The 489,507-nt window shown below is 46.4% G+C and overlaps 2 protein-coding genes, 3 long non-coding RNA genes and 1 other non-coding gene across 8 annotated transcripts; all 6 read left to right on the forward strand.

Annotated features, from left to right (window-relative positions):
- Positions 1-38,707: 38,707 nt before the first annotated feature.
- LOC119401822 (uncharacterized) lies at positions 38,708-52,866 on the forward strand. The gene is made up of 3 exons (XR_005185524.2): positions 38,708-38,781; positions 49,383-49,469; positions 52,761-52,866. It is a non-coding gene; the product is annotated as an uncharacterized LOC119401822 (long non-coding RNA).
- Positions 52,867-67,434: 14,568 nt separating this feature from the next.
- LOC119401820 (uncharacterized) lies at positions 67,435-77,720 on the forward strand. Its single transcript, XR_007417288.1, has 3 exons — positions 67,435-67,518; positions 68,952-69,035; positions 77,559-77,720. It is a non-coding gene; the product is annotated as an uncharacterized LOC119401820 (long non-coding RNA).
- Positions 77,721-235,182: 157,462 nt separating this feature from the next.
- Positions 235,183-235,254, forward strand: Trnat-ugu (transfer RNA threonine (anticodon UGU)). Its single transcript has one exon. It is a non-coding gene; the product is annotated as a tRNA-Thr (tRNA).
- Positions 235,255-248,101: 12,847 nt separating this feature from the next.
- On the forward strand, positions 248,102-463,272 carry LOC119401819 (uncharacterized). Of its 3 annotated transcripts, XM_037668810.2 has the most exons (36): positions 248,102-248,430; positions 299,732-300,074; positions 303,495-303,661; positions 306,135-306,349; positions 311,835-311,910; positions 313,062-313,220; positions 317,292-317,460; positions 318,565-318,699; positions 321,800-321,859; positions 325,067-325,131; positions 326,637-326,889; positions 327,441-327,539; positions 329,479-329,525; positions 330,867-330,919; positions 332,300-332,373; positions 333,081-333,193; positions 346,710-346,750; positions 348,483-348,514; positions 348,871-348,915; positions 349,563-349,664; positions 350,717-350,813; positions 354,385-354,463; positions 356,269-356,613; positions 357,935-357,968; positions 359,254-359,344; positions 360,769-360,836; positions 397,751-397,890; positions 433,798-433,828; positions 436,028-436,168; positions 437,167-437,301; positions 439,844-439,999; positions 450,449-450,526; positions 452,769-452,968; positions 457,501-457,638; positions 459,214-459,465; positions 461,732-463,272. In XM_037668810.2, exons 2-36 carry the CDS (start codon positions 300,033-300,035, stop codon positions 461,997-461,999), a joined length of 4,200 nt encoding a protein of 1,399 aa, XP_037524738.2. In that variant the 5' UTR covers positions 248,102-248,430; positions 299,732-300,032; the 3' UTR covers positions 462,000-463,272. The 3 variants fall into 3 exon arrangements, with proteins under 3 accessions (XP_037524738.2, XP_049274106.1, XP_049274107.1); XM_049418149.1 differs by lacking the exon at positions 450,449-450,526; XM_049418150.1 differs by lacking the exons at positions 439,844-439,999; positions 450,449-450,526.
- LOC119403192 (microtubule-associated protein RP/EB family member 1) lies at positions 267,365-268,336 on the forward strand. Its single transcript, XM_037670138.2, has one exon. It carries the CDS (start codon positions 267,365-267,367, stop codon positions 268,334-268,336), a length of 972 nt encoding a protein of 323 aa, XP_037526066.1.
- A 19,698-nt stretch (positions 463,273-482,970) lies between the features above and the next one.
- Positions 482,971-484,487, forward strand: LOC125759415 (uncharacterized). Its single transcript, XR_007417079.1, has 3 exons — positions 482,971-483,112; positions 484,091-484,207; positions 484,276-484,487. It is a non-coding gene; the product is annotated as an uncharacterized LOC125759415 (long non-coding RNA).
- The last annotated feature ends 5,020 nt before the right edge of the window (positions 484,488-489,507 follow it).

Genomic DNA, 489,507 nt, shown 5'->3' on the forward strand with positions numbered 1-489,507 from the left:
TACATGCATCTACCTACTGTACTGTATATTGTCACGGGGTTGTTACGTTGACGAAGGCAGCATTGGGCATGTCGAAGGTGAAACTCTTTATTTTGCCGAACTTCTGGGCGGGAAACGAGTCAGTCAGAGCGTCGTCCGTCAATAATTTTGACAAGTGGTAAAGCGTGTCGGTTTTTATACATGTTCTATCAAATGTTCCAGCGTTATCGCTGGTGGCCACGTAATCTCTAGACTATTCGCGTACCGCGCGCAAGCTTAACGGAAAGATCTAAAACAATCGTGACGCTTCTGGAAAATCGCATCGCGGTCTGCGCGGAGCATTCCAAACAGTCTTTGCGGGTGAAGCACGAAGACAGCAAAATAAGACACATGATAATATGATGAAAGCCGACAAGCGCACACCGCAGCCTGAATACGCTGTTTGCTCGAGTGTAACGCGATCACGATTGTAACGAGAGGGGCGACTTTATACTCGGCGACAACTTTTCTTGGCACCACCAGGGGGATGAAACTTCGCGGTTTTTCCGTCCCGTGACCGCAGCGATTCTAATGTTTGGGGGCTGTACTACCTACGAGCATAAACGAACGTTGTTGTTCCATTTTATAGTTATTACCAGGTTACTTATTAACTCCGGAGTATTCGATAAGCAAGTGAACCTAAAGGTTGCAGTTCGAGATTGCGAAAATACGAGCGCCACCCGGAGTGGAAAACGGGAACTGCGCCGTCCTATCTCTCACGGTGAAAAAGGGGCGTTTCCTGTCACGCGCCCATGTGTGCTACGGCCTACGGTGTCCCAAAGGCCGCTTTTACCACCGTAAAGCTTGTTTCACCGAAACCCTTGCAAGCTTCAGCGAAACAGACGCGTGAATCGATTCGCGCCGTCATCACAAATCGTGCTTTTCTGAGTGGTGTCGATATTCTTCACGCCACACCAGCATAAAATTCTTTCTTATCGCGGCGGACGAGAGGTATGATCTGCATGCTGCTCGTTTTGTTTTTCTACGCTTGCACGGCATATCAGTATGCGACTTTTGTATGCGACTAAAAACGTTAAATTTTCAAGATGTATTTTTACCGTATGAATGGTACCTTTAGGCAATAAAACATTCAAACAAACTCTGCTCTTTATTTTTGTCTAATTCATGTATACACGTAAACAAAAAACATTCTTACTTAGAATAAGTGGTGCAAAAACACGTGGATGGGCAAACCTTAATCAATCAGAACGCAACGATTGCCGATATGATCATGTGGCGGGTTGCACAAAAGGAAAATGGTCGCGCGCTCGCCATCTGAACACATTCCACTCGCTCAATTTGGCTTGCTGGTGCATCCCAATTGATTTTGGCGCTAAATCGCCACCCCCCCCCTTGCCGCTCGGATCCTCAGTCCTCATCAAGATGGCGTCCAGCAGTGCGTGTCAGCAATGCGCCGCCATGTTTTAGTACCGCCCCCAAACACCAGGGATTCGTCCGGCGCTGCGAGCGAATATCGTGTTCCATGGATGGTATAGGAAGTTTCACTCCCCTGGCACCACTGTGGAAACAGAAATTTTCTGGCAGCTTTCTTGCCGCAAAATTTCTGTAAAGCTATGTTTTCTATTTTGAAGTTTTCTGTGTTTTAACAGATTGTTTTCGTTTTACTTTACAGAAGTTTTCTGCATAAACACAATGTTCAGTTTTGCGTTACAGAAAAAGCTTGGTTTTTTGTTTGTCTTCTTTCTGTTATTTCACTGTTATTTTCTCTTTTACAGTACAGAAATTTTATGTTTAAAAACACGTTTCAGTCTTAAGACACTGAAAAAAGCTGTTTTCTGTTTTCATTTATCTGTTACTTCGCTAATAGTGTCTGTTATCGTTTAGAGAAACGTTATCTATAGGTACAAGTTCGGATATCGAGTCACAAAGGCTGTGTTTTCTGTTACTGCCTTCCTGCTATTTCATTACTGCATTTTAATTAGGGAACATCGTTTTTTTATGCATAAAGATCATCTTATATATATTGTCTTAGAAAAGCATTCCGTAGTACTAAAAAGTAGTTAAGTCACTTGTACAAGCGATACGCAAAAATATTTTGTTTAGCCAAATACAATGGCAAAAATACCAATATATTGCGTTTGCATAATCCAAATATATTCTAATTTTTTAAATAATAATATCTGGCGTTTTACGAGCCGAGACGATGATATGATTATGAGGCCCATCGTAGTGGAGAGCTTCCGAATTTTCGACAATCTGGTGTTTCTAACGTGCACTGACATCGCACAGTGCACGGGCCTCTACCATTTCGAATCTGTCGAAATGCGACCGCCGCGGCCGGGGTTGGACCCGCGACTTTCGGGTAAGCAGCCGAGCACCGTAGCCACTGTACTACCGCAGCGGACATTGTGAACTTCTTGGAGCTACACCCGCAAGGTGTTGCTTCCAGCACTCTAGTAAATAGCGCAATAAACACAGGCACGTTTCAGTAGATTCTCCTTTCATGATAAAAGAAACGAATCTTTATTTAAGCACAGGAAATGCTGCATGTAAACAGCTTCAAAATAATGAAAACTGCATACATGTTGTCACCGTAGATTCAAACTGGTTTGCAAAATGTGTAGTTATACCGTATTTACTCGAATCTAGGCCAGCCCCGATTCTAAGCCGACCCCTGCAATTCGCAAGGCCAGGAAAAAAAACTTTATCACTGTACGAATCTAAGCCGACCCCCCCCCCCCCTCCTTTCGCACGTAACTTTTTTTTCGAAAGAAAACATAGGCTTGGATTCGAGTAAATACGGTATATTCATAATGACACTGCAAATTTTTTGTTGAAACACTTAGCATTCATAGTCTCGCAGAGGTTTGATTAGGTTGGTAATTTGTGGTGTGAGGCAGCGCTGCTTCCTTGACTTCTCGACCTTGCTCCCTCTGTCAGGGTTGAGTGCTGCGGCTACCCTAAAAACGAATAATGATATTTTTATGTGCACCAGGCTGTTGCATGACTATGCTGAACATAATGGGCCACACTGAGAACAACATTGATTATGTTCGTAGAGCGCTCAAGAAACCCTCGCATTGCCTCTTTAAAGTGTGCTCTGTGGAATCAGTTAAAAAAATAACCTCATGATTCAGATGGAGATTCATTTCTATAAAATTACATTATGGTTCATACAATGTCATTTATTGCAGTGTATGGACTTTAAAGGAAATAATGCTCTTCACAGAGCAAGGTTGATGTGCTTTGAAACACTCACCCAAATACAGTAAAAACTCATTAATTCAGATTTCACGGGTCGGGAAAAAACGTCTGAATTAACCGAATGCCCAATTATCGAGAGTATCAAGAAAAAAATAAACAAGTGACTATTATATTTTCATTTTCTTGATGAATCCGCAAATCCAGTACCTATTTTGCATAAGAGTAAAAGCCACAATTTCTGTCATTAGGTTCATCCACAATGAGACCGCGGCCCAAGACCCTGTGTATTAAGCCGAAACGTTTTCTCAACCCATTCCTTATTACGTACCTCCGCGAGCAACACCACCACGCCCACATGATGATCATTTTGTCGCCGAAAAATTGGCCGGCAACTGATCGTTTGTCCATCGGAATGTAACAAGCGAGTTTTATGTTTTCTTGTGGAGTGCCGCTGAAGGTCCTCATCTTCAACAGCTTCCACCACGCATGAGCTTTGTGAATTTGCGCGCGCATAGCCCAAAGTCAAAACAAAACTACCATGCTAATAAACAAAACAAAGATGTCATTAAACAACGCATTTGCTTGCTGGGACCAGAGAACATCGCCGAACTATCCGATTTTTCTAAGTGCACAGGCATGATTGCATGGTGGGTACTATTGGTTTCACAATATAGACCTGCCAAAAATTACACTGAAACCATTGTAGCACGGATAGACCCGGACAAAAAAATGACGGTACACCACGGGCACAATTTCCACCACGGATTTTATGGCATTGCCCCAGACAATCAGGGAAAGAACATATTCATCCGAAAGCGCATGCATGCACATATTCTGCATTGCAAACAATAAGAGAAATGAAAATGTCGTGTGCAGCTATAGATGCCAAATAAACTTATAGACGTGTCGCTGATGCAATCTGTTCCCATTTTGCTTGCAGGGAATTCTCGCTTGACTGCACCAATCCTCGTCGGTCCTTTTTTTATTGTGTCTCTCTCTCTTTCTGCGTCGTGCTCACAATTATGGTATACCAACTAGCCCGGACACACACCTTGCTCCGGCAACAGAACTGCATAAAAAAGTGCTAGCTCTTATTTAAATTAACGAAAATTTTCATGTTACTTGGTGCCCCTTCGAAGTCCTCATTAAACAGTGATTAAAAATACTTCACACGTGAACCGTTCCATATACTATCGTTATTATTTAAAATCTTTTATGACCACTCAGAATTCCCGTAGAGAGTTTTACACTTAAGCTGAACATTTCCATTTGGTCATTCACTCCATCAGAACTCTCACTGGCTTAGCCAAATGGGAGTGTAGTATCAGATATTGAAAATTCCCCAGTACTTGTCTACTTATGTACTATCTAATGTGGCTTGATCTAAGTTAGTTGCATGAATCTTGTTCAAAAAGTCAGAAAAATCACATTAAATTTTACCTTTGTGTGAACTCCAGGGTTAGGCTGACCTCCTTACGGTATTCAATAGTAAAGGCGAAGTGTGTAAATAACATCAACATGAACGCCGGGCACCGTGTGGTGGATTCGATCACAGCATGGTTATCAATACAGATGGTATATTACCCGGCAGTCATAAAGTTTTCTCCTGGAACAAAATATTTCTTGTTTAGAAATATTCAGCAGTATATTGCAAGTATCCATATAAATGGCAATGAAACCTTTGGCAATGATGAAAGGGGAGCACGGCACGTCTCCGACGTTATCTTCACTTGTACTTACTTGCAATAATAAAAGTTATGAATTTAATTATGCGATAAGTAGCCAGTAACGCTCCTGTACCCTGGAGTTCAAACAAGCATACGAAGACAATTAAAAAGTTGGACAATATTTTTTATTGAACTACATACATTGTAAATGTGACATAAAATGGAAATAAATAAATGCTCTCAATAATAGTAGGTAAATTAAAAGCAGCGAACAATTTGAGGAGCAGGCACGCTGTCAAATAATCCTCTTACCTTCTCGTAGCTCGAGATGCTGCACCACCTTAGGCCACTGTAGCATCAGTGTCAACTTAGTGTGGTCCATTATGATGTGTCTTAGCGCAGGTAATTTGGGCTTCCATGACGCACAACCCTATAGATCCTTTTGGACTCTTCGTTTTCTTTACAGTCCTATTTTCGTCCTCGGTATCTCGTAGTCACTAGCTCAGAGAAGGAACTATCGGAACACTTTTCTGTACTGTTCCAATAGGCACTTCACGCAGAATGCATTCATGTTTTTGTGCAGTGTGGCATACTTCATGAACCGTGGCACAGTCGTCTTCGGGGTACCACAGAGACTGCAGACATACATCGCTGAAATAAATAAGAAACTGCAATTATCGAAAGAAATAGAAAAGTCTGTTATAACGGTAAGCACTTCTGTAAAGCTATAAAAAGAAAGGAAAGGAGGCTAATGCCTGACTGTAACAAACGTTCTTGCCAATTCAGAGAGAATGAATCTTTAATATTAAATGCTATAACTAATTGAAACATATTCCTAATGCTTTCAAAAAGCCTTTAAAGGCATGCACATTTGCACGGACGTGAGGCTAAGCATGCAGACGAATTTAACACCTGAGCACGTGGGCGCGCTCAGTGAACCTCCATTTGCAGAAAGTGTTTACGCAAGGTATCAACAATGCATGCGCAGTGACGTTCGCAATGATGGCTGCTTCGCGTCGACTATTTCATTATTTGGGCTAGCGAGCCACCAAGTTGCAATTTCTGTCACACTTTTTCGTTACCAGGAATCCATTTATAAAGGGCACGTGGTGGGGAAATTTGTCCAATGACCTGTATCAATCTGGGAAAACTTGCCACCTGAGATGGAGCAAAATGTTCTTCGTTTTATGAAAGCAGAGGGTCAATTGGTTTTTCTTTTTACTGGAAAACTCGTTCGAGTTGGGCTAAGCCATTGCGCCAGAAGACGAGTTGCACCTGCCTGCAGAACCGTAGCCAGAAATTCTTTTCAGGGGAGGGGTTCAACCGCTCTTTATGTATGTTCGTGCGCGCATATGTACACATGCAAAATCTAACAATTAATTGGGGGGGGGGGGGGGGGGTTGAACCCCCACCCTGGTACGCCAATTCCTGCCTTTTACGTGCTTTAAATTACATAGCATGAAATTTGCTTCTCCCCAAAAGAGCAAAACAATATATATGTTCGAAATCTATAGAATATTGTGAATGTTTACAAATAACAGAACATTTCTAATGAGCAATTCGCTTCATACAAGGAGTGATGCGCTTAAAGGAGTGGACGTTATTTTTTCAGTGATAATATTAGCGTAATTACAGTTTGTTTCGGATGGCGTCATTCGGCAGGAAACAGCGCCGTCAAATAAACAATGCACATCTCTCGCGGTAGCATAGCTGACTAAACACACAGACCAATCCGCCATATGCCAGTCGTCTGAGCAGTTCGGGAGCCGCTGTTATCTGCCAAGCTGCTCTTTTTGTAGCCTACATGTCAATAGGGCAGAGGTATAGAACGGATGTCCTTCTAAAGCTGTCTACCAAAACGTGCGCATGTCTTTTAAATGCGAAGCATTTCTTAGCGAACTTCTGCGACTTGGAGCGTATCTATCTATCTATCTATCTATCTATCTATCTATCTATCTATCTATCTATCTATCTATCTATCTATCTATCTATCTATCTATCTATCTATCTATCTATCTATCTATCTATCTATCTATCTATCTATCTAGCCACCTACGACTTTGTGCTCTCCTGGTCGCTTGGTTAATCGAATGTACACCAAAATTGGTATGGCGTAACATGACTGTATGACGAACATAAATGACAAGTCACAACATGAAAATCATGACACGCATGTCATGTACAGCATGACTTACGTGCCACGCTCATGGCGCGCTGGCGGCCGTTTCGCTTGCTTTATATACACCAAAATTGGTATCTTGCGACGTGACTGTGTAACGAACATAAATAACACGAGTTAACATGAAAACCATGACATGCATGTCATGTACAGCATGACTTACGTGCCACGCTCATGGGGCGCTGGCGGCCGTTTCTCTAGCTTGATCTAACCCGGAATTAGTATTGCGCGACGTGCCTGTGTGACGAACATAAAAACACGAGTTAACATGAAAATCATGACACGCATGTCATGTACAGCATGACTTCCGTGCCACGCTCATGCCGCGCTGGCGGCCGTTTCGCTAATTTATATACACCAAAATTGGTATCTTGCGACGTGACTGTGTAACGAACATAAATACCGCGAGTTAACATGAAAATCATGACATGCATGTCATGTAAAGCATGACTTACATGCCACGCTCATGGTGCGCTGGCGGCCGTTTCGCTAGCTTGATCTACCCCGAAATTGGTATTGCGTGACGTGACTGTGTGACGAACATAAATAACACGAGTTAACATGAAAATCATGACACGCATGTCATGTAAAGCATGACTTACGTGCCACGCTCATGGTGCGCTGGCGGCCGTTCTGCTAGCTTGATCTACCCCGAAATTGGTATTGCGTGACGTGACTGTGTGACGAACATAAATAACACGAGTTAACATGAAAATCATGACACGCATGTCATGTACAGCATGACTTACGTGCCACGCTCATGGGGCGCTGGCGGCCGTTTCTCTAGCTTGATCTAACCCGGAATTAGTATTGCTCGACGTGCCTGTGTAACGAAGATAAATAACTCGAGTTAACATGAAAATCATGACACGCATGTCATGTACAGCCTGACTTACGTGCCACGCTCATGGTCCGCTGGCGGCCGTTTCGCTAGCTTGATCCCCGAAGTTGGTATTGCGCGACGTTACTGTGTGACGAACATAAATCATAGGAGTTAACATGAAAATCATGACATACAAGACGATGTATGCAGCTCTATGCTGGCTGCATCGCATTACATCGATTCCCACAATGCGTGGGATCTGCCGTCTTTTTTTTTTTTTCAGACGCCCTAAACCTCACGCGTGACAGAACGTGCGCCTGAAAGAGCTAAAAAATTTCGCGTTCAGCGACGAACGCATCTCGTAACTTGGTTGCGTCATTCAAAATTTGTATCGGTACTTTTATTCGACGATGGAAGTCTAATAACTACGCCGCCAAGCACTGGTGAACAAAACGGGCGAGAGCCAACGAAAGATTCATTGGCCCTTCAATACGCCACTAAAAACAAAGTCCGCCGCTTCGGAAACCGGGATTCTTTAACGGCAGTCACGATCGATGTCCACAATAAGCCTTTACGCACGGTTAGAACAGCGGCGTTGGCGTTGGTGCTCCACTGAGAGATCACATGTGGCATGTGCCACGATTCACCGCCTGCACTACGAGCGCACTTGAGCCCGCTTTCCGGAGGTGTTCACGGCTTTACGGCGTTGTGTGTACACCACGGATAACAACCGCGTATCTAACATGAGCTCCAGCAGCGAACACGCCAATCCGAAATGCGCCGAGTTTCTCCTACCGAGGTGAAGACGTGCTCCACCGCAACGCAGGCGGAATGCGATGACGCAAGATAGCGCGTGTACACGTCAAGCACGTGCCCCATTGGCTAGTCACTCGATGTATCAGTTTACGGAGTGGATGTGCCCCACACGTCCATTCGGTAAGAGGTTTACCTAAGTTATCTATCTTCCGCCAGGAACTCAGCGCTTCGTAAGAAAGGTCATCGAATGGTACTACGCCAAGAAACTATGCGTTCGCACATTCCCGCCAGCAATGTGCAAGATACACAGCATTATACAACCAAGCAGAACTTATCATGCAACGACCACTACAATGTTCACTATGCAGGAGAACGCTACCTATTACACGTAGATAAACACACAAAAAGGGAAACGTTTGCACTTTCATTAAAAAAATAAATAATTATATGCTCTGTAACGTCGATCGGTTAGCTGAGTTGAGTTAAACGCACTTCATTAGTTTTTAGAGAAAGTCGAGCCAAGCAACAAGAAAAAATAGGTGCAGAAACACAGAATACACAGGTTTTATGTAATAAAGAAACAAAGCGGGTAAGGTGAACAAGTACTTCTCATTATTCTGTACAGCGAAACCGCGCTCAGGGAACGCACATGAAGTGTCCGGCGAACGCTGTAGTATGCGCTCTGCAACCGTCCAAGTACAAATTCGCATGCCTTGACGTACGCTGCCGCTACCAGCAAAGAAACAAATGTGGTACAACAGCAGGCGTTCCCTCAAGCACCCACTTACAAGGCCTCATCAGTATTTCTACCAAAGCACGGAAGGAATTCTGGCTCTCGCGCAACGTTGTGGTCGCGCGCGCTGCCGACGCAAAGCTGAATTAGAAACTACGCGAGAGCGAATTTCGAAAGCGGGCAGGCATATCAACGAGATCTTGTTGTAAGGAACTCTAGTTAGAAGCAAACCACCCACCTTTCAATGACAGACACACAAAAAGCAGGAGCAGGAGGGTGCCGTAGCTGCGCTTTGCACGGCAGCCATGATGCGTAGCCGCGCTTCGACGTGAGCGGTAGCCATCTTGTAAATGTAGGGGCCAGCGAGGCACGAACATAGAACCGCAGAAAAGGCTCTGAATATTAATCAATCAAAATTGCATTGTGCGAGAAACCAGAAAAACTTGAAATATTATTTCATGGACATTTGCAATTCTCGGAAGTATTTAAAACTGTGGAGGTTCACTTTTGAGTCGTTTGTTTTGCTGAAGGTCACGAATAACAGGAAATTTCGGTTTCTCTTTTGAACAGATTTCCTTCATGGCACAATTACAGAAAGTTTCTTTCGCGGTACAGAAATTTCATGTATTTTATCTGTAAATTTACACTATTTTTTACAGTGTAGCTCGAATAAATAAAGATTTTTCATTATAAAAAGAGAACGAGTATGGGAAGCCGTTTGTGAAAAATATTTATTGTAAACTTCAATTTTGTTTCTGTCTTTTTTATTTCTTGGACAGCAGCACGTTTACCTCAAGCCTGCTCTCTCAGTAAACATGGCGTCCGCGATGCCATCTGAAATGTGTGCGGCCGCAAACTCGCTGTCTCGTTCTCCGAAGAAGCTGTACACTAAGTGTGACAGAAAGTGGCTATCAAAACAGACCAAACAAGTTTTCTGCGACGTCTACGCTGGAGTGAGGCACCGTCAGCGTGACTTGTCTGCAAATGCAGTGTGCCGGACTATCGCCGAGCTCAAAGGAATGAGCGAGCGAACAGTCAAGCGTATCAGGGCTGAAGCTCTGCGGGCCCCACTTGCCTCCCCGAAGCACAAGAAATTGAATTTCTCAGGCCAAACTAAGAAGCGCATCACCGGCAAGACGCGGCTGCTGCGCTATGACATGCACGTTTGCGTTGGCAGCACTGCGGCGCAAAGTGCACAGCTACTTCATGCGCAATGAAATAACTACGGACGAGAAGATACGCAACGACGTGATCAGCGACCCTGACATGGACATGCCGTCCATCAGCACTCGTACGATCCAAAGAATGCTGAACGACTTGGGGCTCGCCTTCCGAAAAAGAACAAGGAATTCCGCGTTGCTAGAGAGAGACGACGTCGTTGCTTGGCGTCGAAAGTACCTCCGGACCATCCGAGAAATACGAAGGCAGCGGCGGTACGTTCTCATGTTCTTTTTATTTCTGCAAACTTTCTGTTCACTACGCCTCATTGTTGCTAAAAAAGTTGACGCGAATAGTGAACATGCGTGTGTACCTACTGGTTAGCGAAAACGATTGGTGTGCTTTGCATTTGTGATCGACAAACGTGTGCTATTGACGTGAGTGATCGAAAGCCTTACATAATCCTGGCTTAAGTCGCAGCGAAATTCCCCATTATGATAGGGTGGCTGTTCATGCTTGCGCTTGTACGGTAAGTAATAGTATTCGCCGAGGATTCCGTTGCATGTGGTGTAGGTTTAACTCAGCGTTGTGTATTGCTGCATTTCCCGTAGCATCGCTTGAGAAGACTTACTGCCGTTGTTCCGCGTAGGACCAAGGAATCTCAGTGGCTTGGAGAAAGGAATAGCTAGTGATGGCCCGCCGAATTGTAGATTTTATTGAGCGAATAAGCTGCGCACGTAGTTGGGGTTTGGGCAAGTCGTTGCATTAACTTTGATATACAGCCTGCAGGGGCGCAGGCAGAAATTTTTTACGGGGGGGGGGGGGGGGGGGGGGGGGGGCACCGCTTTTGTCTGAGTGGGGGCCGGGTCGGACCGTGTGGTCGAGTGTCGTTTTGTGCTCTCTATTCCGTGGAAGACATAAAATTTCAGGAGGGTGGGAGAGGAGGGCACAGGCCCGGACTGCCGCCCTCTGGCTACGCTTCTGGCAGCCTGAAACAAGTTTCCTAAACAGTCGTTTCAGTCTTTCACAGAGGGAGTTTTGCCAGCTTATCTATGGTATGTGTGTTCACATAGGTTTTGTCAGTGCACTTTTTTTGCCCTTAAACAGAGGCATAACCTCGGATGAAGGCTTTCTGCTTTGTTAATGGGCTCTTGCCAGTGAAAGTGCGCTGTTAACAATAAGCCTGCTTTCTCTTTTACAGGACCATCTACAACCTTGATGAGACCTGGGTAAACACCAGCCATACAAAGGGGAGAGTTTGGACAGACACCAGCGTGATGGATGACACGGCAAGGCGCATTTCGTCAAGGGCTCTCAACTGGCCTCTGTGCACCAAGCGGTAAAGGAGGACGCCTAGAGAGAGAGAAATAGATGAAAAGGAAGAGGCAGGGAGGTTAACCTGGTGCGAGCGACCGGTTTGCTACCCTGCGCAGGGGTGGGGATATAGGGGTCGGAAAGAGGACAGAGAGAAAGGTACATAAAATAAAAACAAAACAAAACATGCACACATGCACATACATGCAGGATGTCTTATCACAGCCGTTCTGATAGCCCGGTTGAACGCAGAAAGCGCATTAGCGCCTGCACAGCCTTCTTCTGAGACGTAAAGTCCTGTCGGTGGCGCAGGATTCTTTCTTCTGAAAGAGTTCGGTTGTCCAATTTGTCAAGCGCGTTGCAAAGTGACTGTCTCTGCGAACAGTACTGTGGACAGTCGCACAGAATATGCTTAATTGTTTCATCACTTCCGCAGTGGTCACAAGCTGCGGTGTCGGCCATTCCTATGCGGAACGCGTACGCACAGGTAAATGCGACACCCAACCATAACCTGCACAGAAGGGTAGCGTCACCTCGACGAAGTCCTGGGGGAATTCGAAGGCTGAATGTTGGGTCTAGGCCATATAGTCGTGCGTGCTGGAAGTGTGGCTCGTTCCACTGCGACATGGTGAGTTGGCGAGCAAGCACGCTGAGCTTCCGTGCAGCGTCAGTTCTGGAGAGCGGTATTAAGAGTTGATTGTTTTCAGTATGGGCGGAACGGGCAGCTTGATCGGCCCGTTCATTGCCGATAATTCCACAGTGACTTGGAAGCCACTGAAAAGTTATTTCGTGCCCTTTCTCAGTTAAATGGTGCGTCTCTTCTGCAATCTCAAATACAAGTTGTTCGTGCGGGCCGCGTCGTAAAGGTGACAGAAGAGACTGCAGTGCCGCCTTGGAGTCGCTGAACATAGTCCATTTTTGTGCCCGTTCATCACTTATGAAATGTAATGCAACACGAAGCGCTGCGAGCTCTGCTGCCGTCGATGTCGTAAGGTGGGAGGTCTTGAATTTGAGTGTTGTGGCTTTGATCGGTATCACAACTGCTGCAGTTGAACTGTTTGGCAAAACGGAGCCGTCAGTGTATACGTGTACATAGCCTTGGTACTTCTCATATAGCAGAAGTAAAGCGAGCTGTTTAAGGGCAGGTGACGACATATCCGCTTTTTTCCGGATGCCAGGTATTGTTAGGCTGATGTTGGGCTGAGTCAGGCACCACGGAGGAATCGAAGGTCTCGCGGCGGGCATGAAACATGTTGGTAAAGACTCGCGGTAAGCGGTTACCGTTTGGCAAAAAGATGCGCGTGGTCTGTCTGCTGGTAAAGAGGCTAGGTGGTGGCGGGGAGTCCGAGCCAGATGCCTTATATGTGTCCTGAGTGTTTCAACGTCAATGTGTGTCTTGATGAGATAATCTCCGGCGATCGCTATAGAAGCCGCCGTCGATGCACTAAGAGGCAAGCCTAGACAAATCCGGAGTGCCTGGGCCTGAACACTTTGTAACGTTCGTAGGCTTGTTTTGCTTGCGTTGGTTAATGCAGGCAAGCTGTACCGCAGGAAGCCGAGAAAAAGTACCCTGTACAGCTGTAGCATGGCACTTGGGGACATTCCCCAAGTCTTCCCAGCGAAAAACTTCAACAGATGACAGACGCCAATCAACCGCTTTTTTAGGTACGATACGTGATGGCTCCATGATATGTCTCTGTCAATTATGACACCCAGAAACTTGTGTGATCGAATATACGGTATAGCTTGACCGTTGATTATTACGCTGTAGTTATTCATAGGCTTGCGCGTAAACGCCACGAGAGCGCACTTCTCGGAAGAAATTTCCAAGCCTCTGTTACGGAGGTAATGGTCAGTTTGAGTGGCAGCTCTTTGAATTCTCGCTCGCAACTGTAGGCGTGTTACGGCGGACGTCCAAATGCAGAGATCATCCGCGTACATTGATAGCCTCACTGTGCTTGGCAGGTGCTCAAGGAGGGCAATCAGCGTAAGATTGAACAGCACAGGACTGAGTACGCCGCCCTGAGGGACGCCACGGTAGCTATAATGTGGAGATGTTTGGCCGCCCTCGGTGCTCACAAAAAAGGATCGCATTGAGAGATAGCTACGTATCCAACGTAACATCCGACCGCCTATTCCTACCTCTTCGAGAGCGGTGAGGATGGCTTCATGCGTAACGTTGTCATACGCCCCTTTGACGTCGAGGAACAAAGAAGCGCAGAGACGCTTTCGGCCTTTCTCGTGTTGAACGTAGGTGACCAGGTCGACTACGTTGTCAATTGATGATCGACCACGTCGAAATCCTGCCATGGCATCTGGGTAGGTATTGTTGCACTCCAAGTACCACTCCAGGCGTCCGAGGATCATCCTCTCCATAACTTTGCCTACACAACTGGCCAGTGCGATGGGGCGGTAGGATGAGAGCTCCAACGGTGACTTGCCCGGCTTCAGCAGTGGAACCAGGCGACTAGTCTTCCAGCTTGTCGGGAGCGTGCCATCCTGCCAGGATTTGTTGTACAACTCCAGGAGACAAGTTATCGCGCGTTCGCCCAGATGACACAGGGCTCTGTACGAAATTCCGTCTGGCCCTGGTGCCGACGCGTGTCCACACAAAGCTAGCGCTGCCTTGAGTTCATGGATGGAAAATGGCAAATCCATGCGGGGATCTCGTGGTTGTGGACAGATGCTCGAGGGTAATAGGCTGTTTGGTGCTGTGAGTTGCCCAGATAATCTGGCACAAAATTCTTCTGCCACGTCAATATCTGGTCGCTTTTGAGAGAGAGCTAGCGCCTTGAATGGTGACCGCTGAATGGGTTTTGTGCGCAGACCTCGTACCGTCCTCCACAATAGCGATAAAGGTTTACGAGGGTCAAGGGACTCGCAAAAAACAGTCCAACGTTGCGATTCGAGTTTATCTATGCGGCGCTGAATCTTCTTCTGTAGACGTCGAGCGGTCCGTAAGTCTTCCATTGCCTCCGTGCGTCGGTATCTTCGTTCAGCACGTCGTCGGATTGCTCGAAGTCGCTCTAACTCGATGTCAAATTCCGTTAATTTCGAAGAGCATGTGAGAGTACACGTAGTATCGTGTATCGTGCTCTTGATTATCTCCTCTAAGGCAAGTGAGCTATTCGCTTGACATTGCTCTTCCATGCGAGACTGAAATTTTGTCCAGTCCACTCTTTGAATGCTATTTCGTATCTTAGAAGGGGAGAATCCTTCAATCTTAACATATGTGGGAATGTGGTCACTCCCATGCGTTTCTATGTCCGGGAACCACCCAGCACGCCTGGCGAGGCTTCGTGACACAAACGCCAAGTCAAGACAGCTGCTATACGTTGAACCACGCAGAAATGTTGGACTGCCGTCATTTAGCAAGAATAGTTCATTGTCGGAAGCGAAGGACACCAAATTTCTGCCTTTAGCATTGATCTTGCTACTTCCCCAGAGTGTATGGTGAGCGTTGAAGTCCCCGATGATAACGCACGGGTGGGGAGATGATGACAGGATGCCTTGCAGTCTTTTATCGTCAAATCGACTTGATGGAGATAGGTAGGCGCCCACAACCGTGACGGTAAGCCTCTTCTTCACTGTTACACATATATATTGATTGTCGTCATGAGGTGATACCGGTAGATGAATGTAAGTAAGGTCGCGGCGAATGTTTTGCATGCTGGAAGTGCAGAAGGCTTTGTTGATGGAGCCGCCCTAGTTTTCCGTGCCAAGAAGGGCGCTGGTGATTACCACACAGAAATGGATGCTTCGCGTTTCCAGAAATGGTTTGTTGAACAGCTGCTACCGAACATCAAGCCACGAAGTGTGATCGTGATGGATAATGCGTCATATCACAGTGCTCAGGTTGAGAAGCTACCAAGCTCATCATCCATAAAAGCGGAAATCCAGTCCTGGTTGGTATCGAAAAATATTCCTTTTTCGGATGACCAACTCAAATGTAAACTGCTGCAGCTCGTTAAGCAGAATAAGCATCTTTTCCTTGCTTATCAGGTTGACAAACGTGCCAGTGCTGCCGGGCATGAGCTTGTGCGCTTGTCCCCTTACCACTGCGAGCTAAATCCTATAGAGCTTGTATGGAGCCAAGTCAAAGGCTATGTTGCTTCAAGAAACACAGACTTCAAAACTGAATCTGCTGAGAAGCTGCTGCAGGAAGGAATCGCAAGTGTGACCCAAGGGAACTGGCTCCATGACTGCACTCACGTGATAAGGCTTGAGGATGAGGCATGGGAGCGCGATGGCATTATAGACAGCCAAACAGACGATCTCATCATTTCCTTGCGCAGAGACACAAGTTCTTCAGATGAGTCGAGCTGCTCCGACATGAGTGGAATTGATGAACTACCGTGACATCTCCAGGTGTGTCTTGCCAATGCTTCGAGCAAATTATTGCACATGCACCTAACCAGAAACTGTGATATTGTTTTTAAAGGCTATCGGTCACTGCTGTTTCTTTACTTTTTTATCGCTTATTCACTTCATTGTGATTTTATCAGCTGATCTCTTATGTTGCACTTCGTGTATGTTCTGGTTACGTTATTGTGATGTGATAATGACTGCTGAGATTTTGTGTGCCAAAACCACGTTGTGATTATGAGGCATGCTGTGCTTGAGGTTCTACAGACTTTGACTTCTGGGGGTTGTTTAATGTGCATCCAAATATAAGTACACGGGCATCTGCCATTTCCCGTTAATTGAAAAACATTAATCAGTCGGACTCACTCAGACTCACGTCTCCATCTGAGTCTGACTGAGGCGACTCATGAGTGACTTTGCCGACCTATGCATACACGTATTGGTCTTCGTAGGTTATTGTAATACAATAAAATGTTTGACATCATGATCATATTGGTAATCTTTGAAAAGCAATATTTTCAATATATTACGTCATAAAGAAGGGAGCATGGACTTATCGGAATTCGCTGCATTGCAAGTGAGAGAGAGAAATGTTTTAATCAAAAGCAGGAGATGTTTGCCTGGCTATTCGCCTGACATGCTACTCCAGGTGCTGGGTGATTATGATATATGCACTGATAACCACACACACATACATAGACTACTCTGTTTACAAAGTTTCGGTCAGGCTTGTGGCCCGCAATAAAGTCAGCAGCGCTTTCGTTGCCCGTAACGCACAGGTGCTGTATGGCCACGGGCCCAGAATGTGCCGCAGTTCTAAACAGGTAAGAAACTCATAGAATGGGAATAGATCAAGGGATCGTTTTCGTTTAAGTGCATGCTAATGAAATCAACGGAAAATTAAACGAAGGAAAGTACAAGGGCATTATTTTTAGTCGTTTAACTGCAATGTGATATTTACGATATAAATGTAAAGAAATTAAAGTTGACGAAAAGACGGCTTGCCGCTGGTGGGGGCCAAACCTGCAACCTTCGGATAACGCTTCCGATGTGCTAGTAATTCAGCTACAGTGACGGTCGTCCTCCCATCCCCTTTAATGGGTACTTCTGCGCATGTAAATCTGATAGTGTTAGCCAGCGCCACTCGTAGCCATGACAGGGAGTGTGCAACACTTTGTTGCCGGTTTGCGTCACGTAGTACGTGATCTCGCTTTTTACGAGTGGACTTCAATACACTAGGGCAGCCTTTGATCATCGTACACAAACATAACCTCTTAGTGGTGCTTGTTTATTCTTCTAAAAAGAATTCGTACTTCAGATTATTATCTAGTTGAACTTATATCTGGGCAAAACTTGTAAGCCCAGAAAAAATGCAGCAGTAGAAGTTACTTATTCACCCCAACATAATCTTTTATATTCATTTTATTCCCAATCTCTTGTACCGATTTCACCCAACGGCACTCTCCATGAGTGTGATCGCTGATGCTCCTTAGCGGAAAGTTTTGCTATGTTTTCACTCTCACATTTTCACTGAAAGACACTGTTAACTCGATAGCGTTGGAAAGCTCGTTTCGCAGAAATTCCGGTGTCGGCGGCCTCGGCGTCTTTGGCTGTGAGCAAAAAATGAGCGTTGTCCGTCGGCGAAAATTCGAGGTAGATGTAAATAAAGAAACAATAAAAAATCTTTGGTTCGAGTGGGATCAGAGATTCGGACCTGCGAACAGTGCAAGGCAGCATTGAATATGCATCTATCATAGATTCTCTTTGGGTATATTGCATCTGTATCGCTATCCGTATCGCTAAACGAGTATTTGCATCTCTATTTCCGATACATTCAATAATGTATCGAGTATCTTAAGATACAAGATGTACAGCTATAGTAACACGACAGCGCGAAACAATAAACAACGGCTGAACTATGCTTCTCAAGTTGATACTGCTGCCACGAAACCGCCTGCATAAAACTGACGACGGTGACATTTTTTGTCTTTCTGCTAGAGAGCTCCAACGAGCACAGGCTATTAGGTCTCTGCATCCCTATTGGTGAAACAGACTCCCGTGACGGCGCTCGCGCCATCTGAACAAAAACAAGCGCGCGAACATCTTCACGCAGCCAACCTTTTTTTCTCGATGTTATTCTTTTTTTTTAGTTTGGTCGGTGCTATGACACTTCTTCGCAGCCACTGTACTGTCACGGCCGCTACATAAAAAAAACAGGTGCGGCCTGCTGCGTCGCGTCGCCGTCAATGGGCGAACGCGGGTCGGCTGAGCGGCAGCTGTTTTGGGTGAGGGCGCCACAAGCACGGTCCGCAAGGCAGACGCCGGTTCGTGTTAGTATGTGGTCGCCTGAGGATTTATGCGTGTCGATGTGCATTTTCGTGTGCTTTCTCGTGTCCTTCTTCTGTGTAACCGCGCGTGTGAGCAGCTTGCCTCATGTTTCCTGCGACTGAGTATGGTTTTTTGGTGCGCGCGTGTGTGGCAGACGTTTTTTTCTAGCGGTGTGATGACGCGAAGCTGTTGCGTGCCGGTGTGCAGCTCGAACGTGTGAAAAGACGCTACTGTGAAGTACCACGTATTCCCATGCGATCTACAGTGTCGGGAAGCGTAATATTCGTAACAGAGTACTTCTTTCTCTCACAAACGAGCGCTAAAACAGGCGCGCGCCGCCGCATACTGACGACAGCATCAAGCCAATCAAGCCACTGCGCCGACTGTTACTGCTGTTACCACCAACGGGTGCGCGCAACGAAACAAAAAAAAGACGAGCATCAAAAGGCGCCCAGGGCGAACCCCTACCCTCTCACCGAAGTCGCCGTCGCGGTTGCGACAGCCTAACACCCGCGCAGATCGGGAGAATTCAAGAAATCAAAGTGGAACCGACCGATTCCGCAGATGAACCGGCGAGACGAATCCATTTCCCCTAGCTGTCGCGGGCCTCCCTTTTCGGAGGTGCACTGAGGTACGGGGGCGGAGTCACTTTTCTTTTTGTTGTTGTTCGTTTCCTGACGTCATTTCCGTTTCTTTTTTTTTCCTTCTTTTTCGCGTAGAGCGGCCAGGAGCGGCTGCATGTTTTCAAGTCTTTTTTTTCTTTTTGCGCGGGTAGGAACAACACTGTGCAGAGACCTTTAATCGCGATTTGGCTAACCTCAGAGCCAAACTCGATCCGTGTCGGCCCTGATCGCGATCAAAAGTGTTCGTACGACACCGGTATATGACACGGTATGAAAGCAAGCTTGACGGCTCGCAGAAGTTCGAGCCATCGTGGTGCCCGCTGTTATGACGGTGGATACGCAGGTCGCTGAAGGCGCACGTAATATTTCCAAGGTTATTGTCGTGATCGACTTGAACATAAGCCTCCTGTGTTCCCGAAGAATCTGACCTGGAAACTGGACTCGCTTGAGCGCTGGCCAGACGTGGGCTGAGTTCAGTAACGAACTCTGGAATAAAAACTGCTGAACGAGTTGGCTGGGTGAGTGGAGCATTAGTTAATGCGCGCTAAATATGTTAATACTTTAATGAGGACGCGTCTAATGTCGACCGCATCCTGGATTATTACGTTGGCCGTCGTTCCAGTACCAAACAGCTACTTGGTGGCCCGTGGGCTGGCCGTATGTCGTATCCAATCTTTACTCGCGCGTCGCAGGCGCACGAATAATAAATCGAGCAATGTTGCAGGAACAAAAGCAACAAACCGTGTATCATTGTATCGCCATAGAGAAAGGTATCACTGCCACCGTCATAACAGCCGACACCACGATGGCTCGAACTTCTGCGTGCCGTCGAGCTTGCTTTCACACCGTGCCATAATACCGGTGTCGCACTTGATCGCGATCGACAGCCAACGTATCCAGGATGCGGTCGACAGTTCGGTATTGAACTCAGCTGACGTCTGGCCAGCGCTCAAGCGAGTCCACTTTCCAGGTCAGATTCTTCGGGAACACAGGAGGCTTATGTTCAAGTCGATCACGACAATAACCTTGGAAATATTCCGTGTGCCTTCAACGACCTGCGTATCCACCGTCATAACAGCGGTCACCACGATGGCTCGAACTTGTGCGAGCCGTCAAGCTTGCTTTCACACCGTGTCATATACCGGTGTCGTACGGACACTTGATCGCAATCAGGGCCGACACGGATCGAGTTTGGCTCTGAGGTTAGCCAAATCGCGATTAAACGATTAAACCATGCAGCCGACCTTGATGCAGCGATCAAATGTGCCCGTGTCAGCAGAGAACATCGTGTCAGCCTGTCGGCGCTGTCGGGTTAGTCGGGTCCATGCTCTGCAGTGTTGTCCTTCCTACCCGCGCAAAAAAAAAAAAAAAAAAAAAATAATGACTTCAGAAAACATACAGCCACTCCACGCAAAAAAAAAGAAAAAACGGAAGTGACGTCAGGAAACGAACAACAACAAAAAGAAAAGTGACTCCGCCCCCGTACCTCAATGCACCTCCGGAAAGGGAGACCCAGCTGTCGCTGCTCTACATACTACGAGCCGAACATGTTCGCGAAATCGGGAAGGATCCAAACGAGAGACGACGGAGGGTAGGACGGTATGGTGAAGTCGGCGAAGAAGTTACGTTGTTCGTGTGAGTCGTGTAGGCGCTGTGCCGTGCTCTCGACCGGGCTGCAGAAATTAAGCGCCTTTTCCTCTTCAAGCCACTACCACCACCACCAGTCGATCTTGGATGATCTAGTGATGACACCGTGGAAGCACTGTTTAGAAGAGTGTCGCCGAATGACGGTGACCAGAGCTGGAGTTCGTTTGTGTGTTTCGTGGAAGAGAAATATTCCAGAAACGTTCGAAGAATTGTGGGCTGCACACGTTTGGTGAATATTCAAGGCCTTTAAGTGTTCTTGGATAGTTTCTAATGGATGAGAGTGCATTTGTAGCACGGTAAGTTTGTTCCCGTTGTTTTAAACACCATCTAAGTGATGTTGTGAGTTGTATTTGATACCTGCCCGGTGTGGATGTTTGCGTGATGCTTGTACTGCCCGAACTGAGAATATAATTTGTTTGTGTTGTCAACTCTTGGCTCTAACTCTGGCTTTGGACCACAACCGTCATTTGTTGGCGCACTAACAGGACCTACATTTAAATTTTGTGTGCTTTCGTGGTGCGTTTCGGTGGGCCGATAAGTCCGCCCTTGGAATCTGCCCGACGACTGTCTGCCCATTAAGGGGATCAGTGATTGACTGACACTCTTCATTTCAGGTGAGTCAAACGGGCAGCATTCGTGGAGAGTATTGAGGCCCACTCTACAAAACACTGGTACTCCTAGGGAAAACTGTTCACATATGTGGGGTAATAGGCAGTTCTAATAACGACTTCAATATTCAACGTGTAATGTGCAGCTATAAAACGCGTTATCTACGGCCTGATAGTAGTAAGTGTCGGGCCGTGTCGGGCCGTGTCGGGCGTACAAACGCGGCTGTCGAAGCGCTTCTCCGTGAACAGCTGTACCAGTGTGGTGGCGCCAGTGCGGGCGCAAGGAGAACTAGGCCCCGGACGCGGTTTCGGCGCCACGCAGCAGGCCGCACCTGTTTTTTTTTATGTAGCGGCCGTGGTACTGTTCTACGTACTCCAGTACGTGCGGCGCCTTTCGCTCACATTATGATGCCGCTATAGTGTCATTATCGAAGTTTTTCTTGCGTGGTGTTTCCTTGCAGTCTCAAGAATGCAAGAATGGCGTTGATTTGCGTCTCGCGGCTTTCAGACGTCAGTAATTTGGAAGATCTCGTGGACGTAAGCTTGACTTATATACGATGAGATTGACTTATAGGCAAATAAGATTCTAACCACCATCGCATCACCGGTGTTGACGCTAGGTGCAATAGAACAAGCATTTACGCTACAGAATATGTTTTCTTCTTGCTAATTATTCAAGTAGTTTTTTAGTGATAATTTGAGTGTTAGCACAAGTGCTCTCTTTGGTGTCCTCCGTTTGCGTACCATAGATAAGCTAGGCCTGTGTATAGCTTTTGCCCGTCTATTACGGTAATAGGTCATTGGTGACCTGCTCTTAAGTTCCTTCTCTGCGTCATTGCTACTATTAACATATCTACATTTCATGTCAGTTAACTGCTATGTCAAGGCGCTATTGAGAACAGGGAAGAAGACGACGAAGCTGTTGCTGCCTGTCTAAGTAGCTCTGTGTGCATTTATTGTTATTTTTATGTATATTACGCCTCAGAACTACTCAAGACGTCGGACGACTCGAAAAGGTACCTTCCGTATCGGCGACCGACGGGTGCTGCGCAGCCCGCCGCGTCGAAAGGTGCTAGAAGGACCGAAACAAGCGTCAGTGAGAGCGCCGCCATGACCTCCCAAGGAGTGACACCGGGACAGAAGCACCAGTTGGTTTGCGCAAGCATGCCTGACTGCAAGCGACAACACAGCACTGAATCTGAGGACGAGTCAACTGTCATAGGGGACCACAACGTGGCGAACCTCACAGATCTAGACATGGACGAGGATGGTTTTCGGCTTGTGCGCCATCGCAAAGATAGGACGGTGGGCATTCCTGTGTTAATCGCTCCAACACCCGAAGGAGCTAACTTGAGGCACGTGAACCCTATTGCCCTATACTCTGAAGTTGAAACGATTCTCGGTGGAGCCCCAGTTAAGAGCCATTTCACAGCACAGGGAGCCTTGCTCTTGGATATAGAGACGGAAGATCAATCTAACATGCTTCTAGAGAGCAAGACTATCTGCGACCTAGCCATGTCTGCCCGTGTGCCCCATAGCTATATGAAAAATACGCGCATTATAAAAGGAGTCCCACGATGGTACTCGGACGAAGAGTGGTTAACCTACCTGAGACCTCAGGGAGTCTACCACGCAATAAGAGTCATGCGACGGGTCCAAACCTCGCCCTTCGAGTGGGAATCAAGGCGCACTGGCTCTGTGGTTCTCACATTCGCTCCCAATTCGGAACGCCCAGAGATCAACCTTGGCTTCGCCAGACACGAGCTTGTAGACTACGTGGAGACGCCGCCACGCTGTTTTAAGTGTCGGCGTTTTGGACATGTTGCTAAGCATTGTCGTGGGGAACAGAGGTGTAAGCGCTGTGGGGGGCCTCATGACTTTAAGACGTGTAGCAGTAAAGAAGAACTTGTGTGTGCAAACTGTGGCGGCTACCACCCAGCTAGCTGCGGCCGATGTCTAGCACGAACAGCTGCGCAGCGAAGGAATAAGACGTTTGTCCTCGGCCCGAAGACTGTGAACGAACCATCGAACACAAAGAAGACGTCCGGCGCGCCACAGCATGGTGGTTTGGAAAATGAGTATGCCGGGAATTTTCCGCGCCTGAAACCGACAAGAGCTGGTACTGAGTCAACGCAAGTGCTCAACGCTGCTGAAGAACGTATCACAAAAGAGTCCACCAAGCGCACCTATGCTGATGCATTGAGCCCACCTCAAATGCTAACTGGAAGCAATCAGCAAGAAAACTTCGAGCACGTTATTCGCGCTTTGTTCACCGCACTACGCTCGCACGTCGCTAAGATGCCTGCGAGTTCAACGAAGGACATGTTGGACGCAGTACTGGCTCTAGAGTCAGTGATACTGTGCTCTGCTTCCCCATACACACAGTAGAATAATGGCAATATCTCGCCCGCCTGGTCCCTTCCGTCCTTCAAAAGTGGCCTTAATAATGCAATGGAACTTTGGCGGTCTTCTGCAACGTCTGTGCGAACTCAACCTTTTCCTGCAAGACATCCCTATACCAATTCTAGCCCTCTCGGAAGCCGGTCTCCCAAATGAAAGGACTCTACCAGGGTACATCCGACACGGCAATCCGAGCATACGGTCATTTGCAAATGGAAGCGCCATGATATACATAAGGCGGGAAATACCTCACGTCGCCTTACCAGGAAAGCCTCCATGGAGACCTTCTTTCGTGGGCTTATGTACACCGATATCACGCTCAGTTTTCGGTTTCCCAGGCACACTTGCACAGCAGCGGCTTCCAATGAGTTGCAGCAGAGATCTTGCACACTTCCTTGTGGGACGCCGAGGGAAACACGTCGCTCTTCGCTCGTTACATTTCCAAGCTTAACCCGAACACAGCGGCCTCTGAGAAATTCATGTACGAACCGAAGAGCATTTCCCGACACACTCATCGCTTGGAGCCCGTTGACGATGCCTGCCTGAAGCACATAAATTAAGCCTTGGCAACGTCCATGAAGACCGCGAGTGTCGAGAGGCCGCTGACATGGTAGTGCTCGATGTGGCTTAGTAGGTACAAAACACTGTCCTGGGCGCTCAGTCGTGGGCGAAATCCCGTCATACACGATCGCCATCGTCTTCCTTGCTCCAGGTACCAAGTTAATCTTGTACATATTAATCTTTCCATCAACTTAGATACGCATGATGTCAGTGATACCGGTCGATATGACGCGAGGCTCGCAGGATCCTTTCCGGACTTAAGGACTGGCACCACCCATGCTGTCTTCCAACCAATTGGGATCTCTCCCGTGCTCCAGACATGAATAAATATGTCCAAAAGGACCCTTTTTCGCTCATGTGGCAGATCTGTCAGCATCTGGTTGCTGATCAAATCGGGACCCACTGCACAGCGTCTTCTTAATTTGCTAAGTGCCATATCCAGCTCTCGAAAGGTGAATGGCGTATCCATCGTGTGGAATCCATGAGGTGACAGAGGAATCGCCGCTCCTGCTGATCTTCCAGATGTGTATGCATCTGTGAAATCCTCTGCAAGGGTTTGCAAATCTTTTCCTTCTTTCAAAGCGAGTGATTCGAATGGCATGTGTGAGCGAATCTTCCCAGAAAGACTATTTATTACTGCCCATATCCTTGTCAAGAGTGTAAACGTCGACAAACTCTCACAGAAAGCGGCCCATTGAATTTGTCTTAATTTTTTTTGCGTGGCGACGGATCGCAGCGTTTATCCTGTTATATTCAGTTTTCGCAGACGGATTTCCTTTTTTTCTCATGAGTTTCTGCTCCGCTCGTCTACGTGCTGCGCAGAGGTTCTTTAATTTCAAGTCGGGAGCTGGGAAATGATGGGGCAATTTCAGCAACGAAGTTGCCGCTCGCTTGCTTTGCAATATATCTGCAAACAGCTCACCAGTGTATTCGTCCAACGCTTCTCTGTAAGTGTCCCAGCGAGTCACATTGCAGAATTGTCGACCAGCAGTCCAAAATCCCAGGTGATTGGTGAAGATGGGAAAATGGTCGCTACCCATCCTGTCTGCAGCCGTGGTCGATGATACCAGAAGGTCCGTGGAGTGAAGTACAGGTCTATTGCACTCCATGAATCTGGTGGCCTGAAAAATGTAGGTTTCTCATCGTTCGCCACACATAAGTCAGCAGCATCCGCAGCTGCTAGAAGTTCTTTGCCTCGCAAATCTACACTTTTATCTCCCCAGAGCGTATGATGCGCGTTAAAATCACCACAGATTATTCGAGGAGCGGGGCATCGAACGCAAAGGTCTTTTAGGAAAGCCTCCATGGAGACCTTCTTTCGTGGGCTTATGTACACCGATATCACGCTCAGTTTTCGGTTTCCCAGGCACACTTGCACAGCAGCGACTTCCAATGAGTTGCAACAGAGATCTTGCACACTTCCTTGTGGGACGCCGAGGGAAACACGTCGCTCTTCACTCGTTGCATTTCCAAGCTTAACCCGAACACAGCGGTCTCTGAGAAATTCATGTACGAACCGAAGAGCATTTCCCGACACACCCATCGCTTGGAGCCCGTTGACGATGCCTGCCTGAAGCACACAATCATAAGCCTTGGCAACGTCCATGAAGACCTTGCTTTTTAACGCTGCCATTGCTAGCTTTCCTGACACTCAGAACTTGGCTCTGAAAGCAGTTAAAATATCCATCTACGCCGATGACATCTGCATTTGGATCTCAGGGTACCAGCACAAACGTTTGGCCAGGATAGCACAGGGCGCCATTTCAATTACTGAACGCCACTTGTCGACACTTGGCCTTTCTTTATCAGCGGAAACATCGGCCTTCATGCTCTTCCCGGGAGTGAGACGGAAGTCAACACGTCTGTCGCTGAATATTCGAGGCCACCCAATTCGTTGCGCAACAAGTGTCCGTTTCCTGGGCGTTACCATCGACGACAAGCTACTATGGCGACGTGCGGTTGTTGGTATAGTCACTGCACCAGTGCAAAGGACCAACGCTCTTCGTCGCATGGCAGGGGTACGTTGGGGCAACAATCCTATGTCCATGCTTAAATTGAATGCTGCGCTCATAACAAGCCGCATTCTTTATCAGCTGCCGCTGATATCACCATCACCGAGCCAGTTCGAATGCTTAGAGGCAGTGCACAGAAAGGGTCTCCGCTTGGCGATGGGAGTTCCTCAGGCGGCTTCAAACGAGAAGGTCACCAATGAAGCAGTCTCTTCCGCTCCGCCATTTGGCGTCTCAGGCCTTATTGACGCAGCTGTCGAGACTGGGAGAATCCTTCGCAGGCACGGAGCTTCTCCGGCGGCTAAGAGCAAGAACTGGCTCACATTTTCACGAGGCGCTGAACACATTTCGATATTTAGGCTTGAAATTGCCTTAACGGCGCCCTATGGACCCGCCATAGTCTTTTGTGGATGTTGCCTGTAACTTCAGCGTACCCAAGCTACCAGCGAAACGCACCATTCCAGCCGCGGAAGCAAAGTTTCATGTGCTGGACCACTTGAGTACCATGTACCACGGCTACCTACAAGTGTACACCGACGGAACAATGTGCGCACAAACGGATAGCTGCGCAGCGGCTTTCTGCATATCCTGCCTTGGCGTGTCATGGTCAGGCCGCCTGGATCGTGTGGTTTCGTCCACAACGGTAGAAAGCGCTGCAATCACCGCGGCTTTGCGAAAATTGCGATTCTTTTCTGCACGAGATGTTGTAGTGCTGACGGACTCCAAGTCGGCGCTACAAAGACTGCATCGTGGTCTACCTCAAGAAAAGTTCACCAGGCATTCTCTGGTGCTAATTTAACACCTTATTGGCAAGAGCTTTAATATAAAGTTTCAGTGGATCCCATCCCACGTTGGCATTGAAGGCAATGAAAAGGCTGATGCCCTTGCATGCGAAGCGCGGACATCTGTTCCAAAAGTAAGGACTCCTAAAAATTACCAGAACAACAAAGATGCGATGCGCAATCATTTCAAGGCGATCTACAAGTTTCCACACCAAGCATGTGTAATCCACGGACTTTCTCGTGAACAAGCGACGCTGTTGTACCGCATAAGAACCGGCTCCGCATACACCCCGGCTTGGTCATTCAAGACTGGGCGATACGCCTCCCCGTTTTGTGCCTTCTGCGGTGACATCGGGGACATTGAACATTTTATTTGGCTTTGCCCGCAGTTTGATGTGGAAAGAGCAGCGATGGTCCGCACCTTGCAAAAAGGTTGTCATAGGCACCGGACATTTGAAGACGTCATTTTTCCTGAAGGGCCAGCGGCAACGAGGAGGAGCGTGCAACAAATTTTGTTGGTCTTCCTCGAGACACTGGGCTGTTCAACACTTGGTGAGCCTGCTGCAACATCACCACCACCACCACCACCAGGACAAAGGTAAAATAATCTGAAAGTGCCTTGAGTTTACAATAACAAAGATTCTGCTTACGATTCTTTAAAATAGCGAAAGTCAGTTTGTGTTATAATATGTAATTTGGTTGTTAGCACAAGTGCTCTCTTTGCTGTCTCCTCCGTTTGCATAGCATAGATTAACTAGGCCTCTAAATAGCTTTTGCCCGTCTGTTTACGGTAGTATGTCTTTCGTGACCTACCCTTAAGTTCCTTCTCTGCGTTATTGCTATTATTAACATACCTACATTTCATGTCAGTTAACTGCTATGTCAAGGCGGTATTGAGGACGAAAGTAAAATAATCTGAGCGTGCTTTGAGTTTACAATAACAAAGATTCTGCTTACGATTCTGGAAAATAGCGAAATAGAGTTTCCATTATAATATGTAATTTGGTTGTTAGCACAAGTGCTCCTTTTGCAGTCTCCTCCGTTTGCATAGCATAGATTAGCTGGGTCTTTGTATAGCTTTTGCCCGTCTGTTTACGGTAGTATGTCTTTGGCGAACTGCTCCTAAGTTCCTTCTCTGCGTCATTGCTACTATTAACATATCTACATTTCATGTCAGGTAACTGCTATGTCAAGGCGATATTGAGGAATAAAGTAAAATAATCTGAGCGGGCCTTGAGTTTACAATAACAAAGATTCTGCTTACGATTCTTTAAAATAGCGAAATTGAGTTTGTATTATAATATGCAATATGCTTGTTAGCACAAGTGCTCTCTTTGCTGTCTCCTCCGTTTGCATAGCGTAGATTAGATAGGCCTCTGTATAGCTTTTGCCCGTCTGTTTACGGTAGTATGTCTTTGGTGACCTGCTCTTAAGTTCCTTCTCTGTGTCATTGCTATTAATAACGTATCTACATTTCATGCCAGTTAAATGCTATGTCAAGGCGATATTGAGGACGAAAATAAAATAATCTGAGCGGGCCTTGAGCTTACAATAACAAAGATTCTGCTTAGGATTATTTTAAAATAGCGAAATTGAGTTTGTATTATGATATGTTATGTGGTTGTTACCACGAGTGCTCTCTTTGCTGTCTCCTCCGTTTGCATAGCATAGATTAGCTAGGCCTCTGTATAGTTTTTGCCCGTCTGTTTACGGTAGTATGTCTTTGACGACCTGCTCTTAAGTTCCTTCTCTGCGTCATTGCTATTAATAACGTATATACATTTCATGTTAGTTATCTGCTATGTCAAGGCGATATTGAGGACAAAAGTAAAATATTCTGAGCGTGCCTTGAGTTTACAATAACAAAGATTCTGCTTACGATTCTGGAAAATAGCGAAATTGAGTTTGTATTATAATTTGTAATTTGATTGTTAGCACAAGTGCTCTCTTTGCTGTCTCCTCCGTTTGCATAGCATAGATTAGCTAGGCCTTTGTATAGCTTTTGCCCGTCTAGTTACGGTAGTATGTCTTTGGTGACCTGCTCTTAAGTTCCTTCTCCGCGCCATTGCTCTTATAACATACCTACATTTCATGTCAGTTAACTGCTATGTCAAGGCGGTATTGACGACCAAGGTAAAATAATGTGAGCGTGCCTTGAGTTTACAATAACAAAGATTCTGCTTACGATTCTTTAAAATAGCGAAATTGAGTTTGCATTATAATATGAAATTTGGTTGTTAGCACCAGTGCTCTCTTTGCTGTCTCCTCCGTTTGCATAGCATAGATTAGCTAGGCCTCTGTACAGCTTTTGCCCGTCTATTTACGGTAGTATGTCTTTGACGACCTGCTCTTAAGTTCCTTCTCTGCGTCATTGCTATTAATAACGTATATACATTTCATGTTAGTTATCTGCTATGTCAAGGCGATATTGAGGGCAAAAGTAAAATAATCTGAGAGAGCCTTCAGTTTACAATAACAATGATTCTGCTTACGATTCTGTAAAATAGCAAAATTGAGTTTGTATAATAATATGTAATTTGATTGTTAGCACAAGTGCTCTCTTTGCTGTCTTCTCCGTTTGCATAGCATAGATTAGCTAGGCCTCTGTATAGCTTTTGCCCGTCTGTTTACGGTAGCATGTCTTTGGTGACCTGCTCTTAAGTTCCTTCTATGCGTCATTGCTACTATTAACATATCTACATTTCATGTCATTTAACTGCTATGTCAAGGCGGTATTGAGGACAAAGGTAAAATAATCTGACCGTGCCTTGAGTTTACAACAACAAAGATTCTGCTTACGATTCTGGAAAATAGCGAAATTGACTTTATAATATAACAATAGAAACTATAATAAAAAAGATCTTAAATATGTGAGGAAGAGGATTTGAGAAGCATACTACCAAGTATTCCGCTTTTTGCATGACCGTCTCCACGAGCCCTTTTATGTTATTTTTCATAGGCACTGAGTTCTCTATTTTCTGACCTCAAGATCTAAGTTGACGACATGTCACGGTCTACTGTCACAGCTTTTAGGAGTGCGGCCTCTATCGTTATTATGCAGGATGTCTCACGTAAATGAAACGAAATAATTACAAAAAGGTGGTTAGCCTCATTTGAATAAAACCAACGACATGGTTTATCATGATGTGGCTCTCGTTGGGGTATTTTAATTTTGCGCTTAATTTATTAATAGACTAAGATTAATTATGCAACACTTCTAATATTCCCTTTATAGCCGAGTGCGTTTGGTTACGTTGTTGAGGTTATTCCGAAACGACCGTTCGAATTTTTTTGCGGAAACGGGCATGCTGCGAAGTGATATTTTCCGGCGTTTAATTAAAGAGAGCCGGAGAAATATCAACACTTTACTGCCCTCGTGCGCAACCTTACTGCAGCGCCCTCAGACGTGCTTCGAGCGAAACAACCGGCGCGTGGAGCGCGGTGAAATGAGCGGTCGCTGCTTCAGGGGTACTACGCTGGATATTGACGAATTGCGCGATGTCGTTCGATTCCGCCATTGGTCAACTTCGATTGGCCCAGAAACCTGCTACGTCCTCTCTGATTGGCTTAAAATGCCGTCATTACGAGAGTTGACTATATGGGGGAATTTGACAGTGTCCAGAATGGCTCACCAGGCATCGTGTCCGCAGTGGTGTCAGGGTTGCGGTGGACCCAGACTCGCTTCTGTAGCGTGACCGAGTCTTCGGGTTGAGTAACTGAGGCTCGGAAGCTGGTAAAACGAAAAGAAACAAGTTGAATGGCACTTTTTTACTAACTTATTTACATAGTGAAAGGGTAGGAATAAAGTGTTCAGAGACGACCGATTGGATGGGCCATTAAACGAGGCCCAGAGCATCTTGTCTCATTCAACGCCGTTGTTATAACACCTCAGGGCGGCCCCTCCTTCTCGATGGTAGCCAATCACACACAAGACACCAGCCAATAACATAACACTGTCACAGATGGATCGTTCCACCCGTTGATGTAGCAATGTTCCAGCGGTCGAAGGCACTCACGTGCGGGTCTGGCCGGCCAAACGGGAAACCGGACGAGTTCCTCCGCCACTGCCCAGTAGGGCAGGAAAGTGTTTACGGTGACCTAATTGTTCTGGTCAAAACAGACGAGCCCGAACGGCGCCGTGGCATCTCAAACCCACAGCGGCTCATCGTGAAGTCGGCGCCAGCATTGGCGTCACCCCGTTGTTCCCCTCAGCTCGCAACCTCCCCCCCCCCACCCCTCTCTCATTCTCTCTCCTTTTTTTTTTCTGTGCTGCGGGGTGCTCCTGCTCACGGGGAGCCCGTCTCCGGGAAGGGGTGAGGTTTGTCGAGTAGTGTGGTAATGCACCACCGGACAACTCTCACAGACGACATAGCGCCAGTGGCAATCATTACAGCACCAACATTTCTGGCGGCCACACACGGCAAGCAAACGCTCTCGTCTCTGAGAAGCCTGTCTCTGAGCAAACGCTCTCGTCTCTAAGAAGCCTGTCTCTGAGATAGGCTGATGGTCCGTGCGCAGGTTGTTTCGCTCGAAACACGTTTCAGAGCGCTGCAGTACGGTAGCGCATGAGCGCAGTCACGTGGTTTTATTTGACATTTCGCGAGGGTTTATTTAAAACCCGGGAAATATTCACCACGCAGCATGTACGTCGCCAAAAAAAAAAAAAAGATAGGTCGTTTTTAAATGCGCTCTACGACGTGACCAAGCGCACTCGGCCCTGAAGTGAATATTAAAATGTTGCATAAATGACCCTAGTCGATTAACCAATTAAGCGCAATATAAAAAATACGATAACGAGCACCATATGACGTACACCATATGCTGTTGCTTTCATTCAGTCGCGATTAACCACTTCTTTTCTTAAATATTTGGTTCAGCTTATGTGGACACCCTGTATTCTCAATCACTGTGATTGCTTAGTACGGAATCGCCTTGCAATATGACTTCAATATATTCGTTTTCCTGTTTTAGGTCGCCATAATGTCTTTCTTCTTTTTGTTTGCTTTTATTGTTTTTTTATTGTTAAGTATCAGCAGGCAAGCTGAGCTAGAAGTGGCAATAATGTGAATCGCAGTGATATCCTGCGACGCTTTGTGCCACTACAATACATTTGAGACGTTTCTGGGTGGCACACGTCCTCTCGGAGAAGAAATGGCAAAATATCGCACGTGAGTGAATATGTTGCTAACGAATGCTATACGCCAGCAGATAAGTATAACATGAAATATCATTACAGCCTTATGTCCTCGATGAATTGTGAGCGCTGACTCTGTAGTTATCGTCTTCACACGGTGCGACACAAAAATATCGCTACCAGCATTGTTGCGGCTTTATATCTCTCGGGTGATGCGATATTACAAAAACGGTAATACGCTTACGAACAGGGTGAGACTGCACAGCGGTGTTAAGAAGCCTCCGCACATCGTGTGGAGGCTTCCTAAAGACGTTCTTGCAAGTAGATGGCAACCCGCTAGCTGGTCGCCAAGTAGAGCAGGACAGCCATCTATTACAAAAGTGTCAAGCAGAAACCAATGACAGCGCAACGTATAAGGAGCTGTCATGTTAAGCAGCCAAACAAATCCCAATGAGTTGTTTCGGAATGAAACTAGTATGCTTTCGGCAAGAAAGACTGAACTTTCGGACACAGACATTTCATTAAATTTATATAATGTTGGTTGGAGTTTAGAAACTTAAAGTAAACATTTCTTTAAATAGGCGTTTGCTATTACAGATATATAGATCTACAATAGCAAATTTAAAAATGTATCGAGGTATCTTAATATGCAGTTGGCAAGTATCCTATCGGATACAATAGTTCCGGAAGTATCTTTTATCTGTATCTCTGGTACATTTTGCCCGAGTAGCTTGTATTGTATCGCGATACAATTTCAAAGTATCTTTGCCCAGCTCTTCTGCGAACCCTCGCTCCGTGGCGAGATGCTTTGAGCCGCTCGGTGACCACGTAAACATGCTCTAGCTTACTAACGGCGAGCTATTTATATACACCATTTAGCGTTGGTGGCACGCACATCTCGGAGGTTCTTCAGCAGTTTGACAGAAAGCTCGCGAGATGGGGCAAAGGGCCTACTGTCACGCTTTCCGTGTTCCTTCGCGCCGCATGCAGGGATATAGGAGCCGGCGCGCGTCCGCACTTTGGCTTTCCTTGCGGCCCGGTTTAGGTGTCGACCGATATGTGAAGGCAGGCTAGCGATTGGGAAGGCAATACGAACACGGTCCGATTACGCTATTGAGTTCTGCTCTTGAAAGCGATGGTGAAGCGTCCTCCATGTTTTACAGCGAAATCTGTTATGAGATCATTTCACCGGCCGTTTTTGGCGCCGTAGTTGTCCGCCGCCGCCGCCGCCGCCGGTGTCCGTAACCATTATCGCTCGAAATAAGAAAAAAACGAAATAAGAAAAAATTCCAGGATGGAACGAGGTTCGAACCCGGGCCCTCTGCGTGGGAGCCCAGTATTCAACCTCTGAGCCATGCCGGTGCTTGAAACTGCTTTGCGAAAAGGTCCTATACAGGCTTCATGTCGGGAAGGAACCACATTAGCATATGCAATATAGCGTGGTAGAAGAGTAAAATAAGCACCAAGCGTCGCACAACGCGAGTTCTGTAACCAGGCATTACACAATGCGAATTGCGCAACGAGTAGGTTGTTGAATGCTGCCAACCCATTACAAAGGGCTCTGCCATAATTCTTCATCGTCATCAGGCACAGCATCAACAAAGTGCGCATAATGCCTTACATGCGTTTAGCAGGTACCAATGCTCTCCGTAGAATGACGAAAAATGGCACAGTGCCTGCTGCCCGACTTCTCAAAAATTACAATGATTTATAGCGTAGTGGGTTCCTCGCAAGTGCACTTGTATTGCTTGCCAAGGAAGTCTATAAGCGCATGATCCATTTCCGCGGGGTCTCAGTAAAATTACGATGATTTATAGCGTAGTGGGTTCCTGGCAAGTGCACTTGTATTGGTTGCCAAGGAAGTCCATAAGCGCATGATTCATTTCCTCGCGGTCTCAGTAAAATTACAATGATTTAGAGCGTAGTGGGTTCCTCGCAAGTGCACTTGTATTGGTTGCCAAGGAAGCACATAAGCGCATGATCCATTTCCTCGGGGTCTCAGTAAAGTTCTTCGCCCCTCCCCGTCTCTCTCCCACGTCAACGTATGTTATACAGCATGACGGGAGAGGAAAATAGCGACCGGGCGTCACCCAATGCAAATGACATAACTGGTGGGCCGTTTAAAGCTTCCAACCCATTACGAAGGGCTGAGCCATAATTCTTCATCGTCATCAGTCGTCCCGTCAACAAAGTGAACATAATGCCTTACAGACGTGTAGCTGGTGCCTCGCTTCTCCGCAGAATGACGAATAATGGCTTAGTAGGTGCTTCCCAACTTCACAAAAATTGTGAGTTATGGCGTGGTGGGTACCTTTCTAGTGTACTTGTATTGTAGCCCCAAGAGAGCTTACAACGGGCTCTCGAAACGCCGCTCTTCCAGCTTTCGCTGTGACTGTGCTGCGGTTTCAGCGCAGGCCTGGCGTTTTTTTTTTATTACAGTATCTACAATTATCTCCATACTAAACCTTCTTATGTCGGCTAGTTAAGTATATTGATTATTATATTACCCTTTTTATTATTACCGTTGCAGAAAAAAATCTATTCTAAAAATTTATTGTCATCCACTTCAACTATTGGTTCCTGGTAAAACTAAGACAATAAGCAGATGCGAAATAAACACAAAAACGGGTGTCGTATACTTTGTTTCTCGAATAGGCAGCGCTCAAAAGGGCAACGAACACGTACACAAAAAAGACGCAAACACAGCGCTTGTGTTTGCGTCTTTTTTGTGTACGTGTTCGTTGCCCTTTTGTGCGCTGCCTATTCGAGAATCATGGCTCACCAACTAGCCCATCAGTACATTTTAAGCAAGTATACTTTGTGTCCGCATGCCGATGATAATGTAAAATTTTAACATTTCAAATAACACGGAAGACGTACACGATCACAACAAGAAACGGAAGTCGAGAAATGTTTTTGTCAGACTTATTCTTTTAGAAAATAGAATAGGGCATCGGACAGGCTAAGAAGAATTAAAGGGCAACAAATTTAATCATACTACTTTTTGATGAACAATCGATTACCTAAACAAGCGCGTCAGAGCTTTTAAATAGTGATGCTATCAAGTCTGCCGTTGAAATCGCAATTCGGATTATTCCAGGAAGTGTAAATGAACGTCAACGCGCAAACCACGGGATTCTAAGCGCACAGCAAACGTCAAACCAAAACTTTAGAGCTTTGTCAAGCTCATCTTACTGTTCCGCATCGGGTCCTTACAAGCGTATGTTTGACACCATTAACTACATCTACCCTATTCGTCCTCAACACTATTCTAAAAGAAAGCTTTCCGTCAGTACACATGCAATGACGCTTCTTTCATCGCAATTTTTCAGAAACGTAGCAATCGATCCTTGATTTCAAATAATAGTTGAATAGCACATACAAGCTACCTTTGTAAGCTCCCAAGAAAATGATCAGTCGCCATCTCATACATCTTCTAGAATTCAATAGAACACTAGCCCGTATCAATGGGTAACAAATGACCATTTCTTGTGCATCGAGGCGAACATTCCTTCATAAAAATGGAATGCCGGATAGAGAACGCGCCTAGATTTGAATGAGAAGATGTCCGCGTCTGTGATGCCTTTGACGTTCAGGTTCTTTGCTATAGTAGTTGCATTAGATTTACTTCAAGCGGCAGGCACAGAACCTTCAAAGAGCGAAGACAATCATCGTACAGCAGCAACGGCAGCAGGAAACAATGCTGAATACCCCATATGGGCTAATGAAACAAGACTTGGAAAATATCAGCACGCAGACCAAGTGAGTCCTAGATATTGCATTCGGCTACTCATTTTTATAAGTATGTGGTCCGGTCCACGGAGAGATTTGTTACAGACGCGTAGAGGCTTTTTTTTTTCAGCATAACACCGTGTGAGCAGTTCAACAAAAGCGTTTTGCTGCAAGACGTAGCTAATTTTTTCGCAGGCTTAGCGCACTGCGAAGAAGTATGCACATATAGAAAGCATACGGCATTTTTAATTTGATACAACAAATGATCCATAGCCCGTGAAGTGATGTAATTCAGTTAAGCTTTTTAGTGGTTTGGGAACAGGTCATTCCTACGTATATATCCACAGCCGTCATTTTTATTGCCTGGTACCTCACACGTGGCGCGGCGCAGCTGCGAAATATGCAAATAAAAGTAGAGAGTTGTGTCGTCCCTTCTACTGCCTACACTCCCGTCATGAATGTGTCTTTATTTTACGCTTTCTTCCTGATAATTATCACGAAGAAAGCGTATGTTGGGACATTTTAGGGAACAATGATTGCTCTCGATAAGGATTGCTGTTATAACAGCTTTGGCAAGCATTCGGGAGTAACGAAAGCATATTTTTTTTTTACAAATCCGGCTTGCTTCTGCTTTTTCGCGTGTGTTGATACAAGCACAAGCAATACAAAAAGAGCGCTCCTCGTCCTACGCGATGCTAACATCGCTTAGTAGATAAGCATGACGCCTGCTATGCGAAGCAGGGCGTGACATCGTCAGGCTCTTGTCCGGTCGTCTGCCGCAACAACATAAAGTGATAAAAAAGAAAGATAACTGCAACAAGGGGTGCAGGCAATAGACGGAATGGCGCCGGTCTCTCATTTCATTTTCACGTTTCGCCACTGCGCCGTGCCACATGTGTGGTATGAGCGTATTTGCCATGCGCTCGCGTGTTCCCTTTCATAAAAGTGACGGCTGTATTTGTGTGGTTAGTGCCCTTGCATTTTGTATACGACTGTACAACAAGTGCAGTTTAACGCAATAGAAAATCCATCCAAGGGCTCGTTTTTATTCGACACAACCATATGAGTTCAAGAGATAGTACAGTCAAAGAATAGCACAGCGGTGTATATGTATGGCGAGAACCTTGCAGGCTTTGATGAATGGTTTACGTTCTGTTATTGTATTTCAGGTAATAAATGATATCAGAACATTTTTGCTTCTTCGGGCGACGTACCGTAGCAGGCATGAGTTCTGGAACAATGATTCTATTTGTGTGAGGAGAAAATACAGAAAAGAAAGCAACTCAAATTATATGACTGAGTTTTCGTTCAGAAGTGGGTCAGAGGAATATACGTAAGTAGCCAATTCCACAGATCCTTAAGAACTTGGCAGGAAACAGTCACTAATGCAAGTGCAGCTTTAATTCAAGACATATCGTACGTAACTGGCAAGCACAGACATTTTTTCTGGGTTATATTCTAAAGCACGTTTGTCTCCGTACCAGGATTTCTGATAGTCCTGTATTACTTGATGCACCATACATATGGCATGGTTGTTATAATGCTTGTTCAACATATGTTCCATGATTTGTGATGTTTACCTGAGCCTATTTGTGCCGAGATGTTTCACTACGCTGCGGTAGCATTGTAGGTGTGAAGTTCTTTCAGAATAAATATCAGTCATTACATTAAAAAGTACCTTCTGCAACTAGAGCTCACTGGGTAGCTACTTTTGTACCATCGAAGTCCAATGTCGTATTCAATGAGCATGTCATAACCGATGTTTTAATGCGATAGCGTTAGAGAGCTCGTTTCGCAGAAATGCCGCCGTCGGTGTCGGCGTCGGCGTCGCTATGTCGCTTGTGAGCGAAAAATCGTCCGATACCGAAAAATCAAGAAAGATGCAAATAAATTAAACAATAAAAATCTTCGGTCCCATTGAGGATCGAACCCGGGCCCTTTGCGTGGCAAGCAGGTGCTCAGATTAAACTTCTGCCCCAAAAGCTTCATTGAACAATGTCACTTCCATGCTTTAAGGAGCTTAACAGAAGCGATTGTGTGGAATTTTTTTTTCTGCGTGCGAAAGACAGGCGTATAACCGCATATTTCGTTAAACTATGTTAATAATTTTTGTTTTGGGGGGGGGGGGGAGGTGGGGGGAGGCTTAACATCCCAAGACCACGATATGATTATGAGAGACGCCGTAGTGGAGGGCTCCTGAAATTTCCACCATCTGAGGTTCTTTAACATGGACCTAAATCTAAGTACACGGGCCTCAAGCATTTTCGCTTCCATCGAAAATGCCACCGCTAAATTATTTTCTGCGCGCACGTTCAGTGAAGCGTGTGTGCAGCAAGGACTTCTTGGTGCAATTTGTTCAAACAATGATTTGAACAGTGCACTTGTGAGCGGTGTACCTCTGCTTATATAACACATATAACACATATATACTAGATCCATACTCGTTAAAAGTAAGTATACTCTATTACATAGTAAACAGGAGTAGTATATAATGATTTCAATGGCACAATTGTTCATGTTGGCATCCGTAAGAAAGTCTTTTTAAAGCCGTTATGAAGCATAAGATCTCCCTCTCTTGCACACGCGGTTGAATTCTTGTGGTGTTATGTGGTCGAAACAAAACACGTAGTCTCTGCTTACTTAGACAGCTGCTTAAAGTACAGCTCGATACCTCAAGAACTTATCTGAATTGTTTCTTACAGCAGCGTTAACAAGACAACAGTGCTAACTACTACGTATAATTATAACACCAGCAATGCAGTTGCATACCAGCTGAAGAGTAAGTATAGAGCCTGATGATTTCTCATGACACTCATAAAGCAGAGGATAAAAGCATAAGTGGTACCAACGCAACACTTTTAATTTGATTACGGGTACACTGAGTCCATTATGGCCTTTCCTGTTTGAAGTATGGTGTCACTTTTTTTTGTCAGGTTCGAGTGTTAATTTTTGTATCGCTTACTTTATACAGAGCATTGCCGCAGTGTAACACATAATGAAGCTCGCAACACCATTTTACAAGTATACTATGTTTTACTGTTAATAAATTTAAACCAAATAGTTGTGTGACGACGAGCATAATATTAGAAGAGTTCCTAATTGTTCAAGTGACTTTAACCTTCTACTAGGTCATCATGACGCTCTTAATTGAACAGGTTAGACTCCTTCAGTAAGCAACCTCCCGACACCTATAAAATGACCTCGTGAGTTATGTTTTCAAATACATCGACGTCTTCCTCTAAACCTCTTCCAGGGGTGTGCGACTGTCCGATTATAGGCCTCAAGATTGTTGCCCATAAAACCTGACCATGGACTCAATGTACTACTACAAAACAGTAGAAGACACTATTGCTTAACAACACGCTGTGTTGGGCCAATTGGGGCATAGCCTCGTGAAACGACCATGCGCAAGGTTACAAATAAGAAAATTAGAGGGGAACAGAAAGAACGCCAACCAATCAACCCAGCAAGGGAAGAAGCAGAAGCGATCAAAACCACATAATCCTGAGCCTGAGTAGAAAGTATGACGGATGTTCTTCCTATCCCCTTTTTCTTTCTTCTTGTTTTAGGGGCGTAGCTCCTCTTAGTCTAACCTTGTCACGTCTCCGTTCTCCGGCGTAAACGAATGTCCCGTATGATGCAATAGATGGCGCTGTCTCATAGAAGTACATCATAGAAGTACAGTTGAAATTAGCAAGGGGCTGAGACAGGGATGTCCTTTGTCCCCGCTGTTATTCATGCTGTACATGGTGAGGATGGAAAAAGCGCTAGAAGGTAGCAACATTGGATTTAATTTGTCACACAAGCAGGTCAGCACGATGGTTGAGCAGAAGCTTCCAGGTCTATTTTATGCTGATGATATTGTCTTATTTGCGGACAGTCAACATGATATACAGCGACTGGCAGATATATGCGGAAGGGAATGTGAGGCTCTAGGACTAGGATTTAGTGCAACAAAATATGGATTGATGGTATTCAATGATCACGAAGACCATGTGGTCTTTATACAGGGCCAAAAAATACCCAGGGTAAGCGAGTACAAGTACCTCGGTGTATGGGTAAATGAGGGGGATAGATATATGGAGATACAAGAGAAAGCATCGGTAGCAAAGGGAAAAAGGAATGCTGCAATTATGAAGCACAGAGCTTTATGGGGATACAATAGGTACGAGGTACTTCGAGGGCTGTGGAAGGGTGTGATGGTCCCGGGGCTTACATTTGGCAACTCAGTAGTGTGCATGAAGTCAGAGGTACAATCAGGAATGAATGTAAATTAAAGGACGGTGGGCCGCCTCGCGTTGGGCGCTCACGGGAAGACGACAAATGAGGCTGTAAAGGGTGATATGGGATGGACAGGCTTTGAAGTGAGGGAAGCTCAGAGCAAAATGAGATTCGAAGAGAGGCTGAGGAAAATGAAGAACACTAGATGGGCAGAGAAGGTTTTCAGGTATTTGTATAGAAAAAGTGTTGACACGCAGTGGAGAAAAACAACTAGGAGGCTCACCAGTAAATATACGGCTAGCAGTGCGGGCGATATGGCAACAAGGAGCATTAAGCGGAAGGTCAGAAAGGCGGAGAGGGCTTATTGGATGGCAGCGATGGAAAAGAAGCCGGCTCTGAGTAACTACCGAAAGGGAAAAAATGAAATAAGGAGGGAAAGGTTTTATGATAATTTAAGGGGAAGCGCTTTACTGTTTGAAGCAAGGTCGGGCTGGCTTAGAACGCGTAGTTATAATGCGAGATTCAGTAACGAAGAAGAACAATGTACATGCTGCGGGGGAACTAAGGAAACGATGGAACATGTACTGATTGAATGTGGCGATATTCACGCAGGTATACGTGTGGGCACGAGTCTACATGAAGCCTTGGGTTTTAGGGACAACAATGGAAAGCTGCACACGTCCGCGATAGAAATAAGTAAGAGACGGTTAGAGTATTAGTGGCAGAAAAGTAGAGATAAAGAACAAAAATAAATAATGGGGGAAAAATAAGGTCATTCTGCCTTAAGAGGCAGAGAGATGGACAGTGAATTTGTATTGTTTTGGTATAATAACATAGATTTAATCAATGTAGATAATGTATTAGGCCAACATGAAACAAGGAAGCTTTTTTTTTTCTTCGAGCCTGGTGGCAGACATGTCACCGCCCCGTTTTAAAGGGGACGCTCATAGCATCCATCCACATACAAACTGCAGTTCAGGGACAATATTCTAGATGGCGCTGTACACAATCTTGGTTTTTTTTAGTTTGGTTTTTTTAGTTAAGCCACTAGATTGCAGCCTAATAGAGCTTACAACTTTGTACTGTTGGTACAAAGTGGTGTGACAGTCGCTTCGGGTGTTTTTTTTTTAATATTTGTTTGTTCGGCCACCACGTGGCTGAAAGGTGCACGGGTGCTTTGAAGTGTAACATACTTGCGGAGTTTTGTGATATCATTTGGCTTTAAGTGTATCTAATACGCCGCGTGAACGATCTATAGCCATGGTCAAAAAGACCGTAAAGTGTTCAGGATGCGGAATGGGGCGGAAAATAGAGGTTTGTGAGGATGAGACGACAGAGAGAGCTGACGCCAAGTGTAAGCAATGCGAGTTAGAGGCGAAGATGGAAATAATGATGGCCGCCCAGAATGAGCTCATGGTGAGAATCTCCGAGCTGGAGAAAGCGGTAGCGACAGAGCGGGGAAAAACGATGGCTATGGCGGAAAGGCTTAAGTCAGCCGAGGAGGGATTAGCAAAGGTAGCCATGCCAGCAAAGGTAGCCATGGGGAACAAGGAAGCAAGCGACAGCGGGAACAATGGCGCATCGACCCCCACAGTGGTAGGCGCGAAGGGGGAAACAGGTTTGGAAAAGACAGGTGCAAGGGTCACAGGACCCACCTTCCGCGAAGTAGTCTTGGGAACGGGAGGGGACAAAACAACAGCAGAAGCACGCGCTAGTAACAGGTGCAGTGGCCAGGTGCGGGAAAGTCCAGAAGAAAAGTCGGATCACGTGATAATCGCCGGGGACTCGAATTTAGCTACATGCGCAGAAGCAGTCAAGGAAAGGGTGAGAGGCGACAAACGAGTTTTAATAGGGAAGTTCCCGGGCCATAGGCTGGGATCAGTGATGAGACAAGCTAACGCAAAACTCGCAACTAAGTCTAATGGACGTAACCTCGTGATAATCGCGGGAGGTCTAAACGACGTCTTGAGTAACGAATCAGCCGAACTAGCGACCACATTGGCGAAAGGGGTCGATGACATGCGCGCCATTTCCCCTCAGGTGCAGATAGTGGTATGCACAATACCGGAGGTACCGGTGCGTGACGGCAACCTGCAAAGAGCGGTTGTCGACGCAAACAAAGAGATATGGCAGATGAGTAGAGAGAAAGGCATCGAGGTAGTGGAAATAAACAGAGAGGTGCCAGGTGGGGTGGTTTTCGAAGAGACGGAATACACTTCGATAGGAGGCTTGGCCATGAGGTGGGTTGGCGTCTTGCAGGACGCGCAGTAGCTTTTTTGGGGGGCACGCGGGCCCTTCGGTGCCCATGGTAGCTTGTAATGAGGAAAACAACCAGGGGGACTCTTTGACAGGTAGTATAGCGAAAAAACAGAGAAAAGGTAAAAGAAGGGAGAAGGTGCGTGTTGCAATTAGTTACATTAACATGCAGGGTGGCAGAAAAAAGGCAAAATGGTTAGAGATTGAGGGACAGTTAAACAAGGAACAGATAGGTGTTTATGCGGTTACAGAAACACACCTTGGAGACTTGGAAGAGCCACCACATATTGAAAATATGTTTGGGAAGGATGTAACAGGATCACATCAGAAAGGAGAGGTGGGGGGGTTGGAATGCTAATTCATAGCAGAACAAAATGGGAGAGAGTGAAACAAACGTGTTCAGAGCACATATGGGTTTCGGGCACAGTAGGTGGAAAGAAAACGTGGCTAGGTGTAGCTTACTTGTGGACAGGGAATAACTGCAGAGAAAAGAATCTGGAGATAGTGAAATGCATAAGCACCGATATTAAAGAATTTGGTCATGATGCCGAGATAATCCTTCTAGGGGACATGAACGCTCACATTCATGACCTTGACGGATATTCAGACACCAATGGCAAGTTATTGCTAGATCTCTGCGAGCAACATAGTCTTGAGATAGTTAACGTGGGGCCTAAGTGTGAGGGGCAGATCACGTGGGAAGTCAGAAACAGGCAATCGAGCATTGATTACTGTCTCATGACAGAAGGAATATATGACAAACTTAGAGAGATGAGAATAGACGAAGAAGGCATTAACAGCTTGGGTAATGATCATAAACGCATAATATTACAAATGGGATATAAAACTGAAAATAAGAACATAGAATCAAAGTTTGGCAGCTCGTATCTAAATGACAAACAAATAACAAATATAGCCGCAAGAGTCGAGGAAAAAGTAGACGAACTACCAGGCAAAGACTGGAAGTATAGTGAGCTGCTACATGTAATCAGGAAAGAAATGGAAATAGAGAAGAAAACTATTTGTTGGAAAGGAAAGAAAAAGCCAAAAAGTTGGTGGAACAAAGAAATTCGGGAAGCGATCGAGATGCGACGTCAGGCATCACGGGAGCACAGACAGGCAAAAAAGGAGAAGCGGCCACAGGACGAAGTCAACCAAATATGGGAAATATATTTAGAGCAAAAATCCATTGTGCAGAAATTAGTCGAGGCAAAAATTAAAGGTGAAAGTGAACGCTGGATGACAGAGATTCGCGAAAAGAAGAAGGCTGCGCCTAGGATATTTTGGAGCCACCTAAAAGCGCTGGGTAGGAAGTCTGTCACAAGGCAACAACATATGGTAGATGAAGGAGGAAATAAATTGGAAGGATATGAAGCGCTAGGTTACATCCGAAAGATAACAGCCGATTCGTTTAAAAAGGTCCCCCAGGGGATTCCCCCGGTGAGTAAAAGTACGCAAAGGAGTGCAACCGACGAAGATGTAGTACTAGAGAATTTCAATTGGAAGAAGGCCGAAGGAAAAATTCCTAAGCGCACTACTCCGGGCTTAGATGGGGTTCCCGTCAGCCTCATTAACGAACTCGGACATAACACTAAAGAAGCACTGCTGAAAGCCGTAGAAAAGTGCTTACAGGAGAGGGAAATACCAGACAGTTGGCGAAAAAGTAGAATGAACTTAATCTATAAAGGCAAGGGAGAAAAGGATAACATTCGCTCGTATAGACCGCTAACAATTACATCGGTGCTATACAGGTTGGCGATGCAGGCAGTAAAATTAAAAATAGAAGCGTGGGTAGAACAAAATGATATTTTGGGAGAACTTCAGAATGGATTTCGAATCGACAGGCGGTTAGACGATAATCTGTTTGTTCTTACCCAGTGTATAGAAATATCTAAAATAGAAAACAGGCCCTTATACGTAGCTTATCTAGATATCACCGGGGCGTATGACAACGTTAATCAGGAAATTTTGTGGGATATATTGAAGGAAGTGGGCATAGGTGACGACTGTGTACAGCTTTTGAGGGAAATATACCGAGAAAATACAGTTTGTATAGAATGGGAAGGAATAAGCAGCAAGGACAGCGTTGAAATTAGCAAGGGGCTGAGACAGGGATGCCCTTTGTCCCCGCTGTTATTCATGCTGTACATGGCGAGGATGGAAAAAGCGCTAGAAGGTAGCAACATTGGATTTAATTTGTCACACAAACAGGTCGGAGCGATGGTTGAGCAGAAGCTTCCAGGTCTATTTTATGCTGATGATATTGTCTTATTTGCGGACAGTCAAGATGATATACAGTGACTGGCAGATATATGCGGAAGGGAGTGTAAGGCTCTAGGACTAGGATTTAGTGCAACAAAATGTGGATTGATGGTATTCAATGATCACGGAGACCATACGGTCTTAATACAGGGCCAAAAAATACCGAGGGTAAGCGAGTACAAGTACCTCGGAGTATGGGTAAATGAGGGGGATAGATATATGGAGGTACAAGAGAAAGCATCGGTAGCAAAGGGAAAGAGGAATGCTGCAATTATGAAGCACAGAGCTTTATGGGGATACAATAGGTACGAGGTGCTTCGAGGGCTGTGGAAGGGTGTGATGGTTCCGGGGCTTACATTTGGGAACTCAGTGGTGTGCGTGAAGTCAGAGGTGCAATCAGGAATGGATGTAAATCAAAGGACGGTGGGCCGCCTCGCGTTGGGCGCTCACGGGAAGACGACAAATGAGGCGGTGAAGGGTGATATGGGATGGACAGGCTTTGAAGTGAGGGAAGCGCAGAGCAAAATGAGATTCGAAGAGAGGCTGAGGAAAATGAAGGAGAGTAGATGGGCAGAGAAGGTTTTGAGGTATTTGTATAGAAAAAGCGTTGACACGCAGTGGAGAAAAAGAACTAGGAGGCTCACCAGTAAATATACGGCTAGCAGTGCGGGCGATATGGCAACAAGGAGCATTAAGCGGAAGGTCAGAGAGGCGGAGAGGACTTATTGCATGACAGCGATGGAAAAGAAGCCGGCTCTGAGTAACTACCGAAAAGGAAAAAACGAAATAAGGAGGGAAAGGTTTTATGATAATTCAAGGGGAAGCGCTTTACTGTTTGAAGCAAGGTCGGGCTGTCTTAGAACGCGTAGTTATAAAGCGAGATTCAGTAACGAAGAAGAACAATGTACATGCTGCGGGGGAACTAAGGAAACGATGGAACATGTACTGATTGAATGTGGCGATATTCACCCAGGTATACGTGTGGGCACGAGTCTACATGAAGCCTTGGGTTTTAGGGACAACAATGGAAAGCTGAACACGTCCGCGATAGAAATAAGAGACGGTTAGAGTATTGGTGGCAGAAAAGTAGAGATAAAGTACAAAAATAAATAAGTGGGAAAAAAAGGTCATTCTGCCTTAAGAGGCAGAGAGATGGACCGTGAATTTATATTTTTTGGTATAATAACATAGATTTAATCAACGTAGATAATGTATTAGGCCAACATGAAACAAGGAAGCTTTTTTTTTTCTTCGAGCCTGGTGGCAGACATGTCACCGCCCCGTTTTAAAGGGGACGCTCATAGCATCCATCCATCCATCCGTCGTCATCACCATTTCTCGTCTCATTTCCTAGATGGCGCTGGTCCAATAGAATTGTGTGCAATATGGCGCTTGTGTGAATCAACACTAGATGGCGCTAGAAGTGCCGCTGCTCTCCGATTGGCTGCTGCGCGGGCTGCGCGGGGATGCGCGGGGAGCGAGCGCCTCTCTCATTCTCCTGGATCGTCGCCGTACGTGTGGGATCGTTGGCGGAGCATGGACGATGTGCAGCGGCGGGCGCTGGCTTGGCGGCAGCCAGGCGGATCCCGTGGCGGTGCGCGCCAAGGACGCCGCTGCGAAACGGGCTCAACGAGAAGCGAATCCCGAGACCATGATTGCTTCAGGAGCTGCGCCCAAGCTCTTCATCATTCACCCGTGGATATGCTGTAATTTTTTTGCCGCCTTGTGCTCTGTCGTTTCACAAAGTTACTATTGCTTTGCTTGTAAGAAACATTCTTCGCCTGTGCGCGGGTTCTTTATGCCGGGGGTGGTGTAGTCCCTTGCCGCTCAGCGCTCGTGCGACTTCTCATTGCCCCACAAACACTATCGCACATCTGTAGCGTATTCGTTCTCCTGGCCGCCCATACGTAACGTACTTGCTTCGGAGCTGAACGACACTGTTCACGGGATTTGGGAGACGCCCGGAAGCGCCCGCGGCCTTTGCACCGACGGCCAATTCTGTCAGCACGTTTCATGATAGCCTCATACCGCCCGCAGCCAACATTGTAGCTGTGCAAGGAACCCTTCCGATGGAGAGCACGCGGGACCAATTATCATCGATGGTCCGCGTTTATTGTTCTATAACAAGAAAACATCGGTGGAGGGCTGGCAGCTTTCAACGCTTGCTAATGTGTTTGCTTGGCTGGTGCTTCTCAAAGGGCAGACAATGCTGTGAATCCCTAGGTTTTCGTTGTTTCGTTATTTTTACTTATTTATTCAACATGCCTTACAGGCCCATTGAAGGGCATTGAGTAAGGGAGGCATCAGTATATACAAGACAACGATAAAGAAAAATACAGACAAAAAGCAAAAAAAGGAAAACAAGGAAAAAGAATCGAATCAAAAATTACAAACAGCAAGATGCAACAACGTTATACAATATAGAGTGCAACGAAATCAGGTTATCACGGAATGCTTCACGATTAGGGATGGATACAATGTGGTCAGGAAGATCATTCCAATGTGCAATGGCTCGAGGTAGTGATGACGAGTTAAATGCCTGCGTGTGACCATGAATGCGCATGAAAGTGCGTGCGTTGTGAATGCGTCGGGACGTGCGTACAGAAGGATGAAGTGGTGAACAGCGAAATTTATTACTATAAATGCACCTGTGAAACAGACATAAAAGAGCAAAGGTGCGGCGTTCTTCCAGTGACTGAAATGCAAGATCTTGTTTCATTAGGGTAATGCTTGAATGATAGTGGTAGTTGCCAGAGATGAATCTCGCTGCCCTATTCCGGACGGCTTCCAACATATGTTCAAGGTAGTCTTGATATGGCGACCATGTGGATGATGCATACCCTAGCTGTGGGCGACAATAAGTAATATATGATAATGCGCGTACGTTAGAAGGAGCGTTGGGCAAATTTCTGCGGAGATATCCGAGATCTGGACTTTTTAAGGAGACGGAGAAAAGAGTAGACAAAATAAACGGAGGAAGCAGTAAACGGTTGTTAGGGCTAGGACATTTCCATTGACGAATGCTTGATTTCCTGGACTGCACACGCAAGCTGTACACGAATCAACGTATGCAAACAGGCAGAGTCGTACAGACAGTGACGCACACACTTTGACAATAATGAACTAGTTCGTCGTACGAAAGATTGATAGCAATGGCACATGAAGCACCTTGAAATTGGCGATAAAAATGCGTGCAATAATCAGAAAATCGCGTATTTTCTTTTACAGCGAAAGCTGTTATGAGATCATTTCAGCGGCCGTTTTTGGCGCCGTAGTTGTCCGCCGCGGCTGCCGCCGCCGCCGGTGTCCGCCGAAACCATTATCCCTCGAAAAAAGCAAAAAAAAAAACGAAATAAGAAAAAATTCCAGGATGGAACGAGGTTCGAACCTGGGCCATCTGCGTGGGAGCCCAGTATTCAACCTCAAGCCACGCCGGTGCTTGAAACTGCTTTGCAAAAAGACCCTATACAGGCTTCATGTCGGGAAGGAACCACATTAACATATGCAATATAGCGTGGTAGAAGAATGAAATAAGCACCAAGCGTCGCACAGCGCGAATTCTGTAACCAGGCGTCACACAATGCGAATTGCGCAACGAGTAGGTTGCTTAATGCTTCCAACCCATTACAAAGGGCCCCGCCATAATTCTTCATCGTCATCAGGCACAGCATCAACAAAGTGCGCATAATGCTTTACATGTGTTTAGCAGGTACCACGGCTCTCCGTATAATGACGAGAAATGGCACAGTGCCTGCTGCCCTACTTCTCAAAAATTACAATGATTTAGAGCGTAGTGGGTTCCTCGCAAGTGCACTTGTATTGGTTGCCAAGGAAGCCCATAAGCGCATGATCCATTTCCTCGTGGTCTCAGTAAAGTTCTTCGCCTCCCCCCCCTCTCTCTCCCACGTCAACGTATGTTATACAGCATGGCGGGAGAGGCAAATTGCAACCGGGCGTCACCCAATGCAAATTGCATGACTGGTGGGCCGTTTAAAGCTTCCAACCCGTTACAAAGGGTTGAGCCATAATTCTTCATCGTCATCAGTCGTCGCCTCAAAGTGCACATAATGCCTTACAGACGCGTCGCTGGTGCCTCGCTTCTGCGCAGATTGACGAATAATGGCTTAGTAGGTGCTTCCCAACTTCACAAAAATTGTGAGTTATGGCGTGGTGGGTACCTTTCTAGTGTATTTGTATTGTAGCCCCAAGAGAGCTTACAACGGGCTCTAGAAACGCCGCTCTTCCAGCTTTCGCTGCGGTTTCAGCGCAGGCCTGGCGTTTTTTTTTTTTCATGATCGTAATGCCAAGAGGGCGCCGTGATGTTCACTTATTGTGTATTTAATTGTGTAGCATTTGTAGGTAAATTAACCTTCCCGTTGTTTCATTTCTCTCGTAGTTGGACAATTATTTACAACACTAAAACCTTGATATTTCCAATAGTGTGATCTTTCATTTTGATGTGATTAAAAGCGGAAGGCTTCTAAACACATCGAAATTCATTGTTTATATATGTGTACTCCATAGCCTTCAGGTGAGGTGAATGAAACTCTCAATACTACTCTCTTGAAGCAGGCAATTTGGCAAGTGTTGCAGATTTATATTATCTCACTTGATTAAACCTTGCTGCTAATTTATTTTCAGATTGCTCATTTGTCGATGATACAGTTATCTTCACTAACAATAGAAGCTGCACACTAATGAGCGTGCCATCTCAAAATAATTGCAAAGGTATGCCACAAACGATTCTTCTTTATAATTCTATCCTAAATGAACACACGTTCCTATTTTAACATATCGAACGAACGTTACCATACTAAACAAATGTCAATGAGACTCCTTTGATTGTTTGTGCCTAATATTTCTTTGCCGACCAAAGGCACTTTGAACGTTTCTATCTATCTATCTATCTATCTATCTATCTATCTATCTATCTATCTATCTATCTATCTATCTATCTATCTATCTATCTATCTATCTATCTATCTATCTATCTATCTATCTATCTATCTATCTATCTATCTATCTATCTTTGTCTGGGCTTTCTTGTGGTCATCTAAATTTGGTACAAACCGAAATTAGCATAGGAGGACACGAGTGTATTGCAAACACGATTAACAGGCTATGACATTAATAACCTGACATGTTTGTCGCGTACGTCACGAAACAATGACCCTCAGTCATGTGCTACACACAGCGGCCTACCATGGCACATGGAACGAGAGTATGCGCTACAGGTGATTCACAGTCTATATCAATCTAGCAACAGCGAGGATAGACTTCTAGCATTTTCACACAATAGCGGTAAGGATACGTGTCGGAGAATAACTCGATAGGCGCACAGAATCGAAATCATGTTTGCAGTCGGAATCGAACCCAGGCATTCTGCGTGCCAGATAAGGGGTCCTACCAGAGAAGTGCTTGAAACTGCTTTGGAAAATGATGCTATACAGACGTCATCTCTGGCCAATGTGAATTGTGGTTGCACCGTTGGATAATCAATTTGATAACACTGTAATAAATGTTACATATGTACTCCTACGACTCAGCAAACTATAGTCAAGCCATACTCGAGCCCAGAGGTCAGCGACCACTGCTTACGCCAACGACCACTACTTATGATACACAAGTCATCGCACCGTAGCGTGCACTTCGTTTCGATAAAAAAAAAGGACGTATATGCTCTACCGTGAGTTCCTATTTCACATTGTACCATGAGTTACCCTTTAGGCGCCAGTGAAGTGAACGTGCCTGGGAAGCCCTTGATATGCCCACAACTACACAATTTAGGCGTGGACGCCGATCCACATCGTAAAACTTCGCTCGAGGAAAAAAAAAAAATGAAAGCATGTGGCAGAGGCTTCTACTCCCTCACTGCTTCCCATAAAATAGGTTCCCAGAATGCATAGGATCTGCAAGTTTTCTTATTGCACACTTTATTCAACACAGAATAAACGATTTCCTGCAAAAAAAAAAAGAGAAAACACTGCCCAAATCACTTGCTCTCACATCCGCAGTAACGTGATCGGTTGCACGGCGGGGACGACAGGCATTCGCCTATTGCTTAAACACCAAAGATATGCTCAGCAATATTACTTTTCTCAATATATTTAAACGAATGAAACGTATACAGTTCTACGATGCCGAAAGGACTTAAAAATATTTCGTCCATGCTCGTCCACTCTCCATCGGTGGTAATTTCTTCAATGTTCGTTTTCTCCAACACCACCTCGGGTGGCACCCGGCTTGCTGACTTGTTGACAATACATGCCTGAGTTGTTCAGTTGTGTCGTACTGAGCACACCAGGATAATAACTGAAGGCCAGGCTAGAGCCGATGAGTGTGAGCGTGCTTTGTGGTCCTCACGTGCACTGAACAAACACTGTACGCCGTGATTACAGTTCGTTTCATAGAGCGGCTGTCACGAGATTTTGCCACGTGCTGTAGCGATATCTCTCGGATGGCGAGCCTCCAATCACACGTGGCGTCGCGATGTAGCCCTAGTACCGTGAGCACACTCCATCGTTTATAGAAAGCGCTTCGCGCGTGTTTAAATGAAATAGTAGTCACCATGCCCCCCCCCCCCCCTGCCTCCCCCCGGTAAACAAAGGCAGGAAGGTAGATGCCCAAGGCCGACAGGAGGCAGGGCCTTTGTCCCTCGCCATCCTCCCCCCATTCCCTTTTTAGCTTCCAGAGCCCTCGTGGACAGGGAAGCAGAGGGTGCCTGCAGGGTGTAATAAATATCTACTTTTAAGTCCGCTCAAACGGGAAGCATTGGAGAAACATTTGCCGGTAGAAGGCTCTCCAGGCAATCTCATGCAACAATGAAGCCAATTTGTGACGACTGAAGATAGTCCGCGTTCCTTTATCGATCTGTCGCAAGGGTAGAAGCATTGTTTTTAGACACATATAGTGACGATAATTTTGGCAGTTTCAACCTACCGAAAAACAGAAATCGAATGTAAGAAAAGATATGATGCAAGGCAATGAGGTAACAATAATTAATAAACTCAAAGTGACCACGGTGTCACAGATGAAACTGTTTACTGTATAGTGTTTCTTGTATGATAAAGGCTTCGATGACATGATTATGCCAGCGACGACAGCAACCATTCAGCAACCTATTGAGTGAGAAACTTAGAAACATGAGTTTCCAAAGCAACGCAACCCGTGCTTCTAAATGTAGGGCAACAAGAAAGAACCACCTGGGTCACCTTTAGTTAACATCCGAAGTGTTCGCTGCCTACCTTACTTCAAGAAATCGGACTAGGGTTGATCTTGCGCTGGCACACATATATATGTACTCAACGCCGGACGCGCAATACAGGTGGCCTCGAGCGACATTTCTCGCGTATATATCAGTGACATGCAATATTAACCTACGTGGAGTTCTTAGTCAAATATGAGTTAGCCACCAGCAAGTACGCTACACGAGGGCGTAGAGGCTACATATCCTCAGGAAGGTCCTTCTTCATGACGACTGCCCATTAGCTATTCTCTGTGTGGTACAACTCACCTGTAGGCTTTGCTGCGCCGTCTCTTGTCGTGTATATAAAACGATTCTTCGCTTCAGGTTAACATTTCATTCATTTTTGATGTTTGTTTAGGCTCGTCTCTTCGAGAGAGCCGTAGTGTCGTCAAATTGTAAAGGCCTCTGGTGAACGATTGGTAAATCAGGCATATAGTCCATTTCGCAGGGGCAGTGCATTTTCGTAGTGAATTTTTGGATCCTGAGTATGCGACTGCAAGCACAGGTGATTGGGCCTCTGTAAAGCCTGCTCCATTTTAGTTGAACGACACATCATGATCAGCAGATTTATATGTCCTCTGTAGGATGGAGGTCTCTCCCACTGATCGCTACTTTAATCTGTCTTGTGCGAAATGATTTCATCTTATGCCTGCAAATTTCAGGATCTCAACACCCCGCCTAATTTCTGGCCGCCATCATCTGCAATTTACATTCCAACACATATCCCTATGAACATCGACGCCTAATACTCTTCTTCGAATTTCTCTTTTTAGGGTGCGAACTTTGGGCTAGTGAGGAGCACGTGAGAAACCGCACGGTGCCCCGGTGTTGTTACTTCTTGTATGATCTACTCTGCGAAAATGAAGGCTACTATTATGAATACAATGGAACGCAATGCCTTGTCAGCAAGAACGGTGTCTCGTAGAGCAAGGGACATCATCAACTGAACGTGCCTAATGTCCTCTTGAACATCGCTTTCTCATAAGAGGTTATAGAAATCTTACTTATAAAGGCGATGTAGAAAACCAATAAGCGAATGGAAATTCACGAAAGAAAATTGTTGTTTCTTTCACTGTGTGCCAACGCGAAAGGAAACTCTTCTTTATCCTCGCAAAATAAATCTACCTTATAATCAAACGCCCACCTTGCCATCAATTACAAGATATTTGCTTGAAGAGAATAGCGTGTGATTATCAATGAAAATGTGTCATGAATGTAAGAATAGAATTTACTTCTGTGGGGTCATCTTCTACCGAAGTAGCTGCGTACAGGCGGTTGCCAACACTGGCGAAGCGATATAAATGTACTGTGAGTCTGTGATTAATCGCAAACCGCGGTGGTCCGTGTACTGGTCAAGCTGAAACCTCCGCTTCCTTAGCTACGTGAGATGGCATTTTGGAACTTTGCAGAGTATTTTAGCAAGCATCTAAGCCCACATTAACTTCTCAAACCTCATATAGTAGACGACACACAAATAACCTTTTATTGTACACAGAAAGAAAGTGGTTCGCTGCCTCAAAATTGTTGTATATCAAAGGCAGATCTCTAAATACTTCTACTTCGGAATCGTTAATTTGTGCAATGCACAAATGACAGTGAAAACGTTCGTGTGTAAAAGAGGGGAATAAATCAAGGCGGGTGCTTGGGTCCCTCAGTGTACGGCTCCAGCGGCCTGTATGGCCCACCGGGCTACGCTGGTCCTCGCATCGCAAGAAAAAAACGCCAGGCCTGTGCAGAAAGTGCAGCACAGTCACAGCGAAAGCTGGAAGAGCGCAATTTCTAGAGCCCGTTATAAACTCTCTTGTGGCTACTAATACAACTACGCTAGCAACGTACGCACTACGCCACAAATCATAATTTTTGTGAAGTTGGGAAGCACCCACCACTACATTACTCGTCATTCTGCGGAGAAGCGACGTACCATCTGTAAGGCGTTATGAGCAGTTTCTTGATGCGACGGCTGATGATGATGAAGAATTATGACTGAGCCTTTTGTAACGGGTTCGAAGCTTTAAAGGACCCACTAGTTACCTAATTCGCATTGTGTGACGCCCGGTCGTTATGTCACTCCCACCACGCTTTATAACATAAGCTAACGTGAGAAAGAGATAGAGAGAGGGAATTAACTTTATGATACCCTGAGGAAACGGATCATGGGAGCCTTATGGGCTTCCTTGGCAACCAATAGAAGTGCACTTGCGAGGAACCCACTACGCTATAAATCATCATAATTTTTTGAAGTAGGGAAGCAGCCACTATGCAATTTTTCGTCATTCTGCGGAGAACCGTAGCACCTGTAAGGCATTATGTGCATTTTGTTGATGCTGTGGCTGCTAACGATGAAGAATTATGGCAGAGCCATTTGTAGTGGGTTGGGAGCATTCAACAACCCACTCGTTGCTTAATTCGCATTGTGTGACGCTTGGTCCTAATTTTACTCTTCTACCACGCTACATTAGATATGTTAATGTGGTTCCTTCCCGACATGAACCCTGTATAGTGTCTTTTTGCAAAGCAGGTTTAAGCACAGCCTCTTACTGTAGGCAACAATGTGGGTGTTCTGCATGTTAAGGTAATTCTAATGTGACGAAGTATGTAGTGTGTGGTTCACAGCTGTAACGGGTCATCTTTCCATGAATTAAAGAAAAAAAAACGGCATGGCTCTGAGGTATAATACTGGGCTTCCCCGCAGAGCGCCCAGGTTCGAACCTTGTTCCATCCTGGAATTTTTTTTTTATTTCGTTTTTTTTCTTATTTCGAGCGATAGTGGTTACGGACACCGGCGGCGGCCGCGGACAACTACGGCGCCGAAAACGGCCCTTGTGATCTCATAACAGCTTTCGCTGTAAAAAAATCATTGACGTGCCTAACATAATTTCACACAACGTAAGACATTTGATTTTACATCGCATGCTATGATGCAATAATTACATTGAAGGTTCGACAGATTCCAACCTCCATAAAACCAAGCAGTTGATATTTATGCGACTCGGTGTAATGACGCGTCCCTTGTGCTGGAAATAAGCATCCTGCTTTAAACACATTGGTGCCACGGAGGTGCAACTTGCTCTCATCATTTTTGACATCCTTAAGTACGCAAATATATTTATTTGTTATTCTGCAGAAAGCGTCGAATATGCAACAGAAATGCCCCGCGCAACGCATTCAATACGTGTCCGTGGCATTCGCAAGGGTTTCTCGACCACGTCAAATACTGCTGAAATAGTCGCTATAAAAAACGCCAGGCCTGCGCTGAAACCACAGCACAGTCAAAGCGAAAGCTGGAAGAGCGGCGTTTCTGGAGCCCGTTAAGCTCTCTTGGGGCTACAATACAAGTACACTAGAAAGGTACCCACTACGTCATAAATCACAATTTTTGTGAAGTTGGGAAGCACCTACTAAGCCATTATTCGTCATTCTGCGGCGAAGCGAGACACCAGCTACAGGTCTGTAAGGCATTATGTGCAATTGTTGACGCGACGACTGATGACGATGAAGAATTATGGCTCAGCCCTTTGTAATGGGTTGGAATCTTGAAACGGCCCACCAGTTATGTAATTTGCATTGGGTGACGCCCGGTCGCTATTTCCCTCTCCCGTCATGCTGTATAACATACGTTGACATGGGAGAGAGACGTGGGGGGGGGGGGCGAAGAACTTTACTGAGACCCCAAGGAAATGGATCATGCGCTTATGGGCTTCCTTGGCAACCAATACAAGTGCACTTGCGAGGAACCCACTACGCTATAAATCATTGTAATTTTACTGAGACCCCGAGGAAGTGGATCATGCGCTTATGGGCTTCCTTGCCAACCAATACAAGTGCACTTGCGAGGAACCCACTACGCTATAAATCATTGTAATTTTTGAGAAGTAGGGCAGCAGGCGCTGTGCCATTTTTCGTCATTCTACGGAAAGCGTTGGTACCTGCTAAACGCATGTAAGGCATTATGCACACTTTGTTGATGCTGTGCCTGATGACGATGAAGAATTATGGCAGAGCCCTTTGTAATGGGTTGGAAGCATTCAACAACTTACTCGTTGCGCAATTCGCATTGTGTGACGCCTGGTTACAGAATTCGCGTTGTGCGACGCTTGGTGCTTATTTTACTCTTCTACCACGCTATATTGCATGTGCTAATGTGGTTCATTCCCGACATGAAGCCTGTATAGGACCTTTTTGCAAAGCAGTTTCAAGCACCGGCATGGCTCAGAGGTTGAATACTGGGCTTGCACGCAGAGGGCCCAGGTTCGAACCTCGTTACATCCTGGAATTTTTTTCTATTTGGTTTTTTTTCTTATTTCGAGCGATACTGGTTACGGACACCGGCGGCGGCGGCGGCGGCGGCGGCAGCGGCGGCGGCGGACAACTACGGCACGAAAAACGGCCGATGAAATGATCTCATAACAGCTTTCGCTGTAAAAGCTTGTGCAGTCTAATTTCCGCTCTTTCTATATCGCAGGGTATTAAATGAGGCAACTCGGCCTAACGTCGCTACGAACCCTACAGAACCACACAATAAACTTAAAACGTTCCCGTTTAGTGTACTGTGCTACATTTAGCCTTGGTCTTTCATATACTGCACTTTAATTTCGGTTTCCTTCAGCCTTTAGGACTTGGGTCTTACACACACAAGCCTACTAGTGGTCGTCTACTGCCAACTCGCATTTCTCGTGCCCTTCGTTTAACTTTACGCCCTTTAGCAAGAGGTTCACACACTGCAATATTACCACTATGCTCTTTCCTCAAAGGCAAAATAACGAGCAGGTAAGTGTCAGCGATAAGATAAGCATACGGCAATGAATTTCATGGACGCTAGTGAGAACGTAGCCACGAGCGAAACGTGGTGAAAACCGACCTGCCAAGTGAATGTATTCGACCCGCCGATCCGGCAAAAATGAGGCAGGAATTTACTAGTAAAATCGACCCACGCTCCATCTATCGTTAGCTGTGACAAACATTCTGTCCGCAACGCTTGGGGGCGCTGGCGTCAGTTGAAACGGGACGAGGCCACGCGGAGGAGCGTTCGAGTTAAGTGTGCCGATGGCTGTAGAGTAAAAGCTTGTTAATTTGGATTTCGTGGGACCGGAAGAACTGTCCAAATTAACCGAATGCCGAATTATCGAAAGTATTGAGAAAAAAAGATGGTTGATCCCTCTGTCATAGGAATCGGTATAACACGAAACTGAAAGGTGTCGTCACAGAAGAAGTTGATTGCTTTAGTACATTGGTATATCAGAGCTTGTATAATGTCTGTTGTTTGGCAGATGTAGCATCGCCTGATGTGGACGCACTCAAGTTGACGCCTAGTGGCACATCTCCGTACCGACGACTAACGCCCATGATCATGATTTAACCCTTGCGGTAGCTGAAGTTCTTAACGTATACGTGGACACCGCATATGGTGAATATGAAGACATATGAAGCTAAGCGCGTTTTGTCTTCCCTCTAGCCTGGCAGTTAATTCTCCCAGGGCGCACGGGGAACGCGGTGCGACAGCCAGGCGAGCGTCGGAGAGCTATTTTTCGATATGGATGGCCGCTATGAGCGAGGCTTGGGCTGAAGACACCCCCTCGCTGTGTGTTAATCGAAATTACACTTCTATTGGACACGCGCGGAATGGGACGGTCGCCGCAACGGTGCGTTTTTGTAGCGTTAGCTACACTTGCCTAGCCGGATCCGATTTCACGTGGATGGTCATGAGCCGTGCTGCGCATGCGCGAGGATCAGTGATGTCACACAGATGGGTCACCGGAGCTTGCGTCTCTCGCGCTCTCCGACACCACCGCGCGCGGCTCGCCGCTGCTGGTCTGCGCGTTCGGAAGGAGTGCCGTCGTAAGCGCGGCAGACACGTTGGCGGCGGCGCGCGCGCTGACTCCGCCACCGCCGCGCGCGGCTCGCCGCTGCCGGTCTGCGCCTCATTCGAGAGGAGTGACGTCATAGCCATAGACAAAGTGGCGCCGGCGCGGGCGCAGCGATTCGACTTCGCTGTGCAGTCGCCGTCTGACACTGCGCTGGGGACGCTTGATAGCGCGTCTGACTGGCGTTTGCAGGTGGGTAACGCCATGCAGAAGGGGAGCGCAAGTGCTGCTCGACAGCGCAGAAGATCCGAGAAGCTTATCTCATCGGATCCCGAAGTAGTTGCCTGGCAATTAGTAATTCAGCGTACGAAGAATGAACAGAAGAAGGCTAATAATCCGGGACAATCTGGAAAGCTAAGAATAATCAGCTGAACCTTTGCTAACGCTACGTATATCCTGGCATAGCCGAGCTAAGCCACTGCAACTTTTTTTTTGTTTCAATTTTTGAGATTGGTGGCACACATGTCACCACCCCGCTATAAAGGGGACGCTCATAGCATCCATCCATCCATCCATGCAAGAGCACTGTGAGAGGAAAATGTGAAAGATAAAAGGTGCGTTGATGTGATCTCCGTTCTGTGTTTCGCGGTAGCTCAGTCAATAAAGCAAAAAAAAATTCGCCGTAGCTCAGTGGGCTAAACGCCCGCCAGCCGTCGTCGCGGACCGAGAGGTCATGGGATCGACTCCTGTGAACGGAACTTTTTCTTGTAGTTTTTTTTTCTTTCATGACATATTTCCGTGACGGAAATACATCATGAAGATCTTGGTGGGCCCCGGCATAAACACTTTCGTGTTAAAAGATAAATACACGTGCATTACATCAATGAACTTTCATTTTCTTGATTAATGTGGAAATCTAGTGCAAAAGCCTCAGGTTTCATTTGCGACTTGGTTCACAGCGTCAACGCGGCTCATTTTACCCCATTGTCTTAAAACGGAATGTGCTGTGAACCCATACCTCATTATGTACCAACAACGCGATTGTGTATGGCGACCACGCCTTTCTGTGAAGCCCGCGGGTGTTTCGGCTGTCCGCCAACGCCGTTTTCGTTCCTTTGTGTCACACTTTCATGGCACTTCGCGTTCGGCGCGCTAATTCACGGACTTGCGGCAAAATATGACCGAATTAAGGAGAGTTTGATGCCATGAAACAATGCATGCGCTGGCCGGGACCAGAGAACACGTCCTAATTGTCCGATTTTCTGAATTAACGAGTGTCGAATTAACAAGTTTTCTTGTATATTGTAAGTGTTTTTTTTTTAAGTTAACTTCAGTTGGGCGTTCAGCGCATGCCCTGGGCGCAGAACTCGTCCTTTTCTCGTTCTTCGTTTAGTTGCGTGCTGTGTCATCAAAATTGTACTTCACGCTTGGCACCGCTAGTGCGAAGCGCCCTTTTTTTTTTTTTGCTTCCTTTATTACTGATCTTTTTTGCGTGTGTATATTTTCTCCCTTCCATCTTCTCTTTTAAGCATCGGGGCGATGCTCTTTCAAAGGGGACAATGCCCCGCGTGCTTTTTTTCTATTTTTATGTAACTGGCCTGTTACACGTGTAGCCGCTGCCATGCGCAAACTGTTTCCGAATGTCTCGGAACCTGGCCATTATTTGAGAACCTTCTGATAAGGTTCAGCGCACAACATAAACAGTGGAGTTCATTCTGGAACTAGCGCGGCCACCATTGATAAGACTGGAATCTTCGATGCCACATGTATAAATTCCGACGCGCCTTACCGCTGATCTGATTATTCGCCGACCGACAATTGTGCTCGAGACTATCGCTGCACTGGGTGCATAGGCGTATCTACCGGATGGAGGGCGGTAGCCCCCCACTAAGAAAAGTTAGGGGGGCTCCGCCCCCCTAACTTTTCCGAAGGTAACATATTTGGGCGTCGTAAAGTGTCACTCTACTAGTAAAATATACATAGCAGCAAAATTAATAATGATAAAGCAAGAGAACCTGAAAAGGTAATAATATCAGCAATTACACAATAAAAACCATCATTAGTAATGTCTTTTATAGTGCCAGTGCACCATCCATTACTTCATTCTTTAAAAAATTGAGCTTTCTTTGACATTAAGAAATCATAATTCATCAACACATGAGGTAACTTAAAAGGACGAATTGGTCAAATTTTTTGCATGCCTTCTGTTACAGAAATGCTGTATGTCATACTTTCATTCTCCAAAGCGTAACTGTTGGCATTCCAACGAAAAGGGCAATCCGTCGCGTCCACTGTAACATCAGCATAACATAATCAGCACCGTAAGTAAAGCACTCTATATAGCAGCACACGGCATAAGGTGGTCGCAGTTGATGACAGACTTAAATCTCGCAGCACTGAGCATGTTCGCTCTCGCGGTGATTGTTGCTGGGTTCTTATTCTCGCAAGCTGATGAGGCCATATGGAAGAATGAGAAGAAACTGTCCCAGTACCAGCTGGCGTGGACGGTAACTAGTTTCGAAATTTCAATTTTTGCTATTTATTGGGAGGGTGGGGTGACTGGCACGTAAGGAAATGTGTGAGTACATACATACATACATACATACATACATACATACATACATACATACATACATACATACATACATACATACATACATACATACATACATACATGCATGCATGCATACATACATACATACATACATACATACATACATACATACATACATACATACATATTCAAGTTAACGCTGGCACAAAATAAATTTCCTTGCAAACGATGATTAATTGTATTTGTATGAATTGCTCTTGGGAAATTATGTATAGCTGAAGTAAATTTGGTGTCCTGACACGTCATGGCATATTGAAGACGCATTTGAGCCGAATGTTTCTGTAAACCTTTTCATAGTTGCAAGCTTCATGTGCTACGCGTTAAAGGCTCCCCACCAGTTTCCATAATAAAATGGCTGGATATTGTCAACTGCATTAGCTAGCACTGCAACAGTGTATTGCGGCTACATCTTATTCACCTTAGCTCGCAGCCTCGAAACAGCGCCTGCGATGTCGCTGGTGCTGGTTATCTTATTTCGATATGCTTTTAAATCAACTTTCGAACTATTGTTTGTTCCACGGAAACTAACAGTGGTGTGCGAATAGCGAATTTTATAATAGAATCGAATACGAATCGGTATGTGAAGGCAACGAATCGGATACTATTCGATTAGTTTCTGAAAAATGAGGCAACACTTATTATGAATTCTCAAATATCTTCTTTCAAATAAATATTCATAAACATTAACAAAGTAGCACCATGATAACTCCTGAGCAACAAAAATCGGCTTAATTACTTTAACTGAGGTAAGCTCGTATAGAGCAGCGACGAGACCCTTCGAGATATTTAACTATATGTTAAAATACAGCTGTTATTTTAGGAGTGGAGGTTACACTTTATCACGATGTTTTAAATAAAACTCACAGCTAGCAATCAAGCAGTTTTTCATGAATCAACATCATTATAAATGTCTTGATAACGATAATGGGTTGAGTTCACTTTTGCTTCGGTGACACTAAAGGTTTAAGCAAAAGCACCATCCTCCAGTGATCTGTAAGCGTCGATAGTCCTGTAATATCTCGGGCGGCATGTATCTTGCTAGCCCCGTCAATAATTTAAATGAAACATGATATCTCGCCTTTCGAAGATTTTTTTTAGGGTTTTCAAGTCGGAGCTCATTTTTCAGAAAGTGTTCGAATCTACGTTTGGAATTTCGAGTATCCATTTTTAGATTCGAGTCCCAAGTTAAATAAAAAGCTATCGGATCCGTCATTCGAAATTTTCGAATATTTGCACTCCCCTAGAAACTAAAGGGACTAGGCATATCTCAACAGCAATTTTTTATGGGAAATACAAGATACGACTGTCCACTTGCTAATGCAGACAACCCTTGTGCTCTAGCTAGCCCGAGTGATGCATTGTTGTAGCTGTCCGCTGCTGAGATTCCTAAATTTTCAACATACTCTGAAAAAAAAAACGTCATGTCTACAGGGAACATCCAGCACCGTCACAGTAAAATCTGGAGGAGCGGCTTTGCTAGGGCACGTTGCAAACTCTTTTGCCTCGTAAGGGGTGCCCAGGCCCCTTCAGGACCTTTAATAAAGTTAATTCTCTCTCTCTCTTTTGTGGCGACTACTGCAAGTACAGTTGGAAGGTACCCACTACGCCATAAAATATAATTTTGCAAAGTAGAGAAATGCCTTCTAGGTCATTATTCATCTTTCTGAGGAGAAGCGAGGTAGCAACTTCGCGTCTAAGGCATTATGTGCACTTGTTGATGCTGTGACTGATGAATGGATGTATGAAAATTTTATTTTGGAAACACAAGATAAGACTGTCCCCTTGCTAATGCACACAACTCATGTTCTTCTGATGTGGCTGATGAAGATGAAGAATGGTATTTAACTCTCCTACAACGCTATATTACAGCTCATAACGTGATTCTCTGCCCGACATGGCGCCTGTACACGGTCTTTTTGTTTTTGATAGCTGTTACGGACACCAGCGGTGGCGTGGGCCGATGTCGGAGGCAGTGCCGCAACACCACGCGACGTGCAGAAAGCTGCGATGCTTCTGATCCTCGAGAGTAAAACAACACCCGAGAGTAGGCGCTTCCAAGCGCCCTCACCTGGCTCACTGCTCACCCATTTCACTGTCAAGGGCATGCGCACTCCTCAAAAAGCACTCCTGGCTACGCCACTGCCGCGCACACAAGATTACAAAATATGGTGTCCCTGTCATTTTCTCAGTCTTCTTTCGTATTATCAAAAACGTATGAATCAAAATCGGTGAAAACTTTCAAGGCATGGGTATTCTGTCCGTCTTCGAAAAGGCTGGAAATGCCCGTTTGAAACATGGGGCGTAAAACATCCGTAAACAAGCCTTTCAAGTGCGCGCATGCGACTCCCAACAGCTTTGTATGAGAGCATTTCTGAAATCATTTGTTAAAGCAGTAAAATATGGCTTACCTGATAGGTAAGTTAAACAAACATGACCAGACTTGGCAGGTCAGACATACGGGCGAGCGCATACCTATTCGTGCCAGGAAGCAGTGAAGTAAACCTTCCATGTGATCCGACCTTACGCAACTTCCGGGCAGACGAATCAACCTACGTGAGTTAAGCAGCGGACAACATCAAGTGCACGCTTAGATTTTACGAATTATTGCCGCGAAATGTCCGACCGCGTCAAACACTGAGCGGCCATGTTGCGAACAAGGTTTCCGTGCTGCTTGCTTCCGCACGGAAAACCGTGAAGACACTCTCCGTATACTACCAAACGCAAACACTGTCCGTCGTTCCTATGGAAATTTCTCCCGTTTATGAGAAAATGCCTCACGTTATTTTAATTACTTCTCGTCCGATAAAGTTACGGAATTTTTTCACAGTCCATCTAAGAGCCGACTCTCGTTTTGCACAATCTTCTCGCAGGGCACCTAGGAAGAAATCATTACCAGGCAAACGCATGACACGTTCTTGTGTGTGTAATGTTATAAAAACAGTAGATGAAAAGTTAACAGATGTGAAAACTAGCTAAGTGTTCATAGGGCAGGTTCCTGAATCCTGCTGGAAACCGTCTGCATACTGACAACATAAAGAAACAGTCGCCTTCAATATTTTGAAATTTTTGTCTTCCTTACAGAGTATAAACAAAAGCAGCGACGTTATATATTACCAAGTTGTGACCACAACTGTAAACTCTGAGACTATAGGTACAAACGTGGGAAATGTTCGAACGAATTTCACCTGCTGGAGTGTTCAAATGAGCAGGCTTGATACAATTCGCCTAACTGCTCATCGTTATTATAAATACTGGCTTACAGCTAAGCATTCAATGTGAGTATTTACCTGATTATCGAAAAGTGATTGAAATAATATTAATATTATTATCTTAATTCTTCCTCCACCTTGCGGGATTCCGCAGAACTGATTTGCAACATGTGTCCAGTTGCTTCGAGTTGTCGGTGAATTTGCCCTCTCGCCGCCATTTATTTTCTAGCTTCCTGGTTAGCTCACTTGGTAGAGCGACCACACGGAAAGGCGTTGGTCCGGGGTTCGAACCCCGTACCGGGAGAAATTTTTCGGCGACTAAGAGGCTTTATTTTCTGAGAAATCCGTACGGATTTCCTTGTGGCTTCGTGCTACAATTGGGTGGTTGTCTATTTTCCCTTTCTCAACCCTCCCGCCACTTTGCGGGATTCCGCAGAACTGAGTTGCAATATGCCACTTTAATCATTCAGCCATTTTACCTTTCAATGTTACTTTTTACCTTCTAAGAAGTCGTGCACTGTAGGTCAGGCCGTGCCTAAAAAGGCCTATATTTGGCGATAACGGGACTGGGGAACGTATCTTAACGCAATCAGGGATCAGTGATATTTCCTACATTCAGAAGTCCCATAGTCATGAAACTGTCAGGGGGACCTCCTAAACTGGTTCATTGGTTGCTTTATGGGTTTTAACGGCCCAAAGTGACTCAGGCTCTAAAAGGCACCGTAGCGGAAGGCTGCGGATAATGTTGACCACCTGGGGATCGTTAACGTGCACTGAAATTGTACAATACGCGGGCCTCTAGCATTTTGTCTCCATCAAATGCGCCCGCCGTGGCCGGGATTGAACCTTCGTTATTCGGGTCAGCAGCCGGGCAGCATAACCAATAAACCACCGTGGCGGTGGACCTCCTAACGTAGTAAGCACCTATATGGTGTATGTAAATTTCCGAGTGAGCTATCAGTACATTTACAAAAAGTGCTCTAGAAAAGTTAAGGAAATAGCTGGAGTAAAAAATAAAAACGAACAAATGAAACACGACCCAAAGTATGGTAGTGAAAATATTCCTTACGCAGGCGTGATGAAATTGTTGGCACAAAATGGAACCAACCAAAACGAAGAGCAAATGTAATCTACAAAACATTGCAGTTATGAAACAGAAGCAATGTAAATCCATATGAAAACAATAGAAAAACATGCTACATTTATAAAGAGTGATAGCCAGAGAGTCGCACACATATAGCAATGAAAAACCGCGAGAAGCAAATCAGATTAAATAAAGAAATGGCAGCGTTGTAAAATGATGTAACTATTCACGTAACCTTCTGAAACAATATTTCTTGAAGAAATATTGAAGTTTATGTAGCAATGAAGGATATTTCATTTCGTGTGGCATAGAATTCCAGAATAAAAGCCAAGAAAACAGGCAATTTAATTTTATAAACGTTGTTCTGAAGCGGTGAAAAAGTTAATTATCATTTGCGAAAATCCTGATATCGTTAGTATTTATGAGAAGATCATTTGGATAAACTGAGATTAAGGTGTCACCTGGCTTAAACTTGAAGATAATTGATATAGCGTCTGTTAAAATTCTCATGTTAGTGCCAAGATGTTCTGGCAGCATTACACTTTAGTAAAGCGGCTTTGAGTGCTTAAAAACATAATTCAAATTCATTAGTTAGAAAGCTTAATTCTGAAGGTGTTGAAAAGTTTAAGAGTCGGCTAGGTGAGAGTAGGCAGTGTTACTACAATACGATACACCATAAAACAGGTGGCTGTAAATGTATGAGTTATACAGTGAAGTAATAATGTGCCCTGGAAATAATTACGACATTCATTGGTTACATGGACGCCAAATAAAAGAACTTTCTACCTTAGTCTGAACGTGATGATTATATTTTAGATGATGACCTTAAGTTACACCTAAAAACCTGAAGCTCTTAGTAACCGGCAGTACTTCTAGCCCTATAGTCAGCACTATTGCCACGACTCTTATTAACTGCAAATGAAACATTACAAAAGTTGGTTTCTATATCATAATGCATAGAAAGATGCTCCTGCGCCAAACGCTGACATTCTTTAAATCGACGTTTTAGCCTCCCTTGAAACGTTGACGTTTTTATGAGCTTAATATATGGTTGTACCATCTGCATACAGTGAACGGCCAGTAATGAGAAGTGTTTCTTGTGTTATGTTAACGTATTTTGTCATGTTGTCCTGACCATTTAACCTTGTCGATCAGCGCTCGCTGGTCTGCCAGGTCACGTTTCCCTTTACTGCCCACGGTGTGTTTGTCAGGTGTGGGGGCAGCTTTGAGTAGCCCCAAGTAGTGATGTATAGTGCGTCACCAGGCGAAGGAACGTCGACAGCACGTTGGCAACAAGGCATGTAATCTCATTCAGTGGAAATAACGGCCGCAGAGCTTGACATTGTGGGAATCGATTTCATGTGAATAAGCCAGCAAGTAGCTGCCTGTGCCGCCTTTCATGGCTTTAAGCTAAGCGTTACAGACGATGCATAGATATCTTTGTCTAAATTCAGTAGTTGCGTGCCTATCGTGGGCCTATGAGGCACTTTAGAGCATAGGCGTCAGTTATTATCGAGACGATGTGCACACTACGTTGCGCTAAAGAGCATGTCATCAGCAGCGTTCGCCAACGCATTTCTGCGACGACGAGCATTGCTTGACTATAGCTTGCTCAGTCATAGAGGTACACTTGTAATCTTTATCACATGGTTGTAAGAGTGGATAGCCACCACTGCAACCACCACGCGCAACCACGCTGCTGATAGCCTAACCTCACCACGACTGCTTAGGTAAAGCATTTATTTACTATCTTTACAACCTGCTTTCTTGCTCAAGGTTGTGACAGCACGTTTGTCAGCGTTTGTCTGCTACATTAAAATTGTTAATTGTAGCAAACGGCAACCCACCCTGGTAGCGTAGTACGTAGTGGGCCGCCCTGCTAAGCTCAAAGCTTCAGGGAACGAGCTAGATTCCTGGCCTTCGCGGCCACAGTTCTATGTGGCCGAAATGCAAAGAACGCTCATGTAGTTGAAGTCAAGTGCATACTAAAGACCTCTAAATGGTCGAAATTATCGCGGAGTCCCCCGCAAGGGCGCATCTCATAATTATATCCTGCTTTTGGCCCATAAAACGCCAGGCATTATTATTAGAGAACACATACGTGGTATGTATTTGCGTGTTTGACCCGCATAAAGAGCCATAAAGTCTTAAATGTCTATTTTCGCTCTTTTTTTGGTGTCATGTGTGGTGCACATACCCACGGCCCATGGCTGGGGGTACGCGCTACAGTTGAGAATCCGTTAACAAGCATCACACTTTCCTTGCAGACGTTCTCGTACCTATTGTTAATTTTTGCAGTGTTTTACGCAAGATACTGCGTGGCACACAAATATCATTTGTTTTCATTTATTATTCAGCGGCGTAACTTTCGTTCAGTCCAAATATGCAAGCATAATATCTAACAAGCTTTATCCACTGATATTTTCATCCTTGTGACACTTCTAATTGAATAGACAACTGTACAAGGGTTTGAAAGCTTTCGCCAAGAATGTTCGACTAATTAATTCAGCCGTGAAAACCCCTCTTCGAGCGAATATAACAGAGGAATGCAAAGCGGTTGAACAATTTTTCCTGAGTTGATTAAATGTTCTAACAACTCTAAGAGGCAATGGCCCACAGATTTTTACGTGAACAGTTTTGCTGGCGTAACCATCTCCAAAGCAGATTTTTTTAATGAGTCTCAGAAAAACCGTTACAATCGCTTAGGAACTCTATAATACTTCTAATACGTACATTTCAGGGGCACTATACATGAAGACGTAACAGCTGTTAGCGCACTGAATTATACATCAAAAAATGCTGTTGAATATGAGTTTACACAAGGTAAGCAAGACAATCGTGTCTTAAACAGGCTCTTTTGATAGTGTTTTATTGGAATACTATCTGTATTATCGTGACGACATTCTAAATATGAAATATTTTCTATTTCTCATACATCTGCGAATTATAAGCATCGCTTTACATTACTAAGCCACCGGCGCTGTTCTCAAACCTGCAAAACGCGTTTAAGCTTTTTCTTGCCACAGAGGGAGAGTTCAAATATAGTTGGAATATCAGAAGGTTCAGTCTGATAGTAACCGTTATGAACAGCCGAGCCTGTGTAAGGCATATACCATCTGACCGCTCGCTGAAAATTTTAAGCCGTCAACGCCACTTCCCTCTAACCTTCTCAGACACAGTAGGCTGGGTTAAAAACATTCATCATTCCTGCTTAGCGCATTTGACGGCATTCTACAGCATCCAGTTTTTAAAATTTTCAAGACCATTAAGCCTTTGAATGTCAAGAGAGCATCAGCCTTCTTTTATTATATAAAAGACAGTTTTGCAAGTACAAATGAAATTCAGTCAAACACTGCACTTTGGCAAAGATTCGACAAGAAACTTATCTGCTCAAAAAATGGAAGCCGCAATGAATTTAGCAAACTTGATCGTGCAACACATGAAAATTCCAAAGGGAGCCGTACTTGTGTCCTTTGTGAAAAAATACGTTAAAACCTCGTATGTACAAAACTACCAATAAGAGCAAGAACCATCTATCGAACTTTGTCACAGTTGCTGCATACAGTGGTTAAATGTGTTAAATACATGTGTTTACTGCGAATTACAACAAATAACAGCAACCCCGCGCGCAATGTCTCTTACAACACAGGAGCGGGTGACCTCACGAGCTCAACGATTGCGCATGGCTTCATCTTGCCCTTAATTTCACAGCTAAGTGGTGATCTGGCATGTGGGATCTTCTTCGAATAAGAGAGTCGTGTTTTGCTAAGATTTGCCCATCGTTGCTAACACATCGGTAATGATCTTATACAGAAGTTTTGTAAGGCCATTCGTTTGCGGATGGTAGGCGGTTGTCCTGCGACGAACTCATTGGTTGCATCGTAGGAGCGCTGGAATTAGCTAAGCTTAAAAGCCGTGGCGGTCATTATAAACTTCAGGAAGACCGCATCGTAGTGGGGGTGTGCTTTAGTATTCGCGTAGCGCACCAGCCAATTTAGAGCATTATATTGCTACAGAATCAGAGAAAACTTTCCAGAAGGTTTTGATACACGAAAGTGCGCCTTACGTTGAGCGATAACAATGTCTTCACCGGTGAGACATGTACACCAGGAAAAGAAAATCGAGTATGCGTGTGAACATATGGCAGAGGCGGCTTAGTTCGAACATTAAATAATATTATTTTTTGTTGTCACAGTGTATACAAGTGCACTCGAATATTTATCATTTCCTGCTTTATAAGATCTTCCTCTTTACAGACATCAAACATGCTGATCCTCTTATATTTACGGATGGCGGTTCCTGCGATCTGCTTAATATTCCTAGGTTAAACGAGGGAAACGGTGTGTATATTGAGAATTTGTCACAACGATAATCTTTCTTGTTCACGGTGACATATATTTACCAGTATTTTTTTTTCTTTACACCGTCAGAAATTAAAATTTCTGAATCTGTTTTGTTATCTTTACACAGGATCCCGTAGTGATTTATGATACATAATGTGGCGTGTGGCACGGCAGAAGCTGCATCTTGATTTGCTTATTATTTGCAATCTTTTTTCAAATACAGTGAAACCTCGGTGATACGAACCTCACGGGACCACCAAAAATATTCGTATCATCCGAAACTCGGATCACCAGAAAGCATGGAAAATTAGCATGCGACAAAAGAAAGCTGCAGTACATTTTCATTTATTGCTTTTCAGGGCCGCAGCAGCGTCAGGAAGAACCCTGAATGATTGTCAGTTAAGTTTTTAGATGTCGGCAATCATACCAGCACTCATAAATATACGGTCCGTATACGCTTATTTAATTAATGAACAAGGTGCATTGTGACCCGCGACAGCAGTAGCCCCTTCCAAATTTTAGTATGCTTTTTGCATGACACCAGGTACTGCAGCAAGAGTAACAAAAAAAGCGCTTTGACGCGATGGATCAAAGCCAGAAAACTGCAGAACCACGGTCCTGTGTTCTGCTTTTGTTATCGCGTAGGTGTTGGGGATGTTTTTTGGGGGATTTACGACCGCGCCCGCACAAGTGTGACCTCAACGGTCGCGTATGTTGACGTTGTGAGGCCTGACTCCTTCGCCAAGACCGTCCTCGCCTTCTTTCGGTCCTTGTCCCCCTTTAGCAAAGTGTTTTTCTTACTACGTGATTCTGGCGATTTGACGGTGCGGCGCGTATGCCCACCCTTGCGTTCCCGCGCTCGCACGTGCTTGGCGCGTCTTCCGCGACAGCGCGGACAGCACCTCTTCGTACCTGGGCGGTAGCGTACGTTTGTAACAAACGTCGCTGGGTGAAAATCGGTTCGCGACAACCGTACTCCATTACATTGCAGGCCAATGGGCCTTGGCCGGGACCAACGAAAAATTCGTATCACACCGAAATTCGTATGAGCTGTGATCGTATCACCGAGGTTTCACTGTATTACGGTTGAGCGTAGCCCATTCCTTGCAGCGTTTCGCACGTAGTCTAAAGTTCCTACCGGGGTTTGATGGCTTTGCTACTAAACATCTGCATATTAGCCACGCATCTAAAACTAGCACCCGAATTTCGCTGCATTTATAGCTCAAAGGTTACATGAGAAAGCTTTCCTGCTCATCATTTAAGCAGAATTTGACACAGCTGATCGAATCTTTCACACCTTAAGCTGTTGTGATCTCACTTCAAAAGCTGTTTTTCATGGCGATGTCCGCCGCTATCAACTTCGCCGGCGTTCGTTAATCAATGAATCATTCAATTTCAATGGCATTCGTTAGCAAGAAAAATAACAGACAGCTCCTATCAAGCATCCTTGACGTGGTTTTAACGCGATAGCGCTAAGGAGCACGTGTCTCAGAAATTCCGGCGTTGGTGTCAGCATCGTTTGTTGTGAGCGAAAAATCATCATTTTCCGTGAATGAAAGATCGCCATGGATGCAAATAATAAAAAATGATGTACCCGAGGTGGAATCGAACCCAGCCGTTTGGAGTGGCCGGCAGGTGTTCTACCGCAGAGTCCCGCCAATGCTTGGAACTGCACTGAAAGTAGCTTTCATGCTTCACAAACATGGGCATCCTGTGTACAGGCGTCACAGCACGAGATTTATCATCGTAGTAAAACGTGGTACAAGCGTACACTGCCACCTGGCGTCACACCATGTGATTGCATAAAGAGTGGGTGCTTTAAAGCCGCCCACCCATTACAAAAGACACACACATTACTGCGCGTATTCCCTTACGAACAACTAGTGAATGCATCGCAGCTTCGAAAAATTATGACGCGGGTAATTGCTGCTGTAAAGCATGCCACCCATTACAAAAGGTACACACATTAGTGAGAAGGAAAGCTATGATTTTTCAAGGGCTCGTTTATCTTTGTTAGACACAATATTAATGAGAACTAACAGACAATAACGCCAAGGAAAGTACAGGGGGTGTTATCTGTAGTATTTAGAATGTAAATGTGAAGAAAGTAAAGTGGACGAAAAGATGACTTGCCGCCGGCAGGGACCGAACCTGCGACCTTCGAATAACGCGTCCGATGCTCTACCACTGAGCTACGGCGGCGGTCATCCTCCCGTCCACTTTCTGGGGTATATATGTTGATTAAACCTAGGAGTGTTAGCGCCAATCGCAGCCATGGCGGCGAGTGTGGAACACTCTTTTTTTGCCTCTTGGCGTCACGTAGCACGTGATCTTTTTACGAGTTGGCAGCTGACCAATAATCCCTCGCATACTACCTGAAGGCATTAAGTCTGCCAGGACGAGACCCTTGCTATGAATGAAGGAAAGCTATGATTTTTCAAGGGCTCGTTTATCTTTGTTAGACACAATATTAATGAGAACTAACAGACAATAACGCCAAGGAAAGTACAGGGGGTGTTATCTGTAGTATTTGGAATGTAAATGTGAAGAAAGTAAAGTGGACGAAAAGATGACTTGCCGCCGGCAGGGACCGAACCTGCGACCTCCGACCTCCGACACATTAGTGAGGGCATTCTGCTAGACACACGTAGTGGGTACACTGTTGTCATAAAAGCTCTGTGGAAGAGTGTGGAAACATTTACCTTTACTATAGGCATGTCGTGCGTATGAACATAATGACAAGCGAAACGGAGCACGATGAGGATGGTGCTGGATATCGCTATCGCGTTCAACTCTTAAAGGCGAAGCTCAACCGTCCCATAACTTTTCGCCCTTATCACTGACAGCCATAACAAGGTACACTACCGAAGCATACATCCTTAGTTCGCGCATATGCAAAGTTGGCATGGCTACGGAAAAGCAAGGACAAGTGTAAAAAATACATCGAAAATACTGCATACCAATTATGAAACACACGATTTGTTTCCGCAAAAGGCACTGCGTCGTCTAAATGTGTGAAACAATGCATAAATATTTCACAAAAAAAATTCGGCAAATCCCACGCGTTGTGGGAATCGGTTTCATGCGAAGCAGTCAGGGAGAACTTCTATGCTGTATTTTATGGCTTTGAACCAAGCGTTACCAGAGGGATCGGTGTGTCTTTGTAAGGGGCGTAGCTGTGTGCACATCGTGGGCTTACCTGGCACGTCGACGTCGGCAACACTGGCGTTTAAAGGGTAACGTATGGTGCGACGTCACGTCAGCCCTCACGTTAGAGTACATACGTCAGTATTGTCGAAACTAAGTGCATGTTATGGTGCAATCATGTGAATATGATACGTAAAATGTATTCCTCCGGGGTCGAGCAGTGCTTCAATATAGCTTGCTTAATCGTAGAAATACAAATGTAATGTATATTAGACTGCTATAAAAGCGGAGCACATACTGGAACCAAAGACGTTAATCTGATATGACGCCTGTATCGTAGGAGTACACATGTAGTGTTTATTGTTTTCTTGTAAAATTGAATAGCCCGTACTACAACCGCTATTGACGTAGCACCGAGATTACGTTTGCATAGGCTGTTTTTCCAAACCAGTATATAAACATGGCGTAGCTTTGTGGCAGAATACTTGATTGCCATACAGAATGCTTGGGTTCGATTCCTGCTGGGATCCCAATTTTCATTCTTTTCATTCATCGGGTGAACGCTGCCGATGTCGGTTTACCTTAACGCTTCCGCATTTAAATTACCAATGTGCGTTCTCGCCGTTCCTGGTTAGATATAAACTGTCAATCACCTGTGGCGCAACAGAAGGGGCCTTTGTATTCTCGGACTCGCGCATGGCAGTTAGATCCTTCTCGAGCGCCCTCTTGTCTGAACAGGCGAACAATATTTTGAAAAAAGCACTTCAACGAACGCGGGAGAACAGCGAAGGGGGGTAACACATCACGTAGTTCCCAGCTCATCTTGATGGCTTAGTTAACCCGCTCGGATGTAATCCTTACGAGAAGGCTCATCGGTTAGCGCGCGATTTCACGTACCGCGCTGCCACGGATAGCCAGGCTCGTAACGAGGTCGACATCCATGAAGATTCATTTTGTACTTTCCACGAAATTACTTCCCACTGCCGCCTGGCCAGGAAAAAATTTCCACTACCCCACCTCAAACTGAACAAGCTTCAGGCTACCCCATTCAGACTCCTGCAAACACGTTCGTATCCCACTCCTCGGTCCCTTAATAGGATAGACCCCGATCACTTACAGTCGTGCCCCAAATGCGGCCATGACTCATGTCCTTTCGACCACATGCTCTGGCTGTGCCCAACCCTTAATGCCTCTCCATGCACCCTTCACAAATGAGCAATGGGAGGAATCCCTGAAGAGTAGCGATCTACACACCCAACCCCAGCCCGTCCAGAGGGCCCACGACATCGCGACAGAACTTGTACTTCCAGTCCCATCGTCGGCGGAGCCACCAACTTGATCTGGGGGCCTCCGGCTCCCCAGATTCGAGTTCCTCAGGACTCCAATAAAGTTCTTGTCATGTCATGTCACCTGTGGCGCATACCCGTACACCGCGACCCGTGGCAAACGAGTATGTGCCAATCGTGTCTGGAGGAAATGGTTTTACGATGTACGCGACAGGATTTTCACGTTAATAATGTCATGAATCGACAGTCATATTCGTGAAATTGTCTTGCCCTCCCATGCGAATTTTGGTCTACACCAAGTTAAGGATGCGATCATGAGAGCACCGAAGCGTAGGCGGCTATAGATAGATAGATAGATAGATAGATAGATAGATAGATAGATAGATAGATAGATAGATAGATAGATAGATAGATAGATAGATAGATAGATAGATAGATAGATAGATAGATAGATAGATAGATAGATAGATAGATAGATAGATAGATAGATAGATAGATAGATAGATAGATAGATAGATAGATAGATAGATAGATAGATAGATAGATAGATAGATAGATAGATAGATAGATAGATAGATAGATAGATAGATAGATAGAAGCGCTCAAACTGCCAAAGCGTTGCTAACAAATACTTCGCACTTAAAAGGTTATCTCATTGTTTGAGAGGCATTGTGTTTGATCTCCACCCAAGTCAGACGCGTAGAGTTCGCATGTGCGTATTTGCGCCTGCATGAAAATTCCGACTTTCGCGCAATGAACACAGGGAGCCCTTGGTCTTTCGGTGATGTCACGAATTCAAGGATCTGTTGCCATCATCCAGGCACGATTCGGCAGCAGGTCGTATTTCCTCGAAGACTGCCTACTCAAGCGCACCAAAATCGCAGGGCGCTTTAGGTGACCCCACTGGTCGAAAAGTCGCACCGGAAACATGCAGCGTGGCCGATGGGAAGGAAATTCCGAGAAACGTAAAATAGAGACGAGGAGAAGAGGAAGTAAATAAGACGCTCGCAAGCGTAGGGAGAGCATCTTTTCTCCGCATGTCCGTTAGGTATTGTGGAAGCCCTAGATAATACTATAATTCCGGACTGATGTGATCTCTTCCTTGAGGTCACCCATGCGAGATTCCACAGTAACATGCTGGCCTCAAACAGACCATCGGTACAGGCATCTGCGGGAAATAGTGACATGAGTTTTTGCCTCGCTGCTAGAGTAAACGGCAGCTGCGCCAGTGTACTCCACATGTTTCCCCTGGTCGTTGCCTTACCTCGGCCCTACGCGCACCTCTTGAGTCGTGCGAACAGCCAGAACTGTAATACTAATAATTATTGCTGGGGTTTCACGACCAAAACCACACTACGACATTAGGGACGCTGTAGTGCAGTGCTCCGGAAACTTGGGCCTCCTGGGGTTCTTTAACGTGCACCTCAATCTAAGTGCACGTGCGTCAAGCATTTCCGTCTTCATCGAAAAATTAACACCATCTTCCCAAAGGGAAACCTGATGGGATGCGAAGCAGCAGCGTTGCGCACCGGTGGCGTCACGGGTTGAACGGCGCTAACGCGGGTGCTGCGGTGAGCGCTGGAAGATTCGTTTGAAGCGATGGCTGGCGTAGGTCTTGTCGTTTCTTCAGATTGGACACGGGCGCTGGACCGGAGCGGGCGCGCGTTTCGCCTTGACTACCACGGCCTTGTGATCGGTGAAGTGCACGCTGAGAGGTTCCTGCAGACATTCGACGTTGAAGTTGAAGCGAGAGAGAGGTGACACGTACAGACATGTTTCAATGCGTACGTTAGGAGCGCGTCAGGTTTATTGCGCGTGAACCGGTGAGTCGGCGGTGTAGCGAGCGGCGGTAGCGGCAAGTGTTGCGGGCGAACGGACGAGGCGGCAGCTGCGGGCGCTGCGGCTAGCGCGCGGCAGGCGAGGGTGAGAGTGACGTCAGCGCGCACTGCGAGGGGAGCGTGACGTCAACGCGCAGCTGCGGCGTGACCTACTTGGTACCGCTCCAACACCTGCGGCGAGGGGAGCGCGTTGCGGTGCGTTCGTACGGACGAACGGAGGAACAGCGTTACACAGGCTAGTCAAAGAGCTGCTTCGCATCTAAAAAATTTCTAAAAAACTGCCGTAAAATGCCGTAGCAGTCTAGCACAGTAACCATTAGAATACAGTGAAATCCGAACTGTGAGCTCTGTTCAATCTATCGGACATTAGAGCATATAGTGTTTCGCGACTGTCCTTCCTTCGCGTCACAGCAAAAGCCGAGGGCCTCTACGGTGACTGACATGGGAGTACAAGCATTAGTTGAAAGCTGCATTTCCCCCGAAATATGCGACCATACAGTATTACCAAATGCTACAAGGGCATTTTTTTGAATATTAATGGACTGTATGCCAGACGTTCAGTAAACCAATGCGTAAGGTTACGGATTATGAAAGGGGTCTGTTAGACCTTTTCACAATTCGCGAGCGAGTGCGCTTCCTTGCTCTGCATATTCGCCTAACTGATGGCGGCACCTGTCGCACTTCAAGTATCGAAGAGGTCCTCGTTGCACGTGGAGGGGTTTTTCTGTTATACGTGTCAAGAAAACTGAGTCTACATTTTCCGCGTAATAGCGCAAGCAAGCTGAGCTTGAACACGCTGTCTGCAGAAGTGATTAACTGCCACTGATTGGGCTAACTGCATCGTAGGAAATCTATTTTACAATCATGAAAAGGGTATATACGCTATAAGGTGTACAGTTGGGCAAGTTGGTATAAAGCATAATAAGAAATTATTATTACTGCCCTTGTTCCCTTTACTCTAGCAATCATGTCTTCATATATATACGGATCGCTTACTCCTGTCACCATCATCATACTTCATCCCTCTTTTTCTCCCGTTGCCTTTTCCCCAGTGCAAAGTAGCAAACTGGGGCGTACTAGCTCAGGCCACCCTCTCTGCCTTCTAAGATATTTTCTCTCTTTGTTTCATTAATAAACAATATTATTTATTTGCTTAGGAGAAAAATATAACAGCAATAGGAACCAGACAAGAAATACATAAACCATATTACAATGTGGCACTACATGGACCACTTTATAGTGCAGGTAAAAACGAAAAAACAAGTAAAAGCTGAGGGTAAAATAAAATACCAAAAAAGTTGCAATACACACTGCCGGCGACGAAAACCACTGGTTTATCAAAGGCAAGGCGAGCTGAGTTTGTGTGGCAACACTTTTTTTAACTGGCGACGCAAACCACTGGTTTATCAAACGCAAGGAGAGCTGACTGTGCAGCCAAGGGGTGGTGTTGGAGTTGGGGGTGGGGATGCCGTAACCGATTAATCGAACGGTTTTAATAGATTGATTCGATTATTTGATAGGCAGACATCGACGACGAATAATCGTTTTGCGGCGTACTTTTAATTGATTCAGCGATTAATCGTTCATCAATTTTACCATCCGTAGCCGGATCCGGTAGGTGTAAGACTTGTGCGCACTTTCGCTGGCTTGTGTTCGCTTCGTTCACGTACAATGAAGGTGGTCGATGGTCAACAGCCAAGTCCTAGCGGACTGCACGCTTCCATAATCCATAAATTTACAGAAGATTCCCACTATGTTTACCGAAATTGTGCATTCCACACAGAAATGCCATCACAGGAAGTACACCCCTTACACCCCGTATACCCCTTAACAGCAGCTAAGGACACCTAAAATATTTTAGCTTCCTTGAAAAAATCTTCGTTCTTCAGTAGATGACGTTAAGAACTATGGCTGTTTTAGCTGTTTATTTGTGCGATTTTGTGCATATAAATTATCTAGGAGTTACATAATAATTACTGCGATACGTTTCGCACTTTTACAGTGGTATTTTTGCTTTTTTAAAACCCTTCGCAATAATTTATTAATGCTTGCATAACTCACGCTCACTATAGCCTTGCTACTTTCTCTCGTTATGTTGTTCGGGCATATCTTATCGCACCAAAAAAAAGAACAATTTATCATCAGCGAAGTAAATTAGGGCAAAACGTGCGCGAAGCAATATCGTGTGCGTAAGCTTGTGCTAACTGCTCGCTCTGAAAATTTTCACCACCGTCCATCTTGTTTTTCAGGTTGTGAGCTTTGGGTGAAGGACGATTACAAAGACAATGTTCCTCCATGCTGCTCATTCATCTTTGACCTTCTATGTGCAATGGAGGGAAGCTACGATGTCTATTCCAAGGGAGCTTGCGGAAGCGTTGTTAACGATTGGAAAGAAGGCAAACGCAGATAAATAAAAAAAAACACGTGGTCAACATTTCACAAGACAAAATTTCTGAAATAACACGTGCCGTCAAACATGGAGTAAAACCTTTCTTCATAATACATATGTATCTCATATAACCGTTATTCATACAAATTAAGCTTGTTGCATGTGGCGTGCCTTCTGGCGTGTATTTTACTGTACCAGCTCATCTCACAACCGAAATTTGCTACATTGTACCTCTTAGGTTCCCTCGCACGTACGCATGTAAGTTTTGGAACATTGAAACTTTGTCAACCGCCAATACTTGAGTAATACCAGTCAGCCAAAAGACGTTCCTTATGACAGCCTTCACGTTTCTTACCAGTAGCTGTGTGGCAGGTTGAGGAGTAGCTTTACGACCATTACGAAAGATCGTAATAAAGTAAATGCCCCAAAAACCGGTGATATGACTTTCTCGTCCCACAATAAACCAGTTTTGACTAGAGGGGGTAGCTTGAATTTGAAGGGCTTCCAGTTTTGGCGAGCTAGCTTTGCATACCTCGATGGTTAGCGTCAAAGGTAAATTAATTTGATTATTGCATTGACTATAAGCAAAAGTTAATATGAAACAACATAAGGTTGAGAGGAACCACGTCGCAGCCCTCGCCTTGACGTCTGATATTTTACGGTGTACTTTCGAGTTGCAACACTTTGTAAGAAGCCCCGAAAAATTTCAGGGGGCCGACATAGTTTACCTCGCTCATCCAGTTTCCTCCGATCATGTAGTGTGTCACCTTAGCTGAAGCTTTCCAAATCATTAGTGTTTTGAAAACAGCTGCTCAACTGAACAGAGGGCGGCTAATATACACTGAATTAAGCAATATGGTCTTTCAAAATAAGTGCTTCTATCCGCTTCACATGTATTGGGAAATATACAAAAAAATTACGCTTTATCTCTCGTTCATAAGAATCGGTACAACACGGAAAAGAAACGCCTTTTCATCAAGCATGTCGATTGTACGTCAATAATAATTATGGGTCATTCCATGCCAACTGTCCCAGTCTGGGCGCTCGACAAAAATCAATTTCTCTGAAAAAATCTGAGAAAAATACACACATATAGACATTACTTCTACAGTATTTTCCCAAAATATTTTGAGCGGCAAAACTTTTTCGGGTACGTGAGCGCCATTCGAACTTCTCGATATGGTGGAAAACCAGGTACGAAAGAAAAATTCGCTATAAATTGACCGTTTCACGCATTCATTCAAAACTTGCTTTTTTGTGTTTTTAGAGCATCGCGCTTTCACTATAGGACAGTGGCTTAGAGTAGCTTTATATTTTTCACTCCTTGGCGCGTAGGTAAAATTGAGTAAATTGCTGCGTTTTCGGGAATTTTTTACAAAAGACGATTGTATACTAAATACATCAATTATTTTTATAGAACTCTCCATAAAACGCACTATCTTCTAAAGTTTTTGTTTTGCAAAAATAAAATCCTGAACATGGAAAAAACACTACATTGTCCTATGTTCAGACGTCTCTAGCACCCTAAGGTGGTCCAAGAAACAAATAAGCAGAAAAACGCATACGATTGAGAATCATAACACCTTCGTCCACAGAAGGTTTAATCGAATTAGTTTTTGTTTTAGCCAAGAAAAAAAATCTTTAAAGTTCAGTTCCACCATTGCATTATTTTGCTATGGGGGCAGTATAAGCTGACTGACTTTACTGTATAAAAAAAAGAGGTAGTTTATTCGTAGCGCATGGTTTTCAGCTCCTTTTGTTAGTACTTTATAATGTATATTACATATCGAGGAGATGATAAACAGAGGTAAAAATATAACAATACCATTGACTTATCCACGGGTATATCCACGGGTGAATGATGAAGAGCTTGGGCGAAGCTCCTGAAGCAATCATGGTTTCGGAATCCGCTTCTCGTTGAGCCCGTTTCACAGCGGCATCCTTGGCGCGCACCGTCTCGGGATCCGCCTGGCTGCCGCCAAGCAAGCGCCAAGCAAGCGAGCCTCTAGGGATCGAGAGGCAGCCGCCAAGCGAGCGCGGCGCCAGGCGGATCTCGAGGCGGTGCGCGCCCGCGAAGCCGCCGCCAAGCGCGCGCGGCGCCAGGCGGCAGCCTCTCGAGCTCGCACCTCGGGATCCTGCCGACGAGCACGAGACGCAGCGGCCTTCCGCACCCGGCGCTCCTCGTCGTCCATGGTCCACCAAGCAGCACGATCCGGCAAGCGCGCTCGTACGGCGACGATCCGGGGAATGAGAGATCCCCGCGCAGCAGTCAATCGGAGAGCAGCTGCACCGCCAACGCCATCTAGCGTACCTTCACCCAACCGCCATATTGTACGCATGTCTATGGGACAGCGCCATCTCGGAAACGAGACGACAAATGGAGATGACGACACAGAATACGTAGAGAGCCCCCTAGTGTATGTCACCCAACTGCAGCTTGCATCCATCTCTATGGGACAGCGCCCTCTATTGTACGATAAGGGAGCACTACGGGGTACGCCGGATTGATCGACGATCGACAACAGACCAGGTCTCGCTATAAGAAGCTTCGCCCCTAAAAAAACCAGGCATCGCCGAGCAGTCCTAGGGTTTGGTCGATGGTCGGGAGTACGTGGTTGCGAGAACGACGTGTTTGAGCTTCGTCAAATCTACGCACAGACAGTAACCCTCCGCTGGCTTTGGGACGATGACAATGCCGTGCACCAATCCGTAGGTTCGTCGACGTGCCGGATCCAACCCACCTGTTCAATCTTTTCAAGCTCCTTTTTGACGACGTCTCATAGGGGTATCGGGATACGCCGGGCTGTGCCGAGCAAATACGGTGCCGCATCAGGCTTGATACAGATCGTGTACTCTTCCAGGAACGCGCCCAGGCCGGCAAAAAGGGCTGGATGGGCTTCCCGAGGTGGTGTGTCTGGCAGAACTGGCGTGACGGCGCCGACAAACTTGACACCTAGGGCAACGATGGCGGGATAGCCGAGAAGGGGCTGCTCTTGTCACGCAACGACGTAGAGGCACTCATAGACTTGTCTGCCTCTTCAATACAGCGCCGCGGAGAAGGTGCCGAGAAGCTTCATGGGTTGTTTTCCGGGTCCGAACAGTTCCTCGACACGCGGCGTATCGAGGACGGCTGGGCAGCCAGGAAACGTACGCGGAACCACCGAAACGTCGGCGCCCGAGTCCTCCCGTTCCGCGCCACCGCGGCGACGGAGTCGAGCTCCAAGGATTTGAGGCGCTTCACTGAGAGACATAAAGACGCAAGGTGACCTCGCTTGCAGGTCAACGGACCCAGACAGCGAAGACGTCAATTACGCCATCACCCAGTACGGCGAAGTCCTGCAGTGGTACAGGACAAGCCGCATCAAATATCCACCACCCCATAGGGATCTCACACGCAAAGAAGCGACCACCCTACGACAGCTACAAGCAAGAGCGATTTGGACTCCGGTACTGGCCAAACACATCAGTCCGGAAATCTACCACACAGATACGTGCCAAACGTGCGGGAGGGCACGAGCCACCCAGAACCACATACTCTGGGAGTGCTTGACTCCCCCACCCAACACCCAAAACGGGCAGATACCCGAAGAGATCGACAAGAAGATCCAGCGAGGAGTACGAAACTCAACGGGACACAGCTCGGCACGTCCTCGAACTCCTGGACCTGCAGAAACCCGGCACGACGGACCGCTCGCAGGACGTCAGCTTGGGGAATCCAGGACCTCGGCTACCAACATGCAGAAAAAAACACGAGCAAGCCTACCCACAGAGACAAGGTCCAGCACGTGACATGCCACCCTCGCAGCGCGAGGGGCTTCCTTCGCGGCTGAGAGGCTCGCATGCACGCAAGAGTCTCCACCATCCCATTCCCCTCTCCTTGTTCTTTTCTTTCTTTTTTTTGCCGGATCGTTCAATAAAGTTGTTCACTCACACTCACACCTCGCTTGCAGTGCTTACAGACCGCTTTGGCAGCTGGGCAGTCGGACCCTTGGTGAACCTAGTGACTGCTGAAGTGGCACTGCCCACCTTGGTCGCTTTTGGAAGCCTCGCCAACGTTGGTGTTGCTGGTTCCTGAAGCCTCATGCCAGTCACGTGACGCAAAGAATCCCATCTGTGTTTTCGTCCAGGTGCACGCTGCGCGAGTTTATGCGAAGTCGTCGCGTCCACGTGCGCTGCCGTCGGCAGTTGCCCAGCGGGGCGAGACAGCCGTTGCTTCTCGCGCTCGGCGTCTTCATGCTGACGGGCTTGCACAAGTGCGTCGTCCAGGGAGAGGCTCGGGGTGCTGTACAGCTTGTCTGAGATACGAGAATCCAGCAAACCGCCGAAGAAACGGTCGCGAACAAGACGCTGTTCAACGGCTGGCGATGGATAGTTACACTTGCGTATTATGTTCTGAAGGGCCATGAAGAAACTGTCGACGGTTTCGCCTGGATGTTGCGTCCACTGCTGTAACCAAGAGCTCTCGTACACCTCGTTTACTAGGTACACGAAGTAGCTTGTGAGCTGCCGGGTGGCTTCCACGTAAGACTTGTGCGTGTCTTCGTTGGACACGAGCGATCTAAGGGCGATGCGTGCCCGTCGACCCATGCAGTAGAGGAGGATCCTAACTAGGGGTGTGCGTATGGTGAATTTCAGAGCCGAATCAAATACCAATCGAATAGTGATGACTCCGAATCGAATAAGAATAGAGTACGAATACTGTTCAAATAGTTTTCAACTAATAAGACAACCACTTTCAAAGCAGCCCTAGACTGGTAAGGCAACAATTTTTTAAACAGCCTGATAATTCCACAACAATTCTGAATATCTGAAGCAACTATTCCCAAGTTTTAACAAATGAACATTACGATTGCTGTTATTAACCGAGAAAAAAATCCACGCATATCCACGAACTGAATGATGAAGAGTGGGGCGCAGCTCGAATCGTTCGGTAACCGTGAATCTCCGGTGACATTGCCCGCTCTTCATCATGTAAATGAGCGACAACACGTGTGTAGAGTATATATACTTTATTGGTCATAATTCGTATGTCGTGTTGTGTTCTGGATTCCGTTTTCCTTTCATCACCGCTTTATGATCCGCGAAATGTAGAGCCAATGTTTCTTCGATCGGATCCAACCTGAAGTTGGCAAAGACAAGGTCTGTGCACGTCCCCCTCATGGTTGTTGGCTGTTTGCAGTCATACGAAATGCATCGTAGACCGTATCGAGGCGTCAAGGGCGAGACAGACGGTACGATTTTTCATGCGATTCGACGTCCGACACGGCGGAGGGGAAACCGGAATGGTGACCTTTCATAGCATTGTACAGCCACCATTCCCTCTCCCCCACCACCGCGTCGGCCGTCGGATCGCATGGAAAATCGGACCGTCTGTCCCCCGCTTCATACTGCACGAGCCAGTCGTTGTCGGTGATATCAACGTTAATGTCACCGACTGGAGCAAAGGGGTTGGTCTTGAACTTTGTTTCGTAATTGCTCATTGCTAGATCGATGTACTTTTCGACGTTGCCTTGGGAGAGATTCGGAACCAGGTATGCTGTCATGACGACGGTTCCGATGGAGAGTTTTATTGCAGCGTGTTCTCCATTGTGAGGGGGGTTCACTGTCAGAGGAAGTGAATCGCAGCGCCCTCTCGTGCATTTGTTTTTCAAAGATGTTTTAACGTTTTACTTTTTTCTGCAATTTCGACTTTTTTCGTTTTTTGGTGCACACTCTCGCGTATTTTCTTTCACTGAGGAGTGAATGAGTGAAACATCGTTATTCGGTCCACAGTAGACGTATTTTTTTTCGCATTCATTTTTTTTTTCATGCGTTTATTTCCTTCACAGATATTTTTTTTTTCAGTTTCGGTTTCGGTACCGTGACGGACGCGGGCAGCTGACAAGGCGAGGTGTTAAGGAGCATGGCCCCTAAAATACCGCAATTATCTAAATTGTGGCGAACTCGCCTACGGCAGCAATTATAGAGCCTTCGAAGTAGTTTGCAACTTCAGGCTGAAATATAGCAGAGTCTACCACAGTATTCAATGTGGTACGTTGTGAACAACTTTTAAGCAAAACAGATCCAGAATTATTAGGAAAGTTTCATGACTTAACATTATCATGAATGTCGTGCTAGAGCATCGACGTCATGTCATGTAGTGGATTGATGACACTGTCATTTCGATGACACTGGAAGTTTAGGCGAGAACTCCTTCAACCTGTGATCAATATGGTGCCGATAGTTTCGTAAGTACATGGACTGCATGCATCTGGCTAATTCGGTGATGAAAACAAGAAATGTTACCCCTCGCTGTTCCAACGTCGCGTTCCTTCGTGCATTTTTCTTCGTTGCTGATTAATCCAAAAATATTCGAAAAGCATTCGACATTTCAAATATGCGCTATTCGATTCGAGTACAGAATCAAATAGCACGCTATTCGATTCATCATTCGAAATTTTCGAATCTTCGCACACCCCTAGTCCTAACCCTTGTCTCGTCCGGCACTGCGTGCATGCCGGTGGCGAAGGCGTACCCATCGAAATGCTGTAACCAGGGATTGGTGGCAGCAAGCGCAGGACTGGAGCATCGTATTAGCCATGTCGAATAGCAGGAACCTGGCATCCCACTTCTGAAACCATGTGGTGGGCGGATTCGAGCCGAGGCGGCCGAGGATACAGGCCGAAGGCTGAAGGCCACGTAATTAGTACGCACGCTCCAAGTCCCCATCAGAAGCGCCCCAGTTTATCCCCAATACACCCTTTTTGTACTACATTCTAGAGGGCGCCTCATAACCAACTTGGCTAGAGTTGCGTATGCACTTGGAACTCACGCGCCTTCTACGGTGCAAGGCCTCTTTAATAGTTTCGCTAGCACTTATTACACATGGCAGTACTTGTACTATTCCAGGGACGGCACGTCTACAAGTAAAATGAACATTTCATACCCCAGCCTAATACAAAGGGTGCGCAAGGTAGAACTGAAAAAAAAAACAGGTGCTTAGGTTGTCACAGCCAAGTCAGGAGCAGCTCTGAAGGCAAGCTGTTCACCTATTATACGTCTGAGATTTTCGCCTGTGATCTATGTACTAAATGATAGAAAATTCCTTTCACAACGTTAATAATTCTTGCCATTTTAGGTGCCGAAGCCATGATATAGTTATGAGGCACGTCATAGTGGGGGACTCCGTGTGGTGTACATACTCACAGAACCACCTGCGGTTCTGTAAGTATGTACACCAGTATTGTTTACATTTCGCCCCCATCGAAATGCGGTCTCTGTGGCTTAGAATCTAAGATCATAATCGTAATAGCGCAGAAGCAGCATAAAGGACAAGGGACGCAGAGAAGCGCTTGTCTGCGTCCCTTCTTGTTCATTGTGTTGCTTCTGGGCTATTACGATTCTGATCGTGGAGCACCAACTAGCTCGATCTGCCACCCTTCTAGGTTGGAATCCAACCCGCACCCTTCAGTTTTCCTTCACAACCTTCGCTTGCAAAAAGCTATCAGGAAAGTGGCGAAATACACATGGCAAAGTTACGTAGCCAAGAACCCTCATAGGGTAAGGAGAATAGTTGGTAAAGACAACCACGGGTTATATCTAAATTCTGGGGCATAGAAGAACCTACATTGACTAGCTTGTGTGTCAAACAAAACAACTATTTAGAACAAAGAAGTGTACTTCTTACGTCTGGCTATGTGCTGGACATTTCAGCGTTATCTTATCACAAATACAGGATGTTTTATATGGTGTGGGACGCAGCAACACAAGTTAAAAAAACCATACGCTCCCACCCCATTCATTATCTCACTCGAAGGAGCTTTTATGCCGTAAGCGTTACTGTGTTTCGTCGGAAGCTATTCACTAAAGACCACTCTATATATTTTACTCGTTTATGCGAGTTCGCCCTGACGTACGTCCGCCAAGAAGAAGCTGTTGCAATAAATATTTGCGTGGTGTACACCAAGTGAATGTTCTTGCAAGATGATTCGCACCCATTCAGAAAACTAGGAGGTTTACACTGAATACTGCTCGTATAGACAAAGAGTTGATCGTCATTTGAAAAATAACTCTGTAAGATAACAAAAAGGTGGCGTGTCTTGCCACCACATTTCGCCTCGGATTATACAAGGAGCTTCGCGCGTTTGGAATACCTGTTGACACTACACTAAGTGAAAGCACGTAGATGTAATCGTCTACATATCTTATTCAAATAGACCAAAATAATGAATGTTCTAATTATAATGGTAACCTTTCAAAAGTGATCTTTTAAATAGATAATTTCAATCCAGAAGGCAAAGTGAAGACGTGACACTGGTATTTGCTACACCGCAAGTGACGTAGGATTCTCAAGCAAATCAAGCAGTGAGCTTGGCATTCAAAGCAGCGAAGCGATATGTAACACGAACAAAAGAGCCTTACGTAAATTATTCACTCTATGCAAGCAGCTCGCATGTGTTTCTTAAAAATGGCAGCATGATTTCGACTGCAATGCACGCAAGAAGCTACGCTATATCATACCTCAGCGGGTGCGGATCATAGAAACATAAGAACATCCTTTCATGGCATTTGATGCACTGCATAGCACAATCTAATATGACTCACACCTTTTGAGTAAATTAAGATGCATGTTCGCTAGCGCGAAAAGGACCCAAACGTTACACAGGGCAAACTTTGAAATAAGATGAATCCTTCACTTGTGACCAATGCGAAGAACCCTTAAGAATTAATCATTTATATCGCATGCCCCAGCATTTGGACACCGAGAAAGTATAACTTCAGAAAATTTACCATGAACAAAGACCACTTCGTATTGTTTTACATAGGCCTTCAATAACATTTGCTGGCAGGCTAGTTGGTGATGCATAGTGTCTTCCTTGTGTTAATTGTCTGGTTTGTGCCGTATTTTATCCATGAACTTTACATAGGCCTACAACAGATGCACTCGTTACGGAAGAATAAGAAATCGATTACAATTAAAATTACTTCCTTTAAATATAATTGATTACATTGGTCAATACAGCCACAGAAAACTAACTGAGCAATTACAGAAATGCAGTCGACTACTTTTGCGTTACTTTTCTTCAATATTTTTTGCCGTAACACAATAACAGAAGGTTGTTAAAACTACAACGAACTACTGTGCCTTGCATAGTAGAGAAAAGGTTGGAGGCCTGCGTGAAGGCTGGAACGTTTACTGTGGCTGCTGTGATATAGTGTTGCACGTTGTTAACTTTCAAGAGGAGTTAGTTTTCAGTTTGTCATCACTGATTTCATCCACGTTCTCTTTTTAAGAGATCAGTTGTTAAACTAAACACTTTCTCAATGCACACGCTGGAGAAAAGGACGGTATTATAGCGTAGCAACAACTTGCGCACGAGCTCGTAGTTGCGCAGTGACTCGATGCTGGTGTACTTGTCCTCTATGAAGCGTTGCGCCCCGCTGTTGCTGGCACTCGGGTAAGGCGTTGCTGGTAAGGCCAAGGAAAAAGTGGAAAAATAGGCTCTGTAGGGACCCCTCATCTGACAGAACGGGGGGTCCCTACCTAGCGAACTCATATCTTCCGGGGCAAGAACTGCCGTAGAAGACAGGTTACAACTTCATTTTGGAAAAAAAAATGTCATCGATTACCGATATTCAATTACAAGAAAATATATTTGAATTACCCGGAAGGTTACAGCTATGAGAAAGTTAATGATTATATTAGAAACATAAAAGAAAATGTAATTTATTACAAGTAATTGACTACTTGTAATGTGTTACGTACAACTCTGGCCAACATAATGTCCATTTTATGGCGACAAGACAAAATTTCAGCTATACAGCTTTGTCTATGAACTTCAAAATAATCGTAGCTGCCTGCGTCTTCTGAAAACAAGTTTAATAAGGTCAGCAATATAAAACACATATTGAAAACATAGCAACCACAAAAAAAAAAACCTTCGAACCTTCAAGAAAACCTTCGACGTTACCACACGAGCTCTTTCACCTCCGTGCGGGTCAGACCTCCCAGGTGGTTTAACCCACCCAGAGGCGGTGACACTGCGGAGGCCTCGTGTCGGGGTTACGACACAAAGCCCACTTGTGACCACTATTTAGGCGCAACAATATCGCGGTCCATAAGGTGCATCGTACCCATTATGTCACGCCCCAATCCGCAATGTCGCAGCGACACAGTTGTTTTGGACATACCCATATATGCCCTGAAGCCGTATTCACCACCTCCATGCAAGAGGTCTCAAGTATGGTCGACCCCCGACCTTGATCGCTTGATTCAGGGACCGTTCAACCGCTCACTCTTAAAATTTCTTCATGAAGCTATCTTGTGTGTCTACCTATGGCACCGCGTTGTGCTATTCAGGGGCCAGCCTTTCAAAATAAAAAAAAAGTAATGTGTGCAATGTGACAAAAATAGTGCTGGGCTTCTGAACTTTCATCGCAGGGTCCATCACGATATGTGACCTTATTGATGATGAACAAGAGCACAGTACTAATGCTATTTGTTTTTTTCCAAGCACTGCAATAAATGCTCTAGGTTTCCTGTAATAGAAACAAGCGCATGCCTTTAAAGGGGACTAAAGTCAACTATTAAGTCGACGTTGATTGTTGAAATAACGTCCCAGAAACCACGTAGTGTTTGTTTTGTGCCAATGAAATGCTTATTTTGAATGAAAATCACGTTTTGGTGGTCCGCACGGCGTTAGCGCACGTCAAATCACCCGCCCAGACGGGCCTTCTGACGTAGCAGTTGCCACGCCTAACGTTGCCCGTCTTTACTGCCCGGCCGCCGACGCTACGGTTTCTTGCGCAACAGCGGCCATCAACCTTGCCCAGACGCAGCCACGGGCCACTCCGAAACTGTATAGTTCACTGTAACGGAGCTTAGCTTTTCCAGCAGCAGCAGTAGAGTATCTGCAGGGCGACAAAATTGGGGGACGCTTAAGCTTCGCCTTTAAGATCTCAACGCGATACCGATATCCGGCCCCAGATTCATCGCGCTCTGCTTCGCTTGTCATTATGTTTAGTCACCCGGTCTCCCTCTGTCTCTCTCTCTCTTTCTTTCTCTCTCTCTCTCTCACACACACACACACACACACACACACACACACACACGCACGCACGCACGCACGCACGCACGCACGCACGCGCGCACACACGCACACACGCACGCACGCACGCACACACACACACACACACACACACACACACAGACACACACACACACACAATCTCGACATACCTATTGTAAAGGTAGAGGTTTCCGCCCTCTTCAACAGCCCTTTTATGACAACAGTGTACCCTCTACGTGTGTGTAAGAGAATGCGCGCACTAATTTGTATACCCCTTGTAATGGGTGGCATGCTTTAAACCAGCAGCAATTACTCGCGTGATACTTTTTCGAAGATGCAATGCACCCAATACGTGTTCGTAAGGGAATACGCGCTGTAATGTGTGTGCCTTTTGTAATGGGTGGCCCGCTTTAAACCACCAACTCGTTATGCAGTTCACATGGTGTGACGCCCGATAGCAATATAAGCTTGTACATCGTTTTACTGCGATATTACATCTCGTACTGTGACACCTGTACACAGGATGCGTATGTTTGTGAAGCATTAAAGTTATTTTCAGAGGAGTTATAAGCAATGTAGTGGCTCTGTGACTGTTCACCACAGACACACACACGGAACGGTCCAAGAGTGATGTAAGTCGTGTCTGAAAACAGGCAATAAAGCAAAAAAAAATGAAGTGGCTCTGTGCTAGAACATCTGCTTGCCACGCAGACGGCCTGGATTCCATTCTCACTCGAACCTAATTTTTTTTATTTGCATCTTTCTCGATTTTTCGGTCACGGACAAGATGATTTTTCGCTCACAGCCAACCACGCCGACACGGGCGCCGACGCCGACAACGGTATTTCTGCGGAACGAGCTCTTTAACGCTATCGTGTTAAAGTAGCGAGAGCCAAGCACACGCTGCAGTACGTGATACCGAAACTACCACTGAGACGCGCAGCTCGGCGAAAACGGAACTTTTTAACCACTCGCGCTGTTCTCCATGGTAATGCCAAGAGGTTTTTTTGCTTTCATGACACAAACAGAAACAAACAAGCACCATTTTATTACGTCTTGTGATGGCCCGAAGGTTCTCTTTTTATCGCAACTAGTTTGATTACTAGTGGTTAATTGTACTCGGGACTCTTGACGTCATCGGGATCATTTCCAAAATGTGCCACTCGTAGCACACGTCGTGTCCTACATTCACCTTAATTTCTCGATTAGTAGAGTACTGCTGCTGATAATATTGACGTTTTAGACATTCTCACATTCATTTTTCACTCTGACATAAATTCTTATTTGCCTTTAGTGCCTCTTTAAACAGCCTGAGGCGAACAAGTGGTTTCAATTCAACTTTATTAAATAAACCTCCTCCACACGTGCTACGCAGTCGTAAAGTTGCATAGCGTTGCACAGCATTTATTTTTAAAAATGCAAGACAGGCCGGCGAAAATTCAGTAATAACGACTGTGCTGACATTCGAAGTGTATTGCGAAGTAATTACTGGACCTGAAAGCTGGATCCCTATCGAAAAATCTCACATGAGGCATATGTCACATATTAAGCAATATTGTATGAAGACGTAGTAATCATATCTGTTCTCGCATGATCATACGAGATCATTGAATATCCATGATATGTGTCATATGAGATTTTTCAATAGGGAAATGAACCAGCGCAGAGGAGAGATCGTCGACATCTATGCATAACATTATCAATGTTGCCCCGCCATGGTGGTCTAGTGGTTGTGGCGCTCGGCTGCTCACCCGAAGGTCGCGGGATCGAATCCCGGCCGCGGCGGCTGCATTTTCGATGGAGCCATAAACGTTAAATATTTACTCCTATCATACAGTCGTCAAGTCGGAATAACGTAAATTTTGGTTCAAGTGTTGGCTCTGCTTTTATAACAGTCTAATATTACATTTGTATTCCTATAATTAAGAGCAATTCAAGCATTGTTCGACGCTAGTGGAATGTGCTAACAAAAGTTACGTATGATATTCAAATTATCGCACTGTAAAGTGCACTAAGTTTCGTTAATACTGACGTCTGTGCTCTAACGTGAGTTCTTACGTTACGTCAGACCATAAGGTGCCCTTTAAACGCCAGTTTAGTCAATGTTTCTTGTAAGCCCCCGATGGGCACAAAACTACTACACTTACAAAAACGCGTCGATCCATTTCCTAACGCTTGGATCAAAGCCAAGAAATGCAGCACAGAAAATCACTGGTCGGTTGCTTCGCATGAAACCGATTCCCACAAGGCATGGCATCTGCCGAATTTTTCACTTTTAGCTTCTCACTTTTAGTTCGTAACAACTCCGTCAATACAGTTTGCCATTCATCCGTATCAAAGCCTAGCCGGAATTTTTTGACTTTGGAATCAGCTTCCTTAGCTTCACATGGTGATCGTTTGTTGCTGGCTTTGGGCCTCCAATTATTTATTCATATAGCACCTCATTTTTCCCTCCTTGCACATTGTATCAGCTGCATATAATTACAGAAGCAATGTTAAGCTTCTTCAGAGAGTGCGTTCGTTTTATATTCCTCGCATGCACGTCACCGCTCAACTGAAACCAGAGTATGTTTGCTGAGGTGGTATAAATGTCATCCTGCTTGCACCCTCCGTATGCAAAATTTGCTGCTCCAATATTATAGCTGAGATACGCCTGTGACGACGAGATTTCGTCGCGAATTTACACCCATACAAAAATAAACGCTACTTTTCTACAAACAATCTCTCTACTTATCGTCAGCCTTAGCACGTGTCTACACAATCAAACACCGCGTATCCTGAGTCTGCAGGTTTTCTACGTACATCCTGTGGCTTGTCCTGTACAACTAACTGATCCGGTGGGCTTGCTGAAGTCTGCCGGATCCTTTTGGACCAACTGGACTCGAGACCATTTTCAGTAAATAAGATTCTAGGACCATGGACATGTGCGCCGAGGGTGCAGTGGTCTACGAAAGTGCTTTTGAAATACCGAAAGTCAACAGATGTGTGCGACCGCAAGTAGACTGGATGTGCTCCCCCTATGGGTGCTTGTGATTCTGTCCAGCCCTCACTTTTATTGTGTCCCTCTCTTTGCCCCCTTATCCCTTTCCCCCATTGCAGGGTAGCAAAACCGGACGTGCATCTGGTGAACCTCCCTGCGTTTCCTTGCTTCCCCCTCTCTCTCTTCTTGAAGTTTGAGTATTCTACTAACTACAAAGCGGTAGTGACCGTGACCACTATATATTCATTACCAGGTAACTTTGTGCAGCTGCCTTCTATGGACAGGAGATTTTTTTGTGGTCTGGGTATACAGAAATTCCGCACACAGTCAATTTCAAGACAGCAGAATTTTGAAGCGCTATTCAGTTAGATTGGTTTCCTCGCTACCTTTATTTAAAGGTTGTTTGTTGGCTCACGCATTACATCGATTACAAAGAGACGTATATCCTCTGCGTGAGCGAATGAGTACTAACATTTAAAACAGTGCATCTGCTCACTGGGTGGTTTTGAATCCCATGAATTGGGGCTATATGAACCGAAAGTGGACGATAATATTAATAAGAATAATAATATCTCGGGTTTAACGTCCCAAAACCACCATATGATTATGAGAGACGCCGTAGTGGGATCTCCGGAAATTTTGACCACCTGGGGTTCTTTACCGTGCCCCTAAATCTAAGTACATGAGCCTCAAACATTTTCGCCTCCATCGAAAATGCAGCCGCCGCGGCCGGGATTCGATCCCGCGACCTTCGGTTCAACAGTCGAGCGCCATAATCGCTAGGCCACCGTGGCGGGGCCCGAAAGTTGACGAAGTTACGAGGCAAGCTACCACGTAACAGCTAATGAAGGGAAAAAAACTATCACGCAACAGCAGAGGAGATGCCGACGCCAATCACAGGCACCAGCCTCTCCTTAAATACACTTATTAAAAATTTGAATGAGAATTTTCGTGTTTCACTACATATCAGCCGCCGATCAACTACATATCAGCCACCGCGACCCCTTATTTGCCGTAGTACCACGGCAAATAAGGGGTCGCGCGGCGGAGCGCGAGGATGCTGGTTCCATTCCCGTCCACGGCGGCAGCACTTCCATGGGGGCGAAATTAAACACCAGTGTGCTTAGATTGACGTGTACGATGAAGAACCCTGGGTGGTCGATCTAACTTTGAGTGCCCCACTATAGCGTGCTTCGTATCACATAGGAGTTTTGGCAAGCTAAACCCCATCATTACGTGACTTAAAGCTTTGGTAGTATCTAATAAATAATTTTATGCATTCTAATAACTACAAAGCCGTAGTGACAGTGACGACCCTGTAATCATGAGGCGACGCCTACCATGTTTCATCCCTCCACATTGATGAATTTGTATTACGTGGTACACAGCTAAATGAAATGGCTACTCATGAAATTTACTGGACTTTAGCCTCTTTCTATAATGGCGGCTAAACCTATTCAGATCCGCGAGCGGACGCAGAAGGAAGCAACGTGTAAAAATTGAGTCTGGGGACCCGGCACTCCTACACGTACCTGTGTAGCGATCCACTGTGTCCTGTAAGCAGCTCGCAATAATATGTTTTTTTTTTTTAAGTGCAGAACGCTTTAGGGGCCCAGGCTCTCGTCTCATGTCGTCGCTGGGCTTCCCGCTCAAGGTAGCAAAATAGGTCAAAAGAGGGCCCTACAACTAAAGCCCATACCAAAATAGGTCAAGAGAGCACGTTAAATGGTCAATACCAAAATCGGTACCAAAATAGGTTGAGAGAGGACGCTACAGATGCAGTCGATACCAAAATAAGTAAAAAGAGGGTGCCACAGGTAAAGTCAATGTCAAAATAGGTGAAGAAAGGCGCTACAGATCAAGTCAATACCAAAATAAGTCAAGTGAGGGTGCTACAGATAAAGACAATACCAAATTAGGTCAAGTGAATACCAAATTAGGTCAAGCGAGGGCGCTAAAAGGTCAAGTCAATACCAACATAGGTAACAAAATAGGTCGAGCGAGGACGCTACAGATGAAGTCAATACCCAACTAAGTCAAAAGAGGGTGCCACAGGTAAAGTCAAGATCTAAACAGGTCAAAAAAAGGCGCTACAGATCAAGTCAATACCAATATAGGCCAGGAGAGCGTGCTACAGATCAAGTCAATACCAAATTAAGTCAAGAGAGGGCGCTACAGTTCAAGTCAATATCAGAATAGTTCAAGCGAGGGTGCGAAAGGTCAAGTCAATAGGTCAATGCGCTACACATCATGTCAATATCAAAATACGTTCAGCGAGGGCGCTGAAGGTCAAGTCAATTCCTAAATAGGTCAAGGCAGGGCTTTACAGATCAAGTCAATAACAAATTAAGTCAGCAGTGGGCGGATTATGTCAAGTCAATATAAAATAGGTCAACAGTGGGTGCTACAGGTCAACTGAATTCCAAAATAGGTTCATGAGAGGGCTCTACAGATCAAGTCAATTACAAAATAAGTCAGGAGAGGGCGCTATATAGGTCAATTCAATATCAAAATAGGTCAAGAGATGGCGCTTTAGGAAAAGTCAATGTCAAAATAGGTCAAGAGAAGGCGCAATTGCATCACAAATGAAGGTTTCCTTTCCCTCTATGGACGCCGAGCAGGCGTTACATTTTCAGCGCCAGTTCGCCCTTCGCCGTGAACGCCAGCGTCGCCGAAGCGCTAATGCGTCTGTCTGTGCATGCGAACCAATAGCGGAACGCCAGCGCCGTGTGTTAAACGCGAATCTACGCAGGAAAGAAGCAGGGGCGAAACGCCAGCGAATGCGAGGCAGCCCTCAGCTTCGGAAAAATCGGGCGAACCCGCAGCTTCGACTCAGACAAATACAAGCCAAGCGCCGGTCCGCCACGGTGGTCTAGTGGTTATGGCACACGAGTGCTGACCGGGATCAAATCGTGGATCAAGTCGCGGGATCAAATTCCGCGATTTAGGTCCACGTTAAAGAACCCCAGGTGGTCGAAATTTCGCGAGCCCTCCACTATGGCGTCTCTCATAATCATATCGTGGTTTTGGGACGTTAAACCCCAGATATTTTTATTATGATTACAAGCCAAGCGCCAACAGAGCGAGGCGAAGCTTCATCGCTGCTCCGCAGATTGTACAGTTTTCCCGGTATGGAAGTGAGTCAACGGAGACGCGCTAGCGAGGGAAAAAACCTTTACAAGAAAGAAATGCGAGGGCTATCCTCCAATAACACTCTTCTGCTTTAGCAATACTGTCACGGGCGTGAGAATACCCGCAATTAAGAAAGAAAGAATGAAATGTATTTACAAGATATACACCGGGAGTCCTTCAGCCAAGATGGCGGAACACCAACAACAACAACGCGAGCGCTCTTGCGATCGTCGTCTTCATCGACTCGATGGAGCATTCCTGCTTGTTTGTCACGGCTTGTAATATATAGCCCCCGCCGCTGGGAGCGCCGTCTCGGCGCTTAGGGAAGAGTACGATCGTGGGCGGAGAAGTACGGCTTCAGACGGGATACGTGCACAATGTCTGTAGAGGGGACAGACGATGACGATGCACTGTCCAACGGGGCGATCTCATATGTGACGTCAGTAAGCTGGCGCAAGACCTTATACGGCCCGGAATAGCGGGAGAGGAGCTTCGATGACAGACCAACGTGGCGACAAGGTGTCCAGAGCAGGACCAACGATCCTGGGGAGTAGGACACGGCCCGGTGATGGCTGTCGTAGCGAGACTTTTGAGACAGCTGCGAGGCAGAAAGACGATCCCGTGCGATCTGGCGAGCTGTTTGAGCTCGAACAGTTGCATCGCGGGCGTACTCTGTAGGAGTGTAGGTATCTGATGGTAGGAGAGTTTCAAACGGTAAAGTGGGATGGCGGCCATACAAGAGATAGAAGGGGGAAAAGCCAGCAGTATCGTGGCGTGACGAGTTGTAGGCGAACGTCACGTAAGGCAGAGTGTTATCCCAATCTCGGTGGTCCGCAGAAACATACATAGATAGCATTGTGGTCAGCGTGCGATTGAGGCGCTCAGTGAGTCCATTAGTTTGCGGGTGGTATGCAGTGGTGAGCTTATGACGCGTAGAACACGAGCGAAGAATGTCGTCGACGACCTTTGAGAGAAATGAGCGACCACGGTCGGTCAGCAGTTGACGTGGAGCTCCATGGTGGAGAATGACGTCGTGCAGCAGAAAGTCCGCGACATCAGTTGCACAGCTTGTCGGTAGTGCTCGCGTGATAGCATATCGTGTCGCATAGTCAGTAGCGACAGCAATCCACTTATTCCCACTCAGCGACGTTGGAAATGGTCCGACGAGATCGAGGCCGACGCGGTAGAACGGGTCGGCAGGAATGTCTATTGGTTGAAGTGTGCCGGGCGGCGACAGCGAAGGACGCTTATGGCGTTGGCAGGACTCGCAAGATGCAACGTATCGGCGCACAGAACGGTAAAGGCCTGGCCAGAAGAATCGACGCCGTACGCGATCATACGTGCGGGCTGTTCCGAGGTGTCCGGCGGTTGGGGCGTCGTGAAGCTGTTCAAGAACAGTAGAGCGGAGCGTTGCGGGAAGAACTAGTAGAAGCTCTGGGCCTTCGGAGCTCATGTTACGCCGGTAGAGAATGCCATCACGGAGCACGAACAAGTCGAGGGACGGGTCGGAGTCGTGAGAACGTAGACCTTGGATGATGGACCGCAGATTGGCATCACTGAGCTGTTCACTGCGTATGTCGGTGAGGTCAGAGATGGCGAAAACGCAGGCGTCTGAATCATGCGCCGACAGGTCAGGGGGATCTACAGGATTACGAGATAGACAGTCAGCATCCTGGTGCAGTCGGCCAGACTTGTAGGTGACGTCAAAGCTATATTCTTGAAGCTTCAAAGCCCAACGCCCAAGTCGTCCAGTAGGATCTTTGAGGGACGACAACCAGCACAAAGCGTGGTGATCTGTGATCACGGAAAAGGGGCGGCCAAACAAGTATGGTCGGAATTTGCCGACAGCCCAAACAAGTGCGAGGCACTCGCGCTCAGTGATCGAAAACTTGCACTCGGATGAGGAAAGGAGGCGACTGGCGTAGGCGATGACGCGATTTTTCCCTTGCTGCCACTGAGCGAGAACTGCGCCAATGCCATGTCCGCTGGCGTCGGTGCGAACTTCAGTGGGTGCTGACGGGTCAAAATGGGCTAAGATGGGCGGGGAGGTAAGCAACGTAGTAAGTTTGCGAAACGCATCAGCTTGTTGGGGACCCCAAGAAAACGGCATATCCTTCCTCAGGAGTTGTGTCAAAGGCCGACCAATGTGGGCGAAGTTCTTGACAAAACGTCGAAAATAAGAACATAGGCCGACAAAGCTGCGTACGTCTTTCGCGGAACGTGGTATGGGGAAGTCTTTGACGACCCGAATTTTGTCAGGATCAGGTTGGACGCCTTGAGCACTGACGAGGTGGCCGAGCACCGTGATTTCTCGGCGGCCAAAACGGCATTTGGAAGAGTTCAGCTGGAGACCTGCGCTCCTGAAAACTTCAAGAACTGCCGACAGGCGGCTAAGGTGGCTTTCGAACGTCGGTGAGAATACGATGACATCATCGAGGTAACAAAGGCACGTGGACCATTTGTACCCACGTAGCAGGGAGTCCATCATCCTTTCAAACGTAGCCGGGGCATTGCATAAACCAAAGGGCATTACTTTAAACTGGAAAAGTCCGTCCGGTGTCACAAATGCTGTTTTTTCACGGTCTTGGTCATCGACAGAAATCTGCCAGTATCCCGACCTCAAGTCGATAGAGGAGAAGTAGGCAGACCCATGTAGGCAGTCGAGAGCATCGTCAATCCTTGGCAACGGGTAGACGTCCTTACGCGTGACCTTGTTTAAGTGCCGGTAGTCTACGCAGAAGCGCCAGCTGCCGTCCTTCTTTTTTACGAGCACGACTGGTGATGCCCATGGACTACAGGATGGTTCAATGACGTCCTTCGTGAGCATTTTATCAACTTCACGCTGTATTACCTGTCGCTCAGCATGGGACACGCGATAAGGACGTCGTCGGATTGGGCTGGCGTCTCCCGTATTGATTTTGTGAGTGACGACCGACGTCTGACCTAAAGGGCGGTCGTCAAAGTCGAAGATGTCCCGGAAGGATTCCAAGATACGCTGGATATCGGCTCTCTGTGCTGGAACGAGGTCAGGCGCGATCATCTTGTCAATGTCGCCATCAGCTGGGCTTATTGAGGAACAGAATGAAGCGGGGGGGAAAGAATCGTCTGCAATGAACGCAGAAACAGAATGGTCAGCAAGAGAAGAGACGTTGGCTAGAGACATGCCATCTGGGATAACTTGCGCAGACCAGCTGAAGTTCAGTATCGGTAGAGATGCTCGATTATTCGTGACCGTGAAAACCATGTGAGGAACGGCAAGATTTCTGGCCAGCCAAACGTCAATGGTAGGAGTCAACACATAATCGCCGTCGGGAATAGGAGGACAAGAGCCCAGGGTCACATACGTAACGGCTTGGGGCGCTAGGCGGACGTACTCGATAGAACACAAACGTGGTTGAGGTGTTGCTGGAGCGTCGTAGTAACATGGCAGGTCGAGCTGAAGTAAGCCGGTTCCACAGTCAATAAGGGCAGAGTGGGCGGACAGAAAGTCCATGCCGAGGATGAGGTCATGGCAGCACTTTTCGAGCACGGCAAATAGTACAACTGTGGAGCGATCAGCAACACTAATACGTGCCGAGCACATCCCAAGCACGGGAAATGTTCCACCGTCGGCGACCTTGATGAGCGGCACCGTGGGCGGCGTTAAAACCTTCTTTAGGCGGCGACGAAGCTCTGAATTCATCACTGATATGTGGGCGCCTGTGTCCACAAGAGCAACAACATGTGCGTCGTCCACTTTAACGTCAATAAGGTTGCGTCGAGTCTGCAGTGTGGTCAGAGGATTTAGCGGGCGAATCGTCGATGCAGCGTCACCTCCGGGAGCTGCATCGTCTAGTTTTCCCGAGACAGGTGGGAAGTCGGCGATGCAGGACGGCGGAATTGGGGTGAGCGAGACGACGGGCGACGAGATTGCGGCGAGCGGGACTGGTGACCATACGGTGATGGTGACCGACGATACGGCATGGAAGAAACGTCATCACTGGTGGACTGAGGTGACTCACGGTGGGGTCGGAATTGACCATCATTTGTCTGTGGGCGACGGTTGGACCCATAGGACGCCTGACGCCAATACCACCGGCTGTTGCAATAGCGGGCCACGTGGCCAATACGACGGCAGTTGAAGCAAATGGGCCGGTCGTCAGCAGTCCTCCACTCGGCGGGATTGCGAGGAAGCACCGACCTCTGGCCTTGGGCGTACGAAAGTGGTGGACGACGGTCATTCGATCGGAAGGGAGCGGCCGTGCACACGGAGTCCAGGCCAACATTCGAAAGCTCTTGACGAACGATGGCGTGCACTAGTGGTACCATTTGCGAGCCGGAATCACAGGAACGAGTGCACGTGGAGGCAGGAGAGATAGCTTCGAGTTCACGTCGGACTATCTTCGTCACGTGCTCCGCAGTCAGTGGTGCCTGTGGTAGGGGGGCGTCTTCGCACGACCATGTTGCTGCTGTATTTGGAAGTCGAGTAAATTGATGGGCAATACGTCGGCTTTTGGCGGTTTCGAAACGCTGGCACTCACGGATGATGGCATCTACTGTGTCACAGTCCTTGCAGATCAGGAGGTTGAACGCGTCATCTGCTATACCTTTCAAGATATGAGCCACTTTTTCAGACTCCTCCATGCTGTCGTCCGCTTTGCGGCAAAGGGCGAGCACGTCTTGTATATAAGACAGGTAGGATTCATTCGATGTCTGAGCACGAGACGCCAGCTCCTTTTTGGCCGCTATCTTTCTACCAGTCGATTTGCCAAACAGGGCACGCATCTTTTCTTTGCACGCATCCCAGCTGCCAATTTCTGCTTCGTGGTTCTCGAACCACACTTTGGCTGTCCCTTTCAGGTAGAATAGGATGTTCGCCAACATAAGAGTGTCGTCCCAGCGATAATTCTTACTGGTGCGTTCGTACATCGGCAACCATTCTTCGATGTCGACATTGTCAGTCCCGCAAAACGTGCCTGGGTCTTTCAGCTGTGGAAGGACAACTGTCGTCGTGGCGGTTGCCGCTGCAGGGGCCGAACCCTGTTCTGCCATCGTGGGTTCAACCAAGTGTCGGCCGCTTCGAAGCTCCGTTATACCGTGTTGGTACCCCGCACCACCACCAAAATGTCACGGGCGTGAGAATACCCGCAATTAAGAAAGAAAGAATGAAATGTATTTACAAGATATACACCGGGAGTCCTTCAGCCAAGATGGCGGAACACCAACAACAACAACGCGAGCGCTCTTGCGATCGTCGTCTTCATCGACTCGATGGAGCATTCCTGCTTGTTTGTCACGGCTTGTAATAATACGATCGCCCTCTGGAAAGAAACAGTACACAGAGTTGTTCAGAACCCAATACTTTGGGCACAGTCGCGAATGAGGGCTGGACGGAAAGGCCGCGGAATCGGTATTCAAGTATTTACACGTCAGTGACTAAGATTTCAACTCGGGACACATAGTACCGATGTACAATGCTTTCTGTACTTCATCGCATGTGTTTGTCTTTTTTTCATGCTTTATTGTCAGCGATAACCTATCCAAAAAAACAAAAAAGAATCGGCCGATCCCACGCGTTGTGGGAATCGATTTCATGCGAAGCACTCGGCGAGTAATTGTCTATGTTGCATATTTTCAAGGGCGTAGCCAGGGGGGGGGGTTGGGGGGGTTCAAACCCCCCCCCCCCCCCGAAATTTTTCAGTTTTGCTTGCGTATATAGGCACGCACACATACAAATGCACACACGAACATACATAAAGTATGGTTGAACCCCCCCCCCCCCCCCGAAAAAAATTTCTGGCTACGCCCCTGCATATTTTGGCTTTGAGCCAAGCGTTGCGAGGTGGAGCGACGTGTTTTTGTAGGTGTACTGCTTGTGTAATCACCGTGGGCTTGCAAGGAAAGTCGGCTACACTGGCGTTTAAACGGTAACTTATGGCTTGACGTAAGGTCAGCACTCACCTTAGAGCACAGACGTCAGTATCATCGGAACGAAGTGCACTTCACGGTGCCATAATGCGAATGTCATAAGTAACTTTTGTTAGCGCATTCCTCCGGGGTCGAACAACGTTCGAATATAGCTTGTTGAATCATAAGAATTCAAATGTAACCTTTATTAGAATGCTATTATAAAAGCGGAGCCAACACTGAAACTACAGCTGACGTTAACCCGACATGACGCCCTTATCACAGGAGTACATATGCTATATTTATTGTTGCGTTATAAAATAGATAACCATCACTGCAACCACAATTGACGTTGCGCCGACATTACGTCTGCATAGGGGCTTTTTCCAAAGCAGTTTCGAGACCTGGCGTGGCTCTGTGGTAGTATACGTGCCTGTCATGCAGTGTTTGAGTTGGATTCCTGCTGGCATCCTGATTTTTATAATTTGCATTCGTGGGGTCATCGCTGCCGATGTCGGTTTTTCTTAACGCTTTCGAATTTAAATTACCATTGTCTGTTCTCGGCATTTATGGGTAGATATAAACTCTCAGACGCCTGTGGCGCTACCCGCACACCACGGCCCGCGGTATACGGGTATGTGTAGCACGTGTCTGGAGGAAATGGTTTGACGACGTACAAGGCAGGATTGCATGCTTTTTGGAGCCCCTACAATATCCTTCATTACATATCCTTATTTCCGGGACGGCTCACCGCCCTCCCATAGGAGAGCACGTATAGTAGTACTCTGAATCGTCCACCATTTTTCCAAACACACAGTTTCTGGGACAGCTTGCAGCTCCCCCACGTACTTTAATTTTAGACCGCACCTCTTAGGCACCCGTTGCTCCGTTGAACGGCGTCGCCGTTGTCGGCGTAAACGATAGAGCGAACGAGGACGAAAGGGAGCGAAAAAGAGACCGCTCCAAAGAGTTTTCCACCATGAGAGCCAGCGAACCGCTGTGTTAGCGTCTACAATGTCTCTGCCTGCTCCCGCTTCATGTGACAGCGCAAAGCATTCCTCTCGTGCACGGGCACGAGAAAGTGGGTTGAGCTGCAAGGCTTGGGAATCGGACGTTAGGGACTCGGGCTGTCGTATGCTGTGGTCGTCGTCTCATGTCACTTGGCGTAACGCAGGCAAATCATGTATATCAAGCCATCTATAGCATAGCCATGTATAGCATGACAGCAGAAAAGAGAAATGAGGCTCAGGAGCAGCGATGTGAGGGTCAGGAGGAGGGAAAGGAGGAAGTGAGGGGGGATGAGGAAGGGAGCATGCTGTCATCGTTTGCTGCCAGCCTATATGACCGCTTGACGTCACGCAGGGAAAACCATGTATAGCATCGCCTCGTATAACGAGAGGGAAGCGAGGGTGTGGAGTGATGTGAGGGTGAGGAGGATCGAAAGGCAGAAAGGAGAGGGCAACGCATAGCATAGCCATGTATGGCGCTCCGGAGGCAAAGACATGCATAGTATGGTATAGTAACGGTACTGAAAAGGGACGTGAGGGTGAGGAGGAAACAATGGGGGAGGGGAGAGGGTACATGATAGATAGCCATGTATAGCCACACGCAGACGAAACTATGTATAACATAGCTATGTATAGCAAGGGATTGGGAAAGAGAAGTGGGGGTGTGGAGGAAGAAAGAAGGGAGAGGGTATAGCATAGCACAGCCATCTATGGCGTCGCACAGGCAAAGCCATGTATAGCATAGCCATGTATATTATGGTATAGTAAGGGTGCGAGAAATGAAAGTGAGGGTGAGGAGGAGGAGGGAAAGCATAGCATAGCCAGCTTAGTCTAGCATAGCCACGTGTAGTACAGTATAACAAGGGGTGGGATAGTGAAGTGAGGGGCAGGAGGAGTGATGTGAGGCTGAGGGAAAGGACGAAAAGGATGGTAAAGCATAGCATACTCGTGTACAGTAGAGTACAGCAAGGGGTGGGAAAGGGAAGTTAGAGTGAAGATGAGCGATGGGGGGATGACGAAAGAAAGGAGAGGTGGAGGGTAAAGAATATCATAGCCGTGTATAGTATAGTATCGCAAGGTGGTAGAAAAGGAATGTGAAGGTGAGGAGGAGGTAGAGGAGGAGGGCAGAGTGCGCCATTACATCCCTAATAAAGCTTTCCTAGCTGCTTTTCTTTCTTCGCGTTTAATTCCAATTTGTTGGTATCGCTTTTACTGCTTTTTCGTTGCGGACCTTGCGGTGAAACTGTGACTTTTTTGTTTTTACTGCTTTGTCGTTGCGGTGAAACTGTGACTTTTTTGTTAAGATCATGGCGTACGCGAGCTGTGAAAAAAATTCAGTGGTTTGTTACCATCGGTCAGTGTATAGCCGGGAAGGCTGAAACAATTGAATAGCGCATAACACGGGTCATGGCGTAAAGTTAAAGGGCCCCTCACCAGGCCACATAGCAAATTTTAGTTAGACAATGGAAGTTGTTGTGTGCCGAATGAAGAGCAGTATGCCGCAAGAATTTTTCAAATCGGTTCATTACGAGCTGAGAAAAACAATAATTTGTAGCGGCACGAAACCATGATGCGAGGAGGCGAGTTTCAAACCCTTGCCACTCGTCCCGTGTAACCTTCGCAAGCCAAATCCCTTTGGCTTGCGGCCATGTAGCGGCCCTGTAGCCGCCATGAAACCACCCGTTTCATGGCCGATCCCCCACGGTGGGTTGCGCCCAGTTGCGCCAAGTAGCTGAGGATCAACCAACCAACCAACGATAGTACTGTGTTCGCGGATTACAACCGACGGCTCACCAAGGCGGTTGACATAAACAGCGGCGCTATTAAATTTTCCAATGTTTATCTTGGCTGTTTGAGTGGTGAGATGACAGGGTTTCATGACACACCCTGGAGGCGGCCAGATGCATAGATAAATAGATGCGGTCAAAGTGCACTCAAAGTGTTAACGAAATGCGAGGCATTTGCCTCGCATTTATTAGCAAAAATGACGTCGTTTCTTTAATTTCTAATTTACGCAGATAATGTTAGCGCAGGTACTACGTTTGACGGCAGCTAATCCCAATTGCAGTTACGCTCACTGACACAGTAAACTTCGTAAGAAGGTGTTGAGGCAAACTCGTTGGTATGGATCCATTAGAATTAGAACGAGGACAGCGTCCGTCCTCGCCCTGGCTACGTGCGTTTGTGTTCATTGAGCGCTGTATATTCTAATCGAACAGCAAACTTAACCGTGGTTTTTCCGCTAGCCATGGTACTCGGAAACGAAGGCGTATATTCAGGCACTTTAATGGAGTGTTGAGAGATGAATGAAATGGCTGCTCGGAAGCATTTTAGCGTTTAACTTTTCGTTTCCAATGGTTGCCAAACTTACTCAAATCCACAGCACTCGGCAAGCTTAGGTTTCTATTAGTTTAGTTTCCACTGTTTTCAGAAGGAGGAATAAACTTTATTGACAATAAATGGGAGTGGGAATGGGGATGAAAGCCCTGTGTGCCTGGTTGCGCCACCTGTTGACACTTTAAGAAAGTACAGCTGCGGAGGTTCTGAAGAAACAAACCAGCTGCCACTACAGTGCGTGTGGACGTACGGGAACCGTTATAAAATCCGCTGTGTGGTCAGCTTATTCTTTAACTTGTTCCTCTCTGTTTTTTTTCTGTTTTTTAACTCGATGACATTAAAGAGCCCGTGTGCCAGAAAATGCGCCGTCGACATCGGCGTTAGTGGCATTGGTTGGATGTAAAGCAAAAAATCGAAGCCACTTCTACCCTTAGTAACGCTCTACCAACTAGGGTGCAGTGATTCTCCTTTCTTTCCCTTGTGTTTATGTTTCGTTTATCGGCCGATTTCTGTTCTTTTCTGGTTTTTTTTTTCTTCGCGTGGTTACCTGCTCTTTTCTGTTCTTTTCATGTGCTTATGTGATGTTTCCTATACTTTTCTGTTCTTTCCTTGTGATTGTCTGATTTATTTTGAGATTATCAGTATTTTGTTCTATGATTACATTTCCCTCACCCGCTTCCCCCCAACGTACGCCTATGAGTGTAATGACATTCCAATGACAATCGTGTGGTAGATTACTCCTGTCATGTACAACCTCCAGCATTTTTAACTACATCGCGCGAGCTTCGACCGCACGCAGTATCAGCGCTTTACAACGGCGGTAAACTGCGAGACCGGCAGTAGTACGCGCAGGCGCAGAAAGCAGCACTAGCGCAAGCGCCGTCTGCCACGATGTTCCTTTCAAGACAAAAAACACTCGAAATGCGTACAATTCGAAATAGAAACGTCACTAACATTTTTCTTCTTTTTTATTTCCACGTTTGCGTTCAACAGCACGCGCTGCTGCCAACTGCTAGTATTGTACATGCTGCACCACGGTAAAAAAAAAAAAAAGGAATGCACACTTGAGCACGCTAACTCTTGAAGCACACTCGCACAAACTGAAGTGACGGTTTTTGCGGGAAGAGGCACAAATCGGGTCATTAGAGCCGTGTTGTTTTACGTCGTCTTTTCTTTTTTTTTTTGCACACAGTCATGTTAGCTCACGAAAGTTGCATGTATTTGTCTACTTCGCTATGTCGCTATAGCGTGAAATCGGTCAAAAAGCAGGCAAAGTCATCCAGGCTCTTCACATAAAAAAAAGAATGAATGTTTCATTTCTGTGCCTGGTCTGGAAAGGTTTTATTGTGAAATGAATAACAACGAGAGCTGTGGTATGTACTACCAGTTATTGTGTACAGATTGAGCAGCTGTCTCAATGCAGATGGATTATTTTCGGCTTATTAAGTGGAAAGCCTTAGACCTTCGTCAATCTCGAAACACTAGTGACGCAAAAAATCATCATGTAATGGCGACACCCAATGGCGTCGTCCTAACGTCACATAAGGTGACGTCACGTGATGAACTCATTGTCGCTTAGTCAAGAGAAAGGAGAAACTATCTCGCAGGAACTGCAAAACCGCGTGAGTTGCAAGAAGCTTTCGTACGGGAGTAGGGAGGGAATTACTACAATAGACTAAAAAGATGGCGTTCGCCTTGGAGTCGTCTTCGGGAAATGCATAAGAAAACGTATGAATATTTTTATTCCGGGTAACAATAAACATGTCAATTGTTAGCTCAGCACCTGTCCTGTGCACTTCTCTGCTTCGCGTTCCTGTTCCTGAGACGCTACTGGTTAAAAGTGAATACACGGCTTGTTCGTGCTGCCAGGAACTAGACGACTTGAAACGGAAAAAGACACACACGGGTATTCGCACCAACCAGCCCCCATAGCTGCTTTACTACAAAGTGAAACAATATACAAGACCTATGCTGCCGTCGTTTCCGCTGCTAGCCCGCAACTTTCCATCCGTCCAGGGCGGGAGCTCATTCGAGAACCGGCGTTCGTCTATTCCCCCGTCCGCGACTAGCATAGCAAATATTAGCCTGGCGGCGGTGGCGCCTTGTATACCTATATGCGGTGTATTTTTAGCAAGCTCGCGAAGGGGAATCTGCATCACAGAGGAGTTCTCGTGGCATTCAAGTCTTCCCGGCTACGGTGCGGAGCACGTTCGTGGAAGTCATTTCGCGGCTGGCACTCCTTTGAAATGCTCTTCCTGGTCCTTGAGAAACGGCGAAGCCTGGGGCGTAGTAATACCATTCACAGCGATCTTCGTGTTGCATATGCGAATGCCTGTGTGAAAATATGCGCGAACCTATCTACAATGTAAACTGTCATATGGGGTATGGTGAGCAGGTGAGTCGATGAGCAGACTGAAGTGACTTCGGCGTCTTCTGGAATACTTGCGAGACAGATCAGTAATGTTGAACTCAGCATCATGTTATCAGGAGGTCGACGTCAAGATTAGTTGGACGTTGAGCAATGTGTGGTTTTGTAAGGTGAACTTTTTGTAAGACGAACTCAGCACGTCATGTGGTGTGTTGTTCGTTTCTATGCTTCGTCTTCGTTTTTACCGCGCTGTTTCCTAATACATGGTGCGGTTTTGACGTGAGCTGAGGTTGCAGTGACTTTAGAGACTCCTAGACTACCCCTTGAATCAGATCAGTAATGCTGATCTCAACCTCAAGTTAACATAAGGTTGAGGTCAAGATTAGTTGGACGTTGAGCGATATCGGGTTTTGAGGTCAATATTTTCCGCAAGTTCCTTACATTTACGTCCGCTCCTCCTAGAAATACTGTGAGTCAGCGAGTTAGTAATGTGGACTTCAACCTCTTGTTGCCAGGAGGCTGAGGTCAGCAACAGTTGAGAGTTCCCTGATATTGGGCTTCCCGGTCAGCATTTTATATATGTTCCTTACATTTACGTCGGCTGCTCCTAGAAATTCTGTGTGTTAGACTGGTAATGTCGCCAACCAGTGCTGGGCAGTATCGAAGATACATGTATCTTAGATACTATCTTAGATACACTTTGGGTATCTTGTATCTGTATCGCGATACATCTCGAAAGACGAGTATCTGTATCTGTATTTCCGATACATTCGATAATGTATCGTGTATTTTAAGATACAAGATACTTCTATCGCAACACAGCCGTGCGAAACATTAATCGCTGGCCAAACTCCGCTTCTCAAGCTGGTGGTGCCACTAAGCGATCTGAATAAGTCTAAGGGCAGAGACGTTATTTTTACGCCAGAGTCGTCCAGTGAGGGTAGGTCAGGAAGACAAGCACGCGGACGTCTACGCCCAGCCCACGTACCTTTTGTTTTCTCGATTTCTTTTCTTTTTAGTTGCTCCAATGCCGCTACACTTGCTCATAGCCACTGTCCTACGCCGCGTACACTGCGTGCGGCGTCTCGCGCAAATTCTGACGTTGTTACAGTGTCGTTATTGGAGATTCTTTTGCGTCTTGATCCGTAACGAAATGTGATGCGTGCAAGAATGGGGTTGCTTTGCGTCGCGTGGATTTTACATATTAGCGATTTAAAAGATCTCGAGGATATAAGTTTGACTTGCATGCAATGAATTAACTTATATGCAAATAAGATTCTAACAACTTTAGCACCACAGGTACTGATGCTAGATCTAATAGAGCAAGCGTTTACCTAACAGAAAATATCTTGGCGTACGGTATTTTTCACTTCCATCTGCATTTATTCAAAGAATTTATGAAATCATAATTTGATTATTAGCACAAGGCACAAGTGCTTTCTTAGCTGTAATTTTGCGTCACATACATTACCTAGGTCTCTGCACTGTTTTTTACGGTCTGGTCACTGCAGTATGTCTTTTGTAACGCGCTCCCAGAAAAAGATTGCTGCTTTATTCTTCTAACTGTCTGCTTTATTTCTACTACTGTTTACACATTTACACGTTGCCAAGGCGATTTTGAAAACAAATATATTATTATGCGGGCGTGCCTTTAGTATACAGTACAAAATATTCTACTTACCGCTTAAGAAAATAGCGAAAGTGAGTTTGCATTATAAAAATGGAAGAGCCATCTTAAAGATGTTAGGAAGGGTATTAGAGAAACGTTGTTTTAATGAATGCTCCGTTTTACTCATGAGCGTCCCAACGAGCCGTTTCAGGCAATTTTCCATAGGCACTGAATTTCACATTGTCTCAACCAAGCCCTTAGCCGGGGGGGCTGGGCGGCTAACGGCTTGGCTGCGGGGGGGAGTGGCCCGGGCCACTCCCCCCCCCCCCCCGAAATTTTGGCGAAGTAGGTGGTTATACCAAAAATAAATAACGAAAATAGGTGTTTTTCTTAAATAGTCAAGGTTTTCAGCAAGTGCCCCCCCCCCCCCCCCCCCCGAAAAAATTTTTGGCTACGGGCCTGGTCTCAACAGGTTAGTTGACGATACTTCGTGATCATAGCTGTTAAGGGCGCCGTCTGTATCGTGTTTCTGTACTCATTCAATGTGAATGTGTGATAAACAACCACCTCTCTATTTTACTTATATTTGTTTTCCGGTTTTAGGCCTTCTTAAATGTTTTTCTTATTACTAATCGCTACGTAAAGGGAGCTATAAGCGGCAATAGCGCGAATAGCGGCGGTGTCCTGCGATGCTTCGTGTAGCTACGTAATACGTCTGAGACATTTCTGTGTTGCACATGTTCTCTCGTTCAAGAAAAATTGCTAAAAGATTGCACGTTAGTGAGTATATCAACAAAGAATCCCTTACGCCAGCAGCTAAGTAGAACATGGAAATTCATTGCAGGTTTACGTCATCTACATATACAACAGGGGTCTCAAACTCAGCTAGCCGGCGGGCCGCAGTCACGAAATTTAGCTCCAAAGGCCCGGGAACAGTGAAGATGGTGGGGTCGGAGAGAGTTTGAACAAAATGACGTTGCCATTTGAAAGGAGGCCTTTGACATATCTCATATATGGGTCATTTCTGAAGAGGATTTTGAGTCCGAATTCCAGAAACAACGATACGGATGTACATAACGACTGAAATCTGGACGCGGATCGAAATATAGAGTTTTTGTTCCACCGTTATGTTTCAGCACATGGTGACCACGTGTTCCTCACGAAAGAAACGCTTGAGAGCAGTCATGTCTGTGTAGCTCACTAACATACTTATTTAGAAAACAAAAGCACTTGGAACGGAGACGGTCATGTGTGCCGGCCGGGCCGCTAGCGAACGGTCTCAAGCCCCGTATACACCATGCGTTCCCCGCGCCACTCCCCCCTGCACCCCCCCCCCCCCGCCAGGAAGAAAAAAAGTCGCTATTAGCGTTGTTGCTGCTGTACACCTGTCCGGATATACGGTATTGTGCAAACTGTCTTTTACGGACAAGGTAAAAGTCCACACCGGTATTTGCGCCGTCGTGCGAAGGCTTCTTATATTGACGTTATTGTGATTACATAGCAACCCGCTAGCTGGTCGGCAAGCTGAGCAGCAACTCCCATCAATTACAAAAATGACAAGCAAGAACCGCTGTCAGCGAAGTGTATAAAGAATTGTCTTGTGAACAAGCTAAAACAAGCCCCAATAAGTTGTTTTGGAAGGAAACTAATGTACTTTGAGCAAGAAGGGCAAAACTTTTGAGATACTAACAGACATTTCATGCAAGTGAAACTAAATAGGTCACAGTTCAGAAATTTTCAAGGAGACATCTTTGTGTATAGGCGTTTGCTGCTACATTGTATGGATCTATAATAACAAATTTGAAAATGTATCGAAGTATCTTAAGATACAATTGCCAAGTATCGTATCGGATACAATTAGTGCGGCAGTATCTTGTATCTGTATCTCCAATACGTTTTGCCTGAGTATCTTGTATCGTATCGCGATACAATTTCAAAGTATCTTTGCCCAGCCCTGTCGCCAACAACCCCATGATAACCTGAGGTTGAGGTCCCCACTACTAATATGACTCACAGAACTCTCATGAAAAACTCATATTTAAAATGCTTGCTTGACAGATGCGCCCACAAGCATCTCGTTCTCGTTTATTTCTGCCCGATGCAGAATCTATGCAAGCGAATTTATATTGAACTTCGATCATGTGACACTCACATCGTCTGATGATTGAACGTAATACCTAAGTCGAGTCATTCTGATTCGTGTGCGTTAACAACCATTTCCGCGTTGACCACATAGCAAAACATATGAGAAACTCTCGCATAGAAACGTGCCACACTCGTCACACACGAGCCTAAGACAATACGGTGCGCAAAAAACGTGCAAAATGCTGTTAATGGCGCATGCACCCATCTAATTTGCTATGCCAGGTGTTTGCACCACACAGTATACCCCCTTCGTTAGCTTGCAGGTGCGCGATCACAGCCGAATGCATCTTCATAATCTTAAGAGTGCGAGGAAAATCGTCCCCACACCGTCTGCTACGGGCGATCGCCCTTGTATGTAGGCCATCTATCCGCTGGCCACATCTGCTTAATGAGTGCCGTCAAGGCCCAACCACTCCGAGCAGACTAGCAGCTGGCGATGAAAGGAAAAAAAAATGAGAAGACAAGATGAACGAGAGAGCCTGCGTAGGTATCTCTCACAGGCTGTTTGATTGCATCACTCGCTGGAGTCTTTCTCCGTGTGTCGCTTGAATGGAGTCGAGATAAGAGGAGCAAAACCAAGAAGAGCAGCTCTCGAAGTGGCCTGAGCTATGCGCAAGGTTGCCTAGTTTCCACACGGTCGGCGGTCTGCGAATCGTCGCTGAGTACTAAAGCTATCATACCGATGTAGACGTCTTGAGGTGCTGTGTGTGGAGGTGCATGGTCGCTTACGCGTTCGCGGCAGGAGGCGATTTCATTCGGCCGTGAAGCGGTGGCCGCTGTGTTAGATGAAAGGAGACGACGCTGAGCCTCGTTCCTCTGCTCTGGCACCCTTGGCGTAGGTCACCCAGTTGCGGACGTAACACGGCCCGTATGTGGTCAGGCGTGGAGGGTTCAGTATATAGTCCTTCATTTACTCGCGCAAAACAAACAGGGACTAGAAGAGACGTACAAGGACAGGCGCGACTTCTAGTCTTCTAGTCCCTGTGTGTTTTGCGCGAGTGTGTGAAGGGTGAATTTGTTCCAACTAGGCCGAATCGCAGTTTTGTTTCAGCATATAGACCCACATGGTTCGTTGTGGGTCTACATACTGCAAGAGTCCAAGAGTCACTAGATGAAAGTCTGAGCGTTCATAGTTCAGCAGCCCTCGCCATGGTTTACGGTAATTGATCTCTCTAACCTTCCCTTTGTGACTTCATGTGTTCCTGTGACGTCATAAGAACGGCGCCAACTGACCCTCATAGACAGATAAGGCAGAAGATGGAGGCTTCAATAGATGAATATTCTTTAACAGTTCGTGCCGCTGAAGCCAACGTTTCAGCAAGTCTTTTCTCGTCTTGTTTAAGGCATCAACTGCCTTGCGCTAAGGTACGCATTTGTTAACTTGAAGAAGACAAGTCCACTTGTCGAAACGTTTGCTCCAGCGACACTATCTGTTGAAAAATGTTCATCGCCTCATAGACAGATAAGGGCAGATGAGATGTGTATATCGTTCAGTTCGCCCATTTTAGAGCTAACAGCCATGTTTCACCAACTAGCACCAGGAGAAAAACTTCCATGGTGACACGATTCGCAGGCCTTCGTTGTTCATATTTACCGGCAGCGCAACCACACACACGGACAGAGAAAAGAAGCGAAACGGAAACACAGCGCTGACACTCACAACCAAACTTTTTATTGCAGAAACAACACTTATATGATCAACCCCCCTACGTTTCCCGCATGCGCAAACTGAGAGAACGCATAGAGCTTGCGAACGGACAAAAGCAAAAAGCCAGGCGAGCCCAACAAAAATATACATCAAAGTTACACATGCTGGTCTGAAAATTCAAACTCACAGCCATATAACATCACCGATGGCTCGCTGATACATGGCCCCCATTGTTTCCTAATGTAATATGCCTCATTTAACTCTCTAACAAACTGGTTCGTATGTTTCTTTAAAATGTTAACCTCACTGAATATCGGTTCACACCCGCATCTGTCCACATGAGAAGCCAAATGAACATACCCTTTTGCGTTTAAGGAATTCTCGTGTTCTTTTAACCTAACGTTGACACATCTGCCCGTTTGTCCTATGTAACACGCCCCGCATGTCAAAGGAATTGAATAAACCACACCCATATTACCATACTATACAAAATACCATACTATCAACTTTCCTCAAGAGACAAAAGGTATATTAGATTCTGCGTACATGTTTTTTTAAAAAACGTTCCAGTTACAATGTCATGCATTGGTTCCAGTTTATCACTTGTCAGAGTTACGTAGCCATTCGAAGCCAGAAGGACAAAGTTTAGGCAAGTCCGTGTGCGGCGCATATTTCCTATGGAAGCTGAGCGTTTCACTTGCAGCTCCGCCTGGGGATACTTCTGGTGATTTTCGCAGGAAACTGCATGGTTGTAACCACGTCCGAAGACAATTCTGCATAGCAGTTGAAGTTTCACTTGACCTTTGGCTGCAGCAGAAGAAGCAAAGAAAGAAACACCACTTTATGATATAAATAATTCTTTGCAGTTTATTTTATCGCAAGAACACCTGCTGAAAACAAACATTCGATCACGGCCCGGGAAGGTTTCTTCTCATTTCCAGGCTTTGTGAACCGCATTTGTATGTGTGACTTTCTTTTCTTTAGCACGTTCTGCTAAATAGCGCTTACGTATTGCTACATCAAGGAAGTAAAAATAAGCATGTTTATTTTGCCACTCTTACAGTTCTCTTACGAATTCACTTTTGTAGCTATAGCTTTCGTGACTTGATTGGGAAATACTCGACCTGGAAAGAAGATTACAACATGCTTATTCAGCACCAGTGCATTCCTCTGTGCTCCTAAGCACTTTGATTACTTCAGTGGGGTCCCACTGAAGTAAGTACACTGTTCAGAAACTAGAGATGCCTTATCACAGAGAGAGCGAGAGAGAGACATAAACAACTTTCTTGAGTGAAAATGCGGTTATGAGGGCCGCAGAGTGGGCCGTCAGTGTACTCATACTTTTCGAATGTGCTCCGAAATTCGCCTTTCTTTGTAATACATTCTTTTTGACGGGTGTGTTTCTTTTCCTCAAGCGCTTCGATTTTGTTATATGCGGTACTCAGTGAAATACGCCCCACCGGGTGGATACCGCCCGAAGGACAAAAGCTATGCTGTTCGATATCCTCATGCCCTATATTTCCGGGCGTGCAAACTTCTCAACTGATACATCTTAGGTTGCTTCTAAGTGGTTCTTGCAAATGTGCTAGTCTACCTCCGGGCTGCCTAAAGATAAACCGAGGCACAGGAAACTAGCTAATATGATTATGCATGCACGCGTAAGCACTCTGGATTCCTCGTTACACTTATCAGCCGTGTATTCATTGTTAATTCCTTCGCTGTGTCGTCAAACACTTGTTAGTAATGCGGTAAGCATCCCTACTTCTTTAAGCGTCTTCGTCTTTGCCACATCCGCCGTTCTATTTATGATTGTGAGTACAAAGACGAACGTTATTTTCGTGCACAGAATAAATCGTTGGAATAAGATTTCAACACACTATCTGGTAGTCATGCTGAATTATCTTCAAACACTGGTAGTACATTTGTTTTCTTTTGTATGTGCCTAAGTTTGTTTCGGAATGACGTAACTAGACTCAAGCGTCGTTGAAACAATTGCGAAGCAATTTCGACCTAAATGTCAGGGTCCATATGACCTCCATTTGCTCGTTTAGTAGCGCACCCGAAGTGCAGGCCATCCCAATCACCGAATGCGACTAAGAAGTCTAGGAAGAAATCGGTAACAAACCAAAGTGAATAAGGAAATGAGGCGTTAACGAGGAACTGCGCAAGAAACAGAAATTACAGAACTCATGGCCTGCAGCATACGTGTCTATCCTTAAAACGTGTTCGAGCACAACAGCAAAAATTAACTCCCGACCTAGATGTTTCGGTATAAGGTAGCGTAGAAGGAAGAAGCACGAACAGAAATTGAGTAGGGGAGATTAATAATGCAAATTTGTAATTAAAAGCAGAGTAGGTAGCCTCTTTAATTTTAGGAAAACGAGGTCCACTGTTGTTGTTGTTGTTGTTGTTGTTGTTGTTGCTTCTTCGTAAAGAAACTTTCAGTCTGTATCAGCTGTGCATCGTCGATAAACGCACTCTCAGTCATGCGTTTAAACGATAAAACCTCCAAAAGCAAACCAGCAATCCGGCCTCTGGTTATAGGTTCCCGCTGTAGTTAGGCCCAACCCCTAGTTCGTCGAAAGCACGTTCCTAATGACTCGCTGCCAACCAACAATAGCAGGCACTCTTGGAAGCCTGGAGCGAATGCGCGCAGAGATACGCGCAGTGTACGTGACACTTTACAAAAACACGTGTGCGTGTTCATCGGAGCAGATGATCGGACCGTTCGCTATCCCGCTCGTTTCTCGGTGGCGGACGAAGCCCGCCATTAAGATTAGCGAAAGTCGAAATAGCAATAACACGACCGAAAGAAGCGTCGTCGATAACGGTGACCGAAGCGCCGTGTGGACCGGTTTATCCATTCAAACAGCGGCAGCCTTGGCCCATTAGGAGAGCGCATATTTCGGCACATCGTTGGGTGCCAAGATAAGAAGCAAAACCTAGCGGACGCGCCACACTGGCCATTGCGCTACTGCGGGGCCCGATCCAGGAGGCGTTGGCTGACCGCTTTCGTTAAAATGTCGGCGGCCTTGCGAGGTGAACGTCTCGCATTTGTTTGTTTTACCTTCGTTTTCCTCGCTTCACACTGCGATCACAACCAAACTAGCTTGATCTTCTTCGGCCTGCTCTAGGAGGAGTGGCAAACGTGTGCTTGTTTAGCGTCCCTTCTGGTGTTTTTCGTTCTGTTCCATCGCCGTACAGAAATAGCACTAACCGATCGCTTTAAGAGGCGTCATCGATTATACGAGCGTACATCAACGAGATGGGAGCGTCTGGGTATTAGGTGGGCGTTTAGTTGGAGATGAGCAGGTTTTTCGAGGCATAGGCGCGTTTAAAGGATCCCACAGTTCGTTTTGACAGCGTGTTCTTCTTTTCTGGTTTTGCGAAGAGCAGTAACAGTATAGGGCAGCGAAACGCCATATCGTTACCCAGTGCCCCACTTGAACGCCAAAATCAGGGTGCTCTGATAGTATATTGCGCCTTTTAATGGCCAAGCATTGGACCGTATGACCATGTGTGTTGTTGACTTCTTATAACGACACGGAGCGCTGATCTAAGGGAAGGCGCGTGTGGCTGAAGGAACAATACAGTGCGGCAGCGTTACGTGGAAAATAGACGTTGTGTCCGCGAGAATCAAGAAAATGTTGCTTGCATTGGGCGCAAAGGGAAACGTCCCGGTGATGAAGTTCTATGGCATTGGCGTGTGAAAATAAGGAGATGAATAGCCCGCATCATGAAATTGCCAGCACTAACTTATTTGTTGGCTACCATAGCTCGTGAAGAGATGAAAAATATTTGAAGCGGGGTTGTCGCTGGAACCAACGTTTTGACAGTCGGTCTAGTCTAGTGGAGGCAAGACCACTTGTATCATATATTGGTCATTGTATGTTTAAAGCAGCCATGCTTTACATCCTGCGTTGAGTTTGTGGAAGGTCTTAGTCAGTTGCAAAACCTCGGGAGCGATAAATGCCACTGTTCGAAAGGTACCTCAGCCAAGCAAATGAAACGAACTGAAAAATACAAATTCGAAAATTTCACATTCTATTCGCTGAAATGTGTAGTTGTTGCTGTTTGTGCTCATCTTTAGACTGCTACCCCCGAAGGTAGGTTACATACAATAAAAGTGTGGTTTCCTGCATCGCTATTGTGTCGCGTACATTCTCCTCTTCCCCTGAGAACGCCATGACCTGTCGCGATAGTTATATGCGGCACAACAGAGCGTGTGCCACTTATAAGCGCTCTGACGGCTCCAATGAGCTGCGGTATCACGCTGCCTGCATACGAACGAAAGACGTACCAATTCACGCTGTGCATTTCGAAAATCAGGCACGTACTGCCCAGGTACAGTGTAAAAGAAGCTTTTAATTAGCATTTTTTCCTCTAGTCAGCATAAAATGGAGTGCGGTAACAGTAAGTAAATAGCAGTACAGCGTATTGCTTTCTTTCTTTTTCTTTTTGCCTGTGGGATTTCAGAAACACCAACCACACGGCATGAAAGACCAATTCGTGAGAAAAGAAGTGCACATATTTAGCGCTAGAAGCCAGTACACAGGGATCACGGAGTTGAGGAGCACGGAAGTGAAGTTATTGCGCTGCCTTGTTCTAATGCCTGGCATCAGAAATTCAGCAGAACTTCAGTTTCATTATATGATTTCAATCTCTCTGCACGCATCCTCAAAGACTCTGAATCTTTTTAGCTATTATCGCACCGTCAGTCTATGGTTTATTGACCTTTAGTATATGTTATGTTTTTATATAGAAGTCTTAAATTAGATATGTAAATGGTTGTTAGAAAAAAAGTGTTTTTATATAGAATTCCTAAATTAGATATTATGGAAATGGTTGTTTGAAAAAAAAAAGCTAAGCATTGTTCAGAACGCATTTTATTTCCTACGTAGCACAGGTAACGCACTGTAACCGCTCTTGATTGGGAAACCGATCAGTCTTGAAGACAGCAGGATTTAGTAGAGTGAGTGATGTGAGACAAAGAGCGAAGGCCTCTTGAACTCAAGTTCCTATGCTGCCTCCCAGAGTTATATATATGACACCCAGAGTTAAATATGTTATACATGCATTATTAATACTCAAGAGTGTTGACAAGGCAGCAGACGTCGCCGTAGCACGTATTATAATGTGTGAGTAAAAGTCAATGTTTCAGGGATCGACTCCAATCGGCGGCGACTTTGTTTGCGTGCTCTTGCCATTCATGTTATCCCATCGTACATTGCAGTTCCATTAAAAGCTCAAGTAGGTTCTCCTGTTTTTTGTTTGTATGTTTTTTTACTGCATTCTGTCTATTTCATATGGTTTTGGCGAGCAAAAACCAGCTACTCGGCTCTTGCATTCATGAATGGGTCTTCTAGCAGCCATGGGTAGCAGTTTCCTCGTGGTACTGTTGGATGTTACTTACGGCACGCACTACCGGAAGACTATATAAACAGCCGGACCCGCGAAAAACTTACAATTTCTCCGCCTGGGTCCGAACGTATACCGGAATTCGGATATACAGCTTAAGCTATGCATTATATAAACAGCATAGGTGCATATCGTTCTACAGTGTTCACTTGCCTCATTTACAAACTCTTCACACACTGAATGACTTTCCTCAAATTTTCCTCGAATTTTCAGGCCCAATTAGTCTTGCGGTGTATTGTACACATACTTCACGAAAATTTTTCGGTGCAAACTAAAACAAGCACAAAAGTAACACAGGGAACAGGAAAGGCGCCTGTTCATCGCCAGTGTGTTTTAGTCTGCGCTGAAAAGTTTTCGTGAAACATTAATCATCACCAACTACCTCAAACCAGGATCCTGTATTGTACACGTTAGTAGCCACATTATTCCGGTGTTGTTGCCTAAAAGTGAATTGGCATTCCCTCTGTTTTATGGGTCGTAATGGCGTTAGACTGTTGAAGATTCGTTTATTCGACAGAAGCCATCATTGCTATCAGTTGATCGACAACATGCATTGCACGTGGAGACCAAGTATATAAATTTTCGACTTTGAACATTGAACTTTGAACTTTATTTTCAACCCAAAAATGTTGGAGGTTCCCCCAGGCAAACAGTCTGTTAAAAAACACCTTGAAGTGACCTGGGGCACCGTATAGGCAGCAGCAATAAATAGTCACAGAAAACAAAGGCGATATAACTGACATAACTTGGTAATTAAAATAGCAAAAGTGTTATACAAAGTCAGGTAAAGAAAAAGAGATACAACAATATGTACAGATACAGCAAAATGCACATTTAAGAAATGTAAACGCCTTTTCGCGTATGCACAAAAATAGAACAATGCAAAAATAATTGTGCAGGGGAGCGTATAACAGGCCCATTTTCTTGGATACAAATGCACGCACTTTCGTGTAGGACTAATCAAGCGCTAAAATGGCACATTCATACACGCGCACAACCGCACATTCACACAACCAAGACACGTACAGCGCTGTGCGTTTTTGGTTGCATGAATGTGTGCGTGTGTGCGTGCATGTGTGAACGTGCCATTTTTCGCTCTCGATTAATTTTATACGCAAATGATATACCAACTACACCAACAGCAAGTTCCCTTAGAAACAAACGCGTATAGACGCATTGCTAGGTGTCTGTAGTATGTCCTAAGTAAATTTCGACTTAAATAGGGCTTGTACTTGTCTGCTGTGAAGGAGGTGACTTTCTGGGCTTACAAGCTGACTATAATCTGTGAAGCTCACACAATCCTCCCTGGCTTGTAGTGGCTTCTGGCCACCACCCCACCCCCTTCTCCGCTACACCTCCCCCCCCCCCCCCCGTCCCGCCTTTCGCACTCATGTAATAATCTCCGAGATTCCTGTTCCATATTGTTGGACGCGTCGTATTTCATGAGACGCATCTGTTTCTGCAGTTGCGTTCGTCCTCAGGTTGACATGGGGCCGAGGCCATGTGTTCAACTGAACCCAGTGTTCAACTGAGTGACACGTTCTGAGCCTGTCCTAATGTAACCTACTTTGCTATGTCTGTGCGGTTAGCAATAGCGTAAGAGCTTCATAGAGAGTCTGGTCAACTTACCCTTTAGGATGGGTTCCTAAACGCTTCCCACCTTAAATACTTGACTACGGAAGTGACAGCTCACTTGGCAGGCTTTAACGAGGCCACGCTTCGTCGTGCTACTGAATGCGCCTACTCGATGACAAGCTCGATCCGCCTTCTCCTTTCTTTGTTTTTCTCGCTCTCAGCACGATACCCACGGCACCAGTTCTCTCACGGCAGCTTCTTCTCACGCGATCATCTACAGACGCCGCGCCGACATTTAAGTCAGCGCCCGCGGTACGTATGTTTTAGTTTGGTCAAGAGAGATCCCAGACAGGAACATACTAATAGCTGGCTTGAGTGGCTGTTTGTTTTACGTTAATCTGACAGTGCAAACGTTTGTCAAATAAAAGAAAAATGACCAACAACTATGATATGGAAGCAGAGGTGCGTGCGCCAAGCTTTTACAAACGCGGCTCTCAGGCGCGCAAATACTGCAACCCATTAAAATCTGCAAGGACTGTCCTCGCAGAGTCGATGGGGTTGTCAGGGAGAATGAATGAGTGCAACAGATGAATCACTGCAACGCTTAATGAACAAATAAGAAAAGTCACACACATGCACTAGCTTAAGATGACTGGAAGGCGAAAGCCCTCTTCTTCTTATTCTTTGTACGCTGATAGTGCGAACGTTTGTCAAATAAAGGAATAATGGCCAGCAACTATAACTAAAATGGAAGTGGACGTGTAGGCCTCGAGCTCTACGAAACGTGATACTCATAACGCGTTCACCTTGTAAGCCATTTTACTCTATGACGAATCTCTTCGTAAGTTTTCTGAAGTTGCAAACATGAATAAATGAGTGCAATAAATATCAAACAAGTAACTAAGTCCCCACCCTACCCCACTAGTCTTGATATCCGTTTCCCGAACACAAAAGCTCGAGATGAAGTGTCTCACATGGTATAAGCTTCAATACAAGGTCTTTCGAATTAAAAAAAAAATATTCGCAGGCCGCGTCCCTCCGCATTTGGGACAAAAATAAGCTGCAAGAAAACCAAGAGATGTAAGCAAATGAAACGATAAAACGTAACACATCGCAAAATAAAAATGAAGAAATAATAAAAACAAAGAAAGAATCGGATAAAATATAACAAAATGTCATGCAAATGAAAAATGAGCCATCAAGCAATACAAGTACGACGTGGCAGCCGATATTTCAAAAACTAAGAAGTGAGGGATTGTCCTCATTGCTTCTAAATACAATAATGGCGCTGTCTGCATTTTTCATATTCCTTCTTGCGTCTACTTCAACTGGATTTCCCATAACAGCTAGTCAAATATTTCCATTCACTGGCTCTGAAAACTTGGTGATAGCGTACATACCAAGGTGATATACGTGCCTTAACTACGACAGCCGTAGGGGCATTCAGGGGGAAAATGCTCGGTAACACCATGCAGCAACATTACTGAGAGGTGATGTCTTACAGCTGTTGGTGTGCGTAGAATATTTTGTTGACGGAAAGTAGAATCTTGTACGGGAAGGGTTTTTTCCTTTAAAATTCTTGTACGCAGTTTGTAAGCAATCTGAAACGAATTGCGGATTACTGTTTAAGAGGCCAATTCGTAAACGACTTCCGTGGAGGAACGCCTAAACGGGCGAGGCTTAAGGAAAGAAAAACGGATAAATGCTGTCTATCAACGAAAAATTTCTTCACGAAAGCCCACTCCCATGAGTGCGACGGCATTTTAACCAGTCATGTCACTTTTTGTTGTTTCTTGATTTGGTCCTAATTTGTTTAATTTATTTATTTGGATACCCTAAGGGCCCGACGGGCATTACATGGGGGGGGGGAGGGGCTTACAAAGGAGTAAAGCATGCAATTACAATGCTGACAAAATGCAGTAATTGAAAAAAAAAGAATGGAAGAAAAAACATTAGAAATACAACGAAAAAATCAAAAATTTTACAGTACTAGCAAGGGCAGTGCAATATCACATCTTTTTAGAAGAAATTGTGCGCAACATTGCACAATAAAATCATAACATCAAGAGGATAAGCTTCAGGTTTGTTTGGTGTCTGAAATGAACGACAATCAAACACTGCATGCTGTAACAAATACAATGAAGTTAATTATTAGAATGTGCAGACGCGCTCGAAAAACGAGTGGAGCGCTGACTGAAAAAAGTGATGATCGTTGATAGTGGGAATACTAGAAGCAGGTGAATTTCATTAATCAATTGATAGCACAAGAGGTTAATTCCGGTATTTTTCAGTATGAGAAAAAATTCCTTTGACCTGTATTGGCTCGTTCTGTTTGAGCACATTTTCATAGTTTCAGACAGCCCTTGTCCTGCCATGTTTCCTATTGCCCTCATTCGTTTGCTGTGTGCTCACGCTATCACAGGCATCGTTTCGTTTGGTCAGTGCTTGCCTTGTCATTAGAGAAGCCGCGTTAGCTCATAAAAATGTTCCCATCCGATGGGAATCCACATATCACCCGCTTATGATAAACCACGCAGAATTCTGTTCGTAACAGGCACGTTAAACCATAACGGTAAGATTTTAATTGTGCGTTGTGGTTTTCTGTCCGCGGGTGAATGATGAAGAGCTTGGGCGAAGCTCCTGAAGCAATCATGGTTACACCATGAAATGTTCAGTAATTTCGCCCAGCAGTACTCAAAGCGATACGCCGCTTTGATTACTGCTGCGCTCGCTTGGCGGCAGCCTCTCGAGCTCGCACCTCGGGATCCTGCCGAGGAGCACGAGACGCAGCGGCCTTCCGCACCTGGCGCTCCTCGTCGTCTATGGTCCGCCAAGCAGCACAATCCGGCAAGCGCACTCCTCCACGTACGGCGACAATCAAGGAGAATGAGAGATAACGGGCGCAGCAGGAAATCTGAGAGCAGCGGCACCTATAACGCCATCTAACGTGCATTCACCCAATCGCCATATTGTACACATCTCTATGGGACAGTGCCATCTATTATATCGTCCCCCAACTGCAGTTTGCATGCATATCTATGGGACAGCGCCATCTTTTGAATGATACGGGAGACGCGACGGCGGGGGAACGCCGGATGGAGCGACGACCGACCAGGTGATGCTATAAGGAGCTTCGCCCCTAAAAGGAGACGGATATCTCCCACTAAAGGGAACCATGTGGGGATGCGAAAGAGTGCATGGGTCGACTTAAAGTTCCGTTTATCACGGGCACCTTGCCCGATGTTCACGGGTCCTTCATGTGGAGCACACCATGAATTCACTGTAGTTGCTGTTGCTGTTACTCGTCCCGAACTCTTGTTGAAGCACGCCACGCGGGTTCATCGCGCTTCTGCAGAATCTCGTTCCCCGACGCCATCACGTGATTGCTGAGAGAGTGTAAGGGGGAGAGGCCACAGCATCTTACCCAGCCCCTTACACAGGCCCGAACGCGCTAGCGCGTGCCAGCAGACATTGTTTTTTTCTGCGTTACGCCAAGTTAAGACAGCATACGACAGCCCGGGCCCCTAAAGTGCTCTGCACGTATCATCATCAAGGTGGTCGAAGAACAAGACGAAGAAGACTTCTCCTTGGCGCGGTCGCGCGCTCAATATCTTACAGATGGCTATGGTAGGTTTTAAAAGGCAGACGGTCGCCAATGGAACTACGGACAAAGCCCAGCGCAAAAGCTGCTTCGCATCTAAAATTTTGCACGATGACTCACAGCGTTCCAACGAAGGGAGAGGAAGGAGGTACTGTCGTTCCTGACGGACACATACAGAAAAGCACACACGCATTTACACCATTCTGAATGTATATGCAAACCAGTTTAATATAGTTTACTCAGAGAATGAAGGGAAACAAACATTAGACTACAATTTCTAATGCAGCCGACACTCCACTAAATCATCTCTGCGAAGTGATGTCCGTGTTAAGTTAAAATGAGCGGTGAGTGCTCGCGAATACAACACAAAGAAGAATGCCCGTATTAACGATCGGCTGTTGATACCACGGCGATGCGAGAGTTACTGTACCGGAATCCACTTTCAGGGATGACACACCGAATTATTGAACCTAACTGCGCTATTCTGTGAGGCTTCTCTGTAATAGATTTCGTGAGGTAAATTTCACGTCCACCTACGTGTATTGGGGTCTAGGCCTTAGAAAAGACCTGTGTGCTATTGCATGATAGAGCAGGGACTCGCCATTCAAATAGGATTTTACAGCGAAAGCTGTTATGAGATCATTTGAACGGCCGTTTTTGGCGCCGTAGTTGTCCGCCGCCGCCGCCGGTGTCCGTAACCACTATCGCTCGAAATAAGAAAAAAAAAATCGAAATAAAAAATTTCCAGGGTGGAACGGGGTTCGAACCTGGGCCCTCTGCGTGGGAGCCCAGTGTTGTACCTCAGAGCCATGCCGGTGCCTGGACCTGCCTTGAAAGAAGACGGTATGCAGGCTTCATGTCAAGAAGGAACCACATTAACATATGCAATGTAACGTGGTAGAAGACTACAATAAGCACCAAGCGTCGCACAACGCGATTTCTGCAACCAGGCGTCACACAATGCGCATTGCGCAACGAGTGGGCCGTTGGATGCTTCCAACCCATTACAAGGGGCTCTGTAATAATTCTTCATTGTCATCAGGCACAACACCAACAAAGTGCGCATAATGCCTTACGTGTTTTTAGCGGGTACCACGGCTCTCCGTTGAATGAAGAAAAATGGCATAGTGGCTGTTTCCCTACTTCACAGAAATTATGATGAGTTGTAGCGTAGTGGGTTCCTCGCAAGTGCACTTGCATTGGTTGCCTAGGAAGCCCATAAGCCCATCATGCATTTCCTCAGGGTCTCAATAAAGTTCTTCTCTCCTCTCTCTGTCTCTCTTTTTCACGTCAACGGATGTTATATTGCATGGTGGGAGAGTTAAATAGCGACCGGGCGTCACCTAATGCGAATTACGTAACTGGTGAGCCGTTTAAAGCTTCCAACCCGTTACAAGGGCTGAGCCACAATTCTTCATCGTCATCAGTCGTCACGTAAACAAAGTGCACATAATGCCTTACATATGTGTAGCTGGAACCTCGCTTCTGCGCACAGTGATGAATAATGGCGTTGTAGGTGGTTCCCAACTTCACAAATATTGTGATTTATAGCGTAGTGGGTACCTTGCTAGTGTACTTGTATTAGTAGCCCCAAGAGAGTTAACAACGGGCTCTACAAATGCCGCTCTTCTAGCTGTCGCTGTGACTGTGCTGCGCTTTCCGCGCAGGCCTGGCGTTTTTTGTCATTAATGAGGATGCTTAAAGCTTTCCAAGAATGCGAAGGTGAAAGCCTATTTGGACCCCTAGCGATGTGGAATCTCAAAGCCCATACGGTGATGTATATAGGCATCGTGAAATGGAGTTCTCGAATCGCTATAGCAGCTCAAGAACTCATAGCCTATATTCGGATACAACTTTAGAAGTCGGCGGCATTTCCTCCTCAAAGGCGGATGAACACAAGCCTGCACCAATGGGCGCGCACTCGGGACTGACGTCATGAGCGGGACGGCCGGTGGTTCTGCCTTCGGAGAACATCGGAGCGTGCATGAGCGGGACTATTTCTTTAGTCGCGGAGGCGATCGGCTGCCGCGCTTCGGTCGTCTGGGCGGGGCCTCTCCTGACTTCTTAAGTTGTATCCGACTTAGTGAGCAGAAACAGTCAAATTAGGCCCGGTCCCGACTAGAAGCGAACACTACTCGAGCGTCTCCCCCCGTCTAGATTGTGCAAGCGTGGCAGGGCCATCGCCGCAGGACCGGTGTGGAGCACGTGTCTCACCTTTCTTCAGGCCCCAACTGTGTTGCTGCTCACTGAACGGCGCAAAGACGAAGTGGACGAAGTGGGCGTGCAGGTCGCGTGCTTTTCCTAGTTTTTTTTTACTCACACGAACGCCGCAATACAAAGCGGACGAAACATAAGCACAGCCTGTACGCTCAAATCCTATCTTTATTTTTTTTTTCTCATTCACGCGAACGCCGCAAAGAAGAAGTGGACGAAGTAGAACCGCAGCTTGCGCACTCTATATTCACACAGGGCTGGTCTGGCGATATCGCCCCTATGTCACTTTTGTTAAGAAATGGAATCATTCGAGCACTACTTTTTATCATGTCGCAGATACAGATTACTCAGAAAAAGACTTTCTTGATATCCCATTAGCTAAACTGGGGCTGAACTTAACAATTGAAAATGTGCTTACCTTGGGTGCTTCAACTCTGGGCTTCAGCCACAGGAATGCGTTTGATGCCGTGTGTAGATACATTCACGAAACAAAACGAATACGACTTTAAATTCCCGCTTGTATAAGTATTATTATAATAGAAAACAAAAGGTTTAACATTCTTTTTAATAATATTGTGCTTCTTCTTATTAATATTTTTATTCTAATTCCTATTCGGGACAACGATTAAAGCGTCTGATCTGAAAGTTTGAAAAACTATTATGGCACTATTTCATTGATGCGTACGTTGTTTTTGTATATTTATTACTATTTATTGACATCAGCATTCAATACTCAAAATACTTAAAATGAAAAAAAAACTTTTTTTCGTAAGATGACTTCTTGGCCAATCCCCCAGAGTGGGTATGAGCCATGCAGTAAAGGATACTACTACTACTACTACTGCTGGCGCACTCACGCGCTTTTCGTCGGACCGCGTTTCCTGTAATACAACCATCAACCATAAGACAATCAAAGCTTTCGTCTTAACAGATATGTTTGTTAGCAGGTGAAATCCTGTTACGTTGATGTGACAGGGCGTCGACACAATAAAAGACTAACCACCGTCCGAGTCATCAGTTCACACAGATAAAATCAGGACGTAGAATACACACACATACAAAGGAAAGTTTATTGAACTGGTACACGCAAGCGCTAGATACCTTTATAAACCAAATACTTCTAGACTGCCTCAGTGTAAATTAGACAATCGCTTGACCAAGCAAATAGTATAGGCGCTTCATAGTTATCGACAGCATTGAGCAGAGCTCAAATGCAGAATACGCTGCCTTTGTGCACAAGTTATTATAAGCGGCTCCTATGAATTGTTGTCACTATAAGAGCGTAACCATAATTTTGTTAAGTCTCGACTCAGTTGGCTTTGGATTGGAATGAAGTCATTTATGTCAGTGTGTCGTTTATGTCTGCTTTAAGCCTTTAACGCTACTGATAATTGTATCAATTCCAGATTGGCTTTGGCTAGGCATTCAGTTGCTCCATACAATGCGCATTTGAAGAGTTTCGTGTGAATTAGAAACGAGTCCATGTTCCGAGCCACCGGGGCGCCGGGGCTGAGGATGATAGAGGCCGGGTGGTTCGCTACAGGGAGACTATTAAAGACGATAGTCTTTCTTGGGATACTTAAACGGAGAAATTTTGGTCTGTCTGTGTTTCTGTTTGTCGGCACGTCACTCGATTCAGCCACTCGGCCAAAGTTGAACCACTTGCCCAAGGGCCAGCCACCTTGAACTGGTATGGCTGTTCATACATGTGAACCTTGTCAAACAAAAAGTAAATATCACGCATATCTGAGGCGCAACATCACTAGGTAAGTATTAGGTGGTGAGTTCCTTTAATAGGAAATGCATACATACGTAATTATAAAGACCCTAGTTTCTTAAGGTGCGCTGAAAATGCTACTGCGCTGAAACTTGTCTTCCTCCGTGCCCTCTGCACGAGCTCATTGTTGTGTTTCGGTTTCGGTTCTGTATTGCACTGTAGGAATGCCATGGGGCGCCGACTGGCATTCCTGCTTTACCCAGGCGACGCGTAAAGAAAAGAGTGTGTGGAGAGTACACGTTGAGTGCGGACGTTTCTTCTGCTTCAGCGCTTCGCGCCAAACCGCGTGTTCGGGCTGGCTGGCGCCCCACCGGTCGCGTTGGTCACCGCTGGTCTTCGCCTGCTGCTGCGCCGGGACTACCAGCCCGCAACACAGCACTCATGTTTCCCGACGTATTGCCAGATGGCGTCCATATCTCACGCAGCGCCTCTTCTATCGTCTTTAGACGACATTTGCAGCGAAGCACGCAGATACGCGGCCAATTTTTTATTCACTACAGACTGGGGAGGGCCCGCTTCTCACCAGTGCATCGCTAACTTCATAAGCAGCAGGTGGTGGCATGGCGCCTCCTCCGAACCAATATGCATCCAACCCCCGTGTCGTATAATCGCTACAATCCAGAACAATATTTGGCCAAATGTAAATTTTGCGAAGGGTGGACCTAGTTCGTACTATTCGGGCCTGCCCACAGGCGCCTCGACAGGGCCGCAAATGTCAGAATGGGAGGCAGTGGGGGCTGTGCTGCGGGCTGTTCCTCGGAGGCTGTGCTGACCTTGCTGCTCAGGACAGCCCCTGAGGAACAACTCATGGCCATGCAGCAGGCCGAGGATACCGTCAGAGCCCAAGGGCTCCTGGCCACCGTCTAGGCTGGGTTGCCCTTCCCCCCTCATCCACCAATCCGCCGGCAACAAAATAATAGTTATTTCTCGCTCTCTCACTCCCTCAACGTTTCAACCTGTGCCTTGTGAACGGTGCACCTGCAACGGTTGTCCAGTGGTTATGGTACTCGAATGCTGACCCAAAGGTCGCTGGGTCGAATCCCGGCTGTGGCGGCCACATTTCGATGGAGGCGAAAATGCTTGAGTCCCGTGTACTTACGTTTAGGTACTCGTTAAAGAACCCTAGTTGTCGAAATTCCCGGAGCGCTCTACCACGGCGTCCCTCATAATCACATCGTGGTTTTGTGGCGTTAAACCCCAACAATTAATATTATTAGGCGCAAGTCCAGTGTGTGTCGGATGCTATCAGTAACTCGCATCGGTTAAGGCGGCCGGTGAAGAACCACAGCGATACATATTTGTGTACACGGATTAAAACACATGCACACAAGCAAGGAGAGTCGCTGACCCTCCATGTAGCAGCTGCGTTATTGACACCGCACATCTATAAAAAGAGAGCGCGCAGCTTTTCCTGTTCTAGCTTTTTATTTGTTCTTGCTGCTACCCAGCGTGCTATGTGTGCTCGGTTATCGCAAGGACCGCACGCTGAGAAGAGAGAGTAACTGTTATCGGGCGTGCGCCGGTTACCTTGTAGTGGCAGTGAACGACTCGCCTGGTAGTACGATCATGCATGTTTCTTTTTCGCGCCTTATCTGACCGTACATGTATTTCCTCCTGCGGCCTGAAGGACGCTAGAATGTCAGTGTTCGACTTTTGTTTCACGCGCGTGTTTGCCTCAGTTTCTGGTAGGCTGGCTGGTTGTTTGATTGGTTGGGGTTGTTCGGTTGATTGGTTGAGGTTTTAACGGCCGAATGCGCGTCGGGCTATGAGAGATGCCATAGTGGAGGGCTCCGGACACTTTGAGCTGACGTATGCGCAGCGACAATTTGACGCACAATGCCCTACAGTTGAAAGTTCTGTCACAACAATACGAACATTGTCTCGAATAATACTTCTAAGCACCACAAATACAGTCGATCGGCAAGAATATTCGGCGACGCACGTGTAAACATCGGCACAGGCTCAAACATAATTACTTCATTAGCATAATTATTGCACCCAGCACAACTCCCCCATACGCCGGCACCCACCCACACTGCCTGCCGGGTCTCCCAGCAAACACAAAGTCATCCTGCATCCGCCGAATACACCCACCACCTGTCCCAGCGTAGACCCACCTTATGTCCCATCACCCACCCATTATACCCACCTTGCGACCACCCGCCCATCAGCATCCACACAGCGCATCCCATCAAGCGTCCCACCATGCCCATCATTATTCCCGGCATGTGCACCACGTTTCCCATCGTACCCAGCAAACTTTCCGTTATATCCATTATACATTTTATGGCGGGAAATGCTGGAATCTTCAATAACTATCAGCCTGGGTTTCTGGCAGCTACGTGGCGATACTGCAATTTGCCGTGTATACTGCTTATCGATTTGACTAGCTTAAACATGGCCGAAAAAGGACGATGTCTTTCCCTCGGCTTTCACTTTCTCTTTTGATGCCAACGCTTTTGTTTTTCTATCAGCCCTCCTTTCTGTAGATTGAGCCTCTTTCTAACCCGCCACGGTGGTCTAGTGCTCGACTGCTGACCTGCAGGTCGCGGGATCAAATCCCGGCCGCGGCGGCCGCATTTTCGATGAAGGCGAAAATGCTTGAGGCCCATATAGTTAGATTTAACTGCACGTTAAAGAACCCCAGGTGGTCGAAATTTCCGGAGTCCTACACTACAGCGTCTCTCATAATCATACCGTTGTTTTGAAACATTAAACCGCAACAATTATTATGTGCCTCTGCCTTACGATAAAACGAATATAGCAAGCACGTAGCTGTGCGCGAATGTACCTTCGTCTACATACTGTTAATGGGTCCGAGGTTGGCAAGTCGAAGCACTGATGACTTTTTCTGAAATTCGAAAGCAGGCCAATGATTTCACAAGTGCTAGTCGGGACAAAGAAAAGCAGCAGGAGCAGTAAAATTATTTACTAGAATTTAGGCAGCCAACACTGTTTTGATGAGCATGTTTTATTCTTTTCGCTAATGAAAAAGATTGTACAGTTAAAAAATTCGGCAGATCCCACGTACCGTAGGAATCGATGTTATGCGAAGCATGCGCAGGATAGTGAGTGTGGCGTAATTTTTCACATTGAGCGAACCGTTACGGAATGACGCCAGAGAAATGTGGAATTGGTATACGTACACTCATATGTTGATGAGTAGCATATGTATTATGTAAGCAGTTGTTTACAGTTGCGTAACGATGCTGCACTGCTAGTCAGCGATAGTTACGTTGTGACGCACCACAGATGCATTCCGAGAGCTCTGTGCGTGCGCGGAAGCGGAGGCGGCAGTGTTGTGGCCGTGGATGCCCCCAGTTGCGATAAGAGCTGCGGCGTCGTTCGACGTTGCTTTGAAAGCCTATGCTTGTCTCTTATGACGGAGAACGCACGCACGTTTCACGAGCCCGTGTGCATGTGTAGAAGGGGTTCTTGACAGTTCTTCAACAAGGTCATCATCACCGTGATCAGTGAGCACTAGCAGCTTGACCGGACTTGTTAATCGGATCCATTCGTGATCGCGGCCATGAGGAGTCTAAGTGTAGTGAAGTGCCAGGTATAGTGCAGCTGGTGGAAATCCTGGTGAAAGCCGCCAGCTTTTCGAGACGTTTTCGTCATCGTTCGGGACGCTGTGCTCAAAATGTTGTTTTCTTTTACTGAAAGACTTCGACCCGACGCATTTTTGCTAACATATTCGCTAATGCCGCACGTCACGTCAAAATCATCATTCCTCTCGCTTAATTTGGCGTACTGTTAGAATTTATGGGCCAGGTGCGACTTGCCACGACGTCCCAACATCCCAGAAAGAGAGTAAATCAAGAACGTGGATTTACGCATACGGAGTACTGCGGCAAAGGTACGAGTACCACGTGCTGATATTGTGCATACATTCGCTCAAATCCGACGCCACAACGCGGAAAGTGCTAACTAGGAGCGTCCCAGTCAAGTGTGCGTAAGTACATGCAGAAAGACATCCTAATGTATGGTCCAATCAACGGCCCTTTCTGGGGGCCATTCGGCATGATTAGGTGTGAATCAAGCAAGCGCACGATCAGACAGTCTGCGCCCGAAAGGGCTTCGCTTTCTGTTGTATTCACGTGCGAAAACGATGTTCTATCAGAGCAACAGCTGCGCGCTTAGGCCACAATATATTTACGAGGGGCTCATTATTCTGCGCATTGACAGCACCTCGCACGCCAGCTGTCTCAGCGGCGTTGTCTTAAAGAAAGGTTACCACAGAGCATGGCGGCCATGACGTGACTTCCGCTCCTGCAATTATTTCCTCCGCACGCCATAAGCAAAGGCAAAGACTTCGAGATTTCCTTCTGTTACTTTAAATGAGCCATCCCTGGAGAATTCACATATGCATAAGGCATGCCCCATAATGTTCAACGCTTGTAGGGGGCAGCCATCTTTGATCGTGGGCTGCGCGTCAGGTGAAACTGAGGACCACGATAGCGCCGGATCACTTCTTATCGCGTACTTGCTACCAGTTTTCATTCACCGTCAGCTGTGACGTAACCGAACCCGCATTTCCTGTACTGGCCGCGTCGACAGTAGATAACTAAAGCCGAGAAAATGTACGCTTGCTTTCAACTCTGTCTCGAGAGTAATGCGGGCGATAACTTTAGTGTGTGTCCTAGCAGGGGAGTGGGGTGGAGTGCATTTTAAGTGCCGAGTGCTATCTCTCTGCCTTGCTTAGGCGTCTTGAAAGTACTAGCCGCAAACGTCTTTTTCTGTATTATTGCATTGTCTAAAAACGATGTCGTCGACACAAAGTGGTTGTTATGAAGGTCCGTTCTGTCTCGTGGCGGACGACACGCGTATGGCGTTATGTCTGACGCCTGTTGGTCTCGAACCAAAGTGCGTGAAAACAACTTTGTCCTGCAATACCACAAAGCAGACGGGAATGTTGTTTTCTAAAAGGTCAGACTACTTAAACAGGTGACTTTTCTAGCTCCCCTGTTGCTCCACATGTGGAATTGCACGTGTGTCTTATTTGCGTTCGAATGGATGCGCGCATATAATGTTTTTCGTAATAGTTGCCTGCTGGGCTAGTTCGTTCATTGCAACTCATGTAACAACGCGAAAAAAATTCACGCATATCCACGAAGTGAATGATGATGAGTGGGTGAAGAACCGGGGATCATTCGGGTAACCGTGAATCACCCGTACATTGCCCACTCGAACATGCAAGTGCGTGACAAACACGTGTGTACAGTATATATAATGTTGTTTTGTTGAACAATAAAACAACATTATATATAAGGCGTATATGGTGTTGAGCTGCGGACTTCGTGTCACCTTCATTAGGACTGCCTTGTGATAGGTGAAATGAAGAGCCAGGGGTTCTTGAATGGGATGTAATCTGAAGTTATCGAAGACGGGGCCTATACACGTCCCCCTGGTTGTTTTTGGATGTTTACGGTCATATGAAATGCATCTGAGAGCATAACGCGCCCCTAGCTGTCTCCATTCAAACCAGAGCACGCGCCGGGCGTGAGCGCTGTTGCCGCAGCTCCCCTAGCGGACTCCGTGTAAACCAGAGCTACGTTAGACGCGGGGGGTACAAGGCTCGGCCCTAAGGCGCTTCGCCCCTGATAGAAAAGACGACGATAGACACAGTGTGTAAGAGCGCTGACAGAGTGTACACTCTGCCTCTGTCTTTCGATATTCTTGCGCTATTACATGAGTCGTATACAGTTGTTCCCCATATGAATTCTTCTCACTTGGATGATCGTTCATACTCCATGCATAAAAATGAGTTCCATCCTAATTGATTCACTGATCTTTTGAAAATCAACGAAAAATACACGTCGCTAGAACGGCTCATATATACCGCTAATAGGGAAACAAAATATATTTCTATATACAAAGGCTGACGCTGTCATCTCAAGGACGTACCAGAGCTTGGGCAACTTCTTTTACACAGCTCGTAGGCGAAGTACGTTTTGCGTAAGTTCGACGGGCGTACACGGCATGGCTGCACTCACGGCCAAGGTCAGAGTAGCGTTGAGTATCGAAACAGCAAAGAATTTACGAAGGCAGCTAAGTAGGCATTCGGCAGGGTGTGGTCGCTGCCGATAGCACGACTTGTCACTTTCTCCTGATCTTTACCTCTGCGTTCGTGCACTGCTTTGCGCCGCTTCTTACAAACTCGTTCGCCGCTAGACAAGTACGGTATATCTCAAGGTGCATGGTTGGAGTGCTGTGACGACTGAGTCACACGTATCTGCCGTTTAACGTCCCAAAACCACTACATGATTATGAGAGACGCCGTAGTGGAGGGCTCAGGAAAGTTCGACCACCTGGGGTTCGTTAACGTGCAGCTTAATCTAAGTACACGGGCCTCAAACATTTTCTATTCGACAACTTTAAACGGTACCACTTTTCAATTGAATGACTTAGCTAGGAGAAGTAGTGCTGTTCGAAAATTTGGGTATTCGGGCTCTTATACCCACTGCATTTACCCGCTAAAATCTACTTGCCTGGTATAGGTACCACGCATTCTCGCGTATACCACATCCACTACTGCATCTACTCTGCGCTGTCGCCACACCATGTGTAAAAGCTACGCCATCGTTTTTCTTCCACACATGTCTAGTACGCGCAGTAGCTGACATCACCAAGTGTCCTCTACGTGTATATGTATATATAGGCCGCAGAAATGATGCAATGCCCCAATTGCGCAACTCTGCCTTTCGTGTGGCGGTTGCGAATAAGAAAAGAATAATGTGTCCCTCAGGCTGACACAACGAGGCTAAGGAAAATGACTTCTGTACGTGTTCTGTTTTACTTGTTTCCGACATCATTTCATTCGGCTTTCTTCTTCCAGGGTGATTACTTATTCCGAGCCTCGCGCGACAGCTTCGCCACACAAGCTTAGCAATCTTCCGTGCAGCGACCGAAATAAAGCGCACCGCGCCGAACACATCAGGTGTTTCACATTTACCGACTCGCATGTTGCCGCTGGTCAATTCGAAAGCGCGCAGTATTACGGAAGACATTCTTGCAGCGTGAGCACTTGTCCTCGAAGGAGATAACAATAAAGGGCACCCTCTCAGGTTATGATAGAGATTGGAACACAACCTGAAGGTTGAATGTACACTGAAAGCACACATTCAGAAGCGCTGCCATTGAACTGATGGCATTTTTTTTTTATTTCGTTAGTTTGCCCTTTATTTGATCAAGCAACTCATGGGAGAACTTAAATTCTAGAGATCTATTGAGCGGTAGAAAAGGCCTGAATGGAGGGTTTCCGATTGACTTATACAACCTGCGTTTGTTTAAAGCGCTGCTAAATTGAAACGGATACGAGAACTTTACTTGCATTCCGACCAGATATAAATGCAGCCGCACTGGCTGGGAGTCAAACCCGCGACCTTGTGCCGTACGAGAACACCAGTTACGCACCAGGCAACGGAACGCAGCGGCTGGTGACGTACGAGCGCTCTTTGTTGGGTGAGAACGCCTGAATAAAAATATGCGAATTGTGTCAAGCCATTGGATTGGCGCAGACTACGTACATTCCTGATCCTACGAAGCGATTTTGTACGCATGCTGAATACAAAGTGTGCGAACGGAATATGACAACTTCTTGTGATGCTGAGTCCAAATAGAGCACCACATTCTTAATTTGCAAGTGTTTTCTACTTAATTTAACCATTACTACTTGGTTCAACTAGCCATAATCAATTATACAAAGGTTTGCAGAGCAACGACAATTGACCTGCACATACTTCATTTTTCATTACCTTTTTTTAGTTTTCAGCGCTGACTTTAAGGAAGAACGGAAGCATAAGGACTGCTTGTACTATTCCTTAATCTTATGTCATAAACATTTTTGAGTTAGGGGTTACCAACTACCTCCGAAACAATGTTTAGCGTTTTTTTTTTCATATGTCGTTGACCGCATGCAAGTCAGGTATCAAATGCTTCCTATTCCTAACACGTTGTGGTTCATCAGTAACCTACCATCAGGAGTTCCGGCATCCCATGAACTACGGCACATAATACGGACAGTCTAAGGCTCTGACAAAATACTATACAGAAAGTAGCGCCCTAGCTTTACGCACCTATGTAAGCTCTAGACTTGTCTTTCCAACGCAACTCGTAGCGTCGACACGGACTTTCCCACTGGTAACCAAGAACAGAAAATAAAGAACAGCTCACCGCGGGGGAAAAAGAAGAAGAAAATACTATACCCAACGCAGAATCCAAGTTGGCAGAGGAAAGCACTCTTATTTCATTTTGTTTTGCTCGTTTCGTTTCTCTGGCACCGCTTCTGTTGCCCACCCTTGGCGCCGTGTTTCCGCCGCTTATAGCGACAAGTGCTCGCTGTCTAATGACCGCTCAGAAAGGATTACACCGTCACGTTCCCATATAACGGCAGATGCCTCTGTCCCTCACGGTCTAGCGTCCGTATGTAGGACGAACCAGAAACAGGAACAGCCATTTTTTCCTCGTATATACCAAAGCACACAGCTGCGCTTCGTGAGCACTCCTTTCCGTAAGTCTCGATGCGCGTTCACGTTTGGTTCTCTTACGTCATTTATGCTTGTTTCGTTTTGCCCATTGCGTCTTACTCCATTTGCTGCCCAGATTTCCACGTCTCCGAAACCTGGAATTGTAAAGAGTAGATGATCTGTATAGAATGGATGTTGCATGTACACAGGGCTGTAGAATAGAACGCCTCCGTGTGCAATGGACTCCTCCTCTAAGGACATCTCCGCAAGAAGCTTTCTTCCGGTGGAAACGCCTGCTTTTACTTTATTTTGTTTCATTGAGGACAAACACGAAACAAACACTGTGTATATTGTACGCAAGACCATTACACCGGACCCCCCGCCGGCACGGAGCTTCTTGCGTCGTTTTCCTGCTTTTATAGTCTCCGTTATCGCGAAGAAAAACTGGATTAACTCGCAAGTTCAGTGGGTCGTCGTGCACGGCGCGCTGATTCCGGAACGATGTCTCTATAGCTGGAACTGGCGCTCTCTGCGAGTTCGATGCAGTGGCGGCGGAAGTTTTAAGACCGGCTTTTTCTACATGCGATAGCATATCTTAGCGTACACTACCGCGAGTTGTGAACGCTGAATGTTGGACGGCGAATAATGAGGCCCTGGTCTACGGTGTTTACCAGCTCTGTTCTGGTTGGCGGTGGCTAATTTTGGCTAGTCTTGGTTAACTGTCGACTGGTGTGCGTATACCCGCTAATTCTGGCTGATGCAGGCTGAATGTTGCTTAAGTATTGCTAATATTGGCTAACTAATCGCAAATTTCAGCTAATGTTGCCTAAATATGGCTGCGGGATTAATAATGTTGCCTAGCAGTGACTTGCTGTTAACGAATGTTGACTAGTGTGGCCTTATCATAACTAAATGAAGGTCAGTGTTGGACAAAGTATGGCTAGCATTGAATACAGTGTTGACTAATTTCGACTAACGTAGGCTACCCGCTGTTGAAACGGCAACGTCCTCTTTATGCAATATCAACCCAGTGGCGCTGTCGCATGCACAAAAAAAATGACTTGGTTGTACGTGACTCTCTCCTTCAGTTGGAGTGGGGCATTTGTTTGCCACGCGCAGTACGAGGCAGCTGGATTTCGTTCTAATTAACTTAGCGGATTTCCAATTGTTTGGATGTATACCTCCCATGTTCATGGTCACTGCCTGTATTATGTGGCATTCAGTCGTGCCACGGAAGCGGAAAGTATGTTTTGGTTAAATTCGTGCGAGGAGCACTTTTTTGTTGCTCACTGAAGCTAGCTCAGTTTATTTCTTCTTAGGTATTGCGCATTCCACTAACATATCCATCGATATGACCTGTCACACGTCACAGATTGTCACACATCTATCGTCATCGCGAATGGAACGACATTGTCTCCTGCATCCTCAGTTCCTTTTCGAAGTGTAAAAAGAGTGGCCGAGCGTGAAATAACGTACCCCGGAAGACCGCAGCCTTACTTTTTCCTGCAGAAATTCTTTTCTCTGCATTTACGTATTGTTTGCTCCGCCTTCCGTGAGTGCAACGTTACGTGCCGTGAACAGTACATCATTTGCGTCTCAATTCAAAGCAATCACAGGACTCCTAAATTGTACGGAAAAGACCTAAGCATACCCCATTCATTTATAGCTCATTTATGGATCGCCGCTGTCCACTGGATAGAGCCGGATGAACCATATATGACAACGGCAAACAATCATTCCTTCTAGCCACCCATAGCAGATATGCGGAGGTCACGTTTCTCAGCCATCTGCCTACACCACCACCGCACTATTTCTCCCTTTCAAATCATCATTCACCTGATCGTTCGTCACCGACTCTTGCCTAACGATGTCGCTCTGACAACGGTGAGTCATCCATCTTTTGTGGCCAGCAATAGTAAATAAGCGAGGTCTTGTGACCAAGCCATATGTCCGCCATGCTCTCTAGCCCTTCTCCATATGTCCGCAGTACATACACTAGTCATTCTTCTGCCTTTTCCTCGAAGCTCTAGATACAGATATCCCACACGTGTAAGGTCACGTGGAGCGGCGTCGGGCGCTTGACGAAGTCGTCTGCATACAGACGTCGATGACTTCCTTTTTCCGCCATTGAGTGGCATTGTGCAAGTACACAGCAGATGGCGTGCCTTCTGGAGAACTTTGCCATACGCGTATAGTCTCTAGATGTTTGGACAATTGGTGGGAAAAGACACCGTGCGATGTACCTCAGAATAGCCCTGCGCGGTGGCCACATGGCTTTTGGTTGCTTCCACAAGCACAGGTTTGTAGTGGTCAAGAAGTACCCGAGGAACAAACATGACCATAAGAAACCTAATGAAAGTTAAGCCAAGGAACCCTTTCTACGCATTTTACTGTCCAGAATACAAACGAGGAGTTTTAGTTTTACAAAGACCTGTCATTTCCTGTCGTGAGAAATGCAACTGAAAGTGACAGGATAACAAGCTTAACGCTGTTGTGTGGGCGTGTGTTGACTGCACCGGCATATTTGCATAAAGCTGCTATTAAGTTAAGAAATAAAACGGGACATGGCCCACTCTACAGCTTTAGTTGAGTCTTAAAGCATCAAGACCAACATCTCTATAGAGCTTCGGCAACTACCGTTTGAGAGTTTTAGTGGCGTTTAAGAGGTAAGCTGTAAACATTCGTAGTTTCCGGGCGTCACATCCCACGTCCGTTATTGCGGTTTCGTTCGTTTTCGTTTCCTTCTTTTTGCTCAGCTCACTTGTTTTGCCATTATGCCTCTTACTCTGTTCTATTTATAGCTCTTTTTCTTTCTTCCTCGTAACACCGTAGCGTGAAGTAGAGTGCGATGACGTCAACTGTTACGCCACGCGAGCGTAAAGTCGTTAGGGCAGGCACGCTGCGCAGGTCTTGTAATGTGCCACACGGCGTAAACCGGAAACAATGTTACCTTATGCGGTGCGCAACTGAGCGTGGTATATGGAAGCATGAGACTGAGGGCTTTCAATATAAGGAAAGGCAAAGGTTGCACTATTTGAAACGATAGTGGTATCATTGCCATTGAGCGAGGTAGGTATAGGTGGGGTAGCTTGTAACAACGTCCGTGAGATGCATCACAGGAGCTTCAGTAATGCAACAGTCCGCCCGTCCCAAAATATAAACAACGTTAGGTAGTTATAGAAAAGTATACAGGCTTTTATACAGGACCCCTTATGGATGCATGTTTTTTTTTTATTATTGTATTCACGTAAGAGAAGTCGCTGGATCATCTAGTTATGGAACCGGCTACTTCATTCCACTTGGCAAACCAAAAGCAAAAGGTCGCAGTGCTGCTCGCACAGTATGGCACAAATGTGTAGCGCGATTCATACACTCCGTATGAAAAGACAACAAAATTTTGCGCACTCGTCGAGCAAGTATTAACAAGTGCACAGGTGTATATCTTTGCTGTCATGTCGGTATTAAATTTAGAAATCACGAGGCGCTCACAAGATGATGAATATGCCGATGATGACGACGATGTCGACGACTTAGACCCAGTTTATCATCGCTCGCTTATCTCATCAATGCGCTTTGACCTGTTAATTTATGTTTCGCCTTCACTGTAATTCAGCTCTTGGAAGATGTTTTTAAAATAGGACAGTTTCTTCCGAAGGCCAAACTTCCGACAATTGCAGCGAAGTAATAAGTTCGTAACTCGAACTGATGCTCGTATCCTTCATGGTGAGTGCAGCGTCCTTAGAAGTCACGGACGACGTGTATCCGCTTTCTGTTCCCGAACGTCACAGCATATACCATCGCCCTCACCTTGGTCTCGGATTTCCGCACTGTCATCACGTAGTGCCTTGGGAAAGGGCAGCCTTTCGGCAAGTGAATTGCACTCTATAGTGTATGTTTTAAACGTGTGTGCGCCCTTGCAAACCAGCAGTGGCTTGCAAGCATGGTGAAACCAGCGCAAACGCACAAGCAAAATGATATATATATATATATATATATATATATATATATATATATATATATATATATATATATATATATATATATATATATATATATATATATATATATATATATATATACCCCCTCCATCAGAATCTTGGGGGGCCAGGGCCACCCCCCCCCCAAGATTCTGATGGAGGGGGTTGTTTTACAGAAAAAAATGATAAAAATAGGTGTTTTTCAAGGCTTTCACCAAGTGCGCCTCCCCCCCAGCCCGAAAAAAATTCCTGGCTACGGGCCTGGTTATATATATATATATATATATATATATATATATATATATATATATATATATATATATATATATATATATATATATATATATATAAAGAATGTCCTTCTCCAGTTCGTGCACTAGTTTCATTTGTGCAATCATACTAACTCGCCCAGCTGAGTGTTTTCCAAACCTGTCGAATGGCACAGTGTCTATCTGCAATCATAATGACGTCACTTTGCTACCTGCATGCTACTGCAACTCTCAATGTTTACTACACCTTATAACAAAACACGCCAAGCCTTGCAATTCAGCCTCGAGTAGCGCTGTCAGAGGAAATCCCTACGAAATGAACCGTTGTGAACCACGCATCAAAAGAGCTTAGCCTGAAGGACGAACAGTCGACTAAACAACAGCACAAATGCGTGCGTAGAACCTTGCGCATTCAAAAAAATTTGCTACCTAGTCACGTGCTGATTTATACGACTAAGACCTAATAATGGCTCCAGAAGGCCACACCCCACTGACGGCTCTTTACGAGCGTGGGCGTGTGTGCGTGGCCTTGGCATCTTCTTGGGCCCTGAATTCTTGATGCACAACATCGATAAACAGCACACATAAGCCCCGTGCTATAGAACGCTTTTCTATTTTGCTATTTCTATTTCTATTTTTTCTATTTCACGCATAGACTTGACAAAGTCGATGGCTGCGCCGCTCTCCCACGGAAGCAGTCGCTTCGCTCCCTAGACACACCACGGCAGTTCTTGAGTAGTTTAGCTTTTTCCAGTTGGGAGGCGGCGCTGTGCTCAACTCGGTCAAGTGAATGAGCTCCTATGAAGGACCATTTCACAATATGAGAGGATTATCTTGGTCCTCTTCGTGCACATCCCCCCACCACAAAGTGCGGTGCCATCACCACCGCTGAGCCTGCGACCAAATCGTATCAGACCTCTTTCAAGCGGCATCTTCTATTGCCTGGCTCCAGAGCCGTTAGTCCTAAGCGTTGTAAACGACTTCTGTTCCCTCCGTAAATCCTTTACAGCAGAGGCGTGCGTATTGTGGTGCGCATGAAGAGCTCTGAATTTAAAAAGAACAACAACATCAACAATGGTGTGAAGTGATATCAAATGAGGACGCGCGGAGTACTCAAAACTCGCAGTGTAAGACTGCTATGCGAAATCATAAGAGGCCTATTTGTTGAAGGCAAATGGCACAATGTTACGCCGTGTGCATTCACTCGGAAAGCAGTGGTGCATGGCGGCGGTAGGAGAGGCGAGGCTGCCTTTGTCGCCATGTTTCGTGCCAGCGCAAGCTGGCTTGTGCAAGCATTGGCGCGTGGACTGGAGAGCATAATGCGGCTAGCTAGGCGCGAACGAAGAATTCATCGTCACGTGGAAGGGAAGATGGCCAGCAGAGCACGTGACTTCAGAGGCGCCCTCGGCAGTGTGAGGGAACATATATTGCGAACAATGGGACGGACGGCGTCCGAGGCGTCTGAAGGTTAATGGTATTCAGCCGACGTCGCCCACCTTTTATTTTTTTTCTGAGCTTGGAAGGCGTCGTTTTCAGTTTTACGCTTCCTTTGAGAACAGCGAGCATATTGAAACAGGCTCCCCCTAGTAAATGCCAGCAAGAGAGAAAAAAAGCGAGTCCCAGAGATAAAAGCATCACGAAGTTCCGAAAGCATAATACAGTCTATTCTTTAAGCAAGGCTCTTTCGAGTGGCCCTAGCAGTCTTTTGCGAAGCATCTGACCGATGGTGATTCGAAAGTCTGGCGGCTTCTCTGTGCGATGCTTCCTAGGTGTGCCACGTTTTATTGCAATAATTTATACATGGAGGTATACGTGAAGAATGAAGGTAATAGCAAAGGACAAAAACACCTACAGTGGGCAGTGCATGCCGTGATTTCATTTAAGGTCTGTATGAGCAACAACACGACGCCCGATGTCAAAAGGTCACTAAAAAGACATTTACGCAACGTCGACGACGAACCAAAAATTTGGACACTGAACAACGATGAAATAAACGACTTGAGCCAATATTTCGTACGCCGGCACCTCCGGATGTGCAGTCGGCACCTCGGGTGTATAGAGTCGGCACCTACGGATGTCCATCGGCATCTGGGGCACCTCCATGGTCGACATTCGAAGCGTATCCTATTAGCACATTCGACCACGGAGGTAGTTGACCATGAACCTCTAAGAGTACATTCCACCACGAGCACCACGTTATATGTTCCACGGCAAAATCGCTTCTAATGGGTGATGAGAGACACTAGAAGACCGAGGTAATTCGCCACATTGTTTTGAGAGAAATTTCTTTGATGAGGAACTAGTGGTGCCAAGCCTGGAAACGGGTATGCAGGAAAGGGTGTTTCAGCCCTACTAACGTCGTCTGAAAACTGCGTCGGAATGCAACTCACCCTAAGATATTTCTTCTTCATCCCTACATGCCCGGTTCTCTACGGCACGTAGGGAACAGTGTTTCAGCTGCACTATCGTCGTTGGCTATTTGTTGGGCTAACTGTCTTTAGTGGACCGGTGACGAGTGAAGCACCATCACTTTGCAGATATGTTTTAAGAAGTGGTGTTTCAAATAGATGACTTTGCCGTAGAGGTTCACGTTTGTCTCTGGTTTAGGTAAGAAACTTGAGCGCCTTGGTAAATTTCATCTGGAATTCTGACACCGCTGCTAAGCCAAACATAATGTTTTAGGCAGTAACGACGAACCTTTAACTCATAATGTGCATAGTGTGAACCAGTGACGATTAGTGGGATTTACCCAATTTTTGTGGTGCATACTCGTTAATAATGGACCATGACGATGACATGACACGCCGACAAGCCGAGACCCTAAGGTGCTTCGCCCTTAGTAAGAATTCGCAATATATATAATGCAAGGTATACAAGGTATGCAATCTTAAGATCAAACCGAATGGTAATAGTTAAGAAGACATGAAGCTTTTATGAGGAGTGTACAAGTGTAATCATTATGACATTCCTATCGCTAGTGACAAAGCAATAAAACACAATGAACTTGAATTGCAAGCTTTGAGGACATAGATGGCAAACGCTAAACTATAGTAAAGAGAAAGTTTTCAAAAACGTATATTGCTTTACCTAACGGGCATATATCTGTACCAGTGCCCCTGTATGCATAGCAACTCTTATGCGCACACAGTTTTATTTTCTATTTGGGAAGCAAATTCAGATAATGATTCGATGTTAATGATAGTAGCGTCAAGTTGATTCCGTTCTGCTATTGCGAGCGGGAAGAAAGAATACTTAAACATGTCGTTTTTACCCACGTATTCTGTCAATGTATGCGCATGCTTATTGCATTCCAAATGTATAATCGAGGAAGCTAAAATAAAACAATTCTTTTCTGTTCAAGGAAACGCCTTGATAATGGCTATTCTTTGTATTGTCAAGGCCGTAATGTGGCAAGGAAAAAATATGCGGAAGAAAAGATTTAAACACGAAGTGCTTTAGATTAAGGCATACACTTTCCTGGTCGAAAGAAGCGCGATCTGTACAAAGCTCATGTTTACGATGGGCCTCTTCCTAGCACTCAGTCAAAGATTATTTCGAAGGGCTTTCCGCAATTATTTTTCTCATTTCTGTACCATGCAAGGTAACAAAAAATTAAGTCTGACACCGAGAGCTCGCTTCATTCTTAGCAAAAAGGAGCGAGGAATAATGACGAGAAATACGCAACGCCAGGTGTGGTCCAGAATTGTTTGCGTCTTTGACTCAGGCTCGGCCAGCGGCAGCGCGGTAAACGCGCTTCATACCTGTGCGCTCCGCTCGTTCGTTTGTATATACGTATTTTTAGCAGGCAAGAGTCCACTCGGCCGGCATAACTGGAAGACTCAGCTATCAGCATCGCTTCGCCCAACCGGCGCTCCAGGGCCTGCGTGCGCACGCGCTAAGGACGTTTCGGACGTGGCTACTGCTCTCTGCAGCCTACACCCACCCCCCCTTTTTTTTTCTCGCTTATCGCTGCCGGTTTCTTCTGGTCGTACACGCATTCCCGGTAGAGGAAACGTTCTGCGGACTTTACGTTGTGGTTCAGATGCTCCGTACCGCAGCTTAACCGCGTTTTTACGCGTGCTGTTATAAACTGTAAGCGGTGTTGGCCAAATGTGAACGACCTGGTTTACGAGGAAATGCCGAAACTCGATGTCTTTCGTAGAAGTAGGCAGACCCTTTGATGTTCCCGCGTGATGCTTTCAACGCATTTTGGGTGGGCGCCTAACTTGCAGAAGGTAGAACACTGAGCATACACGACATGTTAAGTAATCTGCAAACCTGGTTCACGAAGTCTTTTCTACGCTCTAAAATGGTTCATAAAATCAGTACCGAACCAACTACAGCAGACTGCGAGACACTGAAGGCGGGCACCTGTATCGAGATATCTGATCGGATCCACAAATTTACTGAAATATGTTAAAAAAACGTCACGACATTTTAGGCTTGTGCTCTTTTAACGGTAAGAACACGTCAACGCTGTGGCACACATCTGGCGTTAAGACATAAAATTTTATAACATGACATTATCATGTAGGTTATCTCGCTATACTGTCCACAAGTTAGAGGCCCGACGGAGCAACATAGTACACGACCGTGCAAGCCAGACAACTGCCCTAAACATCGCCATGTTTCGGCTATCACGTGACGACCGCAGACTCTAGGACGTCAGGTCCAGTAACCTTTAAAAATGCGGTACTGTTGCCTCGATAAGGTAAAACAGCGTCGGACGGTAATTTAATAAGTAATCTTGGGCGCTCTCAATGTTTTTAGGTTTTCTACAGGATCAGCACCTTCATTTAACGTGCGTAACAAAATAAAATCTCAAGAATGCCGTGTTAGTGCTCCCCCATTTTTAACTGTATCTTATAATTTCGCCCATGCAGTTGCCCTGATCACGTGATTTTGACGTCATTCGTTTGTACGACTTACTTAGTCGTACGACAGAAGCATGGCATTCTATTACTGTTTTAGAAAAAGCACTTTGAAGATGGAGTGAAGGACGACGTTGCCTTCATTTATATAGCTGGTCTGCATGCCGCTGTAAAGCACAAGGCTACATGACATTGTTTTTATGTTGCACATAACGTTTTACTCTTGTTCGGCCTCGGCATTTTACTCCTTTACTTTATATGAAGAACCGCGTTGTACTTTTGATTGTTCTTTAAACCCGCAAGGTTGCCTTAAAAACAACTGATTTCCTGATTTCATAATTGTTCTATGAATACAAAGAGCTCTCCCACTTTCTGAAATGCGACCAGTAGGTACCGTGAACAACTTTTAAGCATATTGTGTTGTCCCGTTCAATGGAACTATGTACAATGGACGCCTTGCTTCGCTTACGTGACCCTCGAGAAATCGTGGCCTTTTACGAGAGGCAACAATTGTTTTGGGGGCGCCGCGTGCGTTAGCAACCTACTCGAGTTTCTTTTATTCGGACAGCTTAAAAAAATGGTGATTTCAGTGCAGTGACTCACGGGTCACAGAACACGGAGCGGCCATCTTGAGCGCAATTCTGCGAAAACGGCTGATTCATCCCTCGCTGTCACTGGACTTTTTCGAACTCTCTTCAGGCATTGAGAGATATAAAGGAATAAAAACTTGAGTATAGAAGAAGGCTATTTGTGAGGCGCAGATACGCAACAATTTCTACAATACCGCCTTATTATGATTCAAATGTTTTGGAGCATGGCTAACAGTTTAGCTTTCCAAGTACACGCGCGCACACACACACGCGCAGAAACAGATGTATACGACAGTGAGTTGGGACTGTGTTATAATCTGGTCTATCTATTGAGTTCCACTGGTCATATGGCACAACGGTGTAACTATAATTGACTACAGACCGTTTTAGTGTCATCTGTCGCAGCTGTCGTCATGTTATCATGCCACATAACATGTGCAAACAATAACCTTCACCTATAATCATTCGATTTTACCCTTAAAGGTAAAGGTATTCATTACAGTACAGACGATCACATTCAAGGGTGATATATTTGGTAAAAAACATGCATTCAGATTGTCGACATCTGAGAAAGTTCAGCGGGAACCGCTCTGTCTAAGTAAGTATTACTACACACCAGCTATTAGTTAAATACTCACTGGTAGGTAGATATGGAACGATGCCTCTGCCGTTTAACACGTAGCCTTCTTTACTCTCTCTGGTTCGACGTGACTGAATGTCCGGAGTTTTAGGAGTCAGGTGTGATTGGAAGCGTGCACAAAATCAAGAAGAAGCCCCATGTAAACGATATACAACATTTCGGTCATAAACTGGACACCATATTTCGTGCACGTGCGCATTGTGGAAAACTCAGCTTGTATCTACCTAGAATCTTCCATCTTTTCACTTCGCCATGCCATACCAACTAGCCCCAGTGGAAGCACTACTACCTAGAAGTGTCGTTGTTCAACTAACTTGCACAAAGGTCATCTAGATGGTTTGGCGACCCGAATAAGATGTAAAACGACTAATGTAATGCTCAGCAAGGCGTTGCTTCGGGCTAGTTGGTAATCCATAATTACGAGATTTACAGCGGTGATTACGAGTGTGTCAGCGCACCATCCCTTCTCTTATCCCAAAGAGAAATGGGGTATCTTGATGGCAGCTGGTAAAAATGCAATGCAACGAACACGTGTGTTGTTAAAAATGCAATGCAACGAACACCTGTGGTGCTGATCAGATGAGTGGCTGTAGCTGGTTCTTCTTTTATTTTCTTTCTTTCACTGTATATATTTGCGAGCGCAGATATTAAACGTTAGTTGGAAGTTAGCGCTTGTGCTCGTCGTGTTCCTTTGTCCCTTGTGTAGAAGTTCCGCGCTATAAATCTCGTAAATATAATGCTGTCCCGGCACTAATGTTACGAGTATTTGAGAATCTGTGTAAATACACTTATCTCAAGCAGAGGCCCTATACTCGCCCTCTTTGAACATTATCTAGTTGCAAGGTTCAAATTTTTCGACCACCAGAATCGTTAGAGGATTCAATATTAAAATTACACACCGTATGAGCACTGTGAACGCTCCATTCTGACTCAGTTTCGCATACATGGACAGCTTACCGCTCTAGCATAGCAGAGCTTATAGTACTTTAAGACTCCCTGATGTGTTTCTAAACACATTCTGAGTCGTTTTCTGCTTTATTGGGGACAACCTACAGATCTTCCATAATAGACTCAGAATTGTACTCGAAATCTACTGCCTTTAGATTCAGTACTGATGTACAGGCGGGTCCACTGTTAAAGGCAGGGCATGTTCCGTGCAGGGCATGTTTAAATTTCGCTCTCCTGCAGAAACATAATGGCTTAGATTTGCATAAAACTACTGGTAGTTGACAGTTCTGTCTCTTTTTGACAGACACGAGCAGTGCATGAACAATGTTTCCCTGTCTGCTTCTGTTAGAGAGCCAGCAAAATGAAAGGTGCTCTTTGGAATGTTCCCTTTAACAGTGGACCGTACTGTACGTGTTTCTAAACACATTCTGATTTGTTTTGTGGTTTATTTTGCACAGCCCACAGTTCTTCCATGTTACACTCCAAATTGTACTCTAAGTTGGCTGCTTTTAAACTTAGAACTAATGTGTTTTTTAAGACCTTGCTAATCAAGTTTAATCATTAAGCCCTTGCTAATGAGAACTCTTAGTAATTAAATATCATTAGGAACTTTCTAGTGAGGACCCTGCTCATATATCATTTTAATTGATAACTTGTTAATTATGACATTGCTAATTAAGACCGAGCTAAATGCGAACACAATAATTAATCGTTCACTTCACATGTCCATGGCGACACTTTGCCAAGAAATATAGTTTTACGCTCCACATTGCCAATCCTTTCGATGCCTAGCCAAACGTAGCAACGACTTGATTGATCTTGAAGGAAGAAGCCGGCAGTAGCTAGCCTGGTCACAAGCTCCGCTTTTAGTCCAGCCTTGCCCCACTAGAGCAAGCTGCACACATTTTCTCTTTAAATCTTTCGAGTCGCGCGAACTGATGGCTCAAAGAAGAAGTGATCGCGCAGCTTGTGCATGTCGAGCCGCACTTGAAGGTCACGTGGTATTTTTTTGCACCGTTCTGTGATCGTGCAGGATTTTTCGTCCGACGAGGCATACGCAAGGCTCTCGCCGTAACGAATGCAAAACACGAAAATCCTCGCGCCTTATTTGTAACCTTGCAAGCACGTGACCTCCAGTGCTTTTTGAGCACTTGAAGAAACCGCTCAGGGAAATCAACCGGTCGACAACGGTAAGTGGTGGCGGCCGACAATAGTTTTTTTTTTTTTTTTTTTTTTTGCAACGAAACGAGGAAGGTACTCATGGCGCGTGAAGTACCTGTGGCACCTCACTTGACCTCGGTTTGACGCCGCAAACAGCGCTCTGTCGACACGCTCGAGCTATACTACATGCTGCCGGTGGCTCTCAAAATAAACGCTCAGCTTTTGGCTTAGCTTTTCTAAATTAAAGGTTAGTTTAAGGTTGAGGTTGTTAGGTTGGAGGATAACGCTGGAAAGCTTGAAAAGAAGTTCATCGCCGTGCGACGAGCGATTATTTTTATTCTTCGTGCGAGCAGCCGGCAAGTGCTCGGAGCGGCCTGGGTCGCTTCCTGACAGTTCTATTACGTGTCACTGCTGCTTTTCCGCAGATTTTTTTTTCAAGCGAAGCTTGTTGCGAGCTACAGATTTCGGTGGCGGCGTCGGCGGCATTGTACGTGAATAACCCGGCTCTGGCGAATGTACAGAAACGCGGCCCCCGAAAGTACGCCAGCCACGTGGGTATCTGTATGCAGGTTTTTTCAATAACTGATGCTCCCTCGATCGTGAGCTTGTAGACGATCAGCCGTTTCTGGCATGGCAGTGTGATGTTCTATCGCGATCATTTTTGGGCTCACGTTGCCACATTGAATTCATTGCTGCCCGAATATGAACGCGGGACCGTCGTTGTTACCTGTAGCAACTGAAGTGTTTCGCTACTAAGCACTTTGATGAAAGTCACATAAAGGAAGGAAAAAAGTTAGGAAGGAGCATTGTGCAATGCGGAAGTAGGAAAGAGAAAAAAAGTGGTTAGTAAGGTACACACACGTGATGACGTCGCATAGTGACGTCACCATGGGACGAGGTTTTTTCGCATCACTTGTGTTGACGTCGCCGACGGTCAATGTTCGCGTTTCATAAGGCATCTGAAGCCCTTAATGTAAAATGGTTTCAGTTAACCTTATTTCTTCGTCTTACTTCTGTTTAACCCTTTCTGACGCCACCTGTAAAGAAATGTCTGTAAATGCGTCAAATCAATACAACGTTGTTTCAAGGAAAGAAGATGGCTTTTAAGGGCTCGTTTTTCTTTGTTAGACACAATATTAATTAGTCTGTTAGTTCTAATTAACGTTGCTTCAAGGCACTCAGTATTATATTGCAACAAATATAATGTCGTAATGCGCTAATTGATGTATGTTATACCAATCATTACTAATTAATCTGTAATTAAATATATATTCACTCTGAAGCCATTCATGCCATGTTTTTGCATAAATAGCATGAAATCTCAGGCTAGAAATATAGTGCAAATTCGTTTCCCGTTATGTTCATGTTGAACAAAGAAAAAATATACTTTTGACGTGGGTTGCGGGAAACGTCACGTCGAACGACTCGTCGAATACGGTAGTGCCTCCATCAGCAAAGTAATCATATGCAACAGTAAACTACAACATGAAGTTAAATGATAACAAATTTATGATGCAGGAGGTTGAATTCATAAAACGATCAATGTATCTCGCTCTTTCTAAGCCCCTAGTCGATACAAATAGCAAAAACGAGTGGTGTACACAATTTTGTACACAGCGTCTCAAATTCTTCCTAAGCCGAAGAACCTCTGGTCACTTGCGCAATCGTACGCGGCTGAGTAGGTCGCGCTCATACCGGAGTCACTGCGCGCGGCTTGCTGTACGCACGAGGAGGTACGGAAGCGGGGTATAGCGTGGAAGCCACAGCCACGCGTTAGTTTCGCGCGTTAGGGTGTTTTTTCGCTGCGCGTGCGAATCTATTCAGCCGTGAAGCCGGGGCCGCGGTGGTGAGTACGCTGCTCGAGCGAGGCAGGCGGCGAAGCCAATGCCTTTTATTTCGCATCTCGCACGCTCCCGTCACCTACTTGCGAGCGCTTTTGTGCCGCAACGAAAGATTTTGAAAAACGCGATTCGGCCGGCACGTATCACTCACTACTCCCCGTGGGAGTGTGGAAAACCAGGTGGCTCCGAGGTTTTGTAAAACGCGTCAAAGTGACGGCTCTTCAAGGAGTGGGTGGCGAGGAACGTTCTGATAGACTTGCTTTTCACATGCTATTGCATTGCGAAGAAACTGAGAGGCAGTAAAAAGGGATTTTCTTGTACAGCACTTTCGTTCAGCTTCAAGAACACAGTTTCGCCGAAGCAAAAATGTGAAAAAACGAAAACCTATAGTGATGCATAGTAGGGCATGAAATCTGTTATACACATCTTCGTTTCTATTGACGCTGACAAGAATTGACGAAGGCGAATTGGCGAAATAATTGACGAAATAACTTCTCGCCTTCCCTCCGTCAATTCCTCTGGTCAGCTCATGAAGTCGCAATAAATGGCTTTAGCAGCTTTGCTGTTGTATGCAACCATGCAGTCAAGACCACATATGCACTAGAAGAATAAAACAGTTTGGAGTTTGTCAGACGTCCGCTGTGTGAAGCTTATCGTATGTGTTTCCGTATTGCCTACGCTTCCTTATGCTGGATGGCACTGGCTAACTCTCTGCTAGTGATGGCTAGTGCGGCCTGCATTGTCCTACGCCCCACACCTTAGCGTAGGCGTCGACCGGCTCTTATTTGTTAGGATGCTTCGCACACACGACATTTCCTCTTCTGGGAACTCGCCGCATTTCTTGTTTTTTCTTGTTTTGATTGTCGGTGAACACGGAGTGAAGACCGCTGCATCTGGAGTAACGGGTTGTCCACTGTTAATGGAAACACTCTACTGTATGGATTTCATATTTCTGTCGCATTTTATATCTATAACTGCACGAGACAGCTGAAGATGAAGTCGTGTCAGGTGTTTACGGAGGTGCCAGTGCAGCCGATCAGAAGTCATGTGCTGCAAAGTTCTGCGGTTATGTTAGAGTGTACTAGAACAGGGGAGTGCTCGGAACGGCCGCAGCAGCAATGTACAGAAAGTGTAGCCCAAACAGGGTCAAGCCGCTTGTGGCGCTGCAATCGGTAGTCTGCAATGTGTCGTCGTTTAAGAGTTGCGCGCTGCTCCACCAGAGTGGTGCAGGGGTAGAATGCCCGCTTCCTTCTCCAAAGGCCCGGGTTCGAATCCAGGTTGTATATGGCGGGTGTTTATTCTTAGTGTCACCTTTTATAGTTGTATCGGGTTTTTTTTGTTTCTTAAAAATAGCTTTTGTTGTTACGTATTGCTACAAAAAGTAACGTAAAATGTGAAATCTCGTTTCGAGTCTATAGTATTCGCAAAAATTTCGGAGTCCATAATTTAAGTTTTTGTTGAATCACGGGTGGTGGCGCTGCGCTCACGTCTGCGCTCACTGTCAAATTTCTTCTTTATTATTCACATTTTGCTCTAGTTTTTGACGCAACACGTAGCAACTGAAGCTAGTTTTAAGAAACAAAGGAAAACCAATACAGCTATCAAAGGCGCCATCATCTACAGCTGCGATTCGAACCCGGGCCCTTCTGAGTGGCAAACGAGAATTCTACCCCTGCACCACTTCGACGAAGCCGCGCGGAACTCTTAAATGACGTTCGCAGCGCTGCAAGCGGATTGACCCTCACTTTTCGAAATTCGTTCCCAGCACTCCCCTGTTCTAGTACACTCTAGTTATGTACATTCGCGGCAGGAAAAAAATTGTCTGGAGTTGTAAAGCGATGTATGGCTTTTAGCTGTGAACTGCGCTCTGAACTAGCGAAAAACCAGAGATGCTAGGCAAGCCATTATTGTTCCACCTTAGTTATGCTTTCGATTGCTGAAAATAGAACGAGAGTAAAGAAAAATTTAACTGCACGAACACATTCGCTTTGAGCGAATCTTTTTTAGCTCGTTCTTCACATTAGCAACCGTAAAGTTCAGTACTCACGGATTGAAACGCAGCATTGTTCTTCTTTTTTTTTAGTATAACGACTGCTATGGGAGATTTCTCGTGATAATCTGCTCATGTCGCTGCAAATATGGCCTCTAAAGGAAAGGATGGCTCTGATGGAAGTGTTTGAGTGAAAATTACGCCGATATGACACGAACTGTAGACGCTCAAAATGAACGTACGTGTATTACTTAGCACTAAATTTTCGCATTTCAATTTGTGATTACTCTACACCTTGTACTTCAAACGGAATGAATCAAGCAGCACGGCACTGATTTTCCTACAGACTAAAATAATATTCGTGACAAAACAGATCGCATGCCATTGAATAACGCCCCATGAGACTTTGTCTATGCTAAACGGATAGACATTGATACCATAGCGATAGGCACGTGCAGTGATGTCGACACAGTTGCCGTGGCACAGCGCCGAGGTCACAAAGAGAAAATATGTGCTCGTGTTCAGCTTATGTACATCACGGAGAGCGGGGAAAGTGTAAATACGCTCGTACAATTTTACCGGCATGTCGTCATTTGATTACTCGCGTTAATGTTTCGGCTTCAATTTGATAAGAGAAGCAGTAAACAAAAGTTTCATGAAACCTTTTTCATTTCAAATGGAAGGAAAGCCCTTATTTGTATTTGTGTAGTTGCCGCATACACAGCGTCATTGGAAAATGTGTTCTATGTGATTCATCACGGCAGCTTCTTCTATCCCTCTACGTTTGTTGTGTGGACTTATCTGGCTTTATTACGTGAGAGGTCGCGTTAGCTAAATAAAGTAACACAGATATTTAGTAATAACAGATAGGCCATCCGCAGTTGTTTGTCACTGCCACCGGGCGAATATCTTTCAGTGGTAATTGCAGGTATTAATGAGTTGTTTCCTTGAAGCTTCGGAAGTAGTTATGGCTTGTGCTGTAATATATTCTTCTAGAACAATGTAGCCATACCGCTGCCAAGGTTCGAAGGCTGAAACGTTTAAGTGTGATCTTCGAAGCATTTCGCAGACATTGACGCACTGTTTCCAGGGGTGACATAATACGCTTACGGAGAAAATAACATTTCCGCTTCCGGGATTCATTTCCTGTCTCAAAGGCCAGTAGAGCTTATTGCGAATTGAAGATCGGAGAACATAGATGTCTGACGCCACCTTATCCGGTTAGTATAGTCGCACAAGTTTTCTCAGAATAAATGTGATACATGTTATCGCTTCATGCTCAGCTTGCGAGCGATACCATATGAACAAGTCCTACAATAACGCCATTAATACACTAACACGTTCCAATATGCGTTTCCAACTTTTATTACCAGGGTCTGGCCGGCTCTTGAAGAAACAGCGCAGGTGATAAAATATCCGAGTTGGAGCAGTTTATCTAGCCCAAAATCTCCAAATACCCTTGGCCCAATTACGTTCTCTTAAATCGTGAATATTGATGACCACTTTTTTGTATCACGATAGAAGTATCCTGAATCTGCACGACCTACGACCACAATGTACGTCTATCCTCAGTTTAGTTTCCGAAGTGTTCATTGTAGACATGAACAGAAACATTGCAACAGCCAAAGTACCGCTTCCTGCACGCATTTCACGCTCCACTGAATTCGGTTGCAGCCGAAACCGACACGCGACGTAATTTGAAAGATATAAATCTAAACCCGTGAGTGCGCTCAGTATCTCGAACGCGCGTTAATTGCCAGTGTGCATACAGGCTAACAATAGCAGTTGCCCTTGTTTCGGAACCCCCAAACAAAAGTGGGCCAGGGTAAGAGATGTAGCCAGTGAATCGGAGCAGATGATCGGCTTGTTCGCCGCCCGCCGTTCGTTTCTCAAAAGAGAAGGGTTATTAAAGGGAGGGGAACCAGCAGCTAGAAAAACATAAATGGCGTCTGTGGCTGTGCCCGCTGCTAATGACCTAATTTTTTTTTATTTTTTTGCCCATGAAGTCTGACATTGATTCTGCAGGCTCATATTTCGACCCATCTGTGTAGATCACACTCTAGATAAGAAGAAAGAAACAGAAGCATTTACACTCCTCCTCGGGCAGTGGCCGATGACAGACGATCCAAGGATAAACAGCAGACTACACAAGCAGGTGAATAGCAATAACAAAAAGCTTGTCTTTGGCACAGAACACCGAACAAGTACCAGGTTATACGCAAGACGTCCAACCACAACTACAAAGCTGACCTGCTTTCGCTAGTCAGGTAAAGCGATGCCGTCATCATACCGCTTCGTAGGCATAAAACTAACGAAGATTAGGCATTGCGTGGACAGCTGATGCGGGATCTCGATGGCTAGCGAAAGCCACCAAGTCAACGAAAGAGTGTTCCTCGTCCTATGAGGCAGCTGGCTTGCCTAAACAGAGCCAGACCTATACGTAGCATTTTTCATCACTGTGACTTCTGCGAACTGATCTCACGGAGCGATAACAAAAGTGTGAGGCGTGTGCGAGGGCGTTGGCTGCACGTTAAGCCTTCGTTTCCGATGCTGGTAGCGCGTGTTACAAGCATCGCTTTCTTTTGTCTTCGCGTTGCTTGAATATTGAAGCAGTACAGAGAGGAAAAACAATTGACATAGACATGAAAGCAGCACAGAGCTGCAACTTGAACCCGTGGTACAGGTTTTCGAAAAGAAAGCTTCGCAGTATACAAGACAAAGAAACGTTCTGAGGGACACGGAACAGGACAAATGCTGCCCTGCAAACGTTGCAATTATTCGGCAAGACATCTGCCATATTTTCCTTATTTTATATTATGTTTGCCTTAGCTCTTTCTGAATTTCAGTGGTCACTGGACGTCAATCAGTTACCACAGATTAACACAACGACGGTGCGATGCTTCTTGCTTGTGATAGCGTGAAACTTTCCGCGATACCGCCGTGCCGCATCACAATGCTTCGCTTGTCGCCCGCCCCCGCAGAGTGGAATCGCTCTAATTTTTTACAACGGAACTGATGTGCTTTTCGCTAAGTCACTACGCGTTCGCAAAACCATCATCATCAGGAATGGCCTCTATCTTTCTAGCGCGCGCAACGCAATAACTCGGTCGGTGCGTGCTCTCATCGTCCTCTTCTTCATCTTCTGATACGCTCAAACATGTGCGCCCGGCGCGTGCTCTCCCGCTGCACCGTTTTGTCCGGCGTTGGATGCAATGACCCGGATGGGTGAGAGAACGAGTACAAACACAGAGAGAAAGAGAGAGTGAGAAATAAAAAGATACAAAGAAGGAGAAAGAGAGAAATAGAGAGAAAGAAAGAGAAGAAAGAGAAGAAAAGATAGCAAGACAGAGAAAGACATACACAGAGAGAGAAAGAGGGATGTACAAAGAAATAGAGAGAGAGATAGAGAAAGAAAGAGGAAGCGAGAAACAGAGTTAGATGGAGAAAGAAAGGGACGAAAGTGAAAAAAAGATAGAAAGACCGAGATAGAAAAAATGGAAAGACACAGAGGCAATAAAGAGACAGAAAAAGTAGAGATAAAAAGAGAAAGATAGAAAAAGAGAGGAAGAAATAAAGAGAAAAATCAAGAGAAACAAGAAAGGCCGCCCATCTGTTCTTTCAGGCTTGGCACCACTAGTGCAAAGCTGCTTTAATTTTTTATTGTATCACCGAGTTTGCGAGTCATTTAAGATCTGATAAAGTGGACGACAAACGCATCAGACCGTCGCTATGTGGTGCTGGTGTGGTAGTTTCGTAGAGGCTGGAAACAGGCTTAGTAGACGACAGTAATAGTATAATAGGAAACTAGAGTCTTGAATAAAGGACGACAATACGGTGGCAGCCATGAATGCTAGACTGCAGTAAATGTAATGAAAGCTGAGTAGAACATGCAGGCTAGATTAGTATTTCTCACCACCTGATTTTTAAAGGTGGACGGGAATGACTGCAATACTCATCAAAAACACAGCTACAGACAGGAACATAAAAATTGACATTTTGACATTTACGTGGAGCCATCGTCGTTGCGCTCTTTTCCCGATCCCAGGCCGACTGTACTCGGAGCTTCCTTTTGTTCTCCCGAATGAGTTCTTCTTTCTCGGTGAGGAGAATTCCTACGGGAATGGTCTTGTCCCTTTGCGTTGGTCTCTGATACAAGCCTGAAACTTGTCTTTCGGCCTGCCTGGTTTCGGTAGGCTGATGTATGGGGTGTTATTGCCAGCAACGCCTTGCATGTATGCAGAATATACACATTCGCTCGTTATTTGTGATTTCTGTTTGACCATATAATGTGGATGTGTATACCCAACTCTTTGACAATATGTATGCGTATCTGTGTAAATATGTCGAACATCAATTGTACACGTTGCCTCCACGTCACCCCATGTGTCTATTTATGTCCGTGCGAGTGAAGCCTGCTCTGTGGTTCTCGTAAACGTATGTCTAGTAAGAATATGTCATGTTGCATTGTTGATGTCAATTGTCCATGATATAAAAAACGTTTTCTCAAAACTAAGCAGGATGAGATACAGTACAGATACAGAGAGTTGGTACAGATTCATGGTAGCTAACAGCGCGACTAACACGGCCGAAGACGAGAAGGGGACATGGCACAGCACTGACTTTCGACTGAAGTTTTACTGAAGAAAACGATATACGAAAACACGAAATGAATGCCTCGGGACCAACCCGACCTTGTCCATTTATAGCCAATCAACTCAAAATATTCTGCGCAACTAAGCATTGTCATAATAGACGTATAGACTGCAAAAATTAAAACATAACCAGTAAAGCAGGTACGGGGTAGCATAAGATCCTTATCCACTATCTAACATGCAAACATCGTTTTTCCATTAAGGCAATGGGTGGCTGGCTGACACAATGAGACCCTTCCTTATTTATTAAAAAAAACTCCATAATCCCTCTTTAACCCTTCAGGGTGCCTGAAGAGCACGTTTGTTTTTATCAAAAAGCGGTGACACTCACAATCGCGACAGTGCATAGACAAATGCGAATGCGCAAGGCCGAATGGTCACGAGGGGGTTCAGTTCGTGTTTTTATATGTTCTCTTTTTTTAGGGGCGAAGCTCCTTAAGGCGGCACCCGTTCGTCCCTCGTAGTCGTCATCGTCGTAGTAGTCCGTAACAAGTCTTACGCTTTGACCTCCAAGGTGGTGCCGGTGGGAGATTTCTCCTGTGCGTTGTTGAACAATAAAAAATTCGCAGCGTGCGCGTTAACTAAAAGCCGAATTCTTCTGTCTCTCATTCCCCATTAGCAGCCATTGGCATGTTCCAGTAGGAAACGTTAGTAGAAGTATAAGTGTAAGTGTTAGCTAAAAGCCGTCTTCTTCTGTCTCTCATTCCCATTAGCAGCCATTGTTTACCTCCAAGGTAGTGCCTGGTGAGATTTCTCCTGTGCGTGATTAAACAATAAAAATTTTGTTCAAAACGCCGTTGATTGATGAAATAAACCAACGAAAGACGCCAGATGTTTTGTAAAAACAGAACGAAAGAACGCCAGATGTTTTTCTTAAAGTGTAGTAGTAGTAGTTGTATGTAGCCACCTCGCCCGATCGTCAACGGGCTAGGTGGACCGGCAACGGCGCGAGGACCCTGCCGTACGAGAGTTAAATCACACTAAAAGACATACTTTGCGGGCGATACACTCTAGTGAGCTTTCAACTTTTCGTATGAATGTACATGATAAAGAAATTATTTCTACGAAAAACGCAAGGCACACCTTGAGCAATATATTTGGTTTTGGGACGCTAAATGGAACCATGAGGCGATGCGAAGCCGGAGCACTTGCACGATCGCGTTCCGTTGGCTTTCGTTGGGCATGCTACCGACCTCGCGTCGTGGAACGCGCGTCCTGTCTTCCCTCTAGCCTTGCCTTTAAATCGCACAGGGCGAGCGGGGAATGCGGTCGCTCTTGGCGCTCTTTCGCTCGGGAGCGGACTTCTTCCTTGCATTTCACCGATCACAAGTGATAATGAAGGGACCACGTAAACCAACAGTACAATAAAAGTTTGATGTTTAATATATACACGATGTTTCACACTCTTTATATTATGCACTGGGCGCATTTCACGGAAGAGTATCACGGTTTACAGATGATTCCCTCCGTAGCTTCGCCCCACTCATCATCATTCACCCCGTGGATATGCTGTGATTTTTTTCAATTAAACTTCAGTTTAAAGTCAGCGCTGTGCCGTGGTCCGTTCTCGTCTTCGTCCGTGTTAGTCGCGATGTTGGGCGCGATTTCTGAACACATTTGTCAGAGCATTGCCTAAATCGAAGATCGAAACGCCATCGAAAAATACTGCGTCAAATCTAACAAACTGGGCTGTGATCTATTAGCACGTTGAGTTGAACGGAAGCTACGGAGAAATCTGTACCCGTAGGCTGGAATTCGATTATCGACACAATGCGGCGATTCATCATAGTCTGTAAGAGATGAATTCACGTTTGATCGATCGACCTCTGGGGCGTTTCAGAACAAACACCAATACGTGGGGAGATAAAAAAAAAAATGCCACACAAAATGGCGTTGGTCATGCACCACGGACTACGGCGATCACAGAGGTCACGCGTTACGATGAACCTCTCCGGAAACGCATGAACGCGTCCGGGACTAGGTACAAACAAAGAAAAAGCTAGGGAAGACCAGTTTTTGATGACGACATTCCGGAAAAGACAGTTGAAAAAAAGTCGACGGAAAAAAATTAATACGGTGTTGTTTTTTTTAGCACGTACAGGGTCTTAAGAAGAAACTTTGTGGATATTGCTGGCATTGGTGGACATCGCTTTGCCTTTCAGCACCAGGTGTCAATATCTCAGTTAATCTATAGGCGCCCCGAATAAAACCTTAAAAATAAGTTGCTTTTTATCCATGTTTTTTGTTTACGAGTAATTTTGTATCCACTTCAGAGGATTCATCGTGATAATATTGGTCTTCGTCGCCTGAAGTATGCAAATAAATTCATTGGAAGCAAGCACAGCTGTTCCAAAGATCTTCGTTTGCACCTGTGATTCATACTTGCTTCCATTGTATGACTGAAAATGTTATAATCTTCCATACAGCCTCATATCCTACCACCTCGAACATACCTTTTCGTAACACCCATTCTGGTAATCTCGTAGAATGTTGCTTATGGGCTCTACACACTGCATGCCCTGCTTAATTACGCTGGTTACTTAACCCATTTGCCTATCACTTAACGTAACTACTATTAGATGCGAAGTATCTTATGGCGGAGTTCAATCCGGTGGTGGTGGTGTGCGGTGTGACCACCCTTACTGCGCATGCGCATACCCTCTCCCCTCCCCCTTTCCACTCTTCCTCTGAAACGCGGGCTAGACATGCCGAAATTCTCTCCTGCGCAACGCCGCGATGAGCACCAGCGCATGCGCGTCCCCTCCCCCTCTCGCACGCCTGCCGACCGCGTTCCCCGCTCGCTCTGTGAGAATTAACGGCCAGGCTAGAGGGAAGACAAGACGCGCGTAGCGTTCCTCTTCGCGTTCCACGACGCGAGGTCGGTAGCATGCCCAAAAAACGCCAACGGAATGCGATCGTGCAAGTGCTCCGGCTTCGCATAGCCTCGTGGTCCCCTTTAGCGGGAAATGGTGTAATTTTTTTTTCAAACTATCTTGTTACAATACAAACTTGACAATTAAACAGTGATTCCGCAAAATCCCAGACATCACTCCATTTCATTTCATTTTTATTTCTTTCAGGACCTCCGAGGGCATATCCCATAAGGAATGAGTTAATATACAATCAACGAGGTTGTCACAGTGACAATTGTCAAGTTACATTTGATATGCTATGCATGAAGGTTGATGGGCACGTGATTGTTGCGGCATAGTGGAAAAGGCCGTTCGAATCTTTTGCTTCCATTGCATTTCATTGGAGAAATTAGTGAACCAGCTGTTGGGAGCTGATTAGTGACAGGTAGTTATCATTGTCTGATTCTCAGGTCAGCCGATAATTACATCCTCTGGCGTTCCACAAAGGATGCTCCTGAAAGTAAGTTTACAACTGCAAGCTAGGGGTGTCACTTACATCACTGTATCACTTGTAGACTGCAGAGATAGGAAAAAAGATGGCGTTCACACGACCTTCTAAAAAACTAGCTAGCCACTCTTAAAAACTAGCGATCTCTTAGCGCCGCGGAGTTTGCAGTAGCGCTGCCATCAGGAGCGAGAACTTTTACGTACTAAAATACCATGTATCGTACAATTTTATACTGTCTGACACCATGAAAAGACGTCACTTGCTACTGTACACATTACACTGTCGTATTTATCGCCATTTTTAGATGCGAAGTATATCTTGCTCGGGGGTATGTAGGGCGGCGTGGTAATCCGCACGCAGCGTTGTCTGCACTCACACTACGCATGCGCAACTCTTCTTCGCTCTCTCCAACAGCTGCGCGTTACTCTCTCCACTTCTCTACCAGCACCTTCTTGCGCTTCTCCCACGTTCTCGCTTCTGCTCTCACCTTAACGCTGTGGTGCGCAAAGGAACGAAACACGAAGGAATGCAAACGAAACACGGCGCAAACTATCAACTGAAAATTTATTGAAACACCAAACATATATATATGTGGTTAGATGACCCCGTGTTAAAGTCACGTCTACACACAACGATTGTCTCACTGACGCACTTCCAGAAAATTTATCTCCGCAGCAAGTAGTGTGACGGAGGGCTTCGCGACACATTCATCACCAGCTTTGTTGATCAGATAAGCTTCCTCAATTTCACGCGCTACCCTATCTGCTCTCACGGCGCGTACGCTACTCTCCTCCTCTAGTCTGCTCTCCTTCAAATAGTAGAGCGCTGCGCGCTTTCAGTCCAGCGCTTGCCTCGGTTGGCTCCTCTGAAATGCGGGCTCGACATACCGAAATTCTCTCCTGCGCAACGCCGCGATGAGGGCCAGCGCATGCGCGTCCCCTCCCCCTGTCTCGCCTCTCTTACGCTGCCTCTCTCTCGCGCTCCTGTCGACGTTCCCCGCACGCCCTATGAGAACTAACGGCCAAGCTAGAGGGAACACACGACGCGCGTAGTGTTCCTCTTCGCGTTCCACGACGCGAGGTCGGTAGGGTGCCCAGCGAACGCCAATGGAACGCGATATTGCAAGTGCTCCGGCTTCGCATCGCCTCATGGTCCCCTTTAGCTGGAGATGGTGTAATTTTTTTTCCATATTCCTTGCTTCGCGAACTTTTCCCACTGCTTCACTTAGAACCGCAGCGCCCTCGGGGGCTCTAGCGGAATAATTGCGCTAGCCTCTTTCTTCGGCTAACAGCCATGCTCTGCTAACTTTCGCAGCTCAACTAATTTCGTCTGCAATCTATAAAGCGCACGAGAGAGGACGTGCCTGTACACTGACACGAATAGCGCTACTACAGTTACTGTACAGCCACCCACAGTGGAACTGCTGTCGGAGCCGATTAACGTGTTGCTCCAACTGACGCTTCCACTGTTCCAGCAGCGCGCGTAGTACAAGTTTCTTCGGCAACTTTTCTAAAGCTATAGCTCACATGATCTGCGAACACATTGCGGTGGTCAGAGGGATACGTTGCTCGTCACAAAGAGCAACGTTTCTTAATTCAAACATTTGTATTTCGCGAGTACTTACTGTACACTGTGTTACAACTTAAGGAAATATGCGAGCTACGCCCATAGAACAGCGGCGCGCCCAGCCTTATTTGTGAAAGTCGTGATAGCTGGTTTCCGCTCGAACCGTAAGTATTTTAACGCGACAGCGTTAAAGCGCTCGTTTCACAGAAATTGCGGTGTCGGCGTCGGCGTCGTTGGTTGTGAGAGAAAAATCAGCGTTGTCCCTGATCGAAAATTCGAGATAGATGCAAATAAAAATCACACCATATCCACGAAGTGAATGATGATTGAGGAGCTGGCTTGGAGATAATCGGGTAAACCGTGAATGCTCCGTACAATTCCTCTACTGTCACATAAAGACGTCACACGTTTTTATAGTAGCGATTGTGGTCAGGTTGTTGTCGAACCACAAGCGGTCGCACACCTTGCAGCTGTGACCGAACGTGTGGTCGAGGAAATCGAGGAAATGTGGTTTTCCCTGCGTTATTGTCATCATCAAGGCCCTCGAAGAACAAGAGGAAGAATACTTTTCTTTCGCGCGAGCGTGCGCATGCTACAGTTGGCTATGCTATTTGTGGCTTTGCCTGCGTTAATATCATCATGAAGGCGCTCGAAGAAGAAGAGAAAGAAGACTTCGCTTTCGCGCGAGCTGCGCCTGTAGCGGTCGCCTATGAAAATAAGGTTACGCTTACGACGCGGGACATAGACAAACAGACAAGAACAAGACAGAAAGAACTTTATTCTGGCCCTGAGGAACTGCGTTGTAACGCACCCTCGCCCCAGCTTAAGAACCTGACCAGCCAGCTCCTAAAATTAGAGCCCGCTAGAATTGGACTAAGTGAAGAAAACCTCCAGATTTCCTAGGTCAGCTGCTAATATATCTAGGGAGAAATCATGCCTAATGTTACCGAAGCAGCTCTTCGCGGCATCAGTGCGTAGACCGTTTTACCTGTGCCCGACAACTGTACACACGTGTTTTATTGCGATAGCAGTTATATAGACAGTCTCGGCTAGATTTTGCCGTCGCCGTCGCCGCCGTCATGCACCGTATATATATATATATATATATATATATATATATATATATATATATATATATATATATATATATATTAAAGTCCCAAAAAGAATAATTCAGAAAAATGCTTCCGAAGCGCGCAATCGAACCAGCGACCTCTCGTTCCGCAGCGCGTGGCGCTAACCACCAGGGGCGTAGCCACGTTAGGGCACACCGGGCCCGTGCCCCCCCCCCCTAAATTTTTTTTGCCATAGCATACAGAGCAGAAAATGACACTCGACCACATCTTCCTGCTCGTCCCCACTACAGATCAAGGAGGTGCCCCCCCCCCCCCCCGAAAAAAATTTCTGCCTACGCCCCTGCTAACCACTACGCCAAAAAGCGCAGACCCTTCAGGTAGCTAACGACGAGTGCTATATACACACCCTTTAGCGCTGGCAGGACTCGGAGACGCCAGGCGCTTATAAGCGTTTCTTCATTACCAGCGAGATGGCGCGCGGAGCGCGACGGGCGCAATTAAAAGTCGTCGGCTCGCTCGCTTGCTTCTTTTTATATTTGCGCAGGGAGAACCTTGCCCTTCCGCTGTCTGCTCGCGTGGTTTTCTCGTGGTGAGGGGAAGAGGGATGTTTCGAGCTTTCACCGTGATGTCCACGCTCATGTTACGGAGCGTACGAAAGTCACTCGAGCTCAAGGGACGCCGCTAAACTAACAAACAGAAGATGAGCGCGAACTATGAAGTGTCACAGCTCGACACTTGAAGCACGCTAGATTCCTTCACTGCTTCGGCCGCCTTTGCAACAGGAGCGCTGTTCAAACCAAGAGTATCTATTGGCGAGCCTCACTTCGTAGAGCATTAGTTTCTTGCTATCGCACTGATTGCTTCGCCCTTGCGGCGAGAATGTGACATTTTTTTTTTTCATTCATCGTATATTATGCACCAGAATGGTTAAAGAACTTCAAAGAAGAGAGTTTCTACTCACAGTAGGTATCCATGATTTAGGGATAAGATAGTGCAAATGAAAAGCTTTCACACGTTGCTCTGCAGTTGTGGTTAGCAAACGATGCTACTAGTCAAGTAGTTCCGTAGGTTAATTATAAGTAAGCCTTGGACCAAACTCTCCCTAAGGTCACCAATGCGATCTTCTGTGAGCTGGTTTTATTATTTTGTCTACTGTAATAGTCACAGAAACTTACCGAAAGAAGGATTATTCTGCAAAGGGGCGTTACTGAACAACTGCAAAGATGCCGGAACCGAATTGCTTTCATTCGACGTTCCCCGCATGTAGTTCTTTAGATTAACTAAGAATAAGTCTAGGGACAGATTATCCCCAGTAGTGCTATCGACGCCATTCCCCGTAGCAGACGACACACAAGCGGAGCGGCATTTCCAGTACGGTCCCTAGAATATCTATAGCGAACGTATTTCCAGACCGGTCTGTGGGCTTCGTCCCGTGTAGCTTTCACCTGGCCTGCGCCGCCAACGCATTGTCGACCCGGCTTCGTTTTCACGACGTTGGCCGGTCGTTTTTTTTTTCACCCTCTCCCCTCTCTCTTTTTCATTCCTTTTTTTCTCGTCTCGTTATTCGAGGTCGCATTCCAGCTTTCACGTTAGTTTTCATTTTGGCAGCGGTAATTGTCTCGGAAGGAACTACTTGACCGGCATGGAATCGATCGTCTGCAGCAAAGATAAGGACCGTTTTGCTTGCCGTGCATACCTTCGGCTGCTTTAGCAGCGTCGTCTCCTAAAAGAGCCAACGCCTACGACTTCCTGCGAAGCTTATCGCTGTGGCATTTCGTTTCTCGCGGTCGTCTAACCCTGCTCTGTTCGCGGGTGGAATACCGGGCAAAAGCGCCGACGGCCGCTTTGGACTTCCTGGCTCCTTGCTGATGTCCCTGGCATGAGTGAGTGTATCTCGTTACATCAGTCCCCGCAGAAAGCTTAACTACAACAGGATTTCAACTGAGCGGACGTCAAGACACCGCGTGATAGAGTGCTCATATCCACGGATGTGATTTCTGGGCGACTATTTCATGAATACCTGAACATTCAGAAGCTTTCAGCTAAGTGCCCATCAAGAACGACGTACATATCATGGAGTGGGTGTCAAAATTCAGCGATATTGTTTGTGTGCGCAACTCCTACATGAATACACGAACTGCTGGAGGGTTTCATTTTGATTGTCATCAATACCAATGTACAAGATGGTTGTTGATATTCAATGACATCACACATGAGCACAACTAGCACATGAATACATACGCTTCTAGGAAGCTTCCGTCGAATGGTCCTCAAGAACACCATATACGGAAGCGATAATACTGTAACGCCACATATGATGAAGACTTCTTGAGCACCATGTCGCCGCACAATGTTGTAATATATTACCTGGGCGTACAACTCCTGCATGCGCACATGTGCGATTGAGTAGTCTTCAAAACACCTATGCAAGATGTCGGGTTTATTTTCAAAGAGATGATTCGTGCACGCAACTATTACGTCAACACATGAACTTATAAATGGTCCCGTATTATTAATAAAGAAAAGCACAGTATTTGATGTACAATTATGTTATTTGTGCGCCCAACCATTATGTGTGTGTATGAACTTATAGACTAGTCATTAAAAAAACCATATAACATATTTTGTGCATGTTGAAGTGTATGATTTGTGCGCAACTCTTGCGTAAGTAGATGAACTTTTACAGTACAAATTTTTGTTGGTATTCAACTAAATAATTTGCGTGCAACTCTTATGTAAATACATGAACTTTAAAGAGCTTGAACTGAATAGTCATTTCATAACGGTGTGTCGTGTTTCCAATGACGGGCGCATTCTGGGATATTTCTATCTTTCTGGTAGCTGTTACCTTACAGTCTTTCTAGCTTAAATGTGATTCATTATCGGCAAAAAAATTTTGCTCAATCTAGAAAGCTTAACTTTAAAAAAGATAATTGTTATGTCTTGTCAAGAAATTTTGCCTTCGATGCTAATGATAACCATATTTTTTTAAGTTATGTGCACAGTTGTAGTTCTTGTGCATGTCTTCTTCATGAAGTCACATCCAACAATATATGAGTACGTAATAACAAAAAATGTTAATACATATAATATGCCAAAACCCACATTCGCCAGTAGTCAACGTAGTCATAGTCTTAAGTGATAAACTATTCTTCGTCGACTAGGATATCAGCACTCCATCTAAATTCCCTGCATTTACTTCACATGCTTCAATCAAACAAATTTTTTGGTGGTTTTTAGCACCCATCAATAATAAAAAAAAAACACACAGCTGCATTTGTAAAACACACAGCTGCATTTGTACATTGCACATGAGTCCTTGGTGTTTATACACGAGATCATGCGACCGATCGTTTTCATTGTTGATATTGTTTATAAAATATTACTCAACCTTTTCACAGCAGGAAAGTATTACGCTTGATACCTTATAGAGCAGTGAATATCGTATACCGAAGACATCAGAACTCTATCATCAAATAGTGCATAATATAGAATGATCACAACGAAAGGAAGAGCAAAAAAGAAATCAAGATCAGAACGCTGAAGCAGTGATTATTTAGCAATTGCGGGTTCGGCATTTGTAGATTTAATGCTGGCTAAGTCTTACCACTCATTGTGCCACCACTGAGCAAACTTATCTGGCCATATCGTTTTACGATTCAAAAGCTACGTTTCAGTGCATATCTTTATCTCAATAATATTGGTGCAGATTGAATTCCGATGAAAATATATAAGTATGCTTTCGTGGCGCACGTTTAGTGCCTGAATCATTATTTAGCCAGCTACCACAAGTATGCATATTTAAAAAAGTCCCAGTTTCGCCGCAAGGGTGAAGCAATGAACGCGAGAGCAAGAAAAGTGGGCCGTGATGAACGCGCTGCTGCGCCGCAAAAACGTCTGCCCCCCGGCAGTAACTATACCGCGCGAGGTGACAGCGAAAGGGCAAGGTACTCCCTGCGCAAATATTATAAGAAGCGAGCGAGCTGGCCGACGACATTTAAATGCGCCCGTTGCGCTCCTCGCGCCATCTCGCTGGTAATGAAGAAACGCTTATAAGCGCCTGCCGTCTCTGAGTCCTGCCAGCGGTGAAGGGTGTGTATATAACGCTCGCCGTTAGCTACCTGAAGGATCTGCGCTTTGTGGCGTAGTGGTTAGCGCCACGCGCTGCGGAGAGAGAGGTCGCTGGTTCGATTCCGTGCTTCGCAAGCATTTTTGTGAATTATTTTTTCTTTGGTACTTTTATATATATACATACGAATACATATACGGTGTATGACGGCGGTGGCAAAAACCAGCCGAGACTGTCCACATAATTGCTATCGCAAAAAAAACGAATTTCACTCAGTTGCTTAACAGTGTTTTCCGTGTATGATTTAGGCAACAAGCGAAGATATTTTTGCAAACGAGAATGTATTTAATACATCATTGGTGAAGAATGGGGTAGTAGTTAATTTTATGCATCTGGCAAGTCTGTTCGTAAAGCAGTCGTCAAAAGGATCGCGCTGTGTGCTTAATGAGCCTTTCTTAGACAAAGTAAACCTTAAGTTTAGATGCAATTGGAAACAAACGTTTTGTGAGGGCATGCTTGTCAATTATTAAAACGACTTTGGTCACTGGGAACAATTAAAAGATAGTTTGATTTTGTTAATTCTCTCTGGTATTTGGCTATACCTTATTTACAGCCACATTTTTTTCTACCGCATACAATAATTTACCTGTAATAACGCGTCTCCACAAAATTGCCGTCATTTCGCGAGTACATATTTCTGCTTTCGCGTTTCTTATTTTACTATGTTTCCCATTTTCTTGTCCCAGATGTCAGCTGTATTGGCTGACTTGACAAAATAAAACGTAGGTGTCTTGTTCCAGAACATGTGGAGAGCGATGTTTGTTGGTATTTTATATAGTTCGTGAAAGCAGTTCATCCTTTCACCACTTCCTGGCTTGTTATTAAGATGTGATTCACAGTTACGAGGCTCTCTGCATTTTTCATACTCCTTTTCTTGTTCTTTCAGTCAAAAATTGCGAGTAAGGCGTCTTTGTCCTATGCGCTCTGTATTGTGTTCCAGCTTCCAACTGTAAATGCATGCGTCAGATGCACAAACCAGCCAGCCAGCTTTCTGCTTAATATAACACCTTTCGCTTGAATCTAAACACGGCGTTTAACGTAACACAGATCTTCACGCATCCGGTGTTTCTAAAGGCAGGTGCCACTTCCGCCGCTTTCATCTGACCTTTCCTTCTGTCTCTTCTCCGCCATAGGTACCGTGCGCTGAGCCCAGGGAAATTCCTTCCCAACGAAGAGTACCTAGGAGGTGTAGTACGGGGAGGGCGCGTCCCTACAGTGTTCCCTAGCAGTGACCGGCTTTCTCTCCTCGGCATCTCGCGGACAGCTGTTCGGCTCCGGCAACATTCCACGCGCGTCGGCGCGCGCAGTCGCGTTCTTGGTGGTGGCGCGAACAGGTCGACGCAGGCGCCCGCCGTGGGATTTGCGTTCCCTGAAGTGCCCCTCTCAGGTGGATATACATTCGTCGTGGACGCCAGTTTCTGTTTGATCGACACTACAAGCTGGGATTATCGTTCTTCGTCGCTGAGGTAAGTTCTCTGCAACGTGTTTTCTACGCTCTCCTTGTACACTGCGCAAAAGAAAAGGGAGATGGCGATCATGATCTTAAGTCCAAGATCATGAATCATGAACTTGCCCAATCGTTCACTATGACATTCTTTTTAAGTAAAAGTATATCAGGAAGGGTTGGTGTCATTGCGTGGCGCCGGCTACTGCTCCTTATTTGCACAATAGTTGCCGTCGGAAAGTAGAGAACAAGCACAAAAACACACAGAAGCACATGGAAGAACTCAAGCACTTCGTCCCAGTTCATCGATACAAAAATGTGTCCACGCAGCCGAAAAGCTGACGGAACACAAATATTCACACAAATTGATTCGCTAAACCACTGCACCAACCCTCAGTTTTATCCTGTTGGACAAGTCTCTGCGTATGGAATGTGGTAATGAGCCCCTCGGCTACTCCATTTCTATATGCTGCGCAGGAAGAGAAAAAAAAAAGAAATCGAACGAACTTTAAAAAATGATATGACATTACCGTAAATAAATAATACGAAGATCTAAACAAGTTAACATGGCAACCCGAATAACACATCTCGAACTAGTGAGCTTGTCCACATCAAAAAGAAAAAACAATGTGCACTTCACGACGACACACAATAGAAGTTTTGTTGTCCGGATACTGCGGTGAATATGCAGCAGACATCATTAAAAACAAAAAGGGGTAACTAAAAGAACAAAGCTTGGTAGATACACATTACGAGCACTAATCAAGCAGGAAACAATGATTATCCAGCCCCCGACATAAAACGCCAGCCTTTATTTAGACGAGCTGTAGAAAGGGCACTCACGCACCGTGTTTTAGGCTCCCAATGTTTTGTGGCTTCAGTGATTTCCTCGTGTAATTTTGTCACCGCACCTGCGCAGCAAACTCGTGCTACTCCACTGGAGCACATTCGCAATCTCGGCAGCGGATGCCCAGATGGCTGAAATCCGCACTGTTACGTCGTACTTGTGCTCTGATAATATTTTACGGAAGCATATTCTGGTTTAGCCTGCGTATCTGTGGCTGCAAGACAACGGGTTTGAAATAAAACGATGCCTTTGAGACGTGATAACTGATCGCGATGGTCTGTGGCGCAGCCGACAAACTTTCGGCCCACCTGACTTTACACGTTTGCAGAGGCTTGACAATAGATCCAAAGTTGAAAAAAGAACGCCTATCCCAACACTCCTTCCTATCTTCCACAAGACTCACTCGCGAATGGTCATCATACCTTGACTGTCGTTCAAATGGGTTCAGTACACTCGTTCTTGATTTACTTATATGCTGTTCTCATTCCAAGTTATTGCGATATGTTGATTTACTTCGTAACCCTCTCATTTGATGAAGAAACTTGCTCGAAAGGCGGCATGAAACGTTTCATATTTCAAAAAAAAACTACAAATTATACAAGAAAAATAACTGCTTATTTGATATCAGCAAACAAATGTACATAAACGCAGCAAGATTCACCAAAATCGATTGAGAACCTTAAAAAAAGCATTCTGAAAAGCAGCTTCTCTTATGTACTTAGTGGGGCAACCGTGCTTTGTAAACGATAGTCGTGTATCTTGCATTTCCGCATCGCACGTCATTAGCAGGTCAGCTTTCCATAACGAGGAAAGAAAAAAGCGTGAGCGTATTACCTTACGGCGGGCACTTAGCAAAAGGGTTACAACGGCAATTGACACGCACACCGACTTTCTTTCTCTCAAAACACGGTTGAGATGTTCACCGAGAAGCGACGAATGGCAGTCAAATGCAAAGGCGATGGGAACGGCCGGGGGCTGATTACGCTATTGCGTTGCACTCTTAAAGGCTAAGCTTAAGCATCCTCCTAGATTTTTCACAATACACGATTGCGATTGTAAAGCACGTTCTTATTTTGCCCTGCGTTTTCTTCGAATGTACAGAATGACAGTAGGCGCCGCGAAAAGTAATATTTCCGCGGTTAGAAGGCGAAGGAAAATCAAGGGCATGTTTTTTGTTAATGCGATAGCGTTAAATAGCTCGTTTCACAGAAACTGCGGTGTTGGTGCCGGCATCGTTGAAAGTGCACGTTAAATCGTCATTGTCCGTCAGCGAGAAATCGAGATATATACAAATAAATAATAAAAATGTTCTGATCGACTGGGAATAGAACCCTGGCCCTCTGCGTTGCAAGAAGGTGCTCCACAACAGAGCCACCCAAGTACTTCAAACTGTTCCGGAAAAAAAAAGTATACCAAGGCCATGCAGTGCGAGAAGTCTCCTTAACGCAATGAAGTTTTGCGTAGCAAAAGCGCAGAATCGCAGCAGGCATCAAAAAATGGCAGTTTCGCCACGAGTGGGTGGTCCGAAGGCCCGTCTATCACAAGGCGCTCAAGCATGGTAACTAATCATCAGCAACAGCATCGACAAATTGTGCAGCAGCGCACGTGCGCGTGTTCCCCTTCGAACGTGTAGTGGACACTTCGCTCATTCGCGAAAGGAAGAATTATGGCGCAGTGGCAACTTCGCAACCTTACCTCCAGTAGGCATTCTAGGGTAGTTTCAAACGACCAATGTTTACGCGCACTGGCGTTTGTTTTCTTGCGACGCGGTTGAGGCGTCCACGAAGAAGCGAAGGCAGGCTAGCGATTCATCAAGCGTTGCGAACGTGTACCGACGACGCTATCGTGTTCTACTCTTGAAGGCGAAGCTCAACCGTCCTCCATGTCTTTGTTCTTATTATTTTTGTTTTAGAAGTATCTATTGCAACATTACGTGACCTAAATTTTGCTGCTGTTTTGCGTTTACCTATACTTTCTCAGACCAACATTTAACTGCTTTTGGGTAAATCACTGAAATGTGCCACAGGAAACCGCTTTTCAAGCATTTGATGGCACCCTGTGAAGGAGTGGCAAAAAACACACACGGAAAATGTCTTTTTTTTCGATTATTTTCAGGTCGGGAAGGCAAGTGCAGATCTAATAAGAAGTGCGAGACATCATGCAAGAGCCAGGGACCTGATGGGAACTGTAACTCTTCGTGGCTGCGGCTTCTGCTTGTGCCTAGTAAAAATCGCTTCAACTGCTAACAGATAATCAAGACATCGAAACCACTACAGATATTTTTCAGAAATATAAATAAAATATTACAAAAACTGTTTTCACAACCTACCCTCTCCTGAATACCATGGTAGCTTTGTACACATTCCTTCAAACAGAAATTCCCCATAGCCAAAGCTATAACGTCTCAATGTGGTCACAATGGTCGAAGTGTGCACTCCTTGAATGATAACAACAGGTTACACTATTCACAATTGTGTAAGCAGTGTGCGCACAGATTGTTGGTGATGCTTCCGGGAAAAATCATCTCTAGACAAAGTAGTGGCTGCACCAAGTGAGTCAATAAGGTCAAGCCAGAGAGTGAAAGAAAACCTTGACAAGAAAGAAATGCGAGGGTTATCACCCAATAATATTTGGCTGCGTTAGCGATACGATCGCCATCTCGAAAGAAACAATCCGCAGAGTTGGTCAGAGGCCCAGTCTTTGCGCACAGTCGCCAATGAGGGCTGTAAGGAAAGTTCGCGGTATTCGAATCCGAATAAATAAACATCAATATAATATTTCAGCTAGGGGCACATAGTAACCAATGTCCAATGCTTTATGCACTACACCACACATGCTTTTTTTCCTTGCTGTATTGTCAGCGATAACCTATACGAAAAATGCGTATGGGTTCCCATGCCGAAAGAATAGCCACATACGATGGGCCCCACATGTAATCCCAATCTTAAATTACAATGTTTTCATGTGCAGGGCAACTTCTAGACGAGGTGCCCGTTGAGACACACTTATATACGCTTTATTCTCTTCTGAAAAAATTATCGCAGCCTCGTGAAAATACTCTCGGGCAGGTTATGCATTGAAATCAGTATACTACGGACGACCAATTGAGAACTCCGCATGCTTTCCAGGCCCAGTTGCCCTAATTTGTCAAAAGCTAGACCATCGTCATTTTCCGCAGCTGAAAACCATGCTCCATGGGCGTCTTTTGGGAAGCCTTTATTCAAACTGCGCTGGAGTATGTCCCAGCATTTGAATTGTCTCTCGCTTTTTACGTAGTAAACGCTCAGCACCCCTAGGAACAACTAGGCGTTTCTTAATCGTTCATGTTTTAACAAGAAGTACTCTAAAATATGCAACTTCAAGAAAATTTTCTGAACACCTGCACTCTAGGGGGGAAAAGTCGTTGTACTCGCCTTGACGGGCCCTGACCTGCCACATATATAACTCCCTTTAAACTTACGCGCTAACTGTGTTTTGGAGACCGTTATACTCTCTTAGGAGAGTCGTGGGAGGCGGGACTCTCCGAAAAGAGTAAACGTATACCTACAAAACGAGTTAAATATGGGAAGAGTCAGAACTCCCCAGAAAGAGTAACAGGCACTCTTTTTCTTTGCTTAGAGTGTCATTTTATTACCTTAATTTTTATTCCAAGACATTTTGTGACGCGCCGACCTGAGCCAGCAGAGCACAACGATCGGTAAAGGTTAAGAGTAAAAATGTTGGCGGACGCTTGAGCTTCGCCTTCATGAGTGGAAGGCGATAGCGTAATCGGTACCCGTGCACATCCCCTTTAGCCGTGTCGCGAGGAAAGGAACGTTTGCGCGCATAGCATTGGCCTTTTCGAGCTATCCTAGAATGTCTACTACAAGTACAGTTGCGAAGTGCAGTTGCGAACATTACTTCACAATTCTTCCTTTTGCAAATTTCAGAAGTACCCACTGCGCGTACATAAGGTGCCACACGCACCTTCACGCTTTGGAATTGGCGGGCAGCCTTAAACCACCCACTCGTTGAGAAATTCACATGTTTTGACGAGTGATGCGATTCTGCCGCGCAATATTACATGCGTTATTATTACATACGAACCCCCCGAAATTCGAAAATTTTCAATTTTGTATGTGTATATATGCACGCACACACATGCACAAAGGGTGGTTGGACCAGCACCCTCTAGACTAGCTAAGGCCTCTCCATATTCTCCCCTCCTAGAACATACGTCGCCACGCTACGACGGAGGTGCTATGTCGGTGCTTTCGGGAAACGGGAGTCAGCATGAACGAATGAATTAGCAACGCACTGTGAGTACACGAACGAGTGCGCAGCGATGTGCATTTCTGAAAACGCGTCCTCCGCGCCCGTCGTAGTGTGATGACGTCACCGAGGAGTGGAAAGGCCTTAGCTAGTCTAGAGGGTGTTGGTTGGACCCACCTCCCTCCCCACCTCCCAACCCCTCCCCCCAAAAAACTAATCTTTCTCACTGCACCCCTACCGACGAGTGCTAGAGAGAATATGAAAGACGCCCAAGTCTGTGCCGCCGGAAAACGGCGTTACAACCCGATTTCGGACGGCCGCTACCTACAGTAAAACGCAACGCTTGCGCATTACTTACACAACTGTCAACGGATTATGCGTGAATTTGAGGGTGATGTGGCGAGAATAGCCAGATTTATTTGAAACATGTCATAATTCATATAAGACAACTACACTCGGTTAAAACCTAAAATAAATGTCAGTTCCACCCACCGCGATCGTTGTCCATCCCACAAAAAAAGTTTGCATAAATGGTCCATCCACTATAGCTGACTCATCTTTATGATGTCAAGCGCTTCTCGGGAATTTCGGATAGTTGGCTTTCCCACAGAGACGCAGGTTTGTACGGCTGATTTTCGGTCTAAAGCTTTAGCGTACTCGTAAATTTCTGCGGGATCAAAAATTGCATGCAGTGGACTCCAGGTCATGAAAACGTCAGGGTTGGAGCCGGAACGGAACGGAACGGGGTAGTGGCACGATGAGCGCTAAAGCGCACCCTGAAAGACCACAATGAAGTTTTTTTTTTTTTTCCTTCGTCCTCCCATCCATATAATATCGTGGCTCAGCCAAACGTAATTTCAAGTTCAGGGAGCAAACGACAAACCTTTAACTCTTAATATGCGCAATATTCGCATTAGCAGAGAAAAAAGTCACAGTTTCACCGCAAGGGCGAAACAATGAATGCGATGGCAACAAACTGTAGCGTTACACGAAGTGAGGCTGGCAGCTAACAGTTGTATCCGGTCTTGCGCAACTACAAAACGCTGGTGTAAGAGTATACGGCCGCTCCAAGGAGCGTTGCTCCCCGCATAGTCACTTCGCGTTGAGAGCGCAGCACGTAGAAGGGTGTCCGCTGTGATGGCTTTCGAGATAGCGCAGGCGCCAGCGATCGCGACCGCGCCCTTAGATTCAAAGTTCAAAGTTGCTTCTCGCGCGACACCCCCCTCCCGTCTTCGCGTCTTTTAAGGCTCGTTAAAGAAGGGCGGGGCGTTTCCTGTTTGCCTCGACGGCAGGCCTCGCGAGCGGGTGATGTTATCGCATGCACCCGCTGAGCGACAGGAATGGGCCGGCTCGTTTGAACTCTGCTTCGGCCGCGTTCGTCGCCCCCGCTCGCGCGCTTTTACCCGCGGTAGAACATACAATGCGCGGGGGGATCTCATCAATTTGGGCTTCATCCCGGAAGCATATGACGGCGACAGCAACGGCGACGGCAAAAACCCGTCGAGACTGTCCATACAATTGCTATCACAATAAAAGTTGGAGGACGCTTGAGCTTCACCTCAAGACTATCTATAGAAAAGGATAGCGTAATCGGGCCCCGTTCGCATCGCCTTCTTAATCGGTAGCCTCTTCGCTTCTCGGTGGACACTAAGCCATGCCGCAAGGAAAAGGACGTGTGTGCGAGTAACCATTGGTCGTTTGAAACTACATCCCTGAATGTCCACTGCAATTACAGTTGCGAATTGCCCACGCCATAATCAGACTTGTACACGTTATAGAAAATAAGTAACCGATTACAATTACAACTGCTTCCTTTAAAATGTAATTGATTACAGCGGTCAATTACAGCCTCCGAAAAGTAACTGAGCAATTACAGAAATGTAATCAATTACTTTTGCGTTACTTTCCATCAAACATTTTATTGCCGTAGCACAATAACACAAGTTTATTCAAACTACAACGAACTACTATGGATTGGATGGTACATAGAGAAGGCTGGAGGCTTGCGTGAACGCTGGTATAGGCTTACGTTGACTTCTGCGATATAGTGATATTCTTAACTTTCAAGAGGAGTTGTTTTTCAAAGTTGTCGTCGCTGATTCTTCCACATTTCCTCGTTAAGAGGTCCGCTGCTACACTGAACACTATCTCAATGCATGCGCTGGTGGGAAGGACGGTATTATATCGAGCCGTGCTTCGATGTTAGTGTCGATGTCCTCTATGAAACATCGCGCTTCGCTCTTCGCTCGTGTAAGGCGTTGCAGGTAAGGCCAAGGAAAAGGTTAAAAAATAGCATCTGCAGGGACCCCCCGTCTGACAGGACGGGGTGTCATTACAAAGCGGTCGCATATTTTTCGGTATGAGAGCTGCTGTATAAGACTGGTTACAACCTGATTTTGGAAAAAAAGAAAGTAATTGATTACCGGTTATCAATTACAAGGAAATGTAATTTAATTACACAGAACGTTGCAGTTTCGAAAAACTAACAGAATATATTACAAAATTACAATAAAATGTAACTGATTACAAGTAATCGATTACATGTAACGCGTTACGTACAACTCGCCATAATTTTTTCCTTTCCAAGTCAGCGAAACACCCGCGTCGGTAGGGCAACGCGCGAACCTACGCATCTACTCACTTTGTTGACGCTTTTGCTGGTGATGCGTAAATATGCCTGAGCGCTTTGTAATGGGTGGGCCTTTAAACCTCCCACTCGTTGTGCAAATTACATATATTGAAACTGGCACGTACCTAAGCTTCTGCCCCGGAACATTACATGCATTGTGAAGGCTCTTCGCATTACATGACATTCATATAGGTTTCTTTTTTTTTTTGAAAGCAGTCCCAAGCAGTGGCGTCGCTCTGGGGTAGATCACCTGCATGCCACGCAGAAGGCCTCGGTTCAATTGCACTCGAGTCAAAGCTTATATTTATTTGCATCTATCTCGAGTTTTCGATCAGGGACAACGCTGATTTTTCGCTGACAACCAAGGACGCCAACGCCGACACCGCAATTTCTGTGAAACGAGCTCTTTAAAAGGCCCCTCACCAGGTGACATGACGATTTTTAGTTAGACATTGGAAGTTGTTGCGAGCCCAATAAAAATCATTGTGCCACAAGAATTTTTCTAATCGGTCCGTTAGAAGCTGAGAAAAACAATAATTTGTAGCGGCGCGAAACCATGATGCGAGGAGGCGAGCTGCAAACCCTTGCCGCTGCCCCCGTGTAGCCTTCGCAAGCCAAGTCCCTTCCTCGGTTGAGGTGTCCTCACTTGAGAGACAGTTATCGTGCACTCCACACCCAATTTCCATTTTCATTTCCTTCTTCCTTTTAAGAATCATCTCCCTCCCCCCCTTCCCTGCCCTCTTCGGCAAGCGAGCAGGAGGATCACATAATGCATGCGCATAAACACGTCATGCGCACACAATGTCACGAGCGCATGACGTGCCTGAACCAGCTCGCGAGCTACCGAGACGCGAGCGGTGTTGTTGCGCCGTTCTTTGCTCTTCATCTCTGCAAGTTATGCAGAATGCGCCCTCGCCAGGCCCGTAGCCAAGAGGGGGGGGGGGGGGGGGGCGGGGGGGCCTTAGGGGCCCGGGCCCCTCCCCCCCTGAAATTTTGGCGAAGTAGGTGATTTTACCACAAAAAACTAATGAAAATAGGTGTTTTCTCAAATAGTCAAGGTTTTCAGCAAGTGCGCCCCCCCCCCCCCCCGAAAAAAATTCCTGGCTACGGGCCTGGCCCTCGCCGACCACTTGCATTTCTTCAACCTTTTACTGAGACGAAAGCTGCGATAATTTGTACGGACGCGAGTCTAGCGGTGTGCCGCATCGACATCTAGTCAGACGCGGGAGGCTAAATGAGCCTAATGAGCGCCGGAACGCGGTAGAAAATTAGTTTTAGATGCGAAGTATCTTAAGGCGGAGCTCAATCCGGTGGTGGTGGTGGTGGTGGTGTGTGGTGTGACCACCCTTACTGCGCATGCGCATACCCTCTCCACACACCTCCTCTCCACTCCCCCTCTCCCCCTCCCCTCCCACTTTATCTCTCCCCGTCCCCTCTCCACTTTCCATCTCCCCTTCCCCTCTCCACTTTCCCTCTCCCCTTCCCTGCCCCTTTCCACTCTTCCTCTGAAACGCGGGCTAGACATGCCGAAATTCTCTCCTGCGCAACGCCGCGATGAGCTCGAGCGCATGCGCGTCCCCTCCTCTTCTCTCTCCTCTCCTACGCTGCCCCCCTCTCGCCCGCCTGTAGAACGCGTTCCCCGCTCGCCCTGTGAGAATTAACGGCCAGGCTAGATGGAAGATACGACGCGCGTAGCGTCCCTCTTCGCGTTCCACGACACGAGGTCGGTAGCATGTCCAACGAACGCAAACGGAACGCGATCGTGCAAGTGCTCCGGCTTCGCATCACCTCATGGTCCCCTTTAGCGGGAGATGGTGTAATTTTTTTTGTAAAGGGGGGCGTCTGCACGATGCACAAAGCGCGAGAACACGAACGCGTGCGAAACGGGGGTAGATTAGCCTCGAATCTCGCTGCAATTCGCTGTAAAAATTAAAAAAAGAAATCGCACACATTCCCTTTGTGTGTTTTATTATTGCTCTCAAGTTTATTTATTTATTTGTTTATTTATTTATTTATTTATTTATTTATTTATTTATTTATTTATTTATTTATTTATTTATTTATTTAATACTGCTGGCCTGAATTTCCAGGCCTGGAGCAGGAGTGGGTTGGTTACATTTTGTGTACAATGCACGTGAACAACAAAAGAGAGCTCTCTTACTAACAAAACAACATAAAAAGTAAGCTGGTGTGACGCATACGGCACTGTATGCGATAATACAACTTGTCGTGGCAAACATTCGGTATACAAATATAAGTAGTGATGCTTTTACACAATGCACATTTGAAATGGCTAAAAAAGTAAACAAGTATCTGTTTAGTGCGGTTTACATTTTAGTGCACTCCGCGTTATCAGAAGAAAAAACAACAAAAAGCAAGCCAAGATAACAAAGACATATGGGCGACGTTCTTGTGACACGTTGCTACAGCGTTGGTCAATAAAGGCAATATCATTTCGTCCTCTAAATTGTGGCAATGAAAGCGGAAACCGAAGGGCACTCGATTACTTCTTTTGGCAAACTGTTCCAATCTCGGATGGTAGGGGGGGGGGGGAAACAATTCATGTAAGAGTTAGCTTTGCAGTTAGCTTATTCATTCATTCAAGCAACAAATTACACAAACTACACGTCGTGTCAAATAATTATCGCAGTGACACGGGCTACTGTTGGCGACGTCAGAACACAGTCGTCTACGTAGAGGAGCAACGTCACAGCACTACCATCTACGTAGGGCCATTCCACCATGTACGTCATCCCCTCAATCTCCGGGCGCGCGGCCGCGAGAAGGGCAAGCAGCGTTCAGCTTGAAATTTGACCCATTTACGCGGCGCGTAGCGTTGCAAATTTTGGCAGACGAAATCGTGAACGACCAGTGCATACACTGCGCTCGTCAGCTCAAAATTGCCAAATCTGGTGAGGGGTTCGAGCGGAAACCAGCTATCACGACTGTCTTTCACAAATCAAGGCTGGGCGCGCCGCGGTTCCATGGGCGTTGCTAACATATTTTCTTAGGTTGTAACCCAGACTACAGTAAGTACTCGCGCAATACAAACGTTTGAATTAAGAAACGTTGCTCTTTTTGTGACGAGCAACCTATCCCTTTGACCACCGCAACGTGTTCGCAGATCATGTGAGCTATAGCTTTAGAAAAGTTGCCGAAGAAACTTGTACTGCGCGTGCTACTGGAACAGTCCAAGTGTCAGTTGGAGCAACACGCTTTTGGCTCCAACAGGAGTCGGTGTGCATGTTCCTGGCAAGTAGCTATAGTAGCGCCATTCGTGTCAGTATACAGGCTGGTACAGGCACCTCCTCTCTCGTGCGCTTTGTAGATTGCAGACGGAGTTAGTTGAGCTGCGAAGCTCGCAGAGCATGGCTGTTGGCCGAAAAGAGAGGCTAGTGCAATTATTCCGCTAGAGCCCCCGAGGGCGCTGCGGTTTTAAGTGAAACCGTGGGAAAAGTTCGCGAAATAAGGAATATGAAAAAAAAACATGGCTGATCCCTCTGTCATAGGAATCGGTATAACACGAAAGTGAAACGTGTCTTTACGGAAGTAGTGCTTATTGTGTAGTGATATATGAGAGGTTGTACAATGTCTATTCGTGTTTGGCCGCTATAGCACCGTCTGACGTGGATGCACCCATGTTGACGGCATGTCTCTATTGCGACGACTAACGCCCGTGATCATGATTAAACCGTTGTGGTAACTGACGTTGTGAACATATATTTGGACACAGCGAATCGTGAATCCCGCGTAAGGATGATATCAACAATCTCATAATCAACACTGGTACCCGGTATGCACTTCTTCAAAGCGTCGTCAATTAAGGAGAGAAACGGCACGGTGTGCGCTTTCTAGCAATGGGTGACTGACGCCTGCGCTCATTCACACTACCACACACTGCGCTTCAGCAACACGGGAGGTAGAGGTTCGTAGCCTGAGCCGCAAACGCGTGCGTCCCGCTGGCCTCTGTCTCGCAGGCGCTGGTCTCGCTCCACCAAGGCACGACATTCGCCCTTCGAAATCGCGTCCTTTCTGCAACGCGTATTGCAGCAGTTTTGTTAGTCGGTGCTCTCGCAATCGAAGCAGTCGGCGGCGGAGAAATCCCGTTGATGCATGTGGAAGCTGCCCTACTCCGATGAGCCGACGCACGCTAACACGAAGCGAAAGGCAAAGAACGAACTGCGTCAAGGGTTCCTCGGCGATGCCAGCGCGCCGACGCACACCGAGACGTTTTAACCATGACCTCCGATATCGCGCCCAATCTCGGAGTAAGCGCAAGTAAATGCCGATCGTGAACCATTACTTCTTTTCACCTCTCACAGACGGCGGCACCGCCCCGCTCCGCCCCGCCTACCTACATCGCCAACAGAGAGCACCGTGCGAAAGACAATGTGTGAAAGACATAAGGCGCGTTCGCGTTGTGTCCTGCATCTATTGAGTTAGCTTAGTCTGTAGGGCGTCGGGCGCTTGCCGTCGCGGCCGCGATGTCGTGGGTTCAATTTCCAGCGGAGGATCTTTTTTTTGGTTTTTTTTTCTCACCCGTTGGTGTCCATTTTAACAACGTCATATCCGTGACGGATGTAGTTGGTGGATCCCGGCATAAAACACTTTGGCGTTAAAAAGAAATAGCGATAAATACGACAATGTAATGTGTACAGAAGCAAGTGGCGTCTTTTCATGGTGCCATACAGTATAACATTGTACGGTACATATTGTTTTAGTACGTAAAAGTGCTCGCTCTTGATGGCAGCGCCACTGCAAACTCCGCGGTCGTGCGAACGCCATCTCATTCTTCCGCGTCTCGGTTGTTTATTTGATCGGTGCACGGTGCGTGGTCGGCCGCGCTTGATTCAGTTCGTACGGTGGTTCTCGATGCTTCAGGATGCCGACCTGCTGTGCCAGAGGCAGCACCCACCGGTACAACAGCAGAAAGACGCTGTTTTCACTACAGCAGGTGAAATTTGTAGTTTCCCGGAGGACACACTAGAGGCGCTGTTGCAGCTGCTAGGAGAGGAGGCAGAGGCGAAGGGACGCGTTTGCGCTACTCTATATTGGGCACGAGGACATACCGTGGCGCCGCCATGCGGAGGCATCCCTTTGACGTGCAAGGTTGGATTCCCTCTCCCGCTCAACTCGCAGCCGCTTTCGCGTCTGCTTGTTTATTATTATTGTTGTACCTCACTTTGAAGAAGACAGTAAAGTACTGCTGCGGCTGCGTCACTGACTGTACGAAATGCTAAATAACTGCTCAGAAAAAAATATTACGTCCTCATAATGCCTTTGGACAGCGTTCTGACTGCCAGCGTCGTCTGCTATGGCCACCGATATGGAAACCACGCGTGCGCCGCGCACGCTGATTTTGTAAAACGCAACTTACGTCGAATGGTCGTTAGCGCGTGCTTGCGACAAAGAAACATATTTTTGCTACAATAAATGCGGGCAACCGTGCAACTTCGTTGATTGTAAGTTTGCATATAAAAACGGGCCGCGGTTGACGCGACAAGCATGCGCAAATTTACATTCCTGTTTAGTACACATAGCCCTATGACGGACGACAGCGGCTTCCCCGCTTTGTGGGAAGCAGTCCAGTATGCTTAGAGATTCATGCAGCCGCAACCTTTCTGATATGATTGGAGACAAACGCACGAGATCCATATGTACGCGTGCGCCTCATTCAGTGTTGTAGCTAGATAACATTCCACATGAGTTTGTCTGCGGCACGATTTTAATATCTAACTGTTGCTCCTCATTGCGCGAATTTTCTAAGGTTGCCACACGTACGGTGCATTTTCGATCGCCACCGAGCCACATCGGGATGAAAATTTTCGACGACTGACTCCGTTATCCAGCTTGCAGAAAAGGGCCAATCGTGATCGAAAAATACGGTCCCGATCGGGCTCGATTGCGATAGCAAATGCACCGTGTGCCGGCCAGCCGTATTACTCGCGCACTTGAATGGCCATGCTGCAAGGTGTCGCTTACCGTGGTCTAAATGGCAATTTTATGTTGCAGTGAAAATACCAGCGTCCAGCATTTATAAAGCTTGATTGATAAGCAGTATGACACTTCGCGGCTACTGTTAGAAGATGAATCAGTGTTTGAACCTGGTCGTGTTTTCGCCTGTAGCGTAAAACAACGTAGAGAAGAACAAGTGACGCTGGCTATGGGCTCATTTCACAGAAATAATCTATAAGCAAGGAAACCCATGGGCTGAAGTCGAGCGTCTGACGGAAACCCGTGTAGTCGGGAAAAGACACGAGGACAATTACAATGGACATGAGGACGAGGAGGGAGGGGGGCGCAAACTGTGGTGGATGTTACATCGGCGAGACAGGTAACTTTCAGCAAAGACTGAAGCAGCACATGTATGACGTAAGAAATGTTTCATCGAACGCGCTGGCCGAACACGTAGAAGCAACTGGCCACGAAATAGACCGGGATAAGGCAAAGATAACGGAAAGAGAAAAGAACTGCACTTCTCGGCTTTATCTTGAATCTCTGACAATCCAGGCAACAGCGCACACGCTTAATCGTCATGACGGCAACTTTCCACACACGTCCGCACGTTGCCTACGTCATATTTTACAACATATATAACCGAACTGTTTGCTCATTCATTTTTAACTGCGAACAAGGCTCCCGTACGGGAGCCGGAGCGTCTTGTTTTATGAATATTCGTGGTCGGTGTCCATTTTAACACCATAAACTTGAAATAACAGAGAGGAAAGACAGGTGACAGCGGCTCCATGCTCGTGAAAAACAGAGTAGCCGTAAAAGTGAAAGCTCACGCCTGGTCCCTTCACGTACGTAGTGCACTGTGGCATGGAGCAGAAAAGTACCAGGCCGCCGATAACTTTTACTGCACTTTACCGGATTGTGTAGTCTCTAGGAGTCCACACGCAAGAATTGAAAGCAAAACAACGCTATTCAAAAGTGAAAACTCCGCGAAATCGCGGTTAAAAAGATTTGCAGTGGCTTAGCTCGGCTATGCCAGGATATACGTAGCGTCAGCAAAGGTTCAACTGATTATTCTTAGCTTTCCAGATTGTCTAGGATTATTAGCCTTCTGTTCATTCTTCGTACGCTGAACCGCTAATTGCTAGGCAACTACTTCGGGATGCGATGAGATAAGCTTCTCGGCTCTTCTGCGCCGTCGAGCAGCATTTGCGCTCTCCTTCTCCATAGCGTTACCCACCGGCAAACGCCAGTCAGAGGCGCTATCAAGCGGCCCCAGCGCAGTGTCAAACGGCGACTGCACAGCGAAGCACAAAGAAGGACGCCCTAAAAGAAGGCACAGGCATGCACAGGGCAAACGTGAACTAACAACTGTCACAGTTGTTACGCCTATGTGCTTGCGCAACGGGCTGCAGGTGTCGACAATGGAGAATCAGACACTCTCAGATATTTCTTCTTCCTTTAAACTGCGGCGTGTGGAGTGACTCCCTGCGTCTTCAGCCACACGGGGGCGTCTGATGGAAAGTTGTTGTTGTTGTTCTTCCTCAGACATTTGGCGCAACCCTCTTCGGGGGATAGTGTACCCGATGTTCTTTGTTTTTTTTTAGATGCGAAGCAGCTTTTGCGCTGGGCTTTGTCCGTAGTTCCATTGGCGACCGTCCGCTTTCTAAAACCTACCATAGCCATCTGTAACATATTGGCTGTGTTCCAATTCTGGACAGCATCGTAGACAGTCTACGCTGACAGCTTAGAAGACAGCATCGAGCCCATGTTGTGCGAGAAATGGAACGCGTCTAGAAGACGTCTACGCGACGTGATGCCACCTCGCGTCGAGAAGAGAAAGCCAAGAAAAACAAACGTAAATGTTCTTTCTTTAGCCTATTTCGTGTTCAATGGATGGATGAAAGAACTTTATTGTTTGTCCGGCAGATTAACGGCCCGGGCTCAGGTCTCCCATGTCGGGACGTGAAGGCCTTGCCTCTCCGCCGCTTCACGGGCCTGCTGGATTGCCCAGAGTTGGTCGGCGAGCTTGGAGCTGCGCAGAGCGGCTTCCCACCTCGCCGAGAGAGCATCGGGATTAATACGTTTGGCTTTAGCGTCGCATTCCCAGAGCATATGCTTAAGCGTAGCTGTGTCTGTCTGGCAGACCTTACAGATGCTGGTGTTATAGATCTCGGGGTATATTCGGTGATATAGCAGTGGATTAGGGTAAGTGTTCGTTTGCAGCTGTCTCCAGGTAACCGCTTGAGCTCTGCGTAGATTGCCACCAGGCGGAGGGTAGCATCGCCGGGCCAAGTAGAAGGTCTTGGTCAGTTCGTTGTATCCCGTAAGTCGATCCCGGTCCGCGAACTCTTCGACAAGGCCAGCTCCTCCCGCACGGGTTGTTGCGTCGCGTGCGGCGGAGTGCACTGCCTCGTTAAGGTTGGGGAAGTGCGGGCAGACTTCGCCCATATGGGCGGGAAACCAGATCAAGGTAGCCTGAGAAACATGGCCGGCATTCGCGAGTATACGAAGGGCTTCGATCGAAATCCTACCCTCAGCGAAATTCCGTACAGCTGTGCGCGAGTCACTGAGTACAGTCTGAGTGTCAGCGTCAGTTATGGCCAGAGCAATGGCCATTTCTTCAGCTACCTCCGGGTGTCGGGTCTTGACACTAGCTGCGCGCGTTGTTGTTTTCTCTGTGTTGATCACGACGATCGCGAACCCTCGTCCGTCCGGATAGCACGCGGCGTCAGTGAAGCGCGCGTTCTTATCGGTACAGTATGCTTTCAATAAAAGTGTGGCTCTGGCTTTTCTGCGACCTGGGTTGTAAATCGGGTTCATGTTTCTAACCTACGAAAACTTAACGTAGCTTACATTGAGCGCCTGGAAAAATGCCTGCTGGTGTACAGACGAACATACCGGCGAGATCCGAACTACGCGAGCATTTCGCTGAGCTGCCTTCTTGTTTGGACAGAAAGAGACATAAAGAAACAGAAATAGAGAGAAAGAAAGCATAGCATAGCCACGTATAGTATAGTATAGCAAGGGATGAGAAAGGAAAGTGCCGTTGAGGAGGAGGGGAACGCCGCCAGCTGTGCTGTTTCCTCAGCCTTCCCACCATTAGTGCGTAGCTACCCCAATTTTCCTTTTTCTTGTGATCGTGGCTTTTATGAACTCTGAAAAAATTGGGGGACGCTTAAGCTTCGCCTTTAACAGTTTGAACGCGATAACGACATCCTGCTTCTAGTGCGTACTTCGAACACTACGAGTGTTTAACAGAATGTGCGGACTAAGGTGCGTACCTTATGTAATCGGTAACACGCTTTAAATCAGGAGCAATTATGCGCGAGAAACTTTTTGGAAGTTGCGACGCACCCACTACGTGGTCTTACGGGAATACGCGCAGTGATGTGTGTGCCTTTTGTAATGGGTAGCTGTCTTTAAACCACCAAGTCGTTATCATATTGACATGGTGTGACGCCCGATGGCAATGTACGCTTGTACCACGCAATATTACTGCGATATTACATCTCGAACTGTGACGCCTGTATACAGGACTCGTATTTTTGGGAAGCATGAAAGTTACTTCTAGTGCAGCTCCAAGCAGAGACGTGGCTGTGTGGTAGAACACCTGCTTGCCACGCAGATGGCCTGCGTTCGATTCTCACTCGGACCCAACATTTTTATTATTTATTTTATTTGCAGCTTTTTCAATTTTTCGGTCACGGACAAGATGATGATTTTTCGCTCACAACCAACGGCACCGACGCCGACGGCGCTATTTCTGCGATACGAGCTCTCTAACGCTATCGCGTTAAAAGTGTAGTGGTTTATCACGATCTGTGACAGCATAGCTGGGAAGGCTCAAACAGTCGAACAGCGTCTCATACGGGTCTTGACGTAAAGTTAAACGGACATGCTTATTTTGTAAAATGTTCATTGTTTATCTTTGCTGTTTTTCAGTTGATACACACAGTAACACTTAACATTGTACCCCGTGTGGCGCATGCCCCGGTCTCTGCCATGCGGGTATGCGCCACACGTGGTGAGAGGAGAGGGTTTCATGCCGCACACTACAAGCGGCCAGATAGATAGATAGATAGATAGATAGATAGATAGATAGATAGATAGATAGATAGATAGATAGATAGATAGATAGATAGATAGATAGATAGATAGATAGATAGATAGATAGATAGATAGATAGATAGATAGATAGATAGATAGATAGATAGATAGATAGATAGATAGATTCAGTTCCAGGCTGCAATAAACCGGTTAATTATTAGCTCGGCACCTGTCCTGTGTGCTTCTCTGCCTTGCATTCCTGTTTCTGCGACGCTACTGCTTAAGAAGGAAACAATATACCAGCCACTGTACGGGTGTCGCTTCCGCTGCTGGCTCGTATCGCAACTTTCCATCCATCCCGGGCGGGAGCTCATTCGAGAAGCGGCGTTCGTTAACTCACCCGTCCGCGACTATAGCGTAGGAAATAATTAGCCTGACGGCGGCGGCACGTTGCATACCTATATGCGATGTATTTTTAGGAAGCCGCAGCGCAGGGGAATCTGCATCACAGAGGACTTCTCGTGGCATTCACGTCTTCTTCCCGGCTACGGTGCGGAGCACGTACGTGGAAGTCATTTCGCGGCTGACCCTCCTCCTTTCAAGCCCTCTTCCTGGTCCTTGGGAAACGACGGAGCCTGCGGCATAGTAATGCTATTCGCAACGATCCTTGCGTTGCACATGCCTGTACCAGTGTGGCAATATGCACGAACTGATCTGTATTGTAAGCTCTCATAAAGATAGTAAGTTGGACAAGTTGGTTGAAGTTCGTTTTCTTTGAAACAGCGTATTACCAGACGAGGGAAAAGTAGAGAAGTATAGACAGAATATGCGCTGTCATCTTCTTGTTCCCCTTCTTGTAGGGCGTTTTTTCAACGACGTGAATTGTCATGTAGGTTATGATGAGCAGACGTGGAGAGTTTGAAGGACTGTGGCGGCTCCCAGAATATCTGTGAGTAAGACCAGTAATGTTGGACTGTACGTCATGTTACCATGAGGTAGACGTCGATATTAGTTGGGCGCTGAGTGATACTGATTTCGAGGTCAGTATATTCCTGATGTTCCTTATATTTACGACTGCTCCTTCTTGAAATACTGTGAGTCAGATTAGTAATGTGGACCTCAGTCTCATGTTATCGTGGGGTTGAAGCCAACATCAGTTCGAGGGTAAGTGAGGTCGGACGAAGAAAACACAGCGCCGACCAAAGTAAAAGTATATTCCTAAATAGACGTTTCGGCTCCCACACGAGATCCTTGTTCACGTCTTTTTAAGAATCTATTTTACTTTGGTCGGTGCTGTGTTTTCTTCGTCTATGTCACTCCCCGGCCAGGCGGGATTCCGCCAAACTCTTGACTTCATAAGTGAGGTCGGGTTTCGAAGCCAATCTTTTCCCCGTGTTTCTTACCTTTACGTCTATTCCTCCTGGAAATAATGTGAGACACATTAGCAAAAGTGACGTAAGCCTCAAAATACCATGATTTTGGGGTCAACGTTAGCTTGAGACTGAGGTCGTGCTTCGGGGCTAATCTTTTCCTCATGGTCCTTGCATTTAAGCCTGCTCCTCTTAGAAATTATGTGGGCTAGAGATTGGTAACTTCGACCTCAATCTCATGATAACATGACGTTGAGTTACACACAACTAATCTGACTCACAGAATTTCTAGGAAAAGTTGATACTAAAATGCTTGTTTCAAAGTTCCGCATACAATCTTGCAACTCGTTCTCGTTTATTACCACCTGAAAGAGGATCTACGCATGCGCGGTCACATCGAACTTCAATAAAGTGACACTCACATCGTCCGATGATCGTACCTAAACCGTAAGTCGAGTCATTCGGATGCGTTTACGCTTCCAACCATTTCCGCGTTGGGCTAAAGACCACAGCATAGAAGAACGTCTCTAAAACAAACGTGCCACACTACACACGAGCCTAAGACAGTACGGCCGGCAAAACGTGCCAGATGTTGTTAATGGCGCATGCACACTTCTAATTTGCTATGCCAGGTGCTTGAACCACACGGTAGATCTCGTCGTTGGTTTGCAGGTGCGCGCTCACAGCAGAATTCATGTTTCATAGTCTTAGAGAGAGGGGAAAAGCGTCCCTGCACCGTCTGCTACGCGCGATCGCCCTTGTATGTAGGCCATCTATCCGCTGGCCACATCTGCTTAATGAGTGCCGTCAAGACCCAGCCACTCCGAGCAGACTTGCAGCTGGCGATCAACGAAAAAAATGAAAAGAAGAGATGAACGAGAGAGCCTGCGTATTTATCTCTCACATGCTGTTTGATTGCATCACTCGCTGTAGTCATTCTCCGAGTGTCGCTTTATTGGACTCGAGATAAGAGGAGCAAGACGAAGAAGAGCAACTCGCGGAAGGGCCTGAGCTATGCGCAATATTGCCTAGTTTCCACACGGTCGGCAGTCTGCGAATCGTCACTGGGTATGAAAGCTCACATCCCGATGAAGACGTCTTGAGCTGCCGTGTGTGTGGAGGCGTATGGTCGCTTACCCGTTCGCGGCAGGATACGATTTCACTCGGCCGTGAAGCGGTTACCGCTGTGTTGGATGAAAGGAGACGACGCTGAGCCTCGTTCCTCTATTCTGGCACCCTGGGCGTAGGTCACCTAGTCGCAGACGTAACATGACCCGTCCCGTATGTGGTCAGGCGTGAAGAGATCGGCATATAGCCCCACATTAGTTCGTTGTGAAAGAGCATAGTGTTCCCCGCAAAGGCTACTAGATGGAAGTCTGAGCACTCTTAGATTAGAGTCACTGGAAAATCAGAGTACCGCAAAGGTAGGCTGCACGCGGGCAACATTGGGTGGCGGCGGCCATGTCCCTTCCAGACCGTCCGGCGCGTTGCTAGCGTGTGTTGAGAAGTGACGGATCTTTTAGCCCCAGTGCCGTGTTACGCTCGGCAGAACGGCATTATATGTGTGTGTTTCTTCAAGAGGATATTAGAAGCGATTTGCAGTCATCGACAGGTATGGATCGACTGCACGGTTAGCGGTGTAACTAATGAAACGTACGCGAATGTTGCCATGTGCTCGCGAACACTCTTCATGGCTTCATCGGTCTCTTTTCGTGTCACGCCCGGGCGTGTTCGCTAGGTCTGGATCTGTAAACATCGTTGCATTAGCGCAGTGACATCGTGCGAGATGCCATTTACTTCGACATTTGGTGAATCTTGACTGTTTGCGCTAGCTTTGCAGTCGGTGTTCAGGTTCACTGCACTAGAGAACGTTATCGAACAACATCGAGAACATTCAACATTGCGTCCGTCGACTGATCGCTGACGCATAGCTTGCTTGTGCACCGTGCTTGCTGTTCAACTGGTTGATATGTGCAATAGAAGTTGTGTGTGTACGGTAATTGGAAGTTGTGCGCGACGTCTTGATTCGGCACGCCAGCAGCCGAACGCACGGGCGAATCGGCGTGCGGTAAGTTAGGTGCATTACGATACGTAAAAAATAGGCCATCAAAAATGATTGACATCACTACTTAATTGTTTCATTTCCTATTTCTTGTCTCCTCAATATTCCCAACGTTGCAATAAATTTGCAAATATCTTGCTGTTTCCGACAAAACATTTCTTTTTTTTTTTTTGGCGTTGCCAGCGCGTAAACAGCTGGGGTTCGGTTCTGCACTGCTACACTTTTTTTTCATCATGCACTCTTATTAAAACTTCCTCGGCACGGTGCTTTATATTCTTTTGATCAGAAATAGCACATCCTGGAATTTTTAAAGCGCATGCTACTGCAACACAGTATGTATATAGACCTAGGGCTCGCATAATATCGACTCCCTCAATACGTGGGATCTGCTTTTTTTTTTTTTTTTTTTTGCTGTGACCATTTCTCACCAACTATACAGTATTTTAAGCATGATTTTAAGGGTACGCTCGGTGCAATGCAGCATTAGCGGCATTTTTTTGCAACAAATTTAAAAATACGCTTGATAACATTGCCTTATACCAAGTTTATCAACGGAGTTCCACGCTTCTGTTTTGTGCAATGCCAAATATCATGCCACAATTGCCTTCAAAGTATACCAGTAAACAGTTATTATTTTATTAAATCTTCGATTTTGCTCTCGTGCGTTGCACGCTTATAACTCGGATAGTATGCGTAATCTGTTCAACAGATCGAGATATAAAGAGCCGCGCAAATAGAAAGGTATGTAGTTTGCAATATCGCTGACCATAGCGAACCGAAAAGGTGAAATATCCTGTCGCATAAGATCTTTTCCAGCAAAATTAATGTAGTTCACTGCAGGAAGCAGTGTTATTCGAGGGGGGCGAATTCGTTCAGGCCAACTATGCAGCCACGTAGAACGGCGCTCTTTGACATTAATCTTTCCCACACGGCAAACGAGATTCCCAGAGTAGCTCACCAGTAACGTTCGATTGATGGTGAGCTACTCTCTTCTGATATCTGCATGCAGTGGCGTAGCCAGGGGGTGGCACACCGAGCCGTGCCCCCCCCCCCCCCCCCCGAAAAAAATGTCTCCTTACGCCCCTGTCTGCATGACGCGTTTAAAAAAGCGACGAAGTACTTCTGGGGCCCGCGGTACTGCTAAATGTCCGGCCACGCTCTGCATTGAACGCGCCTGCACCCAAAGCGCTTGGAAGGGATACGGCGGCGAGAGGTCACGTGATGCGAATAAGCCAATCGCGGCGGCGGCGGCGCGTGGAAAACAGATGCGATACTCTGAAATTTTTCCAGTGACTCTATCATAGATCAGCTGCCATTACAGCGGCTTACGGTACTGGATCTGTTTAACCCTCGTTTTAGTAACTTCAGGCGTTCCTATGGCTATTAGAATGGTGCCAATTGAGCTACATGTCAGCTATGGCATTAGTTCAGGAGGAGATGGGAACTTTAATAGATTAGTAATCTTGAATAGGGGTGTCACTTGAGGCAACGTTTCGGCAAGTATTGTCTTCTTCAAGGCAGCAGCAGCGTTGCGTTAAGGTACGCAGTCGCTACTCTAAAGAAGACAAGACCACTTGTCGAAACGTTGCCTCCAGCGAGACGCCATGTTCAAAAATATTCATCGCCTCATAGACAGACAAGGATAAATGTGATGTGCACAACATTCAGATCACCCATCTAAAGCTGACAGCTATGTTTCGCCAACTAACACAACGCAAAAAACTCCCATTGTGACATGATTCGCAGGTCTTCGTTGTTTTAAAGTACCAAACAATCGTACTCTCCTAAATAAAGCAAGGTTATATTAGTTTCTGGGTACATATGTCATTGAAAAACACCGCAGTCACAATACATCGCAAATGCTCCGAGTTATCCCTTGGCAAAGTTACGAGATGTAGTTGTCTTGGTGAATTATCCTTTAACACGGGTACCCCCTTTTTTTCTTTTGTATGTACTTATGTTCGTTTAGAAATGACGTAACTAGACTGAAGCGTCGCTCAAAAAACTGCTAATTAATATCGACCTAAACGCCGTGGTTCATACGACCACTTGTAGCTCGTTTAGGAGCCCAACAATGTGCAGGCCATCCAAATCACCAACAGCGACTCATAACTCTCAGACGAAATGTGTAACAAACCAAAACGAATACGGAAATAAGGCGTCAACGAGGAACTGCGTAAGAAACAGAAGTTACAGAACTCATGACCTGCCCACGTGTCTGCTCTTAAAAAATATTCAAAGAAAAAGAATGAACTCCCGACCGAGATGTTTCGTTATAAGGTAGCGTAGAAAGAGTAAAGAAGCAAGAAGACAAAAGGAGTAGGGGTGATTAGTAACGCAACATTGCAATTAGCAGGTAGCTTCTAATTTCAAGAAAACGAGGTCTGCTGTTGTTCTTATCGTTGTTGTTCTTGATCCTTCGTAAAGAAACCATCAGCCTGTATCAGTCGGGCATCGATAAACGGACCGTCAGTCATGCGCTTAAAAGACGAAACCTCCAAAGCCCGTGAACAGCAAACCAGCAATCCGGCTTCTGGTTATAAGTTCCCGCTATAGTTAGGCCTAATCCCTAGTTCGCCGAAAGCACTTTGCTTAATGACTCGCTGCCTACCAACAATAGCGGTCACCCTTGGACGCGTGGCGCGAATGCGCGCAGAGATGCGCCAACTGTACGTGACGCCTTACAAAAACACATGTGCTTGTTCATCGGAGCAGATGATCGCACCGTTCGCTATATTTTTCGGTGGCAGACGAAGCCCGCCCCCTTCCTCATTAGGATTAGCGAAAGTCGAAATAGCAATAACACGAAAAGAAGCGTCGTCGTTAACGGTGCCCGAAGCGCCGTGTGGACCGGTTTATCCAGTCAAACAGCGGCAGCCTTGGCCTTTTAGGAGAGCGCATATTTCGGCACATCGTTGGGTGCCAAGATAAAAAGAAAAAGCTTAGCGGGCGCACCACGCTGGCCGCTGCGCTACTGAGAGGCCCGATCCAGGAGGCGTTGGCTGACCGCTTTCGTTGAAGAGTCGGCGCCCTTGCGAGGTGAACGTCTCCCATTCCCCATCTTGTTGTTCGTTCGTTTTCTTCGCATCTTCACACTGCGATCACAGCCGAACTAGCTCGATCTTCTTCGGCCTGCTGTAAGAGGAGTGGCAAACGTGCGCTTGTTTAGCGTCCCTTTGGGAGTTTTTCGCTCTGTTCTGTCGCCGTTCAGAAATAGCACTAACCGATCGCTTTAACAGGTATCATCGATTATACGAGCGCACATCAACCAGAAAGGAGCGTTTCGGTATTAGGTGGGCGTTTATTTGGAGATGAGCCGGTTTGTCGAGGCATATAGGCGCGTTTAAAGGATCGCACGGTTCGTTTTGACAGCGTGTTCTCGTTTTTTCTAGCTTTGCGAATAGCAAGTATAGGCCAGCGAAACGCCATATCGTTACCCACTGCCCCACTTGAACGTCGAATACAGGGTGTTCTGATAGTATATTGCGCCGTTTAATGGTCAAGCATTGGACCGTATAACTATGTGTGTCGTTGACTTCTTATAACGACAAAGAGCGCTGATGAAAGGGTATTGGCGCGTGGTTAAATGAACAATACTTTGAGCCACCGTTACGTGGAGTATGGAGCTATGAATGCTCTGTGAGAATCCAGAAATCTCGCTTCTATTGGACGCGCAGTAAATGTGTCCCGTGGGGAAGTTCTGTAGCATTCGCGTGTGGAAATGAGCACGGGATCAGGCCGCTTAAATACATTAATAGCACAGTTGTTATCAGTTGTTCGAGCGCTGCTCCGGCTTGTAAGGTCATCTTATGTAACCCGCGCTCCACATAGAGACGAACTCCAGCGCTTTCTTTATCTCGTTTGCCCCCTCATTCTCCTCCTCTCGTGTAGGGTAGCAAATTGCATAAAGTCTACTTATCCTCGCTGCCTTTTCTGCGTTCCCTCTCTCTCTCCTTCTTCATCGCGCAGTATGGCCTGTACATAAGAAGGGGCATCAGCAGGATGGTGGTGAAACTGGTCAGCGAAGCCTAACTGAAAAGCATCATTCACTACAGCCCATACTAATTAAACCCAATTTTCTCACGGAAAACTTGACCTTTATTTTGTAACAGCTACAGCAAAACTCATGGGATGCCAGGAGGTTAAACTTATAAAGAGAAATGTTAGTCATAAATAGCCGATTTTTCATTTATGAATACTATAAAGTCGAATGCCTGGAAAGAATCAGGCGGACTTGGAAAACTCAACGCAAGGCCTGTATTTAAATTTTTGATATGCCGCAATGAGGCTTCAGGCGTGTTATCTTCAAATAATTAATTATAAATAAAGAATTTCAAACTAAGTAGGTAACAGGAGAGATAACATTTCACTGCCGTTATTTTAAGTATGTTCTTTCCAAGGCCCTTAACAAAAGCCGGCAGATCCCACGCATTGTGGGAATCGATCTAATGCGAAGCAGCCAGCAAAGAGCTGCATACATCGTCTTGTATGTCACTGAGGAAAATGCGTGTCATGGTTTTCATGTTAACTCCTATTATTTATGTTCGTCACACAGTAACGTCGCGCAATACCAACTTCGGGGTCGATCAAGCTAGAGAAACGGCCACCAGCGCCCCATGAGCGTGGCACGCAAGTCATGCTGTACATGACATACGTGTCATGACTTTCATGTTAACTCGTGTTATTTATGTTCCTCACACGGTCACGTCGCAAGATACCAATTTTGGTGTATATCAAGCTAGCGAAACGGCCGCCAGCGCCCCATGAGCGTGGAACGTAAGTCATGCTGTGCATGACATGCGAGTCATGATTGTCATGTTAACTCGTGTTTTGTGTTCGTCACACAGTCACGTCACAAGATACCAATTTTGGTGTGTATAAATCTAGCGAAACCGCCGCCAGCGCCCCATCAGCGTGGCACGTAAGTCATGCTGTACATGACATGCGTGTCATGATTTTCATGTTAACTCGTGTTATTTGTGTTCTTTACACAGTCACGTCAAGCAATACCAATTTAGGGGTAGGTCAAGCTAGCGAAACCGCCGCCAGCGCCCCATGAGCGTGGCACGTAAGTCATGCTGTACATGACATGCGTGTCATGATTTTCATGTTAACTCGTGTTATTTATGTTCGTTACACAGTCACGTCACAAGATACCAATTTTGGTGTATATAAATCTAGCGAAACCGACGCCAGCGCCCCATGAGCGTGGCACGTAAGTCATGCTGTACATGACATGCGTGTCATGATTGTCATGTTAACTCGTGTTTTTATGTTCGTCACACAGTCACGTCGCGCAATACCAATTTCGTGGTAGATCAAGCTAGCGAAACGGCCGCCAGCGCTCCATGAGCGTGGCACGGAAGTCATGCTGTACATGACATGCGTGTCATGATTTTCATGTTAACTCGCGTTATTTATGTTCATTACACAGTCACGTCACAAGATACCAATTTTGGTGTATATCAAGCTAGCGAAACTGCCGCCAGCGCTCCATGAGCGTGGCACGTAAGTCATGCTGTACATGGCATGTGTGTCATGATTTTCATGTTAACTCGAGTTTTTATGTTCGTCATACAGTCACGTCGCGCAATACCAATTTCGTGGTAGATCAAGCTAGCGAAACGGCCGCCAGCGCACCATGAGCGTGGCACGTATGTCATGCTGTGCATGACATGAGTGTCATGATTGTCATGTTAACTCGTGTTATTTATGTTCGTCACACAGTCACGTCGCAAGATACCAATTTTGGTGTATATCAAACTAGCGAAACGGCCGCCAGCGCACCATGAGCGTAGCATGTAAATCATGCTGTACATCACATGCGTGTCATGATTTTCATGTTATGACTTGTCATTTATGTTCGTCATACAGTCATGTTACGCCATACCAATTTTGGTGCACATTCGATGAACCAAGCGACCAGGAGAGCACAAAGTCGTAGGCGGCTAGATAGATAGATAGATAGATAGATAGATAGATAGATAGATAGATAGATAGATAGATAGATAGATAGATAGATAGATAGATAGATAGATAGATAGATAGATAGATAGATAGATAGATAGATAGATAGATAGATAGATAGATAGATAGATACGCTCAAAGTCGCAGAAGTTCGCTAAGAAATGCTTCGCATTTAAAAGAGAACAATTTGTTCCAAGTTTTTCTTGATGCGGAATTGTATGAGAGCATTGCACGGTTAAAGCAGCTATGCTTGACTCCCTTCGTTGATATCGTGAAATAGCTTAGTCGACTCCAAAACGACGGGAGTGGCAAATGCCTCTTTTCGAAACGAAGCTCCGCCATACGTGTATTAAACGAGCTGAATCACACAAATTCGATATTTTCACCCTCTATTCACTGAAATGTGGATCTGTTGCTGTTTATTGTCATCGTTCGACTGCTACCCTCGAAGCTATGGGTCATGCAAAAAAAAGAAGTGTGGTTTCTTGCCTCACCACAGTGTCGCGTAATTTCGCATCTTCCCATGAGAACGCTATGACCTTTCGCGACAGTTATACGCGGCACAGCTGAGCGCGCACCGCTTGTAAAGCGTTCTGACAATTCGAATGAGCAGCGGTATAACTCTGCCTGCATACGAACGAAAGACGTATGCATTCACGCGGTTCATCCCGGAAATCAGGCACGCACTGCTCTTGTACAGTGTGTGAGGAGCTTTTAATTAGCATTTTCGCGTGTAGTCAGCATAACCCTGAAGATTAAAGCGCGGGTACAGTAAACAAATAGCAGCAAACGTGTATTGCCTTTGTGTGTGTGGGGGGGGGGGGGGGCTTTCAGAAACGCACACCACACTGCCTGGAAGACCAGTTCCCGAGAAAATAATTGCACACATTTGGTGCTTCAAGCTTTGGTACACAGAGATCACGGAAGGGAGAAGCGCGAGAGGGAAGCTCTTGTGTTTCCTCGTTCTATGCATGGCATTAGAACTTTAAGAATGCCCTGAAATTTGAGTATAGTTCTAATGTCTCTGCACGCATTATTACATTTTCCTAATATCTCTAGCAACTATCGCGTTGTCGTCTGTAGCCTACGCTTTGTTGACCATATGAGTTACTATGTTTCTATTCCGAAGCCTGAAAATGAAAATTACTGGAGAGGCTGTGAGACAAAAAAAAAATGAATAAGCATTGTTCAGAACGCATTTTATTTGTTAAAAAAGTCCAGATAATGCGCAGGAACGAACTTAGATCGTAAAATCGACCAGGATTTAGTAATACGAGTGATGCGAGTCGCAGAACGAGCGCTTGCTGAACTCGAACGCGAAGGCCTGTTGAACCGTTGAACTTAAGGTCCTCTGCTACCACCAATCCCGCGGCGCTGGGTAAAGGTTCCACAATGAAATCTTTTGTGCCCGCATACGTACTCAAGAATTTTGACAGCGCAGTACACGTCGCCGTAGCGCGTAGCAGAATGCAAGAGTTAATGACGAAGTTTCAGGGGTTGACACCAACCGGCGGCAAGTTCGCTTTCATGTTCTTTCCATTCAACATGTCTTATCACGCTTACGCTTCAATCGAAACCACAAATAACTTCGCGTGTGCTATTTGTGGCTGCTTCATCTTTTTGTTTCATGTGGTTTTGACTAACAGAAATCTAGCTTCCCGGCTCTTTTCTTTCTTTTTTCTTTTTTTGAACGGGTAGCAAGTGGGAACTTTCTTGGCGGTCTTGTCGGATGTCACTTACTTGGCGAACGGTCACAAAAGTATAGGGCCAACCGTATCTCTAAAAACGAAGACTAGCGCTTACTTCCCAATGAAAGTTTGATGTTTCCTACAGACATAGGAAAAGCATAAAGAAGAGAGAACAAAACAAGGAATGCAAAATGAAACAAAAAATTTAGGCAGTTTCGCACTAGTGGTTCCAAGCCTCAAGGAAGAACGGAGCTGGGCAGCCTTCTTTGTTTCTCTTCGGTTTTTTTCTGTCTTTCCTCCTGGCTTTCTTTTTCTTTCTCTTTTTCCGTTTTTTCTGTCTTTTTTTCTCTCTTATGTCTATTTATTTCTATCTCTCTTCCTATTTTTCCCCTTTCTTTCTCTCTCTTTCTATTTCTCGCTTGCTTCCTCTTTTTTTTCTATTTTCATACGTGGTTTTGCCTGCGTTACGCCAAGCGACGACAGCATATGACAGCATACGACAGCCCGGGCCCCTAAAATTATCCGCACTAAAAAACTTGTACTATTTTTCCCGCCTGGGTGCCAACGCATTGCAGAATTCAGATATACACGTTATGCTACGCTCTATGCAAACAGCACATCTGCATATTGTTAAACGGGTTTCACTCACTACGGTTACAAGCTCCTCGCACGTTCAATGGTTTTTCTCAGGCCTCCCAGTCCAATTAGCCTCGCGGTGTGTCGTACACGTTAGTGGCCACGTAATTTCGGCTGCTTGGCTCAAAAGTGAATTGGGATGTCCTCTATGTTATAGGCCGCAGTGGCCATAGCGGGTCAAAGATTCGTTTATTCGAGAGAAGTCTTTATTGCTATCAGTTGATCAGCACATGGAGACCGCGTATGAAATTTTGCGTCCAGGAAAGAAGAGCGTCTCGCCTGCCCATTTCCTTGGATACAAATGCACGCATATAAACATACTACTAGGAGTTGCTGCCGTTTCCTGTCTGTGGTGAGCTCTAAGTGAATTCAGACCAATAGGCTCGGACTTGTCTACTAGCAAGGTGAGGACTTGCTGGGCTAGAAAAGTTACTTCTCTGTGGAGCTCCCACCATCCTTCCTAGCTTGCTTGTAATGGCCTCTGGCGACACCACCTTCTGCGCTCCTGTAGTAACCCCTGAGATTCCTGTCCCGTATTTTTCTCAGTCGTCCTCAGGTTGTCCTCAGGTTGACGCTGGCCCGAGGCCACGCGTGCAGCCCAGTGTTCGACTGAGTGGGACGTTCTCAGCTGGTCCTAATGTAGCCTATATCGGGGCGGTTGTTAAAAAACTACAACAGCAACGGTAGAGCACCATAGAGAGTCTATTCAACTTATCCTTCGGCACGGTTCTTAAACGCTTCCCACCCTGACTGCTTGACCAGAAGTTACAAACCACTTGGCAGGCTCTAACCAGGCCACGCTTCGTCCCGATAAAAGCGCTTACCCGATGACAAGCTCGATCTGTCTTCTCCTTTCTTTGCTTTTTTCAGTCTCACCACGGTACCCGCGGCACCCATTCTCTCAGAGCAGCGTTTTCTCACACGGTCATCTAGAGACGCCGCAGCCACAGTTCTGTCAGCGCCTGCGGCGCACATGATTTAGTTTGGTCGAGAGAGATGCCTGACTAGAACAGACTAATAGCTGGCTTCAGTGGCTGTTGCACGCTGATAGCGCCCCCAAACGTTTTTCGAATCAGAAATAATGACCAACAACTACAACTAATATGGGAGTAGAAGTGCCTGCGCCGAGCGTTCCCAAACGCGGTACTCAGGCGCGGCATTTCTGCAACCCAATAAAATCTGCGAAGACTGTCCGCGCAGAGTTGACGGGGTTGTGAAAGGGAATGAATTAGTACAATTAGCACTTAATGAGCAATTAGTACAATTAGCACTTAACGAGCAAATAAAATAGTCACAAGGTTCATTATGCATTCGCCTAGATGACTCGAAGGCCAATGCCATCTCCTTATTCTTCTTTTGCTGCTTCTTCTTCGTCGACTGTATTCATCCATCCTCTCTCCCCCGAAAGCTTACTGCAGCTGACGTAGTTTTGCAGTGCCTCCCTGATCGGAGGCATCCCACCTTTCTGCACCTCACGTTGTTTTGCAGCACAGCCTCCGAGATCGGCCCACGTTTGACCCAAGCGACTGTGTCGTGTTGTGATGACGTCATCATGTGAGGTCACGTTATGTGACGTCCGAGTAACATCACGATAACTTCATAATGGCGTAACACATTTTGGCAAACTGTGGCGTCCTAGTGACATCATATGATGACATCGCTTGATCATTTTTAGCTCCACTTCGCATTTGATGTGGCATCTAAGGCTTTCGCCTTAATAAGTCCGCCTTCTTATTCACATACATTTACCTAGTACAACAATATTGAGAGGTGGCTCATTATATGTGCTTCAGCGTCTGTCAATATAGCCGATTTTTTTGCTGCTGTGCAGTAGTGGTTTTTAATCGAACTCACACATTCGTTCGAACTGCCACAATGCTGGATAGTACAGCGAACATTTAGAACTAACGACGACGAATTGATATAGCTTTATTGAGTGTCAGAAAACGGCTACTTCGGCGATTCGAACTGGATGAAGTTCCCCGGAAACTCGTACGCACGAATAGACTTTGTGTGAACGTTGAGAGATACGCAAGCAACCGCACAGGCATGGACACATGTGTATTCACATATCACTTAAGCATCCAATTATTTTTGTTTGCTTGTTTGCTTGTGATCATGCATTGCTCCGACCATACGGCTCGAAACAGTGTTCTAATGGGTGTGGTTGCAGATAAATTGAACTTCATGAACTTGCAATGCTGAGCCATTATTCGAAGTCAGAAAGTTTAATGATATCTAGAAATGTTAGCCTGGCGATCACAGATCTCGTATGCTACATAAGATAAGCTTGCGATCGTATGAGAGTGAGATAAAATGAAGTAAGCACACACCTACCAAAACGCACACTGCTGGAAACATGCAAGCGAAGTTGAGTTAGGAGAATTTATTCAGCACAAGCAAACCTTAGCAAAAATATTCGTGTCGAATTTGTTCATAATTCAGTTACATGTCTTCTTAGCACCTATTTCAAACGAATTCTACTAGACCGTGAGTCACAGACTCCGTTTCACTGGCCTGATCGATAGAAAAAACACCTTGAAAACATGACAGTAGTGTAGGCACCAAGATCAAACAAAATTTGCTTAACTATAATGTTTTCAAAATTGTAGCTTCATTACAGGTGCGCATGCTCGGTGACGCAGGCAGTAGTATGATGTTATCGAAAGATATCGAAAGACTCAAAGTCGTACAATCGAAGATTTTTTAGGAATTTAGTGGGCAAGAATAGCACGCTATATATAGGAAGTCAGTACGACGTTCAAGAGGAGGTTGAAATTACTCGTAGATGGTGGCGAAGCTACTTGGAGATCAACTGGCGCCGACTCCAGGCGCATTCCTTGAACTTCCCGTATGTTTTGCTCACGTATCTATCCTGACCTCATCAGTCCCTGAACGAACGCTGTCTCTCGACTGAAATTTTATTCCCAAAATCTTGCTCGAATGAACGTGACAGTCTTATAGGCGATTGTGTTATAAATGGGGAATTTCTTTATTTGATTTTGCAGTCATGCCTTCACACTGCCCCCTTTATCGTGAACACACTTTCAGTGACATAGACAGCTCTTACCCTCCTGTTTCCGTAATATCCTTGTTAGTTGACTCTCCGCTTGCTATACTACGGCTCCATGTCATTCCCTCAAATCATGTCTTGTCAGAGAGAGAATCTGTGATAGCTGATAAACTTCTTCCCGTCCAGAGAGGATTTATATTAGCTAATTGTAATTAACCGTCCATTCGCTCCGGACAAGCCACGTTACACCGAGAGTGCGAGATTTACATTTGTGGACAGTAGTTGTATTCGTTAGCAGCTGCTCAAGCAATATTAGATTCCGCGCCGCGGTCCTATAAGTATAATTACAAGATATATTACAGCGTTCCAAACATGTGGCAAGGGAGACCTCCTGGACTCCACCCTTACAAAAATGAATTTAGACAGTCTATAAACTGTCTAAACTTATTTTCAGAGGAACCTATAGACAGTCTAAATATATTTTTGTAAGGGCAGTGCCCTGGTTCTGCTGCTGAGAATGATAGCATGATATGGCTCCGCGTATGGGAAAACGTCAGCATAATCAAGCGCTAGCTCCTTTCCTAGTGGGGCCAAAGTTTCTCTCATTCTTTTGCCACAATTTGTATCTGGCTAAGCTTCTTGTTCGGGTCAACTGCTTTTCCTGTCACTGAGTCCTATTTTGCGTGCTTTATAGACCTTGTTCTTCCGTAGTCTCGACGGCAAAAGGTTGAAATGTGAAGCGTGGCCGCTACGCGCTTAAAAGTGGGCGGGAATCTCGCGTGGGCATATTATTTCCCTAGCCTTACAAGCTGGGTACCAAGATTTCCACCTTAAGCGACATCCCGTCCCTAGGCCTTACTATGGATTCGTGGTACGGGGATAGCTATTACGAGCGGTTCCCTAGCCCTTTCCGTAGCGGCCGCTGACATTGGCAACATGTGCTTTTGCAGCTATTCGGAGAAACGTGCCCCCGGTCTGCAGTTGTGTTCTTTTATCGTTGGCGTGCTCTTGAATTCTGAGCCCTGTCTGTCTCTCGCCCTCGTTTCAGTGACGCTGCTCATGGATATACTTCTCGTGTGACGGCCGGAATTCCTGCTCCGCGCTTGGCCCGCCTCGGTAGGGTGAGTCGATTTATAGATTACTTAATAAACGCGAAGCATTTCTTAGCGAACACAAGGCACTTTGAACGTATCTATCTATCTATCTATCTATCTATCTATCTATCTATCTATCTATCTATCTATCTATCTATCTATCTATCTATCTATCTATCTATCTATCTATCTATCTATCTATCTATCTATCTATCTATCCATATTCCTTGGCAATAATGCCAAGGAAAGTGTAGGGGGTGTTCTTTGTAGCAATTAGGAAATAAATGTGAAGAAAGTAAAGTGGACAAAAAGATAACTTGCCGCCGGCAGGGACCGAACCTGCGACCTTCGAATAACGCGTCCGATGATCGGACGCGTTATTAATGAATGAACTCAGCAGCACTATGTTGTGAGCCTATCTCTTCAACAGAGCCTGTGAGGTAAATTTCACGTCGGCCTACATGTATTGGAGTCTAGGCCATAGGAAACACCTGTGTGCCGTTATAGATAAAGCAGCGACTAGCCGTTCAAACAGGAAACTTTAACAAATTACCGGGTTAGAACTTTCTGATAATGTGAATGCGAAAGCCAGTCGGACCCATAGCGATGTGAAAAGAAACTCTGAGCCCACGCGGCGACGTGCAGGCCCCATGCAATGGAGCCTTCGAAACGCGGTAGCAGCGAAAGAACCCACAGCCCAGGGAGCAGAAGCAGCCATATTGCAAATTCGGCCCGGTCCAGGCTAGAAGTGAACAGTGCATTCTTGGCAGGGCCATCGCCGCACGACTGGTGTGGAGCACGCGTCTCATCCTTCTTCGCGCCCCAACAGCGTTGCTGCTCACGCGAACGCCGCAAAGACGAAGTGGACGAAGTAAAAAAATGGCCGCGTATCTGCGTGCTTCGCTGCAAATGTCGTCTAAAGACGATAGAATAGGCGCTGCGTGAGATATGGACGCCATCTGGCAATACGTCGGGAAACATGAGTGCTGCGTTGCGGGCTGGTAGCCCCGGCGCAGCGGCAGGTGAAGACCGGCGGTGACCAACGCGACCAGCGGGGACGCCGGCCAGCCCGAACACGCGGTTTGGCGCGATGCGCCGAAGGAGAAGAAACGACCGCACTCAACGAGTACTCTCCACAAACTCTCTTATTTACACGTCGCCTGGGTAAAACAGGAATGCCAGAGCAGCGCCTCCTGTCATTCGCACGATGCAATACTGAACCGAAACCGAAACACAACGTGAGCTTGTGCAGAGGGCACGGAGGAAGACAAGTTACAGTGCAGTCGCGTTTTCAGCGCAGCTTAAGAAACTAGGGCCTTTAAAATTGCGTATCTATGTATTTTCTATTAAAGGAACACACCACCTAATACTTACCTAATGATGTTGCGCCTCATATGCGTAATATTTACTTTTTGATCGACAACGTTCACAAGTAGGAACAGCCGTACCAGTTCAAGATGGGTGGGCGGTAAGCAAGTGGTTCAACTTTGGCCGGGTGGCTGAATCGAGTGACGTGCCGACAAACAGAAAGACAGACAGAAAGACAGACCAAAATTTGTGCGTTTAAGTTCCCCAAGAAAGACTATCGTCTTTAAAACGAAGCTCGCGCACTCACGTCCTATTTTTTCGGACCGCGTTCTCTGTACCACGACCTTCAAATAAAGACATTTAAGGTTTTGAAGACGATAGTCTTTCTTGGGGATCTTACACGCCTAAATTTTGGTCTGTCTTTCTGTCTTTCTGTTTGTCGGCACGTCCCTCGATTCAGCCACCCGGCCAAAGTTGAAACACTTGCCCAAGGGCCAGCCACCTTGAACGGATGACTAGGTTCATACTTGTGTACATTGTTGATCAAAAAGCAAACATTACGCATATCTGAGGCGCAACATCACTAGGTGTGTATTAGGTGCTGTGTTCCTTTAATAGAAAATACATAGATACGTAATTCTAGAGACCCTAGTTTCTTAAGCTGCACTGAAAATGCGACTGCGCTGAAACTTGTCTTCCTCCGTGCCCTCTGCACGAGCTCATTGTTGTGTTTCGGTTTCGGTTCCGTATTGCACTGTATGAATGCCATGGGGTGCCGCTCTGGCATTCCTGTTTTACTCAGGCGACGTGTAAATAAAAGAGTGTGTGGAGAGCACTCGTTGAGTGCAGACGTTCCTTCTGCTTCGGCGCTTCCCGCCAAACCGCGTGTTCGGGCTGGCTGGCGTCCCCGCCGCTCGCGTTGGTCACCGCCGGTCTTCGCCTGCTGCTGCGCCGGGACTACCAGCCCGCAACACAGCACTCATGTTTCCCGACGTATTGCCAGATGGCGTCCATATCTCACGCAGCGCCTCTTCTATCGTCTTTAGACGACATTTGCAGCGACGCACGCAGATACGCGGCCAATGTTTGTCTTAAAACATTTGTTTGTCGGCAGGTGAAGTCTCATTACGACCATGCATTACGACCATGAGTCTTCACTTGGTTTGCTTCGGATTGTAACGAAGTCTCTTGTATAGATAAGCATCGCTTATGTCTACATTATCGTTGCTTATAATTGAATCAATTGCACATAGGGTTTTCTTAGGCATTTAGTTGCTCCATACAATGCATACTTAAAGAGTTTCGTGTGAATTAAAAACGAGTCAACGTTCCGAGCCACTGGGGCGCCGCGGGCTCAGAGGAGAGCGGATGGTCAGCTACAGGGAGATTATTAACCACTACAAACTGGGGAGGTTACGCTTTTACCTCCGCGCACCACTCATTTAATAAGCAGCAGGCGGTGGCATGGCGCCACCTACAAACCAATATGTATCCAACCCCGGTGACGTATAATCGCTATAATCCAGAACAATATTCGGCCAAATGTAACTTTTTGACAAGAAAGGGCGAACGTGAATCATATTATTTGAGCCTGCCCACAGACGTCTCGACAGGGCCGAAAAATTCAGAATATGAGGCATTGGTAGACGGTGCTGCTCAGCAAGGCCCCTGAGGATCAGCTCATGGCCTTCCAGCATGCCGAGGATGCCGCCAGAGGCCAAGGGCTCCTGGCCGCCATCTAGACGGGGTTGCCACACCCCTCCCCCCAATCTGCCGGCAACCAAAATAAAAGTTATTTCCCTCTCTCCCTCTCTCTTACCGTTTCAACTTGCGCCTCATGAGCGGTGCACCCGCCACGGTGGTCAGGTGGTTATGGCACTTGACTGCTGACCCCAAGGTCGCGGGATCGAATCCCGGCCGTGGCGGCCGCGTTTCGATGGAGGCAATATGCCTGAGGCCCTTGTACTTATATAGATTTAGGTGCACGTTAAAGAAAACCAGATAGTCAAAATTTCCGGAGCCCTCCCCTGCAGCGTCCCTCATAATCATATCGTGGTTTTGGGACCTTAAACCCCAACAATTATTATTGTTATTAGGCGCAAGTCAGGGTGCGTCGGATGCTATCGGCAACTCGCAAGGCGGCCGGTGAACGACCACAGTGATACATCTTCGTGTACACGGACTGAAACGTATATATGCGCACAAGCAAGAAGAGCCGCTGACCCAGCATGTAGCAGCTGCGTTATTCACACCGCTCATCTATAAAAAGAAAGCGCGCAGCTTTTCCTGTTCTAGCCTGTTTGTTTTTTTACTTTTTCTAGCCGCTGCCCAGCTTATCTGTGCTCGTTTCATCGCAAGGACCGCACGCTGAGAGGCGAGAGTAACTGTTATCGGACGTGCGCCGGTTACCTTGTTATGGCAGTCAACGCACTCACCTTGCGGTAGATCATGCAGGTTTCTTTTTCGTGCCTGAGCTGAACTTCCATGTATTTCTGTTTGCGGCCTCAAGCACGCTAGAATGTAATTGTTCGTCTCTTGTGTTTATGCTTTTATTATTACATGTATTATGCCTAACAGCCACCCAGCATACATCAAACACTCCCACCACCTGTCCCAGTGCCCAACAAATGAATGGCCCACCACCAGCTCATTATAACCACCGTGTGGACACCCACCCACCAACAAATTCAACATCGACCCAACACACTCATCAAGTGACCGACAATGCCCACCATTATTCCCAGCATATCGAAGGCATTTTCCATCATACCCAGCAGAATTTCCATCACATCCATCACAAACTTCATGATGGGCAACGCTGGGATTTTCAATGGGCATCAGCCTGCGTCTCTCACAGCTATTTAGCAATACTGCAGTACGTCGCTTATCGTTCACAACTGCTTATCGATTCGGCTAGCGTAACTGTGGCTCCCAAACGTCACCGGTTTCTTCTCGACTCTCGCTTTCTGCTTTGATGTCTATGGTGTTGTGTTTCTTCTATCGACCCACTTTTCGGTAGACTTTGCCTCTATCCCACGATAAAACTAAGTTAGCAAGTGGGCAGCTGTACGTGACAGCTTTGATACATGCTATCTACATTCTATTGTCTGAATTTGGTTTGTCGACGCACAAATGACACATCTGAACTTGGAAAGCAGTTCGACGCAGTCATTTACCTAATACATTAATACTGCGTAAACAGGCAGCAATTTGTAGTAGAATTCAGCCACACGACATGCACAATGATGACCCTTAATTAATTATTATCTGAAGTTTAACGTCTCAAAACCACGATATGATTATGAGGGACGCCGTAGTGGAGGGATCCGGAAATTTCGACCACCTGGGGTTCTTTAACGTGCACTTAAACCTAAGTACACGGGCCTGAAACATTTTCGCCTCCATCGAAAATGCAGCCGTCGCGGCCGGGATACGATCCCGCGACCTTCGGGTCAGCAGTCGAGCGCCATAACCACTAGACCACCGTGGCGGGGCAAAATGATGACCCTGTTTTATATTTTCGCTAATAAACATTTTGTAATGCTAAAAATAGGTTTACCACAGTAAAAACATCCAGTATTACCCTGACATAATTTTCTGAACAGGGTGGCGTTTGTAGGCCGGTTTACGTAAAACTGAAACGGTCAACTAGTACCAAAGAATGCCTTCACGTTCGTATGCTTGCTCATTCAAAAAACTCACAGTTGTCAGGTGAAACTATTGGTGTCTTATGTCAGTCCTAGACTGGCCATTATTGCAGAGCCAACTATTGACTTTACGCACCCGAATGGATGGATCATGGCTAATACAAAGAGCACACTGTAAGTGGACACGGACACGAATAGCAGACTCAAAGCAAGCGACACACGACACGTCTACTCTTCTGTCATCTGCGTTTGCAGCGTGCTATTCTTATTAGCCGTCAACCAATATCAAAGAGCTCATTTCTCTATCCTCTTCACTGAATGAATGGAGCCGCATAATTTTCGAGAAGTTTTCCTTATCATTGGAAGCGCCAGGCTTATAATGTTATGATCTCATTCAAAGTTTTTAACACAACGATGCCTTTTTGATGAAGGCCACGTCTGATGTCTCGGTCGTAAATCCTCTCGCTCGATTACGTGTCCTGTTCGAACTCATGGGCCCATGTTCGGCAAGTCGTAATGCCGCAACATCCCAGATGAGAGAAATCCACGAACGTATAATTACGTATACGGGCCACTGCGTAAAGGACACGACTATGATGTGCTGGTATATCCTACTGTTCTGTTTATTGTTGGCGCCAGAACGCAGAAGGTATTAATATGAGTATTCTGCTTAAAAGGAACGATGAAGTGGTTTTAGACTTCGGTAAAACTTCGTGGTTCAGAAGGACCGAGATTATTGTCAACGACGTTGCAACTTTGGCCCGCGGTTCTTGCAGCAGGACATTTACAACACGGAAAGAGAAGTTTACTTTGCTCCGCCCACGCGAGCACGCCGAAAGCGTGGGCGTGGAAACGAACTATCCAGAACTACGTCATATACAGTTCCTTCGGCGGAACCACGATCACTCCGATGGAAGGTTCCCGCTGCTCACTGATCCGAACTGCGAGAGCGCTGTTTATGTACCGGAGGCTCAACTAAAGAATAATAAAGTCCCACAAGTTAACTACAGAGACGCCGAAAGTTCTGCGGCTGAATTACAACATCTACCATAACGACGAACAGTCGAGCGCAGTGTGAACAAGCGTCTCTCGTATCGTCAACAGCGGCCTCCGTGACTAACTCAGGCTGTGCACCTTTGCCGGAGCTGATCGCAGAGGCCACACTTCAATAGTGCTACTGTTGCAGTTGACGCAGCATACTGAAGATTACGTCACCACGTTCGCGCAGCGTCTCTAGAAGCCCTGCGGCTGCAGCCGTTATTTTTTTTTTTTTTTGCCGAAAAGTGCTAAGGACCCTCATATCGGCTTTCGAAATCAGCGAGCATCAAACTGTATTTACACGCTACAAAGTCATTTTTGTTAAAAAAAATGCTTATGGTTCCTTTTAGGCTTAAAGTGTATGTAAGTACACGCAGAAAAACATCCTGATGTATGGTCCAATCAACGGTCTTTCCTGGAGGTGACTGGGCGGGACTCAGTCGTTCTGTGAATCATGCAAGCGTACGACCAGACCACAATCGGCGCGTCCACTCTCGAGCGGGCTTTTGTTGCCGTTGTTACCACGTGCGAAAACGATGTTCTATCAACGCAACAGCTGCGCGCTTAGGCCTCAATATATTTGCGAGAGTCTCGTTAATCACTGCATTGGCAGCACCTCACACGCCAGCTGGCTCAGCGGCGTTGTCCCAAAAATAACCATTATGCGGTCGAAAAACATGGCGGCCATTACGTGACTCCGGCTCCTGCAACCCCTTCTGCGCATGCAGTGAGTAAATGAATGGCCTTGAAGATTTGTTTCTGTTATTTTAAAGGAGCCATCCCTAGCGAATGCACGTATGCATAAGGCATGCACCGTAATGTTCAACGCTTGTAGGGGGCAGCCATCTTTAATCGTGGGCTGCGCGTCAGGTGAAACTGAGGACCACGATAGCGCCCGGTCATTCCTTAGCGCATGCTTGCTGCCAGTGTTCACTGCCGCCAGCTGTGACGTAACTAAACCCGCATTTCTTGTACTGGCCGCGTTGACAGAGGATAACTGGGACCGAGATTATGCATGCTTGTTTTAAACTCTGGCTCGAGAGTAATTCGGTCGATAACTTTAGTGTGTGTTCTAGCAGGGGAGGGGAGTGGAGTGTATTTTAAGTGCCGAGTGCTTTCTCTCTGTCTTGCTTAGGCGTCTTGAAAGTGCTATCTGCAAAGGACTTTTTCACGCAAAGTGGTTGTTATCAATAACCGTTTATTACTGCCTCGGGGCGGATGACTAACATATGGCGTTATGTCTGACGCCTGCCGGTATCTAACCAAAGCGCGTCAAAACAACTTCGTCTTACAATACTACTAGGCAAACGGGAATGGTATTTTCTAAAAGGTCAGACTCCTTAAACAAGCGGCTTCTCTAGCTCCCAGGTGGCCCTACATGTCTACATTTACGAATGTCTTATTAGCATTCGAATTAATGTATGCGTATCATTTCTTTCGTAATACGTAGTTGCTTGATGGGCCACTTGGCTCAATGCAACTCATGTAACAGCGCGAAAGAGTAGAAAAGACGACGAACGAAACAGATCGTAAAGGTCGCTGGCGGAGTGTACACTCTGTCTCTGTCGTCGTTCTTTCTTTCTTTTTTTTTTTTTTGCGCTGCTACATGAGTCGTATATAGTTGTTCCCCGGATGAACTATTCTCACTTGGACGATCGTTCATACCCCTTATATGAAAATGAATTCCATCCGGATTCATTCAGTGACCTTTTTGAAAACCAACGCGAGATATACGTAGCTAGAAAGACATCTATACCACTAATAGGGGAACGAAGTCTATATACAAACGCTGACGCTGTCGTCTCAAGGGCACGGCAGAGCTTAAGCAACTTCGTTCACAACGCTCAAAGTCGAAGTACGTTTTGCGTGGGTTCCCCGGGCGTACGCGGCATACCGGCAATCACGGCCAAGGTCAGAGTAACGCGGAGTCTCGAAACAGCAAAGAATTTATGCAGACAGCTAAGTGGGCAGGCGGCAGGGTGTGGTCACCGCCGATAAGACGACTTGTCACTTTCGCCTGATCTTTATCTCGCCGTTCGCGTACTGGTTTTCGCCGCTTCCAACTAACTCGTTCGCCGCTAGATAAGTACGGTATATCTCAAGGTGCATGGTTGGAGTGCTTTGGCCACTGAGTCACGCGTTCTTTTTCAAAACGCTGGTGTTCCCACGATTAACTATAGCCGCAGTAAGCATCAAAAACTGAGTGCGCAGTGCAGACGATTGAGTCTAGTGCTACTCGCACTATAAGACAGGGCACGTTAACTGTTTTTGGCACGCAAGGACACGTTCACGATACAACGAGCGCGTCTGTGGTAGTGACCTCCTCGAACGCACTTAGCAAACCTAAATAAAGCATATCATAAAAAATAATGAGGAAACATCTAGTAGGCACATAACTTTAAGCCTTCTCGGCTTCAAATGCTCAATAAAATTTAGAAGGGCGGCTTGCTGGCTGAAGTGGTCGCGCTTTAAAGTTATTAATAAATTTTATATAAAGTTCGTGCCTTCTTTACATGTCGCAATGTACCCAACAACCAAATTAAAAAATATATATATTGTTTCATTCCTTCTTTCACGGCTTGCGTGCGGAATGCAACAAAGCTGCCAAACGAACGGTAGCCTTGTTTGTACGAATTCTCTTTCACTTAATACTAGGCGAACGGAAGCCTGTCTGAAGGGCATCATCTAATCACTTCCCACGAAGGCTGGTCCATATAAGTCGGAACCTGCACGGTAGGTTTACTTATGCCTGCCAAGAATCGCCTCATTAATTTTTTTTCATCATGCGACTTCATTTATTGCGCGTACAGAGTTTTCAGGTCACAATGTGTGCAAACGCTCATTTGTGTTTTTTTTTTTTTCTAAAGCGGCAAAGAGGTGGGGGCGGTTACCTTCGGCCGAGGTGGGTTCCAAGCAGCGAGAGGAAGACGCCGTGAGAACGAAGAACGAAAATTTTAATGCGGCATGCCTGCCAAAAGACGGTGTACAAAAGAATGGCCCTCCGGCGTGGTCTGCTATCCTTTATAAAGGAGCGCCGTGATCACAGGAGGAGGGAAACCTAACAACGCACATGCGCGGCAACAGATTATCGTACGGACCAGCTCAGCCAGACTGCTTATCGTACGGACCAGCTGAGCCAGAACGCAACATGACACAGGAAGGTTCAGAACGATACTGCCCTTTGCGGCAGATACGAAAACCAATGGATAACACCTGATAAAATGGCTGCCTCTTGTAAAGCAATGTGTAGGTTTACAATCACTATGTCGTTCTGGAATGTGGCTATCACTGTTTGTCGCAGCTTAAATTTATATTAAGTCTTCAAGAATCTGAAACCTTATGTCGCAGCTTAAAGATATCAAGTTCTTCAGGAATTGGCTGGAAAGGCCCCTAGACTAGGCTTTCTTGAATAGCGAATTTTCGTAATCAAATCTAACGACGAATATCTTCGTAAATTTGAACGATGTAAAGTGCGAAGTTTCTATGCGGTGTCTTAATTAAACTCGAGGTTTGTTTGCACTAATATAGTAACACTTGTATTTACACAAAATGTGCAAGTTGATCTTCGCTTCACTTAGGGAGGATATGGGGCACAGTTTATCTGAGGTATCTCCTGCAAACATGGCAATGGCATTGACAAGGTAACGAAGTAGTAGATTACCTTTAACACGTAAATCACAGTATTATTTAAGGAACTATGTCATTATTGCACCATACTTTTCTTAAAGCCTCAAAGTATTTTTACATTGGACTGTTTTGGCCTCAATCGAGACGGCAATTTTTGCTGAACGTCTTGAACTTTCACAGCACATATATTATTCTTGGTGCATTCGCTAGAGATGTAGGACCCCTGCCCTACGATATATACAAGAACAATCTTCAGGAAAATCAGTCGAAACAATCCTTACTTGCATGCATCGCTGTCCCTCAAGACACTCTTATTATGTTTTTGTTCGTTTTATTCGAACAGAAACGAATCTTCGACAATTTCAAACAGAAAGAGTTTTTAATCGAATGAAAATTACAAAGCACGGACATCTTAATTCTTGCTCGAAAGTTTGGGTATTCGAACACATGTACCCGCTTGCATTCCCGCGGAAATCTACTTAGTTAGCAAAGGTGCTACGCGTTCTTACGTATGCCACATCCACTGCTGCATATACTCTACGCTGTTGCCACACCACGTGCAAAAGCTAAGCCATCGTTTGTCTTCCACGCATGTCTAGTACGCGCCGTAGCTGACATCACCAAGCGTCCTCTGCATGTATGTGTATATATAGGCCGCAGAAATGATGCAATGCCCCAATTGCGCAACTCTGCCTTTCGTGCGGCGCTTGCGAAAAGGAAAAAGAAGCGTTCTTCAGGCTAATACAGCGAGGCTAAAGAAAATGACTTCTGTACGCCTCCTGTTTTGTTTCCGACATCATTTCGTTCGGCGTCTTCTTCCAGGACGATTACTTATTCCGAGCCTCGCGCGACAGCTCCGCGACACAAGCTTAGCAATCTCCCGAGCAGCGACTGAATTTAGGTGAACCGTGCCGAACACATCAGATGTCTGGCATTTACCGGCTCGCCGGTTGCCGCTGGCCCGTTAAAAGCGTGCAGAATTACGGAAGTCATTCTTGCGGATTGGCCACTCGTCTTTGCAGAACAGAGAGTCCTAATCAGTCTGTGATATAAATTGCAACAACGCAACATGAAGGTTGAACCTAAGCCGAAGGCACGGATTCGCAGGCGCTTTCGTGGAAGTGATGCCATCAACTCAAGATAAAAGTTCGGTTCTAGGATTTTGCGTTTCGAAACAGCGCAATGGGCGATAAAAGGGGCCGTAATAGAGGGCTTCCAGGGGCGTAGCCAAGGGGGGGGGGGGGGGGGTTGGGGGGGTTCAAACCCCCCCCCCCCCGAAATTTTTCAATATTGCTTGCGTATATAGGCACGCACACATACAAACGCACGCACGAACATACATAAAGTATGGTTGAACCCCCCCCCCGAAAAAAATTTCTGGCTACGCCCCTGAGGGCTTCCGATTGATTTACACAACCTGGGTTTCTTCAACGTGCTCCTAAATAGAAGTAGACAACCTTCATTTGTATTTCGACCATAAATGCAGCCGCAGAGGCTGGGAATCGAACCCGGAACTTTGCGCTGCGTCAGACGACCATCACCAGTGAATCATGTCGGCTGGTGACATTTGCCTTGTCAGATAAAAGGCAGCACTGGATGAAAATCTATCAATTGGGCCATCTCATTCGATTAGCCGAGTACCGTTTCCATATACGGAATACACAAGTGTTGGGCGTCTTCTCGTGACGCTGAGTTCAACTAGAGTGCTACATAAGTTGCCAGTTAAGCGCGAAAGAATTCCCATTCATAACACGTTATGGTCCAACAGCGACCTACCATCAGGTGTTTCGGTATTCCATGAACCTCAGTACATGAGAGTGACAGGTTCATGCTCTAACGAAATACACGGAAAGTATCCCTAACCCTTGCCACAGCTGACGTAGTTTCTAAAGTTGTCTTGTCAACGTAACCGGTAGCAACGACACGGACTCCCACGCTCGTAGCCAAGAACAGAAAAGAAAGAACGCCTCAAGGCAGAGAGAAACAAGCAAGATACTATAGCCAACGTAGAAACCAAGTTGGCGGCGGAAACCATTTTTGTTTCATTTTGTTTTGGCCTTTTCGGTTTTCTGGCACCGCTTCTGTTGCTCAGCATTGACGCCGTGTTTCCGTCGCCGCTGCTCGCTGTCTAATGACCGTTTGGAAACGATTACACCGTCACGTTCCCATATAACGGCAGATGCGTCGGTTCCTCACGGTCTGGCATCCGTATGTAGGACGAACCAGAAACAGGAACAGCGATTTTTCCCCTTATACCAAAGCACACAAGTGCGCTTCGTGAGCACTCCTTTTCGTAGGTCCCGACGCGTGCTCACGTTCGTATCTCTTACGTCGTTTATGCTTATCTTGTTTTTCGATTGTGCCTTTGTACATTTGCTGCCCAGCTTTTCGCGTCTCCAAAACCTGGAATCGTAAAGGGGAGTTGATCTGTATAGAATTGATATTGCATGTACACACGGCTATAGAACGGAACACCTCTGTGTGCAATGGACTCCTCCTCTAAAGCCATCTTCGCAAGCAGCTTTCTTCCGGTGGAAACGCCTTCTGTTACTTCTTTATTTCGTGTCATTGAGTACAAATACGAAGCAAGCACTGTGTATATTATGCGCGGGACCATTACGCCGAACCCCCCACCGACACGGAGCTTTTTGCGTCGTTTTCCTCCTTTTATAGCCTCCGTTATCGCACAGAAAAACTGGATTAACTCGCAAGTTCAGTGGGTCGTCGTGCACGGCGCGCTGATTCCGGAACGCTGTCTGATGCTGGAACTGGCGCCCTCTGCGAGTTCGATGCAGTGGCGGCGGAAGTTTTAAGACCGACTTTTTCTACATGCGAGAGCATATCTTAGCGTACACTACCGCAATTCGTGAACGCTGAATGCTGGAAGGCGAATAGTGACGTCCGGGTCTAACGTGTTCACCAGACCCGGTCTTGTTCGCGGTAGCTAGCTTTGGATGGTCTTCCTTAATTATCGGCTAATGTCAGCTAGCGTAGGTAATTATTGGCTAGTTATGGCAAATGCAGGCTAAATATTGCCTAGTTATTACTAATATTTCCTAATTATTCGCACACGTCAGCTAGTGTTGCCAAAATGGGGCTATGGGATTAATAACGTTGCCTGTCTTCTTACTATTAATGAACGTGGCTAGTTTGACCTCATAATGAACAAATGAAGGCCAGTGTTCAGTACTGACTCCACGGCTGGTCAATCTTGACTAACGCAGGCTACCGGCTGTTACAACGGCAAAGTCCTCTTCATGCAATACCAACCCAGTGGTGCTGTCGCATGCACAAGCGAGTAACTTGAGTTGGTTGTGCCTGATTTTTCGTTCAGTTGGAGCGAAACACGTGTTTGCCATGCGCAGTACGAGGCAGCTGCATTTCGTTCTAATTAACTCTGCGGTTTTTCCTTTGTTTTTATTTATGAACACCTCCCATGTACATGGTCACTGCCTGTGTGACAATCTGTCGTACCGCAGAAGTGGAAAGTATGTTTTGGCCAAATTTGAGCGAGGAGCTTGTTTGTTATTCACTGTAGCTAGCTCAGCTTAATTCTGGTTACGTCTTGCGCATTCTAGTAGCACGTCCATCGCCATTACCTATCACACGTCACATATTGTCACATCGTCATCACGGATGGAGCGTCGCTGTCTCCTACTTCCTCGCGGCTTTCCTATTCGAAGTACAAAAAGGGTGACCGAGCGTGCAATAACGTACTCCGGAAGCCTGCCGTCTTACTGTTTCCTTCAGGCAAAGGCTTTTCTCTACATGTATGTATTATTTGCCGTGCCTTCCATGAGTACAACGTTACACAGCGTCAACAGCACATCATCTGCATCTCAACTCAAAGCAATCTCACGATCCCTCCAAATCGTACGGAAAGGAACGTGCCTGATTCATCTATAGTTCATGTATGGATCATTCGCTGTCTACTGGATAGAGACGGATGAAGCCACTTTGACAACGGCAAATAATCGCTCCTTCTAGCCATCCATAGTATATATGAGGAGGTCACGTTTCTCAGCCATCTGCCAACCTCGCTATTTCACCCTTCCAAATCATCATTCACCTTATGACTCGTCACTGACCCCTGCCGATTGACGTCGCTCTGACAAAGGTGAGTGATCCATCTTTTGTGGCTAGCAATAGTAAATATGCGAGGTCATGTGACCGAGCCATATGTCCGCAACGCGGTCTAGCCCATCTCCATATGTACGCAGTGCACAAGCTAGTCATTCTTCTCACTTTTCCTCGAAGCTCCAGATACAGATATCCCACACGGGTAAGGTCACGTGGAGCGGCGTCGGGCGCTTGACGAAGTCGTCGGCATGCAGACGTGTATGACTTCCTTTTTCCGCCATTGAGTGGCATTGTGCAAGGACACGGCAGATGGCGTGCCTGCTGGGCAATTTTGTCATGCGCGTATAGACTCCAGATGTTCGGACAGTTGGTGGGAAAAGACACCGTGCGATGTACCTCAGAATAGCTCTACGCGGTGATCAGATGGCTTTTGGTTGCTTCCGCAAGCACAGGTTTGTAGTGGTCAAGAAGTACCCGAGGGATAAAAATGACCATAAGAAGCCTACTGAAAGTTAAGCCAAGGAACTGTATCTACGCATTTTACTGTCTAGACTACAAACGGGGAGCTTTAGTTTTACAGAGGCCTGTCATTTTCTGTCGTGAGAAATGCAACTGAAAGTCACAGGATAACAAGCTTGACAGTGTTGTGTGGGCGTGTGTTGACTGCACAGGCATATTTGCATAAAGCTGCTATTAGGTTCAGGAACAAAACGGGATATGACCCACTTCACAGCTATAGTTGAGTCTTAAAGCATCAAGACCAAGTTCCCTATAAAGTTTCCGCAAGTTCTGTTTGAGAATTTTAGTTGAGTTTTAAGAGGTGAGCTGTAAATAATTGCAGTTTCCGGGGCATCACATTCTACGTCCGTTATTGCGGTCTCGTTCTTTTTTTTTTGCTTCTTTTTTTCCTCAGCTCATTTGTTTTGCAATCATGATTCTTACTTTGTTCTATTTATAGCCCTTTTTGTTCCTTCCTCGTAACACACTAGCGTGAAGTAGAGTGCGGTGACGTCAACTGTTACGCCACGCGAGCGTGAAGTCATTAAGGCAGGCACGCTGCGCAATTCTTGTGGTGCTCCACACGGCGTAAACCGGAAACAATGTAACCTTATACGGCGCACAACACAGCATGGTATGTGGAGGCATGAGAGCGAAGGCTTTCAGTATAAGGAAAGGCAGAGGTTGTTGTATTCGAAACTAGAGTGGTATTATAGCCATTGAGTGTAGTAGCTAGGTATGGGTTAGGTGAGGTGCATCGCAAGAGCTCCAGCAATGCAACAGTCCGCACGCCGCAAGATCAACATGCGATATGTAAATACAGGAAACTATGCAGGCCGTTATACGAAACACGATATGGATCCACGTTTTTGAGCGACATTATGTAAGATAGCTTGCAGGGGCGTAGCCAGAATTTTTTTTCGGGGGGGGGGGGGGGGGGGTTCAACCATACTTTATGTATGTTCGTGCGTGCATTTGTATGTGTGCGTGTATATATACGCAAGCAAAACTGAAAAATTTCGGGGGGGGGGGGGGGGGAATTTGAACCCCCCCCCCCCTCGCTAGGCCCCTGATAGCTTGTTAGGAAACTAAGTGTTGCACCGGCTGCTTCTTGTCATTTAGAAAACCTAAAGCAAAATGTCACAATGTTCGGAACAAATGTACAACTCTATTCATGCACTCCATTTAGAAATACAACCAATTTTAGTGCATTAGTCGAGCAAATATGAACAAGTACGCAGGCATACAGGTACCAAAAGATATATTTTTTTTAATGTCACGTGTCGATATCGCAACGCGTTCACCTGATGATGAAGATTATAATGAGAACGTTGATGACAATCAACAACGATAAATTTTTCATAGCTCACTTGTTTCATCAGTGCACTCTAACCCGTTAATTTCTTTTTCGTCTTCGCTGTAATTCAGCGCTTGGAAGATGTCTTTATCAATATGAAACTTTCTCACGAAGGGCAAGGTTTAGACAACCAGAACGAAGTATTATAGCGCATTGCACGAACTAATATTCGTATTCTTGATGGCCAGAGGAGCATCCTTATGCGTCGCGAATTTCGTGTAACGGCTTGCTCTTTCCGAACATCAGTGTCTCAACCGTCGCCCTTGCCTTGGCTTCGGACTCCCACGCTTTCATGACATAGCGGATCCGCCGTGTTGGCGCACTTGATTAAAAGAAAAAAAAAGGGGGGGGGGGGGAGGGCAGCCTTTGTATGAGTGAATTGCTTTCTATGCATGCTTTAAACACGCGTGCGCCCTTTCATGGTGGCACTAGTTTCCACGTATGACGAAACCAGCGCACAAGCGCAAGCGGCATGGAAATAAAACAGGACGACACCCCTGGTATTTGTACGCTTGTTTCAGTGTGCAATCGAAGCGTCCATGGTGACTTCGTGTGGTTATGGACCTCAGTACTGAAGCGTTATCTATGCACAAAGCTTTTGTGCACACGGTGCGGACTACTTAGTCATCCTCTACTGCCTCAGTGAGTTGAGCTATTCGTTAGAATGCCTCACCGTAAGAGTTCGACGCACAGACTCAAATAAATCGCGTGACTCGACTCAAGCCATATGCGTACAATGAGAAGCCACCTGACTCGTCCCGTGGGCTTCGTCCACGCGACGAGAAATGTGACTGCGCCTCTGGAGAGGAAAGAGAGGAGCAGTGACAGAAGTGGACGAGGAAATGTTGCAACTTCAACAGCCTCCCACTGGGCTTTAGTCACAGGAGCAGTGCTGATGCCGTCCGTAGCTTTCTGTGGGAGGCACAAAGAACTGAATGTTAATGGTTATTTCATGTTATGCTTGTTTTTGTTCTAGTGTTTTTTTTTTCTGAAAAAAATGTACAATTAACCAGTTAAGCCAGTCACCTGGAGCCATTTCACAGGAGAACTTGTTAATGGCCTAGCTGGTTCCTGCTGTACGGTACAATTGCTGCTAAAATAACACAAAAACGCGGGAAAGAAACACAAACCCGAACACATGGGCAACACTTCCAACTATATGTGCAAGTGCCTCCCCTGCCTTCGTGCTTGACGTTGTCTTCACTATTTACACTGTAGTAACTTATGGTTTTCATGCTGTTTTCCTTTCTGTCTTTTTAAATGTTTATTTTCTAATCCAACGTACCGCCCACGGGATAGGCTGCACCAGTACACTGGGGTACATCAACAACAATCTAGTCTTTGGCCGTCAAGACTTTTGAATAAACGCTTCCACCGGCATGTTAGTATTTCTATAAATATTTGCCGCAGGTTGTCGTAATACACTCCTAGGCTTTCAACTCAGCAATGACTAGTTCTTGAAAAAACTTGGCCTAAAGGACGAACGATCGATTAGGCAACAACGCGAATACGTGCGTAGCGCCGCGCATATTCATTGAAAAAAAAAAAAGATTTGCAACCAAGTCACGTGCTCATGTATACGACAAAGGCTTAATAATGACTCCAAACAGCCACACACCACTGACGGCCCTTTGCGAGTGTGGGCGTGTGTGCGTGGCCTAGGCGTCTTCTTAAGCCGTCGATTCTTGATGCACAACATCGATAAACTGCACACATAACCCCCGTGCTCTAGAACGCTTTTCCATTCCACTCAATTCTTCGCGCATACTTGACAAAGGCGATGGCAGCGCCGCTACTCCACAGAAGTGATCTCTTCGCTTCCTTGACACACCACGGCAATTCTTGAGTAGTTTAGTCTTTTCCAATCGAGAGGCGGCGCTGTGCTCAACTCGGCCATACTCGGCCAAGTGAACGAGCTCCCATCGAGGATCGTTGGACAATATGAGAAGATAATATTCGTTCTCTCCGCGAACGCCCCTCACCACGAAGTGCGGAGTCATCACGAGCACTGCGCCTGCGACTAAATCGTATCAGACCTCTTTCAGGCGGCATCTTCTATTGCCAGGCTCCAAAGCCATCACCCTAAGTGTTGTAAACGACTTCTGTTCACTCCGTCAATCCTTGACAGCAGAGGCGTGCGTATTGTGGTGCGCATGAAGAGCTCTTCAATGAAAAAAAAAAAGAAGAACAGCAACAATGGTGTGAAGTGATATCAAATGAGGACGCGCGGAGTACTGAAACCTCGCAGCCTACGCCTGCTATGCGAAATCATAAGAGGCCTATTTGTTGGAGAGATGCGCTTGCAAAGGCAAATGGCACAACGTTGCGCCGTGTGCATTCACTCGGAAAGCAGTGGTGCATGGCGGTGGTTGGAGAGGCGAGGTTGCCTTTGTCGCCATGCTTCGTGCCAGCGCAAGCTGGCTTGCGCAAGCATTGGCGCGTGGACTGAAGAGCATAATGCGGCTAGCTAGGCGCGAACGAAGAATTCATTGTCACGTGGGAGGGAAGATGGCCAGCAGAGCACGTGACTTCAGAGGCGCCCTCGGCAAGTTGAGAGAACAGATTTTGCGAACAATGGGACGGACGGGGTTCCGAGGCGTCTGAAGGTTAATGGTATTCAGCCGACGTCGCCCATCTCTTCTTTTATTATTTTTCAGAGCTTTGGACGACGTCATTTTCAGTTTTACGTCGTTTTCGGGAACAGCGAGCAGACGGAAACAGGTTACCCATAACAAATGCTCTCAAGAAAGGAAAAAAACAATAACAGAAAGTCCCAGAGATAAAAGTATCAGGAAGTTTCAAAAAGAAGAATGCAGTCTATTCTTTAAGCGAGGCTCTTTCGAGTGGTCCTAGCAGTCTCTTGTGAAGGATCTGGCCAATGGAGGTTCTAAAGTCTGGCTGATTTGTCAGTACGATTATTTCTATGTGTGCAACATTTTATTCCAAAATTTTCTGCATGGAGATATACGTGAAAAATGAAGGTATATCCAAGGACCAAAACAGCTACTGTAAGCAGTGCATGCCGCGATTATATTCATTGTCTGTATGAGCAACAACACGATTCCCAATGTGGGAAGGTTACCAAAAAGTCATTTACGCAGCGTCGACGACGAACTAAAAGATTTGGACACTGAACAACGCTCAAATAAACGACTTGAGCCAATAATACGCCGGCACCTCCGGATGTACAGTCGGCACCTGCGGCAACTCCATTATTGAATTTCGAAGCGTATCCTATTAGTACATTCGACCACGGAGGTACCGGAGTTGACCACGGACCTATAAGGGTACATACCACCACGAGCACCACGTTCCATGTACCGTAGAACGTGACTACGCATTCCTCTCAGATGAACTCTTTTACTAAAGTTTTTCTTTTCGTGACTTTCTATTAACCTTTGTTGAAATTTCAACACTAATTTCAGGCATAGCAGGTTAGTTCAACGTACAGAGACGGTTCGGGGCGTTCCAGGAGTTCAGTCGTAGGCGATATAGAGAAATGGTGAGTGAATCATCTTTGAACGTCTTTAGTTGTGAGTGAAATTAGACCTGCGAAGAATGTAAGAGCGACAATGCAACATTCTTGTTTTTTCACACAGATTCCGCGCTCTGAAAAACTAAGCGCGCACATCAGTACTTAGCCACGAGTCTCTGAAGCCCAAAAATGGAAATGAGAATCAGTACTTAGCCATGAGAATCTGAAACCCAAGCTTCTCCCAGAAATTGCTCCCTGGCCTCGTCTTACCTGGATACACAATCCATACAAGTCAGAAGTTTAGAAGAACATGAAAGTTTGAAGAGATGAATATCCTTGGACGCTGAGTGTAGCTGGAGCAAACGTTTCGGCGAGTGGTTTTGACTTCTTCAGTTTCTGCCTTGTAGAAGACGACGCCACATGCCGAAACGTTGGTTCTAGCGACACTCCGTGTTCAAGAATATTCATCTCGATATGCAACGTTTTTTCTGCATACATCCTGCGATTTGCAACTCTAAACACGTACCTAGCTGGCTCGGACGTGACTTCTCAAGACAACAGGGGGCACCTTCCATTTGCATAGCCACGATGTCGCTTTCATTTGCAGTGAAGTCAACACACTTTTTCTGCATGTTAACAACACTCGACCAACGTCCTACACATTCTCTCGCTTACATTCAATTGTACCAGTTCGCCAGCGGCGATAATAAACATGTTCTTACTACCCACGCTTTTCTGAGCATATTCTAGCAGGCCTGATAAGCTAGAAGGTGCCTCTGTTACTTTCTGCCATTGGTTTTGTACTGCTTTGTATGCTTGTTGGCTTTCTGCCGTCAACGCTATTGTCGCCTTCTTCACTGAATGTTTTTCCTCTTTCGTCAACAGCGGCCTTCGGTCCTCCCTTTTCAGGGTGAATGAATAGGTCATCACTGATGACTCTAGAGGATGGATTATGCTAACATAGGTCTATCGCATCCTATACCGGCATTGGAAGGGCCAGCCGTCTATTGTGCCATGCGCGGGTGCAGCGAAAGCATATCGTACACACACCATGTTTGCGGGGGCCCTCGTTTTAACGAAGGAAGACTATACGCCGCCATACTATACGAATTACACATGCTTGGGAATCGCCCAGTCGCAGAAAAAAAAATTAAATGATGTTCCACTCAACGTGAAAGCTGCAGGAAGTGCGGAGCAGTGATGCGCCTGCCCTTCGGGGATGCTGGCGTTCGCGGGCAAGCAAGCGCTGGCGTTCCAAACGTGCAGCCTACTAAGCGTCCATGGCTGGAAAGGAAACCTTCATTTGAGATGCAGTGATGCTCTCTCCCTTCCTCATTTCACTTCACTCACCCTCACTTCCCTTTCCCAACCCATTGCTATACTGTGCAATACACGGCCATTGTATGCTTTACCCTCTCCCCTCCTCCTTTCCCTCATCCTCACCCTCACTTCCGTTTCCTGTCCTCTTGCTATTCTATACCATACATGGCTATGCTATACATGGTTTTGCCAGCCTGACAAGCGATATGACACATTAGACGCCGACAGCTCCGGCCACTAAAGTGCTCCGCACTTAATATCGGAGCCCTTCCGCTGTTGTGAAAGTGGAACCCAGCGAAGCTGCGAGTATGGTGGTTCTGGTATAGAGAGTATTGCTATAGCGAATTTATGTATTATCATTACTCATTATAATAAGCGAATAAAAAGGCTTATGCTCAAAGATGCCGGTGTTCGTCTTGCGCGGGACGCTTGTTGTCCGATCAACGACTATCTCAAAATGAAATCCTGTAGTACATAACAAAGCCCGCGTTGTTTGTAAGGTGCAAAAAATAGCGCGACGTTCGTTTCTTATGCAATTGGTCTTAATAATTTAATATCTGGGGTTTAACGTCCCAAAACCACGATATGATTATGAGAGACGCCGTAGTGGAGGGCTCCGGAAATTTCGACCACCTGGGGTTCTTTAACGTGCACCTAAATCTAAGTACACGGGCCTCAGACATTTTCGCCTCCATCGAAAATGCAGCCGCCGCGGCCGGGATTCGATCCCGCGACCTTCGGGTCAGCAGTCGAGCGCCATAACCACTAGACCACCGTGGCGGGGCATGCAATTGGTCTTGTCTCTGAGGCAAAATTGTTTACGTATACTTCTGCAATATCGGCGAAATTTACACATTTATGTTTACTTTTACGACATCCAGCATAGCAGCAAGTTGGGCCAGTTGGTTCGGATTCATACTTGAAAAGGGCCAAAAAGACAACCACAGAAGAAGGGCAGAAAAACAGGACGACGCGCTCCTAAAAATTTAAAATTTTTATTCAGAACACACATTTATAAAACACTTACCCCAGTTCAGCCTTGACATGGGGACCAATAAAAACTGTCACCTAAAGCAGCACGTCATCAACAACTGGCGCGTGTCACTGAAGGAACGCTATATCGGTTTCTTTTTCATGCTCATTTTTTCGAAGCAAAAATGCTGGATTAGTCGAGTTAATCGGTAAGTCGAAAATTGTTGTTCAACGCGTCTTATGTCCGCGGACGCGATCCGCCAGAACCTAGCCATATAAACCTTCGTTGTAAAAAAAAAAAATTATTTGGCACTGACTTACAGGGACGTTATCACGAGTGTCCTATACAAAAGCGCAGCGGCGTTGCGCGTAGGAGAGACATCTTTGGCTGGGTGACACGATGCACGGCTGCATAGGCTTTGCTTGTGACACTTTGTGACAACGGAAGGACAGCGGCCATAAGACGTCTCCTTTTGTTCACGTCATGTACATACGTCACTGGCATTCCATGCCTGTTTTTTTCTTTTTTTGGCAGGAAAGAATTACGATCCCTAGACGTCCTACTCAAATAACTATATTGGTCGCGGAATCGAATCCCGGCCGCGGCGGCTGCATTTTCGATGGAGGCGAAAATGTTTGAGGCCCGTGTACTTAGCTTTAGGTACACGTTAAAGAACCCCAGGTGGTCGAAACTTCCGGAGCCCTCCACTACGGCGTCTCTCATAATCATATCGGTGTTTTGGGACGTTAAACCCCAGATATTATTATTATTATCAAACAACTATTCTCTAGTTATCAAAACTCCCTTTCACATCGTTGAGGATCCTCGCACGTATATTTTTTTTATTTCTAGCTCTTTCTACTGAATTCAGTTCTACGGTTTATTGACGTGCCATCGTTTGCACACAATGTTATTTCCTTTATCACTGTAATTGTACTTTTTAACGCAATAGCGTTAAAGAGCTCGTATCGCAGAAATTCCGCCGTCGGCGTCGGCGCCGTTGGTTGTGAGCGAAAAATAATCATCTTGTCCGTGACCGAAAAATCGAAAAAGCTGCAAATAAAATAAATAATAAAAATGTTCGGTCCGAGTGATAATCGAACCCAGGCCGTCTGCATGGCTAGCAGGTGTTCTACCATAAGGCCACGCCTCTGCCCAGGTAGCACACATGGTCTAGAAAACGTTTTTTTAGGGATAAATGGGATAAAACGGATTCTAAACCAATTTCGACGTTTTAAAAACGTCACAGAAAATCTGTATTATATCCGTTTTTGATAACGTCTAGAAAACGCGTTTTTTAAGACCATTTTGGTCTGAAACGTATATTTCATGACGTTTTTTCGATTCTAAACCAATTTCGACGTTTTAGAAACGTCACAGAAAATCCGTATTATATCCGTTTTTGATAACGTCTTCAAAACGCATTTTTTAAGACCATTTTGGTCTGCAATGTATATTTCAAGACGTTTGTCCGATTCTAAACCAATTTCGACGTCTTAAAAACGTCACAGAAAATCCGTATTATATCCGTTTTTGATAACGTCTAGAAAACGTATTTTTTAAGACCATTTTGGTCTGGAACGTATATTTCAAGACGTTTGTTCGATTCTAAACCAATTTCGACGTTTTAAAACCGTCACAGAAAATCCGTATTATATCCGTTTTTGATAACGTCTAGAAAAGGCATTTTTTGAGACCATTTTGGTATGGAACGTATATTTCAAGACGTTTCTTCGATCCTAAACCAATTTCGACGTTTTAAAAACGTCTTGTTCGTGACGTCTAGAAGACGCACTTTATAAGACGTTTTGTCGCCCAGCAGCGGACTGCGCGCCACTTGGCCCATGCATGCATGGGCATGCATGAACCACCGCGAATTGAAATTTGAACTCGAGCTTGCGCACGCCATCTCTCATTGCGATAAAGAAAGTAACGCGCAAAAGGATAAAGGCGTATGGTGTCTACATTGCATCAGCAATAATGAAGACTTCAAAGTTCGTTAACCAGTAAACTTTACGTAATTTACTGTAATTTACTCGCAGCGATAACCGTCTAACTTCCGCACGAAGGCCTTAGCGCTGACTGTATCCATCCGCGCGGCCGTTGCTTCTGCAATGTCAGTTAAACTCGCCGATTTCGCATGGGCGGTCGAGCTCACCGGTCATGCACTCTTTTGCTATATTTCGTGCTTGTGTCGTGGCTCGTGGAGGCTATAAACGCAGCTGTGAAGAAACTATACTTCGCTGCGTGGTAGACTTGTGGACCCGAATGCAAGTATGTCTGTGTGGAGCGACTGTTACGCTGACTGACGGTTAGAGTCCCGTAAGATTCTCTGTGGAAAACTTCACTCATCAGCTTGCGCGCGGGACGCGCTCGCAACTTCCTTTCTTCTATGCTCGAGGGACGGGCGTGGTTACTTTGATGTGCGATTAGTTTTCTGTGGATTTGCGGATACTCTAAACCACGGGCTTCTGTCATTTTTGAAGGTAAGTTCACTTTTACTGCATTTGAGAACTATGACAAATGAAAAAGCGTGTTCCGTTGCATCACGGGCTGCATGTGTGACATATTTCAGCAGTACGTGATTGCGGAATTTATTCAGCATACATGATAAGGCTGTCGAAACGTAAATGCACGTCATGGTTTCCGTCCATGTTCGAACGAACATGAGCGAAAACCGTATGTATATTTGTTAACCCCATTTCAGCACAATGACTATGTTTTTTTCTTGGCCGCTTGATGAGGTAGTTTCAATATATACGTTAGCTTAAGCTACGTGTGCCGCGTAAGAAAGTTTTAGAATGGGGTACGCAAAGATAGCGTTCGTTGGGCGCATATGCTATTTCCGCCACTTAACGTGAGTACGCAAGAGGATGGCGTGCGACGCATGCGGAGTAGCCAGTTTTACAATGGGATACGCAGATAGCGTTTGTTATGTACTACGTAGCGTATAATGCATGCGCAATGGCGATGAACGAACGCAAAGCTTTGCGCACCCAATTTTAAAACTGCATTGTTGGAAGTTACGGCATGTGTCATCTGTTTTATTGTGTCACTGAAGTTTGTGGATGCGAGAATCTTTGCAGCGACAGCGTACTGGTTCATGGTTTCTTCCACAGTACTAGCTTCATGTAACGAGAGGCTGGTCACGCTTCTCCGTTAGTTGCGAATTTCTGAGGGCATGGGTGTCAAAGACGCGTTTCACGGGAGGAGTTCGGCATTTTTTCTCAGTGCTGCCTTGACTATCTCGATGCGCTTTCGGACTTCTGATTTATGTTTCCCCTACTCTGTTAACCTCCTCCTTTCTCGGTAAAGCCTGCAGCTCTTAGCAGAACCAAGAGGTTGTCTTGCGCGTTTTTTGTGCCTCGTTAAATATAGCAGGATCGCTCTCTGTCGCCGTACGGTACGTGTTATCGAGTTTTCATCTTTTCACACCGTCCTATTTTAGGTATAATAGCAAATAATGAAATGATCTTTTCTCCTATTTATTGCAGGTGGTACTGTCCTAGATGTTAAGAGACGCACCTGGTTAAATATAGCAGGCTCGCTCTCTGTCGCCGTGCGGTGTTATCGAGTTTTCAACTTTTCACACCGTCCTATAGGTATATTAACAAATAATGAAATGATCTTTTCTACTATTTATTGCAGATGGTACTTGCCCTAGATGTTTAGAAACAAAGGCTACACCAACTAAATTATTACTTTCTTCTTTTTGATGGGCTGACTGACAGGTTTTAGTATGAAAAAAGATGGATGTAAAGAGATTGACATTTTCCTCTTTTCCTTGGAAACTTTCAAAAACAAAAGGTCACAGTTTGTAAAGCAGTTAACTTTTTTGAGCGTCTTTTTTTGTCGGCATCTTCAAGAAACCGCACTAGGGCTATTGTGCGAAAATATATTTGACGTGGAACGCTGCCCCATGCTGCTAATGGCACAACAACGTTCGTGTGTATGCTATTTGCAGTGTTCTTTGCAGACTTCCTGATGTACCTAGTGATTTCCATCAAGTACCTGTCATGAAGCCCTGTGTTCAGTCTGACTTGCCACACATTGTGATATTTTGACACTGAGAAATGTGATGTACTAAGTGCAATACCCTGATCTGCCTCTGACAATACTGAGTTTACAGCTGTGTGCTTATTGAGTAAAAAATGGGGAAGAGTCCCAATTTCTTTAGCTGATGTGTCTTATAACATTAATTTGTTCTTTTAGCCTGACATTTTCTAATACTGGGCATCATAAAAGAATCATGTTTTTTTTTATCAGGCTGGTATTTTCATATTCCTAATTTTATTTATTCATTTTAGTAAGTGGCTCATTCATTGTAATTTTTGCGGTCGTTTCGATTAGTTTTCTGTTCATACATTTTGTTTTCGCGCTACAGTTGGTTTAGTTGAACTTTTTGTTATATGTCGCTGTAATTCACAGTGCTCATATTTTCTGCTAGCCATGGCACATTTAAGCTTAACTGTGTGCTCTCTAGGGATGTTAGACCATAATTTCTGTGATAAGTTTTGTACGCTGCATTTCGAAGCCTGAAACCGTTACTCCTTTAGTGGGCACCGTTGAAACACGTATGCTGCATCCACAAATATTTTTAGCTAACGTCTAAAATGGCGCCTTTTGTTCCCAACGTCTATCTTACTTCTGTAATGATGCCAGAACTTTTTCCAAAATTTTTTTCAGTGAGAAATGTTCCAACAGAGGCATGTTGTAAAAAAGTTCCTAAAAGTTTCATTTTGTGAGCAATACACTTCAGCAACAGTGATTTTGCAAGCAATTTACGTTCTTTTTTCATTACGCATTCTTGGCTCGGTGGGCCAAATATTATTTTGCAGTTTTGTTTTGTTCTTAGCGATTTCAACACATTGGAGACGATTTCCTTTAACTGTGGTCTTAAGTAGCGCTACTGAACGATTGTTTTGAAACGAAGGGAGACACACACCAGGTGCTTGATGCATGCCTTCTTTCCTGCTTGGAATGCTGTGTTGGAGCAAGATGGCGAGTTGGGCCTGACGGTTTACGTTCATGTTTGGAAAATTTGGTTGAAGCACACTGAAAAAAAAATGTGGACAGTAGAAGTGGACAGGAGTAAGTGCTGTCCTGTCCACTTCTACTGTCCATGTCTTTTTGTTGTGTTGCTGTGTTGGCTGTGGCTCGGTGTAGCGTCTTCCCATTCACCTATCGGATTGGTAGGGCAGATTCATCAATGTGCGATAACTGCAACTGCATAGAGACTATCGATCATCATTTGTGCCGCTGTATGCTATTTCAAACACATCGCCGGACTCTCCAGTGTGCCTTCAGGAGACTTGACGGTCGGCCTTTTCCCGAAGGAAAGATCTTGGGAGTCTGTCTTCATGGCAGATCAGCCCAGAACACCACACGAGCCCTCCTGCAGTACTTCAAGGCACCAAACTGAGTGACCACCTGTGATACACTCCTCTGTGTGTGTGTGTTGTGAAATGTGTCTCTTTCTCTCTATTTTTACTCCCTCATTCTCCTCCCATGAGTAGGGTAGCAAACTGGACGCTATTTAACCTCCCTGCCTATCCTCGGTTCCTTCTCTCTCTCACTCCTTCCTACAAGCAAAAAGTTCAGCGGAAGATGAAGCGTTGAGGAAACATTTCATCATGAATGCTTGTCTTCGTCAGGGCCCTGACGGCAGGGGCGTAGCCAAGGGGTTGGGTGGTTCAAACCCCCCCCCCCCGAAAATTTTCTATTTTGCTCGTGTTTATATACACGCACACATACAAACGCACGCACGAACATATATAAAGTATGGTTGAACCCCCCCCCCCCCCCAAAAAAAAAAAAAAAAAAATTCTGGCTACGCCCCTGCCTGACGGAAACTAGTCCCCTTGTCGAGGCGTTCGCTTCAGCGACATTCCCTTTTCGACCATTTCTGTTCACTTCATCTTTGCGTTTGATTAAGTAAAGCTAATGAGTCGACGCTTACATATTGCAGAATGGCTGTGCCAGATCCTAAATTTTGTCATATTGCACTGTTAGTTGTTTGACAACAATTTTGCGAATGATGAATCATGCAACAAAAAGTGTTCTTGAAGGTTGGATACTATGTAGCTGCATTTTAATTACCGCGATATTTTGTATTCTTTTGCCGCTTCTGAGTAATATTATATAGTCGCATGCTATATCTCATTTCGTGGTTTTTAAGTGTCTATGCTGTACAGGAATCGTTGCTGTTTTACATAATAAATTATGACATGACCACTTTTGTCTGTGAATCTACTGAGCTCTCACTCTGTAATAGTAATTACGGAATAAAGTAACTGTAATTACTATAACAGAGGAGGCTTCCTAAAAACGTGCACTAATATAATTGCATGCGCAAAAACAAAACAGCTAAAAGAAAAGAGATCCTGCATGACGTCTTAAAAACGTTTAGAAAACGTCTTTTCAAAGACGATGCAATGGGATATTTTTATTTTTAAAATGGGATTTTTTGCGACGTTTTTAAAACGTTTTCGAGATCGTCTTAAAAACGTTTAGAAAACGGCTTTTCAAAGACGATGGCATGGGATATTTTTATCTGTTTTAAAAATAGAATTTTTTGCGACGTTTTTAAAACGTTTTTAAAACGTTTTCTAGAACGTCTTAAAAACGTTTTTTAGATCGTCTTAAAAACGTTTTCTAGATGGTCTTAAAAACGGATTCTAGCCGGACATTAGACGAGATATAAAACGTTTTCTAGACCTTTAGCTTCTATTCCGTGACGTTTTCTAAACGTTTTTATCGTCTCGGATAAACGTTTATAAAACGTCAATTATCCGTTTTGTGCTACCTGGGTGCTTAGAGCTGCACTGAATGTAACTTTCATGCTTCCCAAAAATACGCGTCCTGTATGCAGGTGTCACAGTACGAGATGTAATATCGCAGTAATATTGCGTGGTACAAGCGTACATTTCCATCGAGCGTCACACCATGTCAATATCATAACGACTTGGTGGTTTAAAGACAGCCACCCATTACAAAAGGCACACACATTACTGCGCGTATTCCCTCAAGAGCACGTAGTGGGTGCATCGCAACTTCGAAAAAGTTTCTCGCGCATAATTGCTCCTGGTTCAAAAGCATGCTACCATTACATAAGGCACACACCTTAGTGCGCGCATTCTGTTAAACGCTCGTAGTGTTCGAAGTGCGCACTAGGGGCAGGATATTGCTATCGCGTTCAACTCTTAATGGCGAAGCTTAAGTGCCCCCCCCCCCTTTTTTTTTCTTTTTTTGAGAAAACCCCACTAAACTCTATGTTGCCTACTTTGTGAACTCATTGGTGCTAAATTCCAAATGCCTAATCAAGGAAGCTATATTGAAACAATGCTTTTCTGTTCAAGAAAATATATTGATGACCATTCTTTTTATTGTCAAGGCTGAGACGCGGCGGGGAAACAGTACGCGGTAGAAAACATTTAAACACGGAGTGATGTAGGTCCAGACGTCGACTTCCCTACTTGAAGGAAGCACGATCTAAACAATGCCCATGTTTACGATGGTGCTCTACCCAGCACTCAGTCAAAGATTATTTCGAGGGGCTCCCTACAATTATTTTTCTCATTTATGTACCATGTAAGATGGCAAGAAAATAAATGAACTGCGAAGCCGAGAGCTCACTTCATTCCTGGCAAAAAAGAGCGAGAAATAATGACGAGAAATCCGCAACGCCATGTGCGGTACGGAATCGTCTACGTCTTTGATTTTGGCTCTCCAAGCGGCAGCCCGTTAAACGGACTTCATACCTGTACGCTCCCCTAGTTCGCTTGTATATAAGTATTTTTAGCAGGCAACGGGCCACTCGGCCAGCATAACTGGAAGAGTCAGCTATCCGCATCGCTTCGCACCACCGCTGCTCCCGGGCCTGCGTGCGCACGCGCTAAGGACGTTTCGGACGTGGCTACTGCTCTCCGCGGCTTCACCTCCCCCCCCCCACCCACCTTGCTCCCTCTTTTTTTTTTTTTTTTCACTTATCGTTGCCGCTTTCTTCTGGTCGCACTCGCATTCCCGGTAGAGGAAACGCGCTGTGGACTTTGTGTTGCGGTTCAGATGCTCTGTACAGCAGCTTAACCGCGTTTTTACGCGTGCCGTTATAAAACTGTAAGCGGTGGTGGCCCAATGTGAACGACCTGGTTTACGAGGAAATGCTGAAACTTTGTGGCGTTCGCAGAAGTAGGCGGGCCCTTTGATGTTCCCGCGTGATGCTTCCAACGCAACTGGTGTGGCCGCTTAGCTTGTGGAAGATAAGGTACGGCGCATACACGACATTTCAGTAATCTGGAAAGCGGGTTCACGACGCCTTTTCTACGCGCAACTGTGGTTCATAAGAACAGTACCCAACCAGCTACAGCAGACTGCGAGACATTGAAGGCAGGCAGCAGTAGCGAGATATTTGATGGCATCCACAAATTCACTAAGGTATGTTTAAAAATGGCATGATATTTTAGGCTTTTTTTCAATGGTAAAACAAGTCAACGCTATGGCATACATCTAACGTTACTACACAGAAAGTTATCACATAACAATATCATGTACGTTTTCACGCTATTTTATCTACTGGTTAACGACCCGATGCAGCAACATGGTAGACGACCGATCAAGCCAGACAACTGCCTTAAACATCGCCATTTTCCTGCTACCACGTAACGACCGCATACGCTATGACGTCAGATCCAATATCTTTTCAAAAAAGAAACGGTACTGTTTCCTCGATAAGCTAAAATCAACATTAGACGGTATTTTACTAAGTAATCTTAGGCACTCTGAATATTTCTAGATTTTCTACAGGACCGGGACATTCATTTTGACGTCATTCGTTCGCATGACAAAAGCAAGCAAGCCTATTAGTCTTTTAGAAAAAGCACTTTGCAGTTGGAGTGAAGGATCACGTTGCCTTCATTTATATAGGTGGTCTGCATGCCGCTGTAAAACGCAAGGCTACACGACATTGTTCATATGTTGCACATAAAGTCTTGCTCGTATCCACCCTCAGTATTTTACTCCTTTTTTGTTATACTAAAGCGCCGCCTTGTACTTTTGATTGTTCTGTAAAACCGCAAGGTTGCCTCCAAAGAAATTATGCCGTGGTTTTTTATTTCTTCTTTCAATACAAAGTGCTTTCCCACCTCCTGAAATGCGACCGGTAGGTGCCGTGAGCAACTTTCAAACACATTGTTCTGTCCCCTTCAATGGCGCTATGTGGAAAGCACGCCTTGCTTCGCTTACATGACCAGCCAGAAACCGTGCCCTTTCACGGCAGGTAACGATTGTTTTTGGGGCGCCGCTTGCGTTAGCAGCCTCCTCGCATCCTTTTTATTCGGGCAGCTCAACAGAAAAAGGGGAGTTGCAGTGCCGTGACTCACAAGATTCAAGACCGCCCCGCAAAGCGGCCGCCTTGAGCATGATTCGGTGAAAACATCTGAATCATCCTTCGTTGTACTTGGACTTTTTTCAAACTCTCTCCTCGCATTGAGAAAGAGATAGAGGAAGAAAAAAATCACAGAAATAGAAAAAAAAATATCTCTTTGTGGTGCGCAGATACGCTACAGTTCGGACAATACCCCATGTGAATAGAATTCAAATGATTTACCGCACGGCTAACCCTACCTTTATAAATGCGCACACACAAATACACACACAAAAACGTGTATAGGGAACTCAAGCTCAAGTTTGGGCGCGACGCTCGCACGGCCGAGCTATGCTTCATTGTGGGCAGACGCTGCCCGCGAAGGCGAAGGCGGTTTGTCACTGGATTTGGCAGCGGTGGCGGCAAGGACACGTGCGCGCATGCGCTCCTAATTCGGCCCGAGCACTGCTAGTCAGCAATAGTTACATTGCTGCATTGGAGTACAATCCGAGAGCTCTGCGCGGTAGCGGTAGCGGTTCTTCCTTGTCGGCTTCTCCTGTCATCTCTTCCCACGTATATACATATATATATATATATATATATATATATATATATATATATATATATATATATATATATATATATATATATATATATATATATATATAGTACACGACAGTCAGGTTTGATTTTTAATCCACCCGCCGCGCTAGTCTAGTGGTTATGGTGCTGGATGGTCGCGGAATCGAATCCCAGCCTCGGCGGCCGCATTTTCATGGGGGCGAAATGATAGAGGCCCGTGTACTTACATTCAGGTGCACGTCCCTCATAGTCATATCGCGGTTTTGGAACGCAAGAACCTCCAGTTATGTACCTGTGTAATAAGCTGTTATATCTATCGAGTTCTCTAGTTCATACGACACAATTGTAACTGTAATTATTTACAGATCGTTTTATTGTCTATCGTAGTCGACACGTTACCTTGCCACATAATGGGTACAAACAAAAACTTTCGTTTGCCCTCATTCGATTTCATCCTTAAAGATAAGGATGTTCATTACTGCACAAGCTATCACATTTAGCGGTGAAATAATTTTAATGTGTACCGCGATCAAGAACTCGCATTCGGCGTGTCATCATTTGCAAAATTTCAGCGGGAACCACTCATTCTTAGTAAGTGTACACCAGTTATGTTCTTAAAAAGTCACGAAGCTTTCTCCATCCCATCGAACAGTAGCAGAGCCAGAATTTTTTTAGGGGGGGGGGGGGGGTGTTCAGCCATGCTTTATGCATGTTCGCGCGTGCATTTGTATGTGCGCGTGTATATATACAAATACAAAGCCTCCTATCTGGCCACGCCCCCGCCATATGGTTCAGTGTCTCAGCGTCCGTGGTTTCAGGAGTGAGGTGTATCCGGAGGCGTGCGCAGTTGCAAGAACAGGCCCCATCTAAACGATATGCAACATTTCAGCAATAAACTGGTCACCGTATTTCGTGCACTTGGGCTTTGCCAAAGTCGCAACTTGCATCTACGTAGAGATTTCACAGTGCCCACTAATCGTGCACAGGGCCATCCGGAAACTTTCGCGACCCGCCCTTACAAAAATGTATTTAGACAGTCTATTGACTGTCTAAATCTATTTTTGTAAGGTCTGACACCGCGAAGAACGATTAACAGAATGCTGTTCCGGCACTAAAGCAATGAGGCCCTGACAAACCGCGGAAGAAGGGTGCACTTATCTCAAGCAGGAGCGTTAGACTCTCCCGCTTAGAACTGTATGTAGTTGCAGGGTTAAAAATATTGGGCCGCAAGAATCACTAGGCAAAATGTCAACCAGATGATTAAATGTTAGTAACCCGCATAATTTTCCAGTACCACATTTTGATTCATTCTGTGTTTTTTTTTTAGGGACACCATACAGCGCTCCCATAGTAGAGTGCCCTAAATCGTCTTATATGTACCTTTTTGCGGCGGATCTGTTATTCCAGGGGATCGCGGCATGCGTAGACCAAGAACCCCAGCGCCACTTAGGAGGCAGTGGTGTACATTTAAGCGTTAAATTGGAAGCTCTTGCTCCTTCTGTTGAATGCCAGAAGAAATTATTGCATTAGAAAGAAATACCCGTCGAATAAAGAAACAAATGAATAAAACAAAATTAGTTTTCCTGCAAGGCGGGATTATTATAAGCAAGTCAGCGCACAGGAAATGCTTAAGAAAGTACTAGTAAATGCGTGCGCAGGAAATTCTTATTGCATTTCATTATTCAATTTGTTTGCATATTCAGCTATGCGCTTTCCGCATTAGTCCATAGCCGTCGGTAGGGCAAATGCAGCTTTCTTAAAGTATTTTTTTTTTTGGTCCCGCGAACGCCGCAATGACTAAGTGAACGCTCATGTTCCGCGCCTCGAGCCATGCTTGAGAGGTCACGTGGTATTTTTTGTACGTACCGTTCCCTGATCACGCCGCATTTTTCGTCTGATGAGGCATATGCAAGGCTTCCGCCTTAACAAACGCAAAACATGAAAATCCTCGCGCATTCTTCGCAACCTTGTAAGCACGCGACCGCCGCCTCTTTTCGAGCACTTGAAGAAACCGCTCAGGAAAATGAACGGGTCGACAAGGGCAAGTGGTGGCGACCGACAATAGAGTTATCTTTTCTTTGAGACAGAACGAGGAAGGTGCTCGTGGCGCGTGAAGTACCTGTGGCATCTCACTTGACCTCGGTTTGACGCCGCAAACAGCGCTCTGTGGACACGCTCGGGCTACTGCCTGCTGCGGGTGGCTCCGAAAATAAACGCTCAGCGTTTGGCTTAGCTTTCCCGAATTAAAGGTTAGTATCAGGTTAAGGTAGTTACGCTGCAGGGTAGTGGATGAAAGCTTGAAATAATCGCCGCGCTACGAGCGATTATTTTTATTCTTCGCGCGAGCAGGCAGCAACTATTACAGAGCGATCTGGGTCGTTGCCTGACAGCTCAATTACGCACCATTGTTGCGTTTTCGCAGATCTTCATTTTTTTCGTGATATAGTTCTTGCTGTTCTGTTTCTTGTTCTTTATGATAACGCTCGATTCGAGATTTATCTAAGTCGGTACATATCATAGGTACGTATTATTATCATAATCGTCATAGATTTCACAATAATCATGATCAGGTAAAATATCTCGCTGCTGAGGTTGAGGACACGGGTTCGATTCCCGACTAGGTGTCGTTATCATCTTACTGAATGACCGCGAACCGTCACACACACTCTACTGCTGCACATTGGAATAGTCTGATCTAAGATACCGGCACATCGCTTCGTACGACGAAAAAATGTGGAGTAAGGTGTGATATTTCTTACGTAAAATATTCCAGCTTTACTTTCGAAGAGGACAGGACAGAGAAGCATCCGTCTCTGTCTTGTCGTCGTCCAAAGTAGCGCTGGAATATATTTTAACAATGTATCGCCGAATATCCCCGCATTGTGTTTTGTTGAAGTAATATTTCGAAAAACTGGACGGGAGGATGACCGCCGCCGTAGCTCAGTGGTAGAGCATCGGACGTGTTATTCGAAGGTCGCAGGTTCGGTCCCTGCCGGCGGCAAGTTATCTTTTCGTCCACTTTACTTTCTTCACATTTGTATTCTAAATACTACAGATAACACCCCCTATACTGTCCTTGGCGTTATTGTCTGTCAGTTCTCATTAATATTGTGTCTAACAAAGAAAACGAGCCCTTAAGAGTCATCTTCTTTCCTTCGCTTATTGTTTCTTAGTTCTCATTAATATTGGGCCTAACAAAGAAAACGAGCCCCTAAAAGTAATCTTCTTTCCTTCGCAGGTCCCTTAGAAATTCGCCTTAGACGACTTGAAGGCGAAAGCCACCATCTTCCGCTGCTTTTCTTTCTCAGTCGATTTGTTGATTCCCCCCCCCCCCCCTAATACTTTCTGCACCTAACGTGGTTTTGCACTGCCTCCGTGATCGGGCCAGCTAAGACCAAGTGCCCCGCCACGGTGGTCTAGTGGTTATGGCGCTCGACTGCTGACCCGATGGTCGCGGGATCGAATCCCGGCCGCGGCGGCTGCATTTTCGATGGAGGCGAAAATGTTTGAGGCCCGTGTACTTAGATTTAGGTGCACGTTAAAGAACCCCAGGTGGTCGAAATTTCCGGAGCCCTCCACTACGGCGTCTCTCATAATCATATCTTGGTTTTGGGACGTTAAACCCCAGATATTAAATTAGCTAGGACCAAGTGACGATGTCGTGCGATGACGGCATTACGTGACGTCACGTTATATGGTGTCATGATGACGTCACGTATTCTTGTGATCTGTGTTGTCATGATGATGTCATATGGTGAAGTCATCACTTGGCGATTTTTTGCGCATCAGTCATCTTGGCGCCGCCGACACCGATGGTCAATCTTCGCGTTTCATAAGGTATCTAAGGCTTTCGCCTTATTGTAAAACGGTTTCAGTTGACGTGATTTCTTTTACGCGTTCTGTCTTACCTTAATCGAAGCTGACGAACCTCTGGTCAGTTACGCAATTACACGTGGCTGAGTAGATCGTGCTCATGCCAGAGCCACACGGGAGGAGGTACGTGTATGCGTTATACACGGGAGGAGGTACGGAAGGGGGGATACAGCGTGGAAGCAAAAGCCATGCGTTAGATGTTCCGCGCGTTAGGGTGTTTTTTCGCTGCGCGTGCGAATCTATTCAGCCGTGAAGCCGGGGCCACGGTGGTGCCTACGCTGCTCGAGCGAGAAACGCGGCGAAGCCAATGCCTTTTATTTCGCATCTAGCACGCTCCCGTCACCTACTTGCGAGCGCTTTTGTGCCGCGACGAACGGTTTTGAAAAACGTGATTCGGCCGACACGTATCACTCACTACTCCCCGTGGGAGTGCGGAAAACCAGGTGGCTCCGAGATTTTGTTAAACGCTTCATAGTGAAGGCTTTTGAAGTCGTGCGCGGCGAGGAAGGTTTCGATAGACTGCTGTTTTTACTTATCTTATTGCAAATCAATTTACAGGAAGTTAACGGAGATTTTCCTATACCGAACTTTCCATCGAGCTTCAAGAACACAGTTTCACCGAGGTAAAAATATAAAGGAACGAAAACGTATAGCTATGTAGAGTAAGGCATAAAAGCTGTCATACACATCTTCGTGACTATTCACGCTGCCAAGAATTGTCGAAGGACGAAGGGCAAATTGACAAAGGAGAACTGGCGAAAGAATTGACGGTAGGACTTCTCTTCCTTTCGTCAAGATGCATGATATAGCGATAGGCATAAGGATTGACGTCGGTACAGTTGCCGCGACACAGCACAACGGTCACAGCGAGAATATGTGCTTATTTTCAGCTTATCTACATCACGGAGAAGAAACTATCTCAGGGAAGGCAGTAAAGGGGAATTCAAGAGCTAATTGGGTGGTGCCTTAGGTCCAGCGCTCCACTGGCTTTCGCCCCGCGGCGAACCTTATCCAGAAACACGAATTGCCTTTCCGGGTCCGAGCTGGCCATATGTGCCTCCCACTGCTCCTCCTCAAAGTCTGTGCTATATGGTTTAGAAATTTATCTAAACTTACTGGTTTTACTTCATACCCCCATGATATCTGGAAGAGCGTTGGCCTGCTGCCACACCACGGACAGACGTCCTGGCACAGCGTATAGGATTGATTTTATGCAATCTCGATAGATTTGTATACACGTTCGTTTGCATCTTTCTCAGGTCTGCGGCATCCTCGCCATCTAAGAATTTGTGTAAATGCGACATTACCAGCGTGTCGTCATTCGAGTACTTAATGTGTCGATATCTTATTGAAAAGATAAACAGTAAACAAAAATTTCATGAGACCTTTGTCGTTTGACAAAAGAAGAAAAGTCCTTATTTTTCTTTCTGTAGTTGCCGTATACACAGCGTCGTTTGAAAATGTGTTAGTTTTATGTGATTCATCACGGCCGTTTGTTCTGTCCCTTTATGTTTATTGTATGAACTTTACTGTCTTTATTACGTGAGAGGTCACGCCAACTAAATAAAGCAACAGAGGCATCTAGTAATAACAGATAGGAACTTCGCAATTGTTTCTCATTGTCACAGGGTGAAGATATTGCAATGGTAATTGCAGACACTAATGAGCTATTTCCTGAAAGCACTTCGGTAGTACTTATGGCTTATGTTGCAATACAATCTTCTCGAACAATCTAGCCATGAATCTGCCAAGGCTCGAAGGCTGAAGCGTTTAAGTGTGATCGAGGCTTTAGCAGACATCGACGCTGAGTTTCCGGCGGTGACATAATAGGCTTACGGAGACAATAAAATATCCGTTTACGCGATTATTTTCCTGCCTTTAAGGCCAGCCGAGCTTATTGTGAATTGAAGAGTACATAGATGTTTGACGCCTGGTCCGGTTAGTATTGCCGCGTAAGCTTTCTTTTTCAGAATAAATGAGGTACATGTTATCGCTTTATGTTCGTCTTGCGAGCCATATCAAGAAGCTTATTGGAACTTGCTGTTGGGCTAGTTGGCAATACTTCATCTTGAATATCAGACTCAACTTTGCACTCCCTCATTTGCACAGACATTCACGCACACAAGTACTACACGACCACACCCACAAATAAAGAAAAAAATAGAACATATGTGCGCATCTTGCTGCGCATGTTGCAGCCTGTAGATGTCTATCACGGTTTTCACACACGCAGGTTCTTGAAAGAGGCGCTAGACTGTGTCGTTGGAAACCCACTTTATCGAAAAGAACAAGGATCAACGTGTTAGCGAATCATCTGTGTCGTTATTTCTGTAGGAGATACCTTTTCTTGGTGCAAGAATTCCTGTTACGATAACCCGTTTTCCCTTAGCGTTGTTAAGTTTGGTGGCCTGTGTTGTTTGTTGTTCATACGTATTTTTGGTTGATTATTGTAGATATGTTCTATTGGTTCCTATATATAGGTTCCTTTACGCACAATACACGTCTGGTAACGCGCTGTTTGTGGAGTGTTTTCGTGAGTATACTTGTTGGGTGAACGAGCGAGCACCAAGCGCCTAATTTTCAAGATAATGTGAATAAATCCTGACGTATAACACGAATAATATATATTCCAGAGCGCGTTTCCAGTTTTGGTCCATGGGCCCAGCCGGCTCTTCAAGAAGCAGCGCAGATAAAGTCTCGCAGTTGGAGCAGTTCATCTATCCCACTTGATACCTCTAATAAAATACCCTTGGCCAAATTATATTCTCTAAAATTCTGAATATCAATGACCATTTTTTTATATCCCGATCTAAATATCCTTCAATTGCAGGATCACAATTTAAGTCTGTCCTCAATTTAGTTTCCGAGGTGTTCACAGTATACATGAACAGGAACACTGTAACAGCCGGAGCCCTGCTTCCTACGCGTATTTCACGCTCCACTGAATTCAGTTGCAGCCGAAATCGAGACGCTACGGAATTCGAAAGATATGAATCTATACCCGTGAGCGCGCTCAGAATCTCGAACGCGCGTTAATTGCCAGTATGCATGCGGGCTAACAATAGCAATTGCCCTTGTTTCGGAATCCCCGAAACAAAAGTGGGCCAGGGTAAAGAGATGAAGTCAGTGAATCGGAGCAGATGATCGGATTGTTCGCCGTCCGCCGCTCGTCTCTCAAAAGAGAAGGGTTATTAAAGGGAGGGGAACCAGTAGCTAGAAAAACATAAATGGTGTCTGTGGCTGTGCTTGCTGCTTACGACCTGATTTTCTTGCCCATGTAGTCTGACATTGATTCTGCAGGCTCATATTTCGACCCATCTGTGTAGATCACACTCTAGATAAGAAGAAATAAACAGAAGCATTTACGCTCCTCCTTGGGCAGTGGCCGATGACAGACGATCTGACACTAAGCAGCAGATACACTAACAGGTGAACATCAATAACAAAGGACTAGTCTTTGGTAGAAACGCCGCGCGAGTGCCAGTTAAACACAAGACGTTCAGCCGCACCTACAAGGTTGACCTGCTTTCGCTAGCCAGGTAAAAGCGATGCCGCCATCATATCGCTTCGTAGACATAAAACTAACGAACGTCAGGCATCCCTGGAACTGTTGATCGATTACACGATGCCACCACGGCTAGCAACAGCTTCAACGTCTACGAAAGAATCGCTGTCGTTCCCCGAGTAATCTGGCTTGCCTAAGCAGAGCCGGACTTATACACAGACATTTTTCATCACTTGTGGCTTCTGTAACAGATCTCGTGGATCGGTAAGAAAAAAAAATGTGAGATGTGTGCGAGGGCGTTGGCTGCACGATTCGCTTTCGCTTCTGATGCTGGCAGCAAGTTGCGCACACATCGCTTTCTTTTGTCTTCACGTGACTTGAATATTGAAGCAGTACAGAGAGGAAAAGCAAATGACATAGATATGAAAGTAGCACAAAGATGGAATTCAACCCACGGTACAGGTTTCCCAAAGAAATGTTCGCAATACCAGACAAAAATGTCCTGCGGCACAAGGACCAGGACAAGTGCTTCCCTGCAAACCTTGCAGTTTCTCGACAAGACGTCTGCACTCTTTGCGTTATTTTGTTACATGTTAGCTCTTTCTCAATTTCAGTGTTCATTATTGGGCGTAATTCATGTGCCACAGGCAAGCAAAACCACGCTGCGAGGCTTCTTGTATGTGATTCGTGTGAAACTTGCAGCAAAACCGCCGTGCCGCACAACACGTCTTCGCTGGTGGCCCCCTTTCGCAGAGTGGAGTGGTCCTGACGTTTTTGTGCAGCGTGCAGCAGATAATGAGCGCGCAAGTGTCATCGCGTTTGCGAGCCATTTAAGATCTGATAAAGATGACTAACACGTCCGACTTTCGCTACGTGATGTTGACGCGATAATTTCGTAGATGCTGGCTTCGATGATAGTATAATGCAAAAATAGAGGCTTGAATTAAGATTGAAACGACTAGATGGTACCAGCCACTAATGCTAGACTGCAGTAAACGTAATAAAATCTGATTAGACCACGCAGGCTAGATGAGTATTTGTCACCACCTGGTTTTTTAAAGGTGGACGTGGATGAATGCAATAAATATCAAAAATGCAGCTGCAAAGAGGAAGATAAAAATTCAAATTTTGGCATTGAAATACAAACATTTGTCAAAGCATTGCCTAAATCGAAGACTGAAACACCATCATGAAATATTCTGTCAAATCATACAAACTGGGACGTGATCTACTAGCACATTGACTTGAACTGAAGCAACGGAGCAATTTGTATCCGTAGGCTGGAATTCGATTATAGACACAATGCAGCGATTCGTCATAGTCTGCCACAGATGAATTCACGTTTGATCGAGCGATCTCTGGGGCGTTTCAAAACAACGCAATACGTGGAGAGAGAGAGAAAAAGGTCACCACAAAAAACAGCGTTGGTCATGCATCGTGGAGTGCGGTGATCGCAGAGGTCAAGCACACGTCACGATGAACCTCCCCGGAAACGCATGAACGCGTCCGAGACTCGGTACAGAAACAGAAAAAGCTAGGGAAGACCAGTCCATGATGATGCCATTCCAGACAGGAGACATAAAAAGTTTATTTAAAAAATAATATGGTCTTCTTTAGTTCACGTACAGAATTTTTAAGAAGAAATTTTGTGGATATTGCTAGCATTGGTGGATATCATTGCACCTTTTGACTCCAGGTGTTAATATCTGAGTTAATCTATAGGCACACCCAAGAAAACATGAAAAAAAGTTGCTTTCTATTCCTTTTTTCTTGTTTCCGGGTAGTTTTGTATCCACTTCAGACGATTCATTACGATATTATTTGTCCTCGTTGCATGAAGTATAGGAACAAATCCACTGCAAGCAAGCACAGCTCTTCCTACGATCTCCATTTGCACCTGTGATTCATAGACCACTCCAATCCATGGCTTAAAATGTTATAATTTTCCATACAGATTCAAATCTGCAACTTCAAAGCAGCGTTTATCTTTCCGTTACGCTAATTCTGTCACTCATGTAGACAATTGCTTGTGGTTTCTACGCACTACATACTGTGCTTAATTACACCGGTTATTTAATCCATTTTCCGAACCCTTAAGGTATGAGGCCAAGTGTCGGGGGAAATTTTTGAAAAGCGATAAGCACTATAGTCGGATACAGCTTAGGAAGTGTCTTCGGTCGTCTGGGCCATAAAAAGGACCAGACGACCGAAGCACGGCTGCCGATCGCCTACGCGACTAAAGAAATAGTCCGGCTCATGCACGCGCCGATGTTCTCCGAAGGCGGAACCACCGGCCGTCCCTTTCATGACGTCAGTCCCGAGTGCCCGCCCATTGAGTGCAGGCTTGTGTTCATCCGCCTTTGAGAAGGAAATGCCGCTGCCTTCTAAAGTTGTATCCGACTTGGGTAAGATCAGTCTACACCATAAAGCACACCCACATTTGAGCATTATAAAGCAAGTCCTGGTTTCTGTTAATTTTTTATAATTAATATTTTCATTAAAATTGGATCTTACGCGAACACCCCTAACTCGAATTACACTCAATAAAATAACCTAATATTTTAGGAACATAAATGAAGCTTTTTCCAGTGCAATGAACCAATAGAAGTAAGATCGGGTAGATATTAAAAACATGGTAGTTAAATAACCAAGAAATTTATGCACTAACACTAGGGGCGCCTTCGTATAATAGGCAGCCACATTAATTCTTCCGATATGATTTTATTACTTACTGAGCTTCGTTGCACACACACTAAGGCGATGAGGAAGTGTCTCAAGTTTTGACGTAGAATCTTTGACGTAGAAATAGCAAAGAAGTTATGCTTGTTCGCGAACGGAAAAATACCAAAAATTTAGGTTCTGAGAAACTCAAAAAAATTTTTGAAGTAGATTGTAGTGCTTACACAAGGTGATAAGGTGATCAGGATTCCTCAAATCCCCCGGGTTTTTAGCTAGTTATATTCTGGACCTTACTCTTGTGTGCCTTTGCTCGAGTAGCACCTCGTCATTGTTTTTCTAGCTTACTTTGTAGCATCAGTGCCGCGACGGGGTGGTTTCGCGATGCGGTGCCAATCATTTGTGAGGCAAGTTTTTGCAGTGTAGAGGCCAGGCTCGATGCCAACTTGCTTCAAGATATCAAGTGTGCCTCTGTTGCCATTATTTAAATGACACACAGCGTCATGCAAAGCAATTTTGATGACTGACAAGCTCAAATAGCGGGCTCAGCGTAAACAACACATGTTCGACATCGCGCGTCGTCCTGGTGAGAAGTTTATGACTTTTAGGATTTAAAATTACGCGTTTACAAGGCTATTAGAGTATTATTCGCACTTGATATTATTGTCAAATAACCAACGAAATACTACATACCAAGCTAATCTTATGCTACACACAAAACTGGCACTTTCACTTTCGGTGTCGTAGATGATGGGTGGTGTAATATTTTTGCTTGTACTTTTTAAAAGAAACTGCGTAGACAGAAACTTCATGAAGCAAAATGATGTGCAATAAATCGCACATTTAACATGACCAGAAACCAAAAAATTGACATTTAAAAAAATTCCATTGTCCACTTGGCCTCGTACTTTAACGCATATGTTATTTTGCAAACTATCTTGTTACAACACAAGCTGGAGTATCAAAAGAGATGCTACAAAACCTTACACTTCATTTTATTACAGAAATTGGTGAAACAGCTGTTGTCAGATAATTAGGGACAGCTGGATATGAATGTCTGACCGTCAGTTCAGCCGAATACTTACATGAACTGGCGTTCGACAAAGGATGCTTGTGTAAGCTAGGTGCATCGCCTGCATCAATTCTTCACTTGCATATTACAGAGATACTTCTAAAAGGTACTTAAGGGCCACTAGAATCGGAGTGGCCGACGAAAACCTCCAGGAGATTTCCAGAGAAGCCAACCCTAATGTTATTGACGCTGCTCTCCGCAGGAGCAGTGCCAACATGTGCGTGTGATCCCATCTATATACACTTGTTTTACATTCATCGTACAAGATGCGCCAGGACGATTAAAGAACTTCAATAAAGCTACTCTCCAAAGTTGGCAACCAACAAGGCGGGTAGAGATGCCGTAAACGAAGACCTTTGAAAGGGTTATGCTACTGAGCAGGTACTTCCCTAGGTTAACCACGAGTAGATCTAGGGACAAACCGTCCCTAAGGTCACCAGTGCGATTTGTTGTGAGCTTGTTTACCTTGTACGCCGTAATGGTCACAGAATTTTATCGACGTAAGGATTACTCTGCGAAGGTTCGTCACTGACCAAACGCAAAGATGCGGAACCGGGTTGCTTTCATTGGACGTTCCCCGCATATAGTTCCCTAGATTACTTGAGAATAAGTCTAAGGACAGATTATCCCCTGCAGTGCTCCCGATGCCACTCCCCGTAGCAGACGACACAGAAGCGGAGCGGCATTTCCAGACCGGTCCGTGGGCTTCGCCCCGTGTGGCTTTCACCTGGCCTGCGCCGCCAACGCATTGTCGACCCGGCGTCGTTTTCACGACGCTGACCGGTCGTTTTCTTTTTCGCCCTCTCCCCTCACTCTTTTCCATTCCGTTTTTCTCTTCTCGTTGTTCGAGGTCGCATTCCAGCTTTCGCGTTAGTTTTCTTTTTGGCAGCGGTCATTGTCTCGGAAGGAACTACTTGACCGGCATGGAATCGATCGTCTACAGCAAAGAGAAGCACCGTTTTGCTCGCCGTGCATACCTTCGGCTGCTTTAACAGCGTCGTCTCCTAAAAGAGCCAACGCCTACGACTTCCTGCGAAGCTTATCGCTGTGGCATTTCGTTTCTGGCGGTCGTCTAGCCCTGCTCCGTTCGCGGGTGAAATACCGCGCAGCCCACGAAGGCGGCCGCTTCAGACTTCCTGGCTCCTTGCTGATGTCCCTGGCGTGAGTTTATCTCTTTACATCATTGCGCGTGGAAAGCTTAACTACTAAAGAATTTCAACAGAGTGGACGTCAGGAACACCGTATGATAGTGCGCTTATATCGGCAGATGTGATCTGTGCGTGACTCTTTCATGAATGCATGAATGTTCAGAAGTTTTCAACTAAGTGGTCATTAAGAACGCCGTACATACCATAGTGTGGGTGTCGATATTCATCGATATTCTTTGTATGCACAACTCCTTCATGAATACATTAACGTCTGGAGGGCTTCATTTTGATTGTCATCAAGAACAGCGTACAAGATGGTTGTTATATTCAATTACATCACTTGTGAGCAGAACTAGCACATGAATACATACGCTTCTAGGTAGCTTCCATTGAATGATCCTCAAGAACACCGCATACGGGAGCAATAATACTGTAACGCAACATATGATGAGGACTTCTGGAGCGCCGTGTCGCAGCGCAGTATTTAATTATATTACTTGGGCGTACAAATCCTACATGAGCACATGTACGATTGAGTAGTCTTCAAAACAACTATGCAAGCTATCGTGTTGATTTTCAAAGATGTGATTTGTGCGCGCAACTGTTACGTAAACGCATGGCCTTATAGAGGGTCTCGATAGAGTAGCCATAACAAAACCACATTCGTTGATGTTCAATTGTATGATCTGTGCGCCCAAATCTTATGTGTGCGCATGAACTTATATTACAGACTAGTAATTGAAACCATATAACATATTCTGTGGATATTGAAGTCTATGATTTATGCGCAACTCTTGCGTAAGTAGATGGACTTATAAGTACAAGGTTTTTTGCTGATATTCAATGATATGATCTGTGTCAAACTCTCACGTAAGTACGTGAAGTTTAGAGAGCTTGAACTTAGTAGTCATTTGTTAACGGTGTGTCGGGTGTCCAATGACGGGCGCATTCTGAGATATTTCTGTCTTTCTGATAAGTGATACTTTACACCTTTTCTCGCATAAATGTGATTATATTATCGGCAAGAAAACTTCAGCGCAGTCTAGAAAAGCCTAACTTTTTTAATCATTTTTATGTCTCATCAAGAAGTTTTGTAAGAGTGCCTATGATAACCATCTTCTTTAGAAGTTATGTGCGCAGTTATCGTAGTAGTTGCGCATGTCTTCTTCATACAGTCACATCCAACAAATGTGTTCGCAATAACAAAATAAAAATTAATACATATAATTTGCCAAAATCCACACTCGCCAGTTGTCAGCATAATCTGAAGTGATAAACTATTTTTGTCGACTAAGACATCAGCACTCAGTCTAATTTTTCTGTATTTACTTCACATGCTTCAAGCAAATGAAGTTTTCATGTTATTTGTCACCGATCTATGATAGTGAAATAACAGCCGCAGTTTGACATTGCACATGAGTAATCGGCGTTTCAGACACGAGGTCATATGGCCGATTGTTTTCATTGTTGATATTGTATGTGTAATATTACTCGACATTTTGGCATCAGGAAAATATTACGTTTGATATCGCATAGAGCTGTGAAGTTCGTATACCGAAGACATCATAACTGTATCATCAAATAGTTCATACTATAGAATGATCAAAACTAAATGAAGAGCAAAAAAAGTCAAGATCAGAACGCTGAAGCAGATTATTTAGTACTTGGGGGTTCAGAATTGGTAGATTTATTGCTGGGTAAATCATTGTATCAGTACTGTGTGACGTCATTGTGCAACCACTGAGCAAATTCAAATTTAACTGACCACGACATTGTGCGATTCAAAAGCTGTGTTCTAATACATATTTTCATTTTAATGTTATTGGCGCAGATTGAATTCGGATGAAAATATGCACGTATACTCTCTTAGAACAAGATTACTGCTTGCATTATTGTTCTGCCAGTTTTCACAAGTATGCATCTCTTTTAAAAAAAGCAAATTTTACTCAATTGCCTAACAATGTCTTCAGTCTGTTATTTCAGCAATAAGTGAATATATTTGTGCAACCAAGAAAATTTTACATATTTCACTAGTGGAGAAGAGGCAATAGTTGTTAATTTTATGTACTTTGGAAGCCTATAGATAAAGAAGTCGTTGAAGGGATTATGCTGTGTGTTTAATGAGCGTTTTTATACCAAGTAAACTTTAGTTTATATGCATTTGTAAGCAAACATTTTGTGAGGGTGGGCTTATTGGCAATTAAAACGAGTTCTGTTATTGGCAAACCTTAAAAAATACTTCGCTTTCGTCGGTTTTCTTTCTTATTTCGCCGTACCTTCTTTTCAGTCGTGTATTTTGTATCGTATACAGCTAACTTATCTATAAAAATATGTCCCCATAAAATTCTCTTCATTTAGAGAGTGTGTTTCTGCTTTCGCACCGCTTATTTTCCCATGTTTCTCATTTTTTTGTCTTTGATGTCAGTTGCATTGGCTCATTCGGCAAAAAATTATAAGTGTCCTAAATATCTCTTAAGGGACGTTACAGCGCTAGCCGTGTTTCAGTATGTGTTAGACAATTTAGGCTATTTTCTTTGTTGCAATGTGTTTTTTTTTTGGGGGGGGGCGACTAGTGAATGGCTCTTAATATTGACCAGCCGGCGCCCCTAAACAACCACGAAAATATGTATACGCAACGCAAGCTATTTTTTGCTTTAAATTTAGCGCCATGAAAATGCAGCTGTCGAGGTCGGAAATCAAACCTATTGTACAGCCACATCGTAGCGCTCAGTGAAAGGGGAAAATCAAAGGCATACAAATAATTAAGCCTTCTTTTGCAGCTCATGAAAAAGACTCGCGCTCCTTAAAAGCTCGAAGCGTCTTCAAGGGAAACCAGTACTGTGTTCCAAAACTACTAAATGTGGATAGAGATGTGCTGTTGGTGTTCACTATAGTTCTTGAAAATAGTTCATCCTTTCTTGAATTCGGTATGTCATTAAGATGTGATTCATGGTTAGGAAGTTTTCTGCATTGTTCATACTCCAATTCCTTTGATATTTCACTGACTGTGTATAAGGTAACTGTGCAATGCGGTATGTTGAGGATGAAGATGCGGTCACTGACCAAGTCAAGGCGAAAACACTGAGACATTTCGTGACCCGTCTGGGTTCCTCGATCACACTAAGCCGGCAAGAGCCGTAAGTCGCTCTTTTTTCTAAAATGTGACGCAATGAACGTTCGTTACGTCATATTTTAGAATAAAAAACGACTTACGGTTCTTGTCTGCTTAGTGTGATCAAGGAACCCGTACTGGTCTCGAAACATCTCTGTGTTTTCATCTTGACTTTGACGGCATCTTCATCGTCTGTGTGTTACCTGACCAGACGAACTTTCTTCGAACTCTTGACTACATTGCATTATGGTGTGCATTCGCTTGTCCTACCTTCAATCTGTAAATGCGTCGAATGCACAAACCTGCCAGCCAGCTTTCCGTTTAAAATGACATCTGGCGCTTACATGTGAACGAAGCGTTTCACGTAAAACAGATCTGCACGCATCCGTTGTTTCTAAAAGCAGGTGGCACTTCCGCCGCTTTCGTCTGACCTTTCCTCCTGCTCTTATCCACCATAGGTACCGTGCGGTGAGCGCAGGGACATTCCTTCCCCAGGACGAGTGCCTAGGAGGCGTGGTGCAGGGAGTGCGCGTCTCTACGGTGTTCCCTAGCCATTACCGGCTTTCTCTCCTCGGCATCTCGCGGACAGCTGTTCGGCCCCGGCAGCATCACACGCGCGTCGGCGCGCGCAGTCGCGTTGTTGCCGGTGGCGAGAACAGGTCGACGCAGCCGGACGCAGTGTGATTTGTGTTCCGTGAAGTGCCCCTCTCTTGTGGATATACATACGTCGTCGACGACAGCTCCTGCTTGATCGACACTACAAGCTCGGAATACCGTTCCTGGTCGCTGAGGTAAGCTCTGTGAAACACGCTTCTTTCGCTATATCGGTGTACACTGTGCAGAAAAAAAACAGAGACAACGATTACGATCATGAATCATCAACTTGCCCAATCGTTCGCTATGATTACTTCGCTACACCGCTACACCAACATTTGATATTATTATGTTACAGATTATAAATGGGTTGTTGTGGATGGAATCAGGTAATCAGCACCTCAGCTATCGATTTCTCTGTGTATCGAGAAGAGGTGAGGGGAGGGGGGGAGGGGGGGGAGGTGAAATCAGTACGAACTTTAAAAAGTGATATGACATTAACGCAAATAATTATAGTACAAAAACTGAACCAATTAGGAGGACGACACGAATAACACATCTCCAGCTATTAGTCTTGTCAGCATCGCAAAGCAAAAGCAGCGCGCACTTTACGAGCACACAGAAAGGGAAGACAATGCACGGGAGCTCAGCTAACGGAAGTATTGTTGTTTAGATACCGCGGTGAACACACAACAGCCATCATCAACAACAAGAAGTAGTAACTAAAAGAACAAAAATCAAGCAGAAAACCATGGTTACCCAGCCCCCGAACATAAAACGGAGACCTTTATCTAGAGGAACTATGGAAAAGGTACTCCCTCAGCCGTCTTTTAGGCTAGCGATTTTTGGGGCCTCAGCGATTTCTCTCGTGTCACCGCATGTGCGCAGCATGCTTGTGCTACTCAACTGAGGAGAACATTCGCAATCTCGGCAGCGCATACCCAGATGGACTCAAATCCGCACAGTCACAATGTACTTGTATTCTGACAGTATTTAATGAAGGCATCTTCCGGTTTAGCCTATATGTACGTATGTATACATAGGTCGGCAAAAAATGTGGAGCTCACTGAGACTCACCAAAATTTTCCTCAACCGGACTCACTCGGACTCAAACTCACCAAAATATTACTCAGCCAGGCTCACTCAGACTCATGGCTCGAACTGAGTCTGAGTGAGTCTGATTGAGTCGGCTCATGAGTGAGTTTGCCGACCAATGCGTATGTCAACAACACAACACAACGGGTTCGAATAAAACGATGCCTTCGACACAAAATAAGAACTGATCGCGATGGTTTGTGGCGCAGCCGACAAAACTTTCGGCCCATCTGATTTTACACGCTCGCGGAGGCTTGACAATCGGTCCCAAGTTGAAAAAAGAACTTGTATCCCAACACTTCTTCCTAACTTGTACAAGTTGCGCGAAATGCCGCGCGCGCGTAGGGTATGACGGCAATCGCCTGATCCTTGTCTCTTTAGTTCTTAGTTCGTGAGTGAAATCCCAGCGTGACATCGACTCACTCGCGAATGGTCATCATACCGTAAAATTTCTTCAAGTGAGTTCAGAACATCCATTCTCATTTTACCACGTGCAGCTCTCATTACAAATTATTGTGATATGCTAATTTACTTCGTAACTCTCTCAGTCTAGGAAAATTCTTGCTGCCAGAGACCAGAAAAAAATGTTTGATGATTTAAAAAAAACACTTACTATACTAAAAAAATAATTGCTTATTTGAACTCAACACACAGATATACATAACTAAATGCAGCAAGTTTCATCAAAATCGGTCAAAAATTTTTAAAGATTTTAAAGAGCAGTCTTTCCTTAGTGGGTCAATCGTGCTTTGTAAACGGTGGTCGTGCATCGTGCATTTTCGCCTCGCTCGTCATTAGCAGCATCAGGTTTCCATAATAATAATAAAAAAAACATAAAACAACGTGAATAGGAGAACAGTGAAGCAAGTCGTTCTCGACTGCGCGTCACCGCGAAGTCATTAATATCAAGGAGATAAGACGGAGATACTGAGCTAGTTGTTAGCATGCCATTTCAGCTAAATTATGGTTCCTTAAAGGGACACTAAGACGAAACAATGAATCGGTTATTTTGATAAAGTTTTCTCTGAGAACTCCAATTTCGTTAATCTAGCCATCGCAACTTTAATAATAGAGTACAAAATCAAGCTCAAATTCCCTATTTTTTCATTTCGCGCCGATATCTGCTCGCGCGACGTCACGGATTTCAAAGTGTATTTATGGTATTGTGGCGACATTGGCCCAACGAAATCTTCAGCTTGTTAAGTCTCCGGCCCCATCAGAGGACAATGTACTTCATTTTTACCTATTAGGAACTACTTAGGCCCTTGTAGACGCCGTCAAAACATATGACGTCACAGTGATTGGTGCAGGAACATCAAAGCGGCGACGCCGCTCCCATTTTCATTGCAAGCTTTGTGCACCTCACTTGGTTTTGCACTGCCTCCGAGATCGGCCCGGTTTTGACCAAGCGACGATATCGTGTGCTGATGTCATGATGACGTCAAATATTTTGGCCATCTGTGACGTCATTGTGACGTCATTTGTGACGTCATTGATGACGGACTTGCCGTACGCCGTCGGCACACATCGATGCACTTTTTTTTTACCGACTTTTTTACTTAGCAGTTATTTTGCATCGCGTTGACGCCGCCGACGAAGAACTCGCGATTTATCCTCAGATATCGCCAAATCTCGAAAATTTCTTTACTCGATGAGAAATATAAGGCTTTCTCCGTAACGAAATGCTTAAGGCCCGTAGCCTGCCGTACCAACCTGTCTATAATCCTGATCACGTGTGAACGTATACTAGCTACTGCGTTCGCCATCCTGGATCCCTCGCGTACACGGCTTTGTCGAAGGTACTTCTCTGTGATTTTGTATACTTTACTTGACAACGCGTTGATTGTCATTTCACGTTTCCTTTTATTTTTCTGGAGTTTCTTAAAGCAACCTTTAAGTATAAAACCTTTAGTTTTTCCTCGTTTATTCTTTTTTATTGTATTACGTCGAAATAAAGCCAGATCATATGTTTCGTTCTTCCGGGGCTGAATGATATTGGAAATTTATTAGGCTCGCTAATGCGTGTTATTCTAAGTTTATTAACGTTAAACAAAAGTTGTTAAATGGCACCCTGAATAGGCTGGAAATTCAGAGCACTTCTCTAAAAATCTACAAAATGACATGGGATAGATATGCAATTGCCAACTTTATTCTTCAAAAGCGTTCAGTGCGAAAAAAAGGAAATTTTTCATTGGTTCAAACGAGTAGTGCGTTCGAATACTACGCGAATGTGTTCCTAATATATTTAAAAACGTAAAAAAATAAAAACACAAGAATGCCTCAGCTGGGCAATAAGAGCAGTGTTGTACAGACGCAGTCCACGTCTACAGATGTGGTCAAACGCATGAAGAAACACAGGCCTTGAGTTGAAGAGCAAAGAGAAACAAACACAAGCGCGCCTCTGCGGTACAGCGACAGGAAAATAACAAAAACACAAGGCTGTAAGACTACAAGCGGTACTTAAAGGCAAACACGAAAGCGAACACAAGTGTTCCTACTGAAGCACATGCGTAAATACAAACACAAAAGACAAGTTCAAGAATAACGCAGTCGCTGAACTGCAAGATATACATAAAAACAAAGACGAATGCTGTTGTTCAAAAGACAAACAAACACAAATGGAACACTGAAAGATCAAGAGAAGCGCATAAATGCAAGACGAGCACAGAAATAAGAACAACCAGAAGCACTAGATATGCACTGTACATGTAAGTTTCTTTCAATTTCGTTTGTTTGTAGGCGTGGGCGACGGCAGAATTTTTTTCATGGGGGGTGGAAACTAGGGGTGTGCGAATATCAAATTTTTCGAATACGAATCGAATACGAATATCCACCTTCGAATATCGAATCGAATATCGAATATCAAAGGAAAAATGCCTCCACAGTAACAATATTTTATTTAACGTGTAGCTATTTGAAAAAAAAAAAAAACATTAACAGCCTGACTGGCAACACAACATACACTGCTATCTCCAGAACACAATGTCCAGGCTAGCACAATGCACATCACAACGCAAGCAAATATCACGGCACAATGAAAGTAATGACTAGATGTTATCATGAAGAAATATGAGTTGCTCCACATGATCAGGCAGCAGGCGCTCCCTTCTAACAGACACAACCACCCCCCCCCCCCTGCCACTGAAAAGGCACGCTCGCTTGGAGCAGAAGTGGGTGGTATAGGGAGGTACATGGGTCAAAGCTTTGCCAGACTGGGGTATCTGAAGGTGCCTACAGTCCGCCACCAGTCACATGGGTCACTGTCTTTCTTCAGAAGTGGTCGCGCAAAGTGAACGAGTGGTAGTGCGGTACGTTACGGCCGCATAATATTGAAAATGTACGGTTACTTGATCGCCAACAGCGCTGCACGTCGGAGTTGCACCAGCAATAAATCATACGTATTAGGACGCTCGTCGCAAGCAGATATCGTGCCTCCGTGTACTTACGATGTTTATCGCTCCTCTCGGCAACGTTTTTAGCTATACGAACGCAGAAATGTGGAAGACGAGTTAATTTATGCATGATAATCGAATCGCATATTCGAATTTTTCGAATATTCGAAGTTATCGCATATTCGAAACTGTTCGAATACACGATTTTTGAATCGAATACGAATATTTCGAATGTAATATTCGACGAATATTCGAAACTTTCGAATATTCGCACACCCCTAGTGGAAACCAATGTTGCATCGCAGTGTGTGCGTGGGGAGGGGGGGGGGGGTAGTGCCCCTTTTGCAACGCCTGCCGAGGACCATGTTTGTGAGTTTTTTTTAATTTAAACGATGAATAGGAGGGGTTTGTGCCTTTATGGCGACACCGGCTACTCCTCGCTTAGCAAATGAAATATGCAATAAAAAATCAAAAGAAGGCACAAAATGTCATACAGTGGAACACAAGATGTACAAATGCAGTACAATCGAATAGCGCATGAGTCACTAGTAGTCGAGCACAAGTTCAGGTAGGTAAAACAAGTTCGTATGTACACGTCCAAACTCAGATATTCTGTATGACTTGTCATACACAGGACTTGCGTTTCTATAGCAACAATGGCGAACGGAGCACCCCATCTTTGTCAATCGCATCAATCAGTCCATCCACTAAAGTGATACTCAGCAGCTCTTCACGGTGTTTGACATAAGTGATGACATCCGTTTAACGCTACGCGCACCGCCTTCCTATTGAGGCCACCGCAACAAGTCATGTCACAACAAACGCGCAAGCCTCGATAAAAGAAAATGTTCGGCGTTCAGAGTCGTTTCACGCGAGCGGCGATGCACTATTACGATTTATCTGCAGCGTGGTCCTTTCCTGGAACGGTATTTCCTCAAGCGATTTTCCTTCAATGACCTTTCCACAAACAAGCCGGGTTTGTAAATACAGGACCTATAGGAACTACAGCCCGACTGGCCAGGTGATTAAATGCTACGTCCTCACCTTGTGAGCATCTACAACTAGGCGGATGCCAGCCACCTTGTATGAACTTAACCTTTTAGTTGGCAAAACGCTCACAAAGACGAAGACGTCGCTGGCCTCCGCTAACAGTTCATGTGACACAGATCATGTCAGTATTTGAGGACTATTCGTGGGGGACGTACCTGAAAACAAAATGTCGTTGGTTTCACTGTTGATACAGGATTTTCGCATTTGTTAAAAGACGCCAGGAATGTTACATAGAAGGGGATCTATTGTTGAACCGGCGCAAATTCATGTTGGTTCTTGAACATAATAAAAAGCATTGTGATTAATCACCGTTGACTGCACTTAAAAGTGCAACAAAGATAGAAAACTGGCACAGGTTACGCATACCAAATCCCAGTAGCTGTAGTAGTAGTAACTGTAGTAATGAGACATCGCTGTATTATTATCTTCAGCAAGTAAAATATTACTCCTGCCCAATAGAGGTAAGTCCAAATCTCCATCAACTCTTGTGGGAATGAAAGGGATAAATGCATCACTGGATATGAACCAGCCATAGAAGGTGCCGTCGTTTCGGATTGGATTCGACCACGCAGTGTTGTCGAAAAGACTCCCTAAATATCCTTGAGTGTGAAGCTTCAGTCAGCCATAGCTATCTTTACGCTACTCACTGCTCACTACGTGCATCATTTCAGTAAGTTATTACTCCCTTTTTCTGTATATGATGTCGAAATGCCTAATAATAATAATTGTTCGGCTTCTACGTCCCATAACCACGATATGATTGTGAGGGACGTCGTACTGCAGAGCTCCGGAAATTTATCTATAATATGTACACGGGCATCAAGCATTTCGCCTCCATAGAAATGCAGCCGCCGCGGCTGGAATTCGATCCCGCGACCTTCGTGTGAGCCGTAGAGCACCATGACCACACTAGACCACCGCGGCGGGCTACGAAATGACTTTTACGTTTTGTATTGATCCTGCAATGATATACCGAATAATCACCCCTATACCTACGCAACGGTGAATACACGACGCACGTTCCTTTGGACTCGCGTTAGTGCGGGCTGACTCTTGTTAGCAAGTACGACAACATCTCAAGTTTTCTTATTCACCGCACGTTCTTTGTAACGCCCCTGCTCCAAGCACTTGTTTACACTCGTTCGTTGTGCATAGCTGTGCTTATCGAAGCGTCTATAAACGACGTATAACTTATCGCACTCCCCCGCTGTGCGCGGCCCGCCGTTAAATTGACGCGAGCAAGTGTTTAAGACGACGGTCGCTCCGGGAACTCAAGCCGTCGCTCTGTTTCTGGGAGAACACGACAAGGAAAAGCCCTCGCAGCAAAGTTAACCCGTTAACCCCCCTTGATGACGTCAGCAGAAGGATCGGTGGAAAGTGCTTTCGCCGCGGTTTCCCACGACGCGCTGACGCGCGCGCAGCGCGGCCGCACAAAGCGATTTAACATACACGACACATTCGTCTACTACAAGTGCCCTTGTACGTACACTGCTTTGTCAATAGCGTGCAGCGCAGTAGAACTTACGAAGTCGTGTATGTGGGTCCGAGTGCGCAGAAGCAAGCGCCAAATAATGCTATTTATGCAGCATAGATAGATAGATAGATAGATAGATAGATAGATAGATAGATAGATAGATAGATAGATAGATAGATAGATAGATAGATAGATAGATAGATAGATAGATAGATAGATAGATAGATAGATAGATAGATAGATAGATAGATAGATAGATAGATAGATTCTTATCTACTGCATAGTGGGCATGTTTCTGGTTGCAGGTTTATCATACAGTACGTCATATGATGTGCATGGTGGCATATAATTATAGTAAAGATACACAAGAGACAAAATAGATAGAATACACCGTTGAAGGCGAGGAAGATAGGAGACAACCGGTCAAGGACCTAATTGGTTGGCGAATAAAATATAATGTCTGGGGATCGCTCAGTGATGCTTCTAACCTGCAAGGGTTCAAATGTAGTTTGATGTTTATGATAACAATAATTATAATTGAGTGATAACAACTAGAGTCTGACAAGGAATCAGGCAACGAATCATTCCGCACCGTGAAGAAAGCCTGCGCCATTATTGGCTACCCTTCATTTCACTGAACCAAAGTTAATTGCCTTTGAAAGATGTGGCCGAAACTATATCAAAGTGCACCATTCGGCCCACTTCATTGATTTGGATCCTTGCTTCATTTATTTCAGTGAATTTTTATTGTGTTTCCGTTGTGTTTGCCTTTGGCGGCGTGCAGCCTGACAAATGTCTTATTTGACGTCATTGACGTTATTAAGCAGGTGCATTGAAAACCAGGAGCGTTTGTCGGGGCTCTCAGTGAGAATTATACAGAGTTATTTTTGTTTTCTCAGCAAAGTGACGCATGCACTCCTCGCGGGGAAAAAACGAACCTATTTCGCTCCACCGCGTGATTAAACAAAAAGCTGCTTTCAAAAATAGCTCCTGAATAGCTGCTTTCAAAATAGCTGCTAAATAGCTCCTTTCAAAAGCAGGAACACTTGTCAAATTACCCACTAAAGAATTGTACCATTCTCTCTTTTCGTTTCTTCGGGTGTTAGGCCGTTTCATTTCGTTTCTTCGTTTCTAAGGGTGTTAGGCCAGTGGCAACACCCTGTGGTATGGGTGTTTTGATACGTGAAATCACCCTTTTCCTAGGGTGTAAGGGTGTTAGTTACAGAGACGGCAAAACCCCCTTAAGGGTGTAAGGTGGTTTACTTTGTACCTCTCGCGGGTGATAACTAAGTTTCGTGCTTTGTCATGTGATCTATGAACGCGCCTTACGATAGCGCTGCACGATATTAATGAGGCGAGAGAGAGATGGCTCAGTAGGGCACGCGATGACGTCACAACATCACGTCAGAGTCCCGCAGGTACGAGCGCAATTATAAAAGCGCGCAGCAGTCCTTTTGCGTCGAGACCTGATTTGCACACAAGTGGTGGTGCACGTGAGGGCTTGTTCAGCCGCGTGTGCAAACTGGAAATGTAGAAGGCGCGACGAAGACACGATGTGAAAGACGCGGGGCGGTGGATGTTTGTTGTCCAGGCTGCTTGTTTATTCCCGAGCTTTCTGTTTCGTCGTTGTAGCTCAGCTGGCCGCGATCTCTTTCTTCGCGAAATCATTCTCGTCTTGTTTCATACGTGCGCAAAATAATCTTGGGTTTCTACATGGACGATTAGTGTGGGGTGTTTAGGCGGGGTGCGGAAATGCCCGCTTAAATGCCCTGTATTATTCTCGCCTGAACGAAGAAACGACCAAAAAATTGCGGCCTTTTTTTCCTGAATGTAACAGATTGCGAAAAACGAGAGTTTGCCGGCTAGCTGCGAAATCGCGCTTCATGCTAGACGCAATGTAGAACAGCGACTTTATTTTTTTCTGTACTCGTGGATCAAACGGATCAAAAGCGGTCTATTACAATAGCGTTGTCTTTGTTTAATCGTCAGACTGGTTGGCTGATTGAATGATATTTGATTGATTGATTGATTGATTGATTGATTGATTGATTGATTGATTGATTGATTGATTGATTGATTGATTGATTGATTGATTGATTGATTGATTGATTGATCGATCGATTGATCGAATGATCGATCGACCGATTGATTGAGTGAGTGAGTGAGTGAGTGAGTGAGTGAGTGAGTGAGTGAGTGAGTGAGTGAGTGAGTGAGTGAGTGAGTGAGTGAGTGAGTGAGTGAGTGAGTGAGTGAGTGAGTGAGTGAGTGAGTGAGTGAGTCATTCCTCCATTCATTGTTCAGTGGGACCCCACTTCACGATACTGTACTTCACTGGCGTAGCCGTGAAACCCCCCCCCCCTCGAAACTTTTCAATTTTGCATGTGTATATATACATGCGCACACGCAAACGCACGCACGAACATTGTGTACATAAAATGTGGTTTAATCCCTCCTCAAAAAATGTCTCGCTACACCCTTGCTGTACTTCCACGATCCCGGTAGAGCGGTTCGATCTCAATTCAATGCTAAAATATGTATTTATGAAAGTTCAAGATGTTAGCATTCTTTGTTTGACTCTGTCTTTTTTGTATGTTTATTAGTGCGCCTCTATGTTACATCGCCCTGTCAGACGCACCCTTCTGTAGGTAAACCTTCTCTGCATCAATTCCACTCATTCGAATATGTTTAGTTTCTTCTATTACGCCTCGGTGTATACATGAAATATATAGATCCAATTTCATATACCAGACAGTACTGGAAGGTCTGTTGGGCTAAAAGCCGCGAGAATGGCTTGACAAAGGCCTTGGAGACCATAACACTCTTTATGACAATGGCATTTTCTGACATGCAACACTACTTCTTCGGGCACCATCCGTTTAGCGACTCACCAATTACTACAGCAGGTCAATTTAAGATATTTTCTTTTCTCGTCGTGCATTCGTGTGTGCGTTCCAACTATGGAGAAGAACAATACCGAATGAGGGAAAAAGCCCACCGCGGCAGCATTTTATTACTTAAACTCTTCCGTTAATGTGTGCTTAGGCTAGACAGTGAAGCTCCCCAACAGGAACTCTCCCTGTATATATGATTACGGTCTCTAGCGAGCGGCCACGCGTCATTGCATGCTTTCGTCATAGGCGAGCTAATTGAACGTTTCATTTTTTACGGGGAAGGTCGAGAGAGATGGTGCGGCATACAAGCGTGCTCCAGCGCAAGGAACACAGCACCGCCTACCAAATCTCAGCTACCTGCACCACAGTATTAGCCACAGGTAAAAACAATACGAAAGAGGAAATAAACATGCGTTATTAGTAAGCAACAAATACATGAGCATGGGTCTCGTATCCGCAAGAAGCGATTACGAAAGAATTCTTCGAGGGGGAAAGTTCTAGCCAGTCAGGACACTCAACATATCCTCATCGATAGTGACCGGCTAGTCATAAAAAAAAAGGCACTTGCAGCGAAAAATCCGGCAAGTTCTGCCCCCTTGTGGCGTATTCGCAATACAGTTCCGCTGTTGAATTCTTCGCGCAAGCATGTGCCATCTCAGCGTGATTTTCAACGATAATAATAATAATATCTGGGATTTAACGTCCCAAAGGAGCGTGATTTTCAGAATATCATTTGCGTAGAGAAAACAAATAAAATAAAGATCCTCGGTTACATATAAGTGTGACGGCTGCTCGTTTTCGGGTAGTAATAGTAACAACAGAGAAACGTGGGGCAAGAAAGGTCACTTTCGGAAAAAAATGGTTTCGTATTCACAAAAAAAAACTTTGTGCAAAATCCTCCGTACGAAAAAAATTCAGCCTATCTCGATGCTGCCCATATAATTGGCGAAGCTTTCTGTCCAGTGAAAAAGTGTGCTTACCAACGAAAAGCTTTATAAATCAGGAGCCGCGTTCGCAGAGTGTTTGCATTCGTACGTATTACACGTCCTTATTTGCTTATTTGAAGGAGTGGCTAAAAGAAATCGACATTTAGATTTGGGTACACTGGAGCATTTGAGTACACTGGAGCAATTTCGCTTGCAAAGGCAAGCAAAATTTGCCCTCCCTACAGACACACCCGAATACCCGCGGGCTAAAGGTAAGGAGATACGTGCAACACTCGAACATGACTGATTTGTGACACGCACGTGCACATTGAGTTCGGAATGCGTGCTCGAGCTCTAATACGAACTGATACATATCAGGAAACTAGACGGATGAAGTAAGCACCTCACAGACACATAACAGTCAATTAAGGATAGCGCCCAGCCCACTAGCAAGAATCTTTTTCGAAGGAACGCTATCTGAATTCGGTCCTTCATAACTTGATGGACCATTCACAGTTGCGATTTTCTTCTCAAATTACAGGGCAAAAAAAGAAAGAAAAGAAAACTAAGATATAATTGACATACGTATGTGCTTCTACAAGGATAAATTTCTCCTTTTATCAACCCATAGCCAAGTCACTGTCGTTGTCCTTGTTTCAGTCAGTGTCCAAAGCACTGTCGTAGTCCTCTCAGTCCTTGACCCAGTCACTGTCTCAGTCCCACTCCGTGCCCAAGTCACTGTCAGAGTCCTCGCCTTATGCGTCGATGTTGTCAGTCACTGTCCCAGTTCTTCAGTGCGCTTTCACGGTAACAGCATGGTAATGGACGAAAGCGTGTATCTCTTGCTGTAGCTATACGTCTACAACAGCGGTAATATGTCGACGTCAAGGAACGCGCTTTCATCGCGTCTTTACTACACTGCTAGTTTTCCTCGTATTCACACGAAAGGCATTTCGTGAAAACGGGTGCTTTATGTAATACGTAGGGCATTTTGGTCCTCTCATGGGGAATGTTTTCTCTTTTGCGCGTAGCTGGCAGGAGTATTTTCTAGCCCCTTTTTCTCACGCTTACGTCACTGCATGTACAACCAACTCACTCGGTGCGCCTCATGCGTACCCGTTCCGGAAGTGAATAAGTGGTTCAGAAGAGTTATCTTCGCTGTTTCCCCAACAAACGTTTATTTGGAGAGCTTGCACTGATATGCTAAATGCGCTTTTCCTGCATATGAGGCTTATGAAATGCTTGTTGCATCTGTTGTTGGCACTAATGTAAAATTTGATGTTATGTACACCGTATTTCTATGTTCGCCCTCACGCCTCCTCTCTGTAGTGGCTTGTTTAAGACTGACAGTATTTGCCAAATAATTAGAGCCGTTATATTTTTTATGTCTACAATGAACAGCCAGTTAACTGCGGTCTTGGCACTGTTTTTTTAATCAACGTCACACAAGGCTCGCATTCACGACATACTTTTTTTTATTTTTCTACAAAAACCGATGGCGGCATCCTCTGTATGGCTTAAAGCATTTTAGTATATATAGACGACTTTACGTAAGACATATGAACGCCGCCACCTTGGGCTGTTAAGCGAATGTTTTCTACTTTTTGTATATCGCGACGTGAGTTAATAAGGTCATGAAACGTCGAATGCATCGACCCGAACGTTTTCATGCGTATGCGTCGACCATAGCCACTGTTCTTTTAGTCGCTAAAAATACAAAACGACAAGGTTAACAGGCCAATATGGCGGCACTTAGAAGGCACTGACAATATGGCGGCATGGAAACCTATTCATAATATAGTTTCTTGGAGCGGGTCAGTGGCCGTGTTTCTCCAATATACACGGTTTACATCAGGCATTGTAGGCTGTCACAAGACACAAACGCAAAGTACTTTCGGTATAACAGACGAACTCAACGAGCGTGAACTTATCTCGTATCCTGAAGGTTATCAATACGCACAGAGTCGGCGCAGCCGGATGTTCAACACAGAAACAGATTGTGCGGAAACCACGGGCAATGCCAAGTTCAACACACCAACAAAAACTGTAGGTTATACTTGTCTCACTGTGTTTACTGGTGTGCGGCGCCGTTGTTGAGAATCGAACCCGCTTCCTCGCGCTTTCCAACGCAACACCTTAACCGCAAATGTAAACTCGACTTGCTGCGCAACCAGCAGGAAAGAAGGAGGGAGACAGGAAACAGCGCAGACTGCCAACTGTTTATTGTCAGTTCACGAAGCCAATTGTATATAGGCATGCCACACTGCGCCATCGCGATGCGCACGACACCAAGATTCGTTTACGAAACTGTACCGCGGACAGAGCTGTGAAAAAACACCTCATTCGTAGCAAGCGCCACAATCTTTTGCTACGTAATCACAAGGTGTACACCTCTATTTTTATCTCTTTTGGTTTACAAGTATGAACCAACTAGTCTGCAAAGAAGTACTGCTTAACCGTAAAGCTATTACGGCGGGCAACGTAGGCGACCTAGCAACACTGAGCGAGGAAGCAGTGCAGGATTTGGCTCAGAGGAGCTATCGTGGGTAGCTCCAGCATCTCGATCGACTGTCCTGTTGTCCGATATGCTGCAGTGGGCAGATATCCTATCGAGCGCTGCAGTACAATGTGATTCAGCCCCAATGCGGGATGATGTTGTATTCGTAGTTGCGATCACTCATTAGTTTATCACACCTGCGCGGTGACTCATGTTGTTGTATGCAGTGCTGCTGTCAGGTCTGTGAATATCACAGAAGCGCAAGGTGTATGCTTTCATTGATGGGTTTGTTTTCAAAAAGGAAACCCAAATAGTTTCCCTACGGACTATCCAGGGCGGACACTCCTTATGACAATGGTTATAACAATATTAAACACAAAAATAAATTCGCATTACACCACTACGTAAAGAAAAAATAAGACAATGAAGTGACGCCATGGTAGAAAGCATTTACATATTTTTCCTCTCCTCTGTTTATTAATTTTTCATTACCCTATTTAAGATTCACCGCTCACATCTTAGCCAAGCCACCGCTGTAGACATGTACACGCCACAGTTATGGTTATGACAATCGTCATCACCATCCATTTGCAAGTGTGCGTGTGTGAAATGTAGTAGACTAGTATATTTACGGCTCAGGCGCAAAAACGGGACAGTTTTACCAACACACTGCAGCGCTGTGCAATAAATATAGATCGCTTACACCAAGCATATAGACGTGCCGTGTTGTAAGCAAAATCACCGTACGCTGCCGATACAGGTCGCTGCGCCTATTACCCAAGAGATGACAGGAAAGACACATCGTGCGTACAAGTGCATTAGCAGCTGATGTTCCAACACAAACGTTTTGCAAGGTCGTCGTCGTCTAACACTGCCTCCCAAAGCGTAGTCCCTCGCTTTTGTCTATATGCCAGTGACGCTGTACGTTAATGGCCGGCCGTCTCACTTTTCTTTTCGAAGCACCATACCGTAACGAGTCAGCGAGGGCAGAGATTGTGGGCGAAAACGAGAGAGACATAATAAGGCTGCGAAGGCGTTTAACGATCCGCGCGAGCGAGTCCTGCGAGCTATTACAGGAGGTGGGCTTCAAGCGCGCTTCGCCAGACGCCAGCTTCACCGAGCGTACGACAGAAAAGGAAGCTTCAAGTCCAACCGGGCGTACATTTCTGTCTGTTTGAGAAAGGGAGAAAAGAATAGGTTCAAGTAGGTGAAAACATGGAGGTTCTTGCTTATGCCCTAGCGAGTTTCCAGGTGTCTGCTTCAGATCTGTCTGTGTTCTTTCTTTCTTTCTTTCTTTCTTTCTTTCTTTCTTTCTTTCTTTCTTTCTTTCTTTCTTTCTTTCTTTCTTTCTTTCTTTCTTTCTTTCTTTCTTTCTTTCTTTCTTTCTTTCTTTCTTTTTTTCTTTCTTTCTTCCAGGCTTGCTATGCAGCAGCCCCAGATACCCCTCGCCAGCTGTGTTTGCTTTGAGCGCATTTCTTTGCACACCAGTGAGACTTCCTCGTAGTTATGCTACGCTTCCTGGTACGCGTTTTCTCTTAAGGCGAGCGTGGCGAATTGATGTGACGTCAGAGATTACGCGGCGCCGTAACATTCGCTTGGGGGCGCACGTCTCGGTAACACGTCTCTTTACGTCTCGACGGATGCGAAGCGAGACGGTATGGTACATGGAGTTCGGGAAGCGTGGCGAGGCGCAGTGCGCGCTAATAGGAGCAGGGCACCTGTGCGTTGGAGGGAACATAAGATTCGATGAAGCCATAGCGCTGAAATCACAAGGGCCAAGGAAGAGGACAGGACGAACGCACGTCCTGTCCTCTTCCTTGGCCCTTGTGTTTTCACCGCTATGGTTTCTTTGAACCTGCCGAACCAACTAGGCCAAAAGTTTTTACTCTGTGAACATAAGATTGCCTGTGTTTTGGGCTGCCAGGAGACACATCGCCAGCGAAAGCTTCGCATTCGGGGCGTCATCGAAGAGTATTATGGGCCTATTTTACGTCCTAACCCAAGTATAACGCTGGTAACAGTGTGAACGACTAGCTTGAAGGAGGTGTTAAAGGGGGTGAAATAGGTGCGCACGAAGTGTCAGAAGGGAGTACATGCAAGGAACACCTCCTGTCAAGAAGGTGTTCGATGTGGTTCGCAAGAAGAATACACGAAAGCTGTCTCTGAAAGAGCCGACATAGATAGAATGCGGGAACATTACACCGGACACATTCTCAGCCCCGTATACCCTGAACCTTCGTCCAATATACAACAATAACGAAACTAAGTTATGATGTTTTATGCAGCAAAGCTCTCGACATGCCTATGTGGCACGTCTTAGTGATGGAGGAGTTTAAGAGGGATAGGGGTAGGTGCGGGGGAGGGGGGGGTGCTTCCGGATTAGCTTTAAGCACCTGGAAATGCGTTAATATTTTTGTCATTAACATCTAACAAGATCTGGTCGCCACGACCAGTACAGAACCTGCAGTCTCGAACATATAAGCAGGCCAGCACAGTTCTTTTTCGCGCCTACGTCACCGCGGTTGATGAAAAAAGATGACTGCCTCAATACATTGCGCGACTACGTTTTTTTTTTGTCTTCTACATTTACACACTCAATACTGCACCCTATTACTATTCTCCGCTGCAGAATAATTAATATTTCTTCTCCCTCCGTTGACACCAAGGTCTTCTGGAGGGTGACTGCGCTGGCAGCTACCTCTGGATGGATTGAAGGATAAGCTAATGGAAACTACGAGGAAACACCACTTTAAAAAATGACAAATGAATTTGTAATTGCAAGTAGGTAGCCCTCCACCACTGCGAGCAAGAAAAAGATTGTAAAGAACATTCCACAAACTATTTCTTACCCTACAAGCCAACAGGAACAGGTAGGGCACTGGGTATGTGCAGGTTCATTTCCTGCCAAGTATGTGTGATTTGTATATCATACACATCCATTTAAAACTTTGTAATCCTTAATTCACTCTATGAGAGCCCTTCATTCCTTTTTTTTTTTCAGTCCTTCTGCATCTGCACATATCTTTCCACTCACTCTCCCCTTACCTTATTGTGTGCACTCTTGGTCGCTGAATTCTCTGTTGGTTGTATTGTCGTTTGCCATCATCTATAGTGGGGTTTGTGCCATAGGAAAGACCAACTGTCCCAATGCCAACTGCCCACAGCACAATGTGAAATGGGCGGGCCGAGTTTTCAAACGAATTAATAGGTGTCTGCTACGTTTATAAGTCTCACGCCCCGCATACAACGGTGTAGACTCGACGCCTGACAATATCCGCGCCTTCTTTCTGGATGTTCTGTACGCCCTAGGCGTAGGCTGCTACCTGACATTAACACATTTCTTCAACTATGCCCTGAAAAGACAGAAATGATCTCCGTTTTGCAGATTACGCGACCCGAAAGAGCCACAGTTCTGTCCAAAGCTACGCTCCCTTTCTTTGTTTGGGTACTGTGTGCGCGCGCGCTCGTGTTTTGTATTCGCGTACCTCCCCTCTTATTCGGCGTCTTCCACACAGACGCGAGGGAGTGTCCGTTGAGGAGGGATGTACCGTGAGCCTCGTTTCGTATTCCTATCGCCACCCTCGTAATGATGACAACGACAAAGAGCCTCGCTCCGCGAAATTGCGAGGAGGAGCCAAGATGGCGGCGAATTCATCGTCACGCAGAACATGCGACCCCCTGTGGACATTATACGAAGCGCGCTCCATTCTGCGGTGCAAATGCAAAATAAGAAGAGAACGCACTGCGGGCGACTCGCAAGGAGAGGCAATGAACAATGGAATGGACCCAGGCGTGCGAAGGTTAATGACATTCGGCCACGGCGTCGTCATCGTCTTCTCTTCTAGCGGATGACTCTGGCCAAAGACCGGACGACAAAGCCAGCACCGTCGCTTTTCAGATCATCACCTGCTTGCGCTGTGCCAGCTGCTAGCCGGATGGAAGAGTGACTGACCGTCCTCACGTTGTGGACACTTGAAACACGAAAGTGCGAAATAATAAAGAAATGGTCCGGGCCACGCTAGGGAAAGGCCACCAACGGTGCTGCACTTCCGGGACGCGTAGATTGTCGCCGGTGTGACGCCACAGCCCACAGGAATTGGCCTGACCTGTCTGCAAGGGGTCGCGCGCTAATGCATCCCGAATGACCTAGCACCTGTACAAGTTGTACGTAACGTAAACGTCCGTGGAAAGGCCAGCGAGTCGTTTGTCAGCGCGCAATACCTCGTTCTCCAGTTTTTTCGTTGGGCCGGACAATGGAGACCCGTACAAGCGGTAAATTAATCGGCGCCGTGAGAAAGTTCAGTGGGTGGGCGTAAAAAAGGTTACAGGAACAACGTGTCACGGGAAAATTTTTGTGCTGTCTCTTCGGGTCTGCGCATACGGATGTTGTTTCCTGCGAAAACTTCGAGTGGAAACTGGCTCTGTGATCATCGAGTACTAGTCGAGAGGAAGGTAAATGGGACTAATCTTCGAGCTTGTTGCTTCACGTGGTCGCGCGGGGTTAACTGCACTGTACTTTATGATTTTGAATGCCCAAGTAATGAGCTTTTTAGGCACATGTGAGAAAATTTTGATCATATTCATATTATTTGCAAAGTATTTTAAAGTATTGTTTCTTGAAAATTATCAACTCTAAATGTCGCAATGTCAGGAAGTATATGCTAATTCAGCTACTATCCTTACCATGCTGGCTGAAGTGTTCGTTGAGTTCATGCCCGTGGACTTGGTAGGTCCGGCCTCTATAACAAACACAGTGTCTTACGTTGTCATGTGCTGTCAAGGAGTGTCAAGGGTTGTGTGCAGGATAGCACGTAGCAGCATATGCGACTTATGGATGTTAGCGCGTTTTCGCTTTTAAATAAACGGAATATACATCATGCGAGAAACGCCCAATTTTTCATTATCTACCAATTACCTGGCAAACCTTATGTACAAGACGGCCGTATAAATCCACGCAAAATATGTCAAAAGTGTACACCTCTCGTGTGTGTGCATTAGTCTACTACCGGAGTTTGACATCCTCGTTTAGGTCTTCTAAACTTAATGATGTTGGCTGCCATACGTGATAACTTCGCATTCACCGGTAAGTAGTGTGAGTTTATGCTGGCGAAGGCTGGAAGAAATTTAGACAGCATGCATTACATCAAATACATTTCAAGTGACTACTAAGTCGTCCTATTCTTATGCAAATTTTCTTATTATATTGTCGTCGCTTCTGCTGTTTCTGTTGTCTTTGCTGCCTGAATATCTTGCTCCAGAAGGGTCATACGGAAGAACTGCGAATTGCGCTCTAGCAATATGTGTTTAGGGTACAAAAGCGAACGATTACCAACGAGACCTTACGTAAGTGAATTAAAACTATTTTCTTTATGGAACTTACTCAAAGAAGGAAAATAAACTTTGTTTTTACTTAGAAAACGGAAATGTAAGTCTATCCTTCTTGGCTACGCACATCTCTCACTTCCATCTGAATCGTGTGGCATCTTCATCAAATTGCACCGGGGCGCCCTGGAGGGCCGTTTCATCCAATCATCGTCGTGCCTGGGCGCACCGGTGCGATTTGGCGAAGGTGACATTAGTCAATTCCCCGTAGTGGGTACAAGCCATCCATGCGAGGGAAACCAACAAATAAACGAAGACGAGCTCGCCCATCGCGCGCCTTTGCTCGAGCACTCGCGACCGCGCGCCTCGTTTCGCCTGCCAGCCCCGCGAAGCTTGCAGACCAGGCCAAAGAGCCCGAAACCGAGCCACAAGATTGCAGAGCTCCAAGACTGAAGTGCCTGAAGTCCTACCCGAAGACAGGCTCATGGAGGACCCGGCTCCGACGCACCCGGAGGAGTGTAGCGGTGGTGCCGTCTCCTCCGGTGCCGACTCCAGCCCTACTGGTGCCGCTTGTACAGCCGTCGGTGCCGCCTGCAACTTGGCCGAGAATAGAACCAAGGCTTCGGAACTCCTGCACTGGGTCAACGCGTATCTGGGAACGAGGTATGACAAAGTGGAAGACCTGAGCTCCGGGGCAGTGTACTGCCAGTTTACCGATATTCTCTTCCCGGGAGCCGTGAACCTGAGCAAGGTGAACCTGAGGGCCAAGCGAGGACGCGAGTCCATCCAGAACTTTGAGGCCCTGCGTGAGGCTTTCGAGCAAGTCGGTGTCGACCGAGAATTGCGGGTGGAGCGACTCGCCGAAGGAAGTTACCGGGACAACTTGGAGTTGATTCAGTGGTTCAAGGACCTTTTCGAGTCCCAGTTCCCGGGACCTGCCGCCATGCCACCGGAGGTCTGTCACGCCGTACCGTACATGTACGCCACGTCGGCGCTGTTCGGAGCCCACGCCTCTCTGCAAGACTACCGCTTCGCGGAGGACAACTACGAGGAGACCGCTACTAACACGGAGGAGACTGAGACAGGGACCGGCGGCGGCGGTCGCCTGCCGTGCAGGTACGCTGGGTATGCACCGAGGGGCACGACCGTGAGTCCAGGAGGCGGCGCCGGTGCTGGAGACTTCACGGACACCATCGAGGAGCTCGCTAATCAGGTTGTCGAGCTGAAAGAGGCCTTGTACTGGCTGGAGCTGGAGCGAAACTTCTACTACAGCAAGCTGTGCGAGATTGAGGTGCTGTGCTGGGAGCACGAGCGAGACCACGGCAAGGAATGCGTGTCTGAGAAGATCCTGGACCTGATGCGAGGAAGCGACGACGAAGATTGGTACGGCGCAGACGAAGACGCCGCTCAGAGCGGCGAGCACGTGGCCGAGGCAACGGAGCAGGAATCACACTAAGGCCCATTGGTCCAGAACAGCTGACCACTGACACGCCTCCCAGCTTGTGCTCATCCGAAGCTGCCAGCAGCCCGGCTGTTCCAAAGGAGGCCATTTTTTCTTGTTCTGTTTGTCTTGAAGAAAAGTGTCCTTTTTCTTGCTTTCGTGTGAAAGAGCGTTTTCTTTTTTGGCTTTCCAATAAAGCAGTTTTCTTGGTTTTAGCTGCCTATTGGGTCGTAGTTAATAGTGGGTATGTTATTGCGAATTTTGTCAAGAGCAGCGCAAAATTTTGAACGAGGGAAAAGCGAAGAGGGGGAAATACAGCACAAGCCTGACTAAAATTCCGCGGTGTTCTTGACAAAATGACTGCAAAATGACTCGGTGAATAGACGAGAGCGTGAGGAAGCATGCAGAGGCGGCGCACTGAAAACTCAAACTTTGGTTGGTGTCACTTGAACGGACCCTGCTCTCAATGTACCAACTGGCCCGCCTACAATCAGTTTTGCGGCTCTGTCCGTAGCCTCATATGCTCCTTAAGAGCTTACAAAATGTATTGTTAAACACACATGCAATGGATTCATGGTGGATGATGCACTGGGCTGTGTATAGTCTGCGCTGTAAAGGCGCTTTGCTGTGCTGGTCTCGGGTAACTGGCTGTAATGGGGCTCCGTGTCGTGATGTATTGCGGCCAGCTACGTGTGCTGTGTCTGAGATTTCACGCTCCGAAAATGCTAATTCTATTATTGCGATAGCAATTATATGGACAGTCTCGGCTGATTTTTGCCGTCGCCGTCGCCGCCGTCATGCTGCGTATATGTATAAGTATGTATATATACATCAATATCCCAAAGAAAAATAAATCAGAAAAATGCTTCCGAAGCGCGGAATCGAACCAGCGACCTCTGAATTCGCAGCGCGGTGCGCTAAGCACTACTCCACAAAGCGTACATCCCTCTGGCAGCTAACGGCGAGCGTTATATACAAACCCTTTACCGTTTGCAGTCCTCCGAGACGGAGGCGCTTATAAGCGTTTCTTCATTACCAGCGAGATGGCGCTGGGAGCGCGCGGGCGCACTTAAAGGCGTCGGCCAGCTCTCTCGCTTCTTCTCATATTTGCGCAGCGAGAACCTTGCCCTTCCGCTGTCTGCTCGCGCGGGCGCTCGAACAAACTACCGCAGTGTTCATGATTCTCAGCAGATCGAGCTACGTGGTAGCTCTCACCGCGCGTCGCGTGCGTGTAGCTAAAAGCGTTTCAGATGTCGTGCACGTAACGTACGTGTACTTTTCACGTTTGCGTATGAGAAGTCCCTACGTACGTGAAATTAAAACTGTCTAGTAGCTGCCGGGTAGTGATGGACGCACGGTAGTCGCAGCGCCTCCATCAGCGGCCGCTTTTCTTGCTATCGCATTCATTGCTTCGCCCTTGCGGCGAAACTGTGACTTTTTTTAAAAATATCTACACATGTTTTTTGTTTATCTTATTGTGTCGCGAATGAACAAGAACCTGCGAGGAGAGAAGGATCATTTTGCTAAAATTCAGAACAGTTCGCTAAGATTATGCAAGATGCAGCGTAGTAAAAAAAAACAATCATGTGTAACCAACAAACCAGTTCCAGCAGTGCTCACAAATATATGTGCCGATATAAGAAAGTAGCTGAGAGTTTATGCTGGTACTAGGTATCTTTAAAAAGAAATTCTGGAGGAGACTCTAATCCTTCATTTAGGCGTCTCATAGTCGTACTCGTACGTCGGCGTTCGTGTGCCCTCGGGGGCACACAAACTCCTTGGGTTAACTTTAATGAAAACCAGCAGATAATGAAGCCGAGGAAGGAGTAGGGGACGTTAATTGTTCTGTTTTAAGTGTATTGCAGTAATTTAGATATACACGTCAAGAAAGTAAAATGGACGAAAATACAGCTTAACGCCGGCAGGGACCGAACCTGCAACCTTCGCATTACACGCCCGATTACACAGATTACACGCCACTGCGCTTACCATTTGGGAGCGTAATCCGTAGGTTGCAGGTTCGGTCCCTGCAGGTGGCAAGTTGTCTTTTCGGCCACATTACTTTCTTCACATGCGTATCACCATTACTACAATACAGTTGAAAAAGAACAGTTAACGTCCCCTACTCCTTCCTTGGCTTTCATTATCTGCTGCTTTTCGTTAACGTTGTGTGAAATAAAGAAACGAGCCCTCAAAATTCTTTCCCTTCATTCCTTGGGTTAACTGCGTGTATCGTGCGCTGTCGAAGTGTATGCCAGAGTCGATGCAGAAAGAAGCGCGTTGTTTGGATATGCTTCGCCAGGTTCCCAGCTATCCAAGATGCTCACAATCTTTCAGTAAACTCAAGCAATTAATTTTCTTTAGTTATTCTGACATTTGAATGCCTCTTATCATAAGTGAACTTACGCTGCGATATCATACGTGTCCAATATTATTGTTAACTTGAACCAGAATCCCGGATTTCTGTTTTTTTAGAAGACTTTTTATGAATATTCGTAAAACCGGAAGTAAGTGCTTGACCGGATGTGGTTGGAAGAAAAACAAGAGTGAGTGAGTGAGAACTTTATTGTGGTTCAAAAGTGGCAGAAGCTCAACGCGACTGGAGGTCCCGCTAGCTCAGACAGGTGAGCTCAGCAACCAACTTCTGGCAGTCCAGAGGGCCCAGGACATCACCGAGAGGCTCCAGCTTCCGGCACCTTCCTGGGAAGAAAAACAAGAGTGTCACTTGGTGCTCTTTCCTCTACAAAAAAAAAAAGAACATCGCCGGGCCTGCGCCGAACCCGCAGCACAGTCACAGCGAAAGCTAAAAGAGCGCGTGGCCTTTCTTGAGCTTGTCAACTCTCTTGGGGCAGTTAATACAAGTACACTTGCAAGGTACCGAATACGCCATAAATCATTATAATTTTTGTGAAGTAGGGAAGCACCTACTATGCCATTATTTGTCATTCTGCGAAGAAGCCTGGTCCCAGCTACACATCTGTAAGGCATTATGTGAACTTTGTGCTGTAGCTGATGACGATGAAGAATTATGGCTGAGCCCTTTGTAATGGGTTGGAAGCATTCAGCGACCCACCCACTCGTTGCGCACTTCGCATTGTGTGACGCCTGCTTGTTATTTTATTCTTCTGCCACGATATATTACATACGTTAACGCGATTCCTTGCCCGACATGACGCTGGTATAGGGTCTTTTTGTGAATGTGTATCAGGCACCGGCGTAGCTCTGGTAGAATACTCGACTGCAACCCAGAGGGCCCGGGTTCGAATCCCATCGGGTCCTGGATATTTTTTTGTCATTTAATTAATTCTTTATTTCGTGCGATAACGGTTGCGGACATCGGCGGCAGCGCGGCCGCAGCAGGCAACTACGGCACCAAAATCGGCTGTTTTTAGTATCTCATAACAGTTTCCGCTGAAAAAGGAACATGTCCGGAATTTGCATGAGCATGCGAATGCACAAGACTAGCAACACTGCCTGAGGTTGAATATAACTGCTCATAAAGCACAAGATTTGCACAGAAGACAGGAAAGGCCGAAGCTTCAACACGTGATGAAGAAAATTACGAAATATTTATCCCCTTGAGGCGCAATGTCCACATATGCGGACTCAACTTGTTGCTGCCAATTCATCGGACTCGTGGGCAAGATAGGACAGATACACTGCGCCTAGCATGAGTTGAACCTTCTGCATAGTCAACGTGTCTTGACTTAAAGGAGTACTGACATGAATTTTAAAATTTTTTGGGTTGTTGCTCTAAATGAAAGCACGGGTGTCGAGAACCCTAAAAAGAGTGTCGTGGTGCCTGGGGATGCATTGCATATATTTTTAATACCGCTTCTTTCAACCAGCAGTTTCGGTTTCGGTTTCGAGAGGGCGGCTTCATAGTGACGTGTCAAGTCTGCCCGTGACGTCACGGGCAGACTGCAATCCACGAAATATGCACCTGTTGTCCTTTGCTGTCAGTCGAACGTGGTTCATGATGAGTGAACTGTCGTCCAGTGCCTCCGACAGCGATTTCTGTGATTCACGCTGCATGCAAACTCAGACTTCGCAAACTAAATGAGCTGACTTGAAACGTCATAGGGCTCTCCATGCGGTGAAGCTGCCTTGCAGATGCTGGGAGATGAAAACTTTAAAATCAAACTTAAATATTTATACATGTTTCCCGGATGCGGTGTGGGCAGAGCGTTAACACTACATGCCAAGGAAACCAAAAAAAACGCCAGGCCTGCGCTAAAACCGCAGCACAGTCACAGCGAAAGCTGGAAGAGCGGCGTTTCTAGAGCCCGTTATGCTCTCTTGGGGCTACAATACAAGTACACTAGAAAGGTACCCACTACGCCATAAATCACAATTTTTGTGAAGTTTGGAAGCACCTACTAAGCCATTATTCGTCATTCTGCGGAGAAGCGAGGCACCAGCTACACGTCTGTAAGGCATTATGTGCACTTTGTTCACGCGACGACTGATGACGATGAAGAATTATGGCTCAGCCCTTTGTAATGGGTTGGAATCTTTAAACGGCCCACCAGTTATGTAATTTGCATTGGGTGACGCCCGGTCGCTATTTCCCTCTCCCGTCATGCTGTATAACATACGTTGACGTGGGAAAGAGACGGGGGGGGGGGGGGAGCGAAGAACTTTACTGAGACCCCGAGGAAATGGATCATACGCTTATGGGCTTCCTTGGCAACCAATACAAGTGCCCTTGCGAGGAACCCACTACGCTATAAATCATTCTAATTTTACTGAGACCCAGAGGAAGTGTATCATGCGCTTATGGGCTTCCTTGGCAACCAATCCAAGTGCACTTGCGAGGAACCCACTACGCTATAAATAATTGTAATTTTTGAGAATAGGCCAGCAGGCACTCTGCCATTTTTTGTCATTCTACGGAGAGCGTTGGTACCTGCTAAACCCATGTAAGGCATTATGCGCACTTTGTTGATGCTGTGCCTGATGATGAAGAATTATGGCAGGGTCCTTTGTAATGGGTTGGAAGCATTCAACAACCTGCTCGTTGCGCAATTCGCATTGTGTGACGCCTGGTTACAGAATTCGCCTTGTGCTACGCTTGGTGCTTATTTTACTCTTCTACCACGCTATATTGCATATGCTAATGTGGTTCCTTCCCGACATGAAGCCTGTATAGGACCTTTTAGCAAAGCAGTTTCAAGCACCGGTATGGCTCAGAGGTTGAATACTGGGCTCCCACGCAGAGGACCCAGGTTCGAACCTCGTTCCATCCTGGAATTTTTTTCTTATTAGTTTTTTTTTCTTATTTCGAGCGATACTGGTTACGGACACCGGCGGCGGCGGCGGCGGCGGACAACTACGGCGCCAAAAACGGCCGGTGAAATGATCTCATAACAGCTTTCGCTGTAAAACGTCCGTTTTGCTGCACTTCAGAATTGTGTCAGTACTCCTTTAACCCCAACGTGCTAAGTGTGACTATGGCCGATAATTTTCGTGAAGGCACTACGATTCGACGGGTCGCTCAATTGCCACGTTCCAGGACCAACGTCATGTTATTACAGCGAAAGCTGTTATGAGATCATTTCACCGGCCGTTTTTGGCGCCGTAGTTGTCCGCCGCCGCCGCCGCCGCCGCCGCCGGTGTCCGTAACCAGTATCGCTCGAAATAAGAAAAAAAACTAATAAGAAAAAAATTCCAGGATGGAACGAGGTTCGAACCTGGGTCCTCTGCGTGGGAGCCCAGTATTCAACCTCTGAGCCATACCGGTGCTTGAAACTGCTTTGCTAAAAGGTCCTATACAGGCTTCATGTCGGGAAGGAACCACATTAGCATATGCAATATAGCGTGGTAGAAGAGTAAAATAAGCACCAAGCGTAGCACAACGCGAATTCTGTAACCAGGCGTCACACAATGCGAATTGCGCAACGAGCAGGTTGTTGAATGCTTCCAACCCATTACAAAGGACCCTGCCATAATTCTTCATCATCAGGCACAGCATCAACAAAGTGCGCATAATGCCTTACATGGGTTTAGCAGGTACCAACGCTCTCCGTAGAATGACAAAAAATGGCAGAGTGCCTGCTGGCCTATTCTCAAAAATTACAATTATTTATAGCGTAGTGGGTTCCTCGCAAGTGCACTTGGATTGGTTGCCAAGGAAGCCCATAAGCGCATGATACACTTCCTCTGGGTCTCAGTAAAATTAGAATGATTTATAGCGTAGTGGGTTCCTCGCAAGGGCACTTGTATTGGTTGCCAAGGAAGCCCATAAGCGTATGATCCATTTCCTCGGGGTCTCAGTAAAGTTCTTCGCTCCCCCCCCCCCCCGTCTCTTTCCCACGTCAACGTATGTTATACAGCATGACGGGAGAGGGAAATAGCGACCGGGCGTCACCCAATGCAAATTACATAACTGGTGGGCCGTTTAAAGATTCCAACCCATTACAAAGGGCTGAGCCATAATTCTTCATCGTCATCAGTCGTCGCGTGAACAAAGTGCACATAATGCCTTACAGACGTGTAGCTGGTGCCTCGCTTCTCCGCAGAATGACGAATAATGGCTTAGTAGGTGCTTCCAAACTTCACAAAAATTGTGATTTATGGCGTAGTGGGTACCTTTCTAGTGTACTTGTATTGTAGCCCCAAGAGAGCTTAACGGGCTCTAGAAACGCCGCTCTTCCAGCTTTCGCTGTGACTGTGCTGCGGTTTTAGCGCAGGCCTGGCGTTTTTTTTTTTCTTTGCTGGAAATGAACGCAGACAAAAAACAAATTGCGTGTGCATTTTGAACCTACGGTTTCCTTCTTTACATGCGAAAATAGAAAATGGCAGTGCGCAATAATGAAATATTTAATGATACGCTAATTAGGATTGATTAGCAAAACTCGCACAAAACAACATATTACTTTTTTTTTCTTGGAATGTAATATCAAGTGCCTTAGAATTATATTGTGCAAATTTGAGACATTTGCAGACAGTGCATCATAATTTCGCACCACAAGGGGTTATTATTTATGCTTATTTGTAACAAAGTGACATTGTATCAAATAGGTTAGCATCAGCCAGTCCAGGTTAGCATCGGTAAGCAAATAGTGTAGGTTAGCATTGGTTAAATAGGCTAGTATCGGTTCGCAAATAGCGTAGCATCGGTTAGTCCAGATTTAATGAGATCTGGACGGCCAGATCCGATGACATGTGGGAAAAAATTACACCATTTCCCGCTAAAGGGGACTATGAGGTGATGCGAAGTCGGAGCCCTTGCACGATCGCGTTCCATTGGCGCTCGTTGGGCATGCTACCGACCTCGCGTCTTGGAACGCGAAGAAGGACGCTACGCGCGTCTTGTCTTCCCTCTAGCCTGGCCGTTAATTCTCACAGCGCGAGCGGGGAACGCGGTCGACAGGCGTACGAGAGGGGGGCAGCGTAGGAGAGGAGAGAGAGGAGAAGGGGACGCGCACGCGCTGGTGCTCATCGCGGCGTTGCGCAGGAGAGAATTTCGGCATGTCTAGCCCGCGTTTCAGAGGAAGAGTGGAAAGGGGGAGGGGAGAGGGGAAGTGGAGAGAGAAAGTGGACAGGAGGAGTGGTGAGGGCGAGTAGAGAGAAGGTGTGTGGAGAGGGTGTGCGCATGCGCAGTAAGGGCGGTCACGCCGCACACCACCACCACCTCCGGATTGAACTCCGCCATAATATACTTCGCATCTAAAAAAGTTATGTACGCAGTATGGTAACTTCGTTTCCTTTATGCGACGTAAATTAGACAGTAGACAAAGCTGTGCCATCAGACAAAGCTGTGCCAAAGAGAAAGAAGGTTGAAGAAAATGAAAAAAAAAGCCATTTATTAGTAGTAACCATTAATATCTAATCACAGAACTGCATGCTTATATTTCACTTTATTGACAGATTATAGAAAGCTTGCACGTGACATCGTAGACGCAGATTCTTAACCTACTGGTGCTCCAACATGGCGGCTTTCATTACGTCAAGCATCATCTCGTGGCGGCTAACCTGATTCAAAGTGATAAATACACCGCCGGAACGTTATTGGCCTCTGCGCGTGAGATAAGATTCTTTAATGAAATGCCCGAATAAGCAAACAACTTAATGCGATGTACTGATCACATTAACAAGACAACACATGCTTCGCCTCCCACCATGTTCGTGGCACCAACATGACGGTTTCACTGACGTCATTGCAAGCCATCTGTATTGCTTGTCAACCCAACAGCCAAAAGCTATTTGTTTCAAGTGGAACGCAGCAGTGGCCAAGCCAGGGGCTGGCACACCGGACCCGTGCCCCCCCCCCCCCCCCCCGAATCTTCTTTTTTTTTTGTGCCGTGGCATACAGAGCCCAAAATGGCACTCGACCAAATCTGCCTGCCCGGCCCCCACTTCAGGTCATGGAGGTGCCCCCCCCCCCCCCCTCCGAAAAAAAATTTCTGCCTACGCCCGTGGAGCGCAGCGCGAAAGATGGAAAGGATAGAGAGCGCTGTATACAGTAGTCGCGGATTGAAACGCGAAAATTTAGGGCTAAGTAATGCGTTTCCGGCGTCTGCAGCTGGCGTCATATCGGCGTAATTTAGACTCGAACAGTTAGGTCAGATCAAACATTACCTTTATCGGCCAGATTAGCAGCAATATGACGCGGTTATCACGAGCAATTGCTTATAGCAGTCGTTATACTAAAAAATAGTGATAATAGCGATGTCGTCTCCATTTTTCGCGTTGCTTTCTGCGGTGACACCCGATTAAGGGCCGTTCAAACACGTAGAATGATGTTTCATATGGCGTCGCTAATTTCAGTACGCTCGCATTTCACTTCACTCGCGTGCACTCTTAGAAGAAAGGGTGTCCTCTGACTCTCTTTTTATACATGTAAGAGTCACATGTGTAAACCTCCCTTTAGAGAGGCAAGTTGACGCTCTTTAGGAGAGTCGCGCATTGACTCTCTTTTCGAAAGTCGTGCGTTCCACGACTCTCCTAAAGAGGGTCAACATTCCTCTCTAAAGGGAGTGCTACAGATATGACTCTCACATGTATAAAAAGAGAGCCACAGTTCTTAGAGTGCGGTTCATTTCGCTTAAACCAACAGGACATACAGTGCAGGCTCTACGCATGCGCTTTTGAGGGACCGTGCAGGCATATGGCCTCACATGTGCGCCTCGATCGATGAATCAAAAGCTAGGTGCTCCCTTGTTCTCTTCCGGCAGTCGCGTGATTAACTGCACTCGTGTACAACAGCTGGTTGGCTTTCCCCGGCCCTCTTCATAATGCACCGCTTATAACTCGAATTTGAAATGTATTCCAATACACTCGACTTACTCGCGTCGTCGACTCCGTTATGAAGTCAGCTCCACTGAGGCGTTCAGCTAATTTGGCGTCTGCGTTTCATGTCTACTTAATGAGCATGTGACGGGGTTCGTTTTGTTAGATTGAGGACCTACACCAAGAACGGCCGTCACACCAATTAACTATTCAATAGAGTTTGTACTATTAAGGCGAGAGCCTTATATGCCTTGTCAAACGGGGAAAGGGGCGGTCGGCGTGATTTGGTGATTTGGTGATTTGGATTTGATGATTTGGTGATTAAAGAGTTGGTAGTCTAGCCGCTTTCCTGTCTCCTCCACCGTTTGCCGTGTTCGTCTGTTTTCGGTTGGATATATTTCCTTGATGATGATAAGTTCTTCTTAACCATCATCTTTACCATCACCATACAAGGTGATGGTAATCGTGATGATTGCATCATCACGATTATGATGAACGATATGATGGTCATCATCATCGAAGAAGATTGGAATAATAATGATGATGATAATGGTAATGACGAAGCAGAAAACCATTATGATGACGATAACCGCACCGAATCGGTTTCGACGTAGAATTGTCTTAGGCGAATGTATAGGGGACCGTATGAGTTTCTTTCTCTCTCTCAGAGCCGCCGCGGTGTTACAGTGGTTACGCTGCTCGGCTTCTGACCCGAAAGTTGTGGGTTCGATCCCCACTGAGGTCGCATTTCGATGGAGGCGTAATGCTAGAGGCGTGTGTACTTAGATTTGGGTGCACGTTGAATAACTCCACACGGTCCAAATTTCTGGAGCCCTCTACTACGGCGTGCCTCGTAATCATATCGTGGTTTTGGCACTTACCACAGATATTATGAGCTATCTCTCTCACTGATGATCGGTGTCAGCACACGAAGCTCGTGGTTAAGGTCCTTTTTACTGAGACAGTAGCATCCTCTTCAACAAATGCTGCCGACTGCGCGTATTGACAGACCGCGGCCAATACGCCGCGTTATAACAGACTCATAACAATACGCTACGCCATATGACAGACCACTGCCAATACGACGGCATAAGCCATTGCTGCAGCGGACTACAAATGCATTATAGCAGCTTGGAATGGATGAGCATTACACTGACTGTCACTCTATGCTGCGAACAGCTCATCAGTGACTGCGTGCGCGCGCTCTGTTGCTATCTATTTCCTTCCTATATTTCTTGTTTCTATCTATGTATCTTTCTTCCAAATGATGGCGCCTTCTTTCTTTGGTCCTGTCCTTTGCGACCCTATCCCCCTTGCTGTCCTTCATATAAAGACTGAATTTAAGTGCATGACTTTAAAGAGCGGTACTCCCTCTTCCATCACTCTCCAACGGGCCCACGAGAGCTGTACAGGTGACAGTGAAGACGTACACAATTTGAACTGACGGTGTTCTTTGCGTTTTGTTACTCTGTAGGAGCGATTGAAGTCCACATACGCAACTGTAGCGTAGCAAGTCGGGCGAGTTTGTACGGGATCATCTTCTACATGCACATGTACAAGAGCTGCAGCTTTGCTGAGCTTGTTGCTAGTATGGCATATGCCGCTGATTCTAGTAGCAAGTTTAGGCAATGTAAAATTACATGGCAATTGTCCTCCAAGTCACGCAAAAGCGGGAGAGTTAGCGTTCAGTGAAGTCTAAAAGGAGGCGAAGTAAGGACCCCTAGCTGGCCCCTTTAGCACGACTGCAAGGATGAACTCGCGATCGTGACTCATATTGACTAATATACGAGTCGTCCCTAAGCATTCGTTCTGTTTGCATGCAGCGAGTGTGCTGTGTTTGTGGGGGGCCACGGCACCGCCGCCTGATTGATTATCCGTCGCTCTAAACACTGTAGCATCGTCCCTCGCTAAGCCGTTTTAGACGCACACTTCCCTGGTGCTATATAGCTTCTCCTTTAGCGATACCCGAGAAACCATGCCCGATGCACGAAAATAGGCCGTCAGACTCCATGCATCCACTGCGTTCTCTCGTGCCGAGGTGATAGATGGAGGAGACCTAATGAAAGGGAAAAGGCCGGTCGAGAGCGCGGCCGCTATCTGAAGCATTCATTTTCGGCCAGTGGGTGTGCCGCACCTTATGGCTGGCACGGCGGCTGCACTGCAGGTTTTTCGACAATGCACTACCCGGCGGCGGTGGCGGCTGCGTGCCAGGGTATTTTTAGGCCCAGTGTCAGGCACGCCGTCTCTTGCATAGGCGATCCCACGATGAGACGTTTCGGACGCCGGAGTTGCTCTCTTCTCGCCCGCTACCCTTTCTTTTCTGAGCATGCCAGGAAGTGTGGCCCTCGTGGATATCTTGTCTAACGGTACGGCTCCGCCGATTCTCAATGAATATTGTAACGGGGTCGTCATTCATGAGCGTGTCTTCTGAATCGCAAGAAGGGGTATACTGCATGTATAAAAGGTGTATCGAATATGCCCTGTCTAGTAGCTGCCTTGGCCAAGACCTTTAATGAGACTTGAAGTCCAGGAATACTTCGGTGCAGAGGTAGCTACCGAGGAACAACAATATCCCAATACCAACTGTCCCAATCCCAATACCAACAAGTCCCAATACCAACTGTATACTGTAACGAGGTTGTCACTGCTTTGCCTCTCCGGTGAGGCCATTTCCTGCACCTTGGGTGAGGGCGCACCAGGAGCTGCGGGATGCATAAAAAACGTATTTAACATTGAAAACATGTCCAAGACCTTCTTGGCCAAGATCGTAGAAGCGGATGGCAACAATCGTCTCAATATATCCGCCGTTGTCACACAAACTGTACGGTTCTGCCAATGAAACTTGGTGTTGTAACGGGCTGTCATTCCTGAGCGCCTTCTTCCAAGAACCATGATAAGTGCTACTGAATGTGTAAAAGTCGTACTGAGTGTTCACTGTGCCTCGTAACTGCTTCGCGAAGACCTTCCTTACACATGGGATTCTATACAGCCTCAAATATCGCAGATTAAGTATACGACTCGGCTGATGGTATAATTTTGTGTATCCTCCCCTGAGGCAAAACGGCTGCCGGATCTTTAAACAACGTTTTGAAAAGGTCGTTTGGAGGAAAACCGTTTGGAACTTGACCACCGTTCAGCAGTACCCTTTCAAGATAAGCGTTGCGCCTTCTTAGCGTGCTTCTACTCGAAAGGAAACTTGCAAGCGTGGGATGATAATGCTTGTCAGGAAAGAGGTGTTACTGTCAAAGCAACTGCCAACCTGAATGGATTAAGTTGAAAGGTTTACTTGCGGAGTGTTTACTTGCGCTTCAACGTCACAACTGCCGTCCAATGACATTCATTGCTTCAGCAAGCGGCCACCTTTGTGTTACCTTTTTTTATTTTATCACAATGGTAACGTGCCCGTGTCCGCGGTGCTGTGGAAACCTACGTACTGTACACGGAGTCGACGGAATAGCGCTTTATCAGCCATTCGCATGTAGTCTTCACTTCGAGTGGCCCATTGACCGTGTAAATGTACCGCGTTATCTTTATCGACTGACCTCTTCGGCAAGGCTTAAGTGCCAACCGGAACACGCTGCTTACAGCGCGACAGGATAACAAGTGATGATAAGAGAGCCCTTTCGCACGCGAGTGCGCAACACAGCGATTATATAGTTGTGATTTCAATGCTAAGCTCGATACTGCGAGCCGCGTTGGTGCTGAGGCTGACGACAGCGAAGCAAAAGTAATCTGCGGCCGAAGCTTAAGAAACAAGCCGCATGCTTTATCAGTCTGCTCAACACACAGGCGGACGACGACGAAGTGTGCCTCTTGCACAGCGCTTTGTTTACCGGTTGACAGTTTTTGGTGATTTGTCATGTTCCTCGCGTAGCCATCGGTATTTTATTTGACTACACTGGAAGTAGACTGGCTTCCACACCCTCCAGGCATGCCTACGCCGTCGGCGGGCCCCTCGAGGAAACGGAACAGCGAACTCAGCGACGCCGACAGTGAGTCCACCGAACTGTATTCGGCGAGCAGTGACGATTCCGACGATGGATTCACGCCTGTTTACAGTCGTAAACCAAAACGAAGATCTATGGGTGCTTCATCAGCTTCAACCGCATCTACTGTGAAGCCGAAGGTGGCTTCAACGAACTACACCGTCTTATTTGTGCCTGTTACGCCATCGGACAATCTGAGACACCTGAATCGGCAGACCATCTCGAGGAAACTCGAGTCTCTGGCTCCAAACGAAATCAAGGATGTTCGAGTCAACCCCCGCAAGAATGTCTTGGCCATCGATGTTATACACCAGGCATCTCTGCTTGCTCTGACCAGGGTCACAGACTTCGACGGTATAAAGGTTCGAGCTCACCTTCCACTTAACAAGGACATGGTGGTAGGCGTCCTATACGATGTCGACATCTCCATTCCTTGTGGCGACCTTCCAATGCTCATCAAGGAAGTTAGTGATCATAGCAACATAGTCCTAGTCTCACGTCTGGGCAACTCGCGTTGCGTAAAGATTGTCTTCAAAGGCGACATATTGCCATCCCACGTGAAGGTCGGACACTTTCGTCACGTGGTCCGTCCATTTACACTACGACCACTCCAGTGCCGTAAATGTCAAAAAATGGGTCATGTGAGCGGAGTTTGCAGGAACGTGGCGATTTGCCCCCGCTGTGCAGAGCCACACAATGCGGAATCCTGCCGAGCAACTGTCCTGAAATGTACCAACTGCCATGGATCACACGAAGCCTCATCAAGGGACTGTCCATTGGTGAAAAAGGAATGGAGCGTCATGAGACAGATGGTACGAGACGGCTCAACGCACAAAGAGGCCGCTGATGTGGTGAGAAATAGACAACGACGCTCGCGACGGCGACGACCGTCTAAGGCTACTGCGGCGCGATCTGGACGGACAACGCGATCTCCTACTCCGACAGACCGTCAGACTTCTCCGAAGCGACAGCTACCACCACTGCCGCCACCACCACCGCCCACTGCATCACAGTCGGAGAGCCGAAAAGACGCAGAGGCTTTGAAAGCGGCGGCGGATGTCGCGTGGCCCTCACTGCCACCACTGCGCAGTCATAAAGAGCCGATGCAGAATGGCCCGCAATGTACATCATCGTCCACAAATGATTGCCACGACAAAAACCTACAAGTCCTCGCTGTGTTGAGGTCTCTCATGACCACGATGCGCACACTCCTCAACGGAATGACAACTCCGTCAGCTCAATGTGCTCTGCAAGTTCTGGATTCCTTGGAGCCAGTCCTTGCAAGCCTTTTTTAACGCCTACTTCTAGACAACCGCAGAGGAAGCGATGTCAAATATTTCTCGGTTGTGACTGTCTGTGTGTGCGCGGTGAACACTGTGCGCGTATTACTTGTTCCTTCTTTCCTCCTTGCTCTCTCTATTCTTTTTCTCCCATTCCCCCTCCCCCGTGTAGGGTAGCAAACCGGGTGCAACCTGGTTAACCTCCCTGCCTTTCCTTCGCTTTTATCTCTCTCTCTCTCAACACACAGGCTTATCGTGTCCAATCTATACTGCGCTAGTAACATCCTTAAGAACCGAGATTAAAGGCGGTGCTGTAGTCTATAGCCCAATTTATCAAGGTAAGTACTTTGTAACGGAGCGGTTGGTTCATATTGACGTAATAGGTAATTGCACAGCAAGACACCTGAAGGGAATAAAGATGAGAAGGGCACGGACAAGCCGAGGAAAAGCCAACAGAGGTGAGATAAGACTTTAAAGCTTGTGACAGCGAGGTATGCCGTCATAGGTCTCGCAACATTTATAATATACGCTGCAGAGCAGTAAAAATTACGAGCTCTCTAGCACTCACCCCCCCTCCCCCCCATCTCCCTACTCCCCGTCTTAGCACTAAGCGCGTGTTCATAACGTCCCAAGTTTCCGTCTATGCGATTTGGTAGCGTTTATTTGTATAAAATAATGGAAACGCGTGGTATACTTCAAATACGCCATGTTACGCCTCCAATATCGAAATGCGCTGCCTCCTTTCGGCTTTTCCCTGTAACATGAGCTACGCTTTCTGTCCGTCGCTTTTCGTATTCACCATGGCGTGCGAATATGCGTGCACACGACTGAGATGGATAAACAAAGATAGAATTCGGGGCGTCGTCGAATTCATCCATATTGTCAGATTCTGTAGTGGCGGCGTTTCGAACCAATCGGGGCGGCCATATTAGCCCTCTGAGCCAATCAGAGTCGACAAGATGGCGAATTCGGCAAGATGGCGACATTCGACAATATCCTCAATCAACGCAACTTCTAGCCACTCTACCATTGCAGCAGCCGGAAACTTTCACCTCGAGCAGCCTGGGGATCGGATTTGGCCAGCGACCTTTCACAGCTTTCTTCGCGCAGTCCCTATCGCGGCGAAGAGAGGGTGTGCTTAGAAGTGAAGCACTTCATTACTTTGGCTTCATTGTTGCCTGACGAGGTTTCCTGCAGTCATGTCTCCGACCGCGACTGCCTTCGAGGCAGACGCAGAAAAAAGAAAGTTACACGCAGTGTTCATACACAAGTTCGCAAATAAAGAAATGAAAAGAATCCAACTCAAGCAAGAGAAGAAGTCGCAAGAAAGCTGCAGGCGTGTATTGTCACGTTTTCGCCATTTTGTTGTACGGCACGAATCCTGTGTCTTGACTGGAAGTCACCATCGAGGGGCGCTGGCTGCGTCGCCCGCATTCTTTTTTCATTCACTGCTTGTTTTTCTGGTGGATCTCTGCTTTTTTTTACGTCACTCTCTTTCTTTTCTGCTTTGCCTTTGGCTACATATGAGATCTCACGAAAGTCCTGAGGATAAGGAGAATTCACTTTCTTTTTCTTCTTTTTTTATGGGAGACACCACGCGACCCCGAGTCTCGAACAGAGATAAGAAAGAAACTACGTCACGACAGTCATGTCGTCAGACTTTTCGAATCGTGACATTCTCCAGGTCTCTCGTCGTTTGCGAAGAAGACCGTAGCGCACCTCCATCAAATGTGCACGGCAGCGTCACCTTTGTACTTTCGCCGGGTGTCTAGCTAGCGACTAGAAAAAAAGAGCAAGAAGCGGTAGAAGCGGGGAAAGCTGGTAGTCTGGATGGAGGACAACCGCGGAAAAATCGCGTTCACACTTGCGCTCCAAATCGCTTTGGCGAGGGTGAAATGACGCTTCACGCTCTACGTCTCTTCCTGCTTCTGGTATATGCTATACGAGGTGGTTTATATGGTTTCCCCGGGCTACCTATTTGGTGTCGAGACAACGGTTTTATTGGTTGCTGCTGCCTATACGTGTGGTTAATGGTCGACGGCGTCTGCTTTCACGGTAGACGGTGGCGCCACGATTGACAGTCGTCCGGAAAGAAATTACAAGACATGGAGATTTGACTTGTGTTTTTGTAACGCAATATTTCTGTGCAAGCGATGAATTTGCCAAGTCGCGAAGCCGTTTGAAGCCACGAAGACGAAACTGAGCCAACTCCATGAAATACCAATCATTACCGCGCTGACTGAACCGTCATAACTGCACTTCTGTAAATGATCGTGATCATGATCTTTGTTCGCGTACCTTTAGAAATGGGTTGACGACAATAACCCATTTAGCATGTTTGTTATAGTCGGCTGTTATTTCATCTATTGTAGTCCACAATTCGGACTCTCGCTTGTTGAATTTTGTTTCTTTCTCCGTGCAAAAAGCCATTTTTACCACATACGTTACCAAAGCCTGCCACGGCTCGACTTCTATCAACCTCTCGCCCACTTGTTTTTCTTCGCCAACGCTCTAAGGGACTCCGGCACTCTAAGAAAAAAGAGAGTCCTTTAACTCCTTTCGGAGAGTTCTGACTTGCCACGTATATGACTCGTTTTAAAGAGTCACGTCAACTCTCCTTGGGGGTCATTATACTCTCTTCGGAGAGTCGTGTGACCTAGAAGAGAGTTAACGTGCCTCTTTAAAGAGAGTCATAGACGTGGCATGTCAGAACTCTCCGAAGGGAGTCACACCTACTCTTGTTTTTCCCTTTAAAGTGTGCTTATCGCGATTGCTGACCAATTAATACTTCTATCCGTTTTAAGACCAGCGCCTCTGAAAGGCGTACGTTTTCAAAGAGTCTTTCTGGGTGATTATCTTGGCATCATACATTACAGTGTGCTGAGTAGTTTTCGGACTTCTCTTCCCGCAAACACATGCCTCATCCTGTTGTAAATACTTACTCCGGTATATTGTTTCTTTCTTGTTAACCGTAAGTGAGCTCCAGCTTCCAATAATAATAAAAAAGGCTGCCCTTGGTGTCATCATCTTATAACGTTTAGGGAAGTGAACCGCTTCGCTTGCCCTCACTTGATTGGGCAGAATCGCGATTGTGTCAGCAAAAGTGCAATGCTCTCCACCAATCACGCGATCGCAATCGGACCGGTTCGCCTTTCGAACTGCTGTAAGGTATACATCGCACACTGGCGTAGTAGGGGGTTCACCCCTTGCCCCCTAAATTTTGCAGTTTGCCATTTTGCATTTGTACATATACACGCACGCGCGACCGTACATAAAGTATGGCTGTACACCCCCCCCCCCCCCCCCCGCAACCCCAAAAACAATTTCTGACTACGGCACTAGGTGTAGATGCTACGATATTAGCGGGTACAGAAAAACGGAGCCAGAAGCCATCGTGTCGCCATGATAGAATGTTTTCGACTTCTTCTTCTTTGCCTTTTCTGGCCGGCTGCGTTTATTTATCATTTTCTACACTGGGATCGCAGATCTTACGTTCCGACTTCTTTTGATGCTAACGCTCTGAAGAGAAAAAAAAAAATCCTTGAATACTGGGTGTAGCTGGAGCTAACATTTCGACAAGCAATTTTGTCTTCCTCAAGTCCACTTGAAACGTTGGCTCCAGCGACAACCCGTGTTGAAGGATTGTTCACCTCTTCAAGCTTCCATATTGCCCTGAACTTTTGTCGAGTAATTTTTGCAGTTCTTTGCAGTAAGCACTCTTTGGTGCGAGCCACTCGCTATCTGACGGGGTGCGTTTAAGAGGACAGCGCATAGCACTGGCGTACGCAAGGGCGGCCTGAGGCCACACGCTGCGTTCTCGAGAGGCTCCAGTGGGCCGTGAAGTGAGGCTACCTGTTGTATTTGCTGAATGGATCGAAGAAGCCGAGAGCCGGACGATCGCTTTTATTATTCCTCCTAGGTCACCCAGTTGCGGTTGGTGCGCGTGCGCGGTCATGCGTTTAAAACGCGGAATCTTAATCCACGACGTCGTACATTTCAGCCTTGACCCGAGATGAGAACTGCGCGTGGGCTGTGACTCCAAGGCGTCTCGAAGCGGGATCGGAACGAGTTTTGAAGAATCGAGGAGCGTATTGGGATATTGGGGTACTGGTCTGGATTCCCCCTGTGTATATAGTCGTATATTTTTATTTATATATCTACTTCGTTATATGACGCAGACCTTTACAGTCCAAGCGGGAAGGGCCAAGACGAAATACTAAAATAAATAGTGACATATTTGTGTAGAAATAGCACTTTATTCAAAGACAGTTTCGCATTCATGAACGGGTATATGTATAGTACATATACATTGTTTGAATACATCTCCTCTGAAGAATCGCTAAATTCAATTGGAAAAAGCTCCCATTGAGCGGTGAAAAATATTAGTATACAGTATAAATGGGGTAAGGTTCGCCTCGGTGATACACTGTCTACGGTGCTCGGCTGCTGATCCGAAGGTCGCGGGTACGATCACGGTCTCGGCGGCGCATCTCGATTGAGGCGAAATGCTTGAGGCCCGTGTAGTGTGCGATGTCAGCGCAAGAAGACCCGATGGTCGAAATATCCGGAGCCGTTCGCCAACGTCGTGCCTCCTAATCATATCGTGATTCTGGCCCGTAGAACCCCAAATATTATGATTACACGGGGTGAGGACGATCGTGGTAACAAATATATCCATAGGGGAGCATGTATATGGTTCCAGAATAATAGGCAGACTTTATCAGTTATATTGGCTGTGAGGTCATTTCAGTCCATCTTACAATCAATCAATGTCGAACTATAACCAACAATGCAAAAAAAAAAGGAACCCGTAGCCGCATAACAAAACCAAACAAAAACTAAAGAACACAGCCTTCGTCATTCATATATAGGAAACGAGCGTCTCTCATCGAGATGAAGTGACTTAAGGAATCTATCATTGGCTACTATTTTTCATGGTAACACGCACACGTGGTATTGATTATATTGAGAAGCCTATTATATAGAGATTATATAGAAGTCGTGAGAGCTGCACGACTTCTTCACAGTTCACGCACCTAAAGTCATTGATCGGACCTTCTAGGCCCAGGGGTCTCAAGCACGTGGCATGCGGACCTTTCGCTAGCGGCCCGGCCCATTCATGGCTGTCTTCGTCCATGAGCTGCACAGACGTTACTGGTCTCAAGCATTGTTTTCGTGAGACACCCCAGGAGCTCACCATGTGGTGAAACATAACTGTAGAACAAAAACTTTATTTCAAAATTGGTGTCCAGGTTTCGGACATTCTGGAGATAGGTATCGACGTGTCTCGAAGCCTGACGTCAAATCCGAGAAATTACGTGTGAGATATGGGGAAGGCCTTATTTCAAATGGCAACGTTAGCTGACATTTTGTTCTAACTCCCCCGGCTCCAACCTTCTTCACTATCCCGGCCTTTGCGGGAGATTACATTTCGCGACTGCGGCCTGTTAGCTGAGCTGAAGTTGGGACCACTATTCCGGACTGTAGTTCAAAACGAGGCCTAGACACTAGTGGTAAGAGTACGCAGCACGCGGTGGAAGACAGCGTCTTGTGGACGACATCTAGTGGGGGACACGGTAGCGCTGCGGCTAACCTTGCAGTACGCTGGTCAGTGGAGGTCACGCAGGGACTCGTGATCTGCTTCAATGAAGTGGTCTGCCGCAAGGGGTACGGGAGTCGTGTCGGGCTAGACTGCGGAGAAAGTTAATCAAATTGGCTATCGGTATGCTCTAATCTCGAATGTATACGAACGCAGGAATGTTAATATGCGGCACGTTGATTAACTGACTCGATCGTTATTCCAGGACCCCAGAGTGAGAAAAGGGCATGGCGGAGTATCTAAGGCAACCCGAGAAAGGACACGCCCTGTCATCCATAAGCGGACTATCTGATTGGCCGTCGCAGCAGACGGATTAATGAAGTAGCAGCCATTAACAATGATGTCGAACGATGCAGCGTATTCGATATCGGTGGTGAACCGATTAGCCATTCCAAATAACACTGCTTTCTGCACGTTTACAGAACACAGCGCTCCTATATTACCATCGAGGTTAAGTTACTGGATGCCTGACTCTGATGGATGGTTTTAACTGATAGCAGTCAGTCTTTACTCATACGAAGCAAACTTCATAGGGCTGAGAATAACAACACAAAATGCATTGTTGAGCTGTTCGTGAAGGCAAACTTGCCGACTGCGCGATTAAGTTCCATGGAGCAATCACTTACCAGTCAGATAACGAACCACCACGCGCCACGAATAGAGGCCGTTGGCTTACTGCTGGCACTGTGGGCGAATGGCCCCACAATGCACAACGTCTCGAGTTGGCTGTGACTTTGTTTTGTTCTTTTTTGTTGTTATCGTTGTCTTTTGACTTCTGGGCAACGCAAGCAATCGCCAGGAGCCGTCAGCAAAATGTCGTCTTATTTTTGTCATCTGTTTAAGCCTTCTCTGGGGCCACGGTCGTCGCTGCTCTAGCCGACAAAGTGCCGAAAATAGCCTCCTGAGCAGTCATTGGTTTCGCTTTGGTGATTCTTTATGCAAAGAAAAAAACCTATATGCTAGGCACGTCTAGAGAAATGCATTGTCGAGTTTCCCTCACGTCCACTTGTCTTTAAACTCCTGACAATGCGGTGTAGCATTGATGAGCTCAGCCGCTGAGCGGTTCACTTTGAAGCTTCACGCCTTTCAATTTTCTTGACCTCAATTACTTTTTTTTTAGTTTAAGAGCGGTCGCTGCTGAGACAGCCGCTTATATACGCAGTCGGGGACTCGTAGGGTAAGGCGGGGCAAAATGAGACGCGGGGCTAAATACGACATTTTGACTTTGCCGCCTTCTACAGTTAATACAAAAAGTACGTTTTCTTTGTTTCTTTATTTTAGCGATAGGTGCCGGTAGTTTTCGACGTTTTTTGTGTAAAAGTTGATGATTGCTCACAGCGTTCGCGTGGGGAAAATTGCGCGGCTGATGTCAGTGTGTTCGTGACCCGCCAAAAAGGGGCAAAATTCTGCTCGGCCAAATGTTCGGATCCGTGCATGAAGCTACTCCGGCGTCAGTACAACAACGTAAGTATTTATATTGTGACTTTATACTACTAGCTACATTCCACGGTACCATTTGGTACCGTGGGCCAAAGGGCAACTTTTTTTTTAATTCGGGCATGTGAGAGGGGCAAAACTCGACAAAAAGGCATTGAATTGCCCTAGAGAGTGTCTATTAAGTGAAGCATTTATTTACACTCATTATATAGAATATTTTTTTCGCTTAGGATGGTACGGACGTATAAGAGAATATCATCTAGAGTTTCCTGGGAGAAAAACGACATGAAAAATGCACTGAATGCTTTTCAGGAGTTTCGAAGCAACACAACGTCGGGTTCTGTTTGGATTCAATGCGTGGAGTGCAAAGACTGGGCTCATGAAAACTGCGTGGGGGTCCACGGAGTGAATATGAAGTGCTTCTACTGCAAGAACTCAAAGGATAAAATTTTTTCATACGGTCTCGTTTTGCCCCGCAGGTTGGGGCAAAATGAGACATCTGAGGCATTTTTTGTTTCTTTTTAAAATAAACTTTTGAGCAGTCACAACATCGCCATATTTATGTAGCACATGCCCTGTACCCAAAAGAAAGTTCCTGCATTGATGTTTTATGGTAACGAGTGAAATAAAATAAAATATTCGCTATTTTCAAATTTTTGTCGCATTTTGCCCCGCCTTACCCTGCTATCGAAAACTTGTTCTGCTTTTACTTTCTTTTTATTGTAGTTATTGTCTACCGTCTAAAATGACTCTAAGCCTAAGGGATTCCGGTACCTTCGTAACTGGTGAATTCAGGTTCCAGCATGAGCGTATGAACGCTCATGTATATAAGTATACGGAGATATATACGAGTATGTACGTGCATGTCATTAGCATATACCATACTCATATATGTATATACGTACGATGTTTTACGGAAGGTTATGTTTCAATGTCGCATGAAGAGTGTGTACCATCTAACTATAGTTAGATGGTATAGTTACTATAGGTAGATGACGTGGTCCCCTTTGCACGCAGTGCACAAGGGCACTGGCGACCGCGTCATTATTTACATAATAATGCACTAATATTAACTTAAGTACTGGTACTTCCTTGAGCGTGAATCCGGCATGACATGACCAAAATTATAAAGTTTAGACTAGTTTCATTGTGTATAAACTTTCGGGTGTAATATCTCCCTGACGACCAATAAGCCTGCAGCAGCAGTAAGATGCAGCTGTTATATACCTTCCTCTTGAGAGATAGTGCTGGACTACCATTCATGATTTGATAATGCTTGCCGAATGAGCACCAACCCATCCTTATTCTTCTAGTTATTTCACTCTCATGGTTCGGCTCCGCGGTTACTACCTGTCCTAAGTAGACGTACTCCTTTACAACTTCCAGTGTCTCACCACATATCGCAATGCGCTGTTCTCTGCCAAGATTGTTCCACATTACTTTAGATGGATGGATCGTGGTTACGCTGGTTTGAATCCTGCCTTGCCAGGAAACTCCTTTCGCCAACAATTTCTCTCCTTCTCTTTCTCTCTGTACTCATTCTCTCGCCCATCAGAGTTATTGCATCTCGCGCCGGAAAATTCGGCGGACGTGTTTTGAGAGCAAAGCAGGAGAGGAAGAAGATGATGACTATGAAGAAGAGGACGAAGAAAGCATGAGGTGGTTCATCATGATGGTAATTTTCTATCTACCACACATGGCAAACCTCGGCAATGACAGCTCTGCTGTAACACTAAATACCGTCGATTATACAAGTATAACAAGTAAGTATAAATAACAGTAATTTTGGGAAGTAAACTTGGCTCTGCTTTTATTCGCATTGCAGATTGCGCTGTTGATTAAAATGCTCTAAATATCTCCAGGAGACGAGGAAGAAGGCATGCGCGCACGCGGTGCACGAGAACCGCACGCGGCCCATTAAGAATTTTATTTGGCCTGTCCCCCAGCTTGGTTGTGTGCCACGGCTCCAAGGTTCTACTCTGCTCTGCTCTACGCAGTCAGTGGCAGGGGCTCAGTCCAGTTGGCCGGTCAGTCCGGGCTTTCGCCACTCTTCCACCGAAGCCGTCTCCTGGGGCCGGCAACGCTGAGGAGCACAGCGAGCTCTTCTGGATCGAGGGCTGACGTGGGTTTGAGACCCGGAGCGACGACACCATAGCGGTGAAACAGGCGGAGGCCAGTCACGGTCCACCAAAGGCTGGGCGAGCGAAGTGCCAGGCTGCTGCTGACGACAATGCCGCTGGCCCTTCCAACGAGGCTCCGGTTGCCAAGCGGCCACGCGGTCGACCGCCCAAGGGCGTGTCGGTAGAGCCGCTAGCACCGAAGCCCAATGCTACCACGGCGGCTCGAAAGTTGCGGAAGGCAGCGGATGCAACTCACTCCGCAAGTGAACGCCCTTCCAGCAGCAAGGCAGTCGCAACTGAAGCCCCGGGAATGAGCCGTAGGAAGCGCTCGAGGACCTCCTCCCCAAACGGCACCAACGTCACGGCCAGCGAGGCCCCGAAGCGTTGCAGTCCCAAGACGAAGGTGAGCCGCGGCCGATCAAGGCACTCGTCCCGCAGTCATCATAGCGGACGCGCGCGTAAAGCCCGAAGCTGTGAAAGCTCGGACACACGGTCGGAGAGAAGCCACGGAAGAAAGATGCGCAGCAAGAGCCGCCGCCATAGCCGGTCCAGGAGCTCTTCCTCGGCTATACGAGCGTGCACTAGAAGAGCGGCAAGGAGCGTCGCCGTGCCCAAAGTCACGCGTCCTCGAGGCACGGAGGAAGGCGTGTGAAGGCGAGGAAGTCTCCGAGCAGCGCGTCGTCATCTAGACATGGGAGGCGCACGAGTGTCCGCAAGACCTCCAAGAGCTTCAAGAGAAAGCAGAAGACAGCTGAAGCCATGATTAGAATGAAAACTTCGGTGAGGACTGACCGAGCTATGCAAAATGTACCATTTGTATTTCCCTCCTACTTTTGCCGATAAAATGGCCCCTGTATGGCCCAATTATTATCTGAAGTGTGCTATAATGTAATTCATTCGCTGGTAAAATTGCGGGGAAGACGCGACAACGATTTATTATTTAGTGCACCAACGTTGGTTCATTTGTATTGCCAATATTCATGTGGACGGGATTGTCCGATTAATATACAGTGCATCGCTCAGGGTGTGTAAGAGATTGCATGCAGTATTACGTAAAGGAGTTTTCATAATTGTACCGAAATCGTAGCACAAAGGATCGCCTACGCAAATACGTAGTAAGAAATGGCAATTCTTCGGGTCAAAAGAAACAAATTAGCGTAGCTTGCACTAAGTCGCGCCAGGCTGGGTCACAGACAGAGCTGGTGGGCACCTAGCTGGTCCTGGCTTGGCTATAGGCTTCTACCCGCTCACATTTCTTTCCCACCCCTTCCAGTACTATACCCTATACATGGCTATATATATCTATATGCCTGCTCTCTTTTTTCGACAGCGAAGCTGTTTAGCAAATCGTCCCTTGTGAGTCGATCGCAAAACACTATCATCATCATCATAGCGGGTTTGTGCCACTGTGCGGCCTACCAAAAACTATCATCGTCATAAACGGGTATGTGCCCCAGAATGTGGGTAAATACGAACCCACGTATACCCTCGACCCAAAGGAGAGCTTCCTAATCACTCGGCTATCCAGGCACGCTAGCATAGCACAGCCTTGTAAGTATAGTGTAGCAAGGGGGTGGGAAAGGGAAGTGAGCACGAGGAGGAGAGGTGTGACGGTAAGGAGGAGGGAAAGGATCAGGGGAGAGAGCAAAGCATAGCACAGAAAGAATGAGAAAGAGAGAGAGAGAGAAATGCAGATAGAAAAAGAAAAAAAAAGTAAAAGAAATAGAGTGAGAGGTAGAGAGAGAAAAGGATAGCAAGGAGGAGGAAGCAAGCGCGAAATAGAGAGAGGGAGAGAGAGAAAGAGATGAAATAGGAATAAAGATAGAAAGAGCAGGAAAGAAAAAGAAATTGAGAGAGATATATAGGTAGGTAGGTAGTAAACTTTATTCGGGTCCGGAAGAATTTTCGCCCCGTTTTTATATGGGCAAGACTGCGGGACGCTCCCACGTTGGGACAGGGAGGTCGAGCCTCACCGCCGCATCGTGGGCCTTCCGGACAGCCCGGAGGTCATCAACCAGTCGTGGCTCTTTTAGAAAGGAATAAAATGTATTTGAATGTCCCGGGAGACTTTCAGAGAGAAATAAATATATAGAAATAAACAGCGAAAACAAGATGTAGAAAAAAACTGCGAGAAGTGAGAAGAAAGAAATAGAGGAAGGAAGAAAGAGAAAATTTGGAAAACTTTGCAAAACTGCGAAAGCCAGGGCTGCATAGGTGCCCATCCGCTTCGCTGTCTCTTTAGCATTGCGCCTCCTGTGCAAGCTATGCAAATTTTCTTTTCTATCTTGATTGTGTCTATTTCTTTCTGTCGCTTTCTTCCTCTGTCTTTTTATCTCTTTCTCTCTTTCTTTCATTTCTATCTCGTCATTTTTTCTCTTTCTCTCTCTGTAATCATTATCTCGCATTCTATATCTTTTTCTATATTTCTACCCTTCTTTTTCTATATATTTCCTCCTTCTCTTTCTTTCCATCTCTTTATTTTTCTCTGCCTGTACACGCTCTTCCCTAAGCCTTTCTATCCTCCTCTCTCACATCTCTCCTTCTCATAATCATTTGCTTTTCCCACCCCCTTCCTGTACTATGCTATACAAGGCTATGCTATGCTCTGCTAGCGTGCCTGGATAGCCAAGTGGTTAAGACGCTCGCCTTCTGATAGTGGGTACGCGGGTTCGATTCTAGCCTCGGCAAGGAAACTTTTTTGGCCAAAAATTTCTTCTTATATTTCTTTCTATCCCTTTCTTTCTCTCTTTATTTCTATTTCTTTATCTCTATCCCTTTCTCTCGTTCTTTTTCTCTCTCCGTACTCGCCCATCAGAGTCGTTACATCCCAGGCCGGATAAGTCGATTCACGTGTTTTAGGAGCGAAGCAGAAGAAGAAGAGGACGAAGAGATCGCGTGCCGGTTCATGATGATGATAATTTTCTATCTACGACACACGGCAAACCTCAAGTATAACAGCTCTGCTGTCAAACACTGCACTTCCCTGTGTCTAATACCCTACTAATATTCTTTGTTGCGCTGATCATACGTGTGGTGTGCTGCATATCTCAATAATCTTCGTTAGATCTTTCCCTACTTCGTAGTCCCTGCCTTTTATTACTGATGGCTGGGGCAGCCGACCCTTCTATGATATATTTTCCCACAGTTTCATTCAAGAAGCGACAAATATTTCACTTCCTTATTCTTTGGAAGAGATCACAGATCGGCACTACTCTAATTAAGTCATATTTGGTGAGAGCTGGGCGTCCTTCCTTCCCACACAAGCACAAACACACTGTACCCGCTTATGAAGTTATTTGAAATAACTTTCCACGCGTCACACAAGTGACTCATCGTCCAGCACTTATTAGTCGCACCCGACATAGGGCCAGAGAGCTCTCATCTTTCCCAACGGACAAAACATCCGCCTAAATAATGACGAAAGGAGCGTCCAGGTCGGCGCGGCGCAATGACCCTTTGAAAGAAGGGTATAGTGCTATACAAATGGTTAAATTCTAGCCAGCTCAGCGTTAGAACTATAGGCGACTATAGGCATAGAAGCCCAGGAAACAGCTGTGGTAATGTACATAACTCGCAGAGCAGGCCCGTAGCCAGGAATATTTTTCGGGTGGGGGGGGGGGGGGCACTTGCTGAAGGCCTTGACAATTTGAGAAAAACACTTTTTTTTTTCGGTAAAATACCACCCCTCTTTTAAAATTTCTTGAGGGGTGTGTGTGTGTGGGGGGGGGGGGGGGGGTGGATGCGGGCTTTTAGCACCCCTTCCCCCCTGTCACAGAGTACAACTTCTAGGTACCGTAGTACAACTCTGAACATGCTTTGGTCCAGAGTTCTTCAATGATTGACGAACTTTGGTTTTGGTCATCATACCAGATATTCCCTGCAATACCGCAAATATTTCCTTTCTTCCCTTTCATCGAAAAGTACGGCTGAACATTCCCCGAAAAAGAAGAAATTCCCTGAACCCCACGAAAGTACCTAGCATCGCCGGTGCCTCCCCATCCTCGGTATCTCGGTACAAAGTATCCCTATCGCTAGCGACACTGGCGACACGCCGCGATCAACGGCGACTGGCGGGGCTTTCGACGCTTTCGACCGGCTCGTTCATTCGGTTCATTCGCCTTCGTTTGAATGCTCTCGCGCGTCGTGCACTGTTTGTTAGCTTTTTAACGGGAAGCACCCATCACAACCATCTTATCGAAGACGTTGACTGGCACCCCGGGAAGTTAACATCGCTGTCACTCGTACCGGGCGTACGCAACTCATCGGCGGCGTCATCTTGTGAGTTTTGCCACTGAGCGAGTGGCGTGTGTTGTGTTGTGTGTGTGTCAATGGCCGGAGAGCCGCCACCTGAAGCGGGAGGAGTTAGTTGCCGGCGTGCATTCATGCGCGTGACAGGTACCGTACGGAAAAAAAAAAAAGAGAGAACCGGCTAGGACGTGGATCGTACTTGTTTATTTGGCTATCGCCTCGCAACGCGCGTTCGCCGCTAGTGGAGTGCTACCGCTATGTTTCTCCGCTTATTCCTTGTTTGTTTTTATTTCGCTCACTGGCGGCTTTCGCGCGTTTACGCTTGTGCGAACACGTTCAAAATATTTGGCGCGTGTTCTTTGGTGCGTACGCTGACGCTCTCCAGATTTTTTAATTTTTTTGGTGATGGAGGAAGGGGGCGTAGCGTGCACGCATGAAGTAGTGTGCCTCGATGTGTGCGCTACAAAACGCGCATCAAGGCACCCTAGCATGGAGGGGCTGGCGTGCATTAAAGTCCCTAGATTTTTAAAGGGAAACAAAAAAATCTAGGGACTTTAGAGTACACGTGCCCCTCCCTCGCACCTACGTAACTGACGTCCTTTCAACGAACTACGACAGGTTCAATGTCACGAATGTCTCGCGTTATGGCCGTGGTAATTATATTGCACGACCCGTCGCATTAACTGAATCCGGAACTTCGCACCGCCGTGCCTGGTGTTTTAGGCTGATACTCGCACGGGCGCCGCGATTGATACATTTTGCAGGCCTTCCGTCTGCATTCATTGTGCACACATGTTCTTCACGTGGGTGGTTTCGGATCGTGTCCATCTGAAAGACACGTCATGAAATACATTGTCGCTTAGATCTAACCTCTAGTACAGGCATGAATGCCACTGAGTAGGGCGCTAGTGCATGGAATTCCTGGAACACGGATGCACGGGAATGGTAGCCTTGTGTATCTGCCTGTTAATCCTTCAGTCAGAGTCACGTGCAAATAGAGAACTTTGAGACCAAATTGAGCACAGCGAGAATCTAATATTGAATATTTATAGCATATCGAACAAGCTTGTCTCGATAATACTGTGAAATGCATGGTGCTCTCATCCCAGTGTTCATATTTCTAGCACGAGGAACAAATTAACAGCCGATAAAATATGACTCTACTGCAGTACATAAGCACTTATGACTCGGTGCCTTAGGGATGAAGTTTTTCATTTCGCGCAGATTTTGTGTTTATTTGTTCTCACTTCATATCATATGAATGGTTCATAAATTGAAGAGTGACGTGTAGGTGGCCGCACTTCCTTAGGGGCACAGTTTTGTGTCAAGGGAGAACAGTTAGATAAGACATACAGATATCTATGAGAACTAACAGACAATAATGCCAAGGAAATTGGCATTATTGTCAGTTCTCATTAATATTGTGCCTAAAAAATAAAAACGAGCCCTTAAAAGTCACTTTTCTTCATACAGATATCTAGGTAGGTCTCAAGGAAAAAGCTAGCTGCCTAGCTAGATACCTAGATTTCTAGACAAGACAGGTAGACAGATATCTTGATAGATATATACTGGAAGGTGCGTGAAGTGTCCTGATAATACTAATCACAAGAAAAAGGCTCCACAAAAGGATCATTCATAAGCCAGTGCAAGCTTTGGAGGATTGGATGAAAGTTTGATAATGGCTGTCCTTAAAGCTTTCCCTCCCTCAAAAAAAAGAAGTGCACTGAATTTAGTTCTTTTCTCACTCAGTTTTTACAGCTTTGTTTTTTCTTTTAATAAACTGGCACCATTATTTCAGCTCAACGGAGTTCACTTGTTTTGCATTTGTGTAAGAAGGCGTTTGAAGAAGGCTTCACTGCATGACCAGAATGCCCATTCAAGGGCCCGGTCTATTCACAGAATTGTCATCGGACTCTTCAGCTGAGGAGACTTCAATTTCATTTTTCGTGCAGCACTATAGACTATGTTGCGTAAGGCATATGGGCGCCACCATCATGGGCTGTTAAACGAATGTTTTCTTATTTTTGTATATCTGACGCGAACTGATATAGTCAGGAAACGCCGAATGCACCAACCGAACAGTTTTCGTGTGTATACGCCCACCGTAACACTGTTCGCTTATTTCTTCAAGATAAAACGCGGCAAGGTTAACAGCCCAGCATGGCAGCACCAAAGCCCGCCTGTAAAATAGTCTGTACAGAGCTGTCCTCTCATGGGGACTCGTCGAAACACTTTCATTCACACGTCCTTTCATTCCCTTAATGAGACCGCCATGTTTTATGTGGGAGCATCAGAGGCGGCATTATATTGAAAGGTGAGACACAAATGGCACAACATGAACATGTGTGTCCATCTAGCGTTGGGAATCACAACGAGATGCAATAGGATGAGTATAGTAGTTATAGGTTCACCATGTGAGAGAGCAAACCCAGAAAATGCCTGCTTCTGTGAGTCTGACCTTCAAGCTTAGCCAATGTCAACGCTGGTGTAAGAGCTTCAGTGAAAGGCTATTGCGGCATGTTGAACAGTGGCTCATCACGTCTTGTCTTTCTATGTCCTCGATTTTTTGCGCTCTGCTTTTATTTAAAGGCTCAAAGTTTGTCTTCAGTGCTACCACCGCCGAAGGTGCTGGCTACATTAGAATTCACTGCGCATTCATGCCTAGAGTGCCGACTAAGTAGAGTAGCGTCTCTGTGTTGTCTTGTAGTGCAACACGTTGAGTCCCTCGTCGCGGTGTGTAGTTGAACTGTATAGCCTTATCGTCGTCCTTGCCTAAACCGAAGACATGCAATAAAGTTAAATCTCTGAAAACCAATAGTCTCATCCTATCCTAAAGCTAGCAAAGCCGAGCCATCGCTCGACAAATTTGCTTCAACTGCATTTAACCATGGCAAGTATTTGTACACGAAGCCATGTCGATGACTATACATGACTGTAGTAGTCACTGGATATATTGGTACAAAATCTTGTGACTATAATATTCCTTTCAGTGCACGTTAAAGAACCCCTTGTCGAAATTTCCAGAGCCCTCCACTGAGGCGTCCCTCATAATCATATCATGGTTTCAGGATGTTAAGCCCCAACAGCATTATTATGACTCTGCTCGTTAACTGGAGGTGTAGGGTTAATGGTTTGCACCTGCTTTCTCTGTGCAGCGACGGACAAGGACCCTGCGATGGTTTATCAGTATTCAACCATGGCAAATTTTTGTTTATGATGACATGATGATGACTGTAGCGATCGTTTGTTATATTGATGCAAAATGTCATGACTATACTCATCAACAGGCAGCAAAGAGTTAATTACTTGTCCTTGCTTTATCTATGCAGTCTTGGGCTAGGATCCTGCCATGGTTTAACTGTGTTCAGCCATGGAAAATTTTTGTTTTGACGACATGACGATCAGTATGGTCATCATTGATTATATTGGTACCAAATCGCATGACGGCTGTACTCCTCAAGTGGAGGTGAAGGGTTAAGGGTTTGTCCCTTTTTTTCTCTGTGCAGCCATGGGCTAGGGCCCTGCCCGTGACTCTTTCGCACGTTCGGATGGACGAGGACGACGAACGGGTCCAGTTCCATTCACTGCCACCCGAGGGCATGATCCTGCCCGCTGACGGACTCGGGAGTCCACCACCGGAGAATGGAAGCGGAAGAGAGGCCGAAGACTCGTTCGAAGGGGAAGGGACGGAGGAGGTGATCGTCAAAGTGGACAAGCCGGACAGCTGCGCGGTCAACGACGCCCTGCACCGACTTGGTCGAGCTGTGCGAGGCCCCCGAGAACGGCCTAGTCACCCTGGACAAGCTGATGGCTGTCATCGAGAGCCAGGGATTCCAGTGTTCAGCTCAGGTGAGTAAGTTCTTGCCCGCGGTGCCATGATCGCTTATCTTTGGCGGCCTGGAATATTCCCTATTAGAAGTTGCTGTTGGGCTAGTTCGTAATGTACGTCATCTTGAAAACTAGGCGTAACTTGGCACTCCTTCATTCACACATGCAAGTACTCACGACTACACCCCACAAACAGTACTCTGTTTGTGCATTGTTTGTGGGGTGCGGTCGTGAGTACTCGCGTGTGTGAATGAGGGAGTGCCAAGTTACGCCTAATTTGCAAGAGCAATATCCCCTTCATGCATGAACTATGAGTGACACTGTCTAAGTGTGTCAAACTTGGACAAATTCATTCCAAGGTACTCGATATTCTCTTGCAAGAAAGAGTAGGTGATACATTGATTTGTGCATGTTTCAGCACAGTTGAACAGCTTCATAAGAGTCAAATGGGTATAAGTCACCAGTGTGGCTACTTAGAAATAGGGGTTGATTGTCCGCCACGGTGGAACAGTGGTGACAATGCTTGCCTGCTGAACCGAGGATCGCGGCTTCGATCCTGGCCCCGGCGGTCATATTTCAATGGAGGCAGAATGCTAATTAAAGAGCACCAGATGGTCAAAATTTTCGGAGCCCTCCTCTACAGCATGCCTCTTAATCGTATTGTGGTTTTTGCATGTGGAACCCCAGATATTATTCTATTACTCTCTAAATGTGTCAGGCTTGGTCAACCTTATCCCAAGGCACTCGATGTTCTATTGCAAGAAAGAGAATGTCGTAATTTGTTGATTTGTGCATTTTTCAGCACAGTTGAACTCCTTTATATTAGACACTGATGTAACAGACAGCTGGGTGTAAGGGACACCAGTGTGAACACATCGAAACGGAGGTTGATCAGAAAATCGGATTGTGGTACCCTGCTTTTAAGAGACACCTCATATAAACAAGAACTGCTCCCCGGTGAGTGTCTTGTGAAGGGACTCAATTATAAATAATTGCTATTGGAGTGTAAATGCAAATTGATTTTATTTGAGGTCAGTCACATTGCACTTTTGTGTTAAAGCAATGAAGTCTCGGGCTCAAAAGGCACAGGTGAATTTTTATTTATAACTGGGTCCATGCAAACAAAAATCTTAGCTTTGCAGTGGCCCTTAAAATGCAGCACGTCAAATGACTTGTCAAACGTGGTAGCATCTTCAACGAAACGGTCCTCTGCAGCAATACCCAGGACAATGAATTTCACTGAGTGCTAGTGGGCAGGAGGCATGTACAGATGTGCACATCGCATTTAAAGCCGATCGAGGTAACACACTGTGCATAACATGCCTCTATAGTTACATGTACCATTGTACAGTCTAACGTAAAAGTTTACGGACCAAGCGAGCCCATGTTCAACTGCCTGTCTGTGCCACCTAGTGCTGCACCACCAACAGCACCTACCAACGACCACAGTGCAGGGCTGGAAATGGGTCTTGTTATTTACTCAATTTTGTACTGCCGTGCTGTGCATTGTTGGTTTTGTTGTTTTCATGCAAATGTTCATCCATAGCAGATCCATCACACTTCTACTTTGATAGCAGAGTAATAGCAGTTGCAGTATTTCTTGAGCAGTTTGCCTTTGCTTAGACATTCGTTATGTTGATACACTGCTCTCAAGACAGACACTATGAGCCATGGTGCTCTTTGGCCTCACTTGGCCCTTGTGCCATAAAAAACGACATATCATCACGCTCTTGAGACAGAAACACGTAGTCATGTCTGCTGACGAGTTTGTCACGTTACAAGAAGGATAGAAACTATTTGTGCACGGTCAGAAGATAGGCGAAGATAGGGATGCATCTTGGGCACAGCGCTGCTGCTGATCGCCGCTGATGTAGCGGACATTTTGCGAAGAGGTTTTTGGTGACGCACTTGCATTGTCCGTAAACTTTCGCGGTTGCACTGTGCTATTTTCCCTGTCAATTGCCACTTTATTCCAACTAGGTTTGACTGCACCAATATGTCCATTTATTAGAAGTTATGGTTTATTGAAGATTCATGAGTGAAATGCCAGCGTGACATTGACTCACTCACTAATGTTTATCGTACTGTAACTTTTGTTCAAATGGGTCTAGAACATCCATTCTTGCTTTGCTACGTGCAGTTCACATTCCAGATTAATGTAATATGCTAGTTTACTTTGTCAGTTCCAGATTATTGTGATATGCTGGTTTACTTTGTAACTCTGTTTAGGAAAAATCTTGCACCTCAGAAGCACATAAAATGTCGGATATTTAAAAACCTACATATTACATACCAGAAAAATGATTGCGTATTTGAAATCAGCACACATACACAAACTCGGCAAGTTTCATCGAAATCTATCAATAAACGAAAAAGGGGGGATTGGTCATAGCGAGGGTCTCGTTCCGGCAGACTTGATGCCTTAGGTAGCACACGAGGGTTCGTTGGTCAGCTTCCAGCTCGTAATCAGGTAACATGCTACATGATGCCAGCTGGCAACAAAAGTGCTCCAAACTTGCCGTCATGGCTGAGAGCAGCACTGGCTAACACTCCCAAGATTGCACAAACATGAATACCCAATAAAGTGGATGGGAAAGCAGCTGCCGCTGTAGATCAATTGGTAGAGCGTCGAGCGCATTATCTGAAGGTTGTAGGTTCGGTTCCTACCTGCGGCAAGTTGATCTTTCGTCCACTTTCCTTCCTTTCCATTTATGTCATAATTACTATACTACAGTTAACACATACAAGTAATGTCCCCTATATACCTTCCTTAGCTCCTTTGTCTGTTCGTTTCATTAGTTTGTGCCTGTCACAATTGATCAAGAATCTTAAAAATGGTTTAAATAGCAGTGCCCCCACTTAAAAGGGCCCTCCAACACTTTTCCAAGTAACCATTGAATGACTTTATCAAAAAATTTTGCAATCTGTCAAGTATGAGCGAAGTTGCAGGGATTTGTTGCATACTTTAAGCTCTTTCTCTCTCCTTTCGTACTAGCGAGCGCACTGAAAGCTACACAGGGAGGGGGGTGACAAGGAGCCAAAAAGAAGCATCCCTTCGTCAGCGCGCGTCATGACCTTGAGCACTTCCTTTTCTTTTTTTCTTAGAGCGTGCGGCTTACTTTCTGTGCGATTGTGAGAGCGTGCGCAGGCTTTTGACGTCGTCCTGCTGCGGCCACGTTAACCATGCAGCTCACGATGCTCAAATCAGTCAATGGTAGTGGACTTTCGACTGATGGCATGGTCATTTGGGTTTATGGCATCATTTGTCGAGAGAAGAGAGAACGATATCCTTCTGACTTTGATAATTGTAAATTCCAGGCCACGTGCTGCGCTATGTTTGACTCGTGTTTTCGGGAACCTCGACTACTGATCGGCAGCGTTTTCTGACCATGCTGAAAAAATGTTGCACGGCCCCTTTAAGCGATGTAACATTTTGCGCAGGACGAGCAGTCCCTGAACCAAGTGTACAATGCCCTGTGGGCCGAGAGCGAGTCCAAGGGTCTGGTCACTAATGGGTCCTCGGGCAAGCGGGACGTCCACGTTGACATCCACGGCTCCAAGGTGATTCGCAACCTGCTCGACGATTACCAGCGGAACGCGCACCTCGAGTGAGTTCCTCTCTTCTTTGTTAGTGGGCGAAAAATAAATCCGAGGCTCGTTGTCGGTTATGCCACTTAAAGTTGAAGACACTGCAGTGACTCATTTTCAAACGTCGCAAGTTTATGCCAAGATGGTGCTCGCACTCAGTGGGAGGTGCTTATGCAGTGGAAGGAGCTTATTGGTCCAATGTGCTACATTTTGTCATAACTGCTACATTCATGCTACAAATGAAACTGCTCCAACGCTGCTCCAAAACATGGCCACATGGTGTCTGTGGAATAGTAAATGCAGTCTTGGACAACTAGTAAACCGCTACCTCTCCAAGCATGTAGTCAAAACACGCGACGATCCTTCAGCAATCAAATCGTTATCATGTAGTCAAAACAAGTGACGATCCTTCAGCGATCAAATTGTTGTAATTGCTGTCTAGTTCCAAAAAGCTGACAGATTATTTTATCATCCGATGACGTTGGCAGTTTTTTCTCGCGCTAGCACCATGTGTTCTGTGTGTATATTGCTGTAGGGTATGGTGTGACTTCTAGATTTTGCACAAAGCAGCTACCTGTTTCAGTTCTTTGGTTATCTACAATTACTGAAGAGTTTCCGAGCAAACTGAACAATCGCACATGTTACGGGACTGTCAATGACGTTTGAAAAGGATATATGGTTACAAAAATTAATGCCCAAACACTCCGTACAGGTAGTTAACCAGCAAAGGTGATATTTTTGGTCTGGCCTTGGTGCTTGTCACGAGATTTATTGAAGTGTCTTCTGTTGCAGCTTTTGATTTCTTTGTCACCACGTTTAACCCTTTCGCGTCCTCCCTCGCTGCCCACTGTGTCTCTGACGTACCGGTACGTTCTCCATTGTGCGTTAAAAATTTCACGTCGAAGCGCAAAGCTGGCGTGTTACTACTAGCTGTGCCATCTGTCGAATCTTATTAGAAGCTTGTATTTTTGCCCCGCACTGTGTTGGCAGGTGTATTTAAGAGTACTGAGCTACTGCGCCCACTCTTCTTTGCTGGGGAGTATAATCGCTCCGTGTGCACTACTATCTCGGGATGCGCAACCATGTGGCGCGTGTGCGATTACGGGTGCAAGGGTGCGAGTATATGAGTGCCAGGGTTGTTCTGCCATCTGCCGCAGGTTTCACCCGCACCGTGTCATCAGGTACTGATGTTGACACGATGGAAGCATGTACAGCAAACTGAAAATATGCGGAAGAAGGTCGATTTCTGACCCATGTTGTTTCCTTTCGACGCATCACGTTCCGGATCGTCCGTAAGCGCAACTCTTCAACTGGATGCGCAAGAAGTTGATTATTTCAACCTTCCTTTATATTCCCGAAAACAAGCCGACATTGGGGATGCGTCCTGGCCAGAAACTCCCGAAAGCGAAAGGCTTAAGAGATGCATGCTTTAAGCTTTTCGTTTGGTGACGTTAGCTCAAAGGATATTAAGAACATCTAAAGGATTTTATCGGTACCAATTCATGTTGCGGCAAGTATCATCCCTAGCTGTATGTGCCGACAAAACCCGAAGAGAAACTAGTGCAAATGAGGAGCCGCTTTAAGGTGGTGTATGCTAGCATTGCTTCATTAGTTTCTGTGCACTCACGGACTCAATAACCACATTTTCCCATCTCCTAGCCGTATGCAGTTTCGCTGTAAAAGACGCTGGAGTTCCCCTTGAAAGAGACACTGAAGTGGAAAAATGAATCTGTTTAGATTGATAAATTGTACTCTGAAAACTTTAATGTCATTACTTTCAGCATCATAGATTTAATAATAGAGGAGCAAATAAAGGCCGAAATCTTGTGGGATCATGTGTGGGATGATGTGTGTATGAGCTTGATGCTCGGTGTATATCACGATGTTCGTTTCAAATAAACGCCAGTTGCAAGTAAAGTGCCATTCCTGTTGTGTGTGTTTTGTCTTCGTCGTTTGCGCTTTTCAAGTTTTCAAAAGGGGGCAAGAAGGTGTGGCCGCCTCATGACGTCAAGCGCTTTCTCTTTTCTTTGAATGCGCGGCTTACTTTTAATTGTTATCGCGAGCGAGCGCGTGGGCGCATCGCAGCATCCCGTGGCAGCCGCAAAGTCCACAGCCAATGGCCGTGGACTTTCGGTTTATGGCATGTTAATTTGTGTTTATGGCATCATTTGTAGAGAGAAGAGGGAACGATTTCTAGCTTACTTCAAGAATTGATTGTAAATTCGAGGCCGTGTGCTGCGCTTATGCTTGTCTCGCGTGTTCTCGGGAGCCTCGACTACCGATCAGCAGTGTTTTCTGCCCATGCTGAGAGTGTTGCAGGGCCCCTTTAACTACGCTCAAACCTCAATATAACGAACATGGATATAACGAATTATCGGTTATAACGAAGTTAATGAAGAGTAGTCTTGTCATAGATACAGTTTTACAAAACCGTTTATAACGAATTTTCGGATGTAACGAAGTTATTTTCATTGTCTTGCACGTCCGGTGCAGGGACATCTGGGAGCCGGGACTGTCGGTGCTGCTGGACTCAAGTAAGTTGGGCGGGGTTACGCCCACGCACAGCGGGGGCAGCAGCCCCCTCGCATTCTCGACGCCTGTCCGCCATGCTGGTGGCGGTGGTGATGTCGCTGGTAGCACTAGAGGGGGTGGTGGCGGCCGCGGCGGTGCATCGGGTCGCTCAACTCCATCTACCTGCTCCTCGGCAGGTGAGAGTGGAGGGGAGCCCTTCCTTTAACCCTCTTTTTTTCTTGGCACTAACACAGGCTGAGCCGAAACGACGAAGGGAGAAAACGCGGGACTGCTCAGTCGAAACGCGATGTCTGTTACGAAGTGAGAGCTGGGCTGTCAGTAAAGTGCATAAGCGCTAGCTCTTGGGCCGGTTGGTGCATCATGAACTTGAAAACAGAGTACGAGCCGGTGCACAGAAACACGTACACAAGAAGGCATTACACATGGACGCCAGAAGGCCAGCATTCATCCGTTGTAACGCCTTCTTCTTGTGTATGTGTTTCTCTGTATTCGGTGGTACCCTGTTTCCTGTCAAGTAAATACCCCAGTCACTATGAAAACTTGGCAGCGTAAACAAAAGAGACACAGGAAGAGTGGGACACAAACAACACAAACTAAAACTTGGATTTATTCACAGAAGAAACATATACCAGAAAAAGACGAGGGGAAAGGGAAATACAAGTGGGAAGGGTCAACCAAAATCAAGTGCCGTCCAGAAACGAGATTTCGCAATCTAAAAGTGGTACAGAGGGTGAACTGACACAACTATCAGTGTTCTTTATAAAAAAAAAGGCTTCAGCAATCTCCCTAGTTTTCGTGTCATGATTAGCATACAGAACAGACATGCGCGAAATTCTAGTGAAGCCTTTTTTTGGTGAACAGCTGGGTGGTCGAGGTTGGCTTTACGACAGAATGCATCCCCCCCTGAATGTTGTCCTTCCGCCATCTGTGAGCCCCATAATTTTGATGACTGGTTTCAAATGCGGTCGTATAACTCAGAGAGAGTCTTGTAGGTAGTTGCTGCACGAAACGTGAGGGGCCCACTTGTTGATCCCACTTGTGTAATGTATGCATAGCTCGTCTACGTGTTCCCTGAGCAGTCCTTTGTTTTTCTCTGCCCTCCACATTGAAAAGGAGTTGCACGTTGCATTGCCAAGTATAGACTGGCAGTACTCACGATTTGCCTGCTTCTAGACTCATTTTAAGCATTAAATAGCACCATTACTCGTGTATATTTGGGGCATGAGTGTATTCGGGAAGAATATTCGGGACACGAACAGTTGAAGTGAAAGTAAATCTGGTGTAACTTTTTGTGATTAAAAGTCAAGTTCATCGTCAAATGGTGTATATTTCAGTGCTGTCTCAATATTATGGGAGTCGTTGTAAAGGCTGATTTAAATGTTGATCAACTGAAAAATTTTAACCAGAGTTCAAACTAGTGTAATCTACCTTGATTGTGCGTTGAACTTTAAATCCACATTTTTCTTTTAAGGTTTCATTTATACAGCTGTTTCATATTATTTTTATATTGCTATATAGCAAGACATTGCACAGAAAACTACAAAAAATTTTGTAACTTGTGATGTGTGTTATAATTCAAAGCAGTAATGTTTAGCTAAACAGAAAAATCTTGCTTACAATTCATAAGGAGCATGATTGGAGGGTTGCATCAGGGCATTGGGTTTGCAAGCAATCGCACACGTGTGGCCACTTTTCCCGTGGAGGGCGAGACAACAGTGTACTAACAGAGCACCCAGTGTTGCCTTTACGTTGCTCCAAGAATTTGCCGCATGATTTGGTCACACCACCGACGTACCTCTAACTGAGGAAATTGTTAGTTTATTGTCACATTCCAAATGAACCATACTGGCATCGACCTGTACCGAACTTTCGGAAATACGCAAGGCACACACTGGAGGATCGCTAATTTACGGATGAACCTTTCCGACCGGCAAACTTCCCCCCGGTGGTTGTCACGGTGACAGTCAGCGCAACTGACCGTAAGTGGCTCTCCGACATTCACGTCACTTGCCGGTCTACTAAAACTTCTAATTCGTCACTGCAGCTACTGCTGCCTCGCTTTTTTCACTTGACTGTTTTGGCATTTGTGCTTCCACACTGGCTGCTACATTGACCGCTGCGCTAGGGGCGTCGCACCTGACGTGGCTGTCACTCTTGCACTAAATGCGTTGCACCTGACGTGACCGTCACTCTTGCACTAAAAGTGTCACACTTCACGCTGTTGCGCTAAAAGCATCACACCTGATGTGACAGTCATGCTCTTGCACTAAAAGCAGCACACGCAGTGTGACCGTCACACCCTTGCACTAAATAACGTCACCTGTGACCCAGTGTGACATGACTGGGTCATGATCTTGCACTGGCTGTCACGCTGACCTCCACGCTGGTTTTTGCACGTTTTCTACAATTGTGCTGGTCATGTGACTGTTAATGAAACTGCATCTCAATGACTGAATGCATGGGTGCTTGAAGACACGGAGTTTTTTTTTACGGATGCCTGCTGGGAGGAGGCGATGCATGACTGTTGTGTGTGCGCGCATTAACATTTGCTCGGAGTGCATTGGTGGGAGTTCTCTGACTTAAAAAGGAGCTGACAACATTTTCAACTTGTCCTTTCTTTGTCATGTGGCAAAGGGATGTTGGAAGTCTTTAAGGCCAAGCCTCAGAGTGTACTGATTGACCTTTTGCAAAACCTACTTCTGCAAATCAATTCCAGTTTCGGTGCACACGAGGTGAATGCCTCGTGACTCATGATCTTAAGTTAGCCTACTTTGTTCCTGCAGTTGCTGCAACTGCTGCACATAAGAATAAAAAATGCTTCCACCACATTTTAAAATTTCTTACGAGCAATGCTTATTATAGGCTTGACAGCACAAGATGAGACAAAGAAAATTAAAGACTGGTGTTTCTTAACCTTATAATGTCTAGCGCTACCATACTTGTACTATACTATCTTGTACTTGTACTATACTATACTATACAATACAAAGTAGCTCAGTTGTCAGTTCTGACATTGGCATCTTTCACCACACTTGCTGCAGAATGTTATGAAACGTTGGTCTAACATGATGTCAGCATAGTGTTGATGGTGGCAGGTCCATCGTTTTCAGACCAAATATAGTATCAAATCAACATTTAGGTATATTTTGCATCCTACATGTTCCCGAGGCTCACTTGGTCACTATCTGTTGAAACCATACTCGCTCGTGGTCGGTCACTGTTTTGTGAGCTTGGTCATTATTGATCTTCAGTTTGTCAGTCAGCCAATCAAGGCAAATGTGGTGATACAGTCGAACCTCGATATATCGAACGGCACGGCGATCGCGAAATAGTTCGATATATCCAGAATTCGATATAAAAAATCACGTAAAAAATGCGTCAAGAACTTGTGGAAAACAACCAACGAACCAATCGTGGTGCAGTAAATACTCACTTGAAGATTCAAACAAAGTATTTATTGTGTTGGCTTAAAATACTGAAAAAGAGTAGCCTGCTTTTTGTTGGCAATGGCGTGTTTGACGACTGCGTCCTCAACATAGTCCAGGCGATCCACAAGTGAAAGGCCGGTGCCTTCAATCGCGCTGCAGTGGCGGCGCGCAAGGGCCAAAGCGGCTACGACCTCAGCTGATGTCGGGAGCGGGGCACCATCAGCGCTTGCGGGATCCACCTTGGCAGCGTCTTCATTCGGCTGCTCAGCGGTAGCTTCGGCGACGATCTCTACATCCGTTAGCTCCGCCGTTGTACCAGTGCTGTCGTCACCTCCAACGAAGTCTTCGATGCACATGCTTTGCGGCTCCGCACCAACAAAGCTCTCCAGCTTGCTCCACGTTTCGGCGAGCTCGCTTTCTTCATCTGCGCATGCCAACTCAGCTTCCTCGGATTCTTCCACTGATGCTTCGTCAGTGCGTCCACCGAAGCCCGCATGCCGAAAGCAGTTGGCTATCGTCGACTGCTTGACGTTTTCCCACGACGCCTTGAGCATTTGGATGGCGCCCAAAAGATCGATCTTCAGATCTTGGCCCATCCGGAGTCTTACAAGCAAAATGTCGATCAGCCGACGCTTGTAGATAGACTTAAATGTGCGGATAATGCCCTGGTCCAACGGTTGGAGCTTCGAAGTGGTGTTGGGCGGCAGAAATACCACTTCGATGTTGCTCAGCTGGGCATCGGTGTGGTGTGCCGTGCAGTTATCGACGATAAGGCATACCTTCCGTCCCTGACGCACCAGGTCCGAATCCCACGCCTTCAGCCTGGATTGCTTCCAGTTTTGCTGCAAAAGTCAGGGTCGTCCGTTTCTTCGCGTCTGCAGCCATCGCTACACACACCACAACGCGCGGCAGGCCTAACACACGAGCACAACAACGACCGATGCGACGGATGCCTGGCGATACTATCAAGGAGGAGCTGGTGCAACAAGTGCAGTGCGTCATTGCTGCAAGGCTGCGGCGTGCGTATGCCGCTACGTTCAAGTGGCGCACTCGGCGCCATCGATGTGTGCAGCAGTCGTAAACGCCCACCGCGCTACCGCTATTTTCGAGAGTTGCGGGAAAGCTCGCCGCCTGTCAACGGAGCGCGGGCGGTTTGGGGTGGCCGAGTTCGATATATCCATTATACGTCAAACTTCGTTCGAAATAAAAAATTAAAAATGCATGCGATTTCCCACGTGATATAGGAACCGTTCGATATAGGCAATAATTCGATATGTCCGTGTTCGATATATCGAGGTTTGACTGTAGTTTCAGAGTTGGGCAGCTTCTGGGTTTGGGTTTTCAACTTTAGTTCTCAGAGTGAATTCTGAATAGGTGATCTAGGTTCTGATGTGACAGTATTTTTAATGTGTCAAAATTTGAATCTGACAATAAAGGGGAATTGTTGTTTTTTCATGTTGAATGTGGTGGAAAACTGCTAACATGTAGAGAAAAAAAAAACGTGACCAAATTTTTAAATAACCCAGAACTTGCAAGGGTTTCGTAAAAAAGCACTCCATTGATAAGCCTGAACTTGTAGCTCTGAAAGTAACAGGCCCATATCTGCTTGTAAATAGAACACTTTACCTTTGTTCTTGCAAGTAAGTTTTTATGCTAGCATAGGAATTAGTTTCTTAAAGCTTAATGAAATGCTTCATGAGATAGCATTGGCTATGCCTATTTGACACTTGCAAACCATTCATGCTTTATTTAATACTGTTTATTTTGCCTTGAAATATGCCTAGATATTGTTCTTGTGCTCAGTGTCACTGTCTAGTTGCTGTATCCCTATATCTAGGCATGTGTCAAAAACATTTGTCGGGCCATACCTGCTGTAACCACAGTTATAGGGACAGTTCGAACAGGTTCAAACTGTCCCTGCAAGTCTATACAAGGCCGTAGAAACTATAAGCAGCATAGCTCTACCCTTAACATTTGCTAAGGATAAAGTTAAAAATTGCTAAGGATAAAACAGTTGTCTAGGAACGAGGTGTAATAGCGTGTTAAGTTCACGCAACTTACTCAGCACTCGAGCAAAGCATGAACTCTCCAAATTGTCAACTTTATTGGCGGCATGAGTTGTACACTACTACCTAAAGCTGTCAACTCATTGTTGCCAATGCACAACCTTTAATTTGGCACGTTCGAGATGTACAGTGCTTTCACGAGAACTTTGCGTCGCGCATCCTCCCAGAGATCCTCGCATCCCTGGAAGTGTCCATGTTCAGCTGTGGAAGCAAGGAAGGCATCGCGGGTGACATCAGCATTCTGTGAGTGCCAATGAGACTTCTCTTCTACATTGCTTTTGCGACGATGCAAAGCGGCGCGTGGGGGGTAGTGCGTAACACATGTTCTGCGTGACACATTTCTAGTGGGTCGTTCGGTGGTGATGCTTCTATGGCTGTTAGTTGGTGTTTTGTGCAACTCGTTTCAACCAGAGTATTCGATGATTGTTGAAGCTTTCTATGGCGAAGCTGTTTGTGGTTAGGGTTCGGCGTATTTTTTCTGTGCATCAACATAAACATGTATAATTTCCTTTTACTGGGAGTGCCTTAGTTGGCAAAGAATCGATGCCTAGATATGTTAAACATGTTTAATATAGATTTTTAATATTCCTCCTAGCATTACATATAATAGCTTGTCAAGGTCGTGTTCGTTGTATAAAAGATTGAGTGCCAGGCAAACTCAATTTGCTGATTAAGCTGAATCAATCATGTCCTATTGGTCTGCGTGACTTGTTTCAACCGGACCGTTCACTGATTGTTGATGCTTTCCACGACGACAGTGTATATCGCTAGTGTTGCATGTATTTTTCCTCTTTGTCAATGAAAACATGTAATTTCCATTAACAGAGGGTACTGTAGTTGGCAAAGGAATCTATGCCTAGATACGTTTAATATCCCCCACATCATTAAATTTGGTAGCTTGTCAAGTTTGTGTTCACTATATTGCCATGCGCGCTTTTTTCTTTTAATTGATCAGGCTTCACCCATAAATAAACTGCTACCGCTGCTTGTCACATGCCAAGCGGCAATATGTGGAAACATCGCGATTATTTCAGACCGTTCTGTCAAGATTATGCGCAGTACATGAGTAACAGAGTTTATTCTAGAGCTACGCGAGCACCAGAGATAACGCTCGAAGGTTCGATGAGGCGTGTATAAAAGCGGACACGTTTCACAGACGAGCAGGTTATCGACGACGGACGTTTGGGCTCGGCGTAATCATTGTACATCGAGTGTTGATTGTACTTTCAGTCTTTCTTTTTCTGGGCACAAGTTTGCCTAATAAGTGTTTCATCTTTACCGGCTTGAGTTTTGCATTCTTTGCTGTCACAACCACGTGAGAATATGAAAGATTGAGTAATCTCAATTTGCCGATTAAGCCGTATCGATCGTGTGCTATTGGTCCATCGATCCAGGGATCTGGCGCAGCTGGAGTCGGAGCGGTCCCAGTTCCAGCACACCGTGCAGCGGCTGATCAAGGAGAAGGAGGATGCCTTCCGTCAGTGGTCGCAGCTCGAAGAGGCCAATCAGGCGTTGACCGCATCCAACAAGGACCTGCTCGAGCGGGTGCGAAGGTGTGTGCTTGCATCACATCATTTCTCTACCATATCGACACGTGTACTTGCTTTCACCTATTTCACGGGGACCACCTTTTACAGCGAAAGCTGTTATGAGATCACAGCAACAACCAATTTTTGTGGCGTAGTTGTCAGCTGCCGCCGCTGCCAGTGTCCATAATCACTGTCGCGCGAAATGAGAAAAAAAAAAATTCAATATTGAGCAGTGTTCGAACCCAGACCCTCTGCGTGGCAGCCGAGTATTCTATCACACAGTCACGCCAGTGCTTGAAAATCATTCACAAAAAGACCCTATACAGGCGTCATGTTGGGGAGGAATCTCGTTAACATATGTAATATAGTGAGGTAGAAGAATAAAATAGCAACCAGGTGTCACGCAATGTGAATTGCATAACGAGTTGGTCATTTAAAGCTTCCCACCCATTACAAAAGGCTCAGCCATTATTCTTCATCGTCATCAGCCACAGCATCAACAAAGTGCACATGATGCCTTACAGATATGTAGCAGGTACCTCACTTCTCTGCAGAATGATGAATAATGGCATAGTAAGCACTTCCCTACTTCAGGAAAAATACGATTTATGGCATAGTATGCCTTGCTAGTGTAATTTTACTAGTTTCCCCAATAGTCTACAATGGGCTCTCGAAAGGCCGCTCTTCCAGCTCTCGCTGTGACTGTGCTGCATGTTCCTCGCAGGCCTGGCGTTTTTTCACTTTCCTGTAATGCACTTTATAGCTTGGTGCACGCAACGCTTCAACTTGCATGCTGCTTCGCGAATGACGCCGACTGTTCTACAAATATTGCATGCCCAGCGCGTAGGTTTGAGTACCTTCCAGATTGTGCTTTAGCATCAGTGATAACACTAGAAGGTGCTGTGACGCTTGTATAAAAGCTGATGCATTTTGTTGCCGATTGGTATTTTCGACCATCAATGGCTGTACTCGCTGCTATCGTTTTACAGTGCGATTTGCTTACTTTGCTAGGCACAGTTTCGGCCAATAAATGGTTCGACTTTCAACGCTTTGCATTCTGCTTCCTTCGTCACGACCATGTGACAATGTTGAGTTTGCTGAGTGGGCTCTTGTGGCTTTGGTGTCTGCTGAAAATTAGAGCTGCTTTAGCAGTGACATTTCTGAAAAGAATAGAAAGTTTCAGCTTTTTAGCGCAAGACACTGGCAAGATATTTAGCCAGTATTTGTTGCATAATGAATACCACACTGGCTGTCTAGGAAGTGCTTGTTTTCGTACACTTCTTAATTGGTTGGTGCACACTGCGAGCGGTTTTCTTTTTGTTTGGTCTTGTTGAATTTAAATACAGTGGAACTTCGATTATACGTCCCCCGGTCCTGCGACGACCCGCGTTTTACGACGAATTGGCTTGGTCCCGGCAAAACCCCCATAGAAATAATGTATTAAAAACCTCAATTGTACGACGCAATTTTACGCCGGCCCCGCCTCGTACGACGCTTCGCTGGACTGTCCGAGAAAAAAAAGACCTACGATGACGCGAGCTGGCACGCAAGCACACTGCGGCCGGGCGAAAAAAGTTGGGAAACCGAGGAACCGAGTTCGTATCCGCGCTGCCACCACAGGGCCTCTTCAGTTTTTCGACACGCGGTCGGCCATAGCTAGCCAGAGCCAACGTTGGCCGGAGCCAGCCGGAGCGCATTCGTTTTGTCGCATTGCACTGCGCACTTCCATTGTCGCCTTTTTTTTTTCTCTCTCTTCTTTAGGGTGGTTTTGTAGTGACCGTTGTGAGCAGATAACATGGCAGATAATTTCGAGCGTGTTGAACGGCGATTGTTGAGCCAACGTTTGCGACAGCCGCGAGAACCGGAACTCGCCGCTGTCTAGCTACCAGAGGGCTGGGGCGTTTTAGCCGCTCGCGATTGGTTGAAGCTTGCAAATCGAATAGGCCTACTGCCGTGCTGCCATTCAGCCATTCCTTCACGTGTTTGCCTCATCGGTTGGTTGTGCTGCGCCGCAGCTGCTGTGTCCACGTGCAAAATTTTCTGTGTTCAGACATTGGTGTGCGAGGAAGCTTTCGAATTCTTGGTTACGAGTGCTGCGTCTCATAATGTCGCGGAACCGAAAACCGCTGACGCTCGGAGAAAAGCTTCGCATAATCGAGGAGGCGGAGAAGCGGAACGGAGCAACAAAGGCCAGCATTGCCCGCGACCTGAACATTCCCGAGTCGTCGCTGAAAACAATCCTCGCGAAGAAGGACAGCATCCTATTAAATGCGGCAAAGTTCGGCCTGAACAGGAAGGCCGCGACAGATGGCAAATATGCTGCCATGGAGAAGGCCCTCGTTGAGTGGTTGCGTCAGGCCCGCAGTTCAGGAATTGCCGTGGATGGCGCAATTTTGAAGGAGAAGGCTGAGACAGTTGCATTGCGCTGCGGCATTGACGACTTTAAAGCCTCCAATGGCTGGTTGGATCGCTTTAAAAAACGCAGTGGAGTTGTGTACAGCTGCTGCTGTGGAGAGAGCGCGTCAGTCAGCTCCGACACTATAGAAAAGTGGACTGCATTGCTGCCAGAATTGATAGGGGAATACAAGCCGTCCGACGTGTTCAATGCGGACGAAACTGGATTATTTTATAATATGCAGCCAGAACAGACATTGGCATTCAAAGGAGAGAGCTGTCACGGGGGTAAGCGAAGCAAAGAGCGTCTTACTGTATTGCTTTGCGCTAATGAAGACGGCTCTGAAAAGCTTCCTGCCCGCGTGATCGGCAAGTTTGAGAAGCCGCGATGCTTCAAGAATTCGAAAAGGCTGCCGTGCCAGTACACGTTCAACCGGAAAGCCTGGATGACGGCTGCTATGTTTTCTACATATCTGCAGCAGCTGGACTCCAAAATGCGGGCTAAGAACAGGAAGATTCTTCTTCTGCTTGACGATGCACCGTGCCATCCATCAGATATGTCACATTTGAGAAATGTGAAAGTTGTATTTCTGCCTTCCAATTGCACTAGCCTGCTGCAGCCACTTGACGCTGGCATCATCAAGTGCATGAAACAGAAATATTGGAAGTTTCTGGTGCAGCGTCGGCTGGCGGGCATGGAACGCAAGCAGTTGGATAAGAAGCTTTCTGTGCTTGATCCAATGCACTACAATGCTAGTGCATGGGACGCAGTCACGCCAGAAACCATCGCCAACTCCTTCAGGCACTGCGGCTTTAATAAAAGTGGTGCTTGTTCTACCAATGAAGCTGCAGTGCCTGTTGACGACGAACCAGAGTTCGGCAGCCTGGAGCTGCCTGGATCTTTCGCGGACTATGTTGGTGCCGATGACGACGTTGCAGTGTGCAGTGAAGTGTCGCTGGATGACATTATCGAAACTGTGCGTCCCGACACTGCGGGAACTTCCGACGAGGAAGAGATGGACGACGCTGCAGAGGCTAGCGCGTATGTTCCGACTTACGCGGACGTGTTGTGCTACGTCGACCACATTCGGCGGTTTGCTTGCGCACGCGACGAGATCGGCGACTTGCTGCCAGATGTTGCAGCTATCGAAAGAAAGCTGATGCGTCGTGGCTGGGCAAACTCTCAGAAGAAAATCACAGATTTTTTTAAAAGGTGAGAAATAAAGGTTCGTTCACACCTCCGATAAAATGCGTGGTTGTCATTTTTTCAATTAATTTAATCTACGTTCCTCGGAGCAGCGTACGTTTGTGCCGCGGACTTTCTTAGGCATTATGTGCCCGCTGTTGTGGGGCAAAAATGACCGTCACTGCCTATATTCTCGGTTTTTCGATTATACGACGCCCGGATTATACGACGATTTTGCGCGGTCCCCTGAAAGTCGTATAATCGAAGTTCCACTGTACATCGAATATCTGTTTTAAGCCTGTTTTCTGTATTGAATTTTAATTCAACATTAATCATACTCTGACTTCGGCATGGAAAACCTCAGAATTTAATTTTGGAATTTCAGTTGTTGAGGCTGATATGTAGCAGCGGTTGTTAATCTTTTTTCGTGCTCATAATAATAATAAGAAGAATAATGCTGCCTGTCAACAACTGGTATTGAAATCTTGTCCTCCCCTACGCCTCGTCGTCCGTAGCCTGTGCCAAGAAGTGGAGGCCCTGAGGAGTGCCAGTGCAGAGCTCGAGGAAACCAAGGCTGCCCTCGCTGCCACCAGTGTCGCCCGACAGCAGGCAGAGCAGCACCTGGTGCAGGCCAGGGCGGCCAAGGCGGCACTCGAGAGCCAGCTCGAGAAGAGGATCGCTGAGGTTGGGAGTCATTGTTAACCCTTTAATTGGCACCAATGAAAAGAATGATTTCACTCATACTAATGAACTATCCTTCCACAGTACCAAGAACGCCACTCTCGCCGCAAGAGGGCGCCTGTTAAAGGGCCCCTAAAACACCCAGAGGTTGAAACTTAGTTGTGGCAGTTGTGCACGAGCCTACAGAGAACACCTAGCCACTAGAATTTTTCAGAATGGTGCCGTAATAGCGGAGCTACACGCATTTGATGATTGAAATGCGGCCCTCGCTTGCTTCACGCTTTCCTTTGCTAAGCTCTGTTCGTTGGCTCATCTCTTCTCCTGGTCGAGTGTTCAGGGAGCACGCGTACCTGCAGGCAGGCAAACACGTTCTCCTTGTTGATGACATCACCAGGTGTGAGTGGTGGCGTCACGACCAACGCAAGGGATACTGAAAGTCCCCGAGAGGAGCAAGCGCACGGCTTTTTTTCTTTGTGTGGGGCGCCTGCGAAGTGTAACGCTGCCGTGTTTGGCACTGTTGATCGTAACGGCATTCTGAATTCAAAGCGCTGGTTTACTTGAAATGTTAAAAATAGTATCGGAGGTGGTTTAGGGACCCTTTAAGCCAAAAGAAGCACGAGAAGACTGTTGGTGCCATCATCTGAAACGCATCGCGCCAGCACTTGGTGATATCACGTGTGCTGCTGAAGCTTACGTAATTCTTCATTGACAAAAGTTAATTCCATTGTATGACTTCCTGCATGTTTATTTACCCTTGCCAGTTTCGGCTGTGCACTTTTGCCTTGTCTGGAATTGTCACCACTGCTTACGTAACCACAGGGTATCTAGCAGGTCTCGGAGTACCAAATGAATAAAATATAATGCGACAAAATACTGAAACTTGGTTCGTCCTTCACATTTTGTGCTTTACACGTATAGGAATTCAGGGCTGGTTGCTTATTAATGACCTTGTAGAATAGCACGTAAACAAGGGACAAACAACACTTTATTTTGTCATTCTTTTTTCTTTAGGAATTACCAGTGCACCATTACTGAGGCTTTTAGTGGATCATGGGCAGTCTTGAAAAATAAAGAATGAATTGAAAAACTGAAAAATGTACTTTTCAGGTGGACAGCCTACAAGAGAGGTTGACCAAGTCAGACGTCCGCGCAAAGAAGGCATCCGAGGCGGTGGCCAGAAATCGGGTGCGGCTCCGCGAACTCGAGAGCCGGAACCTCAGCCTCAAAGAGCAGCTGTCCCAGGTGGGCTTAGCTGCACGGCTTGCACTGTTGGGGAGCAGCATTAGCAGCTTCCGAAATCGACAGGAAAGAAGATGTAAACATTAGGCTCGTGCGAATATTCGAGCACTTCGAATATTCGAAAAAATAATGCAGTATTCGAATGCTCTTCGATTCGAATTCAAATTAGTTGAAACTTTGTCGAAATGAACAAATAAATGTAACTAGTCCGCTGGTAACCGCCTTGTAAAGGTGGTTTCACTGCAGCGGAGGGTTGCTATGCCGTGAGTACACCCTTCCGGGTAAAATCCGCACTGCCGCGAAGCCCCACTTCAAGGTTAAATGCACATATTACCCTAACATCGATTCATCATTTTTTAAGTTTAAAAGCTTGTTATACCGGCTTATATGCTCCAAGTATAGCATAATTTAAAACATATTTTACGGGTTATCACTTGCATTCTACTGAAAGCCAAGTCCTGCTACTATTCAAAGTTGCTTCCACTTCTTTTGAACCAAAAAAAATGACATTTGCTCTTGCCTTCTTACAATTTTAAAGCAACATTGAGCAGGTTGGTTGAGTCATGACAAATATGCTCATTTTTCTTTATAATATGTGATATACCGTATTTACTCGAATCTAACGCGCACCTTTTTTCCGGGAAAACGAGTCCAAAAAATCGCATGCGCGTTAGAATCGAGTACCGAAAAAAAAAAAAAAAACCTCGGTTATCCTATTGCCATCGACATTTCAAAATGGCCGCCTCCTACGCGCCTTGGCCATTTCTGCCATTTTTTCAGTTCGTACGTGTGCTGAGGAGATTGTCATCCCGTTCTGCGTTCGGATCGACGGCATGGAAGTGTCGACTCCAAATACTCGACTAGTGTACCACGATGCCGCATTTAAAAGAAATAGTTATTAAATGTGCAGAGAGACGGACGGAAATCGGCCCGCATCGCGGTCGTTCGGAGTTCCCGAAACGTGCGTGCGAGACTGGCGCAAACAGAAGCAGATTTTTTACAGCAAAGCTTCACGAAAAAGTTTCTGTGGACAAAAGCAGGGCCGGTTTCCCGAAATCGAAGAGTGTTGACAGCGACAAGGAGTTGTCCAACAGCGACGAGGACTGATCCATTACGCGACTCGTATCGCCGCCGTAGTGGTGACAGTTTTAGCGGCAAGGCCCGCTTTTTGACTTTGTGTTTTACTCTTTTGAAACTTTAGTTCTTTAAAACCCAAATACTTGTTCTTCTAAATGTGCGAAGTTTGACTCCTACGGACTTTTTTTGTTCTTTTCTCTCACGAAAAATGGGTGCGCGTTACAATCGATGTATTACTTTTTTTTTTTTTTTTGGTCGCGGAAAACGGGTGCGTGTTACAATCGAGGGCGCGGTAGAATCGAGTAAATACGGTATACTATTAAAATTTTATTCGAAATTATTTGACCAAAATCGCTATCCACTTCAAATTGGCTTCGGACCTAAAATTTACTATTTGCACAAGCCTAGTAAACATGCAGCATTAAGTGGTACTGATGCAGAATTTCGCGGCCAAAATAGCCTGCGGGATCGATTCCCGTGAACATGCATATATCATTTACCAAATCTCAACAGCGAATATAGCTTGGAAGGTAAATTATATGAATTTTGAAGTTGGCAAGGGCAATCCAGTGCTATACGCTGTGTCTCGTGACATTGACATCTAAGGTGACCTCAAGGTTTATCTTCATTTAAACCTGGGAGTGTTATTCAGGGCTGCGCGTAGCCATGATGGCGAATGTGACTACATGCGCCGCTCGTAGCCGCACTCGCCGTCATGTCTACGACACACTCACTGTCATGGCCACGAGCAGCGCTATTAAAGGGACACTAAAGGCGAATAAAAAATTTGTCAGAGTGTAAGGTTAATGTTTGAGAACGTCTAAAACGTTAATATTATAATTAGCAGTGCTCTAGTAATCGAGAAATTGAGTTAAATGTAGGACACCGTATGTGCCACCAGTGGGACGCTTTGGAATGAGCCCGATGACGTCAAGAGTCCCGAGTTCAAATTATCTCTAGTATTCAAGCTACTTATGATGACAAAGAACATTCCGAGCATTGCAAGACGTAATAAAATGCTGCTTGTGCGTTTCTGTTTGATTCATTGAAAAAAGAGCTTGACGTTACAGTGGAAAACAGCGCGGGTTGTGCAAAAGTTTCGTTTTCACAGGGCTGTGCTCCGCTCGTGCGGTTGCGTTTCAGTGGTAGCTTCGTTATCGCGTACTGCTGCGCGTGCCTTGCACGCTCATGAAAGTCGCTCGAACGAAAAGTTCAACAAAATGCCGTGTCCATGTGATGTTGCCGGGTGCCTGAATGGTGTGCGCTGCTTCAGGAACAGCAGCTGCAGCAAAGAAACCCCTACGCCAAAGTGGCCAAGTGCCGTGCCTCTGCGACAGTGTGCTAACGACCAAGAAATCTGCGTGTGTGCTCGCTGCACTTTCACGCAGAGGATTACGAGATCAATCGCAACTTGGGCAAGGCTTGTAATGTGCCCTTCAGAGCAGAAACCGCAGCGTAGGCTGCCGGGCAGTAAAGGCAAGCAACGTTGGGCAAGGCAAATGCTAAGTCAGGAGGCCCTTTCCAGGCGTGTGAACTGATGTGCGCTAACGCTGCGCAGACCACTAAAACAAGAATTTCATTCAAAATAAGCATTTCCTTGGCTCGAAACAAGCAGTACGAGGTTTCTAGAACGCTATTTCAACAATCAACGTCGACTTGACATTTGCCTCTAGTGTGCCTTTAATTCTTCCAGGTTTAAATGAAGATAGACCCAATTAAGTGGATGGGAGAATGTCTGCCACTGTAGCTCAATTGGTAGAGCATCAGGTGCGTTATTCAAAGGTTGCACGTTTGGTCCCTGCCGGCGGTAATTTGTCTTTTCGTCCACTTTAATTTTTTTCTAGTTTCTTCGCATTTGTATCATAATTGCTACAAATAACATCTCCTATACTTTCCTTGGCTTGATTGTCTGTTAGCTATTATTAATGTTTAGTAACACGTTGCACATACTGTCAAGGCAGTATGAGATTTAATTGTGTCATGTCAACAATGGGTGTGCATATGATATTTTGTCCGTTATCTGCAGGAGTCCAGCAGACTTGTTCAGAGTGCATCTGTGGTCCAGGATCTGTCCAAGACTGTTGAGGTAAGACCGTCGGTCACATTTTCAATAATTTCATTCCATTAATCATCATTCTCTTCAGTTGCTTCTAAATTACATGTGACTGAGTGATGCATTTATGTAAACGCAGTAGAATCTCCATGATATAGTCACGGCTTGTTTGAATTTTGGGGCGATATTCATGTTTCTGTGGTCCCATCCCAGGCCCAACAGCCGATAGTGTGCTAGGGTATGGTCGTTGAGAACAAATTTTTTTGTTCTCAACTTTTTTTGTTCCCGTAAGCGCAAGTCCTGTTGTATGTGTTTCGTCTTCATCGTTCGCGCTTTCAAGTTTTCACAAATTTTTCACTTCACAACGTTTGATAAATCTCCCGAAAAACATCCTCAGCCCCACCATGGGAAGAAAAACAACAAAGGATTGCTATTCTAGAATATTCTGGCCTTGGTCTAACATGTGCACAGTGCTCCCTAAACTTTCGCTGCAGTACACTGTCATCAGAAATGTCAAATGGTAAAAAAGTCTGGAGGCGCGTCTCCAGAAGTTTTTTTGGCATGCCCAAAAGCACAACACAATGGTGTTGTTTTTGGCATGTGAAACCGCATAATTTTGCTTTTTGAGTCTGAAATGAGAATAGCTTTTGAGACCACGAATGCTGGGAAAACTTTTGTTTATCAACTTTTGCACATTGTGTCTACTGTGCACTCTCTGTCAGCGTTGTCATGCAAATTTTGTTCACATACATCGTTCACCGCTTTGAGCGCCTTTAGATTGCCTGCGCGGCTGTGGTCCTTAATTAAGAAATCTACAGTGTAGACCGCTTATAACGTAAGTCACGGGAGTTGTAAAAATCCGCGCTATAAGCGGTACCGCGTTATAACCAAAGCATGCTTTTTTCGGCCTTTGCCTATGCCAAAAGAGCAACCCACCTTTCAAAAGCACTTTACTACACTTTTCACTCGCAGACGCATTCAACACAATCACAACACAGCACGGAAACGAAGTTCTCAAGTCCGGCATCAACGGAAGAACGCCGTTATTTTCGTCTGGCGATGCTTGTGAACAGCGCTACGAACAATTTCGTCTTCCACAAAGCTTAAGCACTGAAGCGATTTCTCGCTCAAACTGTTCTTCACGCAGTACGTTTTCACTTTTGCGAGGTATTCCAACGCGTCTTTGCACGGGAAATCCGGTTCTGGCGTCGGGTCGACCTCGTCTTCGCCGTCCGACTCGTCGTCCGTTGCAACCTCCGCACTACCGCGCACCGCTGCGACGATCGCGTCATCTGTGCTCACTTCCTCGCAGACAGAAAGCTCCGACTCCCCGGCATCGACAAATTCTTAGAAAGTGTCGGTGGCGGTTACAAAGTTGCTGTCAACGAGGCCGGACCACACGTCGTCAGTGTTGAGGGTCTCATCGGCGAGCGAAGTGTCGCTCTGCTCATCGTCTTCCAGAGTCTCTGCATTGCGCACGAAGCCTGCCCTCTTGAAACACTTGCTTATGGTATCAGCCTTTACCTGCCACCATGAAGCGACCACCATGTCAATTGCGCCCCTTAAGTTCACTTTAAGAGGCTGCTGCTGCTGCATGCTCAGCAAAACTCTCTCGCAAATGCGCTTTTTGTACAGCGCCTTTACGGTTGCGATGACACCCTGGTCGAGAGGTTGACTTTTTGCTGTCGTGCTGGCAGGCAAGAACTTTAGGTTGACGGCGGTCAATTTCGGCTTGACGTTGTGGGCCGTGCAGTTGTCGAGGATAAGTATGACCCGTCGCTTCTCTGCCACCATATCCTCATCAAACTTGCAAAGCCAGCTGGTGAACAAATCCTGCGTCATCCACGCCTTTTTATTGGCTTTGTAGGTCACTGGCAGGCACTCTCGCTTTTTAAAGCAACGTGGCCTTGCCGATTTACCTATGACAAAGAGGCGGTGCTTGTCGCTCCCGTCCAAATTAGCGCAAAACAATACAGTTATGCGCTCCTTTTAGACCTTGCGGCCGGAGCAGGCCTCGCCTTTCAGCGCAAGCGTGCGGTTGGGCAAAAGGTTATAAAATAAGCCAGCTTCATTGGCATTATAAATGTCCCTGTCAGCGTAGGTGGACAGCATACTCTTCAAGTTTAAGCGAAGCCAGACTTCGATAGACTCGTCGTCGACATCGCTGCTTTCTCCGCACACCACTTTGCAGCTGATGCCATGGCGATCTTTGAAACGCTGGATCCACCTGTTAAGTGGATTGAAGTCGTCGTGGCCTAAGAGAGCTCCGAGAGACTTGGCCTTTTGTTGGAGCATGGGGCCACTTACTGGGATGCTCTGAGCCCTAACTTCGCGGAACCACCTGAACAGCGCTGCGTCCACGTCTTCATACTTCGACGTACGTATTCTCTTCCATGACAGGGAAGACGAATCTTGCTGCAGTTGCTGCCGCAGTTTGTCCTTGTTCTTGTAGATGGTCGACACGGTCGTGTTGGAAACGCCGTATTTCGCCGCCACCGACGCCTTCTTCAGCCCACTCTCGATGTCCCTAATAACGCATTCCTTAGTCCCCAGCGATAGGGCATGGCGTTTTTTCACGCCGCTTGAAGACTCCGCCGACGCCGCCGACGCCATGGCGACAGGAGCTTGACAACACACGTGCTCTGGGCTCTCAGACGGCAACTGCGACACGGCGAAGCGCACACAACAAATGCGAAGAGGCAAAAGAAGGAGGTCGAAGAAAAAAAAGTAAAAAAGTACGCCACCGCTTCTGTCCCGCACTCCGCGCACCCGGATTGGACGCTGCCACGGTGACGAAACATGGTCCCTCCTTCCAAGGTCTCCCCGTCTCCCTCACTACTGTACCCTCTCTTCTCCTCCGCAATGTTTGCCTTTTCGCGGCCGTCTCCACGTGCGCGCTCCCGCCTGCTCCCGCTCCCACTCCCAACGTGCCGGCGCGCCGGGAACGCCGCCGGCAAACCGTGCTCCGTTCGCCGATTTTATGGTCGCGCGCCTAAAAAGTCCGCGCTATAACCGGTATTCCCCTTCGCGCACCTACGCAGTAAACGGTCGGCCTATACATTGAGTTCTATGGGCGCCATATCGGTAGTCAAAAAAACCCACGTTATAACCGGTCCCGCGCTAAAAGCGGTTACATTATAAGTGGTCTGCACTGTAGTACTAATACCACTGCTTATACCGAATAGGCATGTTGTCATCAGGTTAACGCGATGCCCTTGTTTGTTACTGCGTTCCTCGCAGACTCTGGAACACAGGCAGAAGGACACCGAGGATGAATTGAGGCAACAGCGTGTGGAAAACCTTCGGTGAGTTTCATTCGTTAACGTGTGGTTTAGTCGTAACAGCATTGTTCTGAAACCTTATCTTTGCGGCAATGTGTAGTGTGTGTGCATGCAATTTGCACATGCGAGTGCATCAACTGGCACATTTAGGCCTAGTGGACCAGCTTGATCTGTGCACTATTTGTGCGGGATGTACAACACATATCGTGCGTGCTATTGCACTGCTGCTTCTCGTTATGAGTGATACTGCAATTTTTGTGACCATACGTATTAGTACAGTACTCATGGATTGAAATGCGAAAATTTAGGGTTAAGTAACACATATACCATATTTTCTCACATATAACTCTCACCAAAAAAAGAATCCCAGAAATATATACTTAAAAAGTGTTCTAGTGAACTATATGTAGGGGTTATATGCAATTTTTTTTTTGTGGAGTTAGATTCATTTCCTCGGCCTTCAGTCCGGGTCATATCAGCGTAATTTGGACTCGGAGGCTTAGATCAGAGCCAACATTATGTGTAGAGACCAGATTCATAGTGACATAATGTGGTTATATCAAGAAATTGCACTTACCAGTCGTTATACTGATAAGTTTGATGTCTCGTTTCAATGCCCGAGTACTGCATGTGCAGGCAACATTCTTTCGAAGAGTCAAGTCTTACAAAAAATAGCGTTATTATATTGAGTATTCATTAAAAATCTAAATTTCTTGCACTGTAATATAGCAGTAATACAGTTATTTACTTCATGATATCTGACAATTTGCTAAATTCGTGTTGATTACATTGAAATACGGCTGTGTAACACAAAATTTTGCTCTAAATGAGACCTCATGATGATGAACGACCATGTCCTTCAGGCCAACCTCTCTGTCATCAGTCTGGCTCTAAGGCATGCCTCATAACCATGTTATAGTATTTGTGCATCAAGCTGAAATAAGTTTTTAGCGGTTAACAGCATTATATATGGTAGGCTATTTGTTATCGACATACATTTGTTGTGCTATAATGTCGGTAGGAAAACTTCTTGTTTACTTCAATACGTCTCAATAGTTTGTTATATCAACGTTGCTTATATCAAGGTATGACTTTATAACAAAATTTCACACCAAATATACTATAGTCAAATGCCTTAAAGTGCTTAGTACTCTAAACATACTTTGTTACACAAGTCATATGATTGTAAGGGTCTAACACCGTAGCTATCTCAATATAGCCAGGATGTTAAGGCATCCTTCTATATGCAAGTCATTTCGTTGTATTGGCATACATAGGGGAGGCGTATGTTGAAAAGACTAAGAGCCACATGTAGAAGAGACATATGTTGAAAGACGAAGTAGAGGCATATGTTGAATGACGTGTATGTTCAAAAACGTAGAAGAGGCATATGTTGTCCTTCCATTTGATCTGGCTGCAATATCCTTGCTTCTCCTCTTGCCATTAAGTCTCACAACATGGTTAGCCCGGTAGGGTTTAGGAACCTATTACAGGAGGTGTCAACTTGGCCAAACTTTTGACAAATGCAGGCTGAGGGAAGTCCTGTACGAGCGGAACTCTGTGCTAGTCGGCGACACCAGCACGATCACCGGCACGGAGCTGCACGACACCAGTCCCGCGTCCGTGGCTGTCGCCGGCGAGGCCAACCTGGACAGCGACGAGGGGGTCCGCTCCATCTCGCCAGCCAGCGTCCTCTTGCTGGACTTGTCCTCATCCTCGCACCAGCCAATCAGCGACGAGCTCTTCTTCAGTGCGCTGGACCTTCCGTATGCGAGCACGCCGGTGAGCTAAGCTCATCGGGACGGTTTCAAAGTGCACTCGTTGACATTCGTTATTTTGATCCTGAAGGGACCGACGGAACTGGTCAAATTATTTGGCGTGTTGAATTAAGTGGCAGAAAAAAATGCGAGGAATGTGGTAGTGACAATGACCAGCAAGCAGGTTAGGACTGGCGACTGAAACAAAGGGAAAAACAAAAGCTTCTGCAATTTCTATCAACGCATCAAATGAATTTCCATGGTTAAAACATATGGGCGATGCATGCAGATTTTCTTTTTATTCTGCAGGTGTGTATGTAAGGGTGCAGGTTAGGTGCAGGGGCGGGTTATTGCAAGAAAATACAGTACGTGTATGCCAGCGAAGACCTTTGGAAGATATAAATAACCAGAGTTTTAGCAACGGAACTCGGCAGTTTAGTTGAGGGGCACAGTCGGTATGCCACTGTAGAGCATTATTGGGTCAGGCGCAAATTCAGTGCAACCCTAGAACGGCTTACAGTTAATTCTCTTTCATAAAGACTCATGCACGTTGTTGTTTTTGATGTGTCATTGCAGCAACCACAGAGCCCATCTAGGAGGCCACGGTTGCCATTTTGCGGGATTCCCAGGCTACCCTCTTGGGACTGCTCCATGATCCGACGCCGACATTCCGATGTGAGTAGCCGACTTCATCCATGAAAAGTGGGGCAATGGTTCTGCTCTCTGCGGTTGAGAGTTGTGGACTATGCTTTGCAAAAGTTGCACGATTTGAGCCTCTGTTAGCTAAGGGACGATACACGCATTGGAAAACGAACACTCTGCGCCCTATATTTGCTTGAACATAGTGCAGTAATGTTTTTACTTCTGGGGCAACCAGAAGGTCACTGGATCAAATCCTGGCCATGGTGGCTGCATTTTTGATGAGGTGAAAATGCTTGAGCCCCGTCTACTTAGATTTAGGTGCTCGTTAAAGAAACCCAGGTGGTCTAAATTTTCGGAGCCCTCCACTACGGCATCCCTCATAATCATATCGTGGTTTTGGGATGTTAAACCCCAACAATTACTGTTACTTCTGGGGCAAGATGGTGCTGTGAGGTAGTTTGTTTGAATTGATTATACCGTGTGACACAGGGCAGAGCAAACATATTGTCACAGGGTCGTGATGTGGACGAAGGCAGCAGTCGACTTGTTCAAGACTAAACTTTTTATTTGGGTGAACCTGTGCCTGGTAAACAATAAGTCAAACTACAAGCAATACACGCTTACACTGTGTCGGCCGTCTATAATCTGATCTGTGGTAAGGCACATCGGCATTTATACCTGCGGCATCGAACATTCGTGCCTTATCGCTGGTGGCCGTGAGAATTCCAGAATAAGCTCAACAGTTCGTATTTGTGCGCTCAAGCCTATCGGAAAATTCCAAAATAATCTGGAAGGTTCCCAGACATTAGGGCGGGCAACGGACTAGTTACATAAAAGTGACAAAATAAGCGCGCGTGGCAATATTTTGGAAAAATTATTACGAAAATATTACACAAATTTCACAAATGTGAAAACAGTGCCATGTTCTCGTATAAGCTTCCTTGTGTTGGTATTTATTTGCTATGCATCACTTGAAGTTAAAAAGTGTCTTTTTCTTTCTAATAACAATTTCTCGCTAGTTACAGAATTTTACATTGTTGCTTCATGCTTAGATGTGCCTTCGGTTATCGGAAACCACGTGATTTTATCGTTGCTTCTAACAATAATGCATACACGACTCAGAAAGCGATGTGGATCTTAGTACTACTCGCACTAGCATCTGTGATCGCACTGGAATCTGTGGTGACATGTGTATGCATAGCTGACGCTTTTCACCTGTACATAGGATTTCAAAAATCGACAACTGTGGTTGCCACTATTTTGAACTGTCAGTGTTTTTCTGGGCACAAGTTTGCCCAGTCAGGAGCTCCTTCTTTAGCTAATGCGTCGGGTTGCCATACTCGTCAGTCACAATGCGACATCGCGTAGAGGGGCTGCTTAGCAATCCCACCACTTGTCAGATGACAATGTGACAAGATAATGACTGTTCTGGTGCTCAGAGCTTGTTATAATATGCTGTCCCATACTGCTGGCCTCCTAGTTAGTTGAGACAGCAAAAGTTGATTTAATAAAATAGTAAAAAGTTTAACCACCAGACCAGCGCAAATTTTTTGTCTGTTATGAGATCTAACATTTAAGCAAGGAGAAGTTAAAGCACTGATACAGCATCTTCTTTATGCAAAAACATAAAGTTACATGGGTAAGCGAAGCGTGTCAAGCTTTCCTAGCTTGCTTACTTTTTTCACTTTCTGTGGTATACACTTACACCTGCCTTAGTAGCTTAGCAACTCAAAAGTAATGCTGCTAAGCACGATTGTGATGATTCGATTCAAGACTATAATGGCGATGTTTCGATAAGGTGAAAATCACAAAAACATCCATGCATTTAGATTAAGGTGAAAGTTAATGAACCTCAGGTGGTCGAAAATAATCTGCTGTCTCTCGCTACGGTGTGCCTCATAATTGTGTCGTGGTTTCCATGCATGAAACCCCAGAGTTCATTGAAATAATTTAGATTGGTTTACTTACACAGGTTGGAGTCCTCAGCCCCGTCCTTCTGAACCACTCTGGACACAGCAGGTGAGTCCTTACATTATAGGTTATGCATGTTATATTCTTACTTCTTTGGTATAACAATTAAATCATGATCGAAATAGTTATACCCAGGTATATCAAATTGATCACAGAATAGCTCCCATTGTGGGTAATACGGGGATAAGGCCTCGGGTGGTATGCTTCACTGCACATAAGTATGCTTGACATTTTAGTAAGCTTCACTGCATTATGCAGCTGTGTTGCAGTGTAGCTCACGAAAAGAAATATCGTTATGAGGCTGTCAAACAAGGTTTTGAGTCTGAAGAAAATTGTACGCATGGAGGATGAATAAGCATAAACACACAAGGGGAAGTCGCCCCTCCTAATGCACTATAACCTCACTATAACAGCCACATCTGACACGAAAATAACTTCGTTATATCCGAAAATTTGTTATAAACGTGCATTCATAACACAGTATCTATGACAAGACTATTTTTTATTTACTGCATTATAACCGATAATTCGTTATATCGGTGTTCGTTATATCGAGGTTTGAATACCTCGTATTTGCACTATCGTAGTGACCGTAAGGACCTCACTGGGAGGGGCATTGATGCAACACTTCGCCCCCCTCACCCCCCCCCCCCTAATTGAGAGAGAGAGAAACAAGGAGAAAGACAGGGAGGTTAACCAAGCTCGGTTGGTTACCCTACATGTGGGGTGGGGGAAAGGGGGAATAGATAAAATAGAGAATGAACAAAAGAAAGAAAAAAAATTAAATGAACAGTTGGTGAGAACACACACAACACCATCTCACGCTGGTAGTTCAGACACTCGTGAAGTTCGCTCGCCTTCAGGTAGCTCAGCAGAATCCTGCATATGCCTATGAGAATAAGCAAGCTGCATGTCTTAAAATATGGATGGTTGTTGCAGTAAGCGACTCATTCATGCACCATAATGATGGATTTGTTCGATAACCTCCACTGCAATACTGTGAAGTGAAGATCAGATGATGATGAGTTTGCTTGCCGTTGTCGTGTTTTAAGTGTTCGGCCTATTGCTGGGCGCAGGATTGCCCAGCGAGAGGTGGTAAGCCGTGCTTTTGGCATTCTTATTTTTTATGTTCACAGAAACATACGCTACAGGTGACAGTATGACTGCGATGTGTGGAAACAACGCAGACTTGTAAGAGGGGATAAACAAACGTGGGACAGTAGGGCTGGGAATGTGGTGCTGTCACAATATATACCATTGACTCCCTTTGAATGCTGAACACGACTGGGCTTGTACTGTAAGAAAAGAATACCAGGTGCTGTTATTCACTCACCTAAAGCGTTCAGACCTCTGAGTGTCGTGCTTTGGCTGTCTTTTGTGACTGTGCAGCCTCCCACCGAGGATATCGGCGATGGTTCAGGAGAATGTGGCCAGCTCTAGAGGTGTGTGCATTTTATTAGTTTCTTTTTAATGCAGTTTTTTTTTACTGTAGGACTTTGTTTGCTTGATGTGGTGAAAAATGTCTGAAAATCGAAATTATCCAGAGTCCCCCCTTATGGCGTCTCTCATAACCCGAGTCACCTTGGGACGTTAAGTGCCATAGACCAACTATTCAACTAGTTATGTGCCAATTTGGTGCTATCCGAAGACCATGAACAACTTCGTGCATGGTCTTTGGTATTTATGAATCACCAACTAGCTCATTTTTGTTGCTTGAATCAAACTTTTTCATAATAAATTTCTTTGTATACCTTCTTACAACCCCTACGCAGTCTATGATAAAAAACTGCAGAGTTCAACTCATCAGTGCAAAATAATTGACATAATTTTTGTGTAAATTTTTAAAAATTTGAATAGTGGCATTGTCAATATGTGGCACATACTGAAGTGCTGCCAGTGATGCATTCTCTAAAAAGTGAATCAATAAAATTTATTGGTTTTTCTATCTGCAGCACGAGCATCTCTAAAAATGGCTTTAGGATTGTTGTGAGGCATGTGGAATTGCCTTCAAATTGTGTGCAAGTTTCCATTAAGCGTTAGGAAGGCTGGCCCCAGGAACAGCTAACCTAGTAGTTGAACCCCTTTATAAGAGACACAGATACAATGGGATACAATAGGCACCAGTGTGCCTACATTGAAATAGGGGTTGATAAGGAAATGCAAATGTGGTATCCTGCTTATAAGAGACAAGAATGTAAAAGACAAGAATCGCTGTCCGGTGCCTGTCTCTCATAAAGGGCTTCAACTGTAGCGCCCATTGCTGATGCAACGTTGTGAACGTTGCTTCAACATTATGGCAACAATGAGTGCTACTGTGTAGTTGCAAAGGCATTGTAAAATCTCATGGTACAGTCCATGGCAAATTTTGCACTATTTGCACATACTTTAAAAGCCATCAGACATGTCGAACCTTTGTCTTTGAAAGCAAAAACAGTTAAAATACAGTAAGAAAACTTGGTTATGGTAATTATGACAGTGGGACGAGTGTTTGGCACATTTATGTCTTGTTCAAATCAGTCACTTTCGTGATTTTATAAGAAAAGAAGAGGTCATGCAACATTACTTCTTTTCTTGTTAAAAACTTGTAACTTAAACCTCGATATCACAAACACGGATATAACGAATTATCGGTTATAACGAAGTAAATGAAGAATAGTATTGTCATTGTGTTACATAAAAATATATAACGAATTTTCGAATATAACGAAGCTATTTTTGTGGCAGATGTGACTGTTATAATGAGGTTTGAGTGTAGTTGTGCTGTTTGAGATTGAGATGAGCAAGTTAGTGAATGTTTTTTGTCTTCCCTTTAAATGTTTCAGACCAAACCTTGCAGGCAAGGCTTGAGCAGGAGCTGGAGAAGAAAGAGGAACTTATCAGGGAACTCGAAGCAAAAGTAAGGAGAGTTCTTTTGTTTATGTTACGGAGACAGCATAGCTAGTTCTAAGGTTTCCTATTTGTCTGAGCGGGGGGTGAGGGCTACATGGCCAGTGTCATCAACTGGACCAGTGGCAGTCAGTCTCAAGAAAGGAGTCAAGCTTGACTAACTGCAGTTGCATTGATAGTTGAATGCAAAACATAAATCTGTCATAGTTGTGATGAAAATTTAATTTGTGAGAGGTTCCTTCAATTCTGTCGGTCTAGAACAAAATGCAGCCACTAATTAGGTTCATTATGTTGTGTCCCGAGTAGGGGGGGGTGTCAAAGTCTGCCATTAGTCTTTGATTATCTGGTGTGAACTAATTTGGTCAGAACTAAGTTTGGGCGATAAACCTAACCTTAGTGCCGAATAATCGTGTTTTTCAGGAATGTATTAACAGGCGAAGAATAAGCACTACTGTATTAGGTAATTTTTTTGTGCGCCCAGTTGTGATCACTGCCAGTGGGAATTTGTATGAAATGGGAACGTATCAATGAGGTTCTAATGTATCCTAAATCACATGTTTGTTGGACAGCTGCGAAAACCTCTTATTACTATACCCCACATTTGTGCAATATTCATTACATATGTGCTCACTGTGTACTTCTTTCTATGCTTAATTGCAGTGCTACTTCTACATTGTATATAACTGGTGCAATTGTATTTTGTTCCTCTCATCGTAGATTGCCGAGAACACTCAGGAGCAGGTGGCGCTGGAGCGGCGGCACGCCGAGCTGTGCAGCTTCCTCGGCCTCTTGTTGGTCACGCTGAGGTCTATTCGCTTCGACCTGCAAGCGTGAGTGCTGTCGTTTCTCGAGTTCCCATTGCAGTCTTCGTCTTAACAGGCAGCACAGGCCCCCCCCAACCTCGGAGTTAGCAACAAGTCTGCCGGCTTAAAAGTTTGCCGTAGTGGTTGTGAATGTCGTATATTGGTGTGTAGGCACACTCCTGGCGCTTCTTTCACAAATGTAAAAGTGGACTTGGTGTTTTACAAATGAATCTCCAGTAGACTCTCTTTAAATGGAACCTGAAGGGTTCAGGAAGATGTTCCATTTAACAGAAGTTCCGTTTACTGAGAATGAACAGGGGTGCAGAATTCAATACAAAAGAAGCAGCTGTTCCATTTAAGCAGCAATTTTGTTTAAGAGATTTCCGTTGACTCAGAGTCTACTGTATCTGCCTGCACAAAAGGCGCGTCTTCTTATCCTAAAAAGCGCAATAAGGGAACTTCCGGTCACCGTCGCATGCAAGAGTCATGTGACCTGAGCAGACACGTCACAATAATGTCATTGGTAGAGAGACACATCACTGTCAACTTTGGTTTCAGGAGTAGTGATGCTGGCAAAATAGAACCACGAAGTGGCATAGCGTAGGTACTGGCCCCCCCAGTGACACTGGGGGGGCAGTGTCACTGGGGGGGCCCCAGTGTCACTGAGGGACGCCAGTAACCTACGTTGATACCTTCGGTGATACTTTCGCAACACTAGGCAGAACTTATCTTTCATTCAAATTGTAGCGGTGGTCTGATGTCATATGCAACTATTCTGCTTTGGTCAAGTGACTCTGTCGCATGTGATGAATGAAAGTTCCACTATTGTGCTTTTTAGGATAAGGGAAGACGTTATGCAAACTGCATCGTGTGAAGCATACCAAAGGTGTGTGCCCTACGTCACTTTAATCTGACGTCATTAAATGCTATTAATTAGTACTATTAGTTAGTACTATTATTATTACAATAAAATTGTAAATTTCAGGCCGCGTGCTGCGCTATAATGTTTATCTCGCGTGTTCTTAGGAGCCTCGACTAAGTGTTGCAGAGCCCCTTTAAAAATATTATCGGAGGATGTTTAGGGGTCCTTTAAGGGTTCAAATCGTCGCAAATTGTCTGAATAGTGCTGATCGCCTGCTAAGTACACTTAGTATATAGGTGTCTGTGTTGTCGTACTATGGCGCGACGTTGGATCCGCGCGTGCGTCATTAAGCGCCTGTCTGTGGCCCACGACGAGTGGCCCCTTTCGATTCTTGAAGGGCTTCATCGCAATACGTTGCGTATGCTTGACCTGCGTAACACTGCTGCATTGATACGAAGCTGACCTTTGGGAACTACGATTGCATGTGCCGTAGCAGAGGTTGGGCGGATGGCGGGTGGAGGCAGTGAAGCGCGGCAGATGTCTGGGTTACTGTATGACTTGATTTCCGCTTGAAAGACACTAAATGTGAAACGCTAAATGTCATAGCAAGTACCAACTAGGCCGTGAACGAGTTCTGCTGAAGAGGTGTGGGTTGTAGTGAAGTGTGCGTCTCCCTGTGTAATCGGAGCGGTGCGGTCGTTGCTCCTCGCAGCGGGGATCGTGAAAGGCGGCGTTGTGTGCAAAGGCTGAGCGATCAGAGATGGCTTGTCGCTTCGCGTGCGCTATCTCCGCGTGCCTGGTGTAGCAGAACACCTCAAAGGAGCAAAAGGCAACGCGATGCGCTTTCTCACTTTCTTTTTTAACGACGAAGCTGTTTAAGCCGGCCGTAATCTGTCCATCGTGGACAAAAAACTCCGCGGAGCTATGACGTAACCTCGCGTTGCCTAGCAACCGCCGGCGCGCGCAGCTTCGCACTCGCTTCGCCCGACCCGCGAAGACACGGCTCCCTTCACCTGTGCGATACTGCGCGTGCGCCGTGACGTCATCATGGTGCAGCTGCGCCCGACTTCGCTCGCCGCCCGTACAATGCTCGCGCCCGCTTCACCGCGACTCCGCCACCAGCTGCGCACAACTGCGCAGCTTTTTTAAGACGGCAGTCTTTCTTGGGGAACTTAAACGCAGAAATTTCGGTCTGTCTGTCTTCCTGTTTGTCTGTCTGTCACCCGGTTCAGCCACCCGGCCACAGTTTAACCACTTGCTGAGCGCCCAGTCATCTTGAACTGGTAGCGCCTTTCGTACTTGTGAGCATTGTCGATCAAAAAGCAAATGTTCCGCATATCTGAGGCGCAAAATCAATACGTAAGTATTAGGTGGTGTGTTCCTTTACTAGAAAATACATATATGCGTAATTCTAAAGACCCTATAGTGTTTCTTGGGCTGCGCGGGAAATGCTAATGTTTTTTGGGCTGCGCTGCAAATGCGACGCTATGAGCCACATGCGATTCAACATAGAGGAGGAGGACTCATGTAGTACGGCCGGCAGAAAACTATCGTCTTTCGACGACATTTGCAGCGAAGCACGCAAATACGCGGCCATTTAAAAAAAAAAATTTTTGTTGCGCTGTGGGTCTCGGCAGTGTTTAGAAACAAGTAAACTTCGCGATCCGCTTGTGAACCCTGGCGGTGTTATGCAGGGACCCTTTAAATCTGCAAACACCGTCACTGTTTTCGCGATAACGTTATATATTTCTTTTTAAGTTTTTTTTGTTTAGAATATACTGCAGGAGGGGGTAAAATTACAAGTGTAGCACAAGATGTATTCCGAATGGAAAAAAAGCAAACAATGTCTCATTTGCATAGTTAACATATCAAAATTTAATTAGCGGGGCAGTTTTCCAAAGTTAACAATCAAAAATTAATTAGCGGGAGCTTCCCTTCGGTGTCGGCATTACCCTGGACGGCCCTTATTTTTTTTTTGTGTGTGTGTGTGTGTGTGTATTGGTCAGTTTTTTTTATACGGCTTTGTCACTTCATAAAGAATTCTCGAGGTGAATTCTTCGAGGAGTGCTCCTATTAAAGCCTCCCCGCCCGCCACATTTGGCCTCCTACGTTATTGCCAGTCTGCAACGCGATTTTCCTATACTCGCCGGTGATATTATGCCTTTTTAAAGGAAGCGCAGCGTTTAAAAGAGCGCGAAAGCGAGCCGTGTTCGAAGTTCGCGTCGTCAAATTTCACCTCCTCGAAGCGCCTGAAACTCGTCTTCCGCAGGGGGCGTCTAGCTAATTTCCCCTTCGTAGTATAATTATGCATATCCCCCGCCGCTGACTCCATCTCCGGTACCCGCCATTTTAGCGCTTCGACAAGGTAATACGGTTGTTCTATACCCGGCTTCATTCTCGGCCGCCTTTTAAACGTTCCCGTCCGGTCCGATGGGCACGTATGCGGTCTCGGCGGGTTAAACTGATTGCGGTGTCTCCCGCAGCCGCTAGCGGTTAGGGAGTCCCGGTTATATTTAGCCTCTCTCCCGGAGCAGCAGTCTGCGACGGGGAGCACGAGGTGAAGGGAGGGGAGGTACACCGGTTCATTGTGCACGACACTGCCGCTTTTGAACATCTTTATTAATTTATTACTCCCAGTCGCCCGAAGGCTTTACAAGATGAGGGGGTGAGAACAATTATTTGCGTACGCATTTTGATTTGATGGTTTTTGGACACGTAGCAGCGGTGGTGGTTGGAAGGTGGTTCCAGTGATTGGAGGTTCAAGGGATAAGCGAGCCCTTGTATCTGATGGTGCGTCATGAGGCTAAATGCAGCTTTCATCGGATAATTCGTTGGGGCTGACTCGTATGATGGTGGGTTCGATTCCCAACCACACTCCAAGAAAAAAAAAGCTCATTTTACTCTTTTTGGAAAGTTCTGGCTTTCCAGTACGTATGACTCCCTTTAAAGAGGCGCGTGAACTCTCTTTGGGGGGTCATTATACTCTTATGAGAGTCGTGTGACTAACAAGACAGTTAACGTGCATCCTTAAAGAGAGTCATACGTGGCAAGTCAGGACTACCCGAAAGGAGTCGCACACTCTTATTTTATTTTTTTTTACAGGTGCATGGTGCCGCGTTCCGATGAAATTGGCATTTTATCGGGATCGCGTTTTTCCTCCGTCAATACCGTGTTTTCGGCATGGTTTGCGCCTCTGGGGTTTGAGAAGTTCAGCTATTTGCTATGGGGAGACCACTATCGTACCTTTTGACCTCGTTTATCATACGCCATCGGCCGCAATTTGGCCTTGTCGCGGGTTCGATTGCTAACCACAGCGGCCGCATTTATATGCGAGTGGAATACTGAACTGCCACGTATTTTCTTCTATTTTTTTAAAGTGTGCAGCACTTTAGGGGTCCGGCTTGTCAAGTCCAGTGTCTCATGTCGCATGGTCACGCTCAAAATCAAGTGCTCAAAACAGGCCTAAAGCAAGGCTATCAATGCTGAAAACCTGAATAAATAAACGGAAAAGGTCTAAAATAATATAATTAACAGAAATAATAACGAAGCAGTCGCAATATTAACATAAAATCTCTAAAACGCTTCGGAAATATGCGGTTGACACCCGCGCCGCGCAAGAAGGGGGCGCAACCGCCTCGCCAAGCGCGCGATTACTCCTCCCACCGGCGCTTCTCCGCCGCATTCGTCACTACATCTGAAGGGGGAAACAGCCTGACGGAACTCATTGCAGACGACGCGTATCTCAACTGCCGTAACAAGCAGGAAGTCGATAAAGCGCCGCAAAAAGTAGCGCCCTTGTCGCACACCGAGTTTGCGAATCTCTCTAACAAGAATATACTCGTGCCGGAGAAACCCTACATGCTTACCTCAAACATTGACGTCATCGACGGCTTCGTGGGCGGAGCAGTGGGAACGCTACGAACGGGAATCGCTGGGTGCCCGGGCTACGGACTTCCTCAGGTAACACAGTAGTGGAGCTGCATTTAGCGCAGGATTTAGAACTACACCAATCGGTACACAATTTTTTTTGTGTACAGCGTATCTCACAACTAACCGTTCAGTTTCATTATGGTAAACCTTACAAATGAATTTTAATCCTTGGCGGACTATTACTATTTTTTGCTACTGTCGTTGCCAATCAAATATTTATGTTAATATTGCATAGGAGGTCCCATTTCAGTTTACACTACGGGACCTCCTTCTGTATATCCTTATCCTGTACATTGTGTTATGAATAAATAAAATTTGATTTGATTGATTGACATCTATAGTCGAAAATGAAGCAGATAAGGACAGTGCGTTATCGTGGAGATCGACGTTACCACGTGGTACAGCCGTTACCACGGAGATAGAGTGAAGACAAGTGAAATAGCAGTATGCATTGTACGAGAAAGTATACGGGTGCCTGATGATCCTATGAAAATTCAAAGAAAGAGGAGTGTTGTGCAGCTGGCCATGCGCACCATCTATCCTTATTGACTCCGAAAGAAAGAAAACTCGCATCCGAGTGGTACTCCTCATTCCCAGAGCTTAGCTTTGTTTGCATCTTGAATTGCAGCTCTGCAAACTGACGTTGTTGTTTTTTTTTTCATCCCTACTGCCGACAGCGTTTCGCTTTTCGCAATTTGATCGTCTTGTCCGCGGATTCCTGTTCGTGGGCGTTTTCCATCCTGCTGCCTATCTGTTTTCCATAACGGTGTGTAACATACATGGACAGCCGTATTTTCCCCATTAGTGCAGGCGGTGTGTGCGCGTTTTGTTTGTTTAGTTTCATCGTTTTGTTTGTCGGGAATGTTCAGGGAATAACGGGAATGAGACGTGATGCGAATCTAAAGTACTCCGATTCTTACGCAGCTACAAACATTTAATCTCCAACCTGATTCCCTCTTTCGCCGCCGTGCCCATACAACGACTTGCTAGCTCAAACTCGTTGCGCAGTCTCTCCGTTCAGTGATTCGATCGAACACAGTCCGTGTATGTGCTGTCGGCGCCTAGGCTTCTTTGCATTTCGACACACGAACGCCCTTTGAAAAAGACCGTATCACTTTCGCAATGACCTCCGCACCCTCTGTATTGGCTACTTTACATAAGCGGGACAGCCGGCGAGTGAGTGAGTCGGGATGTACACGCGGCGCGCTTCGTTTCATCCGGCCCGATGGGAAGGAGTCCTTTTACCCCTCCATTTGTCTTTTCCCTACGCTTCCCTCTTGCGTAAAGCTCGGAACGTGCAAGCGGACGATACATAAAACGAAAAGGAGACGACATATAATACGGCGGTAGATGACGAGCAAAGCAAGGCGACACAGAAAACCTTTCGCGCGGCTTTTCGCTTCTTCCCTTTCGCTCCCTAAAGGTCGAGAGGGAAACGGGGAGCGAGCATCGGGAGGATATCGATTGCGGTTCCCTTTCGGACTCCCTTTTTCTTTCGCTTTCCCTCATTTCTTTCTCTACCAGCCGGGAAGATGCGGAGCGGAGGCGCGAATCGGGAACGTCGGGACATGGGAGCGCGTTCCCCCCTTTCCACGATTTGCTCCCCCGCATTGCATCGCCGACGCAATCCGATTGCGCTCGCCGCGCCATCCCTTCGCGGCTTTCTTTTCCCTTCCCGCAATCCCCGCCACTGTTTCCTCCCTCGATTCCTTATACCTTTATCCACTTCCCAAACCAAGTTCCGTTCTCGCTACTGTCCTTTCACGATTCTGTTAATTCCCTGGTGCAGAGGCCAAAGGTTTTCCCGCTTCCCGCCTTCCCGGTCTTCTGCTCTCTCGGTGTTCTTCCCCTTCCGAATCCACGCGTCCCGGCGTTCTTTTTTCTCCCTAGATTTCTTAGAAACCATCCTTCCCCGGCTCCCCTATAATCGAGCTTGTTACACCAATTGTCCGCCTCGCTCCCCCGTCTCCTTTCCCCAATCCGCTACAGGCGGATCCCTTCCTTCCCTACGGAGTCTGTCTATCCCGTCATCCCCGTTCGCTGCCATCTTTCACGCTCTTTCGCTGGCTTTCCGACTTCTCTCCCCTCGTCCCCATTTCTCTTTCCCCTGGCGGGAAAGTGGGTCGCCGTCCTTGGAAGGGGGAGGAGAGGGCTGCCTTTGCGTGCGTGCGCTGCAGCGCGGGCCGCTCGGTCGGTCGGTTTGCGGACTCGCTCCCCGGAGGTGTGATGCTGACGTCGCCGCCGCCGCCTCTGGCATAGCGAAGACGGTGCGGCGTGCGCGTTCTAAGCCGCTGCGCTGCCGACGCTTCTGATACCTCCTGGGGGATATGTGCCGTCAACTCGACGCAGCTCCACCGACGGCTCCGTGCTGCTGTTCCTGGGTGCGTGGTCGCGGCTGTACACTCCACTGCATTGGTTTCGCTTTCCGCGCGGTGTCGTTGTGGGCTGCCCCGGGCCTGCATCGCGCGGGCCCTTTGGTTTCGCGGTGTTCGGGACATCCGTCGGTTTGCCCGAGTGTTTGTGCTGTTGCTGCCTTCGTGCGAGTTGATTTTCAGAGTGAGGGCTGTCGTGGTTTGTGTCGCGTCGACTCGTCGTAACCTTGTGTGCGCTTTTTTCGTTTGTTTGGCTGACCGGCGTCGAACGGTTGTTGCTTCTATTTCTGGCTCAGAGTCGTTTCGAAGCGCGGATTCGCCTGTCACGTGTCGTGTCGACTCATTGGGGCCTGGTGTTAGCGTTGTTGTATGGTGGAATGGGGAGGAGGGGGGGGGGGTCGAGTAGGCTTTAATATGCATTACACATCTGTAATAGCGACGCGAGTGCGTGCTTTATGAAGCCTTCGTGCGCTTCCCCATGTCCCATTTTCCCCTTTTTTATACGTCACTTTGGAAACCGTCGCAACCCGCCTCGGTGGTCTAGTGCTTATGGTGCTCGACTGCTGGCTGCCCCGAAGGTCGCGGGATCGAATCACGGCCGCGGCGGCCGCATTTCGATGGAGGCGAAAATGCTCGAGGCCCGTGTATACTTAGCTTTAGGTGCACATTAAAGAACACCAGGTGGTCAAAATTTCCGAAGCCGTACGGCGCCCCTCATAATGAAATCGTGGTTTTAGGACGTAAAGCCCCATGAATTATTATTATTATTATTATTATTATTATTATTATTATTATTATTATTATTATTATTATTATTATTATTATTATTTATTATCATTCCGAAACTGTCGATCCTGCGAACACTGCAGCGAAACGGTATCCAGTTGATGGATGGGATCGGCGCGCCGCGTTGATTGCATGTGTCAGTGCGTGCGTGCGTGCGTGCGCTGGTCTCCGGTTTCCTCTTTCTCGCAGGCTATGCTGTTGCTTTTCCTCCTCGCCTGTCTGTCGGCATCGGCGTGCTGCACTCTTCGCTTGCTATCTTGGGACTCTGTTCACTGCGGGCAAATCCTCTGCGTGCGGCGCCGTGTGAAAGTTGATCTTAGCGCGCCGCTGGTGTCTGGTGCTACTCCGTCACTGCGTCAGCTTGGTTTGCGTTGTCGACATTAGCGTTTTTTTTTCTCGTGAATGTCTCTTTTCTTCGTTTGTCGTCGGTCGTCTTGTTTTAATTTGTTTGTCGTATTGCTTATCTTGTGATGGAAAGGCGGCACATGCTGAGCGCTAGAAAACGTGCATGGTACATATATAATTATTAGCGAGGTTCATTTCAGAGCCAGGGACTTTTGAGTGTATCGGGCCTACAGGTGTCCTGTTAGGGAGTTTGTTTAAACTTGAGTACCAGCCGTACTGGCCGGCGACCGCTCAAAACTCGGCGTAGCGGTGCAAAGTGGAGTGAAAGCATAGCATAGCCATGTATGGTATAGTATAGCAAGGTTATGAAAGAGGGTGAGAAGTGATGTGAGGATGAGAGTAATGGAAAGGAAGGGGAGAGAGGGAAGCATGTATAATAAGTATAGTAAGGGGGTGGCAAAATCGAAATGAGGGTAAGGAGGAAGGGAGAGCGAGAGGGTAAAGCAAGCATAGCCATGAATAGTATAGCAAGGGAGTGGGAAAGGGAAAGGAGGGTGAGGAGGGAGAGCGTGAATAATAGCATAACCATGTTTAGTGCCGTATAGTAAGGAGGTGGGAAAGGCAAGTGAGGGTGAGAAGGGGAGAGGGTAATACATAGCATAGCCATGTACAATATAGCAAGGGGTGGGAAAAGTGAGGAGGAGGGGAGTGCCACCAGCTGCGCTGCTTCGTCAGTCTTTGAACCCCTAGTGCATACCTAACCCATTTTTAGATGCGAAGCAGCTTATGGCGGAGTTCAATCCGGTGGTGGTGTGCGGCGTGACCACCCTTACTGCGCATGCGCAAACCCTCTCCATACACCTCCTCTCCCTTCCCCCTCTCCCCTTCACCTCTGAAACGCGGGCTCGACATGCCGAAACGCTGCTTCACATCGCCTCATGGTCCCCTTTAGCGAGAGATGGTGTAATTTTTTTTTAGTTATTGGATAAATTTTTAGTGGTTGGAGAACCCTGCAATTAGCCGTATAATGAGCTGGCAGGGTTTTTTCCACCTGCATGACACGCAGCCATCGGAACTATTTCTTGTTTTGCTTTTCTTTTTTTGTTATTGTATTGTGTTGGCTGGCACTTTAATCAGTGAGTTTTCTGAGTGGATGGTAAGCTTTAAGATAGCTAATTGAGTGAGTTGGAATATATTCATAGTGGCCAGCGCAAACAGGATACAGGAGACACACACATAGTTCTGTTTCCTGTTTGCACTGGCTATCATAGGTATGGTGAGTTTTAGTGGAGCAACGTCTTTTAACCTGTGATCACTTCTAATGACCTAGCAGTGTTGTTCCACTGTTATTTTTCATTGATGGTTGGTTCCCCAGAAGCTCACTGATACTAGCCTTGAGTAGACCAATTACCTTTGCCTTTTTCGAGCCTTGGTGACTTCTTTGGGACGTAAACAGCCATAAATGTGTTCTTAGGGGAGTAGATGTGAAGGCTAGTATCGCAAAAAGGAGCACAAGAACACTAGATTTAGGCCGTCTGTGTCTAGTCTGATAGGCTGGGCTTGTTGCAGCTGATAAGTAGACAAATTTTATGTACAGATCGCAGATATGATATAAAGGCATGGAAGCTGAGCATTCCAGTATTTGGATTGGTGCCTGCACTGTGAAAGAAAGAGATATACAGGTGTAACAAGAGAGATCTAGTTGCATGCACATTTGTAAGGACACATAAAGATGAAAAATCCTAGTTGCAGGGCATGTGCTGTAGCAATATGCACATTGCATTTTCATTATTCTTTGGGATAAAAAAATTATAGCTAGAGCAACAACCAGTGTACAAGCTAATATATAAAGCCACCAAGCGGAAAGCATAAAAAGGGCTGGAACAGTAGCAAACTTGACAAATTGGTAGTGGTTCATTTTGGAAAAAAGCTGGCCGATTAAAGGACAATATTTCGGGGAGGTTGGAAGGCTGGACCTGTACTGTCTTTCATCCTTACTTCATTGTTAATTCTACACCAGTTTTTAAAATAGAATGGAAGAGTTAGCCTCAGTCGACAAATGAAATGTTGTTGTCTAGTGTAGTGCTATCTGTCTTCAGCATTCTCTTGCTTTGTCCGATCACTGCTTTATATGCTGCTGTATATCACTGCTCTACGCTCGTGTGGGGAGGCTATCCTTTTCTGTCTTTACCTGTCAATCAATGACATATGTGCTGACTCATGTCAATCACTGTCAATTAGACAGGTTGCCTGCTTTCTGACCTGACTGAAGTGTTGTCATTCTCTCTCTCGAACGCACCATCAGTGAGCCACGATGTGCGGTGACCTCGGGAGAGACACCGCCACCGCGGCACAAACGACGCGATTGGCCAAAGCTAGACTACACCACCCGGCGAGCTAGCCAATGGGCAGCTGCGTTTCGCAGTGTGGCTCACGGCAGCCTCAGAGGTTTGAGAACGAACGTCTCATGCTCGTGATGTAAACGTATTAGCCACCTCTGCTTTAGTGTCATGTGGTGCATGTGCAATGCACACCATTCCCTCCTACCAGTCTGGTGCATGCTCTGTGTGGCTTTCTTTTTACTGATAGCTGCATGCTGCTTGCAGCAACTGTATAGCTGTGAGGACGAAAGCGAAATTGATCGCTGTGCATGGCAGTGAGTTGACACTTCTGTGCACTCTATCTTCTTACCCATAGTGACTATGCCAACAAATAATTTGTTGCTGTATGAAAAATAGGAATATTCTTGTTAGCGTTCTTGTAGAAATATTCGTAATATCAAAATGTTTTTGCCAAAATAGAAATAGCAATGTGTGAGAATAAGAATATTCTTAACGATATTCTTTTACGGATATTCTTGATACAGGCATATCCTTGTCAAAATAAGAATGTGTAAAAATAGGAATATTCTTGCCAATATTCTTATAGGGATATTATTAGTATAGGAATATTTTTATCAAAATTGGAATGAAATGTGGGAGCGTTATTCTTGTCAGTGCTTTTGTAGAATTCCTAATATAGGAATATTCTTGTCAATGTTCTTGTAGGAATATTAATAATATAGGAATGTTGTTGTGAAAATAGGAATATTCTTGTGATGCCTTTCTCACATCAGTGAGACGTCTGCACATGTACTATGTGATTCGTATGTGCACGTTCAGCCCGTTGATTGTTTTGAGACAGCCATGTGTGCATGCATCTAGAGGCACGAAAGCATATAGTGCTGAAATATGTGAATTTAATTCCTGTGTTTGACTGCTGCTACAGCCTGTCAATTGCATTGTGCATGGTAAATGCATACCGCAAATTTACGGCAAATCGGTATTGTTCATTTAAAATGGCACGACGACAATGCTGTGCTTTGCCGTGCTTTTCTGCCAAGAGGCATATAATCGCAAAACATTAATCACTGATATTGTGATGGGCTCGTCTGTGTCCCAGCAATACGAATTAATCGCTGCTTAACTTTGTACTTTTGTGAAGTAGCATGAATATGCTGTGCTATAGGTAAATACAGCTTGCAGTGACAGAAATGGGCGTTTTCAGCTCGAAAGCATGATACTTTTATCAAGCAATGCCAGTCTCTCTAGGCATCAAATTTAGGCATATTTTGTGGTTGCTTGTTTTTTAAACCTTGATACTAATACTATAATTACATATGTACTGCTGTGATTTGGGCTTTTTATGCAGCTTGTTACAATGAGTATGCTTGAATGACTCACTCTGTGTGTCTTCATGCTTGAAAAGATCTATAGTACTGTTGTTACCCGTGCTTCTCACATATCTTGCATAGCTGTTGTGTGATTGCGCCTAGATCTGTGCATGAATAGGCTGTAGCGTTTGCACTGGCTGTGGGGTTGTAAACTGCACTTGTTTTATTGACGTAGTACTGATTGAATCTATTCTGTTTTGTGTAATTTAGGACCAGGTATAATTACAATTCCAGCCACACTGAGGGCCTACTTTCACTTTGATTATGCTGTTTTGTTGGATTTGAACGAGTACTCTCATCATGTTTTTTTTTTTTTTACTTTTGTTTCGTGCATTTAATGAAGATCTGTTACCTAAAACCATAAATAGAATGATGCTACATCTTAGTGTCCAGAATTATACTGCTGAAGCTTTCGGTTTTGTTTTCCTGAAGTTATTCTGCATTCTGGCATCATGTGCCAGAAGGTAATCATGTGGGAGAATTATATATTTCAGCATTGTAGCACTTGTTTCAGCTTACTCAATTGCCTCTTGTGCTGTTAATCATTTCAACTAATGTAGCTAATGTAGCAAATGGTGATCTGGAGGCCACCATTTGCTCGTAATCATATTGTGGGTTTTGGCACATAAAACTCTGGAAATTACTATTAGTGAGTGTCAAAGTACGACAATGTGCTACTTACATGACAGCCTTGTTGGTCATGAAGTCATGATAGAGTATTAACCTCCAGCAGTTTGAAACTAACTGTAGAGAAGCAGTAATTTACTTATGGTGCTCTTAAGCTTGGCAGTATCTCTATATGGTTTTGAGGTCCTGGAAGCTTTAATGCTGGAAATAAACAGTAAAGAAAAAGTATATGGGCAATCCTTTAGAATCTTGTTTGAAACATTACTTGCCACTTTTGTGCAAAATAAGTTTGAAGTGTGTTGCGTGTTGTAATGTCACGCAGCTTCAGCACAGTCTATCATAGCCACTTGGTTTGCTCGCTATGATCGTTACAGATGGTACTACAATTTGCTTGTAGTGGAATCGAAAGTTTTGGAGTTGTGCCACGGATTCAGATTCTATTCTGGACAAAACTGATAATGCATAATAAACGCGGTAATGGACCAAACCCACCCTAAAAACATTTCCTCCGTGAAAAATTTCAGGGAAGATCGGCCAGCAGTTTAGCTGGAACATTCATTACACCTGGTCGTCGTACTTTTATCTAGCCTTAACGAAATACGTTGGGGTCTGTTGTTTATGGGACTGCCAAGTTTGTACATCAGGACAAATTGCAGCCTAGTTTTGATGCTAAGGCCTTGGCTTTCCCGTCGCCAATTCACTTATGCAGCAGAAGCCTAATATTATGCATTGGTCTACCTAATGCGTCATGCGAAGCACTCCTGTGTAGTTTGTTTTCAAAAAATGTAAAGTTAGCAGTTAATTAGATGTTTCCCTCATTATGGACCATAACGTACATATTTCAAGTTCTGTGTCTGATGCTTGCGTGCTCCTGTAAACATCAGTGGTCTTGTACCATTCATTGCGCAGGTTGAATGATGAAGCCGTCAGGGTCTTGGAATCGCACGCCGGTGAGTTCAACCTATCAGCATTATTCTTTTACATTGTCACTTATAGCGTTGCTACAGTTGCTATACTCCAATTAGTTCAATAGCCAACACTAGAGAAGCTTACATGAGTAGTTAAGTCGCAGAAATCTCGCTCACATGTGCCTCACATTACAGGATTCTGTTCAGCAGCGCTTCATGTAGGTTAAAGGGACATTAAGGGGAATTATTAAATCAGTTTAGAGAGATAAGTTATTCTTTCGTAAATATCAGTTTCACGATCTTAGGTTAATTATGAGAAAATGAAAGTCATCGTTCCATTCTTGAATTTTGTGGCGAAACTTTAGGCCTTGACCCGTCACTGTGACATCAGGAATTTCAGTTTTATTGCGTATTTCGGCCACATTGCTTCGATGAAGTTTTCTAAAACTTGACATGGTTTAGACTTTGTGTCCGTCAGAAAATAATATAATTTTACCGGCGAAGGGTTAGGTAGGCTTTAGCAGACACTGTCAAAATCTGACGTCATGACAAGCTGGTGCGGCAACTTCAAGCTGGTGTCGCCACCACTATTTTCTTACCAGGTGTCTTCTCACATCAAGATTGGTGCTTTCAGTATTGTGAAATTGTAATGTGCCAATATGAGAAAAATCTTTTTATTAAGTGTGAAGCATTTCAGGGGCCCAGCTTGTCGTCCGTGCATAGATCTCATGTAGCGTTGTCACGCTCACAGTAAAGCGCTCAATACAGGCCATAACAAGGCTAGCAATGCTCAAAACCAGGTTAAAATGAACAAGTTCTAAAACAATATAATTAACAGAAATAACCAAGAAGTATTCGCAATGATTAACTTGAAACCACTAAAACGCTTCGGAAACATGCGACTGACACCTGCGCCACACAAGAGAGGGTGCCACCGCCTCGCCATCCGCGCGATTGCTCCTCCCACCGGCGCTTCTCTGGCGCATTCGTCGCTACATCTGAAGGGGGAAACACCCTGACGGAACTCACTGCAGACGACACGTATCTCAACTGCTGTAACAAGCAGGAAGTCGTTAAAGCGCAGCAAAAAGTAGCGCGCATGTCGCACACCGAGTTTGCGAATCTCCGTAACAAGATTCTACTCGTGCCGGGGAAACCCTACATGCTTACCTCAAACATTGGCGTCATCGACGGTTTGGTAAACGGAGCAGTGGGAACTCTACGAATGGGAATCGCTGGGTGCCCGTGCTACGCACTTCCTCAGGTTTCACCGTAGTGGAACTGCAGAAGGTTTTTTTCTTTTTAGTGTCTCTGTACACTGTATGTTACAGCTATGACTTGCACACTCTGAAAATACAGCTAAACACTTTGGGAATTATTTTTGTCACACAATTGTCTATCTTGTGTGCTTTTCCTTGCTTTGATAACCATGCACCTCATACTTCCAGGCTATAAGTTGTGTGCAAGCTATCAGCTTGACAGATTTCTTTATAGGAAAATAGCATGCACAAAGTTAAGAAAGGGAACACATGCAAGCTACATGGAAATTGTCATTGTGGACAGGAGGATGCCCCAAGTGGTGCAGCTGTTTTCAGAGTTCAAGTGGAAAGGTTCGCCACATAACTTCTGCACCTAATGTGTGCAGTTGAGGCAGGTAGTCATTATATTTACAGCACATTTTATTTTTGTATTTGAGGACAGCCATTTATGGCCACCCTCAGCTTGAAAATTAAGTGTGTGCGTCTCTAAAGAATTTGTTTGCATTGTTTTTCAGGGGCTGCATCTGTACTGGCTCTGGCACAACAGGTATGTTGGCTATGCGTATTCGAATTGTACAACCAGTGGTATAGGTACTTAACACCTGCTATATATGCTTACCACGACAGTGGGGAACGTTATTTGTACTTCAGGAATACGTAGCCTTCTTACAGAAACTTTGCAAACTTAGAAAAAAAATCAGTTGACCTTTCTTACTGTAGGAATCGATCTACAACATTCTGTGTGTTGAGTGAATCATCTGGTTTGTGTAGATGATAAAAAAATTTCTTTGCTTGCTCGAGTCTCAAGTTGAATGGTAAACTTGTAGTTGCCTCTGCTGCTGAAATCCGAAAATTCCAATTACGTATCTGGCTTTACTGACGTTTCATTTTGGCTGCTTGCAGGACAGGCAGTTGGTGGCGGCCCTGGAAGATGCCAGCCCAGAGTCCGTAAGCGTTTTGAGTGCCATCTAGGAAGACAGCTTAACTGGCCTGACAGTTTCTCGTGATGTTATGGTCTTCTAGTGTTACCCTAATACTGTCATGTAGAACATGAAGAGACTTCATATTTCAGTCATAATTGAACACCACTCCCCCTTCTCCTAAGTCAGCATCTCTTATAACGTTATTTAATTGTATCTTGTTCATAAAAGTGAACCGGAAAAAAAAAAAATCTGACCCTCAGTTACTTAATTTATCTGCTAGCTAGTATTCCAGGCCTGTATAGGCCCAAGCAGATGTATAAAACAATACAGTCACATTACTGTTCATAAGATGTAGAGATGGTGTTGCAATACTAAAAAGCTAGATGTTTAGAAGTGATCTGCTGTAACGGTTTTAGACAATGAAAGGCTAGAATTTTATTAACGTTGTGGTGTATACGATGACAACTCAATAAAGATAAGCTGTTGAAAGCTCGAAATAAGTCTGGCTACTATTACAGAACAAACTGCAAAATGCTGAAATGAGGCGGTGATAGTGCATCTTAAGGTGTTTGTGGCTGTGTCATGGCAATTCTGGGAATTCGGGTTGATGCACATTTAGGTCGAAGTGCTGCGTTGTCAACGCAAAACTGACGTGCCATTGACGCGTTGCAGGCGTACTCTTTTCCGGAGGACGTGGTCCGGGAGCAGATCCAACTGGAACTGCAGACACTCAGGGCACAGATCACCAAGAGCCAGGCAGTGCTCACTTACCTCGTAAGGCTTTTCATTATCCAAGAAGCTTCGATAATATCTACACTCTCGTTTCATCTTTGTTAACCTATGGCTGTATGATTTCTTATCTGTGTTATCATAAATATGCTCATTTTCCTTATCTGTCATGCAACGTTTATTTACTCTTCCTTTTCTTATCTTGTTTTCATACACGTTTACATTTTATGTATATTTGCCTTGTAAACACAATTTGCTCCTGTAAATACATATTTTGATGTAGGCTAGCTACCAGCTTATGTTAAGGGTCTAATCAGTGTTTTGCACTTTAATGTACTGTAGTAATGGAACTTGTAATAGAAGATGAAAGACGAGGTATATATTAATTGTTAAAGATTCCGTACAAAGCACTTGTACGGCAATATCAGGGGGCCGCCCAGTAAACTATATACCTGAATATAAAAATGCCTAGACACCTTAACAAAGAAAGGATTACTGCGGTAATGACTATTGGAGAGACCTGTAGCGCTAAGGCAAAGATGACATAGTTGAGCACCTGTCTTGTCTGTTGGCTCTAGCTTAGCGCTATAATTCCCACTAGTCAGATACAACTTAAAAGGCAGGAGAGGCCCCCCTCCTAGATGACCAACGCGCGACAGCTCATTGCCTTCGCGTCTAACGAACAAGTTTCACTCGTGTAACGACTAACGAGTTTCGCTCATGAACTCTGCAGCATTCACCGACTTTCCGACTTATGTTGTCAGTCCAAATTTTCACTTATCGATGCAGGCTTGTGTGCATCCATCTTTGAGGTGGAAATAGGCCTCCCTTCTAAAGTTGTATCTGACCCTAGTAATGCTTGTTGCTGGGCTGGTTGGTACATGCTCACTGGAAAACACAGGGACGATGAATGCAGGCACACTGCATCCATCATCCTTGTGTGTTCCAGCAACCTAAAGGGCGCCTTTTGTCTCATCTCCTTTCTGTGGTGGTCGCCCGTCTTGTGTGTTAAATTTGTTGCCCATAGTCATATATAGCAGCTAACATGTTCAGACTCTTTCAAGTGAGCTGCTGATTATGTTTTTCATGTTTTGCAGCAAAGCCGGGGCTCTAGGGTGCCCCTGCATCCATCGTCTGAGTGTGCGACCATTGACCGCAAGGCTCTCGTGTCGCACCGTGGCTACTCCGAGGAAGGTTAGTCGGTTGCTTTTGGAACATTGCCACTCCACTTTACCGTTGCGCTGTAACTCGCATCGCAAACCTTGCCGAATTTATCGAATATGCTGTGCTGTTTTCATGCATCTAAATTTGATTTTATATGTGGGAAACAGCCTGCAAAGTAATTGTTGGGTAATTGTTGAGTGCCAGTATATGCAGTAGAACTCCATTCATACGCTTTTTTTTTAATGCGGGAAAAAGGCTTACTTTCTCTTGGCAACAATATCGCAGACCTTGGCACCAGGAAATTGTACGAAGTTAGAACGTGCCGAGGTTTTACTGTACATACACTAAAGGGACACTAAAGTGTAATACTAAACCAGTTCAAGCTGGTAAATTATTCTTCCAAAACTTTATCGTCATAAATATTGCCATCATAGGTTAATTATTAAAAGAGGAAGTGAAGGTTAGTTTCATTTTTGATTAATTATTGAAAGAGGAAGTGAAGGTTAGTTTCAAGTTTAAATTTCATGTTGGAAATTCGGCATATGAATTTTTGTGTATTTTGGCCAATTGGTTCCGTGAAATTTTTTCAAACGTGCTATGACTTTGTGTCCCTTAGAAAGCAATGTAAATCACTTTTTAAAGTTTTAGCAAGAAATGATTATGTAGGCTCTAGCAGACATTGTCAAACTCTGATGTCATTGTGAGCTGTTGTCGGAACTTAGAAGCGGTGGCACCACCTGTGTTTTCTTCTTGCGCATTTTCTCGCTTGCCAAGCACCTTGTCACGCTAAGAGTGGTTCTTTCGATATTTAAAAATGTAACTTACTAATATTCAGACCTCATTATAAACAAGTAGCATTGGGACCATAAAATAGCTCGTTATATCGGATATTCTTTGTAACAGTAAAGATAAGTCTGATTGTCAAATGTGCAATGTGGCTTCAGTGTGAACACTACGTACCAAAATGCCTTATACCACAAGAAATGCCACACAGGCACAAGAAATAACATTCAGTAGTTAAGGCATTAAGTTCCTAAATGACATTTTTTCGACGGAGCTGCCACACGTCTGAATTTATGCATTTGGCCTGATGATGTTGATAAGTCACTTTGAGTGAGCAATTTTATCGCACTATAAAATAGGAACGTGCATTTTTGCAAATCTAATCTGCATTCAAGGTTAGTGGAATGTAGAAGTAAGCATACTATAGTTCCATTAGCTTGAGTTTGTTCCAGTCTTTTACAGCATTGCAACCGACCGCAGCAACTTCGGCCATTGCATGTTGAATCTGAAGCCTGGAATCCAACATGGCGCCTTTCATACTGAAGCCTTTGCAATCCTGATGTGAATTTTCCTATAGTGCAACTAGGGAATAACACGAGATTACTTAAAAGTAGTGTCTAAAATATTTTTGACTCGATAGACGCTATTCCAAATGTTTTATGTGTACTGCAGTGAGCAAGCTTTGGTGTCGAGAGTACACATTTTTCAGTTGAATGTGTTCTGGCGAAAGCATAGGTGACGAATGGTAATAAGGCGAATGCCATTTGACTTGTCCATGTGGCACTGCTCAGATGGCCTTAATTCTTAAAGCATTAGGAAGTTAATGCCATTTTCTGTGCCTCTGTGGCATGGGTATTATTCCAACAGTAAAATGTGCTTTTTTCCGCTGGATGACCAAAATTTTCAGATTTGTTACCACACTTTTAAAGAAATTCTTATTGTCAAAAGCACATCTTTAAAAAAATGTTGTGAATTGTCTTTTAATGTTTATTTTGCTTTTTGTTCTATGTTTTGAGTTTCGAGCCTCGTGCGAACCAGATATTTCTTCTGATAATTGATATCGCAGTGGCTGTCGCGTCTTTCGTTTCGCTATACACGAGAGCACGCCTGTCTCGCACCCAGGCTGCTGGCGTGCCGAGCGGATACTCTCGCACCAAGATGCCGGGCTGACCAGGCTGCCGAGGCGCGAGCTGGTTGCACCAAGTAAACAGGGCAAGCTGCAGTTCTGAGGATTTAAAGTGCGAAAAAGTACCCATTCACGCCGCTTCAGTGTATAAGAGCTCGTCTGGGCACTACTGCGTCGTCTTTGGATGCCAAAACAAGCAGTGCAACAGGAGGATATTACTTAGCGTTGTCTGCGACGATCACAACGCGCCACGGGAATAGTGCCGGTGCGGTGTTTTCAGCTTTGGCCCAAGTGGACAACTGCGATTCGAGCAGAAAGAACTAGAAGCCGAGTGAAAATGCGCGAGTAAGTACACTAACTGCGTGTATTCTGCAGTGTGCTGCCCACCTATTTTATTTTACGAACCTAATTTGCGTGACACGCAGCTGGGTTGAAAGCAAGCGCAAGCTTTGTGTGGGGGTGCACTTCATACCTTTGAGCGTTTCCTTTGACGAAAATGTAGTGCAAGGTAGTGCTTTCAAGCACAAGCAATCAGCATGCTTTGCCACTTTCAACGTAGTATTAAGCTGTAGTGCTTTTGATGCAATCCACACCTTCGAGATCTCGTCTTCAAAAGGTAATAAATGGTACGGTGTTCCTCAACAGCTGGCCAGAATCCCGTGCTTTAATTTCGGTGTTTGATCTCCCCAGATTTATTTGGACACAACGCATCCACCTGGACATAATACATATATTGGCACGTAAGTAAACAGTACTCGCACCAGTGTCCTTTACATCGCAGGCGTAGCGCTAGCTCGAGCTCAACTGGGCTTAATAGCAGAGTTTCACTTGTAAAGCATCATCGTTACAAGATTAAAATCGCGCAGATAGCTTCTGAAAGGGATCGATGAACGATACTGCAGGCGATACTCCCGATAGCACGCTTTTGTGAGCAAGGTGCATTATTGTAAGAGCTCTCGTAAAACAAAAATTACGTTCCACGAAACTACCTGTAAAGCGTACTCTAATTATTACGCGTTGCATCTTGAAATGATGAGCTTTCACAAAGCTTTGTGCACAACTTGTAATATGGGGCAACAAAACATCGTTTCACTCTTTTGCGAGCTGCACTGCAGTTACGGTTCACGAGTACTGCAGCGAGGACGTTTTTTTACAAATGTAACAGCGTACGTAGCTGACTAGGTTGGTTCCGCAGCCTGCTCAGCACGTACTGTATACATTGTAGACTTGCATGAGCAAGGTGTTCTTGATGTTCCAATAAAAACAGCGAAAATGTCCAGGCTTGAAAAGACTCCAAACACGCTCTCCAACGGGCTGAGTTTCGGGAGTTTCACGTTTGCTCTGTGTAGCGTCTGCTGGCGTGGCAGCCCACGCATGTTGTTTCGTCGCGTGTGCGATAGATGGCGCGACGCGCGGTGCCAATATGGCGATGCGCGTGGAATTCGCTGTGTTCTGGTCTATAGAAAGAATAAACATTGCTGAAATGAAGCGTGACCAACCAAAATTTGTATTTAGTTTGCTATGACCGATAATTTGCTTTATCAGTGTTCATTATAACAAGGTTCAACTGTGCAGAAAAACAGTTTTTCTCTTTAGTGTCCTTTAGGCTTTCAGCTTTTATCTCTTGTGAACTTGAGTGTTGTGAATAGATACGTAAAAAGCGAATGCAAAATGTTGGCCTTTTTTCGGCAGGTGTCCATCCCGATGACCGCCACTACGACACCTTAGAGACGCACCGTTCCAGGAGGCCTTCAGGTTGCCAAGCTTGTGGGTAAGTTGGCCTTCAGAGTGTGCCTGCCTACTGCAGTGGACTCTCAGTAAATGGAAATCAGCTAAATGGAAATGCTTCTTAAAGGGAAGCAAAGTGGAAGATTGGGCCAGTTGGTGATTCATGATCGAAGTATACTGCGCAGTAGACAACAGCGCGGTAGACGGTCCCAGTCTTCTAGTTGTCCGTGTTGTCTACCGCGCAGTATACTTCGTTCGTTCTTAAAGGGGCACTGCAACACTATTTCAAGTAATCATTGAATGACTACTTCAAAGGAGTTTATTGCCTCGCGAATCGACTGCCACAAAAGATTTTTAGAATCTGTAGAGTACGAGTGGAGTTACAGGGATTTGTTGCATGCTTTAAGTGCGTTCTCCCTCCTTTTGTACGAGCGAGTGCGCTGAAGGCTACGCAGGGAGGGAAATGACAAGTGGGCAAGAACATGCATACCTTCGTCAGCGCGCGTCATGATCTTGAGCTCTTTTTTTTTTCGTTTTTTTAACTCGCGGCTTACCTTAAGTGTGATCGTGAGTATGCTGTTATAATTCTATACTATGTTTATTTCTAGCACTATAGAGTGCAGTGTAAGCACGTCATGGCACCCTGCAGCAGCCACAACTACAGTAAAAGCTCGTTAATTCGGATTTCACAGGACTGGAAAGAAATGACCGAATTAACCGAATGCCGAATTATCGGAAGTATCAAGAAAGCAAGAAACGTCTATTTCATCAATGAATTTTCATTTTCTTGATGAATACGTAAATCCAGCACTTATTTTGCATAAGAGCAGTGTAGAAGCCCAATTTTCGTCATTCGCGACTTTGTTCACAATGTGACTGCGGCTCAAGAACCCCGTGTCTTAAGCCGAAACGTGCTCGAAACCCAGCCCTTATTACGTTCTGCCAGCACCAACCACGTGCACGTGAAGATATTTTTTTCACCCAAAAAATGGCCGGCAACTGATAGTTCATCCATCACAATGTAGCAAGCAAAATTTATGCCAGCATGGGGACTGCAGCTGAAGCTGTTCATCTTCAACAGTTTCCACCATGTTTGAATTTTGTGACATTGTTCGCGCGTTGCCTGAAGTCAAAACGAAGCTACTGAGTACCGCACCTGATGTAGACGAAACCGTGGTCGCTAAAGGCATTATCCACGCAGTTCTGAAGGCACACACACAGTCTACGTCCAGTCAAAACAAAGCTCCTGAGCACTGCATCTGCTGCTGAATAAATCTGGCCCGTAATGCACAATCATGGATGACGACTATGACTACGCAGTTTGAAGCATGCAGTGAAAATGAAACTACTGCTTGTCGCAGCTTTGACCCCAGACGCTGAACCTGCGACCTTCGAATAACGCGTCCGATGCATTACCACTGAGCTACGGCGGCGGTCATCCCCTCGTCCACTTTATGGGGTACTATACATGTGCATTTAAACCTAGGAGTGTTAGTCAGCGCCGATTGCTTGGCCTGCATCACCTGGGCATGGTGCCCTCTATGTCCGGGCGACATGGGAGGCTGCATGTCAGGGCCACCCTCGGACCACCCTCGCAGACTTTTCACATGCGCAAGAGTAGATTGGCGTAAGAACAATGGACTGTAGCTTTTGGTTTTCGCTACATTACAATTTTAGATTTCGAAGAGCCGCAAAAATCTTTCTCAATTTTGTAAATTTCTCAATTTAACAAAATAATTTCAGCATCCTTATCACTTCGTTAGATAGAGCTTCAAATGTATTGAGGTTTAAATATTTGAAAGGACAAATATAATATTAAGTCGACTTTGTCTACTTGTGCATATGCAGGTGCATTGGTCGCTGCCGAGGCCGTCATGCGGGCCGCTTCTCAAGCACGTTCTCGTGCCCCACGCTGTTGTCGCGTGACTCGCCGGTGGCAAGGGGGACGCAGACAGAGCTGGGGACTGCAACGAGGTCATGTGACTGCCAGACAGAGCCCCTGGCTGCTGCCAACATGCCGTGCAACAGGGTTATCGTTGAGCAGCAGGGACCAGTCGAGGTGCGGACTGCGGCGGTGCTGGACTCGACGCCGCCATTTCCGCGACATCGGAGCAACAGCTTCGTGTGTGCCATCCAGGGAGGGAACGCTGCGGCCCCAGAGGCATCTGACAGTAGTCAACCCTCAAGGGAGGGGTGAGCATTGGCTGTTGGTTAAAGAGCACCGTTCTTGCTGCGATAACATGCTTGGTAAGCCAGAAAATGTGAAAAGGGGAAATAAAGGCAGCGCCGCTGCCTTGAAGTTCTCGCAACATCCCACATTGATGCCACAGGTTTTGACTGTGTTTGCTACAGCCTGCACAATGCAATATCGGTAAAAATTAATTGCGTTGTGTTCTAAGGGAGCTGGATTCGTAACATGGAAAGTTGAAAAATGTTATTGAACCAATTTGGTCAAATTACCAAGAAAGGACTGCAATATTCATAGCATCACACTGATATTTGGGCTTCAGCATAAAATTCAAAGATGACACCTTGACCATCGTTTTTTTTTTCTCTAATGAAGAACCTGTGATCGCAAACTCCACATTCAGATTGACAAGGAGTAATTTATCAATCTAAAATTACTTGTACACCTGTCATACGTAAATGTCATTTAGAACTACTGACATTCATTCAATATGTCACTTCTTTGTGTCACAAGGGAAAACTTAATGGCATTTGGAGAAAACTTCTTTAATCAAATGAGTTCACAGAGCTCATCTGCATTTTATTTGAAATGCGTAGTTACGACACCATAAACGTACTAAAGAGATTGCTGATGACTCGTGTTTTTATCATCTATGTAATTAAACAGCCATGCGGTTCTAACTGTGCATTATATTGTCTGCCATCTTGTTTTCAGTTTCTCTCAGCTTGACCTTATTGCATAGCAGTGAGAAGTTGTGCGAAGTAGCCAAGTGTGTACATTTCGATCAACTCGTCATCACTAGAAACAATTATGTATGCACATGTCAAATGCAGGTGTCAAACGCCCCCCACTACCAAATATCACATGTCGCAGTTCATAGTCATCATTTTCACATTATTTTCCACTGCTGTCTCACAGCATGCATGGAAGGTTTGTTCACGTCCAAGAGCACCGCTGAGAGCACAATCTATAATGCAAACCTATTTGTCTGCATAAACATCAGCACTTTGGCATTGCAGACAGCGTAGGCCCCACGACATGCAACCTCAGTTGAAAAGAGTAAGGGGAATCATTCCAGTAAGTTCTGGGTTTGATTCTCATGCTGGAATGGCTCCTTTTACTCTTATCTTTTTCAACTGCTTAATCTGTGATGTGCCCTACACTGCCTGTTAGGGATAACCCTACTGACAAGCTCCTATCTGGCAGACAAAGGGGAACTGATCTGCTGTGGTGCCTTGTTGTCAGCCCTAAAGCTTGCTGTAGCTGTAATGGGATAGAAAATTTTTTTTTTGTCTTGAATACAGTATCTTTTTCTTTTCCTTTCAGTAGTACAGTTGACAGTGGCAGTGCCAAACCACCGGTAAGTGTTATTGCTATCTTGCAGCAGCGCGCATTGTTGTGCGGTATCTGCTCTCTTATTGGGCTCCTCACCAGATTTGTGCATTGTAAGCAAACGAGTGTCGCCATCAGATCGTTTCGTGATGATAATGTCTGCTTATTATGAAATGGCTCTGTGGCACACATGTAGGTTCTGTGTGACTTGGAGTCCACACGTAATTTCTGGGTGTTAATAGACTATTACTGGTCTAATGTCCTCCTTCGAATAAACTCAGTGTTAAATTTTTAAGGCCAAAGCCTTGTATGTCTAGCATGGAGGTAACCCTGAGTGGAAGGGCCTGAGTGGAAGGGCCCGAGTGGAAGGGCCCGAGTGGAAGGGCCCGAGTGGAAGGCCCTGAGTGGGTAATCCTGAGTGGGTAACCCTGAGTGGGTAATCCTGAGTGGAAACATTTGCATGAACACCAGTGCACATGGATCCGCAAGGCACATGAGCTGAATGTCCACTTTGTACTTGTGTCGTCCGCGTAATTAAAAAATAACTGGCATTCCCGTGACTCGGTCTAACATCGCATGACCACTCTTGCGGCTCGGGGTGTTGCGAGCTGCACGTTCAGTTCATCTCTGTGACCTTTGCATGACTAAAAGGTTTAAAAAGTGGTATTCGCGGGATATGAAGTGCATAGTAAAATAGCCACATTGAATGGCTTTTTCCTTCGAAGTGTCTTAGGCGAATGCATGAAGGACCCTGCGTGTCTTTTAGTTAGTTTAGAAAATTAGTTAAATTACTAGCTTTTTTAAAATAGACTACCATCCCCTCTGTCCTTTGTCTCACTTGTCTGTGCTGTTGCAGTAATATGTATCTTTTGCATTTTATTACTTCTGGAAAGAGGCTCGTAGCTTCCATCAGAGCGAAGTACAATGCATGCTTAGTCAAAATTTAAAAAATGAAAGGTAAAACAATTGGAATTTAGTGGGAAAGAAAGAATAAAGTTGACATGCTAGAAAGCTCAAATTATTTGTTTCTGATACTTTACATGCCACGATGATCTGGTGGTTATGGTGCTCGACTGCTGACCCACAGGTCGCAGGATCGAATTCCGGCCGCAGTGGCTGCATTTTCGATGGAGGCGCAAATGCTTGAGGCCCCGTGTGCTTAGATTTAGGTGCACGTTAAAGAACCCCAGGTGGTCGAAATTTCCGGAGCCCTCCACGACGGAGTCTCCCATAATCGTGGTTTTGGGACGTTAAACCCCAACAATTATTATTATTATTGTTTCCGATACTTTAAATAGTGAATGACTGCGCAGGTGCCAAAGCTGACATTTGAGGACTTTGATGCGCAACGGAGGGATGCCGACGCGCAGACCCGGAAGGCAGCCTTCAGGAAATGCCTGCTTGGTGAGTTAAGGGAACAGGAAGGTCACCCACCACAGCTTGCATCCCTGTCGCACGGAAACGAAGAATAGTCTTGCCTTGAACACAGTATTATGAATACAGTCGCTGACCGGTTATTCGGACACGGCAAGAACCGCTGAAAAATCTGAATAATGAGATGTCCAAAAAACAGAATTAACCAGAAAAAAGCATCTTTATTAGTTCGGCAACTGGGAAAAAACTTGTCTTTGCGCGTCTGTACACATGCACGCTTACATGCGACCAAGTCGGCCTGTATTTCAGCCAACGTTTGGCCACCTCTGTGGGTCGGCAATAGCACTGCAACGGCGTATGCTAAATCCGCATTTGATGGCTGTGGTGTGGGAGGCGCGTCGTCATGGCAGTCAATGTCGACATGCGCGGGTTCGAGTTGCTGACGCATGATCTCATCGCCCAACTCGACGAAAACTGCCAAGCAGCTTCGGATTGAGGTCGGCAGCCTTCCACCTGGCAAATAATTGCTGCTTTTTTCGCCATCATCAGGGCCTTGTAGTTGCCGAGTTTCTTTAGTTCCGACGGCACACATGGACTGGTGGCATCAAAGCAATTTTACCAGATCAGGCCTCGCATGCCAAGCAACAAACAAGGGAGCAAGACACCAAACTCAGGACGCAGGTCAAGCCTAGCCGCAGAAAGATCGCACAACGCAAACCCTCAAACCCAGAAGGGAACGACGTTGGGCTAGTTGATGTGGCAGCGCTCGTGTTGTCGTACTCTTTGTCCGAGGTAGGATCCGCGTCGTACTCGTACGCGCTGTCATTCATCTTAAATGCCGCACCGAGCTGATTCCGATCTTGGCTTGTCTTGGCCTGCTGTTTGGCCTTAGTAGCCGTTCAATGCAGACTTGACTGGCTAAAGCCAAGAGGCAACTGATATGTGTGCCAACAAACATAGCCTTCGAGATTGGTAATTTCTACATGGATTTTGACACTGGCACAATCTCCAGCTATAGCCAGTGCAACATTTCAGTGCTGGCAACCGAGCAAAAATATTGTGGACATTGCCGACAGCTTGTCATGGCGTTCAGCGTTGCATTTGATGAGCCAGCCAAAGTTCAAAAAAATCAACTGGTGCTCTGTGGGGCGTCCGAATTTTCGGTTGTGAGTTTACATTACTTCAGTGGGCTGAGTGTCGGTGCCGTGAAGGTTTCCGAATAAACGAGCATGTCCGAATTTTTAGCATACGAATAAACGGTTGGCGACTGTATGCATTCATAACGAATCTTCGATACTCGGACATTTCTTGTCAGAAATGACTCCATTTAGGGAAGTCTGACTGTACATAGACAAAGCTTAGCACTCTTTGTAGAACAGTTTTTGATTGTAGTATTCTATTTATGTAAGGCCCATACGATAGCCTTGACAGGAAGCCAACGCTTTGTTTTTCAGAGGTTGGACGCAGTGTGGCCATGGACTTGGATCAACCAGACAGCTCGACGGGCCCACCGCGACCACGGGTATGTATATGTTGCACAACGGTCTTCCTCTTTTTTTTTTTCCAGGTTTAATCTAGTGTGACTTAGCAAGTTGACTGACCCATGGTGAAGTACTGTAGGTGTTGTATTGAATCTAGGAAAGCAGCTTCTTACGATGCATGTTATGATGACGTGTTAGTTACAAATTGCGGAGGGTGTCATGAGCATAGTGCTTAATGTGTGCTCAGCACTATCCCTTGAGCAATAGCGGTTGAGTAATAGTCGTGACTAATAGCCCTTAATGGGCTGTTTCTTATAACTTTATAAACATAGGCGTCTTAATTAAGCAAAAAAAAAATTAAAATGAAAATTTGGGCAGTTGCACTCAACGTGAAAGGCGCAGGAAGTGTGGAGCAGTGATATGTCTGCCCTTCAGCAACGCTGGTCGCAGCATGCACTGTCGTTCCAAACGTGTTGCCTGCTCGGCATCCACGGCGGAAAGGAAACCTACAGTTGTGATGCAGTGGTGCACTCTCCCTCACATCACTCCTGACCATCACTTCCTTTCCCACCCCTTGCTGTACCAGAATACCCATGGCTATGCTATACTATGCGTGGCTATGCTTTACCCTCTCCCTTCCTCACCTTCACATCATTCAACCTCACTTCCCTTTCCTGCCCACTTTATACTACAGTATGCTTGGCTATGCTATAGTACATGGTTCTGCCTGCACGACACCACACGTGGCTATGCTATGCTTTACCCTCCCCTCCTCCTTTCTCTTGTACACACCCTCACATCCCCTTCCTGCCCCTTTGCTCTACTATACTACATGTGGCTATGCTATACATGGTTTTGCCTGCATGACACCAAGCGACGACATCAGATGACAGGAGATAACATGAGACGACAGCTTGGGCCCCTGAAATGCTCTGCATTCAAAAGAAAGTGTTTTGTTGACTCACTGTGAACTCGGGCTATGTTTGCTTAAGTTCGAGTGATTGATGCATCAGTGTTTTCTTTATAAACTCGTGCATGATGATAACAAGAAGTTGACCTTCAGCAGCGTCAGAGGATGTATGTCTGACACACCATCATATGCTTTGAAGACAGCTGCATCACTTTTCACATGTTGCATGTAGTTATTTCACTTAGGATTACTAAGCTCTTTCACATATGTGGAGGTTTGTTTATGGTTCCACGCCTTAAACAAGCATGGGCAGCACTTTGCTGTGTGACGCCCCAGTTGCCACCTTTGCGTGTTGCAAGGGCTGCGCCACCTAGAATCAGAAGATACAGAAGATGAAATTTTTGCAATACTATGGGCAGGGCTTTGCCACATGAGGACCCAGCTGCCAATTTTAGTTGTTGCTAGGGGTGTTGCAATGGCCGTGCCACCTAGAATCGGAAGATAAAAGCTTTGTGATAATACGATGGACAGCACTTCGCTACTTGAGGCCCCAGCTGCCTCCCTTGCATGTTGCCCGCATGGTTCCACCTAGAATTGGAAGATGAACTCTTGGATAACACAATGGGCAACACTTTCCTACATGGGGCCCGAGCTGTTGCCCTTGCGTGCTTGCAACAGTCGTGCCACCTAGAAATGGAAGATAGCCTGTATAACGTAATGTACAGTATATTAATTCTGCATGAGGCCCCTGTAGGCACAGTCTTGTGTTGCAACAGTGGTTTCACTTATAATCAGAAGGTGAAATCTTCATAATTACACAGATTTTCTGCACTTTGCTATTTGAGGCTAGAGCTTGCATACTTCCTTATTTCTCGTGGACGCTTCCGGTGGTTAAGCATGCTGGTTGGGGCCCGTTTATGAAAAAACTTCTTTCACTTTAAAAGCGTACAATACAGTTTTTGAAGCTCTTACTTGAGTCACTTAAAAGGGGCACTATAACGAAATAAGATTTTACTCGTATTATTAAATTACCCATTCGTGATGCTAAAAGCGCCGTTCTCGCTGCGAGACGACTCTTGGTAGGCTAGAAAACGCGGCAAAATGAAAATGCATGCAATGCCACTTTTCCTCTAGCGTTCAGCACTAACTCGCCATGACGTCGTAGGTTTTGATCGCATCTGTCAGGGCCCTTGTAGTTGATTGTCTGTAAAGATTTATTGCGTTAAAAGTATCAGCCAGGAAATTTTATTGAGCCAATAAAATTCGAAAGAAATGAAAATTTCGAAATCCGTGACGTCAGTGACACTGAAGTTCCGGAGTTAAATTAAAAAATTAAACATTCTGCATTTTCCTAGTAAAGAACCTATAGCCTCGTTCAGATGAATGCCCCAGTAGTGCATCGCATTTTAAAGGAGCACTTAAGTGAAAGAATGCATTGGTTTAGATTGATAAATTGTACTCTGAGAACTCTGATGATAATTTCACCGTCATAGGTTTATGAATAGCGGAGGACTTCAAGGTAAAAGTTAAGTTGGTAAATTTCGCGACTGGATTTCCGCTCGTGACGTCAAGGATTTCGCATTTTGGCGATATTGGCTGCACAAAGTTTCCTGAAACTTTGAATTAAGTCTTATGGCCCCCTCAGAGGACTATGCTCCTAATTTTTACTGATCAGAAAGTACGTAGGGCTAAGTAGATGGCGTCAAAATCTGACATCATGACGTTTGGTGTGGGAATTTCAATAATAATAATAATAATATCTGGGGTCCAACGTCCCAAAAGCACGACATGATTATGAGAGACGCCGTAGTGGAGGGCTCCGTAAATTTCGACCACCTGGGTTTCTTTCACGTGCTTTTAAATCTAGTTACACCGGCCTCAAACATTTTCGCCTCCATCGAAAATGCAGGTGGGAATTTCACAGTGGCGTCGCCAACCACATTTTCTTCTCACGCGTTTTCTCGCTTACCTAGCGTCTTCTCGCATCAAGCGTGGTGATTTTGGAATTATGCAAGAGCAATTTAGTAGTCTGGGAAATCTTTTTTATATTTAGTACGCACGACCTCCCAAAAATGCACTGCTGAGGCGAGGACATCAGACTTTTGTGCAAGTCTGCCCCCTTCTTTTCGTTGCAAAGGTCGGCTAGGAGAGAGCGCTTGCAAAGGATCGTGGCAGCCAACATAAACTCGTGATGCAGGGGTGGTTGGTTGTTTACATGAAGACCAAAGGTGCGTTTCGCATGCACGATGCGACCCACACTTCAAAATTGATTTTAAATATGTTCTAGGCTTATATGATCCGTTGATATTTCATAGATGATGTGCGTGTGCCCACACAAATCTGTCCCTCAAATTATCTCACCTTCAAAATTTTGTGTCAGTACTCCTTGCTATGTACACAATTGTGTACACCACTCGTTTTTGCTATTTGTATCAACTACGGGCTAAGAAAGAGCAAGATACATTGAGCTTTGAGTGAATTGAACTTCCTGCATAATAACTTTGTCTTCATTTAACTTCATTTTACAGTGTACTGTTGCATATGATCACTTTGCTGAAGGCACTGCCATGTTAGATGAGTCGTTCGATGTGCCGCTTCCCTCCAGCCACGTCAAAAGTATAATTTTTCTTTGCTCAATATGGACGTAACTGAAAACGAATTTGCACTATATTTCTAGCCTTATATTTGATTCTATTTACTGAAAAGCAGAGTATGAATGACTTCAGAATAAATAGATATTTAATTACAGTTTCGTTAGAATACATTACTATAACAGGCATACGTTAGCCTATTATTACATTATTTTTGTTGCAATAGAATATCGAGTGCCTTGAAATAACGTTGTATCGATATGACGTATTTACGGATAGTTCTTCATAGGTGGCGCCTGAAAGCGTCAAATTTAGTCTGTATATTATTAGGGATCCCCGCTTTATTATATCTATGCTTATTGCGAAGTAAAAGGAGTTGACGCCGAGATGCGGCGCTGCCTTCGCGATAGCTAGCGGAACCATATTGAGCCGCGGCGCATGCGCGCGGCATGTACGCATGCGCAGCGAAGCCCAGCATACGAACACGAACCACGATCGCGCTCACCCACCGAGCCTGCAGCGTGTGTTGCGTGTGCGAATTTCCGATACAAAAACGTTTCACGGCGTTTTGCGCGTTATGATATCATGATTACACTCTGAACGGCAAGATTTTCGTTGCACTAAAGAAAATTGATACCATAAAAATTGGTTGTCAGTCCCTCTAACCAACGCGACAGCACGAGGACCACATGCCCCGCCACGGTGTGGTTATGGCGCTCGACTGATGACCCGAAGGTCGCGGGATCGAATCCCGGCCGCCGCGGTGGCTGCATTTTCGATGGAGGCGAAAATGTCTGAGGCCCGTGTACTTACATTTAGGTGCACGTTAAAGAACCCAGGTGGTCGAAATTTCCGGAGCCCTCCACTACGGCGTCTCTCATAATCATATTGTGGTTTTGGGACGTTAAACCTCAGATATTATTATATTAGCACGAGGACCACTTCTCACCAGCCTTAATGCGACGCGCCTGCGTTTACATGCTCCGCGATAGTCGACTCGAATCCGCAAAATCTATCCTCGCCTTGGGCATTATTAATTCGATGCGTTTTCCTAGCGCATTACCACATCTTACGTGAGTGCGATGCGCTATAGAAAGACATTGCGACATTGTCGAGTTCAAGTAAACGCGGCTTATGAAGGCGAAATTGTGTACAATATGTGCATATATAAGCTGGTTCAATGTCGTGAAAGTCGTGCTTGTTTACAACCTGGGAGGGAAGTCATTTTCGACAGGTTCTGCATTCGCATAGCTGGGACATTTGGCGCGCATAACCAGGGTTGTGCCTTTAAACATAACCTGCGGAATATCTGCCTCCAAGCCTGTTTTGCATTCGTATCATCTCTATCGAAGTCACGCGAGCGCTCAATGCACGCATCGCTATGCCGTCGCGACTGCAGGCTGACCGCAACCTCGAACTTTCAAGAAGCGCACAGGTACACATAACATCGTGTCGCTGTCATCCGTGCAGCGCGTCAGCCAATCTGTAACTAAACCTACTGGCTTAAAGCGGCATTAAAGAGAAAAATCTATTTTTCTCTTATTATAGTAAATTACTCTTTCACGGTACCAAAATCACCACGCTTACCGCGAAAACACGCTTGGTAAGCGAGAAAACGTGCGCAAAAAAAAAAAAAGTACGGGTGGCGACTCCATCTTGAAGTTCCCACACGAATCGCAATTACGTCATAGATTTTTGACGGCGTCTGCTAGGATCTACGTCGTTCCTAATCGTTAAATGTTACGTAGATTGTCCTCTGAGTGGACGAGAGGCTTGACATACCAATTTTCAGGAAATTTCGTTGGACCATTGTCGCCAAAATACGAAAAGTGCACTTTGAAATTTGTGACGTCACGCGCAGAGATTTCGACACGAAATTCTAAAATTACTTTGAGACCTTGATTTTCTCCTTTATTATTACACCTATGACGGTGAAATTAACGACATTAGAGTTTTCAGAGTAAAATTTATTTATCTAAACCTATTCATTGTTTCACTTAGTGTTCCTTTAATGCTTTACAGAAAGATTTAATGTAAGTCTCCATATAGTGCTTTTTCTAAGCGCGGAAACGACACCGCAAGACAGCAGACAGGACAAAGTGCTTTGTCCATTCTTCTGTCTTGTGATGTCGCTTCTGCGCTAAAAAAGCACTATGAATTTACACCAACTAGCCCTTCACTAACCCTACCCTGAAAGCTTCCTTTCATTCGGTCGGTTACACATACAAGGCCACTCAGAGGCGGAGCCTTTCTATCTGGGATGGTATTCCGTGTCAACTAAATTGACTGTCCGTTTCAGAGGGCCCTGATTGGATAGAGGTCGAAGCCGGTGTTTACCATTGGTGCCGGCCCGCTCGCTATCAAGATTTAGCCAATCGGAGGGTATGATCAGTCAATTTAGTGGAGACTTACGGAATACCGCCCCTGGTTTCTATGTTCGTGTTGACTGATGTGATCGACCCTCGACTTTCTCATGCGCTGCACGGAACTTTATTGGTGCGATGCTCGATCGAGCAATGCGCTCTGTGAAGCAAGCCTCAATTCATTGCGATAACTCAGGGCTGTCAGCATACGTGAGCAGTTGCGGCTGCCACGCGGCGCACTGCAAAACAAGCCGGCGTCTCGTCAATGCCGTGCAGGAAAGTTCTGTGTTTAGGGAATCAGCCAGGCAGAAAACAGAACCTATAATTACGGTTGTGTTCCTCGTTTTAGCGGGTTATTTTCTGATGAATTGCCGACTAGGCCAGCAATTCATCCTCGTAATTAGGGCTACCCGCCACTGTGGTGTGGTCTAGTGGTCATGGTGTTCGACTGCCGACTCGAAGGTCGCGGGATCGAATCCCGGCCGTGGCGGCCACATTTTTATGGTGGCGAAATGCTAGAGACCCGTGCACTTAGATTTAGGTGCACGTTAAAGAACAGCAGATGGTTTAAATTTCCGGAGCCCTCCACTACGGCGTTCCTCATAATGATGTCGTGGTTTTCGGACGTAAAACCCCCCAAAAGTATTATCGTAATTAGGACTATCCCTTCCGTCGGCCGATTTCCTTTCGACGACGCAGTCTTATCGGAAACTTCCCAGACGGATCATTGAAGCGGCCATATTCTGAGACTGATGATTCTGATGTCTTGTTGTTGACTTGCGTTGTTTTCAATAGACTTTTTTGTTGAGATGCAACTGAATAGCATGAGCGATTTTTGTAAGGGATGTATCTTGATACGTGACGTGAAATTTCGCGTGTCCAATGACTGTAGCGACTGCACTTTCCTTCCTTTCCTCAACCGGGCAATCAGCGTTCACTGTGTTATCTCCGAATGCGATCGTCTCGGAATACGGTCCCAGCACACTAGCCGAGCCCTCTCTCGCCTAATATACACGCAACCGGAAGGGACACTATTTAGGTAAAGAGCACTCTTGCTTCTGGACGTCGTCGAGTTTCACCATATATTGTCACGTTGCGTAAACGGTCATTTCGATCTAATCCGAGAACGCCATAGCAGCCTGTTGAGGCCAGAAGGAGCTAAGATGGCGGAATTTGACTGACATCCACGAATAAATCACATCTTGCGATATAGTTACCGCGCATGCGCGAGCAAGTTCGTTTTTACACACCAAAAGCCTCGACTACCGTCTAGCAGGCAAACATTTTTTTTTTTTTTTCGTTCAACACTAGTCTCTGCGTTTCCTTTTTCTTCGTTTCTCCCTTTCTCTCCGCACATGACATTCCCGCAGTAATTTTTGAAAAGCCTCTGGGTGCTCGCGCACCGTCGCTGGAATGTGGATAGGTAAACACGCTTAGAAAGTGAAGAGCATTCTGGGAACGATAGGTTTCGTGTGGTAAATGTTCTTGCAGAAAAGCCAACCTAAAGATGTTGCGAAGTGTGCGCTAGGGGGCGCTCACTATTTTGCAGAGTGTAGCGTTTCTGTAAGAGGCTCTACTCTACTACGGTCCAAGGCAATGGGGCTGAATTTTTTTCAAAGCATGTGGGTTTAGGGACAGTGAAGGAAAAATAGACTTTAAGCAGGTAGAAATAACTAAGAGGAGGTTATCTGATTGGTGGCTAAAATCAAGGCAGCGGTGAAATTCTCTCACTACAAAGAGTTAGTACTTCGTTGTGAGCTAGGGGGTGTGAGCCGCCGCCCGATCAAAAGGGTACAGCCCCATCCATCCATCCATCCATCCAGTGTTTATTACGTGCATAGCGACAGATATTGTTACCTGGTTGGGTTAACACGAAGCCCTTTCTAAACAGCGTTTTCTGCAGTGCATGGTAGTTGTATACAGGCCCGTAGCCAGGAATTTTTTTCGGTTGGGGGGGGGGGGGGGGGGCACTTGCTGAAAACCCGGACTTCTTCAGGAAAACACCTACTTTTATTATTTATTTTTGGTAAAAACACCTATTTCATCAAAATTTCGGGGGAGGGGGGCTAGACCCCCCCCCCCCCCTCTGGCTACGGGCCTGGATGTATAACATACATCGCCGCAAGATCACCGCGGCCAAACGAGCGAGCGTTTGGCCACTGTTGCTGCTGTGCCGGTGACGAGCGGTGCTTTAACATGTTTGCGTTATATAATGTGTTTGGACCGCGACGTGCTCTCACGTATGCGCGACGCGCCCTTTCATAAAGGTCTGCCTTTAAAATAATACAAGGAAAAATAAAGCAAACTAAAAAAGGCGCCCCCTTTCTCTCGCCCTTGGGGCTAGTCGGGGCGGCTTGCAATGCTCGCGTTGAAGACTTCGTCGCCACTCACAGCTGCCGGTGTAGAACCTGTCGCGTTTTTTTTATTATTCGTTTCTCCCTTTCTCCTCTTCCTTCTCTCCGCTTAGTTTGTATCGTACTCCCTCTTTCTTTCTCTCTCTCTCTCTCTCTCTCTCTCTCTCTCGCTTTCCCAATCTTTGTCTTTTCCATCGCACTTGCAAACTCCTCGGGGCGTTTCGTTTCTGTCCGGTCTCGATCCCTCCACCACCGTCGAATCGCATCCGTCTCGTCAGCGCGCGAGGTCGCATAGAGAATCCGTATCAGTCGGCGCTGTATGCGTAGTACATGTGTGCGCACCTCGGCACCGGCGGAGTTTGAAGAAGCAGCGGAGAACCGGTGCGTGAAAGCCGGGTGACCGACGCTGCCGTCTCCGCCCCAACTCCGGTTGTCGATATCGTATTCTCTCTTCCGACCACCATGGCTCGTCGCAAACAGAGCCGGGCACGCTACCATGTTGCCTTGGATTTGTCCGGGGTGAGTGGCTCTACTTTCTCTTCCGCTCTGAAAAAAAAAAAGAAAAAAAGATCACAGGGTCCCTTATCCATTCGCTTAAGACGACTCGAAGGCGAACGCCATCTTCTTTTTCTCCTCAATGTATTGATTCTCTCACGCCCCCCGTCTGAAAGCTTTCTGCATCCAACGTGGCTTTGCACTACCTCCGTGATCAGAGGAATTGAAAGTTTTCTGCGTCTCACCTGGTTTTGCCGTGCCTCCGTGATCGGCCTATTTTTGACCAACCGACGATGTGATGCGACGTCACGTTGCGGGACGTCGTAGTGACGTCACAAATTTTGGTGATCTGCGAAGTTACGGTGACTTCATCGCGTTATGATATTTTGCATCACTCGGGTTGACGCCGCCGATCAATTTTCGCGTTTGATGAGGCATCGAAGGCTTTTAGCCTTAAAAAAAGAACACAATTCTATAGTCGGTCACAGCCTAAGGATAAATACAAGCCCCACCCACAGCCGTCCCTGTCCCACCCGGAGAGATTTTGCATAGACGTTCCGTCCAATCACATTCGCTCATTTAGGTGACGCGAAGCACTTTATGCGTAATTCATTGTCTTTGTACCCATACAGACATATGTTCGTGTCGCTGGTTTTTAAGTCGAAAACTTGAACGTCCTGACAAATTTCGTCAGAGATTCTGACATCACTGCTTAGGCAAAGGACGTATATTAGGTACGAACGACCAACCTTTAGTTTCCGATATGCGTGGTATTTACTTTAGCACAGAAAAGGTGCCTACGGCTCGAAAGGAAATCAGCTTGCACGATTCTCCTAGATAGTGATTGACAAGTGTGCCCAGGTTTTGCGGGCGGAGCTTGCATTGTTAGGTTGTAACAGACTATTCAGAGGCGAACCATATATACAACGTACGATGGTTGCTATTGGTTCGACGCGAAGTGACGTAAGTACCACGTGTCACGTTTATCGGCTGTAGGGTAACTGATTACGGCGTCTCCCATTCCACTGTCGTGACTTATCGCGAGGGAAGAGGAAGTGAAATTTTGAGGGGCGGAGCGTGTTGCCTTGGAGGCTGTTGTTGTTGACTTCCGGCCGCAGTGCGGTGCATTTCCGTTATCGCGATAAAGATAACAGGCGGTGCAGTGCGGCGCCGTCGCACCTCATCGCACCGCGCTGATGGCATTGCGATTGCAGCTGGAACGTCGGCGCCGCACGGCCGCACAGTGCGAACGTTTCTCGAGATTTCACGTTCGATAATGGCTCGATCGCGCGCTGCGCAGGAGGAGCTGCTGCCACGCGTTTTACATGCAGTGCGGTTCGTACGCATCTCGCCGTGTGGTGTGGTGGCAGCGACCGCTTTAATTGGAGGCTTGTTTTGTATCATTTGACGCGATATGCACTTGGTGCAGTTCATTTGCAGCCAATTACCGAGAGCCAGGTCCGAGGAGCCTTGCGCTTAGCGTAGCAAAAAAAAAAAAATCTATTGCAAAGATTGAAAGTATTTGGAGAATTCAGGCCGCACGACACTCCCGTGGGCGGCCTGATCGCTTGGTAGTTTACGCGATCCCGGGGCATATTACAGCGGCAGAGTGCTGCCAAGCGTGAGGTCGTGGGTTGGTATCCCTCGTCACTTCGCCGCATCTGTAATTGCCGCGTCCGGTGCATTAATTGACCACGCTTACATTTCAAGAAAAGAAAAAAATAAAGCGAAGGCTGTAAAGGTATTCAGCAATGTGTCCCTGTTTTAAGATTACGTGTGTGGTTCTGCGTATTCTCCCTCAACGAATCTCTCATAAGCGTGACTCTTTAAATGTTAAGATTGTGCAGGAATGGTTGGCTCAGTGTTCTTTCTGTGACGTGTAAGGAGGCGTTGAACTTGCATGACCATCATAGGCGTGTGCGCAGGGGGAGGCATATGGGGCGGTCTCCAACTGCGGATCAGCAAACCCTCTAAACATGCTTGCGCGCTCACACTCCCGACTCCTGTACGCCAGGCAATGCAGGTGTATGCCCCCGCTTTCGTTTAATGCACCGTAGTCATCAATTATGGGTCGTTTATCCTGCCACGCTTCTCCCTGCTCTCCTCGCGTGACCTGTCTATCACACCGCCTGCGGCTATGTGTATACCGCTCATTAAGTTTTACGCAAGTGCCGTTGTCCTTCTACCTGCTTCGATATCACCGTTGTACGCCTCTACTCACCCCTAACTTGAATACATACGCACCATCTACGTAACGGAGCTCTCTGTATACCGGAGGCGTTCGATTTCGCTGGTCTGCCAGGTGTGTGTACGCTATCGGGGAATTCAACACGTTTTCTTGCGTGCCTGTTTATTTTCTCGCTCACGATTCCGCGGGTGGAGTGCGAACGTCCGGGGGGAATTCCCCTCGCCACGCCACCCCTTTTCACTGCCGGCAACCATGCACCGGCATGCAACTACCGGCAGCAGCCGCAGTCGACATAAAAATCGCATCGCGGTCGGCACTGCCTTTCGCGTCTCCGCTCTTTTCACGCGCCTCTGCACGTGGCTGTATGCGCATACGTATGTGTATGCGCGCACGTTTATATATTCACTCAGGGTGAACACATCCATGACGTGTCATTCTCCCACCGGCGTCAGGCTCTTTCACGCTGCTCTCACGACATCATAGTCGACGTCCTCTCTAAACGACAGTGAGTATAGGGACGTGGACAAGCCTGGATTTACGGGTTGCGTGTCAACTGTTTGTGCGCACTCCCTCTTCAACGGCTCGTGTTCCTTTGATCTCGCCGCGTGTCACGCTGAAAAGACATTGTGCGTATACACCTCTTTCTTTTTAAGCGTTACTGCCGGCCGGCTCTATATGTGAACTCTCCTGCGGTGCCTTGGTGAACTGTGCTCGGCGAGTGTGATAGGGAAGTGCCTATTGCTTGCACGTGCCATGGCTGTTGGTGGTTGATCGCCGGATGCACGGAAAGCCTTCGCAGTGAAGCCTTGGTTTGAAAACCGAATTATCTGTCTTGGAAAGAGGTGGTATTTGCCTGTACGTGGGTTTTCTTGTGTCGTGTTTCCCGGTCGTCAGTGCTTTTGTGCTTCACTAGCGGCGTGTCTTCCGGCGTGCTTGAACGACTGCTTCGGATGCGATGCGGTGACTGTTCTCGTGTGTGATTCGCTTTCTCGCGAGCTTATACCGACGCCGCTTCGCGGCGTGCGACCGTCGCGCCGTCCTGGTGGCGAAACTCTGGAAGAAACGGTGAGTTCGTTGCCCGACGTTTATTTCGCAGTGATTGCTTACAGACAGGTTGCATCGGCTTCCATCGCGCGTGCAAAAGCAGCTCGGTGATTGAACGCTACTTCGATTGCAAAGAGGGATTTCGAAGTTAATTAATCCGTATGGTATGTATTACTAGTTGTAGGGATCACTGTAGGTTTTTGTAAACCATTTAAATGCACCTTGTATTTTCATCCTGTATTTTTTTTCCATATAGCATTGTATGCGTTTATTGGTTTAACCATATAGGTTTATTACTTTCTGGTGTTTTAACCTACCCCCATTCTAAGAAAGAGTCATTTGACTCTTTGCGGTGAGGCCTGGCTTGCCACATATGTCTCTTCTACGAGACACGTGAACTCCCTTAGATCATTATACTCTCGTTGGAGAGTCGTGGGAGCCAAACGAGAGTTAACGGGTCTCTTTAAAGAGAGTCATATCCGTGGCAAATACTCCTTCTTTCTTTAGTGTGTGTACGAATCTTTTAAACCTAGGGACCCGATGCAGTCGTTAGACTTGGGGACCTTCGACTGCATATTATCCGCAATTAATTCTTGCTCGTTGATTTACACTAATCAACTGAAATTGAAACCGTGATCTAATAGACGCGACCGTTCGAAAATTGCCGCTTCCACCATCGTTCATGTGCCAGCTGCAGTGCAAAAGCGTGTATTGCAGGCACGCACGCGCCACCCTCGCCACCCCAGACCAGTTTTTGTGCCCGGAGTTGGTGGACGCCCACTACTTGACATTCGCATCTCGCTGGCAAGCGCATTGCGATCACTGAGTTACAAGGGTTACAGCTCATTCCAAGAACGTGATTTCTTGTTTTATTTCGGTAGCTCGCCCTTAGGCATAGTAAAATATGGTGTCACACGAACCTATTTCATTCGCGCAGAAAGTCTAGCAGTGAACGATGATGTGGTCCGTGGATTCGACGATCAAGGTCGGGTGGTCGGCCAGGCCTGTTGCACGGAGGTGGCGAATACAGCTTAAAGGGACACTGTAGTGAGACAATAAATAAGTTTAGACTGATTAATTATACTCAGCAAACGTTACTGCAGTTAATTTCACCACCATAGGTTTATTAATAGATGACAAAAATCAAGGTCACAGTTGAATTAATAAATTTCGTGCCGAGATTTGCGACATGAACGTCACGGATTTCAAATTAAGTGCTTTTTTTAAGGCGGAGATGTGTAAGCCAGCTAATTGGATCTTCCTAAATAAGACCATGATAATTAACACGATGCTAATTAGGATCATGCTAATTAAGACCTGACTAATTAAGACGTTGCTAATCATCTAAGTTGGTCACAAGCTCCGCTGTTAGTTTAGCCTTGCACCACTAGTGCAAGTCGGCCTTTTTTTGTATTTTGGCCACATTGGCTCATCGAAGACAATCTGCTTTACTTCTACCGATTATGAAGTACGTAGGCTCTAGTAGACGGCGTCACAATATATGACGTCATCTCTATTGGTGCGACCCGCGTTTTCTTTTAACACGAAAGTGTTTTATGCCGGGGTCCACCAAGACTTCACTGACGTATTTCCGTCACGGATATGACGTTCTTAAAATGTACACGAACATAATACAAAGAAAAAAACCAGAAGAAAAAGTTTCACAAACATGGAAAATTTGGGAATCGAACCCACGACCTCTCAGTCCGCGACGATAGAACGCCGAGCGTTTAACCCATTGCGCCACAAACGCATTTGCAGTAAGTTACACAGGCGCGCCTTATATATCTAACACTCCTCCGTGTACCCGCGCTCATACTCGGGGCGGTGCCGCCGCCTACGAGCAGAAAAGAGAAGTACTGCATTATGACACTAACGCGCACCGACAGTGAACGCTTCGGTGGTCTCAGCACTACGACGCCTCGATGCCAGCCTTCGAAGGGAGGCTGGCATCAAGAAGCACTACCAACGCCACCTAGGTGGCTTTCGCCCTACTCAGCACAGCGGAGCGTGGCCTCCGCAATTAGCTCTGAAAATGTTTCTGAAGTTGATTGCGGAGGCTGCAATTGCGACGCGCTATACGCGCTGATTTGACGCGGTGACGATTCAGTTACGTGCTTTGTCTTTCGCATTGTATTAGTGTGTCAGTTACGTGCTTGGTCTTTCGCATTGTGCTAGCGTGTGCAGCGTAATGCAGCTTCCATATGCACTACTAACGGTGTTTCTCCGCTGTCTACTGATACGAGTGTGATGGCACCGACTACGAGAACTGCGGCATTAAGCGCCGTCGAATGACAACGACGTCGGCGAAGCTAACGTCGCGCAAGTGAGTTTGGTGCAGCGATGGGCACGCCAGGGGGGAGCAGGAGGCCTTCGCGCGTTCACGGCTCAAGCTGAGAACTCTGCCTCTCGCTTTCCAGAAGTTGACCGTATTGCGACCCAACTGGCTGCCATACACGCACCGAACCAAGAGCGAAATGATCGTACCTTCACCGAAGCGACGCGCCAGCGGGACGCCGCTCGACAATACGACGCAGGATGCCTAGCACACCCACAGGATGGTCCACGACCCGCAAATCATGCACCCTTCGCTGCAGTGGACCGCGAGTTGACCAAACGATTCAGTGACAATCCGTTCGGCTTCGCCTGCACGGTTTGCGAATGCCTGTGGTTCACGTGTGATTTGCGCGATACTCCGGCGCGTCCAATGCAGTGTCTCCGGACAATGTATCCCGGTCGCGAGTCTTTCAAAAACTTCCTCTTATGTGCCAACTGTTTCACTTTCGTGTTCTATACCGATTCCTATATCAGAGGGATCAACCACATTTTTTGCTTGTTTTCTCGCTTACGCAGCGTCTTTTCGCTGCAAGGGTTGTTTTGTTGGTATTGCGAAAATGTAATTTATTAATACGAGAAACTTCTCTTTGGTGTCCCTTGAAGTGCACCCCTGGGCAAGTCCGCATCAACTGTGTCTCTGTCACATCGCGGATTGTGACGTCGCAGAATGGGCACGATTCGCCATATTCTTTAGCTACTCATTTATAGGCCAGCAGTATTTCTTTCGAATGAACGCGATTGCTTTTTCAAAAGCTCGATCCACGCCCTTGCATTCTCCGCGTCTTGTGATGTTTTCCTGTAGCTGACACTTGTAGTTTGTGTAAAGATGAGTGCGAAGAGAACGGAAGCTCATTCGAGGACGGTACAGGAGCGATAGATATGGAAGTGGTAGAGTTAGAAAATGCGAATTTAGCAGGCGTCAAGGCGGGCATTCATATATATATATATATATATATATATATATATATATATATATATATATATATATATATATATATAGTTAGAGGCCACTTGGATAGTGGACTTGATACGATTACAGTGATCATCGAAGGAGGGGGAGAGTTGGAACAAAAAGACCTGTAACGTCCACGTCTTAAACAACGCCTTTCCCAAATTTCATATATGGGTCATTTCTGAAGGGGACTTGGCTTCAGGATTCGAGAAACATATCGATACCGATACGCAGTATCACTAAAATCTGGACGCCGACTCTGAAATGTTGAGTTATTGTTCCACGGTTATGTTTCAAGATCGTGACCGCACGGGGTTCCTCACGATAAAAATGCTTGAGACCAGTGCCGTCTCTGAAGCTTACCCGAACATAGCGGTATTAATCGCAATAGGCGAAAAAATAATGCGACTACGATTTAGCAAAGTCGATGAACTTTATGCCTTGTGAAGCCGCGGGCCGCTAGCGAAAGGTCCGCAAGCCGCTTGTTTGATCGCCCCTGTCCTAGACATATACAGCTTGGTTGCAAAAAGATATTCTTGCCAGATCGAGTGACCGTGTCAGTCTTCTTTTTTTTTTTTTTTTTTTCATGTGCGAGAGTTTCGGTTGGCGGGAGAAAGTTGTTAGAACTGCAGTAAGCTTAGCTATATAGTATGCGGTGATTCATGAGGTGTGCAAACACTGACACAAGAGAGAAGTCGGGGCGCCGCAAGCGTATGCGTTGTTCAGATCTATTCTCTTTGTGTCCGCGTTTGCGCGCCGACCGTATTTTTATTAGAAACTTGCTTTCTCATCTCTTTCCCGGTGGTTTTGCAGAGTGCACGTTCCCGCTCCCACGCACCACATCTCTTTACTTGCGCTTGCTGTGTAGTACGTGTTCGGGCGCGTTTGTTTGCCCGAGCTCGCCGAGTCCTATGCAAAACAGGTAGATGTTCAACAAACAAGCGTCCGGGAATCCCCGATTATACGAACAGAAAAGGTTGCGACGCTAAAAGCGATAAAATAGAGGGTCCAAGGGTGGTACCAATTCCTTTCTTTCTTCTTTCTTTCTTTCTTTCTTTCTTTCTTTCTTTCTTTCTTTCTTTCTTTCTTTCTTTCTTTCTTTCTTCGCATTGCAGTAGTGCAGAAGCGTAGACACTTGGGCGAGTTGGCATGGAACCATTTTGATGATTCGGTAGCGCAACACTAACAGAGACGAAGAAGAAAGAGCACGCGCTTGTCCTTGTACCGTATTTACTCGAATCTAAGCGGATGTTTTTTTTTTTTTTTTGTTTTTCGAAAAAACGATGCGCGAAAGTGGGGCTGGGGGGTCGGCTTAGTTTCGAGTACAATGATTAAGTTTTTTGTTTTTTTTTTTTTTGCTGGCCTTGCGAATTTCGGGGGTCGGCTTAGAATCGGGGCTGGCCTAGATGCGAGTAAATACGGCATGTTCTTTCTTCCTTTGTGTTGCGCTACCAAATCATCAAGATACAGTAGTGCACTGCGGTAAAGCAAAACGCGGCGACGCGCGTCTTGTTGGGACTGCTGGTCCCCGTACCCTCCTAGTACACAGTATACCTCAGTGGCGCGATGAATGCGTTAACCCTTCCCTAGAGGCCCGAAGTGTGTGCTTATATATATTCTCTTAGGAGGCGTGGGCGGATAGGAAACCCGGTAAGCGCGTATATATAGTGGAAGTTTGGGCGCGACCAATTTCTCTTTTTCATGGAAAGGATGTTCCAAAACCGACCGAACCGTGACGGTTTTACCGGAAACGGATCGCACGGGAGTGGCGCGCATCGGATACGCTTGCCTAGCCGTGCTTTTCTTTTTTTTCCTTTCTCAGCAAGATACCTTGACTTCGCATGGTTATTCGCTTTGCCTCCGCTCTCAGCATTTTTATCGTAAACATTTGTGCGTACTAGCGAAGCAAACGTTGTCTATTGCTGGTTCCAGCAGGAGCCGAACCCGGCGAAAACCGTTATTGCGAGTAACCAGGCTTTATTTTACTTTTTTGTTCAATACGAGAGCGTTTATTTAGCTGCCTTTACCGACTTTTGCATGTCTATATATCAGTCCACGGTGCTAAGGCCGCGTAAAAGTATTCTTAATCATGTCCTGCGCCAAGTGCCAGATGTAGCCAGGAAACTAGAGCTATATCGCCTAGTTTCCTGGCTTATAGATAGCACCTTATCCGGGACATGAACGAGAGTCTGAAAACAAAATTCAGGAGCCTTTCCCCTATCGGGAAAATGGCGGCCAAGCGAAGCTTGACGTGGGCGTGCCTGACCTTACTACCTTTCTTTCTTTCTTTGTTTCGCATTTCGCAGTGCTTCGTCCTAACTCTTTCCTTCCTCCATGCCGCGAATTGGGCCTTCATTCACGTCCTCAGCAGCGCAACACTTCAGTTGCTGCAGGCAGCAACGACGGTAATCCGTTCATATCCAGGCGACAATGAAATACCGCATCGTGAAATGACAAGTCACCTCGATAAATCATTGCCATATATCAAGAACCATATATGGTTCTTCATGCCACATATCAAGAACGGCTGGGCGTCGACAAGCCCACGACCGAGCTCAGGAGCGTCAGTTACTGGAAAATGGCTCATACAATACGAATGTGACCGGCGCGCCTTCGAGGGTCACATTTTTGTTACGCTCGCCGGCGCCGGCTTTTCGCGCACATCAACGCCGCCACTAAAATCTTTAAAATAAAATCTAACTCATAACAAGCTTTGCTTGAAAAAAATGTGAGGAGCTCGCACTTGTGGTGCAAGGCTGGACTAACAGCTGAACTTGTGACTGACTTAGCTTATTAGCAAGGTCTTAATTAACATGACATCATTTAGTGCGGACTTAATTAGCATGGTCTTAATTAACAATACCTTATTAGTATGTACTTAATTGGCTTGATATTATCATGACTGGACTTAATTAGCTTGATCTTAGCATAGCTTGGCTTGATTGGCTTGACTTAGCATGAAGACTAAAAACGTGAAGAGGGCGAAGCGAGCCATTGGGCGCGCCGGCAGCTGGTGGTTATTGCTTCTTGTCGACTCCGCTCGGCATGACGAAAATCTTAACAGCACCGCCGTAAAAATCTGGCCCTTATAAGGAATTTAACCTAGAGAGGCTATGTGGCGAGTATAACCCATTCTCGGTTCTGCTTTCCAATTGGACCTTACGATGCTGTGGAAGTCGACCTTCGCTGTCCGTCTCTTGCAATTTCCGACTCGTAAAACGTTAGGAATGCGGCATTACACTCTGCTGCGGGCAACATCTCAGATTGAAGGCACGCGCGCGCAAGTTTTCCTGGTGTTCTTGCTAAGGCCCTGCGTGATCTAACACTTTTGTAGTGTTGCTTTCCGCGCAGCCGGGCTTCGACGATATGCTTGCAAAGCAGTTTTACTTTCGGCTATAACCGTGAAGGCGACAGTTCAAGTCTTGTTCCGCAATCGTTGCACGCTCGGGATTTTAAAGCCCTGCATAGCGGGAATAAACTTTTTTTTTCGATAAGTGGTCAACTGACGCTGTTTGTTGCGTACGTTTCCTGGAAATACCGACCACGTGAGACACATCAAAACGTTCTCGTTTGAAACCGAGCCAATGCAGGGTAAAAAAGAAGCGATCGAATTAATTAAATGCTGTGTTAAATTAATTCCAGTTGCCCCAGCAGTCGTAAAGACCAGCAGCGCTGCTGTTGCATCTGAAGAGCTAAGCTTGGCAGACGGTCTTTGTTTCATCAGAATAAAAAAACTCGTGCATTGCAGTCGGAATGCGAGGTGGAACGAAGTGCAGCATGGGAGGCAGGAATCTGCATTGCAGTCGTTATTGCTTCTGCATGACGCAAGCACACGTGGCGATGTATTTCGACGAACTCGTGCAACGTGCTACGCAAAATCGGAATAACATACGCATGTCTTGCAATGAAGCAGTAAAAAGGAGCTGGCAGTGTGTATGCATACTGAAATCGGTAAGAACCCTTCGTTAGTGTGATTTCTGCGCAAGCACATTGGCGTTGTGCTTGATGTTTTGCCAAGGAGCGATGGGCGACGATGAAGGCGGCGCTTTTGTCTCGTTTATTAAGACGAAAGCCCTGTATCTCATCGACTGAAGAATTGCGAGATTCGACGAGACATCGCGGGATGGGGGCGTCAACGCGAATGATGCAAAAAAGATAACTAAGGTCGAATAAATGTCACGTGACGTTCAAGTGCATATGTGTATGCTGACGGCGCACCTCAAGTCACGTGACCTCGGTGTAACATGACGTCATCAACGCCGTCACTCTGTGGCGTCCTCATGACGCCACAGATAGCCCCAATCTGGGCCGTCCTTACATGACGACACGTGAGGACGTCATCACACGACATTGTCGCTTGGTAAAGGCGATCACGGAGGCTGTGCAAAATTACGTTAGGTGCAGAAAGCTTTCGGGGAGAGGGAGGGGGGGCTGACAAGTGACTGCGAAGAAAAAAGTCAGTTTCGCCGCAAGGGCGAAGCAATGAATGCGATAGCAAGAAACTAATGCTATACGAAGTGAGGCTGGCCAATCGATACTGTCAGTTTGAACAGCGCTCCTGTTACAAAGGCGACCGAAGCAGCGAAGGAAACTAGCGTGCTTCAAGTGTCGAGCTGTGACACTTGATAGTTCGCGCTCATCTTCTGTTTGTTGGTTTAGCGGCGTCCCTTGAGCTCGAGTGACTTTCGTACGCTCCGTAACATGAACGCGGACATCACGGTGAAAGCGTCAAACATCCCTCTTCCCCTCGCACGAGAAAACCGCGCGAGCAGACAGCGGAAGGGCAAGGTTCTGCCTACGCAAATATAAGAAGCGAGCGAGCTCGCCGACGACTTTTAAATGCGCCTGTCGCGCTCCTAGCGCCATCTCGCTGGTAATGAAGAAACGCTTATAAGCGCCTGCCGTCTCCATCCAGCGGTAAAGGGTGTGTATATAACGCTCGCCGTTAGCTACGTGGAGGATCTGCGTTTCGTGGCGTAGTGGTGAGCACTCGCTGCGGAGCAAGAGGTCCCTGGTTTGATTCCGCGCTTCACAGGCATTTTTCTGAATTATTTTTCTTTGGGGCTTATATATATATATATATATATATATATATATATATATATATATATATATATATATATATATATACGGTGCATGACGGCGACGGCAAAATTCAGCCGAGACTGCCCATATAATTGCTATGGCAATAAAAGAAGCAGAAAAGGATGGCTTTCGGCTTCAAGTCGTCTTAGGCAAATGCATAAGGGACCGCGCGAGTTTTTTACGTTAACGTTGGCATGGCAACTTTCTCTAATTTGCCTCGCAACACAATTAATTAATATAGTGTCGAGCATTACTAAATACGGACATTCAAAATGTTCAAGTACGGAAATATCAAAGTACGGGAGTGCGGGAAATCTGTCGCATTGAAGACATAGAGCGCAAGTTGAGCACGTTGAGCGCTCTCTGTTACCAACTCCTATGCACCTTGTCAACGAAGGCTCCCTGGACGCCGCCATAATGGGCTGTTAATATGAGTGACCCCCCCCCCCCCAAAAAAAAAAAAAAAAACGCACGGCCGAGGTTAATTGTGAGGTCGGCTTTTGTATATACGTGCAAAAGTTCAGAAAGGTGGTTTTCCGTTCCTTGTCTCCGTTGGAAAGGTCTATTGCCACGCCAAGTGGAGCTGTACAGGTAGTACGTCGTCACCACACCTAACCTAAAAGCGCTCGTCTTTCAGTCAGCAGTTTGGTTGGGCGGCTTTCTGACGCGGCCTGGCGCCATCAGCGCGTCGGCAAACTGTGCCTCTACATGGTGAGAACTGTCGCTTGTGGCAAGAACTGGCGTTTAAATGAGCGAGTTAATCTTGAAAGCGACGTCTCCAGCTTCAGCTGCAGGCCAGAAAAACTGCTGTTTTCGTATAACTGAAAGGGTGTGTTCTGAGTTGCTGAAGAGGACATGAATGCCAAGCTGCGAAACAAATAAAGAAGCAAAAAAATTAATCGCAACAAAATACATATAGAAAAGAATTCTCGCGTACCTTGGTGCGTATGAAAGACTACGGGTGTTAGTGGCTTAGACTGCTGCATGAAACGGGCAAAGCTTCAGCTTATTGGGATGAAAGGTCATTGTACACCTCATGACTGGCTATGCGTACGCGTTGTAACGAACACTTTCCTGCTGCCGCCTCGATGCCTTTTTGAAAAGTGCTAAGCGTCAGAAACGCTTTAAATGCACGCGCGAAAAACGGTTGCGAGCGCTCTATCGCTGCCTCCTTTTGAAACTTCTTTGAATAAAAAGTTCGTGAGGCACAAACGTGTAGTACCATGGCTTCCTTCGCTAAGCGAATGCCGGGTGTGGTGTCGCATGCTCTAATGGTTCTCTGCCACAGCAGTCTGGTGTGCTGGCTTTATGCGAATGGACATTCACACTATGGGCCTGTATCCTCCGGTCTGCAGGAGGTGGGCCACGAAATGGTGACTTGCAGTCGGCCTGCATGTTTGTAAACAAAATTAACCTTATATATATTGTACATAGGCAGGGCTAGAGCGGTGTAATATATATACCATTCAGTTTTCCTCGTATCCTCTGTTTACCGCCTCAGAGAGCGATACTTGCCTGAAGATGTCTTTCGTAAACTTGACCACACGTTTCGAGCTTGCTGTCCGAACATGAAATTGCGCCAGTAAAGCTTTTTCAGGACATACCAATTCATACCGCCATGGATGGATGGACAGATGCTATGAGCGTCCCCTTTATAACGGGGCGGTGACCTTTGCGCCAAAAAGATAAAAACAAAAACAAAAAAACGTTTTGTTTTAAGTCGGCCTAATGCCTTCGGGCCCGGTATAGCGCCGCCACATGGACAGGTTCACTCACGGCACGTTCAACAAGCTGTGGGGTTGGGGACTCTACACTCTAAGAACTGTGACTCATTTTATACATGTGAGAGTCATGTGTAGCACTCCCTTTAGAGAGGCACGTTGACCCTCTTTAGGAGAGTCGACTTTTCAAAAGAGTTAATGCACGACTCTTATAAAGAGCGTCAACTTGCCTCTCTAAAGGGAGTGCTGCAGATGTGACTCTTACATATTGTTACGAATATATTTAACTTATTTACAATATGGAATAGTCCAGCAGTCAAGATGGCGGTTGTGTATTCTCAGAACACCGACACGTCGTCTGCCTCTTCTTCGCACACCTCCCCACAGTCATAGCTGCAACCCCGCTACAATATATAAAAAGAGTCAAAACACACTTTTTTTTTAGAGTGTAGCGTACCCTAATACATCTCAGCTTCTTCGCTTTAGATATCCTTCCTGCGAGTCGGCGACGTTCTAGCAAGGAGCGTATTCACCGTCATAGCTGTCTTTTCACAGTGCAATGAAATGTGCTAGTGGGAAAGCATTGCGGGGCGGCTGAGAATCGCGACGCTGTTTACTTCCTCCTTGTCTTCTGGCGCTTTCGTTTAAAGGCTGGTGGAAGACAGCGCTGCTGGCTGGAAATAGCAGATCCAACCTTCCAGCTTCCTCTTATACCGTATATTGCTCCCTGTATCCGCAAATGGCAGAGAGGTACCCTGCCTTCCGTAGAAAAAGAGTGCATTGCAACGATTGAGACAATCGGTGAAAGACAGAGCGTACAACACTTCCCCGGCCGTTACCGCCCTGCCCGGAAGGGAAAGAGCCAATCAATAATCCCCTCGGGCTAAGTTCCCACGCATTAAAGCCGACTAACACGTATTGTGGGCACGCGAGTGCTGCTCTTTGTCGACCCATCGGCAAAGTGTTATAGCGTCTGTATGTGTGTCGTTGTGAATTGCGCACGCGTTATTATCGTTCAGTGACAGCTCCTGGGCTGGTAGCCAGTGTAGATTGGACACGCGTTTTCACGCCATCTTATACGAATGACTTGAAAGGTGACATGCACTCCCGGAACTTGGTGCTAGTCCATTGACAACCCGCGTTTGGGAAGCACGGGGCTGCGTGGGTTTGTACACAACGCCTCGATGGCTCGAATTTTCCCAGAGGGATTATATAAAGAACGGCGTTATTGCGTCGTTTGTGTCGCATGAAACACTTTGGGGGAATGGTACAGCCGTTTCGCGTGTTTTCATGGTCAGCACCGCGAGGTTTGCCAACAGGCTCCTCACGTGACGCCGAATGGCGCCGTGGGAAAGATTTCGTTGTCGTATTTGTTTGTTTCCAAGCGTCGATTGCTTGAATAGGCTCATTTCCGAATGACTGCCTGGTAGCGAGAGCACAGCTATTTCTGGAGAATTGCGACGCGTTTACGATATTCTGAGCGCGTAGGCAGGCGTTACTGCGAATGACGCATCCCCTTTTTTTGGGAGAATTCAGTCCACTCTCAGATTTATTGGGTACCATTCCTATCTGTATGTGCTGAAAAAATTTGGCGTGGATACCCCTCGAGGTTAGTGTATGCTAGTATTGCTTAATTGTAGTTCCTACGCACTCGCGGACTCACGGACCGCCACATTTTCCCACTTCTTAGCTGTATAGCTTTGCTGTAGAATTATGTTTGGTACCGAGCGCCAGCAAAAGCTTTACTGACTTCCCCAGAGTTTACACTTGTTTTGGAACTACTCCAAGCGGAAAAAGTACACGTGTGGTTTGCATTTCTCCGTTGTACACTCGTACACTAATCGGCCATGTTCTCGCATGGTATATTGCATTCGAGACGAGAAAGTGAAAGCTTCGAGACAAAGGCCAAGAAGGTCTCGATTCGTTTCTTCCATCTGGCTTTTCTTACACACCAGCGGTGTATGTACCCCCCTCACCCTCGCCCCGAACCCTTGATGATAGTGATTTCCTCGCATCTTCTTCGACAATCCGCCCCGCACAGGCTCGATCGTCGCTTCGAACCCTGTAGCAATGTCCATTTCGCTGAGGCACACAAGCGGCCAGTGGAGCCTTCTTCGCATCTCTGGCTACCGCGCCGGTAATGAATGTGATCCCCTACGGTCGGTTTCCCACGATTTGCTAATGAGGGTGTTGTTTTTCTCGTGTCGCGTGACTGACCGCCTGTAGTGGAAGGGTGCATGGAGGTTTTTGGCAGCTCGCTGCACAGTCTTGCTTGTCGTGCGCTTTCGCGCAAGAAAAGTGCCGTACGTTTTCTTTCGCCTGTGTGTGTGTGTGTGTGTGTGTGTGTGTGTGTGTGTGTGTGTGTGTGTGTGTGTGTGTGTGTGTGTGTGTGTGTGTGTGTGTGTGTGTGTGTGTGTGTGTGTGTGTGTGAGAGAGAGAGAGAGAGAGAGGAGGAGAGAGAGGAGAGAGAGAGAGAGAGAGAGGCAGACAGAGAAATCACTCGTACAGGCCTGAGATTGTTCGGCTTGATTGATGGAAACTTGGGCGGCGGTAAATTACACGGCAATGGCGCTACTGCTCTTCACGTCGCTTGCCTTTCTTCATGCGCAGATTGCGTTGCCTCAAAAGTGTCGTTGGCCTTCTAGCTGGGACCGCAAGAAAATAAAAAATAAATGTAAACCCCACGAAGAAATGCGGCCCTAAGTGCGGCTCCGGTCTCACGCGTATTTGTATGCGCCGTTTTCCAATAAGTAATGCTCTCTCGGTCATGGGTTTGTCGGCTGTCAGCAGTTACTGATATATGGCAGCGAGTTTGGTGAGTTGGAACTCATGACGGCCTGTGTCGTCGCTTCTTTTTTTTCGTCCGTGTTCCGTTTGCGCTGGCCGTCCTGAGCGCTACTGCTATGACATTCTGATCTTTTATCGACGTCACTGGTCACTTCCCGTTGCCACATTAAATTCTGGCCCTTATATGAACACATGGCCGTCGGTGTTCCATGTAGCAACTGAGGTGCAGTGCTGCTATATGCACGTGAGTGGAGATGAAATGCCCCGGCATGGAGGGAGAAAAAGTTGGGAGGGGAGTATTGCACATGATATAGGATAGAAAGAGAAGTAGTAGGCCAGGCATGTCAAGCGTCGCTTGCGCCCTTTTTTTTTCTCTATGGGAAGGGCTCCTGAATTGTTTTCTTAAGTGAAAACAATGTTGCATTGCTAATCTCGAGGGAGCCGGCTCGATTCCCAGCCAAGGCGTCCACATTTAGATAGAAGCGAAATGCAGAAAACACTGTTCTTACACCAGGATTCACGTTGACGAACCGCACGTAGTAAAAAAATAAAGCGGAGGCCCCCACCTCCCTCCTATATGCTTCCTTTTCATATCGTGGGTCGGGCGCGCGAAGCCCCAGGATAGAAATTTTATCTACCTTTCGTTCTTTGCAGCGAAAACGCTCTCTAGAATTGACACTTTAGCAAGGCTGGGTGACTTCTGACTGTTATGTGTAACTGTCACCCTTATTTCGCGTTCGTTTAGTCTTGTAAGCGTCGCCGTGAATGGGAGGGCAAGTGTTTTCCGCCGGCTAGCGATCATGGCCGTACGTTGAGCTGAGGCCGTTGACGCCACGGCGTTTTCTCATTTTCGATAAACACAGAGCCAAGACAAAATGTATCTACTCTTGCTCGGTGTGGCAAAATGTACAACACGTTTTGCTGCCAAGAGGGTAATGTCGCCGCCGATTCCATAAGTGCACGCAATAGCACATTGGGGGCTGAAAAAGGAACAGAAAGAGAACGCGCCCACAAATATGTAATTTTCTATTGCCCCTCGACCGCACATGATACGTTCCAATACAAGTTGAACGAAGTGTTGGCAAGGTATCTCCTACTTTTCGTCGATTCCCGCATTTTTCTTTCGTTGCTTCCTTTCGGGGCCTTATAGTAACGAGGTATATAGCTTGCCAGTGACGTCGCGCTAACGCGAGGTCGGCGAGGCGATGCGTGAAGTGCGAGCATCAAAGTATGCACGCAGTGAGTCGGAGGTGAAACGCTTGTCTAGGCTTTTTCACAAGACTAGTGTTGAGATCTAAGGCAGTGGGCATTAGAGATACGTACAGATGTGCAGATCCACATAAGATACATAAGATACGCATAGGATACGTATGAGGTACATTGGGCATTACATGGTTAATATTCCTAACTTGGAATATGAATTTAATTCTACATTTGGCAAAACAGAAAGTAATATGGATTGTACGGAATTCAATTATTGAACTTTCCGATTATTAGATTAAGCCCGTCGACGGTTTCCAGCAACGGCATTCGCGTACATCCGACAGGGTGCCACTTTTAAAGGAGGTCCGAGTAGGATACCTGATATTAAACACTTAGCCTCGTTTATTTTTTCTTTCGTTCTTTCACGCAAGCTGAAGAACCCCAGGTAATCAGGTTCAAACACCCAGTGGCATGCATCGGGGCCATATCGTTATTCCAACTTTCCGTCAGGGTGCTTGGTCACTCCCGAGCCAGATCTTGACCATTTGTGATACATCGTAAAGCGCCGGGCCTGCCTCCTGTCGCCATAGACGGAGTATTCGCAACGATTTACTCTCTTCTGGCTGCGGCAGTAGAACCAGCATTGAACCCTTATGTATCAAGGCTTCACACTTTTTGCTACGGAGTAAATAAGGTATTTCACTCCATTCGACGTTCTGTCGAGAGCAAAACAAAGTTCTCAAGAGTAACTCTGCCCTTTTACTTTTGATTCCGATTTTTTTTTTTTTTTAGAGAGCATAGACATCTCCGCACACAAAGCAGCACGCTTTTATATGTGCCTGCTGGCTTTGTCCGGCCTGCGGACAAAGAAGTCTGCGCAACCATTGTGACCGGGCTATTCTTGGCTAGTTTTCTAGGACGGCTGAAATGCGCACGAGGGAAGGAAGTAACTGTACAGCGGAGAAAGCATACACTAAATGAAGATGCCGGTGACGTCGCCTGACAAGTTGACTGAGGCGGGTCGGAAAGGCTATCGGCGCCAGCCGAACACCATCTTTCAAACGGCCGGGTCTCCGCTGCTTCCTAAACGGTTGCTGTCATGGGTAAACAGATTTCCCTCGCTCTGCTTGATCATTTATTTTTACGAGTCTTGGGCCGCACGCATTCTTTTTTGCCCGCTTGATTGCTTTACTGGCTTCGTCTCCGCAACCGCTGCTGCGTTTTGTGTATATCGCAACACGCCCCTCCCCCCCCCCCCTCCCCCCACTTTCTTTTTTATGTTCGGCGCTTCGAGTGATCTGTTTGGTCTGCGGAGTTTCAAAAAAAGGGTTGCTATACTTTGAGTGCCCAGCTCTGTGTATATATGTGAGGATGTATGTGTGCAGCCGTCCGTTTCTGGCACTCATCGCGTTGCACGAGCAAGTTTAAGGTCAAGAGGCCGGTAAAAAAAAAAAAAGCGGGTCCGATTGGGCGACTGCACTGCCCCACAATCCGCATATCCTCCATTCCCATTTGTCCTCCGTTCCCATTTTTGGGACTGTATATCATTTCATATGACTCTATGTTACGTCGTTTGTCGTATGAGAGTACTGGATGTGGTAGTTAGGCCGCGGGATGATTTCGTTTTGTGTGTGCGTGTGCGTGTGCGGGCGTGTGTGTGTGTGTGTGTGTGTGTGTGTGTGTGTGTGTGTGTGTGTGTGTGAATAACGTTTGGTCGACCTATAGGCTACACACTTTCTCTCGCAGACTGTGTACACGGCCGCGTATGTTACGCCATGCGTGACGGTTATAGTACGTAGCGGGGGCGAGCACGTGCCGACGATTTCCTTCTCTCCCTCTTTCTTGTTTTCCCGTTCATCGGCGCCACCACCACCGAAGTAGGCAGGAAAAGAAAACAAGATAAATACGGAATGGAAACAGCAAACATACAAAAAAGGACGATCGTCTACCGAAACAAGATAAACAGTGGCGAATACACAAATGAAAAAACATAGCAGGGATGAGACAGAGCAGGAGAGTGGGAGAAAGGGTGAGGGGCAGCGCGCGGTGTTTCCGGCGCTTCGTTTCCGAAGCGAAAAGTCATGCCCTGCGCGCCGCTTGCGGTGTGTGTATACATACGCCATATACGTCGACGAGAGCGCTCTGCGTGAGCGCCACTTAGTAGCCGTTACCGACGTCGCCCGTTAAGTCTACACGCTGTGCGGCTGGCGTCTTCGGCTCTGTGAATACCACTCCGGAAAAAGGTAGGGGGGGGGGGGAATATCCCTTGTCTTGTAGAGGCATCGTTATTCAATTTCACGGCAGCGCGTTGTATTTGGTGCATATTGCATAGCGGAACAAATGAAACATTATAGTATCGGTTCTCCGTTGTGTAATGTACTCCCGAACAGCAAATAATTTCGCTGCATCAGCAATTGAAATAAGATGTGACAGCCTTTATGACAGTGCTTATGTCTTGTTCAGAGTCAAATGGATATTGTTGATCTAAATTCATTGCTCATTGCCGTCTGAATGACGAGTTGCAGGTTCGGTGCACGCGTGTTTGTGGTTTGTGCGATTCAGTCTTACCCTGACTTAATGAGAGAGCGGTCGTTGAAATGTCAATGTCGTGGCATGGACAGTTTTGACAAGTGCAGCGAACTGAGCAAAATTGGTTGACATATCCAACCACGAGTAAATTATTACACTCGCCTGTACTAAAGAGGTAGGACCGGGAGAATGTCATGGAAGGAAGAACACAGGAATACCTTTCAGTCTGTACACTCAATGCCCAGGGTTTTCTGCGCCATGTTAGAACCATGGAAAGGTTACATGTCACTGTTGTCAGCAGGGAAACATTTAATGGTTTCATTTTTATACGGCGGTCAACATAATGGACTTATAGAATGGAAACCAGAGGCGCAGTTTCTCGATATGAGCGACTGCATCACTGATCGCCAGGTCGCTGTAGCTCTATTTCCGTTAAATTAACAGGCGGTTGCCCGGCATCACTTGAAATTTAACCGAGTACGTCCCGCATTAAACATTATCGCTCTGTTATTTCATACTTTTTGCCCTTTACTGCTCCTCCTTCCCCAACGACGCAGTGCCGGGCTTCTTTAGTTCAAGAAATGAGCGTTTCCTTAACTCAAATTTTTCTGCAACATGGCCGCCCAGGGAGGATGTTCTCTTACACTGATTGGCACATATGTTTGAGCGCTTTAAAAAGAAAAGAAAAAAATGAGATTAAGTGACAGAGGACAAGAAACGAACACAACTCACGCTTTGTTGTCAGTTTCGCGACCTATTTGTGCAGTATTCGCGCTGGTTTTCTTGTTTGTTTTCACGATAAGCGATAAACGCAATCGTTTGGACATTTGTCACTGCAAGGGCAGTTCTCGTTGGCAGCGTTGCCTCTGCCGTTTTCGCAGTTGCCAGTGGGTGAGTATAAACTTTATTTGACATTGACAAGAAGTGGAGTAGAAGTTGAGTAAGCTGGCTCGGTCATCCCTGTTTATGTAACTTCTATCGCATGTTGCTTCCATCTACTCGCTCCTATATTTACTTTAGATTTGGCAAGAAGGAATTTTAGAGTGCCGGAGACGTCGTTGTGAGTCGTCCTTGGACCTTGATGGTTTCCTGCTCAGCTCGTGCAATGGCTCTGACTTGAACAGCAGGGTCGCATCTTTCAGCAACATGACCTCCAACGGCTCAGTAGCTGCCTCTCTTCTGACCTCCTTTGCCGTGGTTGCCGCTTTTCGATGGAGGCGGAATCTTAGAGCGCCCTGTACTTGGATTTAAGTGCACGTTAAAGACTCCCGTATGTTCGTAATTTCCGGAGCCCGCCACTACGATGTGACTCATAATTGTGTCGTGGTTGTGTGCACGTGGAACCCCAGATACTGCTCTCTTCTGACCTCCTTGTGGCATGCCCACAATATGTGGGGCAGGTTTGCCGGTTTTGGGCACTTAACACGTCAGTTAGAGCAGTTACCCATGTTACACTGGAGACCACCTATCACGTCTCTTTTGCATAGATGAATGACAGGCGCGCCGCAGTTCCAGGGGAGGAGATTGTATTTATTCTTCGGTTGTAAGCGACTGTAGTCACGTGGTGTCGCATCAGTGTCCACGCGCTTCGTGACGTCATCTTACGAGGTTGGTACGTGCGCCGCGTTCCGACATTTCCTGGCACTGGTATCCGATAACTCGCACTAGGGTTGGCTGAAGGGCCAGTCGGTGCATGTTACTTACGGTACATGTCACAGAGTGGACACAAGAGAATAACAACACAAGCGCTGGCGAGCAAGTGAGCGCACTTGATTTATATAAGAACAGACATGGCAGTACACAGTCTCCTTTGCAAGAAGTGACTATATGTCTCACTGACGCGTGTGTTTGCCTTCTGATATTTTCTTGCCGCAATAATCTGCGCTCACTTGTTTGTCAGCGCTATTGTGGGCTATTCTCTTCGTCTGTCGTCTTCGCGATGTTTTTCTTCCTCTCAGTAATTCAGTTGTCTACGGAGATGTTTGTTAACAGTCAATACGCATGACATATTACATGAAGAGTTCCTGTATGGTCAACGGTTCGATGCGGAACTACAAAGCCTTACTTCAAAAATTATTGAATAAAAATGGCTGCCCACCCAACAAGGCCGGACTTCCATTCCTTTCGTACGTGTGGTCATTCAATGCATTCCTCTTGGGCTTCGGGTATTTTTGGTTCCTTAGTCCCGCATAAATACGGGTTCGCGCCTCACTTGCGCTCTCTTCATCTCTCGACGATAAATAAGGAAACTCATCGGCATAACAATGGCGACGCCTCCTATTTCAGTGCGACTCTACTCCTTCTAGTGACTCCCACTGGCGTGCGCCATTGCGCGCAGCTTTGTTGCGAGTGTATGACGAGGGTGTGGTCATTCGTCGCGACGCCGCTTCCAACACAAATGCTGTCTCTCCTATATAGCGACTTGCGTAGTCTCGCCTCGACGCGTCGCACACAAAAGCGGCTTGGAAACAAAATGGCCGCGCGCGCTCCGAGTGAGGAGGAGCAACCGGCGGAACGGTGGATCCTTTCTTGGGGTTACGCGTGGCCGCCCTTCGAATGTCCAGAAAAGGAACTGGGTGCACGCTTGCGTGTATCCTTCGTACTGGTGGGAAAACGCGTGGCGATGCTCTCTTGAAAAGGGCAAGTGTTCGTGTACATGGAGAAAGAAATAAATCATAAAGGGAAAGCACTGCTTCATGCAGCCGTCCCTTGTACGCGAAACCACTTCCCCGTATTTTTCCTTCGCAGAAATTATCGAGTTCGTTTAGCGAACATTGTATATTTGGCGTGCAATGAAGGAAACGAAAACGTATATGGCACTGGAAAAGATGGAACATAATTGGACTACCGTGTTCTTGCATGTTCCTGCCTGATTCCGAACACATGGCGACGACATTTCCTCTTAGGCAAATTCACCGCAACTTAATTTGACGTACTCTCATAGTCAATGACATTATACAAGCAGTAGCTTACATGTGATTAGAATATATATTTTTTTAATCCGAATGAGCGGTCATATCAGAGAATGCTACAATGTCTTATGAACAGGCATTGATCTGTGACGGCGGTTCGATTGAAATGACTGATGTCGGGGCGCAGTGAAACTCACAGGGTCCCTTATGCGTTCGTCTATGATGACTGGAAGGCGAAAGCAATCTTTTTCTTCTCAGTCAATTATACTGATCCCCCTCTTCGGAAAGCTTTTGGCACCTTTAGCGTGGTTTTGCAGTGCCTCCGGGATCTGAGTCATTGCAAGCTTTTTGCGCCTCAAGTGCTGAATTCACGTATCGCCCCACCCATGGAGAAAGCGAAAAAAAAAAAGGAGCATTACATCATGTAGCCAGCCTTGGCAAGCCAATCCGTTTTGAAGCCAGCAGTGTCGGCCAAACACGTGGCCTTATGCGGTGAGATCACACAATAAACGAGACTTGCCAAGACTTCGGTGTGTGGTATGCGCCCGGTAGTTTTTATTTGAAGTGCATGCGCTCGCTCGGCGCAGTCCGACCGGCTCACGGAGGTGGTTCAAAAACAGAACTCAACCGAGAGTACTAAAACCTATCGCGCGCTCCCTCATGTTTTGATCACGTGTTGGGCCGACACAGTGGGCTTTAATCGCATTGCTCTTTCCTCTTTTTCTTCCTCCATGGCACCACCTGTAACCAAGTGACGATGCCATGTCGCCATCACGTGACGTCAAAATGACGTCAGTCGTTTGGGACGTCATGGTGACGTCATCGCGTGATTTTTCTTCAGTCATTCGTGTTCACGCCGACGACCACTTTTCGTTTTTGATTAGGCATCTAAGGCTTTCGCCTTAATAATACGGGCAATATCCGAACATCTTTTCGAGAACGAAAGTGCCTGAGGAAGTGTGGTACGGCGTCGAGACCTTGAGCAGCAACGGTGATGTTTGAGGGCGTGTCCGCGGGGAGTTTGCAGGCCTGTCGAGATACGTCTCCGTCACGCTCCGTCGTCTCATCCGGAATGATATATATACACCGTCTTGCGCGCAGTACAGCGCTGTCCGTTGCGCGACTTCCCGCGCCGCTTGAGTTATGGTCTCCGCTATTCCTGCAGCTTCGCACTTCCCTCAAGTGTGCTCAGGGCATCTCGTACATTGCCACACGTGTTCTTTGGGTTTTCCTCGATGCAACAGTGGGATTTAGGAATATATTGCACCCGTGTCTCTTTGCATACCCAAAGTATCGCGACTAGTTCGCCTTCTTTTGTATAAAGTAGTGCCTTCGCTACAACTTCCGGTAGTTTTAATCTTAAATACCGGATAGTCCGCCACGTCTCGCGCTTTTGCCTTCACTTGCAATCCGAGGAAGCAACTCCGTGGTTGTCTGGTTGATCTTCCTGCCAACGGCTGACGTCAGCCATCCCACTCCTCACATCATGCGCTTGCATGAAGTTTGTTGACAAACTGAAACTTTAATAATCCTTAGGAAAATCTTGAAGTAGCGTACCTGTGTCCTTACGTTCCCAAAGCTGTGAACTTTGCTTGCATTTTCTTGCAGTCTTTTAGTGTTCTATTGCACACCTTTCTGTTTTCGTTTGTATACGCCCAGTCCTTATGCTGCCCAAACATTGAGTGCTCAATACATAAAACTCTCTAGAGAGTCTTAGGTATGGCGCACCCCAAGCCCCGTGTCCAAAACAACACGTCCTGCTTGCGTTCTCTTGAGCACCGTAGTAAAGAGCTTGTCTGGGTGCTACTTCGTGCGCATACTTCTGGGTGTTAGCAGAATACCGGATCACCGAACGCGTAAATAGCGGCAAAAGCTCTGTGGTAACCGGGCTGGTAGCGCCATATGGTGCCGCAGAGCTCAAAAAACATCTACATTGCAAGCTGCGGGCGTAAATTTTTGGCAGTGGCGTAATCACGAACGTGTTACCTTTGTGAAATAGGTTTCAGCTACAGCGCTCCCTGAGCACACGAAGGAAAAAAAATCTCATAATTCTGTTCAGGAGAAGCTTCAACAATTGATGTAGCTATCATCGTCTGGTAACCCAGAATTCCGCTAATGCCCTTTCTTATATCAAAATACCGGACACGCTAAATGTGTCTATCGTTGTTTCGTATGCGCTTGGTGCTTTATACATTCTCTACGTTGAAAAGATTACTTATGAACTCAGCAACGTCTCTCGGCTCATAGCTCAATTCGAATTTCTCGTCGAAAAGCGCCGCCTCATTTTCGAATGACGTCGGCGCTCTCAGCGACATTCGACGAAGAGCTCCTTTAGAAAGGCAGATCCCCTCCGGTATTTAGGAATGCGGGCTGCGAACTCGGGGTTTCAAAATGATACTACGTCCAGAAATTCCCTTAAAGTAATATTTCTTGTTCAGTTTCTTTTCTCACAGCAATTTGACAAATGAACCAAGATGACGAACTGGCAAAGTTGGAAACCGTGCAATAAAGAAAAAAGAACATTACGTATACCGTCGAACGTTCAGCTCCCCGCCTATACGCGCAGCAATCGATTCCGCCATTTCTTTAGGCTCTCTGCTCGTTAGGAGAAATGGCCGAGCCGTGCTAGTGACGCGTTCGCAAATGACATTCTTCTATGCGGCAAGAGATTTCCGTATCGGACGGAGTCACTCTGATGATCTCCTAACGGCCAGCGTATCAATGCTGCCACTAGCACTGTTGCCTCATTGCAAGGCGTAATATAGAGTGTTATGTCGGTAGTCGGGGTCGTGTTCTAGGTGCACTGTCGGAGTTCACGTTAAAAGTGCAGGCGCCTCATCCAGCCGTTAATGCTTCCGCAAACGTCGATTGCTTGTTGTTGACGTGAGGGCGGAAAATTGAGCGAGGTGACGTTGCGTTTTCTTGTTTCTTTTTTCGATTGTTTTAAATGCTGTGTGTCTTTAAACTAGACAGCTATGTAAATTGTTGTACTATAGCGGGACGGCGCTGTAAATGCGCCGTTAAATAGTTTGGTTGTGCAAATTGATTGTAAACTTCGACCGGAATGAACAAGCGTTCGAACACGCTTGCGCGAATTCATCGTAGACTTCGACCAGAATGAATAAGCATTCGAATTCACCCGCGGCGATGCCAGAGAAAATAAGCATGAAACAAGATGAAAAATGTAGTTCAGTGATTGTTACCTTTACAATTAAGGTGGTTAACCTAAATATTTGTGCTTCGCATCGTGCTTACCACGCGCGTATGATTTTCACCAAATGTGAATTCGGTGCGATTTGTAGGTTTATCTCTTTATATTGGCAGACGCCGCAGATAGCGGCCGTAAGACACCCAATATGTAGGCACTGATGGTCGTATGCACCACAGGGCATGATACTGATCATGATTCTTAGTTGCATCCCCTTCGGAACGAGGCTGTAAAAAATAACCGCCCAGCCTGTTTGATTTTCTATCTTTGATTTTCTTTATTCATGCCTCTATTTTGGCAATGTACGGTTATCGACAGGACACCGGTTCTGTCAATTTCTTCCTTGTAATTTTTCCTTCTGACAACTTTTTCACGGCATTTGTACATCTCCATTTTATTTTTGTTTTCATGCATCATCCAATTTACCTTCTCCGTGTGTACGTGCACCGGCGAGGCCCGGAACTTGCGTCGCGTTTGCAAATAGTGGCCAGTTGCCTCTAAGCGGGGATCGTAGTGCTGCGTACACATCGGACTAACACGGCACTAACCACGCCGTCACTCACGTCTACATTACGTCGTGACTAACTAGAAAGGTGTCACATGACTCCCAGAGTTTCCTTTGAGTCAGGTCTCCGTAGAATGGATCACAAAGCGTATTGTTGCGCGTCGCCCGGTGTAGGTCTATATGTCCTTCGGAAGCGTTGAGTTGCGACCTTGTTTGTATTGTTTTTTTTTTTTGTTTTCGTTGCAGTGATTAACGGAGAATCATAAGACACATGTTTGGAGAAGCCAAGACGCCTCCAGGCGCTTGTCTCTGTGTTGTCTCTTACACATATGTGTCTCAATACTCTGCGCTCAGCAACACTGCGAAAAATACCAAAATTCGTGTATGTTGTACACCCGCGGGTCGTTCCGTATTTGCATTTCGTTATGGGCTCCTTGCGGTGCACGTGTACCGGTGCGTGTACCGGAACACGCCGCTGCGTGTTCCGGTACACGCAGCGGCGTTTGGCTGGTAACGGGTTACCGGTGCCTGCTGACATTGACATCTTGACACGCTTCGTCTACAAGCGCAGTGTCCTTAGACACGTTTTCGTGTTCCTTGAGTGTCCCCGCCAAAAAATTAAAAAACGTACTAATAAAGTTGCAGGCAAGATTATGTCGCTAAATCAAACTTCCTGGGGAGGAGTTTTGTATTGTCTTGGTTTAACACGAAACTTGATATAATAAGCGAACCGCCGGTAGTACAAGGGAACCCATCAGGTTTACAGCTGAGCACAAGCAGTGTTTAGCCAACGTTCCGACATGTGGACTTTATCGGCAATAAGAAACTTTTTTTCTGAGAAATGCAATCCGTGTGGATTTCCTTGCGGCTTCGTTCTAAAAGCGGGTGGTTATCTATTTTCCCTTTCTTAACACATCCGCCACCTTGCGGGATTACGCAGAACTTATTTGCATCAATTTCCCTTTCTGGACTTGTCTACGTCAAGGCACCAGTTGCTGCATTGACGAAGACGCTTGTCCACTTGTCGAAACGGTGGCTCCCACGACATCCTCTGTTCAACGACGTCTCGTATCCTCAAACCTCCACCTTCCCGCGAGCTTCTCTCGGTTGAACAATGCCTTTAGTGTATTCTTCGGCTTGTCACTCTGCTAAACAGTATGAATGAATATTGCGGAATTTGTATCGTATACTGGAGCTAGTGCTAAAGAGGATCGGGAGGGGGGAGGGGGGTCGCTATTCCGGGGCTCCTTTGGACTGAGCTGCACCCCCCCCCCTTCCACGAGGCTCCGCTGATCCTCGAGAGATGGGTCCGACAAAGCCTCCTTCCACGTCGGCTGCGTAATTTGCGCCATGCTCCTATTAGACTGGCAGGACCAAACCATGTGAAACGGGTCAACGTGGCTGCCACAGGATTTACACGTAGCGTTAAATTGTTCTAGGTCTATTTTGGCCTTTATGGCTGGGCTGCCATAGGACATATATAGTTTGGAGCCTGCGGAGACGGGTCTCCTCTGCTTAAGTCCCTTAGCGGGATGAGGGAGAATTTGTCTTTGCAGGTGATATAGCTGCAGTATATCTGCATGTGCAATCTTTGTGTACCAGCAGGCAAGTAGATGCATTAGTTTGATGCGTGCTGTGGTGTCTGAGTTTGGCCTCTATTCATTTCCTGCAGAGCCATAATATCAGGCATTTGACAGCTAAACAGAGAAATTAGATGAACACGTGGCCGCCTAAATGTAAGCCTTCTGTCTTTTTTCTTTCGAACCTTCAGGTTCCTCTGAAGAAGACCACCTTCATGCTGGAGCGACCCGAGACGGAGTCCGCCCAGGGCAGCCTGGATGGACAGGAGGCGTTTCCCTCCTTCTCGGACATTGTGCTCGCCTCACAGGGACTCTCCAGGGACTCCCCAAGGTCAGTGGCGCCCTCTAGTTTCTTGACGATGAACTTTTATGGGGGGGGGCTCTTCGCACCTTGCTTCGCGACAAGTATGCGAGTATGCTGGGCCGATCCCAGGGTCAATGTAATCAATGGATAGCTGGTGGCCATGAAGTGCACTGATCCCTCATGCGGCGGAGTTCTGGCGTAATGTTCTAACATTCCGCTGGACTGCAAAACGAACCGATCTCTGCCATAAGGGATATGAACCCCAAATGATTTCTTTTTTTTTTCTTTTCGTAGCAAAGGTCGCGCAATTAACTTTAACTATCTTCGGGCTCGGCGCGTCGGCGAGGGGATTGATATGCCCCTCCCCCCCCCCCTTCTTTCCTCCTTAAGCCTATGTGTGCGGCGCTGTTTTCATAAACAACCAAGATGTCCAATAATACATCAATTTTCGATGCTTTCCAAGCAAAAGTTAATATTATCAGCCTCGAACTTCTTCTTTTTCCAAACATTCTAGTTGGCACAAATTTAGTTGCACGTGCGAGTACAAAGTGACTTTGCTATATTCCACACCACTATGTCAAGCGCCGGTGCGTGTTTTCTGAAAACCTCGATGAAATATTTTCAGAAATATATAATTATACGAAAGGGATGGAATGAGTTAAGCTAAGGGCTGTATATGATAGTAAACATTAAGGTTTGTCATCAATTAAAATTCGAGTCAGCAATTAGTATAAGCGCTCCGGATCAATACATTGACTGAGAAGAAAAACGGTGGCTCACAGTTAATCACAAGTTTAGCAACACAGTCAGTGCGAGTGCCACTCTCACACCCCTAAGTCTTGCATTAGGGTCGCTTTACTTTGTTTTTGTTTTTTCTCCTTCTTTCAGTAGGCACCTTTTGTATGTTCACGCTTACCCCTCACCTTATCACGCCTGCAATAACTTGCACATGTGCCCGCCTGTATTGGGCTTTATCGCGGCCTCGTACCTAAGCGTCGCGCATAATATATGTACGGCAGGCACGCTAACGGTGCACTGCGGGTAAGCGCTATCAGGCGATGCGACGCTTATTTCGCGTATCAACGCTGTATACATTTTATGCGTGTATAGTTTCTCCAACGTAGCATATGCAGAGCCATGCTGTAATACGGCTCCAGCGTACGACGCCGAGGTGCAAGCCGTTCGAGCAACGATAGTCTTGTATTTTTATTTTGTTTCTATGTCCTCGCCCGGTGATTATGGGCTTAGAAGGAACAGCCTTGAGGGAAAAGAAAAAAGATCATCGTATGACCGGGATTTCGGTATGCGCTGTATACCGATCCCTCCTGGGAGCTTTCTCGACACTTTTTCTTTGCACCCTTTCCTTTTCAGACAGAAGGAAAGGGTGAAAGAAGGGAGGGGGAGCAGTCTGATGGAGTTAATGTTGAAGGCTGTACCGGATGGCGGTATTTTTGGGAGCCCGGACAAAACTGTAGCATCAGACGGTCGATGGGCCAGTTCTCGCACTCTCAGTTTCGTCTTGCTTTTTTTTTTTTTTTTCTTCCGTGGAAACCTGCTGGAGGTGCAGAAACTTTCATGATGGTCGATCCGACCTGCCTCTTGCTCCGTTCCAACTAAACTTCGTCTTTCTTTCTTCCTTTCTTTCTTTGTTTCTTTCTTTGTTTCTTAATGTTTCATTCTTTTGTACAAAGAGCGTCATGGCATTGCGATTGCTGGAATCACGCCATCCCCTCATTTGCCCGAAGCTGTCAAGCCCGGAAGCTGCAGGAATCCTCCGGGGCATCGTCAGAAAGGATGAATAAATGACCGGCCGCGCTCCCCGGAGATGTGTGTTTGTTAGCGCCCTCTCCAGGCCGGGGTTTTTGGTGTGGAGATCGAAATGCGCTCGCTGGAAGCTGCGTACTATTTCCGGCACTATTTCCAGCAGTTTATGGACCGCAAGATGCAAGGAAAACTTAATATTCCCGCTGCTTCGCCAGACACCCTTGAATTCAGATTTCAGGCCTGTTCTAAAACACGTTAACGACATGTACTGGACAGTTCGACCGAATGCAGTTAATAATTGCTGGGAAATTCAGTTTCCTCAGACTTGGTGGTCTCACGGATTTTGACACCGACTGTACGCAGTCACAGCACAATCTAGTTTCCTGTTTATTTCGTAATAAAAGTTCAAGATACAAAAATTAATTGCAGATGGTATGCGGATGAGGATCTCAAACTCCATTGACAGATACGTCAACGGAGCTTCATTGGCTGATATGTATAATTGTGAGCAATATTAGCTGGAACACTTATATTACCTTTCGAAGGTCACAGCGGCTAAATGCAGTTGGCATGCGCAGTCGCGGTGGCATGCGCAGTCATGTTCGTGACTCTAAATGCTAAAGCGGAAAGGTATCTTTGGCAATTTGATACGTTAAGTTCGTATCAGTACATATCAGTACATATCAGTACATTACAAATAATCTTTGAATAAACATGAATTCGGCGTTCCAGCTTCTATTGCTCACGATAGTGCATTACAGATAAGTTAACACCGCATAAGTTAATGAACGTATGAGTAAGACATTAAACGTTGATATCGCCTTGAGAGCAATAAATAGCAGTTGCAAATACATCGAGCAAGGAGTCGCAAGGCGCCCCGCCGCTTTAGCTATCGGCTCACCTTTAATAAAGGTTTCGTCTTTCGTTTTTTTTGTGTGTTTCAAATTACACTCGTCACGTAGAAATTGAATACATACGAAACGAGCTTCTCTTTTCCATATTTGGTCTGATCACGCTTCGCAAAAGGCGCCAATAATTTTCGCAGGTGACGCCTATCTGGCATTGGCATCGAGAAGGCTTTAAAAAAGGCATTAAAAGGCGTCGTAATTTGTCGCCTCGCGTTTTAAATGAGGTAAACAACTCGCTGCATCACCAAGAGCTTCCATATCGAAACCACCATCAGGCGTGCCCAGAGCATTATAATGCTAAAATGAGCCTAAATTGTCTGGCAATCAAGTAATAAACGAGAAAAAAAAAAGTCTAAAACAGCGTGCAACGTTTACGCCGCATCTTGCTTTACCCAAATCGTGATAATTTTTCAAGGGAGTTCAGTTGCTTCGGCTGCAAAAAAATAGACTGCGTGCTGCGATAATGCGCTGGCATCGACATTATCTTCTTGCGTTTTTGAAGTTTTAAGGCGCGAATAAGACACGGACGAAGAATAGGAACACACACACACGGAGCGTGTGCGTGTTCCTATTCTTCGTCCGTGTCTTATTCGCTCCTTAAAACTTCAAATATGTTAAACCAACAAGCCCAGTCTGCCATTCTTATATCTTCTTGCCTTTTGTTCCCACGTGATTCATTATCTAATCTCGAATTCTGTTCGCTCGAGCTATATCTGTCCGTCTGATCACACGCTTCGGTCGAGCGCTCTCCGAATACGCATATATGAGCGACGCGGATGGTACACGGAGAGAGCGCTTTGACAGCTCGGACGTCGATACGATCTTTCTTGGCGCCTTTTGTTTTCCGGGGCCATTCATTATCTAATCTGGAGGACATCTTGCTCGGACTATAGTTTTATCAATCTTTCCGATCTCGTATATATACGAATCCGGGCGAGCGCTCTTCAAATATGGATGAACGTCGCGGATCGCGGATGAAACGTGTGCGCGAAAATTGCGAGATCCGGCCGCTGTTGCGAACGAAGAATACGCAATAAGGGTCGTGTTCGTTGACGCTGATGCGACAGTGCTTCGCACTCAGAAGGGGGTCCTGCCCCTCCATTTGGAAACGTGATGCGCATTGCCAGAGTGCCTTGGAAAACTATACCCGTATGGTGCAATGGAATAGAGACACTCCTGGCGAGGAGTGAAAAGCGTGAGCTAATGGAATGGAAGAATACGTGTCTAGAGAGCCATCTTTCTTTCTTTTTCATATGATAAATAAAAAAAAAATAACAATGTGCAGAGAGGAGTGGAAAGCTTGGACAAGAACAGGCACGGTTGGCTGGTCTTATTTTGGCTTTTAGCTGGCTAGTTTCTCGTCTTTTTGTATCGTTCGTTTCGTCTCGTGATCTTGTCAGTTTTTTCTTGCAGCTGTTCGCGATTTTGTAGTCTATGTTGCGACGGACGCATATGTGACGAGGGGCACTAAGAACGTGTGTGTGTGTGTGTGTGTGTGTGTGTGTGTGTGTGTGTGTGTGTGTGTGTGTGTGTGTGTGTGTGTGTGTGTGTGTGTGTGTGTGTGTGTGTGTGTGTGTGTGTGTGTGTGTGTGTGTTAGCGTAGCCAATGGCTCCCACCTACGTAACCGTACGTGGGAACAATTGACGTAGTCAAAGGTTGCTACGTACCGGTTTATATGAAACAATTATATGTGCACAGACTAACATAAATGCCAATCGGACCTCCCCTACCCGATCCGCAGCTTTACGGCAGTTTCGCATCTCAAGATGGCGCACTTTCGCTCAACTCTCGCTTCACTCTAAGAAAAAATCGAGTATTTGGGGAGTCTTTCTGCCACACAACAATAATCGTCGTCTGGCTCGCTCGCGTTTCCTTTCTTGAAAACCCAGCTCTCGTCACTTTCCTGTCAAGAATGCTATGTCACGCTGATAACGCGGGCGCCGTTCGTGACCGGGAAGTGCCGGGACCGCGGTGATAACGCGAGGAAAGCGCGCGAGGTGGATGACGATTATTGTTGTGTGGCAGAAATACTCCCCAAATACTCTACTTTTTCTTGGAGTGTTCCTTTCGAAACAACATAACTACAACAACTCTACTAACCTACACACGTCGCAGGTGCAAGGACATTTCTGAAAGCCGATTCTTGTAAACCGGTTGCTCGAAATATCGCTGAACATTGCAATGCGTCTCCCGTCTTCCAGGTCTCTTTTTCTGTTTTGTGTAGCGTACGTGCGCCTCATAACATGCGCTGATTTTAAAGACGATAGTCTTCCTTGGGATACTTGAACGCAGAAATTTTGCTCTGTCTGTCTGTCTGTCTGTCTGTCTGTCTGTCTGTCTGTCCGTCACATGATTCAGCCACCTGGCCAAAGTTAAACACTTGCTGAACGCCCAGCTATCTTGAACTGGTAGCTGCGTTCATTCTTGTGAACATTGTCGATCAAAAAGCAAGTACTACGCATATATTAGGCGCAACATCAATACGTAAGTATTAGGTGGTGTGTTCCTTTACTAGAAAATACATAGATACGTAATTCTAAAGACCCTAGTGTTTCTTAGGCTGCTCTGAAAATGCGACGCTATGCACGAAAAAGCCCTCTGCCGACGATATGGTGCTGCCACCTGGCAGTGGCTCTGGGAGCAGCATCACGGGTGGCCGCGGATGAGACCAGGACTCAAGTAGTACGGCCGGCAGAAGACTGTCGTCTTTCGACGACATTTGCAGCGAAGCACGCAGATACGCGGCCAATTTTTTTTTTTTTTTTTGTATTTACGAAGACTGCAGGCCTATTTTAGGCCCACGCAGGAGAGGGCAACGGGGTACAATAAAGGAAATAGTACAGCCTAACACTACAGGATCAGCAATACACATGGTACAGTCACACATAGTAATACAGAATACAGTCGCGTGCTGAAAATGCGCGCAACCTAAGCGTATTACCCGCTGCGATGTCACGGATTTCCGCTTCTCGACCTTGCTATATATGCGTTCTGTCCGCGAGTTTAAAAAGAAGCTCACGCTACTGACGTTCGGCTCGTGTGCGTGACTGCTCCATTTGATCACGCATGGATACGCACGACGCTTTTTTCAATGGTGCATGCATATTAGACCGGTGTGGAAGGCTCTTGCTTTATTCGCATGCCTTACGCTACTTCGAGCGTAGATATTAAATCTCACAGTTCACCTTTCCGGCATTTCTGGAACCTTTTTTTTTTTTTTTAGTTTCGAGCTGTCTGTCGTCACTATCTTTGTGTTAGCGAAAGGATATCTACACAGGCGGAAACTGAATTTCCCTGAATCCATCGATCGCATCGTGGCACACAGAGCTTAGAAGTCCTTTTTTTTTTTCTACTTCGAATGCAATTCAAAAAGAGCCTTATCGATTTCAATTTCCATTTCTTTCATTTGTTTTATTTGTTATCCTCTGTTTCTTTTCTATTTCGTTCCATACGTATTATCAGGGTTTCTTTGTCTCCTTTCTTTTTTTCTTTTTTTTTTGTGCGGTCCTTGGTGATTTGCTAGAGCACCGCGTTCCTCGCTTCAGCCTTTACATTTGCATCTGGTGGTGACTGCGCGGCTTGATGTATGGATCAGAGTAAAAAAGTAATCAGCATAAAAATTCTGAGCGGACAATGTCGTACGCTCCGAAAGTACCAGATGACTGAAATATTTGTCCCGTTATTATTTTTTTTTTTGTGGCGGATCTTTCTTTTTTTCTTTTCTTCCCGACCGCCCTCTGTCTCGGATCACGGGGTCACACCGATCGATATCTAACGAGAAATAGTGTCGCAGCGCTTCTAATTACCTTTCGGTACTGCGGCGCGTATATAACAACGAAACCGGAAGTAGCGAAAGCAAACGAGACACCTTTCGGGCCACTTCCGGTCTGCGTTCCCGTTGTTCCTTTTTCTTGTCGGGGCATGCAGTGTCGGCGGTTTCGTGCAGCGGGCTGGCTTTTTAGGGGTGGCTTTCTGAGAAATAATGTGATGCACCAGCACACCCAACGAAAAATCCTATACAACCCTGTGACTGTGAGTGAGTGTCGCATATATGCATGCAATGAGTTTTGCTTACTTTTTTTAAGCAAATGTATACGGCCACCCGTTCATAGGTGTGTTTTTTTAGTGTTTTTACTTATTTTTGTACGAAGTCCTGATTTTTTTTCTTCACTTTCCTATCTTTCCTCTTTCTCTCCTCCTATCTTCTATTCCGCTATCCCTTCCCTCCTCCCGAAAGAGCCGGCAGGCGTTGTGTCCCTCTATAGGGGGCCGTTGTCAGCCTGCGATCTCACTATTTCTTCTTTGTTCTTGTGTATTTGTGTACGTATAGGAAATAATAATAATAATAATAATAATAATAATAATAATAATAATAATAATAATAATAATAATCTGCGTAAAAGTTAAACTACTCTTCCCTGAGTGGGTTGAGTTATCGAAGATTTCCATAATGATGGTCGTTTCGCTCGCTTCTTGTGCTATTCAGTCTGTTTTGCACACGCGCTGCATGAAAAATTACGTTTGCATATGCGTGTGACATTAAAGACAGCTTACGCACGCACCGACCCGCGCACACACGCACACAGTCTTCTGTTTCACATTCAGCATTCCTTTCACACACGTACAGTCTTCAATTTCCTTCTCGTGTGCATCTCGTGTTGCTTCCTGGTGTTACCTCTTTCACGCGATTGGGGCCCGATATGCTAAGTACGGCACGCTAAAGTACGGTACTTAATTATGCGCCGTAATGACGCAGCGTAACATCAACGCCCCCGCTCGCTCGAATTCACTAACGTCCAACCCAAAGCGGTAATTGATGACCGATAGCGCATGCGTTAGCGAAACCGTCTCCAAAGCGTGCAGTTAATTCGCAGTTTTATGCAGATAGCCTTTAGTCATTACTTTTTTTTTTTTTTTGTCGTAGATGTGGTTGGCCTTGAATGTGTTTTGGAAATCTCCTCGGACTCGAAAATGTGAAGGTTAAGTAGTCACCTCACCTGAATTCATAAGTGTGCATCTTTTTTCCTTTTCTCAAATTTTTTTTTTTTTCGCGCAGAAGCGCGTACACAGCTCGCAATCGAAACTATTTCGCGCGTGTTTACGCGTATGCTGCCAGTATATATAATTCCTACAACGCCGATAAGCATCCCGCGTGCGCCCCTAAGATAGCATCGCTTTTGCTTTGCTCGGAATGAGAGAAAATAATGAAACTCACAGGGTCTCTTATGCGTTCGCCAAAGATGACTCCGAAACGAATGCCATCCGATGTGGCTATGTTACCGAGCACTTTTACACTACGCGAACGCGCTTTTATAACTTTTCTTAGTAGAGTGTTTGTCTGTCCGGTATTCCGCTATACACAGAGTGCTTTGCGTATGCCGGAATACCGGGTGCGAACTGCGCATGCGCGCGCCCGAGAAACATGGCCGCACCGCCAAGAGCGGTTGCCGTCCACCTCGAATCTATCAAGTGGCCGTCGTGCGCTTCTGTAGCTCGTTAGCTCCGAGCTGAAGCTTTTATTTGCTTTAGATTCATGGTCCTTAAGCTTCGACAGCCAAAAGTTCGTGTCTATTCGGCACCGTTTTCGAGAGCCATACTCAAATAATCAATGCTGTAGGCTTAGTGAGGTGCGATCCCGGAATCTCGGAGGACATAGATTACGTCTTTTTAGTTGTTTTTATCCTCCATAGGTGGCGCCACTTGATGGTGCGGAAGCTATGGCACACACTATCCGGTATTATGCTACACCTTCGCGTTACCGGAATACCGGACAGACGAAGAAACGCTAGTAGAGCGTTTGTCTGTCCGGTATTCCGCTATACACAAAATCATTTGCGTATATCGTAATACCGGGTGTGAACTCCGCATGCGCGCGCTCGAGAAAAATGGCCGCGCCGCCGAAAGCGATTGCCGTCCACCTCGAATCTATCAAGTGGCCGTCGTGCGCTGTGTAGCCCACTGGCTGTGAACTGATACTTCTATTTGCTCTAGATTCGCGTCCTTAAGCTTCGACAGCAAAGTATCCGTGTCGATTCGGCATCGTTTTCGGGAGCCATGCTCCAATAATCGATCCTGTGAGCTTAGCGAGTGGCGATGGGCGCTTCCTGAATCTCGGAGGACATAGATTGCGCGTTTGTTGGTTGTTTTTTATACTCCATAGCTGGCGCCACTTGACGTGGCAGCAGCTATGGCACGCGCTATCCGGTATTACGCTCCGCCTTTGCGATAGCGGAATACCGGGCAGACTAAAACGCTCTAATACGCAGCTAGGGTGCGCGCTGTGTGATGCTCCGGAAGGATGTGTGCTTTGATCGGCCGGGCACGGTTTCTTGCGCCCTATATTAGTAGCGTTCAGCATACCGCTCATACCTTTGTACGTGTTGTTTGTGTTGGAGCGATAGATGGCACGAAGGTCGCTTCGCTCGTTGCAGCGGGCGCGTTTCCTTACGCCGGCGTTTTGTTCAGTGAAGCCAAGTTGGCGGCTCTAGGAGTTGGCTGCTAGCCTCACATCGCATAACATTCAAGTTTGTTGCTATCGCATTCATTGCTTCACCCTTCAGGTGAAGCTAACTTTTTTTTTATTTTTTCTGCCTGATGCTTCGTCGATTGTGCTCTCAGGTTTGCGTCGCTTTTAGAGGAGCGCGTTTTGACACGGCCTTGTATAAGCACAAAGCGCTTGTGCTTGCATAGATGGTCGATTTGTCCGTGGATATGGTATGTCCGTGCGCTATTCTAACGGCATTATCCCACTACCGAACGTTTACGGCTACTTCGCAGGCAAGTACTCGCCACGGTGGCCTTGTTGTTATGGTGATCGACGGCTGACCCGAAGGTCGCGGGATCGAATCCCGGCCGCGACGGTCGCATTTCGATGGAGGCGAAATCGTAGAGGCCCGTGTACTTAGATCTAGGTGCACTTTGAAGAACACCAGACGGTCAAAATTTCCGAAGCCCTCCACTACAGCGTCCCTCATAATCGTATCGTCGTTTTGGGACGTAAAACCCCAACAGTTGTTGTTATTATTACTTCGCATTCAAGTACAGGATGCATGTGCTTTTTTAGGTCGTTCGTGTAGTGATGTCATACCCCGCACTTTTTTTTCTTTGGGGGGGGGGGGGGGGGGGGGGGAGTAGTTGCGTAAAGGCTTTGTTGACCTTTTTCTTTGATCTTTGTTGAGTAAGTCAGTTGTCTGGGAAAATACCCCACTCTCGCTCAAGCGCTGGGTATATTTTTTTGCTTGTGTTTTTCTTTCTTTTTTTTTATATTTGTCGCGTGAAAAACTGGTAGTCTCCTCAAATAGTCATTCAGATGGCTAAGTATAGCTGGGTGCAGTCGCCTAAATCGCAGGGACGTAGCATTCGCCCACGGGAATTTCCCAGCGCTGTTGGAAAACAGAGGCGGTGTTATCGCCTGAAGCATTTTGCAAGCTCGATGTTTGTTTACGAGTATGTTTCCTCAGTGAGGTCATAGCTCCGAGGGGCGGCCCCCGTTTTCTGGACTCATCTGCGTTAAATGGACAATAAAATCAAACCGTAAATTAGTTTACACGTAAATTATACGCTGAAAAACTCTAGTATCGTTAATTTCATCACCATAGCTTCATTAATAGATGACGAAATCAATGCCAGAGGTTTAACTTTTAAATTTCCCGCCGAAATCTGCCATGGTTACGTCACGGATTTCAGTGATTTTTTTCTTAATTTGGCCACATTGGCTGAACGAAATTCCCTGAAACTTGGTATATTAAGTCTCTGGCTCCTTCAAAAGACAATGCACTTCATTTTCACCGATTTAGAACTACGTAGCCCCTAATAGACGCCGTCAAAATCTATGACGTCACAGCGACTCTTGCGGGAATTTCAAGTTGAAGTCGCCACCCGCGTTTTCCTTTTGCGCGTTTTCTCTCGGCAAGCGTGGTGATTTTGGAATTGTGAAAGAGTAATTTACTTATATGAGAAAAATCGTTTTTCTCTTTAGTGTTTCTTTAAAGGTTCGCTTGCACACCTTTTCTCACTTTTCTTGCATTTGCAACGCGTCCTTTGAGGTTTTTTTTTTTTAATTGACGCCAACGCGACCGCTAGGAGGTGTAGGTGTAGGTACGAGTTGCGTGAGCGCTTGGGTGGAATAGGTCACGTGACCGTGACACCGATTGCCCGAGGCGAGACATTAGTGTCGGTGGGACGCCCCGCAACGCGACGAAAGGTGACACTAGAAAAGGAAATACAAGAAAAACATTAACACAAAAGTCTAACGTTGTTTACCAATCCGTGATTGCAAGACGTCTTGCGCGCAAGTAGGACGGCAAAAATCGGGGACAGAAAGGGAACACAGGCATCTACATCTATGGAACGCTGTCAGCGGGAAGTACCCTAATAATAATAATAATAATAATAATAATAATAATAATAATAATAATAATAATAATAATAATAATAATAATAATAATAATGCCGAAACCACGATAAAATTATGAAGGACGCCGTAGTGGAGGGCTGCGTAAATTTTGACCATATGGCGTTTTTGAAAGGGGTGCGGACACATTTTTGCGATGGCGAACTTACTCTGCCATGCTAATCTCCTATATACGGAAACAGCTCCGAGCAAGTGCGAAGCTCTGCAAATGCTGATTAGATGTTTTACTTTGATATTAAACTCAATTTTCCCATGGCGCACCTACCGGCATCGACATCAACTTGACGTCAGGCTACAGTACCGATTCTGGTGACTTCACGCAGCAGTCTGGTTAGTTGGGATGACGTCAGGTACCAAAAATTCCAAGATGGCTGCTTGTGCGTCACCAACGGAGCCACGGCGCGGAGCGACCGTGGAAACGTCACTATATATTGTGCGAGCACCGGACGCGAACCTCATACCGTGCTGTGACGTCAGGGTGCAGTAGGAACCGAAAGTAGTTTTTAAAAGCATACGGTAATTACTTTTTCAGGGTGCACTCGCGCTTAGCACTGCTTTTTCTAGCCTCCTGAGGGCTTGGCCTTTCAGTTGACGCAAAACAAAAAATGACAATTTTCGTTTCAGTACCCCTTTAACGTGCACATGGGGTTCTATAGCGATTTCACCTCCAACAACGATGCGGCCGCCGCGGCCGGGATTCGATCCCCCGACCTGTCAACAATGGAGCACCATAACCACTAGGCCTGGGAGGTACCTGGTGTACTCCTGTTTAAAGGAACACTGAAGGCAAATGACGGTTTATGTCAGAGTGAAAGCTCAGTGTATGACAACGTCTAAAACGACAATATTATCAACAGCAGTGCCCTACTTACCGAGAAATTAAGCTAAATGTATCACACGATGAGCGCCACGAGCGGGACATTTTGGAAGTGATCCCGATGACGTGAAAGAGTCCGACTACAATTAATCACTAGTAATCAAACTAGCTGCAATAAAAAAAGAACCTTCCGTGCATCAAGAGATGTAATAAAATGCTGCTTGTTCGTTTCTGTGTGATTCATGAAAAAAAAAAGCTTCGTTGGCGTTGCCATGGGGAACGGCGCGCGCGGTTCAAAAGTTCCGTTTTCGCCGAACTGCGCTTCGCCCGGCGCCCTGCTTCGCTAAAGCAGTCGCGTCTCAGTGGTAGTTTGGTATCGCGTACTGTCGCGTGTATTTTGCACGTTCGTGAAAGTCGCTCTGACAGAAAGTTCGACAAAATTCCGCATGCATGTGATGTTTCCGGATGCCCGAATGGTGCACGCGGCCGTGCAGTAAAGGCGGGCAACGTTGGGCACGGAAACAGTGACGTCAGAAAGACCGCTTTCAGGCGGGTGATTTGAAGTAAGCTAACGCGATGCGGACCACTAAAACGTGATTTCATTTCAAAATAAGCACTTCCTTGGCACAAAAGTAGCACTACGAGGTTTCTGGACCGCTATTTCAACAATCAACGTCGACTTAATATTTGCCTTCAGTGTGCCTTTAACAACAAGCGTATTTGTGGTGATGGTTCCATGGCGGTCATCTTGAACGCAGCAGTGTAGTTCAATCGGCAGGTTGCGGTACTTGGCGAGGGCTTGCCACCATCTTGTTAAAAGTGCAATGTGGCAGTTGGCTCCTTCTAAACTCCGCAGTGTTGGGCGTTACGGATTTTCGCGTACTAGGCGTTATATAGACTTCCCGACATGGGTTAAGTCAGTGCAGGTGTTGCCACAACGCTGGCATATATACCTTAACCTGTCGACAGAGTGGTCGAGATGTTAAACATGGGATGCTTAAAATGTTGCTGGGGATAAAGTAAACAAGAGACATTGACAGACGTTGTCATTGCAAGTCTAGGTATACCGTACGCTATAGATCGGAAAATTTCTTTAATTTTCTTTGTTTCAGTACTGTCTTGGCCCAAAATGGCTGGCGGAGTGTGTGGCTACAATGGTTGACCGAAAAATTATAGCGCAAATGGGTACGTTTCTGTAGCGCCACGTATGCAAGGGTGTCTATGAAGCACGGTTGCGATACCACTATGTTCCTTTTATCTCTAGCACATGAACACGTGCGCGAAGAACTAGAGGTTGAGTTATTGATTGAGTGGTTGATTGATTCAATAACAGCTATCGATCCAGAGAGAACGATCGTGGTTAACATACTTGTACGAAGTTCCTTCATGTCTCAACGCAAGTCACCCGAATGAAGAGTGAGCGATCCAATAAGTGAGAGTATGATAGGTTGCGTGATCGGATGAGGAAGCGATCGAATGAGTGAGGTGAGTGAGTGAGTGAGTGAGTGAGTGAGTGAGTGAGTGAGGTGAGTGAGGTGAGTGAGTGAGTGAGTGAGTGAGTGAGTGAGTGAGTGAGTGAGTGAGTGAGTGAGTGAGTGAGTGAGTGAGTGAGTGAACTAGTGAAAGCTGCTGTAACGGTGCATGCTCGGTGCATGAGTATCAAAGCTATTAAACGCTGCGCATTTTCCTGAACACGTTATAACGCAATACAGCGAGGGTTCTGCGACGTAGTTTCAAACGCCTGTCTAAGCGGTCAGGCATGTGTGACCCTTAGTTTCGTTCTCTCTCTCATGTTGCCCGCGCTTTCGCACGCGCAGCCAGACGTCCTTCGTCCCTCCGGCCGGTTTGTTCGCGCTTTTTTATTTTATTTTTTTTGGCGCCGTCCGTGCTCGAGTGACCTTAACCCCTGTCGGGGAAATCGGATCTCTCATGCACCAGGCATCGGTATGCGCTGAGAGCTTAAGTGACATCGCTTATTCGCTGAGGCTCACGGCCCAGCAAAAAAGAAAAAAAAAAATAGAAAGATATAAAAGAAAGCTTTGGAGTACAAAAATAAAAGCCGTTAAAAGTGTAGCGGCTAGCGGATGGGCCAGCTGGGCAGCGTTTCAACTGAGACAGCGAGCCGTAATTTCTCAAACGTACAGCAAGCAACCCTCTGTCGCCAGCTGCACGTGAACCGTCATAATTGGAACAAAGAAAATAAACGTAATTGTCTGCTTATATCCCGGGGCAAAAACCAACATGCCTCCTATAAATAAAGCCTTTATAAAACTTTGTCATTGGTGTCGCGGGTTGTTTCTGGCGCCGTTATCTATAAATGACTGCTTTTTTCGAGTAAGAAGTTTTTTTTTTTGTATGTGTCGTATTGGGGGGCAATATGCCTTGTCGCCAGGAAAGTTTTTTACTATATTTTGCACGATTGACATAAGGTCTGACACGTCCAAAATCGCTCAAGTGTAGCAGTGATCCACATAGTGTACGGCTATATCACTCTTTGAGATACTCGCAGCCTGACTGGTGCTCATTTGTGCAAACCGGTTACCTGTTAACAAGGCAACCAGTTACCCATGTTACCAGCTACCAAAATACCAAAACTAGGATTACCGACGTGAGTCCCAGCCAGCAGGCGGATATGCGCGCAGTTTGCTGTGGTCGTCGCGATCTTCCGTCGCTACTTTCTGTCTCTCTCTCCGTACCTAAAGAGAGCTCCCTAAAGGTCTTTAGCATAGCTCCCTGAAGGTCTTTAGCACAGCCCCCTGAAGGTCTTTAGCATGACTCCCGAAAGGTCTTTAGCATGACTCCCGAAAGGTCTTTACCGTAACTCCTAAAAGGTCTGTCTTTAGTATAACTCCCGAAAGGTATTTAACAGAGCTTACAATAGCTCTTTAAGGAGACCAGCGCAGCAGAGAGTTTGTGCGCGCTGTTTATCGTCGAAAGTTTCCCGCGCCAAATACATGTTGTCGTTGCGTGCGCACGGACGCTTTCATCTTTGGAGAGAGAGAAAACATTCATTCTGTACAGGTTTGGTGGGAACGCCTCCTACTTACTTCTTGTTCTGCTGGCGACGACGCCGCAGTCGCAGTTTGTCGCGCGGGTCCGGCAATTTCTTTTGTTAGTGTTGACCGCGATGTGTGCGCGCGCGCTGGATTTCTCCTCCTCATCCTCTTTCCCTTTGTTTGTACTCCGACTTAAGTCTCTTTGATGCGTGCGTACAATTGCGTCGTTCGCTCTGTGACGCCGTCGTCTCTGAAGAAGTGGGCTTGATGAAGCGTCGCCTTTCGACAGCAGCGAATTCTGTCTATTCCGCCGCCGTCGTCTTCCGTGTGCCCCTTGGCACGCTTGGTTGATGACGTCACGAACATCCGCGTCACGTGGTTTATCCTAATGTTTGCTAGCGCTTCTCAGTGTCGAATGGTGTTACCTCTGAGCTCAGCAAGGTTTTAGACCAGGCTGGCTTGTTGTCCGTGATAGTGAGGTAACAACGCGAGACTGGACGAGGACGTAGGACAGTCTTTTAGTTTATCTTTGTCTACGTCTAATTAAGCGCTGTTACCTTAGCATGTTACCTTTGCCGCTGCTCCTGTCGTTATGGTCCTCCCTTTGTGTATGTTTTTACTTCGCTGCTTAATGTCGTTATGCTACCTTAGCGTTATACTCTTAGCACTTTCGCCTTAGCACTTTAGCCTTAACATTTTGCCCTTAGCGTGTTTCCCTTAGCGATGATTCCTTAGCATCGTGGCTTAAGTCCGGACCTAGCTGTTATGCGTACTGTGTGTGATAGTTAAGTCTGTGGCGCAACCTTTCCTTCGCTATCTCTACCTTTGGTCGCCCTCTTTCTTTGGCAATATTGAGGTCAATGTCCTTGTACATTGTGAGAAGACTATACACACTTTATTCTGCGCATACAAAAGTGCGAGTGCCACTCAGCGGTCGCTTACAACACTGACAGGCAGTCCACTGTCTTCTCCGTCTATAAATGGACTTGCCCTCGTCGTAGATATGCTTTACCTTACTGTCGTCAAATGCTTGAAGTTGCGGTCTCGTTAAGTCTAGCATTGCTGGTGAACTCTTCTGCATAGCGCTTGTTCCTACGCCGAAATCCTTCGACTTTGCAGCTTGTGTTGCAGTTCGCCCGAAGTCTGTTTTCCCCTCGCACTGATAACGGTAATTTCAGTCCTAGTTCGCTCTTCTCATCACAACTCGCCGTCGCAGTGCTTCGCTTTTAGTCCTGCCGAGTTGATAGTCATAGTCGAGAGTTCGTTGCCATTGGGGGCCCATATCGTTTAGCGATGATCGACCTTTCGTTGCAGCCTTCGTCAAGTCGTGAGTGATAAACGAGATCGCGAATTATACCTTCAACCTTTTCTTCTCCACGCGTGGCCTTGTAACCCAATTGCCCGCTGAGTAATCACATCCTTTTACGGCCTCCAGTCCCCCTGCACTTTTCGTTATTGATGTCCCGTGTCGTGTAGTTCTAAGCGTTCTGCTCCCTCCGCGTTTTCTTCGTTTGTCCGCTCCTTTTCGCTTCTTACGAACATCCGCTTATTGCGAACAAGGGCATCGCCTACAGACACACACCGATTGTCCATCCGAAGAACGAAGTCTTTTAATGAACCCCCCTTTCGGATGACATCGCGGACTCTCTGACCTAATTGAAGAAGACGAAACGAGGTTTTAATTGATTTACGGCTTGTCCTAGTACATTTCCGCCCCTGGCAACTGTGCATCAGTAGTGTTTGAGCAGTGCCGGTTTACCGTACGATAAATACTGTAATACCGTACCGTCGTGGTTGGCATGTAGCTTTCTGAAAGGTTTTAGCCGCGTGAGCAGCTTATTGTGTACGGCAATACGTGATGAGAGAGATACAAAGGTAAAGTAAAATGCAATAGCAGGGAGGTTAACCAGAAAAAAAAAATTATTCGTTTGCTACCATGCACTGAGGGAAGGGGCAGGAGGAACAGAGAGGTAAGGAAGGAAGGAAAGAATGAGAGAGAAAAAGTTTTTAAAAAATGTAATGAAGAACACGCACTACAGCACGGGAGTGTCATAGATGAGCAAAGAGGTTAATAGGGTTCTTACGTCCGCCGCGGTGGTGTAGCGGTTACGGTGCTCGGCTGCTGACCCGAAGGTCGCGGGTTCGATCCCGGCCTCGGCGGTCGCATTTCGATGGAGGCGAAAAAACCAGAGACCCGTATACTGTGCGATGTCAGTGCACATTAAATAACACCAGATGGTCGAAATTTCCGGAGCCCTCAACTACGGCGTCCCTCATGATCATATCGTGGTTTTGGGACGTAAAACCCGAACGATTATCACTGTTATTCTGGTTCTTACAAAGTAAGCGGCGTGGCGATTACCGTACGATAAACCGGCGCTGCTAAACCACCGTAATTTGTCTCTAATCGGTAGCGTGTCGAATCGCTCGAATCCAGTAGCCCTTTGATTTCCTCGACCCGACTCGTTTGATAATTTTTGCCTCGTCGGCGCGGCTGGTGTTGCATCTGTGACTCGTATTAAAAGGTCGTCGTATAAAACGGGCGTAGTGGGGGGGGGGGGGGGGGGGCTTGTTTTTCTGCTCCCCCCCCCTGCTCCTTTTTAGCATTTATTACTGGAAACCCCTCTCTGCACACCGGATCCCCCTCCGCCGTGCCACTCGGCACAACACGACGCGCGAACGGCGCCTTTGCTGCCGCTCCCTCCTTCTGAACTCTCACCCGCTTTCCCTCGAATTCGCCGCAGGCGCAGCACCGCGCCTGTTGTGAGCCAGCGTGCAACCATTCGCGCCGACGGCGCCTTTGCGTGTGGTGGCTGCGCTGGTGCCGTCAATAAGCTGGCGCGCGCCCTGTCGTTCCGAAAGTTTGTGCTTATCGGAAGTCGAGCGGGCTTTTTACTGCACTGCTTGCCGTTTCCGACATCCATCCGGTTCTTTTCTTTATTTTTTATTTCGTGTTCCGGGTTTTTCGTGCACCTGCCAGCAGACTTAAAGCGACGGGAGTCGTGAAAGAAACGGAAGAGTCGCAACCGTCCCTCTGCTTGCGTTCCAACAACCCCGCCGCAGCTTTAGTTTCGTGGAATATCTTTTTATTCGGAGGCATGTGAACGACGTGTGTCGCGAATGCCACCTGGCTGCTTCATCGAGGAATTCGATTCTCAAGGTGTGTCGTGTGTGTGTGCGCGTGTCTTTCGCCTGTGAAAAGGGAACCGTGCTTTCAAGCCAGGTAAGCGGTCGCGGCTGTCGTGTCGTCTTCGACTGAATACGGCTCCGTGGCCTTTCCTCTTGACTGGTTTGTGGAGTGTCGTCAAAGTGTACCATCAGTGTCTCAGTGTGTGTGGTGCGAAGCTAACCTGTGAATAGGTCGAAGAGAGTGTGTGTGACCAGTGTTTTTACGAAGAGTCTCTTCAACTAGCGTATTTATACGACAGCAGGGATTCTGGTTGGCTGGTCGCGTGATCTGCATCCACCTTCAAGCGCTTCGCAGAATGCCATTCTGATTCCTATCAGACCGGATGCCTTGAAGCATTGGATGTGGTACGTCACCAGTTCCGTCTCTGCGAGGTCGTCTTCTCTTGAAGGAAGCGTTTGTTTCTGAACGGACAAGGATGGTCTATAGACTGAAGCGAACGGAGCACGACCGATAGTCCGTTCCAAGATCGACCCTGCTTTTCTTGACACCTGTGCGATCCCGGGTGCTTTGCGAATGACCTGGTCTTCCCCGAAGAAACTTAGCTGATGGGAGTTGTAGACACGTGATCCCATTGATGTTGGCTTCTCTGCGCTGCCCTCACGTTTGCGTTGAATGCGTGCCGTATCTGCTGAGTCATCACTTTCTTTACCCTGAACCACTACTACATTGTAGGTTGCAAAAAAAAGGAACAGTGGTACCTACAAGTTCACTCGTTGTTCAACAGCGGTGCATCACTTCTAACTGGATCTGCGTACTCTTCTTGGGCAGCGAGATTTCGTGATACAACGAATTCGAAATACGCGTAATGCGAAACTGCGTAAAGTTAGGCGCTCAAACATCAACGGGCTCGCCGTCTAATTTCTCCACGTCGCTTCGTTTTAGGCGATAAACTCCCGACCTCGCGCCGTTGGTAGCGCGTGGTCTCACAACCTGATCGCCGACTTTCGATTTCCACTCGGAACGGGGACAAGGCGAACACACCGACTGTACTTCTTTATTACTCCGGTACAATTTCCCCGGAGCACCTTGCCGTAACAAGGCTGACCACACGGGGAGGTGTGTATGCTTGGAGCGACCGTACGATGATGCCGGTGAAAAGACGCGAAGCGGCAAATCTTGCCTAACCTAAGATCCCGGTTACGGCGCCTTTACCAACCCACTGGAGTGTTCACTCCTTGCCACGTCATAGAGAGCTTTACACCGACGTCGTGTCGACTTGAAGGCACGACTTGACTTGCTGTGCGATTTCCTCCGCCTGCCAACCTTCAAGGGTACCGGGATTGTTGTGGCAGACCCGACATCTCATTCACTTGTGCAGCCGTTCGCTGTTGCGGGTTCGAATTCCGGGCGTCGTGTCGCATTGAAGGCAGGCTTCGTGTCAGTGCGAGGCGCGCGTGGAGGTGACTTGGCGACTTTGCGAGTTCATCCGCTTACCAGTCTTCAAGGGTGCCAGGATTGCACTAGCGCACCTAGCATTGGAGTGGCTTTACAGTCGTACGCTGTTGAGTATCTGACGTTGGACGTCGTCGTGTCGACTTGAAGAGAAGAGTTGTGTGAATACGACGGTGCGAAGCGACTTGACGAGCGTGTGAATTCCTCCGCCCGCTGGTCATCAGCGGTGCCAGGATTGCTCAAGCATACTCGACACCCCTAGTGTCTTCAGTCGTGCGCCGCTGCTGTCGCTTCGGGCTCTTTCCAACCCGTCATTAACGAGACGAGCAGGTGACGATTTGACAGACCTGGCGAACGTCTTCCTCGCAAATCATCGTCGCGCTTTCCTCGGGCGAAGTCGATTGCCTCTTTTCAACAAGGACACGGACACTCGCCGACGACTTGACAACGCCATCCTCGCAAATCACTGTCTTCGCGCAGTTGGCGTCGACTTCGCACGATCTACTGTTTGCGCGTCGGTTTCCCCGGCTCTGCCGCGCCGATGTGAGTGTCCCGATTGAAACGTATGTCGGTTCACGTGCGCGTCCAGTTGTGACGTCACGCCGTATCGCAGCGAGAGAGTCTGCGTGCAGCTGTTTTAGCAGCGACCGCTACGCGGGCCGCAGCAGCAATTAGCCAGCGCCGCGACTCCGCAGCGTCCTCGCTGCTTATTTGGCCGGTCTTCACAGACGGGCTTGCAGGAAGGCACGCACATTACGTTGTTTACACTTTGAGAATCAAGGGCCCGGCTTACAGAGGCGACGAACTCGGCAGTTAACGTTGCGGCGCCGTGTGAACCCCTTCGGCTGAGTTCCAAGCCGAGCAAGCGCTTGTCGCCGAAGGCCATTGTGAAAAGACTCGATGCCCTTATAGACCTGACTTTCCGCAACTTAGGGCGCGTTGAAACTGCAGTGTCGGTACTTTTGGGATGACGCTTTGAAGGATAAATCTGTGATCCCCTGACGTCATTGTATCAGTGATAAAAAAAATTATTGCACCATGGAACCGCCTCCGGGGCCCATCACGAGTTTCTACGACCTTATGGTCGCCATACGGAACAGGTGAGTAGTAATCTATCTCTCAGTATATTCTGGGCGTAACACGTGACTGACATGAATCATCATCGCTACACCATTTCATCCTCTGTACATTTTCTTCTCCATGTATCATGAGCTGCACCTCTTTGTCGGGGCAGGTGGAGCTCGGGGTGAATAGTCTTTGTGCTGGGGACACCACGCGGCTTGAGTACGCACGCTCTGCGTTCCTTTGTACTCCCAGGCGCACCCAAAAAGTGCACAAAGGAACGTAAGGGCTTTCGCACGGAAGCCCTCGCGTTCCTTTGTGCACTCTTTGGGTGCGACCGTCCAACAGAAGAAAACGGGGAGATGTACAATAAAACGCAAGAACGTGAGGACCCGACAGCTAGTAGTCCGCGGCATCCAAAGCGCGGCTTGCGTACGTAAGCCCTTGCGTTCCTTTGTATTCTCCGTGTATGCGGCTGGGAGTACAAAGGTACGCAAGAGCATGCGTATATACGCCAGCGACTTGGGGTCCCCGGCACTAAAACGGATTTGGAGATATCTGCCGCCCACATGTATGTTTTTTTTTTTTTTGAACAAGCGAACCTAAGATTTCTTTTGTTTTACCGTTTCCACTTTTGTAAGCGTCACTTTTTAAAACACAAGGTACCTTATACATTGGCCTACTCATGGCGAAAGCCATCCAGGCGCGGTCATTGTGATTACGAGAACGATCATCATAGACGATGATAGTGATTTTAGTGATCATATTGAAAATGATGATTTTTGGTGCCATTCGTGTTGGCGACGACTATACGCCGACGGCCGCTTTTTCCGTTTGATGAAGCATATAAGACTTTCCCCTTAATAGGCGGATAACAGGCTCGTTTGCCTCGAGGAATGAATGCAGAACTGCACTGGCGTTCACACCTGCGGCTTCGAACGCGGAAACGCCCGAAAACCGCCAGTGTGAACGGATGCTCAAAATAACGGCCTCTAATGTAGCATATAATGCTTTCGCCTTAAAGGGACACTAAAGAGAAACAATGAATCTGTTTAGATCGATAAAGTGTTCTCTGAGAACTATAACGTCGTTAATTTCGCCATCATAGGTTTAATAATAGAGGAGAAAATCAAGTTCAAAGTCTCATCTTTAAGTTTCGCGCCGAAATCTCCCCGCGTGACGTCATGGATTTCAAAGTGTATTTATCGTATTTTGGCGCCATTGGCTCAACAAAATTATCCAAAACTTGGTATGTCAAGTCCATGGCCCCCTCACAGGACAATGCACTTCATTTTTACCGATTAGGAACTACGTAGTCCCTATTAGGCGCCGTCAAAACATTTGACGTCATGGCGTATGGTGCGGAAACTTCAAGGTAACGTCGCCACCCACATTTTGTTTTTGCGCGTTTTCTCGGCTTCTCGCAGCAAGCATGGTGCTTTTGGTATCGTGAAATAGTACTCTACTAATATGAGAAAAATTGTTTTGCTCTTTAGTGTCCCTTTAATACGCAGATTACAAACCCGCTTGCCTCGACGAATAATGCGGAATCGCACTGGCGTTCACACCTGCGGCTTCAGGCGCGAAAACGCCCGAAAACCGCTAGCGTGAGGGTTCTGTATGTAACCCCTTACAAAAATGTATTTGGAGAGTGTATAGATTGTGTACACCCATTTTTAAACAATCTGTAGACTGTCTAAATCGACTGTCTAAATCCATTTTTGTAAGGAACGGCCGCTGTGACGGAACCCCAGCGTCGTTAACACGTGACAGCGGCCGCGAACGTGCCTTCGGGACAGGCCGTGATTCATCGCGAACCACGCAGACGTATGTGGCGTTTTTCTCGTCTGGAGCGCGTTAAACGTGACAGGTCATCACAAAAAAGAAACAAGAAGTAAATGACTTCCTCGTTCCCTTTATTGCCATTTTTTTTTCCACGAAACGTCAATAATGGGTGCGTAAAAAAATTACGACGTCCTGTTCGCGCGAGCAGACATTCGTGCATTCGCGTAACGCGGCCTTCAGAACGAAAGGGAAACGTAAAAAGAAAAAGAAAAGCGGGTCACGCGCGCGCTCTTTCTAGCAAGATCGCTGTCGGAGATCAGCAGACGACAAAGAAGAGGAATTGATAGTGGGCTGCTGTCTCCGCAGCTAGCGCCAATAAGTCCGTGCACCACTATCATCATGTACTTTTTTCGTGTTCGATTGTCGCCATTAAAGGCATTTCGTTGCAGTCTCATGGATCCGTCTTTCTGGCGGCGCTACGATTAGAAGGCCGACGTTCCGCAACATATGGTGCCGAAAACCCACGGGATAACGAGCGGATCCAACGACGTGGACAACGAGCGACGGCGACAATGAGTTTCCACTAGAAACCGCAGCCGGAGCAACCTGATCCTCATTGGAACCGCACCCAGGGAAGTAACGAGCGGAGCCGGGTACCTTACGAGCAAGTAAGCCGTGATCCTAAGCAGACATGGACCGCCTGAAAGCGAAACGTGCTGCTAGGCGAACCCAGTCAACGAAAGTAATGAATGAGGCGACGACGTTGTTGGAGAGTGACTGCAACGACCGAACAGCGCTAAGCAAGGTTATCGACAAGCTCATCGCAAGCCGTGACGAGCTTCGGAAGATCAATGCCGAGCTCGAGGAAGTGATTCCGGTAGAGGAACTTGAGAGAGAGTACGAGTCTGCGGCGAATTATGACGACCAGGCACTCGAGACCCTGACGCGCCTACGGTGCCGGCTTGAAGATCTCAGCCTCGGTAACACGCGACAGACTTCTCATTCGACGACGCTCAACACGCCGCCTGCCCCAACACCAGCTGCATCCCAGAGCTTCGGACCTCGTCTTCCAACGCTAACCATTAATCCGTTTCATGGGGACTTGTGTCAATGGACGTCGTTTTGGGAGAGATTCAATGGAGCCGTCCACACGAATCCCACTCTGAGCACGACGGATAAATTTCATTACCTACACAACTATTTGGTGGGTGAAGCAGCAGCTGCAACTGCCGGACTACCAACCACGGAAGCGTGTTATGAAGGTGCTATCCAGCTGCTGAAGCAGAGGTTCGGGGACAGGAGCAGGATCGTACAGCAGCACTTCAGAGCGCTTCGTGAACTGCAGCACGTGACCTCTCCATCGGATACAAGGGAGTTGCGAAGGCTTTACGACGCAGTCCAGCTTAATGTCCGCTGCCTCAACGTCCTAGACGTCCCAACTAGCAGTTTTTCGGCGATGCTCTACGACGTTATGCTTCAGTCCTTGCCACAAGAAATCATCGTGGCGTTCTACCGCCATAGACGTCTCGAGGATGAAGCACAAGGCACGGGACGCGCTGCTTCAGGAGAGGCAACCACAACGTCGTGCGAAAACCTTGAGCAACTCTTGCGGTATACACAGATAGAGCTCGAAACGAGAGAGCAATGTGCTCCATCGACGTCCTCTACCAAGGGCAGCGGGAACAACAGAAAGCATGTGCCGTCATCATCGGTCCTACATGCATCCGAAGAATCAAAGCAAGTACGGAACGAATGTTTCTTTTGCAAGTCTAAGAGGCATGAAACCGAAGCATGCAGCGCTACCTTGACCATATCAGAGAAAAAAGACCGGCTGGCTAAATTTATGCGGTGCTATCGATGTACTATGAAGGGCCACCGCGCGAACGAGTGCCGGCGGAGGTTGGTGTGCGCGACATGCAAAGGCAGGCATGCTACAACGATGTGCGACCCAGCTTATCGTACGACAAGAGGCGAGAAGTCATCCAACGTTGTCTCTGAGGCTACTAAGCCGATAAAAGAAGAGTCACCGCGGTCGACTGCCGTTACAAGCTGTCAACTTGACGAAGCCGTCAACTTACAGACTTTCCGTTCTTGGATTGTCGGTTTCAACGAGACGTCTTATGTCAGAGGCATCATCGACGGAGGCAGTCAACGCACGTTCATTAAGGAAGACCTGGTGACACGGTTGGGACTAAAAATCCTTAGAGAGACTTGCCTTGCGGTAAACACGTTTGCATCAGACGCTCCTTCTCGTGTGAGAAAGTGCAATGTCGTCGAGGTTCGCCTACGTAGCCAGTTTGATTACAACGAGCACGTCATCGAAGCCATCGCCATGCCAGTAATTTGCCACGACATCCCTGCCACGGCTATGGAATGCTCCTTCGCAGCCAAATTGCGAGAGCAAAATTATCGGCTGGCAGACGAGCAAACTGTGCCTAGACAGTGTGGCGAAAAAGGAATTAGCCTGCTCATAGGATCTGATCAACTGTGGAAGATCGTGAGCGGCGACATCATACGCAGCACGGAAGTACAAGGATTGGTAGCGGTCAAGACCACTCTCGGATGGACGCTCCAAGGTCCTGTTACAAAAACGAGCTTCATAAGCGGAACATCCGAGGTGATGATCTGCGTCCTGCGAGTGCAAGCTGAAGAAAGCAAAGGATTGGAGCGAAACATACTGGAGTCCTTTTGGACGTTGGATGCCATGCGAATTGCACCAACGGAAGCAACTCACGGGCACGCAGACACCGTGTCTGTTTTCGAGAGTAAGATGACAAAGATCGGAAAACGGTACCAAGTCGCCGTGCCAAGTAAAAACCCGGACATCGAGCTGCTACAAGTCAACTACAGCGTCGCACTTACCCGACTACGAAATCTTGTTAAACGTATCTCGAAGCCAGAAGGATTGCTGGAGAGATACGATACAGCGATACGTCAGTACATTGTTTCCGGCCATGCTGAAGTTGTACTTGACAACGAATCAATGGATGGCCCTGCGTACTACATGCCACACAGGGAGGTCATTCGAGAGGAATCACTCACCACCAAGCTCCTTCGGATCACAGCATGGGTGCAGCGTTTTGTGTCCAAGGTTAAGTTCAAGACTAAGGAAGATGGAGCCATATCTGCTGAAGAAATCTTGGCAGCCGAGAGATATTGGATCCGCCAAGTTCAAACTGAATCGTTTCCCGACGAGCGGAGGTGGCTAGAAGAAAAACAAGGTTCACCCAGTAACTCATGGGTAGCACAACTACACCCATTTATCGACGAAAGCGGGCTTCTACGCGTCGGCGGAAGACTAGAAAATCTCAGAGACAGCTGGGACGTGAAGCATCCATTCCTGCTTCCAAGTCGACACCGTTTCACCGAGCTCGTATTTGCCGATGCCCATTGGCGAGTCATGCACGGAGGTGTAACGGCGACAGTACACAACGTACGCGAACGCTTCTGGATCCCGAGAGCGCGACAAGCGGCAAAGAAAGCGATCAACCGATGCCTGACATGCGTGCGTCTTCGCACGAGACCCACTGTGCCGCCGTACCCGCCGCTTCCAGCTTGCCGCGTCGAAAAGACGAAACCTTTCGACACTACAGGAATTGATTTCGCCGGACCATTGTATGCGAAGTCATCCGAGAGCTCCGATTCCAAAATGTACATCGTTCTTTTCACGTGTGCAGTGACAAGAGCCTTGCACTTGGAACTGGTCTCGGATATGTCGTCACCTGCTTTCATGTTGGCATTCCGGCGTTTTAGTGCAAGAAGGGGACTGCCAAGTACCATTTACTCCGACAATGCCCTTACCTTCAAGCGGACGTCTCGGGAGCTACAAAAGATATGGAAGGTTATTCGAAAAGACGACTTCCAGGCTTATATTGCAAACCAAAGGATACAGTGGAAGTTCATAGTCGAAGCGGCCCCATGGTGGGGAGGCTGGTGGGAACGATTGGTCGGGACTGTGAAGACGGCACTACGAAAAGTTTTAGGCCGAAGCTGTCTGTGCGCAGAAGAACTATCAACCATTTTGACTGAGGTTGAAGCGGTTCTCAATTCACGACCACTAACGTATTGTCGTGATCAGGCCAGCGAACCTGCAGCTCTCACGCCAGCGCATTTCCTAGTCGGCCAGAAGGAAATACGTTGTCAAAACAAGGAGCAAGCCACGGGGCCAAAGACTACCAGCGCCGTTTCCAACATCGACAGAAAATGATGGAAGACTTCTGGAAGCGATGGAAACATGAGTATTTGCTTCAGCTACCATCTGCTCATCGCTCACCCACGCATCACTCAAGAAACTTAAAGGTCGGCGACATCGTAATTGTGGACATTCCTAACACGCCCAAGTTATTCTGGCCACTAGCCCGGGTTCAAGAAGTGTACCCAGGAAACGACGGAGTGGTGCGCGCCTGTTTAGTGCGATTACAGGGAGGCAAAGTAGTCAAGAGGCCAGTGCAGAAGCTACATAGTCTAGAGCTAGATGATACCACATTTGAGGCCCCGGAGGATGTCGGAGATCAGCAGACGACAAAGAAGAGGAATTGATAGTGGGCTGCTGTCTCCGCAGCTAGCGCCAATAAGTCCGTGCACCACTATCATCATGTACTTTTTTCGTGTTCGATTGTCGCCATTAAAGGCATTTCGTTGCAGTCTCATGGATCCGTCTTTCTGGCGGCGCTACGATTAGAAGGCCGACGTTCCGCAACAATCGCCGGCCTCCGGCGACTCGGCAACGTGCATGCTATAGCGTCCGTGCCCCACATCTGTACATACGCGCGGACAGCTGCCGCATGCTGCGCTCTCGGGCCGCCCACAGCGGCCACATTAATAGTCGGGAGAAGCCTGGCCGTCCGATGAGCTTTGGAAAAATGGGCATATTGCGAGGGCCTTTTTCTCGGAAGAAATAGCCTTTTTTCTTCCGATCTTAACTGGAAACATTATATGGGTAGTAAAACTGTGGTTGAGCGAGCAGTTTTTGCGGGTCAGCATCAGCAAATAATTTTCTCGTGAAATTTGGAAGGGCTCGAAGACGTGGCTTCGTTTCCCGCTCTGCGGCTGGCCAAAATGGAACAAACACCAGTGTACTTAAATGTATATGCTTGATAAGAAAATAGGCGTGTAGCCAGAAATTGGTTTGGGGGCCGAAGGGGGTCGTGTTAAGAGAGTTCAGTCATCCTTTGTGTGTTCGTGTGTGCGTGCATATATATATATATATATATATATACATATGCAAATTAGAAAACCTTCAGTGGTGTGGGGTTTGAAACCCCCCCCCCCCCCCGCTTCCTGGCTACGCCGATGTCAGGAACAGGAGGTGGTCAAAATTCATTCTCTGAAGAGGGTGATTCGCGTAATCATATCGTAGTTTCGATACGCGAGACCCCAAAATTTAATGTGAATTTTTAATATTATGTAAAAGAAGTGTTAGTGTTGTAAAGGAAGACGTAGGCTGTCCGATAAAACCATCTTGATGAAATAAATATGCAATAATTCGTGGAGAAGCTTGTAGGTACAGTGTGATGCCTAGTGTATTTACCCGCCTTGTAGCGGCTCTGGCAAATGTTGGCTAGCACAGGCTAAGTTGTTTAATCAGTGTTGGCTATCCGTCAAGAAAGTAACACGTGCGTGCTACTATGCCTTTGTGTCGCTCTAGTGAACGCGTCGCACACTACGCCAGTCCTCCGTTTAAAAATTCGCTTCAAATTTTTTAAGTTCTGGACAAGCGAGTCCACGCTTTAGGCAATGACCGGCTTCCTCAAGCCATTAAATGTTCTCACCCTCCACGCAAGACCCTGAGAGTAGTAAGAAGTATGAACATATCGTCACCCCGCGTAAGGTTGCCTAGTCAAAAATTTACTCAACAGAAAACCACGATATGATTATGAGAGACGCCGTAGCGGAGGACTCCGGAAATTTCGACCTACTGGGGTTCTTTAACAGTGCGCCTAAATCGAAGTACACGGTATCTCAAGCATTTTTGCCTCCGGCGAAAATGCGGCCGCCGCGGCCTGGATTCGATCCCGCGACCTTCGGGTCAGCAGTCGAGCACCATAACCTCTAGACCACCGTGGCGGGCGTACAGTTACCTAGTCAAAAATTACCTACGAGTATACTCAACAGAGAACTCCTGGCAAGTATTGTACCGCTCACATCGGAAAAATCCCACTACTCACCACTGGACCACTAAAAATAAACTAAAAAGGTAAATCAATAGATGAAATAAACTAAGTAAATAAATACGTAAATGACCTGCGCGCTGCACTTCTGGGCCACGCAAATCGAGATAGAAGGGCAGATACGCTAAATTCAAGAATTAAATAAATGTATAAATGAAATAAATTAATCCGGGAGCTATACAGCTTCGCTGGTCGTCAACCTTTACAGAATGGAGTGGCTCATCAATTTTCTTTTATTGTTTTTAATTTTTTCGTGCGCGATAAGCGGTTGATCAACTTTTCACGTGTTCTGCTGTCGCTGCGAAATGTGGATGATGGCTTGTCGGTTCCCTTGTTTTCTACATACGTATGTGTCGGGATTTGAACCAGTCGGAGCCTGTGTTTAATTGAATCCCGGGGTTTGATGCACCACAACTCACGATAACATTATGAGCCGCCGCTCAGTATAGTGGAGGAGTTGTGTTTGATTTTGACATTCGGGGGTTATTTATCACGCGCCCGTATACATCTAAGTACGCGGGTGTTTTTGCACTTCGCCCCATCGAAAATGCGGCTGCCGTCACCGGGAATCGAACACGCGCCCTCGAGCCTTATAGTGCTCGACACATTATCAGCTATAGCGTATATACCACGGTGTTTCTGGGCTGTTACTTAAAAAGAAATTGACGACCACCCGTTTGTAGCACGAAGCCACAAGAGCTGTTGCTTAAACCTAACGTGGTCAGTCGACTCGAGATCGCTCGTTAGCTCTGTTATCTGCTTTGTTTGCAGGGTTTGGTCTTTTTAGCATTAAACAAAAAATTGTTTTTATTGCGGGGCTGCATATAGCAAGGCGACACCAAAATTCGTCCGTCCTGTGTGCGCAAAAACTAACGCGCATGTGCCGTAGACATTGGGCCAGCCCTACTTCTCCACTAAAGATGAAGGGAACACACGGGCGGCAAACACCAATAAAGATTTCTGGACAGACGTAACCAGTAATTGTAAAATATGTATTAGTGAACCGTCGGTATTAACCCAGTGATCAATACTGGGGCCTCACGTTTCAGCTTTGCTGATTAACCATCTGTGCGGACTGATTGGGCGGTTATTTTCTTTTTTTCTTGCTACTTCTTTGGCCATAGTTGCTTAACGTGCAGATGTTGTTTCAGCCTGCCTGTCTGGGGCGGCACTTTCATCTGCAGACAACATATTGAACTTTTAGATGCGAAGCATCTTATGGCGGAGTTCAGTCCGGTGGTAGTGGTGTGCGGCGTGACAACCTTTACTGCGCATGCGCAAACCCTCTCCGCACACCTCCTCTCCCGCTGTCCCCCTCTCCACTCCCACTCCCCCCTTCTCGTTCAGATAAAAGGCTCGCGTTAGGTCGTGCAAATAGAGGAGGCGCTGGTCGTGCACACGCTCAGTCACTGCGCCGGTGTCATGCGTTCCAACGTCAACGTCGGCGCGAGTTGCAGTAATACCTTAACGCCTGCCGAGATCGCGGAGCAGCGGAAGGCTCGACGCGCCGAAGCGCAACGTAAACGTCGGCATGCGGACCCCGAGCTCCGGGCTAGGGAAGCCCAGCGCAAACGGCAACGTCGGCGGGAAACTGCTACGGATGAAACGCGGGCTCGATATGCCGAAACGCTGCTTCGCATCGCCTCAATATCCCTTTAGCGGGAGATGGTGCAATTTTTTTTTTTTTTTTGAAGGCTGACAGAGGAAATACCCAATGACCTACGTGGAACAAAATGCCACTTCTACTTGTGTTGGGCCGTCTTACGCTTTTAGTCTATCTATATTGTTTTACCTTCGATGTGTAATTCAGAACATACTAAGATTGTCCAGTGCCACGAAGGGCTTGACGCTGCGCACAAGATGACGCGCTAGGCTTTGCCTTTCACCGCCACGCTAGAGTTTGCGATTGCGCATACCCGACTGAAAGCTCGATCACTGTTGCTATCTTTTCCTTTGCCCTCCCTTGTCATAACTGCTGAAAAAAAAAATGCGCACAGATTCGCGCTTGCGAGAGTACAAGTTCGGCAGCGGGAACTTTTTCCTTGTACGCGAACAGCGTGTTTGTGAGACTTCGCTATAGCCACGTCAATCTTGCCAGTTCCCGGCCTCTCCGGCTGTATAATGCGGCAAATATGCTTTATAGCTTGAATTGTTGCTTAGCTAGGCGTACGTGTATCATATGACGCGTTCTGTCCACACTCAGAGAACAGATTGGGCCGTAATTTATTGCACCACCCCACGCGGGGCGTCGTAAATTCAATCCCCGTGGGATTTCTCAATCTACGCGCATGCGTGTTTTATGGCCATCAGCGCAGTCCTCTTCCATGCGACTGCTTTTGACGCTAACTAAGCAGCGCTCGGTGTCGCTCGCGTGGTTACGGAGAGTCGTTAATAATAATTAGGCTTCCGCGCTTCGCGACGGTCTTTTTCGCCAATTGCGCAACTACTGAGCGTCGCTGAAGGCACGACGCGGGTCTCTGCGAGTGTTGTTCGTTAAATTGGAACCCTCGCGGTGTATGGGATTTTCATCGTGCATATGCGGCTTTCCTTTCTGGCAACATTTGGCTGGCTGCGAATCTATTCCGAGAATTATATTCCGACGCCAAATTATCGAGTGCGCTGTACCATGCGCTCAACTTTCCTGTAAGATTACCCAACGTTTTTTATCTCTTTTTTTACGAACCTGGACTTGGTCGGTCACCAACTTATAGGCGTCCGGGACCTTGTAGTTGTAGTAAAAGCATTTCCTGTTTTGCATAGGATAGCGTCTCATCTACTTCCCTTTCCCTGACTCGGTATTGGAGGATGTGTACGCTAATTCAGGCTAGCTTTCTTTTATCGTTCAAATAGATCATGGTTGTGTGTGTTCTTGAGAGGGGTGGTGGCTTTCACTTGTTAACCGTTTCCCATGTTACCCTATACTTTTCGCATGTTGGCGATCGGTTACTGTTTTTGCCTATAGTGTGTGTGTGTGTGTATATATATATATATATATATATATATAATAACGACTCTCGTTACTACCTAGGGTACATACTAGTGTATATGTGCCGCTGGGTATATGGCGAAGCTGTTGGATTTCCCAACGCAGGAGACCGCTGAGGTATACGTACAGCCTGAACAGGCATCAACTTCGGATGATGCGTAGGTTCACTTGCGTGACCTGCAGCTGGTTAGTTGCAAGTGCTGACAACGCGAGCAAGATGCAAGTCATCAACTGGTTGTGTAAAGCTCCTTTCCATCTAATGTGTAACTCTTATAATGTTGTGCCACTATGCCAAATACGGATCGCCGTAGGCGAGAAACTAGAAAGAACGTATAACCAGCTTAAAAACTTACACGAACGTATGGTCCAGTATGTCTTCATTTGAGCGCTGCGCCGGTCGTTATGCATTGCGGCTGTTTAGATATTGCTAGCTTTAATAAAATTAACTTTGAGCTAACTTTGAACTAGCTGCTTGCTTGGGACGCCGACAGACATAGGCGCCTCGCAAATGTCGTCGCGCTTAATTAAAAATCATGGCACGACGCTGTACTGCAATACGTTTCTCGCTGCCTCGACGGACGAGCTCCAGAGCACTTTCGGCGCTGAAGTCACGCGCGACAGCATGGGCCGCCTGCCGAACAGGCGATAAACACTCTCTCTCATTCTCTTCCTCCGTCGCTTCCTTTAATTTACGTGTCCGTTTGTTCCCGCTCACTTCCTTTAATCGCAGTTTCTCTGGGGACCGTTCCACTGCATACGAAAGCAGGCAATTATACGACGGCCGAGGACGTACAATCGAAGTACCGATTGAACGACGCCCGATCGCCGGCCGTCCTCCATCAATCTTTTCTAGTCACGACATGGCGCCGGTTCTGGGGAATCTGTTCGTTGCGATATGGGACCCGAGATCATAGCGGCCTCAGACGAGAAGGGAGAGAGGAAGGGGTCGTTTTCATTTGACTATACTGCAGGGAAACTTCGGTTACATGTAATGAGAAAAGGACAGAGCTTCGGAGATGGTGATCGGTTGGTTTGACAGCATCGGAGGTGGTTGCCGGTATTTTAAGTCTAGTGTACGAGAACGTTTTAGTATTCTATTCTATTAAACTATTACGCAAGTATTATTCTACACATTACTTTAGTACACTGTGCTTAACAGCTTCGGAGGTGCTGACCGGTAGGTTGTGCAGTATTGGGGGGTGGTGACCCTGTGTGTTGTACAGTATGGGAGTATGGTGACCTGGTTTTGTATAGCGTATGATGGTGGTGACCAGGTGTGTTGTACAGTATTGGAGGGTGGCGACCCTGTGTGCTGTACAGCATGGGAGGGCGGTGACCTGGTGTTGTATAGCTTATGATTGTGGTGACCCGGTGTGTTGTACAGTATTGGAGGGGTGTTACCTGGTGTGTTTTACAGTATTGGAGGGTGGTGACCCGGTGTGTTTTACAGTATTGGAGGGTGGTGACCCGGTGTGTTGTACAGTATGGGAGGGTGGTGACCCGGTGTTGTATAGCATATGATGGTGGTGACCGGGTGTGTTGTACAGGATTGGAGGGTGGCGACCCTGTGTGTTGTACATAATGAGATAGTGGTGACCCGGTGTGTTGTACGGCATGGGAGGGTGGGGACCGGTGTGTTGTACAACACTGGATGACGTATAGGGTATGCTATGTAACCCACTGGTCACAATCTCCGAAGCTTTGTTTCTGTACAGTATAACTGCAGCCAAATTTACGTAGTCTTGATTATGACTTGATCAACATAAAGTAGGGATTATTAGCGATTTTCTATGCATATTACGACTTATTACAATTTCATCATGATTACCAACCTACTTTCGTAACCACCGCATGGTAAACGCCCCTCGCATAAATCTTCGATTTCCCTTGTATTGCGTGTCGTACTTTGGTGGGGTCTGAACGGAAGGTGATCGGTTGACATGCGAATATTTCCGCTGAAATGTGGGAGTACTCATTTGTAAAATCGGTGCGTTTTGACCCTGGGTATACTTTATAGCTGCATCACGGTCGTAACACGGGTACATTCCTTCTTTTCAGGGATTGGCCATGCTTTTAGAATTTCTTGGGAGTACTTTTGCGTCCTTGAACGTTTCCTGATGCTTGCCGACTTCAATGCCTTTATTTTTGGACATGAAATTCTTTTCTTTTTTCTTCTTTTTCACGCGTGCTATCTGGAAACATCTCCACACATTGCGCCCTGAATTTTGCAAACTCGCGTTGTCGTTTCTCCTGCTTGCTTGTAGCAACTTCGATTTTTTTTTTTCAATATTGTCGCCACGATGCTTGCATATTTACGTACATAAGCACAATCTTTTTGGTGCGCTTTTTTATCCCTTCAACGCTTACAGCTTTTTCTTACGTTACGAAGTTTTTTAAGCTTAATGTACTCACCACTCGTGTTCATTGTCTTTCTTTGCTTCGTTTCTCAGCTCGCCATGAGTAACAGAATACGTGCTCGGCTTTTGTTAACCTGCTGATCTTAGTCACAGTTAGAATAGAGCCCGAGCTCGTTTTATTCTTCATTTTCTAGGACTTTAGACGGCAATTTTTCGCAGAATGTAGGTTTTCGGATATTCAATGTGATATAACGTTTGTGTTTACGTTCACAGTCCCTCGGATATTGTCAAGTGGCTTAATTATATAGCATTAAATGGCATCGCGGGAGGGATGCGTTCAGGCACGAATAAAATCCATCCTGTAGTCACTTCCAGGTGCAATATTTTATCGCCACTTAATTAGTTTGCACAGCGCTTCACTCGGCTTGGTTGTACGGTTTCAGGCATGGTTGCGTCGCGGCAGGTTGGTTACCGCGTAAGAGCCGGCACTTTTTCACGGCGTGTAGGCGCCATATATATATATATATATATATATATATATATATATATATATATATATATATATATATTTTTTGCGTCCTCCTCGTTGCTGTGGGTATACGGTGTGATGTCACGTCGGGCGTAACGGATGGCCCGCGCGAATTATGGGCGATATAGCCTTTCGTGTCTTCGTGCTTTACGAGGTCGGCGAAGCGGCACGTAGTGATTAACTATATGTACCCTGAAGCTTCTGTCTTGGGTGTTGTTTTTCTCGTTAACTGCGCTATCTCGATGGCGCTGAAGAGTCCGTGCTGTTTGCCTTTGTTATTAGAAGGCTAGAAGATAAGCGTAAGCATGGCGGTCGATCGGTCTATCGTTTTTCATCGACTATCCGCCATGTCAGTTGCTTGCGTAAATGGTACCAGCCGAGCTAACTGCGCGAGTGAAACATTGTTTGTGGGGATTCTTTAAGAAATGCAGTTTTTTTTTTCTTTAAATTGTGAGAAACGTTGAGTATTGCACTGGTTCGTACGGTATCACTTGTAAACTTTTCACGTTCGTTAAAAAAGTGCTCGTGGAGGGCTTCTTTATACTCCGAAAAGTACTCGAAAACACTTGAGTATTTAAAGAAAAACTATCTTTTTAACTTATGTCGTAATTGGTCGAGAAATTTGAAGCTCTCTAGGTGTTCCCAAGACATCATAATATAGGCAGCAGTGTCCTCAGGAATCCGTAGGTGGCAAAACAACGTATGTTCTTAATTTTTGAAGGACGTCAGCAACGGTAACCGCCAGTGGCGTAGCCGGAGGGGGGGGGGGGGGGGGGGAGGGATTCAACCCGCTCCCCCCGAAATTTTTCAATTTTGCTTGCGTATATATACGCGCCCACATACATACGCACCCACGAACATGCATAAAGTATGGTTGAACCCCCCCCCCCCCCCTAAAAAAAATCTGGCTACGCCCCTGGTAACTGCATCTTGATGTATTGTCACGTGGTTGTGAGGGTGAAGTACGCAGGACACAAGCTAGTGCAGGACTGCGCCTATAGCGGGGCTGGAAGTTTTTCTGGGCGAAACCTGACCACATCAAAATAAAGTAATGAGGGCGCTTGGCAATATACTTTTTAATCAGTGTTTTTAGTCGTAGTCATGATCGTAACGTTGTCGGTTGTTTCTGAGAATTGTCAGTATAGTGGTTGAACGTGCCCATAGTATTTTTTTTTTTTCGGTTTTGTTAAGAATATCTGTGATAGTGAGTGGCCAAACAGTGTCTGTCGCTCTGTAAAGCTGCTCTAGTTCATCGACCTATTGCGAACCTTGCGGGAAATTTCGAACGTGGTATCGTTTGAGCTTGCACTTATTGAGCAGTCTGCGCTCTTGCACGTGATTTGGGACTCTTGCGGTTTTAACCAATTATCCCTTATAACGAAGTTACCGTGGTGTCCACGACATCGTTATAACCAGGGTTTACTTGGATACCGCTTTCTGGGTGCCTTTATTGGGCTATATTTATAGGCTTGGCCTTCGTTGAAGTGACGTTTAATTTCTCGTTGCTTGCCTCAACGTTCAGTTACGCTTGTTTTAACATCTTATTTCACTTTGTTTTCTTCAGTTCGGACCAGCTGACCGAAGAGGAGATTGAGGTGAGCTGCAGTTTGTTGTTATACACTCTAATAACTGTGACTCTTTTTATATGTGTAAGAGTCATTATGTGTAGCGCTCCCTTTAGAGAGGCACGTTGACCCTCTTTAGGAGAGTCGGGGAACGCACGACTTTCCGAAAGAGAGTCAAGGCACGACTCTCCTAAAAAGCGTCAACTTGACTCTCTAAAGGGAGTGCTACGCATATGACTCTTACATGCATAAAAAGAGAGTCAAATGACACCCTTTTTTTTTTTTTTCCTTAGAGTGTACCTATCGAATTTTGATGCTAACTATTCCGATCCTCATCCCACCAATCGAGCCATCGTGGTTGCTTCACGCCCTGCTGTGCTCGAGAGACGCGGATTCGATTTCCGGTCACGGCAGCCGCATTTCTATGGGGTCAAACTGCACCAAAAGCCCGTGTGCTTAAATTTAAGGGCACGTTAAATAAGACCAGATGGTCGAAATTTCCGGAGCCCTCCGCTACGGCGTCCCTCGTAATTATATCGTGGTTTTGGGACGTAAAAGCCCCACAATTATTGTTATGGAATGATCAGGCACCCACGGTTCTAAAGCAGACACTTCGTTGCATATAAGACGGCTAGACTCAATCAACATTGTAGGAAGCTATCTTTATTTCCTCGTAGTATTTATGAGCAGAAAATCGCATTTCCTTAAACAGGAGACGCGCTTTAGGCATACACCTGTCCTGGTCGGCTGCCGTGCCTGTCTCTTCAACCGTCCCGCCATATTTCTCGTTCCGGTTTCCATTCGTCTAATGTGCCTTAACAACTGGGCCCTAGCGCTAACCTCCTAAATTTGATTGGGCTTGTGTGGTAAACAATGTCCCATCAAGCTGTCATTTTAGGTCAGTGGAATTCACGCTTACAGTCCTGCACATTGTCTTTAATAACAGGGTGTCAGCGTGGTTGGGATAGAAGTAATCGCTCCAGCGTATGTGTGATGTCCTTCGCTCGTTGAAGTGGCCGTGACATGATTTCGTGACGTCACAAACCAGCACAGTTTTGCGAAACCGCCTATGCAGTCATTTCCGACCCCTTCATACAGACAGCATTGAGACGTCCATCACACGGATGTGCGACGTCGCGGAAATTATGGACCCCCCTGCGCATTTCAACTTCGCAGAAATAATTGCCTGCCGTCGGCCTTATCACTAAGCCGACTGGTTGCGATAGCCAGTTCCTGGCATGTGCGTACACGTGGGACTACTGCGGGCGTGCTATAAGCTGCTTATCGAGGAAATGGAAAGCGGGTTTAAGCCGCTTATTATGGAAGCCGACGGATTGAATACGCCACGGAAGAAACGAGCGCGGGACCTCATTCCTTATACGCTCATACTTGTTGGTGGTGTCGTAATGCTCTTGTTTACAAATATGAATCACTCTTCTAGTACGCTTCATCTATAGAGTACAATTTGCAGCGCTTCTGGTGGGGCAGTAGTCTTTCGCAATGTCTTGTGGGGACTAGCGCGAAAACTTTACAGGCAATGCATCCATCATCGAAAATTTCGGTTGACACTTAGTTGTGTAATCGGAGAGGTTGGAAGCATCCGGTTCAATTTATTGAAAGACACCAGTAGCGATACCCGCGATTTAGCAAGCCAAGCTTATTATGAGTTACATTTCGGTGGCAGCAGCGGTGTAGTATACGCGAAGGACCGACCCGGCAGTGCAAATAAATGCGGCCCTCTAAGGCGCGCCGGTCAGGTGCGTATTTGTATGCGTCATTTTCGAATAGTTCATGCTCACTCGATCATGGACTTGTTTACGATACGCCGTTTATCGATCAGCCGTTTATGATAACGGCAATCTGATCTTTTTATCGAAGTTGCTTGTCCTTTCACGGTGCTGCATTTCATTGTTGCCTGGATACGAATGCATGGCCGTCGCTGTTGCCTGTAGCAACTGAAGTGTTGCGCCGCTGAGCACGTGGGTGAATGTCCGATTCCCGGCATGGTGGAAGGAAAAAAAGTTATGAGGGAGAATTGCGCAACGTCATAGAAAGAAATATAGTAGATCAAACACGCACACGCCGACCTTCGCTTGCCCCCATTTTCCACACAAGGGAAGGGGCTCCATTTTTTTTTTTTTCTTTCTTATAAGCACACGCAATCACTACTGTGACTCCTACAATTCCGCCATCTTAGTCTGGGCCATTCCATGCCCCATGCCTTTGCAGAATAAGTTCACCACCCTCTCCCTGGGCTTCAAGACCGACCGGCTGACGCTGACCAAGCGACTGGAGCTGCACCAGCGCCACCGGGACATCGCCGAGGGAAACATCCAGGCAGAGCTCAACGCAATCCGGGACCTGGCGCAGGTTTGGCTTCCTGTGTGTGTGTGTGTGTGTGTGTGTGTGTGTGTGTGTGTGTGTGTGTGTGTGTGTGTGTGTGTGTGTGTGTGTGTGTGTGTGTGTGTGTGTGTGTGTGTGTGTGTGTGTGTGTGTGTGTGTGTGTTTTGACTTCTGTCATCAAAAGCGTACGTCAGCAAAAGTGTCGACGCTCACCATGAGCTCCCCAGAGAAGTAGTAGAGAAGGAAAGGCAGGGATGTTAACCAGTTTAGGAGAACAGGTTCGCTACCCTGCACATTACACGACAGGGGGAGATTTATAGATGGAAAGGAAAGAGAGAGAAAGACAGCACATAACACAGCACACACAGTCAGTCACTCTTGCGAGGTACGCGACATCACTGTCACAGCCGCTTGTCCAAGTCCGTTTCTTTTAAAAACCAAAGTAGTGCCTTCGCCGCCTCCACCTGCGATGTCTTCTGTCGAAGACATATAAGAGTGGTTTCAACAGGCATTGGTCTATTGTGAAGGTGTGCTAGAGGGGACGCCAGGGACTGTCTCTAAACATTATATCCCGGTCACTTGCACAGAATGTGCTGTAGCGTCTCCTCGCAACGACAGGCATCGCAAAGAACGTTGTCGGCCGTAACACTGCGAAATGAACAAGATTTCATGAATGCCACCCCTAGCCATAAGCGGTAAAGCAGAGTGGCCTCTCTTCGGCGGAGTCCAGTTAGCGCACAGAGATGCATCAAAGAGGACAGCTGGTGTTGACGACTGGTCCGGTTGGTCTGGCTGCTTGGTGTGCACCATAGAGAGAGCGTGATCTCCTGTGCAAAGCGGGTAATTTCAAGTTCAGACGTATTCCCCTGATAACAGCCGAATTTTTTATAGTTAAGTTGTAACTCTTGATTATATTCACTAATGTTTTGTGCGCGCTGTACTAAAGCTTCTACTATCCTAGGGCCTGGTTAAATCAGAGCATTTAATCTTTTTTTTTTCTCTTCCTTTCCGCTGCGTTATTTCAGACCCTGGACTCTCTCTGCACGGACGACGAGCGCGTCCGAGAGGTGGTTGCCCAGATCCGCAACCATGTCGACGTCATCCAGCAGTCCACCGACCGCGTGTCCAGCCAGGCTGAGGTGTACGGTGCCGTCCAACAGGTGAGTGCGCAGATCGCCGGCTTGTTATTTTGTGCACGTTACCCAATGCGTCTCAGTAGACAATGCAATAGAAAGTCAATAGAAACGCAACGTTATGCCTGTAAATGTTATTTGTACGGTTTTGACGCTCGCACTCCTCATCGTCGACGCATCGTCGCTGCATCGAAGGTCGCGCGTGCGCATTAAAATGCCATTTAAGGCCCAATCATTAAAAATGGTATGATTGTTTTTATAAATTACTTTTATGCGCTTTGTTAAGAGTAACAGATTACTAGTAAACACTGTCTGCATCAAGGAATTTGATATATCATGCGTCTTAAAAGACATGTGAAAGTTTGCCAAAGGCCTTCAGAAATGTCATCTCCTTTGTGATCTAAGCCTTGGAGCAGATGTAACTGTTTACCTAAGACACTCAATTATATTTTAATAAAATGCATAGATTGCAAATCAGTGTACTGGCAGCATTATAAGGCATATGTCTATATGATTTTATTCACTCATACGCCCTTGTATACTCCTAAAGGAGTGCCAGTAGTTTCTAAGGGCATTTAAGGAGGCAAGAGGCGCTAATTACAAGTAATACTCATTAAAACCCTTTACAATTCATTTTCAAGGCAGTGTTGCAGAAACGTCAAGAGTAGTTTTAAGACATGGTACGAAGCGTAAGCCAGCGAACTGTTTTCTTATAGTGAAACAGGTTACTCCTCAAGCGAGATGCTGGCAGTATAGCACGCGAGGTATTTGTTTTTTTTATAGCGGCGAAAATGTATTTAAATGCTTTGAATGTATCAGCTATTCCGTGGCCAAGGCGCCATACAAACTAACGTATCGCGAGACTCTATAGCATTCGTGGTTTTCAACAATAATATCAGGCTGGCAACCAATGCTGACATAGGCGATCCGTGGCACGCGTGGTTCTCTCGCGCCTTAAAACAAATATGAGCGTAGTTGTCATTTCTCTGTTTGGCTGCTCTGTATGTACGTGCGCGTACACACCACGTGACCTTCAGTGACTACGCAGTTTCCAAGCGTTGCTTACTCTATTTTGTTTTTTGTACATCGAATAGAGTTGCCCCGAAACTGCGTTCTGCGTAATAGCCTCCAATTACCTTCCTGCCGGGGACTTGCCTTCCTTCATTGGTGGGAGGACTTATACTGCGGCCGCAGTGCGGGGAAGGTGTTCACCGGGGCACACGAGTCGTTGTTTGGCGCTGCCTGTATCGCTTGTCTTGAGGCCCTGCGGATGCCTCCGCTAACGAGCTCGCCTTAATTCATTTTGCAAAAGGCGTAGGCGTAATCGACGTTCTAGTAGCCGCCCAGGCTCTTGAAATGTGTATGTGCGTGGTCTGTGCGTGGTCTGTGCGTATTCCCCCGTAGGCTTTTCGCTGAGAACGATTGCTGGCTCGCGCGAAGCGCCCCATTATCCCATTTCTTCCGGCTGTTAAAGCAACGCCTGCACTGCGTTCCCGGGAAGCGATTGGACTGTCTGTTTTTGTTCTGATATTTTTTTTTTCTTTTTGCGCGCATGATTTTGAGATGTGGAAAAACGCCGGTATTTTCCTTTCTGGGCCTGCAGGAATACGTTGTTGTTAGAGAGAACCACTTGTGCGTGTCACTCGCTGCAGAAAACGATTGTTGTTTTCCGTTTTTCTAACGCACACAGTTTCTTTTCTCTTTTTTTTTTTTCTGATCCATAATTTTTGTCTAGTAGACAGGGTTCTCTTGCTTTTTATAAAGGCAGCTTGGTTGCGATGAACGTGGTAGCATCGTTTAGGTGTTGTTTTCGAATCATATCAGCTATAGTTTTCGGTATAAGCCCCCACAGATACAGAATTAGTGTTCCCGAGGCTCGTACTAGTCTCATCAGACCAGGATTGCTTTATCAGAACAGTGTAGACTATCACAATTCAGGCCTATTGGTAAATGCAGAAACTTGTGACGTATTGAACGCGTGCAGCCAGGCCGTGTATGTAGATGGTTTTCTTTGCGTGGACAGAGTGACTGAACATGTGATGTGGCTATTTAACGTCGCCGATTTGCCACGGAGGCTTTATCGCAACGCGCGACACTAGGCTTCTTAACGCACGTTATTTTACCCTACTGCTCTTCGGCGCATGTAATGTTTGTTGACTGTGAAGCAGCATCAGCTTGGTAACACGTTAGCTCGTGACACGGTAACACGTGACATAAGGCTTAACACTGATGCATCGGGCTTGAACAGCAACGCGAGAGACGGAACCAAGGAAGAGAAGTCTTTTGCTCGGTTGTTCAAGCACCATGCATTTCAGCCAACTCACCCAGTCTGCCCTCCTACTTCAGTTTATTAACGGCGATGTCAGCCGCTGACCTCCTGTGCGCCTAAGCTCGCTCATCCTTTATACACCACTCTGGGTACGCGTCGCCTGGATGGAAACGTGTTGTATGTGTTGATCTACCGTCGTATGCTTTATGTTCGCGTGACTTTGTGCCCGGCGGCACGTCTGGGCGGCGTATGCCGTAACGTCACGTTAACCGTCACCGATGGTGGCGCCCCCTTGACCAGGAGGAGCGCATGAGCAGGGCGTTCGAGGTGATGGTGGCTCACGTGGAGAACCTCAAGCGCGCCTCCGAGCGGGAACACCGGGAACTGGAGGAGGCCCGCAAGCTGCTGCTCGACCATCAGCTCATGCACGACGTGGCCAACGTGACTCCCGCAAAGGTGTGCTGCTGCTCCAATCAAAAGCGCGCCATCACTTCGACAAGGACACACACGTGACCTGCGTCTGCCTACTGCTGCACGTCTGTCGCTTCGCCGCTTTGTGACGTGCTCGCACCCCCACGTGACTTGAAACTGCCGCACGTCTGATGCGGTTCCGCGCTTCACCTGAGAACGTCTGCGGCCACCGCATCGTGTCACAGCTTGCAGGCACTTGGTGGCTGGGGTCTTGAACTCGGCTTCGCTTCGCTGCGTATCGTCTTGAACCGCTTCGCTCCGAACGCAATGCACCCGAGGTCGACTGCCGCCACCGCATCGTGTCGCTGCCTGCCTGCCCTTGCTGGCTTGGTTCCCGACTCGGCTTGGCTGTGTGTCGTCTTGCAACGCTTCGAAAGTGCGAGCAACTGATGATCACTGCTTTCTTTCGCAGCTTTGTATAGGCTGTGATCGTTTGTCGCTTCGCTGGCCCCCATCCGCTACTGCTGCGCAAGCGCTTGTTGCATGCTTACGAGTGGCTGGAATGAGTTTGTTGTGCACGGCTTGCCTTGAATGTCTTGTCTGTACCGACTTTTGTGCTCGTGCTGGTGATGTAGTCATTCGTGAAAGTTTCGACCCCCCTTTGACTGGGCCTTCGGTAAAGTGTCGCTTGGCACCTCTAACTAGTTTCGTCTGCCTTTTGTCATCGTGATCACCGTCTTTCAGTGGTATGTAAGGAATCCTATCGAGGTATGGACGCAGTGAGCAATGGAAAGGAAAATGATAGGTGTAACCTTAAGGGACAAGAGAGAGGCATGGGTCAGGGAACAAAGGGGTGTTCAGGACATCTTAGTCGAAATCAAGAAGAAGAAATGGACATGGCAGGGCATGTAGCGCATAGGCAAGATAACCGCTGGTCATTAAGGGTAACTGACTGTATTCCAAGAGATGGCAGACGCGTGAGGGGGAGACAGAAAGTTACGTGAGCAGATGAGATTAAGAAGTTCGTAGGTATAACGTGGCAGCAGAAAGCACAGGACCGGGTTGATTGGCGCAACATGGGAGAGGCCTTTGCCCTGCAGTGGGCGTAGTCAGACTGATGACGATGATGATGAAGGTATTACAGCATTACACTGTAACAATTGAAATCCCAGTGGAAGAACGGCCGGCGCTATATATTCGTGGCTTTATATATATGCCAAGTGTACTTGCCTTGCAACAGAGCCGCGACACAGCGTGGCTTGCGGGTCTTTTCACTGGTCACGTGGATTCGAAAGTTTAGGCAAAGACTGTATATAGTGTGTGGCGCTGCATCTGCACTTGCAGAACATCTGGACGCTGCTCAAAGCTAATCGGTAGTTATAACGTCGTCATTGTGCTTTGGCTACCTCCAAATTGCTTCATATTTTACTCGGTCATAGCCACATTCACGTATTCACGTTCTGTGCTAAAGTTTCGCTTTGCTTATTCATGGAAAGCTTAAGCTCAAATAGACGCACGACGAAGAATTTTAACGCACACCATAGGCTCTCTGTGTACTTTCTTCGTCATGCGCTCTGTTTATTCGAGCTCTAAGTTTTCCATGAATATGCAATACCAGCTAGCCCACCTAGCTATTCTGTTTCACCTCGCTGTTGCATCCAAGGCCACTTTATTGCTACACTGTGCAGCAAAATGCATTGTTATTCGCTGCAACAGACAATCTTACGTATACACGCCTACGTACGTTGCTTCATCTGCAAGTTAATGTTTGTTTCTTCGCCAGTTTCACATCTCGGCCACGTTTGCATGTGCCGCCGTTTTGTAAGCACCTGCGAAAGTGCCAACTGCGCGAGATAACAGCGAGTGAAAACTCGGCGAGAGAATCTTGTCACGTCGCCGCGTTGGTCTTGGAAAAAAAAAAAACATTCGCTTTCCGCGAAGGTGTTTAGCAAACTGCATTCTTCTGAGATATCAGCAAACCGAGAGAAGACTTGCACACCTTGCTTCTTATGTTTAATGAGGGAGTAGTAAAACTGCAATAACCTTCACCGATCGCTGGCTAACCGGCTTCTGGATAATCTTACCGGAGCATGGCAGCAAAAAAATAAACATCTTAACCAATGACACGTAACGAGTTAGACGTTGTTTGTGATCATTCGTTGTTCTTAAAGCAAGAGTTGGGGATAACGCCGCGAGGGTTTTAGCTTGCGTGGGGTTCCGGTATAAGCAATGGGTGCTCTGGCGTAATACCATACTACTGGGCAGTCGTAGCGACATCACGTGGCAGTTTGATGAAACCTCGCTTCCTCGTGTACACGTTTTTCTGTTCCGTGAGTTTTATTCTTGTAGAAAATAAAACATTCTAAGATGCAGCGTAGTCGTAATTACGCTGGTCCCAAACATGCAGCGAAGTATAGAATACACCTTGTTACTACAAATGTAAGGTCAGTCTAGCGTGGGGGTGAGCTGTGTACCGCCAGGTGGCGGCACCTATACTGCCGTTCGTGTTTACGCCTCCGGTAATCTGCAAGGTCGTCGGCTATCTAAAGTTCGCATACGTTGCTGCCGACTCTTTACACAAGAAACGAATTTGCGTCCGCAGTTTTAGGCATTTGTTCTTTCTGGTTACACTCTGCGCTACTAGGTGGCGCCACCACCCAGCTGCTCACGTTTACGTCACCGTTAGATCAGCGTTCAGGAGAGGGCGATACATTTCCGGAGAGGATTCCAGTAGCACGAGCGAAAGGCGAGCCGTAAATAGACCGTGCTTGTTTTCCGGAGGCAGAAACGTTGCGCATGCAGCTGCTGCTATCTCCTGGATTTCTCAGAACACGCGGCACGATGCATCAAATGTTTCTTTTTTTTCCTTCTTGTCTACGGCCATTTGCAGCAGGGTTCGTCACGAGTTAACCTTTACTGTAGATGCGTGCGCGTGACCGATTTCGACATAACTTTCGAAAGCGTTGGGTAAACGTAGCCTAAACAGACGTTTATCTTTTTTTTTTTTCGTTTGTTTTCTTTCTCCGGCTTCAGGTCAGTGCAGCGCCCGGTACTTCGTAGAACTAAGTCTGTGCGCATATAATGGCAGTGAAGTCACGGTGCTCCATCGTAGCCTTAACTTTACAACACTAGCCAATATTTCGTCATTGAATACTTACCAAGGCACGCTAACGTTACTAAGCATTTAACCCGGACGCTGCCTACCGTTCTTCAAGGGGGAAATAAAACTAACAGCATTTATATGTGCAGTGTAAATTAAGTAGAGCAGAGTAGACCCTAGAAGCTGTGACTCATACCCACACTGGGGGATTGGCCAAGAACCGGTTAGTTTTTAAAGGCAAGTTTTAAATTGAAGTTCAAACTTTGCTTAATTAATACGGAAGAAGTATAAATTATTGAGGTTTTAGCGTTACTGTGCACAAACTCCACTATGGGCCGTGAATCGTTAGTGAAATGACGTCCTGGCGTTGTGGTCACGCCCGAGTATGTACTTTGAGGCGTGACTGGCATACAGGACCTGGCATGTCGTCGCGAGGTATGATTCATCCGCAGCGTCGACGTGGCTACAACGAACTTGTGAATACAACTCAAATCTCGATATTACGAATGCGTAGATAATTATCGGCTGTAACGAAGGAAACTACCCTATTGAAAATCGGGGGTTGGTGGATGCTGGAAATCTTGGTGGACATGGTGGAAACGATAGTGGACAAGGTGGAAAGAATAGTGGATGTGGTGGAAGCTGCGGTGGTAATGATGGCTGATGATGGCGAGAGTGGAAAAAATGGTGGCAGATGGTGGTGGTGGTGGCGAGCTTCTTTTGGTGTCAAGTGGAAAATGCTGGCTGATGGTGGTGAGCAAAACATGTTTTGGTGGATGACTTCGTGAACAAGCTGGATGACGGTGGCAGGATGGAAGCATGGTGGATGACGGTGGCATGATGGAAGTGCACGTGACATTGTGTGAAGTCGCTGTCAGTTCTAATGTTTTCCTCTTGAATGTGCAGAAGTATATGCAGTTCAAAGAAGCCAACACCGATCATTAAGTTTTCCAGCACTATTTTTTTTTATTCATGCGGCGCTAATAACCGCCACAAGTTTTCTGGAGCACAGCAGCCGTGAATGTTTACATTTTACGCACGTACTTATCAGGTTTACATCCGCGATGTGTTGCTTTATAGTCATATTTACAAGTATAGAGGTGTCGGTGTGAACAGCGACAGTAACAGTGTTACATCGCCGCGCATTTGCCGAGAAGTAAATGAGTCCTTCCAGCGGGGAGACCAGAAAACAGCTTTCGCTTGATACCGCCACGCTTGAAACGCAACTCCGGCAATTCTTGCACACTCACTTACCTCAGCGGGACTTTAAGGTAATAGTGAAAATGCATGGAAAGCTAAAATGCACAAACTTTTACCTTCGACCTGCGTCGAGATAAGCCCCACCAAGTATGACTTCCACCATCATATTCTACCACCATGATTGCCACCAACGGTTAGGCATAGCGTAGCGACCGAGTCCGTCTACGTGTTATCGGCGCTTCTGGGTTTCAGTATACAGGATTCCGATGAGTAGGAATGACTTTACAGCACACCTGTGGCATTGGCTAACCTAAATGAAGCATTTTTTTCTTGTGTACGGTGTCCGCACAAGAAGCGATGAGCATAGATGCGACGCGCTTCCAGCAAAGGCCTCCGGTCACCAACCGCCGCCGGTCGCACTCGCCGGCGCTTCTCTGACACGTATGCGAGAACATAGACTTGTCAATTCGTACGCCTTACTGAACCAATATGATGGCATATTTTTCCCGCGCACTGCACTTGTATTGGGCCAGCTGTTATGCAGTTGTAGCTAATGATACAGCGTCAGATCAGTGCGCTGGCACGACTGCGCTGTACGTTGCGCAAAAAAAAAGTCACAATACTCAATCAATTGTACGCGCGTATTTATCGAATGAGATTAGAGTCGACAGAAAGGCTCTGCACATGTCGCACTTTGAAAAAAGCGAGAAACGCTTATTCAAACTTCGCAGTAACACTCGGTTGACTATACTCGCGCTCCTCGCTCCACTTGACATATTTCTTTGGAGTTACGTTGTGAATTCTAAAAGAAAGTTAGCGCTGTTGCCAGTATTGACGTGCCATTCGTTACCGGCAGCAGTTTGTTTGCGTTTAATAACTACGCAAATTTTAGTAGGATGTGAAGATCGCGTCTGTCTCTAGTACGAGACATACAAAGCTGAAGCCAAACGGTGTATTAGTATGTTGACTAGTCATTTTGCAAGTCGCTAAGCAAGTGACAGCGTGGCGTAGTGGTAAAGTGCTCGGCTCGGGATCCGCAGGTCGGACGTTCGACTCCCGGTGGCGGGTGTTTTTTTTTTTTTGCATACGTTTTTTTTTTTCTTTTTTATTGTACTAGTGCTTTCTACGTGGCCTTCTATACAATTATTCATGCGTGACGGCTAGGCACGATGGTGCCGACGCTGTATACAGAGCCGTTTTACGCTCCATCATTCTCCAGCATCCAGCATACACCACGTGCCACCATCTTCCAGCACCATAATCCACCATAATGGTGGATGGTGGAATCCACCATTCCTCATGGTGGATGAATTTTCAATAGGGTAGTGAAACGCGTAGCCTATAGTCAGGCACCTTTCGGGCCTTTTGCTGCGTCTCCTAAGACATTTCTAAATTGTCTTGAATAAAGCCTGAATGTAATGTTATGTAATGTAACTAAGAATAGTCTTCCTAATAGTGCAGTGTGACGCATGTATGCTCATAACGAATTTTCGGATATTACGAATCAATTTCCTTGTCAGACGTGACTTGGTTTTGAGGTTTGACTGTTTCCAGTCCTCGTTACGATAGCGAATCGCGACAGTTGGCTGACAGCTGTTCTTTTTGTGCGTGTGAAATGAAACCGGCTTCGTTTGAATGTTGCCTGCATGAAACGCGTTGCTCTGCCTTTTTGCTGCCTTTGTGATTGCTGTATACGCTTGTGCCTTGAACATTAATACCATATGCCTCGGCGTGGCCAGGGGAGGGGGTGTTGAGGGGGAGGTTCTACCCTTCCCCTAATTTTTCAATTTTGCATATGTACATATACACGCACACATACAAACACACGCATCCCCCCCCCCCCCACCATAAAAAAAAATTCTGGCTACGCCTCTGATACTGTGCTATTTTTGTGAGTTCTCGCGAATGTGTCCGGCGCTTGCGTCACGGTGCATCTGCCGCCTTACTATATTCGCATTGTTTATAAAATTGGCGACCGAGCTTTGATGTTCGTAAGTTTCAAAAGAACAAAACTCTTCGTATACTTGACGATTTCAATGCGTGCGGCTCTGCGAGATGCTTCCTTTGCCCGTCTTCACTGCTCATACGTGAAACCAGCGCCGGGCGCTTTGCCAACGCAGTCTGTGTGTGACTTTGGTGGATCGCGTTATTATGGAAATGTGAGCGATATTATGGAGATGTGCCGGGTTTTCGCATTGGTTGTGGCTGCACTGTGTTTGTGCACATGCGCGGCATGCGGGTAATGGTGGAACGTCTTTGTCGACATTGTTTGTGTGTTTGTCCTTGCACCGTTGAAACGAATGAGCACCGTGGAGGTTAAGCATGCTGTATGCTGGAATATTAGTGCATGTTACTCAACCTCCTTAAGCGAAAAAAAGGTAGTGGCTGTCGACTTACATGTGAACGGCACAGATAAGTCGACAGTCACTGCGCCGAACTACTGTGGAATACTCTTTATCTCATATCAGTTATCTGCGATCCTTGCCAGATAGATGCAATCCTTGCCTCTGAATAAGTCTCGGTGGTTGTGTGATCCTTGCCCCTGGTGCTATCGCGACTGGTTGTTTCAAGTAATGCGAAGTTTCGCGGCGTTCGCCGATCTTCTGATTGCTCGGTAAACGTTACAGTATTCTAATCACTTCTCATGTGGCAGAAGGCGTTTCACACCTTATCGCGAACGGCGTTTAGCCTAGTGTACTATTGTTGAAGCGTTGAAGCCCGATTGATGAGCCATCCTAACGTGTCTTGTACGTGGTCGAAGTGTACAAGGCTCATGAAGGCGACATCTTGTCCGACAGTTCTTTCTGCCGTCGATCAGCGGTTCCGGAATTCTGCTGCTCAGGTCAAGGGTTTCGATGAAAGCGAAGCGCAAGACCCCTTGTCTCCTTCGGTACACGTTAACGAATCCATGGTGGTCAAAATGAATCTAATGTAGTCCACTATACTGCAACGCACTATAACGATGGGAAGAAACGCGAACAGTGCGGCGTCTACGCGTTCCACCGTTCGCATTGCATTTCAGTCGGTTGTAGCATGGCTAGTAATAAAGACTAGTCATCCATGATAGGTCCATGGACGACTCTATGCCGTATTCCAATTGCCGCGAAAGTGAGAGCGCTATGAAAACAAATGCAAACAGCGAAGCGCTATGTCGCCGCTCTGTTCGCGTTTCTTTCCATCGTCCCTGTACCTGATAATCATACGGCCGTTTCAGCGAGTGAAATCTCGTAGATGCGGAGCTCTACGCTGCGGGCGTCTTTTTTCGCGAGTTGTTCGGCGCAACAAGACACGCTACGCGCGGCCAGCATTCCTCGCGGGCCTCTGTATTTTCTCATCGTCTCGTGGCGACAAGGGAAACCGGACGGGGCTTAGCGTATGCGACGCAACGCTAAGCGGCAACGCAGGATGTGGCGCTTATCTCCGAAAGCAGCAACAGCGGCGGCGGCGACGACCTTGGTATGGTGACGGCGCCAACCTCGTGAAGTCGACGACGCGTCGCGGCTGAGTGCGTGATCCGTTTCGCCGATGTTCTTGCCCATGCGTCAGCTCGTAAAGAGGCGCTGCATGTCCTGAGAAGGCTTTGGAAACTTAGATTAAACACTTCCAGCTTTGCTTTCCGGGAGCCCACGTAGGTTAGTTGCGGTGCTGTGAGTTTGTTTTTTAAGAGGTATCCTCCTGGGCAAAGCGCCTTGTATAGTTTTTATTCTTGATTTGGCATGATGTCTTGATGTTTGTGCTTAGTTGTAGGGGAAAATACCGCAGGAAGTTTCGTGCGCGTGACCGTAATTTATACGGCATAGTCGAGAAACAAGTTTAACGTGTTCAGCCGTAGCTTTGTACTCAGTATAGCTTGCCAGGCTCAGAATACAGTACGGAGTCTTGCGCACGCGCTAAACGCAGAGAACTCGCAGATACTTACGGTGTAGGAAGCTGTGAACTTGACAGCAGAATGGCGATCGTGACGTAGTACGAACAGTATGCGCTGACGTCAGCAAGGTCGCCATATTGTAGTACAGCCAGCACGGCGATAGACTGCGCGTTGCCTTGCTCCAGTAGTACATTGGAAGCTGCGAGTAGGACAGCAGGTTGGCGCTCGTGACGTCATGTGACCGATTCCCCTATAACGTACTGTACCTGCTCAACTCCGCATTCCATTCGATGTCGATCTTGCCAGTCGATATCGCGGCTAATACACGTATGGCTTTTCATGCCGTTTCGGGTGTGCTTCCTTTGTGGGAGCATGCATATCTCTCACAGCCATCGAACAACTCCGTTGCCTGCCGTACGTATGGGTTGCTCAATTTGAAAGCAAGCACCGAATCAGATTCGACCGACAGTCACCGTGAACATGTGACCTTTGACCGTCGAGGTTTTCTGAGTGGCTCCCTTGTGAAAGAAACCATACGCTTTTCGTACTTCAATCTCACCAACAGGGACAGCAGATGGGTGGAGCAGATAGGGGAAAATAGCAGATGCCTGACAAGCTAAAAACAGCGCAAACATGAATCGTCGCAAACTAGCCCATGTTTGTTACTGTAAGCATGTAAGCATAGGCGTGCGCAGGGGGGGGGGGTCGCCCTCCCCAGTGACCTAAGAGGGGGGGGGGGCGCAAAATCAGCCTCTTACATTGACTTAGTAGGGCGGGGGGGGGAGGCGCTGCGATGAACCTTCGCCCCCCTGATGGGGAACCCTGCGCACGCCTATGCATGTAAGGCATTTTGTTTTATGTTCACTGCATACGAGTTTTCGCTATACTACGAGTATTCACCGCACAAAAGTCTACGAAGACCCGTATTTGCGACATGCAGTCACACTACTAACAGTGTTGCCTCGGTGAGCATGAAGTCTGATGGAACTCACGCGTGCCGTGTTGTACCTCTGCAATGGCCTTCTCCTGGAAAACATGCGGTTCACGGGTGGTCACTGTACTAACACACGGTAGAAACTCTGTAGTGACATTTCATCGCACGCTTCGAGCATCGTACTGCAGCATCCACGTCGTTACCCAATTTTACCCTCCTCCCCTTCCTTGGACTAAACTGCCTGGGTTGTGGTCCCCTTCTTCGTACAGGAATCGACAACACGTCTTTGAGGGCTCCATGGGCGGCGACGTTGTTTGCGTTACCTTCGGCTGTGAGGTGCCAGAGGCGAGTTTTAGGACGGTACTTGAGCCGAGTTTTGAACTGTACTGCACTTCTCGCGATCACATGATACAGCAGAGCGCGCAACCACGTACATTCCTCTGATGCCGTATTAAAGATGGGAGTGAAGTGCCAGAGCGCCCCTCAACTTACATTCAAATTCATTTTAAACACGGTGTACAAAAAACTTCTTATACAGTGATTTTAAATAATTCCAAGTAGCCAAACTTAATCCGCATCTCTCCCATACGGGGTGTCTCATACGTTACTCACCATGTGCTAGACCCGAACCTTTTTTTATTACTAATTATTTATTTGGCTCCTTTTCTGTACTCGTTGCCTCCGTGGAAGGGGGCCTGCATGACGAAGCTGAGGTTGAAATAACAACAGTACTGCAGTGAGTAAAGTTTACGTGGCCAGCAGTCAGAACAACTGGGTGGGCTTCATTTATCTTCTAGTTTATATCCTGTTATACTTCGAACGGGACGTGCATGTCCTCAGAGATCCGGCCATACTCGGAGTGCAGTACATGGATTTCACACGGTAACGCTGTGGCTGTCAGGTTTCATTATCTCACTTCTAGGTATTCTTGGTAAGATTAACGTATTACAGCAGCCACGCCTAAGCTCGCAGTCTCAATGGCCTATAGCAGTCTTAGTAGCCCATATCGGTCTTAGTAGCCCACATCGGTCTTAGTAGCCCATATTAGTCTTCGTAGCCCATATCGGTTTTAGTAGCCCATATTAGTCTTTGTAGCCCACAGCAGTCTTCGTAGCCCACAGCAGTCTTTGTAGCCCGTAGCAGTCCTTGTAGCTCATAGCAGTGTCAGCAGCCTATAGCCGTCTTAGTAGCCTATAGCAGTGTATAGCAGCCTATAGTAACCACGCTGGCGCCTCGCAGTCTTGGGTACTTGTCCCCGTCCCTGGGTCCTCTTTGAAGTGCTGCCGTCCGCATGGTCTCTGCACGTCGTCATCGTGTCTCTTTTTTTTTTTTTTTTTTTTTACAAACGTGACCATCGAACTTGGCCCTTGGTCGTTTCTTTCTGCCCTCCAGGATGCTCGTCGCAGGGCCAGCGTTGCCTGTGTCCGCAGACCATCGGGAGAGGATACCCGTGGGAACCTTGTCTACTTAGTAAGCTCCTTCAACAAGCCAAATGGGAACAATGGGCGGAAGGGTGCTGTACAGTCTCCATAGCATATGCGACTCTTTCCCTTAGTCGGCGCAAGTGCGAAGCTATGTGAGGCAGTATCGGTCGCCGCGCATTGACTGTGGCTGACTGCCCTGTAACTAAGATGCCGCCAACACCACTGCTTCTGGTCATCTGCCGGTACTCCGGCACACGTAGGGTTGCGTTAATACCGCACGTTTAGTCCAAAATTCTCAGTACACTATCATACGTAACATCCTGTAAACTTCTTTCTCTTGTTCTCTGTCATTCATGGCATTTTCACGCTCGGACTTGCCGTTTTCCATGTCTGTTCGTGCTTGTCCTTGTCATGTACTTTCCGAGCCTGCAGTGTCTTCCGGTCCTGCTCCTAAAGCTGTCGCCACGGCGACCATGTAAACTGCGTGCTATGTGATTTCTTTGTGTGGCGTGTGACCAGATGCGAAACCTTTAGTGTGGTCCTTTGTGTTCGCCTCTCACCTTTGCTTTTCGTGCGTGTTTGTTAGTTCCTCTACCCTTTCTGTCTACGTAGAAATGGTTGTCTGAATCTTCGTTTGGGATGTAAGCTTGTCACTCCAGCACCTCATTGTGCCTTTCTGTCCTTGATATCTTTAGAAAAGCCTTTGAGCGCCTTTCCTTTCACGTTTCACTTCTACCTTCATCAAGGCGCAATAAGGAACGCCTAATCATCGATGACGTCACATCCGGTGTACTATGATTGCCTACTTGTTGCGTGCAAGTTGAACCACACTCTAATGAAGTGTACCGCACCTATCGCTGCTCTTTAGTTGGCGGTTCGCAGAGAAAAAAAATTTCCTACCGCTGTAATTAAGCCTACATGACCTTTGAGCTGCTACCACTGGTAGGCTTAATTGCCCCTCATCGAAATTGGCCGCGCTGAAGTCGCCGGAGCTCGGCGCTTATTGATTCTTTCGATTAAGACGAAAGGAAAAAGAAAAGCTAAAAGACGCCTTTTACACGAGTTATCGCAGGCGTCTACGCTTTACGCAGCGCAAAAACAACTGTTCGATGAACTCGGCTTCAGTGTGTGCTTCGTTATGGTCCCTTTCTGTCATGTTTTCGTCCTCACACCATTCTTTGTGTGACCCCACCCCACTTACCCCTAAACGAAAAGCTTGTGCCCTCCCTTCGATTGGAGTGTTGATGCTTTTGTGGATTTATGGAGGTTTCTTTCCTTCAATTATGCACATGCTGCCCCAGATGCCGAAGGGCATCCTTCGGATGCCTAGGAAATGAAACGGTAAGTGGCGCCACCTGGGTAAGGTCGGCGCATCTTGCGCGTGCGAACGTTGCCTCCGCGATTAGTTCCGGCGGAGCAACTGCGCACTGCCGGGGCTAATCGTGGAGGCCACGGTGCGAACTTAGCGTGCAGTGCGGCATTGTGACGCTGTGCTTCAGCGCTGTAGCAGAGTAAACGAGTGCCCGTAAGCCATCGGGAATGTTAGTTGGAGTCGGGGTTTATAAGTAGCTAGTCGTTAATTGTACAGCAGCAAGGTCGAAAAAGACATCGCCGTTATTGTGAGCGCGCCATCTCTGGTAACTGCTGTTACTTTGAAAGTTGTTTTCTTTTTTTTTTTTGTCGATTGAACGATCGATCGCGTTTACATCTCGATAGCGCAGTTTAGCAATGCGTTACTTTTTTAGACACCGCCTACCACCGACAACGCATGCACTTTGCATAAGCACTAGTTTCTTCTACAGATATGGTAGCAATATGCCAAAATAATCTACGTGCCCTGTGAGGTTTCGTGTGCCTGAGGAGCTGTGCGCCTTTACTTAATCAGTCGCCATGCTGTTACGCAAGCATGTAGTGCTACATAGTTTCAGAGTTGAATGTCGGGTGAGTTGGTGTTTCGACATCAATATCATCGTAAATAGCTCGATGAAACAGCACAGCAGAAAGGAAAATACGAATACACAGGCGCCTGTGTTCGTGTGTTCCTTTCCGTTGTGCTGTTTCGTTGCGCTTACGATGACAATAATAGCGCTGCATAGCTTCGTGCCAACGATGCCTTCGAATATATAAAGTGCCCTTGTGAGTGTAAAACGCGTTTTATTTTCTTTCCGTTACTCTGTAGGCGATGCTTACGCTTGAAAATTGTTTCTGGGGATTTTGGTTAGGCTTAGGTGTCCCCATGTAACTAGCATATCCGTCGCGGCCGCTCCGCGCGCCCCCTTACCCCGCAGGATTCCCGGGGCCGGCTGTTCAGCATCCCGGGCGGCTCGGCCGGCAATTCGTCGGCGCCGGGTCCCATGCGCGCCCTGCGCGCCCTGAACCTGGGCCCCCGGCGCTGCTCGCTTCCGGTGCCCCACGCCGTGCTCCTGCCCACGGCGCACGAGGCCGACGCAGCGCGAGCAGCCGTAGACGCCGCGGCCTGCTGCAAGTCGTACGTATACTCAATTAGTGTCGTAAATTCAGAGGAATCACAAGGCGGGAATACACATCTTGCCATGGTGGCCATTCGATTTTTAGAAGTAGAAGTCCCAGTTGAAAATGTGTAACTGGGAATCCAGCTGGTTTCAGCTGGCATTAAAGGGGTACTGACACAAAAATTTTGGCCTCGCGTTTTTTTGCTGCAATGTGTTGCTGGGGGCCTGTTAGTCATAACACGGCACATCGTTTGCTGCAGTGCGCGACAGATAATTAATTACAGGCTCCTCATTACCGACCAGTGTGAGTTTCGGTTTCAAAAACGACAAGCACCCGGGTGCAACTATCACCACCTAGCGGCTGCAGCGCTCGATCACGTCAGCACACAGAAGTGTGACGCACTTCCGCGCTGTTCGCGTCGTCTCCTCGCATTCGCACGTGCTGCGCGATGACGTCGCCATCATCGTCCTCGTTGTCGTCGTCCTCCTCATCGTCGTCTGTTGGCGACGATTTCCTTGAGACACCAACAGCGCAGCGGCGAGCGCGTCAAAACAAAAATGGCGGCTACGACGTCATCACAACTTGTTGCACCGGCTACAACGGTTACGTAGGGGAAGTAGGGGGGTCACCTCGGGTCACCTCCGAGGGTGTCAATGCAATAGGTGCGCCCTATAATGCCGGATCGCGCACGCGAACTTCAATATTCATATAAAATACCTTCCAAGCTTTATTCGCTGTCGATATTTCGCAGATGGTACACGCACGTACACGGAAATCGATCCAGCAGGCTATCTCGGCCGCGAAATTTTGTGTCAGTACCCCTTTAAGGGATCAACTGGTCCCAGCCGGGAACTAACTGGGACCAGTTTGTTCCAGTTACAACTGGTCCCATTGAGCAGCTGTTTCCAGTTAGAACTCAGCTGGCCACCAGGCCCGTAGCCAGGGCGGTGGAGGGCTAGGGGCCCGGGCCCTCCCCCCCGAAATTTTGGTGAAGTACGTGTTTTTACGAAAAATAAATAATGAAAATAAGTGTTCTTCTCAAATCGTCAAGGTTTTCAACAAGTGCCCCCCCCCCCCCCCCCCCCTCCGAAAAAAATTCCTGGCTACGGGCCTGCTGGCTACCAGTGGGAGGTTGAAACCATGACCATTTAAACTGGAAGGTGCTGGTCCCAGTTTAAAACCATAGCCAGTTAAATTGGGAGCAAGTGACCCCAGTTGTGCCCTAACTAGAAGTGCGACCGCTTATTCTGGTTGTACGATTCTTCGCAGTGAAAAAAAAAAATTGAACTCGAGTGCATTGACGTAGCATTGCTGGACTTGAAGAAGTGGATTCTATCCAAGAGTTTTTTTCTTGTGTCCTGCTCACAGAAGAATACCGGATCGCTGGCCTAGTAATATTGTATGGAGCCATTGCTAAAACAGAGCATAGGATGATGAGAAAATAACAAAATAGCATCTCATGGTTTGCGATTCGATTATCTTTTCTTATTTGGTCGTCATCCTCTTAGCATCGTTTTTACCCCATTACAATAATGTAAATACAGTGATTCCACTCCTGCGCCAACTGCGCCAAAGTGCGCCAAATTGTATTTACTGCGCCATCCTGATAATATCGACGAAATTTGCGCCAAACTGCGCCAAAGTCTCGGGTTTCGGGGCGTCTATCACCGGCAATCGCACCGCCGGCGCGTCAGAACATGTGCAGCTCGATCTTGGGGCTGCCAATAAAGTCGCAATCATGGACCAAGAATTATTCCGATGAATAAATAGCGCTCGCGCGTGCGTTCCGAGTAAGCCACGATGCCATGCACGGTGCCGACGCAGCTTCTGTTCTGCAAGTCGGCTCGACAGCAAAACGCGCTCTCCGCAGAGGCTCGTGACGTCTAGGCCTCTCGGTAGCGAGAAAGTGCGACGGTGATTCATCGGCGGACGTCGTCTGTTCCAGAAACGCTGCTGATAGCTCGTTTCAAGCGTCGCACGGCACGTAAGGAAAGCAATGTTCAGTAATAACTACATGAGTGCCGCTAAAATGTCTGTCACTTCTGTTTCCGGACATCGCGGAATGAAATCTGGAATCGCTCGCAGTAGATATATGGGACAATATCGAATTTTCCTTGCTTCGCGTTTATGGAAGAGCACGCGAACGGTGGAAACGCGTTGACGCTTTTCCTCAGATGTACTTTATCCACGGATCTTCATCCAGAACAGCTTTTTCGTAATTCCTTCCGCCAGCGCGTCCGAGTTTGTAATCACTCTGCGGTAAATACCCCCTAAAAGGCCCTGGCCTCTCGAGCTCACGTGCTAGGGTTCCAATTCAAATTTTTTGCTTGCTTTTTAAAAATGTCATCTCATTAATAAAAGCATTTATCCTGGTCGGAGCAGCCGCAAATGCGCAGCTGTCAGTAGCGGGCCCGTCGCTGACGGCCCACAGTGGAGCGGCTACGCCATGTTACACGTCCGCCCCTCGCTTTCGGGGGTCAATAGCTAACGGTTAAAAAAACTGTTTCGCTTAAGAGCGAAGCAATGAATGCGATACCAGAAAAATGTATTGTGAAACGAAGTAAGACTATAGCAGCTAACTCTTTTGGATTCGATCTCGCGTAACTCAACGAAACGCTGGTTTAAGGGAATATGGCCCCTCCAGGAACCGAAGCGTTTTCTTGCTCTGAGTTCTCTAAACGCGAAGTAGGCGTTGCGAGCACAGCAAGTTTACGAGCCGTCTCCTGATGCCTCGAGATAGCGCGCGCGCAAGCGACTGCGCCCTTCGAACGATGCGGTCCCCTTCCTCTCCCCTGGCGTCCCTTCATGCTCCTTACGAAAGACGGGCGGGGCGTTTCCTCTCTGTTTGATGAGCAATCGACGGCAGGCCCGCACGCGGGAAGATATTATCTCATGCGCTGTCCGTGCGGCGGAGACAGACGGCCGGCTAGTTTAATCTCCGCTTCAGCCGCGTTCGTCGCCAGCGCTCGCGAGCTTTTACCCGCGGCTAGAATGCGCGTGATGTTATTAATTTGGACTTTATACGGAAAATCACGGCAACGGCGACGGCAAAAATCCGCCGAGAGAGACCATATAATTGCTATCGCGAGGGTCAATGTACGGGGCAGATTTTGCGCCCCCCCCCCCTAGCTGATAGGGGGGGGGGGCGCCTCCCCAGTCCCCCCTGTGCGCACGCCTATGCTCCTGAGATGATTTTTTCCATGAGATTTGCAATGAATCGAAATATTTCTAGCCTTCATAAGAGCCACATAATAATACTCAGGTGCTTGAATGTTAATGCAATATGCTTCTGTGTTGCACTCCAGGATGTAAAATTATCTGCTCCAAAGTGCTCCCAGATGCAAAATTATCTGCTCCAAAGTGCTCCAAGATGAAAATATTGCTGCTCCAAAGTGCTCCAAAACGGAAATCTTGCTGCTCCAAAAATTGCTCCAAATCAGAAGTCCTCGGTAGCATCACTGTAAATAGCCTTACCTGCGTTTTGTCCTCAGTGTTCTCGGGGCACTAAGCAGCAAAATCATAGTTGAGAGATCGGGTTAACACTTCACTGTCAGTGGCTTCCACCAAATTGTCGACATAAATAATTAATAGTAAATGATCGGATATTCTGTATTAACATTGTATATTAAAGCCCAGCATATTAAACATTTCCAGCACACCAGAAGTGACCCGTAGCATTTCAGAGCAGTCAGGCTGTCTAGTGCGGTTTCAAACGAAAAGCATTTTTAGGTTTGTACATCGTTTCTGCTCTTTCGAACGGCTTCAGACTTCAGACTTGGTTTCATGAAGAGTGCGCTAGACTTAACTGTCATGCAATTCATATATGGTGTTTAAAAGATAAATCTCACAGGGGGACACATGCAAGGGGTGTCCCTCTCACCCTGAACACAGTGGGAGTCGGGACACTGCTGACCCAACCATGATTTACACACGCGTACTCGATGCCACATGCATGACCTCGTATTAACGAGGCACATCGTTGCAGCTGAGCATGTATGGTGTTGTGTTGCTAAGAAGCTGAAGGCGCGGTTTCGATTCCCAGCCACGGTGGCTGCATTACTGGGATGGACAAATGCAAAGAACATCTGTTTGCTTAGATTTAGGATCACATTGAAGAATCCCGGGTGGTCGAAATTTCATCCGGAGTCCCCCACTATAGCGTACCACATAATCATTCTGTGGTTTAGACAAATAAAATCCCAGTAATCGTTATTACTTGTAATAACAAGATTTGGGCAAGCTTCGGATTGAGGATAGGGGGACTTAGAGCAGCCATGACACGTGGCTGTTAACTTGTCGCATTGTTTTTCGCCTAATTTAGTGGCTTCTTTGCCGTTTCCAAAGATTTCACGATTATCATTTTTGGTTATGCCTCCTCAAATTCACATGGGTGGTCTTGTGTAGGCAGCCTATGCAATAAAATTTTCAGTTGCGAGTAAGTGCTTTGTCTTTTCAAGATGAACTTGCAACAACTAGCCCATCATCCATTTTGTGCACTGTGCCAAGCCATGTCAAACATTGTCCGTAAATGTCCACGCTTTTCGGCAGGGAGTGTCATGTGGAAGAGGACACGGTGGGACCTGCAGCTAAAGCCGATGGCTCGCACCACCATGGTGCAACCAACGGAGACGTTGGCGTCTCCAGCCTGTCTGCCCACGACATCATTGGCCATGTTGCCGAAGAAAGGTGAGGCAATTCGTTTACTGTTTCCGGGAGCTTCGCACGTTGTACACAAGGTAGCAAAAAAGAGATCAGCTGGTGTGTCAGTGCCTTCCCAATTCACTCTTACAGGCACTTATTTTTATCCAAGTCTTCTTCATTTCTTCTGTACCTTCCTACCTTCTTTCCTCTTTCTCTCCTCCTGTCTTCCTTGCCTATAACTCTTTCCTTCCCCCGAAAGAGTATGCAGGTGTTGTGACCCTCTAGGTGGCAGTTGTTGGCCTGCTGTCTCCCTATTTCCTCAGTGTCCTTGTTTAGTTCCATATCATGGGCATAGCCAGGGGGGGGTTGGGGGCGTACAAACACCGGGGTCCAACACCACCCCAAATTTTTCAAGTTTTATTTATTTATTTATTTATTTATTTATACTGCAGTCTAAAACAGACACTATAGTAGGTGTATAGATACACGCATATACGAAAACACGCATGGACCTTTTCTACGAGGGGTGAATACCCCCTCCCGAAAAAGTTTCTGGATCTCGACTGTCGTGTATGCATATCAAATGATAATAATAGTAATAATAATGATAATAATAATTTTGCAGCTCAGAGCTCCTGAAAGCAACCCATGTTCTCTTATTGGGGAATAAAAAAAATACGTATCACCTCCAACATTGTGGTTACTGTATTTCTGCACACGGATCAAACAGAGTACATGCTGCACTGTGTTGCTTTATTTTGTGCAGTTGTTCTAATGTGCTTTTAATCACTCTATTAGATGGTAACGGTGTTCACAGGAAGGCATGACATGCACAATGTCTAGTTTTATTTTAGAAACATATGAAGTATTCTACACCCTCAGCCAGGTGGAGTGGTAATTCAGAGCAGGCACACACTGCTACTGATAACAAGAGAAATGCAGTTTGCTCCCGTATATGGTTTTCATCATCCAGGCAGATTGTCTGAGGAGCAATGAGCCAGCATTCAGATGTGTTCAGAGGAGCACTCACATTCAATGTTCAGAACTGATACTTCACCAACGTGTTGCATGTTAATGGAGTGCTTACTGAATGTGACAATTTTTTCCCAAAATAGACAACAAATAATGTATGGCACTGCAGAAGGTAGATAATCAAGAAGTTCCTATTGGTCATGCAATTAACTCCAGTATCAACTACGTTTATCTGTAAGGCATAACTGTTTCCCAGTGCAGTGTCGCTGAGAATAATAGTCAGTGCCTTTTGCTTACTTTGGGAGCACAAAGGCAGGAAAGTAAGTGGAAAACCTTACAAAGTTTTGCCTCTTTGTCATTCAAACTAGAATTTGCCTAAAGGTAGCCCTAAAGGTATGTGCCATGGTAGAAATGTTAAGTGATGGTAGCATAATTATGAAATGGCACCACAAATAATGAAAAAATCAGAGGCACACAGGAAACAAGTGGAGATACGTAAAATGGTGACAGATACGGGTTACCATCAGAAAACCGACAAAGAAAACTAGTGTCAGAACTGATATCACCAGAGCACAGCGCAATGCTCAATAAAATCTTTTGTAGGTTGTTTGCATTTCGTGAACTGTTGGCACCCTCTCTGTTCCTCAGTTCAACTCTCCAAAATGGTGTGCTCGAGGAGTTGGTGGCCGCCAGCGTCCAGGACACCCTGGAGCTGTCGGAGCGGCTGAACGGCATGGAGGAGATGGATGTGGATGAGCTCCGGGCTCGCGTCGAAGAAGATGAGGAAGGAGACCGAGAGGGCGATGGAGAGGAAAGGGAAGGTGGTAATGCCAGGGCAGACGGTGCCAACATCGACCTGCTGCACTGGGCAGCCAACGTAGTAGTCAGGGTGAAGTACTGGTGAGTGCTGCCATGCTGGGGTGGGCTGAGCTGCCAAAGATGAGGTCACACGATCAATACCAAGCTGTGCCAGCCCTATTCCTGTCGCCATGAATTGCAAACGTACTCTTGCATTTAAATTGGGACTTGTTAGCACCAGGTGGTTAAAAATTTGGCTGAAGTTGCACAGTCTGGCTTCGCTTTGTTATTGACGTTTTTTTTTAGGTTCCGCGGGTTTCATATCGGGCCACGAGGGCCACATATCGATAGGAGTGAGACGAGAGAGCTATATTTAGGTGCATTAAAGTACTCATGCGGTCAATACTAATGCAGGCCGGCTCCCCCACTACTTATCGTAGGTCGGCAAATTCACTCATGAGTCGACTCACTCAGACTCAAATCGAGAAATGAATGCAAGTCCGGGTGAGTAATATTTTGGAGGTGTTTGAGTCCGAGTGAGTCCGGTTCAGGAAAATTTTGGCGAGTCTGAGTCCGAGTGAGCCCTAAGCACAAAATATATTTCTTGTGGAGCTCACTCAGACTCACTCATTTTTTGCAGACCTATGATAATATAGTGATATTGTGGTTTTGGCGCATAAAACCCCATAAATACAACTGTCAAGCTCACACGAAATGCGCTGTGCTTCAGCATTAGTAAGTGGTGCACAGCTTCAGTGCAACTTCGTCACTCCATCTGTAGCTAGGCACATTGCAAAGGAGTAGTACGTGAGCAAGCATCGGCCAACATGACAGGAAAACTTGGAAATTATAGATAGTCGTTAAGTTTGGTTGCTATTTTATCTGCAAAAAAATTGCCATCCAAACACTCTGTACAGATGATTAACCAGCGAAGCTGAGATATGCAGCCCCAGTGTTTATCACTGGGTTAATCCTGACGGTTCATTGACGTTCCAATTATTAAATCTGTCCAGAATCCTTAATTGGTGTTTTTCACCTCTATGTCCCTTCATTTTTAGTGGTCTTTCGGTGAATGGTCGGATTTGCGGAATTTCTGGGGTGCATACGTTTTCTCCCGCAGATGACATCATTTTTAGTGGACCAGTGGTGAGTAGTGGGACTCGCCCAATTCCCGTGGCACATACACACTGGGAGTTTCTGTGCGCATATAAGACGGACAAATTTTGGTTTCACCTAAATTTTGGTTTCACCAAGCCATACACAGGTTCATCGTAAAAGTGAATTGCGGCTGAAATTAGTAGGAATAAGTGTGGCGTGAAGCATCGCATGGAATCCTAGCACGAGACACTCGAAGGTTGTGTGGCTTCTGCATGAGGTCCACACATTGCTGGTGAAATTGTTTGACTAGTAGATGGAATGAGAGCTCTGGTGGTATACCTTTCTGCCAGGTGATGTGTGACCATATCTGTAGTCACAGCAGTGGGTTGATCCTGGAGATCCATTTTCAACCAAGCCTGGCTTATCGCTAGCTAACACAGCCTTCACAGACACAAATACAGTCGTTCTCATTAAAGCACAGGTTGCGTTAGAAAACCCGCGTAGGTAGTGGTGCCACATTTTCTTCTATGTGGCATTTTAAGAAACAATCTGGTTGGTTCTAACTGAATTAGTATAAGCCCACTAATGGACACATTGTAGCACTGAAGCACGATCGCAAAAAGAAGAAACACAAGACGACAGGACGGGCATTCTTTCTTCTTTTTGCAATTGTGCTTCAATGCTACAGGATGTCTGTTAGCCAAAGCACCTAGCAACACGTTCTTCTGCTAGTATAAGCCCAAGAAGCAGCTTCCAAAAGTACACATTATCTTATGACTTCCCAGTAAACAGTTTCTGCCTGAACCCTTGTTTTCAACTTCATGCAGGTTCGTTGTCTAACAAACTACGCAGCGGGACAGGGCATAAAAAAAAATGAGAGACTGACAGACGTCTGCTCCTGCTGTGCAGTTTGTTAGAAGATCTTCCACTAACACCATTTCATCCCCATACTAACTTAAGTACAGCTTCATTCATAATACAATTTAAAAATAGAATTTCATACCAGTTGATATTAGGTCATTACCATTAAAGGAAGTTTTGTATATAAGTTAACCTAATTCACATTGTGTCTAATAATACCAGTTGTTTCTTTAATTATGTAACATTCATGTTCCTACAATGTTGTAATGGATTTGTTTTGAAAAATGATTTGATGTATATGCTATGTATAACACATCCCTGCGATAGCCCAACTGGGCTGCAGTGTTTATAAATAATAATTAATAACCTGCCCAACTTTTTCAACGCTACTTGCGTACATTTCATGCAGGTTGAACAGAAGTCGGCAGGTGCTGGCTGGACGCAAGCGGCTGGCACCAGTGACCGTCCAGCGCTTCACGACTGCCCGCTACTTCCTCAGCGGTTTCTTGGTCACTGCGGCCCTGGTGACTGCCCTGGTTGTGCTCCTGCCGGGTGTAGCGCCAAGTTCCGCCGCCAGAAACGACGTTGCCAACATAATGGAGCTGTGGCACGACCTGTGCCTCTGGGGACCGAACCTCGTGATGCTGCGACGGGGTGACCGGCCACCGCCGACGTAATTCTCGCGACTCGAAAGACTTCTTCGTTTCTGTCTCCCTCATTGACGTTCTGCAAAGTGTGCATAGTTGCTGCGAGAATTTTTAGATACAAGCACCTGTGATGTGATCTTTACAGAACATTCTTTATTGTTAGCGTGTGTATGTTCCAGTTCATGTGTTAATGTGTCCCAGGAGCCTTACAAAACATGACTGGTACGGATTCGATTGGCAAGCGGCTCCTCGTTGTACCATGAGATGTATATGGTTGCTGCTAGAGTAGCAGTGACAAGTTGCTATGTGATTTTTAGAAAGGCTTCGCTTTTTTATGTGTGTTTGTTAGTTCTCCATGCAATACAGTGTCCCAGGAGCACATTTCAAAGGAAGGTCAGACAAAGCGCCGCAGACTACATTGGCTACATCAGCGAGCCTCTAAAATGTTCACATGGATGGTGGCACGATGCTCTCACAACTCATCCATGCGGCTCTTTGCGTTGCCTGTGCATTTAAGCACTGCATTTAAGTTTCGAAGTTTCGGCATGGCCGTCCCTGCGAAAGGAAAGACACCACAAGTACTGTCTGAGGACAGCGATGGCTTAAACCTGGTCACACATTTGTCGAACCCCCGTAACACACGCGGGCTCGAGTGTCTTGCCACGTCGCGCACCACGCCTTGCAAGCCTGGCAAGTACTCACACGTTAGGTGGTCGAGCTGCTGTTAGTGCTGCCACCTTGCCGGTGCATCGACATTCCTCGCAAACGATCCTCTCTTGCTCAAGGAGAGTTCCGTTTTGAGAGAACAAAGTTTACAAAACGCAACAACCTAAACTTGGACTGCCACACTCTGCGCGCTTGCACGTGCAGCTGCTGGGGAAATAGGCATAGTATGCTGGCAGTTCATCGTAATGGCCATCTCCCATTGTTTTTTTTTTTTCTCTTTGTTTTACTGTTACATTTAGGTCTCTTCGAACTGAGTGCCATGCGCGTGTATTACTTCGTCATGTGCAATACTTACCTTTTTTTTTCTTTTTATCACGAGGAAGACGTGCATCTTTTTTTTTTTGTACAAAGCCTGCTATGACTACACCTTGTTCACATTTATAGACCTGTTCCAACGAGTCGATGTGTGGAAAGTATTCACACCTGCATAACTGTTAATAGTTTGTATTTAAATATAGTTCCGTTTATTGCTGTTACAAGTACTGCGAGTTCATAAATGTTTTGTAAAGCTTTACTAAGTGACGAGCCTTAAATTTGGGTTATATTTTAGACATTTTAAACTTCAGTGTTCCTTGTGTTGAAAGGTGTTTATAGTTAAAAGAGAATGTTTGAGTTTTTAAGATTTATCTAGCGAACCACTTTAAAGTGGCTTTCCCAAGAAGGAAAGTCTGTTGTCGAAGTATATTTCAGGCTTTTGTGTTCATGTTCTCTGTTCGTTTTAGCCGAAAATAAATTTACTTCCATGTTTCTCATAACAGCCTCCGCAGTTATTTTTGTATTTTTTTTTATTACTGATACTGCCAACCCAACAGTGGGTTATTACAGGAGTGACATCAGTGCAGTGAAAAACACAAGAAAAGTGTCACAATTTCTTGTGTTCACAGAAATTAAGGAGCACAAGTGGTATAGGACAAACAACACACAATACTGTGTGTCAAATTGCACAACCATTTTCATGTAACAGCATCGACTTGTCTACATTGCCAACACAAACACATGCGCTGAACAGATATCTGCCAGTTTACCCAATGCACTGCATTTGACTGAATTATTGAGAACTGATTACAAAATCCATGTCGACAGTGATTTGAAATGTAGAAATCGCAAAGGTCGATCGGTCAGTTTGGAGACGACGTGTTCAAGTAATTTGACACTTGTACTAATAGTGAAATAGGTCTACAATTGCGAACATTGGATTTATTGCCACTTTTCTGAATGGGTGCATTTTTCGTATATCTCGAAGCAGATGTGAAGTAACTAGCATAAATGAAAGACTGATAAATTACTGCAAGATACGTAGCGGCCCTTTCTCCATACCTATGCAAAAACTCGTTGGGTAAGTTATCGAGTACTGGACCCTCTTGGAATCAAATCAATGTTTTCTAAGAGGTTTAATACACCCTGTTTCAATGTCATTCATGGGGGTTATATTGGAAACTACATCATAATCTGGTGTAGAGCCGTGATCTCTGGCATAAGCGGTAGAAAAAGTGTTGGGAGACTGAGCTCATTCCATGTGCACAGTGTTGTTGTCCTTATTGGTTGTTTTTGGCAAGGAATTCACACGTCTCCAGAATATACTAGAACTTAGAAGAATAGACTTTTGGCCGAGTTGGTCCTGTAGCTTTATTCGTCTTGTCCCATGTTTTTGCACGCTATTTTTATTCATCATTTACTAGAATGTTTCAAGAAAGGTGTCGGGGTAGTATAGAAAGGTTTTTCGAATAATTGATGTGCTGCTTTAGTTCTTGGCTCAGATTCTTAATACGGGTATTGTGTGTGTTACCTATATGTGCAAGTGCTTTGCAACTTTGTTTCATCCTTCTACTTGCATGAATTAGGTCTCTGGACTACCTAGGAAAAGTGATTCCAGAGATTTGGAACGCTTTCATCAGAACGGTCGATTACAACAATGCCATCAAATGAAGAGGCAAGGTGGTGTGTTATGCACACATCTTTGGCAGCTGCAAAATCAGAAATGACCTTACACAAATGGTCTTCTACTACCTTTGCAGCGAGTCTCAGATTCGTGAAGCGCATGGTATGATCGGGCTTTCCATCCTCAACAAAGCATTTGGATAGATTAGGATGTAATCGTTCAGAAATAAATACCATGTCATTGTACAAGTAAACGCACAAATCGTATTGCGGCCTGAAATGATCTGTGACAAGCTTAAGGAAAATGCTAGGGAGTTCTTGGAAGGATCGAGTTTCAACTTAGCCTGGATTAACCATTTCCCAATTGATTCCAGATAAATTATAGCCGCCAATCAAACACACATCATGTTCGTGGCAAAAATTTGCCTCCATATAAGCTGTTTAACATTACGTTGTTAGTAGTTAGGAGGCCTATATAACCAATACAGAGGGAACGCTTCTCAACATTCAATTTTATCCATAAAGCTTCGATACCACTGTAATCCCGAAGAGCTGTGAATATAATACTTTTTTTTTTACTAATAATGCCACGCCACCTACTGCCTGTGTTTAGAAGAATGCAACCATGTGGAGTGACTTCCACGTAAAATATATATCATTGCGAAGCCTCGTTACCGTAATGACAATGACGTTTGGCTGATGCTCGAGCAAAATACTTTCCAAATACATCTGGTTAGTTAACTAGACTACGGGCGTTTAGATTCAGGATCTTTGAACATCAGTTGGCACCGCACGTGTGATGAAGTCTAGACGGGTGGACAGTGGTTCACTTTAATATTTCCTTTCAAACAAAGGCTACTTCCTGTGCGCACAGGGTTAATTACCGTCAAGGACACCTCTTAACATGCGTGGTTACCATACGTGCTGACCAACACAGGAAGCTACTGTCACTATTCGCAGACGTGCATTAAATGCACCCCTTAGCTTGCACGTTTAATATACTTATTGGTTACTCCTAAATTATTTCAGACCCTAAGCTGAAGTGGGTTGCACCGAGCATATCACTCAATTAAAAAAAAAACGAAAGAGAACGAACTTACAAATACAACTTGCAGCAGTTCAATTCGTGTAGTATTGTGAGCTATATCCTGCAGTCCCTAGCCCTTTAAGCCCTGGATTTTTTATTATGGTCGGGGACATTTTTTGTGCTTGTTTTCCGAATAGTTATGACCTCGGAAGACCACAATTGAAAAATTGAGCCAGTGGTGCAAGTATTAATCGATTTACAGGCATGACATTAAATTAGGTCATCAGGGCTTAGCGGTTGTGAAATGAGATAAAGGGCGTATTTTTTCCTGCTATTCACTAGAGTACACAAAATGTGAACCACGTCTCATTTTTGAGTGTGATACTCATTGAAACGGCTTCGGTACGTCGATTTGAAAATTGCGCTTAGCCGCCTCAGCTGACCCGCCTCGGCGTCACCCATGACTTCGGTCAAGTTTTTTCTTCGTTGTGGCTCCCAGCTCCGCAAGCATGTCACCATTTTGGCGTCAATCTCAGTGGAGATCATTGAAGAAGTATTCTCCCAAGAATGGGCAGTTTTGGCTTCATTTCTGAGGTGCTAGGGGAAATGATAGGTGATGGCGTCAATTGAGACCGCCAGGGCCGAAAGGGCTAGCAGAGGTAGGCTGTGCTGAAATTTTTTAGATGTGAAGCATCTTATAGCGGAGTTCAATCCGGTGGTGGTGGTGGCGTGCGGCGTGACCACCTTTACTGCGCATGCGCAAGCCCTCTCCGCTCCCTCTTTCCACTTCACATTTCCCCTCCCCTTTCCCCTCACCTTCCACTTCCCATCTCGCTTCCACTTTCTCCCTATCACCTTTCCCTCTATCCCCTCCACTTCCCCTCTCCCCTTTGCCTCTCTCCACTCCCCCTCTGAAACGCGGGCTCTACTGCCGAAACTGCTTCGCATCGCCTCAGGTCCCCTTTAGCGGGAGATGGTGTGATTTTTAAAGACGATAGTCTTTCTTGGGGAACTTAAACGCAGAAATTTTGGTCTGTCTTTCTGTCTGTCTTTCTGTTTGTTGGCACGTCCCTCGATTCAGCCACTCGGCCAAAGTTGAACCACTTGCACAAGGGCCAGCCATCGTGAACGGCTCACTAGGTTCATGCTTGTGTACATGGTTGATCAAAAAGCAAACATTACGCATATCTGAGGCGCAACATCACTAGGTAAGTATTAGGTGGTGTGTTCCTTTAATAGAAAATACATAATTACGTAATTTTAGAGACCCTAGTTTCTTAAGCTGCGCTGAAAATGCGACTGCGCCGAAACTTGGCTTCCTCCGTGTCTGCGCGAGCTCATTGTTGTGTTATGGTTGTGTTTCGGTTTTTACTTCGTCTTCGTCTAGTGACCGCTGTTTCAACAAAGCTGAAAATGCGACTGCGCTGAAATTTGCCTTCCTCCGTGCCCTTCGCACGAGCTCATTGTTGTGTTTCGGTTTCGGTTCTGTTGCACTGTACGAATGCCATGGGTTGGTGTTGAAAAACTTTAGTTTTGAGAAGGCCAAGAAGGTGAAAAAAATATTTAAAAATGAAAAAGCAGCGCTGTGGGCGGCCTTCAGGCTGTCGGTTGTGGGCGCCGCTCTGGCGTTCCTGTTTTACCCAGGCGACGTGTAAATAAAAGAGTGTGTGGAGAGTACTCGTTGAGTGCGGACGTTTCTCTGCTTCAGCGCTTCGCGCCAAACCGCGTTTTCGGGCTGGCTGGCGTCCCCGCCGGTCGCGTTGGTCACCGCCGGTCTTCGCCTGCTGCAGCGCCGGGACTACCAGCACGCAACACAGCACTCATGTTTCCCGACGTATTGACAGATGGCGTCCATATCTCACACAGCGCCTCTTCTATCGTCTTTACACGACATTTGCAGCGAAGCACGCAGATACGCGGCCAATTTTTTTTTCGTAATTCCAGCAGTCGGGCATCGCATATGGTCTGGAGCGAATGGATAATATCAAGAAGGAATATTGCAGTGTCCTCTATTACACCAACAGTTATACTACCTCTGAAAGTGTGCGCACTGTCGGTGCTACTGCCGTCACTCGCGGAGCGGCTTCTGCAACTCGCCATGCCCGCGCACAGCAAGAGAGGACCGTAGCAGAATTGGCGTAACTTGCAATCGGAGTGCCCTGGCCGTTGCCCCTGGCAGCGACGGCAGTAAGCTTGTTTGAGTGTTTGAAGGCGGCAGTAGCTTAACCCAAACTGGTGCCACCCATCCCCCGAAGTAATACTAACGCAATGCTCATGCATTCACACCTAAAGCGATGCTCGACTTTTCCACTTTCAATAAATTTTTGCAAATATGTTCAAACTATAAACTGAAATTCATGCGCACATTACTTGGTTTCACGACGAGTTGGAGTCATATGGCTGTGCCTGAAAAAAAAAAAAAAACGTCTTCTGCCTATTAACTCTGTTATTAGTCATCGCAGTTGAACTGCGATTTTTCTTTGTAAGTTTGAAGCCCAGATTACATCGATCCTTGCAGCAGCCGCTCAGCGACTTTTTCTTCACTGGTATGGCTTGGCGATGCGCATATAGTAGAAACGCTACAAACAACCAACTAGCCCCTTTCGTCGCCTTCTTCACTGATGAACTTTTGTTGTGGTTCTCATGTTATTTCCTGAATCGCTCAAAGAATTTCTCAGCGAGAGGGACAAACACACGAAAAGCGCGCTCACGTTATCAATGGGCCATTTCAAAGGCCACTTGATTACAACTCAACGCGTGTTTGCTTTTTTTTATTATCTGTAGCCTTCTTCCATCAGTTTTCTTGTTTCCGGGTGCAGTATCGCGCACATGATACTGCACCCGGAAACAAGAAATCTGATGGAAGAAGGCTACAGATAATAAAACCACCAGAGGAAATATGTTTTCCTAAGGAACATCCGTGGGTGCTGAGTCAGTGCACTGACGCAGCACCCACGGATGTTCCTCAGGAAAGCATATTTCCTCTGGTGGTGCACTGACGTCTTTAGAAGGGAAGGTTATTATAGCTGCATGAAAAACTTTCTATGCTGCTGTGAAAACATTGTCGCCAGTTCAGTTGACAATATACTGTGTAATTAATTCAGCTACCTCAACAAGGAGAATGAAGCTTCGTCTACCCTCGTAGACAACTGCTCGTCGAAAAATCTCATATGACACATATCCAGTACTCTAGTATGATCATACAAGAACACATATGATTCATATGTGTTCAATGCGTCATATGAGATTTTTCATCCCGGCACTTCGTGTGAAATGCGAAGAGCTAGACCACCGACTGACGAGTTCGAGGCACACTCTCCCAGCCGTTCACTAAACAGTCTCCGACGATGACGGAAAGTGATTTCGAAACATATCTTTGCAGGTCACAAAACGTGTTAAAACACCCTTTGCTGCGAAACAACATGCATGTTTCCGGAGGTGCATGCCACTTGAATGAATAAATAACCGTTCGCACCTTTATAACAATCCCGTAGTGATTGCATTTGTTACTTCAACTGAGCTGCACAGCACTCCAAAATATTATGCAGTAATTTCTGTGAAAAGGGGTCCGCGACTGCTGGATGGAACACACAGAAAGTGACGGCACTAGCAACAGTGCCTGTTCGGCGGCATGACTTCTCCAACCGGAAGTCGATGCAGACGGGCGCGTAGCCCACAGTCCATTGCGAGTGCCACGATTGCATACCTTGGACTACGCCGGTCTGTCGTGGCTTCCGCTGGTGAAAAGATCGGATCGACATGACGCCACCAGGACGATCATCAACGCTCTGCAAGCCATTCGTGCCCCTCGGGAACGCCTCAGCAGCGTAGCCCGGCGGTACTGCCTGCTCATACCTCGACGAGCTCTTTGAGCCTGGGTGGTCTATCAACTCAGTGCATGCGCTAAGGAGTGAAGCCAACACCTCCTAGAGCAGTTCACGCTTCTTGAGGGACTAGCCAAAGCTGTTTAGGAGGTGTTGGACTAGCCAACTCGGTGCGTTTCCTTTCCGGAGTCGACGAGTGCAGCTATTCGTTCGAGTCGAGTTACATTGCCAGCGCTCTGTACGGATACATTTTGACGGCCGACTCAGCGTACGAGCCGCGACACCGCAAGCTCATTTGCTTCTGCCTGTGGCACTGCAAGTTATAGCTGGTGGTCCACGCTCCGGGAATGGTGTTCCATCATCCGCGGCTTCGGGACGCCCTTGTGTCGGCACTGCAAGAGGATCCCGAACATTATGTCTATGGTTATTTTGCTGATATCAACTCGGCGCACTCGGCGGTCTGCCACGCTTCGCCAGTATGAAGTGAACAGCGGAGGCTCGAGGTTCACAGTATACAGGACATGCTGTGCCTAAACTAAGAATAGAACAGCAGAGTTTAGCTAGTTGGTAGAAAGGTGGAAGGGTTAGCAAACGCCATCCATCTGGGAACTTGACATTCGTTCTCATAGCGTTTAATTACTTTGCAAATTATTCCATAGATATTAGTGAATATCAGTTAAATTCGCGAAGCACAGTAGGTCTTCAGTGACCTATAGCTTTGACTTGCACGGGTGGCCATGTCCGTTCAAAGATATTGCGATGCACTTCTGTAAAGCCTTAAAAAAGAACTGAATATAACAGCCTGGAATGCGACTACAGTTGAGCCCTCTCCAGTTTGTGTTCGTAAAGTGTACAATTACATTCCCGGTTATCTGCCTTTTTCGAGTGCCCTTTGGAGAGACAATATTGACACCCGTGCTGTTACGATGAGGAAATTATGTTTGGTGCAGGTATCATACGGTCCGGCCAATACATTTTGTTCTGCCATAGAGCGAATATAATCCCTCATGTTTGTTGGAAAACAGAGTGAAAGATTAGCAACACTGCCGGACGTCTACCTTGTTTCCGATTGCCATCCCAATAATTTCGCCTTCGATTTCATATTGTTACGGAAAAAGACACCAGCTCAGAGGGATACGTATCCCTGTATTGTTTACAGCAATAGGCGAGCAGCGCAACCGACGCGAACAGCACGCGCCAGTCTGTCTGTTTCGTCCTTCTCTTCGTCTCCTTGGCCGCAATGCCGCTGGTACGTAGCATTACCCCCGGCGGCCGAAGCACCGTCCCGGAGCTTTAAAGGTCGTTTTCGGAAGCGGTGTTGTAGGGCTTGAGCCGTGAAACGTGAACAATATCGCTGAACCGAACAGATGGCGATGGAGAGATGGGGCCAATCTCATATGTAACAGGTGTTACCTGACGCAGTACACGGTAAGGTTCAGTGTAACGAGACAAAAGTTTTTCGGATAGGCCCACCCGACGATGAGGGGACCAGAGACAAGGGCACCGGGAACGAAATGTGCGTCTCGATTAGTACACTGTAAACGGAAATGTACCCAGCTGGGAGGTCTTGGGGGATGATGCTCCCGCCTAACTCCGGTGACCTCTCCCCAACTCGAACACATCGGAATTTGCCGGAGTATATACGTTCATTCACCGCCGTTCTCCTCCCGCAGCCGATGGATGGGAGGAAAAGGGCGCCCATTCCCTGAATATACTCCGGTGCACGTGCCGCAAATACGTCGGCGGCATCGCTCAACGACGTTCATTGGCTGCTGGAGGAGTGACGTAGGCAGCCTCGCCGGCCGACCGGTTTCCACCAACACCTCCTAGACAGGTTTTCAGGCCTGCGAGCAAGAATTTGACGACAAGCCGCCGGCCGTCCAACCCGTCCGACGAGTTCGCTTGCCTTGCTTGCATTCCAATCCCCTGTCTCCCTAGTGATCCTGCCTGAAGCGCGTGTGTCCGCGTCATAAGGGGTATTCAGACGGGGGAGGAATGCTCAGGGGAGACGGGGGGATTGCGTATCACGTGACCGCGACGTCACGGATTAGCGAGTGGGCGTGAACCCCCCGCGCCTCCTCGGAGGAGACGGGGACGTTTTCCCCGAAAGGACAAACGATCCCCCTGCGGTGGGAGATGTGGCGGAATTTCGGGCTCTTGTTTGGCCACATTGTTGCACTTGCTCCTGCAGAGAGCGGCAGTGGGTGTCCAGTCTGCAGCTGGATGGTCGTCTGCAGCTCGTCGTCAGCAGCTCGTCAAACGGGTGGTGCAAGCCACCAGAGTAGTCTAGTAACACTGGTCTCCCCCTCCGTTTGCCTCGTCCGTGTGAGTGGGGGGCATTTGTGGAGACTTCTCCTCGCGAGCTGACGTCACTAGGCTCCGCCTTTACCACCCGAGCATTTCTCCCCCGTCTGAATACCCCTATAGTGTAGCGAGGATTGTCCGAAGCCTTCGGCCGCGTTCGGAAAAAGAAATCGTTCCATGCACCTTGCGGACATTACAAGCGACTACAAGCGTCAACGAAGGTTGTCATCTCATCGACAGCAGCAAGTTGCGGTGCCCTAATCGCGTGATGGTGCCGTGCAGCAAACGACACATTGTGATCTCGCGAGTGGCGAACAAGCGGACGGTCGCGGGTGCGGCGCAAATCTGGTGAGTGAGCTCTTGTTGAATTATCTGCGTCATTTTTCTCGAAAAGTGCTAAAATTGGGTACTGTTATGTTGATAACCAAAGAGATTACGAAGACTAGGTTGGCATTACAGGATGGCAGTAAAAAAATCCAGCGGAAATTTAGAAAACGCGTTGTTTGGACCAGGTGTTCTTTTTTTTTTAATATGGATAACTGCGGTAACTTAAACACAGCACTGTAATATTCGGAGCACGGAGTGACCCTAGCGATATGCATTCATGGAAAACATCATAGTTGTGGGTTAATTCAATAAAGAGTTATTAAGTGATAAGTAAATCTAATTGGTAAAGAGATATTGTTGGCCTGGTTAGTATAAATAAAAGGTAATTTTTGTCCGCTTTCGATATTAATATGCGCCAGGTCGGGGTCTATCATTAAGTGTTAATATTCTTGATCTTTCATATAAACGGAACTAATAGGACATGAAAAACTGAAACCAGTATTAATTTTTTATTTATTTAGTGAATTGAGCTAGAGAAATGTGTTTGGTACAGATTTTTAGAACGCATATACGTGCTCATTTTGGCGAAAAAATTATTTCATATGATAAGTGGCATCCGAAATATCAATGTAGGAATGTAATTGACACTTCGGAGAATGTGGTCCGTCCATAAAAAAAAAGGGAGAGAGGGTTGTCGAGACCAGTTTGTGGGTGACGGGGAATGCGAAAGGAAGGCAGGGGTCGCTTGGCACAGAAACGGGTTGGGGGTGGAGGTACCCACCCTGGTGGAGGTGAGTGCCAGAAAGGTTCCCTATAGGGCTGCAGAAATTAGGCGTCTTATTCTTCCTCTAATCACACAATCAATCAGAAAGGAGCAGGCGCTAGCTGCGGGGACGCGGTGCTGGATGTTGGCTGCGCTTCATTGTGCTCTCGTCGCTTGTGTCCTGCGCTGCCGAAAGGCCCCGGGAACCAAGCCCGAGCAGACAGGCTGAACTGCAGGCGGCACAAACAGCTATGCAAATAGGGATAAAGCTGGGGAGTAGATCCAGTTCCATCGGTTCCCGTCTGCAATCGCCGTCGCTGACGGCCTTGTTCGCGCACCGGCCGCCAACGACGGCCCTCGTTGCATCAAGCTACATGAAATACATAGACTGAAGATAGCTGTTGAAATATTAGAATCCGCGACGCATCGAAAAGAAAATGTATGCAAAACGGGAACAGGAGTTTGCGCGATGTACACCGGAGGAACAACATGTGCGATCGGCGAAGCATTGCGTAAAGAAAGCCGAAGATCGAATAAGAGACGTAGGGTATCCTTTTCAAATGTTGGGAGACAATGTTAACATGTAGACAGAATAACAAGGTATTAAATATTCGGCAGATCCCACGCCTTGTGGGAATCGGTTTCATGCGAAGCAGTGAGCGAGGCTGCATTTTTTTTTTTTTTGGGGGGGGGGGGGGGGGGGAGGGCAAGCGTTACGAGGTGGATCGACGTGTTTTTTTAAGTGCAGTAGATGTGTACACATCGTCGTCTTACCAGGCAATAACTATTTTGAAAAATGTCCGTTACGAAAAGTTTCATGACATAGCGGGCGCAGCAAATTAAGAAAGAAAGGTACAACGCCAACTTGCCTCGAAGCCTGTTTTGGAAAGCAGAATAGAGGAACGCTTTTCTTATGGAGAGGTCGTAAGCATAAAAACTGGAAGCGCCTAATATGCGGGAAGTAGGACGATAAGAACAGATTGAAATGCAACTGTAATAACCAGTAATGATATTTTATAAAATTAGCAAGTTAATCGGGAGAGGCATTCGTGATACTTTTGTCGAGAGTACTGAAATTCGCTCATTTTAGTGAAAAAGAAAGTTTTGAAAGACTGAGCACAAGTAGAGGTATCGATTTATAATTGTATGGAAAAGTTTCGCGCGTTTTGCACTTTGTTCGCGGCGCGGAGGTGTGTTTTTATCATAGAACGGCTGGCTGACACCAGAGTACGTGGGGTGTGCTTCTTTATATTGACTTCTTTGTGATATTGTGTACTTTGTGTGGTCCGTTTAATTAGTGCTGCTCTGTCAAACTTTGTCGTTAATTTTAGTATTAACTATGCTGTAAGAACCTGGGTGTTCTCATGGACTGCCACCCTGTATGTAATTTAATGAGTATCTGTGGCTTCAGTGTCCTCAGTTTTCGTGTTTGTGGCATGACTTAGTTCTCATGTACTACTTTTTTGCTAAATTATGCAGGAAGAAATCAGCTGAATCCTTGCGTCGTCAATGAATCTGATGGATGGTCCGTCGTGGATGGTTTCCGGCGACTACGCTTCCTTCGTTTGTTGTGCATTCTTTTGTAGCATTCTGGGCTTCATTTCGACACGCTGCGCTTAAAACTTGAGCGCTGTTGGTTTCACGTGATCTGACTTCTGCTTTGTTTTTTGGTGGCCTTTTGCATATTTGTTTCTTCTTTCCCAAATGCTGGCTCATGAACAGAAAACTGCAGCTTATTGTGAATAAATGAAATAATAAGAACTCACGTGTTCTCTTGACTTTCATCTGCTAGAGGTCTGTGGATAAAACTACAGTGACTGCAGTGTTTTGATGAGAATTCCCTTATGTAACCAACGCGTGACACGATCAGCATAGAGTGAAGAAACTGTAGCAGCGAAGCAAAGAGAAGAATACTCCCGATGCATCTCACTGAAATTCCGTCCGGACGGAGTAAGGAGATTCGTAAAATACTCCGGAGGTAACACGAAAAAACTCCGGATAGCCGGAGTGAAACAACGGCGAAAAATACTCCGAAGGTGCCACGCAGTCACTCCGGCCAGCCGGAGTGAAAGAACGGCAAAAAATATTCCGGAGGTGCCGCGCAAAAACTCCGGCCAGCCGGAGTAAAAGAACAGTGAAAAATACTCCGAAGATGCCACGCAATAACTCCGGCCAGTCGGAGTTAAGGAGCGGCAGAAACACTCCGGAGGCGCCACGCAATAACTCCGGCCAGCCGGAGTAAATGCTTTACTCCGGAAGTCCGGAGTATAAAAAACTCCGAATGGGGGGGTCGCTAGAGGACAAGCATTTTACTCCCACCTGGGAGTAATTTTTTTTTACAGTGTAGCATCGTACCGGCGTCGTTGTTTGGTCTGCGACGCCGTCAGCCGAGCGCGGGCGAGCTGTCGGGCTTCGTCGGCTCGCGCGATTGCGTCTCGGGCATACTCGCTGGTGGGCGAGGTGGAGGTAGGAATGATCGTGTCCAGCGGTAAAGTCGGCTCTCTTCCGTACAGGAGATAAAAAGGGGAAAAGCCTGCCGTGTCGTGACGCGATGAATTGTACGCAAAAGTTGCGTAGGGTAGGGCAACATCCCAGTCTCGGTGGTCCGGCGACACATACATAGCGAGCATGTCCGTAAGCGTGCGATTAAAGCGTTCTGTTAGCCCATTGGATTGAGGGTGGTATGCAGTGGTCAGTTTGTGCTGCGTAGAACAGGAACCTAAGATGTCGGCGATAACTTGAGACAGGAATTGACGGCCACGGTCTGTGATCAGTTGTCTTGGGGCACCGTGAACCAAGATAACGTCCCGTAGCAGAAAGTCAGCAACGTCGGTTGCACAACTTGTCGGTAGAGCTCGCGTGATCGCATAGCGTGTAGCGTAATCTGTAGCCACTGCGATCCATTTGTTTCCTATGGTTGAGACGGGAAAAGGTCCAAGAAGGTCTAATCCAACGCGGTAAAAGGGTTCTGTGGGTATGTCCAGTGGTTGAAGATGGCCAGCGTGTAGCAGCGACGGTGCTTTGCGGCGTTGACATAACTCGCACGTGGCGACATAGCGGCGTACTGAGCGAGCAAGGCCTGGCCAAAAGAAACGGCTGCGTACGCGCTCGTATGTGCGAGATACGCCGAGGTGTCCAGCTGTCGGCGAATCGTGAAGTTCAGCGAGGACACTGCGTCGTAAATGCTTAGGCACGACAATTTGAAGGTCAGGTCCGTCAGGTCGGAAATTTCGATGGTAGAGGACGCCCTCTTGAAGCACAAAGTGGCGAACAGAGGCGTCGTTTGGGAAAGATTTCGTGCGGGTGATGAGGTCAAGGAGCACGGGATCCCGTTTCTGTTCTTCCCCGATGTGAACCAAGTTGGACACTGAGAATATGGAGCAGATCGTGTTGGCGTCAGTGTCATCAGGATCGTCGACAGGGTACCAGGAGAGGCAGTCGGCATCCTGGTGCATGCGGCCAGATTTGTACACGACTGAGTAGGAGAACTCTTGGAGGCGCAAAGCCCAGCGACCAAGCCGCCCTGAGGGGTCTTTAAGAGAGTTCAGCCAGCAGAGCGCGTGGTGGTCGGTAACGACCGAAAACGGGCGCCCGTATAGGTATACGGCCTGAACTTGGCGACCGCCCAAACGAGAGCCAAACACTCACGCTCTGTGATTGAATAATTGCGTTCGGGGGCGGATAAGAGGCGGCTGGCGTATGCAATAACGCAGTCGTGGCCACGTTGGCGTTGAGCAAGCACGGCGCCGATGCCATGACCACTTGCATCCGTGCGGATCTCAGTAGGGGCAGCAGGGTCAAAGTGGGCCAAAATTGGAGGAGTAGTGAGGAGCGCGATGAGATTGGAGAACGCAGAAGCCTCTTCTGAGCCCCATGTAAACGGGACGTCTTGCTTGAGGAGCTGCGTAAGAGGTCTCGCTATATCCGCAAAATTTTTCACGAAGCGTCGAAAATACGAACATAGTCCGAGAAAGCTGCGGACATCCTTCACAGATCGTGGAACGGGAAAGTTCTTGACTGCGCTGATTTTCGCCGGGTCTGGCTGTACTCCGTTAGCGTCCACTAAATGGCCAAGTACTGTAATTTGGTCGCGGCCAAAATGACATTTTGAGGAGTTCAGCTGCAGGCCAGCACGACGGAAGATGGCTAAGACGGCTGAGAGACGTTCTATATGAGTTTCAAATGTTGGGGAAAAAACAACGACATCGTCCAAGTAGCACAAACAGGTGGACCATTTAAATCCTCGGAGCAAAGAGTCCATCATTCGTTCAAAGGTGGCTGGGGCGTTACAAAGGCCAAAGGGCATGACCTTGAATTGATATAGGCCATCGGGAGTGATAAATGCCGTCTTTTCACGATCCATATCGTCCACCTCAATCTGCCAGTACCCGGAACGGAGGTCGATGGAAGAAAAATAGCGGGCACCATAGAGGCAGTCAAGGGCATCATCTATACGTGGCAGAGGTTAGACGTCTTTTTTTGTAATTCTGTTTAGGTGGCGATAATCGACACAGAAACGCCATGTGCCGTCCTTTTTGCGCACTAGCACGACAGGGGATGCCCAAGGACTGCAGGACGGCTCAATGATGTTCTTGGCGAGCATTTTGTCGACTTCAGCTTGGATAATTTGACGCTCAGTCGCCGACACGCGATATGGGCGCCTATGAATAGGAGGCTGGTCAGCTGTGTTGATGCGGTGGGTTACACCAGTAGCTTTTCCCAATGGACGGCCGCTGAGATCGAAAACGTCGACGTAGGACAGCAGAAGCTGGTGGAGCTCGTCAGTCTGCTGCGGCGTTAAGGTGCAAGCAATCATCAACCGTATGGCGCTGTCGGGACAAGGATTAGATTGTTGCTGGGCATGGGAATCGGACGGAGCGGTCACCGTGAGAGCAGCCATCGCGCTGTCTTCTAAGGTCGAAAGTAATGCCAAAGAGATGCCTTGCGGGAGCACTTGCGGTGTCAAACTAAAATTGACAACGGGAAGGCACGTGGAGTTCCCTGTGACAGAAAGAACCGTGTGTGGTAGCGTAATACCACGACTTATCAGGACATCGGTGATAGGGGTCAGTACATAGTCGCCGTCGGGAACTGGTGGTGTTGCGACGAATTCGACATAGGTCAGTGTTTGGGGTGAGAGGCGAGCGTATCCGGCAGTGCAGAGGCGACTCGGCCGGGGCACAGGAGGGTCGATCATGGGCAAGTGGAGACGGAGCGTACTGGCCGAGCAGTCAATGAGGGCAGAATGCGCAGACAAGAAGTCGTGGCCTAGGATGACATCATGGGGACATTGCTCAAGGACGGCGAAGAGGACAACTGTGTGGCGATCAGCAATGCTTACATGAGCGGAGCACATTCCCACGACAGATGCTGTTCCGCCGTCGGCAACACGGACAAATGGAGTCGTCGCAGGTGTGAGAACTTTCTTGAGCTTGCGTCTAAAATCAGTGTTCATAACGGAAACTTTAGCGCCAGTGTCGACTAGAGCTGTCACAGGCACTCCGTCGACTTGTACGTCAATAAGGTTCCGTTTCGTCGGTATGGTCAGTAGAGGATTTTCGCTTGGTCCGATTGATGCAGCGCCACCTCCAGGGGCTGCAGCATTTAGTTTTCCGTCGGCGAACGTCGTGGAGGAGCGGGAGAAGGTGGTCGTCGGGGCTGAGGCGAACGGGACTGGCGACGGTGGGGTGAGGGAGAGCGGGAGTAGTGGGGATCGTGGGGGGCAAAGTGGTCCTGATGGGAAGAGTAGGCCTGAGGGGCAAAGTGGGCCGGAGGGGCGTAGTGGGCCGGAGGGGCGAAGTGGGCTGGAGGGGCGAAGTGGGCAGGAGGGGCTGAGTGGTCTGGGCTGGTTGCAGAACGAGGAGCGGGACGATTATTGAAGGAAGGCGGGAAATTTTGTGCAGGAGGACCCCAGCGACTTCGGCAATGACGAGATATGTGTCCTATTCGGTGACAGTAGAAGCATATGGGCTTGCCATCAGGTGTTCTCCATTCGGACGGATTACGGAACGCTGGTGGCGAGCCAGACGGGGGTCGACGTGGGGGCGTGAAGTGCGGCGGGAAGTCGGTACGGGGAGGCGTCGAAATAGAGCAGACACCCATGCTGGCAATTTCCTGTCGGATTACTGCTTGAAGAAGGGGTAAAGGGACGGAAGGAGGTGTGTCAGAGGATGGTGGTGCCACGGTAACAGGGGCGGCTGCTTCAAGTTCACGCCTAACGAGTCGGGTCAAGTTATCGCAGGCGTCCGGTTGCCGGTATGTAGCGAGGCAAGAAGACGTCACTGCGGTTAGAGCTGCGGTATTCGGAAGGCGCGGGAACAGTGGGGAGACACGCCTACTTTTAGCCTGTTCCAAGCGACGACATTGTTGAAGTACCGCATCGACAGAGGACACGTTAGTGCACAACAAGTTGAACGCGTCGTCGGCGATACCCTTGAGTATGTGTGCAACTTGTTCTTGCTCAGACATTGTTTCGTCAGCTTTGCGGCAGAGGGCCAGGACATGTTGAATATAACTGAGGTAGGACTCAGTGGAGCTTTGCGTGCGAGTCGATAATTCAGTCTTTGCGGCGAGGCGACGTCCAAGAGAGTTGCCAAAAAGTTCGCGAATCTTTTCCTTAAAGCTGTCCCAGCTGGTAATCTCATGCTCATGGGTGTCAAACCAGAGACGAGGGGTTCCGTCCAGGTAAAATATGACATTCGCGAGCATAAGGGTGGGGTCCCACCTGTAACTGGCGCTGACGCGTTCGTACAGGCGCAGCCATTGGTCGACGTCAGAACCTTCGAGGCCCGAGAAGACGCCAGGCTCTTTCACGGCGGGAAGCGTGACGAAAGTGGGTGCGGCCGGTGGGTTGGCAGGTAGGGCAGGAGGTAATGCGGGCGGCGGGGATGTAGCCGAGTCTTGCGAGGCCATGGGGAAATCCTCGAGACAACGTCCGCTGCGGAGTTCCGTGGCGAGGTAGGGGATCGCACCACTCCACCAAATATGTTACGGAAAAAGACACCAGCTCAGAGGGATACGTATCCCTGTATTGTTTACAGCAATAGGCGAGCAGCGCAACCGACGCGAACAGCACGCGCCAGTCTGTCTGTTTCGTCCTTCTCTTCGTCTCCTTGGCCGCAATGCCGCTGGTACGTAGTAATATTTTAAATCATTTAGAACTTTGGAATGCTTCTGAAGCTTGCCTTTTTATATTAGTAACACCAGAAAGGAACGTTTGCATGAACCTTACTCCAAATGTGAGTGGGAACCTTTGATTATGTGGAACCTCCCTCCTTAACCCTTTCAGTCACGAATTATGATGCACTGTCTGCAAATGCATCAAATTTCTATGGCATGATTTCAAGGCACTCAGTATCACATTCCAAGAAATAAAATGAAGGAATGTGTTGTTTTGTGTGAGTTACAGTAATTAATGCTAATTAGTGTGTAATTAACTATCTAATTATTCTGCAATCAGTCAGCTTCAATCCTTGCATAAAAGAAATCAACTATTAGGTCCAAAATGTATGCACAGTTTGTTTTTTGGTTGTATGCTTTTCGAGCGAAGAAAAAAGTCACAGTTTCGCCGCAAGGGCGAAGCAATGAATGCGATAGCAAGAAACTAATGCTATACGAAGTGAGGCTCGCCAATGGATACTCTCAGTTTGAACAGCGCTCCTGTTGCAAAGGCGGCCAAAGCAGCGAAGGAAACTAGCGTGCTTCAAGTGTCGAGCTGTGACACTTGATAGTTCGCGCTCATCTTCTGTTTGTTCGTTTAGCGGCGTCTCTTGAGCTCGAGTGACTTTCGTACGCTCCGTAACATGAGCGCGGACATCACGGTGAAAGCGTGAAACATCCCTCTTTCCCTCACCACGAGCAAACCGCGCGAGCAGACAGCGGAAGGGCAAGGTTCTTTCTGCGCAAATACCCGCGATGCGCAGCGCCTATAGAGGCTAGAGTCACTGTATATGCTACCTTTAGGTAGCAGAGTTGCGCATAGGTCCGGCTAGCAACCACAGCTATGCGGTGAAGTCGCACTTCGTTCTTGCAAGCGACATGCCTACCGTGACCCCGATTAACCTGTCTGGCGTGTCGAAGACCGGCAATAAACATTGGCTGTCGATGGCGAGTGTTAATTCAGTTCGCTGCAGCGGCGGTGTCGAGAAATAAAAAAATTGGCCCAAGCGGCAGCTTCTCCGCAATGCATGGTTGCTAGCGGCGTTGGAAGACAGATGCGCAACTCTGCTACCTAAAGGTAGCATATACAGTAACTCTAATAGAGGCGCCACTGAAAGCCGCGTAGCGGCGGCCGTTGGAACCGCTGGTGGGTCGCGTAGCAGACGCTTCATTTGCGCGCGTGCGATTTGCCGCTTGTGCGCGTCCCAGATAATTACTTTTGCGGCGATAGTGTGCGCAAAGGAGCCGCACTTTATTATAGTGGACACGTGTCCGATGTCAAAGCTGTGTGGGACGACAACATACGTCACCATACGCACCAAGTGTTTGCCACAGACAAGCGTCAACAAGCTTCCCTACGAAGTGGAGCTCATCGTAAGTACACCGCCTTCGTTATAACGTCGCGATCAATAATGCCTCCATGCGTTGACGCGTGAACCAACGTTTTTTTCTCGACACAGTAGCTTCGTTTACGTGCCATGTGTTTACATAGTAGATTTTGAGGGAGTGCTGTCGCACCGGCGTATATAATTCACAGGTGCGGCCACGCGAAGGCTAAGCGTTGGTAAAACTTTGAAACCAGCACGATAAACTTGTGAAAAAATAAACGATACACTTGTCATCATCGGTGCAGAAGCGCACAGCGAATTTTCTGCACCGATGATCGTATTCCAGTGCCATCAATAGGTAGAATGCAGCCGATTTCGTCCAGCACACGTGTGATTTCACGGCGCTTTTGTAAAGGAGCCGTCACCTTCCCCACATTCTCTGACATTGCGCTTCGCGCCATTCATTTTTCAGGAGAGCCTAGGCATCGCGTCTTATCACTAATAACAACCTCATGTGCCTTGTAGCGTCTACAATGCAGGCGAGGCGACCAAGTGTAAACGTAGTAGCGTTCGCTGAATACGTAGCGACATAAATGGAGAAATAAAAACACGGTAATCGTTCTAACACTGCCGTAAACAAAGCGCGATTGCTTACTTTCTACGTCGTACAGCCGCAATCCACCGCCTCAATCCACCGCCGCCGTCGCTCTCACTCATGAAATAGCACCGGAAACCTGTAGAAGTGCGTTCCTGCGATATTTTGTGTGTTTTTGAGCAGCCGACAACGCAGCAGTTATTTTTCGACATCGCTGAGGCCCGACAGAGTCGTTAAATCTCGGCGAAAACACATCCACCCGTGCACTCGCGTAGACGCTCGCGGGAACACTGCTCGCCGGGACCCGTCAGCGCTTCCGAGCCGTGGCGGCAGATGGCGTCGTCGGCGCTTTGCGCATCGCCTATAAGAAGAAGCGAGCGAGCTCGCCGACGACTTTTAAATGCGCCCGTCGCGCTCCTAGCGCCATCTGGCTGGCGAGGCCAGGGGGGCGATCGGAGATCTCTGTTCTGCGCCGTTCGTTCGCGTTCGTTCTGATGGTCGCACGCGATTGGCTGAAGCCGGACAACTCACGCCACTCTAAGGGGCGTGGCCATTTCTTTTTTTTTCCTTGATGTTTTCTTTTTTGGTGACGTCATGCCGCGTCATAACGAGCATGTCGTCTGCTAAAAGTGAACGGAGAGCGAGCCCGTTCGCTCGCGTTCTCTCGCGCGAACAATGGCGTCGCACGGCATGTATTTGGCGGTTGCGGCTGCCGCAACAGCTGATTTTGAGAAAATGGCGCTTGCAACGGTGCTTCCCTGCTACGTTGGCGTTTCTCGAAGCAGATGCAGAATGGTAGGAGGTGCGAAATGCGTTTGAAGGGATGAGCGAGTGTGAATTCCAGCGTCGCTTTCGTTTCTCGAAACGTGCTGTACGTTGGTTGTACGACGAACTCGACCCCGTCGTCGGGTGCCAACGAACCAGTGGGATTTAAACAGAGCGGAAGGTGTTGTGCGCGCTGAGATTTTTTTGCGATCGGATGCTTCCAGCGAGCTGTCGGCAGCGAGGAATTCATCGGCCTGTCGCAGTCGTCCGTCAGGAACACGCCATTACTGTCGCAAAGGCGGCGTTCGCGCGGCTCGGGCGGATTCCCGTTGTGGTCGGGTGCGTGGATGGTACGCTCATCGCCATCCAGAAGTCCCATGGTCTGAGCTCCGCGGACACGACGCATTACATGTCGCGGAAGGGAGTCTACGCATTGAACACCGTGATCGTGAGTATTATTCATGCATTGTATGCGTAGCGAATTGTTTCATTTATATATCGCTTAAACTTTCCGCTTTACTAAGGCTGTTGCAACTGAGTATAGTGGGAGCGGTATTTTCGATCTATCCAGAACGGGAATTGGTTCGTTTCAGGGCGCTTCGCTTAGGATAAGCAATGAAATCATGCGACGCGGAGTACATTTTGGTTCAGCGGCCTGCACAGTGCGTAATATTACCGTTGCTCGTTCGCCATGTGTACCCGAAGCTTGAGTCTCGATTTGTATTTGTTGAGATTAACGCTGCCAGAATGTGCCGTAGTATGTCCTTATTGTTCACTGTCGTGATGGACGTTACATGGATCGATACATGGATGGATGAATAAACTTTATTTCGGTCCCTCGGAACGCGCCCTAGCATGTACAGGGTCGACCACATCTAAGCTGAACACCTCATTAGTATTCAAGACCTCATTGAAGCTGTTGTTTAATACATAATTCGGAAAATCATTACTGTGTTTGTCGACACCATGATTAGACGTTCTATAACGGGCATTGCACCCGTGAAGTATAAGAAATGTTCTAGTTTTACCGGTTTGAATACTAATGAGGTGTTCAGCTTAGATGTGGTCGACCCTGTACATACATTAAATACGCATTGTTTCATAACCCTTTTTTCAGTCGCAAGTTTTTCGTGTTGCAGATATTTTGTGATACATTGCCTTAAACATACAGCAGTAATTTGGTTAAAAGGCTTTGGTGGCTGGAAGATGGGTTGTTCCAAGCAGTAAACATGCAGACTACCCTTTGACACTGCATTGTCCGCGTGTTAGAACTTATGGTACAAGTCCTACCTTGTCGATGATTTGTTCATAGCTATGGTTCAACAGTCAGTAACAGTGCAGACAGATGTAGTTACATTAACATAATACCCAACATTGTACCCAAGGTCTTTTATGGGTACAATTTTGACTGAATTGAATTCTGCAGACATGTGATGCCGACCTCTGGATGTCAGTCCATGTTTCCTGGGGTCATGTCATGACTCGTGGGTATGGCGGGAAGCCCTCTCCGTCAGCACCTGAAAGCAAAACTTCGGCTTGCTTGGTAAGTGCTGTCAATGCTTGCCACATTCAAGACGTTATCACTACAGCTGTCATGCCGCCCTCGTGCAGGAGACTCCAGCTATACATTAGAACCGTGGCTCCTGACACCAGTGCCCGGACGACCAGCTCGTGGCACCCCTGATAACCACTACAACAAGGCCCACACCGCCTTGCGCAATGTTGTGGAGTGGTGCATCGCTGTAAGCTTGTGCAGAGCTGCACAAGCATCATCGCTGCTTGTGCAGCTCTGCACGACATTGCGTTGGCGCCACATGAGCCTGTTCTCGAAGGGGACGATGACGACACCGACGATGCTGAGCTGCTGCCAGCAGCAGCTGAGCTACCACCACCACAACGGGAGCCAGCAGCAGCGCAACCGTGTAGTGAACCTGTTTCGAGAACCACAGGGCCTGCATGCTTGAGCACCTGCGCAGAGTACGCCGCCGGCTGCAGCGACCTCAGCAGCATTGTGTGGTGCGTGTTTGTTCATTGTGTTTGTCACTGGCATGAACAAAAGGCAGTTTTTTTTACACTTCAAATGTTTGCTACACATATCAACGAAACGGCGTTCTCCTATCAATGAATAACCCCCTTGAATAGGTTGGCAAAAAAATGTGAAGTTCACCCTGACTCACTCGTGAAATATATTTTGCTCTTGGGGCTCACTCGAACTCAGACTCACCAAAATTTTCCTCAGGCGGATTCACTCGGACTCAGGCTCACTAAAATGTTTTCACCCGGACTCAAACTCACCAAAGTATTACTCACCTGGACTCGCAGCTCGATCTGAATCTGAGTGAATCGACTCATGAGTGAGTTTGCCGACCTATGCCCCTTGTCACACAATGCCATGCTGATGAAATACTTCGACCAGGTTGTAAAATATGGTGCTTCACACTAAGCACAAGTGAGAGCTCACCTGTGAATGGCACATGGTGCCATTCAGAGCCAAAGTGATAACCTGAAAAGGCTGTTGAATCAGCACAGCAACATGCGCTAGCTTTAGTGCAACAAGGATCGTGCTTTTAAATGAGGTGAACAACAAGGGTGGTGTAAGAAGTGAAATTTTATTACAAGTATCGCGAGCAATGCACATAAAAAGCAGAGTAAATAAATATCCCTTAAATTTAATGCCAAGGAAAAGAACATAAAAGTAGCGTCCTTTTATAATATACAAATGGAATTGTTACAAAGTGCCTGCTGCTCCTCTGCATCATCATACGCGTCTCGCAGCACAAAAGTCATTGTAGTACATGAAAACAAGGCACAGTCGAACCGGTACTAATCGAACTCGCTAAGAAAATGCAAGTTGTTGGTTGCTGATATTTCTTCCTCTATTATTAATTTCTGTTTGTACCCAATCATGTTGTCTAAACACTTCTAAGCAACAGAACACGTGTTCGTCAACTATATTTTGGTCTTGCAATATTTCCAAATTATTGTGCAACCTAGACCATGCACAAACGCTCTTCTTTTTTTCTAGGATATGTAAAAATCGAGTATTCTACACGTATACACTATAGACATAAAGATACACTACAGTGCACTATGTGCATATACTACAAACTTGCTTAATTCATATGAGATTTTAAAAAATGACATTGCAGGACACGATTTACCACTGAGCTACACTGTGTTATGTACAATGAAACAGCACATCAGTGCTTCTGATATGCAGAAAAAGAAAATTAACTGAAAAAAAAATTGCAGGGCACCATTGAAGCAAACCAGCGTATCACAACTCGTGGTGTGAACAAAAATAAATCTACATATATGTACAACTAGTCTTTACAAATCACTGTGCAGGTGGCTTCCGCTGCAGTGAGGGCCCGGGCGAGGGTACCAACGCTTTGCAATTTGTGGACCGCGTCACCGAGAAGTTGAACCTGGCGCAGCTTTCCAATGATGCCTGGCCCTGCCGCCTGGTGTTTGCGGCTAGTAACTCCAGTGCCTCGGCCTGCCGGTTGCCCCCATCTCGCAGCTGCGGCATGAGCTGGAAACCAAGAAATGTGTTGCCATTATCATCTATAAATTTCCTGCTACCGACTCTTCGCTGGAAGCTTCTGTTCGTGAAGACTTTCAGTGTGTGCAACAATTTCGTCTCTGTGGAAAATCCACTGACCTAAAGGCATTCATGAATGGTGCTTAGTTCACCGCACAACCAATGCACTTCGTTTGGACAGACCAAAGCGGTGCCGCAATTCATTTTCGCTCATCTCATCAAACGCATCTCACACCTCTAACCACCTCTGCACGAGAAGCAACCAAGCAGCCCTTTTCAGGGCTACAGAATCGTTTGTCTGGCTTTACACGATGACTGACACAATCTCCTTCTGAAACCCTAGCTGCTGCAGTATGCATAACATACAGCAAGCAGGTGTAACACAGGTGCAAACATGTGCATTTGTGTATGATGGCTATGTTAAGTTATATAACGAGCTTGCTTTTTGAACAGTATATTTAGCAATAGCACATTTTCAGTTTCACTTTTGAAGCAAGTGACAAAATAGGGAAACATTTCAAGATGTTGAACATTCTTCTACTGCAACTTTTTCGCTACATTTCACCATAACTGCAAGGCAGGACACCTGTTTATTCCATCTGACAGTTATGCAAACAACTAGCTCCTGCAACCGTTTGCCAAATTTTTTTTGTGCAACTTTTTGTCTTTATGCCCACAGATGTCATCTCTTCACAAACACATAGCCGCACGCATAAGCATCACCTGTGAGCATGTCGTACCATCTACAGCTAATCAAAAACATCAGCGAAACTTACGAGTTGTGGCACGGGGAAGATCCTGGGCCACATCCTCTTCAGCCACACCAGCAGCAGCTGGAGCAGGGCTCACCTGTTAGTAGTAAGAAGTTTCTTGATTGACACTTGAGTGCAAGATGTGAAAGTTCACCTGCAAGCCGCGGAAGTTCCCGACCAAGAACCTTGGCGGTGCAGGCGACGGAAGTCCCCAGATAGTGCACATGCTTGCAGGCTCTGATCTGGGGGAACCATCTGTAAGCATACGTTAAAAAAAGACTATCCCAGTCTGGTCCCTACTAATGATAACAGTGCAGCTACACAGAGCTAAAAACAATAATTCGTAGGAATTATTGTGGCGAATGTGCACTAATGCTGGAAGTGGAATAGCAATGTTTTTTTTAGAGATGTTTACACAGCGGCATGCTATGACACAGACTTCGGAGAGAGGGTGGAGGGAAGCAAATCTACTGGCTACGCGCCTCACTCGACTCGAGGGTCTGAGAAATGGGTTGGAACACGTAGGGTGCTCTAATGAGCTTCGAAATATAGTTCGCGGCTGTTCTTTCGTCATCACCGCAAATGTGGCTGTTTTGCTTTCTGTTCTGAGCGGCACAACGTGTTAGCACCTCAGCCAACGCGGCGGCCGGGTGATTCACTCGATATTGTTTGAAAAAGTAAAACTGACAGCGCGTAATGGCTCGAAGCAAATGAGCACACTAATTCGCAGCATACAAGTAACAATGATATTCTAAGCCAGTGCTTACCGATTCAGATCACCCGAACTCTGGGCCTCGCTTACTGTCGACCCGCGCGGTCCCTGTCAAGCACGACGCGGCCGCGGTAACCCGTAATCTGGCCGCCTCCGGTGCCGCTGTAAAGCACAAGCGGGACGTGTAAGATGACCGACCACAATACAATTGTGCTCGCACTCACCTCTGCTGCTCTCGGAGTTTGGCAAGGCTGTGGTGTTACGCGCAGGGACTTCGTTCAAAAGCGCTACCAGCTCCTGCCACATGTCGTCCCGGTCCTCCCTCGTGAACGACGGCTCCAGCGGGCACGACAGCGTCGCGATCTGTGGATGCTCTCTCACAAAAGCCAGCAGAAGCTCCTTTTGACGATCAGACACCCGAGAACCAACGCAGACGTCGCGATGGGACGACATTTTGAAACTGCGTCAGCCGCTACTTTTCTTTTTTTTTTCTCGCGTTCGCGACACCATCTAGCGACGACGTCAAAAAAAACTAACATTATTAAATATTATCACTCAAAGCTGTTGCTGTTTGAAAGAGTGTTTGAGCTTGAGAAGCAAAAACAATAATTTTCTGTAAAGTAATTATATTTATTAAAAGGCGAGAAACGCTTCACGGTCCCCGTGCCGACGTCACAGGATGCGCGTCTACTTCCGGAAAGCTCTCCGCTTCACGATTGGCTGTTCTCTTCCTCTCGGCGGTTCTAGGCGGGAGAGCTGCGCCTCCTCTCACTTTTGTGACGTAGGCACCGCAGAACGAACGCGAACGAACAAAGATCTCCGATCGCCCCCCAGGATTCCGGCCCACGAGAGGCTAGTTCCCGAAACGTCCACCACGTGCCGCATAACTTTGAACCCTCCCGCTCGTTCTCGCTTTTCTCCTCCCACTACCGAGCAGCCGGGCTGCGTAATTTTGCTCCCTCGAGGGATCGTGCACGCAAGAAAGAAAACGAAGGAGTGCGAGGAGGAAACCGGCACCGGCGGAAGGCTGTTCCACCGCCGGACTGCGCCCCCAGAAACGTTCAGCAGACCGGTTTCCTCCTCGCACTCCTCCGCTTGCGAGGAGGAAACCGCTCTGATGGACGGCTCGGAAGGGAGACGTGTGTGGCAGTTTTTTTTTTCTTTTTTATGGGGGGGGGGGGGGGAGGAGGCGCACGCCCTCGTCGCCGGCTCCCTGTCCGACCGAGTTTGACTGGGTTTGGCGCGAGCGATTCCGATGTGTGGGTGTGTGAATGTATCGTGTGGTTGCGCTCTAATTAAGTTTTGGAAATGATTCCGAAAGCACTCATGCGGCTGCGTGAGTCCTTTCTTAATCTTCACGTCGACAAATGCTGGGCAGTTTGTGGAATTTCTTCCAACTGTTTTGTTGATGCTGCTATGCTGACATCTCCATTTCTTGTGGAACACAAATCTGTTGGAAGGAAATATGCAAATGATATGTTAGTTCCAAGAATATTTCCAGAGTCTGACTTGAATCTGGAAATATAAGGTCAGTTTGTTGGACCCAGAAAATTAACTTTACCTGACAACCATCAAAATACAAGGTTATATTTTTTATGTGTGATTGTGAAGGGAGTGGCATCGATGACTAAAATGCTGTGCGCACGACGCACACTTTTTCATTACGTTGGATATTAGGCTGTTTTCGAATAGCGTACGCAAAGCTTTGCGCTGGCTTTTCGCGTTGTGCGCTAACCGCTTGCGGGCTCCCGTTAAGTGACGGATGTCAGTCCCAAATAAGATTTCGTCTTGTGGCGTACCTTTTCGGGTAGGCGATTTCCCAATCGACAATCCAA

Source organism: Rhipicephalus sanguineus, chromosome 8 (genome assembly GCF_013339695.2).
Source record: "Rhipicephalus sanguineus isolate Rsan-2018 chromosome 8, BIME_Rsan_1.4, whole genome shotgun sequence".
Classification (NCBI taxonomy): Eukaryota; Metazoa; Arthropoda; class Arachnida; order Ixodida; family Ixodidae; genus Rhipicephalus; species Rhipicephalus sanguineus.

What these genes read in the sequence shown, in the direction of transcription:
- LOC119403192 (XM_037670138.2), top strand. Translation starts at nt 267,365, where the DNA reads ATGGAGGACCCGGCTCCGACGCACCCGGAGGAGTGTAGCGGTGGTGCC.
- LOC119401819 (XM_037668810.2), top strand. Translation starts at nt 300,033, where the DNA reads ATGGCTGTCATCGAGAGCCAGGGATTCCAGTGTTCAGCTCAG. An exon ending in TACTGGCTCTGGCACAACAG is followed by an intron (nt 348,515 to 348,870) that starts GTATGTTGGCTA and finishes GGCTGCTTGCAG; the next exon opens with GACAGGCAGTTGGTGGCGGC. An exon ending in AGTCAACCCTCAAGGGAGGG is followed by an intron (nt 356,614 to 357,934) that starts GTGAGCATTGGC and finishes TTTTCCTTTCAG; the next exon opens with TAGTACAGTTGACAGTGGCA.